The following is a 556085-nucleotide window of genomic DNA, read 5'->3' as shown; positions in this document are numbered from 1 at the left end:
GCCGGGTTCAAGATCTAGGGGATCCATTCCAATAACACAATGCAAACCGGCTCGAGCCCCCACCCAGTGACCTGGGACAAATATATACCACCCCCGCTGGGCGCCTCCAAGAGGCAATACTTCCCCTCTCGCAAGTACACAGTCTGAGTGTAGCAAAAAGCCTTTTAATAACAGAGAGAAACAATGTGGCATTATGTTGGGGAAACACCACCAACAGGATTCATAACACAACCCATGAGCAAAAAACCCACCCCAAGCAAATTGGGGCATGCCCTTTCCCTTTGGTTCTTGAGTCCAGCAACCCCAAATCACCCAAAGTCCAATGACCCAAAAGTCTCTGTCCATGGTCAGGGCAGCCCCAGAGTTCGAAAGTTTATCTGTGGAGCTTTACCTCCCAACCTGGGTGGAGATGGGACGGGGGTAAGAGGCACCTTACGTGATCTGAAGCTGACCTACCCACAGCTCCATAGATCTCCGCTCCACTCCGCTCTGCCAGCCGCCCCACGAACTCCTTCGCTCCGCTCCGCAGCCCACCAGCAGCTCCCGCCATCCTATGAACTGCTCCACCAGCCTGTCCACAAGGCACTCCAGCCATCCCGCAAACTGCTCCACAATATAGCTTCAGGCTCCCCCACTACTTAACACAATGCTCAGTGATTTCAGCTCTTAGTCAGTTCAGCTCTTTGGTGAATTCAGCTTGTAGTAGGGGAGCCTCAGTGCTGGTGCACTATTAGCCCAAAGTGACCTCAGCAGCCTGTAACTAGACTCCTAATGGAACCAAAATTAGCTCTGATATTCCACAGTGGAGAGAGGAGGAAGTGCAATTAGCATGTAAGGCCCTCACCAAGCGGCCCATGCCACCAAGTATTAATACTTGTCCCCAGCCTCTCTCCCTTCACAGAGTTTTAAAACCCATGACCCTTGCCTAGCGAGTGCTACTTAGTTGATGGTGATTCCCTCCATCATAACAAAAGGCCAAGTACAGTTCCAAGCACAGTTCCCATAATCAGGGTAATAACAATTTATTCTTCCTGCCCCAATAACAGAGACACTGGGGATCCCACAGCAGCCAAAGTGACCATTTGGGCAGCTCTGGCCTCATTGTAGGCGGGGTGGGTGTGCCTATGCAAATGAGATCGGCCCCTGAAGTTCTTTTCCACAACTTGCCACACCTCACCACCAGATGTCAGGGTGGAGCTCATCCTGACACTGCTTACATCGGAAAGGGAGAAGGAGCAAAAAAAATTGATAAAATTTAGAAACTCTTTAGACAAACCTGTTGCAGAGCTGAACTTTCAATCCATTCAGTGTTTAAAAAGAAATAATCCAATTTAAGATGTTAAATTATAAAAATAAGACAAATTTCAGCTAGAGTGGCTAGAGCACCATTATGACCTGTGGTCAGCCCAGTTCATTTAAAATTTTGTATAATGGATTATAGCAATATAAAAGAAACACAGGTAATAATTTAGCATACAGAAAGCTATTAATAGCTTGGCAGTTGCAGTAGATTCAGAGGGTGAAATTAATCTGTTGTGTGGACAATCAGCTGAAGGCCTGCTGCACCACACAACCCTCTCTTTGGGGCTTTGTGAGGAGACTGGATAGAGTATAGCAGTTCAGGGGCACCTCCACAGCTCCTGCATGCCATGGAAGTGGTCCTGACACCAGATCTACAAAGGCAGGTATGAAGGGTTGTGGTGAATGTTGAGGATCTAGCTGCTCCAACATGCTGCGAATAGTGTGGAGGGGATTTGGCAGCTATTCTGCTCCACTCTGTAGGATAGAACCTATGAGGACAGGTGCTACTCTGCACCCCCGCTCTTTGGGTTATGGGGTGGGTTTCATTACTTCACCTCCCACAAAGAGTTGGATTACTTTGGCTTTATGCAGAACTGGACTTGATTCATGAGGAAAGGGAGAGCCTAGTCCTCCGCTTATAAAGATAAGTCAATTAAGTACTAAATCATGACAAGCATACTATGTTTCCAACTGGTATGTCTTAACTGAAGTGATTACTGGAGCACTGCATTGTGTTTAACCATCCAGAAAGAACAGTCTAATCATTGTCAAACTGGGTGGGAGGGAGGGGCATATCTAGTGGGCCCTGTAGGGGTCTGTCCTGGTGCTAGTCATTATTTTCATTAATTATTTGGACAATGGAGTGGAGAACATGTTTATAAAATGTGTGGATGACACCAAGCTGATAAGGGTTGCAAGCACTTTGGAGGACAGGACTAGGTCTCGATAAATTGGAGAATTGGTCTGAAATCAACATGATGAAATTCAATACAGACAAGTACAAAGTACTTCAATTAGGAAGGAAAAATCAAACACGCAAACATAAAATGGAGAATAAACAACTAGGCAGTAGGACTGCTGAGAAGGATCTGGGGGTTATAGTGAATCACAAATTGAAGGTAAGCCAACAAAGTAATGCAGTTGTGAAAAGGCTAATATTCTGAGGTGTATTAACAAGCATGTTTTGAATAAGACACCTGAGGTAATTGTCCTGCTTTACTTGGCATTGGTGAGGTTTAAGCCCTGATCTACACTGGGGGGGGGGAGAGAAGTCGACCTAAGATATGCAACTTCAGCTATGCAAATAGCATAGCTGAAGTTGGTGTATCTTAGGTCGACTTACCTGGCTGTGAGGACTGTGGCGAGTAAACCGTTGCCGCTCCCCCGTTGACTCCGCTTTCACCTCTCGCAAGCTGGAGTTCCAGAGTAGATGAGATGTGACAAATTGATCCCTGATAGATCGACCACTACCCGCCAATATGGCGGGTAGTGAAGACCTGCCCTTAGCTACAGTACTGTGCCCAATTCTGGGCACTACACTAAGAAAGTTGTGAACAAACTGAAGAAGGTCCAAAGGAGAGCAACAAATATGATAAAAGGTTTAGAAAACTTGTCCTATGAGAAAGGTTTAAAAAAGTTGGTAGGTTTCACCTTGAAAAAAGGAGTCTGAGGGGGACCTGATAAAAGTCTTTAAACATGTTAATGGCTGTGATAAAGAGGGCTGTGATCCATTGTTCTCCATGTCTACTAAAGGTAGGACAAGAAGTAATCAATTTAAACCTTCAGCAAGGGAAATTTAGGTTAGATATTAAAAAAAGTTTCCTAACTATAAGGATAGTTGAGTTCCGGAATAGGCTTCCAAGGAAAGTTTTGGAATTCCCATCACTGGAGGTTTTTAAGAGCAAGTTAGACAAACACCTGTCAGGGAAGGTCTAGGAGTTTTACTTGGTCCTGACTCTCTGCAGGAGGCTGGACTAGATGAACTCTCAAGGTTCCCTGCAGCCCTATGGCAAGGGTACACTTATACTACAGCTCAGGAAGAGAGAGAGAAAAGGGGCAACAAAATCTAATAGTAATAATGGAAGATTTCAACTATCCACATATAAACAGTTAAAATAATACAGGAGGACAAAGATTGGAGAAGGAATTTCTTGACACCTTAGCTTTTAATAATTGCTAGTTCTAGAGCACATTAAAGAAGGTTCTATTTTCAACTTAATCATATGTAGACTCACAAGAGTTGATTATAATTGTAACTATAGTTAACACACTAACAGTGGCCACAGTATTATCAGATTCAAATCCTAAAGGAAGGAACGGTACCAAAAACTAGCATGCTGACAGTTCACTTTAGAAAGGGGCACTTAAAAAGAAATGGGCGTGGGCTAGTCAAAAAGACTCTAAGATCTAAATAAAGACAGATTTCTTCAATTTGGCATGAAGTTTACTTAAAGATACAGTAACAGAGTCTTGGAAGGCATGGATATCACTAATAAGAAAAGAGAAGGCCAGTATGGCGAAGTGGTTAAGTGCAAGAGGTTACTCACACTAAATAGAGATCCTTCTCAAACTGGAAAACCAACCCCAGTGAAGCCAACAGAAAAGATCATATGGGAGATATTTTCAAAAGCATCCAGGAACACAAGTCCGATTTTCAATGAGATTTGTACCCCTATTTCCTTTAGGAACTTTTTGAAAATCTCACCCACACAGTGCAGCAGAAGGAAATTTGGAAGGAAAAGAAGGATTCTTGAAGAGCAAATTGTCAAAGGTTTGAGACATTATTGAGCATCTTAGAGACAGGAAACCTGCAAGAGAACTGGTTAGTTCAGTGAGTCACCAAGGATAAGAAAGTTGACAGAGAAGGTAAGTGATTTCTTTCCATCTGTTGTCAGCCCAGAAGACGTTGAGGAAATGCCTACTCTGGACTCACTCACTCTTGTCAGGTAAGAAAGATGGGATACCATCAGAGACCATGTGTCAGAAAAGGAATAAATGGATAAAGTAAAGAGAATCAAGTGTCCATGGCTAGATGGTATATACCCAGGAGTTCTGAAGGAGATAAGAATGAAGTGGCTAAGCAGCTAACAAAAAGATGAAATCTCATTGACAGCAATGGCTATTCTGGAGGACAGAATTGCTTGAAGCAATAATTAATAAAAATAGAATTGGAAAAATATAGGCTGACTATGATAGGGTCTAATTATCATGTCTTCTGCAAAGGAAAATTGTGCCTAACTAATCTACTAGAATTCCTTGAACACATCAAGGAAACAGAGGCTAAAAGACAATCAGCTGACAATGTTCATCTTAGGGTGACCAGATGTCCTGATTTTATAGGGACAGTCCCGATTTGGGGGGCTCTCTCTTATATAGGTGCCTATTACCCCCCGCACCCTTGTCCCGATTTTTTACACTTGCTATCTGGTCACCCTAGTTCATCTGGACTTTTCAAAAGCCATTGTCAAAGTCCCTTAAGAAGAGGCTGGTAAGGAAATTAAGTAGCCATTGAGTAAGACTCAAAGTACTCAGACTAGAAAACTGACCAAGAGAAACCAAACAAACAATAGAAATAAATGGCCAGTTTTCATCATAGAAGCGGGTTAAAAACAGGGTTCCACGAGGTTCTGTTGGGAGGACCTCTGTTGATTAATATGTTTATTACTGTCTAGGGAAAGATGTGAACTGTAGAGTGGCAAAGGTTGCAGATGACAGTTATTCATGTTTGTCAAGAATGGAGAAGACAATGAGGAACAGAGTTGGTTAGAAAATGGGGTTTTCCCTAGAGCTATCAAGTGATTTAAAAAATTAATCGTGATTAATTGTGCAATTAATCACTCTGTTAAACAATAATAGAATACCATTTAAATATTTTCTACATTTTCAAATATATTGATTTCAATTAGAACACAGAATACAAAGTATACAGTGCTCACTTTGTATTTCTTTTTGATTACAAATATTTGCACTGTAAAAAACAAAAGAAAGTGTTTTTCAATTCACTTAATACAAGTACTGTAGTGCAATCTCTTTATCATGAAAATTTAACTTACAAATGTAGTTATGTACAAAAAATAACTGCACTCAAAAATAAAATAATGCAAAACTTTAGAGACTACAAGTTCACTTAGTCCTACTTCTTGTTCAGCCAATCACTCAAACAAGTTTGTTTGCATTTGCAGGAGATAACGCTGCCTGCTTCTTGTTTACAAATGTCACCTGAAAATGAGAACAGGCGTTTGCATGGCACATATTGTAGCCGGCGCGTTGCAAGATATTTACGTGCCAGATATGCTAAAGATTCATATGTCTCTTCATGCTTCTCCCACCATTCCAGAGGATATGCTTCCATGCTGATGACAGGTGCTGCTTGATAACGATTCAAAGGAGTGTGGACTGACCCATATTCATTTTCATTATCTGAGTCAGATGCCATCAACAAGGTTGATTTTCTTTTTTGGTGGTTCGGGTTCTGTAGTTTCCACATCAGACTGTTGCTCTTTTAAGATTTCTGAAAACATGCTCTACACCTCGTCCTTCTCAGATTTTGGAAGGCACTTCAGATTCTTAAACCTTGGGTTGAGTGCTGTAACAACTTTTAGAAATCTCACACTGGTACCTTCTTTGAGTTTTGTCAAATCTGCAGTGAAAGTGTTCTTAAAACAAACAACGTGTGCTGGTTTGTCATCCGAGACGGCTATAACATGAAATATATGGCAGAAAGCAGGTAAAACAGCACAGGAGACATACAATTCTCCCCCAAGGTGTTCAGTCACAAATTCAGTTAATGCATTATTTTTTTAAATGAGCATCATCGGCATGGAAGCATGCCCTCTGGAATGGTGGCCAAAGCATGAAGGGGCATATGAATGTTTAGTATACCTGACACGTAAATACCTAGCAATGCCATGCAAACACCTCTTCTCATTTTCAGGTGACATTGTAAATAAGAAGTGGGCAACATTATTTCTCATAAATATAAACAAACTTATTTGTCTTAGTCATTGGCTGAACAAGAAGTTGGACTGAGTGGACTTGTAGGCTCTGAAGTTTTATGTTGTTTCGTTTGAGTGCAGTTATGTAACAAAAAGAAATAAATCTACATTTGTAAGTTGCACTTCATGATAAAGAGTTTGCACTTCCGTATTTGTATGAGGTGAATTGAAAAATATTTTACCATTTTTACAGTGCAAATATTTGTAATTAAAATAAAGTGAGCACCATACACTTTGTCTACATTTTCAAATATTTGATCTCAATTTACAACATAGAATACAAACATCCAAAATATTTTATACATTTCAATTGGTATTCTAGTGTTTAACAATGCGATTAAAACTGCAAATTAATTTTTAATTGTGATTAATTTGAGTTAATCATGTGAGTTAACTGTGATTAATTGACAGCCCTAGTTTCCCCCTCCTACCACAGAAAATTTCAACTTTGTAAAAAAAAACCTCAAAAACCAAAACATTTTTGATATTTAGTTTTTCAACAAAGTGTCTAATTTTATTTTCTGTAAAAAAACTTTTTCAAAAAATCCAATTTTCCATAAAAATCAGTTTCAACAGAAAATTTTGGATCATTTAGTGAGGAACTTCAGAGCGACCTAATAAAGCTCAATGAATGGCAATACAATGGAAATGAAATTCTCAGTTTATAAATACAGGGTAATGCACACTGGAAGGGGTCATTTGAATGACTTGACCACCTTTCTGAGTTCTAAGTTAATGGTAACACAGGAAAAAGAACTAGGCGCCACTGTGGAGAGCTCACTGAAGACCATGTCCAATGTGTCCTAGCTATCAAAAGAGCAAACAAAATGTTAGGGGGCATAAACAGCTGGGGTGGACTAGAACACTGAAATGATCATACCATTCTACAGATCAACGGTGCGCCCTCACTTCAAATACTGTGTTCAGTTCTGACCACCCCATCTCAAAAAAGATACAGCAGAAATATACGGGGCTCAGAAGCAGACCGTGAAAATGATTAAGAGCATAAAAAATACTCTATAGAAAAAATTGAAAAGAATTTCTGAAAGAAAGACTGTTTACATTAGAGAGGGGATGAATGAGGGAACAGGATAAAGATATACAAAATAATGAATGGCATAAAGAAAGTAGGCACAGTGAATACACTTGGCCACTTATAATACAAGCAGATGGGTGCAGTCTGGGGGTAGGTCTACACTTCGGACTGGAGGTGTAATTTCTAGCTCAGGTAGATGTACACTCATGAGTTTTGATTGCACTAGTGCACTAAACACAGAAGCGTAGCTGTGGCAGTTTGGGTGGCAGGGTGGGTTAGCCACTCAGGTACAATCCCTAATTAAATAAATAAACAAACCTAATTAAATAAAAAGGCAGCAAATTTAAAGGCAGTAAGAACTACTTCACACAATGCATAGTTTGCTTGTGGAACTCATTGCCACAAAAGAATTTGGATGCCAAGAGTTTAGCAGGAGTCAAGAAATAGTTGGACATGGAGACATTATCCATATGGATAATGAGAACAGCCAAAATGACAACAGTAATGATTTAAAAGAGAGAGTTTTGGACCTGATATAAACTCTTAAGGCAAAAGACAACCTCTAGCCCAGGGCAATTAGGAGGAAACACTCTGCATAGATCAGTGATTCCTTTCATTTGCTTTGTGTTTGGAGAATGGATATAGTGGATGAATCAGGACAATTTTGTTCAGCTCCGCTGGGTAAAAATGTTGTGATTATATTCTTTAATTTTTGTAAATTTTAAAATCTTGGTGCTTACACCTAACTACTTAAATCTGAGTTACAAGATTATGTGAATTTTCAAATGTGTATTTTCAATGTTATGTTAAAGAGGACTAAAACTGAAGCAATCAAATAATTTTCAGAAAAGTGTAAATTTTCAGTGTTTTGTTTTTAACTAATAGAGATTACATCAATTTAAAATATGTTTCAAAGTAATATTGCACATTTGACCAGAATTAGGGAACTCTTTATATCCAATTTTAAAGTGTTTTATCACTCTCTAAATAAATAAATGTAACTTTAACCTCTGTAATATAGTTATTCAATTAGTAAGAAAACACAATCTATACAGAAATGAAATTGAAGAGGAAATCAAGGTTTCTACAACAAGTGAAAATACAAGTTACTATTTGCAGATCCACTAATATCACACACATTTAGCAATTTTTCTTTTCTGTTGCAGTTGCATTCTCAATTTCACTATACTTTCTGCATTTGAGCTCCCTCTTGTGGCTAGTTCAGCTAATAAGTTTATCCAAACAGAGAAGCCTACTTGCAATAGTAAATTGTTTCCACTAAACATTCTATCTGTATCTGGAAAGTTTCAGTGTGGTTTGGATGACTCTCTCATTACCATTTTGTCAAACCAAAAAAATAAAGCTTAACGTCAGAGAAAATCTGGTCTATTGCTATAAGAATGCCAAATGTTTGTATTCTTGCACAGCTGTAGAGACCACTATATGGACATAGCACAGGACCTGTAGTGGGAAAGTACCTTTAAGACAACTTTCTGCTCTCTTCATCCTGGACCTGTTTGTGGAAAGAACCACCCGTAACAGAACTAGAAGCAGCCTAAGAACTGGTCTAAGGTACTCCAGCTAGAGCAGTCCACACATACTCCCAGGCCAGCCAAGGCTCACTACATTACAGTATGGTCCATCTCTGACTCCTTCTCCCTTGACCAAGTCCAGGAACACCTTGCATGTCTGGCATTGGGGTGAAGGGTTCCACAGAGCTGGCCACACGGGCTTTACACCACCTAGGGATTCAATCTCTGTCAGCAGAAATCTTGCCTGCCTTAAGCAATGCTAAGCGCATGGGCCCAAAGACTGGGATGTAGCCCCAAACACACATAACCCATTTAAATAGGTATACTAGTGTATAAAGCCAAAAAGGACTGAGGCCACCATCCTTCTTCCACTGGCAAGATTCCCATCCACTTTAGACAGCCATCAGGGACATTTCAAGGGAAGTTGTCTCTCCCTATGGATTTGGGCCCAGGAGGAAAGTAATAATTTTTCATCTCTGCTCATCCTCTTGGCCTCCTGCTTTGTCCAATAGCATCTGTAGCCAGGGGTGCAAACAGAATTACCTGCCAAATAGCACAGGCAGAAGAGATAGAGGAGGCAGCATGAGATAGTGGTCCGGGGTTCTGGGAAATGAGGAGCCTGGTGTGAGAGAGACTGAATGGGATTCTCCCTTTTTCCCCTCCCACTGGAAAGACTGGAATCTCTTCCACCACTCCCATCCCACAGGGTAAAATCTATGGTCAAGGGGCTTCCCCACATGATATTCCAGTCTTAGCATCCTTCTAGCATGTCTGAGCACAATTCTCCTTTCATTTCGTTTGCTGTACTAGTTGTACTCGGAAGGTAGGTTTGGGGTTCTCCCACTCACACGGGAAATCTGCAGTTACTTCTTTGCCAAGGCACATTAAGGCCTGCAGACAGGGGTGCCCACAGAGTGAGAAAGGTATTTTTTCCCCTCCACCTGCAAAAGTATGCTGTAAGTCTCACCCTGCTGTCAACTCGGCCCAGGGAGTTGCTCCACTATGGACACGTTAGGCTGATGGATTAGAATGCCCATCCTTCACTGCTCTCAGGGCATTGCACAGGGTGTAATTGAGCAGGGAATTTAACCCGGTATGTTCATTTCTGAGCCCTCTTACTCATACTTAGATTGTAAGCTCTTTAGGGCAGTACCCATAGCTTTAATGTCTGAAGCACCATACTCAGCAATGGTGTGGATGCATCATCTCCATATCCTATACTGAAGCACATGCTACTGTTGCTGAAGTAGGGAATGGCTCCCATATCAGCTTCCACTATTGGGATCATTGACTCGTAGAGCTGGTTGGAAAATGGTAAGAAATAAAAGAATTTTCACCCAGGTCAGATTGGCAGAGACCTTGGGGTTCTTTGTTCTCCTACCTCTGCAGTACTGGACATGAGTGAGAAATGCTCTGGCTAATTACCCAATTCCTGGCCAATTCAGGCGCCTCAGGCATTGGTAGATCTTAGTCTGTCCTGTTCTCTGCCAGTGTCAAACAATAGCTTAGGCTCCTAAGGGCTGTAATAGTCACTCTAATTCTGTTTGCTAGGCTTAGTGTAGAGGTGGCTGGGTGGTGTTTGTGGCCTGGGATATATAACAGGTCAGACTAGATCAGTGGTTCTCAAAGCTGGTCCGCTGCTTGTTCAGGGAAAGCCCCCTGGAGGGCCGGGCCAGTTTGTTTACCTGCCACGTCCGCAGGTTCAGCCGTTCGCGGCTCCCACTGGCCGTGGTTCGCTGCTCCAGGCCAATGGGGGCTACAGAAAGCGATGCAGGCCGAGGGACATGCTGGCCACCCTTCCTGCAGCCCCCGTTGGCCTGGAGCAGTGAACTGTGGCCAGTGGGGGCCGCGATCGGCTGACACTGCAGATGCAGCAGGTAAACAAACCAGCCTGGCCCACCAGGGGGCTTACCCTGAACAAGTGGCAGACCGGCTTTGAGAACCACTGGACTAGATGATCTGGCAGTCCCTTCTGTCCTTAATCTCTATGACTCTAAAAATGCTATGTATTTGTTTCTAAATTTTCCAGGTCTTCAAAAACGGGGTGGGGGAAGGGCAGCTGGGAGGTGTTCAGGGTTGTTTTCCTGCCCCTGAACTAGGATATCTACTGTCCCACTAGTAACTCAGAGACGGGTAGTAGAGAGGGAGGGACCCGGGCCCACTCTCTACTCTGGGTCCCAGCCCAGGGGCCCTAGGGGTAGTGGCAAACTACTTGAACGAGTGCTTCCTTCCCCTGGGCTACTTCCCTCTCCTGCTCTTCAGCTTGTGGGGCTTCCTGCCCTCTCTCTGCACAAGCTAAGTGTCTCTTTACCTACGGTCTTGGTCTTCTAGCCAGCCACGGCACTTCTCCAAACTCTCCGCTGCTCCAACACCAAACCACTCCGCTCCAAATCCTTTCCCTGGCTGATTGAAGCAGGGGGTTTTTAATCAGGTGACTGGCTTCAGGTGCTCTAATTGGCTTCAGGTGCTTTTAATTAATCTATAGAAACCTTTCTTCCCTCTACAGGGAATGAGGCTTCTCCTCATCCTGGGGCTTACATATCTCTCCTGCTGCCTTCTGGCCATGCTGTATCACACTATCTATACATTTCAATTATTATTGATTAAAATATTTTGTTGGTTTGTGTACGTACAGTGAAATTGATGTTTACTGACATTTACCCAATCCTTGCAAAGCTAGCAATAAAAAAAATGTACCCACAAGTGGGGAACATTTGCTACAATAACAGTAGTGAAATAGTTGCAGTAACTGGTCCTAGAATAATAATCCTTTAGACTGATTTGTCATCTAACTACATTTTACACATCAAGATCAGGGTATCTGGGTTATCCGGGCTCATTTTTTAAAAATGCACTCTGGAGGAGATATGGTTTAATTTTCCAAGGTGAAATGGTCAATTGGTGATTAGAAATGGATATGTTCCTGTGTCAAGCAGACAGAATTTTTCCAAGGATAAACAACTATTCCAAACAGTCTACAGAAGTCTTACCTTTCAGCCACCTTTTTCTACTAACTTGTCCATAACCCGCTACAGAGGGGCACAAAAATGCTTCAAACACACAAAATTATGTCCAAAATATTGCAAAATCTGGGCTATGATGGTAGCAGTCACTTTGTAGTTGTTTGTGGGTCTTTATCATTTTCCCTTATGATCTTTCAGATTTAAAGTATGAGGCATTAATTTTCTTAGTAAAGGCCTCTAGCACGGATCTATTTCTCAGTCTTTCAGCCAACCATGACTTCTTTAGAAAAGAACAATACCCTTGACAAACAGAAAATCCCAAATGGCACATATTCTGGTGCTCACACAGAGAGCTATAATGAACTTTAAGAGCAGAAAGGACTTAGACTGTAAGCTGCCTGGGGAAGTGGCTTTTTTTGTTTTGAGTTTGTACAATACCTAGCACAATGGGGGTACTGTACAAACACTGGGGCTCCTCGGTGCTATGGTAATACTCATGATTAATAGTAATGTCAGCAGTACACTGAATATAAATTTTCTTGAAGTCATGTACGTTCACTTGGATATAACAATAAGTCAGGTTTTGCTCTTTGACTAAGAAGCATTTAGGGAAACATCAGTTATGATAGGCAGACTCACTTTGTCATGACAAAATTTCATCCTGTGATGGAACCATTAGAATCCAGACAAAACACCCAGGAAATTACAGCTTTTCAAGATTCATTCATTATGGTATTTTATTGCAGGAGCAGCTGATTTTTATAAAGAGGCTGAAGAGAGATGATGATTTTAGTTTTCTGCAGACTTTGCTATGTTTTGCAGAAACTACGCTCTTGCAGTGTTGTCCCTCCTTGTTGTGAAAATTGCCTTCATGCTGTTTTGTCTGCAAATGGATAGTCTGACGCAAGACAGCAAAAAGGTGCCCATGCTGTACCAAGAGCCCAATGATAGCACCTAATTTATGTAAAGTGGAGCAGATTACAGCAGACACTTCTTTAATACAGAAGGTATAGCATGCATAGCCTGCAGGTCCATGTATGCAGTGGGGCATCTTGATCAGAGCAGCATTCTGCTTTGAAATATGAACTTTGCATAGTGGAACTCCTACTGATAACACATGAGGGAGGCCACAAGGTGGAGCACTATGGTCCATCTGGGTCAGTCCAGAGCCCAAGGCCCTCTGACCCTCTCTAGTCCCAGTCCGGAGGCTTCTCCTGCTTCCAGCAGCTCATATTTAACAACCCCACATGGCCCTTCCCCAGTCCTTTGTCCTCCAGCTGGTCACACACCACTGGCCTCCTAAAGAGGGTGGGCTATCCATTGTCATTTGCTGCGAGGTGCCAAATGTCCTGCTAATTGGAGTAGCCATTGTCTTCTGGGACTCTCCAAGGGCATGGGGCCTCTGGCTCCAGACAGCTAGGCATCAGTCACACCTGTATCTTTGGGCCTCTCCAAAGAGTAAACACCCTTTTCGCACCACCTAGTTAACCATGCACCACATAGGGGAAACAGGCAAACACAACAGTCTGACAAATATTATAAATAATTCCCACTCTATCACATGAAGTGGCACAGATGTACCAGTTTTGGTGTGGCCTCCGAGAACAAAGTAAAGATGAACTAGCTTGGGTAGAGACTCCCACAAGCCTGGATACTCTCATGGACCTTACCATCTGTATAAACAACCGGTTACAGGAACTACAAGGGCAAAGCGGGAGTCTGGAAACACTCCAATTCAGGTACTATGACCCTTTCACCACTGCCTTCTGCTGAGCCAATGCTGGTGGATGTGGGCCATTGACAGCTCACCCCCCTAGAAAAGGAACTAGGGAGTCAGAACTATCTCTGCATCTACTGCAGTGAGTCAGGTCACTGCATCTTTGCCTGCCCCATATGAACTCCAAGAAAGCCAGGAAAAGAGCTCCCACAGACTCTAGTCTTGACTGGAACATGCCCAGAGCCCCTCCCGAGAGCTTCTCACTTGCAGGTGCTGACCCTGTAGAGACTATTGACATTTTCCTTTTATTTTCTGGTCCAGATACAGAAGAAACAAATGCCCCACAAGGCTGTGATTCAGCGGCACCAAGAGGTGTTACAATTTGGTGTGATCCATTCTCCACACTTTCCCCTGGTCTTCAGTATCTCCCAACTAGCCCTACACAACCCAAAAATTTGGTGATACGCACAGGAGATCTGTTTTCCCACCAGAGTTTTGTTGGCAGCTCTGCTGGAGATCAGCAGATCCTGTGCCGGCATCCAAACCTCAAGGGATTCAGATGGAGGTGTCCATCTAGGCAGATCCTTCCACATCTGAGCTCCCTTTGAAGTACCAAGCTATGCCAGTGTTTTTGAACAGAAGAATGTGGAAACCTCTACTTCTGCCCCAGGACTATGACTGCCCAATAGAGCTGCAGCTAGGAGCCAAAATACCATTTGGATGAATTTATACCATATCAGAACCTGATCTGGCAGCACTCAGAGAATACCTCCAGCAGAATCTGGCCTGAGGATTTATCTGCAAGTCAACCTCGGCAGCAGGCACACTAGTCCTGTTTGTCAAAAAGAAAGATGGCAGTCTCCGACTCTGCATGGATTACCACACATTGAATTAGAAAACTATCAGGAATCATTACCAACTACTCCTGATTCCTGAGCTGCTGGACTGCATTGGGGCTGCCCATATATTCACCACACTGGGCCTACTGGGGGGGGGAGGAGGGGGCGGGGGGTGAAGGGGAACAACCTCATGCAAGTCAGAAAAAGGATGAGTGGAAGACTGCCTTTTAGCTCTGGTATGGCCACTACGAACATCTGGTAATTCCTTTTGGGTTGACCAATGCCCCGGCTACCTTCCAATATTTGATAAAGGATGTGTTCTGATACATATTGGAATGGTACATAGTAGTCTACCTCGATGACATATTGATCAACTCCAACGACCCAGAGCAGCACACCGCTTTATGTCCAAACCCCCTGGGAGCGCTTGCGGCAGCACAGCCTTTATGCCAAGCTCGAGAAGTGAACCTTTGATCAGACCTCCACAGAGTTCTTGGGCTTCATCTTATCTCCAGAAGGGATCCAGATGACCCCATGTAAGGTCCAATCCACCCAGGATTGGCTGACTCCCCACATGGTGCAAGGCCTCCAATGCTTCGTGGGGTTTGCCAACTTGTATCGATGATTTATCCTGAATTTTTTCTAAACAAATTGAGCCCTTCACTCCTCTCCCCTGGAAAAAATGCCCAATCACGTTGGTCTCCCGAGGCTCAGCATGCATTCGAACAGATAAACTTCTTTTTATGGTAGTGCCATATTGGCTCACCCCAACATCACACAAGCCTTTGTTGTAGGAGCTGATGCCTCCAACATAGCAATCTAAGCAGTCCTTTCCCAGTGAGATGGTCCCAAACAAGTGTTACACCCAGGCTCTTACTACTCTAGGAAGCTCACCCCTGCAGAGCCAAACTATGAATTACTTGAAAAGGAACTCCTGGTAGTAAAAACACCTTTGCAAAATGGCAAAAGTACCTGGAAGGAGCTCACCACCCCGTCCAGGTGTTCACTGACCACAAAAACCTGGAATATCTATATTGAGTGAAAGCCTTAAACCTACTAAAGCTTCAGTGTGCCTTGTTTTTCCTCACAATTTGATTTCGCTATTACCTATTGCCTCCACTCCAAAAATGGCAAGGTGGATGCTCTGTCCTAAAGTACCACTCCACAAGATCCCAGCCAGGTACCAACCTCATTCTTAACTCCCACAACTCTTGGGCTTAGATCACTATAATCTGAAGGCGAGGAAAAGAAGTTTGTGGAGCCTAATTAAATAAATACTTTGCTAAAGCCAGGTACACTTTGGAGAGAGTAGCACATTAGCCATTTTATACCCAAATGTGTTCTTTCTCGCTGCTCTTGTAGTAGGCAGCGCAACCTGTGATGCAGGGAAAGATGGCTAATGAAGCGGGCAGGGTGCGGGAGGCAGGTTAGCCAGTGTGGAGAGCTGCACGAATGAAAGGTAGAGTGGGATCTCAGCCCAAGAAGCCCTGGAATGCAATTCCTTCCAAGGACATGCTCGTTTGAGATGTAAGGCTATTGACTTGGTGTGCAACAGAATGTAGTAAGAAGAGCATGGAATGGATTTTATTAACACTATAGAGCTACTTGTGAATGATTTGGTGACTATAAATATTGGGGACTTCTTTCTCTGAATGTCACTGTAATCGGAAGTGAAAGTCACTAGATTAGTCACTGATTACTTTGACACTTATTTCCTTACTTGGGAAACCAAAAAGTTGCTAAATCTAGTGACAAAGTAGCCAGTTGGCAACAGGGCTGGGAGTTGGCTGCAGAGAGAAGTGCCAGTGGGATCTGGGACTGAAATGCTCTGCAAGAGCTGGGCTGGGAAGTTTCCAATTGCAGCCAAGGGGAGGCCTGCTGCTCGGAGGGGACCTGCAAACAAGGGGACCATGTGGATGGGTCTGAACAAGACAGACAAAAGGATGGGGCTCTGGACAGGGGATCTGCAGGCCAGACCAGGAGAGGTGGCCTGGAGTGAGTATCCGTGGCACTAGGCCCACCTTCATACCCCTGATACTGGTTTTCCCCCCGGCAGCTGAGTAAGGAATGGTTGGTTCATCTTTTGGTAGTAACTTACAGCCATCAGTCCAAGGGTAACTGCAATGGTTGCTTCTGACAGCCCTAGTAAAACAGCTCTTAATTATTGATCAGGCTTTGAGTATTTATGGGAATCCACTGAGAGCTGGGCCTAGTGCTAGGAGCACCTATAACACTTACCTTAAAGTGTGTGGCACACCCCTGCTCACTGCCACACACCTAGGGGCCAGCAGTGGAGTCAGTTGCATTGTATTTCTTCTGATGCGCTGGGGTGGGCAGGGTGCTCCTTAAAACAGATTTCGCAGCATGGTGAATCTTATAATTCACAGAAAGGAACTATTAAGTATTTCAGCACTATTTCTGCATTGTCTGATCGCACTATACAGAGGCATTGCTAATGTCAATGGGTGTGCAAATCATACATCATGCATTGCTTTTTGCACCATCTGATTGCCCTATTAGCTCGGAAAGGGTCTTTTTGTACTTTCTATAAATAAAATGTGCACATCTTTATATACATAATAATTTCAGGACTTGCCTGAGGGCTTTTGGCATCTCAAAGCAAGCAACTGCTAAAGTAAATCAGGATTATGGGCTTGATCCACAGATGGTTAATGCCACTATAAAAGATGTAGGAAGAAACTGTTTAAAACCTTACCACTGTAAATCGTACTCCTCTTGTACTAAATAGCTTTCCATAGGAACAGACTATCAGGCTGACAAAGGCAACTTTGCCTACCTGAACTGTGAGATAAAAGCATCAGTAACTGTCAAATTTGTTATCCGTGTGTTCTGAAAGGCATTCAGCTTAATGCTATTTGCTAATTTGTGGATGATTCTTAAAATGTTTAAACAATGAAAATGTGTTGGAATTTACTCCAGTGGAAAGCGGATCTAAAATGCTACTGAATCAGGTTGGTGAAGTTTTACAACCCATTTGTCACTCACTTTGCCAAATGACTACACAGGATTCAGGGCAATAGAGAATCTAGCACAAGGTTTCTCTCATAGAATCTAATCTACCCTCATTTTACAGATGCCCTAGCCATTGGACCATCCTTCCCCTCGAAGTGCTGCCTTCCCATTGGGAATAGAACTTCTGACACTTTCATGATGGTCAGGGATACTTTCCACTAGACTAGAAAAAAAAAATAGAGCTGAGAGATGTTCCTGCATTGACTCATTGATGGCAAAAGTGACAGTCTCCAGCACTGCTTTCGTTAGCAACTATTTTATGATCCAGGTGTAAATGAATGTTAAATTTAAGTCTCGTGCCTAATTATTTTTTAGTCTTCACTCTAAAAGGGCATCTGAATAGAAAGGTCAGAAAATGCTAACTATAAATTTCATGGGTCATTGTCTTTCAGTGGTAGGTTCTATTACCAGTAAAAACATCACCCATTAAGTAGATAATGTGCCCTAAAATCTGCTTTATGCTCATTGTCTCAATTCACAAAGGCATCCCAAGCCATGATGTTCGAGTGTAAATTTGAACACTTGGAGCTTAATGGGTCTATTGGTCCGATACAAGTTTCCCTTTCAAGCTGTGCCGTTAACATTATTAAAACTGGTTGGCATTCCACTTTACCAAGAACTGGTTTAGTCACAGGGGACAGTGATAACTATAGTTGCTGGGGTTTTTTCCCCCAGCAGAATTTATAAAACTCAATACATAATTCTCAACAGTTTAAGTCTTCAAAATGCTGTGCAATCATGACCTCATGGAGCCTCACAACTTCCATGGGAGGCAGAGAAGTTATCCCCATTTTACAGATACCAAAATAGAGCATGGGTAACTTGGCCAACCTCTAAGATAAATAGGAAATTGTCAGATTCAATTATTAAAACACTAGATTTCCTAGTTCTCATTCCTGTGTTTGGCCTGCTATACAGTAATGCTGCGAGAAAAAAAATAGATGCAGGTAGGGTTGCCAACTTTCTAATTGCAAAAACTTGAACACCCTTGCCCCGCTCCTGCCCCGTCCCGCCCCACCCCTTTCCCGAGGCTAACTGAAAAATCCTAGGTTAAGGCAATATTACAGGCAGGAAATATAAATAAGGTTTGCTGGGCAACACTAATTCACACACATCAATTTCAATTAAAATACAACATATATGCAAGGCAAGGAAGTTAATGTTGCCCTGAGAAATTTTAAAGGAAGCTGACAGCTTGAACTGTTGTCAGTTTTTTGTTTTTTTTTAAAAACTTTAAGTAGTTACCACATAAACAACCAGAGAAATGGGGAAACTTACTATATACTAAATGCATTCAAATGTACTAAATGAACAAACAAAAAGAGAGGAAAATATTTTCTCCTCTAATCAATTTGAGTTATAGTATTTTCAGGTGTTACCTGTGAGACAAGACAAAAATGTGATTTTTAATTATAATGACATCCCTTAAGTGTTTCACTTCCTGACTTTTGAGTGTTTAAATCTGTACTCTGAATGCTACATAAATAAGATTACAGAAAGCTAATAGTCAGACTGTGAACTTCTATGGCATCATCCATATGTGCCATCTTCTGTGTGCATCCAACTCCTGCTTTGTGTAGTTAGAATGTCACTTAAACAGCTGCTCCAGCCGAATCCCTACTAAAGGCAACAGCTAGTTCCTTTCCTCCAACTTTACTCAGTTATTACACCACCAAGACTCTGATCCTGCACTGGGAGTAGTCCCATTGACTTCAGCAGAGTTCCCTTGGCCACAAAAGTCTGCCCACACGGAGCTCTTTGCAGGAGCTAACCCTTTGTTTGGGTGTTCTCTTTATTTTTCTTGGAACGCAGCAGCCCCAAGTCTCCCATAAAATGCGTGTGTGGTTTCATGAGCTGTCTCACTCTTTCCCCTACAGCTGAGGATTAGTGTAGGTATTATCATTATTGTGCATTTATACGGTGCCTTCACAAGGTATTAGGCATTTGTCAGAATCCAACAGCTTAGACCGGAAGGCCTCACGCTGCAGACAAGCAGGCATTGTCTGGGCTTCTGGCACTGCTCCCCACATGTGGGAGCGATCCCACACAGCAATTGGGACATGCACCTTCCGGCTCCTGAAGGATCATATGAGGGCAGCGGTCGGACCCGCAGTGCTGATCCCCGGCAGCCACACAATGAACCTGGTAGCTTCGGATTCACGTCCGCCACAGCTTCCCAGCCTATGGGAGCTGCAGAGCTGGTGCTCGGGACAGTGCCTGTGAGTGGGGGCAGCACACAAAGACAGATTTTTTTTTAAATAATGCTGTCAACATTCTGTGCATGCATGCCTAGGAAAGTGGGTGAGAATACCTCAATGTGTACTTATGAAATATGATTTGCAAGGGTGTACGTGGGATATGACAGGAATTTACTTTGATGTAAGCACTTTATGGCTCATGTGACTAATAATGGGATACAGAGGTTTTTCATTTCCAGGTCACAAATCCGGCCCAAGCAACGAGTGACAGAACAGATGAAATGGCCAGCAACTGGTCTCTCTCACCAGCCACTACCACAGTTGCCACAACTGATATGCTTTGTCAGTCTCAGCAGAGAGTCCCAGAGACTGAAAGGAGCTGGAGAAAACTATTATTTTTAATGCCTCAGATAATTCTCCGCAGGCCAGCCTGAATTGCTGCCCATGTTGTAGCTTTTCTGTTGATGAAATATGGGGCTTCAGTTTGCAGGCATAACAATGAAAAACTGTTTCTCCAATAAAAATATACATAGGAAATAAGCAAAAAGAAAAGGAGTACTTGTGGCACCTTAGAGACTAACCAATTTATCTGAGCATAAGCTGTAGCTCATGAGCTGTAGCTCACGAAAGCTTATGCTCAAATAAATTGGTTAGTCTCTAAGGTGCCACAAGTACTCCTTTTCTTTTTGCGAATACAGACTAACACGACTGTTACTCTATAGGAAATAAGGTTTCACATGCAGTTATGCACTGAACAATTAGCAACCGCAGTCAAGTTGCTAGCTATTTTGCAGAGGCAAATGAGATTAACTCTCAGGGTATATCTACACAGGGATAAAAGACCTGCTGTGGGATCTTTGGCTGCTGTGGGATCCCCAGTTTCTCTGTTGTTGGGGCAGGAAGAATAAATTATTATCCTGATTATGGGAATCAAGGACAGTGGAACTGTACTTGGCCTTTTGGTATGATGGAGGGACCTGCCATCACCTAAGTAGCACTCACTAGGCAAGGGCCATGGGTTCCAAAACTCAGTGAATGGAGAGAGGCTGGGGACAGGTATTAATACCATCCGGTGGTATGGGCCCCCTGGTGAGGGCCTTACATGCTAATTGCATTTTCTTCTCTCTCCACTGTGGAATATCAGAGCTAATTTTGATTCCATTAGGAGTCTAGTTACAGGCTGCTGAGCTGAATTCACTTTGGGCCAATGGTGCACCAGCACCGAGGCTCCTTTACTACAAGCTGAAATCACAGAAGAGCTAAACTTACTAAGAGCTGAAATCACTGAGTGTTGTGTTAAGTAGTGGGGGGGCCTGAAGATATATTGCGGAGCAGTTCGCAGGACGGCTGGAGCGGCTCATGGAACAGCTGGCAGAGCAGAGCGGCTGGTGGAGCAGAGCAGTTTGTGGGACGGCTGGAGCAGCTCATGGGGGTGGCTGGCAGAGCAGAACAATTCGTGGGACAGCTGGTGGAGCGGAGCAGAGCCCCACAGAGAGTGCCCCAGGTTGGGAGGTAAGACTCTGCAGATAAACTTTCGAGCTCTGGTGTTGCACTGAGCAGGGACAGAGACTTTTGGGTCATTGGACTTTTGGGACTTTGGGTGACTTTGGGTTGCTGGACTCAAGAACCAAAGGGAAAGGACACACCCCAATTTGCTTGGGGTGGGTTTTTTGCTCATGGGTTGTTATGAATCCTGTTGGTGGTATTTCCCCAACATGATGCCGCATTGTTTCTCTCTGTTATTAAAAGGCTTTTGCTACACTCAGACTCTGTGCTTGTGAGAGGGGAAGTATTGACCATTTGGGCAGCTATGGGCTTATACTAGGCGTGGTGGGTGTGCCTATGCAAATGAGATCAGCCCCTGAAGTTCTTTTCCACAACTTGCCCCAACTCACCACCATCAGATGTCAGGGTTGAGCTCATCCTGACTCTGCTTACATCTGTATTTTGTATAATTTAAAATGAAGGATAAAGAATGTATTAAATGTATTGGTGTATGATTTGACCATATTCTGCCAGCCACCCTTTCTGAAAGCAGAAAGGAATGGCCTAATGGGCCATTGGTAAAAATGCATCAGCCAGAATCTGTATCTGAGCTGATTTCAAAGCAGTAACACACGTTTTAGAGTTACCACTTCGTTGTAGGTTTAGTATTATCTTAAAATAAGTAAATTATTGCATTAATGCAATGATTGTTTTCTCCTGCATTGCAATTTGATGTTCCTGTTAAAATGCTCTGTGTAAATCAATTCTGTGTAGTGTGTGAATGAGGTATGTGTGTGTTAGAAGATAATGTGAAAGCCATCACCGGACCTGGTTTCTCCCTAGAACATCTAAGACAGATGTAAGGAGGTTGCAACACACCCCTATTGAAATGTCAGAGAAGAGCAGATTGACAACTCTAAAGATGAGACAGGCACCTATCAATGGGGACAAGATAGCAGTGACCAAAACCAGCATGGGATAACTCCCTAAGAAAAAAAAAGCATTCAAACAATTGATTACAGCATAACGGTGCAAAATTCATTGGTCCCAATGAAGGAAAATCACTATATGAACAGGGTGCCTTGCCATAAAACTTTGGGTTTGTCCTGCCAAGACTTCCCTGGCTCCTACCAACCCACGATCAACTTAGCTGGCCACTAGATTGATCCGGACTCTGGACTGGTAACTGTAACATCAACTGGTGGGACTGTGTGTGTGCATGTTAGAGATTGAATGCATATGCTAATTGTTGTATCTTCAATAAACATGGCTTATTGCCTTTTCCCCTGAAAAAGATCCCGTGTGCTTCTTATAAGCGTAACAATACCCTCAGAGGACTACAGGACCTATGCTGAGCAGATCCTGGCATAAGACAAACCCAAGCCTGAGTTTTAATAAAACAGTCTCACTTTGTGCTGAATACTGAGCTTGTCCCAGGCTATGATGTCATAGGGACCAGGAGGGAAATTGGAAGTGCTGACAGGCTTCCAGCTGCCGGAACAGGGTTGAATTCTATTCATGAGAAAAGATTGAGCTGTATCAGCAATCATGCTTAACTCCTTCCTTTGTGCATATGCAATTCAGTGTGGTCTTTAATTACGTGATCATGTTTTTTAAGCAGTGTAATCAAATGGGCAAGGATTTTTTCCTCCTTTTAAAAAACTTAGGCCCAAATCTCACAAGAACGCATGTATTCTGTTAGCTTTAAACATGGGAATAGGCCCACAGGACTTGATCCAAAGCTTATTGACGTCAATGGGAGTCTTTGGTGTCCAAGGGCCTTGGGGCTATTTCCCTTTAGTCCCTTGTCTTCACATGATTTGCCATTTATAAACACAAGAAAAGATGTAGAATATCTAACTTTTCTTAAAGTTGCTGTATTGTCATCTTTCCAGCTCATCTCAGAGCAAGAAGGAACCACTTTTCTTCCCACCCTTTGCCTCCACGTAACAGTGGTGTAGCTAGGAGTGGAAATTTGGGTGGGCTCAGACTTTGGGGTGGATGGGCAACGACAGACGGTGCTATATCAGCTTCTCCCGACAGCACGCCCTCTTCCTTGCCCTGGTGTCCTCAGACACAGGGCTTCAGCTGCCTAGCTGGCACGTAAACGTGGCAGCTCAGAAAATGGCAAGGCAGAGCGGCCCGAGCGTAGCTTTCTGAAGGGTGTATGCAGAGCTCCGTCCCGGATTTCAAGTGCCCGCGTGATGCTCCGGGCCGCTGTGGTAGCACCACACCCCTGCCCAGATTAGATTGGGCCTGGATGTTAAGTTGGGGGGGGGGAGGGACCACAAGGCTCACCTGCCCCACCTGTAGCTATGCCCCTGGCGAGTAAGTACTGTCTCTTTTCCTCTAGAATGAGCGTGTGCTTTGGATGGTGGGTTTTATCCTCTGTGCTTCAAAAACAGCTGACAAGATTTTATTCCCAACAAGTGGGTTACTTGCAGCTAGAGATGAAGCATTGATGGGGTCAGCGGAAGAGGGTTTAATAAAGACGGCGTGTCTTCAACTAGGAAACTTTAATAAACTTTTGTAATCTTGACTAGCTTTTACTACCTGCAAAGTGCTATAATGAAGCGCTGTGAAAGCCCCGAGGGCCTCTTATGCTCACACCACATATTACTTGTTCAGCTTGTCATTCAAAATAATACATTTTTAGAGTGGAATCGAGTGGCCCATACATGTGACAATTAGGGCAGCCCTGTAGCCCCTAGCAGTGCTGAAGCCAGTGGTTGAGAGAAAAAAAAAAAGCTGTTGGAGGTTAATGCACTCAGCTCTTCAGGTAAGAGGCATTTTTGACTTGTTTTATATAAAAGATTTATATGGACTCAGCATGGGGTTGTAGGAACGTCACAAGGAAATGTATAAAAGTCTCAGTTAAAAATAACCAGAAGTTTAGGCATTAACAGATATATTCCTCCATCTAACTGTTGCAGTATATTTTGGAGTCAGGGCATTACTGGCCTTGGGACAGGTAATGGTAAATTAAGTCATTGGTTTAAAATCATGATTGGTTTAAATCCAGCCCAAGCAATTTTGTCCATAAGTCTATACCACCTAGTAGGTATGTGGTGGCCCTGCTGAAACAAACCCCCTAAGAACTGACACGTGTCCACGTCATCATAAAGTCCTCACAGACAGTGCTCACAGTGGGTCAAATGGGTATGGAGAGTGAATTTTCCTTTTACCAGGGTGGAGGTATCTCCTGAACATGATTAAAACACATGGTTTCACAACTATGCACCAGTGCTGTTGGCTCTGGTCTGTTAATAGAAGATTCAGGTTTCAGGGTTTTTTAGGTTTACACATTTAGGTAGTTTGACTTCTATAGTTGGTGGGGGGAGCAGTAAGATGCTTAACTGTAAGCATGAGAGTAGTCCCTCTAGTCTAAACAAAATGCGCTCAGGCCAGGATCTCCGCTACAATCGTTTTGCACTGCTGAGGCTACACAAAGCAGTCATAAAGGGGGCCTCAGAAGATTCCCCTGTTGCTGAAGAATCCACAGGTGATGGAAAGCTGTGTAACCCTCAAGCTCCTGGAAAGTACTTAATGCCATGCTCAGCTTGGCGATGTTTGCAAATATATTTTAAAGTAAGACTTCCCACTTGCTTCCCCTCTGCTCTCTCTTCCCTCTCTCTCATTAAAACCAGGTTATATAAAAATGATTTTTAAAGTCTTGAGTGATGCGTGTTTGGGGGGGGTGAAGGGGCGGAGACAGGAAAGTAAGTTTCAAGAATAGGAGCGAAGAGAATGTCGCAGTTCATGTCCTCTTCAGTGATTAAGCATTGTGGGAGCCATATGGCTGTCAAGGACAAGAAACCTGCCACTGCTCTCTCTTTCAAGAGGTTTTTCTAAGCATAAAAGTCCCAGTTTAATTAGCAGAAAAGCTCATCCCTGTAGACATACTGAAAACAGTGTTAGTTTCAAGCTTACAGGGGGATGAAGGGGGGGGAAATGTTGCTTGAAGGCTTCATTGAAGTACACTGCTGTTTAATAAATCTGTGCCTATAGGTATTTCACTACTTGACAGCTGCTTTCCTCCCCCTGCCCCCATGTGCTGATATCACATTTACTTAATTTCTGAGAATTTAACCTTCAGGAATTAAAAACTGATGGAGTGCACGACAAGTAAGGGAATAATGGAACTAGTGAAAATGAAATCTTTCATTGATTTTTTTCTTTAAAGGAAAGGTGACCCCACTCCATGCAAGGCTGTAACCATGGTAGCAGTGGCAGAAGGGAACAAAAACAAAACAAAACCCACTTAGCTGTTACAGTAGGAGGCAGCAACGGACAGAGATGAATGTTTTCAAGCCCATGATTGCAGGTGTGAGACATTTTAATTTAATAAGCTTTGACTTTGAAGATCAGTTGTCCTACTGTAGCTCTCTAGAGAAGGGTGTCAGTAGTAACACACACAGTAATTGGGCCACACAAGCACCAGAGAAGCTGAGGGATATTAGTATTAGAGGAAAGCTGAATCTGCTTTGATAATATTCAAGAATGAATAATCTGTGATAGGCAGCCCTAAATCTGTAGGGCCTGGTTGTCATTTACAGGAAGCCCCCTTTGTGTCACTCTGGCAGGGTAACCAAGCCATAAAGTAGGGGTAAATGGACCTTAGTGTAACTTAGAATTCAGGCCATAGTGCTTAAATAATGCCCAAGAGGGAGGATAGAATTGAAAGTGAGGAAACAAGCTTGAGTAACTTGCCTAAAACCAGAGAGAGAGAATAAATCTGTATCAAAGCTGGTGTTCGAATGCTCAAGTTCTTGTCTCAGTCCAGTGCTCAGAACATTCTTTTATCACCTGTTCATGCGCCAGCTCTCTCCCACTGTGCCCATGCCTCTTGCAGCCCCTTCCCCTCCTAGCAGGGGAATGCCATTTAGTGTCCTGTTAAGTTAGTTCTCTGGTCATCCTGATTTGTGTTACTCTAGAACATTTGGGGTTGGATTCTCAACCCCACCGATGTTCCATTCAGTCATGGAAAGTGGAGGCTCACAGACATAAGGCCAGTTCGGGTTTCCTCGTTCAGCACCAGCTAGTCCCAGTAGAAATTAAAGCAACTGCAGGCCAATTTATGTCATAGGCATACGGTTATGCCAAAATGGACTGGCATAGCCGAAATCTACCTCACTCCTCCCTGTCCTATCATCCTTCTGTCTCTCCCCTTATGCTGGATGGGAGCAGAGGCAGCTGGCACAACAGTAGCTCCTCTACCAGCCTTATAACAGTGAAGAGTTCCTTTATACAAGGGATATTCTTCAATGGGCTGCTTCAGCTAAAAACAAGAAGGTGAGTGGCATGGACCAGTGAATCCACCTTTCAGTTTATGGGTTGATTCCATCAGAATAGCATTGCAAGACCTAAGGCCATTCAAACTCATCTGCAGTGGACACAATTAAGATTAAGGTGCCTCTTTCTCATATTTCCTTCCTATGTTCAAGGTAAAATATGCAGCAGAATGGAGGATTGTTCAGTATACAAAGACATTCCCTGGGAAATGAGAGATTTCAGGCCACCTTGTCCTTAAGAATATTTTTTATTGAAAGTGCCAGATAAAACACATCCCTATAAACTTGTGGTCCTTGTGACTCAAAGCAGATGTGCACAGGCACTTTGTGTGCAGAGCTTTTTAATGGATTAAAAATAGAATATCAGGGTTGGAAGGGACCTCAGGAGGTCATCTAGTCCAACCCACTGCTCAAAGCAGGACCAATTCCCAAATGGCTCCCTCAAGGATTGAACTCACAATCCTGGGTTTAGCAGGCCAATGCTCAAACTACTGAGCTATCCCTAACCTGGCCCAACCACCGGGGCGGGAGTGGCAAAGAGAAAGAACAGCAGACCCTCCCTCAGGGCCACCAGCAGTGATTGGGCATTGCCTCTGTCCGGAGACAACACCTGGAAGAGCAGGCGAGAGTTCCCCACCTTCTCAAGGATGGTGGAGTCAGACTCCAGCCCCGGGGTGGCGGACTCCAGCCCCAAGCTGACTCCCTGATCGCTCCTGGCCCCTGCTGCCTCCCCTGGTGCCCAATCAACCCTGGCCCCTGTGCTTCCGTACCCACCTCCCCATCCAGGGCTTAATTTGTCCCTGGGCTTGCTGGGGGTGCGTAAGTCTGCTGTGAAAAGGGATATTTGTATGTTTGTTAATACACAGTTTTCAGAGCAGACTGAATAGTCAGCAAGATTTTTTTTAAAAAAAAACCAAAAACAAAAACAAAGCAAAAGAAACAAGAAAAGAAAAAAAGAGACAAGAACATGCAAAGTGCCTTATTTGTTTTTCTACTCTGTTTAGGTCCAGTAAAGAATAGAGATAACTGTACATCATTTTTATTGAGTCTGCAAAAAAAAAATCCTACATAAATAGATTACAATGATTTGGAGACGTATATGTGCATATTTGTTTGTTTTTCCTAAAGTCAGGTATTTTAGGAAAAAAATGTCAGAGCAGCCACCAGCAAGAGTTGGTGGCTGCACTCTGAGGCCACCAAAAAAAAAAATTTGTTGTGAGAACCCCTGATTTAGAGGCATATGTTGCTTGACTGGTGTTTCCTAAATGTACACTTTTAGGAAACAGTAAGAGCACTTGCACTCTGAAATCTATCGATGGAAATATTCCATGCATTACAAAGAAGCTCTAATGCACACAGATCTGGATATTCATACTATTAAACAGTTCTTTAGGACAGTGGTCTCCAAAGTGGGGTGCGTGCACCTCAGGAGGTGCACAAGATGATCCATGGTGGGGGGTGGGGCGGGAAAGGAAGGGCAGCCGGAGGAGTACAACCTTAAGATTGGCCGGAGTGCCACCCCTTACAGTGTGCCGCCCCAGGCGGGTGCTTCCTACACTGGTGCCTGGAGACGGCCCGGCAAAGTATCCTGCGGGAAGAGTGGGAGTTCCACAACATGGAGGGGTTGACAGTGGCACCCTCACTCATTCGCTCGCTTTCAGAGTATTGCGACGTATTGCCCGGTGAAGTGGATTTACGGATTATCTTATCTAGTTTTAACTAAACTAACCCTCATAAAATGGACAAGTGGCTTAAAAAGATTCCTGCAAAGAAACCGTGGATTGAAGAGAATACTAATAATGCGAGCATAAGCGTACAAGAAAATGGCAGAGCTGAAAGTTCACCTACTCCTAGTGCAAGCTCTTCGTCAGCCACATTACAAGGTAAAAACCAATGACGATCTAATCAGATCTGACAAGAAGTCGGCCAAAAAAATTCAAAATCATCAAGAAAACTATTTGAAATATGGATTTACATCCACTATCGTTAACGATGAACCTCGCCCTAAGTGTATATTGTGCCTTGAGATATTAGGCAATGATAGCATGAAGCCATTACGATTAGCAAAACATTTAAAAAATGAGCATCCAGAACATGAAGACAAACCTCTATAATTTTTTCAGCGATGTTTAAAGTCATGCAATACTCAATCCAGTACTTTACAAAATTTCACTAAACGTAATAAGTGTTTAGAAGCCTCTTTTGAGGTTTCTTACTGAATAGCAGAAGACAAAAAGCCACATACCATTGGGGAAAACACTTGTTCTTCCTGCCACGGTAAACATGGATGAAATAATACACGGAAAACAATATGGCGACAAACTAAAATGCATTCCTTTGTCAGCAAATACTGTTGGAAGATGCATAGAAAACATTGCTGAAGATTTGAAGAAATAAGTATTAGAACAAATTACACAGCGTGGGAGGTTTGCTATACAGTTGGATGAAAGTACAGACGTTTCTAACATGTCTCAACTTATGGTATTTGCGAGATTCAGTTTCAATGATGAAATACATGAAGAACTATTTTTTTGTGAGCCACTAAAGGAAAGATGTACCGGAGAAGACATTCTCAACAGTAAATGACTTCTTTAATAAAAAGAATGTCTTATGGAAAAACCGTGTAAGTGTAAACACTGATGGAGCAGCTGCTTTGATTGGAAGAAAGGATTCTGGGGTAAGGTTACAGAGATAGCACCACATATGAAATTCATCCACTGCATCATTCATAGGCAAGCTATTGCAGCAAAGAAGTTGGAGCCAGAAGTGCACAAAGTGCTACAGGATGTCATCAATGTGGTTAATTTTATAAAAAGACCTTTAAATAGAAGAATCTTTATAATACTTTGTAATGAGATGGGGAGTGACCATGAAAATATTTTGTACCACACAGAGGTTCGCTGGTTATCTCGTGGCAAAGTGCTTAAAAGAGTTGTCGAACTTAAAGATGAGTTCCGCATTTGTTTTACAAAAAGACAAGTGTTCCAAATTTGCTGACCTTTTCTGTGATGACAAGTGGCTGTCAGTAGTATGCTAGCTAGCAGATATTTTCAAAAAAAAACAAAACAAAAAAAAAACAACACACTTAGTCTGTCCCTTCAAGGTAAAGGTGACGTTTTAACAATGAGTGAGAAAGTAACTGCTTTTCGAAAGAAACTCATGCAATGGAGAGAGCATTTTGAAAACGGATGTTTGGAAATGTTTCCATCGTTATGTGATTTTGCTGCTGAAAACAATGTAAGTGTGTCACCTATAAAAAAAATCTAAAATCTGCATACTTAAAAGACTTGGAAACAGAATTTTCTAACCGGTTTAAAAATCGTCCAAATGAAGAGTTTCAGTGGGTTTTGAACCCATTTGTTAAAAATATAAAAATGCAACACCTTCCGATTAGTTTACAACAACAAACGATTGACATCAGGGAAGATGGAAATTTACTAGCCGAATTTCAACAAAAACCTTTGCATAATTGGTGGATGGGATTGAAAAAGGAGTATCGTGATTTAGTAAGCGCAGCCAATGATGCACTTCTTCCATTTGGATCTAAGTATCTTTGTGAGGCATCTTTTTCAGCTATGACAGCCATTAAAACCAAGGTGTGAAATAAACTGAACTTAGAACCAGATCTTCGAATCGCTGCACCACAAAGTGTTAAACCAACATTTTCAAAAATAATGAAGCGTATTCAATCACATTGCTCTCACTAAATCATTTTTTTTAGTGAGAGCAAAAAGGTTTTTTGTACTGTTAATAAATAAATTTAAAAATATTATTTCATCTCTCATCCTTTTTTAATTTCTATTTTGTGTATTTTTTATAATGTACATATTAGTACAGTAGTACATGTATACAATTTATACATATACATTTTTGGGGGGTGCGTGCTCAAAAATTCTTTTACCGACAGGGGTGTGCGATCAAAAAGGTTTGGAGACCACTGCTTTAGGGTATGACGTGCCCCACGTACAAAGTGCTTCATAAATATCCGTTACAAATGTATTGCAAAGGGAAACGTGATGCAACACACAATCCTCTGTTCAAGTGGTTCTGCCAAATGGGTTAATGGAATATAATAGACTTGGTTTAAGAATCAATGTATTGGAACCCAAAAATGTTAATAGTTTCTTCTAACATGTACATGTTCTTTAGACTAAAAACATATTAAACTCTGTAAAGCTCCTAGGGGACACTTGTATTTCCTTCACTGACAACTGTGTGGGCTTACATTCCAACAGAGAGGATCAACACGCTAATGAGGGAGTCTGATGTGGGTGACAGTACTGAATCCCCACATAAGTAAATGCCTGAGGCAGATGCCTATTAGTCTGAGTATACAAGATATACATATTTGAAAGGTCTGCGCGTGAGCCAAGCAGTAACTTAGTTTTGAACACTAGCCTTGGTTAAAGACATTTTCTGATCAAGCTTTCACTCATTGCTTGACCAGAAAATTTCACCACATTTGGAGACAGGGGGATTTATAAAATGGAGGATGACTTGGCAATTTGTTTTGTTTGTCTTGTTTTACTGACCAGCCATTTCTGACTGCTTACCTACTTCAGTTCATTTTGAAGAATTCTACTAATAATCTGTGATACAGAACGCCAGACAATTGCACCCAGTGAAGGCCACCATTGATGTGGGAACAGTGCTGCAATGCCAGGCCACCTCTGCACATTTGCCCTTTTCTCTCCTCACCCCTTACAATGATGAAAGGAAGAGAAGCAATAAAGAGTATGGGATAGGGTGGGGGTAAAAGTGCAGCCTAACCAGTTCACGTGAACCATTTCTCCTGTGATTGTGTATGAATTTGATTTGGTTAACACTAGAATTATAAATGAACATTGAACTACAGTTGATAAATTGAACAAAGTACATCACATGACACATGCATGTCTACTTGCTCTTCCACACAATTCAGTCTGAGGGCCTGTCATGGGGTTACTCACCACACAGGTGTCTCCTGCTAGACATTTCAGGAATTAGCTCAGTCCCAGTGGGTTCGCCCTCAGATGGTGGTGGCTCTTCAGTCCTTGGCTCCGCCTGCACACCCGTTACAGCTCCTTTGCCCTCTTCCCAGGGCCTCGAGCCTGTAAGTCCTGGCAGCCCACCAGGAGCCCTCTAGGACACCACTCATCTCCCTAGGGCTCCCTGCAACAGACTCCCTCGCTCTGGTCTGCAGCTTCCTTTTATATGGGCCAGCTGGGCCCTGGTTGGCTGGTCCAGCTGCTGCCCTAATTGGCAGTTTCCTCCTGCAGTCACTCCTTTGGCTGCCTGCCTGCCACTCAGCCTCCCTAGGCTGGTTTTAACCTTCTCAGGGCCTGTGCAAGGCAGACGCCCCCTCACCGGGCCCATTGCCAAAGCTGTACTGTATCTAGCGCTTGGTCATGCTTGCCAGTCTGCTTCATCCATCCACCCACCCAATTCCTAAAGTCCCCCTACTTACACAGTCGCTTTGCATGCTGACCAGCTGGTATATCCCTGAAACCTATGCATCAGACACGAGCAAAAGATTGCTGAGGCAAGAGAATTGGTTAACACACAAGGAAGCAAAGTCAGCACCAGGGATAGAAATTCTCTTCCAGAGGTCTCTCCCGATGTGAGGGTGGGGACTGGTCTTCAGAATGTGATGAGCACGGAACTACATATCTGAGCTACAGGAAAGGGACCTTTAAGCCTGCCAGATACAGGAATATGACCTTGCACAACCAAAGATTCACGTCTACACCCTGTCTTCTCAAGTCCTATAACATCTGAATGCAGTCCTCTACATAATTTGATAGTTACGAAACCCCATTACTGTATAAATAAAAAGACTTGTTCATTTGTTTAATTCTGACTGAATATTCAATGTCTTTTATTTAGTGAAGTCTTGAAAAATCAAAATTCCTGGTATTGGCTATTTTTCTTTTGAGTCGAGTCCTTTTGTTCCCTGCTCTGAAGGCTACAGAATTGTGTGTAGCATTTATTAAAGTTCAGTCGTGACATTTAAGTTTCTTCCTGGCTAAGACGTCTGGCTAAGACATCAATCCTGCCACAAGGTGGCACACACACTGTATCGGTTTGAGATTACCACTACCTTTCTTAATTCATAATATACACTCTTACATGCCCTTCTGATTGACTTGCATTTTATAATCTGCTGATAATCATTAGCTCAGAGGGGCACTTCAGAAAACGTCCCTCCCCACCCCCGAAAAAAAAAAAAGATGGGGCAGAGTGCATCATCACTAATTTTAAGTTTGTGTTTATTCCAATTCACCAGGCCTTTCAAGGCATGTGCACATTAATTTGCTCTACATTCCATTCCAAAAAGAGTATGTATTGATACTAAACTGGGAGGAGTGGTAGATACGCTGGAGGGGAGGGATAGGATACAGAAGGACCTAGACAAATTGGAGGATTGGGCCAAAAGAAATCTGATGAGGTTCAATAAGGATAAGTGCAGGGTCCTGCACTTAGGACGGAAGAACCCAATGCACAGCTACAGACTAGGGACCGAATGGCTAGGCAGCAGTTCTGTGGAAAAGGACCTAGGGGTGACAGTGGACGAGAAGCTGGATATGAGTCAGCAGTGTGCCCTTGTTGCCAAGAAGGCCAATGGCATTTTGGGATGTATAAGTAGGGGCATTGCCAGCAGATTGAGGGACATGATCGTCCCCCTCTATTCGACATTGGTGAGGCCTCATCTGGAGTACTGTGTCCAGTTTTGGACCCCACACTTCAAGAAGGATGTGGATAAATTGGAGAGAGTCCAGTGAAGGGCAACAAAAATTATTAGGGGACTGGAACACATGAGTTATGAGGAGAGGCTGAGGGAGCTGGGATTGTTTAGCCTGCAGAAGAGAAGAATGAGGGGGGATTTGATAGCTGCTTTCAACTACCTGAAAGGGGGTTCCAAAGAGGATAGCTCTAGACTGTTCTCAATGGTAGCAGATGACAGAACGAGGAGTAATGGTCTCAAGTTGCAGTGGGGGAGGTTTAGATTGGATATTAGGAAAAACTTTTTCACTAAGAGGGTGGTGAAACACTGGAATGCGTTACCTAGGGAGGTGGTAGAATCTCCTTCCTTAGAGGTTTTTAAGGTCAGGCTTGACAAAGCCCTGGCTGGGATGATTTAACTGGGAATTGGTCCTGCTTCGAGCAGGGGGTTGGACTAGATGACCTTCTGGGGTCCCTTCCAACCCTGATATTCTATGATTCTATGTAAACTATAAATTGGGCATAATCAGCAGAAAAAGACGACGTTTCCTGCTTACAATAGCTAGTGTAGTACTAGATCCTCACCTGAGATCCAGTCCTGCTGTGATACTCTGCTTGAACAAAGGGGATGAAGAGCAGCTGTCAACTCCCCTGCTGAGGGTTGCCTATTTAAGTACAACTAGGCTAGACTACAGAGCATAGTGTATGCATCCGATGAAGTGCGCTGTAGCTCACGAAAGCTTATGCTCAAATAAATTGGTTAGTCTCTAAGGTGCCACAAGTACTCCTTTTCTTTTTGCGAATACAGACTAACACGGCTGTTACTCTGAGAGCTCCTACACAATCCCTTTCAGTCCCTGGCATAGGGGGTTTCAGAGCATAGCCAGAGAATTATTGCTTTCCATCTATTCTTGGCTGGTATTAAGGCACCCTGGGGCCATACCCAATAGTAGAATTTAGGTTATGGTGGTGTCAGAGCAGATGTAAAACCAGCACCAGAATTCGGGGACCCGTTGCCAGCTTTTTTGAGACACTTGGTGCAGCTGAGCATCAGGCCCATTCAATTTTGTTCGAATAGTGTGTCTCAGGATGTCAAGATGCCACGGCTAGAAATTCAGCAATTAATTAATGAAAGGAGAAGAAAAGGAAGAAAGTCATTGTGTTGAGTAGGGACAAACCTCACCAATTGTGCAGAATGCAAAATATGTCTAAGTGATTCAATAGCCAAAATAACTAATGTCTGGATTTGACATACTGTTCTTAACCCACCTCATCTGGGGAAACACACCCTGCATAAAGGTTAAAAACAGGAAGCCCATTTTCTTGCAAGGGCAAACTGGAGAAGGTTGCATGTGACATTTGTCTTCCTTTATGCAATTTCCCAATTGTGATTTGAGAAGTAGCTAAATGAAAATACCTGTGGCAAAAATACAAAACTGCATGATTCTACATTGCATACCACATGAAAGCTACCTATGAGATGCAGTCAGCAAAACTTACCTGTGCAAAGGGAGTCATAAGTTATTCAGTAGCCCATACAGAGATGGTGGGCATAGTGTACACCACATTAATATAATACACTGGATATTTAAAGTGTTGGGAAGTTGTTAACTGAATGTATGCTCTTCCCATAACTATGTTCATGCATGTCTAGTATCTATAACACTTGGGAAGTCAGCTTTGTCATCAGAAAATAGGAAGCCTGTCAAAACCATAAGACGACATATGAATGGTATGTCCTGGCACAGGTTGAGAAATACCACATTCCAAACCAGCTGTGTGTAGAGATAAGGAAAGGTATAGACCAACAAGTTCTTCAAGGAAATGGAGCCACAGAGCCCTGAGTTCAGGTGGTCATGGAGTAAGATTGTAAATCCAAGAAGACTCCCTATAGAAACAATACCCTAAAAGGAAAGGACTTATTTTGAACTAGATTTGTACCAGGGATGGAAGGGTCTTTCTTGGGCCCTGGCAAGATAGATAGATAGATGACAGGCATGTAATAATGTAATTCTCACAGTAACGAGGTGATGATCTGTTTCTTCCAGACTAGGTAGATTGAATGATTGACATGAACACGCTTTCTTGCTTATCACTAAAAACACTTTGCTATAAATTATTAAGCTGGACAGAACTGTAAAAGCCCACTTTTTCCCTACCCTTTTCAGCTTGGGCAATGAAATGCAGTCAGTTTTCACTTCCTTCTGTTGCTCCAGTAATAATTTATCGGTTTAAAAACAATTGGGCCTGGTTCTCATTTACACTAAAGCTTTAAAGTAGGAATAAGTAACATTTATACTTACCATTTGATCTCTTTATGCTGCCAGAGTGAAGTGGGGCCATGATGTAAGTGAGAATCAGGCCTAGTTTGTACTAAATATAAAACATGGTCCAAATTTGAGCTGACAGTGCCCTTCAAGTTTTACATGGATCTAGGCCACTATTCTTTTCCTAAGTCACAGAAGGAATGATTCATTGTGTGATTCCCTGAGCGGACAAAAATAAAGTTGTGAAAACTGGTGACTGTGCATGAATCTCACCAAAGCGACAGTTCTTCTGTGTGTTTGTTTTACAGCACAGCTAAAAATAGTTGGTACGATGTTTCGCTTAGATTTACTGGAGCATATTTCCTGGAGCACTCCCCAACAACAAAAATCTTTCAGTGACTTGGTAACACTGGTGCAGATGCTAGAGAATGACTAAAGATACAAGATCTGGATATTAGAGAGACATGGTGGGGGAGGTAATATCTTGTACTGGACCAGCTTCTCTCGGTGAAAGAGGTAAGCTTTCAGAAGACCTGTGTAATCTTGTTTCTTCTATTGGTGAGAGAGAGAAGAGCTCTGTGTAAACTCTTTTCTTTCTCACCAACAGAAGAGACAAGCTTCTCTATTTCACCAACAGAAGATGGTCCAATACAAGATATTACCTCACACACCTTGTCTCTCTAATATCCTGGAATCAACACAGCTACAACACTGCAAAGATCTGGCTATGACACATGAACAGGTTCTTAGGAAGGTCAGCGAGAAAACTAGTTAACAAGAGATGTGTTTAAGATATTTGTACCCTTAAATACATGAATGCATGTTTGCAGGTAGTTATATACAATTATTTACTTGATTATGTTCTATTAATACAAGAGTTAAAAATGGTAATAAGCACAACTTTGTTTTAAAGGGCCACTTCTTACCCTCAGTTACATTTATGTTACCTTATTTACTTCAATAAGAGTTGAAGTACTCTACCTGAGGGCAGAGTTGGCCCCCACATGATTTTAAAGCAAGTAAAATATGGTAGCAGTAGCTTCTAGTGTACTGATCATGTAGATGAACTTTCACTCTAGCCATCTCTTCTCTAACCCATAACCATGATTAAGCCAATGTTTCTTTTCTTGATTTTTCAACAAGATAGGAAAAGGCAGCCCAGGTTGCCAAGACAGCAACGAATGAACAAGGGGAAAGCCGACAGGAGCAGAGGAGCATATGATTCAGATAGACAGGGATTCTCTATATTAACAGGGATTCTCTATACCCTAGTAAGAGAAAGATAGAAGTACAGGTAGGAACTGAAGAGAAACAGTCAAATGATAAGTCCTATTCATTCACATCACATAATGGCAGAGAACTAAGAAGTAAGAAATTGTATAAGTATTTCTATAAACGTGCTAGAAGGCTAAATACTAAGATGGGTAAACTAGAGTGCCTGGTATTAAATAAGGGAATTGATATAATAGGCATCAAAGAAACTTGGTGGAACAATTATAATCAATGGGACATGGTAATACCAGGGTACAAAATATATAGGAATGAGAGAATAGGTTGTGCTGGTGGGGGAGTGACACTATGTGAGAAAGCCTAGAGTCAAATATAACAAATAATGAAATGAATCAAACTGTACCATAGAAGCTAAATACATTCTTTGCATTGGTGTTCACTGCAGGAGGTGGCGAGGCAAATTCCCTCACCTGAGGCATTCATTTTAGGTGACATCCTAGGAACTGTTCCAGATTGAGGTGTCAATAGAGGAGGTTTTGGATCAAATTAAGTTAAACAATGATAATGAACACAACAGATTGGGGAAGAGAGTCAACCCAACCCTTTCGTAAAAGGTAATCGTGGCTCACCAATTAGAGTTCTTTGAGAGGGTCAAACAAAAATGTGGACAAGGGTGATCCACTGGATATAGCGTACTTGAATTTTCAGAAAGCCTTTGATGAGGTCCCTCACCAAAGGCTCAAGCAAAGTAGGCGGTTGTGAGATAAGAGGGAAGGTCCTCTCGTGCATCAGAAACGGATTAAGAGACAGGAAACAAAGCATGGGAATAAACGGTCAGTTTTCAGAATGGAGAGAGGTAAATAGCAGGCTTCCCCAGGAATCTATACTGGGACCAGTGTTGTTCAACTTGTTCATCAATGATCTGCAAATTTTGCCACCTCACTGTTTGCCTCTTTTTTCCAGATGATACAAAATTACTCATAATAGTTAAGTCCAAGCAGACTGATTAGTGAGAGCCCTTTATAACTTAACTGCGTGACTGGGCAATCAAATGGCAGATTAAATTCAATGTTGATAAATGCAAAGTAATGCACATTAGAAAAAAATCCTAACCATACATACAAAATGATGGTTTCTAAATTAGCTGTTACCACTCAAGAATGATCTTGGAGTCATTGTGAACAGGTCTCTGAAAAACATCCACTCAGTGTTCAACAGTAGTCAAAAAAGCTAAAAATGTTAGGAATCATTAGAAGAGGGATAGATAAGACAGAAAATTTCACAATGCCACTCTATAAATCCATAGTACTCCCACACCCTGGAATACTGATGGGAGTTTTGGAAACCCCATCTCAAAAAAAGAGATACAGTATGTTAGAATTGGAAAAGGTACAAAGAAGGGCAACAAAAATTAGTAGTGTGTGGAACAACTTCCATATGAGGAAAAATTAGAAAGACTGCAGCATGCGGGGGGAAAAAAGATTACTTGGGGGGATATGATAGAGGTCTATAAAATCATGAATGGTATAGAGAAATTATTTTATTCAATGTTATTTACACCCTCCGCCCCATGTAACACAAGACCCAGGGGTCACACAATGAAATTAATAGGCAGCAGGTTTAAAACAAACAAAAGGAACTACTTCACACAAAGTGTGTAGTCAACCTGTGGAACTCATTGCCAGGGGATAGTTTTGGCCTTCACAACATAACAGGGTTCATAAAAGAACAAGATAAATTCATGGAGGGTAATTCCATAAATGGCTATTTGCTAAAATGATCAGGGATACAACCCCATGCTCTGGGTGTCTAGCCTGACAGAAGCTGGGAGGTGATGGATCACTTTGATAATTGCCCTGTTTATTCCCACTGAAGCACCTGGCATTGGCCACAGTAAGGAGACAAGATACTGGGCTAGATGGACCTTTGGCCTGACCCACTTTAGCCTTTCTTATGAAAACACTAAGGCTACATCTACACTATAGAGTCCATAACAACATAGCTATGCTGGCATAACCCTCTGGTATATATGCAGCCTACACTGACGAAGAGTTTTCCTCTTGGTGTAGGAACACCTTCTCCCTGAACGACGTTAGCTATGCTAACAGAAGTACTTCTCTTTTGCCAGAGCTACATATACATTGTGGATTTTGTCAGCCCTGACTGACTAACTGTAGACCAAGCCTAAAAAGCAGCTGTCAAGCTTGGATTCCCTAGGACAGAACTGGGTTAGTGAGTGAAGCCCAAAGTAATGCTCTTCAGTCATTTTATCAAACATAACAGGGAGTTGGATGGAAGGAGGGATATAGAACTGTACAAAACAAAATATTTTGCAGCCTGCTTCCATAGCCATTTGTTTAGCTATGAAGTAGAGGTGCTCTAGTACATTGGGTTAGTATAGTTCCTTAAGATATGATAAATACAAAGCAGATACTCCCCAAAGGTTAATGGCTACAACTGATGCTTGTATTGAGTACTACTGCATCAGTGCCAAAGATATTTTTCATGATCACCCTTTATGTATCTTATTGTATTTTTGAAAAGATACTTAAACTTGAACAAGTGATCTATTTCAATTGCCAGACGAAATCAGATATCTGACTGCTTGACAGACCTTTTTCTCCAATATATTTTACCATTGGATTCTGGAGTGAACTTCCTGTTTTCACATATGCCCTTAGAATGTGTAATTAATTAATTCCTCACTAAGCTTTTTGTGTGTGTTTCCTGCAGTCCCCTGAGATGGTGTGGTGTCCTTGCTATCCCAACTGCTGCTACAGAGATTATTAGAATGCTTGTCAGTTTGGTGTACTTTCTGTAACAGAAACTGAAAGTGTTTAAATACTCTTATACTGGAATTGCTTGGATAGGCAGCCTCGGATTTTGCAAGAATTGACAGCTAATACAGCTACCACTAGGAACAGCAACAAATTTCTCTCTCAAGTCTCAGTTTTTAAATGTCACTGTTCCACTATTGATTTATAGCACTCCTTTCATAACAGGTCCCATAAATGTTATATATCCACAGCATTGCTTTTTTCTTGACTGAAGCCAGACTACAGCGAAACATTATAAGTGATGCTCTTTGTGTAAGGGATTAACTAAATCAAACTTTTGGGGCTTTTCAAGTAGCAGTCATCTTGCTTTAGACAGAAGATTGTGCAGTGTGTTGAAAATACATTTACATTTCTCTGAAAGATCATGGTTAGACAGTCTAATTTTATATATTTGCATAGAAAGCCTGCAAGTGTGTTGTATGCTTACAAGTGCACTTTGAATTTGCCTCCCAATGTTTCACCTGATTGCTTTAACGTCATGAAAGACACCTGTTATATAACAAATGAGGTTTTCAGTGCACAAATCAGGAAACTCAGTTACACAGCAAATTTAAGATTGCTGTTTGTGTTACATGCTGACGCAATACACTGTGGTCACCAAGTCAGGATTTGCCAATAGTTGTGTCTGAGACAAGTGTTAATTCCTATTCTAAATATAGGATGAGATGTGTCTTGTTGCAAGACTTGTGGAGCTTAGGAGCTCTTTAGGTCTGCTGAGCTGCAGGTAGGGAGCCTGGGGAGGGAAGCTCGCTGTTGAGCTGCATGAGTGATGGGAAGCGTCAGAGTTCAACTCGCTACGTTGGGGTCTGTTGAGGTGCTGCTGATGGTGGCTGTCACTTCATCTCTAGTCACTAGGGCAGACAGCCTAGTCTGGCACATGCTGTACTAGTTGGCAGTGGTGTTCAACAAATTCACAGGTTTTGTGATTCTCCACCTATTAACTGAGCCCCAGGACTTAGCTTTGGTCTTTGCCAAGGGGAAAAATAATTTACCTTACCATACGGTAAGAAATCACAGTTCTGTTGTCATGCTACAAAGTGCCTAGCATGATGGGGTCTGACCTTTAGGCACAACTGCAATACAAATAAATAATCCTCCCACAAAGAGGCTATTGGCCCTCCCTGGAGAAATGGAGGGGCCAAAAAGGAACTAAGGGTCAAGCAATTACTTGGAGAATTCCAGGGCAAAGATCAGAGTGTGGACAGAGGTTGAACAGAAGAGGGACACTGATTAGATACCCCAGACAATGCAGACACTCCATTTGACCTCTGGAAAGGGTGTGGAGGCCCAGGAGCAATGATTGCCTCCACCGCAGAAGTGAGGTTATATGAAATAGATGGAGATCAATTAAATGTCTTGTACAAATATGGAGGGGGGATGGTGTTATAGGAACAAGAGAACCAGAGGAGATCACCAAGCAGAGGACCCGGCCCCAGACTGAATCAGATTTGTGCGTAAAAAGCATCTTATGTTTTATCTATGAACAGGTAGCAAGTTCAGAAACTACATTAACTATCCATACAATAAACTCTTACTTTGGGAACCTCCATACTTTCTTTAAAAACTGATCTTCTGAAGCTATAGAAAGAGTTAAAATTAAGTCATTTGCCTAGTGCTCAAACATATTTAACACTGACAACTTTCCATGCAATATCCAATACCTGGCCATGGAATAGAAATTGAAGGTTTCAGTGGGTAATGTTACTGTGCATTATAAGAACAGTTCATATCTGGAGAAATATTATAAGCGATTCATAAGCTTTAAAAAAGTAAAACAATGAATAAAAGCAGATTTTTAACATTAAAACAATTCATATGCTAGAAATGAAAATATGGAGCTGGAAGGGTCCTCAAAAATTCATCTAGTCCAGGCCGTTCATTGAGGCAAGACCAAGTAAATCTAGACCATTCCTGACAGGTGCTTGTCCAGCTTGTCCCTAAAAACCTCCAGTGATGGGGATTCTACAATGTCTTCCACTGCATAAGTATCCTTATAGTTCACAAAAGCTTCTAATATTTAACCTAAATTTCCCTTGCTGCGGATTAAGCCCATTAGTTTTTGTCCTACTTTCAGTAGACATGGAGAACAATTGATCCCTATCCTCTCTATATCACATCTCCCCCTTTGTCTCCTTTCCTCAAGGCTAAACATACCCAGTCTATTTGTTTAACTTTTCCTTTTGGTCAGGTTTTCTAAACTTTTGATCATTTTTGTTGCTCTCCTTTGGACTCTCTCCCATTTGTCTATGTCTTTCTTAAAGCGTGGCACCCAAAACTGAACGCAATACTCTTGCTAAGGCCTTACCAGTGCTGAGTAAAGCAGGACACTTCTGTTTATACACCCCAGAACAATATTAGCCTTTCTGCAACTACATCACATTGAATACAACAATTTGTAATCTACAACAACCCCCAATTCTTTTCTGCAGTACTACTGCCTACCCAGTTATGCTCATTTTGTATTTGTGCATTTGAATTTTCCTTCTTAAAATGTACTACTTTGTCATTTTGTTGATTTCAGAGCAATTGTCCAGTTTATCAAGGTCATTTTAAATTCTAATCCTGTCCTCCACAGTGCAACCTCTCTCAGTTTACCGTCATCCACAAATGTTATCATAATTTTCCACTCCACTATCCAAGTCATTAAAAAGATATTGATTAGTACGAAACCAATACATCCTCCCAGCTTGACAGCAAACCATTGATAAACTACTCTTTAAGTACAGTCTTTCAGCCAGTTGTGTACCCCACCTTACAGTAATTTCATCAAGACCACTTTTCAGAAAGGCAATATCTTGAGGGAATTAAAGATTTTTTTTTAAAGTCTGTGCCATTTCATTTAAATGGACATTATGAAAATCCTTTAAGTTTGCTTACAATGCACAACCCCTACAGGTTTGAAATTTGAACTTCCAATAAATGTTCTCCTTCTTACCACACATTAGGGATGAAATTCAGAGAAGGGATTGACTCTTAGGTAAAATTCCCAAGTTGCCAGTGAATATTCTAATACACTTTGGGACCATGTGGGGCTCCAGTGGCATTTTTCCCTGAGACATAAGGGTTAGCTGCTTCACTGCCCTCTCTGTTAGCCCTGGTCTACACTAGGACTTTAGGTCGAATTTAGCAGCATTAAATCGATGTAAACCTGCACCTGTCCACACGATGAAGCCCTTTATTTCGACTTAAAGGGCTCTTAAAATCGATTTCCGTACTCCACCCCTGACAAGTGGATTAGCGCTTAAATCGGCCTTGCCAGCTCGAATTTGGGGTGCTGTGGACACAATTCGACGGTATTGGCCTCCGGGAGCTATCCCAGAGTGCTCCATTGTGACCGCTCTGGACAGCACTCTCAACTCAGATGCACTGGCCAGGTAGACAGGAAAAGAACCGCAAATTTTTGAATCTCATTTCCTGTTTGGCCAGCGTGGCAAGCTGCAGGTGACCATGCAGAGCTCATCAGCAGAGGTGACCATGATGGAGTCCCAAAATCGCAAAAGAGCTCCAGCATGGACCGAACGGGAGGTATGGGATCTGATCGCTGTATGGGGAGAGGAATCCGTGCTATCAGAACTCCGTTCCAGTTTTCGAAATGCCAAAACCTTTGTGAAAATCTCCCAGGGCATGAAGGACAGAGGCCATAACAGGGACCCGAAGCAGTGCTGCGTGAAACTGAAGGAGCTGAGGCAAGCCTACCAGAAAACCAGAGAGGCGAACGGCTGCTCCGGGTCAGAGCCCTAAACATGCCGCTTCTATGATGAGCTGCATGCCATTTTAGGGGGTTCAGCCACCACTACCCCAGCCGTGTTGTTTGACTCCTTCAATGGAGATGGAGGCAACACGGAAGCAGGTTTTGGGGACGAAGAAGATGATATTGATGATGAGGTTGTAGATAGCTCACAGCAAGCAAGCGGAGAAACCGGTTTTCCCGACAGCCAGGAACTTTTTCTCACCCTGGACCTGGAGCCAGTACCCCCCGAACCCACCCAAGGCTGCCTCCTGGACCCGGCAGGCGGAGAAGGGACCTCCGGTGAGTGTACCTTTTAAAATACTATACATGGTTTAAAAGCAAGCATGTGAAAGGATTACTTTGCCCTGGCATTCACGGCTCTCCTGGATGTACTCCCAAAGCCTTTGCAAAAGGTTTCTGGGGAGGGCAGCCTTATTGCGTCCTTTATGGTAGGACACTTTACCACTCCAGGCCAGTAACACGTACTCGGGAATCATTGTACAACAAAGCATTGCAGTGTATGTTTGCTGGCATTCAAACAACATCCATTCTTTATCTCTCTGTGTTATCCTCAGGAGAGTGAGATATAATTCATGGTCACCTGGTTGAAATAGAGTGCTTTTCTTCACGGGACACTCAGAGGAGCCCATTCCTGCTGGGCTGTTTGCCTGTGGCTAAACAGAAATGTTCCCCGCTGTTAGCCACAGGGAGGGGGGAAGGTTGAGGGGGTAGCCACGCGGTGGAGGGAGGCAAAATGCGACCTTGTAACGAAAGCACATGTGCTATGTATGTAATGTTAACAGCAAGGTTTACCCTGAAAGAGTGTAGCCACTGTTTTATAAAATGTGTCTTTTTAAATACCGCTGTCCCTTTTTTTTTCTCCACCAGCTGCATGTGTTTCAATGATCACAGGATCTTCTCCTTCCCAGAGGCTAGTGAAGCTTAGAAAGAAAAAGAAAACGCACTCGCGATGAAATGTTCTCCGAGCTCATGCTGTCCTCCCACACTGACAGAGCACAGACGAATGCGTGGAGCCAAATAATGTCAGAGTGCAGGAAAGCACAAAATGACCGGGAGGAGAGGTGGCGGGCTGAAGAGAGTAAGTGGCGGGCTGAAGACAGGGCTGAAGCTGAAATGTGGCGGCAGCGTGATGAGAGGAGGCAGGATTCAATGCTGAGGCTGCTGGAGGACCAAACCAGTATGCTCCAGTGTATGGTTGAGCTGCAGCAAAGGCAGCTGGAGCACAGACTGCCACTGCAGCCCCTGAGTAACCAACCGCCCTCCTCCCCAAGTTTCATAGCCTCCACACCCAGACGCCCAAGAACGCGGTGGGGGGGCCACCGGCCAACCAGCCACTCCGCCACAGAGGATTGCCCCAAAAAAAGAAGGCTGGCATTCAATAAATTTTAAAGTTGTAAACTTTTAAAGTGCTGTGTGGCATTTTCCTTCCCTCCTCCACCACCCCTCCTGGGCTACCTTGGTAGTCATCCCCCTATTTGTGTGATGAATGAATAAAGAATGCATGAATGTGAAGCAACAGTGACTTTATTGCCTCTGCAAGCGGTGATTGAAGGGAGGAGGGGAGGGTGGTTAGCTTACAGGGAAGTAGAGTGAACCAAGGGGCGAGGGGTTTCATCAAGGAGAAACAAACAGAACTTTCACACCGTAGCCTGGCCAGTCATGAAACTGGTTTTCAAAGCTTCTCTGATGCGTACTGCACCCTCCTGTGCTCTTCTAACCGCCCTGGTGTCTGGCTGCGCGTAACCAGCAGCCAGGCGATTTGCCTCAACCTCCCACCCTGCCATAAACGTCTCCCCCTTACTCTCACAGATATTGTGGAGCACACAGCAAGCAGTAATAGCCGTGGGAATATTGGTTTCGCTGAGGTCTAAGCAAGTCAGTAAACTGCGCCAGCGCGCCTTTAAACGTCCAAATGCACATTCTACCACCATTCTGCACTTGCTCAGCCTGTAGTTGAACAGCTCCTGACTACTGTCCAGGCTGCCTGTGTACGGCTTCATGAGCCATGGCATTAAGGGGTAGGCTGGGTCCCCAAGGATACATATAGGCATTTCAACATCCCCAACAGTTATTTTCTGGTCTGGTAATAAAGTCCCTTCCTGCAGCTTTTGAAACAGACCAGAGTTCCTGAAGATGCCAGCGTCATGTACCTTTCCCGGCCATCCCACGTTGATGTTGGTGAAATGTCCCTTGTGATCCACCAGAGCTTGCAGCACTATTGAAAAGTACCCCTTACGGTTTATGTACTCGGCGGCTTGGTGCTCCGGTGCCAAGATAGGGATATGGGTTCCCTCTATAGGCCCACCACAGTTAGGGAATCCCATTGCAGCAAAGCCATCCACTATGACCTGCACATTTCCCAGGGTCACTACCCTTGATATCAGCAGATCTTTGATTGCGTGGGCTACTTGCATCACAGCAGCCCCAACAGTAGATTTGCCCACTCCAAATTGATTCCCAACTGACCGGTAGCTGTCTGGCGTTGCAAGCTTCCACAGGGCTATCGCCACTCACTTCTCAACTGTGAGGGTTGCTCTCATCTTGGTATTCATGCACCTCAGGGCAGGGGAAAGCAAGTCACGAAGTTCTATGAAAGTGCCCTTACGCATGCGAAAGTTTCGCAGCCACTGGGAATCGTCCCAGACCTGCAACACTATGCTTATCCACCAGTCTGTGCTTGTTTCCCGAGCCCAGAATCGGCGTTCCACAGCATGAACCTGCCCCATTAGCACCATGATGCATGCATTGGCAGGGCCCATGCTTTCAGAGAAATCTGTGTCCATGTCCTGATCACTCACGTGACCGCGCTGACGTCGCCTCCTCGCCCGGTATCGCTTTGCCAGGTTCTGGTGCTGCATATACTGCTGGATAATGCGTGTCGTGTTTAATGTGCTCCTAATTGCCAAAGTGAGCTGAGAGGCCTCCATGCTTGCCTTGGTATGGCGTCCGCACAGAAAAAAGGCGCGGAACGATTGTCTGCCGTTGCTCTGACGGAAGGGGGGGCGACTGACGACACGGCTTACAGGGTTGGCTTACAGGGAATTAAAATCAACAAAGGGGGTGGCTTTACATCAAGGAGTATTTCAGGCAGGACTTCACGGAGGGTTCCAATAAGAAATGGTGCACCTAAGTTATTGTTCTTATTGGAACAAGGAGGTTAGCCTGGCCTCTGATTGATACATGGCTAGATTTACCTCACTGCACCTTCTCTGTGAGTGACTGCAGTGTGACCTAGAGGAATGAGTCCCCTAGACAGGGGAGGAGGCAAATGAGTACAAAACAAATCTGGTCTATTTCTTGTTTTGATCCACTCCATCTATCTTTTACATCTTTGGCTGGCAGCAGACGGTGCAGAAGGACTGCAAGCCATCCACATCTCATGGCTGCTCGGCAGAAGATGGTACAGTTCGACTGCTAGCCATCCTCATCTCTTGCCTGCCGGGCAGAAGATGATGCAATAGGACTGCTAGTAATCCGTATCGCCTGCCTGCTCACCATAAGACAGTTCAATAGGACTGACTGCAGGACTAAAGAGAATGACCTGGTCAAGTCACTCCAAATTTAATCCCTGCGCCCACGTCTGCCCAGGCGCTCCCAGCCGATGTGGCCAGGAGCACCTCGGACACGACGAGAACGGCTACCAGTCGTACTGCCGTCTGCTGCCAGAAGGCAATGGGTTGCTGCTACTGTGTAGCAATGCCGTACTGCGTCTGCCAGCACCCAGGAGACATACGGTGATGGTTACCTGGGCGGGCTCCATGCTTGCCGTGGTATGGTATCTGCACAGGTAACTCAGGAAAAAAAGGCGTGAAATGATTGTCTGCCCTTGCTTTCACGGAGGGAGGGAGGGAAGCGGGCCTGACTATATGTACCCAGAACCACCCGCGACAATGTTTTAGCCCCATCAGACATTGGGTATCAACCCAGAATTCCAATGGGCAGCGGAGACTGCGGGAACTGTGGGATAGCTATCCACAGTGCAACGCTCCGGAAGTCGACTCTAGCCTCGGTACTGTGGAAGCACTCCGCCGAGTTAATGCACTTAGAGCATTTTCTGTGGGGACACACACACTCAAATATATAAAACCGACTTCTATAAATTCGACCTTATTCCGTAATGTAGACATACCCCTAAAGGCAGTTAGCCCTCCAGCAGCCTATTTAAGGAAGAGAAAGACAGTTGATGGGTTTTGGGGAGTCAATCTAGTCTGTCTACACTGTGGGAAGTTTTTGTTTCACACCAGCAAACAAGACTGAAGAGAGTATGTTTGTTGCTTTCTTTCTCCCTATATGCAAGTCATGGGAGGGTTATGGCCAGCCAGAAAAGGGTTAACCCAAGAAAGAGAATGGACTTTGCAGGGGCTGTTTTTTGTTTCAACACATTCTTGAAGAAAGAAGGATTGGGGCTGTGGGTTGGTTATTTTTATGCAGGACTACACTTAGCTTTGGCTTTTTAAAGATGGGTGGAATTCCAGAGACTATGGCTTGTCCTCTGCCTAATTGACTTGGGTCGCACTCAGAAACAGACTCCCTTTTGGAGAGGGGATGTAATCTTATTAAGGCAGTAAAGGATTTGTGCACCCCTTCCAGAAATACAGCCTTTGCACAGGTCCTGAGACTGGTGCTCCCAGCTAAAGGAAGGGTGGGACCCCCATCCCACATGATACAAAGACCATCAAATTAACCAGCCCAAAATTGTGTGCCAAATTCCATCCCCAAGTACACCTGTGACAGTGAGGTTTTAGAGCAGAATTAGACCTATTTCTGAGTGCTGAGATGTTTGTTTGGGTTTTGTTTAAGAGAAATTAGATTGACAACTTTAGAAAAGTCACCACACTGACATGCACTTAATTTATTTTTTTTTATTAAAGTCAGTCAATTGTTGAGCCTACTGAAATGAACAGTCTCTTGATTGTGCTCCCATTGAAGTCAAAGACAGAACTTCCACTGATGTAAATGGGAGCAGAATTAGACAAGTCCTAAAGAATCAAAGCGTATCTAACTTCTAGCTTTGGTGACCCGAGTTCCTGGGCATCTTAACGAATGCTCCCTCTCCAGCCCTAGAACAAAGTGGGTTGGGGTTTTGTTTTTAAGTGTCTGTAGGGCCCAGGAGAAGAGTTGGACTAACACCACCAGAGACTGAATTCCTCTATCCATAGAGCAGGTATTCTGGCAATACAGCCTCCCTTCAACACCCTGCTGATGTTTACATTAGCATGGAGGGATCACTTCTTGTGATGGGGGGGGATTTATTGGAGTGATTCTGTTACATGGGATATTTCTTCACGACAAAGAAATACTATCAACTTGTGTTTCATATAAGACACTGAAAAGACACTGCTTGGCAATTACAATCCAGGCTTCCTGGGGCAGAAAGTACCAGTGATCTAGCTATGAAAGACCCCCTACCTAATTGCCAATCCTGTGAGCCATCCAGTCTGTCAGAAGAGAGAGTGTGCTGCATTTGCTCCTGAAAGTAGGGTTGCCACACAGCAGCATGATGCACTAGCCATTGAATTCACAAGTGTTCTTGAAATTGCTTTGCAGCAATCTGTCATCTAACTGTGAGCTATAGTTTATTTCAAAATCCTGATCCACTCCTGCTGTAACAGATAGTCTCTCCACAGCCATTTCCAAAATATACATAAGATTGTGTGTTCTCATGAATATATTTGACCTTTAAGATGTTGATCAACATGCATAGTCAGTGACTAATGCAGCATGATTCCTTTGTAAACGGTGTTTTGAACCGGTCTACAAAGAAAACACCTATCTTTTTCCAGTTGGCAAAGGGGTGTAGCTATATTGCTGGCTTAGTTTGTGCAAATATGCTTTTATTTAAGCTCAAAAACTGGAATTCCAAACAGTTGAGTTCCCAGATGAGACATGTTATAGCATCTAGAGGATTAAGTTTAGATGAAGCGTTAGCTACTAATCACAACAAGCAATGTTATCCTGAAAGTAGCTATTCCAGCCCACTAAGTGAGCATGATTTGGCCTCAAATTGGGACGACAAGTGCACTTTTTATCCAGTACTGTATAGCATCCATGAGATGGCAACTTTGTAAAGTTCAGTGTTATGCCTTCAGACATGTATAGCAAAAGAAAAAATAGCATGATGGAAATGAACAAAAGTGCAAGCAAACACTATAGATGAATAATAGTTAAAGGATGATAACCAGCACGGCGAACTTATTTAAACAAAAAACAACACACCCCTGATGCCTAGATACCCACATTTTCAGAAACTCATTAGGATGTGGCCTGACTTAGAGAGGTGCTCAGCAACCTCAGCTCCCATTGTGAATTAAGAGACTCAAGCTTTGCCTAAGTCTCCTATTAAATAACTTAGTTAGTAAAACAGCATGTAAGGCTATGTCTACATTAAAAGAAATAGAGGACTTGTGGCACCTTAGAGACTAACACATTTATTTGAGCATAAGCTTTCATGACTTACAGCTCACTTCATCGGATGCATTCAGTGCACTGAAGGTGAGCTATTACCAACAGGAGAGAAAAAAAAACCTTTTGTAGTGATAATCAAGGTGGGCCATTTCCAGCAGTTGACAAGAACGTCTGAGGAACAGTGGGGGTGGGGAGGTGGGGAATTGAAGTGTTCTCCAACTGGTTTTTGAATGTTATAATTCTTGACGTCTGATTTGTGTCCATTTATTCTTTAAATGTAGAGACTGTCCAGTTTGGCCAATGTACATGGCAGGGGGCATTGCTGGCACGATGGCATATCACATTGGTAGATGCGCAGGTGAACGAGCCTCTGATAGGGCCTAATCACATCAGCCACACTATGATGGTGTCCCCTGAATAGATGTGGACACAGTTGGCAATGGGCTTTGTTGCAAGGATAGGTTCCTGGGTTAGTGTGGTGTGTGGTTGCTAGCACTGTTAACTAAAACGTTTGTCAGTCAGGGGTGTGAAAAAACCTCACACCCCGACTGACAAATTACACCGACAGAAGCTCCGGTGTCGACAGTGCTATGTCAGCGGGAGATGCTTTCCTGCTGACATAGCTACTGCCGCTTATTGGGGGTGGGTTAATTATGCTGATGAGAGCACTCTCTCCCCTATCGGCATTCAGCGGCTACACAGGAGACCTTGTACCGATGCTGTAAGGTCTCTAGTGTAGATCTAGCCTTAGGATCAAAACAGCCAACTGAGCTACCCTGTGCAAGAGACAACCCACCAATTCCTTGCCTCAGACTAGTCTTTTCTGGACTGCAACTAAGGTTTTGCTTTAGAAGAGTCAGTCTTAAAATCAGTAACAGGTGAGAGGAAAAAACAGTCTTTCCTACTGGAACAGCGTGAGTGCAAAGAACAGAAAGACAGGTTCAAGAGAACTTGGTATTACACAGGGCCACCAGATGTGAGCCTTCTAGCTATATATTCAGCATCTATGATGAATAAGGGCTATAGTTAAGGAGTGGCTGTGAGCCTCAATGACAGGAGAATTGGGTGGGGGAGAACTGTGTTTCAATGACCTCCTAACCCCTGCTGAAGTTGAATATCATAGCCCGATATCAGTAGTGCTGGTGCGACATGTCCAGAGGAGCCAGGTTGAATGATCTTTTCATTTCACCCTCACATTCAGAGCACTGGAAACTAAGGCCGAGCGTGTGGCCAACAGAAGCAACTACATTTTAAATGGCATTTCCATCTAGTAATAGCAGGTACTTGGAACCACGGGTCTTGCAGGCCAGTGGCAGATGGAGTAGGTCCAGCCAAATTTTAACTGCCATCTTACACACTAAAGCATGAGATGAAAGCGCTAAATGTTATTAAAAAAAATCTATTTTCAAATGCATTGCAGTTTAAGGTGGTGAGAAGTGCCGGTAACTCATGTGAATTGTCAGACCGTGCTCAAGAAGATGGTGCTGCTTTCTTTAGGAGATGTCAGCTACGGGACAAATAGTTACCAATTAGGTACCTAATAGGGATAGGATACAGAGGGACCTAGACAAATTGGAGGACTGGGCCAAAAGAAATCTGATGAGGTTCAATAAGGATAAGTGCAGGGTCCTGCACTTAGGACGGAAGAACCCAACGCACAGCTACAGACTAGGGACCGAATGGCTAGGCAGCAGTTCCTTAGAAAAGGACCTAGGGGTGACAGTGGACGAGAAGCTGGATATGAGTCAGCAGTGTGCCCTTGTTGCCAAGAAGGCCAATGGCATTTTGGGATGTATAAGTAGGGGCATAGCGAGCAGATCGAGGGACGTGATCGTCCCCCTCTATTCGACATTGGTGAGGCCTCATCTGGAGTACTGTGTCCAGTTTTGGGCCCCACACTGCAAGGAGGATGTGGATAAATTGGAGAGAGTCCAACGAAGGGCAACAAAAATGATTAGGGGTCTGGAACACATGACTTATGAGGAGAGGCTGAGGGAACTGGGATTGTTTAGTCTGCGGAAGAGAAGAATGAGTGGGGATTTGATAGCTGCTTTCAACTACCTGAGAGGTGGTTCCAGAGAGGATGGTTCTAGACTATTCTCAGTGGTAGAAGAGGACAGGACAAGGAGTAATGGTCTCAAGTTGCAGTGGGGGAGGTTTAGGTTGGATATTAGGAAAAACTTTTTTACTAGGAGGGTGGTGAAACACTGGAATGAGTTACCTAGGGAGGTGGTAGAATCTCCTTCCTTAGAAGTTTTTAAGGTCAGGCTTGACAAAGCCCTGGCTGGGATGATTTAACTGGGGATTGGTCCTGCTTTGAGCAGGGGGTTGGACTGGATGACCTCCTGAGGTCCCTTCCAACCCTGATATTCTATGATTCTATACCTAATTATTCGCATGGGGTGGCATGGCATAAGCTTTTATCTGTGTATTTATAACTGCATCCCCTCCTTTTGGAGGGAAAAAAAATCTTCAAGTATCAAACCAGGGAAAAGGAGTATTGCTCTTTTTTGGTTAACAGTAAAATGTGACAACTTAGAATTTTTGCAGTGAATATACGATTCAGGTACACATGATGACCTTGCGGACAATTGTCAGGAGTCCCGACAGCATATGGTCTTATCTGGATCATTCAGCTAACTTTCCCTCATGTAAGTTTCATAGGAGTACCATATTAGCTATGTACTCCAATCTTTGCCTGAAATGTTGTTGCCTATGTGAATGTGTTCTAAATCAGAAATCTAATTCTGCAACATATTAACACCTGGTAATGAAGACAAAACTGCTTAGACATTCTATAGTGCAAGGCAATAGCATTATTTAATATATTTCTGAAAGTCCAAGGCTTTATAAACAAACTGCTGCATAATGTGCCTTATTTCCATTACAGCAAAGTGCAATAAAAATCCTTGCATTTCTGACACCTCAGAGAATTGACTTCATTTATATCTATCAGATGTGCTGTCAAAACCCTCCCAGTTGAATCATTTTGCCATATTCCACAATAAAAAGTAAAACATTGTATTTATTAGTATAAAGTTAATATAATCATTTGTGTACACAGTAATATTTTCAATTTTATATATTGAATTGGTTAGTAGAAATCCCTCCAACAACTCTCTTGCTACCTACTGTGTGTTCCTACTCAGTATTCCATTAAAACCAAACCTCCTTAAGGTAAGAGCATGCTAAAGGCACAGAGTTGAGAACTCAGAAGTCAATAATATGCTAAGTTAAGGTTGAACATGCAATCTTCTCTCTCCCTCCTTGTGCACTAAAGTTTTTAATGTGATTATTGCTTGTAATGTACTTGAGTAATTTTCTCCAACCCAACAGGCAGCATCTACATAGCATGTGTGAGAGGCACTTCTATGCCAGAAGTCCCGATTCACTGGCTGTACAACTTACAATTTTTTCAGGCACCTTTTGTGATATTCCTTTAGAAAATTAGTATGATTATGTAATTAACGATGCATATATAGAAGGGGCACAAAAGGTTACACATGCAGCCTTATTAACTTTTGCATTTCTTGATTTATGGGTATTCAAACATAGTTATACAGCTCACTCAAAAGGAAATTCCATTAAAATTAGGTTTGTTCTACGAGAATACACATTTAAACCAACTGAGTTCACTGTGTTTAGACCCAACTGAACGCTCTGTCCCATACACATGTAAACTCAGTGATGCAAGGACTCTGATCAAGCGCTTGGCACTTTCTCAATGTTTTCGCTCAAGATTTCCTTCAAAAAGTCACCTTTAAGCAAAGGCCAAGCTTAGACTATTCTAGACCAATAGATTAAAGTGTTAATAAACCTATAAGGAGCTCAGAACACTAGAACTGAAATGATTAAGATTTCCATATCTAAAAACCTAATGCTATCACTCCATCTATAAATAAATGCAAACATCTGATTAATTCAGCCTTAATTTCCACACTTAATTCTAACAATGAGGAAATGAAAAATAAGTTTCCATCAGCATTAGCTTGACTGCATTGCCTCTCCTTTTATAATCGTTTATAACACATTTGATTAAAGGTGTCACTTGATATATTAAAAGAATGGAAAATGTTAGACACAGAAGACACAGCTGTGTTAGTTGCTGTGACTTCAAACCTGACCTGGTGCATTTCCTCACTTTGCAAGAGCAAGGCCTTAAGTCACTGGTACAGAATTACACACTGGCCTATTGAATTCAGTAGTGCTTTTCATAGACTCAAAGTCCACACTAACCAACCCAACTGCACTACTGGGGTCTGAGTGGGTAACACTAACTTTGTAGCATCACAGATCAGGCTTGGCTGGGTTATTTTTAAAATTACTAAAGCCTTTGGAAGAATAGAATATTGCTAGTAACACCTCTGAATAAGCCAGTTCAAAGATGACAACCTCCTAAAGCAGAGGCTGTGGGAATGAGCTAGAAAAGAAGGTTTAAATGCTCAAATGCTTTTAATGGTACTATGCCAAGAAGCGCAGGAGTTAAAATGAAGAGCCAAACAGGTAGAAACACATACTTCTCACAAGCCCTCATGTGTATTTTGATAGGCAGCTCTTAAGGAGAAAAAAAACAAACATTCTTCTCTAGCCTCGAAAGTAACAGTCTCCATATAACCAGAGGGTAAATTTCGCTGTCAGGAAGGTCCCATAAACCACCCACCCTTTTTACTAAAAACAAAAAAAACAGAAAAAAAAAAACCACCCCCACATACCCAAGTTGATTGTAGGACTCCTGAAGGTACATCCCACCTAGAAGAGCAGCAAACAGCTTCCCCGCTCCTTGGTAAGGGGGTCTGCTCCAAGCAAGGTACAGGGAGCTCAAAAGAAGTTCTCCCCTCATTAAGATTCATTTCAACTCTCCCCATTTGTTTACAATGGTAATGTCCTGCTTTTCAATCACTTTAACTATTACAGCAATAGAGGCCTGTCAAGGTTCCTCCCCCACTCTGAACTCTAAGGTACAGATGTGGGGACCTGCATGAAAACCTCCGAAGCTTATTTTTAGAAGCTTAGGTTAAAATTTCCCTTTTCCCCCTGGACTTTATTGCTGCCACCAAGTGTCTAACAGATATATAACAGGGAAAGAGCCCGCTTGGAAACGTCTTTCCCTCCAAAATCCTCCCCAAACCTTTCCTGGGGAAGGCTTGGTAAAAATCCTCACCAATTTGCATAGGTGAACACAGACCCAAACCCTTGGATCTTAAGAACAATGAAAAAGCAATCAGGTTCTTAAAAGAAGAATTTTAATAGAAGAAAAAGTAAAAGAATCACCTCTGTAAAATCAGGATGGTAAATACCTTACAGGGTAATTAGATTCAAAGCATAGAGAATCCCTCTAGGCAAAACCTTAAGTTACAAAAAGACACAAAAGCAGGAATATCCATCCCATTCAGCACAACTTATTTTCTCAGCCATTTAAACAAAATAGAAATCTAACGCATATCTAGCTAGATTACTTAATAAGTTCTAAGACTCCATTCCTTTCTGTTCCTGGCAAAAGCATCACACACACAGACAGAGAGAGACTTTTTTTCTCCCTCCCTCCAGCTTTTGAAAGTGTCTTGTCTCCTCACTGGTCATTTTGGTCAGGTGCCAGCGAGGTTATCCTAGCTTCTTAACCCTTTACAGGTGAAAGGGTTTTTCCTCTGGCCAGGAGGGATTTTAAAGGTGTTTACCCTTCCTTTTATATTTATGACAAGGCCCCAACGCTACCCTATGTTGTTACAAGTAATTGACCCAGGTCACATCATTCACATGGTATAACTATTCAAGATACTTTTTAATTAAGGTGGCATTGCATGAAACTTTATATTCTCTAGGACTTCAGTGAGTGGTGCAGGGGGAAGCCAAATTGCTTTGAAATCTGGGAGGGGAATTAGTCAAAGGGGGAAAAACTGGCTATTATTCCTCACCTCCCCATCCTGTTTGATGCCAGTTTGCACGTCTGAGACTAGGAGCAGTGGGAAGGAGCTATATTTCATGACCTGCTCCTCCCCGAGAGCTACAGAAGGTCCACAGCAAAGTCAAGCTTAAGTTTTGCATCAAGCAGAAAAACTGTCCTGCACATTCAGATTCCCCTCCAAGAGGGCACAAAGCACACTTTGGGCCTTGAGGACCAGTAGAAATTCATTGGTCCATCTGAGCTGTAGGTGCTGCATGAACAAAGAGTCCCTCCATGCAACCAGCTACTAGGTTTCACAGCATTAGGGTCTGAGACTCAGATTCTAACAGATCCCTTGTTTTCCACTACATTTTCTGAAGTTGTTTCCTGGCTAAGTCACACCTGACAGGGGGTTTCAATTTCCAGCAGGGGTAGGGGATGGATAATAAGTAAACTGTTAGATCAGAGTTTTGAATTAGTGCTCCCCTACACCATCTTTTGCACAGAATGGGAGAATATTGGCCTCAGTGCTGAGCCATTTTGAAGAGTAACTGTGAAAACAGCAACTTCACAATCAACAGATGTGTTTAGCTTAAACAACAAAAGTTTTTTATTCCTTTTAGTCCACAGAACTAGTACAGCTCAGACTGTGAGCTGGAGTCTATTCCACTTTGTGCATCATCAGGAACACTATAAATTCCCATTACAGACCTGTTTTGTAGCATACGTGCTGTGTGCACATCCCCTTGTGTCAGAAAGCAACACTGCCAGGGGTCCTACAGGGGATGCCAGAAATGAGGACACCAGTTTTTGCACACCACTCACCTCTAGAGTCTTGCATAAGCTAGTCCTCCAGCCAAGTCTCATAAGAGTCCAAAAACCTCTTCTGTCTTAACAAAGAGGGCTCACTGCATATCCAAGTGAACCTCTAAACTATAAGTCTTTCACTCCCCTCTCTCTAGCCCCAGTGAAGTACTCTCACTGGCCCTATTGCAGACCCTACCCTACAGCCCTCAGAAGGTACCATCCTGCAGGAAATTCCTACCTCTACTCACTCTCACCTAGTAAGGTCCCTCAGCCTGTTCATGAAGCCCAGATGACTAATAGCTGATCATCTAGCTCCACCCCCTCTGGCTAGGATGAACCACACAGGTGCTGAGCATGTCACTAACTGAGGTTTGTTTTTCTTCTGTAGGTGGTGATGGGGACTTATGCCCTCACCAGGCCCAATCAGCTGCACCTGTGCAAACCGAGTGACAAAAATAAACACTTACCATTGAGAGTAGAGTGTCTGTAGAACCTTCATGCTACGTGAGGATGAATCCAGGTCACATTTGCTAGCCTGGCAGTTGCTGTAAAAACACCTTTTTGCTTGTTTTAGAATTTTGTTTTAGAATTATTGACACACAATAAACATAGAATCCCCATAATGTCACTTTCATAGAGCATAGCTTAATTTCAGCTGATTAGGAGGACAAAAACCCCCTATCTTTATGAATTCAGATATCTGGTTTAAAAAATGCTGTCCAGGTCTTTTTCCTCACTGTTGGGGGGTAGGGGGAGGAACTCCCTTATTGAGAACTCTCTTCCATAGAAACTCTTGCCTACTTCATCACATATTCCACATGAAGCAGTAGAAACCACTGCTAGATCTCTTCCCATGCAGGGTATGTAACACTCACAGTGTGTGGTATGCAGTACTGGGACCACTTTTGGAGTTCTGGTGGTTTCTGTGTAAGTGAGCAAGGTACAGCACTTAGTTTTTCATATCAAACTTTTTATCTGAAGAAAATATTAAGGTTGCAAAGTTAAGCTCTCAAAAGTATGGAAATATTTAAGTTAAGACTCCCCATGCAGTCTTAACTCTGCCTGCTCAAAGGTATGCATTACAATAATATTTAATATAAGCTCTAACAACACCATCACATGCTGTTTTTGCAAGACCTCCTGCCTCAATCATGTGCATGCTGGACAGAATTGTCATGTTGTGGTTAAGGCATTAGATTGGGACTCAGGAGATCTGGTTCTTATATTACTGCTTCTGCTACAGGTTTCCTGGGTGCCACCTTGCACAAGCCACTTAATCTGTATGCTTCAATTCCGTATCTGCAAAATGAGGATAATTCTAATCCATGTCCTCCTGGGATACTGTAAAGATAAATTCATTAAAATCTGAGCAGTTGAATACTATTATGATGGAGCTATAGACAACCCATGGATTGGACATTCAGCACTGAGTGAAGTATGGTGCATAGCAAATGAAGTAGGGCCTCCTCCTGGTTCAAATTCTGTTAAATTAGAAGAGCGGAAATCTGGATTAACTCCAAAAGTAGAGTTAATTTAAAGCAAAATTTGGTCCTCATTGTGTAGGTTGGATGGTGTGTAGTACAAAGGGCAGTTGAAAATAACTTATGCATTTTTTCATGGATTAATGGATTCCCTTAAAGAAAAGTGATTTAAAGTGTTAGTTGGCAGCAATTAGCAACCGTAGCTTTCAACTTCACTAATCTTACTAATTTTAAAAATATTACACTTTTTTCACGTATAGTGTTGCACTCAATTTGTTCACTGATAGAAGCATTGTTTCTATGGAAATAATCATCAGTGAAAACTACTGTCATGCATTAGGGGGCTTCATTATGTTTGTGCATTCAAACATTGGATTTTCTTGACTCTTAAGATCTTAAAACTGCAACCACAGTGTTCTCACTACATATTCTTTTGCTCTCTGTGTGTGTAAATATGGGTGTATGGCCCAAATTTTTAAGAATGACTAGTGATTTTGGGGTGTCTGTCAGAGGGTACACTTACTGTTAGTGGCACCTCCTCCTAGTTACTCTGGGAACTAGCTGGCCAGGCATTTCTCCCTCCTCTGGCGCTCTCTCTCCCATCATCCTCTGACTCAGGGTGTTCCCCCACTTATGACTCAGCCCACCAGTCAGGTCACTATATAGTTCCCCCTGCGGGCAGGGGTGGGATTACAAAATCTTTCCAGAACAAATTGTCCCAGACTATCCACTGTCCTTTCCTTGGTCTGTCTGTGCCACATTCCCAGGGGCTGGTAGGGGAACCCAGGGCCACCCCCTTCTTTGGGTTCCAGCTCAGGGGCCCTCTAATCAACAGCCAAGAGCTGCACTCCTGTTCCTTGCTATTTTCCCTTCTGAGCCTTCTCCTACCTTCTTGGCTCTTCTTGTTTGCCAACCTCCCCACTCCTAGTGACTGCAGCCTACTGCCCTACAACCCCTTGCTGGTCTCAGCTCCTGAGCTTTATCCAGGCCCTCCAGTTCCTGTCCAGCTGAGCCTTGTGTCTAATTAATTCCCTGCTCCCTAGCTCCTCTTCCAGGTGCAGCCTGGGCAGTTAATTGGCCCACCTGGCCATCCAAACTCCTTCCAGTCTTGTGTGGGGTGGATGCCCCATCACAGTGCCCAACCTGAGATACCTTAAAGGGTGTCTGGATTTTCAGAGGGCAGCTAGTCAATACTCCCTGAAAATGGTGTTTCTTTAGGGTTTCCCCAACATAGGTATCCAGAACTGCTCAGTCGCTTTTTAAAAAATGTGGGTTGTTTGCCTGTGTATGTATGTGGAAGGTGCTCAGAAACTACGTTAGGTGAGTATCAAAATGTGGGTATACAGAGCATAAAAAAAAAAGAAAAGAAAAATGAGATGCATGAGGGTATGGACTTCAAACAGAATAAATGGTTTATCTTAAATTTATGCTAGTCAGACTATAACGTTAGTAGTGATGTAGCAACCCTTGAGGCTATCTTCAGGATTGATTTATATAGAGATATTAAGGATTAACTCCTTTTACAAGGAGTGCCTCTGCATTTATTATACCCCAGAAAGATGTTTTAAATAAAGATAATTTCTCAGTTAAAAGAAAAAAAAGATCTAATAGGACAAGAGATTGTCCACAAGAGATTTATTTTTTTCATTGAAGACACTGTATTTAAAAAAACCTGATTTATCATCTTCATTGTATGCTTATCCTACAACACCGCAGGAAACCTGGTGATGTTTCCCTTCTATTATTAAGCATAAAAGCTTCATGATATGTTTTCTTTGAAAAAGAATACTGATGAAATCATATTTGACTGCATATTTACCACCTTATCTACTATATGAACCAATACTGTTCTCGTGTCACTGGCATTGCAGTTATGAAATAAGACTAGGGCACAATTATCATGCAGGGTTTTTTACTCTAGTGCTCTCATGTTACATTTCATACAGCATTCACTCTTGTATTTCAGTTAACCTTGATGTTTTACGAATGCCATTTATAAGTCTGATGTCGAATGTAAGCGCTAAAACTCAGTCACCTGCTTAGAAAGCTTTACTGAAGCAAACACCGAACCCTAGGAGTATATAGGCTATGGTTCTAACAGCTAAGTTAATAGATCTTATGGGCCTGACCATTTTTTCCCCTTGTCACTTGCACCAGGGTAAATTCAGAAGTAGCTCTACTGAAGTAACTGTAAAACTTGCACAAACAAGAGGAGAGAGTCAGACCTAGTGTCAGGTTTCAGAGTAGCAGCCATGTTAGTCTGTATTCGCAAAAAGAAAAGGAGGACTAGTGGCACCTTAGAGACTAACCAATTTATTTGAGCATAAGCTTTTGTGAGCTACAGCTCACTTCATCGGATGCATACAGTGGACCTAGTGTGTTTGTGCACCAATACAGTTGATTTACATTAATTAGAATTAAAAGTTTTGCTACTGTGGCAGAAAATAAAGTCAAGCAGTCAGATTCTTAATGATGTAGTTCCTAGCTACCAGCAAGAAAATGAATACACAATAATTAGGCAAACTGAGTTTGAATCCCAACAGAAGCAAGAAATGTTCACAGGAAACTTGCATGGTAAAGCTTAAGGGTATTATGAATAGTCATGACGACTTGCTCACTAATTATTTGTTCTGAACTTAGCTACAGTTATTTTGATCTTATGGTTTTATCAGTGAATAAAGTTATTCAGTTTTCCTTATGTGTCAGAGGGGATTTGCAATACCTAAAGCTCTCATATACCTCTGATATTCTTCTGTTTATTTCCCTCATCCAGCTTTTGATGAATCACTGGATTATCTCTAAATCCCAAACACAGTTTGATAACAAGCTTTACTCATGAAATATCAATTTTTTTAAAAAAAAGAGGAGAAAGTCACATCAGATTAAATTGGTATCTGTGAATCTAGCTTTAAAACCAATTTTAAATAGATCTTCCCTGTACATGACTTTTTCAAAGCATTACCAAAAGCCTGGTATTGTGTGATTCACTTTAATATATATATATATATATATATATATATATATATATATATATATATATATACACACACACACACACACATATACATACACACACACACACTTTAACAATGTACTTCTGTAGCACTTTCAATTTGAGTTTACAACTAGAAAACCCATTAATGAATTATGTTTAGAACACGGAAATAGATCTGTTCTCCAAAAATAAACATTAACTTTACTGTGGTAAATAAAAGAGGGCAAAAAATGCCAAATATTTCAATTTTCAGGAAAAAGAATTAAGTTTCCCACATTTTTGGTTTACACTGGGTTATGGAGCATAAATGAATCTGGGCCCTAGGCCATGATCTTGAAACAAGAGCTGCATGGTGGGAACCAACATGCTAAGAAAAATCATAACACAGTAAAGAGAGCAGGGTGGCACCACGAGTAGTGCTATATGCATGAGCTGCTGCCATGCAAAGCTGTAAAACCCACAGGAAGAACCGTACAGGCTATAACAGCAGACAGGCCTTTCTACCCCATTATCCAAATGCTGGTCCCAGCAAAGATGCAAGCTCATTTAAAACCCCAAAACAAAACTGAGTTTTGCAGCCACAGTGAAGGGGACATCAAGAAGACAGCACAAAGCTGAAGATAGGAACATGGGTGTCTCTTCCTCAGAGGCCACAAAAAGAGCTGGTTGGTTAAAAGAGAGAGAGAGAAAAAAGAAATACACAAACATTTTCATGAAACAATTTTTGACACAACTTCTCACCAGCTGTAGTTGCACTGGGTCCAAACACTGTAGAACTGCTCTTCCTCTAATATCAACACCAGCAAATTGAACACTGCTGTATTCTCTAGAAATGGTATGAGGGGAATAGAAAATGAAGTGCAACAACCCTGCCCCAAGACACAGATGACCATGGATGGAATCAGAATGTGGAAAGAAACTTCTATAAGAAAACCTGGCATCAGCTGTCCTTTGAATTCTGTGAGGTACCGTATCTAGTATGAACTTGAAAAGCAAATGCATTTGACCACGTTATGCTCTGTGTACACCAGAGCAACTTCATTGATTTCTCTATGCTCAGTGGGAATAGATTACTTTGCCCAAGAGCTCTATTTCACATTACACACTAAGAAGTTCACTTTCCTCTAGAAAGTAAAGGGGGAGGAGGGGGGAGAAAGGGGAGGGAAAAGGGAGGAGGGAATGTAATCTTCAGATAGACACTCAAGTCAAATTCAACCCACAAATTGTTAGATTTTATTTATATATATTATAAAAAGATTTTACAGGCTGCTTTTTCAACTCCAGATTCCTGTGACCAGCCCTGACACTAGGTATTTCAGAGAAGTGCTCACACCTGTGCTCTCAGCCCTATTACATAGTACTCCAGCCCTAGCTCTCATATCTCACCTACAGTAAAGAAGTAAATATCTTATTTTGAATGGCTGCAGTCTGTATTTGAGACTTAGCTCCCGCCTCAAAATTCCCCCCCCCATAGTCTCATTTATTTTTAATAGAAGTTATATTGAATTATTGAGAAACAACCCTTTCAATTTCTTTTTTCATATGTTTGTGCTTAAAAGTTATAACTTTTTGTAACTATATTTTGACACTTGTTACTTTTTAACACCCATAACAACAGTCACCCCTCAAATTTAGGCAGTTGCTAATTTTATTTTTTTGAGGTGGCAGGGGACTTGTAGGTGGTTTTGTTTTATACATTTGATTTGTTCGGTGAGGGGTTTTTTGGAAGGATTTGCCTAAGAGGAAGGATTTAAAAAAATATATCTATTTTAAATGACACCTGAAAGGAGAACCTGTGGGAACAGCCCATTATCTGAAGCCCTTGCATACATTTTTATGGTTTGGATTGGCCAGAGAAGGTAGATTACAGTTCATCTGCTTCAGTTAATCCCTCTCCCTTCAAACTATATTTCTTGGAGTTTAGTTTTGTTTCATTTCAATGCAAAGGACTTTAGTGTTACTGCACAATTTTATGCGTGTTTATATTGCGGGGGGGGGGGGGTAGAGGGGATGTATATGTATACACACATTGTAATTTTTTCTCTTACAAATAAAGAGAGTTTTAAAGAACTTAACAGTAACAGAAGAGTTCCTTTTCAAGCAATTCCAATCAAAACACTATTAAAAAACAAATCACTTACACTGCTGCAACCCAGGCAGGCCTTACTCCTGGGGGAATTCTGCACCACTGCGCAATGCAGAATTTTGCAGAAATTAATGTTTTGCACACAGAATTTCCTTTCCCCCAACAGAAATAGGCTGCAGTGCTTCTGGACTCCATTAGGGGCCACTGGACCCAGCAGAGCCCAGCTCGCACATATAAAACACTGTCCGAGGGAGGGAGCTAGAGGTTTCCTGGCAGCTGCAGTTCCCAGCATGCCCCGAGGGAAGGAAACAGCAGTGCGCAGGAAACTCCATGCAAGCCTGGGACCAAGCATCAGGCTGTTTCTCCTTCTGGGTCCCTGGGTGGGGGAGGGGAATGGATGTCTGGGCAAGGGGTTGGGCATGGGTGGGGAGATGGAATGCAGCTATCTGGGCTGGGGGGAGTCCACGGCTGGGCTCAGGGGGGCAAGAAGGTTTCAGTATATTGTCTGGGGGGGGGCACTGTGGCTAGGCTCTGAGGCGGAGGGGTTGTAGATGTCTGGACCCGTGGCTGGACTCTTGGGGTGGGGGAAGGGAGCAGGGAAACAGGAACTGAGTTGTCACAGGGGTTTCTTTAACTCTCTACTCCTGGGAGAAATTTTGTATGTGTCTGTATTGCTACAGACATACTTGCTGACAGGTATTTTGAAATAAATTACCAAAATAATTGAAATTGGTTGTTGGGATAAAGATATTCAGGCCAGTCTGCAAAGGCTGGTACTTTAAGAATTTAGGTGTATTCTTATCACTTGGCTAGTTCTAGAGGTATAAAAGAAAGAATCAAAATCATCGTCTGCTGGTGTAAGGGCCTTCTCTTACTGTGACAGTTTGTGGCCCTGTGCTTAGGCTCAGGCCTTTGGCTAAGCAGCAGAGGCAGCCATAAGCTAGGAAGCGAACGGTCACATCCTCACATTCCAAACTAGTCATATTGAAATAAGGTGCTATTGGTCTGTTAGGCACTATCAGGACAGAATTGTATTCCTATCACCTCCAGAGAAAGGGAAGTGCCTAGAAAATGTAAAAGGAAACTTAGTTTGATAGCATCCTGTCTGGCAAGAACTCACTTATCAATAGCTGGGATGTGAAATCCTCACTTCTGTATTGTTTTGTCATTATAGTTCCCACTTTGCTATTGTTTGTCTGTATAAACTCTCTGGTTCTGTGATTGTTCCTGTCTGCTGTATAATTAATTTTGCTGGGTGTAAACTAATTAAGGTGGTGGGATATAATTGGTTACATAATCATGTTACAATATGTTAGGATTGGTTAGTTAAATTTCAGGAAAATGATTGGTTAAGGTATAGCTAAGCAGAACTCAAGTTTTACTATATAATCTGTAGTCAATGAGGAAGTGGGTGTGGGTGGGAGGGTGAGGGTGAGGGAAATGGGAGCAGGGAATGGGGGTAAGAAAATTGGAATCATGTTTTGCTAAAGGGGGAAATGGGAACAGGGAATGGGAGTAAGGAAGTTGGAATCATGTTTGGCTAAGGGTAGGAATGGGAACAGGGACACAGGTGTGAGGCTCTGTGGTGTCAGAGCTGGGAAGGCGGATACTAAGGAAGGAAACTGGAATCATGCTTGCTGGAAGTTCACCCCAATAAACATCGAATTGTTTGCACCTTTGGACTTCGGGTATTGTTGCTCTCTGTTCATGCGAGAAGGACCAGGGAAGTAAGTGGGTGAAGGAATAAGCCCCTTAACATTGGTGTGATTATGTAATGTTATGTTGACAAATAAAATTTGCAGAATTTTAAAATATTGAGTGCAAATTTTTAATTTTTTTTGGTGCAGAATGCCCCAAGGAGTAAAGCCTTGCACAGTTCTTGTGCATGAGAAAAAGTGAAACTGACTAGGAAAAAAGTGAAATGGAACATTTTCATGCTCCAGCAGAGAGAAATTCCAAAAAAGTAAACATCATAAATGGTGAAGAGCAAATTTGACATAAACCTCTTTTAGTTTACTAATCTGGAGTATTCTTAGTAGAATCTCTGGCCTCAATCCTCCAAGCTGTTAACTTCAGTGTCTTTATGGAGCCCTAGTGAATTCCAATAGGGCTCTGAGTATACAAAGGGTTTATGTGTAGAACAGCTTGAAGAACTGGGGTTTAATGTTTTATTCTGAAGGATTTTTTAAAATGAAAAAATGTAATTATAAACCAAGAGAAGGCTTAATGGCACAGTGTACAAATACCTGTGGCAGAGTGCCACAAAGACTATATCTGCTCTTGCAGCAAACAGCATGTCAACGGGAGGGTAAAATTTTCCGTAAGGGCCAGATTGATATATTTACTTATGTTGACCAATACATTACACTACAATGGGACTACTTGTGGAATTAGAGACTACACAGTGTGAGCAAGGGTATTGCAATCTGGACCCCAATGAACAACAGTATTGTTAGAAATGTTAATTTCTTGAATGATTATGTAGTTTATGCTTTCATTAATAAAACTAATGGCAAAAAAATAAAGCCAGATTTGTCACATGCACACTAATGGAAAGACAACACCAAACTACAAATTCTGCACGGTATTAGTTGAGTGGAAATTACTCAATTCTGAGGTAAATATTGCCTTGGACAAAGCTATTTTATATGATTTTAGAGAGAGCTGTGCTAAAAAAGAATTTTCTGAAACTAGATGTATGAGATAGCATGGAGTAAGTCCCATTCTGGGTCTACCAGAAACACTTCTTCCCTGGTCTGAGCTCATGATACAATCTGTTCCCCTCTGCTGCCTTTTCCTGGTGTCTTATTGAAGCCACTCTGTGAGAGAGCAGACACACTGGGAGGTCGGGGGAGAACAATGAAGTGAGCTGTGGAGTAAAGTCAACAGTGCTCAGAGAGAAAAAAAACAAAGCCTTCAATTTTTTCCACTTGGTGTATCACTCTGCCCCACTGAGTGACTGGGCAACAAAGTGGCAGATGAAATTTAGTGTTGATAAATACTAAGTAATGCACATTGGAAAACATAACCCTAACTATCCATATAAAATGATGGGGTCTAAATTAGCCATTACCACTCAAGAAAGATCTTGGAGTCATAGTGGATAGTTCTCTGAAAACATCCACTCAATTGGCAGCAGCAGTCAAAAAAGCAAACAGAATGTTGGGAATCATTAAGAAAGGCACAGATAAGACAGAAAATATCATATTGCCTCTATATAAATCCATGGTACGCCCAGACCTTGAATACTGTGTGCAGATCTGGTCGCCCCACCTCAGAAAAGGTGTGTTGAAATTGGAAAAGGTTCAGAAAAGGGCAATAAAAATGATTAGGGGTACCTAACAGCTTCCATATTATTAAAGATTGGAACTTTTCAGCTTGGAAAAGAGACAACTAAGGACGGATATGATAGAGGTCTATAAAATCATGACTGGTGTGGAAATTAATAGGCAGGAGGTTTAAAACAAACAAAAGGAAGTATTTTTTCCGCACAACGCACAGTCAAACTGGAACTCTTTGCCAGAGGATGTTGTGAAGGCCAAGACTCCAACAGGATTTAAAAAAAGAACTAGATAAGTTAATGGAGGACAGATCCACCAATGCCTATTTGCCAGGAAGGGCAGAGATAGCGTCCCTAGCCTCTGTTTGCCAGGAGCTGGGAATGGGCAAAAGGGGACGGATCACTTGATGATTACCTGCTCTGTTCATTCCCTCTAGGGCAGGGGTCTCAAACTCAAATGACCACAAGGGCCACATGAGGCCTAGTACATTGGCCCGAGGGCCGCACCACTGATCACTGCCTCACCCGCTGCCCCAGCCCCACCCTCACTCCACCCCTTCTACGAGACCCTGCCCCTGCCCTGCCTCTTCTCACCCCTTCCCTGAAATCCCCACCCCAACTCCACCCCCTTCCTGCCCCCAGGAGGTGCAGGGTGAGTCAGAGGGCTCAGGGCAGGGGGTCAGGGTGCAGCAGGGGTGCGTCAGGGGAGCCACGGCCAATGGGAGCTTCAGGGGAGGTACCTAGAGGAGCGGCCAGGGCAACACACAGACCCCTGTACCACCCCCCGGTGCAGGTTCTGGCCGCTTCCTGGAGTGGTGCGGGGGCAGGGCAGGGAGGCAGGGACCCTTCCCTGCCCCTGGTGCGCGCCGGGTCAGAGCCACTCTAGGAAAAGCTTGGGGGAGTGGGGGGGGGTCAGCAGGGAGCTGGCGGGCCGTGTGTTTGAGACCCCTGCTCTAGGGCACCTGGCATTGGCAACCGTTGGAAGACGGATACTGGGCTAGATGGACTTTTGGTCTAACTAATACTTAACTTGACTGCTGGAAAAAAAGTAAGCATTTTGCTAAGGTGGTTTAACATATCATTGATTGAGGGTGAGTGAGAAAGGAGGACAATCCATCCTGTTAGCTGCAGGCCACTAATATAGTATGTGATAATGCTTTGCTGTCTGGAATTTTCCTGTTCTAGTGCTTGTTCTTTGCAATAGACATATTGTAACTGCCAATGCTTAAGAGTGAATAAAATGGCAAAAGGAAAGTAGTTGTGAGTGGCATAAGCACTCCTGTTTAAAAAAAAAAATATCAAGTGCAAAACTTCAGGACTGCGTACCCATAAAATACAGACAAAATATAATCACTTGGTAACGATCACTTTAAATTATATTTGTTCTCCATCAACCTAACAAAAAACAGAGTTTGACAAGATATCATCAGAACTATAACAGCCCTTCTCTGCAACCTTATGAGGTCTACCAATACTGAGTTTACTCAAAACTGAGACCAAACTGGGTTTGCCTATGCTGCAGCTGGACACATGCTTCTAGCCCAGGGAGCCAGACTCAACTACCAGCATGCTAAAAATAGTGTGGAGGTTGCAGCACTGGGTAAGCCACCTCCCTGGGTCAGAGCTCAGATCAGGCAGACTCATACTCTGGCAGCTAGCTTAGGCTGCTGCCTGTGCTGCCATGTCTACACTGTTACTTTTAGCGCACTAGCTCTGCTCGAGCTAGCACATGTCTGTCTACCAGGGCTGGGAGGTCGTCTCCCAGCTGTGGTGGTGGTGGTGAAGTCCCTAGACACTTAATCCCACTCTCCCACCCAAAAAAATCACATGACATTGGAAAAGCCTTTTTATAGGCAATGTGTTTTAGTTCTGTGTACATACAATTGCATTACTGATATTCAGCCAAGTCCTGCTCACTTGAGCAATCTCATCAAAGTCAATGGGATTACTTGTAGGATTTGGTACACAGACCGATGTGCATATTACTGACATTTGAGTTTCTTGGTTACTTGTGCTCCTTTTTGATAATGAGAAATAATCTGAACAAGGATGAAGCAATTAATAAAAAGGAAAAGCAAGCCTGCCAGCCATATAAGTAAAAAGGTATTCTTTCCTTTAAACTCCAGAAAATATGCAGGTGCCAGCCACAGTGCCTGTCCAAGAAACCACAGAAGGAGAAGCAGAACACCCCGCTGCCAGGACAATCTCACAACAGGCATTACAAGGGGCAAGAGGCAGAGGTACCAAAGAAAATATTGAGATGTGCACACTTTGTTAAAACTTACAAAAATAGCAGTATGTAGGAAACAACAAAAGACAAGGTCTTTGTAATAGGCTAAGGACACAACTAGAAGAAGGAGCAGCTGTGGCAGGAAAGCTACAAGTCCTAGGGCAAAACTCCATTCACTCTCTGCAGTCAAATACAGCATGTAGAAATAGGGGGAGAAGTTATGACGGATATCCCTCCTGGTCAAATGGTAGAGGTAGGTATGTTCCAAAAACTCCCAACCATAGAGGTAATAAAATGAAAGACTCAAGGCTGCAAATGTAAATCCACTAACTGCCACAAAAAGCAATACATCACGGTTCAGCAGCCTTAAAAAAAGCTGCCAGACAAGAGTAAACTTTGATTTTTTTAAATGGATAGTATCTGCTGTCCCTTTTCCACAGTATCCATCATTCTGCAGATGAAGGACTACTGGCAGAACATAAGTCACTGGGTAAATTTTCATATGCACTGAAAAGCCATAGAGTATAGCAGATTTCACTAGGTTTCCCTTTTCTATGTAATACATGGTGGCAAGCACAAGTACTGCTACAAGAGACTCTGCATTTCCTCTGCTGGACACAGCCATTGGTAGAGGATTGAGAAGCCAGAAAGCACAGTACCCGAAGGCTTTGCTGGAGTCCACTCCTCTGAGCAGCAAGATTTGGTATATGAGGTATGCAGCTGTTATATCACCAGTAATGAAAAGCAGCTTTCCATAAAGAGGAGTAAGGTAGATGTTTGGAGTTAAGATCCAGCCCAGCAGAGGGGTGTACCGGTAGGTCGCTCTTTGGTATGGAGAGCTCCCCTCTGTTACGAATCTGGCGGCATCTGTGAACACGTGGTAGTCGATGTCCGTATATTTCACCAGCATGGTCCTGTCTTGATAGACTCCGTAAAAGACTAGAGCAAGTCTGAGGACGACCGCCGTGCCGATCAGCACATCCCTCCTCAGCAGGGCCGTGGCCACTTGTTCGCTAAGAGTCGGGTGCGCTGGCATGTGTGTGTGTGGGGGGGGTGTCAGTCACAGGGCAACTCCAGAGGCCGAAACCGGACCTACCCTCGGCCCAGGCTGCTGCTGCCGAATGCGAAGCTAAGCTCGGCCTTTCCTCCCCGGCTACCTGCGGGCCGCCAATCCGAGCCAGCGCCGCCCCGGGGCCACGGCGAGGGGCGCTGCCAGCGGGAGCGGGCTGAGGCTGGCCAGGGTCGAGCCGGGGCCCCCGCGCCCTAAGAACCCGGGGCGCGCGTTCCAGCCCCGCGGAGCCGCACCGGGTCCCCTCCCCGCCGGGCTGTGAGGGAGGCCGCACGGGGCGGGGTCGGTACCTGGCCCAGCCGGGCAGGGAAGACGCTCCCGAGCTCCACCGGACTCGCCGCGGGAGAAGAGCCCAAACCGCCACTACTTCCGCGTTAGGGGGGGGCGGGGCACCAGAAAACCCCGCCCCTCCACCCGCCGCAGGGAAGGCTCGGGCGGCCAGGAAGGGCGCATGCGCATTAGAAAACCTGACGCCGCTGCCTCAGCGCCCTGCCCGAGCCGGGGCGGGGCCCGGCCCATCGTGGGTCCTCTGCTGCGGCAGCGGCAGCGGCTGGTTTGCGTGGAGCCGCGTCTAGGTGTCTGAGGAAATCTCCGCGCCCCCAAGGGACACGGTTCCCAGGGGTGGGAGAGGATCCCCCCAAAACCCCAGCCCTGGGCGCAGCTGCTGCGGTGTCACCCTCACCGGCCGCTACTCTCCCCCGAAGAGTAACACAAGCCTCACACCCTCGCACGGGGGGGGCTGACACAGGCCGGTCTGCGCTGCCCATCCCTCTCTCCTCTCCTGTCACAGGGCTGCCAACACTAATTCAAAAATAAGGAACTGTTTTCTTAGTACCTCCCACTATTATTATTGATTAGCATTATTAATAACAATAAGCAGTACTCACCTACATTCCCCCCCACCCCCCACCCCGGGAGTAATTCTTGCTGCTTATTGTAGCACTCTGCAACTCCTGGTCTTACTGTACAAAGATGGAAAAATAAGGGACTATTGGGAACCCGTCCTGCACCTCATTTCAGTCCCCCAGGTACCCACATTCTACCTGAGCTCCCTGTCCCCTCCTGGCTGAAATCTAGGAACATCAGAAATTAAGTATGAAAGTTCCTGCTACAGTACAAGATATTTACACTGAGGGAATGGATTCCACAGTATTTTGTTTCCTGTATGAATATTTTGGGGGGTTTCTCCTTCTTTAGGTCTCCATCACATTTAGGCTTTGGCAGGTTGACAGTTACACCAAGGACAGGGCTCTGTGCCATGTTTGGGTTTTTATCCCCTGTATCCCTTTCTCACTGTATCACACAGAAAGGAGCTGCCTGATGGGTGAAACCCTCCTGCCCACCATGTAGGGGTTTTGGGGGGCTGCAACAGGGAGTGTGTGAGATAGGAGCAAAGAGGCAGTTGTTAAAAAGCTAACTTCTCTAATACCTGGAGCTATCTTCTTTTTCTGTCTTTAATAACAAACAACAATTTTAATGGTGGCTGTTCCAATGAGAATAAGCCAGCAAAAACTTAACACAAAAGTTCAGACCACATTAACTGTGTAATATTACAACAGTAAACAAGGGATTTATTAACATCCTTTTTTCTACACAACATTTGTGGCCTCCCTTGGTGGGTTCAAAATGTGCTCACTCAGCCACAAATTGTGGGATTAACATCTGCCATCTGCACCAAAATTTGTAGGTTCAGATCCTTCTCGGTCTACATAATAATTGGCATGGGGCAACAAAAATGTTTTAATATCTTATGCCTTGTTGGGTTCAAGACAGCCACTTATCTACATAATATATCCCCATGTCTATTTGTCAGTTACTGTACATTTCTGTTCCAGGCAGGATGCTACCTATTATGACACTATTCTTGCCATGTCTCTCCCTTCCTCTAGGATTTTGCACAACTCGTCCTTGCCACCTTTTAATGGACCATAGGTTATCATTTCCAGTCCTTTGAGGAAATATCTTATTGTGACAAAGCTGATTCTTTCCTGCCAGAGTAGATTTCAAATAGAGTTTGGGATTTGAAAGTGTGAATATTCAGTTTGATGTGACTAAGATCAATAGTTTAATGGTACTGAATTTTAAAAAAAAGCCTTCACTAATTCACAGTGCTGTGAAGTCTTGCTTTAGTCAGGTTCTGTTTTCCATGCTGAGGCAAAACTCCCATTGATTCAAAGGGAACAAGAACGGTATGACTGTCAGCTTGTCTTCACTCCAGGGAAGTGGCATGTCTGCAGTGCCTGTTGTAAACACAGCCTCTGTAGGAGCAGGATTGTATAATTGTACTATAAGAATAGAGGTACTAATGTATGTCTTGATTTCATTTTATCAGCCACTCCATTTGAATAGCAGAAAGAAATGACCCTTTGGGGCTAGGAGAGATTCTGTTTCTCATGCATTACAAATTAGGCCCTTTTAGTTTTTTGTTTTAAGATTTAGCTAGTAAGAGACAGGATCCTGTATTGTGTCTACGTTAAACAGATTAGAGGAACGTTGAAGGCTTGGGCCCCAATGTGAATTCTTTTGGTTATAAGATGTAGAAAGCTTTAATCTATAATGAAACTTTAATTTACAAAGTCTTTTCCTTGATATAAAATACTGTTGTTTGTATTTTGAAAGGTCTCTGTGAAAGACTGTTTATGTGAATGAGGAATGTATGCATCAGGAAAAGATAAGGTGTGAAGGCCACTGTTATAGCCAGATGGTGAAGGAAGAAGGAGTGAAGAGACTTAACAACATCAGAGAACCGTCAACGTGCATCCATAATGAAGGAAGGGCACATTGAAGACCCTGAGGTGGAGGCTGGCACCCCTAAAGAAAAGACAATTGATTAAATCGAAACCAGGACAGGATGACCCTCTTGGAGGTGTTTTGGAATGTTAACATCAAATGATACACCAATTAAGGAGTAACCGGTCACAAACCGACACAGCAAAATCCATAGACTTCAACAGAGAAAAAAAAAGACTATGAGAACAGGGTGCTTGGCCATGGGACTTTGGGTTCGTCTTGCCACACTCCGGGAGCATTGGATCGCGACCGACAGAGCCCTGCTTTCCTCTGCGACCAATCTGGCTGGCCACTAGATTGACCCAGACTCTGGACTGGTAACTATAAACATCAACTGGCAGGACTATGTGCATGGTGTGCGTGTGTGTGTGTGTGAGATTGAAAAGCATATGCTAACTGTTGTATTCTCAATAAATGCGGCATGCTGCCTTCTCCCCTATAAAGATCCCATGTGCTTCTTATAACACCTATGGCAATGGAAGGGGTTTTTTACATTGCTGCCCGGACTCCACCTCCCTGAGCTGCAATAGCTAGGTCATTGGAAACATATTTCCATCGACCCAACCATATCTACAGCAGGGGTCAGGTTGGCTTAGCTATGGCACTCACAGGTGTGGATTTTTCATACTCCTGAATGATGTAGCTATGTCAATCTAAATGTTTAGATCAGGCCTGTATGAAAAGACAGCCCCTTCCTGGGGCCCTTTTCCTGGGTCAGGCCGTAGATGACCAGAATGCCTGCCTCAATTTCTCCTTTCTTCTGTAGACCACCAGTAACATCATTCAAGCTTTCCAAGCATAGATAGCTGTTTGCAGGGTTAAGTTATTACAGAAAGAGTCCCGCACTTGTAAACCAGAATCCCCCAGCACAGTCCAAAATGTATATTCACTCTTTCAAATCCCAACACTCCAGCACCAAGTACAGCTCCCATGTCTCTCACCATGCCTCCGCTTTCCAACACATCTCAACACACCTCACCCCAGCCAAGATGTTTCTCTCCACCCTGTTTAATCCTCAGGTCTGGTTCTAGCTCTCCCCTACAAAGATCAGCAGGCACACCTTGTCATCATTCTCTGGCCATCTGGTTTCAGCTCTCCAGCTCAGTAAACCAGCAGGCATCTCCGTCTGCTGCTCTCAGGTCTCTCCAGTCATGGCTTTCTAGCCTGGGGAAGTTTGAAGGCACCCCACTCAGCTGCCTACCACTAGCCTGATGTGAATCTACTGCTCACCACTCCTTCCTTAAGGGGCACCTCCTCCCTGAAACTCCCAGCCCAGCTTTGCTAAGATCTCTCTACCTTCAAGTCTCTGCATCCTGAACATTCTCACATTTGGTTCTGATCTCAACTCTAGGCTCTCTTTTCCCTTGGTTTGGGCTGTCTCCCATGTATAACTCACTGGGACACTCCTCATTACACCAAATGACGTCATACCTCAGCTGAAACAGGAGAGCTGGGGCTGATTTCATTTGTGAGTGTTTAACTAGATCCTGAAAAAAGAAAGTGTAGATAATTTCATTCAAAAGGGAAATGAGGTAAATAAAATAGTGAGTCTGCTTCAGCTACTGTTCTGTACTAGTGTGATCAAATGACATTTTCTGAGCTAAAGAAGCCATTGATTTTAGTTATCAATAATTTAACATCCTGAAAGAAAGCTTGACGCTCATCAGAATAATTAAGATTCTTCCTTTGAAGCAGTTTTCTTCAGGAGTGGTACCTGCATGCGAAACCTGATTGATCATGATGTATAATAATTTAGAGCAGGAAGGAGGATAGTCTTATTAAAACCATGAATCTGTTGTTTCTGTAAAACATTGATTTTAGTTATACAAGCTACCAGGAACCACTTTTATAACATGTCAGGAGAGAAAACTAATAGAAACATTAAGACTGAAGTTGGCTGATTTCATTGCATATGAAGGGGACAAATACATTGTAAAGAAGAAGGTGGTTTCAGCCACAGTTGCACATAAAATATAAACTGAATAAAAATATTTATGTATTCCACAGACATTTTCTTTTATCTTTCAGGTCCTTGCTTTGTAAAGTCTCAAAGTCTGTGCCTTTCAGATGAGGTCTTAAAAGCTGAGGTCCTGTCTACTCTGTATGTACATTAAAGATTCCATTGTATTTTGATGATAAGAGGGTAAGAGTTTTTTGCCCTGATCTCCTCATCAAAATTTTCCCTCTTCATATCTTCATGCTGTGTTGGTTGCTACCGTCTCCCTTAGAGGTAGAAGCATTTCAGTGAGGTAGTGTACAAAGACAAAAAAAAAATTGTTTCAAAACCCAGCTATGCTACTGTTGTTATTTAACACTTTACTGTGGTAGCCTCCTGGAGACCAACCAGGTTGGGGCCCTATTGTTCAAGACACAGATATATAGAAAATGAGTTTACAGTCTAAAAGACAAGGAGGATGATAAAATCACAGATTCAGGGATGGAGGAGATGCAGTAACAAAAATGATAGAAAACGTGCCCAATTCTTAGCTAGTCAGGAACGGTAATCACAATTCACCACCTGTCTGGGTGTCATCAGGTTGCTGTTTAGTGTGTGCATTATGGAAGAGTGGAGTTTGAGAAGAGAGTTGGTGGTGGCTTTTCAGATTTTAACAGCTTTCTTCAAACTAAAGCAACCCAAGGGGAAATGTGGTTGGCATCAAGGCCAGAAAGGAGATTATAGTAGTCAGGGGGGCCTGAACAAGAACCTTGGTAGCCGGAACAGACAGAAAAGGTCAAATGTTTGAAATATTATGTAGGGAGAAGCAAAAAGTGGCAGCATTTACAAAACATAATCACTTAAAAGCAAGGAAGTGAATGTTGAAGACCAATATGTGGTCAGTGTAAGGTTTATTATAAACACATTCTTAGCAAGTATTAAACTACTGCATTTTTCATCATACCACAACCTCAATTCTGACCTATGGAATGGTTTTCATGTATGATTTTGTTATGTTACTTTTGGAATCTAAATATTTTCTTTTAAGGGATATTGTTAAGTGGAAAATACTGTCACTTAATATACTTGTCAACTGACAATAGAGTTTAGAGAAAGTAATTACAGTAGTTGTTTCTTGAAAGTAATATTGTATATGTAGTTTAATAGGAAAAGGTTTATGGTAGGCTGGACTTGCATTTCAGGCTGTCCTCCTCTACTCTAACTTTCCATATACATTTGAATTAAATTCAAGATCTTGGTTCTTATCTTCAGCGTGCTGCATGGCTTAGGCCTAGGATATTTTAAAAATTGCCAAAATCTCCAGGATGAAGACGATGGCCAATAACTACATTCCTCTGGCACAATGGAACTCTCTACAGTAAGGGTAATACTCGACTGTGCAGGAGACAGAATTGTCTTGGGGGCCAGTCCACGATTGTAGAATGAACTGCCCCAGAAGCTAAGGACCATCAAAACCCACCGCCTTCTGCTCCAAGTGCAAGGTGCCTTTCTTTGGCATTGAATTCTCTAACATAAACACAGATCAATATATATATTTTAAACCAACAAAACACACCAAACATAAAAAAATACAAAAACCAAACCAACCAACTAACGAAAGAACCCCTAAAATCCTACCAGAATAGGACACTCCACTCTACACATGTCTGCCACTGGGGAGCGGATGAGAAAATAAACATGTGACAGATGTGTAGTCACATGGCATAATACATTATTGGAAGGCACTCAGAAACTACAGCAACAGTCAGCTTTGGCTCTTTTTGGAATAGTGCTTTTATTTTTATGGTTTGCTAAAATGTTTTAAAAATTATTGTAAGAAAGCAATGGTGTCATTCCCTGTTTTCACCTTTGTGTGCAGACCTGATCAATGAAGTAGAAAATCTAATCATTTGATTTCTGTATTGCTGTGCCATCCAACAAACCTTAAATGTGACTGTCTTGTCTCATGAATAAAGATCTTAACACTTGTTCTAAGTATCTCCAAGTTGTGGTATCATACTTGTTTTTCATAGCCAGCTCCATCACAATCAGAGAGCATTTGTAATACAGTTATTTTCTGGTGGTGGTTGACAGGTTGGAGGCCTGTTCCCCCACCTCCCCCATTTTTATTAGTGACATACTGATTTGTCCACTCCCTATCTTATGTTTTTGTGGAGTGCACAGAAAGCATGTAGACAAGAGTAGGGGTTAGTTCTCTTTTGAAGGCTTCTTTAGCTTTCCTTGATTCCACCAAAGGCATACAGGCACTAACATTCTGCTCTTGCTGAGGAAGTAGTTAGAATGACACCTCCCTTTTGCAGAACTAAGGGTAGGGTTTCACAAGCCTGTTCAGTAGTGGGTAACCAGGGCCTCCCCCAATCACAGTGGTGTGAGTAGGGTGACAAGATAGCAAGTGTAAAAAATCGGGACGGGGGTGTGGGATAGGTGCCTATATAAGAAAAAGCCCCCAAAATTCGGACTGTCCCTATAAAATCAGGACATCTGGTCACCCTAGGTGTGATACATCCTATTAACAGTTTTCAAGTACATAAAAGGTTGTTACAAGGAGGAGGGAGAAAAATTGTTTATGTTAACCTTGAGGATAGGAAAAGAAATAATGGGCTTAAATTGCAGCAAGGGCAGTTTCAGTTGGACATTAGGAAAATCTTCCTCACTGTCAGGGTAGTTAAGCACTGAAACAAATTGCCTAACCTGTTCTCAGAAACATCCAGTGACAGAGATTCTACAACCTCCATGGGCAAACACCTGTCAGGAATGGTCTAGTTATTACATAGTCCTGCCTTGAGTGAAGAGAACTGGACTGGATGACCTACTGAGGTCCCTTCCAGTCCTACACTTCTATGATTTTATGAATATCTATGGACAGAGAGAGCAGGGTCCACTCCTCTTCTCCCTTCCATCAACTTGCCAGAGTTCTTTGAAATTCAGGCTAAGTTAGGACAACACTCAGGTACCACCTCTGCTGACTCACTAGGGTGTGATGGCCCATTATATTTCAATATGCGGATCCATTTGTGGGATTATGGAGTTAGTCAAGTTTTTCATGGAGGGACTTTGCTCCATACTTTTTATGGCTATGGTATTTCCCTTAGCAATACTTTATGTCAGATCTTATCAAGTTCTTTTTGAAATCCAAGCAAATTATCTTCACTGGGGCATTTATCTACATTTCCCTGAAAATGGAAATTCTTCAAGAATTCTGAAAGGCTGTTGAGGCTTCATTTTCTGCTACAAAAACTGTATTGGGTTGGCTAATTGAAGCATAAGCATCTCTTTTTAAGAGAGAATGTCATTTTATGATAGACCTGGGGGTGGCCCCTGAGATGTATATGTGCTCACTCATCCTGCTGAGTATTTCACCAGCTCAGTCAATTGATGGTTCCTTCAAGGCCAGTCTGCAGGAGTACACAAAAACCAGCTTAAAACACTGTTTTCTGTAAAACTGAAGTTACAGGCCCCGAAAACAAGGATAGCCCTTATTTTATGCAACATATGGTTACCATATTTATTAATAAAACTGAGCTCATTCACACTAGTGTTGCGGACTGTATGCAGGATGGACAAGACTGAGTTGAAAGTATTTCTGTTTGTTTGGTTTTGGTGTGTGAGTGGGAAGAGGCAGGGAAGGTTGGTGGCAAAATGTTTCACGCACCTGGCAATGTATTAAGGCTGGCCCTGATTACTGTCTCTGAGTAAAGGAGGTAGTAAATGGCTTCCGTGATCAGAACAAATCAGAGGCCAGAAGTGCAGTACAATCAGTACATTTGTGGGAGCTGTTTACTTTGAGATAATATTTACTTACACTCTATTGCACACTCTGCTTTTGCACAACAAAAGAGCTTCTGCTGAGATGGCTCTGAAGGGTTCTTTATTTTGTAAAGGTAAATATTTTGTTAAGGTTGAAAAATATGGACAAGTGTCTTAGAGACAAATATGAGCAGCAATATGACACAAAATGTTGATTGGCTGTGGGAATGGCAATTTTCAACAAAATGCATTATTCCTTTTTTTAAAAAAAAACACTCAGGGCAAGTAATAACATAACAGAATTACTGGTGATGATACCAGTGTGACTGCATAAAGGTCCAACGAATAACTAATGGAGTGAATTCAAGTATCACTTGTTTTATGTTAATATATGGGTCTAAAAAACTGAAGGAAAATTATGTTGTAATTTTAGACTTTTGGTGGCAATAAATTACTCATTTCTTTTACTCTGTTTGTTAAATTTAAAATGCACTACAAAAAGATAAGAGATTAGACCTTCATAAAATACAATATCAACATTTTAGTTCTAGCTAAAAAACCAAAACCCGAAAAATGTGTACTTGAAATTAAGCTTGCAGGATCATCTCAGTGGCTAGGGAAGAATCATAGAATCATAGAAGATTAGGGTTGGAAGAGACCTCAGGAGATCATCTAGTCCAACCCCCTGCTCAAAGCAGGTACAACCCCATCTAAATCATCCCAGCCAGGGCTTTGTCAAGCCTGACCTTAAAAACTTCTAAGGAAGGAGATTCTACCATCTCCCTAGGTAACGCATTCCAGTGTTTCACCACCCTCCTAGTGAAATGGTTTTTCCAAATATCCAACTTAGACCCCCCGCCCCCGCAACTTGAGACATTGCTCCTTGTTCTGTCTTCTGCCGCCACTGAGAAAGCTCAGGTTTTTTTTTTTAATTTAAATTAGAAATCCAGGAAATTCAGTGATAAGAAACTCAAATCTTATAAAGTAGTGAAATTCACACGTATCTTAACTCTGGCCTCAGAGACATCAGCTTCCATTCTTCCCACATTTGGAGAGAGAATATAAAAAAGGTGCACCACAGAACACTGGTTTTATCTTAACATGGGAATATGTGTTTGTATATGTGGATACAAAAGCTGTCTATTGACACTTGCATTAATAATTGGCTGCCACGTAGAACTATAGCCACTGATCCTGTAAGATGCTGAATGACTCTCAGAACTTCGCAGGACCATGCCCTTAATGAAGAGTGGGGAGTTGACCACCTCCACCAATCTATTAGTTTCACTGTGAACTTGAAACATTTTTATGTATGCTATGTATAACGATGAAGTGGGTATAACACTTTATATCTAAACATAAAGAAATATGGCAGGCAGCAGGCTTAGGAGCCTGGGAAAGTGGGAAGAAACCTCTTCTTCATTTTACTACTCCCTTGCCCCATGAAGGGAGTCATGAGGAGTGAAGAATCCCTTTTGTGTTGCCCCGTGTTGATGTTCCTGGGGAATGAAGAACTCCCTTGTCACTTGTTGGACACGTCACCATCCTACCTCACCCCCAGTGAATTTTATGTTCAGACTATCAAGGACCTATAACTTTTTTACTTCATCTAAGACTTAAATATACTGACCATCAATCAACGATATATGGGGGAGTAAACTTATATTCAAACATTTGATGAAGGAACACAAGAATTTATCTAAAAAGATGTTCTCTTCTGTTCCTTCGGGGAATCACGGAATTCACAAATTCTTGATGTGAGAGATGGTTTCTAGAACTCCAGGCTTCTGGCAAATGTATATTCTTGAATCAATGAACTCTAATAGCCTTGAGTCTGTTCTTCAGACTTTTGCACAAAGACTTCAACAGCTTACTCGCACTAAGCATCCAATGCTGCTCACTGTATTAGCATGAGATGTCAAAGCTAGCACGTACTGAAGTCAAGACAATAGCAGCATTTGACCCTACATGACAAAAACTTAATGACACAAACAATAAAACTTAAATTAATAAACCCTCCTCTGGATGATCCTAAGAAGTTTAATGAGAGAGACATAGGAAGAATCTTGCTCTAGGGAGGCCTGTAGCAATATCTGGTAGCTTGTGAGCTACATTCAGCCTGCCAGATTTTTTTTTTTTTTGGCCTGCCAACCACGAGCTTTGCCACGGGTTTGCTGTTTTCAATTCCATTGCCTGGACCTGGCATGTCCTGCAGCAGCCAAAAGCATCAATTGCAGGGAAAGCCCTGCTCAGGCCCAGGCTGGGGCACGCCCAGAATTGAAGTCTCTCAAGATTCCATAGGTTGTGAAGATCGAGCAAGCCTTTACTGTCCATATGCAAACTGTGACTTGTTTCCACAGTAGCCAAATTTGAGCAGATTTTCATGGAGATGGCAAAAGGCACATCCCTGACACAAAGGCCAACCCGTGCCAAATTTTAAGTTCCTGCTCAAAGGCCTGGGAATGCGAGAGCATCTCAAATAAAAGGTTGTTGGGATTTTTTAAAATTGGGGGTGGGAGAAACAATGTATTTATTTTTCCTTAGAAAAATTGAAATGTCTGAACCCTTTGCAAATAATTCAGTCTGAAAAAGACACCTTCCATGGAAAATTTCAGCCTGAACAATTAAAGTTTGGCAAATTTATAAGCAACTGAAAAGAGGGTCTTATAATGGGAATTATCAGGCAACCTTAATCATAGGAGGTGCTACCAACACTGCCTGTAATAACATCCTTGGGATTTTGTTTTCTTGTTGTCATCTGAATTTTTTTAATTCATCACAAAAAACTTTGCTTTGTCTGAGCATTCAGCATGCTGCAGAAAGCAGGGGTTCAGTCAAGTATATGACTTGAACTAAAACAGAAGTTGGGTTGAGTTGATCTAGAATATGCACATTCCTTAGTGGAGGACTGCTGGTAGCACACACTGTATTTTAATAATATGATGGGTTGGGTCACAGATACCGCCTTGGGACTGCCACCTGATGTGCTGAGACTGCCTCTGAGCCTGCTTTCCCTGCCAGCTTGGGACTTCAGTACCTTGACTTGTTGAGCCAGACACGCTAGCCTGCTGCAAACACAGACACAGGTCTGAACCACATCCCCCCAAAAGCTGCAGACTTAACTGAAAAGGCTTAGTGCTCCTGTCTCTATCACCCAGATACCCAGTTCCCAATGGGGTCCAAACCCCAAATAAATCCATTTTACTCTGCATAAAGCTTATACAGGGTAAACTCATAAATTGTTTGCCCTCTATAACACTAATAGAGAGATATGCACAGCTGTTTGCTCCCCCAGGAATTAATTACTTACTCTGGGTCAATTAATAAGCAAAATGTGATTTTATTAAGTATAAAAAGTAGTTTTTAGGTGGTTCCAAGTAATAACAGACAGAACAAAGTAAATTACCAAGCAAAATAAAACAAAAACATGGAAGTCTAAGCCTAATACATTAAGAAACTGATTACAGAAGAAATCTCACCCTCAGAGATGTTTCAATAAGCTTCTTTCACAGACTAGACTCCTTTCTAAACATGTTAAATGGTCAATCAAAATGATAACTTTCCAAATTTTAGAAATAAAATCTTTTCACTGAACTGTAATTATTTTTTTGGATTTTTTGGTTTGCAATTAATTTTTTATGGATTGACTTTTTGTCCTGATTTGAGATGGGAAAACCTTTTTCTTTTTAACCTCAAATTTTAATGGGACAAGAAAACTGTTTCCTGCCCTGTTCTAGTAACAACCTCTCCAACAATGTAAAAACATTCCCCATTTAGGTGATTTAGAAAACAAACTAACCTCTCCAATGCTTCAAAGCTTCGAAGTGCTGCTCCATGAAGGACAATAAAGTCATATCTTAAGCTACGGTCAAACATGGAACAAGGTGTCTATCTCTGACTTGTTACACATCAGAAGTGGTTGTTCTAATCATATGTCTCATCTCTTTTACAAAGATCCTGATATTTTTTTCATGTCTCTCTGCTTCTTCATCAGCTCCATTACTTACCAATCTTTCCCTTGCTTGTTTTGCTTCCCATGATGTTGTACCTTCCTTATCTCTACTTATTAAGCAGCTAATAAATTCCCTTTCTGCTCCCAACCAGTTTCCTCATGCTATCTCATTTGTCGTATGCTGCTTTTGCTCCTGCTTTATTGCCCCTCCGGTGGAATAAACTCCCTCTTTCTACTTGTTCCACATATCATGTGTGATCCAGCTCTGTTAAAGGCCTAATGCTTCCACATGGTCTAGGAACCAGTGTCTTAACCAAGGTGTGCCCGCAAGGGCTGGGGGGGAAGATACCAGCGAAAGGAGGACACTCAGGCCTAAGAATAGTAAACTACGCTTTATTGAAGGAAGAAAGGACTTATGCTCCAATCTGCGCTGGGAGCCCCTAGGACGCGTGGAGGGGCTGCAGGGGATTCTGGCCGTTCGGGACAGCTGACCAGGCAGGACTCCGCCGGGGGAGGAGTCCTCTGCGGCGCTATATTTTCTGTGCTTATCTTGGGGTTACATGGGGTCAACAGCTGGCTACATTCTTATATGTACGATTTATGCTTATTACATAAACTGACTCCTTTACAGGCAAAAATATGCTGAGCTATGCTACAATGTCTTTTGGCAGGGTCTGTCAGACAAAGTTCATTGAAACTGCCTGCATCCTCCGCTTACATCCAGTCATATACTCAGTCCACCACTTAGCTCCTCGCCAATCTTCCGCAACCTTGCCCCTACACAAGGGAAGTTCTTTGGCTTGAATATGGAGCATAAACTGTGGTGTACTACAGACAGAAGCTGATGCACAGCGTGTGGGTGGAACTAACCAGGGCCACATCTCCACCCCAGTCACATGCCCTCTGAGACATGGAGTAAAGTGCTGGTCAGCCTTTCCTCATTCGTCCTGTATATGTCAAGCACTGAGCCATCCAAACTACAGATGCACTTAGAACCACCTCCCCATCATAATTTTATCTTCAGTAACCACCACCATTCTATTTAAGTACAAATTCTCCTGGTATCGTCTTCCTTCTCCCCCTCCCCCCCGCCCCGCATCAGACCAATGTTGGACAGACCTAATTAGTCCCTTATTTTTGACAATACACCAGTTAAACATTTTTTTGCCTCCCTCATTTCTTCAGTGGGTTGTCATTTTTTAAAAAAATTGTGCATTTACCTTTGGTAATGAGATTCTGTTACTTCTGTATTCTCCTGGTATTAGGAATAATGCAAATACTGAGGTAATGCCATTTAGTCACCTAGGCCACCACAGAAAAGCTTTTAAGGGTGACCACTGCACTTGCATTTCATGTCCTGTCTCAGTGTTTATTGGCTATTTTTTTTCTCTCCAACTTTATATTGGTTTCAAAAGTTTATAATAATGTTTCTATTAATAATGCTAAAGCACCAGGGTCAAAAGCAGTCGATAAGAGAAGAGATGCTAGGTTATTTATTTTTAAGTGTTGTGTGTCTACATTTGTTGGCCAGTAATTCAGTCTCTGGCATCTATTATTCAAGGACAGTATGCATTTAGTTGGGGTACATCTAAGGCACGCATTGCTCACGTCCAAGCCATTTTATTTAGAAAGTAGTGGTTCACATTTGGTTTTTAGTTCTTCAGGGGGAATTTTGCCCTTTAACCATGTCTAGATCTCTGGCAATTTGTAACAGCTCGTGGCAGCCTTTATTTTATCCTTCTTGGTCATTACTCACCAAGGCCCCCAACCAGATGTGTTAGAAACACTGTGTAATGTGTACAGCACATTCTCTAGGAGCACATAAAAACTGAAAAGGAGAATGATAGTCACTGAGGTAAGTGTCTTGATTCCCTCCCCCGCACAGACTCTGGGAAGAAGCTGGGCTGTTATATTATCCTCCCTCATTTGAAACATTTCTCTTTCATTTAAATGTAGATGTAGTATGGGAAAGAGGCGGGGGCGAGAGGGGAGACTGCCAGTAGAGAAATGAAATGCTTGCTGACATGTTGATACTGGAACGCTCTGTAGCTGAAGGTTGGAATTCAGACCCCACTGAACAGGTTGGACTTTGACTTCACCACACAAGGAATGAGTCTTTTCAGGTCAGTTAGCCTTTCGCTTTCTGAAGCTGGCATGTTCCTAATGAGGGAAAACAACACAGGAAAGAGAGTAGTTTCTCAGCAACCCGTAACTGACTCATGCTGCTGGCATCATAACTAGGTGTGAGAGAGCACTGCAGGATCCACAATGAAGATGTTTCTTTGGTAATCGTGACCAGCCCTAAAGAAATGGGGAAAGAATTGAAAAGTAAATAAGAGACAGATATTAAATCAACAAAAAAAGAGAAACTATCACTTCATTCCCAGTACAGCAGGCTGCTTATGGAAATGAAAAAAAACACTTCCCCTCAGGCTTCCCTAAAAATACGAGGCTTGCAACAGTTCATAATAATGATTCCAAAAAGGGAACCAGTATTGCATGGTCATGATACACACAATTGGGGAATATAGCTGTGGTTATAGAAGAAGTGTATGGGGTTGGACAAGACACATGATCATAAAACAAATGCAAATCCTACAAGTATGAAAGCTGTCCAGTTAAAATCAGAAACCACCAGGAAGAAGAAATGTTAAGGTACCTACAGCAATATTAACTCAGCCACATTGCATATGGATACTATTCCTATTTTCATCTGGTTCAGTGTATAGCTTAATTATATTGTTTGTTAAAAATGTATCTCAGAAGATATACAAGAATGTGCAGCATGGCCAAATTAATGTTGCTGTGGGAACCTCAACTCTTGCACTTCCAGATTGCGCATTTTTATTTTCTATTTTAGGTTCTGATTCTGGCACTTAAATATATGCTTAAGTTCATGTTAAATTTTCAGTTGGATTGAAGCACATGCTTAAGTTCCCTCCCTGAATCAGGGCCTTAATATTGTATTCACTTAGGGGTTTTAGCATTTAATTTCCTTTCTTTTTTAAAATAGGGGGGAAAGATGTCACATGTGCTCATAGTTAATATTAACATTTAAAAATGGTCCCAATTAGGGCTTGAAGGTGGCATGTCAGCTTTTGACCTTTGTTTCTGCTGTTTTGGTTTGAGACAGTTTTTTGCTGTGCTGGGTTAGAGGTGGTGTGCAGCTGCTCTGCTTACATTATGATGGCTGCATTTTGGTAATGGAAGGGTAAAAACCAGGATGTTAACATTTGTAGAATACAGCAGAAAACATTAGACATTAACACAATAGAATCTACAAGTTGTTCATGCCTATGATTTTATCCTTTTCCTGATAAGATAGAGTGGGACCTCTGTAGCATTTTGCTGAGTAAATATGCTGTTGAATCCATCACCTGCATACAAATTATTGCAGCAGCATCCTAAGAGCAGCGGAACCTGCCCCTGTCTACCCCAAGCCTCTGGGGCACGCTAGGCAGAGGGAAGGGCCATTGTGAATGTGACACAAAGGGTGTGGGACTTTACTGTAGTGCTAAAATATTAGCCGGTGCCTATAGGATTTTTATTTCAGTAGCTTATAAATAGCTACACACATATTTTTTTTAAAACTTGGTCGTGGACATTTCTCAGCAAGGCCTAGTTACATACCCAGGACTCAGTTCTGCCATTTGATAGATGGGCACTAGATGGTACTATGTTATAATAATTATATGAAATTAAATATTTTTATATTAGCTTTCAAAGGCCGCATTCTGGATTGGGAACCTCCTGTTAGGCACTCTACAAATGCACACTTAGATGTGAACTCAGCCCAAACATCTTAGTGTCATTAGACAAGTGAATGTAACAATGATAGGAAAGAAGGACGAACAAGGGTGAGAGTAAAACAGTATTGTGGTTATATAGGTTAAAATGTGCACAAAGTCACATTAGATATTTCTCTGACTCCATGGGCACCTTTCAACTTTGCTCCTTTCTAGATTTTGACTTTTCAGTTCCTCTCTCTGACTTCCAAATGAGCCCATAAGTCCCTGGTCTTTGCTTTCCCTGTTGCTGGTCTCACTCTGAGAACCTCTAGAGGAAATCCTGTGAGCTACACTGACTTCCACCACTGTGAGTTTGTCCTGGTGTTTGCAGCTCAGGTTTATTCTTTCTAAATAAATATCTTCACAGATCAATTCCTACACTTTAAAACCCCAGCAACTCTTCCCATTTGACTTCAGCCTTACTCCCTCCACTTATACCTAAGAACCTGATCATGCAAATTAATTTAAAGACAGCGGGGATTTACATTCCTTTTCCTCTCAATTACGTACTTTAACTTTCTTTTTTTCTTTTCTTTTTTTTAAGACTAGTCTCCAATTTGGTTTTATTCCCTTGGTCTGACTTACAGAACTTTCCTCTACTGCTCTCCATTGTTCATTCTCTTCTGGTTCTTCTTTCAGACACCAAGCACACTTTAAGTTCTTTCCTCAGTCCAACCCTGCATCTAGTTTTCTTTCCAACGTACCACCTTAATCATCTCATCAATTTCTCACAGTGAACTTGTCAAATTCTTCATCTTCCAGAATTCTCTGATTTTCCTCACCATTGACAACTGCATTATCTTCTGTTAAAAGAAAAGGAGTACTTGTGGCACCTTAGAGACTAACAAATTTATTAGAGCATAAGCTTTCGTGAGCTACAGCTCACTTCATCGGATGCATGCAGTGGAAAATACAGTGGGGAGATTTATATACACAGAGAACATGAAACAATGGGTGTTACCATACACACTGTAACAAGAGTGATCAGGTAAGGTGATCTATTACCAGCAGGAGAGCGGGCAGCGGGGGGCGGGGGAGGGACCTTTTGTAGTGATAATCAAGGTGGGCCATTTCTAGCAGTTGACAAGAACGTGTGAGGAACAGAGTATGTGTGTGTGTGTGGGGGGGAATAAAAATGGGGAAATAGTTTTACCTTGTTACACTCAAGTTTACAACCTCAGTTTGCTTTCTTCTGTCTCTCTCTCTCTCTGTTTCCCACTATATACACATTCTTACCAAATCATTGTGTTTTCTCTATAACATACCTAATGCTCTCGCAGGCTCAGACCCCACTACTAAAACCCTGGCTCATTCTTTTTTTATCTCTTGGCTTGATATTCCACTAACCTGGAGGTAAATTCTACAACAGAAAAAGACTTAAAACTTGTCTTGTATCTCAAAGCCTTCAGTGCCCTACTTCTTGAAGGATCTAGATTTGTTTTTGTTTTGTTTTAACATTCCTTCCCCCAGCCTTTTTTTTTATGATTTCATGACAATTATTGCCAAAGTACTATTTCACAAATTCCTCATTTCTCTTGCCAGCCATTTAATCTGAGCTATAGTGTAGTCTCAGATCTTAGAATCTAACTGGTGCATTGTTTCAGGCTCCCCACAGCGAGAGTGCCTGGGTGTGATTAAGCAGAGTTTCCACCTCTCAAGTGCCCCGTCTAGACATTCCCTTCCTCTTCTGATGACTTAGCCCTCCAGCCAGGTCACCTACCATTGCTCCCTCTTTCTGGTTATCAAAGTCCCATATTCAAAATAGTGTAACTCTGGTTGCTAATTTGTCTGTCTTCAGGTCCTTCTTTCTGGACCCCAGGGCCCTCAGGTTTCCCCCTTGGGTCCCTGCACACTAACTCAAATATTTCCCACTCCAGCTAACCCCCAACTTAAGTCCTCTTCCAACCCAAACTTCTATAGGGAAAATTCGGCAGTATGTAAAACTTCCAAACAGATATTTCTCCTTGTATTAGAATGTGTTTACCTACTATATATTCTAACAGAAATAATCAAAATTGGGCTTAGTTCACCTAGCAACATGGAAGTAGCCCAGTCCATTATCAGTTCCATAACAGTAATGTGATCTTGTTCTTAGGGTATGTGCAACGTGCCTCAGGTGGCATGTGACCAGGATTCATCACCAAATTTGGTCTGTTGGTTGGATCATTAGGTTCCACAGCCCTGGCCGGGTACTGATGGAGAGTGTGATGTGAACACTGATCTATGCCCCATGACATTTCTTTACTGTATTCTTTCTTGTTCAGTCCTTGCAGAAGTGGGAACTTCTTCATTGTAATGTTGGAAAAAGTAAGCAAGAAATGAAGAAAATGCACCTGAATCAAAACTTTAAATGCCAGATCTATCTCTTGGGGATTCTTATCTATCATCCATTTGTGGTCTTGTCCTGCAGTTCTTACATATGCAAAGCTCCCATAAGAGGTCTGCAAAATTTTAAGATGGAAGAAAATTTCCATGTTAAAAGAAAATGCAATATACACTCCTCACTGAACTGATTTAACATGACTTATCCCTTGCTTGACTTGTGAGGTTAGTCAAAACAATATAAAAAAAAGCATAAACAATGTTTTAGGATCTGTGTGGATAAAATCATATACTGCAATTGGGAAGGCTTCACCTTCAGTCTTGCTTGCTACTTTGATGTGGCTGTCAGAACAATGGAAAAATTGGATGGGTTGTAGAATAAATTAGTCCTCTCCTTAGCAGAGTATTCCACTATCCCAAAGAAGTACAACTCTGCCAGAATTTGAAATTGGAATAGTTAATAGGAAATGGATACATCAGAGACACATCTTAAAATATAGATAAGCTTGGAAGGATTAGATTTTTATCAGTAAATGTTGGTAGACATTGATTTCACTGTACATACACAAACTGAAAAAAAAAATTCTATTGATGACGATACCTGATGTTTACAGATAGGTGAAGTAAAAAAATGCTGCTTGAGAACTTATTAGAGTTTGATTTATTAATATTTACTTTTTATATTTTGATATGTCAGGTAGACAATTTGTTTTATTGGTCATAAAGCTTTCAACTTTTTGAATCTCAACATCTACTATCATCAAATTATTCAGGACCCCCCACTTGTCTGAGTCCCTCATAATTTACTGCAACTGTGAAAATTTAAATTGATAAAATAGAAAAATGCTTAAAAATAAACATTGATATCTGTCACAATTAAAAAAAAATCAAATTCTGCCAAGCCTAAATATAAACTACTTCATCCATACTATAAGGATTCCAGAACAAATTGGCTTTCTTCTTGTTGGTTCTCTCACTTAAATCAACAAGATGACATTACTGTAAGAAAGTAATATAATATAACAATATTGGAAACCCACTGGTATTTTCTTCCATGCCATTCTAATTCATACTATTATTAAAATGCATTCTCTGTTCATTATCTGAGTAATTGGAAGGAAGGAATATATGTGAATCTTTAATATTTTCCTGTGAGGTTTTACAAAAGATAAAATTGCATTTAAAAAGGTACTTTGTGCCATTGCCATTTATAGCCCCCTCATAAAAGCTGTTAAAATGCAATCTGATACAATAAGTGTTTGAGTTTGTGCTGTTTTTGATGCTCCCCAGCAGGTTAGGTGATTTGTGTTCTTAATACACCTTAAGAACTATGTTCTTCCACTGTATCTATCTAGTGCAATATAAAACCCTATCACTGAGCTATCTGAGCTCTTTAGTACTCTCCATTCAAGAGGTGATGCTTAGTTTGGAACCCCAGATGCATACTTTAGGAAATGTGGTTTATTTCTGTCTCTAATGACTGGACTGAATCACTGAGTCTGAACAAACCTGAACTTTTGGAGGTTCAAATTTGGATCCAAATGTCATGACTTGGGGACCATATCTAGTGCACTCCATGTGCATTCTTAGCAGGAAGCAAGAATATCTTCAGCCCCTTTGCCCACTCTTCAGTTTCACATTTTCCACACCCAGTATTTTCACTCTTTTTCACCTCTTTTCTTCTTTCCTTCCCTTTCATACACTCACCAAAATCTTATTCTTGCTCCTCTTCTTTGCTTTCCTTATGCTTCTCCCTCCCATCTCAAAGCACCAAACTATTCCCACATTCAAATCCCTCCGTCTGATACCTCTTTTCTCTTTCCCTCTGCCCCATCATGTTGTTCTCCCTCTCTTTCTGCTCCTCAGCCTAAGAATTCCATTTTCTGTTGCTGCTTCTTATCCCCACCATGAAGCATGATCGCTCTGACATTAACCTCCCCTCCTCTATCCCTCAACATCTCCCCCTTTCAATTCTGTCCCTGTTGACCTTCATTTTCACTTTGGTCACCTCAACTTCTGCTTTCCCGCCAGAACATTCCCACTCATCTATCAGATCTCTCCATCCTCTCCCCCAGTCTCTGTTCCAGAGACCCCACTCTAACTTCTATTCCTCCTCATCTCTGCTTCAGCCCATTTCCCTTTCTACTTGCCTCTGTTCCCACAAAAACCGCAACTTGTCTTTGTCCTGCTAAAAGACTCTCCTAGATGTGCCCCCCCTCAAAAAGCAAGACGCTACTATGCTCCAGGGAGATGACACCCAAGTCACCTCTGCCAACCCCAGAGGACTTTAATGGTCCTCACTCTCCATGTACCTCTGAATCTGCAGACTTGCCTTTGTCCTTTTGAAACCACCCTCAACTTTCCTAAAGAGCCCCTCAGCTGCCACTGCCACCCAACATCTTCAGCTTGGCTCTCTGATCTCCTCTAACTTAACTCTGTCCCTCTCAGAAGCACTCAATTTAACTCTTCCTTCCAAAACTGGTTCTATCCCTTTAGAAGTTCTTAATGTGGTGGTTTCTCCTCTAACACAGTACGTTGACTCCACCGCTTGCCTCCATCTCAGTTCTGGGTACCCAGAACCTCTCAGTTTGGTCTCCGTCCCCCATAATGCACATCATAACACCAGACTTCCCCTTGCCTGTACCTTCCTCTACGCAGAGAAATCATAGAAATGTACGACTGGAAGGGACCTCAATAGGTCATCTGGTCCAGTCTCCTGCCCTGAGGCAGAACTAAGTTTTATCTAGACCTTCCCTGGCAGGTGTTTGTTTAACTTGTTCTTATAATCGTCCAATGTCAGGGATTCCACAGGTGCTCAGCTACCCTCACAGTTAGGAAAATATTCTTAATGGCCAAAATAAATCTCCCTGGCTGCAGTTTAAGCCCATCACTTCTTGTCCTGTCTTCGGGAGCTAAGGAGAACAATGTATCACCCTCCTCTTAATACCCTTTATATGCTTGAAGACTATTATCATATTCCCACTCGGTCTTCTTTTCTCCAGCCTAAACAAACCCAATTTTTTCAAACTTTCCTTGGAGGTCATGTTTTCTAGTCCTTTTAATCATTTTTGTTGCTCTCCTCTGGGGACTTTCTCCAATTTGTCCACATCTTTCCTGAAGTGTGGTGCACAGAACTGGACACAATATTCCAGTTGAGGCCTTAGCAGTGCTGAATAGAGAGAAAGAATTACTTCTCATGTCTTGCTTACAACACTCCAGCTAATACCTCCCCAAATAATGTTTGGGTTTTTTTGCAATGCTATTACATTATGGACTCATATTTAGTTTGTGATCCTCTATAACTCCCAGATCCTTTTCTGCAGGACTGCTTTGTAGGCTGTCTTTTCCCATTTTGTATTTGTGCAATTGATTATTCCTTCCTATGTATAGTACTTTCCATTTGTCTTTATTCAATTTCAAATCATTTCTTCACTTTGTTAAGATCATTTTGAATTCTAATCCTATCCACCAAAGTACTTGCAAATCCTCCCAGCTTGGCATCATCATCATCAGACTTTATGAGTGTACTCTCTATGCCATTATTAAAATCATTTATGAAGATATTGAATAGAACTGGACCCCACTTGATATGCCCTTCCAGCTTGATTGTGAATCATTGATAACAACTGAATATGCTTTTGCAACCAGTTGTGTACCCACTTTATAGAAGGTTTGTCAAAGCTATATTTCTCTAGTTTGTTTATGAGAAGCTCCCCTATCCACAAAGCTTGTTACCCTGTCATAGGTTGGTTTGACATGATTTTTTCTTGACAAATCCATGCTGACTGTTACTTATCACCTTATTTTCATCTAGGTACTTACAAATTGTTTATTTGCGCCAATATCCTTCTGTGTACAGAAGTTGAGCTAGCTCATGTATTATTCCCTGGGTTCTTAATCTTTTTTTATAGTTGGGTCCCATATTTGCCCCTTTCCAGTCCTCTGGAATCTCTCCTGTCTTCCAGGAGTTCTCAAAGATAATTGCTAATGACACTGAGATCTCTTCAGCCTTAAGTTTCTATGATCTATTTCATCAGGCCCTGCTGACTTGAAGACATCTAACTTGTTTAAGTAATTTCTTAACCAGTTTTTTCCCCATTCATGATCTGTTATGGGAGGGTGCTGGTATATGTGGTGGACAATAGGCCTGGACTCCTTCTTTGAGACATCTCTGCTCTTCTACCTTCACAGCAACAGAGAGCAGACTTCCTCTATCAGTTCGCTTGTAAGCTCTTTGAGGCAGGGACTGTCTTATTTTGTGTTTTGCACAGCAAGTGACACCACCGTTGTAGGCATTTAACAAATAAACAACTTTATTTCCCGGTCAGCTGCTGATTGGCTGTTTGCTGTGCAAGGAAGAGCATCTCAATCAGGACATGTCTGGAAGGACAAAGTCATTATCCTCTCCTTCCCACTGCTGAGAGAGAGTCTGTAATTATATACAGGGGTCTCTTCCAGCTCCAATTGCTATGATTGTCCCAAAGCACGCTCCTCAAGAGGCAGCATGCCACAGGAAAATCTCTTCACCCTAAAAGATGGCTTACTCCTCCTGCTGCTATTACCAATATTTTCTGTTAGAAAATTTTAGCTTAGCAAATTTGGATGCCTAAAATCCAGCTCCCTAAATAAGGGGTGTAATTCCCCTCCAGAGGCGCTGATCATTCCCAGTCTCCGGGGGAGTCAATGAGAGCTGCAGCAGCTTCACCATTTCTGAAAAGTAGGCCCTTTCGCCATGAAAGTGGCTCTCTATGACCCAAGTTTTAAAAGGCTGGCCTCACTCCCTAAAAACAGGCACAAGCCCGGGCGCAGTGGGTGATCAGTCAGGGCCGTATGCTGGAGGAAGAGAGCGGATGTGGCACTTTCCCCCACTGCTGCCCCGCTCAATCATCCATCCCATTAGCCCGTATTCTATTCTTGGCCAGCCCTCCCGCGTTGCCTAAGCCCGTTGGCAACTTGCTGCCAAACCTGCAGGCAGCTGCAGCTCCTTGGCTGCCTCCCGCGGGGGCGGGGAGGAAGGGCTGAGCGCAGCAGCCGGAGAGCGGGCGGGATTGCCAGGCGCCTGGCGCTGCAGCCGCAGCACCTTTGACGTTCCATTGCCTCACGTGACGAGGCGGCTCCGTTCCAGGGAGGGGAGCCGCGGCCGCTTGTGCAAGGCGGCGGGGGAAGTCGCAGCCTCCGCGGCGGCAGCGGCAGCGGCAGCGGCAGCCGCCCGGGTGCGCATTGTTTGTGTGATGACCGATCCTCGCATCCCGCCCTCCGCTGCCGGCTGACACGGACCGCGCGGCGCGCGCCGGGGGGAGGCGGAGGAGAGGAGCCGCTGCCGCCGTGCAGCCAGTGACCTTGGCCCGGGGAGGTAAATAGGCAGGGCGGGGAGCGGGGTAGGGGGGGGAGTTCGCCTCCCCCCCCCCCCCCAGAGCGGCGCGGGTGAGGTGCCGGCCAGCCCCGGCGGCTGAGGGCTTCCGGGGCTGCTGTCCGCGGTGCTGAAAGCCCAGGCGCGGGCTTCTTGCCGCAGGGCAGAGCCGCCGGCCGCGCCAGCCCGAACGTGCCGCGGGGCTGCCTGGAGGCGCCGGGCCGGCAGGAGAGCGGAGCCCCCCGGGGCTGGCGGGGGGCGGGGCGCGGTGAACCCTCCCCCCGCAGCGGGCTGTGGGGCTGGCTGCTCAGAGCCCGGCTAGCCCTCTGCAGCAGCCGGCGCCCTCCGCCCGTGGAGGCGGGGGGAGGAGGCGACGGAGCCGGCATCGTGGGGGGCCGGGGGGCTCCCCCCACTCCAGGGGCTGGCACGGCTCTTTGTGCAGGGGGGTGAGCGCCGCACGGGCCGGGGGAAGCGCTGCAGCGGGAGATGCCCCGGGGCGGCTGCTGGGGCGCGGGGTGCGGGGCGAACCGCCGGCTGAACAGCGGGGCGGGCAGCCGGCTACTGGGCAGTCCCTGGCACCGGGACACAGGCGATGGGAACGATGCGGTGCCCAGTATTCGGGGGCGGGGAGGGAGCGTTGGGTAGGGAGATGCCTCTACCAGAGTGTGCTCAGCGGGGAGGCGGGGGGTGTGTGTGTGTCAGCGGAGCGGTGTGAAGTGACAATTCATTAAAGTGGAAACTGAGTTAGTACATTACACTCATTCAGTATTTACAAGGGGGTAATGGCAGTAAACGGGGAATTAGCTGTTTTGCCCCAGCGTAAATGTCGGGCGGAGAAACGGATGATGGTAAAGTGATGGGAGTAAGTCAGCTCTATTAATCACCGTCAGTAGGGGGAAGGAGACCTGCTGCAGCTGTATCTCACAGAGATCGCTCTTACCTTTCACAGTGGCCAATTGCTCAGCGCAACCTTTGCCAGAGGACCATAGCATTGGGACATGGCGCAAGGAAATAATTATGGGCAGAGCAGCAACGGGGTGGCTGATGAATCCCCAAACATGCTGGTGTACAGAAAGGTAGGAGGCTTTTTAATTTCTCTGAAACAGCTGGGCAAATGACATTAGGAAACTTTCGCTCCTGATTTTTTCCCCCCAGAAAATGTAACTATGTTAACATTTTGCCTCCAGTTGTCTTGTTACAAGCTGCTGCTCTGATGCTCCATTTGTAGGAGTACAACATGGTTTCAGAACACCAGAGATATCAGTCCTTTACTGTTCGAATATTATTGGAAAATTTGTATACATGATGTATACTTTACACTACTTAAATAGCAACAGTATGAGCGTGTGAAATGTTAGCTCGATATCCCAGTCCGTTTATCTGTTGTCTTTTATTTTAAGAAATGACCTAATCTCTTGCTCTCGATTTTAAAACACAGATACATATGCCAACTTTGCAAAGTGTTCAAGAACGTTTATTCTATAATGAATGCTTTAAACATTCATTTATGTTCGGCTCATTTTATGTATCAGATGGCAGAGCTGCAATATTTAGTTTATTTCACCTGCTATTTCCAGGTGCTTGGTACAGCTGATATGTGATGATAAAGCATTTTAAGATTGAGTTAGACTATTCCCTTCTAAAATCATTTGACTGTAAAATGAGTAAAAATATTATATACTTTATATTTTAGTTTTCAAATAACAAACGTGTTATGATTAATTAGCCAATTATTTACATTGCAATTAAAGTGTTAATTGCACAGGAAATTTGAGGAAAATAATTGTGTAGATTTTTTTTGTTTTGCAATCAATAGCATTTTTAAAATTTATATTCCAAGGATTCTCTCTGCAAATAGATTTCCCAACATGATAAATGTTTTAACAACAACATCAATAAACAAACTCCCAGACATTGACCTAAATAATGGGATTTATTTGGCTACTGTACTTCAATTAGAACAGTTGCTTGGGGAATTTGAGATAGGTTAGTGTGGAAACAGATTGTTTAAACGAAGAGGATAAAGTTGTCTTTACCTTTGAATTTGACATCTTTAAATAAATACAGCTAAATTATAATTAAATGAGAAAATTCTTAAATTGTGGTAGTGGTGAAAGAGAATCTTTCACACAAACTTGGATGCAGAATGTTTTAACTACCTGTTTACTCCCAGAATTTAGGGAGTTGCAATTAGTTTGTGGTTATTTAAAATAGAAAAATCAACCCTTATTTTGTCTTATAGGAGTTGACACTCCCCCCCCCCCCCCACACACACATATTGACTGCAATAAAAACATTCTCCGATTAATGACAGTGCTTCTTCAATAGTGAGAGTAATTGATGTGTCATCAGATATTGTGGTAATAGACTGTTCTTTCCAGAGATTTTAAATATTTTGTTAGTCTCAAATTGATATATAGTACATGCTTTCTTATTTTCAAAGGTACTGCTGACTTCAGTGGGATTTGGGAATGCCCAGCACCTCTGAAAATCAGGCTACTTTTATTTACTTGACTAAATTTAATTTTAGGAATTTGATGCACACAAGTTTGGAAAACTTTGCATGTGTGTGTGTGTAATGTCACTGGACCACCTTTCCATTAACTTTACAATTGTGTACAAAAATTTTGTCTATGCACTTATGTATATTTATATAGTAAGCAAACATGGGCAGAATGGTTATCATAATATGATATTTCCTAAAATTTTATTGCACCTAGTTGATTTGATTCAGTTCCCTCAAAAACATAATATTTCATTACATTTTATATATACTTAAGAGCAAGTTTATATATACTTAAGAGCAAGAGCAAGTTTCATTGTATACTGGATGGTATAACTATTGCCTAGGAGATATTAAAAGTACGTGGGCATCACAGTTGTTGCTCTAAAGGTGCTGTACTCAGATACACCTTTTTTAAAACCCGCTAAACTGATTCTTTTCTTTTTTTAAAAAAATATCTATCTCATTGCTGAAGTGTAATTTCCGGACATATGTAACATGTATAGGAAAGTACAAACACAGTGTTTATTTACCTAGTTTTTCTATGGTATTTTTTTAAACAGAGTTGTATAGTAGGACACTTTTCACATATCTTAATCTTATGCAATATAATCTGTCATGTTATTTTTGAGGTTGGGAAAGAATTTTACTCTGGGTCAGGTTGGCAGAGACCCTAGGGGTTTTTCACTTTCCTCTGTAGTGTGGGTTCCAGGTCACTTGAAGGTTTAAGCTACTATAAATGGTGAATTCTCTGTAATTTTAAGTCTTGAAATCATGATATGATGACTTCAGTAACTCAGCCAAAGGTTATGGGTCTATTACAAGAATGGGTGGGTGAGGTTCTGTGGCCTGCAATATGGAAGATGTCAGACTAGGTGATCGTGATGGTCCCTACTGGCTTTACAGTCTATGAGTCTATGCCTGCTTTCTTTGATTCCTTTAACTACTCCTCTTGACCTATCATACCATAGATTGTACTGACAGGTGTCACAGTCTCGGGTGAAAACTTCTAAGCAATGTTCTAGGAAACAGGAAACAAAATAAGATCTGGTATTTTATGTATTTTAAAAGTACATAGGTGTATATGACAGGATGCAAATATGATACTACCGTCAACAAATATAGAAGACTTCTGGGTTTAGACTATGAAAAGAGGTTTTTAAAGCATAAGTCATTTGACCTCAGATATTACCAGCTGCTTTTGAAGTCTTCAAATATGATGGTTTAATAGTGGCTGCTACATCACAGGAATTTTGTAATAAATTTCAAAACATAATGCTCCTCCATTTTCTAAGAAGACGCTGCAATGACTAGTAAATTTCGCTGCATTTTGCCATTGTATTAGGGATGAATGAACGGTGATGAGTAACTAGAGTACGGGCCTGCCAAATTAATTAGAAATTTTTTTTTCTAAATTAATTAGAAGTTACTTGAAACTTACTTATTAGATTAGATATTAATTAGAAGTTACTTGAAACTTACATTGTCTAAATTAATTAGAAGTTACTTGAAAAAGTTATGTACTTTTGTGGTGGTTGTCTCTTGGATGGAATATTTAGAATTCAAAATCTTTTTACATTTTGAATGCCATGGCTTCAATGTGACTGGGTTGAACTGTTTGTAACGATATGATATTTATGCAGCATGATTGTGTGGGATGGCAATCTGATATTTGTACCCATGAGAAAAAGAGGAAACATGTAATATTTGTTGTGATAGGTAAGAGACAGGCCTTGACTGTAGTGAATACAAAGCAAATTCTTTATTGAGGATGCTGAGCACAAACATAACCCTGTCATTCTCACTGTCTCTCTAGCTCCAGTCTAATTAAATACAGGCTGGACTGCCTAGAGTCACAGCCCAGGTCTTCCTAAATCCTGGTCTAGTCAAGTCATGAAAGGACCAGAAAACTTGAAGAATTGGATGATTTGAGATGATCCTGAGTCACAATGTTTGGATCTGAGATCTGATATGAATCTGCATTTTTATGAAGTTTAGGCGTATTTGGATTTAGTATTGAAGTTTGGTCCATCATAGAGAGAGTCTGAATTCCAAGGTCTGGATCTGACCGTTTTTGAAGGTCACAGGGTTTATAGATCCAGTGTTAATTTTCAGAGATGCCAAGCCCTGACAGAACCACAAAGATTACAGTAAACAAGCTCATCTCTCACCCATAGTTAGTTTCTGGTTAGTTACCAAGATAAGGAAGTTGAGAAAGATGATTGGTTTGTCTAGAAAAGGAAGATGAAGAAAACATAGTAGTATAAAATGAAACAATCTCGATTTAGGTCCCTTCTTCCAGTGTCCCATGTTCATATCCACAGAAAGTGTACTGCACATTTAGATGATTTTTTATAGAAAACTCAGATAAAATATTTGAGTTAAATATTTAGTGCATAAATGACTTGTTTAAATCTGTATTGCAAAAGGCACTAGCACAAATAAATAGTTCCTTATATCAGTATCATGCCACCTCTGAAAACTCTTTTACTTTTTTTCTTTTAATAGAATGTCACCTGCATTACTTTTTTTAGATGCTTGCCTCATTATAAAATAATGAAATATGACACATAGGTGGTGCCAACATACCTTAGGAAGAGTCCTAAAATTTCCTGGTATTAGCTTCAGACAAATATGAACATTTTGAAAGTATTACTTTTATTTCCTTTCCTACTGAGTCTATGTCAGTCAGCAATTAAAAGCCGAATTAGAAGGTGTAAGAACACTGGAACCATTAGTGTTTGAACATCATATAGAAATCTTTGATTTCAGCAACACTTTCCATTGTGGCTAGAAGTTGGATTGTAGAGAACTACTAATATTGGCTTTTTTTGTATCTTATGAGTTTAAATTTTCAGAACTTGAGGTTGTTTTCTTTCTTCAATTTGTGATGTGGAGAGGATAGAATTTATTGTTGGGAAAACTTCTAATTTTAGGACCACTACCCCATGCTGTATTTCCTTGAGTTGAAAAAAGCCATGGGATTCTAACTGATCACTCTCCTGTTCTGTTTTAAATGAGTCTAAGTTGAACAAGTTGAATCCCCCTATGGGGGATTATGAACTCTAATTTACAAGTTTACTTGCTTTATTATCACCTGTTTCAGATATTCCAATCCAGCTTTGGCCCTTTTTGTGATATCAGGACTACCTTTGTTGGAGTAATTAATTATATTCTTGTTGACTGAGATTTTGAGTTACCACCTCTCTCCCTGCCCTAAATATTAAAATAGCTTTTCATGTAGGTAATCATATTTTCATAGTGTTTGAGACTAACATGTTCTTGGTTCTATTTCTGTTCCAGTAATCAAAGGTCATACTTGCTGGTACCCACATATAGCAAAAGCTAGACTTGTATTATAAGTTTATCTGCCACTCCACTATAATTTGACACTACTCATAGAAGTGTGATATTTACAGGAATGGGGTCTTGCCATTCCTATTATCATTGTTCCTCTACAATCTAAGCCGTGGAAATGGTGATAACTCTCTTTAGTGCCCCCCCCCACACCATTTCAAAGCTCCTCCCTCAAAATAAATGAAGTGGCAGTCAAATAAAATTGTATTGGTAATGCGTGGGTATTCTCAAGTATTCACTTAAGGAAAAAAGTTACCCTGTGGAAGTTAGCCTGACTGCAGTCTTCATATTTGGGAAGGACATGAAGGATAGAATTTTAAAAATGTTAAGCAATGGCCTATAGGAGACTTAACATTGACTTCAATAGGAGAAGAATTCGTCTGGCACTGTGTACTTCCGAATATGCCTATATTATGCCGGCACTACCACTGATACATAAATGAAAATATAAATTGAACCTACTCATGGACCTGAGAGCACTCCACTCAAATCCTTCCAGAGTCATCAGAAACATCTTTAACTGTTATATATTCATCCGTGTCAGCTATGGTTTTAAAATTATTATAGGGAACTCCTGGTGCAAAAATTAAGTTACAAGAACTGAAAAAAGTTGGCCTTTTTGTCCCCAAAATAACTATTTCCAATTTTCAGTGGCTCATTTTTAATTTGCATGTAGCAGTATCCCCATGGGCTATGATCACATTATACCTGACCACACAGAAAGGTCTGAAGGCCCAGTTAATATTTTCATGGAAGATGCAAATACCAAGAAAGACTGAGGTACTATGGGTAACTGTTATGATGACTGAGTAAGTGGTTCTCTTATTGTTGAATAAGGATCCATGAAAGTATTAACTCGGTCATTAGATCTCTCTGCTTGGTCAGACACACTGTGATCACAGCCCAAGGTAATATTGCTACAGGCACACTAAAGCTGAGCCACTGAAAATTGGAAATAGTTATTTTGGGGACAAAAAAGGCTGATTTTTTTTCAGTTTCTGTAACTTATTTTTTTCAACATGAATTCCTTATAACTTTAGATCCATAGCTGATGTATGTATAAAAGCTAAAGACATTTCTGATGACAGTGGGAGGATTTGAATGGGGGTGCTTGTAGGTCCATGAGTAGGGCCAACTTATACTTTTATTTATGTATTACTGGTCATGCCACCATAATGTATATTTCCTTCCAGGAGGTGGAGACAGGGAAAAAAGCTTTGAGCTATGTCACTAATACTATACAATTGGATTACTAGCTGCAAGACTCCATTTCTTCTGTCTTCAACAGGTGGAAGGAATTTCTTCTGGCTGCACTGAGGCATTGGCTGGCTTTCTTCCTTTAAACTGTAGTCTCACAGAAAGTTCTTGATAGAGCTGTTTGCCTGCTAGGAGGTGTTACTGCCTAAACCATTGTTTGGTCCACTGTTGTGGCTTATGTGGTCTGGTTGCCAGTCATCAGCTTCTACCTCCACCTTAAGAGGAATAGCACCATGTGATGTGGTGTCCACCCCACACAAGGCCTGCACGGGTAAATTAGGCCAATTAACCTATAGGATGCACCTGGAGGAAAGTAAGGGCATGCTAAGGCCTAATTGCTGATGAAGTCCAGCAAGGGGAAGAGCTGGATGAGGTTTATAAAGACAGGAATTGGTGGTAGAAGGGTTTGCAGGGGAGATAGTTTACAGTCACTTCCTGGGAGAAGGTATGTGTACTTGGGGTCCTCCCAAGGAGGAGGGAGTTTGGGCTGGTAAACCCAGAGATGGGGACAGGCAGAAGGTAGAGCTGAGAAGTAGGAAGGAGTCCAGGAAAAGGGCAACATAGTCTGCCAGAAAGGAGGCCACTGTTGCTAGAGATAGGGTCCCTGATCTGGAACCTGGAACATGGGCCTGTCCTCTACCAGACATTGGAGGTGTGGCATGGTCAGGGCAGTGAAGGGAAGATTGTCATTTTTTGTATGGAGGACTTTGATAGCCCAGAAGGGGAGGACTATAGTGACCTCTCTGGAGGGCTAAGTCATGAAGATAGAGAGCCTATAGGGGAAGGAACTGACAGAAAGGGGTGTCAGACCTGGAACCAGCTAATCCCCAGACCAACCAGGAAGCAGCACTCCAGCGGTGAGTGGACCCCATGACACACCTATAGGGAAAGGTCCTGCATGTATGTTGGGCCCCAAAAGTAAGTGTGGTGGTTCTGTTAGCTGATAATCCTTGCTGGGCGGGGAGAATTGAAACCTAATGCCACCAAGTGATAGGCATCTTCCCCTTCCCCCCCCCCCCCCAGTGCTGTAAGCTTGAAATTACAGCATTACTTGCCAGTGACTGAAACAAGTAGAAAAATGTTACAGCATGCCACGCAACCATGACACTTCTTTCTTATATCACATACATGCAGTTTAATACTTTATACGCCTGTGTGGATTGTACATTGTCACTTTTAGTCTCTTTGCTTTTTCCCTTTTGAAGCACTCTACATTAGTTACTATGGAAACAACCATTCTATTGATAGTGACGTGTGGTATAGTCACTTTTTTATTATGATTTTAAATTTACAGCATGTTTTTTGAAATGCCAATGTTCAATATATGTCTTATGATATAAAAATTGAGGGATTCTCAGCAAAGCAAAAGAGGACGTCTGTAAGACTGCAAATTCAAAGTTCACAAATAAATACAACCTGTTAAAATATATTTTTTCAGTTTAACAATGTTAAATGAATTAAAAAGGTGTTTAATAATGGATTAAGGAGAACCCAACACCATCCCCCATCAAATCAGAACATAAAAAACATTTTCTTTAAAATAAAGAGTTCCCAAATTCTACCCTGCAAACCCAAACTTTAAACAACAAAAATCTACAGAGGACATTAAAAAAAAGTCAGTAAAATATACTTATTGCATTACATTTCAATATATCTGTTTTCAACCCAAATGCTGGAGAAGGATAACATTACAGCAATGTATAATGATAATACCTAGCACTTTTCATTTGTGGATCTCACAAAACATTACCGAAGAGGCACATACCATTATCCCCAGACCTAACCAATCAATTTCTGCTGCTTGAAAGAGAAGAGAATGCTGAGTATGGAAGAGAAGAGACATCAAGGCTGGTCTTGCAAGGTACTAAAAACTGTCTGGGGATGCTGAGAGAGCAGGCATTACTAAATCAGGAGAGTTGGCAGCAGTGCTTTTTACTTCTATTTAAAGGCTAGTTACTTTCCAGAAGGCTCTTAAACACAAAACCAGAGTGACTGAGTTGCAGTTCTCACAGGAGAATATTTAAAACCAAACACCAAGACAATTCCATTTTAAAGTTGAGAAAAAAATTGAGACTTCTGAGGTATATCAGAGCCACTGCAGGCAGGAACAGAAAATAAACAGGCACAGGAGTTCTGGGAAGCTCTTCCTCTTGAAGGAAAGTTGGAGGGTCAAATCTTCTAGTCCTTAATCCAGTAAAATTTCTATTGCCATCAGCGCCTCCACTCATAGATACTAACATCACATTGAACAAGTGAGAACATGGTCAATAACTATATACTTCATACTTAAATATCTGAGCCATCTTATCCAGAGTACACATCTTATACACATTGGCTCAGGGACTACATTTTCTGGCATATTCTGAACAGTGCTGTGCACACAGATGGTGCCCATTGAATAATACAAATCATGACAATAATAGTCAACTTCATGGACTCTGGATGCAATCTGTTCTTTGTTCTGGAATTGGCCTGGATACAGCTGAAACCCTAGGAATTTGAGGCATAAACACATCTGATACTTGTATGACACTCTTTGATTCCTTTTCTCAAACTCGGAACAAAATATGACAAAACAAAATGGTTTTCAGTTATTTGCACAACAGCCATTGCTCTACAGCCCAGCATGGAGCAGAACCTGCCACCCCTTGGGAGTTAAGTGATCTCTTCTCATTTGACTCTCATTCTCCATCGTTCCTGGTCTCTGTGCTGCTTTTCATGCTGCCATCCATGACATCCGTCCCAACCTCCTGGGACCGTTTGCTGGAGTCTCAGAGAACTGTCCGCCTTGGTTTTGCTCCCATCTATCAGATCCTCTTTTTTTGCAGCATGCCGCAGAGCAGTAGGCTGATCTGCTGGATAGGGATCTAGCTCTGAAAAATCTGGGTTCTACTCCCCCCGTGGACTTCCTGTATGACCTCAGGCCAGTGCCTTAAGGACCGAGTTTCAAAGCATTTTAGGCACCCAAAGATGCAGCTAGGCATCTAGTGGGGTTTACAAAACACCTTAACTTCTAGGCACTTTTGAAAATCCCACTTGGTGCCTAAACACGTTTGAAAATCTGGCCTTTAGTCTGTGTGTGCCTCAGTGCCCCATCTATACAATGGGGATAACAGCACTGCTTTACCTTCGCAGGGCTGTGAGAATAAATAAGTTAGACACTGTGAGGCGCTCAGATACTATGGTGATGCGGCTACATAAGTACCACAGGTAGAGTGGGAACTTCTCTATACCATTGCTATCCCTTCCCTTGATTTTGGCCCCTTCTTTTCACCTATGCCCCCAAATCTCCCCCTTTTCTAAATGGCACCCCTGTGGCGAGCTCTCCACTGGTTCTAAAGTGTGTGTGCATGTGGGTGGGAATGAAATGAGGAAGACACATAGCATGTGGAGGACCCCTCCATACTCAGCTCAGAGAGGGTCCAATTTAACCCAAAGTAAATATTACCCGAGAAGAAAATGTATTCCTCTGTTCTTTGTGGTTTTTAATAACCTGCATGCTTATGTTTTCTTTCTTTTATGGCACAAGCCTGCAAAGAGTGCCACTGGCAAGTAGTCCTGTGCCAGCAGAGTCCTGCAGTATATATTAAGTGTCTGCTTTCCTGTCACACTTTGCAGGATGGGGACTCTAGTTTAGTGTGTTTTGCTGTGTTCATTTTATTTCATTTATTTAAATCCTTATTTGATCAGATATTTAAATAAGCAATGTGACCTCAGCTAATTGAAGTCTGGATTGTATTTTTTTTTCTTTTTGGTACTTGGAATATTAGCCTGGCAAAACCCAATTTTCTTGCATGCTGATTGTTAATGATTCATAATTAGCCTTAATTTAATAATCATGAAAATAAATGTTTGCTTTTTTGTGCATTTCGCCTAGATAATAAAATCTCCATCTCAGACAATTAATATCCCTTAGAATGATGATATCATTCAATGCTATTGCAGTTCGTCTTCCACATAGTACATCTCCTCCTGATCGTATTTATTTCTCCATAGTAAATGATATTCATGACTGTTAAAAACAAATCTGAAATTCCTGGTGCTTGGAGATTCCATTTTGGAAGATTAGGTTCTGTGGCTTCTGGGGGAAAATCTCTCATATTTTTCCGTTGTATAGATTTGTCTTTGATATACTGTATTATCAGAACGAAAAAATGATTTAGCTCATTTCCTTTGAAAGATAGGGACTTGAAATAGTTCATAAAAATGATTAATTTTATTGCTTCTTATTCACCCAAACTCCTAGAAATCTCCAAGATAGAATGCAATGTGTCTTCCATGTGGGCCAAACTCATGGCACCTCTTAATTTGTCATTAGAAGCCACTCACACACATTTGAACTGGAATGGACACCAGTAATTAGAATGTGAATTTACAATAAAAACAAGATTCAAAACTAGGCTTCCTCTGAAGCTGTTTTTTTTTTTTTTTTTTTTTAAAAACCCTTCTATTTTATCTTTTTAAATCCTTGCCCTGTTCCTTCTGAAAAGGGGGAAAAATAGTGTAAGAAATATAAGATTGGGTGGCTGTGCTACAAAATCCCTGATTTTTAGTAATTTTCCACAAATTTTGTCATGCAGGTACATAGAGGCAGTGTGGTCTGGAGGAATGAGAATGAGACTTGGAGTCATGAGGTGTTCTTCATTCCAACCCTGGCTATGCCACTCACTTACTGTGTGGCACGTAACAAATTATTTTGCCTTTTTGTCTTGGCTTCCTCATCTGTAAAGGTGTTTAATTAGACTCCCAATCCACCTATCTCTCAGGGGTGCTATGAGAATTCCTTGGTTAGTATCTATACAATGGCTGGAGCATATGAAGCACTATAAAAATTCTAAGTTATTATGAATGCAGTAATTTAATTAAAAACAATTAAAATGCTGTGAGCAATACAACTCACCCACCCACTCTCTCACATACTTACAGTAGATTACTAGATTTGAAATTTTGTGTGTGTGTGTGTGTGTGTGTGTTTTCAGAGTTGCCAAGCAACCACAAAACCCATTGAAGTCAAATGGGAACAAGAGGTGCTCAGCACCTTTGAAAAATCATGCAGTACCTCTGTTATTAAACAATGGGATCTTTTGTATTTAACTAAGTTAAACTAGATGCTCAGATCCTGGCTTCTGTGTCTTGAAGAACACAGCAAGATCATATACATTTCCACTTTGAGTAATGCTTCATTTTGGTTTCCAGGAGAGCTAGATGCCTTTCTCCCACACATGTGCAGCAGGAAAAAGCAACATAATGCTTTGTCTGTACCACTGCTTAATTTGTAATGAAAGAGGTGCTGGGTGCTGATGTAATTAGGTGCTGGGGCGCAAGCAATTTTTTTACATTCATAACTGATGCAGCAAGCCCAGAGGTGCCCTGGCACAAGTTAAGTACTGATCTGCACTAATGCCAGCTGTGACACTAAGCCCCATATTCTTCAGAGAGATATTGTTATGATATGATTATGGTGTAATTATGATCTATTTTATGCAAGATAGATCATGTGAGATATAATAGAAAAGGTTATGATTTACTGAATATGATTATCCTATTCGTATCTGAAGTTAGGAATATTGACTATGTCTGTATTACAAATACATTTACACCTGGGGAACGCCCACTAGGCAGAATGCAATCAGTCTAGATGGCTGGCTGGGAAGGGCCATTAGGGAGAACAATAGGTCTTAGAAGATGCTAATCTCCCACCAGGGAGCCTTCTTGAGGACACTACAAACAGTTTCTGACTCATGGCTGCTATGGCCCTAAAGAGGCATGTAACCAAGTCACCTGGTACTGGACTCCATCATAGAATCTTACCATGGTACTGTATGGCCTTGTTTGTATTTCAAAAGATCATTTCTTGTTTTTAATCATTGAGAATTAACACAATATCCAAATATTTTTCTTTGACTATTTCTTGATGTACAGGATTTCTTTGGAGTTTACATCTATACCAGCTGTCACCACCAATACATCATTTTAGTTCCTTAGAAGGCAATAAGAGCAGGTGAGTGAGAGTCTAGAGACCTTATTGTTTCTGACTCTTTCTCAAAGTCAAAATGAATCAATGGCAATCATTCAACCATTCTGGGTTTCTATTTTAACTTCAGAGGAATAAACCCTGAGCTGAGTGCATTCCCTTCCTGCTGTACCGCACTCATCAAATATGGCATATTGAAATCCCCAAATTGACCTTTAGACACCAAAAACTTCAAATAACGATTAAGTACATATATATTTAAAGGTGTAGTATGCTAAAATGTCCTACTTCTTCAGAAGATTGTTTGATTTATGGCAGAGATTCTAAAACTGTGGTCCGTGGACCACGAGTGGTCCGCGAGCTCCATTCAGGTGGTCCGCGGATAGTTCACGCTAAGGTGCACACCTGGGCGGCCGCACATGAGAGAGGCTGGCGTGGCTCCAATAATTAGGTGCCTGGACCCTGGAGATGCACATGTAGGGTGAGGTGGTGCCCCTCGGGGGAGAAATAAGGGTAGGTGGGAGGGGTAGTGGGGTGAGAATGGGGGGGGGCAATTTGGGATGTGCAGGGCTGCTGCGGCCAGAGAAAGAGGCAACTTTCCCCAGCTCCAGGGCTATGGCTGCTGAGGAGAGACCCCCTTCATTCCCAGCCTCAGCTCTGTGGCTGCTGTGACTGGGGAGAGACCCCCCTGCTTCCCAGCCCCAACTCAGGGGCTGCTGCAGTGCAGGAGAGAGGAGAGAGCCCCCTCCTTCCCAGCCCAGCTCCGTGGCTGCAGTGGCAGGAGAGAGAGGGCACACCCATTGTATTAGAAAGGTAAGACTACTGATATTAAAATATGAGTTGTGTGCTTTTATTTGTAGAACAAAAAATGTTAATTATTATTAAGTTTTTTTTACATAGTGCTTTTATCCAAATCACTTTACAGTTGTTAGCTAACAGTACGAACCTTTGGGAAGATCATTAAGTGGTCCGCCGAGACCCTCAGCAATTTTCAAGTGGTCCGCGAAAAAAAAAGTTTGAGAACCACTGACTTATGGGATACAGTTATAAAGATATCTGATCAATGAAATCAGAATATTAAACACACACTTTATGTACAAACGTGAATGAATGTAATTTCATACGTAAATGAACTGGCCAAACTTTGCTTTCACTTACCCTGGATTTACACTGGGGTAACTATTGACATCAGTGAAGTTGTGACAGACTCACATCAGTATGAGAGAATTTGGCCATTCCTCTTTTGCTGTCTTAAAATAAGCAAAAGATCTACTATACTCATATATTAACAGGGTAGTGAACTAGTCAGTGTGCTTTTAAGTTCTTCATTAGTACTCTCACTGGTGGACAATAGGCAACATTTTTTTGGATGAAGTGTGATTTCCTGCACGACAAAGATTGGAGGTGTACAGTTCACCATGGAAGTCTATTTAATATTTGAGGATTATTTCCTTATACAATAAAACCAGACCTGTTTATCCTAAAACATTCCAAATTTTGTGAATATTTTTACTTATTTTAAAATTATTCCTCCCCCCCCCGACTGGTAATAGGTTCTGTCTGAGTGAAACGTGGTTTCAAAATTTTTCATGTTTCTGTGGTGCTCCACCAATTGCTTTGTCAAAATGAATTAGCGGTACAAAATTGTCCAAACCAAAATCTCAACAGTGTTCAAGTGAAATGTCTCAAACACTTCAAATAATGTTGTATAGTTTTTACTAGTTGTATGTCTAAGTCACTTCGTGAAATCAAGTATCAGATTTGTGTTGGGAGATGGTCTGCATTGCTATAACTGGTTAAGAAATTAAAACCTAATCAGAGGGAAAATTTTTTGAAGTTGATTTTGTTTCAGAGTGTTTGAAATGGACCATTATTCATTTTATTTTTTAAAAAATGAAGCTTTTTAACCATTTAATAACATTTAATAACATTTTCATTTAAGTTTTTAATGACTAAAATGACAGTTTTTAGTAAATGAAAAACTTCAGTAATGTTTCTTTAAAAAAGGATGAACCAGCTCTACAGGTAACTAAGAACCATATTCTGGATCTAGATAATGTTTTCATAGTTCTGGAAAGCTGCCTGGTGATGGGATGCTAAATGAGGAGGGCTCTGAGTTACTACAGAGAATTCTTTCCCAGGTGTCTGACTGGTGGGTCATGCCCACATGCTCAGGGTCTAACTGATCACCATATTTGGGGTCAGGAAGGAGTTTTCCTTTAGGTCAGATTGGTAGAGACCCTGGGGGGTTCGCCTTCCTCTGCAGCATGGGGCACAGGTCAGTGGCAGATTTAAACTAGAGGTTTCAGAGTAACAGCCGTGTTAGTCTGTATTCGCAAACCTGGATTTGTGCTGGAAATGGCCCAACTTGATTATCATACACATTGTAAGGAGAGTGATCACTTTAGATAAGCTATTACCAGCAGGAGAGTGGGGTGGGGGGAGGTATTTTTTCATGCTTTGTGTGTATAAAAAGATCTTCTACACTTTCCACAGTATGCATCCGATGAAGTGAGCTGTAGCTCACGAAAGCTTATGCTCAAATAAACAGATTTAAACTATAGTAAATGGTGGATTCTCTGTAACTTGACATCTTTAAACCATGATTTGAGGACTTCTGTAACTCAGCCAGAGGTTAGGGGTCTATTTCGGGGTGGGGTGGGGGTGTTAGGTTCTGTGGCCTGCAATGCGCAGGAGGTCGACTAGATGCTCATGATGGTCCCTTCTGACCTTAAAGTCTGAGTCTACAAAAGCGCTTAAATCAATGTCTATTCAGACCATCCCTTAAGCAGTTTTATCACCTCCTTAAATGTTGTGCTGAATAGAGATACTTCTCTGAATTGGCAGCCAAGTGAGTGAATTGATCAACCTTTTAGTTGCAGAGTGCTTGATTTAAAATTATGAAATGAAGTAATCCTGTGTGTGATTTCTTAATTCCCCCACCCCCATATCTCAAAACTGTGATATAATCAAGCACTGATTTATAATAGCTGTGCAGGACAGGCACAGAACTAAAATAAGGGCAGTATAGATAGGGACAAAAATAATCTGCCAGAGATATGTACTAAGCCTTTCACAGCACCTGCTTCCAGTGTGTTGTGCCTGGTTTGTGATGCTACTCTAATTTCTTCTGTCTTCATGAATATTATTACATTAATTTTCCATAACATGTATATGAAAAGATGAAGCAAACTATGAATAATAAATTAGCTGGTGATGCTAGGATGTGGATTAGAAGCATTTCAAAGGCTTCAGTAAATAAAAACAAAAAGCTTATTCTTTTTCACTCCACATATTCCCAAAGATTTTGACTTCTTAGAGGCTTAGTTTAATAAATACCTTGGACAAGTAAATGTGTAGCTACTCCCTAATGAAAATTAGGTGATGCTGGGTCCTGTCTTGTTCCCATTGAAGTTGATGGAAATATCTGAGCTGACTTCTGTGAGATGAGGCTCAAGCCCACTCTTCCTTCAGGTTACAGGAAAAAAATACTCTGCAATATATTTTCTGATGGCTACAGTTAGCTCTTGGGTAGAATTTAGAGGTGATATTGTGGAGTAAAGGCTTGATCATGCATCATTTATGTCAAAGGGATTCTTATAATTAACTTCATTGGGATCAGGGCCACAGGCTCTGATTCAGGAAAGCATTCCTATTCAGGAATGGCACTTGGAATTCAGTGAGACTTAAGAAAATGCTTAAGGAAGTTAGGTGCGTAAATACCTGTAAATATCTTGCCCATGTTTAACTGCTTCCTGAATATGGATGGATGTAAGCATCACTTTTAACTGTAGGCATAGGCTCACTCCCTGAAAAATGAAATGTTGGGTTTTGTGGTAGAAAAAGCTTCATTGGTAAGATTGCTTTTATTAAATTTTATATTTGCTGTTTCCCCCCCAAGTTACGTTAGTAGTATTTTTTCATTTTTAATAAATTGACCTTTACTCCCAGAGTAAAGCTGAATTGCCATTTATCACTCTTTACATATCATTTAACTCTGAAATACTGTGAAAGACTTCTGGGAAGCAAGAGTAAATTAAATGTTTGTTAGATGAAATACAGCAAGTTAATATACATTTTTTTGATGAAAGAGGAAAAATGTCTGCCAATAATATTCTGCATTAGACTATAATAGAAAAGCACTTGCAGACAGAATAGTGTACTAAAACACAGTAGTAAACTCGATCACTGGTAACAGAAAACATAATTGTTGCAACATTGTGAAGAACTATCTATTGTTAACATATCCCTGCTCTTTACTGGGGAGAATTGGAACAGCTCAACTGAATCTATGCTATGGGGAAGCAGTGCATCCTAGTACAGTGACTCTCAGCCTTTCCAGACTACTCTACCCCTTTCAGGAGTCCAATTTGTCTTGTGTGCCACCAAGTTTCATCTCACTTAAAAACTACTTGATTACAAAATCAGACATAAAAACACAGAAGGGTCACAGCACACTATTACTGAAAAATTGATTCTTTCCTCATTTTTACCATATAACAATAAAATAAATTAATTGGAATAGAAAGATTGTACTTACACTTCAGTGTATAGTATATAGAACAGTATAAACAAGTCATTGTCTGTATGAAGCTTTAGCTGCTTTAGCTGTACTGACTTCACTAGTGCTTTTTATGTAGCCTGTTGTAAAACCAGGCAAATATCTAGATGATGTACTCCCTGGAAGACCTCTGCATACCCCCAGGGGCACAACATGTACCCCTGATTGAGAACCACTGTCATAGTGCATAGAACACTAGCCTGGGATTTGGGACATCCGCATTCTAACCCTGGCTCTGTAACTGGTCTGTCGCATGACCTTGGAAAATCACTTATCCATGTCTTGGTTTCCTCATCTGTAAAATGGGGCTAATGTAAAGTGCTTTGAGATCTGCATATATATATGACACTGTTTTTCATCTGTAGATGAAATAATATATAAATATATAAATAAACTGTTGAAGGAGACTTTCACTTACCTCAAGTTGTAGGTTTGTTACTAAGTAGAAGGATTTGAGGTTTATCAAAGTAACACGGACATTTGAATGGCCATTGTGTGCAGTGTAGTGACAACTGTGAAGTCCTATGTGGCTGTGGAAGTGTTTCAATATATATTATGAGTACTGTTTTTGTGTCTGAGGAACAATGGTCTTGTTTCAAGTAAAGTACTGGACTTAGACAATCTGGGTTCAATTCTCATCTCTGTCACAGATTTCTTGATTGATATTGATGCAACTTACTACATACCTCTGTGCTTCAGTTCACCACCTGTAAAATGGGGATAATACATCCTGACCCCATGGGGGGGGCAGGAATGATTTCATCCTCACATGGTTGGCACACAGATATGATGATGATGATGCAGGGATGGAGGGATATTTAAATATCTAGATAGTCAGTACTGCAAAATTTTTCTAGCATGTAATATTCCCAAGGCATTCCAGTTTCATAGCAAACTTTAAGTCTTGACCTTTTACTATTGAATTAATGGGATCTCTCTCATGAGTAGATCTTCATCAAAGCATCTGGGGATTTAGCTGTATGACGCCCATTAATGTTAATGGGAACTGTGTGGCTAAATCCCTGTGCAGAATGTGAACTCTTTAGTGTTATTGCTTCTGTATCTTTATCTACTTTGAATTCCTCTGTGAATGATGACAGGGAGAGAAGCTGTAATGTACAAGACCTACAGAACAGGCCCATCTGTGAAAACCAGATGGCATCTGTACCATTTTCCCAATTATTTGGTTATTTTCCCTTCCATTTCCTCTAAATTGTCTAGGGAAAATTTGCAAGCTGAAATGAGCAAGTACAATGGAGGTTCTGATCTTTACTGACAGAATGGTATTTTGTGTTTTCTTACCAGCATGGGCTACTCTTTCGTAGCTAACATCCTTAAATGGATAAAACACTTGCTCCTGTTCGCCAACATATGTTATTATGTATTGCACATCACATTTACATTATATACATTATATTATATGTGAAAGTTAGCACAAAGCTATGCTAAGTTGTATTATATTCACTGTTCCTCTCTTTTGTCAAGATATATATAACCCACAACAGTCTGCAAAGCTAAACATAGAGTTTGGCACTAGCAATATAAACCCTGTCAAAATCAAGATACATAAGTGTTCTACCCTGGTACAATGTACAGAGTGTCTTCATGACCCACCTGATTTGGGAAGCTGTGTTCAAAACTGAGAGATAAGGGGTACACTATGGTACAAGAAAAACCAGGTAAAAATCTGATTGGTGAAATATAATCTTAGGTGATCTACAGAATGTTCTTGTAAACTGGTATACTATAAATATAGCTAGTTTTTGGGACGTATTTTGGGGACTGCACCTTCTGTGTAAGGAGAACTGAACAGTGCTGCAAGAAACTGCTTCCTGGAAGGATTGGTATCGCACTAAGGCTTTGTCTACACTATGCAGCTTTACGAGGCGTGGCTGTGCCGTTAGCGCCGTGCCAGTGAAAGGCGCACAGTGTAGCCGCTGTTTGTCGGCAGGAGAGCGCTCTGCTGCTGACAAAAATCTTCCACCCCCAACGAGCTGCAGTAGCTTTGTCGACAGAACAGGGTTCCTGCCAACAAAGTGCTGTTCACACCCGTGCTTTTCCTCGACAAAACTTTTGTCTTTCAGGATTGCGTGTGGTTTTTTTAATGCTTTTGAATGTCAAAAGTTTTGTCGTTCACTTGCCAGTGTAGACAAAGCCTTACACTCTTTACTGTATTGATTTTTTTTTGTTTTTTTTTTATCAGTAGGTTGGCTATATTTGGTTATTTGGTCTCCTAACTCAGGATCCAAACTTGGGGGTCTTTGGTGCTATTACGAAGAGCAGATGATGTTCACACTAAAGCAAAGTCCGCAGGCTGCATTCTTGACGCTTTGGTTTTAGTACTGTAATTAATGGTTCAGGAGAAACGCAAACACTGAACTCAGGTTCCGGCAGGCATGGTAAGTAGAGAAAATTAGTTCACAACTATTTTTGGTCCCAAGCTGTTAAATTTCATCATAAAGCCATTGTAATCATCATCATACAGGTATCCTATCCTGTCCTAGATCCTCCAGTCCTTTTTCATGAGAGAAGCCCTTGCTCGCATTAACATTGTTGATGATTTCAGTGTGACTATGTTGTTAGTAAAGGTTAAAGGAGCAGGTCCCATGTAATATAATTTAAGCCAGGTCTGATAAGGAAATAAATATTGTGTCTATAGTATGACTGACGACAGGGCTATTGTTGTTGGTGTTTAACCTCACCATCTGGCCTTGGTTGGCAGTGTTTTTTATAATCTCTACCACACATTCTCAGTACACACACAATTATGCTTCCATTCAGTTGTACTTATTCGTGTCCATATGAATGTGTCTCTTTCATCTGTACAGATGTAAACCATATAGATGAAGAGAGAAATCAAGTCTTGTGCTCCAAAATAAAAGGAAAGAATCTTCTGGGGGAGAAAATCTGCAGGACTAAGCAACTAAACACAGTGCATGTGAGTTGCTTGCTGCTGCAAGGCTAGTAGGGAGCTCACATGTTGTTGGGGCATTTAATGGTCAGTCTACATATCTTGTTTTAAATTTCTTGGTTATGGAGTGTTGAATTTTATTGTAGATTTTGGAAAAGATAGAATTAGATAAAAACAAGTTAGAACTACTATCTACCAAAATATGTGGGCTAAGCAGGTTGGTTGTGTCCCTTTTAAACTAAATCACTAGCCTTGTAATTCCTTTAGAAATTCTCATGTTGAAGCACTTTTTCAGTTATTCACTTACTATAAAAACTACTTGCCTTGATGATAATTTTCACTTGCTGCCCTCTACACCACTTGTTACATTTACTTAGATTTCAACTGGTGCCATAAGCTGTTAGCCTAAGCGTCACACTGTGAGTAGCACAATTTCTTTCCTTGCTTTCAAGGAAAGAGAGTCTGTCTTTCATTCTGTTCTGTATAAGACGAGCCTACAGCAAATATCACTCGAGCATTTTTAGTATGCAGTTTCCAAAATCTGGAGTGCTAGTCTAATATCTTTACTAAGTACACATTTTCATTACAGATTCTTGGATTTTGGTAATTATAACTATAAAAGAGTTACACTTTAGAACCAATATTGCTTCAAATGTCTACTTTAGCCATTAGTTGATAGACTCTTGCTAATGAGGCTAAGTCATTATCCTGGAAGGTGAGATGATTTATGTTTCTGATCATGCCGTAGGTCTAGTCATACTGTTTCCAGCTATTGTCGAGGATCACATTTGCAAAAACGTGATTTGAGAGAGAGAGCTATAGTAGAAGGCAGGAGCATACAGCTTCATTTAGGTTGCATTAAGTTATCAGAACCTCTGATTATTGCTACAGAATATATCTCCTTCCATTTGGAGTTTGCTCTTCACAGCTTCAATTTAATACAAAATTAGAACATAGATTTTTTGCTTTCTTTGGAAGGCTTAAGTTTTGACTGACAGATAAACAGAGCAGTTCTTGCATTTTGTTACTAGGTTTATGGTTCCTGTTTCCTCAGATAACTGATGGTTGAGATTTTTCTTATGAAATCCTAAATTCTGAAATTAATGGATCACAATTTACCTGTAATGCAGAGATAAATGTATCATGTCAAATTTCTAATGTGTAAATTGTATACATCATTATTATCCAAAAATGGGTACTCATGCGACCGAAGCTATTTGCAAGTGCAGTCTAGGAGACCCAGTGAAAATCATGAGCTTCAGCAAATGAGTGAGTAGGACATGGTCTACCACTCCGTCTCATGATGTCTGATCTTGCACCACTGAAGTCAATGGGAGTTTTTCCATTGATTTCAGTGGGTGCAGGATCAACTCCATATTGAATAGTGCATGGAAAATAGAATGGAGAACAACATTCCAAAAATGAATGGGATGTACATTATTCAGCAGAGCACCTGAGAAGACTAGCACTGCTTCTTCATATACCTGTTGTTCAAGCATGAATAGAATAGTTGAAGCAACTAAGATCCATGCTGTAGGTACTATTATAATTGTGATGAGGAAGAGCGCAAATTATTGTTTTTCAACTTACAGGACCCGTTGTAAGTAGTTTAAAAATGACTAAGTGTCCTCTCACTGTGAAGAAGCAAAAATTTGTCCTTTTGAGACTTACTGAGTAGTATGCACAAAAAAAAGGAGTACTTGTGGCACCTTAGAGACGAATAAATTTATTTGAGCATAAGCTTTTGTGAGCTACAGCTCACTTCATCGGATGCATGCAGTGGAAAATACAGTCGGGAGATTTTATATACACAGAGAACATGAAACTATGGGTGTTATCATACCCACTGTAACAAGAGTGATCAGGTAAGGTGAGCTATTACCAGCAGAATATGGAAATAATAAGGAAATGGCCCACCTTGATTATCACTACAAAAGGTTCCCCTCCTCCCCCCCACTCTCCTGCTGGTAATAGCTCACCTTACCTGATCACTCTCGTTACAGTGTGTATGGTAACACCCATTGTTCCATGTTCTCTGTGTATATAAAATCTCCCCACTGTATTTTCCACTGCATACATCCGATGAAGTAAGCTGTAGGTCACGAAAGCTTATGCTCAAATAAATTGATTAGCCTCTAAGGTGCCACAAGTCCTCCTTTTTGTTTTGCGGATACAGACTAACACGGCTGCTACTCTGAACACAGCATTTCAGCTAAAGTTGCACTGATGTTTACAGATGTTTTTGTGAAACTAGATATCCTTTCAAACAGTGTAACAAAGTGCTTGCAGTTGCTCTTTCTGGGAAATAAACACAATATTAAGCAAAGAAAATTAATGTCACTCAGAACATTTTAATTATAAATAATAGAATTCCCCCAGCCCCTTTGGCTCTTGGTAACCCCAATTAGTTTTCTCTACTGTTATAGCCTTTAGCTCAGTTGTACACCACTGTCTATTGACTGTGTTTCAGCGAGAAGGAAAGTGAAAATGCTTTTCATCACATGGTCTGACAAATTGATTTCCTCTACAGAGTACTATTGGATCTCCATGCTTAAAAGAAACACCAGAATAAGCTTTGATGTCCTGTTAATGTCCCAGATCTATTTCTGTTTGCTGTTCCTGAAATGGAATTGATATTGAAATGCAATATCTATTTTGCTGTCTAAACACTGTCTTTGAAGACAAGAAGTTTTTAGATGCAAGGTGGTGGGAGAGTCAGATACATTATTTCATTGACTTCACCCTCACCTAGCTTTTTCCCCAAAAGTGGGGTCTATGTTAGTTGCTTACATGCCACTTTTCTTTAATTTGTTGAAGTACTGTAAGTTCTGTGGTTTCTATTTTTTTTAAAGCTAGAACTAGGGATGTTGATTAATCGCTGTTAACTCACACGATTAACTAAAAAAAATTAATCGTGATTAATCGCAGTTTTAATCACATTTTTAAACAATAGAATACCAATTGAAATTAATTAAATATTTTTGGATGTTTTTCTACATTTTCAGATGTAATTGAAATCTATATAACACAAAATACAAAGTGTACACTGCTCACTTTATATTATTTTTATTTCAAATATTTGCACTGTGAAAATGGTAAACAAAAGAAACAGTATTTTTAATTCACCTCATACAAGTACTGTAGTGCAATCTCTTTATCATGAAAGTTCAACTTACAAATATAGATTTTTTTTGTTACATAACTACACAAAAACAAAACAATGCAAAACTTTAGAGCCTACAAGTCCACTCAGTCTTACTTCTCTTTCAGCCAATTGCTAAGACAAACAAGTTTGTTTACATTTACGGGAGATAATGCTGCCCACTTCTTATTTACAATGTCACCAGAAAGTGAGAACAGGCGTTTGCATGGCACTTTTGTAGCCGGCATTGAAAGGTATTTATGTGCCAGATATGCTAACCCTTGGTATTCTCCTTCAGGCTTCAGCCACCATTCCAGAGGAGATGCTTTCATGCTGATGACGTTCATTAAAAAAATAATGCGTTAATTAAATTTGTGACTGAACTCCTTGGGGGAGAATTGTATGTCTCTTGTTCTATTTTACCTGCATTCTGCCATATATTTCATGTTATAGCCGTCTCGGATGATGACCCAGCACTTTCACTGCTGATTTGACAAAACGCAAAGAAGGTACCAGTGTGAGATTTCTAAAGATAGCTACAGCACTCGACCCAAGGTTTAAGAATCTGAAGTGCCTTCCAAAATCTGAGAGGGATGAGGTGTGGAGCATGCTTTCAGAAGTCTTAAAAGAGCAACAGTATGATGTGGAAACTACAGAACCCAAACCACCAAAAAAGAAAATCAACCTTTTGCTGGTGGCATCTGACTCAGATAATGAAAATGAACCTGCATCAGTCTGCACTGCTTTGGATTGTTATTGAGCAGAACCCGTCGTCAGTCTGGACGTATGTCCCTTGGAATGGTGGTTGAAGCATGAAGGGACACATGAATTTTTAGCAAATCTGGCCCCTAAATATTTTGCAACACCGGCTACAACAGTGCCATGAGAATGCCTGTTCTCACTTTCAGGTGACATTGTAAATAAGACGTGGGCAGCATTATCTCCTGAAAATTTAAACAAACTTGTTTGTCTGAGCAATTGGCTGCACAAGAAGTAGGACTGAGTGGATTTTCAGGCCCTAAAATTTTACATCGTTTTGTTTTTTAATGCAGATTTTTTTACATAATTCTACATTTGTAAGTTCAACATTCATGATAGAGAGATTGCACTACAGTACTTGTATTAGGTGAATTGAAAAATACTATTTCTTTTGGTTATTTACAGTGCAGATACTTGTAATCAAAAATAAAGTGAGCACTGTACACTTTGTATTCTGTGTTGTAATTGAAATCAATATATTTTAAAATGTAGAAAACATCCAAAAATAGTTAAATAAATGGTATTCTGTTATTGTTTAACAATTCAATTAATCATGCAATTAATCGCGATTAATACTTTTAATCACTTGACAGCCCTAGCTAGAAAACATGGAATATAAATTATTTTACATATTTAAAGCACTACACATCTTTCACACAACTCTTTTTTTAAAGCAGTTGTGAGGAAATCTGAAAACTGACTTGTACACCTATTTATTTAGCTATAAAACATATTCAGACGATTAGGTTAGTACCTTACAAAAATGGTCAAGGATGAGTAGAGTTGTGGATCTTTATGCACAAGTCAAATCTTCCAAGAAACTTTGTGACAAATGTCACTAGTAACTAAGCAAATAGCTTAGTCTCATAAGTATTAACCAAGCCATGATCATTACTTTCCTTTTCAAGGGTAATGTTTTAAATATATAAAAAATATTGCTATAGTAATGGGTTACTGTGGATAACTAATCATCCATCCATCCATCCATAGATTGCTGTTTGCCTGTATGATATACAACCCCAATTTAAGAGCATCTAATTGCACTAAACAGATATAACTTTTACATTTTGTTCTCCAATATTTAAGTACAAATGACTTCCATATTAGGAATCTGTGACTATGAGCTGACAGAACTTGTGCTAGATATCTCTAGAAATTCCTCAACACATGAGACTCACAGGACCTCTCTGGCTGCTAGAAATAACAGAGAGGTGGATTTTCAGCACTGGCTTCTCATCTGCTAGTTTCTGTACATGCAGCCTTTTCCTTTTTAGTTGCATGAAGCTCTAAGTCTGAATTGCATGGCAATGGCAAAAAAGACTTGCTTGTAATCTTTTGGATAACCAGCCTTGTTAAGACTTAACAGGAAACAATCAAGCCTGCTGGGGATTGCGGACCATCTGCCAGTCCATACCAGTAAGGCAGCAACATTTATCAGCCTGAATAAATGTTATGAATTTCTAAAAACTGCTTGAAGTTCAGTAAAGCTACAAGGAGAATGATTCATTTTAATAACCAATGGCAGGTGATCACGCAGATGAATCAAAAACAAGTGGCATGCAATCAATAGTGGTCTTGTTCATATCTTTCATTTTTTGAAGGGATTAAACCAGTATAGCCTAACATCAGTGATGCATAAAATTCTTGTCCCAAGTGAAGAAAATGGATAAAATAGCCAAAATTAAAGTAGGAAGTTTATTGCGATATTGATTTCTTAAGTATAGATACATATGAGTATTGCCATGGGTATATATTAAGAATATTCAAATTGTCTGATATCTGATCTGAAATAGTGTTTCACTACAAACTGATCACTGTGACTATATATCCTGCAACTTTCTCACACCTGAAGGAGTTTTCCTTTAGCTCATATAGTACAAGCATATAGATTTGGTGTTGAAGAGTCTAGGTTCAAACCTCAGGAAATGCAGTATCTGTATGAGGCTAACAATTATTACCTTTAGCATCTAGACACCATCTTTACAAAGCACAATAATTAGGTGAGTTAATGGACTGAACCAATACCAGAGATCTAATTTAATGCCTAATCCTGTCATCATTGTATGACTGAAACTCTGACAGAAGCAAGTAGTTCTGTATGTAGAACAGCATTTTCCAGGAATTGAAATTAGTGGGGGGAGTTCAAATTTAAATGGTGGGGGGTGGGGGTCAGGACTGATGGGGGTGAGACCGTGAGGGTGAAGGTGGGCTGTATGGCACCATAGTAAAAACTGAAAAATGCTTCTTCCAGTACTTTTTCAATGGATAGCTCTCTGATCCAAATGTAGCTTCTATTGCTGGACAAAGATCTACTACTGTTGTAGCAGATGCCTGGATGGCATTGTTTAATGACCCAAGTGGTTTCAACAGTAGACTTACAAGAGAGAGAATGGCAAGAGTCTTCTCTGAACGTAGTAGCAAAAGTAATCCACCAGCCTCACTACTTAGATCCATCCCATCTTGGTAAATACTTTCCAAAGCCAGTAATAATGGCTGGTGTAATTTTAAGACAACAACCAAGGATCACTCATGAGAAAGCCAGAGGGTTTTCCCAGGTTTTCCCTAATTTGAACTTCAGTCCAGTGTATCTTCTATATTTTCCAAGATATTCAGACTTTTTGCACTCTTGCTGAAAAAAGAATATAAGGAAGACATGAAATTTATAGCTTTTACAATGTCTTTTGAAGAGTCTGCAGCTCGTACTAGCGCTAGTTGGAGTAGATGGCCTCTGCAGTGTGTACAGGAGAGACTAGGGTTACGCTTTCCTCTGAGCAGAGCTTGTGCTCCACCATGTCTTCCAGAGAAGTTTGCAGTTCCATCAAATACACAAGCAGCCATCTGTTAGAGATCCAATTGACAAGCATTTAACTCTTCTAAGATGTGGGTTGTCACAGATGCAGCCAATCTGTCTTCTATAACTTGAACATCTAGAAATGCATGTACTGGCCTACCTCTGACATCAAGATAACATACACAATGACTTAATACTTGATGACCATTTGCATTGGTGCATTCATCAGCCATGTATGCAACTGTTTTGAATGTGGTGAGAGAGTTCTTCACTTTTTCAACTGTTGAGTCTTTCACTGTTGTACCACATGCGTCTATCCATCAGTTGAGTTTCTTGCAGAAAGATAGCGAGCTGGTCTTGTTCGGAACCAGTGTTCAACTTCAAGATGAACAAGTGACAATGCACTTAACATTGGCCTCCAGTTTGTAGTGTGTGGTATCTCTTGTCTATATAGAAAGTATGATGCCACAGCCATGCTTGTTCACATGAACTGTGTTGTGTAACAGCCTCATTAACACTCACCAGTGTTGTCCTTGGTCAGTGGAGACTCAGAGTTCAGAGGTGGTTTCACATGAGTTCACCTCCCAGGTTGGGGGCAAGAAGGCGCCTTGCTCATTCCTCCAGCTGCTCACTGTTTGCTCTGGCCACTGTTGTTCATTGTGCCACTGTTCACTCCATCGCTCTGTTGCCAATGGCCCTGCGCTGTCACCTTCTGCTGCCACCTGCCACTGTGACCTCTACGACTTGGTCTCTTGAGGTTCCAGCCAGCTCTCAGTGATGTCAGCTGAGCTCTCAGTGGGGGAACCTCACTGCTAGAGCAGACTGGGCCATCTCTTCCACAGAAACACTGTCCCACAGCAGGTCTAAGCACTTAGACCTGATTATCAGTGATTTCAGCTGTAGTGGTCACTTAACACAACAAAAGACTATCTATGGAGCCTAATCAGCTCTGTCTTGAAACAGTGGAGAGGGGCAGGTCAAATAGTACTTGTGACTCAAGCAAACCCTCAAGCAAAACACCTGTCCTCACCCTCTCTCTTGATGCCCTCAATCAGCAGAGAGAAAGTACAGTTCTACTGCCCTTTACTCACACAATAAGAACAACAACATTTCTTTATTCCTCCCCTCCCCCCGCATTCAAGTGATTTGTAACCCAATCCCAGCCAAAATCTATCACTTGGGCAACACAGCTCTATTTGCAGGATACCTAGGTAGATTAGGTGTGAATGTAAATACAGTCTGGTCCTGAAGCCTTTCCCCCTAGCTCATGACTAGCTGTCAGGGAGAGCTCATTTAGACTTTGCTTACAAATCATAATTTCAGGTTTCAGAGTAGCAGCTGTGTTAGTCTGTACCTGTAAAAAGAACAGGAGTACTTAAGGCACCTTAGAGAATAACAAATTTATTAGAGTATAAGCTTTCATGGGCTACAGCCCACTTCATTGGATACATAGAATGGAACATATATATACAGATAAGTTGGAAGTTACCATATAGCAATGCCCCTCTGCCATGTACATTGGCCAAACCGGACAGTCTCTACACAAAAGAATAAATGGACACAAATCTGACATCAGGAATCATAACATTCAAAAACCAGTAGGAGAACACTTCAACCTCTCTGGCCACTCAGTGAAAGATTTAAGGGTGGCAATTTTGCAACAGAAAAGCTCCAGAAACAGACTCCAAGGAGAAACTGTTGAGCTTGAATTAATATGCAAACTAGATACCATTAACTTGGGTTATAATAGAGACTGGGAGTGACTGGGTCATTACACATATTGAATCTATTTCCTTAAGTTAAGTATCTGCACACTTTCTTGTCAACTATCTAAATGGGCCATTTCGATTATCACTACAAAAGTTTTTTTATTCTGCTGATAATAGCTCATCTTAATTAATTAGCCTCTCACAGTTTGTATGGTAACTTCCAACTTATCTGAATCTATATCTATATATCTTACTATATGTTCCATTCTGTGCATCCAATGAAGTGGGCTGTAGCCCACGAAAGCTTATACTCTAATAAATTTGTTAGTCTCTAAGGTGCCACAAGTACTCCTGTTTTTTTTGCAAATCATAATTTGAAATTATTAGGTTGGCCAACAGAACAACAGAGGCTTGAGCCATATTTTCCAGTCATCCTGATTTTGGATGGAATAGTTCTGGGTGCTTCTGTCTACTGGCCAGTGGAAATTGAAGGGATTTATTTATTTATTGTCCAGAGTTTTTGCTTTCCACTTTATGGGACTGTAGGTCTGTGGACTTGGAGGCTTCTTGTTGTATTTCTTTCTGGCTTTCTCACTCTTTGCTCAGGGAAGAGGCAGTGTAGATACCACTATTCTCTATTCGACCTCAGTGATGGTTCACTGACAAACTAGATGAAGCTTGTAGGAAGAAGACAATATCTGTGGCACCAATTCCCTTTTGGAGGTATATGCCATTGCAATAAAAGAAACAAAAGAGAACTTTCTTCTCCTTCTGCTATCTTGGCTAGCAGAGAATTTCCAAAGTGAACTGGCTAATCAACCCAGAATGCATAATCCAAAGATCAGAAAAAGGTATGACTTGTGCAAAGCACTCACATGCTTTGCAGAGAATACATGAATATAACGTGTATTTGTTAGGACCAAAAACTCTGACAGAACAGATTGGTGTTTGACCTTGGTCTGCTGGTGTTTGGCCCCATTTCTTCTTCTTTCGTATGGTGATAGTAGAACAGTAAAAGCAACGGCATGACTACTGTTGGATTTTAAGATCTCTTGTCCAGCCCAGAGCAGAGGAGATAGTCACTTGAATGGCTGCAACACCTCCAGAATGAGCATATATTGGGCAATTCTTGTGATACATCTGACAGTTTGCACCATGGTGATTCCCTCACTTTCCTACTATGGAGTAAGTATGTGCATCTTCCACACTGCAGGTACAGTTTAGAGCTGTCCATATGCGTTATGGGGTGGAGAAGCCCAGCACTTGTACCATTGGGTCATCGATTAGATTTCTGTTTAGGTATGTTGGCAGCTGCCCAGGCTTCAGAAAATCTTCTGCAAACATCTTTATGGTTTCAGAGTAACAGCCGTGTTAGTCTGTATTCGCAAAAAGAAAAGGAGTACTTGTGGCACCTTAGAGACTAACCAATTTATTTGAGCATGAGCTTTCGTGAGCTACAGCTCACTTCATCGGATGCATACCGTGGAAACTGCAGCAGACTTTATATATACACAGAGAATATGAAACAATACCTCCTCCCACCCCACTGTCCTGCTGGTAATAGCTTATCTAAAGTGATCATCAGGTTGGGCCATTTCCAGCACAAATCCAGGTTTTCTCACCCATTACCAGCAGGACAGTGGGGTGGGAGGAGGTATTGTTTCATATTCTCTGTGTATATATAAAGTCTGCTGCAGTTTCCAAGGTATGCATCCGATGAAGTGAGCTGTAGCTCATGAAAGCTCATGCTCAAATAAATTGGTTAGTCTCTAAGGTGCCACAAGTACTCCTTTTCTTTTTGCAAGCATCTTTATCTTTCACAAGGAGGACTGCGGCATGAGACAAGAAGGGTTTTCTTGATTTTTAGTTGATGGCAAGGGGTTTTTTCTAGGTCATGGTGGAGTGGTAGTGTGGTATTTGCCATGATGTTTATGTACTCCCTGTCACAGTGTCTCATCGGACATTTGATGGCACAATGTTAGCCAATCTGTTAGTCACAGAAGTGGCATTGATGTTAGGGTGCCGCTGATTATGCAAAGAGAAGTGTTAATTTAGGTGTCCACTAAAATGGTGTGTGGGCTCCTGCTCCAAACTGGGGAACAGAATTTCACTGTGTAATGGACCAGGGCTAGGATAGATATTTGGAGTGTGCCAGCGTTGCTTCCACAAGGTGTTCCTACAAGCTTCTGTATGATGTTGACCCTGGCCTTTGCTTTCCTTTTGGCTTGTTCAAGGTGCTGATGGAAACTGAGTGTGTGGTCCAGGGATATCCCCATGTATCATAGATTATGATTGTGCATCAATGGTGACCCATAGAAATGGATGTTTAATGTCTTCTTGGTCTGGGTATTATTCAAATGGAAAGCGGAGTCCACTGTTTTCGAGACATTTGGCTTTAACTGTTATGCCTTGAAATAGGTTTCCAGTGATTTTTAGGTCCTGTCCTAGAACCTTTTCTGAGGCTTCAAATGAGGAAACCCTAGTAGCCAACACAATGTCATCCACATACATGAACTTGCAGGAGGATGTTGGTGGAATATCACTGATATAAAGGTTGAAAAGTGCTGGAGCTGGAATGAACCTTTGCAGGAATCCATTTTTCAGTCTTCGTGGGCCAGCAAAGACTGACTTTGGCCCCATCATATTTGTTGAAGCTCAAGAAGACTTGTGAAATATGAGACAGCACTTTCAAAACAGATCTGTGCCTTTCCCAGATAGTGAATGCCAGCAAAGAACTCTGTTCATGTCTAACAAAAATAATCAATGAGTCCTTCAGAGAAGTGGACCTACCAATCATCTTGAAAGGCACAATAGACCACCTGGTCCTCAATACTTATATGTGATGCAAAAGTTTTTGTCAGCTATAAGCCTGTCTCCAAACTCCCATTCCTAAGCAAAATCGTTGAGAAAGTAGTGGCAGTCAAGTTCCAACAACATTATGAAATCTGCTAATACCTTGGATGCTTTGCAATCTGGCTTCAGATTAGACTTGGCACAGACAATGCCAGTTTCAATAACAGCTGACCATTGCCTTCTGGCAATGGATAGAGTGCATATTTCAATGCTTATCCTACTCTTTCCTAAAGTCTTCACAGCTTTTTGACAAAGTCCAGCCACATAGTACTACTGACCAGCCTACATAATGTAGTTGGATCATTCAAGTAACATTACCATGGTGCAAATCATTCCTTTCCAACAGAACCCAAAGGGTGGTGATGAGCAATGGTTCCTCTTATATCTTTGCAGGACTCTGTTGATGATGACATTTTTTGTCTCACTTCTTGGAAAGGTCATGATACATCACAGCTCTGTCACATATATAAATGACAGATGAATATTGCACTTTCTACAAATTAAACCAATGACATCACTGAGATATCCCAAAGCCTCCAAGAGATCAGTCCCTGGAAGATCAGCTGCTCAGCCTGCCCCTAGGCAAGACAAAAGTGATGCTAGTTGGAAGTGGAGATGTTGTTGAAGAACGAGCCAGGACACTGATTTCCTTTCCCACTGAAGATGTGTGCCCTCCTGTAACAAAGTGACAAGATTATCTTGCTTCCCCATCCTATTAGCAGGTGTTAAAGTGCCCGAGATAGCTTTCGTTTGGAGTCTGTGTGAGTGGAGACTCCACCATCTCATTAGTCCATATGGTACAAAGTCTTGAAGTTCTGTTAGACCTTGGATGACCAGGTAGTGAAATGTCTTTATCCATTTTAGCTAACCAGAGACTTGACCCGTTTCCTCTCAGAAGAGGATCTGGCTGCAGTGATCTACATGCTTGTTGTCTGCAGACTAGATTACTGTAATTTTCCATGTATAGGATTTAGCATGAAATTAATGCAGAGACAACCTGCCTTTTCAGTGGGATGGGCTGTCATGAGCACATCACCCCATGCTCCAATCTCTCCATTGGCTCCTAGTTTGCTTCTATTGTCAGTTCAAGACCTTGCTCCTGATCTCCAAATCCATCATTGGTTCAGGGCCCAGGGACCTCATCTCCATCCATAACCTGCCAGGAAAGCTGCTATTCTCCGAAGATGTACTTACAAACCAGGGTAAACAAGGGTTGTTCTCAGTTTATGGGGCTCAGCTATTACAGTGTACAGAAACTGGGTTGTATCCTTTTAAAGAATTTGTAAGTCCTCTAGTGGAGCTCAGTGTGTGTGTGTGTGTGTGTGTGTGTGTGGTTTTTTTTAAGAACCTTGCCAGGGCAGCTGTGTGTATGTGTAGCAAGGCCTTACATTTTTATATTTATATAAAATATAGTTAGTAAACATGGTTCTTTGGACCTCACTGTATCAATTTGGTTTTTTTATATTACACTTTGTGTACAATGTGAGAGACACAACAGCTATTAAATCAACCACAAGAGGAAATTAGACTGTTAGTCCAAATTTTGACAGCTTTTAGTACACATGCAAAACCCTGTCATGGCTGGAATGAGGACACTTCACCCAAACAGTTTCCTACAACCTGGGAAAAAAGAACAACAGAATACTCCATGAAGTCCACTATGGATCTTGCAATGCATATCTAATTACACATGGAAAATTGCATTAAAAGAACATGTCAGTCTTGGACATTGAATGAGGCATGGGCTCTGTGGGGAAAAAAGTGATCATGTAATTAGACTGTATTAAGATCGCACAGGTAGCCATAAACCTGGCACTTCCTAACTTAGGAGGGACTAAGTTTTTTTTAATGTAACTTTTTGTATGTAACTTCCTAAGTTTATTTAAAGAAAAAAGTAAAAACAAATTCTGTGTTGTGCAGTTGTGACCCCTTCCCTACACCATTGTGAATCATCAGCAATATTTGACACCTGCACCTTTAACACTGTAGCAGAGACTTCTTCTTGAGCAACAGGGCTAACAAAGACAACTGTTCGGCTGTTTTCCTAGAGTGAGGAATGAGTTGTTGGGTCCAGATGCTGGATCTGGTAGGGAGAACCCCAGAGAAGCCCAGCCTGACCTGGGTTTCTCTGTCCCGCACCTCTAGAATTGAGAGAGCTCCTGACCCATGTGCTGCCACCAGAGATGGGGACTGGCTACTGGAACCACATCCTGGGTCCAAGGGATGGTTGGGGGCACCCAACCCATTTCTCTCTCTACCCAGGAACAGGGGCAGTTGTGCAGGTTGGGGGCAGTTGTGCCTCTGTGTGTGGGTGTATGGGCCACTGGGGCCATGTGCTGGGTACATAATTTACATAGTGTGGGAGTTCAGCCTGCCTTCCCTCACTCCCCCAGAACAGCTGCTTTGGCAGCTCCCTGGTATTCTCAGTACAGAACGTGGTGGTGGTGCTGATGGTTTGGTGCAGTGTGAGTCCAACCTCAGAATGATCTGTGACTCTGGCAGGCTGCCAGAGTTTTCTGGAGGAACACAAGTGAGAGGAGAGAAATGGCAATTTTTAACACTTTTTAAATCTCACCCAAATCTAAATAAAATTTCATAGGGCAAAGAAAAGGTGCTTGTCTAGTCTGATGGTGTTCCCATTGTCAAATATCAAAGATCTGCTGCCAACAAAGGAGGAGTGAATGCTTCTCCAAAAAGTTGTCACAAGAATCCTTTATAATGGAAAGTGAGGTACCTTAAATATAGGGTTCACTATCAGCTCCCCCTGTAATATCCCTGTGCAGTACTTAGACTGTGTTAATAGAGGTTATAGAAAATCCTCAGAAGCGCAGGTTATAAGACCTGAGCTGAATGGCATTAAACACAGTGGTGCGCTGTGCAAGGGGACATGTGGCATACTTGGCATAATCCCACTTAGGGACATAGCAGTTAGAAGACAATATTGCTGGGAAGGTTTTTGTTTAAATCTTTTACTACACTAAAGAATGCTCTGCTTAGCAGCAACAAGATCTAGCAAGGTTTTCAGGCAGAAAAATGTGGACATTAAACTAATAACTACAGCAGTTAGCAGTGTGTGTTGATACACAACTCATCAGTCTCCTGAAATGCTTGCAGTGCTGTGAGAAGGCAGTGAAATTGAGTTGTGTGGTAGCAGAATTTTTTTTTCACCCAAGAAGATTCAAAGCTGCTATTTTCTCTGAAATGTCCATAAACAGAAATTCTCTCCTTATCCTGGAGGGTCTACAATACAACTGACTGATGCTGTTATCACTTCTCTTCCTTTTGCTTTACAGCTATTTCTTGACAGTATTTTTTGTTATGGGATATACATTTACTATTGAGTTAGTGTATTTACTTATTAATGGTGTTTGCGTTCATTTAAATTGTGCTTCTGTTTATTGAGAATAAAATTTGTTTTATTGTTACCATTTTTCATTAATTAATGCTGGCACGTTTTATTAATTAGCTGTTGTATTTTAACTCCTTGTTGCCATCATTAACTTGTTGCCATTTTTAATTAGTGAAGTGCTCAATCTACTGACTTGCATTTGTGTTGTACTGACGTTGTACAAGCATTACTACCTGTCTTGCCACTGACCTGTACCTGTTTGCTCTGATCTCTTAAGGTGCACCTTTTGCTCTTGTCCTTAGATATATGTAGACTTAAATGTGAGTTGAAGGCACTGAGTCTGTAGCAGGATTATTATCCAGTTGAAACTAACCGAGTTTAGAAAATTTTGTGAGTACATGAATATCTAGCTATAGCCAGAAACTTGCATTTGAAGAGAACAGCTTTGTTTAGATCAGGGGTGGGAAAACCTTTTGGCCTGAGGGCCACATCTGGGTGGGAAAATTGAATGTGGGGCTGGGGCAGGGGGTTGGGTTGCGGGAGGGATTGCAGGGTGTGGCAGGGGGTGTGGTGCGCAGGATGGGGCTCAAGGCAGGGGGTTGGAGTGCAGGACCGGGTGTGGAGTGAGGGAGGGGCGCAAGGCAGGGGGATCAGGGCAGGGGGTTGGAGAGCAGGAGGGGTGCAGGGTGAGGCAGGGAGCTAAGGGCAGGGGATTGGGGGCTCAGGGCACGGGGTTGGGGGCTTAGGGCAGGAGTGGTTTGGGGTGTATCAGGGGGCTCAGGGCAGGGGGTTGGGGTGTGGGGTGAGGCAGGGGGCTCAGGGCAGGGGGTTGGGGGCTCAGGGCAGGGGTTTGGGGTGCAGCATGGGGCTCAGGGCAGGAGTTGGGGTGCAGGAGGGGTTCACGGTGCAGGCTTTGGCCCGGCACCACTTACCTGGAGCAGCTCCGGGGTGGCAGTGGTGCACACCGGGGCCAGGGCAGGCTCCCTGCCTGCTCTGGTCCCGTGCCGTTCTGGCACCACGTCCCTGTGGCGCCTGGGTGGGGGCAGAGGGCTCTGCGCTCTGCCCTCGCCTGCAGGTACCTCCCCTGAAGCTCCCATTGGCCGTGGTTCCCTGTTTCTGGCCAACGGGAGCTGTGAGGGGTGGTGCCTGCAGGCGAAGGCAGCACATGGAGCCCTCTGCCCCCCTCATTCCCCAGGGGCCACAGGGACGTGATGCCTGCTGCTTCCAGGAGTGGCACAGAGCCCGCGGTGCCACTGGGGTGGCAGTTCCATGGGCTGAATACAAAGCCCTGATGGGCCGGATGTGGCCCATGGGCCGCAGTTTGCCCACCCCTGGTTTAGATGGTGTTGGTCATAGTTAGCTTCATGACCAATATTTCTGGTGATATCAACACTCTGGACTAGATTATCAGAAGTGACAAGTGATTCTGACTGCCTCAATTTTTGGGTGTCCAATTTGAGATCCTAAAAGGAGACAGATTTTTTTTCCCAGAGGATTGGTGCTTAGTTCTTTCTGAAAATCAGGCTCCTTTAAGGTTTCTGAAGTGGTGCACACAACATCCAAACATCCAAAATCACAAGTAGAGCTAGGGGATTTTTTTTTTTGAGTAGTTTATTCACTGAAAAATGTAGTTTCAGTCAACAGAGCCAGCCATAGGTGTTTTTGTTGCCCAGAATGGAAAACATTTGTGGTGCCCCCTCCGGACAGCCAAGGAAAAATAACCACCCAATTTGTGCCCTCCACCCCCACCCGATGCTGATCCTTATAACTTTTCTTTTATCCCATTAGTTAGGGCACTCACTTGGGGTGCGGGAAGGCCCAATGACTGTTTACTGTCATCATGAATATGAAGTGCTATTATGAATGAAAATGAAGAGTCACTGGGTCACAAATAGAGTAAGAATAATTCTGTAGCCTGGTGGTTCAAGCTCTCCTGTAGGCTGTGGAAAACTCAAGTCCTACTCCAGTAATTTAATTGTTTATAAAAGATGGGACAGCTTCAAAATGAGAAAAGGAGAAAGGCCCCTCCCCCTGAATATTCCATAGCCCAGTGGCTGGGCATACTCCTGTAATGTGGGAATCCCAAGTTAAAACCCCTTCTCCATGTTGTGGGAGACGGGAAGGAATTGAACTTGAGTATCCCATATTCTAGGAGTGTGCCCTAACCACTGACTTAAAAGTTATAAGGACAGCAGTTCCATCTCCTCCTGCAGCTGTTTTGAGAATCTAATCATCCTTTGCATTTGTTAAAATATCTGAAATGAAAACAAAATATTTTGAGTCACATAAAATGAAACCTTTTGTTTAAACCAACTCTAAATGTTTTGTGACTTTTCAACTCTCAGAACATTTTGAAAAAAAAATCATTTTTGGTTTGACCTGAAATTAAATTTTGTCTGATTTTGTGAAATTGCCAGCAAATAAAAAAATTCATTAGTTATTCAGTTGTAATCATAAGTCACTTTTGAAACCTTGGCTTCCCACTCTTTACATTCAAATTTGAGAATGCTTATACCTGAGCCAGCCTCATGGTCTAATTTGTTACATAATATTTTGTGGGATATTTCTGGACAAGTTTCTCATCATGTATCTTGGCAAAAATTATAAATGTTCTGGACCGAGCAATTTTAATTTACTTGATCAGTATCTGGGGAATCCCCAATTTGCTTTTGGTAGTGTACTACCCCAGCTACCGCAGGCATTCATTCAGACAATGATTTCTTCAGAAAGGTGGCTGTGCTGCGTCATGTTACTAGCTGCCAAACTAATATCTCATTCAGGCACCCAGCCCTGATGCTATGTGGCAAAGCAGAATATACTGTTTAAAGGGGGTTGTATGCTTGTGGAAAATGTGTAATTCTCAATGCATGTGGTACCTAGTGAACAAAAGTTACAGTCGTGGCAGATTCATTAGAAAACTCAGTAAATGAAATCTCTAGCCTAAAAGTTTTTCCTTTATTTGTGTTAGTTTATATCTTCAGTTACATCACAAGCATTGGAATGTTGGCTAATGGGAGCTACTAGGAAGTATTTGGGAAGTCACTGCATTTTCCTCTTAGACTGACCTGTGCCATGCTTACAAATCTGTCAATAATGACTAAGCAGGTGGTGCCTTGAGTGCTGCCTAGTATATGCAATATGATCATTTCATTGTTGCCTTGTCCTCCCCACCTTCCATTTCACTTCCCTCCCACACACCATTTTTTTGCTGTCTCTCCATCTGTTGATTCTTGTCATACACTCCACTGAAGGCAGGGCATTTTTTATTACATAGTTATACAGTGCTCAATCTCTGAGTGGAGTTTCTACTTCAGTACAAACAATAATAATATTGTATCGTCAGACAGCTGCAAATGCCCTTCTCATTTATGGCTAAATGCTCTCTTGTGAAAAAAAACAAATAAGGGCAAATTGTCCTTCCCTACAAAACGAATTTCATGGTGTTGCTGCTGCATTCTCTTTTCTTGGTGAGGTTTTTGGTTGTGCAGAGGGGGTGAGGGGGTGACCTAGGTATTCTGACAATAGCAAATTTCATCTCCATAGGTACGAGGTATCTATGTTGAAAGGTAGCACCAGTGCACTGTTTCCTGAATGTCCCTCTCCTTTGAGAGCATGGCTTACGCAGGAGCTGTGCTCCCATTTTTTCTCCTGGCAAACTGGTCTCTTTATGATCTTCCACCAATAGAGATCATGTAAAAAGAAAAAGAGTACTTGTGGCACCTTAGAGACTAACCAGTTTATTTGAGTGTAAGCTTTCGTGAGCTATAGCTCACTTCATCGGATGCATACTGTGGAAACTGCAGAAAACATTATATACACAGAGACCATGAAACAATACCTCCTCCCACCCCACTCTCCTGCTGGTAATAGCTTATCTAAAGTGATCACTCTCCTTACAATATGTATGATAATCAAGTTGGACCATTTCCAGCACAAATCCAGGTTTTCTCACCCTCCGCCCTCCCCCCCCACACAAACTCACTCTCCTGCTGGGAATAGCCCATCCAAAGTGACCACTCTCCTTACAATGTGTATCATACACATTGTAAGGAGAGCGATCACTTTAGATAAGCTATTACCAGCAGGAGAGTGGGGTGGGAGGAGGTATTGTTTCATGGTCTCTGTATAAATAATGTCTTCTGCAGTTTCCACAGTATGCATCCGATGAAGTGAGCTGTAGCTCATGAAGGCTTATGCTCAAATAAATTGGTTAGTCTCTAAGGTGCCACAAGTACTCCTTTTCTTTTTGCGAATACAGACTAACACGGCTGTTACTCTGAAACCAGATATCGTGTAGTGGGCAGTAATACCACTGGGAATTTACAGGCAAAAGATTGACTGGCTTGGAGAGGAGCTGAGGCATAGGCTGGATATTCTCTGGTTTCTCTCTATATATTGGCTCTATCTCTTCGCACTACTTTAAATCCCCCTGTGTGTTTTATGAAGAGGAGCTTCACAAGCCCATGGGAACGGAGAGGCATGCTACTTAGCTGCTACTTCCCCTTTTGTGCACAAATGCCACAGTCTGACATTTGTGAGTGTGCTTCTCGCAAGGGTGTTGCGAGGATAAATGCGTTAGAGACTGTGAGGCACTCAGATATTACCATGATGGGGCCCATATAAGTATCTATAATAGATAATATTTCCACTTGAATTTTGGCCACTGTGTATATAAACACCTAATGGAGAAGTTGGAGAAATACCTGTTGACTTGCAGTGCTAGGATAACCAGTTTGGAAAGACAAGATAAATGGGAATCACCTAGAAACAGCATATTTGGATTGGGTGTCGGAAGTTTTTGGACCACTGGGTTTTAAATGTTCTGTTGTATTTGGGTAAGGTGCACATCCTGAAAGCAAAATCTTGACAGCAGTGCAAAGGTCACAATAAACAAGCTTCACATTTCTTTTTATGCAGATTATTTAGCAGCAATCCAAAGTAGGAAAGAGAAGTACTACAGAACTGAATGTAGAGTACCATTTGTTATATCCTGCTACTGTATATGTCTAAATTTAGTTGCCATATGATGGATTCTCATTGTCCATATGGAAGTGGAATCCTATGTGGATTTCTGGGAGGAAAAAATTTTGAGGCAGCTTTAGAAGAGGGTGAGATGGAATAGGACTTTGGGGCCTCCACTATATCAACATAAATATGGTTTTATTCACATGTATTTCAACATGTGACATAAGACCAACATTTTCCAACTTGGGAGGTTAATGTTTTGCTTCCTACAGTAAAGCCAGCTTAAGGCACTTAAAGTAAAACTGGACTTCTTCAAGAGTGCTGAACGTGCACAAATTACACAGAAGGCAACAGGAGCTGAAGATGTTCAGCATCTTTGCACATCAGATCAGTTTTATGTAGATACCTAAATTTGAATTTAGGAGCCTAACTTCCTCCAATGTTTGATAATTTTGATCATGTGTGTATGTGTATTATATGCATATGCCTATTTAAAAACTTTTTGTGGTTTTTATAATGCCCATTGCAAACATGGGTTTCTATTATTTGAATCTCCCTCTTTACATGCTTAATTTTGCTTTAAGCAAATATGAAAACCTTTTTTTTATTGGCCCCCTCACAGCGGATGAAAGGATTGGTTGAACATCTGGTTTTCCATATGCCCAATTCTAACACATATAGGTAATGGTCCAGGTTTTCCAGTCTCCTAAATTACGTGGTCCATAATGGATTTAGACTAGCTGGACATTCCCACAGGAGACTTACTTCTGTGTATATGTGTGTGTGGAGGGGTCTCTGCTGGTGTAAAGCTGGCAGAGGCAGCATAGCTGCCTCTTACACCAGCTGCTCCCCATACTCTCAGCATAAGGGAAAGGAGGGTGGAACCCAGCTCTGCTACACCTGATGTTCCACTGGTATACATTTGAAGCTTATACCACTGTTGTCAGAGTAGTTAAAGTAGATCTCCTGCTGCTCTAACATCTGCCGGGGCCAGGCAGCCGAGGATCAGATTGCTGCAACCAGCTCCCTGTGGCCGTCAGTGCTCATTATGTCCAAGCTGTGCACAACCAGCATGATGCAGCTTTTTTTGTGCGGGGGAAAGGGGCAGGTTTTTTTAAGGCAAATGTGATCCTAGGATCTACCTGTCATAGTTTAGAGCAAGTGCTCCTGAATTTCTCCTCAGTGGTACAGCAAGCGCACCTGCTCTCAGGATTCCAGCTTCCCCACCATTGCCTTTCTTGGGTGGAGACCAGCGCCTTGATCCCTTCTGACTAGGATATTTCTAGGCTGCATTTTTCCTTGCCTTCCCAACAAAGACAGGTTGCCCATGGTTGCCCATAGTAGTGCTAAGATCTCATATAAAACACCGTGTGCAGTTCTGGTCACCCATATTTAAGAAAGATTAATTCAAAATGGAACAGTTGCAGAAAAGGGCTACTATGATGATCAGGGGAATAGAGGGTCTATCTTATGAGAGGAGACTAAAAGAGAGGGTATGATTGCTCTATCTATATTCATCAGGGAGTAAACATCTGGGAGGGAGAATAGCTATTTAAGCCAAAAGACAATGGTGGCACAAGAACAAATGGCGATAAACTGACCATGAATAGATTCAGGCTGGAAATTAGAAGGTTTCTAATCATAAGAGGAGTGACTTCCTGGAACAACCTCCCATAGGAGTAATGGAGTAAGCAAGTGAACTGGTTTTGAAATGGAACTTGATAAATGTATGAAAAGGATTGTGATGGGATTGCCTGCATGACCCAGGAGGTCCCTCCAGTCCTATGTCCTGTATTCCAATGTAATACCTTCTTAAAGCATGTCTTTTTTTCCTAAGTTTTTGTGGGCCAACTTACTTTTCCAAGTCCTCTCCTGGATGAAAGGCCTGTTCTTCGTTTTAGCAAGGGATAAATGTATTGGGAATATACTTTACAAGTTGGTACAGCATTAAGAACAGGAAACTATCAAATGTAATTTATTTTCTGGCACATCCACTAAAATGCTCTTGGTAGTCTTTTACCACTAGTCTTATAGTAGTACAAGGGCCACCAGGAAACAAATCTAACAAATTTAAGTATTTCCTAAGTGCACAAGTTCAAAATAATTGATTACCTTTCATATAGTGAGATCAGGAGCTAAAAATGCAGCTCCTTGCTGCTCCCTGTGCCAGATTTCCTCTCGCTGACACAGGGAGGAGCAAGGAACTGTTGTGCCACAGAGGTATGCACCTCAGGGGAAGGGTGTGTCCACTGCCAACTTCCTTTTTTTGAGTTCCATCTATGGAAGATAGCTTGAAGCTGTGCCGGGGCTGCTTAACCAACAATGTACCCCTCCCTGCCCAGTGTCACTTCTGGGACAGGGCTGTCTGCTTCCAGGCCCCCAGCAGCGGGAAATCTGGGGATGCATACCCTTCTACAACTGTCCCTTTTGGTGAACTTTCTGCCACTGAAGTTCTCACATCATGAGCCTAGATTGGAATTAATCTGACCTTTTCAGTAGGAATAGTTCTGGTATCTACCATTGTTCATGCTAAGTTTGTGCTATCCTTTTTTTTACTAGGTACTAAGGTGTAACTAATGTTCTGAATTAATATACTCATATAATTGTACTAGAGAGCACTTTGATTTTTTTTTAAAGACTCAAAGCAATTCTTCCTGAACCTTACTTAATCTGTTAGCTAAATCGCATACTGTACCCTGTATATTTATTAAGGATAATCTGTTTCTGCTTTTAGGACAAAAATGTTAAATGACAGATGCCCACAATTCTAACACCAGATGCCGCTGATGGAAAGGATTTATGACCTACATACTCTTAAAGAATTTCCTTCCTAAATGTGCATTCACAGCAATATGTGGTCTCACTGAATTAGGTACCTGGAGTGACTTCTGTTATCACCAGTAACATTAGAATAGATCTGCTGACCAGGTACTGTCAGTATCTTTTAGTTTGACTGGGAAAAAACACCTTGTTCGTGTAAAAAATACAATATTTCTGATAAATTAGCACAAGGACTAATTTCGGGCTTAATCTGTTCAGTGAAATCAGTGACAACTTCCATTGACTTTAATGCCTGCGGGCATTGGCTTATTGTTTGTGTACACACATGCAATACAATACTATCTGTATTGTATCAGGCCTGACACACCCATTACCCCCAACACATTATTGTCATAATATGTGTATTATTGTCATAATATGTGTCTAAAAGGTGTCATGTAAAGTATCCTATGTAAACTGATGGCACTCTGGTCCTGAAAATAATTGTGTAATGTATGAATGAGTTGTACACACAGAGTTATATATTTGTGCTGGAAAGATGTTCTTAAAACGTGTTCTGAAGGCAGTGCATAAATCCAGCCTGCCCTGAGCCAAAGGAATGTGGATTTACCAGTCTGACCAGCTTGATTACAGGCAGAGGACAATAAAAGAACATTTACATAGAAGGTAAACAATGCCATCAAGCTAATGAGTGGCAAAGAAGACAACTTAGTAAGCTCACTGAGGGACTGAGTCTACACCTCAGAATGCTTGCCTGGTTGTTGAGGCAGAGAAAATGAGCTTTGGATAATATAAGGGAAGAAAGACACTTTAGTTATCTATTTTTTAGGGGACATAGGGAACAGAAGGCTGTGAAACTTGTATCTTCTTGGCCTAAGGCCAGGAGCTGCTTATTTGCTGTGAGTGAGATTGTTTTAGGTAAAGATATAACTTGCTAAACGTAAGTTTTAGTCATAGTGTATTTTGGTTTATTGTTTGTAACCATATCTGTCTCTATTTCTCTTGCTTAGTATCTCTTAAGTCTCTGTTCTTTGTTAATAAACTTATTCATGTTTCATTACAAAATCATCCCATTGCTGTGTGTTAAAGTAAAGTGTGAATCTTCAACTAACCTAATAGGCTGATGTGTGCTTTGTCTCTTTGAGTGTCTAGTGACAGCGACTGGACACTGCAGGGGAACTTGGGAACTGGGTTCACTGATTATTTCTGGTAGGCAAGGTTCAGACTGGCAGAGTCTTGAACAGTTTGCTGGCAAGGCAGACAGGCTGGTGTATCAGGGAGCTAACACACAGTTTAGCAGCAACAACATTCTCACTCTTGCTAAGGTAGAGGGGTAACACAGTGGCTCACCGTTCTGGGTATTCTGAGCAGAACGTCACACAAGTTTGCCAGGGACCCTGCGTATGTACTCAGATTTTTAAGCCATGCTGAAGCCCAAGCCACTGAGTATGTACCCAGGGTTCCTAGAAGTCTTGTACTCTGTTTGCTAGCCTGTGCTGCTGCATTTTTATTATGGACCTGGGATAGCTAGATTAATGCTAGTGCAGATATACCTGCCTGTGTTACATTTACACCTTCACCTGTGGTGTAGATATACCTTTACTAGAGCTGCAGGTGCTAAGCACCTCTGAAAATCACGCCACTAATTTTTATATATTTATTTTTTGAAACTTAATGCTCCCAGGACTGTTTGGCAGTTGAGATACTTTTTAAAAACATATTGCTGAATCAGCTTGTGCATGTGACTTTGCAATTTATTTTTCACACACATTTTTGCCAGTAAAACTAGAATGTTTGAATGGTGTATGATTATCATTGGAAAGTATTTGGGAAATATAAATACAGCTAGAAAAGAGATACAAGACAAACATTTGTGCAAAAAGAGCAGCCAATCTCACACAAGAACAAGAGAAAATGTGTTTGACAATTTCAAGCTAAAGAAACAGCAAGAAAAAGTGGTTTGCTTTGGAGTCAATTATCTACCCTTTTCCTTGTGCCTTTCATTCTAAATAGAACAAAGAGAAACTCTTCTCAAGTTTACATATTTCATCAAACAGTATAAACCTACACTATTATTTCATAGCCAATGATCACTTAAAATAATTTCCCCAACTCTCTACACAGACAATTTCAAAATAACTCCCATAGAACTTGTTATGATTGTCTTTGAAGCTAGCAGTAGCTCACAAATGGAAAAAACGTGCAGTACTTTTTAGTCTGCCTAATATGGAGAATAGATTCTTGAAGAAAATATTTTTGAGATGAACTAGATGGAACAATAGATCTCTCCTTACATGACGGAATAGCATTTTTTTTCAAGGATACAAGGCTGGGCTAGCTGCAGGGATTGATATCCTTCCAACACACATGCTTTGGAGAGTTCGGAGATTTGGTGGTGAGCATCATGGAGGAAGTAACTCTAGAAAGGAAAACAAAAGGTAGGGATTTCTTTTTTGCTCTAGAATTTGGCTGAAGTGAGTCCAATCTATTATATTTACTTTGGGTCTGGAAGAGGGAAACACTGTTATATTAAGAAAAGGAGGACTTGTGGCACCTTAGAGACTAACCAATTTATTAGAGCATAAGCTTTCGTGAGCTACAGCTCACTTCCTCAGATGCATATCGTGGAAACTGCAGCAGGCTTTATATATACACAGAGAATATGAAACAATACCTATTCCCACCCCACTGTCCTGCTGGTAATAGCTTATCTAAAGTGATTTCCAGCACAAATCCAGGTTTTCTCACCCTCCACCCCCCCACACAAATTCACTCTCCTGCTGGTGATAGCCCATCCAAAGTGACAACTCTTTACACAATGTGCATGACAATCAAGCTGGGCTATTTCCTGCATAAATCCAGGTTCTCACATCCCCCCCACCGGTGGGACAGTGGGGTGGGAATAGGTATTGTTTCATATTCTCTGTGTATATATAAAGCCTGCTGCAGTTTCCACGATATGCATCTGAGGAAGTGAGCTGTAGCTCACGAAAGCTTATGCTCTAATAAATTGGTTAGTCTCTAAGGTGCCACAAGTCCTCCTTTTCTTTTTGCGAATACAGACTAACACGGCTGTTACTCTGAAACTGTTATATTAGTTTGGCTCTGAAAGCAGTGAATCATAGATTTCAGCTATGAAATCATTTACCATGTGGCATTAATAACGTTCATAGAGATAATGACTAGGCATAATCAGGAGCAGAGTTTCAAAAATAGATCTGCATAATTGGGCACACCTGACTTGACATGCAAATAGTATATTTGTGCATGTTAATGTATAACGGGACATGCCTGCTAGGAAAGAACTTATCTGTACACACAGTTGTGATATTTGCATGGGTTAGATACACTCTATTATGTACCATCAGAGGTGCACACTCTTCCTTGAAAACCTGCTCCATAATTTTTGGTTGATTTCGTAGAGATCTAATGTACACTGAATGTGCCTGTCTCAGGGATGGATTTAGATACACTAGTGTGCATAATCTATACAGATGAATTTATATGCAGCTGGAAATAAAGATATGTGTAATCTGATGTAGGCACTATATAAGCTCATCAGAGGACACATTTAAATGCATCCTTCTATGTGGATTACAACTGTTAGGTATAAGTCACAAAATGAGTGGAATAGCTATTTTAATATATTAAAATTTTATATAAAATACAATAACAGTATTCGCAAAAAGAAAAGGAGTACTTGTGGCACCTTAAAGACTAACCAATTTATTTGAGCATAAGCTTTCGTGAGCTACAGCTCACTTCAGCATCCAATGAAGTAAGCTGTAGCTCACAAAAGCTTATGCTCAAATAAATTGGTTAGTCTCTAAGGTGCCACAAGTACTCCTTTTCTTTTTGCGAATACAGACTAACACGGCTCCTACTCTGAAATAACGGTACTATACATGACTTTAAATTGTGGTAGTGTGTGTTGAACAAAACAGTTTTACTGATGTGACCTTTAAGATTTTCAGATTCATTTGAAGAACTGAATTCATGGCAATTCGTTGCTTTCTTAGACTACTGCTTGAAAGAGAATTGCACATGGAAAGGGTAGATGGAAAGCACAGAAAGGTGGTCAGTTCAATCATCACATTTCTAGCTAACCTAGGAGAATAATATCAAAATGACCAGTAACACAATAGAAGATCTGTAAGTAGTACTTGTTTAGACAAGAAGTGTTACAGCAGGTGAGCAAACATTGATATGGCTGCCATGGGATTCTTCTCCATTGTGTGTGTGTGTGTGGGGGGAATGTATGTGTGTGGCAAACATTCATTTTTTTATAGATGTAAAAGAATAAGTGACATGAAAGGACATTCTGGGGAAAACATACGGTTTTTTTCTTATTGCACAAGCTCATATCCTGAAAGGAATAAATGGCTAAATTTACTGGGCCAAATTCTGCGTTCTAATATGCTCAGATACCATGGTGATAAGCACAGTATATTTAGATGGGTGTGGGATGTTCTCATTGACTCACACCCAATTTCTATATAATTAGAGCTGGTAGAAATTAGTTAACAGAATGTTTTTTTCATAGGAAAATGTCAATTTGTCAAAACTGGTACATTCCCACAAACAGTTTTGTTTTCGATTATTGTTTTGTTAAGAAATAGTTGCTCAGGTCCAGAATGGAATGTCTAGTCAGAGAAAGAAATGCACCCCTCATTCAGGCTAGGGATTGGAACCTGGGTTTCCCACATGAGTGCGCTGACTACAGTGGTATTATGTACACTCCCTTGTTCAATGAAAAATCAGAGAGAAACTTTGACAGGTCTCAGTCTCATCCAAATGTGGAACAGTGACATTTTCAAAATGTTGGACTTTCCACAGGACAGGAAAACCATTTCCCACTTCTCTATCATCAATAGGAAAATTGAAAGGTGGATAGGGAATTGGTTAAAGGGGAGACTACAACGGGTCCTACTGAAAGGTGAACTGTCAAGTTGGAGGGAGGTTACCAGTGGAGTTCCTCAAGGATCAGTTTTGGGACCAATCTTATTTAATCTTTTTATTACTGACCTGGGCACAAAAAGTGGGAGTGTGCTAATAAAGTTTGCAGATGATACAAAGCTGGGAGGTATTGCTAATTTAGAGAAGGACAGGGATACCCTACAGGAGGATCTGGATGACCTTGTAAACTGGAGTAATAGGAATAGGATGAAATTTAATAGTGAGAAGTGTAAGGTCATGCATTTAGGGATTAATAACAAGAATTTTAGTTATAAGCTAGGGACGCATCAACTAGAAGTAACGGAGGAGGAAAAGGACCTTGGAGTATTGGTTGATCATAGGTTGACTATGAGCTGCCAATGTGATATGGCTGTGAAAAAAGCTAATGTCGTCTTGGGATGCATCAGGAGAGGTATTTCCAGTAGGGATAAGGAGGTTTTAGTACCGTTATATAAGGCACTGGTGAGACCTCACCTGGAATACTGTGTGCAGTTCTGGTCTCCCATGTTTAAGAAGGATGAATTCAAACTGGAACAGGTACAGAGAAGGGCTACTAGGATGATCCGAGGAATGGAAAACTTGTCTTATGAAAGGAGACTCAGGGAGCTTGGCTTGTTTAGCCTAACTAAAAGAAGGTTGAGGGGAGATATGATTGCTCTCTATAAATATATCAGAGGGATAAATACCAGAGAGGGAGAGGAATTATTTAAACTCAGTACCAATGTGGACACAAGAACAAATGGATATAAACTGGCCACTAGGAAATTTAGATTAGAAATTAGACGAAGGTTTCTAACCATCAGAGGAGTGAAGTTTTGGAATAGCCTTCCGAGGGAAGTAGTGGGGGCAAAAGATCTATCTTGCTTTAAGATTAAACTCGATAAGTTTATGGAGGAGATGGTATGATGGGATAACATGGTTTTGGTAATTAAATATCCATGGTAAATAGGCCCAATGGCCTGTGATGGGTTTTTAGATGGGGTAAGATCCAAGTTACCCGGGAAAGAATTTTCTGTAGTATCTGGCTGATGAATCTTGCCCATATGCTCAGGGTTTAGCTGATCGCCATATTTGGGGTCGGGAAGGAATTTTCCTCCAGGGCAGATTGGAAGGCCCTGGAGGTTTTTCGCCTTCCTCTGTAGCATGGGGCATGGGTCACTTGCTGGAGGATTCTCTGCTCCTTGAGGTCTTCAAACTACAATTTGAGGACTTCAATAGCACAGATATAGGTGTGAGGTCTTTTTTAGGAGTGGTGGGTGAAGTTCTGTGGCCTGCATTGTGCAGGAGGTCAGACTAGATGATCATAATGGTCCCTTCTGACCTAAATATCTATGAATCTATGAATCTATGAATCTATCTCTAATATACAATAGAGCTAATGAAACTGAGATTTAGGGCTTCTCTACATGGCGATACAGTGCATGGCAAGTCAGGGTGTGAAGTTACTGTTGTTCCAAACAGCACTGTATGTCAGAGCTCACAATGGAACTTCTTTAGTGTGTTATAGCATCACCCACGTGGCCACTTAGAACAGCAGGCTAGTGTGCTGGAGATGCACACCCTGGTTTGCTGTGCCCTAAATTGCTATGTAGATAAGCCCTTAGAGAAATGTATTAATGAAATGCTCAGGAAGGCATGCATATGGGAGTGAAGCTGTATCTCTGTGGAATAATTTGTTCAATATTTATGAAATAAACTTTTGGAGTCAGTTTATACTCTACTGTCATTGTTTGTGAGCAGTTATTGTAGAACGTTTGACACACTGTAAAGCATTACATTTGGAGAAACCAACTTCTCTGATCCTGCCTATTGTTCTGGTTTCCATTAAAAATAAAGTTAGCCCATTTTATACTTTTTTTTTTTCCAGGAAGCCTTTTCCATGTTGGAAGCTTCACTTTGAAATTTAAAAATGCAGTGAGTCAGATCTTTCAGATAGTTGTAGCTGTGCAGCCTTACTGAGCTCAACGTGGTTGCACCTAACTAAAAAAAGAGAATCTCTCAACAAAGCTTATTCTCTTAGGCTTCCCACCCCACTCAACTTTAACAACAATATTTTTCTTGTGACTTCCTTTTAAAAGAATATATATATATTCTTATCTCAAAGCACTTACGCTTTGAAAGCTTTAAACACTTTATTTTACAACCCATGGTGGTGGGGTATGTATGTGTATTTAAAAAAAATACATATGTAATAGATTTCCCCCCACGTTATCCCTTTCTTCTGCTGATCATTTGGTTCGCTTTCTTTATCCTCATCATTCAAGATGTTGGAATTCATGATAGGGTTCTCAGTTTTATTCTAGAATGAGTATTTCTCTTCAAAAAAATTTTGCATTGTTCTCTTGCTATTTTCTAGCAACCTAGAACACTAGATGAAAGTAGGAGAATGGGCTAAATTATTTTTTCTTTAGAAGATAGTGCCTACACAGTAATTTACAGTAATTTATCTGTAATACTGATAGCATATTAACATACTAGAATTTTAACATTACATAGGCTCATCCCACAGCTCACTTTGGTTTATGGATGACCTGTAACAACTGTAGTGAGAGGGAAGATGATTAGAGCTTTGGGATAAATGTGGCTATAACATGGATTCCTAAATGTTTTGGCCACAATGCTTATGCTTGCAGAAAGGGATAAAATAAGATCCAACCCAACCCTGTTCAACTTTTAGAAAAGTTTAATTAGCTTTACTGACTCCACACTTCCTAGTTGACTGTGGAAGTAGAAAATCTGAACTCACAAGAAAACTTGTACTCGTGAGATTCCCAAACAGTCCAGTTTTCCAGAGTGTAGAAATGGACATAATTTGTACAAGATTCTGATGGTCATCCGGGCTTTTGGGTGTTTTTCTAAACTGAGCCATTTGGAGGTTCACTTGTCAATTTACATGCGTCAAATAGGACTACTTATTGATTGAGACATCTTCAGACTCTAAAACGCTTATTTGAGAAAGTTGGTCACATGTTCCTTTTTGGAAAACAGAAACAGATGTCTCTGAGGAAAAACACTGTGAACCAAAGCTCTCCGTGCTGCAGAGCATGCAGGCAATAGCTAGTGCTTTCATTAAGATAAGCAAACAGATAATAGCAAACCGGTTTTCTTTCTATAACACTCCATGACTCTTAATATGAAATAGTTAACACATATCATGGCTGTAAAATATGGTGATAATAAATCAAGTATACGAGTACCAAGTGACATGGTTAAATCTGATCAGATACAATAAAAAGGCCCTCAGTGCTGCTTAGGTGTATGTGGTTATTTGTTGATTTGCAACCATAAGGAGATGGCATACCTGAAAATCAACATTGCATTTACAAATTTTAAATTACATAGACCTCATATGTTTTCTCCTCAGACAATTCTTGCCTTCATGAGAGATTGGACGCACCGTGATATTCACTTTAAATAATTTCCTAAATATCTCAGTTGCTATAGCAGCCAGTGCTGAAGATGGCATTTACATGCAGAGCACTTAGTGAGACGATTCACAGAAAAGTCCTCAAAAATGGTCAAGTTAGATTTTTTTCATAGCCCACCTATAAAGCAGTTCATTATGCAACTCTTTTCCTCAGGAACCAAAATATGTTATAGCTGGCAAAGCTAGAAACACAATAGAGGAGAAATTAAGGCTAAAGCTGCCTTCTGTATGGTCTTGGCTTAGTTTAATTAACTCTTTCAGGCTCTCACTTTCATGCAGGAGCAAAACCTTCCCTATTTTCCATTTCTCATATTCAGTAACTTAAGCATTGCCCTGTGATTTTTGCTAATAAAGCTGAGCTGAATACATTTTTTCTTTTAAAATGAAGACTAGTGTAGCAAATACATTAATTTAAAATTATTTTAATGTTTTAATGTTGATGTGAATTTCCATGGCCTCTGAAAGGGTTCTAGATTCACAGCTTTGCAGATTGAACTCTTCTGTCCACAGAAGAGTTAAAACATGGGCATCTTTTCCTCATTGCCTTACCAATCTACCCCAACCAAAAACTGTAGGTATCACCACTAGGTGAGAGGGTAATTCAGTCTCTCCCTCAGGCTTAGGTCTCTTAAGTTGCTTTGTGTCCTAATTGTGATGGTGACTTTTTGATGTGGGCACCTGAACCAAAACTCATTTCATGTTGGCCACTGAAGCATCATAGAAAAAGTTGAGTTTAATGAGTGCTGACCTGGGATGAATTTTAATCTGTGCTATAGCAGTGAAGGGCTTTTCTAGACCCAAACCTGTCCTGGTTGTGTGTTGGTCTTTCTATGGTGCTCTTCACTATAATATTTATATGCCTCCAGAGGTAATAGATTTAACCCCACAACATACCTGTGAGGTAGGAAAATATTCTGCATACACTGCTGGTGAGAAAATTGATGCATCAAGGTGAAATAATTTGCTCAAGGTCACAGACTGCATTAGAGAACAGATTAGAACAGAACCCTGATATGCCAGTCCAGTGCCCATAACCACAAGACCATCTTTTCTCCTCTTGAGCCAATTAGAAGAAACAAAATATTGCCTTACTCAAATTGGAAAGATCAATTAAACAAAACAGCATTCTGTTTTTGGATCCACATAGGTGGTAAAGTTGATTGGCAGGACTGGCCCTAGATTTTGAGTGATCCTGTAATGTAAATATATCCAGAACTCAAGACCTGGTAAGAATGATGGATTGTAACTACCCAGACATCCACTGGAAAAATAATATGGCAAAATACAAATGTACAGTAAGTTCTTGGAATATGTTTCAGATGGTGGAATAAGTAACCAGAGGGAAGCCATTTTAGACTTGATTCTTGCTAACAGGGAGAAATTAGTTGCAAATATGAAGGTGGAAGGCAACTTGGGTGAAAGTGATCATGAAATGATAGATTTCCTGATTTCTTAATAAAGGAAGGAAAGAGCAGCAGAATAAGAACGATGGACTTCAAAAGAGTGGACTTAACAAACCCATAGAACTTGTAGATAAGGTTCCATCGGAAGAAAATCTGAGTGGACAAGGGGTTCAGCATAGCTAGCACTTTCTAAGACACAAGTCATGAAGGCAAACTCTCCAGATGCAAAGGAAAGACAGGAATAATAGTAATAGGCCAATATAGCACCATCAGGAGCTCTTTAATGCTCTGAAAATCAAAAAGAAATTCTACAAAAAGTGGAGACGGACAAATTGCTAAAGATGAGCACAAAAGAATAACACAAGCATGTAAGGACAAAATCAGAAAAGCTAAGAGACAAAATGAGTTACATCTTGCAAGGGTCACAGAAAGGCAGTAAGAAGAGGTTCCTTAAATATACTAGGAGCAAAAGAGAGACTAAGAAAAGTTTAGGTTCACTACTTGGAGGGGAAGGAGAGCTAATAACAGACAACACCAAGAAAGCTAAGGTATTTCATGTCTATTTTGCTTCAGTGTTTGCTTAAAAAAACCCAAACAAACCAAACCCCTCCCTTCCCAAAAAACTCCCCTAATTGTGACTGTATGCTTAACACAGTTAATATTAATGAAAAGGGGGAAGGAATGTGAACCAGAAGAACAGATTAAAGAATATTTATTTCAATTATATGAACAAACTATTAAACAATCAATTTGTAAGCACCTAAAGGATGAGAGGATAAGTAATGGCCAACATGCAGTTGTTAAGAAGAAATCAAATCAAATCAATTTAATTTTCCTTCTCTGACAGGGTTACTGGCATAGTAGATGGGGGGATGGGAAGCAGTAGATATGATTTATCTGGATAGTAAAATGTATGACACATTCCCCCATGACATTATCACAAGCAAACTAGGGGAAAGTAGTTTTAGATAAAATTACTACAAGGTAGGTGCATAGCTGGTTGAAAACTGTATTTAAAGAGTAATTATCAATGGTTTGCTGTCAAACTAGGAGGAGATAGCTAGTATGGTCCAACAGAGTCTGTCCTGGTCCAGTGCAATTCAATATCTTCATTAATGACTTGATGTGACTCAAGGCGCCCCTGTATTCACTCCCTACACACTATCATAATAATCTTCGTACAAAATATACTTGTGAGGTATAATTTGAAAACTAATAACTCATTGGTTGATGTTGCTACACACATTTTATTTGTAAAGTTATAATTAGTTGTGAAATTTTTGCCAGAGAAGTCTGGGTAAACCTGTTTTTCAAAGACAAAGGACAAACTTACTCACCTAAGCAAGTGTCATCAAAGTTGATTGGCAATCATCTTGTAATTGGCCATTCTTTGGCAAGAAAGAGGGGCAGGAACAATCAGATCTGCATCTTAGCAAACAGCATGAACCTCCTTTCACCATGAGATTTCTTGTCTCCATCCTCACAGTGGGAATGAACTCTATCTAGGGGTAAACCTCAGAAAAATCCATTTCAAAGGGGGGACTGGACTATAAAGTGATGGGCAAAAACACCCCAAGTATTTGTCCCTATCTATCCATCTGTCTCTCTCTCTTTCTTTCAACTAAGAAGACAAAAGAAACAAACTTTTGACTTTGGGAGCAGATCCTTACCTGAGAATTTGGTCAGCAGTGTCACGGGGAACATATGGTAAGGGACTTCACCTTGAACCAAATCCAGTTTAAGTTTTAGTAATAGGAAGCATTTAATCTTTTTTCTCTTGTAACCATTTGTGACTTGAATGCCTTATACTTATAGTGAGAATTTTTCCTAAGTACTCAAATAGGTTACCAAAGGAGGTTGTGGAATCCCTGTCATAGGAAGTTTTCAAAGTTTCAAGTTACACTTTAGACAAATACCTGTCAGGGATGATCTAGATATGCTTGGGCCTGCCTCAGTGTAGGAACGATGGACTAGATGACCTTTCAAGGTCCTGTCCAGCCCTACATTTCTATGATTCTCTGTAGGGACTCATGCGACTCCTTCTATGTGCATTACCAAGTCCCCAGTGGCTATCTTCTTATGACAGTGAGTGGAAATATTGTGGTGCTTTTGAGCTTGTGGACTTGTACATAACAGCCACAAGGGGAAAAGATCAGACCACTATTAAGAGATTTCTCTGGTAGGGAGCACTTGCTAGAGGGTGACATTGCACTATGCAGACAGGTAGGGAGAAGGGGCTGAGAGAGATGGTGGTTCTGTTACTGAATTGCTGTGATTCATTCCCTGGTGTATAGGTTCTTGCCTTCAAGAGAAATGTGGGGAGTACGCAGCTACCAGAAAAGAAGGGACTAGTTCGGGGAGAGCTGGAGCCAACTAGAACTAGTTGATGCTCACTAACTAGTGACATAATTGGTTGGTTTAGGGTTATGGTAGCCTCTGACAATATATGACAATAAGTGTCTTTATCAATTACATATTTTGATCTGTATCCAAAATGTGATGTATATTTTTGACTTCTAAGATGCGTGTTAGACTAACAAAGGGGCTCAGACAGTTTCAGTACTCTCACCTCCAGGGAAGACCTTCTCCTGAATAGACCTTCATAGATATTCTGGCTAACTGTGGAAAAAAATGTCTCAGGCACTAGGAAACTTTGTGCCTAGGACCTAAAACTAAGAAGCAAGGCGGAAGCCTTAAATCCATCTTTCCTGAGAGAGAGGGAAGCACAGACTGACACAGGATAATCTGGGCTTGCTGGGAGAATGTAAGTTGGTTCTGTTCCATTCTGTAACTTAAAAGTTGTGATCAGCCAGCAGATGGCTGTCCTGGAGAATCAATGACCTAGAGGGGCAAGAAGCCTGGGGATTCCAGAACAGTTGGGAGGAGCTGGGTCAGGCTCCATCTTGGCTGTAGTATGTGTGGAGAGCCCCACATAAGGAGGAAGGACCATGTTGCCCTGGGTGCGGGTGTGCATGAGCCCAGAGAAAGAACTGTGATAGACATGACTAAACTAGGGTATGTGGTGAGCACTTTGGATGTAGACTTGTGTGTGTCCTGAGGGAAGTTGAAGGCTGAGTAGCCAAGGAGCAGTGTACCCCACCAGGCGAGAGGTCCAGACTGAGCTGCCATCTCAGCAGGTTGTGCATCTCAGATTTATGTGCACCACTTGTGTGATCAGGTGGGGAGTAAAGGTTTTAGGTACCTCCAAAGGTGGGGGAAGGAATTGTGCTTTTGTTTCATTGTTGTTGAATTCCTTTACGTTCCCCATCTCCTTTCAGCCCATTGCTTTGTCCCCCTTCCTTGCCTATTATTCTTTTATGTAAATGGCTTGAATACTCCTCTGTGTACAATTGGGTTTTGTGTCTGGGGTTTTTAGATCCATGTAAGCCAAGGGGGGAAATGCTTGACCTGGAAAGGAATAGGTGCATGCTCACTGCTTGAGGACATCTGCTAGTACCAATGTCCAGCACAGATGGGTAGTGGGGGTGGCAGGTTTGTTCTATCTAACTTAGCTTGTAAGTAAAGCATAAAAGTAGATGAGAGTAAATAGGCATGTAGCCTGTTGTTTTAAAATCCCTTCTTCTCTGGTGCTTTGTTTCAACTGCTAAATAAAAACACTTTTTTGTTCGTTTGTTTGTTTGTTTTAAGAAGGCTGTTGGTCATATCACTAGTCACATGCTCCCACAGGGAAGAAAGGCAAGTGCATGAACCCCACTAGGTTTTAAGTGGTTGTTACACACAAGCTACTATACCTGGGTCCTGGTCTGAGACTGGAAGAATCACAAGAGTCCACCCCAAGGCAGGTAAGAATAAGAAGATCAACACCTGAGGAAGGTGCACTCAGAGACCAGAAAGAGGTAAAGAGGAGGCTGGCCCTGTAACAGTCCATGACTTAGCCATAAAAGAGCATTAGCAGCAGCAAATGTAGTCTCAGCAGAAGCTGAATTCTGAGCATGTATTTAGACTGGGAAGGCTGAAATAAGACATACGGAGAAACCACTTGTTTTGAAAGCACCTTATTAGTAGAGTGCCTGCTCTACTGTAGGGAACTAAGTGATCAAAATCCTTACCACAACCCCTCAAATCATTACACCATCAGTGGTTTGACTGATTGTGGTGCTCACGCAGCTGTCTCGGGATGGTACCGTAAATGAAAGATTGTGAATGAGAACTGCTTTTGTACAACCTGCAGCAGAATGGCACCCTCAAAGGGAAGTACAGTATGAAGATGAGGCATTCTTTTTCCTCTACTGTAAGTTAACGCATGGATTAGCCACAGTACTGAGAGGGGAGAGCTTCCATTCATTGCCCCATCGATAAGCAGGGTCCCCTTAATACTGTATTCAGTTGCTTTCAGGAATAGTGAGACAAACTGATAAGTTGTGGACCTGCTTCTGTTCCCAAATAGATTCATTCCTTTTGCCTCATCCTCCAGTCCACGTGCAGGTAAAACTCACTTCAAGCTTAGTGGCAATTTTGTTCTTGTGTGAGGACTCCAGGATAGGGCCCACTGTGTTTATTCAAAATATGAAAAAGACAATCATGACTGTGATGGGATGTGTTCCCCACACCAGCCCTGATAGGGTTAACCGGGGCCTGAGAGGCTGGTTAGCTGACCTGGCATCATTTGAAAGAAAGAGGGCCATGCTTAATTGAGTGAAGCCCAGCAGGGGAAGTGCTGGGCCAACACTATAAAACCAAGAAGCTGAGAGCAGAAAGAGGCTGACCACTAGGAAGTGGGGCCTGACCTTATTTAACAATATGATAAATAATCTCCCAAAATGAATAAGTGCTGGGTAGGTGTCACTCTATTAGCTGAAAAAAGTAAAGGAGTACTTGTAGCACCTTAGAGACTAACAAATTTATTAGAAGCATAAGCTTTCGTGAGCTACAGCTCACTTCAACAAGTATATTGAAGTGGCAAAAAAAGAGACTCAATAAAGTCTTACGAGAGATCTCTGACTGGGAAAATGCATGGGGTTTCAAGTTCTTCATTGCTAAAACCAAAGGATTGGCCTTACAAAAATGACAGTTACAAAGGAATGTAAACTGTAGCAGTACTGGGCAGGAGGGTATAAGAAGACACTGCTGATGGTATACAGGGCCTTAATTGAACCAGATATTGGCAGTCATAGCCATTGGGTCAGCATCAAAATTAGAATTTAAAAAATTAGATTTAATACAAGCACAGGTAAGCTGTGTGCAGTGCATTTATGACCCATGTAGATGGTTGCTAGTGAAATGCCAGTTACACTACGAATGAAATCACTGGACCTAACTTTCTGGACCAAAATTAATGGGAATTGCAATGATGGAACTACCAAGTAAATACATAAGGATTGCTGGGAATTCAGTATGCGAACTATAGCACACAATGTTAGAATTCCAGATGTCATTCAAGTTAAAGTGCGACCAGAGAAGGTGAAAGACAAGGAAAAGCTACACAAAGTCAAAACATTTTTAGTCATGGGAAATTGGTTATGGATGGAAAGTTGTATGTCCAAATGTGGATTTAGATGGATTTTATAAACTTAAAAGTAAAAAGAGGTATTAAAAATGAAGGGTATCAGTATTCTGATGAAAAATGGAGTTTTTTTTGTCAAATATATATATATATATATATATATATATATATATATATAGATGGGTCCAAAAAAGAAAAAAAACCCAGAATATTGTATACCAAAAGTTGGAATTAGTACATCTAAATGAATATTTGATTTTGTAGCTGTCATGACAGCTGGAGTAGCAGCAGTAATGCTAGTGTTAAACTGGATCTGGGACTTATGCCCAGCAATGGTGGGGGTCTCAGTATGAAGAAGTGATTTAATCAATTAAATTATATTTCTAATAATAGTACAGATGGGATACATGTAGCATTAGCATGGATCCCAGTACATATTGGGAAAACAGGGAATGACATGGTGGACAAAGCAGATAAAAGGGCTGTAAAGAAATGAAAGGATTTACAAAGAAATACCCTTGTAAAAAAGAGTTCAGAACCCTAGTACAGATAAATCTAAAAGAGGAATGGCAAAAACTTTGGATTAATGAAAAAAAGAGGACATTTTTTTAAATTGTGGATAATGAGGATACTTGACATATTTCAGGGCTGGATAGGAAAAATGAAGTGATTTTGTTTAGAGTACTAACTGGCCATCGTTTAAACAGAAATCTTTTTAAGAATACATACACATAAAGATGGACTATGCATGTGTACTCTGTTCACTGGAGGAAATGATTGATCAATTTTTATGGGAATGTAGGGGCTTTGATAAACAAAAGAAAAAAAGCTTTCTGAGGAATTCAAATGTCTTAAGGTAACAAATGTCTTAAGGTAATATATAATATCAGGGAAATGGGGTCTTATTAGAAAGACATTGTTACATTACCTGTAAGACAAGGGCAGAACAAGAAAATACAAACAGGTAAGTATTGAGGAATTATAGGTGGTGGCAGCTATTGACTATTCAGTCAAGTCTGCTTCACCCTTAAAAAAACAAAAGAAGAAAAGAGAAAGAAAGGGGCTTCCCAGGAAGGATTCTGCAGTCACTCCCTGGGAGAAGGGAGGAAGCCAAGAACAAGGAGGAAGTCCGGGGAAAGTAAGCCCTGGGGTCCTGCCCTGGAGGAAGGAGTCTGGTAAGAGGCTAGGCTGGGTGGAATAGCCACAGGGAGTAGAGTGAGCTCCAGTGGTAAACCGAAAGCCAAGCAAGAGAAAATAGAGATGTTTGGTAGGAAGGAGCCCAGGGAAACAGCAGCAGGGATAGGGATTGAAGACCTGGACTGGTGGTTATAGAGCCTCTGGGCTGGAACTCAGTGTACTGGGTAGGCTCTGTTTCCTCTGACAGCCACCGGTGTAATGTCACAGAGCCCAAGCTGAGGCCCAGCATCTTCTGAAGAAGGCATTTGGACAGTGATCTTGTTGAACTTCATAATCCTGGAAGGGATGGATTAAATGGTGACCTGGCCAGAGTCCCAAGTAACCAGAAGAAAGACTATGAGCAATGAGAAGCGGGCAGCTGATGCAGCGAGAGCTACGTTCCCAGACCTAGATGCAAGGAGGTGCACTAATGGTGAATGGCAACCTCATTACAGTGATGATTTGCACTTCTATAGCAGCTTCCATTAAGAATTCCAAGAGACTTGCTACATCAATGAATTAGCTCACAACATCCCTCTGTGGTGAGGAGGTCACCTTATTCACAGTTTCAGATGAAAACTCTCCATCTGTATTTTTCACCACTAGTGGGCACCTCTGGCTCTCACTAACTTCTGACGAGTGCTTAACGCTTCTGATAATTGGGCCCAAAGTTGGAAGCCACATGTTTGAAAATGCTGGTACGTCTTCTCTGTAGCAGACAGAGAGGTAGAATCCAGAAGTGCTTGAATTCCAAGAATGACCGTCTCCTCTTGAATGGAGCTTGGACACAGCCTGCTTTCACTGCGGTGTGTAGCTACACATGTACTGCCTGTACTCCTATATGCTGCCATCGTGCAGACAAGGTATTAATTCATGGCAAGTTGGGATATAAAACTACCATGCGCTAGCCTGCCACACACTAAAGTGTCCATGTGGACCCTACTGCCTTGCACTAAAAGTTCCCAAGTGCACTTTGATCTTCTACCATTTTAAAGAGGAGAGTCTATGTAAACCGCTCCATAACAATTCTACGTCGTAGCTTCTGCCATGGCATTTAGAACTTTAAAACTACATTAATATCAGAATCACGATTCTCCTTTAATAAGGTTACTGAAATGTGAACTTTGATTTTTTTACAATCTATTTGGCAAGATTACTCTTAACTTTGAACTAAAAATTCCTTTTAGATGTAAGAGGGCCATTAGCACTTCTTACAGATTAATGGGCTTCACACAACAAAGTCTTTCGGCGGGGAAGCAAACATTCCTTTAGTCTTTTACTTGAGCATATAGATAAAAAGAACAAAATGTAGGTCACATCACGCCATCAATGAAATAATGCTTTCAGGAAACAAAAGTAAGATTTTAAGCCTTTCATATCTTGTAGAGAGGAGCGAAAAGTAAACTTTAAAAGCAACATTGTTTTCTTCTGGAGTGTAACTACCCCCATGGTTGTCAGATGATTTTAGTTTTCACATTGGCTATTCAGTGTTTCATCTATAAAAAAGAGCTTATACCACCCACTTCAAGGTTAATCAAATTCTGAAGATTTACATGACTGAGAAACAGGTACAATTTCCAACTTTTGGAAATTAATCACATCTGAAGTCAGGATTTTGTGTTTGTTTGTTTTGGGTGGGTGGGTGGATTTGTTCTCTTACATTCTGTACTCAGCCATGGAGATTTGAATTTTTCATGATTTTCTCATTGGTGACAAAATATAGTTGAAATAACTTGTTTGTCACCAATTGTGTGGTCAGGTTTTCAAGAGAATGGAAGGAAGCCTGTTTATGCGGCTCTGAAACTCTGTAATGACTTCCCATATTTATTTAAGTTCCATCTCTCTTTCAGATGCTTAATTTTACAGAGTAGACTAATGCACACTGCACACTGGAGGTCAGGTTTACGTTATTGTTCCTTATCATATACTCCTGCAATCAAATGTGACCCTTCGACAACATTGCATGTGTATAGCAAAGATTGTCTAGACATGAAGATGCCTCCATAGCACATGAAGATATGTACTTACGAAGTGAATAATCTTTGACATTCAAGGTTGCAAAAATTAAATGTTACATTGCTGTATGCTAGAAGCAATGAATATTAATTAAATTCTTAGACCTCTGGCATAACTCAGTTTGAAAAAAACCCAAACAAACAAGGAATTGCTTAGAAAAAGAAAAAGAAAAGGCCTATGTGCTGATGTACTTAAAGCCTTTAAGATTGAGTCTAAAAAAATGCATTTATTCACAATCTGTAACAATCGATCACAAGAACAACACATTCTTGGTGCTGAAAAGAAAATGTAGCCATCAAAACAAATACACTCAAAAAAAGGAACAAAGATAAATACATGAAGGACCTCTGTGAAAGAAGAGTCAACGGAGTGGAAGGATTTTCAGCACACTGCTTTCCCCTGTGGAAGCTTTCCTATGCAATGAAGGGCTCTGCCATAGAAATGACTACACAAAGACCCTCTAGTTCAGAGCTGTTTAGCTAACAGCTCTGTTAAGGTTGAAATAGTGAATTATATTGTATGCCCTGCCCTTTATTTCAGGAAGGAGTGTATTAGGTGTGTTAACTTAATGTAAGGAAAACTATAGTGACAGAGGTTAGAGAGACACTGTTCATACCTTATGGAAATAGTGAAACAACTTGTTAGTAGGCTTTTATGTAAAACATGCTAAAATATAACGTTTAATAAGCACACAAACATTTACTAATGTGATAAGGTTAAATCCTAAATGAGGTGAATATAATGGCTAATATACTACAGGGTACTCATCACTTTTGGTGATCTAGCAGTTTATTTATATAATGACTCATGCAGTTCACTTTAGGCACCTGCTTTTAAAAATCTTGATGAACGTCCCTAACATCGAGTGGTATGTTACATTACAGCCATTGTTATGGTTATTGTTATTGTTATTGCTTTGTAAGTAATTGGAACCCTATTACTCTGGGATCTGTAAATATGATTTAAACTTGGTCTTGGGCTGAAATCCTACAGTCTCAGCTTCAAAAATGGACCTGCCAATTGCTGTAAACTGTGATGGAGTCAGAGCTGGCTGTGGTAAGTGGGTTACATTTATACCTACTAGTCATTTATACACAGATTCACTAAAACTGAGAGGGCCATGTAGGCTGAACAGCAGCCTGTCTCTAATGCTTCTATGATGAGCTGCATGCAGTTCTAGGGGGTGCCCCTACAACTATCCCACACATAAACGTCGCCTCCTGCAAGGGATTCTCACACAACAGGGATGAGGATTTTGGGGATGAGGAAGATGATGACGAGGTTGAAGATAGCGCACAGCTGGCAAGTGGAGAAACCGTTCTCCCCGATAGCCAGGAACTGTTTATCGCCCTGAAGACAATATCCTCCCAACCCAGGCTCCCAGACATTGAAGGCAAAGAAGGCACCTCTGGTGAGTGTACATTTGTAAATATAATACATGATTTAAAAGCAAGCATGTTTAATGATTAATTTGCCCTGAAGACTTGGGTTGCATTCACGGCCAATACAGCTATTGGAAAAGTCTGTTAACGTGTCTGGGATGGAGCAGAAATCCTCCAGGGACATCTCAATAAAGCTGTCCTAGAGGTACTCCCAAAGCCTTTGCAAAAGGTTTCTGGGGAGGGCAGCCTTATTGCATCCTCCATGGGAGGACACTTTACCACGGCAGGCCAGTAGCATGTAGTCTGGAATCATTGCATAAGAAAGCATGGCAGCGTGTGGTCCCAGTGTTTGCTGGCATACAAGCAACATATGTTCTTGATCTCTCTGTGTTTTCCTCAGGAGAGTGATATCATTCATGGTCACCTGGTTGAAATAGGGGAATTCTATTAAGGGGACATTCAAAGGTGGCTGTTCCTGCTGGGCTGTTTGCCTGTGGCTGAAAAGAAATCATCCCCGCTGTTAGCCATGCGGTGGGGGAAGAGGTGAAGCGATCATCCCAGAGAATTGGGTGTGTGTGTGTGTGTGGGGGGGGGTTAGTTGGGTTTGTGTTGCATGTTAACCCAAAAATCCTCCTTTTAAATGGCTAATGTGTCTTTTTCAATTTTACTCTCCCTTTGTTTCCTCCTGCAGCTGCAAATGTTTCAACGCTGCTACTAGCATCTCCATCCCAGAGGCTAACACAGATAAGAAGGTGAAAAAAATGCACTCGTGATGAAATGTTCTCTGAGCTCATTCAGTCCACCGAAACTGAAAGAGCCCAGCAGAATGCGTGGAGGCAGACAATGTATGAGTCCAGAAAAGCACAAAATGAACGCAAGAACAGGAGGGATGCGCGAGAGGACAGGTGGTGGGAGCAACAGGAGACGTAGCGGGATCAAGAGGAAAGGTGGTGGCAGCATGATGAGAGGAGGCAGGATGCAATGCTGAGGCTACTGGAGGACCAAACTGATAAGCTTCGGCGTATGGTTGAGGTGCAGGAAAGGCACAGACCGCCACTGCAGCCCCTGCGTAACCAACCACCTTCCTCCCCAAGTTCCATAGCCTCCTCACCCAGAGACCCAGGAGCGCGGGCGCAGGAGTGGGGGCAGGACCTCCAGGTACCCAACCACTCCACCCCAGAGGTAACAGAAGGCTGTCTTTCAATAAGTTTTGAAGTGCAGTGTGGCCTGGTCCTTCCCTGTTCCCCCACCCCTCCTGGGCTACCTTGGCAGTTATCCCCCTATTTGTGTGATGAATTAATAAAGAATGCATTAATTTGAAACAACAGTGACTTTATTGCCTCTGCAAACGGTGATCGAAGGGGGGGAGGGGAGGGCAGTTGGCTTACAGGGAAGTAGAGTGAACTAAGGGGTGGGTTTTCATCAAGGAGAAACAAACAGAACTTTCACACCGTAGCCTGGTCAGCCATAAAACTGGTTTTCAAAGCTTCTCTGATGCGCAGCACACCCTGCTGTGCTCTTCTAACCGCCCTGGTGTATGGCTGTGTGTAATCAGCAGCCAGGCGATTTGCCTCAACTTCCCACCCCGCCATATACATCTCCCCCTTACTCTCACAGATATGGTGGTGCGCACAGCAAGCAGTAATAACAATGGGAATATTGGTTTCACTGAGGTCTAACCAAGTCAGTAAACTGCACCAGCACGCTTTTAAACATCCAAATACACATTCTACCACCATTCTGCACTTGTTCAGCCTGTAGTTGAACAGCTCCTGTCTACTGTCCAGGGTGCCTGTGTATGGCTTCATAAGCCATGGCATTAAGGGGTAGGCTGGGTTCCCAAGGATAACTATAGGCATTTCGACATCCCCAATGGTTATTTTTTGGTCTGGAAAGTAAGTCCCTTGCTGCAGCTGTTCGTACAGACCAGAGTTCCTGAGTATGCGAGTGTCATGTACCTTTCCCGGCCATACCACGTTGATGTTGGTGAAACGTCCCTTGTGATCCACCAGTGCTTGCAGCACCATTGAAAAGTACCCCTTGCGGTTTATGTACTGGCTGCCTTTGTGCTCCAGTCCCAAGATAAGGATATGCGTTCCATCTATCGCCCCACCACAGTTAGGGAGTCCCATTGCAGAAAAGCCATCCACTATGACCTGCACTACCCTTGATAGCAGCAGCTCAGTGATTGCATTGGCTACTTGGATCACAGCAGCCCCCCACAGTAGAATTGCCCACTCCAAATTGATTACCAACTGACAGGTAGCTGTCTGGCATTGCAAGCTTCCACAAGGCTATCGCCACTCGCTTGTGAATTGTGAGGGCTGCTCTCATCTTGGTATTCTTGTGCTTCAGGGCAGCTTCCGGAAAGCAAGTCACAAAGTTCCATGACAGTGCCTTTATGCATGCGAAAGTTTCTCAGCCACTGGGAATCATCCCAGACCTGCAACACCTTGCAGTCCCACCAGTCTGTGCTTGTTTCACGGGTCCAGAATCAGATCAGTGTTCCATGGCATGAGCCTGTCCCATTGCCACAGGATGGCCAAATTTCCAGGGCCCGTGCTTTGAGAGAAATCTGTGTCCATGTCCTCATCACTCTCATCACCACGCTGCCATTACCTCCTAGCCTGCTTTTGCAGGTTCTGGTTCTGCATATACTACATGATAATGCTTGAGGTGTTTACAATGCTCATAACTGCTGTGGTGATCTGAGCGGGCTCCATGTTTGCCATAGTATGGTGTCTGCAGGAGACCAGAGTTGCAGGGGAAGCGGTGGTTGGATGTCCAGTTTTGCAGACTACTGCACCGTCTGCTGCCAGGACACAACAGCTAAGCGGGATGCACGCTTGCCGTGGTATGGTGAAACGAGCAGCCGAGCAGAGTTGCAGTGGAAGCGGGACTGTGAGATCACCCGCAGAGCAGAGTGCCAGTGGAAGCGGTGGATGACAACGGTCATATAGAGGACCTGCGAGATGGATTCATAGCATCAGGAGAACAGGAAAGCAGAGTGGCAGCGGAAGCGGTGGATGATGATGACTGTTAGCAGTCCTACTGCACCATCTGCTGAAAGCGGTGTGGTGCCCGCACGGAAAAAAGGCGCGAAACGATTGTCTGCCATTGCTTTCACGGAGGGGGGGCGATTGACGACATGTATGCAAAACCACCTGCGACAGTGTTTTTGTCTCATCAGGGATTGGGAGCTTAACCCAGAATTCCAGTGGGCGGCGGAGACTGTGGGAACTGTGGGATAGCTACCCACAGTGCAACACTCAGAAAGTTGATGCTAGCCTTGGTACTGTGGACGTACTCCGCTGACTTAATGCACTTAGTGCATTAGTGTGGGGACACACACAATCAACTGTATAAAATCGCCTTCTAAAAAATCGCCTTCTATAAATTTGACCTAATTTCATAGTGTAGACATACCCAATTGTAGTGAGTGCAGTGCTGTTGGGATGTAGTTATTAGTGCTTCTGAAAAAGCTTTATTCCCTCTGAATATCCTGAAATTGGTGTACCTCCCATATAATCAAACAATCCCCCAAACGGCTTCTCAGGCCGGAGATCTCTTCTGGACACACGCTGGGTTTTCTGTTACCTCTTTGAGGACACAGCAAAGAGGTTGTTGGTAATTGTTAGAGAAATGTATTCTTTTATGGATTTTTTTCTGAACAGAGAATTCTTTGATTTGAAAGTTTTATAGTTTTAGTGCTTCAGAATGTCACTGCATGCTGATAAGCAATGTGTCTTTGAATGGAATAGGTATGCATTTTGTATGTTGATAATCAAAAGGTCTCGCTCCTTCAGAATGGCAACTTGCTTCTACATATTAATAAAACCTTTTAGAAAAGGACTTTGCTGATTTCAGAGGCAGCTGTTTCTATCTGTCTTTGAAAATTATTCATCCTGGAGCATTGCAAGACAGAGCAATTTTATTGATATGGGAGAGTGGAACAGAGCTGTAGCAAATGAGAACAAATAGCCTAAATGCTAAATGTTTTGCTGAATGACCTCAATGCCATTTAGCCTCCTTGTCCTGAGACGAGTGTTTCTCTCTCCACTGTAATCCATTAGGTTAATGGACATAGACTGCTTCTGTTTTTGTTTAGACTCTTGGACATATCAGGTCTCTTCTCATAGATCAGTTTAGAATCAGTTTTTATGATCTACAAACCTGGCAGTACCCAGCAGTTCTTCTGCATTAGTTTTTTACAGTTCTTTTCAGCCTGAGCAACAGTAGAAGGCCAATTAGGGCTAAGAATGCAAATAGAAATCTACTTAATGGAAAAAAATGTATAAAAGCAAAGACTTCTGAGCACCTCCAAAACATTTAACTAATTTGTTAAAAAATATGGTAAATTGCATCAAAGCTGAGCCTTTAACGGCACATACTGATGTTTATGAAGCTTTTTTTAGGCTTCTGTAGGGAAATGGAGATGATCAAGTCGAGCCTCACAGACGTTACAACTTCAGCAGAGTTCAAATACAAACTCAAAGAGCTGAAATATTACTGTAAGGGGAAACAAATCTCCCAATTATAGCACAGGTAAAAATTCATTTTCTAGTCTGAAAGCTGAATCCATATGGTCAATACAGGTCAGAGTATTGAGAAGGTAAGCCCCAACTAACATTCCCCCAAGGACAAATGGTGAAGACCAGAATAAGGTGCTGGTTCCAGAAATAAATAAAATAAGGGAATCAATCTCATCCCCCTGCCCAGGCAGGGTCCACTTACATACCTACTCATGTTCCAAGTGGTGGACCCTGGTCTCAGGTCCTGTGTTGTCTCCCCCACGCCTGCTGGAGGCCACAGCAGTATGGGCTGGGACTCCTAATCGCTGTGTGTTGTCAATGCTGCACCCCAATTCCTGGCTGCCAAGCAGAAAGCAGCAACGAAGTAAGCCGGGTCCCAATCCCTGCTGTGGGCTGGGCCAGATGGCTGGCACCCTGTGATGAGACACACCATCTCACCACCCTTCCCCCACTGAAACCAGCTGAATTAGCCCAGTACCATGATTTAGCAGCAAAATCCGCCCAATTCCCACTTTCACCTCCCCATGGATGGAAAAATCCGGGTACTGGGCTAATTTCATGATTTCCGTGCAGTCCGTGAAATCATGATTTATGCAGGGCCTTGTTAATAATAACCTAAACAGTTTATAATTGGGCAAAGGAAGTAATCTTAACTAAATCCTATGAATTGAAGAAAATATTTAAATCAGTTACTTAGAAGAAGCCATTTAAAGAGCTATCTGGAAACAGGCCAATTATGAATATTAATAATTTTAGATCTGTTAAATCCCACTATTTCTCTGTTTACTAGTGTTTAGACCCTGTGTCATCTCCAGGAATACATGGTCTAACCACTTGGTGATTAACACTTGCTTGTAGAGATTGACAGGATGAGTTGTGCAGTGCTAGCTGTTTAAGATGGGTAACAGAGTTTGTGTTTGTGTGAGGGGTGTTTATGTCAGAATTCTTTCTGCTCCTTCCTTCCTATTTCCATGAATTAGGGAAACACAACTCTTTCACGGTTGTTTAGATTCAAAGTTAGTTGCTGTCACCTTTTTATTGGCTCTATGTCTTCATGGGCTGTGTTTAGGAGCCTCTTTGTCTTATGAATAGTAGTTTAATGCATATATGCACTGGGATTGTAATTCTTTCTTGACAGTTATATTTCCTTTATCTTTGTGTCAGGGAGTTTTCAGATATCTTTAAGTTTAGAGAACATAAGAGCGGCCATACTGGGTCAGACCAAAGGTCCATCTAGACCAGTATCCTGTCTTCCAACAGTGGCCAATGCCAGGTGCCCCAGAGGGAATGAACAGAACAGGCAGTCCTCAAGTGATCCATCCCCTGTCATGCATTCCCAGCTTCTGGCAAACAGAGGCTACAGACATCATCCCTACCCATATAGAGTTTTAACTCTTTCTTTTAGTTAATTTTCTGAGATATCCCATTGGTTCCATTAGGGTTTAATGAGAGCTGAAACTGTGTTTCAAATGAGTCCAACTACTCCTGTTCTCTCTCTCAAAGTGAACTCTCAAAACAGCTTATTAGAATTAAATTTTTAGAGACTTTAAGCTTAAATGGTCATCAAAGAAGGTATTGTTTTTTTCTTTTTGGTAGCCTTTTTAGAGAAGGTCGTCTTGTCTTCATGAATTTGGTATGGGGTTGCCAGATAACTAATTTCCTATTAATAGAAATATTCTACTGCAGTGTCTTCTTACTTTAGTAATTAGTTTAGCAATGTCATGTTCCATGTTGATACATCAATCGTTTTACCATTTACGTAGAAAATTAGCTTTGCATTTAGCTAACGTATTTGTAAGTACTGTATGTACAAAGGTGTTTGCCATTTCAACATTTAAGGAATAAACCAAACGTTTAAAACACTTTCAACTACACGTTTTTTCTAGATGCTTTTCTGAGTGATTTTTTTGGAGTAATTATAAAATTCATTTCAAGTAAGATATTTCTAGAATTCTTTGAGTTTACGTTGATTTATTACTCTGATAACACACCCTACATTCCTTTCACAATTAGGTCTCTTCTTAAGATGTGGTTTGGCTTCTTGACCTAAGCTCCTTTGAGTTACAATCTATCTGTTACAATTAAACAATTACATATTTTGTACACATTTCAATAACCAATAAATCCTTTAAACATAGCACAAAGAAAATAGTATAAAGTTAAAGCAAGCTAAAGTTTAAAATGCAGCTTTTCTGAGTTTGTGGAAAACTGAGGGAAAATAAACATGATTATGGCTAAGGAGAGGTTATTTGCTTGTCTTTGGGGACAGAAAGCAGAAACCTCCTGCAATGTCTTTGATTATTTTTAGTCTTTCTAACAGAACTAGCTAACAGAAGTAGATAAGCATAATATGTATTGTCATTTTTTTTCAAGTGTCCTGGCTATAACATACTTGTAGCTATATCTTAATATTCAGTAAAAGCACAAACAAGTTAATAATAACCTTTTAAAAAGTTAGAGACAAGGTGGGTGAGGTAATATCTCTTTTTGGACCTACAGAAGTTGGTCCTATTAAAGATCTTACTTCACCCACCTTGCCTTTCTAATATCCTGGAACCAACATAGCTACAACAACACTGCATATTTTTAAAAGTTATAATTTTATAAATACCATTGTTTGCACCAATATTGCTCTCCTCTGAAAATAAAAAATACCCAACAAACTAGGAAGGCTTTAACCTTGGAGTTTACAAAACAACATGAAAAATAATTATTCTAATGCCTCGCTAAAATGTGCAACACTAGCATGGAGTAAAGCAGTTTGTTATACAGAGATGGGACAGTTGCTAGTTAGTATGGTGCACAAAGAAGCAGCTTAATTTATTGGTTGGAGCATGGCCTGGGGGTAAGGTGATATTGGTTCTACTTGCCTCTTAAAAGAATTCTGATTCCCCCTGGTTGTTTTGTGCAGAGATCCAGTTGTATGGATTTGCTCGCTGTAGGGGAATCTCCAGGTGGTAAAGAGCTGGTTATGCCACTGACACATGGGGCATGTTGAGGGCATGACTCAAAGAAGGGGGTGTGGCTGGAGTCATGCAATGTTTCCTGTCTGCTTATTGAGCTTCTCTTATAGAGTTGTTGCAGCCTGCAGAACTAAGAACAACCCTAAAATTACTCTAAATTACAGCAGCGTCTGAGCTAGTTTTTGACCGCTCCAAGATTAGGGTATCACAAAGGTGGCTGAAATTAATTTTTATCCCCATTCTTTTCAGCTGTGGAGATCTGGCATCAGATATCATTATTAGTGTATAGTTCAGACTTCTTCTATTAGGGAGCAGTAGAGTGAGCTGCACTGATCAAGATGGCATTCTTCAGATAAGGTGTTACATTGAATAGAAGTCCTTTCTTCACATCTCTGAGTGTCTGTCTAGGTTTAAGTTAAAGATCTCAAAAGATATAAAAAAGCAACTGAAGTTGATTAATTTCTCTTCCTTTAGAAACGTTCCCACCAAAAAAGGATGTGTTCCTTAATTCTATCACTTTTGATTTGAATAATGTTAAGATGAAATGAATTGTGACATCCAGAAAAATATAGATCCCTGGGAATTTTCCTTTTAAAACTGTACTAATTTTGCAGGGATTCGTATTTTGTTCTTTGGGCCTGTACTATTGAACTTGCAAAGTAATTGCAAAATACTTTGGCATTTCTGTAGTGCCTTTCATGTGAACAGATCAACATGGCTTGAAAACATTAGTGAACTAAGCCTCAAAGCACATGTAGGGAAACATGCATTATTCCAATATGTGTACTGAGACACCGAAAAGGTTCAGTGAGACATCCAAGTTCATACAGCAAGTCTGGAAAAGCAGAGAATTCAGTACAAATCTCCTGATTCCCAGCCCTCCTCCCCTCAGACTTCTGGTTCCAATCTACTCCCTCATGCCTCCTGCAGGTCCAATTTTTATTGTCTTTGCATTTGAATCAGGCAGTTTCCTCCTCCACACTGCCTGGGTACCATCCAGGAGATCACTGAGAGCACAGGAGAAACAGACCTCTTGCTCTCAGCTCAGGTGCCTGGACCCAGCACATTCCATAGCAGCCCAACACTGCAATTGCAGGGAAAGTACTGCTCAGCCCCAGGATAGTGCATGACCAGTGAGGACAGAACATTTAGGGAATTTAGCTGCTAAAATTTAAAGTCTCTATTGAGCATGTGAAAACTGATTTTTTTTCCAGACGCTTATCACTTTATGTTGGCAGATTTTCACTGGGATGGCAAAAGGCTCATCCCTGGCATAAAGTTCTACCCCCCCCCCCAAATTGTAACTCCTGACTGCAAAGCACGGTGGTGCTGGAACTTATTAGAGACAAGATAGCCAGAATTTTTTAACATGGGCAAAACAGCAAATTTTCTCAAGCCTCATTCTTCAAAATGACCAAACAGTTTAGGGTGACGAGGAGGGGAGAGGATCTGCCAGAGCCATAGACTACACATGGACAATTACAGCCCAGATGGTTAGAGTTTGGCAAAATTATAAGCCATTGAAAATTGGGTCTTACAATGGGAAGTGTTGAGCAACCTTAATAACGAGGTATTACCGCTCATGCCTACAATAAACTCTTTCTGTTATTGAATTCTGGCAGGTATCCAGTTGTTGGGATGGAAATTTTATGGTGGGATATTTGGGGTGTTAATATAGCAAGAGAATGGCAATTCTTTCTTCTTAGCTAGTTAGGTGGTTGGTGGTTATTGATTTACTCATATATAGTTGTTTTGTAGGTTCCCACAGCTGTATTAAGTCAATCCAAAACCCTAGGCACAAGGATACTGGGCTTCACATTGACTCACCCCTACAGCCTTGCCCCCAGTTGAAGTGGCAGGGGGCTGTATCTGTTACGGTGGGCAGACAGGACACACTGCACTCCTCTTCTGCCACACACACAGGCCTCTGTTGCGGCGGTATTGTTGGAGTTTTATATTTAACATGCTATTCAGATAAATGGGGCATTGATACCTCTCATAGTTAGTGTTTCAGGCTCCCTATAGACTCAGGCTGGCATTATTGCATCAATTCTGATGACCTAAAGTGGCTTTAAAGCTTTAAAATTCCCATGAGTCAGCTTTTAAGCTTCCCTTAGTCATAAGTGGGATAAGTTGTGGTGAGGTCTGTGTTCTGCACTCTTTGGTAGAGTCAGCAATGTATTCTTCTGTTTCTCTTTCTCAAGAATCCCCTTCACTCCTGTGCAAAGGTTTGTTTCATTTGAAATGAGACCACTCCCATCCTGGTGGGTGAGATAGTGGCAGAGTCTTACTATTCCATGGTCTTTATCAGGGTCAGCTTTTCAGAACAAGAAGGCTTCTCCTGGCAGCCCTTATTAATTAAGTCTCATCACAACAGGAGCTGCAGTTACATAGTTCTCTTTATTGCTAACCATCCTTATTCACTGTCTCCCTGTAGCAGTTAACCTTCAAAAGTACTGAGCACTGAAACTCACTTCAATTTATGGCAGTTGCAGGTGTTCTGTACCTTGTCAGATCAAGTGCAAGGTAACTAATATATGCAGCATCCACAGTAAGCCAGGGCACCTCCGAGAAGTATAATATGCAGCCTTTATTTTAAATAAGTGCAGCGGTAAAGACCTGAGGCAAAAAGACTGTTTGCTTCTCAAGCAAAAAACTATCCAATTAACTCAATACAGTTCCCCTCTGGTATAACATGACATTTGTAGAATATTCTTTACAACAAGATCTGTCAGAGTGAGGTGTGGAAGAGCTGCTTCACCACTATTTTATACCACCAGAAACTCATCCTATCATTAATAAATTGTGAATTTATCTTAAGTTCATTTTCAGAAAATCAAAGGATTGCTATAGACCATGACATTAGAAGACACAAAATCTTATTCTTAAGGATAAGAGTCAAATGAGCCCTTGCTAATTGCTAGGTCTCCAAAGAAGTCAATAGAATTAGTCCACAGAGGAATTTGGCCTTATGAATGTTATACTTGTCTAGTCATTTTCATTACATTTGTTTGTATATCTTCTAATATATGCATATTGTTTACTTAAAGCTAATACTCAGTTCCCATATTAACATCCCATGTATGCTTGTTTGAAAGGAAGGGATACTGAACTTAAGAGGAAGCCTACTTCCATTTCATGCTGTTGGGACTGGGCATGTAAACAAAGCCCTGCATACTCCATGACAAGAATGACTTAAATTCTGCAGCAGGACCCATACACTCTAGGGCAAAGGTTCTCAGACTGTGGTGGTCCATGAGCTCCATTCAGGTGGTCCGCGCATAGTTCCCTCTAAGGTGCATGCCTGGGTGGCCGCACACAAGAGAATGAAGGGTCACCCACCAAATTAGTGGAGCTGCACAGGTCTGGCACCAATAATTAGGTGCCTGGACCCCGGAGAAGACACACATGTAAAGTGAGGTGGTGGCCTTGGGTGGAATAGAGGGTAGGTGGGAGGTGGCAGTGGGGTGAGAAGAGGGGGTGGGGGCAATTTGGGATGTGCAGGGCTGTGGTAGCCAGAGAAAGAGGGGACTTTCCCCAGCTTCAGAGCTGTGGTTGCTGGGGAGAGACCCCGCTCCTTCCCAGCCCCAGCTCGGGGACTACTGTAGCTGGCGAGAGACCCCCCCTCCTTCCCAGCCCCAGCTTGGGGGCTGCCATGGTGGGGGAAAGAGGGCACATCCATCACATTAGAAAGGTAAGACGGCTGATGTTAAAATATGAGTTGTGTGCTTTTATTTGTAGAACAAAAAAACTTTTATTATTATTAAGGTTTTTTTATATAACTCTTTTATCCAAAGTGCTTTACAATAGTTACCTAACAGTACAAAGAACATTTGGAAAGATCATTAAGGGGTCTGCCGAGACCCTCAGCAATTTTCAAGTGGTCCACGAAAAAAAAGGGTGTAAGAGCCACTGCTCCAGGGCACTCCATTGCAGCAGAGTAGAAATTCTGCAGCAGTTGCAGATATTTTTTTTAAAATGAGGTTTTTTAATTCCGAAATGTTTCAAAAATGAATAATGCAATCACTATAGTATCCTTGGTGTTTGAACCAAAATTATATTCACTAGTTTATGTTGCCCCTAAATTTTTAATTTTCATTTTGCTTCAGAACATTAGATGGAACAAGGAAGACTGTTCATAGAAGTTGTCCGGTGGAAACTAGGGTAGGGGACAGTTGGGGTTTTTGGCATGCAGAAAGGTGAGGCAAGCAGTTTGGGTTTGTGGGATAAGCACATTTACTGGATGTTAAGATGATTAGCAGTGAAATCATTAACAATATTGTTGCTGAAATTGAATTTCAAAGTTCACACTTCAGACCTATTTGCTTCAGGCCCTCTGCAAATTCAGGCAGACATAACCATATTGGTTTACACTCAATTCACATTTGCTGGTTCTCTGTGCAACCTGAAGGGTTACACTAGAAACTTATTTTTTATAAATGTAGAAGATTGGATTCTGCATAATGATTCGGTAGCAGCAAAGTGTTTATTTTTAATAAAATTAGTTTTCCATTACATGTAAAATTACCTTGTGTAGCTAAAAATGCACTTCTTGTATAAATGGAAGTACTGAAAGATTTCCTAGCGTTTTCTCTCTGTGAAACGTAATCCATATAAGGCTACATAGTGCCACTGAATTTTTTAAAGCAGCACAAGAGCTGTCTTAGATAGAAAGCTGTATTTCTAAAAAAGAGGACCCCAGATTTGTACGGCTTGGTTAAAGGTCTATTTTTCTGACATTCCAGATTTAGAAATACAGCTGGCTTACTTATTAGTATATACTGTAAAAATGAGAGCTCTTCTCTCATAATAAAAAAAACACATACAATAAAATTATCTGGCTAAGCAGGTTAATGTATTTTATAATGTAAGATGCTAGGTCTAGGTGACTGATTAATGGGGGCTCTAGTATGAACTGATATCCAGTTCTTGTAATCCATTTCTATGGGGAATGCAGCTTTAAAAAAAATTAGTAGCACAATCTATTCCTGTGTGGGGTCCTGTTTCACACAGTGAATGCTAGGAAATCTTTCTGTACTTCCATTTATGCAATACAAGTGCATTTTTTTAGTGTTCAAAGTCGTTTTTAGGCATAATGGAAAAAAATAATTAAAAGTAAATACGTGTTGGCCTGGGGCTGTCAAAGTGATATTGTACCCATTGATGTCTCTCTGCAGTCATCTTTTTTTTCTGTCAACCCTCATAAACCCATTATTGTTAATAGGAGTCATGTGGCTAAATGTCAAGGCTCTTTTCAAGCTGGTGGGAGCAATGCATCTAAGGGTAGGATTATCTGGGTGTGTGTCCATTCTTTTGGAAGTGGCTGCTGTAAAAGTCGTGAATATCTTTGAGGTCCCCACAAAAAAAATCCTTGAAGAGAAGAGGAATATAACTCAAATACAATTCACTTCATTGGTGAAATTCCCTATGGAGTTGAACCTGCTTTCAGCAGTTCTGAATTTTGCTCCATATGTAGGCTGTTCGGCTTGTTGGATTGTAAAGCAAAGTCTCAGAACTGAGAGAATCTTTCTTTTAGGGTCTCTAGCACACAAATCCCTTGGTAATAGTAGAGACATGGAATCTGAAAAATAGTTAATAAAAACACTCTAGCTGCTTCCCAAAGTAGTCCAAATAATGAGAAACCTGTCATGCTTACTTCCGATGTTGTTTACTACCGATGTTACTTTATTTCTACTTTGTCACTGCCACTTTCACTTGCTGTCAGTATGTCAAGAGAAATTACATATTGAATGGTGCCAGATCATTTTATCAGAATGACATTGTTTCAGTTTGGGAAATTTATTGGTGGATTAAGAAAGTTTAAACATTTTGTTTTCTCTAATTGGGTAAGCTGAATAGGCTTCATGCTACAGAGGTTCAGAAATTCAAAATGATATTTCTAAGGTGCTTAGCACGTTGGCCCCAGGCTGTCCAACATCACTGAAAAATTTTACTTTCTTCTAGAGGAAATCTTGCAGGGTTGGAGTAGGAGAGGGAAGGAGGTTATTAATTGATTGGCATTTTACATGACTTAGCAAGGACAGCTATTCATAGTCAATACTTTGGTGACAATGGCTCATTTGCTTTCTCCCCCATTCTGTTGGCATCTGGCAGCTTACCCTGGACCCTGGCATTGCAGTCCAAGAATTAGCTTCACCATTGATCGACATGTCCCCACCATCTTGCAATATAATCTGTGTGTGTTAATATAAAGCTGCTGTAATTGACCTATTTTCATTAACCTTCATTTTTGGCACTTTCTATAGGTTTATTACCTGCAACATTCCCCATTCACTTGGAGATTAAGTAAAGTTTGTAGGGCAAGCACTTCATAAATGGACTGAGATTTGTCTGTCACAATGCTAGTCATTTGATCACTGTTTATCCGTTTTGCTCTCCTGTAAGAAATGATACAACACTTCAACAGCACTGCAGCCAAAAAGCATACAAGCTAATGTTCATTCTTCATAGTACTATGAGGCCACTTGAGTTACCCAGTCTGATTATTCTATATCCTCTCAGTTTTTCAGAACTATTCATTGTATAATTCCCACAAATGTCTTGCCTGATCTGTTCTTGAACCTTTGTATTGATGGTGCCTTGATCATCACCCCTGGAAGTCCATTTATTGCATACCCCAATTGCTTTTACTGTGAAGAGCTTTCACACTCTTAAGGAGGATCTTGGTCTATGGCATTTACCACTTTTTATGGAAGCTCCTTAATCCAGGGCGTGATTGAAAAGTATCCATCCCGCAGGGATAGAAATGACTATCTCACAGCAATTACCATGGCTCTTTACTTCCATAATAAAGTTAATGGTGAATGCAAAGAGGTTGGTAGCTGCAGGTAGTCCCTACTGGCTTTTCAGTTATAGTCAACTCTGTCCCAAGTAGATTGCTGATCAGATGTTGCAGAACCCCCACACCCCCGCATAGATTTGGAAGCCACTGGAAGAACAAGACAGTCATGACTGGAGGGATTAGGGCGTTTGAGGAGAGAAGTAAAATGAATGAACTAGTTCTGGAAAAATAAGAGTCCCCAGAAACCTTCACCCCTTTTATTTTAGAGTCAGTCTAATGCCAAATCTTTTTGAAAATCTTAATTTTTCTAGCAAAGTGTCTTTATTTTTGCACTTTCCAGAAATGGAAGTTCCAGAATATTATAGGAAAGGCAGTTCTTGAGGTGTGACTGGCTAGGACTTGTTATGAGCTTGTTATCCTGACAGATTTCCAGACAAGTAATACAGAATCAGGAAATTTGTTTTTGCTTTGGGGTGAAATCCTGGCCCCAATAAATGAATGGGAGTTTTGCCTATTGACTTGTCTTAGATGCAATACCGTAAAAGGTGGCATTACAACCAAAATTTTTGAACTCCACAACTTTACATTCTGCCATATCAAAGCTGTGTATCACCCTTTGGATGGGCTAGGAGGTATTGTGAGTATGCAGCTGTCATTTCTTTGGCAAGAAAGATAGCTGTGCAAATCTACTCTGAAATCTCACCACACAGCATTTGCATCAAGAGCTGGTATTTGCAGACAGCAACCACTGCTATTTTGTTTAATGCTTAGGTAGGGCTGAAATTTGCTTGCAAATATATATACTTGGATCCTATTAGAATTAGTGGGATTGCCCCCATCCATACAAGGACACCTTTGGGTTTTATAGTTCAGAGCTTGTCTACACTCTGAAGTTTTACTGCTTTAACAATACCAGTGTAGTTAGTTATATATAAATATACCATAGTTCTATACACCAGTATATAGTTAGTAATACAGCTACTTGAATAGATGCACTAAAAGTGCTTATACCGGTATAGCTTATTACCATATGGGGAGAGTAATAAACTATGCTGGTATAAGGCCGTATATAACTGATATAATTCTGTCCATATTAGGGGCTCTGCTGATTTTAACTATTTTGCTAAAAAAAAAAAAAATATCACATCCCTAACTGAAATACTTACATTGGTATAAAATGTGGCTAGACCTGGTCTGTGTGTTAAAGCTTAGGCTAGGTCTACACTATAAACTTACATCAGTATAACTATGTAGCTCAGGAGTGTGAAAAACCCACACCCCTGAGCTACACAGTTACAATGACCTAACCCCCAGTGTAGACAGTGCTGTTTCTATGGGAGGGCTTCTGCTGTTGACATAGCTACCACATCTTGCAGAGGTGGATTAACTATGCTGGTGGGTGAAGCTCTTCCATTGGTGTAATAGTGTTTTTATTGAAGCACTGGTCCAGCTGCACAATTGCAGTGTTGTAAGTGTAGACCTATCCTTAATCTCTTCACCTGCCAGCAAAAATCTCTTCATCTGCCATCAAATGTCTTCTGGCGTGTTCTTTTCTGCAACACGAGAGAACTAAGATGTTTCATTGCTGCCTTGGAATCCTCTGAAGAATAGTAACTATGTATGAGTTTATCAGTAATTAATAAGTCTCCTTTGTGTGTGTGCATAAAACTTTGCAATTCTTGTGTGTATGTATCTTGCTCCAGTAACACCTGAAAGTCAAGTTACCAGCTAATAGTACAACTCAGAACATCTCACTATGTCAATCTTTATTTTGAAGGCCAGAATCAAGTAGTTTTTAATATGGTGGTTTATTTTTTAGTTCTGGCTGCACAACCTTGGCTTCTGGCCAGTAGCCAGCTTCCTGGTGAACTTGCCTGGTACAGCAAGATACATCTATCTCACCAGCACATTTAACTGCAGAGCAGGGGAGTCTCAGACTGTTGGGCTGTCGTGCTGAAGAACCATTAGGATGTGAACCTCAAGCTTTCCTAAGTGGAAGGAAGTGTCCTTACACTCACTTGTAGCAGGAACTGCCCTGCCAGGTGAGCAGCAGTCTGGCCCTCCAGACTCTGCTTCTTAGAACTGAGTATGCACCCAGAGCTCCCTTCTAAACTCTACCTTAGCTGCCCAAAGTGACTGGTGTAGAATGTATGGTGCCAGCATAGTATGCTTGTCAGGGTCTGTGAGCATTGCTGTGTGGAACATCAGTTTAAGCAAAATTTGAGGTAGTACCAGTAGCTACTGAGCTCCTCACAGCTAGCTTGGATGAGGCTGGATGGCACGGTAACTTCATGGAGTTGAAACTTACAAAATAGGTAGAACAGGGAAGTGGGATGGGATGTTGCCAAATGCCACTTCAGTCTTCTTCCCACACACTAGAGAATAAAATTGTGAGGTTTGTTCTTAGTGTAGTTGTCCAATGATGAAGGAAGGGGAGTTGAGTCATTTTGTGTAGAGGAGAATGCAATAATAATAATTTGTACCAATTGCATTCTGTTACTGTGAACAGAAATGTTTGTATCCAAAGCAGGTCTTGGGAATAGCAAAAATAAATAAGTGATGGCTTCATTTAGAGTGTGAAAATCTTAATGCTGCTGTAGTTGGATTCCCAGAGTAAAAACCATTCCTTCACCCAAAGGGTTAGAATTTTCAGAAGCTCATGGTCCCAGCAGTGAATCTTGCTTCTGTTTTTGGGAGCTCTGTCAAGTAGTTGATTGTCCAGCTATACCAAAAGAAGGACAAAAGACATTAAACCCATGTGTAATCAAGCCACAACTTTATTATTAAATATCTTGGAGTACCTGACAGATACAAGTGTACAGTGTAGGTAATAACTTCCTGGGGGGCTTCCACCAGTTCCCCCCTTTTCCATCCAGATCCCTCAGCCAACCCATTGCTGGGACCTTACCATCCACCTCCCTGCCCCCCATAGAAGGGTTATGGTGGGCTATAAGAAAAGGGGATTGGCTCCCTGCTTTATCAATCATAGGAGCTCCAACCCTCCCCCCCATACTTTCCCTATGGAGTGCCTACACAGCTCTCCACTCCACTTATATAATTCCAACATATAGCCTGCCTACCTCCCTCCATGCCCAATGTCAACAAAGCCCTCCCTGAACCCACTGTGGTGAAGACAAAGAAAACCCAACTCCACCTTGACCAATCTGGTCATAAGGGAAAAATTCCTTCCCAGCCCCCTTAAAAAGGGGCATCTAGCACAATGTCCATAGCAGGTCTTGAACAAATCTGGTATTTCACCTCCTAAAGGGGAGGGAGGGTGAGTGCTGCCTCAGCCTGCTCCACATGAAAGGGGGCTTCACTGCATGGGCTGCTCCTTCCACACATCCAGATTCCAGGGGATGGGTCGGTGTCACCCCTTGTCCCCTTTTGCAGCAGTTTGACCTCTCTCTCTCTTCACATTTCCTTCCACTCCCCAGCCATAGAGCACTGTTCCCTTCATTCTGCCAGCCAAATTCCCCACACCTAAAGGTGAGGTGCGGTCAGTAGCTCCCAGCTTTTGGGAGGCTGGACCTCTGAACTACCTCACAGGTTCAGTGTATGTCACACAGCAAGCAATCTCCAAGCGACTGTTTATTGGTGACTTTAAAGATCAGTGTCTCAGTAGCCAGAAGCTTTAGGGCAGTCCCAGTTTCACTGCTACAAATAATTAATTGGCCAATAATATTTATTTATTTCATAGCTTATTATTTTATTATATTGCAGTGTTGTAAAAAGCTATAATAGTTGATGTTGTAAAAGTCAGTTGCAATGAGAATTTTATTTTTTTTTTGCCGAAGGTCAGCCATCTCTGCTAAATCTCTGGACTATCTGAGGACATTAGCTGGAACTATTGAAATGTAGATAAGCTCAAATACATTTTTGACTGGAGGTGAGAACACTGTTTTATGTAAGTGGTTTAAAAATAGTATATTTTAGTGGAACTATCACTGAAGTCTTAAAAATACCAAAATAGTGTTTCTTTAATTGTTTCTCTAATAATTTTTGAATGGAGTTGAAACTGCAACAATTGTTGTTATATGTAGATTGGTTAAAATATTCAGTTAACAGTGGTGGAAAGCAGTGCTTTTGTTCTGAAATATACTCATAGATGTTTTGCTCTGTACTATTATTAATGAGGAAGTTTCCATAAGTATTGAGTATTTTTGTTTTTTTGTACTTAATGTCTGGTATTACTTTGCACATTGTTAAATATCCTGGTTCACTTGCAATTGTGAATTGCACTGGCAAATTCTTCTGCCTGCTGTCTGATTTTTGGGTTTGATTTCTATCCAAGGTCAGCATTCTTCTCATCTGTAGCTGTGGAAGCTTTGGTGTTCAAATCTGGTTGCAATCTGCTTTCATGGATAGGATTGAGGCACTTCATTTTCTAATCATGAATGGAAGCCTCAAACTGTTGGAAATGGTTGAGTTAGTGTGAAGTTCATTATTCTTTTTCTTTTTTTGCTATATTCATTGTTATTTTAGTTGGATAAGATTTTAATTCATTCTTCTCATTGCCCACTTAACACACACTTTTCATGACATGGGATGACAAATTTAAACTGACTTATTGTTGATACAAACTTTTCTTCATGTTGGCAATAAAATCTGCTGATAAAATACTTGGGGATTGATGGCTGCAGGGCTGTTAGTGATTTTGTATTGGCAAAGCCTGTCCTTAATTCAGCAGGTGAAAATATTGTTTTTCTCAGCTGCAGAACATCATTCTTTCTTTGCTTCTATTATACATAAGGCCTTTTGTTTAAAATTTCATGCAAATTTATCAGCATTTATTACAAAAAAAATTAAAAATGGGTGAAAAAATTGTTCACAGTTTTCTGGATAAATTTTGGGGTTTATATTGGAGGACAGGAGGACAGAAAAAAGCAATAAATAGAGAACAGTAAGAAGATTGAAAGTAAAAGCAGTTTAATGGTGTGGTTTATTCCATGAAGAGTACATTAACAGTACCTACACATGTGCATATATGTATGTACTGTTAATCTTTCAATACATTGCCCTACTTCAACAGAGGGCCTCGCATTTACACTTAAACTAATTTATTATTAACATCAACACTTCTGTCTAATGTAATGTATTAGATTTTCTTAACTTAATGAGTATTTTCATGTACTTGAGTAGTCCAAAATTCAGGAGAAAAATCAATAAAAATGAAATAGCTTTTGTAAATCCCAGGACTTTTTAGTAAAAACTGAAAATGCAGGGTCTTAGCTATATAGTATCTGCATTTCCCCACTCTTGCTACACCGTGTACAAGCAGCTTTCTTATCCTAAACTTACCCATGAACTCTACTACAAGAAGACTGGCAGCGAGGTGAGTGGGATAGGGCTTTCTAGATTTGCTCTGCAAAGCAGTGGGAGGGCTTGTAAAAGCTTAAAGGAAAAATATTGATTGAGAACACTGCTCTTTCAAATAAATAAATGTCCACTGGTCCATTGTTTACTTGTTTTTGTTTACTACCCATCACAACCACACCTCCCCTCCATTAAGATTTTAGTTTTGAAAAATGGGCATAGGGAACAATAGCACTTAGTTAATAACCAGGGAGAGTTATATGTATTTTTGGCTTGAATTAACTGTTGACTCCAAAAGTTGGCATATGCTGAACCTTGTTCTGCATAAGTGGGAAGTCTTCCTTTGTTGGTATCCACACCAATGTCTGAAAATGCTTCCACAACCTAGCCTACCTTTCTGCTAAAGTATTAGGGTGGATGCAGACCCAAAACTAAAGGCTTCCACATTTTCCTCCCCACTGAAGGCTTTGCATCTTTTCTGAGGAATGGGACTCTAAAGAGTCTTGGTGCACAAGAAACAGCCAGATGTGAACAGATAATCAGAATGGTTCTTAATCTTGATGGCTGTATAATGCCTTACCGGTCATTCTTAATGAATTACATAAATGGTCTTTTGTAATGTTGGGTCTTTATTCTTTGCATTGGTTAGTAGTGTTCCTAATTTGCTTCCAGTGTGTCTGAAAACCAAAGTGATGTACATCAGTGGAAATCCCCTATTAATAGTTTTATTTAAAATGCTATTTCTTAAACCTAAAAATTATGTAAAATCTTCTATCTCCGCGGCATCAGCAAGATTACATTCAATCTACATGGAACTGCAGTTCATCATCTTAAATCATGATTGGGTAATTGGACACTCTTCATATGTGAAATATGATTCCAGCTCCAAAATGGCCAGACAATGAGGAGACAGGACTTTCTTTTCTTACATATGCATTCTCTCTCAGGTTAACCCATCTCCCTGCAACCAGAGGTTACAATGGAAGAAAGGGTCAAAGAAGGCTACTAGACAACTAATATGCCTCAGTTAGAGATCTGTCTTCAGTGCAGGAATAACTTGACCTGTTTCAGAGAAATCTGAAAAACTCAGAAGTGGTGATGGGTGTTTAAAATTTATAGGAACGACATGTACTTTTCCCTGTGCACAAGTCCATCTTGATGTGCAATTGATTTTGTAAGTATTTCAGTCACTATTGGAGCCCTTTGGGGAAAAGTAGAAAGGAAATAGATCCTTTTCTTCTATTTTGCTGCACAGCAGGTATATCGGAGTCTACACGTGAGCAAGAGATTCATCCAAAGACTCAGAAGAGAATCTTCTGGAAACCAAATCTTGCTCTACTTATGCAAGTGTAAGGTGAGCATGATTTGGCCTTAGAGCTTTTGCCAAGATCAGTTAATGCAAAATCAGACATCCCTGCACTCTTTGGAAGGAGGGAGATACAAAGGACCATTAGATCTCTCAGACAGAAGAGCAGGGGAATAATCACCTCCTTCAGCCAGTCAAGTGTAGCTTTGACTGGCTCTGAGGCAGATTCATCTGAAAGTATAGTCAGAGGTAGATTAAGGCAGGATTCCTAGGACACTGAAGAATTTTTTCCATTATAGAAATGGAAACAGAAATGCTATAGCAGGTTCAGACAGCATGTTCCTTGAACGAATAAATATTACATTTCTTTCGTACCCTTTGCTGTGGCCTCTGCGTGCATTGCACTCATTTGGAAAAAAAACAACCAACACATCAAGTGCAACCTGCATTGGTCAGCAATAATATCAAAACTGCTCGCAAGGTAAAACCTCACTCCCTACAATAGTCTTAGACCTAGTTCAAACATATATTCAACCAAAACTGCACATGGACAGCTAGCAAATTCAGGACCCTCAGGACTTAGGTGATATGACCATGTAGGTTGAAATAATTATATGGTTTGCCAGTAATTAATACTATGGTTAATCTTCAAGCCTGCTTCTGCAATAGTTCCCTATTCTTACATGCTCAGACATTTTTGAAATTCTGCTTTTCAGATGAAAATTTTCATACTTGGTCTCAGCCCAGAAATAAGCAAGAATGGCCGGGGGAAACTTTACTGTTGTGAAAAGATTAGCCTTTATTTTGAGCATGGATAACTCTAAAACAGTTGATTTGTAAGTTAAAAATACTGAACAAATTTCTGTAAGTTAACAAGGAAAAGAAAAAAAATAAAGATGGTATAAGCATTTGAAATATTAGATCTGTACACAAGCTCTCAGGGTGAAATTCTGCCAGCCCATATACAGGCATGTCAGAGAAAAGGAGGAGGAAGGATGGATGTGAAAGGAGTCCTTCTCTCTGCCTTTGTGAAGCATGTAGAAAGTAGAAGGTTAGGGAAAGTGTTAGTCTCTGTCAGTTGTTACTTTTCCCCATTCCCACATATAGTGATGTGGTGGTGGTTTTAAAAACCATAACATAGTCAAATTTCTGGAACACGAGACACTGTTTAACTCTGGAGTTTTCATAATAATCATGGTAATGTAGTAAGCAATTACTCAAAACAGATTGTCAGATACTTTAAAACAGATATAAAATGCTTCTCCTTTAGATGATACAACCCTCTCTGAAAAGATTAAACATGGGCAGAAGAGGAACAGAAAAATCCCAGCACAGTGAAGACCAATGTTTTAAGGATTCAGAATGCCATTTTGAATTCCCTGTAAAGACATTAAAGGCTGATCTCTATTTACTCTATCTTTCTTGTCAGCTGGTAGCGAGGGGAATTTGAGATGCTGAAGAAAGCAATCTAAGTCATTAACCCAGGGCAATGTTACTTACCCTTGAATGGCACTTTAGAAATAGATTGCACTATTACTGTAGTACAAATGGTGCAATAAGAATTAGACTTAGCCATGTATATAGTGGTGTTTCTAGGGCTTAGCATTTTGGGTGGCAGATGGGAAGGTAAAGAAATTGCCTCCAGGAGCAGTAGAACTGCATCATTCAACCCCGCCACCCCCCAAAATTGGTGCATGGATTTTTAATGTACAGCACTATTGATGCCAGTTTGTGCATATTATAAACGAAATATGCTATTTTTGTACTCCTGATTTACTATGAGCCGTGTAATATCATAGGCACCACTATTAGGGAAATACACTGCATATATAAGTGTCATGGTCTACCAAGAGAGATGCCACTATTAAGAGGAAGTGTTTTTGAAACGGGACATTTGGGATGTATTCCCACCTCTGCCATAGACTCACTGTGACGTCACTTCTTTTCTGTCTGTTCTAACTTCCTTTCAAATAGGTTCCTACCTCATAGCTATGTTATCAGACTTAATTAATGTTTGTAGCGTGCTTTGAGTTCTCCAAGTGAATCAACTGGCATGTTGGAGTGCTTCATGCGATCAGCTTCCACCCACACAAATGCCAACCTAGTGGACGCAACTCTGCACATATGGTACTATTAGTGAATATTAATAAAGGAAATTCTCTTCATAGTTGTACTATAGCTCCTTAATAGACCACTATGTATGTGCTGCAATGCCTAATCACAACATGATTAGTGTAAAGGTACTCTGAAGTCTAAACAGTCTTAACTCAATATTACTTTTACTTCTGTGTCTTTAGCTCACAACTTTAATGGCTGGTTTGTATTTCATTGCTATTTTTAACAGTGGCATAAATTGACGTTTTTTTGTGAAGTGTTTTCTCCAGACCTTCCTTGCCTTAAGTTGTTTTAAATACTTGGAATTTGATACTTGGACATACCAATTCTGCTCATGCTTGGGAGCTGTTTTTCAAAGTTAAACATCCGTGGCTCTTTCTAAACACTGTGGTTTGTATTTGTTGTTTTCAGAACTTTATTACTACAGCTCCCTCCTTCCTCTATGACCTCCCTAAATTGCTCATATCCAAGCTCCAGTCTGTTCAGAACAGCACTGCACATGTTCTCATCCATGAATTCAAATATGCCCTAGTCTATATCTCTAGTAACTCTTCAACAATGTATTTCCACTACACTATCTTAAAAGCTCTGCACCATATGATCAAATGGGCAGAGCATGAGACTATGAGTCAGGCAACTGGAGGTTTAGCCTGGACTTTGATTCTGACCTTGGGTAAGTTACTTAGGGTAAAATTTTCAAAAGAATTCAGTGTCTTATTTTCAAGTGTTCAGCATAAACAATTGGGGCCTAGTTTTTTCCCCCAAATAGCTCATGTCTCATTTCTGTACCTAAATCTGGTAAAGATTTCCCAAATTGCTCAACTCCTCACAGCTCCTTGAGTGACACTTGTGAGCAGATATTCAGTACCCAAAATGCTGAGCTCTTTAAAACTCCAACCACTAACTTTCATGCCTACTTGGAAGTTGAACTCTTTTGAAAAGATAGTCCTGATATGAGCTCTGAGTACTTCTACAAATTCTACTCCTAACCTCTTTGGGTTTTAGTGTCCTTCATCTGTGAAATGGGTACAAGCATCTGTTCTCAGCTTTGTGTGCTATTTAGAGTTATTTCATCCAAAGATCAGTGCATAGTATTATTCTGCATAGTTACAGTCTTATCTCTCTCCCTCTGCTCTTGTCCCCTCCTCTTTTCTGCTGGAGGTCTGTTCGTTACTGATGACAAAGCAGTTGTCAGAAAAAGCTAGTTGCATCCCTCTGCCACACTGATTCCTGACCTTTTTTGAACAGAGCTCAAAAATCTACCTCCCCTGTTATGCCAACATCTAGTTCCCCACACCTGCACTTACTACAGTATTACCAGCCCTTTACATATCTCCTGTCTCCCTTTCATTCTTACTGGATTTCCATTTCACATTTCTGTAACTGCTGTACATATTGAGAGAGAGAGCCTGACGTAAATGAAAAGAGGCAAGATATTAAACCCTCAAATTCAGTGTTCTTAGTGAAAATGCCAAATCAGTCTTAACAATGGGGCATTTCTTCAGGTTTTATTGTGGAAATACCCCATTTATTTCATTTGTAGCTTTGCCTGAGTAATGACTGAATAAGGACTTGTGGTACTCCTTACACAGTGGCCTTATAAATTAGACGTAAATGTCCTAAGATGGCAAACACCATTGCAAACAGGGATTTCCCGACACCCCCCCCATGGGGGTGTTTACCTCCCCTGAATTTCCCCAACACCCCCCAGTTTTGTGAACTAGTTACATGCAGTGTTGCCAAGTTAGTGATTGTTTGGAAATTTGAATTGAAATTGAAACATTAATACACACTTTAAAAGCATGTAAAGTGTACCCTAAAATATGTGTATCTGAAAAAGTATAATAGATTTGAAAAGTATGAACATAGGAACATAGACTAGCTTCCTTGTACAGCTGTTTATGACAATATCAGTGCATTCATTTCAGTGATGTTGGCCAACCTAATAATTTCAAATTATTATTTGTAAGCAAAGTCTAAATGAGCTCTACCTGACAGCTAGTGATGAGCTGAGGGCTGTGGGAAAAGGCTTCAGGACCAGATTGTATTTACATTCACACCTAATCTACCTAGGTATCCTGCAAATAGAGCTGTGTTGCCCAAGTGATAGATTTTGGCTGGGATTGGGTTACAAATCACTTGAATGCGGGGGGGAGAGGGGAGAATAAAGAAATGTTGTTGTTCTTATTGTGTGAGTAAAGGGCAGTAGAACTGTACTTCGCCTCTGCTGATTAAGGGCATCAAGAGAGAGGGTGGCGACAGGTGTTTTGCTTGATGGTCTGCCTGAGTCACAAGTACTATTTGACCTGCCCTTCTCCACTGTTTAAAGACAGAGCTGATTAGGCTCCATAGATAGCCTTTTGTTGTGTTAAGTGACCACTACAGCTGAAATCACTGATAATCAGGTCTAAGTGCTTAGACCTGCTGTGGGACAGTGTTTCTGTGGAAGAGATGGCCCAGTCTGCTCTAACAATGAGGTTCCCCCACTGAGAGCTCAGCTGACATCACTGAGAGCTGGCTGGAACCTCAAAAAACCAACTCGCAGAGGTCACAGTGGCAGGTGGCAGCAGAAGGTGATGGCGCAGGGCCATTGGCAACAGAGCGATGGAGTGAACAGTGGCACAATGAACAACAGTGGCCAGAGCAAACAGTGAGCATCTGGAGGAATGAGCAAGGCGCTGTCTTGCCCCCGACCTGGGAGGTGAACTCATGTGAAACCACCTTTGAACTCTAAGTTTCCACTGACCAAGGACAACACTGGTGAGTGTTAATGAGGCTGTTACACAACACAGTTCATGTGAACAAGCATGGCTATGGCATCATACTTTCTATATAGACAAGAGATACCACACACTACAAACTGGAGGCCAATGTTAAGTGCATTGTCACTTGTTCATCTTGAAGTTGAACACTGGTTCCGAACAAGACCAGCTCGCTATCTTTCTGCAAGAAACTCAACTGACTGGATAGACGCATGTGGTACAACAGTGAAAGACTCAACAGTTGAAAAAGCGAAGAACTCTCTCACCACATTCAAAACAGTTGCATACATGGCTGATGAATGCACCAATGCAAATGGTCATCAAGTATTAAGTCATTGTGTATGTTATCTTGATGTCAGTGGTAGGTCAGTACATGCATTTCTAGATGTTCAAGTTATAGAAGACAGATTGGCTGCATCTGTGACAACCCACATCTTAGAAGAGTTAAATGCTTGTCAATTGGACCTCAAACAGATGGCTGCTTGTGCATTTGATGGAACTGCAAACTTCTCTGGAAGACATGGTGGAGCACAAGCTCTGCTCAGAGAAAAGTGTAACCCTAGTCTCTTCTATACACACTGCAGAGGCCATCTACTCCAACTAGCGCTAGTACGAGCTGCAGACTCTTCAAAAGACATTGTAAAAGCTATAAATTTCATGTCTTCCTTATATTCTTTTTTCAGCAAGAGTGCAAAAAGTCTGAATATCTTGGAAAATATAGAAGATACACTGGGACTGAAGTTCAAATTAGTCCAACCTGGAAAAACCCTCTGGCTTTCTCATGAGCGATCCTTGGCTGATGTCTTAAAATACCTCCAGCCATTATTACTGGCTTTGGAAAGTATCTACCAAGATGGGATGGACCTAAGTAGTGAGGTTGGTGGATTACTTTTGCTACTACGTTCAGAGAAGACTCTTGCCATTCTCTCTCTTGTAAGTCTACTGTTGAAACCACTTGGGTCATTAAACAATGCCATCCAGGCATCTGCTACAACAGTAGTAGATCTTTGTCCAGCAATAGAAGCTACATTTGGATCAATCAGAGAGCTATCCATTGAAAAAGTACTGGAAGAAGCAAAGACTTCAGTCCAGAAGTTGACTAATGAAAGCATTTATATTGAATCCTTAAGTGAAGAGGACAAGAAGTGTTTGTTAAGACAACTGAAAAAGTACACAGACTTGATTCTTAAAAATCTACAACAGTGACTTCTAGATTCTACTCAACCTCTACGTAGCTTTTACAGATCCCTGTCATATAAAACACTGACAGTTGAGTGGAGTGAGGCACTACCAGCAATGGGGCTGCCATGTGCTCAGGACGGAATAGAGAATTTGAACACAGAGTAGAATATCATACAATGAATGAATGAAGATTTGACTTCAACCTCTTTTTTATCATCACTAGTGGCTCGACCCGATCTTTATGCTATGTTTCCTGGGCTGAAAGTAGGAATTCATCTCTTGCTACCCCCAGTCACAACAGCTACAGTTGAGCGTTCTTTTTCATAATTGAATAGAATTTTGTGTTTTGAAAGAAGTCACCACCTGCCTGATCATGTGAATGAACTAATGAGCATATCAGTTGAAGGAATGGAAGTACCGGACACATGAGAAGCCACCAAAGATGGATGCATTGCATTCAAGAAGTTCATTAACAGAGTTGTGCAAAATTATAACAAGAAACCAAGAAGGATGTAGATGTAGCGCTTCAATAAAGGCTTGAGTAGCCAACTTTAATTTGTGTGATGATTTTAAAATCTAATAAAATGGTCATGAAACATTTTTCAGTTTTTACTATCGTGCCACACAGCCCACCTTCACCCTTATGGTCTCACCCCATCGGCCCTGACCCCCCCCCCGCCCCTGCCCTGTAAATTTGAACACCCTCCATAATTTCAGTTCCTGGGGAAAATACTGATTGCAACTGTCTGGTAAATGAAAGTATAACATTACACCTACAGTGTATGATATGGTACCCCATTACTTCACAAAATCCCATAACAAATAGGAACTGAGATGCAGATTTTTCAAAGGCACAAAGGACAGTTAATGTGCCCAGAAAGTCAACAGGATTTGAATGCCTGACTCTCCTTTGTGCCTTTGAAAATCTCCTACTAAGAACATGATATCTTAACAAAAATATGTATTTTAAGCTACTAAATACCAAAGCACTGGAAACAAAACCATATGAGAGAGGACTGAAAAGAAAAATAAAAAAGCTTTAACAGCAGCAGATCATCAGTTGCAGGAAGAATGGTGAAAACCTGTTCTCAAATTACAACAGCCAGAGTGGCAGTAATTGCTGATGTAAACCCAAGTGTGAGTGAGCTCTCCCTTGCCATCTGTTGATGAACTGGGGGGAAAGATCTCAGGAGCAGAATGTATTTGCATGGACACACCTAGTTTGCCTAAGTGATCAGCAGACAGACCACCTGCTTTACCAAAGTGATCAATTTGGGCTGTTTTGGGTTAAAGTTCACTTTACTCTTGCATGTGGGAGTAATGAAATATTGTTATCCTTCTTGTATGACTAAAGGGTGGCAGAACTGTACTTAGTATGCCCTACTTGAGGGTATCTACCTATTTTTAACTTCACTCACTAAGTCATGTCAAAGCCAAGTAAAAGTCAGAGGGGCTGGGGACAGGCTTGTATGGACTCTGTTTAAAGGGTCCTAGATACCATTTGACCCTTCCCCTCCTTGTTTCTGCTCGGTGATCACTACAGCTGAAATCACTGATAAGCAAGTCTGGGGGCTAAGTCTTGAGCTAGTGTGGGGGACAGTGTTGCAACAAAAGACAACACAGAGGATGCAGCAGCATTGAGGTTCTCCACTACCCGGTAAAATCGCTAATCCTTGGTCAAAGCAGTGGAACCTCACAACGTGGCTGCGCAGCTAGAGGCAGAGGCAGCCCTGAGTGGCACGTGGTGGCAGACACAGTGGTGAGCAGCAGCAAATGTGGCAGTAACAGTGGCAATCAGTGGCAGAGACAACAGCAGTGAGCAGTAGCAAGAGGCATTGCGAAACCCTGCTTTATTGTACTTCCTTAGGGTATGTCTACACTACGAAATTAGGTCGAATTTATAGAAGTCGGTTTTTTTGAAATCGGTTTTATATATTCGAGTGTGTGTGTCCCCACAGAAAATGCTCTAAGTGCATTAAGTGCATTAACTCGGCGGAGCGCTTCCACAGTACCGAGGCAAGCGTCGACTTCTGGAGCGTTGCACTGTGGGTAGCTATCCCACAGTTCCCGCAGTCTCCGCTGCCCATTGGAATTCTGGGTTGATATCCCAATGCCTGATGGGGCTAAAACATTGTCGCGGGTGGTTCTGGGTACATATCGTCAGGACCCCGTTCCCACCCTCCCTCCCCCCGTGAAAGCAAGGGCAGACAATCATTTCGCGCCTTTTTTGTCTGCTGCCAGCCAAAGATGTAAAGGATCGATGGAGTGGGTCAGAACAAGACATAGACCAGATTTGTTTTGGACTCATTTTCCTCCTCCCCTGTCTAGATCACACTGCAGTCAGTCACAGAGAAGGCGCAGCGAGGTTAATCTAGCCATATATCAATCAGAGGCCAGGCTAACCTCCTTGTTCCAATAACAACGATAACTTTGGTGCACCATTTCTTATTGGAACCCTCCGTGCAGTCCTGCCTGAAATACTCCTTGATGTACAGGCACACCCTTTGTTGATTTTAGCTCCCTGAAGCCAACCCTGTAAGCCGTGTCGTCAGTCGCCCCTCCCTCCGTCAGAGCAACGGCAGACAATCGTTCCGCGCCTTCTTTCTGTGCGGACGCCATACCAAGGCAAGCATGGAGGCCGCTGAGCTCATTTTGGCAATTAGGAGCACATCAACCACCACACGCATTATCCAGCAGTATATGCAGCACCAGAACATGGCAAAGCGATACCGGGCGAGGAGGCGACGTCAGCGCGGTCCCGTGAGTGATCAGGACATGGACACAGATTTCTCTGAAAGCATGGGCCCTGCCAATGCATGCATCATGGTGCTAATGGGGCAGGTTCATGCTGTGGAACGCCGATTCTGGGCTCGGGAAACAAGCACAGACTGGTGGGACCGCATAGTGTTGCAGGTCTGGGACGATTCCCAGTGGCTGTGAAACTTTCGCATGCGTAAGGGCACTTTCATGGAACTTTGTGACTTGCTTTCCCCTGCCCTGAAGCGCATGAATACCAGGATGAGAGCAGCCCTCACAGTTGAGAAGCGAGTGGCGATAGCCCTGTGGAAGCTTGCAACGCCAGACAGCTACCGGTCAGTTGGGAATCAATTTGGAGTGGGCAAATCTACTGTGGGGGCTGCTGTGATGCAAGTAGCTCACGCAATCAAAGATCTGCTGATATCAAGGGTAGTGACCCTGGGAAATGTGCAGGTCATAGTGGATGGCTTTGCTACAATGGGATTCCCTAACTGTGGTGGGGCTATAGACGGAACCCATATCCCTATCTTGGCACCAGAGCACCAAGCCGGCGAGTACATAAACCGCAAGGGGTACTTTTCGATAGTGCTGCAAGCTCTGGTGGATCACAAGGGACGTTTCACCAACATCAACGTGGGATGGCCAGGAAAGGTGCATGACGCTCGCATCTTCAGGAACTCTGGTCTGTTTCAAAAGCTGCAGGAAGGGACTTTCTTCCCAGACCAGAAAATAACTGTTGGGGATGTTGAAATGCCTATATGTATCCTTGGGGACCCAGCCTACCCCTTAATGCCATGGCTCATGAAGCCGTACACAGGCAGCCTGGACAGTAGTCAGGAGCTGTTCAACTACAGGCTGAGCAAGTGCAGAATGGTGGTAGAATGTGCATTTGGACGTTTAAAGGCGCGCTGGCGCAGTTTACTGACTCGCTTAGACCTCAGCGAAACCAATATTCCCACTGTTATTACTGCTTGCTGTGTGCTCCACAATATCTGTGAGAGTAAGGGGGAGACGTTTATGGCGGGGTGGGAGATTGAGGCAAATCGCCTGGCTGCTGGTTACGCGCAGCCAGACACCAGGGCGGTTAGAAGAGCTCAGGAGGGCGCGGTACGCATCAGAGAAGCTTTGAAAACCAGTTTCATGACTGGCCAGGCTACAGTGTGAAAGTTCTGTTTGTTTCTCCTTGATGAAACCCCCCGCCCCTTGGTTCACTCTACTTCCCTGTAAGCTAACCACCCTCCCCTCCTCCCTTTAATCACCGCTTGCAGAGGCAATAAAGTCATTGCTGCTTCACAGTCATGCATTCGTTATTCATTCATCACACAAATAGGGGGATGACTACCAAGGTATCCCAGGAGGGGTGGTGGAGGAGGGAAGGAAAATGCCACACAGCACTTTAAGCACAGCACTTTAAAAGTTTACAACTTTAAAATTTATTGAATGACAGCCTTCTTTTTTTTGGGCAATCCTCTGTTGTGGAGTCGCTGGTTGGCCGGAGGCCCCCCCACCGCGTTCTTGGGCGTCTGGGTGTGGAGGCTATGGAACTTGGGGAGGAGGGCGGTTGGTTACAGAGGGGCAGCAGTGGCAGTCTGTGCTCCAGCTGCCTTTGCTGCAGCTCAACCATACACTGGAGCATTCTGGTTTGGTCCTGCAGCAGCCTCAGCATTGAATCCTGCCTTCTCTCATCACGCTGCCGCCACATTTGAGCTTCAGCCCTGTCTTCTGCCCGCCACTTACTCTCTTCAGCCCTCCACCTCTCCTCCCGGTCATTTTGTGCTTTCCTGCACTCTGACATTATTTGCCTCCACGCATTCGTCTGTGCTCTGTCAGTGTGGGAGGACAGCATTAGCTCGGAGAACATTTCATCTCGAGTGCGTTTTTTTTTCTTTCTAAGCTTCACTAGCCTCTGGGAAGGAGAAGATCCTGTGATCATTGAAACACATCCAGCTGGTGGAGAAAAAAAAAGGGACAGCGGTATTTAAAAAGACACATTTTATAAAACAGTCGCTACACTCTTTCAGGGTAAACCTTGCTGTTAACATTACATACATAGCACATGTGCTTTCGTTACAAGGTCGCATTTTGCCTCCTCCCACCGCGTGACTACCCCCTCAACCCTCCCTCCTCCCCGTGGCTAACAGCGGGGAACATTTCTGTTCAGCCACAGGCAAACAGCACAGCAGGAATGGGCTATACTGAGTGTCCCTGAAGAAAAGCACCCTATTTCAACCAGGTGACCATGAATTATATCTCACTCTCCTGAGGATAACACAGAGAGAGAAAGAACGGATTTTGGTTGAATGCCAGCAAACATACACTGCAATGCTTTGTTCTACAGTGATTCCCGAGTATGTGTTACTGGCCTGGAGTGATAAAAGTGTCCTACCATGAAGGACGAAATAAGGCTGCCCTCCCCAGAAACCTTTTGCAAAGGCTTTAGGACTACATCTAGGAGAACCGCAAATGCCAGGGCAAAGTAATCCTTTCACATGCTTGCTTTTAAACCATGTATAGCATTTTAAAAGGTACACTCACCAGAGGTCCCTTCTCCGCCTGCTGGGTCCAGGAGGCAGCCTTGGGTGGGTTCGGGGGGTACTGGCTCCAGGTCTAGGGTGAGAAACAGTTCCTGGCTGTCGGGAAAACCGGTTTCTCCGCTTGCTTGCTGTGAGCTATCTACAACCTCCTCCTCCTCATCATCTTCTTCGTCCCCAAAACCTGCTTCCGTATTGCCTCCATCTCCATTGAAGGAGTCAAACAACAAGGCTGGGGTAGTGGTGGCTGAACCCCCTAAAATGGCATGCAGCTCATCATAGAAGCGGCATGTTTGGGGCTCTGACCTAGAGCGGCTGTTCGCCTCTCTGGTTTTCTGGTAGGCTTGCCTCAGCTCCTTCAGTTTCACGCGGCACTGCTTCGGGTCCCTGTTATGGCCTCTGTCCTTCATGCCCTGGGAGATTTTCACAAAGGTTTTGGCATTTCGAAAACTGGAACGGAGTTCTGATAGCACGGATTCCTCTCCCCAAACAGCGATCAGATCCCGTACCTCCCGTTCGGTCCATGCTGGAGCTCTTTTGTGATTCTGGGACTCCATCATGGTCACCTGTGCTGATGAGCTCTGCATGGTCACCTGCAGCTTGCCACGCTGGCCAAACAGGAAATGAGATTCAAAAGTTCGCGGTTCTTTTCCTGTCTACCTGGCCAGTGCATCTGAGTTGAGAGTGCTGTCCAGAGCGGTCAGAATGGAGCACTCTGGGATAGCTCCCGGAGGCCAATACCATCGAATTGTGTCCACAGTACCCCAAATTCGAGCTGGGAACGTCGATTTAAGCGCTAATCCACTTGTCAGGGGTGGAGTAAGGAAATCGATTTTAAGAGCCCTTTAAGTCGAAAAAAAGGGCTTCACTGTGTGGACGGGTGCAGGTTTAAATCGATTTAACGCTGCTAAATTCGACCTAAAGTCCTAGTGTAGACCAGGGCTATGGCAACTCAGATGCTTGGACATCAGTCTTCAATCAAGCTTGTAGTTTGACAGGGTAGAACATCATAGCTCTAATATCTCTGTCCCGGAAAGAATTTTTTACATCCACATCCATGGAGTAAGCTTATGTTTGTGTGTTGAAGCCTGGCAAGATGATGCCTGAAAATTACTTCCTTTTCATTGCCTTCATAGCAAGAGTGACTGGGCTACTCTCATCATCCTCATTCCATTTCACCTACAAGACTGACCGGGCTACTCTCATTCAGATTGTATAAGGTTGGACTTAAAGTGGATGTGACTACTCTTACAATGAAAGGTTTTTCAGTCCCAGGTTCCTTGGATATAAAAATGTAATAACCATAACCTACGTTATGAGAATCATCTGAGAACCTTAAAGCACTCTACAGACAAAACGTTCAATATTAAATATGGATTACTATTAACTACCATTTGTTTGTTCTTACTCCAGCAACCATAGGTCTCACTCAAGGTCAGGGCCCCATTAGGCAGTGCGTTATCAGCACAGACATAAATATGGACATTACTCTTCTTCAAAAAATGCAGAGTCTAAAATATTAACCAGTGAAGCCTCACAACACCTTTGACGTAGATGGATGCAATTCTTATCAAACATGGGTGAACTAGGCATGGATAGGCTGCCTGATGTAATTAAGGACATAACTAATTCTTTGGCAGATCTAGTAATATAACCCAGGTGTCCAGACTCCCACATCTCTACTGTAACCATTACACAACGCTCCTTCCTTTTGTAGTTTCTAATTCAACTTCTGAAATATGTATTTGTGCTTTTATACTGTACAATGTTCACCACCATTAAATCTGAGTGCCTGATGTTCCCCCCCCCCCATTTGGGGCATTTATTCATGTATGAAATCTCACTAATTTTCAGTGAAGTTCTGTTTTACCCTATATTACAGTTGGATTGACTGAGGCACAAAGACATCTAGTGAGTCTGCAGTCAGACAATAACCACTGGCAGATGGCTCTAAAGTCAGACCATAAGTCACCGGCAGGTGTCTTTGATCCCATACATTTAAATTATAACCATTTAAAATATTTAATTTAATTGTATTGTAATAATGAAGTACAGAGAAATGAGAGGGTGAGATTACATCTTCCAGTGTGTTTAGACAGCACCTATTACATTGGAGTGTGATTGGAATTAAAAAATATTAACTATGTGTAGAATCTGTTCTGTTATATTTTTAATTTCCCACATGATAAATATGTGATCCAGAAATTTCAAATGAAAGTGGTAGCTGCTCAAACTGCTTTCTTGCCATTATGAAATCTGAAATCCCTGAGTTTTGCTTAAGTGATAAGAACATAAGAATGGCCATACTGGTCAGACCAAAGGTCCATCCAGCCCAGTATCCTGTCTACTGACAGTGGCCAATGCCAGGTGCCCCAGAGGGAGTGAACCTAACAGGTAATGATCAAGTGACATCTCTCCTGCCATCCATCTCCACCCTCTGACAAACAGAGGCTAGGGACACCATTCCTTAGCTAATGGCTAATGGCTTAACCTTCATGAATTTATCCAGTTCTCTTTTAAACTCTGTTATAGTCCTAGCCTTCACAAACTCCTCAGGCAAGGAGTTCCACAGGTTAACTGTGCATTGAGTGAAGAACAACTTCCTTTTATATATATGATAAATGAGATGGGACTACAGTATTTCACCCAGGGCTTTTTTCCTTACAAGTATGAATTTAATTTATCATTCCTTAAAGAAGTGTGATCAGGAGAAATACAAATATTTGCATACATTTAATACTGAAATGCTTTCCAGGCTTTATCAATATGGGCCAGATACAAAACCCATTGAAATCAGGTGGAAAGACTCCCACTGATTTCTTTGGACTTTAAATCAGACACTTTATTTCTTCCCCTCTCTTCATTCCAGGACAGATACACATGGTGTTAGAACTTTGGTGGATAGGCCTGTTGCTTTATTTCCCTTTCCTCCTACCCAGTGAATAACACATCACTCTAACAGCCTATTGGGTACATGGGGGAGAGTGCAATCAGAAAAGAGTAAAAGATCAGTTTACTCTTGCTTCTGATCCTATTATAGTAGGTTTCAGATAGGTGATGGCCAATTTTACTTTCCCGCCATACAATGCTCTTACTTGTCCCTCCTCCCAGTCATGATGCTTTGCATTTGCAGCACTTTTTGTATGAGGAAATCAAAGCACTTTAGAAACTTTCATCTTTAGCACTCTTCTATGATCTCCATTTTCCAGACCAGAAACTGCAGCAAAGAGAGGTTACGTAAACAGAGGTATTCAGTAAATACTTCTGTATTTAGGTAAAAAACAGATGATATAGTCTCATTATATGGTGATGTCAACACTATTTCTAAGCCACTAGTATTTCTGGAGGGTGTTAAACAGAAACTAACAACGTTAGATATTTTTAAATCAGTAGGTCCTGATAACTTTCATCCAAGAGTTTTAAAAGAGCTGGCTGAGTTGCTCATTGGACATTAATGTTGATCTTCAATAAATCTTGGAGCACTGGGAAAGTTCCAGAAGATTTGAATAAAGCTAAGGTTGTGCCAATTTTTAAAAAGGGTAAATGGGATTACCTTTGTTATTATAGGCTGATCAGTCTGATGTCAATCTTGGACAAGATAATGGAGCAGCTGATATCGAACTTCATTAATAAGAACTAAAGGAGGTTAATGTAATGAATGTCATGGAGTTATGGGAAATAGATTCTGTCAAACTAACTTGATATCTTTTTTTTAAATGAGATTACAAGTTTGATTGATAAAGGTAATATTGTTCACGTAATATACTTAGACTTCTGTAAGTCATTACACCTGGTACTGAATGACATTTTGATTAAAAAACTAGAATGAAATGAAATTAGCATGGCACACACTAAATGAATTAAAAACTGGCTAATTGATGTGTCTCAAAATGTAACTTTAAACAAGGAATGATCATTGAGCAGGTCTGCTTCCAGTGGGGTCCCACAGGGATCGGTTCTTGGCACAACTGCTATTTAACATTTTAATCAATGGCTTGGAAGAAAACATGAAAGCATCACTGATAAAGTTTTCAGATAACACAAAAATTCAGGGAGTGGTAAATAATGAAGAGGAAAGGTCAGTGATTCAGAGTGATCTGGATCACTTGGTAAATTGGGCACAAACAAACAATATATTTTAATATAGTTAAATTTAAATATATATATATATCTAGGAACAAAGAATGTAGGCCATACTTACAGGATAGGGGACTCTATCCTGGGAAGCAGTAACTCTGAAAAAGTTTGCCGGGAGGGGGAGGGTGAGAGAAGGAGGAGGGAAGCTGAAAATGAGCTCCCAATGTGATGCTGTGGCCAAAAGAGCTAATGTGATCCTAGGATGCATAAACAGAGGAATGTCAAGTAGAGAGGTTGATTTACCTCTGTATTTCACACTAATGCAACTGCTTCTGGAATACTCTGTCCCGGTCTGGTGCCCACAATTCAAGAAGGATGTTGATAAATTGGAGAGAGTTCAGAGAAAAGCCACAAAAATGATTAAAGGATTAGAAAACATGCCATAAAATGATAGACTCAAGGAGTCCAATCTATTTAGCTTAACAAAGACAACGTTAAGGGGGACTTCATGGGGAACAAACATTAAATAATGGACTCTTTAGTCTCCAAGAGAAAGGTAGAACATGATCCAATGGCTAAAAGTTGAAGGCAGGCAAGTTCAGACTGCAAATAAGGTGTACATTTTAACGGTGAAAGTAATTAACCATTGTATCAATTTACCAAGGGTTGTGGTGGATTCTCTATCACTGATAATTTTTAAACCAAGTTTGGATATTTTTCTAAAAGTCACAAGAATTATTTTGGGGAAATTTGGTGGCCTGTGCTATACAGAAGATCAGGCTAGTTGATCACGGTGGTCTCTTCTGTCCTTGGAATCTATGAATAAGGATTAAGCTGTGGTCTACACTAGGACTTTAGGTCGAATTTAGCAGCATTAAATCGATGTAAACCTGCACCCGTCCACACAATGAAGCCCTTTTTTTCGACTTAAAGGGCTCTTAAAATCGATTTCCTTACTCCACCCCTGACAAGTGGATTAGCGCTTAAATCGGCCTTGCCGGCTCGAATTTGGTGGACACAATTCGATGGTATTGGCCTCTGGGAGCTATCCCAGAGTGCTCCATTGTGACCGCTCTGGACAGCACTCTCAACTCAGATGCACTGGCCAGGTAGACAGGAAAAGAACCGCGAACTTTTGAATCTCATTTCCTATTTGGCCAGCGTGGCAAGCTGCAGGTGACCATGCAGAACTCATCAGCACAGGTGACCATGCAGAGCTCATCAGCAGAGGTGACCATGATGGAGTCCCAGAATCGCAACAGAGCTCCAGCATGGACTGAGTGGGGGGTACGGGATCTGATCGCTGTATGGGGAGAGGAATCCGTGCTATCAGAACTCCGTTCCAGTTTTCGAAATGCCAAAAGCTTTGTCAAAATCTCCCAGGGCACGAAGGACAGAGGCCATAACAGGGATCCGAAGCAGTGCCGCATGAAACTTAAGGAGCTGAGGCAAGCCTACCAGAAAACCAGAGAGGCGAACGGCCGCTCCAGGTCAGAGCCCCAAACATGCCGCTTATATGATGAGCTGCATGCCATTTTAGGGGGTTCAGCCAACACTACCCCAGCCGTGTTGTTTGACTCCTTCAATGGAGATGGAGGCAACACGGAAGCAGGTTTTGGGGACGAAGAAGATGATATTGATGATGAGGTTGTAGATAGCTCACAGCAAGCAAGCGGAGAAACTGGTTTTCCCGACAGCCAGGAACTGTTTCTCACCCTGGACCTGGAGCCAGTACCCCCCAAACCCACCCAAGGCTGCCTCCTGGACCCAGCAGGCGGAGAAGGGACCTCCGGTGAGTGTACCTTTTAAAATACTATACATGGTTTAAAAGCAAGCATTTGAAAGGATTACTTTGCCCTGGCATTCGCGGCTCTCCTGGATGTACTCCCAAAGCCTTTGCAAAAGGTTTCTGGGGAGGGCAGCCTTATTGCGTCCTCCATGGTAGGACACTTTACCACTCCAGGCCAGTAACACGTATTCGGGAATCATTGTACAACAAAGCATTGCAGTGTATGTTTGCTGGCATTCAAACAACATCCGTTCTTTATCTCTCTGTGTTATCCTCAGGAGAGTGAGATATCATTCATGGTCACCTGGCTGAAATAGCGTGTTTTTCTTCAGGGGACACACAGAGGTGGCCGTTCCTGCTGTGCTGTTTGCCTGTGGCTGAACAGAAATGTTCCCCGCTGTTAGCCAAGGAGGGGGGAGAGTTGAGGGGGTAGCCACGCGGTGAGGGGAGGCAAAATGCGACCTTGTAATGAAAGCACATGTGCTATGTATGTAATGTTAACAGCAAGGTTTACCCTGAAAGACTATAGCCACTGTTTTATAAAATGTGTCTTTTTAAATACCGCTGTCCCTTTTTTTTCTTCACCAGCTGCATGTGTTTCAATGATCACAGGATCTTCTCCTTCCCAGAGGCTAGTGAAGCTTAGAAAGAAAAAAAACGCACTCGTGATGAAATGTTCTCTGAGCTAATGCTGTCCTCCCACACTGACAGAGCACAGACGAATGCATGGAAGCAAATAATGTCAGAGTGCAGGAAAGCACAAAATGATCGGGAGGAGAGGTGGCGGGCTGAAGAGAGTAAATGGTGGGCTGAAAACAGGGCTGAAGCTCAAATGTGGTGGCAGCGTGATGAGAGGAGGCAGGATTTAATGCTGAGGCTGCTGGAGGATCAAACCAGTATGCTCCAGTGTATGGTTGAGCTGCAGCAAAGGCAGCTGGAGCACAAACTGCTACTACAGCCCCTGTGTAACCAACCACCCTCCTCCCCAAGTCCCATAGCCTCCACACCCAGACGCCCAAGAACGCGGTGGGGGGGCCTCCGGTCAACCAGCCACTCCACCACAGAGGATTGCCCAAAAAACAGAAGGCTGGCATTCAATAAATTTTAAAGTTGTAAACTTTTAAAGTGCTGTGTGGCATTTTCCTTCCCTCCTCCACCACCCCTCCTGGGCTACCTTGGTAGTCATCCCCCTATTTGTGTGATGAATGAATAAAGAATGCATGAATGTGAAGCAACAATGACTTTATTGCCTCTGCAAGCGGTGATCGAAGGGAGGAGGGGAGGGTGGTTAGCTTACAGGGAAGTAGAGTGAACAAAGGGGCAGGGGGTTTCATGAAGGAGAAACAAAGAGAACTTTCACACCGTAGCCTGGCCAATCATGAAACTGGTTTTCAAAGCTTCTCTGATGCGTACCGCAACCTCCTGTGCTCTTCTAACCACCCTGGTGTCTGGCTGTGCGTAACCAGCAGCCAGGCGATTTGCCTCAACCTCCCACCCCGCCATAAACGTCTCCCCCTTACTCTCATGGATATTGTGGAGCGCTCAGCAAGCAGTAATAACAGTGGGAATATTGGTTTCGCTGAGGTCTAAGCGAGTCAGTAAACTGCGCCAGCGCACCTTTAAACGTCCAAATGCACATTCTACCACCATTCTGCACTTGCTCAGCCTGTAGTTGAACAGCTCCTGACTACTGTCCAGGCTGCCTGTGTATGGCTTCATGAGCCATGGCATTAAGGGGTAGGCTGGGTCCCCAAGGATAACTATAGGCATTTCAACATCCCCAACAGTTATTTTCTGGTCTGGGAATAAAGTCCCTTCCTGAAGCTTTTGAAACAGACCAGAGTTCCTGAAGATGCGAGCGTCATGTACCTTTCCCTGCCATCCCACGTTGATGTTGGTGAAACGTCCCTTGTAATCCACCAGAGCTTGCAGCACTATTGAAAAGTACCCCTTGTGGTTTATGTACTCGCCGGCTTGGTGCTCCGATGCCAAGATAGGGATATGGGTTCCCTCTATGGCCCCACCACAGTTAGGGAATCCCATTGCAGCAAAGCCATCCACTATGACCTGCACATTTCCCAGCATCACTACCCTTGATATCAGCAGATCATTGATTGCGTGGGCTACTTGCATCACAGCAACCCCCACAGTAGATTTGCCCACTCCAAATTGATTCCCAACTGACCGGTAGCTGTCTGGCGTTGCAAGCTTCCACAGGGCTATCGCCACTCGCTTCTCAACTGTGAGGGCTGCTCTCATCTTGGTATTCATGCACTTCAGGGCAGGGGAAAGCAAGTCACAAAGTTCCATGAAAGTGCCCTTACGCATGCGAAAGTTTCGCAGCCACTGGGAATCGTCCCAGACCTGCAACACTATGCTTATCCACCAGTCTGTGCTTGTTTCCCGAGCCCAGAATCGGCGTTCCACAGCATGAACCTGCCCCATTAGCACCATGATGCATGCATTGGCAGGGCCCATGCTTTCAGAGAAATCTGTATCCATGTCCTGATCACTCACGTGACCGCGCTGACGTCGCCTCCTCGCCCGGTATCGCTCTGCCGGGTTCTGGTGCTGCATATACTGCTGGATAATACGTGTGGTATTTAATGTGCTCCTAATTGCCAAAGTGAGCTGAGTGGCCTCCATGCTTGCCTTGGTATGGCGTCCACACAGAAAAAAGGCGCGGAACGATTGTCTGCCGTTGCTCTGATGGAGGGAGGGGCGACTGACGACATGGCTTACAGGGTTGGCTTACAGGGAATTAAAATCAACAAAGGGGGTGGCTTTACATCAAGGAGTATTTCAGGCAGGACTTCACGGAGGGTTCCAATAAGAAATGGTGCACCTAAGTAATTGTTCTTATTGGAACAAGCAGGTTGGTCTGGCCTCTGATTGATCCATGGCTAGATTTACCTTGCTGCACCTTCTCTGTGAGCGACTGCATTGTGACCTGGAGGAATGAGTCCCCTAGACGGGGGGGGGGGGGAGGGAAAGGGAAGCAAATGAGTACAAAACAAATCTGGTCTATTTCTTGTTTTGATGCACTCCATCTATCTTTTACATCTTTGGCTGGCAGCAGACGGTGCAGAAGGACTGCAAGCCATCCACATCTCATGGCTGCTCGGCAGAAGATGGTGCAGTAGGACTGCTAGCCGTCCTCATCTCTTGCCTGCCTGGCAGAATATGGTACAGTAGGACTGCTAGCAATCCATATCGCCTGCCTGCTCACCATAAGATAGTTCAATAGGACTGACTGCAGGACTAAAGAGAATGACCTGGTCAAGTCACTCCAAATTTAATCCCTGCGCCCATGTCTGCCCAGGTGCTCCTGATCGACCTCACAGAGGCAACCAAGAGCACCTCGGACATGACGATGACGGCTGCCCGTCCTACTGTACCGTCTGCTGTAATAGGCAATGGGTTGATGCTGCTGTGTAGCAATACAGTACCACATCTGCCAGCACCCAGGAGACATACGGTGATGGTTACCTGAGTGGGCTCCATGCTTGCCGTGGTATGGCGTCTGCACAGGTAACTCAAGAAAAAAGGCACGAAACGATTGTCTGCTGCTGCTTTCACGGAGGGAGGGAGGGAGGGAACGGGGGCCTGACGATATGTACCCAGAACCACCCGCGACAATGTTTTAGCCCCATCAGGCATTGGGATCTCAACCCAGAATTCCAATGGGCAGCGGAGACTGCAGAAACTGTGGGATAGCTACCCACAGTGCAACACTCCGGAAGTCGATGCTTGCCTCGGTACTGTGGAAGCACTCCGCCGAGTTAATGCACTTAATGCACTTAGAGCATTTTCTGTGGGGACACACACACTCGAATGTATAAAAACGATTTCTAAAAAACCGACTTCTATATATTCAACCTAATTTCATAGTGTAGACATACCCTAAGAGTTGGGACTAAAATCCAGAACTCCTCCCCTTTGAGTGCTTTGTTTAAATTACACTCTCCCCAAGTACAGAAAGGCATTACTCTGTATTGGAATGCCTTTGAAAACCAGGCTGATTGCACTGGAGTTGGCTGCACTAAATATACCTTTGGATCTCACCCTTTCAGCAGTATTCTGCAGACCTGACCTCTAGCTTTCTCACATTTACAATTTACACTTACAAAGCATTTCTATCACTTGCAGAGGAGGCTATTTTTAATAAGAATAAGCAGATGCCTCTTATTGCTTCTGGCGAGTATAATATGAAGAAAAAAATAGATTACTTTCTAATTAACATTTCCTCTTGCTGAGGCTGCTTAACTCATATGAGCCCAGTTGGTCACAGTTGGATTGCAAGTTTTATGTCCCAGGATTAACTGGCAAGCTAGCTGGACTGTGATGTGCAAGAGCTGTGAGAAAACATAATGCATTTTGTGAATCCAGAACTTTAGAATTTTGTGTGTGCTTCATATACAGTACCTGTAAGTTTGAGCTTTTAACAACTTTCTTCAAATTACTAGATGCCACTTTACTTTGTCTTCTAGAATAGGAATTTTAAGCAAAATTATTTGCCATCCTTCTGGAAAGCTGAGGGGAAATTATGTTAATGTAAGGAGCATAGTCTGTGGCCTCAGTAACCTCCGGTTCCTCCTGAATCTTGTAGACGATTTGGACAGATTCCCTCTTCAGATGCTAAAAACTGCCAGTTTTGATCTTTCTTTTCAGGAAAAGTTGACAAAATTTCAATGGGCAGTTCCCAGGAACAGCTGGCTTCTATGGATTTTCCTGTGTTCCTGTCACTCTGGTTTGAGACCAGGATATGAAACTGTGACTTTACACTTACCAATGGTGTTTGACCCTCATTAGTGATGAGCTGAAAGTACTCATGCTGATTCTGTTAGGGTCATAGGTGTTGCCATTCTCAAAGACTTGAACCACTAAAATGAATGCTTGCCTAAACTGTTTGTGTACTCATCTCATTCTTACTCATGACCTTGCTGTTCCTCCCCTCCTTGGAATATGGTAATCTTCACTGGTCTCTCATATTTGCCATTTAGATTTTAAGGCTGTCTTTGTATTTTCTATAAATCAACCAGCACACTATTTAAAAAACAATAACTACTAATAAATGAATGGTTTCCTCCTTTCTCCCTGATAAGTCATTGAAGGTACTGCTGGACATTTATTCATCCTCAGGGGAAGCAGTGTGTTCCAGTGAATTGGGCACTGGACTGGAAATCATGCTTGGGTTCTATTACTGGTTCAGCCACTGACTGACCTTGAGCAAGTCATTTGACATTGCCAGGTCTTTGTTTCCCCTCCCACTTTTTGTCTTGTTTTTTTAAGAATAGATGTCTGTCAAAAATATAAAGGGAAGGGTAAACACCTTTAAAATCCCCCCTGGCCAGAGGAAAAACCCTTTCACCTGTGAAGAGTTAAGAAGCTAGGATAACCTCGCTGGCACCTGACCAAAATGACCAATGAGGAGACAAGATACTTTCAAAGCTGGAGTGGGGAGAAACAAAGGTTCTCTCTGTCTGTGTGTTGTTTTGCCAGGAACAGAAAAGGAATGGAGTCTTAGAACTTAGTAAGTAATCTAGCTAGATATGCGTTAGATTCTGTTTTGTTTAAATGGCTGATAAAATAAGTTGTGCTGAATGGAATGTATATTCCTGTTTTTGTGTCTTTTTGTAACTTAAGGTTTTGCCTAGAGGGATTCTCTATGTTTTGAATCTGATTACCCTGTAAGGTATTTACCATCCTGATTTTACAGAGGTGATTCTTTTACTTCTTCTTCAATGAAAATTCTTCTTTTAAGAACCGGATTGCTTTTTCATTGTTCTTAAGATCCAAGGGTTTGGGTCTGTGTTCACCTATGCAAATTGGTGAGAATTTTTATCAAGCCTTCCCCAGGAAAGGGGGTGTAGGGTTTGGGGAGGATTTTTGGGGGAAAGACGTTTCCAAGCGGGCTCTTTCCCTGTTATATATTTGTTAGATGCTTGGTGGCGGCAGCAATAAAGTCCAAGGGGAAAAGGTAAAATAGTTTGTACCTTGGGGAGGTTTTAACCTAAGCTGGTAAAAATAAGCTTAGGGGGTTTTTCATTCAGGTCCCCACATCTGTACCCTAGAGTTCAGAGTGGGGAAAGAACCTTGACAATGTCTTTATAAAACATATGCTCTGCAGGAATTCTTGGGTGAATTTCTATGGCTTGTATTATTCAGGAGGTCCTTTCTGGCCTTATTACCTTGGAATCCCCCCGAAATGCCCTCATAAGCTGGGTACAGCTCAATTCTGTCCTGTTACCTTTCCTAAGGGTGAAAAAGATGATGAACTGTCCAGGACTGAGTCCAGATGAGATGGAAGTTTTATTTGTTGGTATAGGGAAGAGTGCTGTGTGAATAACTTTTTTTTTTGGTTCTCTGGAAGTTCTGAAAATTGGGGGGAGGGAATGGTTAGGATCAAACCAAAACACTTCAGAATTTTTTGGGGAATCAAAAGTCCGAAAAAAATAATTTGAGGCAAACAAAATATTTTGTTCAACTCAAATCACTTTGTTTGGGCACTTTTAACTCTTTTAATAAAAAATAAAGGAAATGGGGGCTAGATGTCCAAAGCTGGGAAGGAGTCAGAGATTTCACCCCAACCCCCACCTCTGATACCTGACAGCCCAGTTGTTAGGACATTCACTTCAAAGGGGGAGAGGGCACCTGGATTACAGGTTCTGCTGCAGAGGAGGGGATCCAAACCTTTGGTCTCCCACATTTGGTATAAGGGACACCTCCTCTTTGCTTTTTGAAAACCATGTAAACCCCATGTGAATCTAGGTCAAAAATATAAACATTTCCTTTTGATAATCTCAGTTTCTTTATACATTTCTGATTTTGCTGTTATTGTTTCAACCAAGACAATTTGCCAAAATCAACACAAATTCGCAAAATGTTCTGGACGGCATGAATCTTCATTTTGCACTGAAAAAAAATTGTCTGAAAAATGTCACCTAGCTCTAACAGGGAAGCCTCTAGAAGAGCTGGCTTAGCTACAAATGGGATATGCCTTCATTTTACAAAAAATGGCTTGCAGTCTGGAGGTTGTAGTGGGTCTAGACTTGCTCTCAAATTCTCAAGTCGGAGCATTGGCTTGAAGTGCTTTTTATAGTCTCTGGATATTTGGAAGTCAATGGATTTACTTGGGATTTGCACCAGTATAACTGATTAGAATTTGGCCCTCACTGTTCTTCCCTTGTGAAATGAGAGTGTTAAGAACTCCTCCATCTCAGTATAAAGTTGCTGTCTACTGCCATAGCTTCTAAGACCGAGTAAGGCTCTTGTCCAGCTATAAAATAAGTTAATGCCACTTACAGAAATTTCAAGGAAGAACTGAAACAAACTAGGATTTTTATTTTTGTATGTAGTCAGCTTTGAAGAGGCTAGGTTATTCTCATCAGATGTGTGTGGAGAATTCTATATAAAACATGTTAGGATCTTATGTTCTACTACCTAAGAGTGTAAAAAACAATGAAGCCAACGATATTTGCTTATGAACTGATTACAGTGTCCAAGGTGGGGTCCTGGCTATTCTCAGTTTTCAAATACTGATGTGTATGTGTATTTAGAACAGTGTCACTTTTTCTTCTTCTAAGGCAGGAGAAACATGCACCTTTTGACAGTGAGGATAAAACTCCTACAGATGTCCATATTCTTAACTCACTTACAAGGCATTAGCTCCACTGAAGTCTGTTGAATTAAAATGTTGTAAAATTGGTGGGGCAACAGAACTGAGCATCTGAGTTAGGAAATAACCAATAGCATTTAATTTTTAAATGAAGCAGCAAAGCTTTCAAATGTTCAAGGTAGATAAGACCTTAAGCACTCTAATTAATAATAAAAAAAACCAACATATGCCAAAAAAAAACACAAAACAAAGAAACCCAAAACCAAGAACAACCAACCGAAAAACAACCCATCCATAAAAGTAACACCACAAAATTCTTTGATTCCTCATAATGAAACAGCCTTAACTTCTTGCTTGCCTCAGCAACCTGTACACTTAATTCTTAAAAAGTTTGTTGTTCTGGCCTCAATATACCTTCTTCAAGAATTAATACCAAGTATCCGGTGTTCACTCTCATTCACTCTGTAGATCTGCACAGAGAATGCTGTATAATGCAATGAAACTTGTAAACTGAAGCCCTTTAACACAGAGTAAATTTCTTCTCCATAAAACATCATTATCAGGCCACAAGCTTTGTCTTACAGAATTAATTGTAATCAATTATATATAATTGAAGCTAAGAGGAATTTCATTCTAAATGAATCTTCATTAGAAGATCCCATTTTTACCATGATTATTAAACAAGGCCTGCATGAATGCTTGTATAATGCTGGTAGTGCTGGGCAGCCATTGGAATTCACTGATTAGTAGCAGAGCTACTCATCTTCACATTATTGGTGAACCCTCGATTCGAGTATGATCTCTACCATGGATTTACATATGGGTCCTGAGATGACTCAGGAGTCCAGTCCTGGAACCACAGATCTACCTGCAGTAAGTACAGACATTTCCTGGTGATCCAGCTGCCTTCTGGGAAAAAGTTATTTTTTCCTTCCTTCTCTCTCTCTCTTTTCAGCTTCAAGGGAAAGGCTCTTCTCCTTGAAGTGGGCCACTGCCTGATGGAGGATGTGGCACCATTGGGGTTGGTTGGTGGCTTGCTCCTCCCAGCATGTGATGTCTACATCAGTTTTCTTTCAGTGTGTCTTTGTAGCGTTTCTTCTGACCACCACGGGATCTCTGACCATGGGTGAGCTAAGAGTAGAGGACTTGTTTTGGGAGCCGAGAGTCTGGCATCCACACACAATGTCCAGCCCAGTGAAATTGGTGCATGAGGATCATTGCTTCAATGCTGTTGACATTGGCTTCAGTGAGGATGCTGGTGTTAGTGCAGGCATCTTTCCATTTGATGTGAAGGATCTTCCAGAGGCATCGTTGGTGGTACCACTCCAAACTCTTGAGGTGCTGTCAAGAGGTCACCCAGGTTTTGTATCCATAAAGGAATGTAGGAATAACAGTTGTCTTATAGACCTGGATCTTGGTGTTCTGCCGTTCTGTGAAAACACATCTGAGTAATTTCCCAAAGGAAGCACTTGTGCACTGGATCCTGTGTGGGATTTCACTGTCAATTTTTGCATTTTTAGAAGGTTTGTTACCGAGATAGCAAAAGTGCTTGACTGTCTCCAAAGTCCGTTCCCTGATGGTGATTTGTGGTGTGTCATGTGCAAGGCCTGAAGCAGGCTGATAGTGCACTTTAGTCTTCTTAATATTGAGTGAGAGTCCTAGGCTTCGATAAGCTTCTGCAAAAATATCCAGTGTGAACTGAAGGTCATTCTCAGTGTGCGCAAAGATGGCACAGTCATCAGCATACTGAAAATCAGTAATGGATGCCCTGAGGACTTTAGACTTCGAGCGGAGATGTCAAAGTTTAAAAGGCCACCCATCCATTCTGTATTGAATGTCAACTCCATTGGGGATGCAATCTTTAACAAGGACCAAAATGACTCCTAAATAGATGGAGAACAGAGTTAGGGCAATAACGCATCCTCACTTAACCCTGGTTTTGATGATGAAAGGGTCCATCTCAAGGCCATTACAGAGAACCATGGCAGTCATCTGATCATGGAGAAGCCTTAGGACCTTAATAAATTCTGGAGCGCACCTGTCATAAATATAAATTTATATAAATATAAACCACCTTTCTGTATACAGTGCTATAAAATCCCTCCTGGCCAGAGGCATCATCCTGTTACCTGTAAAGGGTTAAGAAGCTCAGCCAAACTGGCTGGCACCTGACCCAAAGGACCAATAAGGGAACAAGATACTTTCAAATCTTGGGAGGGAGGGGGAAAGGCTTTTGTTTGTGCTCTTTGTTTACGTGTTGGCTCTGTCTTGGGACTGAGAGAGGCCAGACAGAAATCCATCTTCTCCAACCCATCCTAATCCAAGTCTCCAATATTGCAACCAGTATAGGTAAGCCAGGCAAGGCGGATTAGTTTATCTTTTGTTTTATGTGAATTTTCCCTGTGTTAAGAGGGAGGTTTATTCCTGTTTTCTGTAACTTTAAGGTTTTGCCCAGAAGGGGATCCTCTGTGTTTTGAATCTGAATACCCTGTAAAGTATTTTCCATCCTGATTTTACAGAGGTGATTCTTTTACCTTTTCTTTAATTAAACTTCTTCTTTTAAGAACCTGATTGATTTTTCATTCTTCTTAAGATCCAAGGGTTTGGGTCTGTGTTCACCTGTACAAATTGGTGAGGATTCTTTTCAAGCCTTCTGCAGGAAAGGGGGTGTAGGGCTTGGGAGGATATTTTGGGGAAAGATGTCTCCAAGTGGTCTCTTTCCCTGTTTTTTGTTTAAAACGCTTGGTGGTGGCAGCATACTGTTCAAGGCCAAGGCAAAGTTTGTACTTTGGGGAAGTTTTTAACCTAAGATGGTAAGAATAAGCTTAGGTGGTCTTTCCCCACATCTGTACCCTAGAATTCAGTGTGGGGAAGGAACCCTGACAGCATCCAAATCTGGCCAGCACCTTCCATGGGGTTTGGGGATTGAAGAAGTTGAAGGCCTTTTTCTAATGGATGAAGGCCATGTACAGCTCCTGATTTTGCTCCCGAGACTTTTCCTGGATTTGGTGGTGAACAAAGATCATGCTGGGTGTCCCAGGAGATGGTCTAAAATCACACTGAGATTCCAGCAATATTTCCTCAGCAAGGGAATGTAATTGGTTTAAGAGGATATGGGCAAGAATTTTCCCTGCTGTAGATAGCAAGGCAATGACTCAATAACTTCCACACTGTAACTTAGCTCCTTTCTTAAAGATTGTAACAATGTTGGCATTTCTCAGGTCTTCTGGAATCTTCTTGTTATACCAAATGTGAAGAAAAAGTTTTGTGGAGCTTCCTTACCAGTTCTTCAGCTCCAGACTTGTAGACGTCAGATGGTATGCCATCTGGCCCTGCTGCCTTTGTTGTTCTTGGTTTGCATAATGGGTCATGTTACTTATTCGAGGACAGGGGGGCGGGGGGGGAGGGTCAGCAAGAGATTCTCTTTCATGTCACTGAAGTATAGATTCGATAGTGGCATCAAGGACAGTTGACTCACGGTTCAGGAGTAACTCAAAATGCTCCATCCATCTGGCTTTGATGGCTTCGCTATCCTTAAAATACGTAAACCCATCTTGGGCTTGGAGTGGTGAGGGACCATGGGAGCATTGACCGTAAATGGCCCTTATTGCCTGAAAAAAGCTCCTCATGTCATGTTTATCAGCGTGAAGCTCAATCTCCTTGGCCTTTTCTTGCCACCACTTTTTTGTCACGGATTTTACTTGGGGCTTCACCCTTGAGTTGCTTGTATGACTCTTTCTTCTGCTGGTGTGATATGTCATTTTGCAATATGCAATGAGCTTTTATTCTATGGTTGAGTAGGCTCTGAATCTCAGCATCATTCTCATCAAAACAATCTTTGGTGATGGTGGATGACCTAGCTAATGGATTCAGCACTTGCCAAGCGAATGACAGTCTTTAATCCCCTCCAGAAATTTTCATTATCTTCCTCAGCTGTAGGCATAGTGTTGAATCTCTCTGTTGAAGTTTCTCCCAAGTCACTGTATCTTCAAGGGACTTGATATTTGAATTTCTTTCATACTGATTTTGCCTGCTTGCTATGCCTTGAGGCGATCTGGAAATTCATGATAGATCTAACAATGTGATGGTCTCTCCAACAGTCAGTGGTTCCATTCATAGCCCTCGTCATGTGCACATCCTTCAGATCTGTGCTCTAATAATAACAAAGTCAAGAACGTGCCAATGCCTGGAGCGAGGGTGTCTCTAGGTGGTCTAATACTTCTCACTTTGTCTAAAGAGCGTGTTCGTGATAACCAGGCCATGTTCTACACATTTGCTCAGGAGGAGGATGCCGTTGGAGTTAGCCTTTCCTACTCCTTCTTTTCCAATAGTGCCGTTCCAGAGATCTGACTTATGTCCGACTCTAGCATTAAAATCTCCAAGGAGAATGATCTTATCCTCCTTGGGAATGTTGGTCAAGACTCTGTCAAGATCTGTATAGAATTGTTCCTTGATATTCTCAACAGCATTGAGCATTGGGGCATATGCACTGATGACAGCAGACTGGTTGTTCCTGAGCTTAAGATGAAGAGCCATAAAATGTTCATTGATTATTACAAGAAATTCTGTAAGCTGACTGACAAACTTATTCCTAATTGGAAAACGGACATGATGTCTTCTGCAGATTTTCCTTTCCAGAAAAAAGTGTAGCCTACATATTCTTCTCTCAGTTGACCTTCATTTGGGCACCTTGTCTCACGCAGGGCAGATGTTGCTGCCCTGAATCTCGCCAGTTCCCTGGTGACAATAGCAGTTCTTCTTTCCGGTTGTACGTTATGTTTGTTTTCCAACAAGGTGCGAACATTCCATGTAGAAAAAGTCAGTCTTTTTATAGATTTGACCACAGGCAGAGTGATCCCACTGGATGTGGTGAAACAGCCTAGGTTTAGGGCCCCTTTTCTAGCCCTATCCCCATGTGGGGTGAGTAGAGGGGATCCTAAGGAGGACTACTCATTTGCTATATTAGCTGCTAATTGCACCCCTTTCTTGGTCAAGGTGCCAGACGACCATCTAACTACCACTGCCTATGCACAGATTTGTGACTAGGGACTGCCAGATTCACTAATGCTGTGCCTGTCACCACTAGTCCATCGCTGCAGGACTTGAACGGTTGGAAAGATGTTATTTCCCATTGTAGAAGCTTGCACATGATTTCTTTTAATGTGGGGAAGCTGGTGCGCCTGACACGATCATGACAAGCTGGAGGTCTGGGGCCCAGTGGCAGGGAAAGTCCAAGACAATTAGAGATCTCCAACTTGCTGCAGCCTTCATCTGCTTTCATGACAATTGACATCTGAAGAACCTGATCTTCTGCCTGATCCACCATTGAGGACTTGGGGTATTGGACGGTGCTTTGTCTGGGACCTCCCCTCCGACCTGTTCACCTTGGGAGACCCTACCAGGAGCACGAAGCTCTCAACAACATAGCTCTGAGTATCATTGGAACCATAAGACCCTTCACCACAACAAGGTGACAGTCCCTGAAGAGAAGCAGAGCTACTACAGTGTGACAGCAGATACAGTGAGAAAGGACATGTAACAGAAGCTACAGAGAAGATTTGAAGCCATCAACAAATAAGGTCGCTTTCAGTTATAAAGATGTTACAAAACAAGGAAAGCTTTTAAAGAGAAGAATTCTGGATAACTACATCATAGAAACACTTAGACTGTCAAAAACTAAGTTTAAGAGTGTGTTACAATTGGCATTTTGTACTACTTATACATCTATATACAGTGAGGGAAACTTGTATGCTTTTTCTGTAATTCACTTCATTTAAAACACCCTGTATCCAGTCTTCACTCTACAGACAATAGATAAACATCTTTAGGCTACTAGATTTGCAACCCTAAAGAATATATGCCAAAAGGAATATAAATCTTTGAGTTTAAATGAGAATGGCTAAATCCAGCTCAGGTTTATGTTGGTTTTCAGTGGTCCCCATTGTTGGAATATCCAGCAGGGAAGAAAATAGATTGTCCAAAGCCTTCACACTGTGCTTGTTGTGACTTTTGAACACTCAGATAATACAGTGATGGTGTTGGTATAAATATGCAAATGGATGAATAAGAGAGAGACAGTGATGGAGGAAAATGGCTGCAGCTTGATGAAGGAAAGTGGTTACTTCTTACCTTTTGCTATGGCTTCTCAGGTTAGCAATTGGCCTACCAGCCACTCCTGCTCCAAAAGGTTAAAGTATTAAGTCCACCTATCCATTCCCAGAAGACATGAGTAAGGATACAGGCTGTTTTTGGTCATTAGGCCATGCCTGTCCCCCTACTGGAGGCCACTAAATGTAAGGGATTGGAGTGAGTGTTTGTTATTTGTATTGTGATAGTGCCCAGAGGCCCCAGTTAAATCAGTCCCATTATAGTAGGCACTGCACTAACTCATAGGCAGATGCAGCCTTTGCCCTAAGAAATGTACCTTATGACAGTGTTGCTAAGTAAGGGAAAATTAGATGTGAAGCTTTTTCTATCCACCTGCTGCTTTTAGATTATAAATAGTATCCTTTAAGTTTTAGAGCGGTTCTGGCTGGCACCTACGGGGCAAGACAGATGCTTGTCAGTTCTTCTATCATAACTCTGTCCTGCTTCATTTTGTAATGGTAAATTACTTATCAGAGAAATATGAGCTCAAAATCCCTTCTCTGATTTTAAGTGCAGTCAGGGGCCAAATTAATTCCCGGTGTAACTCAGTTGACTTTAATGGAGTTAGCCCAAGAATGCATTTGATTCGCCCTTTATCTAATTTTTTAATAGATTGTCAGAGGCTGATAAAGAGGTCAAGTAGCTTGCCTGTAGTCACCCACTGAGTCAATGGCTCAGCTGTGATTAGAATCAGAGTATTTCTGTCTCCTCATCCTTTATCCTAACCACAAGAACACATTGGCACCTCTTCTCAGGTGTTTATGAATCATCTACAAAACTGTGATCTGGGCTGCAACTGGAAGTGTAAAATCTCAGTCTTGGTGTCATGCTCTCTTTCAGACAGTATTTTGTTGTTCTTGTTAAAGATATAAGAATGAGTGAACTAAAGTTAAATAGGTTTCAGAGTAGCAGCCGTGTTAGTCTGTATCCGCAAAAAGAAAAGGAGTACTTGTGGCACCTTAGAGACTAACCAATTTATTTGAGCATAAGCTTTCGTGAGCTACAGCTCACTGCATGCATCCGATGAAGTAAGCGGTAGCTCACGAAAGCTTATGCTCAAATAAATTTGTTAGTCTCTAAGGTGCCACAAGTACTCCTTTTTTTTAAAGTTAAATAGAATTTTTGAATGTCTCTTGTTCTTAATTATTCCAAAAATCTTGAAGGTTTTTTTGGTCTATTTTAAGTACATTTTCAGAGCTGGTAAAATGCCTACTTGACAAAAGGGAGAGTGCATTATTTTTCTCCAACAATAATGTCCAATTTTTAGCTTGCTAACTTTGGATGTAGTTCATCCTGGTGTAGCAGGTCTGTGCAAGACCTTAGGCACTGCTTAAGCCTTTTAGTTTAAGGGTTGCATAGAGCCCTTTGTGGGATCTCTTGGCTGGAAGGAATTTAATTTATCTCTGATGTGCAGTAACAAACTGCAGTTAGAACTAAAAGGAGAAGTGAAATCTTGCTCAGAAATTTGCTTAGAGTATGGTGGTTGAGAGCTCTGTATCATGTTAGATCTGAATTTGGACCTATATGTTAAAAATGTTCCAGTGAACGCAATGAACTACAATAAGTCCCTATCTTCAGAGTTTATTGCAAATGCATGCACTAGTCACCATAATATTCTCTAGTGAAGGCATATCAGCTGTTCCTGTTTTCACTTTGGTGGTCTCTTGACATATTTTGTTCAGCTGTAATCAGTTTGCCTTATACCTAATTGCTAGTAAGTGCAATGCTTACAGTAATTAGCATTATGATACTTTCATTAGTCTCTCATCTCACCACACTTCTGTCAAATAAAATATGAAAAAATTGGGTTCCTATTAAGCTTTAATGTTACATCTCTAAAACCTGAAGCACTCTGCAATTAATTTACTTTACAGTGTGTGTAAGTTCTAATGTGTTTCTGATTTTATTGCAATTTGACTATTGTTTCTGTCCAACCTGTTGGGAGTATCTATCTTCAAGTGGTAAAAAATGGATGGTAAATGATGAATAAACAAGTTAAATCGTTAGATTAACTTAATTTTCTTTGTAAACAGTCTAATATTTTTTTTTCACATAACCTTTTAAAAGGCAAAGTGAAAATATGTTGATATGTTGAATGAAATTCTGGCCTTAGTGAAGTCGATAGGAGTTTTGCAACTGACATCAATAGAAGTAGGATTTCACCCATCATTTATTTTGTGCAAGGTTTTTTTTAATGGAGCTGAAATTAACATGGCTATTTTATTATGTTACTTGTGTACCAAAAAACCCCAAAGAAGCCTGTACACCTATGGGAGAAATGTTAATTGGTTAGATGTGGCTACCACAGCCAGTAGCAGTCACTTGTTTCTTAATTTGGCCACATTACAAATATTTTAAAAACAGGTAGCTCAATGTCAGAGATCGTTCCCAGCTGCTTATAATAATTTAAAGTTAGCTCAAATTTGGGAGACATGGTGGGTGAAGTAACATCTTTTATTGGATCATGTCTTGGGATGCTTGTCTGGTGCCTCTTTCTGGTCACTCAGGGGATTAGCTCTCGAGGTCGACATGTGGTCACGCACCATCACATTGTCACTCTCTCAGATCTGCAGCTCCTTTCTTACCCCAGGAACCACAGTGTCCTTTTTGTGACTCCGCCCTCCATCCAGATCACTCAGCATTCCCCTCTTCCAGTTTATACCGAAGTGTTTTGCAGTCCTGGGCAGTCTTGCCATTCACTGCCTCAGGTGCCATTCTTTCAGTGGCTGGCAGGGGAACCTGGTCTCACCCTCTACTCCAGGTTCCAGACCAGGGACCCTCAACCCAGCAGTTCTGAGCTTTACTCTTCCAGCCCTCACTGCCCTTTCTCTGGGCTGCTTCCTACCACTCTGGTTCCCACCTTTTCTCTGGGTGTACCAGCTTCAAACACTCCTCCCTCTTCCCAGGGAGTGACTGCTGCTTTTCCCAGCAGCAGCCCCTGCTGGTGCCAGCTTCCTGGCTTTCCTTTCAGGTGCAGCCTGTAGAGTTAATAGGTCTAACTGGCCACCGTAACCCTTTCCAGTCTTGTGTGGGGTGGACACCCCATCACAGACCAATGTCTCTTGGTAAGAGAGACAAGCTTTTAAGTTTTCACAGATCTCTTCTTCAGGTCATGTCTCTCTGATATCCTGGGACCAAAATAGCTACAACAACACTGCATGCACACATACTGTAAGTCTTGTGTCTAATGGAAGTTGTGCATGTGTGCTATGATTGAAAGTTGCTCAGGGCCACTGCCTTATTACTTTGGAACTTTGTGGGAGGCCTGAAGTCAGAACAACTGGACAGAGACACTCATTGAGGCCCTGATTCAGCAATGCGCTTAAACACAGGTGTAGTCCTGAGCATAAGTAGTCCCAGGGTTTTCAGTAAAGCTAATCATGTGCATAAAAATTACAACTTGCTTGAATATCTTCCTGAATCAAGGCCAGAAGCTTCAAGGTTGGGGAAAAGTCTAGGTTTTTTTCCATGTCTAGGTTCTTTACTAAGCATAAAAAATTAGCAAAGGCTAGAATTGCTGACCCTTATATTTAGGAAAAAGCTGCAGTCAATTAAAAAATAAAATCAACTCGGGTTTCATAGAGCTCATATTCCTGACTGTAATGGTTCCTCCAGAACTGCATCACTACAGCAAGCGACGGTAGCCTGGGCTCTGGCCCTCTGGGCAGGGCAGAGCAAACACATAATCCATAGCCTGCAGCCTCCTGGCTGGGGCAAGCAGCAACAGTCTGAGCTCTGGACCTCTGGTGGGGCAGAGCAGACCAACAGTCTTGTGCAGGCCTCTGGCTCAGGATGAATAGGCAGCCAACTCAGGTGTGAGGTGGGGCGGCAGGGGGACCTGGGCCCATCCTACTACACAGAGTCCCAGCCCTGGTTCTGATGGTGGTGGGCGGTCCCAAGATTGGGTCAGCAAGAAACAAAAGATTGCTGCCTCATGTCCTGGCAGCACAACCAGCCCAACATCTGATTTCCATGGGCTACTTCCTACCTGACTCTGCTGGCATTGCTTTTTCATTGCTGGGCTTGGGATCCGGCTCCTTCCATATCCTGGGCCAGTAGGGCGCTACTCTGCTCCATGGCAGGTCCTGGGCCTTGCTGAGGGCTTGGCATGCTGGGAGGGACATCTGCTTCCATCCCTGGTCTGCCTGCAACTGAGTTGGAGGGCCCTACTCCTATACTTCAGGTCCAACCCCTGCACTTCCTGTGATGGGGGCAGGGCAAGGTTAGCTAAGCCCACTGGAGGAGTGTAATGGTTCCTCCCTCTTGGGTCTGGAGAGAAGCCATTCTACCTCACTATGCTAGCATGTAGGTACTATGAATCTCTTTATCTTTATCTGGAGAGATCTTTATGGATCTCTTGGGATCCAGCTCCTTCCAGATCTTGAGAGTGGAGAGACATCTTCTGTTCATTCCCTTAATTAGATTGTTTAAAGTTGTTAATGGGGCCACCAGTTTGTCTGGTATGAGGAAGAGGAACTTCTGTTCACCCACTTTTCAGGAGTTCTCCTGGGAATCCACAAAATCCTCTTAAGATTCAGATCAGAATCAGCCTTTTTGAAACAAATCCTATAGAATTTAATAGGAAAAGATACGTTTCCATAGGTTGTGTAAATAATGCTATAGACTTAATAGAGGATTATATCCTTTATAAAGGATCATTCAAAAGACCCATAGAAGGGATAGAATCCTCTATTCAAACATATAAGTTTTTAGAAGAGTTTCTAGAGAACCCTACTTATTTTATCATTAATTTTTGTAGCACTCTTCCATAACATGATTTAATACAAGCCCATATTTATACACTGTGATTAGTAGCAGGCTCCCTGGCCACATGGTGGTGACATGTAAATGTCCTTGCATTGTTTAAATGATCAGAAAAATAGAGTAGAGTACTTCATACCTGACAGCTTAAACACCCTGCCAAAGACCCATTCTGAATATTTCTCTACAGCTGAAATATAAAAATGGTGTGCTTACTGCAGGTTATATTTAGTGCTTCCGCATCTTCAGTGTCCTTTGGAATGTTAATAAATTGAGAAACTGTTCTGGTTGCTGCCGAGAAATTGCCAAATTGCTCTTTCAATTTAGCTTATAATGTTCTGAGACTGGTGCATATCATTTACTGATAATAAACTTGATAAAAGGCAGCTTTATTAGGCAGACATGAAGAATTAGCACATGATATTTCTAGAAGTGAATGGCATTGTAAATATTTTATTAAACCATCTCTGTGCAATCCTATTTGGATCTTTGCAAGTACATAATTTTTTTTTTAAAATCAAGGTTCAATTATTTCCCAAAGATGGTACCAGATATTTTTTTCCTGCTAGTTTTCTACCACAGTCATGAAGGCATCTGATCATTGTAATATTGACAGTGGCTAACCTTTGTTTGAGCCACAATTCCCTTTGAAACAGTGAGGAATCTTAGCTAGATTATATAATTTTGCTGCCAAGAAATCAGGGATTATAGGAACAGTTTATAGATTGAGATTCTTTTTTTTTTTTTGTTAAGTATCAGCGGGGTAGTCATGTTAGTCTGGATCTGTAAAAGCGGTAAAAGAGTCCTGGGGCACCTTATAGACGAACAGACGTATTGGAGCATAAGCTTTCGTGGGTGAATACCCACTTCATCGGATGCATGTCGTGCAAATTTCCAGAGGCAGGTATAAATATGCAAGCAAGAATCAGGCTAGGGATAATGAGGTTAGTTCAATCAGGGAGGATGAGGCCCTCTTGCTAGCATGGGGCATGATTCAGTTGCAGGTTTAAACTAGTGTAAATTGTGAATTCTCTGTAACTTGAAATCTTTAAACCATTATTTGAGGACTTCAGTAACACAGCCAAAGGTTATGAGTCTATTTCAAGAGTGAGTAGGTGAGGTTCTGTGGCCTGCAATGTGCCAGAGGTCAGACTAGATAGTCATAGTGGTCCCTTCTGACCTTGAAGTCTATGAATCTATACAATAAAATATTAAGCAGGCTATAAAAAAATGTAGGCTTTCTCACAAGCTTTGCGCATTTCCCTCACGCCAGACACAAACTCAGACAAATCAAAATAAATGTACGAGGAAGAAATGAACAAAAAATATACTTATTTACGGCTAGATGTGAGTTGGTCAGTTTAGCTAAGTATAGTATCGTCTTCGGAAAAGAAGAAATCCATGACCCTGGCTGAGGTTGGTCTGGAATTAAGTTATTCAGAATAGAAAACAAAAAGAAAGGCATCCATTAAACACACCAAAAGGAAAAAGACCCTCAAAATAATTTGCATTCATCATAACTTACAGTTTGTATATGGAAAAATACAAGCTGCTACTTAAGTGTTTATCAGATTTTACCAATTGTCCTAGTCATCCAAACAGTTGAAACTTGTAATCAGGGAAAACTTGAAACAGTCTGGGAATCTATAAACAAAATTTAAGTTCCAGAAAATTCCAGAAAAACTGGTTGGTCATTTCTTGAGATCTACTAATGAAAAATACTGTATAAAAACTAGGTATTAGTAGTACTAATGTCAGAATAGCTAAGTGGTACAGGCATTTTCTAGAGTAGTAAGGTATGAGGTAATTAGTCTATGAGCCTTTAAACACGTTAGTCACCTTTCCATTTAGTTGAACAGGGTCTCTTTGGTTCCACTGTCAAAACAGTTCTGTTGCCTGCCTCCTTCAGATCAGTCTTCCCTATTGTGCAGTGGCCCTTGCCTGGTGCAGGGAGGTGTCGGTTGGACCTTTGTGTGCCAGTGGAGATAATTTTAACCATTATAACTTTTGAAACAAATGCTAAGTACTCTATTTTGGAGGGATGCAGACTAAAAATGGACCCAAATCATGGATCTGTATACAGATCTGAATTTCCAGAGAGTTGGATTCCATGCTCTGATCTGTCCCCTTTTCTAGTGAACTAGCACTACATGAAGTGTGATAACTTCATTTCACCAAAGTGTGCTTGACAAACATTAGGATGTCAGTCCATATAGTGTCATATCCAACTGTTGTTTTTTAAATAAGTTTCAGCTTCAAACAATCCCAACAAAAATCTCAAAACTAGGAATAGACTGGTTTATATTACCTCTGTATTTGGCACCGGTGAGACCGCTACTGGAATATGGTGTCCTTTTCTCGTGTCAACCACTCAAGAAGGGTGTTAATATAAGCATAGGGATCAGAGAAAAGCCATGCAAATGATTAAAGGATTGGAAAACAGGCCTCGTAGTGAGAGAGACTCGAGGAATTCAATATACTTAGCTTATTAAGGAGAAGGTTAAGGGGTTCACTAATAATAGTTTATAAATACCTATAAGAGGAACAGAAATTTGATAATCTTCCAGACAAAGGTATAACAAGATCCAATGGCTGGAAGTCGAAGCTAAGTAAATTCTAATGCAAAATATAGTGAAAAATTTTAGCTATGAGGGTAATTAACTACTGGAACAACTTACTGAGGGGTGTGATGGATTCTCCATCACTTGTCATTTTTAAATCAAGATTGGATGTTTTTCTGAAAGATGTACTCTGGTTCAAACAGGAATTAATTTAAGAAAATTCTGTCAGAGGCCTGTGTTATGCAGGATGTCAGACTAGATGATAGCAATGGCCCCTTCTGGGTTTATAATCTATGAATCAAATGAAAATAATTTCAAGCCATACAGTTGCACCTGGCTTCTCAATGAAAGCCTATGGAACTGCAAATATTTGGCCAAACCATAGTTAGACCAGATTTAACCTAGACTTAACTCTCATTTACTTAAATTAGAGTTAGACACCTCGGAGCTTTAGAAAATCTCACTATGCACCTATGTGCATCTTTAGGCACCTTTAAAAATCTGACCCCAGGTTTACTTGGACCTTCAATTAATGTGATCAGTTTTGAATAATGCATTTTGATATGACTGTTTCACAGATTTATATTACAGACCTATGCATGCATGCATATGTTTATGTAAAGAAAATTACTTCCGCTTTCCTCTTAAAGTGTACCGGAACTGAGGAATCTTTCTTGATCTCACTTCCCATGCTGCATTGCTGTTTAGGATCTTCATCAGCACAGTCCAAGTCATGATCTGCTTTAAATTTTCAGTGAGTTTTGTACAAGCTTCAGTGATGTAGGCCTGGTATCTTACTTCTAGGTGAAACAATATTTGGGGCTTTATTTTACAGTGTATTTACAAGTTATCACTCTTATATCAGATTACCAGGAAAGTCAAATGACCTCTCAATAAAAGACTGCAGTAATCAAAAAGGTAGGAAATTCAGACAGTGCTTTGAAGTGTCAGTGGTAAAAGTAAGAAAAAAGTCTAATGAGATTTCCAACATGGGACTGCTACTAGAGCTAAAGGTGAATATTGATAATTTAGCATTCAAGAGTATCAAATTCTGGCTCAGTAGACCCAAGGATAATAGGAATAATTTTTTCAAGCTTTGGAGAGAGAGATATGTCTTTGTTTCTTCCAACCAGCAGATACCCACTAGAGTAAATCAGTTAATGAAGGCCCTTAGCCAGCTGCTATAGGACCTTTCCTTTCAGTGTGTGCCTGGAGTACATTGTCACGTCTAAGACTGAAAGATGCGGTCCATCGGCTGCATCTCCACCAGGTGAGGGACACAGGAGCTCACAGCTCTAAACTGCTCTCAGCTAGAAAGCATGTGACACACCCTCTATGATATTGTCATTGGAACAAAAATGGTCCAATTAGATTTAAATAGTTTGCTCAGCAAACTGGAAATTACTGGACTATTTATTATTTAATTGTCTTCCTGGATGGTGAAAAGAGATCCTTAGTGTGAAAATAAGTGTTTAATAGTCTCTTTTCCCCTGTAGCCTTGTCTCTTTTGCTCTCACTCCCATAGACATTTCTCTCCTATTAAGGAAAATAAAAGTGGTGCCAGGCAAGATTTAATCTTTTGTAGATACAGCCTGAAAAACAACAATAACAACAAAAAACCTTTGATCCAAACATCCTTAAACTTATGAAAATTAACTGTTGGGTCTGATCTGAACCATTAGGTTCTAAGTAAGGGAATACATGTGATGGTACTCTACCCAATTTCTGCCTACCAATTCCAGCCCCTTCTCACAATCCCAGAATACCTAGTTGTTTCTGCTGAATTGATCAGCAGTGAAATAGTTAACAAATAATTTAAATCATCATAGTTAGGCCTCAGGGTCAACACCTCATTGAGATGCAGGAGGACACTTCACATTTTTTAGAGCCATTGTTTCTCTCCAAGCTCTGCATACTCAGAGTCTAAAACACACAGTTGTACCAGTTTAAATGAGCTGGCATAACATCACATCTTTAGTTAAATCAGTGCAATGTGTGTGTGCAGACAACCTTTAGAAAGAGAACATTGCATGGTTTACACTTGATTCAAAGTGTGATTGTTCTCTTTTCAACCATAAGGGCTATAAACTTGTATTTATATTTTTAGCTGAGAGTTTAGATCATCCAGTCACTAAAAAGGGACGGTAAGTGTCTAACACTACAATCTAGCCCATTTCACACACAAGCAAAATACAAAACTAAAGATTAGCTCAAATCACAGATTCTAGATTCTGTTTCAGATCTGAAATTTCCCCTAATTTTCTGCTGTTCCAATGTTAAATTCCAATGGAGCTGTGACAGATATGGCAATATCCTGCGATATCCGGGACAATCCTTACTGAATTAAATTAAACTTTACTGAATTAAGTTTAAGTATTTTAGGAATACACTGTATTAAAAAAGCAAACATTTATGTATTATTGTGGGATTGTAAGAAACATCTCTAATGAGGAGACCTGACTAATGTAAACCCTGGGAAGTGTTATGAACTTCAAAGGACTGTTTGAAATAAAGTGAACTGTTAAAGTGAAGTGCGTATCCTAGAAAATACCTGTGGGAAAAGCATGCAAATTCCCCCACATCCGGACCCAAGCTTTTGAAGCTGGGCCTTGAAGAGAAACCCATTTTCTGACTGACTATTACCTTTTAACCATCTCTGAGGATCAAAGATCCAAACTATATAAAGGAAAGAAGGAACTCTACTTCTGAGTGTGCTTGTTCTGAGTCAAGGTGGTGATGAATTCGTAACCATGGGAAAACCCCTGGTGCGTGGGGGTTGAAGCACTATACACCTGCCAAAGACCATGATGGAGTTGCAGTGATCTTATTAGCATGCATGTAGGGATTTAAAAAAAAAATTGTAATATGTTTTCACCTTCAGAATAACTGTGTTAGCTTAGAAAGAGCTGTGTGGCAACTTAACAGTGGTAATTATGCTGTTAATAGCCACTGAGGTAGGAAGGCAAAGAGGCCTGCTTAGGGAGTCTGACTGTGCTGGGGAATTCACAGTGTAGGCAGGGAACTGTGCAGACTGGAAATACCCAGGTGAGGAGGGAATGAGATGTGTTTCTCCACCCAAGAGACTTTATGGCTGGGGAGCTGGAAACCTAAGAATGGGCGCCCTTAGTGGACAATAGAGGTGGAATGTAGATGCTAACTGTCACAGTTCAGGGCAATTGCACCTGTGTCCCCTCTCCATGGTTCCACAATGGCACCCACTCTTAGGCTTCTGGCTCCCCAGCTGTCACCTCTTTTTGGAAGATACATGCGTCTCTCTCCCTCTTGACCAGGATTTTTCAGGATGCACAGTTCCATGCCTACACTGTGTAATTCCCAGCAAGCCAGGCTGCCTAAAAAGGCCAGTGTCTGAACTTTGCTTCCTCTCCAGAGGCTATAAACAGTGTAATTGTCACAGATATGTTACCACACAGGTTTTTCTAAGCAACTACATTTATCCTAAAAGTGAAAGGATTACAGAGAAATCAGTAAAAACAATAAATGAATCGAAACACATGCTAATAAGCTTACCAGAGATCACCACCCAACTCCAAAAAGGGGTTTGGCAGGTGATCAGCCTTTCAAACCCCACCAAAGTTTTTTTCGGTAGTTACAAATTCAGTATAGCTTTTGCTCAGAACAAGAACATCAATGAATCTGAGACTCCCTTCTTTATACAGTTTGGGCCTTTGAAATGTAACCAGTGATCAGCAGTCAAAGGTCCTTTCCTCAGGGTATAGCTTTAAAAGGCTGGGTTTTTGCATAACTTGAGGGGGTATGTTTGCATCCACCTCCCCACAGAGATTTCCTGGGAAACCTACTTAACTTTGTTTATTCCAAAAGTCCATTTTTGGCTGGTACATTGTTTCAAATAGTTGTCTGAACCTCATAATACTTCCCACGATCTACGCTGGTCACATCTTTCTCCCCCCCCCCCCCCCCCCCGCCCCCCATGGAAGTTCACACAATTCCACAATGATGCATAAACTTTGCATTTGTAGTATAATTGACTCCAAAGCTACATAAATTTAATTCAATAGGGTTTTTCAAGGATGTTGCAGGAAATTGCCATATCTGTCACACTCACATTCCACATTTTCTTTATATTGTGTCTGTTAATTTCTGAGCACAACAAATTCAAAACCATAAAGCCAGATAGTTATGATAGGTGCTGATCAATTGCTGGCATTCTGTTTCCATTTTTTGAACTATTCAGACTGTGCTAACATAGCTTTCCACATCATTAGCATTGTTCCTTTCTTTTAAATTAATCTTGTATTTTTCAGGGACCCCAGAAATAAGGCAGCAGAAATAAGGAAGTTAGCAAAGTAGTAGTAGTAGTCTAATTCTTAACAAAGTGACAACATTGAAAACCTATCCATTTTGCTTGTGCCTAACATATTACAATACATCTTTTCCTCACACTGGATGGGGAAGAACTCTGTGTGAGCTCTGTTCTTTTCAGTGCAAGTGGTAATATTTCTCTAGGGACTCTATTACCTGTGAGCATTTAGCTGAGCTGGTCAGATCATTGCTAAGTAAAATATATCTTTGTATTTAAAATATGATCCAAGGGCAGCAAATCTCTCTCATCCCAGAAGATTTTTGTAAATTTGTATAGTTCAGTCACAGAATAATTTTTATCCATTGCTCTGCTCAGAGTGTGTTTTAACCAAGATGCTTTGAAATTAGATCAATATCGCCTATATTTCCTTTATCAGTGTGGAACTGGAGAATATTTAAGCCCACATTTTTTAAATACCAACAAAATCTTAGGTGGCAGCAGAGTGAAAATTACACTTTTACATAAAGAAGGCAAAGTGAAATTATATTTGCCATTGACAGAGATTAGATATTAGCAAGTGTCCACATAAGGAAATGTGTGTGTTTCCATGAGGCATCGAGTGCATGTAGCAAGAGGACTCTGATTCAAGGGAAGCCCTTGAAAGTGCTTTGAGCTATATATATATATATATATAATGTGTTGTATTTAGAAAGCACATTAGCTGACACAGGTTGATTAACATTATTTAAAACTTGTAGTCCATTTAGCACCTAGTACAGAAAAAAATGGAGTTTACGAAAGGGTTAGCTGGCCATGGTCAACTTCTTAGGGTCCATGCATAGGATTAATTAGAGATCAGAAATAAAACTCTGTAATCATGTGACAAATTACATGGCATGAATAGGGAATACTCAAATTTTGTTAAATCATAGAGCAACATTTATTCTCAGACTATGGTTGAACAGTTGTGCACAATGAATCAATTAATGTGCTTAGGTAATTCTGAGATGGGAAAAAGGGCTAAACTTGCTGGATAATTTGCCACACTCTAGGACTGACCTCAGTCTCTACTGACTGACCCTGACCGGTAGAGTTTATTAATATAATAACAAATATATTTTATAAGCTATGAAACTGCTACTGAGGTGAATGGCATAAGGGGGTTACTCATCAGTAGACAGAATGTGATAACTCTTTTTCAGCACAGTAAAATACCTCCATGTTGAATTTAAATAATTTTAATGACATAATCTTAGATGATTAATATGTGATTTGATATGTGAATTAATATGTGATTTGAAGTAAATGTAATTTGCACATGAATACTAGACATGCCTAACAGATGTTTAGTGAAACAAAACAAAAAAAATTGATGCCAATTGTGTGAAAGATAAGTTGTAAAGGACTAATTGGTGACTTGATTTTACCAATCAAACAGGAAGCTGATCAGGAAATATGCAGAAAGTTGGGTCAGAGAGACAGTTGTGTACTGAAATGTTAAATGTGGAACTCTTCATTGATGCAAATTAATAAAACACAGTTTTAAAGCAGCAACCCTGAGATGCTGTGACTCATTTTAACTGAAATCTTCTGTATTTAATCATCACTTGTTTTTAACAGTTTTCTACCATGTTTGTTAGCAGAACATAGAATCATAGAATACCAGGGTTGGAAGGGACCTCAGGAGGTCATCTAGTCCAACCCCCTGCTCAAAGCAGGACCAATTCCCAATTAAATCATCCCAGCCAGGGCTTTGTCAAGCCTGACCTTAAAAACTTCTAAGGAAGGAGATTCTACCATCTCCCTAGGTAACACATTCCAGTGTTTCACCACCCTCCTAGTGAAAAAGTTTTTCCTAATATCCAACCTAAACCTGCCACTCTGCAACTTGAGACCATTACTCCTTGTCCTGTCCTCTTCTACCACTGAGAATAGTCTAGAACCATCCTCTCTGGAACCACCTCTCAGGTAGTTGAAAGCAGCTATCAAATCCCCCCTCATTCTTCTCTTCTGCAGACTAAACAATCCCAGTTCCCTCCGCCTCTCCTCATAAGTCATGCGTTCCAGACCCCTAATCATTTTTGTTGCCTTTCGCTGGACTCCCTCCAATTTATCCACATCCTTCTTGTAGTGTGGAGCCCAAAACTGGACACAGTACTCCAGATGAGGCCTCACCAATGTCGAATAGAGGGGGACGATCACGTCCCTCGATCTGCTCGCTATGCCCCTACTTATACATCCCAAAATGCCATTGGCCTTCTTGGCAACAAGGGCACACTGCTGACTCATCCAGCTTTTCGTCCACTGTCACCCCTAGGTCCTTTTCCGCAGAACTGCTGCCTAGCCATTCGGTCCCTAGTCTGTAGCTGTGCATTGGGTTCTTCCGTCCTAAGTGCAGGACTCTGCACTTATCCTTATAGAACCTCATCAGATTTCTTTTGGCCCAATCCTCCAATTTGTCTAGGTCCCTCTGTATCCTATCCCTGCCCTCCAGCATATCTACCACTCCTTCCAGTTTAGTATCATCTGCAAATTTGCTGAGAGTGCAATCCACACCATCCTCCAGATCATTTATGAAGATATTGAACAAAACCGGCCCCAGAACCGACACCTGGGGCACTCCACTTGACACCGGCTGCCAACTAGACATGGAGCCATTGATCACTACCCGTTGAGCCCGACAATCTAGCCAACTTTCTACCCACCTTATAGTGCATTCATCCAGCCCATACTTCTTTAACTTTCTGACAAGAATACTGTGGGAAACCGTGTCAAAAGCTTTGCTAAAGTCAAGAAATAATACATCCACTGCTTTCCCTTCATCCACAGAACCAGTAATCTCATCATAGAAGGCGATTAGATTAGTCAGGCATGACCTTCCCTTGGTGAATCCATGCTGACTGTTCCTGATCGCTTTCCTCTCATGTAAGTGCTTCAGGATTGATTCTTTGAGGACCTGCTCCATGATTTTTCCGGGGACTGAGGTGAGGCTGACTGGCCTATAGTTTCCAGGATCCTCCTTCTTCCCTTTTTTAAAGATTGGCACTACATTAGCCTTTTTCCAGTCATCTGGAACTTCCCCCATTCGCCATGAGTTTTCAAAGATAATGGCCAATGGCTCTGCAATCACAGCCGCCAATTCCTTTAGCACTCTTGGATGCAGTGCATCAGGCCCCATGGACTTGTGCACGTCCAGCTTTTCTAAATAGTCCCTAACCACCTCTTTCTCCACAGAGGGCTGGCCATCTATTCCCCATGTTGTGATGCCCAGCGCAGCAGTCTGGGAGCTGACCTTGTTAGTGAAGACAGAGGCAAAAAAAGCATTGAGTACATTAGCTTTTCCCACATCCTCTGTCACTAGGTTGCCTCCCTCATTCATTAAGGGGCCCACACTTTCCTTGGCTTTCTTCTTGTTGCCAACATACCTGAAGAAACCCTTCTTGTTACTCTTGACATCTCTCGCTAGCTGCAGTTCCAGGTGCGATTTGGCCCTCCTGATTTCATTCCTACATGCCCGAGCAATATTTTTATACTCTTCCCTGGTCATATGTCCAACCTTCCACTCCTTGTAAGCTTCTTTCTTATGTTTAGGATTTCACTAGGACTTCACCGTTAAGCCAAGCTGGTCGCCTGCCATATTTACTATTCTTTCGACACATCGGGATGGTTTGTCCCTGTAACCTCAGCAGGGATTCCTTGAAATACAGCCAGCTCTCCTGGACTTCTTTCCCCTTCATGTTAGTCCCCCAGGGGATCCTACCCATCCGTTCCCTGAGGGAGTCGAAGTCTGCTTTCCTGAAGTCCAGGGTCCGTATCCTGCTGCTTACCTTTCTTCCCTGTGTCAGGATCCTGAACTCAACCAACTCATGGTCACTGCCTCCCAGATTCCCATCCACTTTTGCTTCCCCCACTAATTCTTCCTGGTCTGTGAGCAGCAGGTCAAGAAAAGCTCCCCCCCTAGTTGGCTCCTCTAGCACTTGCACCAGGAAATTGTCCCCTATGCTTTCCAAAAACTTCCTGGATTGTCTATGCACCGCTGTATTGCCATCCCAGCAGATATCAGGAAAATTAAAGTCACCCATGAGAACCAGGACGTGCGATCTAGTAGCTTCTGCGAGCTGCCGGAAGAAAGCCTCATCCACCTCATCCCCCTGGTCTGGTGGTCTATAGCAGACTCCCACCACTACATCACTCTTGTTGCTCACCCTTCTAAACTTAATCCAGAGACACTCAGGTTTTTCTGCAGTTTCGTACCGGAGCTCTGAGCAGTCATACTGCTCCCTTACATACAGTGCTACTCCCCCACCTTTTCTGCCCTGCCTGTCCTTCCTGAACAGTTTATAACCATCCATGACAGTACTCCAGTCATGTGAGTTATCCCACCAAGTCTCTGTTATTCCAATCACGTCATAATTCCTTGACATCACCAGGACCTCCAGTTCTCCCTGCTTGTTTCCAAGGCTTTGTGCATTCGTATATAAGCACTTGAGATAACCTGCTGATCACCCCTCATTCTCAGTATGAGGCAGGAGCCCTCCCCTCACAGACATTCCTGCCTGTGCTTCCTCCCGGTATCCCGCTTTCCCACTTACCTCAGGGCTTTGGTCTCCTTCCCCCGGTGAACCTAGTTTAAAGCCCTCCTCACTAGGTTAGCCAGCCTGCTCGCAAAGATGCTCTTCCCTCTCTTCGTAAGGTGGAGCCCGTCTCTGCCCAGCACTCCTCCTTCATGGAAGACCATCCCATGGTCAAAGAATCCAAAGCCTTCTCTCCGACACCACCTGCGTAGCCATTTGTTGACTTCCACGATTCGACGGTCCCTACCCAGGCCTTTTCCTTCCACGGGGAGGATGGACGAGAACACCACTTGCACCTCAAACTCCTTTATCCTTCTTCCCAGAGCCACGTAGTCCGCAGTGATCCGCTCAAGGTCATTCTTGGCAGTATCATTGGTGCGCACATGGAGAAGCAGGAAGGGGTAGCGATCCAAGGGCTTGATGAGTCTCGGCAGTCTCTCCATCACATCGTGAATCTTAGCCCCCGGCAAGCAGCAGACTTCTCAGTTTTCCCGGTCAGGGCGGCAGATAGATGACTCAGTCCCCCGGAGGAGAGAGTCCCCGACCACCATCACCCGCCTCCTTCTCTTGGGAGTGGTGGTCGTGGAACCCCCCATCTCAGGACAGTGCATCTCATGCCTTCCAACCAGCAGAGTCTCCTTCTGCTGTCTCCCCCAGACATATCATCTGGTCCACTCTCCGCAATGGTACCTGTGGAGAGAACATGAAAGCGGTTAGTTACCTGTGTCCGCGTTGCTGGAACCCAGACATTCCCCCTTCTTCTTCTGGAGGTCACATGTTGCCAAACTTCTTCACTGGCCTCTTGGCTCCGCTGTGCAACCTGCTCTAAATCTTTAGAGCTTTGTGCCCATGAACATGTATTGGTTCTAGGGCCTAGGCAGTTATTGTAGGTCTTTCAGAGTAACAAAAATGCTGTTTATTTTGCCATGAAAATGTAGTTGGCAAGTAGCCTACTTAGATTAAAAAAAATAAATGACACATATTCAAGACAAGCCTATGTGTACATATACAGTAGCTATTACTCATAACGAGTTTACTCGATATTTGGCATTATCGAGAAATGGTATGCAAAATATTCTATTAATATTAGGGCTGTCAAACAATTAATCAGTTGGTTCGTCCTTTTTTTTTTTTTACCACCCTTAATGGGTTACATCAAAGTCATTGATGCAGATATCCTTACATTTTGAGAAAGTTGGGATTTGGATGTGAATCCAATAACCTTGCAGCTAGATCTCATTTCCATGTATGTGTATTATAGCTAGAAGATAAACAAAGGATGATTTCTACTTTTATTTGGTTATGAATGTGTGTAATATTTCTGGAGATATTCAGCATTGTCAATAGAGAAAGCATAATATTTTTGGAGGCCTATTATACAAGACCAGTTTGTCCTTTTCTTTATTTTCTCCTGGTTTTTAATTTACTTTTTCTGATCTTTCTTTTGCAAAGGAAGCACTGGTGTTTAGTCCTATTGTGCTGGCTGTAGGGGAACAAACTATTATGATTTCCTGGGAAATGCGTACATTCTTATTTAACCATTGGACTTGCAAGAAAATGTGATCAGAAATAATTTCCTCCCCCATTGTGATACAGTGTAGCTGTAAATGGGAGGGAGCACCACTAGAGAGAATATTATCCTTAACATCTTAATGAAAATATCCTGTATATTTTTTGTAATTTTTTGAGTTGCAAATAAGTTCATTTTTATTTAGAACAAGGGAATGGTACCAAGTTCATGGATTTTTCATAACAATATCTTTTCTAGTCCAGTCTTGTTTAAAAGGTCTCAAATGCTGGGCTTCCATCAGATCACATGGACAGATATTACACAATATGATAAATCTCAGTGAGGAAGATTTCCTACTATTGATTCTAAATTTTCCATTTTTCATCCCAAATACTTCTAGTAACACCTACTGGTACTACTCTAATTAATTCCAATCTGTCTGGCATTTACACCCTTCAGATATAGGTAGGTTATTTTCATGCTTTCTACACACAGAGAGAGACACTTTGCCACTTCTTGGCCAAGCTATCTAGTAAAGTTTATTTATAAAGTTTCTCATCGGTGTTCTTCCTCTAACTTTTCCACCTGCCCCAGTGATTTCATCATAAAATATCATCATCTGATCTCCCTCACACCCATGCTCATTCCTTCCCTTACCCTTGTCCTTAACCTCTCACTCGTTTCTGGTTCTTTCCCCTCCCAATACATTCAGTGTTTAGTCTCTCCTATTTTCAATAACCCCCTCGTGGCTGCACTTGCCTCTCAAGATACTGCATCAACTCTCTTCTCCTTTTCATCTCTAAACTCATTAATAGTGGCTGTTTGGAGTTCCTTTCCAATTCCATCCTAGACCATCTTAACATCTTTTGCTGAGCATGCTGCCATGTTTTGTCCATTCACATCCAACTCATATTTTGTTTTGACTCTCTGTTTCTGTCTCACTCTGTTTTTTTCCTCAGCTAGCCTCTCAAAGCTACCATCATTCCAAGTCTCTGCATCATCTATGCAGCACAAATCTAAAGTGTGCACATAGCATTTTTTGAAACAATATGTCTTTATCATTTTATAGCCTTTATTTTAAACATATTTTGCATACTAGGATGTCCATTAATTGATTTAACTACAAGGGAAAATACTCATTGATAGCTAATATTGTGTTCACAAGACTTCTTTAGGCAGCAGAACTAATCATTTCATTACAAAAAACAAATATCACCCATCATCACAAAGTATTTGAAATATCTTTTGCTTGAAAAAATCCTGGGCACACCATACAAATCTGTACTGGTTTATGACTCTAAACACAGATTTTCAAATAGACTAACTTTGTGAGAGAAAAATAAGCAGTCATGTATAAAAATGAACCAATTTACCTCTAGATTTTTGAACAAAATGAATGGTGGTTATATTGGTCCATCTAATCAGACATCCAGAGCTGGTAGTATATTATGGTCTCAGCAAAGTTTGACTGGTTTTGGTAGTATTGAATTTCAGCAATGTCTGTGGTGATCTGGTCTTGCCTATGACATTTTGTCAATGGCCTCTTGGCAGTTATATCTGCTCATGCACTTTTTCTCATGATGAAATGCTGCTTCCATAGCATATGTGAGGTCTCTAGGGATATTGTAAATGGCACAAATATATCCACAGCCAAACAGTATGTGGTGAAATCTTGTCCTTACCAAGTATATGTAGTGAAAAGTCATGCTCTAGTGAGATGACACTTATCCAGCATGTCACTAGGTCAGATGACCAATGAGGCTTACTGTAAGGACCCAGGGATTAGAACCCAGGTCTACAGAACCTTGGACAGCTGATGTTCCCACAGTGCTACTAGGAGGTCATGCATAGCTACAGTTAGGGAACACTGTGGAGAGTAGGTGCTGGAGGAAGTACCGCCCAAGACACCCAGTATGACAGTACTTTGCGGCCCTCTAGCCAAGCACTCTGTCTAACTGTGGAAGGTGCCCTAGGACATTGGCTGGGCAGTCACACAGACTTTGGGCCAGCTGAGACTCCAGACTTCACCTTGTTTCCTGATCTTCGGCATCAGATCTCGGTCTGATTATCGTCCTGACTCTTACTCCCTGATACTACCTCTGGTCTTTAACACCAGCCTCACTTTAACCCCAACTCTTGCTTATTGAACCTCACTCTAGTGATTCCTCTGACCCCTGCTCACTAACCAATGTTCTTGATGTGTGGCCACTAGGCCAGACCACCTACACCCTTACAGTTACGCCTCTATAATGGGACAAGAAATGTTCTCATAAAAGCATGTGACAGCACTGGGTCTAGGAATGTGAAGGTGCAGAGTTGATGAACCAGGTCTGTTTGCATGCCAGTAACTAAATGTTTTTCCAGCTCAACATACTGAAATAGCTGGTGTCCAAGTATAGACATGTTTGTGTAATATAATAAATTCTCTCAGATTCCGTAGCTGTATACTGATGCTGTTACTTGTTGATAGGACTGCCTACCTGGGGCACTGTTTTCCAAACAATAAATGGGTGAAGAAGATTGAATAAAAGAGGGAGAAGGGAAGCAAAAGACAGCTTTATTTTTTGAAAACTGATCCAATAGCAGGAACAATGAGAATCAGCTGTGCACCTCAGGCACTTGTTTTTTGAAAGTGTGTGGTCTTATGGCCAGCTTACTCAGGGTGTTTCATTCTAAAGTTAGCACCTCTCTCCACTAGCCTCTAATTGAGAACCTTAAAATGCACCATTATTTTCCATCACCTATCTCAGCTCTAGCACTCTCTCCTCCTCATGTCTGCTCCCCCTCATTTCTGAGCATATTATATCTTTTATAAAGATCATTAAATAAAAACCATACAATATTCTGATTTCTTTGTAACTAATGTCCTCTAAGGAGGAGTTTTCTTTATCCCCTGAATTTGTTTTATTCCTCCTTCTCACCAGAGTTTGTTCACATCTGTTCTGTGTTGAACTTACTCTGAGATTTTCCAATCACAAACCCTCTCTTCGTGTCAGTTAAGCACCAGGCACATCTGTGGTACTATGCAACTAATAATCTTCAACAACTTGGAGGGTTATGTTCCATTAGAGGGACAGATAGAATCTTTTCCATTAAAAGAAACCAGTCAGCAGCAAACAACTCACATCTGATGATGACTCACACAGATGCATTGAGCAAATCACTTAATCCTCTACATTTTTTTCACATCTCTACCTTTCCTAGAGAGGCAGGATGGACCAGTGTTTAGAGTTCTATTCCGGGACTCAGAAGACATGGGTTATTTTTCTGCTCTGCCACAGACATCCCATGTGACTGTAGGCAAGTCACTTAGGCCTCGTCTACACTGAGGTGGGTGGGGGATGGAATCGATCTAAGTTATGCAACTTACTTAGATCAAATTACCACGGTGTCTTCACTGCAGCAAGTCGACGGCTGACACTGTCCCATCCACTCCGCCTGTGCCTCTCGCCCTGGTGGAGTACCAGAGTTGACGGGAGAGCAATCTGTGGTCGATTTATTGCGTCTAGACTAGATGCGATAAATCGATGCCCGGTGGATTGTTCGCTGCCCGTCAATCCAGTGGGTAATGTAGAGAAGCCCTTAGTTTCAAGTAGATATACCCAGCTAGCATGCTAAAAATGTAAGAGTAGCCATGGTGGTGGGAGGGGCTCGCTGTTTCAGACAGGATCATACACAGTGTGGTTTACCCTTCCCACCACCATGGTTACAATTCTACACTTTCAGTCTCTGTACCTGAGTTTCCCAATGGTAAAATGGGGATAATAGTACTTCCCTACCTCGAAGGGGTGTTGTGAGGGTACATACGCTAAAGACTGTGAGACACTCAGGTAACATGGTGAAAGTACTTTCATGGCTCCAAAGAGAAATAGATAACACATACTGGGAGAGAGAATACATTAGTTTGTAAAAACGAGTTGGACATAAAAGTGCTGGTGATAAATATTTCTTTATTGTAACAAAATAAAAACTCAAATGGAGGGAAGAAAATCTAATTTGTATACTGATCTTTTTAGACATTACATTACTCCTTTGTCTCATTAAAATAATAATGGAGGGAAATCCCCCACTAACCCATAAATGCCAACTGTTCTGATTATATCAACATCCAGCTTCTGATCAGCTTTAGTTCCTCTCACTACTGTGACTTGTGTTCATATAAATAGGTGGCTGTTTACCTATGAAATTATTGCAGGAAGAAAAACAGACACCAAACATAAAACCAAAACAAGACAAAGCCTAAAGCCCCACTATCTGTATTTATGTGTCTCCTTTCATTTTGGAGAGGAAAAACTCTGAGGCATGACCACACGATAGTGCATTGCACCCCAATCCTGCAAAGGCCTACAGGCTTGCATAACTTTTGCACACTGTGAGTTGTCTCAATCACTTCTTTGGAGGAGCTCAAAGTGCATGAAGGTAAGCACATGCACAAGTCTTTGCAAGTTCGGGTCCTTGGCCACTTGCATACCCAATGACAACTTGATGGAAGGATGTAACTCTAAAGAGAAGCTAAATTTTGGGGTGACGAGATGAATATTTATTATTTTTCCCCTGTGAAGTACAAAGCACCGAAGAATCGGAATTAATGTGCATGGAACTGAGCTCAGCAGTTCTTAGTCAGATGCTTTAAGGCTGTTTTTTTTAAAAAAAAGAAATAGAATTCAGCAGGTTGATTTTCCACTCAGTTATGTAGATTTTATGCTGATGAAACCGCCTTTAGCTCATTGAAGTTACACTGGTATAGAACAGGTGTAATCAAGAAGAGAATCAAGCCCAAGATGTCTGTTTAAAATACATCAGTATCTTTTAAAAGTATAGGCTCTTGAGTTCTGTATCAAAGCTAAAGCAGGCTGTTAATGTTACGTATTTCAAGAGAGTTTTTCAATGAGAATTTGTTTTACATTCTACAGTTTTCAGTACAAGCATATCAAATAGATTCAGTGCAATTAAATTAAACTTCCTATGTTGCATGACAGCCCCTTCCCTCCCCACTCTAAAAAGCTTGCTAAGAAATGCTGGGTATACTGGCCATGCCTTTCCTGGCCTTAAGGAGGACTCACAGGGAGATTGCTCTTTGGGTCACAAAGAGATTAGTTTAAGTGAAGCATTACAGGATCTGGCCTAAGGGTCGACCTTTAAGGTTTGTAGCTACATACCTATCAATGGCTAATGTGTATATATAGCCCCATGCAGATTATTCTGACTTGTAATAGGAGCATATTCTGTGAGTGGCATGTAGGCTACACATCAGGTGCCCTTTAACTGTTTTGCTGTTTATGGCTGTGCCCACCTCTTTATGACTGTTTACAGTACCTGCCCTGCAGCTATGACAATTTGGCTCTGAGAACAAAATAAATAATGTGATTTTTAACTGATGATGTAAATTACGTTGGTAATTTTAAAAAAATGGTAAATTACGTTGTCGGATCTCAGTGCCGTATATGACTTTTTTCTGGATTAAACAAAGACATTTTAAAGAAAATATTCATTGTTCTAGAATAGATTTATTATTTATTTCTTGACTTTGACTTTAAAGATTTTGGAGCAGGTAAAACAAAGACAATGTCAAAAAGCTTTTTATACCTGTGGTAAAGGTGAATTCAGCAAAGAACTTAAGCATGTGCTTAGTTGTAAGCACTATAGTGCATGTCTGAAGTTATGCTTGTGCTCAACTGCTTTGTTGAATAGGGACAGATATAAGCATTTTCTTAAAATTAGGTATGTACGTTAAGTGCTTTGCTGAACTGGGACCAAAATAAAGAAATGTTCCAGCACCATTTGACAGACTCTGAAATATATACAACAGAGTCCAGTTCTGCTCTACAAAAGTAAATCACTTGCAATATCTTAAAATAGCTGCTATAAATGTGTGAAAACATCAGCATATTCTTTTTCCTTGGGGCCTGATCCAGAGAGTTGCTGAGCACTGAAGTCACTGGGAGTTGTAAACACTCGGTTGCTTTTTGACTTAAATCTACAATCTATATTGAAAGCAAAAGTACACTTATGTCAGATTGTTCCTTTTTTTTTTCTTAGACACACTATTCTAGGAAATAAAGTCTTGCATTTGCTTTAATTATGTTCCATAATATAGTTTGCAGGATATTATGGTTTTCCTTTAAATTCAAGACTGCTTTTCCAGTAGATGAATTCTATTCAGAAAACTACAAGTACCGTACTAGTACGCGTACCATGAATTTTAACTACCAAAATGGAATTTTTAGTGGAAATTTTAGAAGTGACCTGCCTTGCTTCCAACTGGCCAGCTAGTCTTGGAACAGAATGACATGTTTTTGGGGTCATTGGTCTCTCAGCTGAAACCAATACCAGGCAAATAGGAACCAAGAGTAACTATCTGAAGGAAGGATTCTAATGGAGTATACTGGAATTTCTGTCAGATGATCACACTAGGGACCCCACTCACTCACAACCATCTTTGTGCTTCCTTCTACACTGTCCCATGCTCCTGGAATGTCTTTCCTGTGTAGGTCCACAAGGAGAAGTTCCTCTCATGCATGTTGCTTCTTAAAACCAATTTCTGCTGTAAAACCTACACAAGTCAATGAAGGCATCTTTTATTAAAAAACAAAACAACAAAAATACACCAAACATGCAAGGCTCCACCCTCCTTTATACTCTGCTTTGTGCTAGATCTTGCTTAGTAAAAATAAGCTTATTGATGTACCCCGTCTATTCTTCCCTATCCCCGCTCACCCCGCCCCCTCTCCCCCCCGCACTGTTTTACTTCAACCTCTTCATATTAGTCTAATTTAGTCTGCAAATTCTTTGGAGCAGAGATCCTGTCTTTCTCATTTGGATTTTATGTAAGCCAAACTACTAAAGTTAATGGGAGCTTTGCCTGAACGAGGGCTGGAGGATTGGGGTAGTCATACAGATTGCTGAAGGCTTTGTTTTTTACAGTGTTAGGTGGTCTGCTTTAGTACTTACATGTTATTTCCTAAAATTCTTTGCTAATCTGTGGTCCTCAGGTAAACATTAATATACAAAGGTTGCATATCCTTTTAAAATTATTTTCTAGTGAAAGCTTACAAATGAAAGAACTAATGTCTTTAAAGCATAAAAGGAAAACATGAATATGTAATCTGGAAGAAGTTTCATATTGTTCTTTTCACCTAGTCGACAGAAATAATACATTATTTCTAGTATCCAGATGATGGATTAGTCAGTATCTCCTTATGTTTGGTCAGAATATCTCATTTTGGTTGATCTAATCACAATTTAGTCTTTCCAGGGTACTTCCCTCAGTATTCTTCAGTGTGTGCATTTTTCTAACCATGCATTTTGTACTTCCCATTTCTCCTACTGGATTAAATGTTATTGAAAACATCCATGCATTGCACACACTAACATTTATTTTACTATCCTCATTTCATCCCTTCATTGTATGAATAAACTCCAAACAGAGATTGTGCTGAGACAGTAGCCTCTACTTTTATTGGTAATACTTTGAGACTTGAAACGGGCTGTGTAAATTATATTTTACTATTTTCAAACTTGTGTTATATTGTTAAACTATCAATGAAGATGGTCATTAATTTTAGAGGATATAGAGAATACAGAGTGTCATATCAGTCCATTGAGTTTCTCCTATGTTAATATTTTTTTAGAAAAGGAAAGCAAAATAATATATAACTTAAGCAACTTCTTAATTCTGGAAGCATGATTTTTTTTATTTTGCTCTGCACTTTCCAGGTGGCAACCTGGACCGAGTGGGTGTCTTACAGACCTTGTGTAGGTCCAGCAGGGAAGTATTGGCCTGGGAGGGATCCATTCTAGCCACGAAGCTGGACTCTTTTTCATAGAATCATAGACTTTAAGGTCAGAAGGGACGATTATGATAGTCTAGTCTGACCTCCTACACAACGCAGACCACAGAATCTCACCCACCCACTCCTGTAACAAACCCCTAGCCTATGTCTGAGCTACCGAAGTCCTCAAATCGTGGTTTAAAGACTTCAAGGTGCAGAGAATCCTCCAGCAAGTGACCCGTGCTGCAGAGGAAGGCGAAAAACCCCTAGGGCCTCTGCCAACCTGCCCTGGAGGAAAATTCTTTCCTGACCCCAAATATGGTGATCAGCTGAACCCTGAGCATGTGGGCAAGACTCACCAGCCAGATACCCTGGAAAGAATTCTCTATAGTAACTCAGATCCCACCCCATCTAACATCCCATCACAGGCCACTGGGCACATTTACCACTAATAGTCAAAGATCAATTAATTGCCAAAATTTTTATGTTTGGCTGCTTAAATTGTCAGAGACTGGGACATGAGTGGTCAGACCTAGTGATTAGGGCAAACATCCATAGTCAGGAATTGGAGTCCATGGTAAGAGCTGGAGTCAGGAATCAGAGCTGAGGGTCAGAACTGGGTTACCTGGAGGCAGGGGCATGGCTAAGTCCTGGTCTACACTACAAGTTTATATCAGGTTTAGCAGCGTTAAATCCGAATTAATCCTGCACTCGTCCACACAACAAAGCCATTTTTTCAACATAAAGGGCTCTTAAAACCGATTTCTATACTCCTCCCCAATGAAGGGATTAGCGCTGAAATCGACATTGCCATTTCAAATTAGGGTTAGTGTGGACGCAATTCGAAGGTATTGGCCTCCGGGAGCTATCCCACAGTGCACTATTGTGACTGCTCTGGATAGCACTCTGAACTTGGTTGCACTGGCCAGGTGTACAGGAAAAGCCCCGAGAACTTTTGAATCTCATTTCTTGTTTGGCCAAGTGAGCTCATCAGCACAGGTAACCATGCAGTCCCAGAATCGAAAAAGAGCTCCAGCATGGACCGAACAGAAGGTACTGGATCTGATCGCTGTGTGGGGAGAGGAATCCGTGCTATCAGAACTACGTTCCAAAAGACGAAATGCCAAAACATTTAAAAAAATCTCAGAGGCCATGAGGGACAGAGGCTACATCAGGGACGCAACGCAGTGCCACGTGAAACTTAAGGAGCTCAGACAAGCATACCAGAAAACCAAAGAATCAAACGGATGCTCCGGGACAGAGCTCCAGACATGCTGCTTCTATGCTGAGCTGAATGCAATTCTAGGGGAGGCTGCCACCACTACCCCTCACCTGTCCATGGACTCCAATGATGGGGTACTCTCCGCCATGGCTAAGAATTTTGCAGATGGGGAAGATGAGAAGGAGGACGAGCTTGGGGAGAGCACACAGCACACCATTCTCCCTGACAGCCAGGATCTTTTTATCATCCTGACTGAAATACCCTCCCAACCCAACGGAGCCGGAGAAGGGACCTCTGGTGAGTGTACCTTTTTAACTATAATACATGTTATAAAAGCAAGCGTTTTTTAATGATTAAGTAGCCCTGAGGACTTGGGATGCATTCGTGGCCAGTACAGCTTCTGAAAAAGTTTGTTAATGTGTCTGGGGATGGAGCGGAAATCCTCCAGGGACATCTCCATGAAGCTCTCCTGGAGGTACTCTAAAAGCTTTTGCAGAAGGTTTCTGGGGAGAGCAGCCTTATTCTGTCCTCTATGGTAGGACACTTTACTACGCCATGCTAGTAGCATGTAATCTGGTATCATTCCGTGACAAAGCCTGGCAGCGTATGGTCCCAGTGTCTGCTGACATTCAAGCAACATCCGTTCTTTATCTCTCTGTGTTATCTTCATGAGAGTGATATCCTTCATGGTAACCTGGTTGAAATAGGGGAATTTAATTAAGGGGACATTCAGAAGTGGCCATTCCTACTGGGCTGTTTGCCTGTGGCTGAAAAGAAATCCTCCCCGCAGTTAGCTATGGGGAAGGGGGTGGGGCATTGTCGCTGAGCTGTTCGCATTTGGCTAGCAGGGATCTTCCCTGATACCAGTCAGGCAATGGGGGGAGGGGAAAAGCGATCATCCCAGAGAATTGGATGTGGGAAGGGGGTTAGTTTGGTTTCTTCTGCTGCACGTTAACTGGAAAACCGCAGCACTAAATGGCCAACTCAACAGGCTTTGCTTGGTATGGGAAAGGTGGGGGGCACTGCTGTTATGAAGGTTGCAGAAACCTATGGCTTACCATGGCCGCCTGCAAGCCAAATTCTGTTGCCCGGCACTGCGTGTGTGATCTCTAACACCAAAGCCACAGGCACTCAATATAAGATGCAAAATGCGACCTTGTACCAAAATCACAACTGCTATGTAATGTGACTAGTGTTCTTCACCATGAAAGAGTATAGCCATTGTTCTGTAAAATGTATCTTTTTAAATACTTCATTCCCTTTTTTGCCTCCAGCAGCTGCAAATGTTTCAAGCCTCCCTCCTCCGTCCCAAAAGCTATCTCAGATAAGGTGGCGAAAAAAACACACGCATGATGAAATGTTCTCTGAGCTCATGCAGTCATGCGCAGTGACAGAACTCAGCAGAATGTGTGGAGGGACACAGTAGCAGAGTACAGGAAAGTGGCTGATGAACGTGAGGAGAGGTGGTGGCAGGAAGATCAGAGGAGGCATGAGGCAACGCTGGGGCTACTGTGAGATCAAACGGATATGCTCCGGCATCTGGTGGAGGTTCATGAACAGCAGCAGGATCACAGACTGCCACTGCAGCCCCTGTTTAACCACCCTCCCACCTCCCCAAGTTCCATGGCCTTCTCACCCAGACGCCCAAGAACGCAGTGGCTTGGAGGCTCCGGGCACCCAACCACTCCACCCCAATGGACAGCCCAAGCAACAGAAGGCTGTCATTCAAGAAGTTTTAAAGTGGCCTTTTCCTTCCTTCCTACCCTTCTCCCACACCCCACCCAGGCTACCTTGTGAGTTATCTCCCTATTTTTATAATTAGTTAATAAAGAATACATGTTTTTTAAACGATAGTGACTTTATTTCCTTTGTAAGCAAGCTGTGATTGAAGGGGGGAGGGCGGGTGGCTTACAGGGAATTAAGAGGCAACCAAGGGAGTGGGTATTCATCAAGGAGAAACAAACAGAAGTGTCACATAGTACCCTGGCCAGTCATGAAACTGGTTTTCAAAGCTTCTCTGATGTGCAGCGCTTCCTGCTGTGCTCTTCTAACCGCCCTGGTGTCTGGCTGCGTGTATTCAGCAGCCAGGTGATTTGCATCAACCTCCGACCCCGCCATAAACATCTCCCCCTTACTCTTACAGAGATTGTGGAGCACGCAGCAAGCAGCAATAACAATGGGAATATTGGTTTCACTGAGGTCTGAGCGAGTCAGTAAACTGCGCCAGCGACCCTTTAAATGTCCAAATGCACATTCTACCACCATTCTTCACTTGCTCAGCCTATAGTTGAACAGCTCCTTACTACTGTCCAGGGTGCCTGTGTACGGCTTCATGAGCCAGGGCATTAAGGGGTAGGCTGGGTCCCCAAGGATAACTATAGGCATTTCAACATCCCCAACAGTTATTTTCTGGTCTGGGAAGTAAATCCCTTCCTGCAGCCATCTAAACAGACCAGAGTTCCTGAAGATGCGAGCGTCATGAACTTTTCCCGGCCATCCCACGTTGATGTTGGTGAAATGTCCCTTGTGATCCACCAGTGCTTGCAGCACCATTGAAAAGTACCTCTTGTGGTTTATGCATTGGCTGCCCTGGTGGTCCGGTCCCAAGATAGGGATATGCGTTCTGTCTATAGCCCTACCGCAGTTAGGGAATACCATTGCAGCAAAGCCATCTAGTATGACCTGCACATTTCCCAGTCACTACCTTTGATAGAAGCACCTCAATGATTGCGTTGGCTACTTGCATCACAGCAATCCCCACAGTAGATTTGCCCACTCCAAATTGATTCCTGACTGACCAGTAGCTGTCTGGCATTGCAGGCTTCCACAGGGCTATTGCCACTCGCTTTTGGACTGTGAGGGCTGCTCTCATCTTGGTATTTTTGCGCTTCAGGGCAGGGGAAATCATCCCAGACCTGCAACACGATGTGGTCCCACCACTCTGTGCTTGTTTCCTGGGCCCAGAATTGGCATTCCACGGCATGAGCTACCCCATTAACACCATGATCTCCAAATTGCAGGAGAACGCAGTTTTAGAGAAAAGTATGTTCATGACCTCATCACCGCGCTTCCGTCGCCTCCTTGCCTGGTTTTTCAGGTGCTGGTTCTGAATAAACTGCATGATAATGCGCGAGGTGTTTACCATGGTCATAACTGCTGCGGTGAGCTGAACGGGCTCCATGCTTGCTGTGTTATGGTGTGTGCTCCTGCTCGGGCAATCCAGGGAAAAGGGCACGAAACGATTGTTTGCCGTTGCTCTGATGGAGGGAGGGGCGACCGACAACATGGCTCACAGGGTTGGCTTACAGGGAATTAAAATCAACAAAGGGGGTGGCTTTGCGAGAAACAGAATGGCCCCCTCAAGGATAGAACTCAAAGCCTCAAGGATAGAACTCAAAACTGGGTTTAGCAGGCCGTTGATTTCACAGAGGGAGGGAGGAGAAAGTGAATACAAAACAAATCTGGTCTATTTCTTGTTTTAATCCACTTCATTTATCTTTATACATCTTGCTGGCAGCAGACTGTGCAGTACGACCACTAGCCATCATCATCTCCTGGCTGCTCATTAAAAGACGGTGCAGTAGGACTGCTGGTAGGACTGAATCACCATGAGATGAAACTTAAAAGGGTAATGACCTGGCTGAGTCACTCCCATGTTTGCCCAGGCCTCATTGAGGTTGGTTAAAAGAGCACCCTGGAATACATCGATGACGGCTACCAGTCCTACTGCACTGTCTGCTGCCAAAAGGCAATGAGCTGCTGCTGTTTAGCAATGCAGTACCGCGTTTGCCAGCACCCAGGAGACATACGGTGACGGTGAGCTGAGCTGGCTCCATGCTTGCCGTGGTATGGCGTCTGCACAGGTAACCCAGGAAAAAAGGCGCGAAACGATTGTCTACCGTTGCTTTCACGGAGGGAGGGAGGGAAGGGGGGGCCTGATGATATGTACCCAGAATCACCTGCAACAATGTTTTAGCCCCATCAGGCATTGGGATTTCTACCCAGAATTCAAATGGGCGGCGGAGACTGCGGGAACTGTGGGATAGCCATCCACAGTGCAACGCTCCGGAAGTCGACGCTCCCCTCGATACTGTGGACGCACTCCGCCGACTACATGCACTTAGAGCACTCGTGTGGGGACCCACACAATCGACTGTATAAAAATGCTTTCTACAAAACCGACTTCTATAAATTCGACCTAATTTCATAGTGTAGACAAGGCCTGAGTCTAAGGCAGGAACAGGACTAGAGCAAGGCTGAGAACAAGCAGACAGAGGCACTGTCGCAGCCATGGGCGAATGCTTTGAGCAGCCCGCAAACTACTGCCTCCGCTGGGCTTCAGAGTAAGCTTGCCAGCTCCCTCAGCCAATTAGGTGGCACATTCTGTCACTTAGTCTAGCTGATACAGCTCTGCTGAGCTCATTAGGCAATCAGGAGACTGAGTGGGCACAGCTGCAGGGCCTTCTTCCTGACAGAGATAGCAGAAATGGATTTGCGTGGTAGGAATAACAGCCAATCCATCATGAAGGGCTCAGAGCTATTGGAAAAAGTAAGTTTAGAACCACTGCAATAGTCTTTAATGATCAACAATAATATTTTAATTGAATCTTTGAGGAAGGAAAATATTAGTTGAGTGCTGAAGAACCTAGAAATGTGTCCTCTAGGGATCTTCAGAGCAAGAGAGGCTTATTTTATTCATCTTTGTTAACCATCCACAAGGTCAGGTTAGAGCTGAACATCAAAGTGAGCTAGTTTGTGGTGTAATTAGACTTGCTGGGTGGCGGAAGAGTGTTTGGGAAAGCTGGGACAGTCTAACTTGCTTTTGTCTAAATCTGGTTCTGTAACAAGGATTACCAAAGATCAGTAAAATATTTATATAAACCTTAAGGTATTTCTACCCCAGGTGTTCCTACTATTAAAGATGGCAGTGCTGCTGTTGGTTGTAGTTCATACATATCCCATAATTTGTAAGTATGAGGGATTTCCTTCACTAGATGAGTGGAATTGATAAGTATGGAACAGGAAAGAAGCCTAGTATCAACCATTATATTTATGTTAGGGGATCAGGGAGGTAACTCTCAGCCCAAAGCACTCCATATAAACAAAACAGAATTTTTTTGGTGGGAATATATGTAAAATTCAGTTTTACTCTCTAGAAGAAACTAATAATTCTCTTGGTGTAACTGGTATTCTGGACTGGAGGAATCAGATGTGACAACATGTTATATAGTAGTGTTCATCCCAAAGGATTTCAAAACATTTAAGCAACAGTACATAATGGTTTGTGACAGTCAGAAGAATGCTGTCTCCAATTGAAATGTAAGGATAGACAGAATCTAATGGCTTAGAATGGAATTTTTTTTCAATTTTTTAGATCATACGGCACTAAGATTTCACCTGTCAAATCTAATCAATCATGTAACAACACTGTGTTCTAATACATTTGGGGGCATTAACAGAAGAAACAGTGCCTCCTAATAAACCTTCACCACCATTTTCTACACAACTCAGGATTTTCTTTGGAGGTCTCCCATCTAAATATTGATCAGATCTAATGTGGCTTCACTTCTGAAAAGATCACAGCTTGAGGTACTATGAATTGCTCATGAAGCATTCTGCATGGTAATGGCACAAAAAATGTGATGCTTCCATACTCATTTGCATTGATTACTGAGATTTTTTTATTCTTATTACATTTTATATATTTTTTGCCTTTTGTCTCTTGTTTCCTTGAAACAGCTTCCCTAACAGTATAGCGACAAGTTTATTGCAGTATATTGTTTGCCTGTTTCAGTCTTTTCCTGGGATGTGAAAAGCATTTTCTTGGAATATTTAATTGATGATATAAAAAGGGAAAAAAGGACAACCTGGGGAATTACAGAGCAGTCAGCTTAACGTCAGTACACAGAAAGTCAACGGAGCAAATAATCAATCAATTTGCAAACACCTAGATGATAATAAGGTGATTAGTAACAGTCAGCATGGATTTGTCAAGAACAAATCATGTCAAACGAACCTAATAGCTTTCTTTGACCAGGTAACAGGCCTTGTGGATGTGGGGGAGTGATAGATGCGGTTCACTGCTCCAGGTCAATGGGGGCTGCAGGAAGGGCAGCCAGCACATCCCTCGGCCCGCGCCGCTTCCCGCAGCTCCCATTGGCCTGGAGTGGCGAACCGCGGCCAGTGGGAGCCGCGATCGGCCAAATCTGCGGACGCGGCAGCTAAACAAACCTGCCTGGCCCACCAAGGGCTTTCCCTGAACAAGCGGCGGCCCTAGTTTGAGAACCACTGTGTTATGTCTTTAGTAAGGCTATGTCTATGCTACAGCCTTTGTCGGCATAACGTATGTCACTCAGGGTGTGAAAAAACCACCCCCTGGAGTGACATAGGTTGCACTAATGTAAACGCTCACGTGCACAGCCTTATGTCGGTGCGAGAGCTTCTCCTGCTGACATAGCTTCTGCCACTCAGGAAGGTGGTCTTATTATGTTGATACGAGAGCTCTCTTCCATCAGCTTAGAGCATCTTCACAGCTGTGCTGCTGCAGTAGTGTATGTACATACATGGCCTAAGGCTTTTGATACTGTCTCACATGAACTTCTCATAAACAAATCAGGGAAATACAACCTAGGTGGAGTTATGATAAGGTGAGCACATAATTGCTTGGAAAACCTTTCCCAGAGAGTAGTTATCACATATCAACTGGGGTCCTGGAGGGATCAGTTCTGGGTGCGGTTCTGTTCAATATGTTCATCAATTATTTAGATAATGGCATAGAGAGCCGATTTATGAAGTTTGTGGATGATACCAAGATGGGAGGGGTTGCAAGTGTTTTGTAAATAGGATGAAATTCAATAAGGACAACTGCAAAGTACTCCACTTAGGAAGGAACAATCAGTTGCACACATACAAAATGGGAAATGATTACCTAGGAAGGAGTATGTTGGAAAGGGGAGGGAGGTCATAGTGGATCACAAGCTAAATATGAGTCAACAGTGTAACACTGTTGCAAAGAAAGTGAACATCATTCTGGGATGTATTAGGAGGAGTGTTGTAAACAAGACACAAGAAGTAATTCTTTTGCTCTACTCTGCGCTCATTAGGCATCAACTGGAGTATTGTTTCCAGTTCTGGGTGCCACATTTCAGGAAAGAAGTGGACAAATTGGAGAAAGTTTAGAGAAGACCCACAAAATGATTAAAGATTTAGAAAACATGACCTATGAGGGAAGATGGAAAAATTGGGTTTGTTTAGTTTAGAGAAGAGAAGACTGAGGGGGGAGAGACAGGACATGATAACCGTTTTCAAGTACATGAAAGGTTGTTACAAGGAGGAGAGAGAAATATTGTTCTCCTTAACCTCTGAGGATAGGACAAGAAGCAAGAGGCTTAAATTGTAGCAAGAATGGTTTAGGTTGGACATTCCTAACTGTCAGGGTAATTTAAGCACTGGAATAAATTGCTTGGGGAGGTTGTGGAGATTTTTAAGAGCAGGTTAGAGAAACACTTATCAGGGATGGTCTAAATAGTACTTAGTCCTGCCTTAAGTGCTGGGGACTGCACTAGAAGACCTGTCAAGGTCCCTTCCAGTCCTATGGTTCTATGATTCTGTATACTAAAAGATGCTCTATCTTGTGTTGGTTCTGATTTTAAATAAAAAGAGCATATTTAATTTAAAATGCATTTGCAAGATTTTCGATGACTCCAGAAAGCCACTGTTTTGAAATATAAAGTGAGTTGGTCCTGGTTATATTTTTCATGATAATTGTTTTGATTCTTATAATCACAGAATCGTAGAAGATTAGGGTTGGAAGAGACCTAAGGAGGTCTCTAGTCCAACCCCCTGCACAAAGCAGGACCAGCCCCAACTAAATCATCCCAGCCAAGGCTTTGTCAAGCTGGGCCTTAAAAACCTCAAATGATGGAGATTCCACCACCTCCCTAGGTAACCCATTCCAGTGCTTCACCACCTCCTAGTGAAATAGTTTTTCCTAATATCCAACCTAGACCTCACCCACTGTAACTTGAGACCATTGATCCTTGTTCCGTCATCTGCCAACACTGAGAACAGCCTAGCTCAATCCTCTTTGGAACTCCGCTTCAGGTAGTTGAAGGCTTCTATCAAATCCCCCTCACTCTTCTCTTCTGCACACTAAATAAGCCCAGTTCCCTTAGCCTCTCCTTATAAGTCTTTTGCCCCAGCCTCCTAATAATTTTTGTTGCCTTCCGCTGGACTCTCTCCAATTTGTCCACATCCTTTCTGTAGTTGGGGGGTGGGTCCAAAACTGGACACAATACTCTAGATGTGGCCTCACCAGTGCCAAATAGAGGGGAATAATCACTTCCTTCGATCTGCTGGGAGTGCTCTTACTAATGTAGCCCAATATGCCATTAGGCTTCTTGGCAACAAGGGCACACTGTTGACTCATATCCAGCTTTTCATCCAACTACACTAACTAACTTTTCAAACTATAAACAGTTCTACATCCCTGATAGGAAAAAAAAGTCTCCTACTTTGTATCTAGATTGACCCATTGAAATTAATAGCAAACTTCCAATAGACGTCAATGGGGCCAGGATTTCACCTCCAAACTGGCAGTGATGAGGAGGCCAGCAGAGACTAGCAGTGATCCTATAGCAGGAGTTGTAGCATCTGCTACCTGGAGCCATATCCAGTCTCTCAAACAATCTAGCAGAATGTAGAGTCCAGAGTTCCTTAATCCTAGGGAAAGGCTTGTCCCTCCTCTCAGGCCTGGGGTGGCTGCCACCTGCAGGCATTTCCCTTGAAGCTTGGGTCTCCTGCTGTACCCTGCCTCAGGAGCTCCTGAGCTAGGTATGCACACCTTCTGAGATGTCAGGTTCTCTTTGAAGCCCCTCCTCCAAGTGGAACAGGCTCTTCAGGTGCAGTGGGGCTGGACTGCCAGAGCCCAGAACTGCTCCTTCAGTCTCGTGTGGGGTTTAAATATTCCATCATATGGGCCATGCAGATTCTTAGGGGTCTAAAAATGTTTCTGACAAACATCTTCCCCCTAGTTGTTGCAGTCATTTCTCTGCATTTGTATTCTGAAAATCAGTAAAGGCAGTAGGTATATTTCTTATGAGATGCTTTGTTGTTAGAACTGCTTGAAACTTGTGTTACCAGCTCTTACTTTGTCAGATTTTTCCAAATGTTCTCTGATGTTTCAGAAACATTCTGCAAGCCTGAGCCCATTATAAAGTGGATCTGGACTGAGTTCCTTCTTCAGACATAAATCACAAGAAACTTGGCTTTTTTTTTTTTTTTTTTTTGCATGGTTCTGAGTACCGTCTATCTCTGTAAGAGTACAAGAGACTCCAGGTAATGCTGCCTAGCAGTTATAGTAAGTGAATAGGAACTAGACAGCTAATCAAATATATTTTAATGTTTCCAATGAAAATATAAAGGAATTGAGCAGAGCTATTTTTTGTAATATATTTGATAACAATTTAGGATGTCAAATACTAGACATTCATCTTCACCTACAAAAGTAAGGTGGAATGTTTGCACATTTAAAGACCTTTGTGTAGTGCTCCTGGCCTTTCAGTAATAACACATTTGTACCTACGTATGTCTTTCTGTGTGTGTTTAATGGAAATACTGAACTGAATCATGACCAGCTCAACTGTAATAACTTTTCAAAAATATAAAGAGATTTTATTAAAGATAGATCTCCTTTGCAAGCATTGTGCAGCACTGTGATTCAAATGGACAAGTATTGAAACAGGCTGAATTTGTGTCTGTAACTTGAAAGAAAAGACCCCAAGACTAATTGCTTTCTCTACAGCCTAATCTTTGACATTGATGGGACTATCACACAGGAGAGGAATGCATGATGTGTTCCTAAGAAATACTGGTGAGAGAGGTCTTTTTAAAAAAGACACTTGTATGCTCTTGAGATTGGCGATACAAATTACATTTTACTAATAAATTACAAGCACATCTGGATTTTATATTCCAAGAGTACACCAAATTCTTTTTATGTAAAATCCATTTCAGACATCCATTCTAACCTACCCAGACCTGTAGAAAAGCTCTGTGGAGCTTGTAAGCTTCTATCTTTCATCAGCTGAAGTTCGTCCAATAAAGGATATTACCTCACTCACCTTGTCTCTGTCCACCCTAATAATACAATATTTTATTTATCTGTAATATAAGAAACCAAGCTTTATGAAAGATATATGTGTCACTGGAACTTTTCTAAAATCAAGGTTTACCTTCAATTATAAGGGTCTCTGGCATTTTAACAGATTCTTGTTTTGAAAGGTCTGACACCTTCATTGTTTGCAACAGTACTTTGATGCTTGATAAGGGTAAAATAGAATGTAAGTGTGTAATTATAAGTCTCTACCACAATGCACACTTACAAAGGGGCTGAATTCAGGGTGCACAGGCAACTTTAATTCTGGCTTTTCCTAACATTTGAGTGCTTGATTTTTGCAACTTAAATAACTTAAGTATGTATATAATGCAGGATTTTTATATCAAAATGTGTGGTTTAGTAGGCCATAATTAGACGAGGGAAACCCTTTTGATTGAAGTGAAACAAACATTTCCCTGTGTGATGTAAGGAACCCAACCATATATAATTTTGTAATACTCACCAAGCTATAAAATTAGCGTAGGCTATGTCACTTATACATTTGGACATAGCATTTTGTAGATGTTCAGTATTTTTATTTTTAAACACTTCTGCAAACTTTCAAGGGGTGGGCAATATCTTTCTGAATCCTAGAAAAAGGTTAAATAATGCTAAATTGGTCCATTTACATTTCAACAGTTGTGGAAGGAAATCTGAATTGGGGCTGAAGATGGACCAATTTATAATCTCATTCGTTAATATTACTATCAATCACATGGTACCATTGTGCTGGAAGATTTTTCTACCTGTCTCCATTAAAATACTATATATTGGCATTGTAATATTAAAGATAATAAAATTCAATTCTGAACGAGAATCATTGCTTAAAAGGGAATTATTTCTGTAGTCCATGCAAAGAATTAACACAATTGCAGTGTTAAGGGCCTCAATTCAGGAAATATAAAATTAAGATTGGAAGTTCCATGTTAACTTGGTTACTTATGCTTCTATCTTAAAATTAGGTCTTTTAACATCACTGTGTAATTTTTCCAGTAATGCTATACATAATGCAAACTTGAATTTCTTACATTCAGTAAGTGGAAGTTAGAGACACAGATGCGGAAACATTAAAAACTCAACGTCTGCCACTCTGCAGTGATTGCAGTACAGTAATAATATATGCCTAGTACAGAGAGACGCTGTAATTATTGCAGGTGCTTGCAGTGGGAATTTAGAGGTTTTAAAATGAATCCCAATATGCTTATTTGGGATGTCCTGTAAAAATCACTCATGAATAATGTGGTCATTCCATATTCATGCCAAACCTCCTTTATCTTGCACCATCTTGTATGGAAGATGTCAAATATGTATACATGCATACACTGAATACAGTCACGTAAAAGGTGCCACGAAAAGAACAAGAAGGGGACATTAAAGAACATAACAGCATGTTGCATAATAAAAAAGATGCAACGCTTGCCCCACTCTACCTAAGGGAACTTGTCCTATAAGAAAGCTCTCTTCCTATTTGGATCCTTTTCTGTGTTTTCAGAGGAATCTCACTCATTCTTTCTCCCTGTTATAACATTGTGGTTGTTGTGCTGTAGCTGTACAATGTTCTGTGGAGTCATGTTTTTTGTTTTGTTTTTAATTAAAAGAAACAATCAACCCATAACTGTTAAATTTTAGGTTACCACTGGAATTTCAAAGGTCACTTTGTTTCTTAAACACTTGGCATTGTATTTTCTCCCTGACACAAGCACAATAGAACACACAATGATATGCTAAATTAGCCTAATTAGAGTGGGCCCAATGAACTGAAGACATTTTAGAGTCAAAACAAATGGGTAAAATGAGAGAGTAGTAAATGTAAATATTGAAAATGGTTTTTGGAATATTGCAAAGAATGCTGTCTGTAGCTGTATCAATGAGTCTATAGAATTGGTATGCAAATCATGTAAAATCAAAACGTGTCCTTGACTATTTTTGACAATTCAACGTTTAAAAGCTTTATTTTCCTCTCAGTTAAGTAGCAGTGCTGTTTTCATCTGTCAGTCAGATTTTATACTATACTTACCTTCCTGTTTTTCTCCCATATAAATAATAAAGATGCAAGTGATGCTGCTGCAACTCTCTGAAGGATTCAGTTCATAAGGCGTTTGCACACTGAACGCTATGTGGTCTGTCATCCAAACTCCACAGGGTTGCTTGACAAATCGGGTCTCACAGAGCCCAGGTCTCTAAGGAAAACATCTGACACTAAAAATAGGGAGCAAGAATGGGTGATGGGGTTGTGGGGAGGAGGAAATGTTTTGAAATCTAGCTCTGTGTTTTGCGGTTCAAGCCTGTCTTTAGTAGAAAATGCTGTAGTAGGTGTTGAAATGTGTTCCTGTTTCGCTGCCCCTTGGACAGGAGGGTGTCAGACTGCTTCTTGGCTTCCCCAAGACTCTTTAGGTTCTGATAGAACAGTAGTCCTTACCTTTGTCCTCCACCATCTGTGGGAAATGGGCTAAGTAGCTATCTATCATAGCTGGAGTGGGGCAACTGACCTCATAAAAAGCCAGGAGCGTAGTGATGTCAGCAGCCCACTAAAAGACCTTAATAGCAATGTTGTGGGGGCTGGGGAAGTGTGTTCTAGGGGGCACAGGGTAGCTGATGGCATAGGAGGGTTAGTGTTACATTCATAGGATGCAGTGGTAGACATATGAAGTCACTCTAACAAGAATATAATATTTGTGGAAAAAGAGAACCTCAGATGCTGTAATCTAAATAGTGACATTTTGTGGGAGGTTTTGTGTAAGCCTGCCATTGGTTTTAGCCATAAACCATCTGCCTTAATCTGGAGATGATTTAATTGTTTCCAGAAAGGGCATTTTACTTGTGTTTCTTGTATCTTTTGAAATACTCGAATCTGTGTGAGTCAGGACTTCAAAATGTTTCATCAGCAGGCCAAGCTAGAGTGTCACCAAAACTGCAGATCCAGGGTAGCTCAGGCCTCCAAATTGTTTTTAATCTTCCCAGCGTGTAAAAGAAAATCAGAGTCCCAAATTGTACTTTCTCATCCTTCTGCGCATTCTCCTTCTGCAGGTTCTGACTATAGCATGACATGATCTGCTGTACTTATTCTAGTTTAGTTTACTGACAACTTCTCAAAATGAAGCATAAGCTTGCCTTGGAGAAATACCTATTTATATTTTAGTAGGATTTTATTTCAATGAGATTTCACTTCCCCCAGACGGTGATTTGTTGCGTCCCTGTGCTGGCATTGTTCACTCTTGGAACTCCCATTGAGATCAGTGGGAGTTCTACACAAACATCAGCAGCAGAAGGTAGATTTGAGAGGACCAGGCTGAAATGCTTTGGAGAGCAACTGAAAGCCAACATTCTGAGGACTTTCAACAGGCTTTTTCCTATGGAAGCACTCGATGCAGCACCTTATTTTTCTACAGCATTTAACTTAGCATCAAAAGTATTGAGAGATGCTAACAAATCTGAAAGAAACATAAAGCCAGTTACCATTGCTAGAAACCATAGAAAATAGTAAATCATTTTCCAAACTCTTTTATTCCTTTGAGAGAAGAAATGGTCTGAGCCTAAGAGGAACTGAGTACTGAGAACACCTATTGAACTTAAGGCGTTGCAAGTGTTCAGGATGTCAGTGTTTCAACCTTGCAGTCCTGGTTTGATTTGCCCTGTCAGCTGCACTCAGGTGGGTCTTACTAGTGCCAACTCAGAAGCAGCAAAAGGTTACCACTCACTAAAGCAGAGCGAACTAGGGATAAAGAAGGAAAAAGGGATATTGTGGGCAGAAACTCTACAAACAGCATAGTTGAGGACCCTTAGGTTGAGGTTCACCTTTGACAATAAAGAAAACCCCAGGAAGCACCTGTCAGGGGTGGGCCCCAAGGTTTAGGACTAGCTAATTTACTAAAGCCTCAGTCCCATCAAGATTTATGCATGTGCCTAATTGTATGCACAGTAAGTAGCTCCATTGTAGTCCATAGGGCTACATGTAAAGTTAAGCATGTCCTTACGCCTTGTCAGGATTGAAGTTTAAGGAGATCTGGAGAACTAAAGTTATGGGAATCAAGCAGAGACAAATGTGACTGGTGAATAGTGATATTAACAGTGCTAACCAAACTGACCAACGGTATTTTAAAGTTTTCTGCCCCCACCCCTCCTAGATTTTCAATTTGTGATAGAAACCCAATTTTTTCTGGTCCGAAACAGGTCAATTTTTCAGTCTAAGAAGCAGCAAATCAAGTGAAATAATGTTTCTTGCACTACTAGGAATACCAGAAACTCTTAAACCTGCTTGTGGTCATATGGTTTTATCAGTATAAAAACACATGCTTACAAATTATCTGATTGCTCTGTGACTTCCGATATAGCTCTTAATTTACCTTGGACAAGATGCAATATACTGGCCAACCAAAGGTGGGACAAGAGCCCAGGATGGAGAGAGAGAGAAAGAGAGAGAAGTAGAATATACTCTAAGAGTAAAATACCAATGACAGTGAGATGATATCCCTAAAATAAATTATTTAATCCATAAATTAATTTTCATGTTTTGAGATCAGTAGTACACAACAGGATAATTGTGGACTTGCTGTTTCTGTCAGTTAGCAGTGTGTTTTATGCAATAAATACAGGCTGTTCCAGTGGCAATTTCTTGTTAAAATTAACTTTCTTTTCAAGCAATTCCTCCCATCTCTTCACCTCCCCCCAATAAAATATGAACAATTCATCCTTTCAAAGCACTGGATTATACAATGTTAATATAAACAGGTGTTATAATAACTGTCCAAAACCTTGATTTATGGAAATTGAACTGACAGCCAGGGCTGTGTTTTCTGAAACGGAGAGTGCGTCTCTGGAGGTTTGTATTGAGTATATAGATTGCTGACAAGGAGTGTAATTGCATTGAAACATAAAAACAATGTAGCCTTTAAAGAACATAGCAGTGTGATCAACAGCATATGTGTAACATCTTCTGTAGCAACTAACAGAAAGTGATAACTTTTATTGCTGTTTTTGGAACATCTGATAGAGTATAAGAGATAATTGTATCCTTGCTATACAACTTTTCTTTAAGAGTCAGATCTAAATCTGGATTTTGAAACTGTCACATTCTGGGGTGCATTCAGACCAGTGACAGGTTGAAATTTAGCCTGGAGTGCTCCAAAATGCTTCTGCTGCTTGTGGCGCCCTGCCTGGGACATACACACAGCCAGCTGCACGTTGTGTTCGGAGTGCTGTACAGCTCTGACTCGACCACTTTGTGTCCAACAGTCTGCCAGAAGTTACCACAGAGACACTCTTGTCTTTACCAGACATTGGTTAGTGGTAGCAGGTGACTCCAATGCAACCCCAGTTTCAAACATTTCCAAACCCGACAGCTCTGTAATGTGTAGCCCTCTCTTGCAACATTTAGAGCAGTGGTGCTCAAACTTTTGCAGTTTTGCCCCACATTACCATTACCGGAATCTGTCTGTGCCCCCCTCCCCTCCATTACTGCACAGCCATGGATTCCTCAGCAGTGGAGCTGGGCCTGGGGGCTGAAAGGGTTGGAAGCATGGTGCTCCCTTCCTGCCCATCCTGTGGACTAGCCAGGGCCTGAAGACAGAGCAGGACTGGGGACTGAATGGGGTTGCAGGAGGAGCAAGGCTGGAAGCACAGCTGATTTGGGGATGGAGTGGGGCTGGAAGCATGGTGCTCCCTCCCTCCCCCGCATGGGAGCTGGTTTGGGCCCCGCCATGCAGTGTGCCTCCACAAACATTCCTCTACATACCCCTAGGGGGGCACACAGCACAGTTTGGGAACCACTGATTTAGAGGAATAATATGGTCCGTCTGCTCCTTTTAAAGAGAAAAACCCAACAACTTGCCCCAGTTAACAGCATTAACATTCAATTTAAATTAAACATAGCACTGGGTTGGGTTAGATTAAAAGTAAAACAAGTTTATGAACAAAAGGAGATAGGATTTAAGTGAGTTCAAGTATAAGAGATAAAGCTAGAAATGGTTATAAGCAAAGAAAAGTGAAAATGATTTCTATGTCTAAGATATAACAAAATAAGCTTCATCCCTTGTTCAAGATGTCTTCTCTGACACACAGTCTTCCAGCAAGATGGTAGCTGACCTCCTCCTTGATCAGCATCTCTTCCAGAGGCCCAGAGATGCTGGTTCCTTTATCTTAGGTCAAAGAGAACTTGGGGTTCTCCGCCCCTTTCTTTTATAGTCCAGTGAACCTTTGAAATTGATTCTTCTGAAGGATATACCTCAAAGTAAACATCATTCAAACTGTGAGGAAGGAGGCATAGAGTCTGATGAAGGAAGCTCCATGTTTTCTTTTACCAGTGTTTTGCTGTCTTGATGGTCCTGTTTACTTGTATTTTGAGGTAAACACACTTGCTTGGTTTAGGATAGACCTATTTAACAACTCCCCCTGACCTGCCTGGCTTACAAACACTTTAGTCATGATTCCACCATATACTCATAAATCTAAATACACAATACACATCGCATACATCCATCACACAAGAATATTAATGGTCCGTGAATTATTACAATACTGTGTATGGTGTGAATATAGGTTGCTTAGGGTCACGGAAACCTCTTCTGCTCTGAAGTTTTGGAGGGTTCAGATGGGAGATCTATAAAATGATTCCCTCTCTAACACAAGCCTTGTTTTAATATGCACATTAGTTGGCTCTCATGCATAAAGCAACACTGAAAAAAGGGTGAGTGAATTTTTCCATCAAAATGCAAGTACTTTATTGTTTTTATTGCATTGTTTGTATGACCCACTGAGAGCCTTGAAAAACAACACTTCCTAACTTATTGATTTTACTCTCTACTATTTGACAGAGACTGATGACTCATTTATCTGGGGTCTAAACCAGTGGTTCTCAAAGCCGGTCCACTGCTTGTTCAGGGAAAGCCCCCTGGCAGGCCAGGCCGATTTGTTTACCTGCCACTTCCGCAGGTTCAGCCGATCGCAGCTCCCACTGGCCGTGTTTCACTGCTCCAGGCCAACAGGGGCTGCAGAAAGTGGCGCGGGCTGAGGGATGTGCTGGCCGCCCTTCCTGCAGTCCCCATTGGCCTGGAGCAGCGAACCACGGCCAGTGGGAGCCGCGATCGGCCAAACATGGGGACGCAGCAGGTAAACAAACTGACCCGGCCCACCAGGGGGCTTTCCCTGAACAGGCGGTGGAATGGCTTTGAGAACCACTGGTCTAAACCACCACAGCAATTTATTTTAAAAAGAACTGTAAATTAGGCTTTGCTTATTACAGATGCACTAGGCTGGTAGTAATGTGTAAATAGAACAATAAATGAGAGAGATTTGCAAGCAGGTTCACAAGCCACTATCATGAAAATAACCTGTCAAAGAGTATTTCCAAGTCCAATTTTTTAATGCATCGTTGTTTCTAATAACCTCATAAATCCTGAAAATAATGGGCTAAGTTTTTAGAGTGAGACCCAAGAGCGGTGCACACAAATGCATACAGAAATACACCTATGCCTATTATCATGGCTAGTTTAGTGTGCAAATAACCACTTACTCATGCAGTCATTTGATCTGCATAGACAGTACCATAACTTTGACCAAAAATTCAAGCACACAAATGGACATCCATGTCTGTATGGTGAATCTGAGTCCTTTATATTCTGAAAATATTGACCCAATACACATCTTCCCAACTGGTATTATCCTTTCCAGCAGACGCTTGATAATCTACAGCAGTGTTTCTCATTTGGTGAGTCCTGACCTCTCAGGCAGGACACAAAAGGATATCAAGGGGCCATGAGCCATTGAAAATTTAATTACAGTCTAAAGCAAAGAAAACAAAGTTTTTCAAGTTCACATGCAGCTTAGCTTCACCCCTTTCATTTCCCTCTTATAATATCTCATTTCTCCACTTCCCATATACCATAACCCTTCAAGGTCAACTATTCTGTTAGCCTCTCAAAACATACACAAATAAATTATTTAGGCTTATCATTGTGATCATCAATATGTTTTCCACTCTTATAGTAAATCTGTAGCCATGTCTGTACCATCAGTATATACTGTGAATAGAGCACATAGTGGTGCCTATAGTTAAAGTTTCACAAGCAATTCCACTCCAAAGAGTCATTTTCAGCAGCTAATAATTTTTTCAAATGCTTTATATTTTGGGCTGAAATTTGACAGGTTTGGTTTCAATCAAGGTGTGATATATATATCAGCCCTTTTAAAAGAATGAAGAGTGTGTGCAGGGGTGGAGGGGGGAGGAATGTACGTTCTCCATTATGTTAAAGCTTCATCTTTTTCTTAGCACCTTGGCAGCCTATAGTAGAAGTTAGTCTGTAGGTATCAGATATGCCTTTCAGTGGTCTGGTGAACATAGGCCGTTGTTTGTGAATATTATAAGGATATTTTTAAATTAACTTTGTGTGTGATATTTTAATGATTCTGGCATCATTCTATTACATATGCCGACGTAGTTTAAGAAAATTCAAAAGGGGCTCTGCTTTCATTCTACTAATGAGCAATGACTCACAGGAATGAATTCTGTCTGGTCATATGGCATGTGGAAAAAACTCCTACTTTATTGATTACACAGTACAGCTGAATGTAGTAGAATTTTTGTTATTTTGTTGCTCTTTCTTATATTAAAAAAATCTGTACAAAAACTGACTTAAAACAACGTTCAGGTTGTAAGCTGAAGCTCTCAAAAGTGAGGAAATTATAAAGCTAAGGTTTCCTGTGCAATCCTCATATGTAAATCACAGTAAGAAAGACCAGTACCATAATGCATAAAGTCCTCTTCCCCTCCTCCCCAAGTATGTGGCTCATTCAGTGCACGTGGTGCAGAGAGAATGAAACGTGTTTGTGTAAGGCATTTCTGTATACTATATACTTCAGATTAGCATTTAATCAGAATGTAAAATATTCTCAACAAGAAAATTATGTTCTACTTTAATGTAAGGTGTCTATTTTTGCTCTAGCCAAGGCTGAAATAAACACGAGCTAGTATGCATTTTTGTTTAATTTTTTATCGGTAATGTTATGTTTATTTATAGTAGTATCCAAACAAGTATGATCATCTGTTTATAATTATATAATTGTTTGTCAATACACACTTGTGACAAAACTGCAGGAGACATTCATGAAAAAGATTGTTTAGGAATATGATATTTTTTAAATTTATAGCTGAAATTAAGATCAGGTTTGGGGGCAGAGGAAAGATACATTGGTAGTGCAAAATCAGTGGGCTGCTTTTCAGAGCGACAGAGCACCTGCAGCTGTTACTGGTTACAATAATTGCTATAGGAGCCAATAGGAACTGAAGTGATTGTCTGCAAGGACCTATGGGTCTTGAACATGGCCTGTGGGTTTTGAACATAGTCCCAAAGGTTGCCCAGCAGACCGCATACCCTGGTCACCAGTGGGCAGTTCATCCAAAGCTACTTAAGGCTGAGGGGCTAGCAGAACTTTGGCCCTTCCCAGTGGCACCACGCATGAGGATCCTCATTGTGATTTATGATGGCTCACTGATTGGCCCAGGCATACTATTTAATCCAGAAGGAGGCACAGGAAGTTGTTCAAGCAACTGAAACTTTCTGATCAGAGGTGGGAGGGGTAGCTCAGTGGTTTGAGCATTGGCCTGCTAAACCCAGGGTTGTGAGTTCAATCCTTGAGGGGGCCATTTAGGGATCTGGGGCAAAAATTGGGGATTGGTCCTGCTTTGAGCAGGGGGTTGTACTATATGACATTCTGAGGTCCCTTCCAACCCTGATATTATATGATTCATAGACTTTAAGGTCAGAAGGGACCATCGTGGTCATCTGGTATGACTTCCTGCACACTGCAGGCCACAGAACCTCACCCATCCCCTTCTGCAATAGATCCATAATCTCTGGCTGAGTTACTGAAGTTTTCAAATTATGGTTTAAAGACTTCAAGTTACAGAGAATTCACCATTTGCACTAGTTTAAACCTGCAAGTGACCCATGCCCCATGCTGCAGAGGAAGGTGAAAAATCCCCAGGGTCTCTGCCAATCTGATCTGGGGGAAAATTCCTTCCTGCTCCCAAATAAGGCAATCAGTTAGACCATGAGCATGTGGGCAAGACCCACCAGGCAGATACTGGGAAATATTTCTTTGTAGTAACTCAGGTCCCTCCCCATCTAGTCTCCTGTCTTTGGCTGTTGGGTTTTTTTACTACTGGCAGTCGCCAATGGCCACATGCCATTGTAGGCGCTCCCATGATACCATCACCTCCACAAACTTATAAAACTCAGTCTTGAAGCCAGTTAGGTATTTCCCCCCTTTGCTCCCCTTGGAAACCCGTTCCAGAACTTCACTCCTCTGATAGTTAGAAACCTTTGCCTAATTTTGAGTTGTTGATGGCCAGTTTATATCCATTTGTTCTTGTGTCCACATTGGTGCTTAACTTAAATAAATTCTCTCCCTTCCTGGTATTTATCCCTCTGGTGTATTTATAGAGAGCAATCCTATCTCCCCTCTTCCTTCTTTTGGTTAAGCTAAATAAGCCAAGTTCTTTGAGTCTCCTCTCATGAGGTAGGTTTTCCATTCCTGGAATCATCCTAATAGCCCTTCTCTGCACTTGTTCCAGTTTGAATTAATTAATCTTTCTTAAACATGGGACATCTGAATTGCACACAGTATTCCAGATGAGGTCTCATCAGTGCCTTGTATAATGGTACTAACACTTTCCTGTCTCTACTAGAAATCTCTCATGATGCATTCTAGGATTGCATTAGCTTTTTTCATGACCTCATCACACTTGTAGTCATCACACGGCTTGTAATCATCCTGTGATCAACCAATACACCCAGGTCTTTCTCCTCCTCTGTTGCTTCCAATTGATAAGTCCCCAGTTTATAGCAAAAATTCTTGTTGTTAGTCCTTAAGTACCTTGACCTTGCACTTTGCACTATTAAATTTCATCCCATTTCTATTACTCCAGTTTATAAGGTCATCCAGATGTTCTCGTATGATATTCCAGTCCTCCTCCATATTGGCAATACCTCCCAATTTTGTGTCATCCACAAATGTTATTAGTTCCCACTTGCTTTTTGTGCCAAAGTTAGTGATAAAAATGTTAAATAAGATTGGTTCCAAAACCGATCTCTGAGGAACTCCACTAGTAACCTCCATCCAGCCTGAAAGATCACCTTTCGGTATGACCTGTCGTAATCAGCCCTTTAATCAATTCCTTATTCACTTTTCAGTTCTCATATTAATCCCCATTTTCTCCAATTTAACTAATAATTTCCCATGTGGAATTGTCTGAAATGTCTTTCTGAAATCCTGGTAGATTAGATCTAGATAATTTGGTGTAAGAAATCAGATATCATCTTAAAGAAGGAGATCAGATTGGTGTGGCATAAACTGTCTTTTGTAACACTATGTTGTATTTTATCCAAATTACCGTTCACCTCTATGCCCTTAACTAGTTTGTTTAAAAATTTGTTCCAAGACCTTACGTGCAATTTGAGGTCAAACTAACAAGGCTGTAGTTTCCTTGTTTCCTGGATCACTTTTTTCCTTTCCTTTTCTTAAAAATAGGAACTATAATAGCAATTTTCCAGGCATAAGTACAATCTCCGAGTTTACATATTCATTAAAAATCCTTGCTATGGACCATGCAATTTCATGTGACAATTCCTTTAATATTCTTGGATGGAGATTACCTAGGCCCTCTGATTTAGTTCCATTAAGCTGTTGCAGTTTGACTTCCACCTCAGATGTGGTAATTTCTACCTCCATATCCTCATTCCAGTTACTTACCTTGCCACTTACCCCTTAGCTCTTCATTACCCTCATTAAAAACTGAAGTGAAGTATTTGTTTAGTTGTTGGGCATTGGCTACATAATCTTTTACTTCCATCCCATCCTCAGTGCTTAGTGGTCCCACTTCTTTCCATGTTTTCTTCTTATTTATATAGCTATAGAAACTTCTACTCTTTTAATTCCATTTGTAAGGTCCAACTCTGCTTGGCTTTTGGGAGTTCTCACTTTATCCTGGACTCTGATTTTGGCTCTGACCTCTGGCCTCATTCCAGCTCTGAATCCTAGCTTGGACTCTTGTCTCTGAATAGGACTGACCACTCATGTCCCGGTCCTGACACTTTCTCTTTGAAAATCAAGAAATTCAGTTATTTGTAATCTCTATAACCAATCTCTGAACCAAGATTTCAAAACAAGTTATTCTGATGCATGTAAACAATGCAAGGAGAAAGGAGATGGTCTGGTGATTAGTACTTTAGCCTACAACTTGACAGCAATAGATTCAATTTCCTCCTCTGTTATGAACTCCATGTGTTAGCTGGGACTGGACACTTAGTCTCTCTATACCTCAGTTCCTTCTCTGTAAACCAGGGATAATAACACTTACCTACCTCACATGGGTGTTGTAAGGATAAATACATTACAAATTCTGAGGTGCTTAGGTTCTGTGGTAATGGAGACCATATAAAGTACCTTAACTAGTTCAGTTATTAGTGTAAAAGTGTGTAATCTAACACTAGTTTACACAATTTTACAATTTCTAAGAACTGTATTGCTATCCAGATATATGCCCTGAAGCATCTAAGATGGTTCTGGTTCCCGCCCTGACTGGAGATGAGAAAAACTGGGGGTGATGTATAATGTTCTGTGTTCTTGAACTAGAGAGCAGGGATTTAGGAAGACCATAAAAAAGAGAATTGCAGTAGTCAGTCTTTCAGGGGTGCAGAGCAGCTAGCAGGTGTTCATTGCTTTTTCCTAACAATAGTTCTTTGCTCTTTTGTGGAGACTGTGATTGATTATCCATATCTTGAAGTATAAAGACTACATTGTGCCCTTGTTACATCCCCCAACAGTACGCAATAGTATCAGTAAAATAGGATATGGAAACAGTAGCATGTGAAGCTTCAGAAATGACAGTTTAGGCCTGATCCAAAGCCAGTTGAAGTCAGTGGGAGGTTTTCCTTTGATTTCAGTGGGATTTGGATCAGGTGCAATTAGCACTAGAATGAATAGCATGAGTTGAAGGCTGGGGATCTGATGTTTCCCAAAATTCATGGAATGAGGGCCAGATTATGAGGTAAAAGATGGGGTTCATATCTAGTGGATGCAATTCAGCTGCATTGTTGTGGCAGACTGGTGTGTGAAATAGACACGCTAGGGCAAAGTGAAAATTATCCACTTATACAGTAATGGAAAGAAAACCCTAATTACATTATTTTTAAAATGTGTATGTCACTAACAGCTTGCTCACATGTCAATATTAGTTTACACATTTTCTTTGTCTGCTTTTTTTCAGCTGGGGCAAAGAATGTGTGGTGAAATAGGCTACTCTTTCACAGAAGATTGCTTGAATTATCTCTCTGGCACACATACTGTAACTCCATTTTACTAAGTAGAAATATTGGGTTTTTTATCCCAGCCAGAACCTTGGTAGTTTGGAAGCTAGCATATGAATCACTAGTATAAATATAAATTACCCCGGTCTAAGACCATTGCAATCAGATTAAGTCCCAGAACTTTAGAAATGAGCAAAAATATGACATACCTTTTGTTTTTAAAAAATAAAAAAGTTGATAGGTTATATGCTGGTCAGCCTGAGACTCCTCTGCCAAACCCGAAACATCCATTCACAGGCTGACAAAACTCTGAATTTACACATCATAGTATACATTTATCTTGGGCTAGAAGAAGGTTTAACCCTCGGACTTAGTAAATGGCTTCCATTTTTTCACTTTAAAATACCATCCACCCCCTCCATTCCATCCTGTTAGTAGGATCATGCATCTGTATTTGAATGTATGCAATTTCTGAAGGCTCTTGTACTGAATGTGTGAAATGTGCTAAGAGAATGTGGTTGGAGCTAGTCAGGAATTTTTCGATGAAACTTTTTTGTCAGAAAAGGCTGATTCATTGAAAGTAGGAAAGACATTTTCCCCAGGAAATAATATTTGTGGTATTGGGGGCATTTTAGTTATTTTTCTTAAATGTTAAGTTTTATATATATATATATATATATATATATAAAATTTTCAAGATTTTGACTTTTTTTGTCCAAAATTGGGATAGAAAATTTTCAAAATCTAAAATTTTCATGGAACAGGAAAACCTTTGTCAACCCAGTTCTAAATGAGGATTTGTCCCTCTCTAGCAGTTCCACATAAGATGAGCGTGTACTACAAGTATCAGTTACAACCGTTTTTCTTCTAGCTTCAGCAGCAGAGGCATGCATTTTTTTTAAAACTGAAGGTCCTGAGTTCAAACCCTAATGATACCCTGAGAAAGGGTTCCGTATATGTGCATGCAGCTCCTCTTTTGGATCACTAGCTCCAATCCTCAAAGTAACTGTTGAGGACTGCTGAAGCTGTGGTGCAAAGACCTGGGATTGAGCCTGTGGATGGTTTTGCATATGTGACTGCATGATTCGTTTGTGTGTGTGTGTGTGGGGGGGCGCTACAGCATTGCACATTCCATTACACTTCCCTTTTCATGTTGCATCATCACTAGTGTGCCAGACCTTACGAATCTGAACAGTAGAAGCTGGTGGAATGATTCAGCCAGAAAAAAATTGCAGTCAGCGATGTCTTTTCTTCAATTTTGGGGGTATATAGAATGAGTTAATTTAATCAAAAGTAAACAGAAACCACTGCCCAGCTTGAGGGTAGAACCTATTCTTATGGCCTTGGGTTTGTCAGTCTCTCCTGCCCACCTACCCTACAGCAGTGCTTACAGCCCTTTATTGGGTCCTTGTATGAGAAGAAAGGGAGTTTGAGTTACAGTTAATCCCTCTTTACAAACACTTTTTTATCATAATATTTTAACCAGGATGAGCTCCTTTTTTTTTATCATTCTGCCGCAGTGTTTTGAACACGCCACAGTGTTCCACACTCCACACTGTTATTGATAGCTCGCTCATGACCTATCAATAACAGCCCTGCTTACAGACATCTAAAAGAAGCTGCAAAAATCAATCCACATACCTCAGTTACAGATTCACAAATACAATGGCCACAGTAGACTATTTGGTTCTTCTAGCCTGACCATCTGTGCTTTTCAGCATTACTTGATCCCAGATTGTTGGAAGATACTTATGCCAAACAAATTAAAAATATAGAGGACTAGCTCCTGTAGCCAAATGGTATCAGCAGGCTGTACAAATAATTCATTATAATGTCTAATCAAGGACTGTCAATCATATTAATTGAGAAACAAATAGCATGGGAGATATTCATTACAACTGTGGTGCTGGCATAGTCTCCTAAGAATGTCACCACATAGATACTGAAGTTCAGGGCTGAACTTTATTCCCTATTTGTTGGCCAATGGCTTCTGGTGCACTGCTAAGATCAGCAATACACATCAAGTCCTGAGGGGAGGGGACAGCATGCCTCTTTTGTTCTAGTGACCAACTCCCCTTTACCCAGAAGGGGCACATTGTCTCTGGGAGAGCTGCTTCCAGCCCAGCTTGACTGGGTGAGGTTCCCCATACGTTTCTGACGTATATGCTTAAGGCCAGCCTCAAGAGAGAGATGGGCAGAATTTAAACAATGGATTTAGCTTCTTCAAGCTAGGACAATAGTGACCCAAATGCCCTCTACCCTCAGTGCCTGTTACAGAAAGAGAAGCTGAGATGCTCCTCTCTTAGGCACCATAGAAATCCCTCAATATGAATGACTAGACCTCTGCTTCTTGGGTGAGAGAGATGGCCCCGTGAAGCGAGTATAAATAGCAGACCATATAATGTCAACTGCTTCTGCTGACATGAGTGCATTTGGATTGGGAGGTGGAAGAGTGGTCTGGACAAAAGCACACGTGAGGAAGTGTGCCACCCAAAGCAGCCATACTAAAATACGGACAAGGGAAGCCTGGGCAGTAACGTGGAAGGGCTGACCCTCCAGGCAAATGCTCCAGCCCTTCTAGAGGTTTCCAGAAGTATCTGTGAATTCTTCCACTGGTGTTAATATATTCATGAGGCTAGAAAACTGCATCTCCAGATCACCCCAAACCGCACCCTCGCTAACCAATGGCATGATACCTCTGGATCTCTATGGCAGCTCTTTCTACAGGAGTGTATGATTTAGAATTACATATTTTAGTGCCTTAAATACAATAAAAACAAGATATTTGCATAGGAAGTTTAGTTTTCTTTAATATTTTGGATCATTTAATAGTGGGTGGTGTTAGCTGCATCAGTTCTCATATGAAGAGAACTGGAATCAGCAAACATATCTAAAGATGTCGGTCACTTTTTATTAAAGTTTTCAAGTTAATTCTCTTTTGCTCCAGTCCTCTAAGGGTGAGAGGAAAATATATTGTACAGATTTATTGGGTTATTGTAGCTGTCTGCTATACTCAGTACCTGAGGAAGAACTGTGTTGTATGGATTTTCTCTGAACTGGAAGAATTAACTTGAATATTAACTACACTACCACAAATCTTCCCAGTTGACTCCATCCGCCCTTCTAATTAAAGTAGCTGACAAACACTGTAAGATATAGAACCTATGGACCAGCAAGCTGGTGTCGCCACATAGCTGGTAGGACGATGGTGACAATAAATCAATGCATTTGAAATCAAAGTTGTCCCAAATCAGAAGCTCATATTGGAACACAAATGCCTTTTTGAATTAAGTAACTGCCTCCCAAACTAAAGAAATACATAGGCAATGTATACATTTTCTAAATGAGTTCTGAAGGAACTCAAATGTGGAATTGCAGAACTACTAACTGTGGTATGTAACTTATCATTTAAATCAGCTCCAGTCATCTGGTACAGAAGGATAGCTAACATGAGGCAAATTTTTAAAAAAGGCTCCACAGGAAATTCCAGCAATTATAGACCAATACACTTAACTTCAATACCAGGCAAATTGGTTGAAATTAGAATAGAATATCAGACACATAGATGAACAGGATTTGTTGGGGAAGAGTCGACATGGCTTTTGTAAAGGAAATCATGCCTCACCAATCTAAATAGAAATCTTTGAGGGGTCAACAAGCATGTGGACAAGAGAGATCCAGTGGATGTAGAGTGTACTTAGATTTTTCAGAAGGCCTTTGACAAGGTCCCTCACCAAAAGTTCGTAAGGAAATAAGCTATCATGGGATAAGAAGGAAGGTCCTCTCATGGATCAGTAACTGGTTAAAAGATAGGAAAAAATGGTAGGAATAAATGGTCAGTTTCCAGAATGGAGAGAGGAAAATACGGGTGTCCTCCAGGGGTCTGTACCGGGACCAATACTGTTCAACATATTCATAAATGGGCAAACAATGAGGTGGCAAAATTAGCAGATGATGCATAATTACTCAAGATAGTTAAGTCCAAAACAGACTGTAAAAAGTTACAAAGGGATCTCACAAAACTGGGTGACTGGGCAACAAAATGGGAGACAAAATTCAATGTTGATAAATGCAAAGTAATGCACATTGGAAAACATAAATCCCAACTCTACATACAAAATGATGAGGTCTAAATAAGCCGTTACCACTCAAGAAAGAGATCTTGGAATCATTGTGGATAGTTCTCTGAAAACATAGGCTAAATTTCAGTGACAGTCAAGAAGGCTAAGAGAATGTTGGGGATCATTAGGAAAGGGACAGAAAATAAGACATAAAATATCATATTGCCTGTATATAAATCCATGATATGCCCCCATCTTGAATACTGTGTGCAGATCTGGTTACCCCATCTCAAAAAAGATACATTAAAATTGGAAAAGGTTCTTGTCATAAATATAAAGGGAAGGGTAAACCTCTTTGAAATCCCTCCTGGCCAGGGGAAAGCTCCTCTCACCTGTAAAGGGTTAAGAAGCTAAAGGTAACCTCGCTGGCACCTGACCAAAATGACCAATGAGGAGACAAGATACTTTCAAAAGCTGGGAGGAGGGAGAGAAACAAAGGGTCTGTGTGTCTGTCTATATGCTGGTTTCTGCAGGGGATAGACCAGGAATGGAGTCTTAGAACTTTTAGTAAGTAATCTAGCTAGGTATGTGTTAGATTATGATTTCTTTAAATGGCTGAGAAAAGAATTGTGCTGAATAGAATAACTATTTCTGTCTGTGTATCTTTTTTGTAACTTAAGGTTTTGCCTAGAGGGGTTCTCTATGTTTTTGAATCTAATTACCCTGTAAGATATCTACCATCCTGATTTTACAGGGGGGATTTCTTTATTTCTATTTACTTCTGTTTTTATTAAAAGTCTTCTTGTAAGAAACTGAATGCTTTTTCATTGTTCTCAGATCCAAGGGTTTGGGTCTGTGGTCACCTATGCAAATTGGTGAGGCTTTTTATCCAACATTTCCCAGGAAAGGGGGGCGTGCAAGTGTTGGGAGGATTGTTCATTGTTCTTAAGATCCAAGGGTCTGGGTCTGTAGTCACCTAGGCAAATTGGTGAGGCTTTTTACCAAACCTTGTCCAGGAAGTGGGGTGCAAGGTTTTGGGAAGTATTTTGGGGGGAAAGACGTGTCCAAACAGCTCTTCCCCAGTAACCAGTATTAGTTTGGTGGTGGTAGCGGCCAATCCAAGGACGACGGGTGGAATATTTTGTACCTTGGGGAAGTTTTGACCTAAGCTGGTAAAGATAAGCTTAGGAGGTTTTTCATGCAGGTCCCCACATCTGTACCCTAGAGTTCAGAGTGGGGGAGGAACCTTGACAGTTCTGAAAAGGGCAACAAAAATAATTAGGGGTATAGAACAGCTTCTATAGGAGGAGAGATTAGGAAGACTCGTACTTTTCAGCTTGGAAAAGAGACATCTAAGGGGGGATATGATAGAGGACTCTAAAGTCATGACTGGTGTGGAGAAAGTGAATAAGGAAGTGTTATTTACTCCTTCTCATAACACAAGAACTGGCTGGGATGATTTAGTTGGGGATTGGTCCAGCTTTGAGCAGGGGATTGGACTAGATGACCTCCTGAGGTCCCTTCCAACCCTGATATTCTCTGAGTTTAAGAACTAGGGGTCACCCAATGAAATTAATAAGCAAGAGGTTTAAAACAAACAAAAGGAAGTATTTCTTCACGCAATGCACAGTTAACCTGTGGAACCCTTTGCCAAAGGATGTTGTGAAGGCCAAGGCTATAACAGGGTTCAAAAAAGAACTAGATAAGTTCATGAGGATAGGTCCATCCATGGCTATTAGCCAGGATGGGCAGCGAGGCAAAACCATGCTCTGAAGTGTCTCTGGCTTCTGTTTACAAGAAGCTGGGAATGGGCAACGGGATGGATCACTTAAGGATTACCTGTTCTGTTCATTCCCTCTGAAGTACCTGCCATTGGCCACTGTCAGAAGAAAGGGTACGGGGCTAGATGGACCATTGGTCTGATCCAGTATGACTGTTCTTATTTTCTAAATGGGAAACCTAAGAATGTCATCTGTCTAAAGGAACTTCTGCCTGGACATGCATTTATAACAGAGTTGCAACACCAAGTGTAGTTCTTTACTAGATGTTCACAGTGTTTTTCCCTCTGCCTTTTATTTTGTCAGTATTGTCTCTATGTAGTGTACAAATGTTCATTCAAATAGGTGATTGTCTAACCTGTTCTGAACAATCACATAAAGAAATGGCAAAAAATTGCCTGGGAATAGTTTGTCTTTAACTAGAGTTTGAAAAAAAAAGTTATGAAATCCTTGGAAGATACATCAAAGTATTCACTTAAAATTTAAAGAGGGTATGGAGTCTGGTTGCCGATAAGAAGCAGGCTTTAGTGCCAGTTTCACTGCATAGTTAGGAAGTTTGCATATTAAATAAAAAAGAGACTCTATTTTCTGGTATCAAATTGGGTTTCATGTCTGTAATAATCCTATGTTAAATCCACATGTTCAGAAGATACAGGTATTGGTTTGGTGGTCATGGTCGTGAAATATTTCTTCAAAGATCTGTAGAGGTCTGTAGAAAGTCAGCATCTCTGAGAGCTTTTGAAGATCTGTTTTAAAAATAGACGCTGTAGGGAACGTTGAAAATCCTGCTGTGCCAGTCATGCTAGCACTTTCTTTATGTAACTTAACTTCCTGAAAGATTGTAATACATAGAAAGAAGTCTGATAAATCAGAGCTATAAAACCTGCAATAAAAAAAACACCAGTAAGTGTTGCCAGAATATTATGACAGGAATTGGTCATCTCAGTTAACTTTCCAACTGAAAAATCATTCCTTCTCTGCTATCACATTCATACATTCTTTGATTCATTTATACTTAATTGATTAAAATGCTTGTTTATAAAAAACCCAGATTAAATTCAAAAGGCAATATGCATACTATTAGATGACTCCAGGTGAAGCCACATTGCAATGTGTGTACTGAAGAATCCAGGCATATTCTTAAGCACTTACACCATGCCCATCACCTTGGTATTTAAGTGCTTAAATAGAAGAGACATTCTATAGTAGAGTTTGGTACAGTATAAGGAAGCAGTGTCTATGTGTTTGTTCTGTATTCTTAGTCATTTCAGTTATTTATGTAGCTCCAGTAATATGTTGGACTAGGCATAAAATATTTCAGGTGGTTTGGGGAGAAAAACTAAAAAGCCAGTGGCTGGGATTTATAGATAGTTCCACAAGGCCTATGTTTTGGCCATTACCATGCCTATGTGACCTTGGGTTATCTGCTGCATACTTGCCAGACACATACATCCATGTGGCTTTGAAGGCGGGCAGCTGGTATTTGCTAACACTCTGCACCTTGATCTCAAACTGCATGGGATTTTTGGATGCTGTCTGTACATGTGCACAATGATGAGGAATGCTCTCAGTGCCTACAGTTTCTAGAAACAGCTAGAAACTGGCCTTTGAATGTGACCTTTAGCAGTATTGTGTAAGCAAGGTACTATTTTTGTATTAACACCTCATCCTACATGGTAATGCGTATTTCAAATATATCATGAATTTTGGACATCCCAACAGAATCTAATAATTCAAAAATGACTTTGCCAATTAATTTGTTCAACATCTAGTGTAGTCATGAAAACAATATGTAAAAAAGTTACTGCACCAATAAGTTTTTCAAGTGCAAATCTATAAATACAGTGTAGTGTGGTAGCAGCGCCCATGTAATTATAAGTTAAAGAAAAACAAATGCTTTCATGATAGAAACCCAAAAGTCAAAGCTGAAGATGCAAGGGCAAGCCAGGCTAGAAGACATTCAATTACTGATTGTTCACAGAAGTAGAAAAGCACCCACATCATGTCTCAGCTTCAAGTGCTTAATAATAAGGAATTGGCAATGGGAAGGGCAGAAAAAAACGTGCAGAACTAAATACTGCCACTGAGTGTGTCCCATTTGTTTTCAGAGAAAACGACCTTTTTTTTAATAAATACTGTACTTTCTTACAGTTTTTAAAGTAATTTGGGAAATGACTAGAATGCTAATATAGACAAGCTGGTAATGGACAAAAGCATTTTGGAAGGAGAACATAAGTAAACCCGCAAATTACTCTCCAAGAGGCAAACAAATGTAGAACAAATATTAAAGCAAGCAAGCTTTGAAATTCTGATGGGATATGTTTTTAGTAATATAAAAGCTTTCTGTCTTTCTTGTTAAAGAATATTCCATATAGCATATTCTTCTTTGACTTTTACCTAACATAGTCTGGGGGAATGAAATGGTCAACAGTGTGGAAGGAAATTGTTTAAATAGGAAATCACAGGTGGCCACTTGCTACTGAGCTTTCCAGGGCTATAATCAGCATCTTATTAGCATTACAGCTGAAATGACCTTCATTAATCCTGCAAAATGGTTCAGGCCTGGTGTTACCCATGGGCCCAATCACAGCAACACTGCAGCAAAAACTGACAAATAAATCTGCTGTAGTTTGTTACCTTGGCCCAGAAGTGTCATAATCCCAACTGAGGTTTCAAACTCATGATTAAACAGCTGAACATTTGCTAGCTTAGGGCATTTTAGCCTTGAAAATGAGGTTGACAACTGGAATCCCAAGTGCAATTTGTGCCATTCCACATGCAATACTTGTGTGTGAGAGTTGGGAGTAGGGATATTAAGTGAATGGAAGCCTACTGTTCTAGTACTTCAGCAAATGTGGCAGTGTTAAAGATACCTGTAGCCAAATCAGGGACCAAAGAACTATAAAAATTGCAAAGGATTGTGGCATGATCTTTCTTGGTATTTTGAAATCAGCAACTATAATTTTTGGCAATTTTTTTACGTCTGAAATGCAATTTCTTAATCTTCAGTGAGCTATGTCTAATAACTGAAAAAATGTACATGTACAGTACTGAGATAAGCTCTTTGACATTGGACAGTCACTTACCTTGCTAAGCCTTCGGGCTTGGCTACACTTGCGAGTTACAGCGCAATAAAGGAGCCCCGGGCGCACTAGCTCGCTACCCGTCCACACTGGCAAGGCATGTAGAGTGCTCTGACTCTGCGGCTACAGCGCTGCTGGTACTCCACCTTGGTAAGTGGAATAACATTTGCTGCGCCCCCGCTGGAGCGCCGCAACACCAGTGTGAACGAGGTGTTGCATTACTGCGCTCTGATCAGCCTCCAGAAACATCCCATAATCCCCGTAAGTCAAGTGGCCACTCCTGTCATTGTTTTTGAATCACTGCAGGAATGAGGATATGCCCTTTGAAAGCTCCGTTTCTGACAACCGGCTGCTTATCTGCTCTGAGACAAAGCAACCATTGGTGTGGAATGCTGTGTGTGTGAGAGAGAGGCAGGAGGGAGGGGGGGGGTCTGCTGCTCTCTGAACTTACAAGACAGCAAGCTGACATGCTCTCAGCCCCCCAAAAAGCCACTCTCTCTCCCCCAACATACACACAACACACTCCCTGTCTTACCCCACCCCACCCCACCCCCATTTGAAAAGCACGTTGCAGTCACTTGCATGCTGGGATAACTGCCCATAATGCACCACTCCCAATGCCTCTGCAGATGTGGCCATGCCAGTGTACTTGAAGCTGTCAGTATGGACAGACTGTAGCACTTTCCCTACTGCGCTCTCCGAAGGCTGGTTTAACTCAAAGCGCTCTACATCTGCAAGTGTGGCCATACCCTTACTTCTCCCTCTGGAGAGGAAGGCGGAAACAGTGAGTAGGGTGCTAGAGACTTAGGAGATGTGTTCAATTTGCTCCATCACAGATTTCCTGTGTGATCTTGGTTAAGTCCCTGGAAATTAAAATTGATGTGCGTCTGTATTTTAGCCTCCTTATACCTCCTTTTCCCCATCTGCAAAGTGGGGATAATAATGCTGCCTTACTTCATGAGGGTGTTGTGAGGATAAATAAACTAAAAATCGTGAGGTGGGAGGGGGCCTTATAAGTTCCTAAATATCTAGATTGTAAGATATAACTAAATAATATTGGTAAAGTAACTATATATAAGTACAAAAGATTAAACCAATCAGTGACAGATATTGGAATACAAATCAAATGTCCCTGTGTTAATCTACTGGAGTAACTAGACCATGCTACTTCTTTGGTTGCTGTCGCTGCTTCTTCTTCCCTGCTTACTGCCCTTCAGGTTTAAAATTCAGTAAATTTGAACTTTGAAGCAAAGCACTTTTTTTTTTTAAAAAAAAAGAAGCAATCCTACCCAAAGGCATGGAGAAATCCAAAGTAATGTGAGATGCAAAATTTCATGAAGAGAATTAGCAAAAAGTGCTCACACAAAAATAAGCGCATAGTCAGACCTGAAAAACAATGTACTGAACCACTGCTGAAACCCACTGTATATGGTGGGAAAATACATGAATTCAATCAGTTTGTGGGACAGTATGTTACAAGACTGTAAGTGCCAGGTCTTTATCTCTTGGTTAACTTTCCATTTTCATGTGAAAGTGCTGTTTGTAGCTCCTCAGTGTGCTTCTGTTTTGAGAGAATGCAGGCAAAACTATTTTCTCTAATTTACTGACTTTGGTTTCTCTTTGGTTATTCATTCTAAAATTCTAGCTGTAACATTAAAGTTTCCTTTGCAAAAGAATATGTATTTTAGTCAACACATTTTAGCAGTACTCATTCTCTGCTGAAAAATCTATTAGGCCCTGATGTCCTTTGTCTGGAAAAGAACAAATACCAAATGTTTTGTGAACAAATTATGTTGCCAGTTATTCTGGCAGAATAATCCAAATACATTTTACCTTTTGTGAGATAAAGTATAATCAAAGTAATTCTATCTACAGAATCCATTGGCTGGTTGAAAGGTTTTACTTTGTGCCCAATGAGAGCCCTTGCCCTCATCTCCATGGCTCCCCATTACCTCACAGGAGTGGAGCCCATGTTGATGTAAAGGCTATGTCTGCTTGGATTTTATCCAGAGGATAATGAGTTTCTAGACGAGTATTGATATTCCCTATATTCTGCTTTTCGTTCCTTTCTCTGCTGTATTGAACCATCCCCTCTCTTGCTGGTTGCTCTTTGAATGGTATTGTACATAGTGCCGTAAAAGAAGGCAAGTGGCTATTACCATTGTGACTTCCTGAATCATTCAGCAAGGTCATATGGAAAAGATGGACTTTCCCTCTAGGCTTCCACATGCCATATGGAAATATCCAGTAGAGAAGGTGAAGAGTTCTGAAAGTGTAGCAATGACACTGTGCTTTCACTAATAGAAATATCTAAAGAGTTTGGGACAGACTGATACGTTTGCTGACTGAGGGTGTGCAATTCTTTGAGGGCCACTGCACACAGAAGTCAACAAAAAGTCTCAAATTGACTAGAGCTGGTCAAAAAATGGATTTACAACCAATATGAAAATTTTCACAGGAAAAGTATTTTGATTAAAATTATCTGTTCCTTCGGTGACTAATTGAAAAATTTGTTTTTGGTATAAAAAGTAAGTAATTTTTTTTATAGATAATGGTTTTTGAAAACAACACTTTTTCAGTTTTCAGTTTTGTTTTTTATTGAATAAATGAAGAACAAAAGACAAAACAAACAATCCTTTGTGGGAAACTTCAAAGTTTCCTGAAGGTTCCCATGAAAAATAATTAGTTTGTGTGTGTGTGTGTGCGTGTGTGTTGTTTTTAATCATCTTTACTATTAGGGTGACCAGATGTCCTGATTTTATAGGGACAAATTCCGATATTTGGGGCTTTTTCTTATATAGGCTTCTATTACCCCCCACCTCCTGTCCCAGTTTTTCACACTTGCTATCTGGTCTCACCCTATTTACTATTCACTTTAGTAGCCTTTGAATCCAGCCATACATCACTTTCTCATTTCCCCACTTCCAGACCTAAAGAAGAGCTTGTATAGCTTGAAAGGCTGTCACTCTCACTGACAGAAGTTGGTCTAAAAAAATGTCTTACCTCAATCACTGTGTTTATTCTGGAATTAAAAAAAACATACAAATGAGAAAATATATCTAATGCCCTACATTAAACGCATGGGTAGCGCTGTTTATTTACTCACATTGATTAAATATGAGCAAAATATATCTTTTGCCATCATACAGTCTTTCATTCAGCTTGATTTAATATGTTATCTCAAACTATGTAAAATCAGTTGTTTTCAGTGAACAGGCACATGTTGAACAGTGTTTACAGACAGAATAGCTGACGCCATGTCCTCCAAGTAGGTAAAAACTTAACCACAACTGTTAAAATGGGAGAGAGATCCGATTTGCAAAATTCAGATCTGGATTGCAAATTTTCCAGCTAAACAGATTTCTGTGGCTGTCCAGTGGTGGTTCATTTCATCCATCTCCTGAGGGGGAAAATGCTGGTTGTGAAATTCATAATCCAGTGTAGGTTCCATGCCTGTCTAATCTCATTCGGGGATGTTGGGGATTTGATTCAAGCCCATTTCCAGATTAAGGAGCAGAGGCATGTTTAGCTTGGTAAATTTAATAGAGGGCAATGTTTGTGAACATGCTGATGAACTGATAGAACAACGCCAATTTTTGACACCTTAGAGGATAGATTTTGGTAGCTAAGTAAATCCATTTATTAATGCCTGAATATCAGGAAAATCATAGCAGAATTTTCTAATGCCTTCATGACCCAGTGCTACCTTTCAGCATTCAGCATCTGACCTTCCAATGATTTGCTGCACACCATTTATCCATGTCCTTGCTGGTCGTCCTATTCTATTATGACCTTCTCTACCATTCCTTCCATAAATCATTTTCTCAAGGTTATTTCCATCTCTGTGCCTAAAAAGCACATTTGCCTGGATGTATATGATTCCAGGTAATTGAATTCCTCTACTGCCTCTACAGCTTATCTGTTAATCAAGTTGTCTGTTGATGTACATTCATTTTTTCCCATTACATTCAGGAATGGTACATATTTCATTGCTAACTTTTTTTTACATTTGTTGCATTGCCTCAGTGATTGTAGCAAAGAGCATTGGTCATTAGCATATCTGAGGTCAGTTAAGAGATGTCCACAATAGAGATCCCAATTCCTTCCACTTTGTCAAAACTTTCTAAGGCTTGTTCAAGAGGCTTGGAGACAAAAGACACCCTTGTCTCTCACCCTGCCCAGTGGAAAATCACTCACTGTTACCTACTTTTGTTCTCACCATGGTCTGGTGATGGTGGCGGTATAGACCTGTGATGATTTCAATGAGGTGTTTTGGAATCCCCATATTTTCCAAAGATGGTCATGTTGGAAGGTATCAAATGCTTTTGAGTAGTCAATGAAACACATGTTCAATGGGTGATTGTACTCTCTGCATTTTTTCACTGATGTGATGGATATTCGCGATTTAATCACATGTGCCTCAACCCTCTCTGAAATTAGCTTTTGGCAGTGGTTCTGCTTCTATCTATCCTTCAATCCTTGAAATCTTGAATTATGTAGAGTAGAGCTTGGCTCATATGTGGTATCAGGGAGATGGTACAATAGTTACTATTACTGTTTCCTGTCTTTGGTAAGGCAGAAAAATCCTCTTCATCGAGTCCTTCAGGTAGGTTTCTAGTCATCCATGCATCATTACAAATTTTCCACATACGGTTAGTATGTGGTTCACCAGTTGTTTTTAACAATTTTGCTGACACGTTATCTAGGTGCTCTCCAGGCTTCATTTTCATAATAGTACACACCACTTCCTCTTAGAGGTTTGATGGCTTGGTTCTGTACTCCCTTTTCTGTCATCCTGTATCATGATACAAATTGGCACAGTAATCTCTCCACCTGCATTTGATATAATCACCCTCAGTAAGGACTCAGTCATCATGACATTTTATTGAATTTGATCATGGGGAAAACCTTTTGGTAAGAAGTCTGATCACTCTGAATGTAACTTTTTGTATTATTACTCTCTTTATAAATCTCAAGTTCCATACATTTTTCACTTTAAATATTTACTCTTGGCTTACCTAGTCTGCTTTTGAATCTGTCTGCTCAGTTCCTTATATTCTCTCCTGTATTCATTCATCTCCTTCACTCTGCATACATTTTCTATCCACTCAAACTCCTTCTCAGTTAAGCATGGTGTAGTCTGACACTGACTTTTCAGACTGTGTTCTTTACTAGTTTCAAGTATAACAGTTCTCATTTTGTTCTAAAGTTTGTTGGGGTTGTTCTCCTCTTTCACCTGTGCCAATGCCTCATGCCCAATTTGGATATAAGTTTTATAATTTTTGTTGATTCTGGATAAGTCCAAATGCAGGGATCTTTTGAAAATCATACCTTTTTAAGTTTTAATTTTATGTTTGAGGTTAGTAGCTGATGATCTGATCCACAGTCTGCACTCAGGAAAGTCTTTGTCCATTGGGTACTCAATCCCTGGCTTTGGTGTTTCATAAGATAGTTGATTTGATTCATTGTCATACTATCAGGTGACCACAACCTGTATAAACATCTAGGACATTGTCTGAAGGTGGTGTTTGTAATGACCAGGTGATTAGAGTAGCAGAACTTGACTAACCCCCTTCCTCTCTCATTTTGTGAACCCAGACCATTGTTTCCCATTACTACTTTATGAGACCTTACAGTTCCAATTTTTGCATTCAAGTCCCCAGTTACAAGGGTGATATCTTAACTTGGTGTTTTAGTGTCTCTTCAAGTCATTCATAGAACTCATCAATCACATCATCAGCTGCTATTGTATATTGACTGGCTTCACTCAAAGGTGAATGTAATGATTATATCCAAGCACACACTTTGTTTCCTTGGATAAGTTAAATGCAACCTCATTTTCTCTTTTTCTCAGATCCTGAATAGTATACTGCTGATGCCTACCCTTCCAACACAGATCTGAGATTCCACATGTCTCCATCTTACATTTTTCTAATTATTTGGTCACAATGGCGAGCTTTCTTGTGTACATAGTGCTCACATTCCATGTTCCTACTCTGGTGATTTGTTTACAAAGGTTCAGGTCCTTCTTTTCCTTAGTGCAAACATTAGGCACTGTACTTCCCAAAGGATTTGGTACATCACCATCTGTAACCACAGCCTGAAACCACATCCTCAGTACAATTTGTCATGCCTGCTGGCCTGGGGGGGTCTCACCATCCAGTGCCACATGTGGATTGGATAAATTGGAGTAATTTCAAATAAGATCTTAATTAGAATGTAAATTCTTTGGGGGCAGAGGATGACTTTTTATTTCATGTCTATGTGGTGCCTGGCTTAATGGGGCTTTGGACTGCTGGTGTTACTGCAATACTAATAATAATCTAAACTTTTTATATCCAAGTCATCTTAATGTCTGAGTTAAATGTAGCAGAGGGTGGTGTAATGTAGGTTGATATAGTAAATGAGATACTGAAACTAGTTTGTCTCCTAGTTTGATCCTTGTGCTGACGTTAGGCATTCTTCCTGCCTGCTATACATCTATTTGTTCAGGGGTTGGAGGGTTTTCTATGAGGCTGTACAGTAGGGCAGCATACTGTTGTGAATAACTGCATAAAAATCCTACTTACTGAGATGCTACTGTAAATAAGGTATTTACTACTATGTTCAGATTACTAGAGTTGGATAAAATCTTAGCCTGATGGACAGAAAAGAAACAAAGCAAAAACAAAACTACACGATGGGGCAAACAATCATCATGATGCTCAGTTGCCACAATCTCTTTGTATAACCCATTACAGTACTTTGGCAGTAGCTGTGGAATAAAGTTTGACAAAGTTTGTTTGACAAAGTTTCAGAATGTGCCTCACTAAAACTGGATGCCTGTGTTTGCATGATAGCTGAGGACAGCAGTCTGGGACATTGCAATTAGAAATTCCAGTATTTCTTCAGATTCCTAATATATCTGTGAGATGTGATAGCGATTCTCAGTTGTATCAGACAAAATAGCTCAGTTGTCTTGTTGAGCTGAAACAAACATTAATCTTGGGACAGTCAAAGGAGCTTTCCTGGATTTTACGGTATTTTCTTGCCCACAATTTGTAATCTGGAAACTTATCACTGGATCAGAGAGCTATTAGAGTCCAAGGTCCCTGTGCTAGGTGTGGGATCATACTAAAAATTCCTTTGGGGTGTTCAGTAACCATTCTGGGCCCAAGGTGCTTGATAGAGATCCTCTTTATTCAGTGGCACAGATCCCAACTTCCTCTGCATAACAGAACATGAGTTCTGCAGTATCCCTACCCCAGACTTCCTGTCTTGGAAGTTAAAATACTTAAAAGAACTGTTCCCAATACCACATCCCTTATTTTAACTTTTTATTCCTGATTGTGATATCTAACATTAATTAATTAAAGGAGGTCAGAATACTTTTCATAGATTGGGCAATAAGTTCATTACTAAATTTTAATTAATATATGCATTTCTAGCATACACTTCATCATAGTGTCTAGACACCAATACTGTATATAAATAGAGGTATATGAATCCCCTCAGGAAAAGGAACACAGTTTTTACCTTCTCCCCTCTAAAATCATTTTCCTAACAAGAATAAAATCTAGATGGTTTACTTGTATATTTTTCACCTCAAATGTTTTGTAGCTCTTGCGGTTATGAATGCTACGTGTGGTTCTTTTTGACTTCTTGCTAAGGCTGTCATGGGTAACAGGACTCCAAGTGTAACAATGCCACTTCTGGCATCTCACCCAAACAAACATAGATAAGCAGCATTTATCTAGTCACACAAGTTGCAACACAAGTGACAGGCTAGGAAATGTCTTTATGGAACAGTACAAAAGATGGCTAGTGGTGTGCATGGTGAGCTAAAGGCTGATTTTGTTTAAACAGAGAACTAATCTAACTAAGGTGCCACAAGTACTCCTTTTCTTAATCTAACTGTGCCATTATACAGTAGGCAATATGGTATTGGGAGGGACCCCAGCTTATTAGCTTTCATTTGTTAAAAGATATGCACAGTGACATGAACCAAAGAATTTGTAAAACAATGAGGTTTAAGCATTGAAAAAACAACCCCTTTAAAACCGGTTTCAGAGTAACAGCCGTGTTAGTCTGTATTCGCAAAAAGAAAAGGAGTACTTGTGGCACCTTAAGGTGCCACAAGTACTCCTTTTCCTTTTAAAACTGCAGATTAAAAACATACACAAAAATTGGAAGAATTAACTATAAAGGCTACGTTTTTCAACTGGCTTACTTTCAAAGTTTTACATTAATAGTAGCACTTAATGATCAAAAAAGTCCACTAATCAAAATGGACATTAAATCAAATTTACCATAGAAAGGTGTGACACAAATAATGCAGATTTTTTTCCACTAGAGTGGAATATGATTATTTTTAACTATTTATTTAGGTAGCTTTAACCAGTTTATAAATCCTTGCCATGGAAATTTCAGAAACAGAACAATCATTACAACAATTCTTGTTTGTTTAAAGAGACATTATACAAGAATATAGTCATCAGATCTTTTTAACAGTATGTTACCATATTACAGAGTAAGCATCGTTCCAACACCTATGTTGTTACAGTGATTAATTAAATTGAGTGAAATCTCTGTAAATACATTTAACAGACCAAGCAAGTCTATCAAATATTAATAAAAAAAATTGCACAAGTATACTGGGTGCTTTTGCAGGTGAATATACTTTCAGTATTGAATAAATGTAAGCAAATATCTATGTTTTCTGCCTAATTTGCTGGATATGTAATTGGTATGTTATCTATTCCATAACCACAACTGTTTTTGAACCATTTTTTTGAACCGTTCTTGTATGGTTGGGGTATTTTTCTTTTTCCAATGAGAGGCTACCAATAGTTCAGGGGGCTACTAGCAGAGGAGAGATTAATTCTTTATTTCCTCTTGTGTGAACATTTCCACTAGGAAGCTCTAGGATGATTACCAAAGGATCATTTGGTAATAAATTTCCAATAGCTTATGGTATTTGGTTATGGATTGCATCCTAATATTCTATAATGACTGGAGATGTCTACCATATATACATAAAATCTCCTCTTTTACCTCAATTTCTCCAACATTTATCCCCACTGAATCTTTCTCTTTATATTTTTAACTGACTAGTGCGACATACCACTGAAACAGTATCTGAAAGAAATATTCTTTCATTGTGCTACAGTCTGAGGTAGCTGGTCCTCTTTTCCAGAGCACAGTCCATTCCCCTGGGGTAATTTGTCTATCCACATTGTTTTCCCCGCGTGTCATATGTGGACAATTTTTTGTTAGGAAAGGTGTCTGCAAAGATTGATATAAATTAGTTTTATTTTTTTTTTGTTTCCCAATTTATCAGACACCATCACATCTTTTAAAGTTAGCTTTCTGTTTAAAACAGGTTTTTCTAGAAAGTTGAGAAACATAATGCCTGACTTGAAAGTACTGGTACCAGGGGAGAGTGCGCCAGTTAAATTTAGTTTCAATCTGTAATTAGGTTAGAAATGTTTCTTTACTGAGTTGCTGGCCAACCATGTGTATTCCATGGCTCTCCCAATCTTGGAAGCAATCTGGTTCACAATTTGGGTTAAGATCTGGATTGTTTGTAGTAGGTGTCATTGGTGAGTGAAAAGAGTTTATTTTATCTCTAGTTCTATCCAAACCCACAGAGTAGCCTTTGCTTTAAATTTCTGGCAGATGTGATTTTTTTTTAAATTAATTCATAATAGCCTAGTGATTACACTGCTGTAATTTTCTTGTTCAATAAAGACCCGGTATTTGCATAGGCTAAAGAGCTCCCAATCCACTATGGCTTTGAGCTGACTGGCTTGATAGCATCATAAAATAATTGGAACAGCTAGTCTCCCTGTGCAAAGTATCTTCACTCAATTTTAGTCTTGTTTTATTCCATATAAATTCTAACGACATCTTCTATATACCTTCTAGGGTTTTATCTGGGTTAATTACAGAAAGATTTTGCAACAAGAAAGATATCCCTGGTAGAATATTCATTTTGACTGTGTCTATTCTTCCCAACCAAGGAATTGCATACTTCTCCCACCACTCCAGATTTTTTTTCATTTGCTGAAGGAACGGTTTGATGTTTAAATCATAGAACTCTTTTAGGTTGAGATCTGAATTTCCAGATATGTTATAGAATTTGTTGGCCATTTGTACTCAAACGTTTTCTGGAGTGTCTTTTCAGAGTCTGGCAAATGTATAGCTAGCATTTCGGATTTGGCATCATTTGAATCCAAATGCTTTCATAAAGTCTTGGATTTCTTTAGAAACTAATTTAGGGAAAGATTTGGTTTAGATAAAAATATTACATCATCTGCATATAATGCTATTTTCTGATTTTGTTTCTGCAAGTTTTATTCCTTTGCTGGATCCGTTGTTCCTTACCCTCTGTGTGAAAGGCCTCATGGCCAGTGCAAAAAGTAAAGGAGACAATGGACATCCCTGCCTAGTAGTCCCTCAGACTGTATGATTCAAAAAGGGGAGATTTAACCCCATTCACTCACCCAGCTGCTTTTAGATGTAGAGAACAAGTTACTCATTTAAGGAACTGGGGACCAAAGTCCACATGGGACAGGATTTGAAACAGAAAATTCCATGTTGTTCTATCATAGGTTTTCTCTGCATATAGTGATAAGAGAAATTGATCTTTTTTTCTGAACTGGCATTATGGATGATTTTAAGTACTCTCCAAATAAAGTCTGACGTTTGTCTATCCTTAATTAATCCAGTTTGGTCTCGGTTTATATAAGTTGAAAGCATAGACTAGTCATCTAGCTAGTATTTTTTGCTAAAATCTTTGTCATGATTCAGTGGAGATACGGGCCTATAGGAACTGCATAAAGTAAAAAGAAAAGGAGTACTTGTGGCACCTTAGAGACTAACAAATTTATTTGAGCATAAGCTTTCGTGAGCTACAGCTCACTTCATCGGATGCATTCTGTATTTTCCACTGTATTTTCCACTGAATGCATCCGATGAAGTGAGCTGTAGCTCACGAAAGCTTATGCTCAAATAAATTTGTTAGTCTCTAAGGTGCCACAAGTACTCCTTTTCTTTTTGCAAATACAGACTAAGCCTTGGTCTACACTAGGACTTTAGGTTGAATTTAGCAGCATTAAATCGATGTAAACCTGCACCCGTCCACACGATGAAGCCCTTTATTTCGACTTAAAGGGCTCTTAAAATCGATTTTCTTACTCCACCCCTGACAAGTGGATTAGCGCTTAAATCGGCCTTGCCAGCTCGAATTTGGGGTACTGTGGACACAATTCGACGGTATTGGCCTCCGGGAGCTATCCCAGAGTGCTCCATTATGACCGCTCTGGACAGCACTCTCAACTCAGATGCACTGGCCAGGTAGACAGGAAAAGAACCACGAACTTTTGAATCTCATTTCCTGTTTGGCCAGCGTGGCAAGCTGCAGGTGACCATGCAGAGCTCATCAGCAGAGGTGACCATGATGGAGTCCCAGAATCGCAAAAGAGCTCCAGCATGGACCAAACGGGAGGTATGGGATCTGATCGCTGTTTGGGGAGAGGAATCTGTGCTATCAGAACTCCATTCCAGTTTTCGAAATGCCAAAACCTTTGTCAAAATCTCCCAGGGCATGAAGGACAGAGGCCATAACAGGGATCCGAAGCAGTGCCGCGTGAAACTGAAGGAGCTGAGGCAAGCGTACCAGAAAACCAGAGAGGCGAACAGCCGCTCCTGGTCAGAGCCCCAAACATGCTGCTTCTATGATGAGCTGCATGCCATTTTAGGGGGTTCAGCCACCACTACCCCAGCCATGTTGTTTGACTCCTTCAATGGAGATGGAGGCAATACGGAAGCAGGTTTTGGGGACGAAGAAGATGATGATGATGAGGTTGTAGATAGCTCACAGCAAGCAAGCAGAGAAACCGGTTTTCCCGACAGCCAGGAACTGTTTCTCACCCTGGACCTGGAGCCAGTACCCCCCCGAACCCACCCAAGGCTGCCTCCTGGACCCAGCAGGCGGAGAACGGACCTCCGGTGAGTGTACCTTTTAAAATACTATACATGGTTTAAAAGCAAGCATGTGAAAGGATTACTTTGCCCTGGCATTCGCGGTTCTCCTGGATGTACTCCCAAAGCCTTTGCAAAAGGTTTCTGGGGAGGGCAGCCTTATTGCGTCCTCCATGGTAGGACACTTTACCACTCCAGGCCAGTAACACGTATTCGGGAATCATTGTACAACAAAGCATTGCAGTGTATGTTTGCTGGCGTTCAAACAATATCCGTTCTTTATCTCTCTGTGTTATCCTCAGGAGAGTGAGATATAATTCATGGTCACCTGGTTGAAATAGAGTGCTTTTCTTCAGGGGACACTCAGAGGAGCCCATTCCTGCTGGGCTGTTTGCCTGTGGCTAAACAGAAATGTTCCCCGCTGTTAGCCACAGGGAGGGGGGAAGGTTGAGGGGGTAGCCACGCGGTGGGGGGAGGCAAAATGCGACCTTGTAACGAAAGCACATGTGCTATGTATGTAATGTTAACAGCAAGGTTTACCCTGAAAGAGTGTAGCCACTGTTTTATAAAATGTGTCCTTTTAAATACCGCTGTCCCTTTTTTTTTCTCCACCAGCTGCATGTGTTTCAATGATCACAGGATCTTCTCCTTCCCAGAGGCTAGTGAAGCTTAGAAAGAAAAAAAAACGCACTCGCGATGAAATGTTCTCCGAGCTCATGCTGTCCTCCCACACTGACAGAGCACAGACGAATGCGTGGAGGCAAATAATGTCAGAGTGCAGGAAAGCACAAAATGACCGGGAGGAGAGGTGGCGGGCTGAAGAGAGTAAGTGGCGGGCTGAAGACAGGGCTGAAGCTCAACTGTGGCGGCAGCGTGATGAGAGGAGGCAGGATTCAATGCTGAGGCTGCTGGAGGACCAAACCAGTATGCTCCAGTGTATGGTTGAGCTGCAGCAAAGGCAACTGGAGCACAGACTGCCACTACAGCCCCTGTGTAACCAACCACCCTCCTCCCCAAGTTCCATAGCCTCCACACAAAGACTCCCAAGAATGCGGTGGGGGGGCCTCCGGCCAACCAGCCACTCCACCACAGAGGATTGCCCAAAAAAAAGAAGGCTGGCATTCAATAAATTTTAAAGTTGTAAACTTTTAAAGTGCTGTGTGGCATTTTCCTTCCCTCCTCCACCACCCCTCCTGGGCTACCTTGGTAGTCATCCCCCTATTTGTGTGATGGATAAATAAAGAATGCATGAATGTGAAGCAACAATGACTTTATTGCCTCTGCAAGCGGTGATTGAAGGGAGGAGGAGAGGGTGGTTAGCTTACAGGGAAGTAGAGTGAACCAAGGGGCGGGGGGTTTCATCAAGGAGAAACAAACAGAACTTTCACACCGTAGCCTGGCCAGTCATGAAACTGGTTTTCAAAGCTTCTCTGATGCATACCACGCCCTCCTGTGCTCTTCTAACCGCCCTGGTGTCTGGCTGCGCATAACCAGCAGCCAGGCGATTTGCCTCAATCTCCCACCCTGCCATAAACATCTCCCCCTCACTCTCACAGATATTGTGGAGCACACAGCAAGCAGTAATAACCGTGGGAATATTGGTTTCACTGAGGTCTAAGCGAGTCAGTAAACTGCGCCAGCGCGCCTTTAAACGTCCAAATGCACATTCTACCACCATTCTGCACTTGCTCAGCCTGTAGTTGAACAGCTCCTGACTACTGTCCAGGCTGCCTGTGTACGGCTTCATGAGCCATGGCATTAAGGGGTAGGCTGGGTCCCCAAGGATACATATAGGCATTTCAACATCCCCAACAGTTATTTTCTGGTCTGGGAATAAAATCCCTTCCTGCAGCTTTTGAAACAGACCAGAGTTCCTGAAGATGCGAGCGTCATGTACCTTTCCCGGCCATCCCACGTTGATGTTGGTGAAACGTCCCTTGTGATCCACCAGAGCTTGAAGCACTATTGAAAAGTACCCCTTGCTGTTTATGTACTCGGCGGCTTGGTGCTCCAGTGCCAAAATAGGGATATGGGTTCCATCTATGGCCCCACCACAGTTAGGGAATCCCATTGCAGCAAAGCCATCCACTGTGTCCTGCACATTTCCCAGGGTCACTACCCTTGATATCAGCAGATCTTTGATTGCGTGGGCTACTTGCATCACAGCAGCCCCAACAGTAGATTTGCCCACTCCAAATTGATTCCCAACTGACTGGTAGCTGTCTGGCGTTGCAAGCTTCCACAGGGCTATCGCCAATTGCTTCTCAACTGTGAGAGGTGCTCTCATCTTGGTATTCATGCACCTCAGGGCAGGGGAAAGCAAGTCACAAAGTTCCATGAAAGTGCCCTTACGCATGCGAAAGTTTCGCAGCCACTGGGAATCGTCCCAGACCTGCAACACTGTGCGGTCCCACCAGTCTGTGCTTGTTTCCCAAGCCCAGAATCGGCATTCCACAGCATGAACCTGCCCCATTAGCACCATGATGCATGCATTGGCAGGCCCATGCTTTCAGAGAAATCTGTGTCCATGTCCTGATCACTCACGTGACCGCGCTGACGTCGCCTCCTCGCCTGGTATCACCTTGCCAGGTTCTGGTGCTGCATATACTGCTGGATAATGCGTGTGGTGTTTAATGTGCTTCTAATTGCCAAAGTGAGCTGAGCGGCCTCCATGCTTGCCTTGGTATGGCGTCCGCACAGAAAAAAGGCGCAGAATGATTGTCTGCCGTTGCTCTGACAGAGGGAGGGGCGACTGACGACACGGCTTATAGGGTTGGCTTCAGGGAGCTAAAATCAACAAAGGGGGTGTCTTTACATCAAGGAGTATTTCAGGCAGAACTTCATGGAGGGTTCCAATAAGAAATGGTGCACCTAAGTTATTGTTCTTATTGGAACAAGGAGGTTAGCCTGGCCTCTGATTGATACATGGCTAGATTTACCTTGCTGCACCTTCTCTGTGACTGCAGTGTGACCTAGAGGAATGAGTCCCCTAGACAGGGGAAGAGGCAAATGAGTACAAAACAAATCTGGTCTATTTCTTGTTTTGATCCACTCCATCTATCTTTTACATCTTTGGCTGGCAGCAGACGGTGCAGAAGGACTGCATGCCATCCACATCTCATGGCTGCTCGACAGAAGATGGTACAGTACGACTGCTAGCCATCCTCATCTCTTGCCTGCCCGGCAGAAGATGGTACAATACGACTGCTAGCCATCCTCATCTCTTGCCTGCCCGGCAGAAGATGGTACAGTACGACTGCTAGCAATCCGTATCGCCTGCCTGCTCACCATAAGACGGTTCAATAGGACTGACTGCAGGACTAAAGAGAATGACCTGGTCAAGTCACTCTAAATTTAGTCCCTGCGCCCATGTCTGCCCAGGTGCTCCCAGCCGACGTGGCCAGGAGCACCTCGGACACGACGAGGACGGCTACCAGTCGTACTGCACCGTCTACTGCCAGAAGGCATGGGTTGCTGCTACTGTGTAGCAATGCTGTACTGCGTCTGCCAGCACCCAGGAGACATAAGGTGACGGTTATCTGAGCGGGCTCCATGCTTAGCGTGGTATTGCGTCTGCACAGGTAACTCAGGAAAAAAGGCGCGAAACGATTGTCTGCCCTTGCTTTCACGGAGGGAGGGAGGGAACGGGGGCCTGACAGTATGTACCCAGAACCATCCGCGACAATGTTTTAGCCCCATCAGGCATTGGGATCTCAACCCAGAATTCCAGTGGGCAGCGGAGACTGCGGGAACTGTGGGATAGCTATCCACAGTGCAATGCTCCGGAAGTCGACTCTAGCCTCGGTACTGTGGAAGCGCTCCGCCGAGTTAATGCACTTAATGCACTTAGAGCATTTTCTGTGGGGGGACACACACTCGAATATATAAAACCGATTTCTAAAAAAACGGCTTCTATAAATTTGACCTTATTCCATAGTGTAGACATACCCTAACACGGCTGCTACTCTGAAACTCTGTCTTTTACATCTTTAAGGAGAGCAACCACAATAGCTTCTTTCATAGGTTGTGGAGGTTCCTCCCCTAACAGGATTGCATTGAAGGTACCTCACCAGGGGTCCACTAATACCTCCTTAATATCTTCTAAAATTCATCTGGAAATCCATCAAGTCCTGGAGTCTTACCACTTTTAATACTTGCTGTTGAGTCTAGGAGTTCTTCTGTTATTTATTTAGATTAATTTTTTTATCAATTGTGCTTATCTTTGGTTTGCCTGCTACTTCCAGATATTTTTGAATGAGTTTGGAGTATCTGAGGTATAGAGATTTTTATACTAAACTGCAAAAGTAGCACATATTTTGTTAGAGTGTGTAGCTATCTTTGGCTGATTGTTCTTCATTGGTAGAATAATAAATTGCCCTTGAAGCCCTTTAATCTTTCAAGCCAATAGCCTGTCACTTTATTTCCTTTTTCATAAAACTTTTGTTTTCTATACCTAAAGGCTTTTTCAGTGGCATCTGTCATTAACACATTCAATTTCCTCCTAACATTAGTTAATTGTAATGGCGGGTTTTGAGCCTGTGTTTTTATGAATGTATTGTAACTTTTTAATCTTCTGTTCTAGTTCTGATTTTTTCTTGAGCTCTTTCTTTTTTCACTTGAGATCAATTGACCCCTAAATACTGGTTTACCCGCCTTCCAGAGAAGGCCTCTTTTTATATTATCCATATCACTTATTTGAAAGCCTTGAACAATATCCTGTTTAATTGCTGCAACCTGATCTTTGTCTTGGAGAAATAAAGTGAGCTTTGGGACCATCTCAGCTATCAAATATTATTTCCGCTAGTGCACGATCTGACTATGTAATATTGCCTATTTCTGCAGATCTTATTTGCTTCATTAAGGATTCAGAAGTTAACATTTCATCTATTCCAGTATATAGCTGATGAGGCTTCAAATAAAATGTGTAATCTCTTTCCCCTCCAAGCAATTATCTCTAGCAATCTGAAAGATTGACTTCTCTGTGCCAATAATTCAATGTTGTACCTACTTTCCTAACCCCCATATATATTTAAAAACAACAACAAAAACAGGTTTGTCCCAGTAAGGAATCAGTGTTCGATTTGAAGTCTCCTTCAAATATATTTTCCCCTTCCCAAAGTTATTATTATGTGTTCAAGAAGTCATTTAAAGAGTTTTTTGCTTTTGGTTGGGAATATGCACTGAGCCTACTTTTATTAATAACCCAGCATTTATGCCCTTCAACAATATAAGGACTTCTCCTATCCTCAACTGATCTGAAAAGGGACATGTTTAGAAAATATTATGCTCACTCCTCAGTTCTTTTGTTTAGCTGAAGCAAAAAGTGTCTGTTGAAACCAATTACCTTTCTTGCCCATAATTTGTCCCTGCTGAAAATGAATTTATTGAAGTAGAATAATCTGAGTGAGTGTTTTTTACTTTCTGCTGGGTCTCTTTTCCTTTTCCTTTATTTAGCTCTTTTGACATTCAAATTCGTTAGTCTCAAAGTCTCTTCCTTTTAAAGTACCTAGTTAGCTAATTAAAATTATTGTGATTCTTTTGCTGTTGATGGCATGGGCGCTTTATTACCAATCTTGTTTCTAATTATATTGCATTCATGATTGTGTGTCGGAATACAGCTTTGTTTCTGTCTGTAAACTTCCATAACTATATCTTGTATTAATTCCCCCACCCCCACGCTGCCTCTTTAGTTCCCCTCCTCTTCTGCATTCCCCTTACTCTAAATCCACAAATGAAATACCAACATAACAGGTAGAACAATCCCCAAATGACTGTGCTTTGAACTTTAAATCCCTGGACTCTCCCTATAAGCACATGGACTGCTTTTCTTGCAACCCAAAGGAGGTACATTGTCCACCTGTGGGACCTTGACTCTTAAGGATAATTGCCGTCTGATCATTTGAGTTACCCCTAAAAGCTCTTCCCTATCCCCTCTCTATTTTCTCCAATCTCCTCTATCTTTGGAATCTCTCCATTCCCCATTGTCCATTATTTTCTCTGTTATAAAATACAGAGCACAGCTATTGCTGATCATCCCAATTAAGCCGAACTTCATACTATTTTCTTTATAACATTAACATTGTTACTGTTTAGCTGTTCATTCTTGGTGACTCCCAAGAAGTTCCTTCTGATTAGTCTTTAGATTACACCTCAAGTATTTGAATTCTCTTGTTCACTGTCTCTTCTGCCATTGCCCCATTGTGGTCTTTAGAATCTTCTGTCTTTTCTTTTCCTTTTTCTCCCCCTGGGTTTTGCTACTTGCCAAGAGTTTTTTAGCAGCTTATCTGTGGTTACTACCTCTGGAGAGTCTTTTTGTATGTCTGAGATTTGGATTTATATCCCAAGCAACTGGAGTGTATTTTCCTTTTTTTCAGCCTCTTACTGTATAATGCTGACTTAAGAAGCTGAATGAGAGTTTAAATGGGAATCCCCATCTGTAGCAGATACGTGCCTCCTGAGTGCTGCTGTAATTTCTCCCAACTCTCTTCTCTTTTCTAAACTTAGGGCAGAGAGGACATGGAAAATTTGCAGATTGTGGCCATTTAGTATGAGATCTGAATGCTCTATGGTTTTGTTCACAATTAAACTTTTCTACTGATGATCATGAATTTTCACAATTAGATCTCTGAGTTTTATATTATTATGAGGCACAGATAGGGGGAGGAGCACCCTGTGTGCTCTCACCACTTTTACCTCTTCCAGAGAACTCAGATATAGCAACTCCACAATTAAAGCTTTTACGCATTGGATTGGGTTTCCTCTTTCAGCATTTCAGGGCGTCCCTTAATTCTGATATTGCTCCTTCTTGATCTGTTTTCTATATTGTCCAATTTAAGATGCATCTCTCTCTCTCTCTCTCTTTTCTCTGCTCTATCAGTGCCATGTGGCTCTCTAGCCTTGTTTCTCGGTCACTCAGTGAGGTATCTTTTTAATTAAAAAAAAATGCTTGGAGAATCTATTCTCTGCAACTTTGAGCACTGTTTTGTTGTTGTTTTGTGGGGGCAGGGGAGTTAGGTTTTGGGGGTCAATAGAGACAGATTGTTTTGCTATCCCATCAGAGCTCAGACTTCAGGCTGTCATATTATTCTGGTCTCTTGCTGGTGTCTCATCCATATATGTAATAATTAATCCATAAAACTTTCACTTTCAGGTCAGTGCATGCATTATCTTAAAAAAAACCCTTAATTGATTCAGGAAGAAAACATTTGAAAGTGATTGTTCAGAAACATGTAGATCATCTTTGATCAGTTCGTCTTTTTCTGCAGTTAAAAACTTAGCATTATTAAAATTTTAAAATGACAATTTTTGGCAGAATCTCAGCATTATTCCAGGACATAAATTTCTTAAGGAAATAGGGACCTATATGCTTCTGAAGTTCATCAGCCTCTCCATTTCTTGTACCCAGTTTATCCACAACTACTGTTGTCAAGATTACTTTTCCCTCTGTTCAATCTGCCCACTGCCTTCTCATGTTCATTGACAGAATTAATCCTTCTCCTCTACCTCCTTCAAAGATCTCCATCTCCTTGCCCTTCCGGCATCCCCTGTTATGCCTGTTCCTTATGCTATATCCAAACTTCTTTACTGAGTTTTCCAAGCTTATTTCCATCTCCACTGTTGTTTTCATACCATGTCTTCTGCTTGAAGCAGCCTTTCAATGTACATCAAGGCCCCTTTAAAAAGAAAAATGCTACAGAAAAGCAACCTGCTCAGACAAGCGTTTGCCTTATAGCTACCATTACCATGCTGTGCATTCTATTGTACCCTTAAATGTCTAGCCTATAAATTCTTCAGGGATGGGAATATCTTTAATATATGTTTAGCATGTTATTGTAAAGTTTTGTGTATCTTATGGCACAAAGTAAACTATCATTTGACTGAAGTTCTGTGATTAACAAACAATAATAACTACTTGCCATGGAGCTGAATGGAATCGCTTTGTTGGTTAGGTTTGTGGATATTTTCAAATATGGAAAAAATATATCTTCGGGAAAGATTGGTTAGTTGTATATATGGCAAATAGCTATTTACAAGAATTTCAGCTTGTAATTCTAACTTGTACTGGGAAGAAGAATATACACAATACTTGAGTGTGCTTATGATATCAGAGAGGCACTCTTTATAAATTGCCTAAGCATTGTATTGTGAGGAGCAAGGGTGGGATAGAAAGTCTAACTCCTGATTATGTATTTATTGGAACTCGTTAATACCTCATTAAAGGTAAATGGACAATTCGGCCATATGTTCTGTCCCTGGGTATCATGAACTTTTATCATGTATTGCTGAATATGTGAAGGGGAAAAATAAAAAGATTGCGCTCACAAGTAATTTTGGCCAAGGACACATTACATGTAAACATGTACCTTTACATAAGGTAAAAATGTCAAATGCATCTAAGTGACTCAGGAGCCTAAGATTCATTATCAAAATGACTTAGGCACTTAAGAATCTGTTTCATTTAAAATCAATGGGATTTCTCCTAAGTTATCTAGGTGCTTTTGAAAATGTTACCCACTAATGTAATGGGACTTACATTGCCCGCTTTGATCATAGAATCCTCCTGCTCAAAGCAGGACCGATCCCCAATTAAATCATCCCAGCCAGGGCTTTGTCAAGCCTGACCTTAAAAACTTCTAAGGAAGGAGATTCCACCACCTCCTTAGGTAACACATTCAAGTGCTTCACCACCCTCCTAGTGAAAAAGTTTTTCCTAATATCCAACCTAAATCTCCCCCACTGCAACTTGAGACCATTACTCCTTGTTCTGTCATCTGCTACCACTGAGAACAATCTAGGTCCATCCTCTTTGGAACCCCCTTTCAGGTAGTTAAAAGCAGCTATCAATCCCCCCTCATTCTTCTCTTCCGCAGACTAAACATTCCCAGTTCCCTCAGCCTCTCCTCATAAGTTATGTGCTCCAGCCCCCTAATCATTTTTGTTGCCTTCCGCTGGACTCTTTCCATTTTTCCACATCCTTCTTGTAGTGTGGGGCCCAAAACTGGACACAGTACTCCAGATGAGGTCTCACTAATGCCGAATAGAGGGGAATGATCACATCGCTCGATCTGTTGGCAATGCTCCTACTTATACATCCCAAAATGCCATTGGCCTTCTTGGCAACAAGGGCACACTGTTGACTCATATCCAGCTTCTTGTCTATTGTAACCCCTAGGTCTTTTTCAGCAGAACTGCTGCCTAGCCACTCAGTCCCTAGTCTGTAGCAGAGCATGGGATTCTTCCATTCTAAGTGCAGGACTCTGCACTTGTCCTTGTTGAACCTCATCCGATTTCTTTTGGCCCAATTCTCTAATTTGTCTACCCTTCTGTATCCTATCCCTACCCTCCAGCGTATCTACCACTCCTCCCAATTTAGTGTCATCTGCAAACTTGCTGAGGGTGCAATCCATGCCATCCTTTGGATCATTAATGAAGATATTGAACAAAACCGGCCCCAGGACCAACCCTTGGGCCACTCCGCTTGATACCGGCTGCCAACTAGACATGGAGCCATTGATCACTACCCATTGAGCCCAGTGATCTATCCAGCTTTCTATCCACCTTATAGTCCATTCATCTAGCCCATACTTCTTTAACTTGCTGGCAAGAATACTGTGGGAGACCGTATCAAAAGCTTTGCTAAAGTCAAGGAATAACACATCTACTGCTTTCCCCTCATCCACAGAGCCAGCTATGTCATCATAGAAGACAATTAGGTTAGTCAGGCATGACTTGCCCTTGGTGAATCCATGCTGACTGTTCCTGATCACTTTCCTCTTCTCGAAGTGATTCAAAATTGATTCCTTGAGGACCTGCTCCATGATTTTACCAGGGACTGAGGTGAGGCTGACTGGGGTGTAGTAGTTCCCCAGATCCTCCTTCTTTTTTTAAAGATGGGCACTACATTAGCCTTTTCCCAGTCATCTGGGACTTCCCCCGATCGCCATGAGTTTTCAAGGAAAATGACCAATGGCTCTGCAATCACATCTGCCAACTCCTTTAGCACCCTTGGATACAGTGCATCCAGTCCCATGGACTTGTGCTTGTTCAGCTTTTCTAAATAGTCCTGAACCACTTCTTTCTCCACAGAGGGCTGGTTGCCTCCTCTCTTCCACTTCTTGTACGCTTCTTTTTTGTGTTTAAGATCAGCAAGGATGTCACTGTGAAGCCAAGCTGGTCACCTGCCATGTTTACTATTCTTTCTATCCATCGGGATGGTTTGTCCCTGCAACCTCAATAAGGATTCTTTAAAATACATCTTTAAAATGATGTACATGTGTATATGATTATACAGTTACATACATTTGATAATATTACCACTTATAGAACACATTACTGTTTCAGTACTGTTTAGCATGGACAATGGCTTTAGCACTGTAAGCTACAAACTATAAAAATAGCTCAGGTAGGGCATCAGATACTTCTGTGTTGTACACAACATAAACATCTAGCTAGAAATAAATATGGTCCTTGCCCTGAAGAGTGTGTCACCAGCTTCAGGGGACGTTAACAGATCACCATTTCTGCTTTCCTAACAATACGTTTCTTTTCTTTGGCACCAGCACTATCTTGTTGACCAAATTCTGGTTCACACTTTCTGATCTCTCAGTACAACTCAATTCAAACCCTTCAGGGTATACAAGAGAAATCCTCTGATTGGATAAGGAACATAATTGGTAAAAACAAAGAAAATAAAATAAAGCAAAACACCACTACCTCTCTTCTCAGACACGATGGAAATTTGCATTTGATTTACTTCTGACATCTCCTGTTCTTTTGGAAAAGGCCACTTGATTGCAGAAATGATTATTGTACAGTATACGTTGCAGAATGCTAATGTGGATGGCTTGATATGAAATGTTAACAATAGCATTCCAAAACATACCTTGTCACTGAAATGTCTAAATACAGGGTTTGCAAAAATACAGAACATAAAGTATTAACAGAATAAAAATATAGAGAAAATTTTTTTAAAAAAGCTGCTAGAGAAAATATTTTGGGGGCAAAAACACTAAGGGCCAGACTTTTTAAAAGGAATTTGAGCACCTAGTAAGATTTTCAGAAGGACCTAGGCACCTACAACTCTTTGATTTGGAACTCAGTGGGTTTTAAGTGCCTAGATGCTTTTGAAAATCCCACTAGATGCTCAAATTCCTTTAAAAATCTGGCCCTAAATTCTGAAACCTGGCTCAGACTCCGGGTTATATTTATACAGACTCTGAGTTATATTTATACAGATTCCATTAATGTTAATAGGGGTGCTTGAGTATATCTGAGGACAGAGTTCAGCCCCACCTGTTTTGTATGAATGACTTCAAATATGGTGCCTTCACAAAAGTTTGTTGAAATGAGGTTGGGTGCCAGTCTAATTCCTAGTGGACAGGTGTCAAAGGCAAAACCACAGCACTTCATATAGCACGGTCAGCTTTTGTTAGTTTTTGTAGATGGAAGTGGAGAGTGAACTAATCTCTTCTCACTATAGGTGATGTCTAACTGTCAGGATTGGGGTATGCTGGCAGTGCAGTTACATGAAAGCTGGCACTGCTGCTTTTCATAGATAAATGAAGGAAGTAATTTGGCTTAGTCATTCCTATGGAACATTTAACCACCTTTAAGGCAACTTTGAAAACATCTTTCAATAGAAAAATACACTTTTAAAAAATCAGTATCATATACTAATGGTCTAAATCATTGTAAGATGAAGTCTTTCAGGTGGGGCACAGCAACTCGCACATACAGGAATTATTGAAAGAAACAGTATGGACAAATTTAAGAGACTGCTTTAAATAGAAGGAAGAAATAATTTACTGTTGATTTCACTTGGCTCTCTGCATAGAGTATGGTGTGTTGCTTTTTGAAAGGAAAAAAATGATTTGACAAGTGTTCCTCTGGGTTATATTAAACAAAATTCAGTGGAGTGCGTGAAAACAAGAGAAAACACTCTATCATTTGGATTAATAAGAGTGTAGCAGTAGGAATATACTACTGACCACCTAACCAGGATGTTGGTAGTGACTGTGAAATGCTCTGGGAGATTAGAACGGCTATAAAAATAGAAAAATAATAATGGGAGATTTTGGCTGTTCCCATATTGACTGGGTACATGTCATCTCAGAACAGGATGATGAGTTAAAGTTTCTAGACACCATTAATGATGGCTTCTTGGAGCAGTTAGTCCAGGAACCCACAAGGAAGAATAAGAGATTAAAAGAGGCAGCTAGAGGCAAAAAAGCATCCTTTAAAAATTGGAAGTCAAACCCTGTTGAGGAAAATGGAAAGGAGCATAAACTCTGGCAATTCAAGTGTAAAAGGTATACTTAGTTAGCCAAAAATAATTTGAAGAGCAACTAGCAAAAGACACAAAAACTAACACCAAAAAACCCTTTAAGTACATCAAAATCAGGAAGCCTGCCAAACCATCTGTGGGCCCACTGGGGACAATCAAGGTGCTCTCAAGGAAGACAAGGCCATTGCAGAGAAGAAAAATGAATTCTTTGGATTGGTCTTCACTGCAAAGGATGTAAGTGATAGTCCCACACCTGAGCCATTCATTTTAGGTGACAAATCTGAGGAACTGTCCCAGATTGAGGCGTCAGTGGAGGAGGTTTTAGAACAACTGATAAATTTAACTGTGACTGTTGTCCGATCTTTAGATTATGCATTAATTATATTGATTACTTAAGAATCCCCAATTATCACTTTGAGGATTGACAGGCTCTTGCCCCAAGATCAGGCCCAATGTTATTCAAATTATTATATAGTTGGAAACCCAAATGTGCACAGTTTCAACACTCACAATATAGGAACTCTTTTATATTTGCAAATCTAGTTTATTAATATATTTAGCACAGTCACAAACACCCCAATTTGGTAAAATAGAGATACTACAGAATGTTCATCTGCACACCCATATACTCACACCGTACTTTGTAGAACAACTTGGAATGGTAGCTATCATCTTCCTCATCACCATTATGACCAGTGGCCGTCATTCTGGTACCTCCCAAGGGTTACATATCTCTCTCCTAACACCCCTAGGCTGTGACGCCACTTTTATAATACATTATGTTGACGCCACTATGTTTGATACATATTCAGTAGGGGATTTTCCCCCTTTCCTTATTTGTATTTAACTTACCTTATTAGTGTTGGGGTGACTTTCCCACATTTTTCCTGATGGAATCTAGAAACCAATTGCCTTTGCTTCACGAACACTCACTATGCCTGAGAAGAACTCTGTGCAAGTAAAACTGAAAGATTCATGCTCTACCTTTATCTTTGGAATTTGGAAATTCCACACCTATCTGTATGGTCCACATTTTACTTTGCTGACAAATCATTACCCGTTAATTTCAGTTTTTGGACCAAAACATGGAATTCTTTCATTAGCTGCTGCTGACATGCAACAATGAGCATTGCTATTTTCAGCTCATTCCTACACTATTCAATTCCGCAAAGGGACTCAGCAGAACAGGGCTGATGGGTTGTCACACCTGCCATGCCCAACCTCCTGTCAACCCAAAGAAATTTCAAATTAAGTGTTCCATCTCAGTTTGTTGGATGGATTACCCTTTACTAGCACAGATATCAACAAAGAAACTGCTAAGGGTGATGTGCTTTCTCTCATGAAAGTAATGGTACTACAAGGTTCAGTGTTGGATCAAAAGAATCTCCAGTTTACTCAACTGATGTTGACATGACACAAATTTTCTCCGAATTACGGTCACATCTTATGGGAAATACAGTGATTTTAGAATGATCACTCACAATTTCAGGTTTTGTAAGCTCTTCACAAAGGTCATTTTGGCATTGTATGGATGAAAGCCATAGTCTGGAGTCATGAGAGACTGGAGAAAAAGGCAAATCATTCCTTGCGATATGAGTCTGCAGTAGTCCATCCTCAACTCTTAGTTAGGCTGTCTCATGTTAGCCATGTAAACAATTGTGTGTGTGCATGTGTATAGTTGGAAAGTGTTTTTTTTTTTAAAAGTAGGGTGGAGGAATGTGATGTCCTATCCCTTTAAATATTTGAGCAGTCTTCTCTGCCCCCAGTGAAAAGCCTCGATTTTATGTTGGTTTCAGTTGTGCAGCCAGAACAATAAATATCCACAGCAGCTAGGAGCAGCATGACATAGATTGACAGCATTCAGGCCCGCCGACAGAAATTCCAGGCCCGAGGGCCAGAGCCATCCCTGGGTGAGGGTGGGTGGAGGGAGTGACGAATCCGTGACTTCCAGGACCGCCCATGCTGGCCCGTGGGGCCCCACAAAACGCAGGGCCCGGAACGGTCTCATATATCTAGGCACCCTGCATCCCACCTGGGTGATTTAAAAGGGCCTGGGGCTCCTGGCCACCACACCTACCACAGCAGCACTGGTGGCTGGGGGCCCCAGGGCCCTTTTAAATTGCCCAGGCCACTGAGCAATTGCCCCCTTTGCCTCCCCTCATAGGCAGGCCTGCCAGCATTCAATCTACTAAACACAAGATGGAAGCATTACACTATTTAAACAAACTCTTATTGGGAGGTTGGTGACACTGAAGTCCAGGTACTATTACCTAGCAACTTCTGAAGGTTGATTTGCCATTTCAGTTACACATGAGGTTTCCCTATCCCCAAGGAAGGGGCTGGCAAGAGTTGCTGAAAGGTTTATCCACTGAGCTCATGGCAAGTTTGAATACATCAATGACAATATGTCATTTAAAAACTGAAATGTCATTTTGGTTTGTTCAAAAAAAAAAAATTCTGCTGTTGCTACTCTCCTGCCCCTTGACATTTATGGCATTTTCCTGAAACACATTGCCCTGCTAGTAGATGCTGATGTTGCTGGAAGGAAGGTGAATGGGTTTTGCTTGACCCAGTGCGTCACTGACAACTTACTATCTCACCTGGATCTCTGGGAGATGGGTGTGACACTCTGAGGAGATAGAAGGGCCTACAGTGCAGACTGAGGAGTCCAGAGGGTAAAACCTTCAGAGCAGCTAAATCTTTGGATGAAGAGGAGATATGAGCTGATCTTTTTATCATGAGGTTTCCCTGGTTAATAAAGTGAAACCCCAAGAATGGGATAACTTTGGACTTTGCATAGTGTGAAGAGGCTGGGAGAGGTGCTTGCTTGCAGGATTCTTCCACATAATTGCGTGGTTGGCTCTAGAATAACATGATTGTTTTTCTTGGCTGTAATTGCTCTGTTGTATTACAGTGTTCTTTTGGAACTTGTCTTAGTAGTTTTATGCATTTAGAAAACCTTTGTAAAATGCAAATGCCACATGAAGTGAGCAGAGACAAGTCAGTGTATTACAGAACTAAAGATACTCAATCTGTCAGCTCCGTACTCATCCTGCTGAGTAGCTCAGAGCAGCAAATCACATAAACATAGACAAGTGCCTAATGTGCCTCAACATCTCTGTTGACATAATTACAATGAAGCCAAACACCCCTACTGCCACCTGTCTTTAGCTAACAGGGATGGAGAGTGTGTCACACACTTCATCTCCTATAAGCAATGGCCAATTTTACTTGAAGCTTTAGATATTTGTTTGTTTTGTGGAACCCTAGGGATCGCAGAATTTAAAGATGTAAATTATATTTTAGCATGAAGGCAGCTAAAATTAAGGATAGGGAAACACTGTTATGCTAAAATAAGAAATTATCCAACTCCAGTTTTCACCTCTACTTAATCCAAACCGATTTGAGGCTCTCAAATGTTCAGATGAGAGACAGATGTATTATTTTCCATCTGAGATCAGGAGTGCTGGATATTTAGAAGAAATTGAAATCCCTTGGTTATGGAAATCCAATGAGAACAAGCTAAGCTTTGTATAAGCACCAGGTTTTATTTTAGAGATATTGTGCTCCAGAAGACAGGCAGAGGAAGGGGAAGCTTCTTCGCGTGATCCTGCCAATGTGGGTGAAAAGGTAGCTCAGTCTTCTGTCCCATTCTGACCTGGGACTGTCTACTGAGAGACAGGTGTGAACTGCAATGGTGTTTTGTGATAGAAACAACTGTCTCATCAAGGCAAACTCAAGCCTTGAGATTAACAATGCATTTCATATATAGTATGTAATGGAACAGCCACCAAACAATAGTGTCCCTAGTTACTGGACCTGTTGGGATATATGTTCTCATATCCAGTTCTCATAAAGACTCTTGACACTGGGGCCAGCTGAAGGGTCAGTTTCAAATCCCTCTCTCTTAGGCTTGTTGACAGGATTCAAGGCACAGGCAGGAAAGAGTTGAGAGTCTGAGAGGTAAAGTAATCTGGAGTTTAGCAGTGAAGCAAGTCTAGCTCCTTTTATATAGCATGCAGAAAGAAGAAGCTGTGAGAAAGAGACTGATTGCAGGGAAGGAGATTGGTCAGCGGCACAAATCTGGAAGGTCTCTGTATGTCTGGCTACATGCTGAAGAGAAGAAATACATTTTGGAACTGTATTGTTCCTGAGTGGGGGAGAGTTCAAGTGGGTGTGTGAGCCTTGAATGGCCCACTCCGTGACAACAACTTAAAGGTAAAAAAATCCCACTTTATCCTATAACCAGCCCTTTTGAGACCTCTTTAGTGCATATGATTTAAAGACTGCTCTGTATGGATTCCTCAGAAATATATTTTTTAGAATATTCACAAGCTTTTAAAAGTTTCTGTTACCTAAATTGGTATTGAATTTGATGGACGTATTGCTGCCTCAGATTTAGGACAAGACCAAGTTCCATTCAGCTTGTGATGCAGGATGAACTTGAAGTGATGTCTCTAGAGGTAAACAACTAACGTGTTAAATCACTGAGTCACATCAAAATCCTTCATTATTTTTAAAAGTTCAAATCTGCCTCTATATATCTATTTTATTCTAGTTGTAAAATATACCCTATCAAAAACATCGTGAGCATGCACACCTAACAATTAAACATACTGAAGAAATACATCTAAACTGACAAAACTTCAACAGAAATCTTTCCAATTTCCCTGCCTTTTCCCCCTTAATACAATCTTGGTTGCTGAGAGATCTGGCTCAGCTTGCTTATTCAGGGCTTTGGTTGTGGAAGAGGGTTCTAGTGCTTTATTCTCCCATCAGCAAACGAGAGCATCCCAAGGAACAGTTTTGCCCACCATTTGTGATTACAAGAGAAACCACTGTGTCAGGTGTTTTACTCACCACCATCACTAATATTGTGATTAGTTCTAGTTTTTAGTTCACTTAGTACTTTCTTACCTTCTCAACCAGACTTCCAGGTCCAAAGTTTGAAAGTGTTGCATGCCTAAGTGTGCATCCCTACATGTACACACACAAATCAGAGGTTTTGTGTGCAAAAGTCAGATGAGCATAAAGTATATTTGAATTTAAGCACACCCCTCATTTAACAAAATGTTTTAAAGAATGGATCATTCATGAATATAAAACTCATATATGTGCATTTTCATCATGCATATATATTTCCAGATTTCATTGTTTACAAACTATTATAACAAAAGAACCTATAATTTCCTATTTCTCTATCTACCACATTGACCAACCAAAACTTTTTTTTATTTGCAGTTATTTGTTGTTTCTAAAATACCTAGTATCAAAATCACAATTTTCAGAGTCCACAGAATTCAAATCTGTTTAACAATTTCTGCTGTACTGGCCAAAAGCACTTTTGTATTACAAAAGAAACAAAAACTGACTTAATCCTTCTAATTGAGAAAAATCAATATATAGAGAGTAAAGTAAAGTGAAGATACAGTGAATATCTGACTATAATAAAAAAGATCAAACACAAGATCATTTAAAACTGATTTCTTGTACAAAATATTTAAACAAGTTGATGTCTTTTAGGAATGTCTAAATTGGCCGGTATTCTGAAGGCAAATTAGCCTTTTTATGAAGTAACTTCCCTTGTCCTCCAGGCCAGGGGTTCTCAACCTTTTTCTTTTGAGCCCCAACTATAGCATGCTATTAAAACTCCACGGCCCACCTGTGCCACAACAACTGTTTTCTGCATATAAAAGCCAGGGCCAGCATTGGGGGGTAGCAAGCAGGGCAACTGCCCAGGGCCCTACACCACAGGGAGCCCTGTGAAGCTAAGTTGCTCAGGCTTCATCTTCAGCCCTGGGTGTTGGGGCTTGGAACCCCAGGCTTTAGTATAATGGTATAAAAAGATAATCTTAAATATAGTGCATATTGATTGAAGATTGAAAACATTAACCTATGAAGAATTAACCATGAAGACCTTGTTCAGGAATTATCTGTAGTGTACACTATAGTCATGCCTAGAACAAAATTTCTGTTTTGTGAAGGATTCAAGTTTTTGAAATTTGGCTTAGTTCCAAATCAGGGAGAGAACTGAACATTTTGAAATTCTCAGAAGGAAGCTTCTGTTTCTGACCTGAAACAGTTCCTTTTTTCCAAAGTTTTTTTTTCTTCAACCAAATCAAAACATTTTGTTTTGATATTGACCTCTTTATTTGGGGTTGTAATAAGATACATAATATAACTAACATTGTAGAAAATTCCCCTTCGTAAAAATGACCAGATTTTGTGAAGTGCAATTTCTATGGAGCTGCATATTCCAAAGGAATATGGTTCTGTCCTAGTTTCTCCAACCGACTCTAGTCTACACCCAAATGTAGCTATATATATTCTTTTACAGAGAGTACCTGAAGGAAGTCCATTGATCAGTGAATCATGGCTAACTTAATTTTCTGTTTTCATTTAATAAGCCAGCGCTCTTTTTGTTCCTCTGATGGAGGTGACAGACCCAACACTAAGCTTAAAGGACTAACAAAACAGTATTGGGCCAAGAAGGCCCCACCCCTCAGCAGCTGTTTGGCTTCAGTCTGTTGGCCCCAGAGTGAAGCCTGCAGCAGTTCCCATTTACTCACAGTGGTAGCATTTTTTTTTGTCAATGCATATATTTGCATCCCACAAAAATGAATACCTGCCTACTGCTGGAGAGTCATATCTGCTACAGCTGGTATTTTTTTTAAATTAACTTCTAAACAATGAGAAATGTTATATTAGTCAGATAATTTTGTGTCAGTGCTGTGAACTGGTAATAATTCCTGGGGAGTAATTTATATATTTTGTGCTTCACATGTTTTTTGTGGATACCAGAGAAACATTTGCATCATATAAAGCATGGTATTGCATGTCTGAGTTACAGAATGTGTTAAAAGCCCAGTTCTAGGGCTGATTGGAGGAATTTTTATGGAACTATATTCCATCAGAATATGCAGAAATTGAAACCTTTCATGAAATTGCATTGATTTAGCCAGCAATTCATTTTTATGAGAAAAGTAGGGGGTCAATATAGTAGGAGTCAAAAGCAGGAGTCAATATATTTTAATGTTTAACATTTTTAAAATTACTTTTGTATTATGTTGTAAATAATACAAAATAAAATAAAGTCTAAATCAAAACAAGACATTGTTATTTTACCAAAACAGAATGTTTTAATTGACCCTTTTTTGAAATTCTTTCTTTAGAGAATTTTCAAAATTTGGGGGTTTAACTTTCATTCAGAATGAAACCATGGTTTGAAATATCAAAAATCCTTTGTGAAATGCATCTTCTGTCCTCAGCACAGTTCAACCCAGTTATCTATGCACAGGATGTATGTAAAAGTTCAGTGTAATCACTTAGCCAAAGGCACTTTGTTTTCATGATGAGGACAACCATGTATTTCTCTAAATTTGTCATGGTCTAATTAACAGGAAGCTTTAGCAAATAGTATAACAGACAAGAGACAGTGATGAATTATTGCTTGGCTTTGATAAATCCACTTTCCTGTCACCAGAGGGTTGATTAGAGTTCTCCTGCTTTGCTTTCCTTTATATAAGTGGTTATAGTTTGCATTATAGTTTCCAGGCTACTGGCAAAACTACTTTATGTTAGCGGTTTTTATTTTACATTACACACAATGATGTTTTCAAGAATAAGTATCTAGGTAACAGTGCTCACACTGCTACTTGCAGAAGGGGAAGACTCAATGCACTTCTTCAGTGAGAAGGGAAAAAGGGTCCATCTGAGCTGATTAATTTTGAAAGTAAATGGTTTCAACATGTCTGTAAAGAGTTAACTGTTATTGCCCCCTTGGTAAACACTCCTTTAGATACCCTGTCTATGTGATGGCCACCATATTAGGAATTGAACCTGGGACCTAAAAGCTTGAGTATAAGCTTCTTCTTTTCTTTTATTTATAAATCTTTAATTAGTTTACTAAAGAATGGCTGGCAGCATGGTGTTTGGGCAAGATCTGAGATACATATTGATCTGGTGGCAAGTCCTTGGGATTAGTACAGTGGTCATCAACCACAGATCGCAATCAACTGGTCGATCCTGGAGCCTCTGACAGTCAATCACGATCTCCGGTTGCTAGAAGTCTGGCAGTGCAGTGGGGCTAAGGCAGGCTCCCTGCCTGCCCTGGTCCCACACTGTTCCCAGAACCTGCTCCCCAGCACATTCCTGTGGTGGTGCCCTTCTTCCCCATCTCTTATGAGATGTAGCCTGGGTGGGAGACCCAGGTTCAAATTTACTCTGTACAATATAATCATTAGAGCAAGGACTTGAACTTGGTTCCTCCACCTCCCCAGTAAGTGCCCTAACCAGTGGGCTATTGGCTGTTCTGTGGTAGAAGATTTTAAAAAAAATCTTTTCCCCTTCTCCCATTTTTTTGTGAAGAATTATGAAAGGTCTCAGTTTCATCCAGATGTGGAATGAAACAAGTTTCAAAACCTCCAAATTTTTGCAAAAGAGAACTCGTGTTACCCACCATTAGGGCTGGCTGGAAAACTGCCCCTCCTCTCTGAAAGTTCCCATCTGCAGGGATCCATACTATCCCTGCTTCTCTTCAATGTCTACTTGAGAACACTAGGAGAGAGCGTGAGACCCCCCAGGGGCATAACAGGCAATGGTATGCTGATGGCACTTATGTATATATCTAATTCTCAACTAACACAACCACCGTTACTACCAAAACATCAGGCTGCTTACAAGGAATCAATTATTGGATGAAGAGCAGCTGGCCCAAGCTAAACCCAGACAAGACTGAAGTGATCTGGTTCAAAGGGGAAATGCTTTGAAGAACTAGTTGTGATGTTGTCTCCACCTTCCACTGAAGGCATACTGCCCTTGTTCATTGAAGTGGTGCAAAACCTCCAAGTCTTGTTTGTGTCCTAAGATGACCTGGCTAAGCCTGGATGACCAGTTAGCACCATTATTTAAAAATGCTTTTTTTTTTTTTACCTCCAGTTTGCTAAAAAAACTTTATCCCTTCCTACTTGGATGAAGACTCTGTTATCTCTGCATTTGTCATCTTCAGGACGGATTGCTGTAATTCACTATATCAGAAGTTGAACATTAAGATGATGTGCAGGTTCTAGATGGCACAAAATGCAGCTGCCCACCTTCTCTATGTCTTAAGGTGCTATGAGCACCCCAGTTCTGTGCTCAATCCTTACAGTGGCTCCAGTCAGCTTCCAATGCCAGTTTTAACAGATAAGGCTTTATTCCTCCAGTTACGGTAGAGGTCAAATTTCAATCTATGAAACACTGAGACAACTGTACTTCTCTGGGTCAATGCAGATTACAGAGCCCAGAAGGAAGTGGGCTCTTAATCAAGGGGATTCAGATATGGGACAAATTTCCAGAGAAGATCATGCAAATCCAGAGTCTGAGCACTTTTAGGAAACACTTGCCAAACCTTCCTCTTTGAAAAAGCTTTAGCATCACAAGGATGACTCACAACACTGACTCTCTCTTCTATTCAACAGAAAAAAAAATTTAAAACAAATCTTAAAACAAAAACCCTACCTCAAGCAGAGATATTCTTCCCCTGAAAAGGAAGACGTGCCAGAGACTCTGTGAAATCCACTAGGGGCTTTGCTGTTGATTTTACATGGAAGATAAATACTACGGTGATGGGTGTCAGTATAAAACTTCAAGATAGATACACATGAACACATAATGGGAAGTAAACCTTAATCTTTACCACACATAAACAGTGTTTCCCCCAGTCTTGCCGCATATCAGTAATGCGTTGATCTTGACGTAATCAAGAATAATATTACTAAAATAAAGTTCTAGCAAATATAACTAGATAAATTTAATTGCATTTCCCAAGCTATTTAGAATCTTAGGGGTAGATTCATAAGAGGACTTAGGCACCTAAGCCCTAAAATCAGGCCCCACAGGGAGTTACAAACCCCACCCCTCACAGCTGCTTCTGGACCATGTTGGAGCCTAAAATAGATTAGCAGCTAAAATTTTGCAGTAAAAGTTTTCTAGACACCTATGTTTTTGCCTGTACACACGTGCACTGCAGCCCCAGGTCAGGTATTCGGCTGTCTAAGCCTCAGAGTGAATGCTGGATCCATGGGTGATTTATTATTTTCCGTGTCTTTATCTGTGAACTGTCTCACAGAAGAGGGCAAGGCACATACCTATTGTGTGGCTGAAACTACATAAAATCTGATGTATGTTTGAAACTCCTTGTTTAAAACTGAAGGCACTGAATACTTTCGCTTCAGGAGGTTGACCACCTGCTGATGTGTTTCAGCTAAAAACTGTATAGGGTAATAAAGAAAAAGTTTTGGTGAGTTGTTCTGTGAATTTTGCTTGTTATATGTATGTATATATTCTAACAGTTCTGTTAAAACCCATATTTTACTTTAACTGTTTTTTAAAACAAACGAACATTTGAAAAATGATTACACAAATAATTGCACTGTTGTTTCATATTTTCTGCTCTAATTCCACAAGCACTTGACGGTATCAGTTTTGCATGCAGCTAACTGTATACTCAAGATAGATTCAAAGTTCAAAGAGGATATTTATGTGCGAGAGAATTATCTAGTATGTGGCATAATTCTTTAAGTGTTTTGCCCCAAGTTGCAGGAAAGCTTTTTCTAAAACATGTTACATTTTTCAATTGTTGCTATTTTGAGATGATATAGGATTACTGCCATAAGACATATTCCATTTGCAGCACGTGAGCATGAGAATTGAATGGAACAATGGTGTATATATATATTTTTAAATGGAACATATTTATTCTTAAATGGACTAAAAATCAGGATAGCATTGAGAACTTTTAGACTACATTCATGGATGTGTTGATCATGTTATAGTAAGACCATAAAAACATTCTGAGTGGGGTAGATCAAACAGCTTCATGGGACTAAATCTGGGGGCCTGGATAGTCTCCATCCAAGAATATTAAAGGACCTGGCACATGAAATTGCAATCCCCAAACCAAGGTTTTATAATGTATACATAATCTAAGGGGTCATACCCGGTGACTGGAGAATTGCTAATATAGTACCTATTTTTAAGAGTGGGGTGGGGGGAACGTGTTCCAGAAAACTACAGGCCCATTAGTTTGATCTCAGTTGTATGCGAGGTCCTGGAATAAATTTTGAATGAGAAAGTAATTCAGGACATAGAGGTAAATAGTAAATGGGATAAAATACAAGAAGGTTTTACAAAGGACATCATGCCAGACCAACCCAATCTCTTTCTTTGAGAAGATAACTGATTACTTACACAAAGGAAATGCAGTAGATCTAATCTACCTGGATTTCCATAAGGCATTTAATACAATACCACATGGGAAATTGTGAGTTAAATTGGAGAAGATGGGGATTAATACAAGAATTGAAAGGTGGATAAGGAACTGGTTAAAGGAAAGGCTAGAATGGGTCATACTGAAAGGTGAACTGTCAGGCTGGAGGGAGGTTACTATTGGAGTCCCTCAGGAACTGGTCTTGAAACCAATCTTATTTAACATTTTCATTAATGACCTTGGCACAAAAACTGTGTGCTAATAAGATTTGCAGATAACACACAGTGGGGAAGTCTTGCCAATATGGAGGAGTTCCAGAATATCATATGAGAAGATCTGGAGGACCTTGAAAACAGGACCAATGGAAATGGGATGCAATTTAATAGTGCAAAGTTATGTACTTAAGAACTAACAACAAGATTTTTTGCTATAAACTGGGGACTTATCAGTTGGAAGCAACAGAGAAGGAGAAAGACCTGGTTGTATTGGTTGACCACAGGATGAGAATGACCCACCAATGTGATGTGGCCATGAAAAAATCTAATGCAGTCCTAGGATGCATCAGGCAAGGTATTTCCAGTAGAGAGGGAAATGTTGTTATTGCCATTATAAAAGGCATGGGTGAGACCTCATTTGGAATACAGTGTGAAAATCTGGCCTCCCACGTTTAAGAAAGATGAATTCAAACTGGAACAGGTGCAGAGAAGGACTATTAGGATGATCAAAGGAATGGAGACCCTACCTATGAGAGAAGACTTAATGAGCTTGGCTTGTTGGCTTGTAACCAAATGATGGCTGAGAGGAGATATGATTGCTCGCTATTAACACATCAGTGAGATAAACACCAGGGAGGGGAAGGAGTTATTTAAATTCAGAGCCAATGTTGGCACAAGAACAAGTGGAAGTAAACTGGCTATCAACAAGTTTTAGGCTTGAAGTTAGATGAAGATTTCCAACCATTAGAGGTGTGAAGCTCTGGAACAACCTTTCATCAGGAGTTGTGGGGGCAAAAAACCAAACTGGTTTCAAAACTGAGCATGACAATTTTTTGAAGGGAATGGTATGATGAAATTAACTACAATGGCATGTGACCATCTGCAGCAACAGCTAGTAGCAAATATCTGCAGAGATGGGACACTAAATGGGGAGGGCTCTGAGTTATTACAAAGAATAATTTCCCTGGTGTCTGGCTGGTGGGTCTAACTGATCTTCGTATTTGGAGACAGGAAGGAATTTCCCCCCAGGTCAGATTGGCAGAGACTCTGGGGATTTTTCACCTTCCCCTGCAGCATGGGGCACTTACAGCTTTAAAAACTAGAGTAAATAGTGGATCCTCTATAACTTGAAGTCTTTAAATCATGATTTGAGAACTTCAGTGACTCAGCCAGAGGTTCTGGGTCTGCTACAGGAGTGTGAGATTCTGTGGCCTGCACTGTGCAAAGGTCAGACTATATGATCATGATGGCCCCTTCTGGCCTTAAAATCTATGAGCCTATGAAACTTATGAAATAACAGCCTATTTTTCATTTGATCAATGAGGCTTCTACCTGACAATCTTTCTCAGATGCTGTAGATTCGGAGTTTGTGAGATTTCGTCCTGTAGCCACTTTTCCTCATGGAGCTAGTGGTATAGTAAGGGGACTAGAATTTGGAAATTTGTCCACCTGTTGAAATTCTACAAAAGACTAAAATGGAAAGATCCCTTGAACACACAGATGTACCTGAGAATTGCAGGAGAATTAATTGTCTACAGAAATTCTTCAAAATGGTCTTTAGGTTTGGAATAAAAAGATGTCTTTCATACTTCATTATTAGGGCTGACTGGAAACTTTCTGAGGAAATGTTTTTCATTGGAAAATGGCACTGAAACTGTTTGTGGGAAAGGGTCTGTTATGACATACCTTCTGTTTTGAAAACAAATTGGAAAAAATGTTTAAATTGGTGGAACATCCCAATTTGACAATTTCAAAATGAAAAGTTTCACTTTTGCTTTGGAATAACTTTTCATTCAGAAACTTTAGCTAATTTATGCTAAAAAAAGTTTTAAAAAAGAGAAAGAAATGTCTGGAAATTATCCATACAAAATGTTTTCATTGTCTTGACCTAAATTTTTTTTGCAGATTATCAGTTAATGAAAATCTTCAAAATTTTTACTTTGCATCCTGATTCAGGCTGGGAAAAGTTTTCAAAATCTCAATAATTCTCATTTCAGAGTAGCAGCCATGTTAGTCTGTATTCGCAAAAAGAAAAGGAGTACTTGTGGCGCCTTAGAGACTAACAAATTTATTTGACCATAAGCTTTCATGAGCATCCAATGAAGTGAGCTGTAGCTCACGAAAGCTCATGCTCAAATAAATTGGTTAGTCTCTAAGGCGCCACAAGTACTCCTGTTCTTTTTGCAAATAATTCTCATGGGACACTCATTCTACCCTACTGTTGGCATAATTTTCTTTCCAAGTCTAATTTTGGTGAGAGCAATAAAAAACAAACACTTCTAGGAGTTCAATCTGAGTCAAGCATCTAGTACATTCTAATTACATATATTTTCTTCAATGTCAACATAAAAATGGCTTTCTTAGTTCTAGTTATAATAACTTTCATGTGTCACCTGCAGTGAACTGGATATAAGTCCCTATGTATTTAAATCTACAGTTTTTATTTCAAGCAAAGAAACTGGTCTAGTTGAAAACCTGCAATCCCTAATCACTCAAGATAATGAGTGTTTTGATGTACTAATAACTGCAGGATTTCAGTAGAAATGCCCTTCTATACAACTCTCATTCAAAGGTCTCAAAGCAGTATGCAAGCATTAAAAGTTAAACTAACCCTTTGAATTAGGTGGAGGAAACATTCCCTGCTAAAATGCATTTGTTTTTGTTTTACAGTGCACAACATAGCCTGGCAGCTTAGAGCAGGAAGTGAGCTACACTGTATTCAGTGGAAACTGTAGATGATGTTTAGGAAGATAACAATAGTGGTGTATCTGAATTTTTTTCCAGCATGCCAGGTCTAACACCCTTTTTCTTAGGAAAGAGTTATGATATCTTGATAAATGCTTGGTTTTACATCTCATCCAAAAGGCAACACAGTGCCATGAAGATGCGCACATTGGCTCAGCATCAGTAATCACTAGGATGGAAGAGAGTAACCTACTGAATGACCATTGCCCCATTCTACAACACCTACAGTAGGTGTTCCTTAAAGATTTTTCATCCAAATATTGCATCAGCTCAGCTCTTCTTTGTCAGATCTGATGGGAGCACAGCACAGCATTGGTATGAATAAAGGCTAAAACTCTTACTTTAAGGATATCTTTTGGTTTAAAATTGAACTATAAGTACCCTATTTCTCCATCTTGCTACGTTAACACGCAGAGGTTAATCATTTCCATGAGAGTTCAAAGAGTGTGCTTTCATCTCATCCTTCCCCCCCTCATGGTTAGGGCACTCACCCAGAAGAAGAGAGATCTGGGTTCAAATCCCTGCTCCAGAGCAGGGATTCAAACTTGCATGTCCTACATCTCAAGTAAGTGTCCTAACCTTTAGGCTATCTCTTATAAGAGGAGGGGGAAACTGCACTACAACTATCTTGTCCTCTGTTTTTCTCAACCTAGCCCTTTATTTTCTTTGCTTTTATTATTCTTAAAGGGGGTTAAATATTCAGAAACTAAATGTTCTGTTCAATGCAAAACATCGTTTTTGTTGACTTTCCCAATTCACCAAAAATTCCTAAACATTTTAGTTTCAACTCAGGTTGAATCTGTGTGTGTGTGCATGTGTGTGCTTGTGACTGCCAATGAACTGAAATATCAATTATTCATCTACCTCTGCACAGTACAAATAAAAGGTGGCTATTGCTTCCTTAAAGTAAGCATAGTTGGGTCTCTGTACATCCATGTCCATTCATCTTCTGTCGTGGCCTCTGCTTGTCTCAACCCTCGCACTTTCAATCTTTTCATAAATTCATAAAGAGCAAGACCAGAGGAAAACGGGAAGGAGATAATATATAATATGTAGTGCCACCCTCACTGAGATTTAATGTTATTGGAAACCAAACCAAAACACTATATACATGTTTGATCTTTTAATAGTTATTATAAAAGATTTTTTTTAAAGTTCTTTAGAAGTTGAAAAGCCTCAAGTCAACAATGAGTGTGGCCATCAGTGTGTAGATAGATTTTGCTTCAAATATGGGGACCAAGTTTGCATCCCATACACAGAAAAAACTTTGACTGACCTCTGGGACTTTTGCCTGAATATGGAGTGCTGCTTTTGGACCTATTTCCCTCAAATATAGATTTGGGAGATGGAAGCAAGGGGGAGACCGATAACAATATGTTCATGGATACCTGGTGTGAATTGCTGTTTTCCAAATTGCTGGATATTTTCTCCCTTACATGTAATGTGACTAGGTATTTCAATGTTACCTTGTCTGCCATTCCATCTTACTGTGACAAATGTTTACTGTATTGAACACCACCTCTGGAAAGGTGAGAACCTGAGAACCCATCACCCCAGCTTTTGTTGTTGTTTTTTTAAATAAAGGTTAAGACTAATAAATCCCAATGCATTGTCAAAGCTAGTCTGGTTTAAACAGATAGGCAGATAATAAAGGAACAGCAAGAAGCTACTACAGAGGCAAGACAAAGCAGCTTATACTTCACTTTTGACCATCAAGTCAGATGACCGAGCAGCAAACTTTGACACATTCAAGAAGGCAAGCTACTATGTCAAACGGCATCTTGTGTTTCCCAGATTAGACTTCTCAATCAAAATTAGAAGAGGATTTATTTTTATCTCCCTAATTAAGCTGTTCTATCCTTTGTATTGTTTGAGTCCATGTTGATGACTAACTGAGGAGAAATGCCTTGAGGACTGTTTCCCAAATATAATTAAATGAGGACATAATGTTTTGCAATGGAAGAGATTATACATTTGCTGAATTTAAAACAGGCAAAACAGGGGAAAAAGAATTAAACACACTCAGAATTGAGCTATGTACTGAGATATATTGAATTAGATGTTTTGGAGACTTAAATCCGAGCATTTTCTTCTACTTTTCATTCTGAGATCTCATGTTTAATATTGTACAGTGATTGTCTAAAAAAAAATCCATTTTTTGTGCTGTTGGTGTGAGATGAGACAAGTTAGGCTTTCTAATCCAACTAAGCACATGCACGAAACCCCAGCTCTGTTGTAACTAATTAGGAGGCAGGCGTTCTGTTATACCTAGATTCAGAACATCCAAACTCACTTAGACTATAATCAGTGCATACTGATTAAGTCAGTCAGTCCACAATGCTGATATTTAGAGCTTCAGCAAGGTTTTGTACAGGGGATCTTCATTTCTGAACTTGAAGTGTAACAACACTGCAGAGTCCTCTGAGGCAGATTCAATAGAACCATCCTAGGGCCAAATTCTGCTCTAGTTGTCCTAGTTACTTCAGTGGGAGACCTATGTACCCATGGTTGGAAATGGATCTTTAATCTGAAATGAAAATCTTATGCTAAAGCCAACAGACATTTTCTTCATTCAGGATTGCCATTGAGGTTAACAGTAACCTTCCCATTAACTTCAATAAAAGAAGGGTCTTCTTTATTCTTTAGATAGTAAATGCAGGGCCAGATTCCAACTCTCAGGTGATTTGTCACACTATTTCAGTTTCCTTAGTCAGTTCCTAATATCCAATTTTAGTTTAAAGAATGTGTATCCAAAGATCATGCACTGACTTCATTTATTCTTCATAAATATAATGAATATCTCCATTCCTTGGAGTTACGTTTTGAGTAACCTGAAGTTGTAAGCATTATTTTTAGTCTTCCACATCATGCTGTGCACTTCACACACAAGATATACATTGTAAGTTAACATATGTTTGCCTATACAGCTGGACCTGTGTGCTCTTAACTGAGTTGTCCATATATAATCCACGTGCGATTGCAATAAATGGGTCTCCAAGTATTCTCTGTAATCAAAAATTTTAAAATATACTTTAACATAGAGAACCAAGGATTTTCCATGGAGCTTGGATTCTATTACTAATGAAGATGAAGGACTGTACAAGGGTAAAATCATTATTAGTTGGATTATTTCATTTGTATATTTTTAAAATATATACAGAGAGAATTTGTCTAACTTGTATTTCTTTATTAATGTTTACTATATATCAGGATAAAGTTTAGCATATCTTATTCCATATATAATAGATCCACTAATCAGCCTGTCAGGATTTTGGTCATGAGTCCCTGATAAAAGGGCTTGCTCATGCTTTCATTTGTAGCCAGCAGAAGTTTGGTTTTGGCTTTAATTAGAATAAGTGCAGGCCCAGTTGGCTTGTAAAATCTAGTCAGGCATAAATTAGCTAATACAATAAAAGTACCCAAAATAATAATACAAAAGGGCTGAAGACTTTTCCTGGTAGCTGGCTGGCCAAGAAAACAACCCACATTTCTGGCTGTACTGTCTCAGTGGGAGGCAAATCACACCATGAACATTTGTCCTTTCTTTCTCTTCATCTCAAGAAAGAAGTGGGAATATAGGCTGCTATTGACTTAAAGGCTTCATTTTAGTTTCAAATAACCTTTTTGATACAGTCCTCAATCACCAAAAAGACTGCATGGGTCTTTTCATGCAAGGAAGTGAGAACTCATAACTTCCATTTAAGTCAGGGACTGGGGCTTTTGAATGGAGGAAAAAGCTTTTACAACATCTAAACCATTTGTGAATGACACTATCACAGACACCATTTTGGAATCTTTTTTTGGGGGGGGATTTAGATAGCTGCTTTAGATGCTCTAAAAGCTACTGTTTTCTTTTATATTGGGTAATATTATAACATTAATAGAATGTGAGACTCTGTCTCTAATAATGGTTGTAATCTCTTTAGAATGAAATCTCCCTGCTATGCCTCAGCATTCCTCTCTCAAGTATTGTTGGAGCACAAATTCTCATGTCATTGATGTTGTTCTTGTGGTTTATTATCCTCTTGAAATAAAAAATGAAAATATTGGGAAAAAAAGTCAAATAAAGGTAGCAGGCCCTCATTTCTGAGAGGCTGAATTAAGGTTTTCAAAGAATGGATTTCTGCTAGGAAATAATGCTGGTTTTATTTTTTCTTTATATTCAGATGGAAGATGTCATAGCACGGATGCAGGATGAGAAAAATGGGATTTCTATTCGTACAGTCAAAAGTTTTCTTTCCAAGATTCCCAGTGTCTTTTCTGGTAAGCTTCAAAGTGAATTTCATACAGTTCAAAGCACCGGTGGTGCAACGGGGTTCTTGGACACCAGTCATGTACTTAACCTGAGTATTCTAAGAAATCCACATAGTCATCTGATCTGGGAAAGAATTGACTATATTATGAATCCACTGAAAACTGGACTTCTTGGGAAAAGGGTGTGTTTCTGCTATGCATTGCAAGGAATTCACTCAAAGGCTTTTCTAGATAGTCCGGTAAATTAAGCAATGGCAATACTAGATTTACTGCAGGAAAAGGCAATTATAGGTAGGTGGCAATATTTTTAATGCACCACATTTTCATTTCAAACTAATTTGTAAGTCTGTTTTTAGGCTACAGGTGCACTGAGTATGATTCTCTATGTAGTCCAGTATCTTAACATAAGAACTGGAATATCAGCAGCATCAAAGGAACCTTCCATCCCACAATGCCATGTGTGTGTTGTAGTACCATACATGAAAATTATTTACTGACTCCCAGAGAAAATCAACTTATGATCAGAAGCATGAGGGTTGCTGTCCCTTGTTTCAGTCTAGTGGTACAACTGCAAATGTATCTGTCTTATTTGTTCATATATGTAGTCAATATCATTATTTTCATTTTTTAAAATATATTAACTACTTGTACCTTGTGGATATTTATCACTAAATTACTGACACCAATTTGCATTTATCAGTTTCTGCCCAACAGAGGTGAATTCTGGAAAAAACAAAGATGTTGAGGCTAGGACTGAGCTGTACCATGAAAGCTTTCACAGCATCTGCTCCCTTCGTAGATGGTCCTAATGAATGTTGTTAGCGTCTCTCTTTCATAAGTGCAAAAATCCACTCCATTTTTTTTAAAACAACTAGCAAAATCCTTTTCATTTTCTTTGTTTCCATTCATGCTATCAAATGACTGTAGAATTCCTTTAAAGTACATCTTGGTTCAAACCTATACTTCAGATACACTGTAAAATGGCTAATAACTGCATAGGTTCTGTAGTGGAGAAGGTGCACCCATCACATAAAATATTTGCAGAAATTTGCATCATGTAGAGCAGCACAAAATGTTCTATATACCTTAATATTTAACTTCTGGGATGTCTTTTGAACAGTGAAAAGGAGGAGTGCAGCCAAAGATATTTCCTAAGAATGGATAAAAACCATTCAGGGTTTAAAAGAGAAAAAATAGCATACAAATAATGGCCTCTGAGAAGTGGACCTTTTTCTCCCATAAGCATGTAGAGTGTGGGGTTCCCAAGAATGGATTCATCTTAATTACCTTCTCTGTCTTTCTTTGACTGCTGTAGGTCCAGACTTATGTCTACAGTTTACTTATAGGAGACATTATTTCCAAAAGTTTTTTTTTTTACTTGTAAAGAAATGGTCAATCATACTAGTGAAAGTTATATTAAAATAAGGTACCTTTTCGTCAATAGCACAGGTTCCAGTGGAAATAACAGCAACTCCTATGAAGGAGGTTTGTTCATTACACAAGTTCATCTTAATTTTTTGTCTTAAAACTATAAGAATCAGAGTTTATTGTTCCTCCTCCAAATCCTCTCTATCCCATATTATTCCAGTAACTTTCAGTACCCAATATTAACCTCCATCCCAAACATATTATATTTTTCCCGCTGTTCAAAGTATCCTCATTTCTGTGGATGCAAATGACTGAACACATGAAAATATAATTAAGTTGATAACCCACCCTCCACTGTTCCTCAGACATTCTTGTCAACTGCTGGAAATGGCCCACCTTGATTATCACTACAAAAGGCCCCCCTCCCTCCCCCACTCTCCTGCTGGTAATAGCTCATCTTAAGTGATCACTCTCCTTACAATGTGTATGGTAATTCCCATTGTTTCATGTTCTCTAAGTATATAAATCTCCCCACTGTATTTTCCACTGAATTCATCCGATGAAGTGAGCTGTAGCTCACTAAAGCTTATGCTCAAATAAATTTGTTAGTCTCTAAGGTGCCACAAGTACTCCTTTTCTTCTTAAAAGTAAAGTTTCATGTATAGTACTCCCCTCTACTGGATGGCATCAGGACTGCTTGAGTTTGTGCTAGGCCCTTTCCTGCTGATAGTAATTCTTAAGTGAATGGGTTAAGAGTTCATGTTTATGGAGCAGGAGTATCTCAGCTCTGCCATAATGATCTGCCAGTTATGAAGCTCTAGGTGGCCACAGATTTCTTAAAGTATAATGTTGTACTGGCTATGTTGACTGCTACTCCCAACAAAAGTATCCATTTATTAATTCAGCATTAAAGGGAGAAAATTCATTAATTTCAAAAAATGTGGAAATTAATGGGTTGCTTTATAGCTAAACCTGAATGTGGAGTTGTCTATCTGGAAATGGTCTGGCCAATGGGAAGATGTTAAAATGATGAGCGTATAGGTGTCATTTGAGATGCGGCTGGCTGCAAGACAATATTTGGACTTACTGAGGGCTGTGAAGTTATTGGACAAGATCATGAAGTACTGTCATTGTGTTCTGGTATCATTAACAGATCACAGAGCCAGTTCTAGGGTATTCATTTAATGAACAAACCTTGACAAATGTAATCTTGTCCCAGGCCCACAATCTCTCAGACAAAAAATGGCCAGAGAACATTTGGCTGCTGCAGGCAATCATCTATCCTACATGTTATAATAGATCTGTCCCCCTTGAAGGAATCCCACAGTTTGATACAAAACAGTGAATGAATGTAAAATATTTTCAAGCCAGGATTCTTCACTCAGAGTTGTGTTGGAGTTCTAGAGCCGTTTTGCACAGGTATTGCATAACTTTGCAACGCGCAAGCTGTGGAGAATTGTGCCCAGAGTCTTCTCTTACACAATCCATTAAAACTAAGAACCATCATATTTTAATAGGCAAATATTTATTTAATAAATATGTTTTAACTTTGGGAGTGGGCAGGGTATTTAAATATTTCATATACTTAATGGAATAAATTCAGATTTCACAGTAAAATTGACATACAATATGATGGGTTCTCTTTCTAGTTGTCCTATTTACAATTGGACAGCAAGTGGCAGAGTTAATGGCACCATGGGGACCTTCATTCTGAATGTGTGGGTTAAAGTAAAAAAGTTCCATTTATACCAAACAGTATACTTGCTCTGAATGTCCCTGTATAAGAAGTTTGACTTTATGTGAAATGAAGAATTATCCTAAAATGATTTTTATGTTATTGTCATAATTGAATAAGACAACTTATCATTCATTAGACATTTTAAAGTATGGTGTATGGCTGTTTAGTTCACAAAAGGAAAGATGATTGAAAACTATATTTTGACATGCACAGAATGAAAAAATTAGGATTTAGCCATAAAATCCTGATTACCATTTTGGATTTTCTAAAATCCATGCATCAGGTTTTCACAGCAACACTTGCCCACATTCTCACATTACATAGGTGTTTGCAAAGCAACATACTAAGAAGCTTGCAAATCTCTCAAACTGGTCAGTGACACGTCGCTAAAAGAAGAAATTGAAAATTGTCACTACAAAGAAGATTTCACAGCTTTTCTTGGAGTCTTTAAATAATCTTGTAAATTTCAGTATGAATTGAAGCTGTAAAAATAGAAGACAAATTCTGGAATACAGTCCAGAATGATGGTCACAATGTAATGGAGGAAGGTTTTTCAACTGACTAATAAAGACAGGCTAGAGCTGTTGGTCTACCACAGTTAGGCCCCGATAGTGCAAGCACTTACACCCATGCTTAACTTTATCCATAAGAGCATTCCCATTGAAGCCAATTAAACTACTCACTTACGTAAAGTAAAGCAAGTGCAATCTTGTTTGCAGGATTAAGTCCTTAAGTGACAACATTACAGTTATGCCATCAAAATGCAAGAGTGAGTTTTTCATTTTCATTTACTTGTATTGCATATTACTGATCATGACAACACCAAGTGAAATATTACTTTAAATGGCGTTCTCTTTTATTTAGAATAATGTCAAATAACTGATTATACCCACTTAACGTTTTTAAAAGCATTACAGTTTAGCAAAATTCCAAATCAAGAATTGTATCTGCATTTGATTTTTATATAGAATGTTGTGTTTGTAGCTTGTCATTTTTGTATAGGCAATCCTTTAAGATTTTTACACATACAACATCTGTGCTACTAAATATCTCTTAATGTATAATAATTACAAATGGCTGTGATAATAAAACATCAAATGCAGGATTATATCAGCATGTAAACTTTGCACAAAAGGACAATTAGCCAACATTACATTCATGTGCTCATATAGAAAAAGCACATAGTGTGGGGGGGGAGGGGCTGACATCAAATCATTATTTAATTATGCACAAAACCATTGTTTTTGTTGCATTTTTTTTGGTCTTTTTTTTTTAAGTGCAAATTTGTTATATTATCTCACAGGATCTGTTTTAAAACAGATTTTTTCAAATAATTTGAAAACAAAGAATGTGAAAATATAGACTATATATGCATTTACACTCTGTGTGTGTGTGTGTGTGTGTGTGTGTGTGTGTGTGATATTATATACTTAAGGGCCAAATGCACGTGTGGTGTAACTTTATTGAGGTCGGTGGAGTTAAACCACAGCTGAATTTGGTCCATGGATTCCAAAGTATTTAATCCCATTATGTCCTAGTTTTGTGAAAAAATCTGCTCCCAGGCTAAAACCTTGCGTGCCAAGATTCAGTCCACAAATTTTTAACAGCTGATTATAAACCTCTGAAAACAGAAATATATAACAGCAATGCTGGCCCATGTATAGGGACTCATCTGCACCTAACCTCTATTAACATTAATGGGAAGACGCACATGTGTGTTCTTCTGAATCAAGATGAAACTGTACTTCTTATTATGCAAATAACAACTACAGTTAACAATTTAATACATTATAAAATGTGTGAGAGAAAGGATCGGGCAAATTATGCATACTTGTATCCAAACACTGAAGAGGAATAAAAGCATTCTAAAAATAGCATACTTGGCAAATTCCTACTGGGACCCAGGCTGAAAGAATTACAGGAAGTTTGCCTCAGGACATTTCCTTCTCTAACATTTTACTCATGCTACCCACTAACCATTAGTGGTCACATTATGCTGATCAGCCAAATGATTGAAGTGCATTTTGATAGCCTTGTGAGAAACAGCGGTAAAAATCACATGCCTAAAAAATCCACTGTCTGCATTGTACTGTGATACACTCATATCTCACGCTAAGTGGGGTCAGGCTAGTACTTGGGTGTAAGGCCCAAGCGCTGCTGTAAGTGGTGCTTGTGGTCATTAAACATCCTATGGCACATCTAGCAAGAGCAGTGATCCTGGCCAGCTTCCAACTCGGGTAATTACTGGTTATTCTGTCTATCTAATTATCCCCCTGTAGTTTCCACTGAATGTTATTTTTCTTTCCCTATCTTAAAATGTTAGTATGCGGTTAAACAATTGTCCAGTGAGGTTGCTGATGGTAGTTTTTATAGTTTCATATATTGATATTGTTAAATTTACATAGCTTTTTGGGTTTGAGGATAAAAAGATACAGATATTTTATACTCTCTGCAAGAAGAGGCTGTTTTTCATTTTAACAGATAATTTCCAGTCTTCTTTCTCCTTATTCAAATACATGGCAGTTTTTATGTTTATTTTATACACCTGTCCTAAGATGTATTTCTCCGTGCCAGATAAGACCCTTATTCAAGATTATTTTCCACATTACTTGAGAACCAGGTTATTTTCTGATGAGATCTTCTGCCTCTAGTAGCAGCTCAGGAATGGTAGTGTCTTTCTCAGAAGCATGAGAAGAGGGTAAAATCTGTCTTCCAGGCAAAGTCCACACTTCTCAATTGCTAGATTGCCTTTGAAATCAATGGTGGTTTTTTTTCTAATTTAAAAGACACCCTCAGAATTTTCCTCCTGCTCATGTTTGAAAGAAAAAAAACACAGCTGCTCTTTCAGTGATTACATGGATTGCCCCATGTGCTCTGCAGCAAATTGGGCCAAAGTTCTGAAGCAAGGTCCCCCTGGCTTCTCTGGAACTGCTTTACGGAATTCTGCAGCAAACTGGAAATTCTGCAGCAGGAGCAACCAGATTTTAAGAATGAAGGTGTTTAATGCACTAAATGTGAAAATGAGCAGTACAAAAAGGATAGAATCCTTGTGTCATTCTGGATTTCCAATACATTTATTGTTTGCTGTACCCAAATCTGAAATTGTAATTTGCTGCTAAAATATAGAATCTATTCAGAAAATGCTTCCCTTAAAGTTGTGCATCATTACACAGTTTTCATTCACAAGTGGACAGCTCCTTCAAATGCCTTTGTAGTAAATTTGACATATACTGTATTGCTTGTGGCCTTTTGTTGACCTTCAACCAGATAGACCACGTAAAATAGGCTCTTTGGGGCAGAGATTTGCCTTTTTATCATGTTTGTATAGTGTCTAACATGCTGTAAAAGTATTAGGTGTAGTACCTCATTCGAATCTTGAGAATTTCATAATCATCAACACTTACTCTTAAAAAATATCTAGACACAACAAAAGGCGGTATTCATTTTTGTAACTAATCGGCTAGCGAATATGTGCATGGATCATTGCCCACAGCTGGATGGAAGTAGAACTGCCAGATCATGTCACTGGTTCTACATTGCTAACAGCTAATGGAAATTTCCCCAAATCTCCTGAGGGGATTACAGGAGTGTCTGGCTTATTTGACCTCTTCCCTTCCAGTTTGCTATTCAGGGTCTACACAAAGAAATGTCAAAATAATGGGAAGATGACAGGAATGGAGCAATAATATGTAGAACAGTGGATTGAAAAGCAATGAGAGATTCCTAATTTCAATTAAAATAGGTAATTTTATTTTAAAAAGTATATAGAAAACAGAAACAGTTTATCTGATAGGTTAATCATATATATATATATATATATATATATATATATATATATATAAAATGTGTATGTGTATACGTCTTTAAATGATCTTTCTGTGTATCCCTCTTAACACACCCAGCGTTCTTTACAGTGCCTATCTGCATCACTGATGCACACTGCTCAGCAGCACCAGGTTTGTAGTAACTAAGCAGTCGGTCAAAGCAACAAATATGGTAAGGAATAATAGAACCTTTTATAGAAGTGTATATAGAGCACATTCCTAATGCATGAACTTCCTGTGGTCATACATTAATGCCTCATGGCACTCTGGGTTCCACAAAGACACAAAGTGGTGAGGAGACACATGTTGGCCTGCACCAAGCACTTACGGTTTCCCAAAGCCTTTGTGCAGAGAAAGATGCTAGCCTGCTTGCCAGCGTCCAGTTGGTATTGGGAGTCCACATTGTAATGAAGGACATTCTAGCTGACTTGTGTATTGTCCAGCTCCCATTGTTTTTAATGTGCTAATATGTTCCACCCCTCAGACCTCTGGGAAATCTGACGGTTATGCTGTAAAATACATGATTGATATCACACATTTGTTACCATTTCCCATATTATGGTGCAATGCTGTGTATAGTTTGTACAGGGCTGGTGTACTTTGAGTGATAATTTAGGGCATCTAGTATAATATGGCATATTTCCATACAAGTTCCTCTGTAGAGTATGTTACTGGGCTCAGAGAAGAGTAACTCATACCTTGATTAGTGCTGTACTCTCTGCTAACAATTATTTTATAATGTTGTTAGACTAAGATACGCTTTTGACAGGTTCCCCTGGGATCTGCAAAGTTCTCGTTGCCATCTTAGTTTTGCTCCATAAGAGGAAGCTTACAGATTCAATCCTGCACTTCTCATGAACTCCTTTTAATGGAACTTTTGGAAGTAGAATGAATCCAGTGGAAAAACATGTATGCCAAATATGCTATGCTACTATATAGCTAATGCTTAACTATAAAAGCAGTCGCAGAAATTGGCGTCTCATACACAGCAGTTTGCTTCATATAAATCTCTCTTGAAAAATATCTTCTATAAAGCCCCTCAGTGATAACCTTGAAATAATAATCGAAAAAAATCAAACTTCAGTGCCATGAAATTGCACTCTCTGCCAATGCATTGTTTGTGTCTCAACTGAAATCTCTATATTGCAGTTGAATTGTAAGCTCTTTGTGGCAGAGATTCAATCATGTTTATAGTTTCAATAGCTCCAAGCATGCTGTTGTAGGTCTATACATAAGTATCCAAGATGGTGACTGAGGATGAATCCCCAAAGCCCCTTTTGAAGCTTTGAGTGCTTGATCTTCAATTCTAAAATTCAATTTAGCCATTTCTAAGTGTCCAAATAAGCTTTTGTGCTTAGCAGTGAAGCTCAAAATCACAGGGCTTGAATTTTCAGAAGGCACAAATCTAAAATAGTGGTGTGCTGTGATATACAGCCTGCTGTGGTTCTGCTATGCTCTTAAGGTGAAGTGAAAATAATCTTATTAACCTGTTTTCATTTGTAGCATTAATTTGTGTAGGTACATAATGCAGCAAAACATACAGATCTGAGTGGTTGCTGTGTCTTTTTTGCCTTAACGTTTTGATGAAAGAAAGTCTTGCAAGAGGTAAGGAAAAAAGAGGGGGCTTGGTATTATTGTCTCCTTAGATTTAATATGCCTTGTGAGAATGAAGCTGCCAATCTAGCTGCCTCTTAATCATTTCCACAATCAACAAAGCTCTCATCACACCAAAAATTCTAAGTGTATTTTCAACTAATGTTGATTGGAATATCAGAAATTGATAGGAGATGAGTGATTTGCATAACACAGGGTTCATCTCTAGGGCTGTGAATGAATAAAAACTTGTTTGAAATAAATGTAGGAAATATGACATATGAATCATAGCGATTGTGAAGAGCACTGAGATCATTTTTGTTTTAACCAAAGGCACACAGCAAGCAAATGGAATAGTCTAGCTGTTCAGATCTGGATTTGGGCAAAAAGAAGCATTCATACTTTGCAGGTGATGCAACGCAGTAATTGGTTTTCTTTTGGCAAAATTCATATTGAAGGCTTCATAGATCATCATAACATGGCATATTTGTTTAAGACAGGATGTGATGGTGCCATGCAGCCTTTGTGGTAAACCACCGTATACATTTATGGAGATCTAAAATATATAGTACTCAGATACCATTGGTGGTGAGTGTGATATATCATAAAAATGGAGGTAAATAGTAAAATGCACATGCTATGCTGTGCATAGAGTTGAATCTGTGTTTGTACAGTGTCTAGTACAAAAAGGTGCTGCTGTTCCATGACTGTGGCTCACAGGTCCTACTGCAATACAAATAAATAATAATTGAATCAACATTGATCTAGGAATCTTTGAGACCCAACGTGAACCATAGGAACTCAGATGGATATGCCCAGTTGCAGTTCCTTTTCAGTTCCATTTGGAAGTGAATCTTAATCTGGGATGTACAGTAAGCAAAATGTCACTTTTGATAATCTTCCCTTTTTCCCATCTACCAGGGGCTGGGTTGCCAGATCAGTCTGTTCCAGCGTGCCTATCCAATGCTTGTTCCATTTTCACTCCATTCTCCCATGCACAGTCTAAGCACTGTTTTCTTGGCCTCCTCTTGTTCCCCACCCACAAACTCTAGTCTCAAATCCTTCCTGTCATCCATCCTTGGTATGTGCCTGTACCATCTCAGCCTCATCTCTTGCAGCTTCTGCTGATAACACAGACCTTGCTCTCACTCCTGATGATGTGTTTCCACATGTGATCCAGCAATGTCACACCTCTCACAGCCCTTAAACATCTCATTTCAATGGCTTCAGGTCTTCTCAAGTACCTCTCTCTCTTGTCTCGCTCACGTCTCTGATCAGTACAGAAGAGCTGGTCTTACCATGGTTTTATACAGCTGTCCCTAAATAGTCTGAGCATCCATTTATCATAAATCACTCCACTTATCTTGTGCAGAGTTCCCCATGCTCAGCAACCTTGTTTGCAGTTCTCTGTCAATATCTACATTTGCTGCTAACCAGCCCCCATAATACTTAGGCACTTGCCCTCTATGTTGATATTATCTGGCTTGGTTCTGTATGAGTCATACATATGAATGCAGTCTTTTCTTTACTCATTTTGGGGCCATAGTTTTAATTCCCTGTTCCAGGCATCAATCACCTGGACTAAATCTTCCTCTCTGTCAGCCATTAGGACAATATCATCTGCATAGATCAACTTGGTACTACCTCCCATTTGGATTTGCTTACTTCTGATGTCCATCACTATTATGAATAGTAATGGACTAAGTGCTGATGTCTGGTAAAGCGCAACCTTCACCTCAAAACTCTGTTACACTGAAGGGCATCCACACTTTTTTGTCATGGAATTGTCACACAACACCATCTGGACAAGGTCCTCTGCTATGCCATAGAATTGTAGCAGATGCAGAGGCAGAGGCACCAGCAGTTGCCTAGGTAACTTGACATTTCTCTCAGCTGCTTTTCTACCAACTGTCTTGTGATGAAAATACCACCTGTTGTCCCTTTTGCTTTTCTAAAATCAAACTGCTCCTTCCCTAAAAATGGGCTCCACATATTGGTGAATCACTTCTGATATCATTTTTTAAAGATGTTAGACATTCCTCTTTTAAAATAAATCATGGGTAGAAGAAGCCTTCTCTTTATTCTGTTTTTAAATTCAGTGGTGGTGTTGGCCAAGACATCTCAATGCAACCCCTTAAAAAAACAGGGCCTTGTCTTAGTGGACTGAATGGGGTTTTCCCGTCATATCCAAACACTGTGTACAAACTAAGCACTGAGATGTCAAGAACAACTAGTTTCATTTGAAGATACAATGAGGTTTGCAGGTGACTATTTCCACACAGTCCAGAGCAGTGTGGACTGAACAAAAGCATGGGTGTGGAAAAAGTCAAGCCTGAAAGCTTTATGGTACTTTGTGTTGGGATCCCAGATGTGTGATGAGTAGATTTTGCTTTGGGTTGCATCCTTTCCTTTCGCTGGCCACAAAAATCTGAGTTTATTCTAAACAATGCAGGTGAAACAAGACATGAGTATGTGATAATCAAGTGGAAACATGTTTATGCTAATCTAACAGTAGCACATTTTGATCACCAGGCAGGGCTTATCATTTGGTATCCATGGCATGTGCTTTGCTGTCAAGTCAGCAAAAGCTGCAAGAGAGGCAGACAGATGGTGCAGTTAGCCCCAACATAGGAGGTATGTTTTTTGTAGAAACCTTATTGGTTGTCCTGGGAATTAATGATATCCGGAAGTGAGAGTTGTCACAATTTAAGGCATTGATGATAGGAGAGGATGAAGAGCACAGGTAGTCATTAGAAATGGCTCCTCTAGAGTCTAAGGGAAAGTGAGAGGACGCCGCTCCTCTTTTCCTTATCCTGAAAATACAATGTATATACAGTCTCATGGGTGTTACTACACAGTTTTGGTTACATTGTTGAAGAATTTACCAAAACTTCATCATCCTATCTACTCGCAATTGTTTCAATTTCTGGAATAATAGTATGTGATCATGTAATGAATGACTATATCATAATGCATATGCACAAGGGGGACTGAATTAAAGTTGCACATGCAACCTTAACTCTGGAATTTCCTAACTTTGAGTGCTTGACTTTGCAACCCTAATGTTCTTTGAACGTAGCTTGTTATTTATATATAATATAAAACTTTATATATGTGGTAGTTGGGGGAGGTGTGTATACTTACTGCTTTTATGTACATATAGTGTAGAGTAAAACTTGTACAAGAGACCACTCTTATTAGGCAACACCTTCTCTTAATTGACTCCTCCAAAATATCTCCAGATATGAACTGTTACCTGGAATAATAACTGCACACTGTGCCTTTTCATTTGGAGTTTGAATATTTCTTCTCTTAAAAGAGCATCTATTCCTAACTCCATTCCTTGGAGTCATGAAATTTTCCTACTGATCCCAGAACTTGATCATTTTCCTGTTACCTGATAGCCTTAAAGACCTCAAACTGTTGTAGTCTTTTAGTTGTGAATACATTAATAATATTATCAAGTAGTGTGTGAAAGAGTGTTTTGGGAGGAAAACCGTACTACTCCTTTAAAGGACAGACTGGAGCCTGCCACCTGGGGATAATAAAGGAGATGCGGTCCCTGCCCTGTTGCTGATCCATGTAAAGAGGAACAGGAAGTGGTGCCATACAGAGAAGGGAGCAGAAGCTGGGCAGTTGCACGTCCAGGCGCTGGGAGACAAGCCTAACTTGACTCAGGAACTTGGGTGTGGACTGTAAGTTTGGGAGCCCTGATCCAGGCTCCTGATGAATTGTTCATTGTAATGATTCCTGACCTGAAACCTTATTTTTTTTAAAAGGAACATGGCATTTTGTTTATGTGTGCCAACTTCTCCTTGCCCATGGGCTGTTAAATATTAAATTAAATTAAATAGCTGCTCCACGTGGGGAAATTAAGGTGGGCCACATCTGCATTGCTGATCTAGCCCACAAGGGGGCATATGGGGACTGCCCACATCTTTACACCGTGCTTTATTTAAAGCATTGGTAGTGTGCTCAGCATTGCACTCGCTGCAGTTTCTATCCCAGAGAGCTGGCAATCTCAGTAGGCTGACGGGTTGCACTGAGAGGCTGAGAAGAAAATACTGTCATATTGCCTCTCCTCTTCTGCAAATGCTGGGTGAGTGAATCAAAGCATGAATCACAGTGGCTACCTGCAGCTTTCGTACAGCTGTCTAGGGGCAAGCTGCAGAGAGTAAAGAGCTGAACACTGGGAACTGGGTGACTCAGGGGATTAGTAATAAGAAAAAGTGTTTAATCTGTCATTAGTTCTGATCTCACCCATCTGAGTAATGATCAAAAGTTGTTACCACCTGATGACTGTTCAGTGCTGTGTGTGAGAAGAGTTGATGGGCTCACTGACATTACTAGGGGAGACACTTCCCTGTTAAAAATAAACAAAAAATACAATGAAATCCCCACAAGAATTGACAGTCTCAGAAGAGAGACAAAGGCCTGACACCTCATTCAGTTTAGGTGATCCCTTGAGAGTAGCGTAGGGTTGCATTATATGTGAATGGAAATTCCTGTATCCGTCTATTCTTGTTGCCAGATTACCCTTTCCTGGGATAAAATGGCCATGTGGGAAAAAAGCCAATGGTCCATCCCCCAGGTCCTTGATGTCTTGGTTTCTGCTGAATGCCATGTCCATAATGATATGGCAGTTCCTCTCTTCCCCTCCCCCTCACTACACCTGCAGGTGAAGACCCTCTGTATCATCACCAGATTCTGTAGGCCTAATTATGTCCTTGATAACATCTGTGCAATCTCATTGTTTTTAGGTTAGGCCCTGTATTACAACTGCGGCCTTCTGTGTATAGGTATGACTGGTTGGATCATAGTAAACGATGTTGTTGATGCACTGGAAATAATGGAATCCAGCCTGCTTAGCTGCGCTGGCTCTGCACGCGTAGTCAGAGTAATATGCAGATGGAGCTAGTCTGAGTAAGAAGTGGCATTTTTTACATTACCACTTTTCAAACCAGGACTTTTTGAAGATGGTGGTTGGTGAATATTCTGGAGAAACTGTCTATTCCCAACAGAACAGCTGTCCTTAAGGTGATGGAGTCATTTTCCCTTCCATGCAAGTTATTTGATCACCTCCTTAGAAAATCCCCAGTTGGGATTCAAATGTTCATGATTTCTCCAGAGTTAATACGTTTCAATGCTGGGTTCCGCCTCGTGTTGCTTTCTGCATGCTCCATATTTTTGGTGTATAGACGAGAATAGCTTTATCAACTGGATTCTTACGATTGGGGCACATTGTCTGCTACAGGGTACTGAGAAGAATACTTGATGACCTATGAGAGAATCTAAGAGCATTGTAGCCACTACCATTTCAAATAATAATGCAGATACTTCAATCTGCTCAAACTTCCAACTCATATTGCCTTTTTGGTTTGTCTTGGCCTGAATATAGGGATTGAACAGTAAATAAAGACAGGGAGGTGCATTAAATGGTATTTAAAACTTTACATGATTCTTATTATTTTATTGAAATCAGCTTAGTGCCCACATTACAATCCTGAGGCTCAGCATGTCCCTGTGACAAGTCTTACTTGGCTGTGATTAATGGTAGCTGGATGCTGCTTTTATTAAATGCAAAACTGTTTCCAGTATCTTTAGCATCGAGAGAGGATGCAGCCCTCAAATTCAGGTTTTTAAGCAGTGCGTGTATTAATATTGGTCCTTTCATTATAAGAACTAAAATCTTTCCAGGGTCAAACATCTAAAAATATATAAATACATCTTATTTATAGATAGTCATTTTCCTCCAAAAATACTTTTTTTTTCTTTATGATTACCTTACAACCCAGTTGGTATTCCCATCTGGAGAAATGGGAGAAAATATAATAATGGAAATCTGAGGGAATTTTGCAAAATTGTAATAGAGACTTAAAAGTGACTTAATAAGTCATATTTAAAAGTAATCTATGTGGAAAACAGTCACTGTATCTGTCAGGTCTCTTAAACCAGGAGATATGAAAAGCTTATTTTCAGAGGCATTTGCAGCAGAGGTGGGGCTAAAAGTTGTACGCTGATGGGCAAGAACATTTTAAAAATTGCTGTCTTATCATGAGATGGGAGATTATAGGGGATGTCCAGTCTGATTTGCTGTTAGTCTATGGTTTGAATCAGAGTTTCCTCTCCTTTCCAAATACTGAATGGGGACTTCCAGCTCAGCATGTTCCCAAGAAAATAGCTGCAGGTTTTGCTGATCATAGATAAGAATTTGTTAAAGTAACTTTTCTTAACATATTGTTTTGTCATGAAAATACATTTTACCCCTCTTTCTTGGGAAAACTCTAAGTCCCTATGTCCAGTAGAAGTAAAGGGACTGATGCTGAGAGCTTCTGAAAGGAGTTCAGAGAACCAAAGCTCTGTTAGGGCCAAAATCTTCTGTGATTTACAACCCTTATTACTTTGACACTGATTCTCCTGATACTGGATATAGGTAAATCCCAATGAAGCCACATTTTTTAAAATTTTTAATTATTCTTAATTCCAACCAGAAACTAGTGGCTGCTTAGCAGAGCTTAAGAACTACACTTTGGCTAGATCTATGCCTGTACATTAATGTCAGTTAGAGGTGTGATTCTTTACGGTTTTTTTGGAGAACTCGCTGTATCACAGTGGTTCTCAAACTTTTGTACTGGTGACCCCTTTCACACAGCAAGCTTCTGAGTACGACTCCCCCCCTTATAAATTAACACCATTATAAATGCTGGAGGCAAAGTGGGGTTTGGGGTGGAGGCTGACAGCTCGCGACCCCCCCTGTAATAACATCACGACCCTGAGGGGTCCCAACCCCCAGTTTGAGAACCACAAGGTGGGCTTGCTGGAATAACTACACTAGAAAATACTTTCTAGCGTAGCCAAGACCTTGGAAGAAACTAAGAATGTGGCCTCCATGAGAACCAGGTACTGAAGCAGACGTATGTTCCAAAGTTCTAGGAAAAAGGTATTTCTCAGCCATCACCTTGATACCTCATGATGTTTACTCTGCTTAATATTTTTGCTGGATGACAATATACGGCAACATTTGCTTCCCTCAGGTGACCTCACGATGAGTAACGTTAGCTCGGCAGCCCCACCAATGGCTCAGTGCTGATCTTAAACAACCCTGTATCACACCAATGCAGCAACAAACTCAAAATTTTCACTGTTTTTCATTGGTGTAGTAACTGGCATGAGTTAGACCAGGAAATAAATCACTTAATAATTTGGTTGGATCAACAAAAATTATCTTTACATTTGGAAGGAAAATTCCAGTGTTTATTTATTAGTTGACTAAGGAAGAATGTACAGAGTTGTGGTCTATCAATGGACAAAGGACACTTAAAGCAGACACCTACCCAAACTAAAACCCCAGATCCACACACCTCTGAACTTTGTGGAAATTTGAAATCTGAAATAAGACCTGGATATGAAGACAGTAGTCTTGTAAGCACTTACATACATACTTGCAGGATCTGGGCCTACTCTTGCAAATGGTTTCTTTCTTTATAATGGGCTGAGCCAATGGGATTTCCTTGTAATGGGCTGAGCCAATTTGCTGCAAAGCTTAGGCTATTAAAGACATAGATCCAGATCAGAATTTTGTGGCTTGACTCCACCTCTTCCCTTAGCAAGAGGATGTCTTATCACTTCCTCAATAGAGTGATCACAGAAACAACTTTTCATTAGTTGCTCTGAGTTTGAACCAGAAAATTCTGATTGGATCCAAAAGAACAAAAAGATGCTTGTGAGTAATAGATTTTTAAAATGTGATGTATAAAAATTACAAGCCAATTTATTTTCTTACTGATGCCTGTTTATCTGTGGAATGTAGCATTTCAGCTGTATTTATTGATAGTAATTCAGGTTGTGCAGTGGGTTAGGAATCAGACTGTGAAGCCAGCATCATATTCAGTTTTGCAGCTGCAAAACACTTAATCCTTCTGTGACTCTGTTTCCCCTCCCATAAAATGAGGGTAAAGTTTACCCACCTTTCTGAAGCACATTGGACTCTCGGATTAAAAATGCTGTGCTAACTAATTATTATTGGTTTTGGTGAGACAAGAATTGCAAAGAAATAACTATAGAAACATTTAAAACTTCTACTTCATGTTAAACTCCAAAACCTGCACTTTGCAATAAAAATTAAAAGCAAACCCATAAAAGCTACGGTTAAGTCAGTCTGGCATGTAAATATTGTACAATAGGGTTTATGATTACCATGGACAAAAGCTGTGACAGATATGGCAATTTTCTGCAATGTTCTGGACAAACCTTATTGAATTAAGTTAAACCTTATTGAATTAAGCTTTTGTATTATTCTGGGCCAGGATTTGTATGTAATTCCAAGGAGGAAGGCAATCAGAGCCTCCTAGGAACTAAGAACAGCAGGGAGTGATCAAACAAATTCACTTAGGTTGTAACATTGTCTGGCTATGCCAAAAGAAGGACATGAGACATTTGACATGGGTTTAATCAGTCTGGCAGATAACAGTGTACAGTGCAGGTAACCCCATGTTTACTCCATAATTACCCAGGGGTCTTTTACCAGCTCCCCCTCTTTTTCCATCCATGTCCCTCTGGCAAATCCATTGTTGGGACCTTACCATACCTGGGGTGAGGGGCTTCCACCAGCTCCTCCTATTTTTCCTTCCCAGTCTCTCCAGCAAATCCATTGCTGGGACCTTACCATCCACCCCTACCTCATAGGAGGGTTAAGGTGGGCTATAAGAGTGGGGGGTTGGCTCCCTGCAGTACCAATCATAGGAGTCCCCAACCACCCCCCATTCGTTCCTTTAATGAACACCTCTTTTTAAGTCCTTTTCCAAGCCATTTATCCAGTCACTGTATACCTTTCCTATGGAGTACCTGCGCTGGTCATCCTCCACAAGGAGGTGCCAGCAATTAGTTTGGCTGCCTCCTCCCCACGCCCAGTCGGGTTCCCAGACATCTTCTAATGCCATCTTCTATATCAGTTAAAAACATGACATAAGTTGGACAGCTGAACCCAATGCTCCTGAAACAACTCTGCTGCCCCATATACTATGCCAGGATGTGAAATTACTGTCCATCCTATGGTCCCAAGGATTTTGGCCACCTCCCTGTTCACATACCTCCTTGCCTTGTCCACCCTAGGTGGGGGTTCACGACTCCCTGGCCAGACCCTGCACTGAAGCATGTCTGACAAAATCTTGTTAACTCATGGAAAAAGTTAAACTGTCAGCACCAAGTCCCTCCTTGCCCTGAGCATTAGTTCCACCCCTTTAAGCATTCCCAAATCGTTTTCCCCAAGATGCACCACAATTATATCTGGGGGCCGCTGATGGGCCAGCACAGCATATAGCATTGGTATTAGTTGATCCCATAACATGCCTCTCCTTGCATGCCAACTGAATATCACATCATCACAAAAGCCCAGTTCCAAACCCTTGGGCAACCTGGGCACATGCCTATGGGCCCAAAAGATAATACTGTGCCCGCAGAGCCACACCACTGTCTTCATGGCTGGTCGTCCAGTATCTGTAATGAGATTACGACAAAATAATGCTGATTTACCGCCTGAGGTCTTACATACATTTGGTACCTATCCGAATGCCAATGCCTGATTGCCTCTGCTCCCATCCCTAGCTATGCTGCTGCCATTGCTACCCCGATTCTGAATGAGTGGGAACCAAATTCATGGGCTGGCAGCCCCAACCTCATCAGCCCCCATCTCAACACGGTAACAAATTGATATGTTGTGAGGGGACTCCTGTCACCATGCATAAAAAGGGGGCCTTTCCCCCTTGGCCATATAACGCTGTAGGCCTTCAAAACCCAAACTGGGCAGACCCCAGGTTCACCACCTTGATAGAGAATCACAGATTCACCCCAGCCAACTTGATCTGTCTTTGACCTTTGAAAGTGTAATATCACTGAATGCTCATGCCATTATATATCCTGCAGTTGCAAAGCCCTTCCCATAGAGTCCCTACCGGACCCAGGTACTGGCTCACTGTTCCTGAAAGCACCAACAAATGTTGTCAAGAATGCAGCCCTGAACAAGGCCACCTCCTGTCCTTTATGACATATGTTGCCGAGGATCTGCACAAGATCCCTAAGTTTGTAAACTTTGAAGGGATGATGGGAATCTACCCTGGGGCCACTGGTACTCGACCACCCAGCCCCAAAACCTTCAAATTAAAAAACTACTGCAAGGATCAGGATAACCATTTAGTCTACTGATGAATGTAATGGCAAAAAGGTGATCTGAGATTGTGGAGGATGCCAATTGATGGTTTTCCAATGACAGCATGTGCTGCAGCACCTGTTCCTTTGTAATGGCCCATATTGCTGACCAGCCTTCCTGATCCTGAAATTGCATGAAATCATTAAAACTTCTCTCATAGCCCTGCCATGTTCTTGGAGCAAATGATCTCCACACCACACTGACAACCATTCTACGCCACGGCTCCATAGCTCTAATGGCATCTGCATGGGTTCCTGGCTGGCTCCTGGTGCCAACTCCAGAAATCTGTGGACCTAAAAATGAGACAAGGCATGTGCTATGCCACTGTCAACCCCAGAGGGGTTATGAAACAGTGTAATTCCCTGGAGCCTTTCCGGGGCCAAGAAAAATCACCCCCCTGAGAGCTGCAAGTTTCAGTGCTGTAAAGCATCAGTGCACCAGCACTATTCCCCTCAAGGGGGTAGGTTTTTTACAGCACTAGGAGCGGTCTCTCCCAGCGCTGGTGCTGCAACTACAAAGCCATGTTAAAGTGCTGCTGTGCTTCACATTGCTAGTGAAGACATACCCTTAGATTTGCTGCCTTTATCCTGGGACTGAAGTGGGGGGAAGGGCTCCCCGTCCTACTCCCTGATCATCACCCTGCTTTGCTTCCATGTGAAGCCGAGTAGAGCTGAACACTGGAGCCCTCCTACCTCAGCCTTGGTCAGTGTCAAAAGGAAGGCTCCTGGCCCTGTGCTGCTCCTTTTCAAACCCTGAATTCCCAGGGAATGAGTCAGTGACCACTCTGCCCCTTTTGCAGCAGTTTTCATCTCCCCCCATAAAGCACTGGTCCCTTCACTCGGCCAGACCAGCAAAAAAACCCCAACCCTGATAAAAAGTGCAGGGCGGTCACCTGCAGACAGGTACCACCCCTTGGAGAGGCTTGCGTATACTGCTTCATACTGGATTGTCCAGATACTAACAGACAAAGAAAGGACTTTTGGATAAATAGCCTGAGTTTAAACTGAGTCAGGACCTACTTTCTGATCCAGCAAATGGACAGGATCTTCTGTCCAAGAGAGGCCCCAATCCTTCCTCGGAAGAATTGGAGGGGCTTGACCTATTCCTGAGGGGAGGGGAGCAAAAGCTGTATGAACTTGTAACTACAGGGAACATCTCTTTCCGCTTTGAAGGACTGTTCATTGGCCCGAGCCCTTGCTGGAGTTGCAGTGGTCTATGGTAAGCTTATTAGCATGCATATTGGTTCTTTTGTTCTTTTTAATATGTTTTCTCTGTAATGCTTCTACCTTAAGAATTACTGTGCTTGCTTAGTTAGAGCTGTGGTAACTTATATCGGCAGGCAATTGCACTCTTTATAGCTGCGGAGGAGAAGGCAAAGCAGGTCTGCTTAGACAGTCTGACTTGCTAGGGAATTCACAGTGTAGGCAAGGAACTGTGCAGCCCGGAAAAACCTCAGTTAGGAAGGAGAGAGGGACATGTCTCTGTGCAAGAGAGACAGTTGGGAAGATGGAAGCCTGGGAATGGGTGCCTTTGCTGGGGGGAAGAGGAATACAGATACAGTTGGCCAGAACTATGACAATAGCTACATCAATGAGCAGATTATTAATGATATAAAAAGCTGTTGTTCATGACTGAAGAGTGCACACATATAATAATGACTCTGGCAATTGATTTGTTCAAACTCATTAGCAAATACAAATTATAATGAGTTTCCTGATTTTAAAAGTGTATAAGGGAGTGTTATTAGAATCCCAAAGTAATGGTTGGTTTGCAGAAATTATCACCCTTGACAAGACACTGCACTTGGGAGGCTGAAGAGGGAAGCACTATTGATGTAAGGGAAACATATAACCAATGAAATATAAACAATGTTGATAATTCTCAGGCACCTGTAATTTTAAGTGATTGTTTCTAATAGAAAGGAGTGCAAAGAATAGCTGTTTGACTCCATCTGTGCCCTTGATGCTTCCATGGCAACGGGGCTGTTTGTTTAAATAGCATGGCAGTTTACTGGCAGAACAATTCAGAACTGCAGAACAGGGGTATTATTTGAGGAGGCAGGTTTGCCACTGTATTTGTCATCCCTAACTTGGCACTTGACCCTGAGAGGAGCTAGACATTCACTGCTTACACAGAGACCAGAGGGGAGCAAGTATGTGTTGAGGGGCAATGGATTCCCAGGACCAGACCCTTAGTGAGTGTGAATAGTGGATTTGTTAGAATATGTAATCCATTCCAGAATTGGTATTGAGTAAATGTACATGCTGTGGGTTTTCAGAAACTGTCCCACAAACCTACATCCAGTTACAGACAAAAGGAAAAAAGCCCAGCATAGAGTTCTGAATGAGTTTTCCTGGGAGAAAAAAGTAACTGGAAAAAATCTTCCATTCCAAGAAATATGCATATATTGCTTTAAATCAGAAGCTCGTAGTAGTAATGTTGGCACCGTTTTTGTTTTTAAAGTGTATTTTTGTATGACTACATCACAATCCTAAAATTGCCACAAAAGTGCCCAGGTTTTCATTTTCAAAATATGGTCCCAAAATTTATGATTCTTTCTTAGACAGAAATTAATAGGGTTAATTATAGGTAAAGATCCATGTAAAACCACATGTAGGTATACAGATACAAACAGTTATTTCATGCAATATAGGATATGCACAAGTACTTGAATATAGAATTATTCTACACAAGTACATATATGCAGGTATCTGGTACTAAAGTAACATAATAAGAACATAAGAACGGCCATACTGGGTCAGACCAAAGGTCCCTCTAGCCCAATATCCTGTCTTCCAACAGTGGCCAATGCCAGGTGCCTCAGAGGGAATGAACAGAACAGGTAATCATCAAGTGATCCATTCCCTGTCACCCATTCCCAGTTTCTGGCAAACTGAGGCTAGGGATACCATCCTTGCTCATCCTGGCTAATAGCCATAGATGGACCTATTCTCCATGAATTTTGAACCCTGTTATAGTCTTGGCCTTCACAACATCCTCTGGCAAGTTGTTCCACAGGTTGACTGAGCATTGTGTGAAAAAATACTTCCTTTTCTTTGTTTTAGACCTGCTGCCTGTTAATTTAATTGGTGACCCCTAGTTCTTGTGTTATGAGAAGAAGTAAATAACACTTCCTTATTTACTTTCTCCACACCAGTCATGATTTTATAGACCTCTATCACATCACCCCATAGTCATCTGTTTTCCAAGCTGAAAAGTCCCAGTTTTATTAATCTCTCCTCGTAAGGCAACCATTCCACACCCCTAATAATTTTTGTTGCCCTTTTCTGAACCTTTTCCAATTCTAATATATCATTTTTGAGATGGGGCAACCACATCTGTACGCTGTGTTCAAGATGTGGGCGTACCATGTAATTATTGTCATACCATGGATTTATTCATGGAACATTCTGATATACTCAAAACCATCAATATCTGGTGCAGACATTTCAGTACACACCTGTGGTAGGTACATGCATATTTGGTGCAGAATTGTTACAGGTGCAAGTTTATTCAGTACGTCAATAAGGGAGGAGAGCCCTCTATCTAGATATAATTTAGGGCAATGTTGGTTGCTTGAGATGATTGTTCTCTTTCTTGTATTTTACATATTACCTTACAAGTCGCTCATGGGATGTAGTCTGGTGTTCATTCCAAGTGTTCTTGGGACAGTTAAATCCAACCTATGATCTCTGCCATTGACTCACTGTGTGACCTTGTTCAAGTTACCTAGCACAATGTGGCCCTATCATGGTAAGGGATTCTAGGCACTACTGAAATATAAATAATATTACTTAATCTCTCAGGGCCTCAGTTTCCCCATCTTTAAAATTCAGATTTTTTTAACATTTACTTACCATTGTAAAATTATTTGAGATCTTTGCATGGTAAGTGCAAAGAGGTGGCAATGTTTTACACAGATACTGATCTATCACTTTTAAAGTCACAGAGAAAACACCTAGCCATCAAGATCATAAGGGTGATCGTAGCACTCCCTGATGAATATGTCCCTCAAGACTCAATGAAGTTAGGCTAGTAGTGTTTAAAAGATGTCCTTCAGTATCACTTTCAACTATTGGGAAAAGGATTCATGATCCTCACACCAGCACCAGAAATGTTCTGACTCCCCTCTGCAACAGGACAGCCAGAAACAAATGAAAAGAACTGCATTGTTACTGGAGCCAAAAGTGCTTCACACATTATCAAACACCATGGATGCGGGAGCACTATGTCATGATGAATGCCACAAGCAACACTAGGATTCTTGATTCATTTGGGGAGGTCTGATAAGTGTGTCATTGAGTCATTGCTCTCTGGTGACATGTTTAGAGTCTAATGGCTTCTCCACAGGACCCCACAGTTTGGACTATGGGGGTATAAGTTGAAATACACACAGGGGTTCTGAGGTATAACTGTGCCATGTAGACCCTGCAAGCACAAACTTAAAGGTACCTTGTTCACATTAACGTAATCCTGTTTAACTAGGTACCTTTTAGTTAGCATCACAGGGTCTATGTGGGTCTGTGACAGCACAGTGTAGTACACTAATGTGCATTGCAGCTTACACCCTGTACTCCAGACTGGATGGCTGTGTAGACATGCCCAGAAGGTTGTTCCTTGGGCAACGCTTATGACATCTGATTGCAGTTGCTCTGTTTGAGACACAGGATATGTCCTGAGGAGTTATTGTCACTCACACTTTGTTTTAATAGAGACTTTTGTATTTTCTGGTACCAAAACTCTTGTGCCAGGGATTTGGGTTTGTTAGCCTGTTTGGAGATGTGGTTAGTGTGGGCCTATTTAATGAGATTGTCCAGTCCATATCATGATGAATCATTTGGTTTTAACTCTGTTGTGTAACCAGATGCATCAATGAGGCACAAAGTCTGTTTATATTGATAAGAGGATATTTATGTTGACAAGTGAAATTAAAAAGCAATGTTTGAGCTCACCAGCTGAAACACAGATTCTTGTATCAGGAATGCAGATAGCTATTGAATGAATATAAACATGTACAGGAGAAGGGCAAACCTGAAATAGGATTCAAATGTTTAACCATGAGGGTAATTAGCCATTGGAACTGATTACCAATGGGCATGATGCATTCTCCATCACTTTGAGTCCTTATATCAATATTAGATATCTCTAAATAATATGCTCTAATTCAATACTGGTTGTTGGATTAGATTTAGGAACCACTGGGTGAGTTATTTGGCCTGTTTTCTGCAGCAAGTCAGATTAGATGATTGAAATAGTCCCTGCTGGCTTCAGATGGATGACTGAAAATCTTACCTGAGCCAAATCCACAATATCAGACCCAACTGGGAAGGAGAGGAGGATTTGGAATCTTTTCTATAGCCCTGCTAGTGTATGGTTATTTGTTGACTTTTGGGAGACCTATTTTGGTCTGATGGGATAATACAGTCATTGCGGCTTGATTCTGAGTGGTGCTCAGCATCTGCAAATCCCATTTGAAATCAGCAGGAAATGCAGGTGTTTGGGTACAGGCCCTTAGTGGCAGGGTAATGTATACTGTTATGGATTTCTTCTAGATTAAACTTGCCAGCTCTCATACATGATGCCAGGTGTGTGCTAGATATTTGGTGTGAACAAAACTCTGCTGAGAGTCAATTGGCTCAGTTCATTCAGACTACACTAATTAGTGTGCCTGTTATGCAGGCTGGTTGAGAGTAGCTCTAACCCAGTTGCAATAGAGTAGAATGGCCGCTGACTCCACATCTTTCTCTATTTTGAAGCCAAAATTGCTTGTTAATTTCGGCATCAGATAAAATAAAATTTTCACACTCCTGAATTTTAGGCATTCCCTTCAGGTTTTTTTTAAGGGAATGATAATGGACATTAGCAGGAGATTGTGCCTGAATTCTAACCAGCTTGGAAATTCTGAATCTCAGAGTGAGACAATTCTCATTAGTTGTAGCAAATATTAACCTGTTTTAGAAATACTGAACCTCTTTTAGAACTGGAGAGGGTTTCTCTTTTGTACCAGTCTGCAGCTCGTTATAGAGTAGCATTTCTGTGCTGAAGGCAATGGACCTACTCATTCAACAGTTACCCATCTCCAAAAGCACATCACTGGGTTTTTAAAAAGTATCTTACAGGAAATATCACTTCACAATACAACAGCAGGTCATGGAATGCCGCTGAATTTCCATACAGTCCAGGATTTTGGCATTGGGATTTTTGGATTCTTGGACCAAGCTTGTCTCCAGTTGTCTGGTTTAACTTGATCATTTTAATGGTTGTTCTGAGGTGGCTAGCTTTTATGAGGCAGGTGTCTAAATAGCCAAGTAAGGATTAATCAGTGATTAGTCAAATGATTAGACTAAGTAGGGTGACCATATTTCCCAAAGACAAAATGAGACATCATGTGGGTCTGGGCCAAGCCACTCGCCCAACCCCTGCCCCCCATCCCTTGCACATGGGGCTGGCCCATGCCCTGCCCCGTCCCTGCCCCCTCTCCTCCCTCCATGCACGGGGTTGGCATTGCTGCTTGTCCAAGTCCTGCCTGCCTCCCACCCCACTCCCCCCACAGCTGGTGTCACTTCTCGCCCGAACCCTCCCTCCCCTCCGTGTGGCTGGCACTGCTGTTCACCAGAGCCCTGTTTCCCACCCCACCTCTCAGGGCTGGCATTGCCACTTGCCTCTCCGACCCCCCCTCATGTTCCTCTGTGCCCCACTAGGGGGTGCATTTCTCCTGTTTGCTCTTGCCAAGTGATGGCAAGAAAATGGGACAAATGCCCACTTTTGCCAAAAAAAAAGTCAGGACAGTAGGGACAGGGCTTAAAAAAGGGACTGTCCCAGGCAAAACGGGATGTATGGTCACCCTAAGCCTAAGCAAGGCCCTAACTGCCATTGAATTAGGAAATTGTATCAGGGGGTCTTTTGAGCACTGTAACTTCTGCCACCCCTGTGTTTCCCTATCCCCAACACCAGAACTGCAGTATAAGCAGTGATATAACACAAATGCATAACTGAGGGAGGAAAATCTGCGGGAAGATGCCACGCTGAGTACTCACTGTTTTTCTATTGTCTCTCTCCCCATTCATCCTGACAGTTTTAGGCTTCCTATTTCTCTGCACTATTTCTTATCCAATTTTCCTACAGTAGTGAGCTCTCTTTTTCACCAGTCATTGGACACTCTAATATCCTCCTCCATCTTGCTATATCACATTACTATAGTGCCAAGCACCCTTCTCTTTCTCTCATCCATACATTACTGCAGCACTGATCACTTTCAATTTTCTCCCCTAATCACTATTCCAAGCAGCCCTCCAAGCTCCACTTTTTCTTTTCCCCTATTATTGGCACTGCAAAAAAAGTAAAGTGTGTTCAGATTTGAATGTAGAAGAGCAACTCTCTGGATTTAAGTTATCACAAATTAAATTTTAAGTAATAACTCTCCAACTGTGGCCCAGCACCACTATTAGGTAGATCTCTGTTCCTAGGAGAAACAATAATATGAGAGCATGTTTCAAACTGTCATATTAAATGGTGTGGTGTTTGCATATCTGTTTCTAAAATGTAAAGTACAGTTTTTATACCCTGAGAAGTGATGGTAAAAAATTCCATGTCTATAGTCTCTCAGTGATGCAGATCTAATGTCCTCAGTTTACAGGTGAAAAGTGAAACTATTTTATTTTTGTTTTATTTGTTTTTGTTTTGTTTTTCTTTGTTTATTTTGTTTTATTCTGGTTTGTGCATCTTCACCAGAAATAAAGGAATTTAATTGACATTTCTAACGATGCAGAAGAAAACCCAGCTCACTTTTTCTTAGCTGTGTTGTTTCTACAGAGCTAACAGGAATAAGCAGTAGGTAAACTTAACATCTGTTGACTTGAATGACAGCATTATTTTGAACATACACAGATAGTAGATCTGTTAAGGAAATCTACTGTTCCATAGGAACTGTTCATCAGAACCATACTTTGAGGACCTTGCTTCTAATTTTTGGTATTTAATTAGGTCATTCCTCTTTTTAATTTTTATGTGTTTTGGAGGAATTTTTTTGGCCCCTAACAACTAAAGAACAGTGCAGTTCCAGGGTTCAAAATGTTGGAGATACTGTAGGGAAAATAAATCAACAGGCGTCAGAAAAGATTATGTGTAGTCCCTGTAATCACTGCTTTAAATCTGTATGTGACATTTTAAGAAGTATTTTGTTATTGAAGATCTTAGCAGCCAAATAAATGGGGAGATTAATGCCCAAACACAGAAACAGAGACACAGAATGTTAACGTTATCTAATATTAGATTTGGTTGGATGCTCCAAAACAGTATTTGTGAACATTAATTGAATTTTGAATGGCACTTTGATTGGAACATGCTCATGCCACTTGTTCACTACTGATAAACATTCACACAAATGGGGTTTGTTAACACACATTTGGGGAATAGTTGTGAGAGCAAAAGTACTTGTTATTCATTATTATCTATTTTTTACTATTTGTTCTCTTGCTTAAGAAGTTTGTCATCTGATTGGGAAGCAGAAGTCATGCCATATGACTTAGCATGTGACTGGTAATCCATGTATATCTGTGAGCAGCTCAAGGACGGTATATACGTTGTAATTTGTTTACATAAATTGTTGAAATAACTTATTTACAAATAAGTCTGTTTGTGAACAATTTGTTAACAGGAAATAAGAGGACCCAGGTTTATAATGAATATAATTATGAATATTATAATGAATATTATTCACAGGCCACTGTGTATTCCATGCCTTGCCAGCCACATAATTTGTTATGGACTTTCACCCCATGCTTCAGAATCTGAGGCTTTTTTGTTTCAAAAGAATGTTTCAAGCCCTTATGGTTGCAGACAGAGCCTTGAAAATATAAACTGAGTCTGCAGACAGCCTTAAACAATGGCTCAGAGGAGCATGAACTGCTCCACTCCTTACAGATCGGGTGCCATGGGCTCAGTAATTCCCTGGCTACAGAATATTGTCATTTTCCAAGTTGCAAAATTCAGCATTTCTGTCACAGATTTTGCCATTTTGCTACAGTCATGTGCCCAAAATTTTTTCTTTTTTGTCTCCCTTGAGAGCCAGGAGCTGCCTGCAGCTGCCTTTGGTTCCCCTGAGTTCCTCACAAAGGGGAGTTAACTGGGGTAAGTGCGTGTTCCCTGCACTGTTTCATGGGGCCAGGCAGCAGGGGATCAAGGAGTCAGAACTGGAGACCAGCTTCCAGGGAAGGCAGGAGAACAGTGCAGCAGTTGAGGATTCCGCCTGGGAATTCTCATAGCTAACCCTCTGAAGCTGGCTACCAGTTCACCTTTCCATAGCACACATGGGGGAAAATAAGACTGACTCTGCCAGGTTACAGGGGTGCAACATTGTGGGAGCCAAGGACTGGAACCAAGCAGCCTGGACAACATAGAGGAAACCCCTCCCCTGCCCTTCTTCCCCCAAAATCACTGTAAAATAATCAACACATTTTAGAAGGAGTATTTTGAGCTACAAACTGTAGCTGTGTCTGTGGGGAATGGTGCTGAGACTGTGGGGTATTTATTATTATAGAATAAGTTAATGTTATAGGCCTAGATCTTGCTGGGCATGAGAAAACTCACATATAGCTTGAATTGAGTGCAATATTAAACTATAAACAAGGGCGGGACAAGCTGTGTGCTGGAGATGGTGCTTTGGGGCTAGTTGAGATAAGTGGGAACACCTTCAGCTGAGGAGCTTGAAATGTAGACAAGGACAGGACATAAGCAACTGGTCCTTTCATGATCCATAAGATGTCCAAACCAATTAGATTCAAGCAGTATAGATGTAAGTAGCTAGGAAAATGTATATCAACTGTGTAGTGTGCATGTGATATGATTTGCACTTGTGATATCACCCAATACTTAAACCCAGTGCATCTAGGCCTGGCCAGCATGGGCATAGAGCTGTTACATGCCCGATAAAGTAACCTGAGTGATGAGCTGCAGTCAACTGAGTTTCTGTATCCCAGAGAACTGGATGAAGTGTTCACCCAGAACTGGACGAGGTGTTCTGGGTAAGCTGAGTGGAAAAGGTGTTGGAGGGAATCCCAACAAATGTTGCTATAGAACTTAGGAGTTGCTACCACAGAATTTGGTCTCATTGTGTCATGGAGAACACAAGGGTCCTATTTATTTGCAATAAATAATTCAACCAGTTCTGCCCTTCTCTGAATTATCTACCTCATAATGGTGAAAAGCAGTTCATGAAGGTTCAGTAAAGTATTAATTTAATTTACTTGCTTTGCTCTACATCTGCTTATCATTGGGTCACAGAAGGGTTGTCTCTGGCCTGCACAACTGCATGTCTATCTTCCAGATGCAAACACCACAGCTGCATGTGCAACTCAGGTATTTGCACACATGGCCACTTACACCTCAAACTGACCACATGTGCATGCAAATACCCCATTTGTGCATATAATTGTGGTGAAGCGCATGGAATTTAGCCACATACAATGGGATGCACTTAGCTTTGTTGTCCATCTTTCAAACTTGGGTCCTAAACATTTAAAGGAATTGTAGAAAACAATGACAAAATGTTATATAATTTTCAGAAGAGACAATTAGGTTTTATTTTTCACTCTTTAGAGCAAAATACTCCCATAGTTTGAACATGTAGCACTACCTTTGATGTTAGTGCCCATGTGCTTGTCTGATGCCACGATTTTTCCCCTTAAATTTTTTATGATCAAATGTGAATTAACTAAGAATAAAATCTCAGTCTGTCATAGAGGTTTTTTTTTGTTTGTTTGTTTTTAAGACAGACAGCCTTTTAGGAGTGGCACAAAGAGATGGAGCAGTGCTGAAGATTTGGCTGTAGAGAGCCCAAATGAGGAAATAAACAGACTTCATTTCAGTCAGCTTGCAATATGTTGTGCAAGAAAGTGCAATGGTCAGTCAGTTCGGTTTAACACTCAGCTACAAACTGGTTAGCAACATTATTGAGTAAAATGCATCACGTAGGAGAGCAAAACTAGTGGCAGGAAAAATATTCAGGATATATAAGTGGACACCAGAATATGTCTCCAGTAAAAACTTTCATTGTCTGTGGGTATCAAACCTTAGTGTCGTATCTGTTGGCTATTTGTGACCCCTTCACTATGCTTTATGGAAAGGTAAAATAAATATGTAAATAAACAAATTTAAATCAGAATCCTGGCTATCACAGAACTTCCTTAAAGTGAAGAAAATATTTTTTGCAAGATTCACTTTTTTTTTTTGAGAAATGTTTGGCACTGTGACAAAGCCAGACCGGACAGCTCTAGGATGGTGAAGGAAGGCAGGTATGTCACCCATAGAATGGTAAAGGCGCTTTTCCTCCTGAGCTGAAAAGAGGTTACCTCAGGTCAACTAGGGGGAACACCTGAATCCAATTAAGGGCTACTGTGACCTTTAAACACCCTCCCCTCATTTCTGGTGAGAGCGGGAAGACAGACAAGCTGTAGCAAGGCTAGTGGCAGCAGGGAGAAAAGATTTTCTGCTGCTCTCCTCCCTACAGGGGAATCAACCAAGCCAACTAGCTGTTTGGGGAAGGACTGGCACCCCAGAGCCACCATAATAAGGCAACACCCCAGAGAGGGGACAGGGAAAGGCATTTCCTTCCTGTGTTATGATAATTTGTTTATTTGGTTTGGCTGAAGAGTGCTCCTGGTGCCTATCCTGAGGCCGACCTTGTAAAATAGTTAAAAATAAAACCCGAGTGAGGAACAAAAAATCTGGAGTGGAACTAATTTACTCCAGGCCCCCACCACCAGAGGGGCAAACGCTAAGCCCAACAAGACAAAGGACGTGGCTTGCCACAAGCTCCTTCATGATTACTTGAACCCAACAGACCATGTTTTCATTATTTAAATATATTTTATGCTGGTGAAAAAACAGTGTGGTGATATCTGAGTGCTGTGCTGAACAGAGTGGAGTTTCCTGATTCTGTACCCTCCCCGTCCTTCCGTTCCTTTGGCAGTCCCCAAAGCCTGTTCATAGAATCATAGAATATCAGGGTTGGAAGGGACCTCAGGAGGTCATCTAGTCCAACCACCTGCTCAAAGCAGGACCGATCCCCAATTAAATCATCCCAGCCAGGGCTTTGTCAAGCCTGACCTTAAAAACTTCTAAGGAAGGAGATTCCACCACCTCCCTAGGTAACGCATTCCAGTGTTTCACCACCCTCCTAGTGAAAATTTTTTTCCTAATATCCAACCTAAATCTCCCCCACTGCAACTTGAGACCATTACTCCTTGTTCTGTCATCAGCTACCACTGAGAACAGTCTAGAGCCATCCTCTTTGGACCCCCCTTTCAGGTAGTTGAAACCAGCTATCAAATCCCCCCCTCGTTCTTCTCTTCCGTAGACTAAACATCCCCAGTTCCCTCAGCCTCTCCTCATAAGTCATGTGTTCCAGTCCCCTAATCATTTTTGTTGCCCTCCGCTGGACTCTTTCCAATTTTTCCACATCCTTCTTGTAGTGTGGGGCTCAAAACTGGACACAGTACTCCAGATGAGGCCTCACCAGTGTCGAATAGAGGGGGACGATCACGTCCCTCGATCTGCTGGCAATGCCCCTACTTATACATCCCAAAATGCCATTGGCCTTCTTGGCACCAAGGGCACACTGTTGACTCATATCCAGCTTCTCGTCCACTGTAACCCCTAGGTTCTTTTCTGCAGAACTGCTGCCGAGCCATTCGGTCCTTAGTCTGTAGCAGTGCATTGGATTCTTCCGTCCTAAGTGCAGGACTCTGCACTTGTCCTTGTTGAACCTCATCAGATTTCTTTTGGCTCAATCCTCCAATTTGTCTAGGTCTCTCTGTATCCTATCCCTACCCTCCAGCGTATCTACCTCTCCTCCCAGTTTAGTGTCATCTGCAAACTTGCTGAGGGTGCAATCCAGCCATCCTCCAGATCATTAATGAAGATATTGAACAAAACTGGCCCCAGGACCGACCCTTGGGGCACTCCACTTGATACTGGCTGCCAACTAGACATGGAGCCACTGATCACTACCCGTTGAGCCCAACAATCTAGCCAGCTTTCTATCCACCTTATAATCCATTCATCCAGCCCATACTTCTTTAACTTGCTGGCAAGAATACTGTGGGAGACCGTGTCAAAAGCTTTGCTAAAGTCAAGGAACAACACGTCCACCGCTTTCCCTTCATCCACAGAACCAGTTATCTCGTCATAGAAGGCAATTAGATTAGTCAGGCATGACTTGCCCTTGGTGAATCCATGCTGACTGTTCCTGATCACTTTCCTCTCCTCTAAGTGCTTCAGAATTGATTCCTTGAGGACCTGCTCCATGATTTTTTCAGGGACTGAGGTGAGGCTGACTGGCCTGTAGTTCCCAGGATCCTCCTTCTTCCCCTTTTTAAAGATGGGCACTACATTAGCCTTTTTCCAGTCATCCGGGACTTCCCCCGATCACCATGAGTTTTCAAAGATAATGGCCAATGGCTCTGCAATCACATCCGCCAACTCCTTTAGCACTCTCGGATGCAATGCATCCGGCCCCATGGACTTGTGCACGTCCAGCTTTTATAAATAGTCCCAAACCACTTCTTTCTCCACAGAGGGCTTGTCACCTCCTCCCCATGCTGTGCTGCCCAGTGCAGTAGTCTGGGAGCTGACCTTGTTCGTGAAGACAGAGGCAAAAAAAGCATTGAGTACATTAGCTTTTTTCCACATCCTCTGTCACTAGGTTGCCTCCCTCATTCAGTAAGGGGCCCACATTTTCCTTGACTTTCTTCTTGTTGGGTTGGTAGAATGACCCTGTCATCCATGATCTGCCTCCAGCCAATAGTCTCGGGTTAGGGTGGAATTACAGTTTATTGGAGGCCAAATGCATCACTGGCTGAAAGGAGAGCATTGGTGGAGGGGATGATGGTGGGAGAGGAGAGATTTTCATAGAAATGTGCAGTAATTGTGGATAGTAAAGACAAATTTTTCCCTTGGTTCTTGTGAATTGGCAAAAAATATTTTTACAGCACTCTTGTCATCTAGTGTTAAACTCAGAGTGTGGGCCCTGTGCCAGGAACCCTCTTTTAGCCTTCCCTACCAGTGACAAGAAGCCCAACCTGACACTCCGCACAGCTGCCAAAGTTCTCCTGCTGTCTGAGTGACAAGTGCTCTCACCTTTCTCAGCTGCCAGAGCCTTCCAGCATTTTTGGCTCCTGAGAACCAAGCACACAGCAAATGGCACCGAACAATAGCAGTCAGCTCTGCTTCTGCGAGATCCCTGTTACAATAAGCAAAGAGGCAATGTAAGGAAACAGCTATCCACTCAGGCTAGCCTACAGATAAGAGTGTAGAAGAAGGGTTGCCTGTGTGAATCACGGAAGTGTTCTCCATCATAGGGAATGAATCATCAAACAGGTTACAGGGGTTAGCAGTAAGCCATGACCCCTAACTCCACAATATGGTTATCTGACACAAGCAGAGATTGTGGCAGTACTTCACTATGTAGGGAAGCTCTGCCAGTTATAAATCAGCTGCTGCCACCACCTGCTGAACACCTCATTTCAGAGCACAGCATGAAAGCCTGATGTTGCTCCCTGGGAAACAGACTTGCTCTGTGCCACACCACTAGGAAAAGATTGTTTAATATTGATTATTACAGATCAAAGCCAAGGAACATGTATCAGATATGTGAGACCTGCTAACTATTACGAGCAGAGTCAATCACGGACAAAGTGCCCCAGACTCAACTAGTTCAAAGCAGAGTACCAGTCAGGGTGCATCTGGAAAGCCAAAGTTCAAATAAAAGACCTTGTCAACAGGATCCAGACCCAACTGACAAGTACAGTGTCCGCTGAGGCCAAGTGACTGGGATGGCCTGGCTGATGATTTCATTCCCACATGGAGAGGAGAAAACGAGCACTTGATTGCTGCTTTGAGAAGTTTTAAGTTTCCATTCTTTACTTGCTATTCCTACAGTATACTGTTGTTTCTGGGATGCAACACATAACAGAAGGAATTTGGCCTTGCCTTTGCCTCTGTTTTCGAAGATCATGCCCACTCTGTTCAGACACACGAGGAACCCTATGCACATTGCTTTCTACCATCCCTCTCCCCAGCTATGTTCTTGGTGGCTAAATCGGAGTTCAGTGTTCTTGCTCTCATTTCTGTCTTTTGTGGGTATAACGTGTACTATACTCTTGATATGATTATATGGCCTTCATTGACATTTAGGGCTTTCATTGTTCATCTCAATTGTTCCCCTTTATAAACACTGACCCTGAGAGGTGCTGAGCACCTGCAGTTCTCAATGAAATGAGTGGAATTGTGGGTGTTCAGCAATCACTCAGTATAAGACTCTGAGAAACTATTTTCTTTGTAATCTGTTATTTGTCTTCACTTTGTCCTTTCTAAAAACAGAGTCCAGTTGATTTAATAGGGGCTCAAGAGACACTTTTGCCTTGAAATGTTTGTTAATCGCTTTCAAATATTGTTGCCTGCTGCAATAATAATAATGTCTCAGTGAAGCGTACATGCAAATTATTAGATTCATTTATTAACTTTTCAATGTAGTAAATGCACGTATCAGCAGCTCTTGGCACTGATACAATGTATACAATTGAAACAAAACTAAAATGGCATAATGTCCTCCTGAAATCCTACCTCATCATCCCATGTGTGCATTCTGGGGTATTTTCAATTTATGTAGATAATAGTTGGGCTGTCTTTAGGTGAAACAAAAGAGGGTAAAATCTAGGTGACCTAAATTTATCATAAACCTTTTTTTTTTAAAGGACAAATTTTCCAACTGAATTCTTGTTATCATAATCAATGAAGAAGCTTTTGAATTGAAAATAAAACCAATACCCCCCTTCCAGAGTTCACTAAATTTAGGAGACTCAGTAGTACACTATCGAGTCATAGTGTAGTATATAATTCTTTTAAAACTAAACATGACACACAATAATTTGATGCATTCCTGGAGAATTGATAATGAATCTTCAGTGCGCTTTAACATTTCACTGGTATTTCAGAGGCTTTCATCTGATGAGGGGGGAAAAAAGAATGTCTTGATACATCAAATACAGACACACTGGGTCAAATTCCGTTCTCAGATACACCCATCCAACCTCAGTGAATTCAAATACAAACCTCCTGGGTTTACATTACCAAAATTTTGTTAATTGACAATAAATAAATTCTGCAATATTGTGTTACTCAAGATCATTTCATTTGCTTTTATCTTCTAATCTGATGATATAGCAAGATGTATCTATCATACAATACTATTGTATGTTCACAACAAATGCTTAGGTTGCTAATCAGGAATGTTGAAGTATTGACTAATGTATGAACAAATATGGTATTCAGTGAGAGATGACTTAGAGTGAAATCTCTTTCTAGAGATAGGCATTTATGGTATGTGCCTTGAAAGAAGATACATAGATTTGGGAGAGGACCCATTGTTATTTTTTGTTATCCATATGCATTATCTTTCTTTTTATGAATACATTTTAAATGTTGTGAAAGCACACATAGGACAGGAAGGATAGATCAGTCATTTTGCTACTATCCTGGGACTGGGGAGACCCAAGTTCAGTTCACTGCTCTGTTAGAGACTTCCTTTGTGTCCTTGCACAAGTCATTTAGTTTCTCTGTGCCTCAGTTCCTCATCTGTAAAATGGCAGTAATCATACTGCCCTGCCTTACAAGAGTGTTGTGAAGATAAATACATTGAATATTGTGAAGTGCTCAGATACTGTGGTGATGGGTGCCATGTAAGTACCTAAGACAGATAAAGTTGTTGTCCCTACATCCTTGTTGCACTCTGATTACTGAAGAGATGGTTTTGCATCACACTGGGTGTATCTTCATCAATAACTGGCTGGTTGCTTCCACAACTTGCAAAAGCATTTCAGATTAAGAGAACTAATTAATACTTGTATGGTATCCTACACTTTCCCTCTGCCTCCTGTCCTGTCTACCCATTGCCCAACTGCAAACATTTTTTGAGAGTAATTCCTAAAGCCGTTGAAAGATCTGACATCTCTGAAAGAGAGAAGGTACTAGACTAAGGAAAATGAGATCTCATGTAGTTATTTACACCTGTAGAAAGTGAGAGCCTAAAGTGAGTATAATGTAAGCTGCCACCGTTCTGATTTTACACCCACTTTCTACAGGTGGAAGTCACTCTCCAAGGGGAGGGAAAAAAACAACTCAAAAAACAACCCCCCCTACAACCATACCAAAACAAGACTCTCTACTCTATGTGCTTCTCCTTATGGGGAGAGAATGAGACAACAAACACATGACAGATGTATTGTAATGTTGCTTAGTACACGAGTGGAAGGCACTCAGAGACTATGTGGATGAGAGTGGTATAAAAACTCTATATAGACTAGAAAGCGAAAGAAAATCAGGCCCGCTGAGAGTCCCCTTTGCAGCAGAGCACACTGGGCAAGGAGGTTACCCTGGCCCCTGGTCTGCTGTGCATTCTTCCACAATAGCTTCTCAACATTTCTAAATATACAGATGCTTCAACAGCTCCTATTGCCAAAAGTCACCCAAAGAACACTTTCAGACTTTGTAAGTTGCTCTGCCATGGCTGTGCTATGAGATAAGTGATACAGAGAGGGGAAGAGGAGCAAGTGTTCTGTCAAGTGTTTGTGAAGAGGCTAGCGACCACAGCAGAACTGCAATGAAGCACATGGTCTCGAGGGAGGATTTGGGGTCAAATCCTGGCCTCAGCCCTTGAGCTCCACAGCCCGGGTACAACTCCATGTCAGTACAGCACTAAATATATTTTGACGTGGGTGGAGAGAAAATGACCCATGCATGTCAACTAAGCTGTACTCCTTCCCCAAGAGTTAGTCCATGATTCTGATTCCCCTGGCTCTTGGGAATATCACTGGGGTGGCCTCTAGCCAGTACGGTGCACCCCTGGATCTAGTGCAGAGTGTGGGTTTGGTCAGCCACTCATGTAGGAACTTAAATGCTCTGTGCATCCCAATCACCAACAGAGGCAAGTAGTTCCAAGAAAGAGGTGGACAATAGATTTGTGGGCCAGCACTCTCCCTCCATTCGGGCAGCCAGTGATGAGGCAGAGTGAAATACAGCTGGATCCGTGTAATTTCTCAGGTTTCCAGGTCACAAAGATAGTTTGTTTAAATAAAAAAATACCATCACAATTTAGGAATCCGATCATGTTCCCCTTCTTTTTTTGTGACAGTTCTGCATCACCTTGGACTCTGACCAGAGGGGACTAGTAACTGCAGAAGGCTTCTCTGGATGGCAAGAAACTCTAGACACCCCTTGAGTGTCCCACCACAGAGCAGGCACTAATTCCCTCCCCCCCGCCACAGCCCCTTGAGTCCTGAGGATCACTCAGGCAAATGCAGAGCTGGAATATATGAGAATGTGAGGGACTACAGCATCACTTAATTCCATGTAACATATGGTCAGTATCTGGCTGTAGATGGGTAACTGATGAGTCCTTCCCACCTCATAACAGGTTAAATGAGTTGTGTCAACTAATCCTCATTAGGGCTTGTCTACACTACCACTTTGGTCAGTATAGTTTATCACTCGGGCGTGAAAAAATCACCTCCCTGAATGACATAAGTTACACCCACAGAAGTGCCAGTGTGGACAGCACTATGTCAGTGGGAGAGCTTCTGCCACCAACACAGCTACCACCGCTCATGGAGGTGGTTTTATTATGTCAATGGGAGAGAGCTCTCCCGTCGACATAGCATGGCTACACAAGCGATCTTACAGTGGCGCAGCCTGATCGGTACAGCTTGTCACTGTAAACTTGCTAGTGTAGACATGGCCTGAGTAAAACTCTTGTTTCAGTGTTGAGGTTGATGTGTTGTTGTGTCTAATCCTACCAGTCATTTAAGTGGCTTGGGGTTGGTCTGATAAACATAATCAGCTAGGGGCAGTTTTAAGCCTGTTATTTGTGATTCTTAATGGCGACACAGAAAAATGATAGCACCCAGCTAAAGATTTGTATGGAGAAAATTATTCAAATGGAAGTGATATAGCATAAAGGAACCTGGGAGGTCTGCTAATGCACTGTGAAGCACATGGTATAGAAGCACTTTAAATACTGTACCAGTAGTGTTTACAGAAATATTATAATTGGAGACAAAATGAATTGACCTGCTTCCTTTTTTTCAATCTTCCTAGTGTATAAGGCACTAATTTAAATTAATGTATTAGAGGTGAGTCCTCTTGAAATTCTCTTGTTTGTCTGTTTGAGACTTCTCATAATTGTCCTCCAGAGAAGTGGCCTCTGTTTTAAAGGCTCTGGATCAAATTCTGTTTAACCCTTACATAAGTATACATATGCTCAAAAATGACATAAAAATCTGTAACTAGAGCTGGGCAAATAACCATTTTTTCTTGGTTTGGTGGCAGTTCTGAAAAAAAAAAAGGAATGGGTTGGGCACAAGGGTTCAAACATGACTCTCCTACATCCGAGGTGAGTGCCCTAATAATGGGACTAAAGATTATAAGGATGAGGGTGCAGTAGCACCTCAGCTGCCCCCATCACTACTTTCTTCTCCTCCTCCTTTGGCTGTTTTGTGAATGGCTGAAACTATTCACATCAAATTTCTGAATAGTTTCAGATCAACCAAAGCTACATTTTTGGTCAAATAAACTTATCTAATTTTTTTTTGCCCTGCTCTAGCTATGACCCAATTTTTAATTCTTTTCAAAATTATTGACACTTCATTCAAAACTAATAGTAAATCATAATAAATTTGTGCACAGATCAATATCAGGAATTCATAATGTTTTCTCTACAAAGGTAGCTGCTCAAACAAGAGAGATACCGAAGGGGTAGTAACATGAAAACGTTAAATTTGTGAAATCTCACACTTATACTATATATCTCTGATTATTTAACAATTGTTTTTTGTGTCATATAGTAGATTACACTCATTTGTCTCAAATCCAATAATCTATTGGATCAATGTCAGAAACATTATCATAATTAACATAGTTGTCTTTTCCATTCTGAATTTAGGAAGCCAAAATGTTTTGCCAACAACTTAGTCCAAAAATATAAAATGCTTTTGATCTTTGATTAATTTAAAACTTGGCAGGGAAGAGAAAAGCAGTAGAGGAAACCTAAAAAACCAAATTATGTTGTAAGCAAAAGATATTATTTTACACTGAGCTTGGGTAGCTTTAGATAAATCTTGAAATATATATATATTTTATTATTATACATAACATTTCATTTCCCCCTGACTAACTGCAACATACAGTCTCATAAGACACAGACACTACAATTATAGCACCAACTTAAAGAACAGACATGTCGAGGATTTGTACACAGAACTTTTATCCAGTATCTTGAAGAACAGACAATGAGGAATTTCATAGAATTATAGAATAACAGAGTTGGAAGGGATCTCTGGAGGCCATCTAGTCTGACCCCCTGCCCAGAGCAGAACCAATCCCAACTAAATCATCCCAGCCAGGGCTTTGTCAAGCCTGACCTTAAAAACTTCTAAGGAAGGGGATTCCACCACCTCCCTAGGTAACGCATTCCAGTGTTTCACCACCCTCCTAGTGAAAAAGGTTTTCCTAATATCCAACCTAGGATTTAATAAGAGCAGCATAGCATTAGCTAGATCCTCCACCATGGAGGGTCAAATAAAGGCACAGGTACAACAGGTATATGTTTTGGCTCCAAGAGTCATGTGATGATATATAACTCTCTATTCCACTTAGGGGAAAACATGTCTATAGCCCTTATGGTTATGGAAAAGGCCGGAGAATGTGAATTGAGTGCAATGGAGGTAGATGACCTCCATCTGGGGGAGGAGCAGCTACCTCTAGAATAGAGAGGAAGTCACCCACACTTGTCAACAGAGATCAGGCCTCCTTGCCACTGTTCTGTGGAAGGATGAGGAGAAAAGACCCTGTTGCTGCCTGAGGGTGTGGGGGAGGGAAGGGGAGAAATGGAGCACAGTAGAGCTCCATCCCCTGATAAAGTAATGACTCTAATAAATCTACATGAAGGGGGAAACTTAGGGTCTCAGTCTAGATTGCTTTAACCCAGCTCTGCCACTATCCATCCTGTTATTAAAGATAGACTCGGTATGTGGTTATATTAAAGGCTTTTCTAACCATGCCTAGATTGTGATTAACGATGAATACAACAGTTACTGTCTGGGGACCGTCATTCTTTTTCCAAAGCCCAGGACACTTTATATCCCCAAGGCTCCTCTCTACTGTTTTTCCCCTGGAGAGATTTTATTAACAGTGTCAATCTTAGCATCAAAAGAATCCAATTGTCCTAACAGGGGCATGGATAGCTGCAAGATTGGTTCAAATCTGACATCAAATAAAGAAGCAGTTTCTAAACTGGTTACTATATTAGCTAGCCTGATTGTTTCTAGAACTTTAAGAGCTAAAGGGGAAATGTGGTAGGGATTGAAATGCAAGGGAAGATCACTTTGTGCTGGACCCCTGTGGTACCATAAATTTATAGTGGAGCTCATTTCTGTTTTTCTGTTGCCCTTCGTTGGCTTTGCAAATTCACGAATAAAAATGGAATGAAAAGAAAAAATGGAATGGAGACCAGTGCCTGTTAAGCCAAGCAGCACCATCATAGAAATTATTGACAAGAAGGGCTGCCCAGAGTACTGCAGCATGATATACAGTTTATCAAGCAGCTTCTAGCATTGAAAAACAAAACCTACTCATTCTGTCTACCATAACAGTTTACAAGGTAGCAGAAGCAGGGACAAGTGATTTCGCTCCTGGATCCTTACTGTCAGTTCCAGTTGTGGCTTTGGGAGATAGCATCTCTTTTAAACTTCTTCAGACTTACAAGTCTTGTAATTTCAATAAATCAGATTTCCATTAAAAAAAACCCTCCATCTGAAGCGTGCAGCTAAGTTTTGTTTTAGCTATCATTCTTTAACAGAGCTTCAGAAATCTTCAGGCTATAGCTATTGAGTGAGTGTGATGGGTTGGGATAGGCCTAGAGGTCCCCTGCTGGAGGCCTCAGGGTCCTGCCACATCTGTCCCAGGAGAGGAGAAGTGGAACTAAGTCTTCCAAGCATCCTAGAAAGACTACACATGAGGCAGCCAATCAGAGGGTTGCAGACTAGTATAAAAGGAGCTACAGTGCAGCCCACAGTTGGTTCTTTGTTGGAGCCAGAGGAGTGTGGATTATGTGCCTGGCTGACCAAAGGAAATTGCAGCACCATGGACAGCTCAGTGCTGGCAGAGATTGGGGAAGTGAGAAAGGGCTCCTGGCTGGCTGCTGGGCCTGAACATAAGAGACCTGAAGTAAGGGTGAAGCATTAGTGAAGGCTGGGGCTACGGGGATGTGGCCCAGGGAACTGAAAAGAGTTTAGTTTTAAAAGGACATGGTGGTGTGTGACTATCATTCTTAGGGTCTCTGGGCTGGGACCTGGAGTAGTGGGTGAGCCTGGTTCCTCTTCATAGGCCACTGGGGAAGTGGCCTACAATTGGAAAACAATAAACCCCCAGAAGGGCTCTGAACTACTTAGTGGCCCAGCTGTAAAGCTGGGGCCAGAAAGGCCCAAAGAACGTGAAACCATTGCCTCCAGTTCTGGGGGTATGACTTGACCAGAGCCAGGACTGTCTAAAGACTACAGACACAGCTGTCCTGAAGGGGGAGCTTGCTGTTACAGTGAGTCTTTTTTCTTAAGCCAGGTCTATATGAGAAACTTTTGCTGTTAGAGGTGTGATTTTTATTATTTTCTTATTATTGTGACATTTCTATACTGACCTGTAAAGTCCTAGTAGGTGCTGGTATCATTTTACCAAAGATGCTTACCAAACCAGCATAAGCTACAGCAAAACTACCTTTTGGCTGATAGAAGCTGTGCCTACACTTGGAGGGTTTCCCTGTATACATATATTGATTTAGCTATACAAGCAAACCTTTTCTACTGTAGACCTAGCTGAAGAATTTTTAAGAACACAGGGACCAATTCAACCCTGGACTAAACATCCTAATGTGAATGGAATTTATACCATTGATGCATTTGGCCTATGATCTTTATTAGACTAGATTTGTCATTGTTTTCTCAGCTGGGCTTCCATCTGAATTTTGAAATAAAGGTGAAAGTCTTGTGAACTTGACCAAATGCTCAAAGGAAGGATTGTTTTAATTCACTAGATGCATCATACATTGTATAACACACTTTAGAAAGACAAACAAGACTTGGCCTTTAGCAGCAGAGTAAGGTTATGAAGTTCAATACATAGCATCCTTGAGCAAAGAACACTCCATGACAGAGTAGTCACACGTTGGGTAACATTAGGAGAAATATGTGGGGATGGCTGCTCTAAGTATTATAGGGCTCCTTCTGATCAACTAATTTGACCACTATAATAAAATGCTAAATCCTGTTTCACCTAACTGTTTCTCTTTCTTTAGTAGTTGGGGAGCCCCCAACAGTGGGGACAATAAAGAATAAGAATTGATCACCACCAAAAAATTGTCAATTCCCCAAACTATCACACCCTTAGTGTGTGGTATTCTCCCTCTCTGCTCTCCTGTATCATTCTGAGTGGGGGAGGCTACAATTCTAAACTTTACTTAGAGTGTATCTCTGCTCAAGCAATACAGACAATGGCCAGAATTTTCAAATGTGGGTGCCCAAAGCAGCCATATTTAGGCATGAAATTACTGTGGTGTGATTTTACAAGGTACTGAGCACTTAAAACTCCCATTGACTTCAGTGGGAGTTGTTGGTACTCAGCATTTCTGAGAATTAGACCACTTATATTAGCTGTCTCAATTATAGGTGAATAGCAGCCACTATTATTAAGGTTACAAAAGACTTCCCATTATAATCCCCAGTTTTCAGATGTTTATAACTTTGTGAAATCTCAACCCTTTGGGGTATTCTCTGTTAGCTTGAAGGGGACTTAGAATGAACCATTCATGAACACAATCACTTCGCGCACTCATAGCAACAGCAGGCAGCACTATGAAGGGCTAAATTGCTGCTATTCTGGATTTCAAACCTGATGGACATTCCCCACTATTTAGTTGTTAGATTTTTAAATACATTGCATTATTTCAGTTCGGACTCTGTCACAGATGGCAGCAGTGGAATGTTAATATATATCAAAGCAAAAAATAAACAAAACATGTAAGTCCAAGTCAGAGTAAAACGTGCTAAAATAAAGAGAATAAAAAATTAGAAAACTGGTATAGTAGTTCAAAACAGTACAGGCAGCATGCAGAGAACTGTCATTTGCTAATCACAGCTGCAACAATATATCACTTCAATTTTCCAGGAAACATGAGACTACATCCTGAAAAGTGGTGGTGGTTCTTGTCCAACAGCCAAATTTGAAATTTTAGCTGCTCATGGACAAGTGTGATCAGAATTTTTATTTCTGATTTCCCAACTGTAGTATTGCTGAGACTGTTGAATTGCCGTTTTCCACCCAAGAGTTGGCTGCATTTTGCTGGAAGGGGAAGTGATCCCTTGTACATCTACTGTTTTGAAATCTCTTGATTGGCACTATATAAATGAAAGATATTACAGAATATTATAACTTTTCTGATATCAACACCACATTGTACCTTTTTTATTGATTGCATTTGTACGTGCATTTTACAACCACTATACTCTATCAGTCTTAATCTGGGAGATACTTAGGAAAGCAGGTAACTACAATGTAGCATAAAGGCAGACATGAAGTTTGAAGTCAAAAAGCTGTTTTTATTCCTGTTGTGTTGACTATATGTCTGACACAGTATGGCTGGCCCTTATAAAGGGGGAGAGGTCTCAGCCCACCATGAGATAACTAATTGGAGTTCTCGGGTTTGAGAGTATGAAGCAAACCACGTGATTAAACCAGGCCTCTGGGAAGGTAGAAAAACAGAGGCCTGTGGAAAGGGGAAAAAGCTGCAGAGTGAAACTGCAGGGAGAGGACCTCCTGAAGTGGTACACAAGGAAGGGAATTAGAGCTGGGTAAGAAGACCTAGCTGAAAGTCATCTTTTCCTTTTTGGAAGAAGATAGGGCAGACCCTACATCTTCTCCAGGGTCTACATCGTCTCTTCTTGCTCTCTGCTTCTTCAGATGAGGGGCTGTGGCCAGTTTAAAGTTAGGTGAAAGAATTTTGTTGTTTACTTTTGGAACTTTGTGTTAATAAAATAAGATGCCAAGAAGGGTGGCTATTAAATGAGACTGTGTGGAGTTAAGGGGCTCTGAAGAGGGGGAACAGAGGCAGGGATTCAGAATGACCACAGGCCACAAGAGGAGCTCAGGAGGCAGCTTTCCTGTTAAGATCTTCTATCACTAATCACAAAATTCATTGAGATTTTAGTGTGGGGGGGTTGTTTTCTTATTTTTTGAGGAAAGTGGGATCAAAATTTTGTAGATTAGCTTTGACATATTTAATGTATCTAAAAATGAGAGTCCATATGGAGTGAATAGGCATAGGGTAAATAGGCATTGTAAATATTGTGGCTCTACTTTAGCAACATTGGGGGGTTTTTTTACGTTAAGATGAATCAAAGATTGGTACTTAAAATGCCTTTTTAAAAACAAAAAAAGTTCTCATTTCAGAAAGTGATAAAATTAAGCACAAGAAAGCATATGTTTGGATGAGATAACACCTGGCTCAAGGGCATATTATTTAGGAAGTGTGTTATCTAGCAATACCAGAACCTCTGGAGAGTGAGATTGTGCTTATAAAATGGCAACTTGGGGGTGGGGGTGAGGAGAAGAATTAGCTAGAGCATGCAGCTGCAGCCAGCTCTTGTTTGGAATGTTCAAGTCAGGGCTTGTGAACAGCCAGGCAGCATATTTCAGTGAAGTGAATTAATTATGGGGGAGGGAATGTTAGCTAAATTTTGAATGCATATGCTAACATCTGCTAACCCAAAAACAAATTTCAACATAAATATCCTTAAAGCTGCTATAACTGGCAAGACAGCCAATGTAAATCAATACTCACATAAGTGCATGAGGGCCAATGAGGGGGGAAAGTGTGCACACTACTTTGTACGTTGTAGCACAAAGCCATCGAAGTCCCTGTGAATTTTTTAGCACAATGATCTAAAAAGAACACAGACTCTGCCCTTGAAAAGAAGCCTTTTAAAAGATCTTTCTTCCTCTGAAAAGGAAATAGGATGTAATGTGACAGGTAAAAAAGCCAACCCTTTTTCTCATGCCCAGACTCTACCACAAAAGATGCCTTTCTTTCGAGTGAAATTTCTGCAGTATGAACAAATCTGATCTTCTTAGGAAGCTAGATAGTTATTTTATTCTGAACTCTACATGCTGAATGCGGATACTTATGTACAAAATTTCCCTTATCTTGCTTCCCCTTACATAGTCTTTTTCCATATAAATGGGCTGAGGAGAATCATTATTAAAGAAGCCATTGTGACTCTACAAAACTGTTAAATAAGACCAGAGGATCTTGTTCATTCTAAATAGCAATAAAAATTGGACAATTTATTGGCCATTATTTCAATGTACTTTGTGTTCTGTAACATTTTGAGTGTACAGTGTGTGCAATAAGCACACAAATACAACAGAAAGCAACTTTCAGTCTTTCAAGTTGTGTCCATACCCTTTAGCATAGCCTAAGGTTTACAGCAGCGGTTTGGCATAAAGGACCCTTGAGTTCTTTTCACAATCTCTGCAACCAGCTTGGTTTTTGTGACAGTAGGTAATTTGCTTAGGCCTGGTCTACACTATAAAGAAAGGTTGACATAAGCTGCCATGCATTGAATTAGCTGCACATGTGTCTATATGCTCATATTTGACTCCCATTGTCTGCACCCCGTTACAGCGGCACAGTAATACCACCTCCCCAAATGACATTAAGCCATAGCTGATGTACTGTGGTCAACACCATGTGACCTATATTGACCTAGCAGTCCTCCAGCAGCTGTCCCACAATGCTTGACACTGACTGCTCTGGTCACAATTGTGAACTCCACTGCTCAGGGGTCACAGAGACGGGAAGCTACACACCTCCTTTTAAAAACTCTGCGTATTTTTGGAATGACATTGACTGCCCAGCTGGGCAAGCACACTTAGCAGCAATCCTTGGTTGTGTGCAACTGCCCAACTGACCATGCTGGCTACATGCTACAGATGCACTTCTGCCTGGATTAGACAGGAAGTATTGGCTCTTTTGGGCCTGTGGGGAGAAGAATCTGCAGGCACAGCTATAGAGAAGTAGTAGAAAAGTGAACATCTATGAACAGATTGCACAGGAGATGCAGGTGAAAGAATACAACAGAGATAAATAGCAGTGCTCTGTGAAAGTAAAGGAACTGCACCAGCTATACCAGAAGGCTAGGGAGACCAACAGTCAATCTGGGGCCGAGCTATGGACCTGCCATTTTTACACCAAGCTGATTCCATACCCATCATCACCCTGCAGAATGCTGTGGATGCCTTGGTAGAACCTGAGAGATAAACCCCTGCCATGAACTGCAGGGAGAAGGAAGAGGAAGATGGGGGACATGCAACTGGGGGGTTCAGCTTTGCCACAAGGCAGGATCTGTTCAATACTCCATTGCAGTCTGGTCAGTCCCACCAGCTGAGCACGAGTGAGCCCGATGCAGGGGAAGGAACCTCAGGTAAGTGTATGAATGCATTTCCTGTTACAATATTTAAATATATAGATGGAGCCTGACCCCAGTGTAGCAGGCCAGAGGCAGTGACTTTTCATTAATTTCTTCATACTAGAAGAGATGAAGTTGATATCTGCTTTTCATTCCCTGTAGAGCTCTTGTGGAGTGGGCATGCAGAGCAGTTTGTCTATGTGTACAGTGATGTCTCTTGTATTCTCCTGAAAGAGCTCAATGAAACTTCCATGGAGGTACTCTGCAATCCTTTCCTGAAGGTTTCTAAGGGTTGCTTCCTTATTTCTTCCTCCATAGTAGGACACTTTCCCAGCCATTCCACAATGACTGGCAGCCACCATTACTGTAAACACACTAGTGGCATATTGGCCCAGATGGCTTCAGGACACCAGTGGCAGCTGTGCTCTCTGTGCCTTTGTTAGCCTTGGGAGCGAGATAGCAGCTAAAATCACCACTGCCTGTGGACAACAGTGCCAGTATTGTGTGCCATTGCCCTGCATTCAGACCCATGGAAACTGAGGCCAAAATTGTATTGCTCCATGCAGCTGAACAATTCCCCTCATCCCTATGGAAGGCCATACTCACCAGGGCTGGGGTTTGGACTGGAGAATGGTGCTGTACTGAGGTGCTCCAGAGCTGCGGTGTCAATAACCATGTATTGTTTTAAACTTTTGGGGACCAAGGGAGGGGGGGTTCTGAAACATAATAATCTTTCCATTGTTTCTATACTAGGGTGACCAGACAGCAAGTGTGAAAAATTGGGACAAGGGGTGGGGGGTATATATGGTGCCTATATAAGAAAAAGCCCCCAAAATCGGGACTGTCCCTATAAAATCGGGACATCTGGTCACCCTATTATATACTGACAGTAGTACCTCTGTTTTGTAGCTGCTGCCATTGTGGCCTAGAGGGGGGTCTCGCCCTCCACACCTGCAGAACAACTGAGCCGGATGAGAAGAAAGAAGAGGATACATTCAGCAAGATTCTACAAACCAGTACTGCATTGGACCAGGGCCTAGAGAGTGAATATTACAGACAGCATGGAGTGGGAAAGTGGAAAGGAGAAAGGTGCAGGAATCGGAGGGAGATGCACCAGTACATAATAGAGCTTCTCTAGCAGCAAGCTCAGATGCTGCAGACTCATTGAACTTGTAGGTCAACAAAATTACAGGCTTACCTCCATGTTCAGCCAATGGAGAACTCCATTTTAGCATCTCCCTACAACCCCCTGACATTCCACGTGTCATTGGGGGTGACATCCATACCCCTACCACTCCACACCAGGGGACAGTAAAAACAATCACAACTTCATGCACATTGACCTGTGAGAGCCACAGCTATTGTATGCATAGCCAAAATGGACAGATGTTATCTGTTCATTTTAAGTTCTGTTCCATTAATTTATTTCGGAAGTATTTATTGTCTTTGTCTTATTGCACTTTTTTGTACTGGTTTTGGTATGCAATAAAAATCCATTTTTGGTGAATAATTCTTCTTTATTATTTCCCAACATGTGCTGCAGAACACCTAGTACTACTGAGGATGCCCACTACTTGTAATTTTACAGACCGACAGAACTCTAAGTATCAGTGACAAACACAGTGTAATAATTAATGTACAGCAAGTACCACATAACTGATAGGTGCATTAACAGAGATCATGTTATATTCATAAATGTGCACCACAGAATTCCAATACCCCACAAAACTTCAGGGCCAAGTAGAGTATAGTCTACTACACCATGGTACTGTTGCTGAGTCTTAAAATGCTCTTTCAAGGCCTTCCTCCACTATATAGCTCTGTGGTGAGCTTTTCTAATAGCTCTTGTGTCTGGCCATTCAAACTCTGCAGGTAACTGCTCCACCTCTGCATACTACCCCTACAGCAGATTTTCCCCCTCTTTGCCTCACAAATATCCTGCAGGACACAAGAAGTAGGTATAACCATTGGGATATTTTTCTCACTGATATCTAGTATTGTGAGTAAACAATGCCAGCAGTCTACCGAAAGGATGTTCAACTGTCATTCCGCACCTGCTGAACCTCCTTGCTGCTATTGAGGTGACTCATGTTTGGCTTCATGAGCCAGGGAAGCAAGGGCTAGGCTGGGTCCCCCAGGATCACTACTGGCATTTCAACATTCCCACTGGTAATCCTCTGGTTGGGAAAGGAAGTCCAAGTTAGAAGCTTTCTGAACAGTCCTGTGTTCTAAAAGATGTGGGTGTCATGCACCTTCCCTGAAGAAGCATCCCCGTGACCTACCAATGGTTGTATAACTGAAGAAAAGTAGCCCTTTCTGTTGATGTATATTTTGGCAAGGTGGGCTGGTGTGAAAATAGGCGTAGGCATGCCATCTATTGTCCCATTGCAGTTTGGGAACTTCATTGCTGTAAATCCATCTACTATGTCCTGCACATTGCCTAGAGTCTCAGTTCTGCACAACAGGAGATGATTAATGGCCCTGAACACTTGCATCACAATGGCCCCCATTGTGACCAGTCAGGAGGAAAATCCACAGTCTGGCTTTGTGGGCTTCCACAGTGCAATTGTCACTTGCTTCTCCACTGTCAATGCAGCTCTCATTCTGGTGTTGTTGCTCTGGAGGACTGGGGCAAGCTCATCTCACAGATCCCAGAAGTGTGGTCTTTCACAGCTGAGAGTCCTGCAGTCACTGCTTGTCACCCCAACCTGCATTAAGATAGTTTCTCAGGCCCACAAGGTGCGCTGTCTGCAGCTGCTCCATGAATGCCACCAACCACCTTGAATTTTCTTTTTCACTATGTCCCACAGCAATCTGTCCTCCACAATAACCATCACGTCCCCTGCTGCGTCCTGCAGCTCTGCAAATGCTGGATGATTGATTGTCCTGTGCATGCAATGCTCATGACAACAGTGCAGAGCTATGCAGACTCCATGCTTCTGTGAGAAGTGCCATATGGGTTTGAGGATTTTTTTTTTAAAGAAGCCAAAATTATGGGATATGGATGGCATTATGGGATGAAAGTTGCATGATGGGAACTGGACCCCTTGCTCCCAGTCACTCCTGCATGATTTGTCTCTGCCCCATCATCCATTGCCAAAATTTCCCAAAGGACAGTGAACCAGAGGATGGTGAGTTTCACATTGGGACACCTACCCATGGCACCACCACACTGTGCACTCGCACAAGCGTTCCTGGTGAGCATTGCACAAGGAGCCAAGTATGCATGTGCTCGAGTGATATGCTAACTGTGGCAAGTGTATGCTGGTGTAACTTTTGTTGGCCAAACTTTGTAGTGTAGACATGGCCTTAATGTCTCCGTACCTCAGCTTCCCTAGCTATAAAATGAAAATGATGAAACTTTCCTACCCTGGGGGGGAGTATTAGAATTCTAAAGTGTATCAAGTTCTTTGAGATACTTTGCTGTAAATTGTAAAGCCAAATGTATTATGTTCCACCTTTCTCTAGTCAATTACTCTAATAAGGCTTTTGATACTGTCTCGCATGACCTTCTCATAAACAAACTAGGGAAATACAACCTAGATGGAGGTACTATGAAGTGGGTGCATAACTAGGAACGTTTTCCAAACAGTTTATCAGTGGTTCACAGTCAAGAAGGAAAAGCATATTGAGTGAGGTCCCACAAGGATCAGTTCTGAGTCTGTTCAATATCTTCATCAATGATTTAGATAATGACATAGAGAGTACACTTATAAAGTTTGAGGATGATACCAAGCTGGACCAGAAGCAATGAACTTAAATTGCAGAAAGGCAATTTAGGTTGGACATTAGGAAAAACTTCCTAACTTCCTTCAGGGTGGTTAAGCACTGGAATAAATTGCCTAGGGAGGTTGTGGAATCTCCATCACTGGAGATTTTTAAGAGCACGTTAGACACAAACCAGTCAGGGATGGTCTAGATCAGTGGCTCTCAATCTTTCCAGACTACTGTACCCCTTTCAGGAGTTTGATTTGTCTTATATACCCCAAGTTTCACCTCACTTAAAAACTACTTGTTTACAAAATCAGACATAAAAATACAAAAATGTTACAGCACACTATTACTGAAAAATTGCTTACTTTCTCATTTTGTGTGTATGAAATTTTAGTCTGCACTGACTTCACTAGTGCTTTCTGTGTAGCCTCTTGTAAAACTAGGCATATATCTAGATGAGTTGATGTACCCCCTGGAAGACCTCTGCACAACCCCCATGCGTACTCCTGGTTGAGAATCACTGGTCTAGATCATTCTTAGTCCTGCCATGAATGCAGGGGACTGGACTAGAAGATCTCTTGAGGTCCCTTTCAGTCCTATGATTCTATGATTCAATCTCCTGCTAGTAACTATGATGAATCTTAACTCTTTTGGAAATATGCTCATTCTAAATGGTATTTCATCTAGGAGGATGCTCCAAATGCTGGGCTGGTTTTCAGATCAGTACTTCTGGAAAAATCTATCCGTGTGCCAAACTTGAGTAGCCAGGCTTGGCTGGTAAAATCTGGCCTTATCATCCAACCCCAGTCCATGGAGGAGCAAGACATGTCACAACACTTACACTCTTTCCCCCCCTACCTCCACTTCTCTCCCTGCATGTATGTGCATGTATGCACACACACACACACAGAGTGGGAGGGAAGTAGTGGTAGAAACATACGCCCTCTGGTGCCTCTTTATTTTGGCTTAATTGCCACAGTATGCTGCGAGTACAGAAAGCCTTGTGGTCTTAGGATCTGTGGCATGTAAGACATGCAGATACATCCTGTCCAGAGTCCTGGAATCTTGTCTCTCTTCTGCCCTTCCCCATGTAGGTAGGTACATTGATTCTGTTGCATAGCGGAGGAGTGGGCAGAAGTATTTGCTGCTTAAAGAGATGCTCTATCTGCTGTCCTGCCTTTCTATCCTCTACGGGTGATTCTGGGTCCTTTAACTCTTGGCCTGTAGTGGGCTCTTTCTTTTCAAGCATTGATTTAGGAACTCTATCAAAAGTGTTCAACTGTTTTACATATGCCTCAAATGACCAGCTCCTCTAGCTTCTTTCAACATAGTTCCTATGTGGAATCACAGCATCTGTGTTACTGCAATTACAAATGTATTTCTGGTTTGTAGGGAGGTTCCCTATCATTTTAAGAGGGCAGCACCCATACCTTTGCCAAAAGAGCCCTCTTTAACAAAAGATGCTATCTTCAGTGTATTCTTCATAGCAAAAATATTTGAAACCATTGTGTCAGAGTAGCTTGAATCCCATCTCTTTATAAATAGCCACAGTAGTGACTTGGGACCATTCAGAGAATGATTATTGCAGTTAATTTCACAGCAGAACTGACTTTGATGTTTCCCTAATCATATTAACAACTGGAGCCTTAATCTTTTTATGTTTTTAACGCATCTAGTTGTTGTAATAAGACAAGCAAAACCATTTAACTTCTTCCCTTTTTGTGAAGAAATATATAGCTAAAGAGGCACATTCTGCCCAGAATTGCAATCATGCAACCCCATAGACTTCATTGGGGTTACTTAATTGCAAGGGGGGAAAGAATATCATTTGCTGTATAATAAAACTAACTTCACTGGTGTTGATGTTAAATACCTAGTAGCTATATATGACTTTCATACATTTTTATATGCAGATAGACCTTGGTAAGAACTAGAAAACATGCTTTGTTTGAATTTTCATTCAATTTTGTATAAAATTTTTATTTATTGTAATTCTCAGCATGTTTCATGCTCCATGCAGGAGCAAAAATAGCATCACAAAATCCCCACCAATATTAAGCAAAATCTGATAAAGGGCCAAATCATGTACCAGTGTAAATTTGGAATATCCACTGACCTCAATGGAGTTGTTATGAATTTCACCAGAGAAGCTAAGACCAGAAGTTTCTCTACTGTTTACACTTTATATTTCACAATTATGGAATTCAAACTCTGTTTTATATTCAAAATGAGAGATGGCCTTGAATCAAAACTGTAGATCCAAAAATACAGAACTTTGGGCAAGTTTAACACGGAACTTAGTGTCCATTTGTGAGATAAAGATCTATCTTCTAAGTTAGCACATTTTAGAAACCTTTAAAGCTTCTCTAAACATAATGTTGTGATATTGAAGATCCCATAGCTCACAGTTAAGAAACAGCTCTGTTTGTTACAGGAGATTTGATTTTACTAATATACCATCTCTGAAGAGTGTCACCTGTATAAAAAAGTGAAAAGATGTTTTAAAGGTTCCTCAGCCAGGGCTGATGGAGGGGTAGCACTACCTCTCTGGATCTTACTGCTTGTATGCCACATCACCCTTTTGTGGTGTGTGGAAATATTACAAACTAACCAGTACCTGGCCAGTATAAGAGTGGAGAAAGAACTGGGAATATTTTCATAGCGTGGGTTAAAAATGTTGACTCATTTTGATGGGTGTTACCACATGGAACATCCTGTCTCCAGTGCTACCTGGGGAAGGGTAGTTAGGGATGCCCCTCTTTCTCTTTTCATTTTCACCCTTCGTCTAGAACCTCATTTTTATCCCTGGATATCATTGTATGTGGGTATTCAATATTACAGCAAACAGTGGTCCCCCCACTCAATTCAGAAAGATGAGACCATCAAAGTTTAATAAATTCACCTCATCCTTGTTTTAGTCAAGCCATTCCCAGCTCTTAATTTGAAAGAATAACTCATCCAGGAAGCATCTCTTTCGGGTAGGGTGACCAGATGTCCCAATTTTATAGGGATATAATATTTGAAACTTTTTCTTATATCGGAGCCAATTACTCCCCCTGCCCTCCCGGTCCCGATTTTTCACATTTACTATCTGGTCACCCTAGTTTTGAGGCAGCTAGTGATGCAGTGTGGATTCCAGTCTCAGAATTCCAAAGGAAAAGCGGGAACTTCATTGACCAGCCAGCTATCTCTATCTCTCAGGCTATTGGGAACTTTTCAAAGTACTCATAAACAATGAGCATCAACATACAGTATGCAGTTAAGTATGTAACACATGAAATGCTGTTTATAAGCTCTTCAGGAAAGGGTCAGTATTTTCCTATGTGTTTGTGTTGCTCTTAATACAATGAGGGCCCAGTTTTTGATGAGGGCCCTCTGGACACTGCAGTAATATAATAATAGATAAAGCCACCACTTGGTAATGACATACTTACAGAGTTCTATGGCTCCAGATTGTGGAGTAGGTATACATCTCCTCTGCCTTCCCTTACATGATAGGCCTCATGGCCCTCAGCATTGGTAAGCTTGGTGCAGAGCCAGTTTAGGCATCAGTAAGGTGCTATATCCATGCATACTTGGCTCATGAATTGGTTCCAGGTATTGAATTTGATGCACCATCTTTTAGTCACTAGGCTCACAGCAGTGATTTTTGACCATTATTCTAGCATTTCTCTTTGACTGACTTTTTCTCGCGCAGCATGTGTGTGTGTGTGTGTGTGTGACATGCACACACGTTCTTGCCTCTAAACAGAAACGCCGAAGACTCAGGTTGTACAGCTGATTTCATAAGTAAGGTTTTCATCCCGCTTGCTGAGAAGAAAAGAATGCTTTTACAGCAAGCAAATGATGCTCCTGTAAGCCATGGTAAGTGGTTTAATGCACATAACATTACTAAACTGTCAAGGAATCTGGCACTGGTGTGGTCATGCTCAGAAGCATTCTCTTTACAACAATGATATGTAGTAGGGATCTAGCCCTCCAGAGGGAGGATAATATACTTGTATTACAGTAGAACCGTTGCTTTCTCTCACCAACATGTATGCTGAGGTGAGTGCCCTCGCCACCAGGTTAATGGCTATTCTCTAGTGGGTTTCTCTTGTGTTTTTTACATGAAAAGTTTTTTAACAGTCTCATTTTCATCCACATAGGCATTAAACTTCAAAACCTAATTTCTTCTCGAAAATGAATTGTTTTCCAGCCAACCCTACTCTTTGCTTTTTCTGATTGCTTTGTCTCACCACCATGTATGCTTGTCAGGGCCAGCCTTAGTGATAGGCCACCCAGGTGACCACCCAGGGTGCCCAGTGGTCAAGGGGGCACCATGTGGCAGTGCAGAGGTGCACGCTGCTGGTGTAGTGTCAGAAATTGTTCCCAGGGGACAGCTGCATGGGCGGGGGGGCATCCAGATTTCTCCCAGCTTCCTCTCAGTGGAGGAACATGGGTGAGGGAGCGGTGACAAACAGCTACTGGTCACCCCTGAATGGTCCTCCGTGACCCCCTAGGGGACTGTGGTCGGGGGAGTGAGGAGCAACACCAAGCGCTCCCTGCATCCAGGTCACTTCCCCACCTGGGCTGGGCTGGGCTGGGTTGTGAGGCGAGCATCAGGAGCTGCTGCTCTCCTGCCCTCCCATTATGCAGTCTAGGTGGGGAAGTGACCTGATGCAGGGAGCCCTGATGTTTCTCCCCACTTCCCCCTTCACAGCACCCTAGAGGTGTGTGAGGAGGAGCAGTGTTCCGAAGGGGAGCAGCAATGTCAGCTGCTCCGTGCATCCTGGTCAGTTTCCCCATGTGGATGCAGGAGTTGGGGGCGCAGCAGGGAGATGCACGGGTTGGGGTGAAGAGGGAGTGGAATCCCACGGGCCAGAGGCAATGGGGGGCACCCATGGATGCCGGGGGGGGCACCACACCCACTGGGGCCAGGGGCACCAAAATACAAGTTTGCCCAGGGCACTATTTTCCCTAAGGCTGGCCATGATGCTTAGGTTGCTGTTTCTATTGAATATGTTCTTTCGGTTATTGTTGAGGGTGGGAAATGAGATGCTACTCACCCGTGATTCTGTTCTGTCTCCTCTGCACAGGCAGATCAAGTGCAAGGTCTTAGGCCACCCTGTCCCCCTCTACTGCATAGCATGGAGGGAGTGACACCAGAAAAGTCATCCCTTAATCTCTGTGAACTCATTTCCACAAGTAATGGGAAAAGGACCTGGTGGACGACAGCTGCTGTACACAATTCTAACTCTTGAAGAATGTCGACCAGTAAGAGTCATAGCTTTGAGTGTGGTAAAGGGCAGCACGGTCTACAGTCATGTGCTCTGTAGATCCCTTTTAAGAGAGTACCCCCTTCAGAGACTACCAGTGTAGAAGCCAGCAGCACTTCTGATGTGAGGAATCAGGGAATGGGCATCTAGAAGCCGAGGGATCTCTTTGTTCTAGTCCCAGAGAGGCTGAGTATCAGTAGAAAACTATGTTGGTGGAGTAGCTGTGATGCAAAACGGGGGCTTATGATTTATGTCAATTGATATAGAATTAGTATTACAAAAAGGAGAATTGATTAAGTGCATGCAAATCTGTGAGCTTCCCACCATAAATCAGTCCAACCCAATGTTGAATTGAGATCTGCAATGGGGAGTAGTCTTCTAGCTGGACCATTAGCTCTAAGGTAAGAAGTGACCCATATTCCTCTTCTTTCCCGGGTGACTTCCTTTTCCAGTCACCCTATTATCTTCCCTCTCCTATTTGTGAGAGGGGAGTACCAATCTTCTCCTGCCCTTCCCACTTTGTAAAAAAATAAGAACACACTCCAAAAAACAGTTACACAGTTAGCCCTCATATCTCCTTAAATGACTGAGAAGTCTGTTTTTTCTGGCTGCTGTACCAACATAGGAGAAACCTCATGGCTGCTTCAGGTATGCTCCAGTAAGTAACTGACTGAATTTGTGGGGAAACAGTGGCCAACGCCAGCTTTGCCACAAAATGCTCAAAGGAATTAAAATGATACATGGAAAGGCAGGTTAACAAATATACAGCAAATGAGATTTTGTGCACAAGAACTGATGGCTTTTACAACAAGATAATATTTGTTCTCCCACTGACACTACAAATACCAAAGGTACTATAAGTAATAGTCATTCACATCAGTGCTTTCTCCTAGACAACACTATGCACTTAATATTTTCCCTTCTACATTGTTTTAAAAAAGGTGCTTTATGATGGTGACATGCAGTGAACCAGAGTTTACAGGCCTCCTAAAAAGCTTGTGAACACATGAGTCTAAGCCATAAAATCCCCATTCTGCAGTTACACTGAGACAATCATCATTAGTTACTCCTCCAAATGGAATAAAACATAGTCTGTAGAATGGAATAACACAAAGAATAGGGTACAGACTCCCACATATGCAATATTATTGATTACACCACTACCTACAAATCAATATGTTCAAAGTGCTGTTGTCCACCCTATCAACCCTGAACACCCTGTGCATGAGGTAGGGAATTATTATCATTCTTTTACAGATGAAGAAACTGAGATAGAATGGCTGTGACTTGCACGCAGTCACATGATAGGTAGTGGCAGAGCTTTGTCTCGTCCTCGTCGTTCCTATCATGCCTTCTGTTTTCTTCTTCAGAAAGCAGCAGAAAATAGCATCCTTTTACTTTCTCTTCTCTCATATCTTCTACTGTGGGTTGGCACACATAGAATCATAGAATCATAGAATATCAGGGTTGGAAGGGACCCCAGAAGGTCATCTAGTCCAACCCCCTGCTCAAAGCAGGACCAATTCCCAGTTAAATCATCCCAGCCAGGGCTTTGTCAAGCCTGACCTTAAAAACCTCTAAGGAAGGAGATTCTACCACCACTCTAGGTAACGCATTCCAGTGTTTCACCACCCTCTTAGTGAAAAAGTTTTTCCTAATATCCAATCGAAACCTCCCCCACTGCAACTTGAAAAGCACATACAGTGCTTAAAATGTCACAGTGGCTCTGCCATTCCCAAAACAGAAATAATGTTTCACAATCACTCTGACCTTACGCAAGACCTAATCCAAAGTTCCACTGCAGTCAATAGAAGGTCTCTCATTGATTTTTATGGATTTTGGTTCAGGGCCATAGTGAGCAGGTTGATAGGGGTGGAGGAAGGAAGGGGTTTGCTGTAAAGACACATTTTAGGCTCCACGAGGGCACCAAAGAGACTTTCCTAGTATGAAACTACTCCAATAGTTCCATGGTCACAATAAGACAGTTCTGCTGGTGGCAGGCTCTGACTTCTTGCAGCAGAGTAACAGAATGCTTTTGCATTTCCAAATGCCTGGTAAAATCAGTCTGCTTTTGCATTTAAAAAAAAGCAATTAAGTCATGAAACCACTTCTAGTTACACTGAAATTAGTTGTCCACAAATGCCTGTATGAACAAATATTCACTTGTATGAATATTCATGAAATTGAGTATAAAAGGGGAATGAATTTGGTCAGTTGAAATTTGAGTTTCATGTTTGCCAAAATATTTGCCTAGAATTTTTCCCACTATTTATCTAACTTTACCATCATTTGTGAGAGATTAGTTGATATGATGATTTGCAGGACGACACCCAGTATAAATATGTACCCCTGTATAATATGTAAGTATATATTTTAGATTTATTTTTTTAGACAAATACAGTATTTAGAGTGGATGGGTATTGTGCAAAAATAATGAGGCTTATTTTAAATCAAAGCAGCTGTTGACTGAAAATTAAAATGCTAATTCACATCTATTTTAATTTCTGATCAATCTCCATTGACAGTTAAATCATGTTAGAGACTCTCAATTGTCAGCATCACTTACATTTCAACGAGTCATTGGGAATTATCCTCTAGAGCTAATTGATTTTTGCTTGTGTTGTGACAATGTGCTTAGCATGCAAATAAAAAAGAGCTGCCATGAGAAAAGCCATTTGATTTTTATTCCTCTGTGGAAACCTGATAGTTTCTGCATTAGCTAATATCATGGCACACTTAGTCTTTCTACTGAAATTTTAAATAAATAAATTCATAATCTCAGGGCACAGATGAAAGACAGAAAATGAGATTACAAATTTGGTTGATAAAGGTAATATTTTTGATGCAATGTACTTAGACTTCTGTAAGGCATTTGACATGGTACTGCACAACAGTTTGATTAAAAAACTAAAACAATATAAAATTAACATGGCACACACCAATGGATTAAAAACGGACTAACTGATTGGTTTTAAAATGCAACTGTAAATGGGAAATCATAATTGAGTGGGTCTCTTTCCAGTGGGGTCATCCCATGGATCGATCCTTGGCTCCATACTATTTAACATCTTTATCAATGACTTGGAAGAAAACATGAAATCATCACTGATTACATTTGCAGATGACATAAAAATTGAGGGAGTGCTAAATTATGAAGAGAGATCATTGATACAGAGTGATCTGGATTGCTTGGTAAATGGGTGAAAAGCAAACAATATGCATTTTAATATGGATTAATGTAAATGTATCCATGAACAAAGAATGTAGGCCATACTTACTGCATGGGGGACTCTATTCTGGGAAGCAGTAACTCTGAAAAAGATTTGGGGGTTGTGGTGGACAATCACTTGAACATGAGCTCCTAGTGTGACGCTGTGGCCATAAAAAAGCTAATGTGATCCTTGTATACATAAACAGGAGAAGCTTGAGTAGGCATAGAGAGATTATTTTACTATTATATTTGGCAGTCATATGATCACTGAGATGACTAAAAGGTTATTTGATCACACTTTATAAGTACCTACCTGGGGAACAAATATTTAACAATGGGCTCTTCAATTTAGCAGAGAAAGGTGTAACAAGATCCAATGACTGGGAGTTGAAACAAGACAAAATGAGACTGTACATAAAGTGTACATTTTTAACAGTGAGAGTAATAACCATTGGAACAGTTTACCAAGGGATATGGAGGATTCATATCAAGCCTGGAGGTTTTTCTAAAAGCTCTGCTCTAAGAATTATTTTGGGGATGTCCCACGGCATTCAGGATGTCAGACAAGATGATCACAATGGGCACTTTTGGCCTTTGAATCTATGAATCTTGGGTCAGCATGAGACAAATGGCATTTCAGTGGAAATTGTGTCTGAATAAGGACTGCAGGATTTTCCCCTATAAGCATAAATTGTGTGGCAAGAACTACATTGTTGTATTACTTCCTTCCGTTGCCATGGTTGTGGGGCTGTCTTTGGGTGTCAGTGGAGTAAGAAATTGGTGAACAGAGTAAAAAGGAAAAATATCATATTACTTAGACAGGTTGCAATGAAAATATGATGAAGGAAAAAGATACAGAACCAAACAAAGGAATAGAGTGAAATTAATTACTTGACAAAACATTTTTGTTGAAGAGAAAGGCTTTTGTTTTTCCAGAGCACTTCCAAACTGCTGATTTTTTTTTTAAGAAAGTAAAACTGCTTATCGCAGCAGAGTTAACAGTCTCAAGCAGCTGTTACTGTGTTATGAAGGAGGTTATTAAAGTGCACATTGCAGACTGTTGTTGATGCACGTAGGATATAGAGCTTGTTTGGCTTAGAAGTGAGATGTAACTGGGGAAAAGCTAAGTGGTGAAAAGCTGAGGTGTGTGATGACAACACTAACAAGAGCTATTAAAGTGTCCCCAGCCTGTGCTTCAGCTGCTATGCTTTGGTTCTTTCAGCTTGCCTTGCACTTAGCTAAAACATGACAAACAGGGCCTTCTACCAGAAGCAAAGTGTTTTCACACAAGTTCTTAAAATGTAACTATTTTCAATTTATTGAAGTGTGAAATCTGACACATTAAGAGTTGTCCTGATTGGTAATAAAACAAAGTAAATTGTGATGCCAGGTGGTCTTGGGGTTGAGGGCGCAGGGCTGGGAGTGTGGACATCTGTTCTATTCCTGCTTCTGCCAAAAAGTCACTGTAAAATCTTGGGGGAAGCCTATTTACAATGAGACTTCCTTTAACCACCCACCTTGCAAGATATTTCCCCAGCCCCTCCAGCACCATTGTCCTACCACTAATACCAGCTCAGGTGAGTGATAGGAGAATTCTGGAGTCTTGCAGATCAATTTCCCACTAGAGGAAAAACCCATGGCATGGAGTCTGGGTGTATTCCAAGAGCAACTTGCTTTATTTAAACACATACACCAGTCCTGCATGAAAGGCAGTCACAAACAGCACACAGGCAATCCCTTCTTACAGAAATTTCAGCCTATGCTCCAATGCCTGATTTCAAGGAAGCATATTTGTCCAAAGAATTGCATCCAAATAAAGAGCAGAGATTTTGTTATCTGCCATAGCTTCTCTCCAAGGAATTCTGCATAACAAAACAACAATACAGCATTTCATCCAAGACTATAAAAATGTGCTTGCATACTAAGGAAAAGAACTTGTGAGACAATGTATAACAGTGCCATCTGGTGACTCCTGCCGTAACAGTAAACACCAAGTATTTTAAATCTGTATTATGGAACCCTGTATTATGAAAGAGCTTTCCAGCAAAATTATATGTACATAATGAAGTCTCTAATAGACTTCCGAGTCTTCTCTGCTCTTTGTTTTTCCCAAATGTTAGGGCGTTCTGTTTGGAGTGTGTACATAGAATTTTAAAAAATACATAATCTTTCTAGTTATAGAGGGGGACACTGTTCTTGTGATGTGCCCTAAAGATGGTCCGACTATGGTTTAGTCTAATATTCTCTGGAACTTCATTCCCCAAATGAGCCCTTCAGATGGGAATGTTTTGTCCCAGCCTATCATGTGTTTTGTCTTAGGCATTGTGAGTAGAGTAGGGGCAAAATATTTTCAGTGATTAGTTCATTCACCAAAAAAGAGGCAGTTTCAGTTGACCCAAATGAAGGTGCAAATTCACTGAATACTTTTGACTGAACTGAAAAAAATGGAACTGTTCTGGTAATGTCAAAATGAAATGTTCCCTTTTGACCTGACTCAAACACTGTGGCTTCTTAAGTCTTGACAAATTTTAATTTCTGTTCCATGTGAAATGAACTTATTATTATTAATTATTATTATTATTATTACTATTTATTATTCAGAATTGTCTGTGACGTGAATGCAGACATGATAAGCTCATGACTGCCTGTCCAACTGATATGGATTGGCTCATTTCTGCACAAGCTATAACATCTACATTACTTCCAACATCAATCCCAGGTACAGTTAGTTTTCTCCTTGGAACTGCTGTGGCCAGACTTAGCTGGAAGAAGCAGCAAATTTTCCTAGCTAATTGAATGTAGAATAGAGATTTCTTTCACCACCCATGCTATCTGAGCACTGAAGTATAGTGGTGAGTCAAACAAGACCCCAAGATTTCACAACAACTTAAAGAATGGTATAAAGGCTCTTTCAATAGAAGGGGAACAGCAGTGGCCATGTTAGTTCTTCAAATCATTTATCTTTTTCAAACAGCATCACTTTGGTCTTGTCCTTGTTGAGTTTGACCCAGCTGGTGGAGTTTGACCCAGGTGCTAATTTATTTTAGACATTTTGACATCTGTGGGATGATAGCAGTTGCTTCCATGGAAAATTATATACTGCTGGACATCAATAGCTTGCTGTTGGCAACACAGCCTTGCAACCTGTCACAGTGGTCTTATATAGATAATGAAGAGGAGCAGGGAGAGGATAGATTTTGAGAGACTCTGCAAGTGAAGGCTTTTTTGGGAGAAGAGGCAGCTGCCAATCACCACTTTCTAGCTTCCATTAGAGAAGAATTGGAGCCATTATAGTGCTGGGATGTCCAGGCCAGTGGGCTAGCAGTACCACTGTACTATACTGTATTGAAGGCTGAAGAGTGGCCTAATAAAATGGGCTTTTATTTATGGCCTCTGTCCATTGACATGAGGGGTTGTCTTCTAGTGGTGATAAGATTGTCTCTGTGCTATGCCCCACTCTGAAGCCTGATTATGAAGCACTGAGCATGTCATCAAAGTTCACACTACTGGAACTTGGTTGTCACTATGTTCTGAATGATTTTGTGAAGGCATGGGAGGTTTGAGAGATTTTCCACGTCAGATATTAGCTCTTAGACAATCAGGTATTGGCAAATTCACTTCTCTGAAGGAGGTGTTGATAACTTCCATTATCGGTGAACACACTTGTTCTTCATTGGGTTGCTCTATACAGGAGGCATATGGATCATTTGTGCAGGTCCTGGCTTGAATTTTTTACAATCTAGGATAAGGGGGCCAAACAGAGTAGATGGTGATTCACGTCATGTTTTCAGCCTCAGCAAATTCCTCTTCTGTTTTGTTGACCTTTAGCTCTTTGCAGAGTATCTTATGTTTTCTTAGAATTACCAGGTATAACAATATTTGTGTTTGCTTCTGAACAGTCATATACACTAAAGCCTTTAACCTATTGGTTTGCAGTTTCCTTATCTTTGCGTAGCAGAAGTAAATATGTTACATTTCAGAGAGGAGACAGAGCTCTGAAGTTCAGACCTGCATCTGGATCTGAGCTTCCCCTAGGTCCAAGTAGATTCAGTCCAGTGTTCTGGTTCCTTTCCATCTCTGATTGTGACAGGTTAAAATGTTGCCAAGTTCATATTTCTACTGCAAAATCAATCAATGGAAAACTACATCATTTAGAATCAGAGACATAAGTACGTGTGAACTTTTTCAGATGCAAATTCCATTCATCAAACTGATTTGATTAATGATGTTCCTTTGTAAAGGTTAATCTATTAAAGCAGAAAGGTTAATAGGTTAAATATGTGAAGTCAATCAGCAACCTATGCAAATTAGCACAAATTCATTGCTGGTGTAATTCCATAGACGTCAATAGCACTATATTAAGTCCATGGGTTTATGCTAGGTAGGAATTTGGCCTGATACGATGAATGGATGGAGAAAGAAGAGGGGAATCTGTCCACCTTAAAAATGGACTGGGACATTTAAAGCAACTTTCAATTCAGCTTCTAGCAAGTTGAATTAAAGAGCAGTCTTGCTGCCTGTGGAGCACTGCTGAGTGCTGCAGCCACAGTGAAAGGGGAGGTAGCAGTTTCTCATTGAAGTGTCACCACTAATTCTCCCCTCAGTGGTGGTGCTTCAAAGAGAAATTCCTGCTTCCCTTGAAAGTCAGCTGTGGTGTGCGCAGCAGCTGTAGTGATTCCTTTTTCCTAGAACTGTTAAAGACTGATGGGAGAGAGGTGCATTAAAGCTCTCCAGTTCAGTCTGAATAAGCTAGAGACCTTTAAAGGCAGGTACCTGTGACTGGAGGAGTGTTGGTAAATGGATGTACTATGAAGAGAGAAAGTGGTATTTTAAACTCTTTCCCTTATGAGTCCAGCTGAATATTAGGCAGCAGTCAGTGGTCAATTCAGACTTGTTTTCTGTTATTAAAAACTCCATTGTGAGTTATCTAGTATTTCCAGGTTTCAGAGTAACAGCCGTGTTAGTCTGTATCCACAAAAAGAACAGGAGTACTTGTGGCACCTTAGAGACTAACACATTTATTTGAGCATAAGCTTTCGTGACCTTTCACGAAAGCTTATGCTCAAATAAATGTGTTAGTCTCTAAGGTGCCACAAATACTCTTAATATTTCTAGTTTCCAATAGAAAGTGAGAGGTAAGTGGCAATAGGGCCACAGACTTCTGGTGAAGTGACATCAGACCAGACAGAGGAACAAAGAGGTCTGAATAGTCCAGAAAATGTGAAGAAATAAGTTAGGATTCTTTAACAAACAAATAGTCAAAATAGTAGAGAGGAGGTGTTTACAACTATTTCTTACCTGTTGCCTCTTAAGCTATGACTACACTGCACATTAAGCCCAGGCTCTGACTCAGGTTTGAGCCCAAGCCCCCCTTCCTTCCACACACAAATCAGTCTGACTCAGGTCAGCACTTACTCAGGACCCAGGTCCTAGGAACATGCTGGATGGCTGGGTCAGAGCCCAAGTTCTGCTGTGACTCAGTTCCAAGCCATATCAGTTTGCAGTATGGATGCAATTGAAGCCGCAGACCAGAGTCAGAAGGTGTGCATACTGCAGTATGGACATGTTATCATGACTGTAAGACCCGAGTCCAGCAATTGGAAACCCACCTTTACAATGTGGATGCTCAACCATGGCTTTGGAAACACTGAGTCCACAGTCCTGGATCCTATAGACGTGGGTTGGCAATGCTTCAGCCAGCCACGAACCAGGATTTTCTTGTATGTATCAATATTTTGTAACATATTTTTATGATCTACAACCCTCAGCAGGTGTAACAAAGTAATACCCTGAAGGAAGCAGTAAAACACAGCAAGCACAGAGAGCAGCATGTGAAAAATACTCTTACTGTTGGTAATGTTGTGTACAATTAAAAAAAAAAGCTGAGTTATTTTGCAGTGTAAAGTTTGTCAAAGCATATTCCGCATGATGAACTGTTCTGCAGGGTGTTTGCTGCACTAAGCAGTAGTGTGGTGAAACACTGAAGGTGACGTAGCATATATAGATGCGACACAGGACACTCTTGAGTGGTTTGTCACTGTCATTCTTCAAGCAAGCAACATAGTGCCCATCAGTCTAGATGTCAAGAGCAGGGACAGAGCCTTAATGAGAATGTCATGGCTATACAGACTCCTGATTACAGCCAAAATGTCCATTTCCTAGCAAGAGGCGGTATAGCCTGCTGGAAAGGGTACTAGACTGGGACTGAAAAGGCTTCTGTTCTATTCTGGGTTCTACCATTGGCTGACCAAGACCCTCTCTGTGTCTCAGTTTCTCCATCTAGAAAATGGGGATGATACTTTCCTCCTTTGCAAAGTGCTTTGAGATCTACAATGAAAAGTGATAAGAGCTAGGAATTAGTAGTATTAGAATAGTTTGAGGCTTTTTTAAACCAGATCTTGGCTCCTATGAAATAATATTAGTCAACTTCACTCCATGGTTAGACAGTTTGTAGTTCTGATAGCAAATTAGCAGAAAGTTAATAAAATGTATTTTCTCAAAACTCGATTATTTTTAAGCTATTGTGTGTTTCTGACATTGCAACCATGCCTTAGTGGGTCACAACTGAAGATGCCAAATTCAGGATGCTGAGAAATAGGGCAAACACAACCTAAAACTGGTGGTTATTCTTTTATAGGATATACCAAACCAGCCACAAAAGTAAACTCCTGTTCCACCACACTGGCTAACAAGAAAACATAAAGGCAGTTTCCTCAGACATTCCAGTTCTTATATCACCACCAAAAACACTGGGTTCAGAGATGAGTGGTTCTTTACAACCAGTCTCATCAAAAAATTGGTTCTTCTGATAACAAAGGACCAGCCACACACCCAGGTCAATATATAACTTAGATCTTACCCCAAAATCACACTACAGCCAATTCTTATTAACTAAAATCTAAAGGTTTGTTTATCTAAAGAAAGAAAGGTAAGTGTTAAAATTGGTTAAAGGAATCAATTACATACAGTAATGGCAAAGTTCTTGGTTCAGGCTTGTAACAGTGATGGAATAAGGAGTCTGGTGGCACCTTAAAGACTAACTGATTTATTTGGGCATAAGATGTTGCATCTGAAGAAGTGGTTTTTTACCCACAAAAGCTTATGCCCAAATAAACCGCTTAGTCTTTAAGGTGCCACCAGACTCCTTGTTGTTTTTGTGGATACAGACTAACACTGCTACCCTCTGATACTTGACACCAGTGATGGAATAAACTGCTGGCTTAAGTCAAGTCTCTGGAGTACATCCGCAGCTTGGATGAGTCACTCAGTGCTTTGTTCAGAGCTTCAGTTTGTAGCAAGGTTCCTCCAGAGGTCAGAAGCAAGATTGAAGACAAAATGGAGAAGATACAGTTGCCTTTTATAGTCTTTTGCATTGTGGCCTGTGCTTCCTTTGTTTCAAACACAGCTGTGCAGCACATGGTTTGGAAGCCTTAGAGTTCTGTCCATAGGCATGTCTCTGCATGCCTTGCTGAGTCATAAGGTGTATCTGCCTTCTCTCAGTGGGTCCATTGTATAGCTGATGGTCTTAATGGGCCATCAAGCAGACTAGGCAGAGCTGATACCCAAACTGTCTGGGGGTGTCCCCCAGAAGCATAGCACAAGTTAGAAATACAGACATAACTATAACTCATAATACAAAGGTGATACAAACATAAACAAGATTATCATATCTGGCAAATCATAACATTTTTGCAAATATCTTACATGGCATATCTGGCTGGGACTGGTGTCCCAGTGAGGGATAGCTATAGTCACTCAATTAGAGAGAACTGCACAGAATGGGGCAGACAATTCCCATAAAGCTGGTGGATATTCTAATACTTATAACTTCACAGACAAACATGATATGTGCATACAGATAGCATAATCATAACCTTTTCATAAACACCTCACTCGACAACCTTTGTAAAATATTTGCTGCAAATATATAACAGTGGTTGCAACAATGATCTATACGGTCATATTTTAATCAGATAACTTCACAGACATGTTCTAAAATGCTGAGACATTCTGGGAAGTTCCAGAATTGGTAAGGCATTTAGGATGTTGGTTTGTTTCCATGTACTCTTCCACAAACACTGCCCTGAAGTTTTTCCTGTCAGTGAGGTTTTATTAATCCCATTACAGTTTTTCATAAAAAGAAGTGGGTTTACAGTCCCTGGAAAGGCTTGCTCACAACTTGAAATGCAATTAACACCTTTTTAGCTGTGTTTTGTACAGGTTAGTCTAAAATTCGTTTTCTGCATGCATACATATATATTTCTGAAGTTGCTGCAATCCTTTTTCTTGGTATCACAGCTGTCTCTGAAGAGTTCATCCAGAAATCAAACTTTTCCTTGATCAAGAGATTTTCCTTACAGTTTGCGACAACTGAAGTGACTGATATCTGCAGGTCCCTTGAAGCCACAACTGACCACATGTTTGAATTTCTGTGTGTGTGTTGTTTTACAGAAAATAACACAAACTGTATGAATGTGTTCATTTGATTGTGGATATTTGGGTGGGGGGTGTGCCAGTTCATTGAATTAAAAAAGATTAGATATCTTTCTATAAATAACTAAAAAAGGACTTTACACCTAAGGGTGTGAGGAAGAGCTTATTTATGGTACAATATTTCCTTCCCTTAGACAGGCCTTGACATTTTAAAGAATCTTAATATGTATTCTCAAAAGCTTCAAGAGTAAAACCTTTCTTCTAAAGTTCTCTGCTTGCATAGGTTGTTTTGTCTTGTCTAGCTACATGTGCTGTAAATTTATAGTATTGCAGGTGAGTTTTCTCTTGGGCTTTTAAAATTCGATATAGCAATTTACTTGCACCACCATCCCCACCTACCAAGATTTAAAGTCCAGTTGCTAGTTCTTTCAAGGAAAAATAATAGTTTTATTACAGGGATTTTATTACATTCTTCATTGTAGGTGGGTATTAAATCAGCTACAAAAATGTGCTTATATTTGTGAAATTGTAAGCATTTTCCTTCCTTGCTTGTAGCTTTAAACTACTTGAATATTGCACTAACAGTCTGTCTGTCTCTCTCAATGCTAGCTTGGTCCCTGTTCTTAAGGAATTACAATTCCTATTTCCAAATTATATTTGCTTTCTAGGAAAAATGGTAGTTTATATTTTTAATATACGCAATATGTTATAACAGATTACAAAGTTGTTGTTATTTTTAACAACTTACTGTCCTTTTGAGTTTCCATACTTTGGGATATTTTAGTCCCCTTCCCCAACACATCTTAAAAGATAAAACCAAAACCATTTAATGTTTCCTTAATAATGCTCTTTGTAAATATTTTTGTCTTTTACAGTCTGGATTTCCTCATAATTTTTAGCTTGGGGTTGTCTTACTTATTAGCCAATGGCTCAAGACTTTTGGGCCATCAATCTATCATTGATATGGCCCCATTGTTGTAACACCTGAGTGCCTTATAATCTTTAATATATTTATTCTTATAACAACCCTATGAAATGGGGAAGTACTATCATCCCCATTTTACATAGGGGGAACCAAGGCAGAGAAAGACTGAGGGTATGTCTACACTGCAATAAAATACCCGTGGCACCAGGTTTGGAGCCCGAGTCAGTTGCGAGGCTTTAAATAGTAGTGTAGATGTTGGGTTTCTGGCTGGACCCCAGGTTCTGAAACCCAGCAAGGGGGGAGTGTCTCAGACACTAGGCTCCAGTCCAAGTGGGAACATCTGCACTCCTACTTCTAGCTGTGCAAGTCCAAGTCAATTGATCTGGGCTCTGAGACTTGGTGCTGCGGGATTGTCTTTGCAGTGTAGATGTGACTTGACCAAGATCACTGAAACGTGTGACAGAGAAGAGAATTACACTTAGCTCTACCAAGTCCTAGACTTAACTCTAACTACAGGAATATCCTCCCTATCATCATTTTTTTGTCCATATACCAAATCCTACTGGCTTTTCTTTGAGTTGGACTTCCAGCTGATAATGGAGGTGGAAAGGTGGGATAGAAGGGCAAGAAGAAAGAATAAACTTGCTATTTAAAGAATTCTTGTGTTGGAACAATTGAACCTGTGAACTTTGATCCTGACTCTTGAAGGGTGTGTTCTGTGTATGTTTCTGGTGATATAGGAACATCTGAATTAATATGTTTACCAGCCACCACATTTCAATTTACTACCATACAAAAGAAGAGTCTCCCTTTTCCTTGCAAAGCATCTGGCTGTTTTATTACCTTGTTCTTTTTGTGACCCCCTAAATGAATAAGAACTGATAGTGATATTCTCAGTATTTTAGAAACACATTTGCATAAGTAATGAAGCAGCTCAGAAAGAGCACAGAAGTCACAGGCAACTGACTCAATTAAGATCATTTTGGTGATTAGATATTTTAAAAATTGCTTACAAACTGCACAACAAGCTGTTTAAGACTAGATTTCTTTAGCGCTCTTTTCAATAACAAAATTGCCCACAAGGTATGGTAACCCCGAATGAAGAATTGATAACTTCCAATTTTGTAATTTGTTTGTAGTTTTAATTGAATAACCTGAGGAGAACACATACTTTGTTACAGGGAGTACAAATCAATATGATTCATACTAGCAAATGCTTTTGTATATTTTCCTTCTTTTGGCCTGAACTTGAGGTGCTGAATGCATGTAATTTGAATCAATGGGGCATAGGAATTTGAGAACAGATTTAAACCATGCTGTTTTTCTCAGGCACTGGGATACCATGGAGATGGCTGTGGTATAAGGATATGAATAGAATGGGACTAGGGGGCATTTGGCATCATTCAGAATCGGGCTCAGATCTGACCACACTTGAACTTGGGGAGTGCCTCCCTCCAGATCCAATTCTGAACGACATAGCTCTGACTCATCACTGTTGTCTCTTTTAACTATTTAAATAGCACGATAAATGTAAACAGAACTGTATGAAACATATAGAAAGATGGGAGCACTGATCCGTAAAGTTCCCTTACAAATATGATGTAAGCAGCTTAGTTGTGAGCAGATATGGAGGTAAGGCTGTCACTGAGGGTATATTTCATGAAAGAAGAAGGGTAGAAAAAGGGATTTGAACAGTGAAAAAAGAAGTGCCTAGTCTAAGAGAAGGTTTGAAGGGATCAGGAGTTTGAAACTCCACAATCTAAAGCTCATATTGTTTGACTACTTTTGCCCTTGCTCTTGAATTTTTCCATGAGAGGGAAGTACTTAAGTTATTATGTCATTCCTTACCTACTGCTATTTATTTTGCTAACCAATTGGTAGCAAGACATCTCTGGGCTTAGAATTACCTCACAGAAGTCAATGGGATTTAAAAATGTTCGTCTAAATAATTTGGTCTTCATGGTAGCCAAATAATTTGGATCAAATTCTTCCCTCATTTATTTGTCTGCAACCCTGTTGAGTTCACTGCAGTCCAATGGGTATAAATTAAGTCACACTGTGTATTTAAAATGCTCTCTACATCTGTATGTCTGTCTGTCTGCCTGCCTAACAATTTTTAAACTGTAGAAGTATCTGCCTGATATATATTTCTGACCAGCTTCTGTTCTCAATGATAGGTAAATCACTAATATAAATGAGAGCAAGAAGTTGGCCATTGAAGTCTAATAGCAATCAAAATGCACAGTTTAACTAAGTAGTAAAGATATTTGCTCTGCAAAAGGGATGATTGTGGGACCTGTATAATTTGGAAATGATGCATTCTAAGAAGACTGCATTCCTATGTAATCATTTAGTACTGCGCATATGCACATTAAATGTGATTACATAGTATACATAATTATTACCAACTAGGCTTGGAAAATACATGTTAAGCTTAGTGAATAAATGTGGTAAAATAGAAGCAGCTTAATGATAATAATTATCTACAATAAAAGCACTAAGAAGATACCTTTGGTTTGTTTATACTATTCTTATTTATATAAAAGAAAGAGAAATTATAGTTAGAACAACTCTGTTTAAATCTATCATATCCATATACCCCAAACCAGAGTATATTGACCAAATATGTAAACAGCACCATGAAGTTATGATGGCTTTGCACACCATAATGTATTGTGTGAGACCATGTCTTGTGTAGTGAATAAAGCAGAAGTCTGGAAGTTCTCGTTCTAGTTCCACCGCCCACTTTCTATGTGACCTTGGACAGGGCCTTTAACCTCTCTCCCTCGCTTTACCCATATGTAGAATGGGTTTGCTCATCATATCAATGTCACAAGGGCTTTAGAAGCTTGTTTAATGTTTGTAAAGTGCTTTGAAATCTTTGTTTAAGGTGCTACAGAGAACACCTTGCAATTGTATTTTAATTGTTTCATAAGGTAGTTCAGATAGAATAATCATCCTAAACCTTTAACTTCCTTTGAACCAAACCTTTTTGAATTTCAAAGAGGCATTAATGCTTCTAGTTTGACTCAACTAATATTCTTTTTGGATTATATCTGCATAGAGCCTACAGAGACGCAATAGACTGGTAATCAGTATCTCTTCTGCAGACCTCCACCATGAACTTCCCACTTTATGTAGCCCATCAGCATTGTGATAATAAATCATAGTGATGAAGGATAGTCACTGAGATCCTTTTACTGAAGCTGAAATACTAAAAACCCCACAAGTCTGCAGTGTTGCTCTTTAAACATCACCATTTACTTAGGAGAAAGAAGTATCTAGTATAAAAGAAGCTCCTTTATCATACTGCTATTCAAAAAAAGAAGATAACTTGGTAGCAGGTACAGCTCTTCATGACCATATGTCTGGGGGGAAATAGTTCTGCAGGAGATTTCATTGGTAGTTAAGAGCAAGATGGAACCTTGAAAAAGTTGAAAGATTCAGTGTTTTCTAAAAATTAATCTGATCACTTCTTGGCTACAAATGAGATTCAGCCCCTTAAGAGATGGATGGTACCCATCCCCGTCTCTCTTCCTTTACGCTGTACTTGTGGATTACTGGTACCAAATAACTTTCTTCTGGTTTTTGTCCTTAAAAATGATAAAGGGGACCCCCAGCATTTGGATATTTTGGAATATGATTCATATGTTCAGAGTTCGGGAAGTTTGCCAACATCAAACATCTGCATCTTTTAAGTATCGTGAGTCCTGATTCTTCATTCTCTCTTAATGTAAATTCAGTGCAACACTGAGTTTAGTAAAATAAGTCTGGTCTGAAACCAAATGAAGCAAAAGGAAAATCTGGATCCTTGAATCCCAAACAGAACCAATTTCAGAAATGCCAGACAGTGATTTATCTTCTCCCAATTCCTTGTTCGAAAAAATAAAATAGCTTCTTATAAACATCCCCTTAGTCGTTAATACAAAACACACAGCTACTCATACATGTCTCCAAAGCCATTAACCTATCTGTTCTTTGTACAGAAAAGGAACAACAAAACAAAAATGGAAATAAGATCTCTTTAGAATCTTTACGGGTCATCTTGAATCTCCTAAAACGAAGTCAAAATACCAGCTATTTATTTCAATTAAGGAATAAGTAGTGCATTGACCTTTAATAATTGAGTGTGACCTCATCTTAATTAAAAACCTACTTGGCTCTATTGGATCTGCAAGGCTTGATAGCATAGAGGTAAAACCACCTGCACTTGCACTACCTACCAGTGTAGACCCTATGTAGTAAAACAGGTGACGTTTTTCAAGTGTAGATGAGCCTTTATAGCTCCAGAGACTTTTTCGACCGATCAAAAAGAAAAATATGTCAAAGCATGCAGAACTGTTGTTTCCTAGATGTTTTTGGATGTTTGATGTAAATCAACAGTGATCAAATGTGCACACATCATCAAAAGGGGATGAAAACATAGGTATAGTGAGGTAAAATGCAAAGTAAAGGGGGGATGCTAGAGGAGGAACCGCAGGGAAGTTTGATAGTAATTGTCAATTCTCCAGGGAGAGGAAATGAACGGCATAGACAGACAATGTGAATATGTGACCATAGGACTGAACCTCTCACATGAAAGAGAATTTAATTTCCTCTTGTCTGTTTAATATTGTCCTGATATTGCTTTCTGGTGTAATCAAACTCTGCAGTAGTTGCTTAAAGGAAAGTGTGGAATCTGTATTGGGATGCTAGTCGTCAATGTCTAGGTCCATGGGAGGATTTTGACCTTAAGAAATGGTCCAAATCTTGATAAGGGCTGAGAATTGCTGTAGTCTACGACCAATTAACATTAATAAATGCTTGGGAGAGTGGCTCTTGTGGAGTTGGTGGGGCATAGGATTTTTTCAGCAGATTTATTCCTGTACCTTCAGCTAGATTATGTGGGTAATGGCAGAAGGAACTTGTACTAACTCCTGCTATTGTTTGCTTACTGTCCTTTCCCCACTCAATGTTACTTTAATTTATCTAATGTTTGTGTAAATCTGGAGTCTTACATCTGCCTCCTGCCCTTAAAACCCAAGATTTTAAAAAGAATGGTGTTAGTTCTGCTGTGAAGTGGGTAGCTCCTTTACAAGATGGTTTGATAAGGATGCAATCATTTATTATGTGTCTTCCCATTATACCTTAGGTATCTCCACTTGATTGAAACAGTAACATGAGCAATCTTCATGGAATAGACAGGAAATGCACATAAGTGTGTTGTTGCTTTTAAAAGATTTTCTTCTTAAAATTTATATTTGCTTTTTAAAATATTTTTGTTTGTCAGTAACCTTTTTGTTTTCCAGAGAATCACCCTGTCTCTTGTTTAAAGTAAACAGTTAAATATGTTTATAATGGGCCAATTCCCACTGGGTGGCTTACAGTGTGACAGACAAGCCTGGGAATAGTTCAGGTAATGCTGTGTGTAGAAGGCTCTACCAAGCATAGCACACTGAAGGAATGAAGGTGCAAAGCCAAGAGCATGAGAAGAGAGGGAATGAAAAAGGGGGATATGAGCAGGGAAATATGAAAGCAGAAATGTAGGTTGGGTACATTTATGGACAGAAACATAAATTTGGAAAAGGAAGCAACCAAAGCAATAGAAAGATTGGAATGGTGGGAAAGAAAGAGGACTCGAGCAACTCCAGTCGGAAGAGGTGAAGGTTACCCTTGGTATGGTAAGAAATGATGAAGAATTATGCTACAAAGTGGGGATAATGAGAAAAAAGGTGGGCTTGGGTAACATAAAATAAGAAGTGGTGACAGGATCTTAAACAACTAGATATGGGAAAAAATAGGTGAAGATGGATCAGGAGGAAATAAATATATTTTTAAAGATAGCTTGAAATATTGCTGGGATGTTGGTCAGAATTTGAGTTGCTGGTGGGACATGATAGGACCAACAATATATGTGTCTGTGAGGGGAAGAGAGAGAGAGAGTTGGGAGTGTCAGAATAAAAGTGATGGTTAAAGATAGAGGACCAGAAGAGGTCTCCTACAGAAATCATGGAGAGATTAAATGAGAGGTTCCTGGATGGAGCTGCTATTAGCACATATTAAATCAAAGAGTTAGGTTTTCAGTAACATCTTTAAATAGAGATTTTAGAAATTGCTAAAAAAAAGAATACAGACTTGAGCTGTTCCATAGATATGAGTGTGTATATATGCAATTACAATGTGTGCTGCATTAACCCTTTTTAAGTCTTGTTTGATAAAGGGTTTTGTTTGTTTGCTTTTGCACGTCAGTACAAGAATGTAATACAATGTTTGCTTGTTTGTCCCTGAAAATTTACAATAATTATTCTTTTTAAAATATAGACTACTGTCAGATAAGTAACATGCTTCTTGCACGATGAAATTGTGCATCAGTATTCCTGATTTGGAAAAAAAATAGTTTGCATAATGTGTCTCTTTTGTCGAAATTGTGGGGTGTTCTCTACAAATAAAATGGTCCAGTTGATTCTGGAGAAACTCAACATTAGTTACTTTTTACACGTTACCTGTACATTTATGGTGTCAGGGAGGTATGACTGAAGAATATAGAAAGGGCAAGCTTACTAAACTAAAAATATTTTTTTTTCTCCTAGGTTCAGACATTGTTCAGTGGTTAACGAAGAATTTAGCTATAGAAGATCCAGGTAAATTGTTTTTTCTCTATTAAAAAGTTCTGCTTGGTGGGTCTGTTATGTTCTAAGGTCTTGTTCTGTTCTCTGGCCCTGTAGGGATGCCAGCTAATAACTGGACAGAATTTGATCCATGGATTCTCGAGGATTCAATTTTACTAGCAAAGCGTACAGCATTCAATCCTGCAGACCTGCCTTAAGAACCATTACCGGGGCTGCAACACTTTATTAGTTTCAGAGCAGCAGCTGTCTTAGTCTGTATCCGCAAAAAGAACAGGAGGACTTGTGGCCCCTTAGAGACTAACACATTTATCTGAGCATAAGCTTTCGTGAGCTACAGCTCACTTCATCGGATGCAACACTTTATTAGTGTAACTTCTGGAAAATCAGATTAGCTTAATGGTAAAGAATAGGAATGACTATTGCTTTAACTGGGGAAATAGTCGTATCAATTCAGTTCCATGAGTACACATTCACCCAACCCCATGTTAAATGGCATCTAGCCAGTTGTTAAATAAATTAAATTAAAAAATTCTCATCTATTTCATACTGAAGTAGTCAGTAGGTTAAAAATTACATTTGTTTGATGTTTATTCAGTCTTTTTTATTATTATTGCACTGTTATCCAGTGCAGTATTGTATTTTCAATCTCCAGATATTTTTATGGGTCTCTTACGTGGAAAGACTGAACAGAAAGATACAATCCATGCAGCCCACCAAATGCAGTGAGGAGAGATGATCCAGTTTTTATGGTGCTTAGATTAGGACTTGGGAGACCCAGGTTCAATTCTTTCCTCTGTCCGTGACTTTGGGCAAGTCACTTAGTCCCTATGTTCCCTACCTGGTATGTCCCTATTCAGAGGGGTTTTGTGAGGATAAATTCTAGTGCTGGTCAGAAATTTTCTGGGGAAATGCTTTTACAGCAGGAAATTAGTCAAAAGCAAAACATTTAATGGACATTTTAACAAAATTGCACAAGAGGGATGGGATGGGGAAACAGAATGGTGCATGCTGATAAGGTTTCATTTCAAATTTTTCAGAATGGAACGTTTCAATTTTTCCATTTCGAAATGAAATTTTGTTTCAATGTTTAAATGTTTGTATTATATAACATTTTTAAAAACTCAAAGTCAGAATGAAACATTTTGATTTTATTGAAACAAAATATTTTGATTGACCTGAAACATTTTCCTTCCAGAAATTGGTTTAACAGGAAATTTTAAAAAATATTTTGGCTTTGTTCCATTTTAGAATGACACTCTCCTCCCCCCTCCCACCCACACCTGCCCAATCATGGAATTTCCCATGAGGGAAAATACAGTTCCTCCCCAGCTCCAATCGGTATATTAAAAATTGTCAGGCACTCAGATACTATGGCAATGGGGTCCATGTGAAGTACCTAAGATAGATGCTTTAAAGGAACCAACTGTGAACCTACCAGAACTGTCTCAAAAAAGAGGATGGTTACTAATCACTTCCAGGTTACTAATCATTTCCCGGTTAACATAACTTTACCTATTCCAGCAACCAGCTAACACTGACAATACAAAGAGTGTTCACATGCCTAATTCTGTTGATCATGCTCAATGCAGATAGTAAAATGTGAGCTCTTGAGACCTGACTTTGAGCTACTGTTACTTCTGTTCTCTTTGCCTTGTTTGTCAGATACAAAAATGTTCAGCAGCCCATTTGTATTATGATTTGAGTCTGTGTCTGTCTTACTGTTTGGCTGGGATGAGACTCCCAATTGTCAGACTATGGTGATTTGTTATATTAGCAGTAACTGACTTGCCCTTGAACTACAATACTGGGATCAATTGTCATTCAGTTCTCTCATCAACAGAGAGACGCTTCCAAATGAAAAAAAGATTAAACCAAAGGTGAAACATGGTTCCCTTTGTTAATACACAATCAAATAATAATAATTACAAAAACACTTAACACAAAACACTGGAGTGGCTGAATTTGGATAATGTCCTATCAGGGTTTTATGACAATCAGGCTCCAGACACCCCAGTGGAGAAACAGGGGGTCTGAACCCCAAAATATGCAATTGAATCAAGTGATTGTATACAATATTATCATATTATAAAACTGTATTTAGTAAAGTATCATATGAAATTAGTGATACGCTGGTTAGGAATAGCACTGTATGTTATGTACGGCGTGTGTATAAAGAGTTATGTATGTGTGCTGAAAATATGTTCCTAAAATGTGTTCGGGAAGCCGTGCATAAGTCAAGCCTGCCATAGACAAAGGACTGTGGCTTTATCTCTGTGACCGGCTTGATTACAAACAGATGGCTATGAAAGTATATTTACATATCATGTAAACAAAGCAATCACGCTAACAAGCAGCGGAGGAAATAGTGTAGTGAGCACACCAGGGGACAGAAAGTCTTCCTGGCTCTTGAGGACAACACCCTCTGATTCTGGGAACATCAGATCCTCCTACCAGGAAGCGCTGGAGATGCTTGTTAATTTGATGTGAAGATGCTGGTCAATGACATAGCTTGTTAGAATTAAATTTTAGGCACTAGAAAGGATGTTGTTTTTGTTTTGTCTGTAACCCTTTTCTATCTCCTTTATCCTTCCTTGGTATCATTCAAATCTCTGGTTTTTATTAATAAAGTTATTCTTAGGTTTACTATAAACCATCTCAGTGCCATTACATTGAAGTAAAGAGTGAGTCCTTAGTGAACCTAACAGGCGGGGGTGTGCACTGTCTCTTTGCAGACAGCAAGCTTAATAATGTCTGTCAGTGTCGAGTGAGAGGGTCTAGAGACTGCAGAGACACATCTCTGGGGAACTTGGGAACTGGGGATCACAGTTTGTTACCTCCAAGCGAGATTTAGACTGGCAGAGTCCTGTGGAGTATGGGCTGGATGAATGGACTATAAGGTGGATAGAAAGCTGGCTAGATCATTGGGCTCAACGGGTAGTGATCAATGGCTCCATGTCTAGTTGGCAGCCGGTATCAAGCAGAGTGCTCCAAGGGTCGGTCCTGGGGCCAGTTTTGTTCAATATCTTCATTAATGATCTGGAGGATGGCGTGGACTGCACCCTCAGCAAGTTTGCAGATGACACTAAACTGGGAGGAGTGGTAGATACGCTGAAGGGTAGGGATAGGATACAGAGGGACCTAAACAAATCAGAGGATTGGGCCAAAAGAAATCTGATGAGGTTCAACAAGGACAAGTGCAGAGTCCTGCACTTAGGACGGAAGAATCCCATGCACCACTACAGACTAGGGACCGAATGGCTCGGCAGCAGTTCTGCAGAAAAGGACCTAGGGGTTACAGTGGACGAGAAGCTGGATACGAGTCAACAGTGTGCCCTTGTTCCCAAGAAGGTCAATGGCATTTTGGGCTGTATAAGTGGGGGCACTGCCAGCAGATTGAGGGACGTGACCGTTCCCCTCTATTCGACATTGGTGAGGCCTCATCTGGAGTACTGTGTCCACTTTTGGGCCCCACACTACAAGAAGGATGTGGAAAAATTGGAAAGCATCCAGCGGAGGGCAACAAAAATGATGAAGGGACTGGAGCATGTAACTTATGAGGAGAGGCTGAGGGAACTGGGATTGTTTAGTCTGCAGAAGAGAAGAATGAGGGGGGATTTGATAGTTGCTTTCAACTACCTGAAAGGGGGTTCCAAAGAGGATGGATCTAGACTGTTCTGAGTGGTAGCAGATAACAGAACAAGGAGTAATGGCAGTGGTGAGCTGGAGCCAGTTCGCACCAGTTCGCTAGAACCGGTTGTTAAATTTAGAAGCCCTTTTAGAACCAGTTGTTCCGTGAGGGACAACCGGTTCCAAACGGGCTTCTAAATGTAACCGGCCAAAAGTGGCACCTTAGGCGCTGACTCCATGGGTGCTCCAGGGCTGGAGCACCCAAGGGGAAAATTTGGTGGGTGCAGAGCACCCACTGGCAGCTCCCCGCCCCACCCCTGGCCTGAGCTCACCTCCGCTCCACCTCCTTCCCTGAATGCACCGCTCCGCTCTGCTTCTCTGCCCCCCCCCAGGCTTCCCGTGAATCAGCTGTTCGTGCGGGAAGGTGGGGCAGGCTGAAAAGCAGGCTGCAGCTTCCCGCTCAGGCCCAGGGAGGTGGAGGTGAGCTGGGGCGGGGGGGGGGTGCGAGGAGGGCTACCCGCGCCGCAGCAGGTAACCCAGGGGGTGGGGGGGCATGCAGGGGAACCGCTCTTCACCCCAGCTCACCTCCGCCAACCTCAGCCTGAGTGTGAAGCCGCCGCCTGCTTCTCTGCCCCCAAGGCTTCCCGCGAGCCAGCTGTTCACGCGGGAAGCTGGGGCAGGCTGAAAAGCAGGCCGCGGTTTCCCGCTCAGGCCCAGGGAGGCAGAGGTGAGCTGGGGCAGGGGAGGGGGGCGCGAAGAGGGCTGCCCGCAGTGCAGCTGGTAACCCGGGGGGTGGAGGGGCTGCAGGGGAACCGCTCTCCACCCCAGCTCACCTCCGCCACCCTTGGCCTGAGTGGGAAGCCGCCATCTGCTTCTCAGCCCTCCCAGGCTTCCTGCTGAACAGCTGACTCGCGGGAAGCCTGGGGAGGGGGTGGAGAAGCAGAGCGGGGCAGCACATTCAGGGGAGGAGGCGGAGTGGAGGTGAGGTGAGCTGGGGCTGGGGGTGGGGCAGGGAGCTGCCAGTGGGGCTCTGCACCCACCAAATTTTCCCCACGGGGGCTCCAGCCCCGCAGCACCCAGGGAGTCAGTGCCTAAGGCGCCACTTTTGATGTGATCAGTGGGGGAGCAGCCGCTCCCCCTGCTCCCAACCTAGCTACGCTCCCCCACCCCTAGGAGCCAGAGGGACCTGCCAGATGCTTCCTGGGAGCTGCCCCAGGTAAGCATCTCCAGGACTCCCCACCTTGCCCCCCCGGCAGGTGCCTCTGGCTCTTAGGGGTGGGGTGGGCACCCACTACAGTGGCCCATGAGACCCTACTGTCCAGTTCTGGAGGCAGTCAGGGGACAGGGGAGGGGGGTGGATGGGGCAGGGGTCCTGGGGGGGGGCATCAAGGAACGTGTGGGGGTTGGATGGGGCAAGAGTCCCAGGGGGCAGGGGTGAGCAATATCCCCCTTGTGGGGTGAGGAGGGAACCTGTTGTTAAGATTTTGGCAGCTCATCACTGAGTAATGGTCTCAAGTTGCAGTGGGGAAGTTTCGGTTGGATATTAGGAAAAACTTTTTCACTAGGAGGGTGGTGAAGCACTGGAATGAGTTACCAAGGGAGGTGGTGGAATCTCCTTCCCTAGAAGTTTTTAAGGTCAAGCTTGACAAAGCCCTGGCTGGGATGATTTAGTTGGGAATTGGTCCTGCTTTGAGCAGGGGGTTGGACTAGATGACCTCCCGAGGTCCCTTCCAACCCTGATATTCTATGATTCTATGAAATTCTTCTCACTTGTGTCAGTGCAATCTCATTGGCATCACTAGTATAACTGACAAGAAAATTTAACCTATAAATTGATTTACAAAGTTTTTAAAATGTATCTCATTATGTCAAAAGGAAGATTAAGGGACTAATTCTACATCCTTTATTCATGAGAGTAATCCTGAAAGTGAGAAGTTCTCATGTGAGCAAGAGTTGCAGGATTGGACTTCAGCATTAAGCAGGAAGTGCTAGATCCAGCTTGCCTCTGGTAAAGGAGAGAAGAAATATTAGGAAAGGAAGCCGCATAAGACCATGTGAGAAAATATGTTACCTCTCCACATCAGTAGTAGTACAATACATTTTTTTTAAAAATAGGAAATATAACTGCACTATCATTTCACTGAGAGTAAAGGACATACAGATTTATGGGTAGTGGTAGATTATAATGGGGAATAGATAGGCAGCAGTATTTGTTTTCATTATGCAAATAAGTATAAAAGTGCGATCTGGAAACAGCAGTTTGAAGGAAAAAATAGTTACTAGTGTAAACTGCTAGTAAAAATATCATTGAATACGGTTTGTTCGCAAATGGGAAATAATTTACTGTAGAAGATTTGAAAGATCAGTTTGCAGTAAAGCTCAGCTCCCTGCTAGCTTCAGCTTAACACTTCCAACTAAGTTGAAAATTTTCATCCAGAAAACACACTAGTTAGAATTAATGGGTCAAATTCTGCTCCTTTATGCTGGGTTTACATGTCAGTGAAGTTCATCCAGTGTAGTGGTACAGAGCTTGCGCCAATATAGTATGGTTACTATTTTTTTCAATATGTAGCTTTCGATTTTTTGTTTGTTTTTTAATACATGTTTGTATTTGACCCTCTAGCCCTATTGAAAAGTTTAAAGGAGAAGAAATAAAAATATGCATAAAAGTATGCCTGGCCTCTACACAAACTAAGGCAATTAATTGAGTTTACAGATGTGCAGATATGCCCTTTGGCATTTGTTTGCAAAATTGACCATTTTAGGAGTGTTGACTCTTCAGTGATGGTGCCAATTAGTTTTAATGTGGAAAATCTATCCTCTGCCATTTTCTTTTTTAACGTGGTAATTAGTGCTGTGAAAGTTACCAGATGGACCACTGATGAGTCCACTAGAGACTAAAGTCTTTTTAATTATTTGAAAGATACAACAGAGAGGATGGATGGACTTGTTCAGAGCTCAGAATTAAAGCTTGGTCTACACTGCCAATTTATGTGGCTATAACAACATCATTCAGGGGTGTGGAAAAATCTACACCCCTGAGTGATGTAGTTATACTGATCTAACCTCTGGTGTAAACAGTGCTACGAGATTGTGGAGTACCTAACATTGACGGGAGAGCTGCGTGGATAGTGCTGCAGCAGAGCTATAAGTGTAGACAAGCTGAGACTCCCAAGATGTGAGTTATTTTCCTGTTTCTGCCGTTGATCTCTTTGGTAAGCTTGGGAAGTCACTTATCATCTCTGTGTCTCATTATCCCAGTGTATAAAACAGTGATGCTATTATTGCACCTTTACTGAGTGATAGCAGATTTGGGTGTCTTGGCAGTTTCCGTTTTGGTGTAGAAAATGGTAACATAGAGTCAAATATTTTCTTAGTGTAACTTGTATATTTACAAAATATATATGGCATCTTTAACTCTATGGAGTTTTATCCATCAATATGCATCAATGAACTGTAATGTGCAAGCCATTAGCACCTTTTGCCATATCAATTCCTACATCTCAGTGGGGGTCGTGTCTTTTAATTCACCAGCATTTCTAAAGCACTTTGAAATCTCTCGATTGAAGGCACTTTATGGTTGAAAAGTAACTATGTCAGGGACAGTGGTAATGAAAAGAGCTCCAGAGTGTATCATGATCCTTGTGCCCACAATAGTATGTGGCTATCTTTTGGGGTCACTATTTGTAAAAGAAGACTTCAGCCACACAAGCTGCTACAAGCCCTTTGCTTAACCTCCCCAAAGACCCAATTTAGAATGCTATGCAGTGAAAACTATTTACTGACAATTTTACAGAAATAAAAAGTCACTAAATATGATAGGCATAAGAATACATACCTAGATGGAAACTGCTGAAACTATCACTACAGGAGCCCTAAACTGTACAATTCCCAGGAATAACTATTTTGTTATCTGTCTTTAAAAAGTTATACAACCAAACATTTCTTGAAATATATTTGCATCATGATTTTTCAGCACCTCTTCTTTCAGTTTACTTTCCTGGTATTTGATAGATGTAGCTGATTGGTAACTAGATATCCCTTAAAAAGTACTTGTGGCACCTTAGAGACTAACCAATTTATTTGAGCATAAGCTTTCGTGAGCTACAGCTCACTTCATCGGATGCATCCCTTGGCAGCCTTGTGAGTTGTGTTCTGTGATCCAGTAGAATAAACAAGGAGAAGACAGGAGTTGAACATCTGTTTACATTACTTCTATTTTCTTCACATTAAAATCTCTCTCACCAGCAGCCAGTGCAGTCAAGAACCAATCGTACAGTTCTTGGGCGTGTTCAGATCCAAGATTTTGGTTAGGATCTTTTTCCTCTCTCCCTTCTATAAACAGCAAAGTCCCAATCTCGTAAACACTTATACACGTGCTTAACTTTAACTTAGTTCCACTCAAGTAAATGGAACTACTTACATATTTAAAGTTAAGTGAATGCATATGCTCTTGCAGGACTGAGATCTAATTTTTTATAGACTCTAAAGCTGGATAAATATTCCACATTTTGTTTTTTGAAACTGCATTCTAGCAATTTTTTCCAAACAGAAATACTGTACATCCATTTTCTCCAGTCTGTGACGATTAGGGGTGAGCTTGACAATATCTTATGAACTATGGAATTTTACCAAGGTTTAGTGATAACACTTGCTAAAAGAAAAGGAGGACTTGTGGCACCTTAGAGACTAACAAATTTATTTGAGCATAAGCTTTCGTGAGCTACAGCTCACTTCATTGGACACATTCAGTGGAAAATGAATGCATCCGATGAAGTGAGCTGTAGCTCATGAAAGCTTATGCTCAGATAAATTTGTTAGTCTCTAAGGTGCCACAAGTCCTCCTTTTCTTTTGGCGGATCCAGACTAACACAGCTGCTACTCTGAAACTTGCTAAAAGTATTAGTTTTCTCCAGTTTACGGAAATACAGTGTGAGAATTTGGTCAGATTTAAGTCATTTCTCCCCGCCCCCAGTTACTAATGTATGAGGGAACGGGAGAAGTAGCTAAGGGCATGGCTATACTTGCAATGTAGAGTGCTTTGAGTTAAACCAGCCTTCGGAGTGCTCAGTAGGGAAAGCGCTGCAGTCTGTCCACACTGACAGCTTCAAGCGCACTGGCGTGGCCACATTTGTGGCACTTGCAGCGGCATTGGGAGTGATGCATTGTGGGCAGCTATCCCAGCATGCAAGTGACTGCAACGTGCTTTTCAAATGGGGGTGGGTTGGGGTGAGGTATGACAGGGAGTGTGTTGTGTGTATGTGGGGGGAGAGAGGGTGGGTTTTGGGGGCCTGAAAGCATGTCAGCATTCTCTCTTGTAAGTTCAGACAGCAGCAGACCCTCCTTCCCACCCACCTCCCACTCTCACACACACAGCATTCCACACTAATGGTTGCTTTGTCTCGGAGCAGATAAGCAGCCAGCTGTCAGAAATGGAGCTTTCAAAGGTCCATCCACATTTCTGCAGCGATTCCAAAACAATGACAAGAGTGGCCACTTGACTTAAGGTGATTATGGGACGTTTCTGGAGGCTGATCAGAGCACAGAAATGCAACACCTTGTTCACACTGGCGCCGTGGCGCTCCAGAGGGGGTGCAGCACACATTGCCTAGGTGGAATACCAGCAGCACTGTAGCCGTGGAGTCAGAGCACTCTACGTGCCTTGCCAGTGTGGACGGGTAGTGAGCTAGTGCGCCCGGGGCTCCTTTATTGCCCTGTAACTCAAAAGTGGAGCCAAGTCCTAAGCAATGTATCTCAAACATAGCATTTAGGAGGCTGACCCAAATAGCTGTGTGCAGTTGGTGAATTAGGATCGCTCATTCAAGAATTTGTTACACAAGGAAACTAACCTTTTATGGGGAGGAAAAAATGTGATCAAGTGAGTAGCAAAATGTCTCACACACGTTTGTCATCCTTGTGTCAATTAAATATGATTTAATAACTTGAAATAAAACCACAATGAAAACTGTCCCACCTACCCATTTAACTAAATAAACCTAAATCAAATAAACTGGCTGCAGATGAGCCATGAATCTCTCCTTATGAAACCTGAAGTTACAGGAAACTAATCTGATTTCATGTGTCCTTACCTGAATTGAGCCAGGTTTGTAGAATGAGATTCTGAGATTTGCAAATCTTTTCAATGAATCTTGACCAAGTTTGAAGTGAAACCCCTCTCTCCAACTGGGTAAGTTTGCTTTGAACTTGTGAGGTCATGTAAAGTCTAAATGAAATTCTGGGTGTGATCTCACATGAATAGAAACTCGAAAGTAACAATAAACAAAACTTTCAAGGTGTTTGAGAATAGAAACTGCCTACTTATGCTGAGCTCCATGACTGACTCTCCTTAATACTGTTAGTGGTGGTGAAGTGTCACCTTACTGTGGTATCCAAATAAAATAAAGAAAAATAGGCCAAATTGTGCCTTTAGATATTATAATATATACCCCATATACTAGTTAATCCTGTTACAGCCATGGCTAAGAATGTTGGGTCTTTTTTGCTCAGATAATAGAGACTTCTGCTTTTAGATTCAGAGGTCCCAGGTTTGGTCCCAGATGCTGATGACCCACTCAGGGGTGCAGGATGTTACATATGCATATGGGCTTCCTGTTGGGATTAATGGGAGACATGCAACTGTAACCCTTCTGCCAGGCCAAGTTGATAGCAGCAAGGGCCGGGTTCAGTACACAGGGGCTCCCTCTCATCAAAGCAAATGCAAAACTGGCTCGAGCCCCCACCCAGTGACCTGGGAAAATCTTACACACCCCCTGGGCGCCTCAAAGAGGCAATACTTCCCCTCTCGCAAGCACAGAGTCTTGGTGTAGTAGAGAATCTTTAATAACATGAGGTAAACAACATCAGCATTAAATTGGGGAAAGACCACAACTAGTGTTCATTAACCAAACCATGAGCAAAGACCCACCCCAGCAAATTGGGCCACATCCTTTCCCTCGGGTTCTTGAGTCCCAGAACCCAAACGTCTCTTAAGTCCAGCAATCCACAAATCACCCAAAGTCTAAAAAAGTCCAGCCCCAGAGTTCAAAAGTTCATCTGCAGAGTGTTACTCCCCAGTCTGGCTAAAATGTGCCTGTGTGTGGGGGAAAGAGGTAAGGGGCACCTTACATGTCCTGAAGCTGACTGCCCCACAGGGCTCTGCTCTGCTACGCTGTCTCACGAACGGCTCTGCTGCACCACGACCGGCTCCGCTCTTCCCAGCTCGCCGTCTCACAAACAGCTCTGCTCACCTCGCCGTCTCACGAACACTCCGCCAGCCTATCCACGAACAGCACCGCTGTACTCTAGATCTTCCGGCTCCCTACTACTTGACACAGCGCGCAGTGATTTCAGCTCATAGTAGTGGGAGCCTTAGTGCTGGTGCACCATAAGGCCAAAGTGAATGCAGCACAGTACCTGTAGCAAGACTCTTAATAGACCCAAAATTAGCTCTGACATTCCACAGTGGAGAGAGACAGAGGTGCAATGGGTGCTTCAGGCCCTCACAAAGGGGCCCACACCACCAGGTACTAATACCTGTCTCAAGTCTCTCTCAATTCACAGAGTTTTGGAACCCATGTCCCTTGCCTAGCGAGTGCTACTCAGTTGATGGTGAGTCCCTCCATCATAACAAAAGGCCAAGTACAGTTCCAAGCACAGTTCCCATAATCAGGGTAATAACAATTTATTCTTCCCGCCCCAATAACAGAGACACTGGGGATCCCACAACAGCCAAAGTGACCATTTGGGCAATTATGGCCTCATTCAGGGCGGGGTGGGTGTGCCTATGCAAATGAGATCAGCCCCTGAACTTCTTTTCCACAACTTGCCACACCTCACCACCAGATGTCAGGGTGGAGCCCATCCTGACTCTGCTTACGCAACAAAAGACAGAATTTGCTTCTACATATGGGGTGTTTGTATTAATATACATTAGTACTGGTAAACTAAAATGTATAAATCCTCTTAACATTTCTTCTTATTCTATCACTGGTATTTTTCAAAGATTGTATGAGTCTGGTATGTGATTGAAGATTGAGATTCCTCTCCACAGGATTTCCCATTTCATTCCTGAAATTTCTCTGGTTCATAAATTCCCATTTAATTGTATTTCTTTCATGTCTAGGAAGCATCCTTCTCTCTCTCTCTGATGTCTCTGAGAATGCAGTGCATGAGTGGATTTTGTTGTTGTTTGTTGTTACTGTCAGGCTTATGATGATTGTGATTTTTTTCAGTGAAAAAATAAAGGCAAATGTATCAGAAAGTACAAGGGGCAGTCATTTTCTGAGGACACTCATAAGTAACACAATTTTAGACAGCAGCCATGTTTACTAAGGGTAATATTGCTTCAACCAACAAATCATGTAGAAACATCTGGCTTGGTATAATAAATTCTCCTGGCATTATAGCTACCCAAACTTAGTCATCTTGACCTACAACAGCAAAATAGGTTTTGCACCCGATATATGGCTGTCACTCTTTTGATGTCTCCTCTGAAATCCCAAAATTTCACTGTTAGTTAAAAACGTAATCTAGCCAGAATTATGTGTAAATCATGTTTACATTATATTTTTAGGAGAATCTGAATCAGTTCCCAAAAATCCAGATAAGCATATAAAATTTCTATACTTCTCTTTAAGTGAGGCCTACTCTATGCTAGAAAATTTTCAACTTAAATACGTGAAAAACCCATACCCCGAGAGGTGTAGGTAATCCGACCTAACCCCCAGTATAGACAGCACTATGTTGACGGAAGAATTCTTCTGTCGATTTAGCTACTGCCTCTCGGGGAGGTGGGATTACCTGCACCAATGAGAGGGGTTCTCCCATCAGCATAGGTCGTGTCTACACTGAAGCGCTACAGTGGCACAGCAGTAGTGGTGCAGCATTTCAAGTGTAGACAAGACCTCAGTAATCTTAGCTAAAAGAAGAAATTTACCTGTGGGGGTTTTTTTAAACAGTTTCTTCTCTGCTGCTGAAGGAGCAGATGTATCCCTGCTCATTTTTATTTCATTTCATTTTTTGGTTGGCCCATTTTTCTTGTAAAATCCAGCTCTGGCAATTGGTTTACTCTAATATCTTCTCTACAAGCCTTGTAAATCAGCAGGAGACAGGTGCTGAAGCTTTTTCCCTGTAACTAGCGTTATTAGTTAATGCATCTATGACCTTATGAACCCCTCAGTGCCAACTGATAAAGGGTTCACTGTCACAACAGCAACTCCTATCAGGCCTGATAAACTCACTATGCCTAATCCATCGCTGTCATAGTCTTTATCTATAAAGAATATAATATAAACTATGAAATGAAAGATTATTTGTATTGGTCATCATAAGCATTGCAAGGTGCACATATGGGTGTCATGCAAGACGTTGTCTGTATGTAAAAAAAAAAAATTATTTAAACAGCCAGGGTTAATAAATAAGATTTTCCCAGATGAAGGAATGTTGATTTACCTATCAGCCTAGATCTCTGAGGTAAAGTAAGCAGGACAAGCCAACACAAAGGAAGCCCTATTTGCATATTAATGCAACAGGAAAATAGGTTGATGGGGTTTGAGGGAAATGTAAACTCAGCATGGAAGACCAAGGTCAAAGGGGTTTGTTTAGTCTCTGGTGTTATAACAGTGAGTTTTAGGGAAATATAAGGTGAAGCAAAAAGACAGTTTATCTATTTACTGAAGGGACCCCCTGACAGGATGTGGGAGAATCATGAAAATCTTGGTCCTGATTTGACTGAAAATCAGCAAGCTCTACAGAAAAACTTCGAGGGTGAGCAAACTACTTTAGCCAAAGGATTGTAGCTCGCTAAACTTATGTTTGGAGCCTTAAAAGCCTGTTATACTTTTGTATCATTTGTAACCAATACTGTTTCTACTATTCTTACTCAGTATCACTTAAAACTCCATTAATGAACTCCTCTTTGTTTTGTCATAAGTAGATCTCAGTGCTGTAATATTATGCACAATGTGAATTCTTAGTTGAATGAAACAAGCTGGTGTGTATACTTTCTGTGACAAAGGCTGGATACTCCAAGGAAATGCTCAGGACCTGGGGTGCACCAAATGTTACCCTGCAAGACAAAGTAAGAGCAGACAGAATCCTGAGAAGTTTTGTCTGGGGTGGCTAACAGTCTGAGGTGACTGGGAGCTGTCATCCAATTTGGCACCAGCAAATATCTCCCTCACTGAGGCAGGAAGATAACAAGGTGATTCATATTTCTGGGTGCCTGAGAAAGTGTCACAGGATCCCAAACTCAAGTCATCAGAAGGTACTTATATCGGTAACCATAATGGTTTGAGGGGCAGGGTTGGGTTTTTTTGTTTTGTTTTGTTTTAAACAGTGGGGCTAAATGCTAAACCAATTAGTAAGGACAAAGGAGAGTTATCTGTTGGAAGTGGCGCTGGATAACGCAGTTCGGAAGAATCTTTATATTTTAAGACATATATTGAGACAGCCCAGGTTATTGGGATGAACAGGAACCACGCCTTCCAACATAAGATGACAGCAAAGTATCTGAATCCTGCCAGGAGCCAGTTAAGTTGAACTGAAGGGTTTCTTGGGCTGTATCATTTCTGCCCATGATCCTCAGAGAGGGCAGATAAGTTCCATCATTATAGCCCATGAAACCCATCATAGAACTGCGCAGTTGGCTGTGAAGGTATGTTGCATGGAATAGGTCCTTAAAAACCTTTGTATCTCCAATGATTAGATGCAGTGCCAGTGTGGACACAGGGCATTAAAGCAAGTGTGTGAAACTCAGCTGCTTTTTTACAGTGTGCAGTGTGATCACATTCCCTTAAGTTAGGCCCGAGAAAGATAAGTAACTCAAAATTGGCTCAATTGCAGCAAGTATGTAGAGAAGACAAACTCTTTGGGCGTGAGCCTTCTATTAAGATGGGTGTGCAGAATTGGGAATAAAATGATCAAAATAATATACATCAGATTTCATGGATAACTAAAGATGTGATTCTACAGTATAACAGTAAAGCATGCATAAAAGTGGTCCATCTGAAGAATAGAGTTTCATCTTAAAAAATGCTGGTTTTTACTACTGCATTTGTAGATATTGAGAAACATTGTCTAAAATCTATGGCTGAAGTGTTTAGGAATGGCAAAGTATTATTGCTCTCAGTGTTAACAATGTCTGCACTGGTCCAAGATAAGCTACTCTCAGAATTTAGCAGTGAACTGTGTGAAGAAGACAACATTAAGGCTTGTCAACACATGGTGTCATGGTGTTAGCAGCACTAGAGAATCCTTTGCTGTAGTTCATATCTTTTTCTTTTAAAAAACTAGAAGAGGATGTCAGTGTTTGTGAATGCTGCCCTGTGGGGAACAATGGAATCTGAACAGCTCTTATCATGGGGTGAAATTCACCCCGAAGAAGGAGCAAGGGCAAGGCTTAGCATCACTTAAGTTCCCATCAAGATCATTCAGGTCTTCCCACCCCCACTGCTCTCTTCTCTGCTTCATGTTCCTCTTCACCACAAGCACCTGGACTAGCGTGATCTCCTGCCCCACTCCCTGGGTTGAGAATACTGTGGTAGGCCAGTATACTTTGATGGGACAGTTCTAGAGGATCCCCTAGTGCCTCAGGTTGTGGTGTTTCGAGAGGTGGCCCTCTTCCTTCCTAGCCCCCAAATCCCCATCACACTGTTATGAGGAGGCACTGTGCTGCTTCTTTTTGGATGAAACACAACCCATGTTCCTAAGCTCTTATGGTGATTGAGTATCTTTTGGCATCTTTCACAACAGTTGGGCTGCTAATCCTGGCTGCCTGGCCAAATTCTAAGTTTGGTATTTACATCATGCTTATTGTGCCTAAAGTCTGCCTGCAGTTCCAGTAAGACACAGCATTCTCCTTTCCTTGCTGATCTAAGATGCTGCAGTTGCTCTGTGCAGTTTCCCTGTGCTCTGTAAACAGTTTGTGCATTTTTCTCCCCAGAGACATCTGCATCCCAGTAGTGAGTAAAACCATTCCAAAATCTATATTTTGTACAACCTGTTGAAGTTTGAAAATCTCTTTGGAGGCTATTTGTATGACAGATAATCAAAGGCAATGTAAGGCATAGACCATTATCAGTATAACAAGATATAGGTAATTTTATAGCAACCTGTTATAACACATGTGTATATTACTATATAACCTATTATAATGTATGTCTAGATAATGTTATAGAAACCTAGTATAATGCATGTAAGATGCTGTAGGGACATATTCAAAAAGGGCAAGTGATGTCCTATTTCATCTTGCCCAGATCTGGTGCAAGTTAATTAGGTCTAACTACACATGATGATGACAGTTTTATTTTTATTTATTAGTATTATGTTTGGATACTTGAACTGTACTTCACAACAGCAGTATTAATATAGGGCCCAATCCTGACTCTTCCACTGACTGACATTAAAAATATTTTGCATTTTCATATAGCAGTAATAGGTAAGTATAGCTATCCACACTACAGATGGGGACATTGAGGGTCCCATGTGAAGTGACTTCCCTAGGAGCCACTGTGGTGTAGTAGATTAAGTATAGGACATTGAGTTGTTACCTTGCACAACTCAAATTTTCAGAAATGGCCTAAATTTTCAGAAATGGCCACTAATGTGGGGTGTCTCTCTTCTTTCTCTCTCCCTTTGCAGTTTTCCCTTCCTTCTGTTCCTCTTCCTCCCCCCAATTCATTTCTCTGCTTTCACTCTCCAGAAAATCCCTTGGTGCTTCTGCACTATTTATGCATGGTGGGATAAAGGAATAGGATCTCTGCTCGTGTGGCTTCTCATGTTCACAAGAAGATGAGAAGCCAGCTAGGCATTTTAAAGAGAGCCACTAGCCAGTCTGCTCCCCAGATTTAGACTCCCCATCTAGGAAGCACTTCTGTAATAAGAGAGAAGTCTATTAATTCCCTCTCTTCTCTCCTATACACACAGTTCTCCTCCTCCAATTTCTGCTGGTGTCTTCAGCTGCTATACCCACCCACTTCCCCCTACTTTCAAGGCAGCCATTGTACAGGGAAGGAAGGGCAGTCATTGGAATTGTGAAACTCTGTTTTTTCCTTCCACTGTTTGTGCTGCAGGCTGAGTCCAAGTCCACCTTCTTTTTGCACAGTACCATTCACAACACGGCCCTATTCCTGACTGGGGTCACTTGGCTCCACCACTGGATAAAATGTTTGATAGGTGCCAAGTTCCTGCTGCTCCGATTGGAGTTTGTTGAAATACTAAGAGTTGAATGCCACTAAAAATCAGACCTTAAAGTCTAGATCCACAAAGGGGACTTAGACTTATCATCTCAATGTCTAACTTTTAGGCACTGTGCCACCCGGTGTAATCCACAGCCATAGATGACTTGTGCCTCCTGATACTGGGAGGGTCATGTTGTAAAGAGTGGGACAGAACAGCAGCTGCCTGAGAGAGAGCCCAGCTGGGTAGGCAGTGGCGGTCAGCCCCCTTTGCTCCCCGCCCAGGCCCTGCTGCTGAGGATGGGCTGAGTGAGCCAGAAATGTGCTGTGGGGCCCCCGGGTTGCTCGATCCCTCTCCCTGGCAGCCAAGCCCAGGCGGGGGAGGCGGGGGAGGACAGCAGCAGAATGACAGAGCACCAGGTTGAGCAGAAATTTGGGGGTGGGGGGACTTGATCTCGTGTCGCCTATGTCCACAGCCCTGAGTTAGATGCCAAGGCCCCCTGAACAATGAATGGAGAGAGTTAAGCACCTAAGAAGGGGATCCAGCATGCTCAGTGGAGAGTTACCCAAGCAAGCCAAGAGGATATGCTGAGGAGCGAGGTGTAGCCCAACCCCTGGCCCTCAAAGGGATGTAGGCACTGAAGTCTAATCTGGAGGGAGGCACCTCCCTCTTCTTGGATTTCACAGCCATGATCCCTCTCCTGGAGTTAGGCAGCAAAACCCTTTCTTTCAAAAAACAAGGAGGAGAAACTGAGGGTGGTGTTATGGCTCTCATAACTTTTAGCTCACTGATTAGAGCACTCCCCCAGAATTTAGAAGACCCAGGCTCAGTTCCCTCATCTGCCAGATGTGGAGAATAGACTTGAATTTGGGTCTCTCTGATCTCAGGTGAGAACCCTAACTACTTGGTTATGGGCTATTCTGGCTCAAGCTCTCCTGTTAATTGTGTTAGACGTTGTATACATAATTAAATATGAATTCGGACAGAGAGCATGTGCGTGACTGTGCGGCCCGGTGGTTAGGGTAACTACATGGATTCCAGTCCCCCAGTTCCAGGGGATATTTAATTATGTATATACAATGGAACAGCTTCAGCTGCAGAGATTGGGAACTATGTGCTCCAGAATAACCCACAGCCCAGTGGTTAGGACACTCTGCAGTGTTGTTTGTGTAGGGCCCATTCCAGTTTGTGTAGGGCTTCAGAGATATGTGGGGCAACGACTAGTTTATGGATCCTGCTGGGCTTAGGTGTGAGCTGAGTGGCTTTTTACGGGACTTCACCAGTGGAAAGTTAGGTGCCTAGGGACTTTGGGCACCCACAGAATTATGTGGCAGATGAACATGGATTTTGAGGATATATATTTTGTAAATAGATGCCCATAGTGGAAGTTAAGTGCCTAAATCTCTTTGTGGATCTAGATCTATGTTATCCAGTTGGGCAGTCAAAAACTGATATATCCAGAATAGGAAATTGTTTCTGAAAATTTGGACCTTATCTTTTGTTAATTGGAGTTGGTAAACTCTATAAAGCTTACTAGGAAGGTATAAAATTCTGCTGAGTGGTATGGTTCAAATATTCCTTATTAACATATCCAAAATTAACCACTCAGTCTACTAAAACAACAACAATAATAATAGTTAATACTAATTTAATGTTCTGTACTAGTGATTTCTGGGCAAATGAGCAAAATAATATTGGAGTTTCTAGGCCAAGCTCTTTCAGATAAATAACAAGATGTTAAACAAAAAACTGTTCAGAAAATGAAAAAAATTCACTCCCTGAGATTGTTCTATCTTGAAGCCACTAAGTCTTCCAAATTTTTGCCACCCGACTCATGCAAATGTTCCTGAAGAACAGAGGGTTTAAGAAAGGGGGGAAAGTCACAAACCTTCAATAAAAACTGTGATACACACTTAGTAATGAGGTGTGCTACCATAGCTGAATAAGATATGTAAATAAATGGTCAGACATTTAGAGTTCCAACTGTAAAATAATTTTATATCACCAGTAATTGAAAGCACATATTAATGAAACATTGCTAAGCCCATGCTTCGAGCCATCCCTAGCAAATGGAAGCTTACTTTCACAAAATGTAGATCAAAGGGGATCCATCTGGTATTGGCTTTTAATTACCATCATAACTGTGACAGATTGAGCCACATTGAAGAGAAGGATATATTTATGCTTCTGAAAATTATATTTAGAATATGGAAGATCACTAGGGAACAGCAATTATAGAAATATATATGTATGTATTTATATTTCAATTTGAATACCGAACAAGACTCCTATCCCCAGCTCCTGGTGCCCTGACAGTTATTTTAAGAATGGCCATACTGGGTCAGACCAATGATCCATCTAGTACAGTATCCCATCTCTGACAGTGGGCTGTGCCAGATGCTTCAGACGGAACAAAGAGAACAGGGCAATTTCAAGTTCTTAGCTTTTTTGACTGCCGCTGCAGTGTTTGATGTTTTGGTGTATGGTGACTCCAAGATCTCTCTCTTGAGTGGTAACAGTTAATTTAGATCCCATTGTTTTGTATGTATAGTTGGAATTATTTTTTTTCCAATATGCATTACTTTGAACTTATAAACATTGCATTTCATTTGCCATTTTGTTGCCCAGTCACCCAGTTTTATGAGATCCCTTTGTAACTCTTTGCAGTCTGCTTTGTACTTAACTATCTTGGATAATTATGCATCACCTGCAAATTTTGCCACCTCACTGTTTACCCCTTTTTCCAGATCTTTTATGAATATATTGAACAGCACTGGCCCCAGTACAGATTGTTGGAGGACTCTGCTATTTACCTCTCTCCATTGTGAAAACTGACCATTTGTTTTTACCCTTTGTTTCCTATCTGTTAACCAGTTATTGATCCATGAGAGGACCTTCCTTCTTATGCCATTGCTGCTTACTTTGCTAAAAGCCTTTGGTATGGGACCTTGTAAAAAGCTTTCTGAAAGTAAGCACACTATATCACTGGATCACCCATGTTCGTATACTTGTTGACCCCCCTCAAATAATTCTAATAGATTAGTGAGGCAAGATTTCCTTTTACAAAGGCTGTGTTGTCTCTTCCCCAACATACCACATTTATACTTCTGTCTGAGAATTTCCCTGGTACTGAAGTTATTCTTACCAGCCTATAATTGCCAGGATTGCTTCTGGAGCTTTTTTAAAAAATGGCATTACATTAGCTATCCTCTGGTCATTCAGTACAGAGGCTAATTTTACCAACATGTTGCATCCCACAGTTAGTAGTTCTGCACTTTCTTTTCTGAGTTGCTTCAGAACCCTTGGGTGAATGCCAACTGGTCCTGGTGACTTATTACTGTTTAATTTAGCAATTTGTTCCAAAACCTCTTGTATTGACACCTCAATCTGAGAAAGTGCCTCAGATTTGTCAACTGAAAAGAATGACTCAGGTGTGGGGAATGTCACACTCTGTCCTCTGCAGTGAAGACCAAGGCAAAGAATTCATTTAGCTTCCATCCTTGTCTTCCTTGAGTGCTTATTTAGCATCTTGATTGTGCAGTGGCCCCACAGACTATTTTGCAGACTTCCTGCTTCTGATGTACTTAAAAATGTTTTTTGCTGTTAGTTTTTGTGTCCTTAGCTGTTCTTCAAATTCTTTCTTGTCCTGCCTAATTATACTTTTGCACTTGACTTGCTGGAGTTCATGCTCCTTTCTGTTTTCCTCACTAGGATTTGACTTGCAATTTTTAAAGGATGCATTTTTGCCTTAACTGACTGTATGACTCAGCTGTTTTGCCATGGTGGCATTTTTTATTCCTCTTCCTGTTTGTTTTTATTTATTTAGATTGGGCCTATATCATGGTATTGTTTTTAAACAGTTTCTATGCAGTTTGCAAGCATTTCACCCTTGTGACTGTTCCTTTTAATGGTCTAGGTATCTCATGAAATCTGCAACCCTCACAGCTGACAATTTACCGCACGGTTCTCCTGGTCATCACAAATCCAACAATATATTTGTAATAATCAAGTCCCCCATTATTATTACCTGGGTCTTCCTGGTACAGGGGTTGGCAAACTTTTGGCCCGAGGGCCACATCAGGGTTGCAAAACTATATGGAGGGCCAGGTAGGGAAGGCTGTGCCTCCCCAAACAGCCTGGCACTGCCCCCTATCTGCCCCCTCCCACTTCCCACCCCCCTCAGAATCCCTGACTCATCCAACTTCCCTGCTCCTTGTCCCCTTACCGCCCCCTCCTGGGACCCCTGCCACTAACTGCCCTCCAGGACCCCACCCCCTATCCAATCCCCCCTTCTCCCTGTCCCCTGACTGCCCCAACCCCTATCCACACCTCCAACCCCTGGGAGGACCCCTGGGACTCCCACCCCTATCCAACCGCCCTCTGCTCCCTGTCCCCTGACTGCCGCCCTGGGACCCCCTGCTTCTCGTCCCCTTACCATGCCAGAGCCAGCCACACCACCGTGCTGCCCAGCAAGAGCGGCGAGACAGAACGCTGGCGACGCGGAGTGCTCAGGCTGCGGGGGAGGAGGGACAGTGGGGGAGGAGCTGGGGGCTAGCCTCCCCGGCCGGGAGCTCAGGGGCCGGGCAGGATGGTCCTGCGGGCCGGATGTGGCCCGCAGGCCATAGTTTGCCCACCTCCGTCCTAGTACCTGGCATTCCTTCCCAGGAGGGGCATCCTTAGTGTTAGAGGATACCATGACATCATCTGAAAGGAGGGTCCCAAGTACGGTATTGTTTCCCTCTGCTCCAGCTTGATGCTCTCCTTCCCTAAGACTTTCATCCTCCTTAACAGCACAGAGATTGTCAGACACTCTGTTGTGTCCCTGAAAGCGGCATCTATCTATTTTTCTGTCTCCTGTACTCTGTCTCTGAGGGCCATGGGTTGCTTGCACCACACGCACACATACAGCACATGCCCATCGTACATACTGCATTCAATGCAATAAACTCAATAGTCCCTGTTCTGCTGATGGATGTTTGCCTGCATTATTTTTACTCTTGAAGGGGTATTTTTTTTGAGGTGGGTTTATTATCCTGAGTTGAGAGTATGTTTGTTAGGTGTGTCTGCCTCTCATAGCCCCGCAGAAAACTCCCTTGTTTGCTGCCCCTGTTGCCTGTCATCTCTGGTCACTTAGGATGTGCCTTCATAAACCCTTGTTCTCCCTGAATTAGGCTTGCCCCCTTGTCAAGGGAATGTTAAAGGGACTAGGGATCAAAGGATAGCAGGCTAGAGCCTTTTGAGTAGACTCTCGGCCTAGCTTTGCAGGCTGCTTGGCTCAGCAAACAGCCCCCAAAGAGACCATAATATAATCTTCAAGCAAGCAAGTACACAACAAACCAAGAAACTCACTTCAAGGGTCATGTAGTTGCTCCTTCACCTGGAGAACTCCCTCACAAAACTCCCTGTGCAACATGCCCCCAAAATCAACAGATTTTGGTCATTTCAGATCAAAGTGGGGAGTAAATGCCAGAATCAAGTTTTAAATAGCCAAGGTCCAGATATGGATATAGGAGCTAAATTTTAGCATCCAGGTCTGAAAATTTGGGACTGAATCTTTAACACCAAATTTCCTAGGCCAAATTCACTACTGCTGTAAGCAACTCTATTGAGGTCATTGTGAAGCTTCACGGTGCACGAGGATACAGACTTGCTGTTCAGGGTGTGCAAATTCTGCCCCCTCTTTCATGCACCGGAATAAATGGGTAAGAATCCCTCTAACACTGGAGATGAAGGGGCAAAATTGGACCCTTTGTGACCATGAGTACTATGTATATTGCTCCATCTCTCTTGTCAGTCTGGGGGAAAAAAGGTTTGAAGTTGATTTCAGGAGATTGGTAAAAGATTTGGGCCCAATTTTTATATGTTTTTATACCAGTTCACCAATCAATAGCAATCAGGGCACACATTTCTCTGCAGCAGCTTCATTCCAGTGCAGTCTATGGCAACAAAGAGCAGGCTGTCATTTCCCCTTCCCTGGCTTCCATAGTCTGCTGCTGCCACTGGAACTGCCCTTTCTGCAACTATTACTCTGTTAGAAGTTTCTGTAATGCATGGCTGGGCATCACTTCAGCCATTTTGGCTAGTTAATTATACATCTGTCTGAAAGTCAGAGGGATTTCTTTAGTTTTTAATAATAGTGTGTGCTGCTGAACTATGTCAAACCTCCACAGCTTGCTGTGCAAATCCTCCACTCTAAGGGAAGTGGACAACCTTGACATACAGGAGTGGATTATTATTAGAATGATATGTAAATTAGATGATAAAAGGCAGCCTTGCAAAAGTGTCATGGAAATTTACTGGCTCATCCGTTACTCTGATGATGATAAAAATATTTTACTTTCCCGTCAGAATACAATGTTTGCCTCTGTTGAGTGGGTGAGTAGTTCTTTGCGAGGCTGACCTATATAATATTTACCAGCTGTTCAAATGGAACCATCACTGCAGATAGAAAATTCTTTAATTGGGAGCACATACCTGTATTGATCTGTGGACAGCTGCCTCTGCAATGTATTTTTATTATTACCTATGCCTGAGCTTTTATTTTTCTTTTTCGTATGTCTGCATGGCACCATTTGAGTCATCATGCTTTTTACTCCTGCTGGACAATAAAGCACAGTATTGTCTTCATTAAAAGAAACAAATGATGTTGTCTTTTGATAGCTAGCAGTGTGTATGGTATCGAAACTGATGTAAGGAAGATGAAAAGAAAATCATTTTTTTTTCTTTACTATAGAGACAAGTTGAAGAGGTGGCTATTATTCTAGCTATTGTTGCATGTTTCTGTTATCTGAACTGCTTGGTCACAAGTGGGTGTTCTGTGACTATTATAGCAGTTCATGACAATGAAACAAAATTAACGGTTGATGTAGTAGTAATTGATATCAAAACAGGCTTGATTCATCTTAGCCAAAAATAATCATAGCAAGATTTTCATGCTAAACTGTTCCTTGCCATCCCCCAGCCACAAAAACGCTTTCTTCCACACCTCCCTGAGTCATCAAAATAATCTGTTGTAGCCCACTCCAGAACAAGTGTTTTGTTCACTTTAAACATCATACGTCGATCACTGCTGCCATTACAAAGTATGGGTGGCCAATAGATTCAAACAATGCTTGGACCATTTGGTCATGCCCTAGCATTTTACCTCTGGCCTACCACTTCTGGAATACTGTGTCCAGTGCTGATGTCCACAATTCAGGAAAGATGTTGATAAATTGAAGAAGGTTTGGAGAAGAGCCATGAGAATTGTTAAAGGACTGAAAAACATGCCTTATAGTGATAGACTGAAGGAGTGCAATCTATTTTGCTTAACAAGAAGAAGATTAATGAGTGACTTGATCACAGTCTATAAGTATCAACATGGGGAACAAATATTTGATAATGGGCTCTTTAATCTAGCAAAAGAAAGGTATAACATGATCCAATGGATGGAAATTGAATCTAGACAACTTCAGACTGGAAATAACATGTAAATATTAAGCATTGAAAGTAATTAACCATTGGAACAATTTACCAAGAGTCGTGGTGGATTTTCCATCACTGTCAATTTTTAAATCAAGATGGGATTTTTTTAAGCTCAGTGCTAAAGGAATTATCTATGGCCTCTGTTATACAGGAGATCAGACTAGATTTTCATAGTGGTCTCTTCTGGCCTTGAAATTTCTGAATCCATAGAGTCAGTGGCATGGGCTGCAGGATCCAATTTGCATGACCTTTCTTCTTTGAGCAAAAATGATCAACACTCAACATTGGGTCTTCTGTGACTCCCTGGAGATGTAGAGGAGGATTGTATCCCCCAGAAATAAGAGAAAAAAATATACCCCATGCAATGGTCAGGGTGTGCTGATGTTTTTCTTTTCATTTTGGTTTTTGTATTATTGAGAGGCTCCAAATACCTAAGGATTTCATTTTCATTTTCTCAGCTAAACTCTGCTAGCAATGTATGCTGTAGAGGCTCTTGCCTTCTGGAGGTAGGGAGTTCAGGACTATAAATAACACATGAAGTTCTTATCTCTCTTCATTTTGGACTCTCGTTTCCCCATGTTTAACCTCCTCTCCACCACCTCCAAATGTATGTTGAGTCTAACATGAAGAGCATGATCTCCATGTTAAGAGAACTAGCTGTCTTCTCGAGACTGAAATGGCATGTTAAACCAGCTATCAGGGGAATTTTCTAAGTACTGGAATGATAGTTTGTATGATGCTACTAGCCAGCCAGAGGTGCTCTTAATGTTACAGGCATAGTAGGAATCCAGAGCTCAGAACTCAGCCTTTTTGTGTCTAAAACCTTAAGTTCCGAGGAAGTGCCAGGGGGCAACTTGGGTGAAATTTTGACCCCACTGAAGTCAATGGTTGTTTTGTTATTAACGTCAGTGGATCCAGGATTCCACCCCAGATTTTTAAATTTAAAGGGCCAGAAAATATCAGTGATAAAACAAAGACTGTGAACCCTATTAATGAATAAAATTGAAAATAGAAATCTTCCATCATAGTACTGAAATGAGAACAAATGCATAATTCTTATACCACCACTTATAGCAATGGGTAGGACAGAGAGCCAAACAGTTTTCTCCATTCTGTAAAATTGCTAATCTGATGTAAATAAACACTTAGTCTTTTTGTGCAAGAATTGTGTCCATGCCCCAATAGTTTGGGGCCAGTTCCTTTATCCCTGTATGTTTAGTGAAATGGATATCTGACTGCAGAACTTTTGCCAGCCAAGTAGTGATTTTTTTTTTCTGAAACACAAGTGAGTCTACTAGATATTTGCAGCTGGGAGAATCTCTTTTGCCCCACATGGCTGCTTGATTTCAATGCCCTTCAGGAAAATCTAGCCTTAACCACACAGCAAACTAGTTAAATGTGTGAGGCTCTTCTCTTTAAGCGCCCCACAAATGCTGCAATTCATACCCCAACTCAGACTCTTTCACTAGAAGTGGAACCAAAGAGGGATAGAGAAATTTGCTGCATGCTACACCTACAGCACTAGACAACTCCTGGTCTGATTCTCTTCCTGCCACCACCTTGGGACCTTGCAAATCATAATGCCAGCCCTTCCAGTTGTGCCAACATGATGCATGGGGTTGAGATTAGCTCAAACCCTTGGGCATCATGCAGCAATACAACATATTGCCTATTTGTCAATGAAGCAGTTGGGACAGTCCTTCAAAATTTAGTATTCTTAGGAGATGAAAAGCTAGGTTTTAACAGGAGACAGTAACTAATTCATTTGTGCTCTTGGGTGCCAAGTGATTCAAGTCTAAATTTAAACCCTATTATACAAATATTTGCCAAATATTTCATGAAATTAAAAATGGTGGGGTATGTTAGCGACAGGGGTATGTGACTGATTAGGCTGCAATAGGATTTAACTTCTTGTCTCTGGGGCTATCTTCCTTTCCATAATTTGATATTTTCATTTCTTTTATTGCTTTGGGGGTGGGAGTGGGAAGTTTCTTCAGGAAATTGTAGTTTAGGTCCCACTCTTCTGTGTATATTTCACAATGTCATTGTTTTTGTTGGTCCGCTACATATAGAATAAACCCATGGTGTTTATAGTGTTAAGGTTTGAGACCCACCTCAACCTACATACATCACATTGGCATAAGATGTTGGGTTGTCAATATGATTGATAGGACCTAATGGTGCTGGCAGAGCTTTGTAAAAGTGATAATACTGAAAAGCAAATGGGGATATAAGAAATAAAAAAAATGCCCAGACCCTCACCATAGCATTATTAAATGTCAAGCAATATATTGTAGCAACTCCAACCATTTCCATAACTCTCTTGTGAAATATGGTGGCTAAGACAAAAGATGACCTCCAATCAGAGGCAGAAATGGAGCTGTGTTTTGACAGAGCTGCTTCATGTTCACAAGATATGAATTATTTCAAAATGTAATTGATAGTGTCAGTTATGGTTCTTAATTTGTTTATTGTCTGTGTGCCAAAAACAATAGAAACGTTTAAAATTGTGTGGTTCATTCTGCTGCTGAAATTTATTTAGCTGTGTGGGTGAAGAAAACAACGCAGGTACAAGCAGATTAATTAGCAATTATTTTGCTGAGAAGTGTACGATTGCCCGGCCATCTGCTGCACCATTACTGGGAGAGTGATCTTGATGACACACTCATTAAACACCGGTCTTCTCCGCACGCCCCCCCTCCTTCAAAGTCAATTAAACTAAACAAATTAGGGCCACTTTAGTTCTAAATAACAGCATCCAAACAGGGATTTAATGTGATTTAACTAATCCACTTCAAATTCACACTTTCAGTTCATTTGGATTAGCTTTTTGGGTGTTCTGAGTAGACAAGCCCTAAAAAAAGTGATATTGCTTTTGGATGCTAGCAGGCTTCTACTAAAACATGCTTTCAACCTTAACAATTCTATAATAAAGTTTTTATATGGGATGAAAATAAAAATTACATACCTAATCTTGATGGTTTCGCTCAAAATGTAATTGGAAGCTGACCTGCATCCTCAGCAAATGGTGTTCCAGCCTGTAGCCTGTTTGTTTGACTCTGGAATCTGGAATAAACCGCAGTAATAAAATCCATTCCTGTGCTGAGCTGATGCCTGGAAAAGGGATCATTGACTTAGAACTTCAGAAGTATTGTAAGTGCTGAATGCCAAGTCATTATCACTTAGGGCAAGTCTACACTACAGTGCTACATTGGCCCCAGTGCAGCTGCATCGCTGTAGCATGTCTGGTGAAGACATGCTGTGCTAATGGGAGAGCACTCTCCCATCAGCATAATTACTCCAGCTCAGCGAGAAGTGGAAGCTTTGCTGGCTGGAGAGCTTCTCCCACCGACATACAGCCGGTGTGGACAGCGTGAAACATGTGTCACTCATGGGGGCAGGAGAGGGCTTTTTCACACCCCTAGTGACGTAAGTTATATCGACTTAGGCTGTAGTTTAGACCTGCCTTTATTCTCAGCTATCTTCTATGTCTGCTGTCATTTCACAGCCGGACTGAACAGGAGAGGCAAAAGCAAAATGATCAATTGTAGTTTAAAGTACTAAAATACAACCTACTTTCCACCCTCACACTGGGACCAGGAGAGAATTCACATTATCTCTGTGGACTTGCTTTCTCCCATTATAGGAGGAAAAGCACACAGAGGAAGAGAAATTCTTTAAACACTTCTTCAAATCAAAGACACTGTAAACTGTTTCCTTTCATTCCACCTAGTCTACAGAATTTGTAATGGGAGCAGCGCCCAGTGAGTGTGGTTTCAGTGAGGACAGAGGTTCCATAGAAGGAAGAGGCACCCAAATGTTGTTTAAAAACAGTCATCTCTGACTCCTGGACACCCATCACAAAGAACATTACCAACATAGCAGCCTGCTCAGATGTAATGGATTTTTCTAAATGCATAGCACAGAGACAATGGCAGCTGGTGACATCAGCAGAAGCAGAGAGATAGTCATCATCATAAGTATAGTAATTGGAATGTAGTTCAGAATCAAAGGCGAAAGTACCCATAAAGCTTAAAAAACAAATGCTTAATTCACTAAAATATGAATGTGTATATACACTGCTAATATGTACCATTTCCAATGGAGCTGCACATATGTTATCAATTCTGCTTTAGCTATGGATGGCTGTCTACTCTGGAATCAATGATACACATGTTGGAAATATGGAGTATTGTCATATTCAATCACAAAAATTTACACCATAGTAAAGTGAAGAGGGCTTATATCTATGACAGACAAATGACCCTTTTCAAAGGCAAATCATTCATCCACAGAGGAAGTCAAATTCTCCTGTTACACCTCTTAAACCCCATTACACTCTATCTCTCAGGTTTTCGCAAGGTACTTCTAGTTGTCATATCTAATCATTGTACAACAATTGAAGATAGTACTGAATATGCCCATGACAAGATATATAAATCCACACTGACCTGGAAGGGGTTATGGAGCTGCCTTGTGCTGGAGTATCCCCACCTGACTGCACCTGCAAATCATGTCTAGACTTCAGGAGGAGGTAAAAAATGGGAACTACGCTCACATGGGTGCAATGGCCAAGTACTAAAAGAAAATATACTGGAAATCAGAACTAAACCAGATATCATATGTATCTAGGAAAGAATGGTTGGTTGAAAAGCTTGCTTTTAAAATTTCAGCATATATATTGCCTTTAAGCAAGACCAAAAACTAGATAGCGGGGAAGGTGTTTGTACTTTCAAAAGGGAAAGAATAAACTACAGAGAAGTAGGAAATGAAGAAGGGAGTCTTCAATATATGACCTAATTAAATTATCCCCAATGAGCAGGAAGAAGGAATGGGAAATGACCATTTCCCTATACTTAGTACTTTTCAAGGACAAGTTAAAGTTGAGGTAATGGAGAAATGCCCACCTGGAATTTTCAGCAAGCTAACTGGGAGCTATTTACAAGTAAATGTACTGAATTTGTGAAAGATAACTGTGTGAGTGAAGACAGAGAGAATTTCAACAACAATGTAATAAAGGAATAATAGCAGCAGCTACTGTAGCTGTACCTAAGATATTGAAGTTACCTCAAAACTAGCAATTCACTTCTGGGGTTAAATGAGGAGTGGCCATTAAAGAAAGGAACAAAGCCTATAAGAAAGTGAAAAATACAATGAATAGTGAAGATCTAATGAAGTATAAAAGAAATAAGGCAATAACACAAAAAATTATAAAAAAAAATCAGAGAGTGGAAGTAGTTTTGTGGGAGGTTAAATAAAGATATTAAAACATGAGAGATATACAGGCAAATTGGAAGAATGACTGGAATTCAGAATAAGACTAGTTACATCCCAAGTCTTTTGGGAATGACAAAATACTTAGAATCTAGGAAATGAGAGAGCAGTAGTTTTAGCAGAAACTTTTCAAGGCGTGAGTAATGATGAAAAGTAAAGTGCAGTTTTCTGTTAGATTAAAAGACAATTAATTGAAGAGAGGCATAAACTATTATGTAGTTGGGGAAAACAGGAAGATACTATAATAAATTAAAGGTTTTATATGCCGGAACTTGAGAAAGTTATTGATATAAGCAAAATTACATCCCCAGTTAATGATAGTATATTCAATATGATGTTTAGATATCTTCCTGAAAGCAATTTGCAAGTATAGGAAAAATGCTAGCGTGGAAATATGTAGTAGTAATTCCAGTAAGAAAACCTGGCAAACTGATCCACTTTTGTGGATAATTACCCTTATAGCCTGTCTGGGTAAAACTATGGAGAGAATGGTGAACGAAAGATTGGTTTTCTATTTCAAAAACAATGGTATTATAGATAAAGTGCAGGGTGGTCTTAGGAGAGGGAAATGAACCATGAACAATACTGCTAACATGGAAACTGAAATACAAAAAAGTATGCGAAACAGAGGTTTCATGATAGTTGTATTTCTAGATATTGAAAAATAATATGATATGCTATGGAGAAAAGGCTTATTGTACAAAATAGGTACAATAGGGATAAGGGGAAGAATGTCTCATGGATTTGAGTATTTTGGAGTCAAAGATTATGCAGGTCAGAGTTGGGAAATGTTTGTTGAATGTTGTTATTATATATATATATATATATATATATATATATATATATATATATATATATATATATATATATATGCTATACCGCAGGGAAGTGTTATCTGCCTTACCTTATTTAACATTCATAGAAATCTGAGAATCATAGAACTGGAAGGGACCTCGAGAGGTCATCTAGTCCAGTCCCCTGCACTTGTGGCAGAATTAAATATTATCTAGACCATTTCTGACAGGTGTTTGTCTAACCTGCTCTTAAAAGTCTCCCAATGATGGAGATTCTACAACCTCCCTAGGCAATTTATTCCAGTGCTTAACCACCCTGAAAGTTAGGAAGTTTTTCCTAATGTCCAACTTAAACCTCCTTTGCTGCAATTTAAGCCCATTTCTTCTTGTCCTATCGTCAGAGGTTAAGAAAAAGAATTTTTCTTCCTCCTCCTTGTAACACTGTTTTACATAATTGAAAACTGTTACGTCCCCTCTCCGTTTTCTCTTTTCCAGACTAAACAAACCCAATTTTTTCAATCTTCCCTAATAGGTCATGTTTTCTAGATCTTTAATAGTTTTGTCACTCTTCTCTGGACTCTCTCCAGTTTGTCCACATCCTTCATTAAATGTGCTGGACACAATACTCCAGTTGAGGCCTAATCAGCATGGAATAGAGCAAAAGAATTACTTCTCGTGTCTTGCTTACAACACTCCTGCTAATACATCCCAGAAGGATGTTCACTTTTTTTGCAATGGCGTTACACCATTGACTCATATTTAGCTTGTGGTCCGTTATGACCCCCAAATCCCTTTCTAGGTAGTCATTTCCTATTTTGTATGTGTGCAACTGATTGTTCCTTCCTAAGTGGAGTACTTTGCATTTGTCCTTATTGAATTTCATCCTATTTACTTCAGACCATTTCTCCAGTTTGTCCAGATCATTTTGAATTTTAATCCTATCCTCCAAACACTCACAACCCTTCCCCGCTTGGCATCGTCCACAAACTTTATATAAGTGTACTCTCTATGCCATTATCTAAATTATTGATGAAGATATTGAACAGAACCGGGCCCAGAACTGATCCATGCTGGACCCCATTCGTTATGCCCTTCCAGCATGACTGTGAACCACTGATAACTACTCTCTGGGAATGGTTTTCTAACCAGTTTTGCACCCACCATATAGTAGCTCCATTGAGGTTGCATTTTCCTAGTTTGTTTATGAGAAGGTCATGAGAGACAGTATCAAAAGCAGATACTAAAGTCAAGATACACCACATCTATCGCTCCCCCCATCTTATGATAAATGATCTTCCAAAATGAGTAAGTGCCAGAGTGCGTGTCACTCTTTTTGCAGATGGTCATGTTCTATGGGTTAGTAACAGGAATATTGAGGTGGCAGAAAAGAGACTCAACAAAGTGTGATGAGAGACCTCAGATTGGGGAAATGCGTGGGATTTAAAATTTTCCATTGCTTTAACCAAAGAATAGATATTTGCAAAAAAGAAAGCTACAAAGGAATCTGTAACAGTGTGGACAAGAAATAGATATAGTTAAAAGGTTTAGATGTCTAGTGGAAGTATTTCATACTAAATTACTTTGGAAAGATCAGACAGATTATGTTAAAAATAAACGCAAAGGAAGGGTCAACCTCCTTAAAAGTATTGCTGACACTAACTGGGGGGTGAGTAAAAAAACACTGCTGATGGTCTCCAGAGCTTTAATCCAGACCTCTTATCAACTATTGCTGCCCAGCTTTTGGATCAGCATCAAAATCAGAATTTAAAAAATTGGATTTAATACTAGTACAGGTTATGTACAGTGCATTTATTACCATGCCCTTATACGCCCTGCAGATAGCTGCTAGTGAAATGCCAGTTGCACTATGAATGAAACTACTGGACCTAAATTTCTGGGCTAAAGTTAATGGGAATAGCAATGATGAAAGTACCAAGAAAAAATGAGTATTTTGGGGAATTCAGTAGGCAACCTATTGCACACAATGTTAGAACTCCGCATGCCATTCCAGTTAAAACGTGGATGCAGGAGTTGATAGACCAGGAAAAGTTAAATTGACAGTCAAAACTTTTTATCATTAAAAATTAGTTGTGGATGGATGTCCAAAGTGGATTTAGATCTATTTTATAAGTCTAAGAGTAAAAAGGAGGCTATAGGTATAAAAAATGAAGTGTACCAGCATGCAGATGAAAAGTGGAATAGCTTTTTGTTAGTTATATAAAGATGGATGCAAAAAAAAAAAAGAGGAAGAATAGGGGCAGCTTATTGTATACCAAAATTGAGAATTAGAACATCTAAAAGAATATCTGATATTGCCAAACTAGTAGCAATAATGCTAGCATTAAACTGGATTTGGGATGTATGCCCAGCAGTGGTGGTAATTTTTTCCGATTCAATATCAGGCCTTATGGCAAGAAAAAAGGGTGTCTCCATATGTACAAGTGATTTAATCAGTGAAATTATATTTCTAATAACAGAGTTAGTACAGATGGGGATACATGTAACATTTGCTCAGATCCCAGCACATCTTGGGATAACAGGGAAAGAAATGGTTGACAAAGCAGCTAAAAGGGCTGTAAGAAATGGAAGGATTCACATAGAAATGCGTTGGGTAAAAAGGAACTCAAGAAGCCTACTACAGAAAAATTTAAAAGAGGAATGGCAACAAATTGGATCAATTAAAAAAGGTGAAGAATATTTTTTGAATTGTGCCTCAGAGTTGAGGATAATAATGTACTTCAGGGCTGGGTAGGAAAAATGAAGTGATTTTGTTTAGATCACTAACTGGCCATTGTGGATTAAACAAATATTTTTTAAATAAACAAACACAAAGATAGGCTGTTTGTAGGCTGTAAGGTAGAAGAAACAATTGATCACCTTCTTGGGGTATGTAAGATCTTTATAGTGAAAGGGGAAAAGCTCTCTGAGAAATTTAAATGACTTAAGGTAATAAAAGTTTCATTGTTCTTTAGCAAAGTATCAGGAATATGAGGTAATTTTAGAAGGGCGTTTTTACATTATCTAAAAGACACAGGGCATAGTGAGAGAATATAACCCGCTAGGTATTTAGGATTCAGAGTAGCAGCCGTGTTAGTCTGTATTCGCAAAAAGAAAAGGAATGCTTATGGCACCTTAGAGACTACCCAATTTATTTGAGCATATGCATCCGATGAAATGAGCTGTAGCTCACGAAAGCTTATGCTTAAATAAATTTGTTAGTCTCTAAGGTGCCACAAGTCCTCCTTTTCTTTTTAGGTATTTAGGAGTGATAGTTGGTGGTTGCTATAGACTATCCCGTCAAATCTGCTTCACTATTTAAAAAAAGGGGGGGGGAGGGGAAAGCAGGGGGGAAAGGACAAGATTGGGGCAACCCTGAGAAAGGAAAAAACTATTGAGCTTCTCCAGCCCCGTAGAGAGAACTGACAGTCTGCAGAGCCCCTACTCTTGTAGAAAGGAGGGTGTGGATCACCTGAGCTAAGAGGGGGGAAAGACTGAGATTTGCACTGAAGCCCTGTGAATTCTGAAGTGTACAGTGATACTTCCAGGCCCCTCTGAGGTAAGAAAGGCCCATATCCTGGATGGAGTGGCCTACAGATTTTTCTTTTCCTTTCTTTTGCTTTACCTTTTTTGCTATCTGTGGGCTGGTTTGTTGTTTCACCGAGACACCAGGAGGGGAGAAAACAGCCAAGAGGTCTTGACCGGGGGGTTGAGTGCCAACCCGCTAGAAAGACACACTCTGCAGCACTCGCGGAGGTGCAGGGGGTAAATGGACTCTGATACATGTGCTCCCCACATAGCTCCTAAAGGTGGCACTCTACCAAGGACAGATTTGTGACAATGCCCTAAATGGTGACTCGTCAGTGAACTTAGTCGAGTGTAACTGAGAGCATCATTTGGTTCAGCTATTCTTAGATGAAGTGGCTGATGAACTGGAAGTCATGCAACTGTGTGCGTATCACACTTGACATCCATGTATATATCTGTATGCACTTATTCAATAAGGTAATGCCGAATCTTCTCATTGTTCGCTGTATGCGCCAGGATTTCAGAATATATATTCAGTGTCTGATACAAACTTTTTTTTTCTTTTTACCCAAGAAGAATTTGCAAGGTAGTATGTTTTAAAGTATTTGTCAAGGTCTCTTTCAGAGAAGAGTTCTTCAACTGAACTTTCTCTTCTCGTGTACTTCACAGCAGTCTGTGGTGATCCCCTCTTCCTCTGTCATTCTTGGACATGAGAGGAGCTTTTTCAAATCTAAACCTCCTGACTCCCCTTGCAGTGATGTCTAAAAATGCAGAATCTGGATTGAATTCCTTTATTTAGGCACATAGGGCAATTATGTTACTGGCTCAATTTTCCTTCTCAAGCTTTTTTTTCTGTGCAGAAACTCTACTGCTGATTTGCCAAGCTTAATAGCATTTGTCTCTTCTTAATTTGATATTAGACAGTAAGAGATCTTTGTGCCAGTTGTTCACCTGCTTGAAAAGAATTTGATTGATAGTTTATTTGCCTTCTCTTCCTGAAATAATAAGTATCGTGAAGAAGCCTAGATTACATAATTGCCCCATGTATTAGCCTTTCATTGGTGAGGAGTGGGTTGAGGCATTCTTGGACCATGAAATGCCTCTGGCATCAGTATTCGTAGACAAAAACATGTGCTTTTTATAAAGTTGGTAACATGTCTTCCTCAGATTCCCCAGGTTAGAAAAGTTCTGATCTGCTATGTAGCTAAGACTCTTTGTGTTTCTATATATTTTTGTGGCACTGCAGCAGGGCTTTGAAAAGATGTTGGATTGACAACTCTAGGATTGGAAGTCCTCTCTCTAGCTGAAGAAGAGGTGGGATCTGTGTCCTGCCAAAGCACCCCAAGGCTCACTTGGAAGGACTGTGTTTAGGGATGACAGGATCCCTTACTCTTGACTGCTGCGTTAAACTTCTTTCCTCCTGCCCCCACTATACTCAACCTTCCTCTATCTTGAGAGCAGGGGTGGGCAAACTACGGCCCACAGGCCAGATCTGGCCCCTCGGAGCTTTGGATCAGGCCTGCGGGATCATCCCCCGTGGTGCCACAGGCCTCGCGCTGCTCTTACAAGCAGCCGGCACCACATCTCTGCCGCCCGACGGGGGGCAGAGGGCTCTGCGGGTTGCCCTTGCCTCCGGGCACTGCCTTCCCAGCTCCCATTGGCTGGGAACAGGGAACCGCAGCCAATGGGAGCTTTGGGGGAGGTACCTGGATGCGTGGCAAGGGCAGCGCGCGGAGCCCTGTGCTTCCCCCTCGCCCAGGGGCCGCGCAGGGGCATGGTTCCTGCTGCTTCCCAAAGCGGCGCGGCTTGGGGCCAGGGCAGGCAGGCAGAGAGCCTGCCCTGGCCCCGGTGCATGCCGCTGCCACCCCGGAGCTGCTTTAGGTAAGCGGCACCGGGCCAGAGTCTGAACCCCTCCTGCACCCCAACTCTCTCCCCAGAGCCCTCTGCTGCACCCTACACCCTCTTGCACCCCAATCCCCTGCCCTGAGCTCCTTCATACACTCCGCACACCTCCTCTGCCCCAATCCCTTGCCTTGAGCCCGTTCCTGCACACTGCACCCCCTCCCACACTACACACTACCTCCTGCATCTCAACTCCCTGCCCCGGCCCTGCATACAATTTCCCCACCCCTGATCTAGAGTGTGGCCCTTGGGCCAAAAAGCTTGCCCACCCCTGATCTAGAGTGACCTGGCAGGCCCCGCTAACTGCCTCCTTTTTCAGATGTTTCCATCCCCTGGCTATTGCTGTTCCCCCCACTCCCTGCTCTATCCCTACACAAACTCCTTACAGTCACAGTCTCCTTTCCAGCACCCACATGGAATCTCAGATATGCCCTCTCAGTACTTCTGATTTCTGGAGCTAACTGATGCATTCAAAAATCATAGCACACAAGCACAACAGTTCTGAGTATCTGGGGCTACATCCATATTATATTTGGCACTAGAATGTCACACGTACCAGTAGCTAATTCCGGCCTATCCCAAATATCTTTTTCAAAACCGAAAATGTACAGTGTGTCCAAACAAATGACCTGACAACTCTCACAACAAAGTATTATAGTAATAGAACTCAGTGTAGGAGGCTGAAACTCTGCTTCTAGCCCACTCTCGTATGTTTATGGATGGCAATGCAGTATATAATATGTCAAATCAGCCAGCGTTGAGAGACTTAGCAATAGTTAAGCGAACAGTGTGGTAAAGACATTTTCAGCCTAATCTCTGTCAGACCCGTTAATATTTTATGGGTTGTGGGTTTTCTTACTGCAGTCCCGGAAAGAAAGATAAGGGGGAAAGGGAAAAGCATATTACTTTGGTGTCACCATGCTGTTCCGTAAGATTAGAGGATCCCTTATGACCAATATTAAATCAATAGACTTGATGATTTAATAGTCTTGATTGGAGTTCTTATTCCCATATCTCTCCCATTCACAAACCACAGAGTAAAGGCACATTTCAAGTCCTATCCTGAATACTTTTTGCATGCAGAACCTCATTGAAGTCACTGCCGGAATCTCAGATATGCCCTTTCAGTACCTCCAACTTCAAGGGCTAACTGGTGTATTCAAAAATCATAGCGCACGAGGAGAGTAATAACTTCTGAATTGTTTTGCAGACATAGCTAAGGTGTGTTTGAGAGTGTGTCAAATTTTCAAAAGTGCCTAAGTGACTTTGAAAGTCAATGAGACTGGGATCCTAAGCTACTTAGGTCCTTTTGATGAAGTTACTTTGTATAAACAATTGTATGCATTATTAGAAATATTTAAAGGGACACTGCCAAGTTAAACTTAAATTTAAAGGTAATTTTGCTTGGTTATGTTGCTAATAACACTTTAGAAATCTCAAAGATAAATTTGCTTTCCTATGGGATTTACGTTTCTTCAGTTACATAGGAATTGCTCTACTGGATCAAACCACCTAGTTCATGAAGTATCTTGTCTCCCAAAGTGGCCACCACAAGCTACTGTAGAGAAAGGTACAAGAACCCTACAGATTGTTTCCTTCTAACCTTCATTAGTTTAGCTTATGCCCTGAGGGTTTATATTTATTCCAAACCTCATATTTTCTTTTTTCATCCTTGCTATTGTAATTCTGTATACTGTTGCCAACCATATAAATGTGCAATCCTTACAGTCATACATCTTGTATAGAAGAGTAAATTTATGTTCAGACTTAGAAGATTTGAAACTTTCTGGTGCTTCTTATTGACATGCATCAACATTATGATATCATCATTCAATGCTCTCCTTTCCCTCCAGGGGCTTGACCCTGCACCACTGAAGTCAATGGGAATTCTACTTTGGACTTCGATGAGAGCAGGATCATGCCTTTGGAGACCAGTCAGATCCTTCTCTCTCTGAGGAGAGAAACTGAGGAGATATGGATGTGAGAAAAGGCATTGAGTTGTTTTATTGTACTGTATCGCTGTAAATAAACCTATTAAAAGTTTTTAAAACTATTTATTCCTATTTGAGCCACCCTTTCTGTCCTTCCCCTTGTGAACCCAGCCATCCATAATCAAACTTACTTTAAAAAAGGAGACTGGTGGATTTCTTCTTTCAATCAATTTGTATCTGTCTGTCACTCTCTCTTCTCCCCTTTTCCCCACACAAGTAGAGATATAATTTAAATAGCTGCTAGATAAGAGAGTCTTCTGGTATTTACTCACTTGCACAGTGAAAGAATGAGGATATTAAAATAAAAAGGCATTTGATTTTAAAATAATTAGAGGGGGTGGGGTGTTTATTTATTTATTTTTAAAATAACCTGGCATTCATTGGCACAAGATATAGAATTTAATGGCTTATAAATACATATGAATAACAAGAATAGCTGCGGTTACATTAGAAAGTTTGTACCCATATGAAGATTATCCTATCATGTTTCAGGGCAGAACTTCTAAAAGCCTGGGGTCAAGAAACTTTCCTTCTGGTCATGTTGTTCCAAGAATGTCTGTTATGAGGGTTTGGTTCTTTACTCTGAAGCATCTGGTACTGTGGACTGTCAGAGACATCATGCTGGGCTACATCAATCATTTGTCTGTTCCAGGATGTCAGTTGCTATGCCAGCAGGACTGGGACTAATTTGCAGAAGATTACGGGAGCAAGAGGTGTTTGTCATGAAGCAGAGACAGAATTGGGGTTGTGGTTAGGTGGGTTAAGTGGGGAAGTTGCCTGTCCCTGAACCCAAGAGGGGGTTCCGGGGGTGGGTGGATTCAGGACAGCTACAAATTCCCACTCATCCTCTTGAAAAATTTAAAATACTCATGATGAAAGTGTTAAAGTGAGCGGAAAGGTGAAAAGAGAGTTTGCACATATTGCTCATGAAATATGGGTGAGCTAACAGAACTGTTTCATTCCTATAGCCAAGACTAACATAAGAAAGTGTAAAAGAACACATTATTAACCCATCCTTAAACTTTTGTAGCAAGGACAGGAGACAACAAATTGAATAGATATTTTTCCCATGTTGATGTTGTGACTGTAATCTCCTCCAATGCCACAAAGTCTCGCTGGTGTTTCTGTGCTAAACTTCTACGTCCAGGGTTTAGAGAGGCTATACAATATAGATCCATCCTGAAAAACTGAGGAATGGGATTTCAACCTAGTAATTAAGTATTAGGAATTTGCAACAATAGAGTCACCTCTTTTTAAAGTATGACATGAACATAAAGAAAGCAAAACTATAGGCATTTACCAGTTTGAACATTGTGTTGCACATAAAACTGTAACCGATTTTTCAGAGTGAAATTATGCATGCCATTGGTCCATCCTTGATAGAGTATTGTCAAAATTCCAAATGGCAGAAATTGTTGCGTGTCTATTTCATGGGTATATAAATATTCCAGAGCCTGGTTTGGCTTGTAAAGTTATATGGAGGGACTAGTGGAGAAATAGCTTAACCTTGTGGGCCAAGGAACTCAACTACCATAGGAAGTACAAGGTGTAACTATTACAATCCCACTCTTGTTATAGTATGGCTCTGCTGTCCTGACAGGAGAATTGTAATAATTGCAAAGTGTGTAGCCAATATCCTGGGACCTAATACTGAACAATGGTACAATGTAAATATAAGAATATGTGTAATACTTAGCATATGTAGTAGGTGACCCAGAAGTCACCTACTACAGGACTGGCCCATCAAAGAAAATAACAGAATGTCACTAGCTGTCACCTTCAGCCCCCAACTAAAACCTCTCCAGCACATCATCAAAGATCTACAACCTATCCTGAAAAATGATCCCTCACTCTCACAGATCTTGGGAGTCAGACCAGCCCTCATTTACAGACAGCCCCCCAACCTTAAGCAAATACTCTCCAGCAACCACACATCACACAACAAAAACACTAACCCAGAACCTATCCTTGCAACAAAGCCCGATGCCAACTCTGTCCACATATTTATTCAAGTGACACCATCATAGGACCTAATCACATTAGCCACGCCATCAGGGCCTTGTTCACCTGCACATCTACCAATGCAATATATGCCATCATGTGCCAACAATGCCCCTCTGCCATGTACATTGGCCAAACCGGACAGTCTCTACGCAAAAGAATAAATGGACACAAATCTGACATCAGGAATCATAATATTCAAAAACTTCAACCTCTCTGGCCACTCACTAAAAGACTTAAGGGTGGCAATTCCGCAACAGAAAAGCTTCAAAAACAGACTTGAATGAGAAAGTGCTGAGCTTGAATTAATATACAAATTAGATACCATTAAGGGTTTGAATAGAGACTGAGAGTGGCTGGGTCATTACGCATATTGAATCTATTTTCCCATGTTAAGTATCCTCACACCTTCTTGTCAACTGTCTAAATGGGCCATCTTGATTATCACTACAAAAGTTTTTTTCTCCTGCTGATAATAGCTCATCTTAATTAATTAGCCTCTTAGAGTTTGTAAGGCAACTTCCACCTTCTCTGTTTGTATATATATATCTTCTTACTATATGTTTCATTCTATGCATCCGATGAAGTGGGCTGTAGCCCACGAAAGATTATGCTCTAATAAATGTGTGAGTCTCTAAGGTGCCAGAAGTACTCCTTCACTTAGCATATATATTTATTGGCTGTGGTTTTGTATGCTAAGATAAATTTAAGCCATTCTTCATTCAATACATTGTCTATACTGAAGACTGTAGGGAAATCTCTTATCACACTGGTGCAGCTGGGAGGCGCGCTAAGGTGTACCAGCCCATGCTGTTTTAACACCATGTCATCTTCTAGACCTGTTCTAAAGGGAAGGGTTAGACAACACAAAGGCAGTAATTCTCAGTGAGAAATGGATGGAGTGAGTCAGTAATGAAGGTAGTGGGAATGCAGAGGAAAAGCTGTTGAATGGGAGAGATACAAATCAACTCCTTAGGAAGAGGAATAATTTTGGTACCATCTCTGTATTAAATAGTAAAAGAGCTGGGTGTTTACTCACAGGAGACAGGAAGAAATGTCACATAAAGGTCCCTTGCTGTAAATACAGAAAAGGTTAATTTTTTAAAAATGTTCTTTTCTTTCCCTACACCCCAACAGTGGAAGCTCTACATTTGGGGACGTTAATGGCAGCCCATGGCTATTTCTTTCCAATCTCAGACCATGTTCTAACACTAAAGGATGATGGCACCTTTTACCGGTTCCAAGTAAGTATGCTTAATATGTTCTTGGGTTGCTTAAATGAAGGTTTATATTAAGAGCAAGATGCTATTTATTGTAACTGTAATCGTATCGTCCCCTTTCAGTGGCCCACTTAATGATATCAATTCATCTTATACCTAAAAATGCTAATAGGACTATGTTCCGAAACTGTATGCTAATAATTTAAATGTAGAGACACTGAGGACCATCACAAATATGTACCTAAAATTATATGGGGGTGGAAATGTCCCTCTCTGAAATAACAATAATTCTAATGGCTTGAAAAGTCTAACAGCTGCAATAAAATTACATACAGCATAACCCTCCGTAGGACCCTCCTTTGTAAAGATCCAATGGAGTTCTGAGGTGTGGAATGAAACACATTATGGCTTTTTTCTCACAGGCCCTGTAGAGCACTTCAGACAGAATATTTCCTCTTCTGAGAGATGTACGTGTGTCTTCTACCAGCACATATTCGATTATGATCTAACATTTATAGTGAGAGATTTCTATGTTGATCAGTTGGTCACACTAGTGTTCATGGTAGAAATGAGCAGGTGTTCTAGTGCACAGTAGGAGAATACATCTGATTTTATATATGTTACTTATAGGTTTTTATTTTTATTTGCATACTTATTTGTACCTTTTTAATGTTATTATGCCAGTTTTAAAATTAGTTCTTTACTGTTTCATACAATGAATAGCTTGATTTCATGTTCTGTACATTGAGACAAATGTGATCCACAGTATTGATTGGATATCCTGGCGTTTGATAAATGTATTAGAACCAGAAAAGACTGTCTGATGGGGTGCTAGCATATCATCCCCCAGACATTTAAGACTAACTTTTACTTTAAAAAAAGAAAATGTAGTTCAAAGATACCTGAGAAGAACAATGTCTTTCAAGTGTAGAAGAAACATGACAGGTTGGAGAGTAATCCTACCTTCAGATCATGATCACCATTTTAGTTGTATACCACACCTCACCTTTGGCATTCTAGACTAATATGTTATGATTCGGTTGTTGCTCTACTACCCTTTTTTGGCAAAGCAGCATGATCTTTGGCCTAAAGCACACAGTATCAAAAATGTAGTGTAGATTTATAACTACATACCTGCAATACTGTCAATCTAACATGAAAGAACAGGAAGTTGATTTGGGCAAGGAGAGGGAGTGTTACTGCACAAATTTGACTAGTATTACAATACTAATACAATCACCATTACTAATCTATTCATATCCCGTACCTGGGAAATATAAGGCTTCCATAACACAACAAATCAGGGGCAGAAAAAAAGGTGGATTGGTATTAAATTAACTGTGTGCCTTACCATCCAGGGGTGGTAGCTGTAGCCAGCCTGTGCAGGGTATTTCAGGGAAGGCCCTTGTGTTTAACCTCTTTACTGATATGAGTATTTGATAGCAAACCAATAATGTGTAGAATGCATTTCTTCACAATAGATAGGCCAATAAATAAATAAATCAGTGACTCTGGGTGAAAATGTTTGGGAGGAACTTTTAATCAGTTTATACCAGCTGAGGATCTGCCCCATATACTCATATATAAGATAGATGGATATACACATGACTCATTAAATAAGGTAATTTCTAAAAGTGCCCCTCAATCCTCTGCTGTGGCTGCTGGTCTCTTTAATGCCAGGTGGTCGCCCAGTTCTGCTACTGCTTTGGAGCTCTTTACTGGAGCATTCATTAACTACTCTACACCTTGTCTGCACAGAGGAATTGTACTACAACAACTATACCAGAAGAGTTAAAGCAGTACAACCCCCTAGTGTGGACACAGTTATGCAGGTATAAATGCGCTTATACTGGTATAGTTTATTGACGGATGATAATGGGGGTAAGCTATACCAATACATGGCAGCTTTATACTGGTATAATTGAGTTTATAACTATTTTAGTAAAAATCTCACAGCTCTAACCAAAATTACACCAATACAAAAACTGTTAAATTAGGAGGTGGGAATGGCCCATTCAACCGGGAAAAGGTAAAATTATTTTACTTTGACTTTAATTTTTTGGGGAGGTGTGGAAAATCTCCCCAGGTGCATCAAAAATAGAACCATGGCTGGACAGAATCCAACAATTTCTAGACTACTGTGATACACAGAGAAAAAGCATTTGTAGTAGCCAATACTTCAAACTGCAGAGTCCATCCCTGCAGAGACTCTCCTACTACAGCGCAGTGACTTGCCATGCAGAAAATAGGTTAGCTGCAGTTATGTACTCTGTCCTTTTCTATGTCTGACAAAGGGTTCCAATCCCCTTTTTCTCTCTTGATAGTGTAATTATTTCCAGGTGTTTTTTGTTTGTTTTTTTTTAACAAGCTACTCCTCTGTATGAATGGCTGACAATATGAGTGGAGCTTATGTTCCACTTGTTCAATTGCCCTTTTGCAACCAAAATTATGCTTTTCTATTACTACTGTAGCCATCAGGAGGGCTGTAAAAATCATAAGTGCCCCCAGCTTTTAAAAAGTATGTGGGCATAGAAATAAGTGTTTTCAATTTGTACCATTTTTAGGTGCATCAGCACTAATTGTTCCTGGTGCAGTTCACCTAATATTATTGTTCAGAGGAGGAGATCTAAAAGTTACCAGATAGTTGCACACTTCATAGAGGACTAGATTTTGGTTAACACTAACATAGCCATTCAGGGAATTAAAAAGTAATGAGTCCCCCTGAAGTCCGTGAGCAGCAGGGCTTTTTTCATTGCATCCCTAGCACTGAAAGAAAACAGGAGCTGCACACATAATACCTACCCCCAACATATGAGCAAGTGGGTGGGATGTATAGCTGGCCAAGTATGGGTGGGGAGGGAAGCAAGCTGAACCCCAGAAAGAAGTGAAGTAATTTACTTCCCTCCCTACCCCATCAGAAGGAGGGAATTCCTGTCAGAATTCTTTCCTGGAACATCATGCAACTACATGTTTCCTTGTACTCCGTGTGAGCCAATAGTCTTTTAATCCAGCCTCATGTTTGTAAGTCTGCTTTCCTAGTGAAAAGTGCCTGACTCTTCTTCTCCACCTTCCAATCTTTCCCAGAACAACCTTCCAGTGATCGGAGTGTGACCACTTTCCAAACTGCATACCCATCCTGGCTCTCCTCACTTCAGTGGCAAGCTGGTGATATATAGCATGTCCACCAGGACCAAATTTGAATGAACTGACATAAGTCATTAAAAACTTCAGAAATACCGAAGAAGTCTCTTGTGCATGAAGGCACTTCTTGGCATACCTAGGGCTCCCAATGTCTCAAGGAAGTGTTCTCCCAAAACAGAGAAATGTTTACTGGTACTGTCTGAACAAGAACCACACTGTTAACCATCTATCCCTGGTACAGAAAGGATTTTACTTGTTTTTTAATTTAAATAAATAAATAGCCTAACATCGGGACAATGATGATAAACAATATTTACTAGTTGTTACATAGCACTTTTTCATCCATAGATCATAAAGTGCTTTATAAAACAGCTAAGAGCTATGTGTCTCCATTTTAAAAATGGGGAAAGAGACCCACAAAGAGGTTAAATGTCTTGCCTGAGGTCGCTAATAGAAGCACAAATAGAAACCTAGTCTCCTTAGTCCCAATCCAGTGCCTTATCCCCACTAGGATACAGTGCCTCCTGATGGATAGTACTAGAATAAGAATGGTATACTGTAATAAAATATGAATATCTCTTCCCTTGGAGGCAGTTTATCCTAATGAACGATTTTCATCATACAACATCTGAGGTTGCAAGTTGAATGCTTATGAAATATTTAACATATTTTTCCCTAAGGCTTTTTTTTTACATAGATATATCTGCCTAAAAGTTTATACAACATGACATAACATATAAAAAACCTTGGGTTTAGTCTTTAACTTGTAAGAGATGATGTCGCTGCTACTCTAATTAATGGAAAAATGACTCCCTAATAAAGATTTAAGGCTAAATTACGGGAAGGTGTTATAAGCAGCTTCTCAAAGGGCACACATGTAGAATGCAAAAGCAGAGTTAACATTACAGCCATGTTCTGGCTCCAGACCTTTTCTCCCCTGGGCATGCCTATTTATGCCTCTGTCATTCCTGGTTTGAAGGAATTAAAGGCCCTTAATGATTCAAAGGACCCATAAGCATAGCAGCTAACTTCTTTGCTGCAGGTCTGTGGCTGTATGAGAGTTTGCTCTTGGGTGTGTTTGTGTTAGGCATCAGTCAAAAGTTGGCCACCATACTTTTGTATAATTTCTTTCTGAAATACATTTGTTAAAATTAAATGAACATATGCAATAAAATACACTTAAACTACAAAAATTTTCAAAACATCAGTGTTGACAGGCATTAGTAAGTTTACATCTGTTGTGTCAGATATTCATCTATTCCTGTTGTTTATGCCACCCAAGACTATGGTTTTAACAAGATAAACTGAGTCAGACTTGCTACTTACTGCATGGAGTGGTTCTAGTAATTTAGTAGGCGTTAAGATAGAGAATTTAAAGTACTGCATTAATAAAGTCTCTCTTTGTATGTGAAATACATATAACAATATCAGGTGAATGGGATGAAGTTTAAGTTTCCATGTTGTAGATATTTAAAATATGTTTGCAGTCTCTCTACCTTTTCATATAACACAAGTAATACTCAGATGCTTTCATTTGTACTATTTTTAAAATCACTTTATTCTGGTAGATTAGGTTTTGTGCAGCAACGTATATACAAATGTAATGATATTGAGTGTATATTCATTTTTGTCATGCACAGTAGGAACCCACCCCGCCACCCAATGTCCTTATGCCATGTCTGATCAGCCTGGTATCAGCTATCCATTTGTGCATGTATAGGAAATCCAGGCTATAACTTTTGTGCCTTGTCTCTAAGCAAAGACCAAGGATGCTGTATCTTTGTGATAATCCCACCCCTGTCTATTGGTCAGATCAATATGTACAGATCAGTAATGTACAACTCATATTTTGGAGATGAATGTATTTCCTTTAAATACAGTCAAAGTTCTTAAATTATAATTAAATCACCAAGTCTTACAACAACAGATAAATAAAACAAAATTAAATATTTATGTGTAATATGGAGATTATTGGTTAAGGTTTCCATTCATTACAGGAGATGCATACAGTGAATGTTATGTGGTCTGATGAGTCAAGTGTGAGAATGAGAATCAGGATCCTTGTTATGAAATCCTGAATCTGTTGATGTCAGTGCCAAAAATCCCATTGATTTCAGTCAGGCCAGGGTTTCACTCTTGGTTTTCATACTCGTTTCTGTCACTGACTTCCTTTATCCTGGGCAAACCGCTCACTCTCCCTTGGCCTTAGTTTCCTTATCTTTAAAATGTGGATAACAAAACTTACCTACCATTGGAAAATGTTTGAGTTCCTCCAATGCAGATGTTAGAGAACATGAGGCATTTTAATATGTATATAATCAATTGTTTTTTATTTGATGATATTTTAAGATTATAGATCCCCATTTCTAGAGTTCATAACAGTCCCTAGCAGTTGTCTGGAGAGGAATGACAATATATGGAGCAAAAGGTTTACATTTGACATGAATATTCCTCACCATATACACTAATTAGACTAAACTGTCCCCTGGTGAACAGACCTTTCCCTTATAACTATTCAAAGGGAGGGATTAAAGTAAACTATAGGATCTTTCTCCTTTAAAAATACAGTTTAAACCATACAAACTAACAGTGCTTTATAAAAAGGTGTTGTGTTTGAATCAAAGTTTTTCTCTATTTGAAATAGCAAGCAGGGTTGCCAACTTTGGGTGGATGGATTCCTGGAGATTTCATCACATGACATAATCTTTGATTAAAGATTAATCTTTAATTTCTAGAGATTCCAGGACAATCCTGCAAGGTTAGCAACCCTAAAATTAGCAGGTGACTTCAATACTTAAAATTCTAGGATGATGAGGAGGATGATTTGTTTTATGATAGAGCCAAGATAGAACTGTTCTTAGTTCCTTTGCTAAATTACTAGCAAAATACCAATGCAAATAAATGTAATATGGGGATATATACTTGGATTACAGGAGTTGGTTTTATACATTTTTATTAGCAGAAGGGGCCTGGATATAGATTGCTATGGTTAAATTTAGAAAGTAATATAAAAATATAATCCAGATTGGACAACATAAAATTGCTTACCTAGAGCCACTTTTCTCTTTTTATAAGCTTGTAATGACCTTATAGAGACAATCTGTTCTATACAAACCAATCAGTTTGGGACTGTGATGATACTTTTGGTGCTAGATATGACCTTATTTCTCCAGCCACAGGACTGAATAGAACTGCCTGCCCAATTACAGATACATGTAGACCAAATGCTTTAAAATTGTAGTGATGTAAATTGGCAGCATTATTTCTGCCTGGGCTGATAAACACTATTTGATTTTCCCAAAACTATTCCGCAGCCCGCCTTCTTTCCAGCTATAAATAGGATGTCATGGCAAAGTAGTAAATAGGGAATGTTACCACTCATTCATGGCAAACCCCTTGACAGCCATTCCTCAGGAAAAATGAAATTTTTAACGACTGATAGGTCCTTCAGGTTTTCAACATTCCACTCAAAAAAGCTAATGTTTGATAATCTTCACTATGGAAATGGTTATCATACAAAATGCTTGTACTGCAACATCTCTGTAAATCTCCCAGTCAAAGCTTTCAATTGCCTGAAAATTGTAGAACATGTAATGGGGTTTTCAGGGGGGGTTTAATGTGTGTACCCTAAGGTATCTGTATTGTGAGGTACACAGCAGATAATTCTACTACAGTTGATGATTGAGGTGTGCAAAATAATTAGATAAAAACTCCACCACCTACTCAAACTCTGCCTAGGTTGGCAGTCACATGCATTTGGAAACCACAGTTCATGCACAGAGGAGATCATAAACATGGGCAGAGATTCTTTGCATAGCTCTGGGAGGTTCTTAACCAGCTGAGAGGTAAACAGCTAGTCTCCCCTTCCTTCTACACACACACACTTATAGTGAATCCCACGCCTCACTTACAAACACCCCACTCTACAATATGCCCTGGATCTCTTGTTTCTTATTTCTATAGGCCCGCCCCCCTCTTCTGTTCTTCCTTCCTTGGATAAGTTAAACCCCTTTCCTAAGTCTTTAGGGTTCATACTTTTCCTCATCTCCAGGAGATTCTTCATGGTCCACTATTTTACCCAGTTCTTAAATGCTGGGAAAGGTTGGGAGAGGAAGGAGAAGGATATAAACTAAATACTTGAATTGCAGAGATGCAAAGAGGCGTGTCACATATTTGAGATAAGACTAAGACCTATAGCGTCCATTTAAGAAAAGGACAATATTATTGCTCTGTCTGGAAGAACTGTTTGTTGGCTAAGAGAGAAAAGCTGCAACATATGGCTTACACATATCCAGTTCCACTCAAGGGATTGCTGTCCAAGACTCTGGGTGATATCAGTGTTAGCTTGTTTTAGTACAGCTTTAGGGCTAAATTCAGACTCCTGCATTTACAGCCATGCAGACTCAGGGACTGGGAAGGTGTGTGCTTTGAGAGTGGCATGCCTAGAGTCAGTATGTCTCCGTATGGATAAAGCAGGCATGATGCTGCCAAATACCTTGAGGAAACATATTTATTAGTGGGCCCTGCTGCATCTATTAAAAAAGGATTAGCATATGCTTCTGTTAATTTAGGCATAGAGTTGTGCATGGATTTTTGGGTGGGAGGGCATGTCTGTTTACCGCCATGTATGGGAGTGCTATGAGAAAGGCTCTCTGAGTCTCTCCCCAGGGTGGGCTGCCATTATTTAAGATTAACATTTAATCATTGGAACCTGGCAAAATGATCCTCAGTTTATGCAATGAGTTGTAATGTAAATTAACATCAGAGCTCTAGAACTGTGAATACCAATTAATTAGCAATGACAGACAAATGGAAAATATATTCCTGTGAAATATTTCAAAGGCATTTTAATTCTGCAGGGGGAACGATTTTTCATTTAGTAGCAATATTTCATGAACATTTTAATCAGAAATTTTTAGTTTTGACCATTTTTTTTGGAAATTTTGTTTTTTTCGTTTTGCTTTTTCACTTTTCACTTTCCGCCTTTTTCTCTTTCACCACCTTTTCTCTCGTTGTTTTCCATTGTACCACTGAAAAGGTGTGGGTGTGGGAGGATGAGGAAAAACAGAGAGAGGGAAGGGAAGGAAAAATAAAACAAACAAACAAAAAATCCACTCTAAAAAAAGACAACATTTTTCATTTTCCAGTTCCATCAGGGGAAACAATTCAAAAACAAATATTTTGTGAAAATTTCTCAATTGGACAAAAGGCCATTATTCAGCAAAAAGATCTTCCCTGTGAAAGAAAATGTGATGACCCCTGGGCAACATTGATGGGTTCTGAAGTCATCAAACCAGATTCATTGTGCTGTGAGGCCTTTGATGATGGTGGCTGGAAATACATAGTAAAACGAAGGGATATCCCAGAAGAGTTCCTTCTTTCTCCCCAAATGCAGGCTCAAACCAACACCAATACTGACATTTGACTATACTAATATGACATCTCAAATTTCATATTCGTGTATACATATGAATATTGTGTGTATATAAATACTAGAGCTGTCTGATTTTTTCATCAAACAAGGTTTTTCATTGAAATAGTCTTTTTCAAAAATGAATTATTTTCTTCATTACTTACAAAATATTAATAACTCTTAAAGATATCTTCCCCAACGATGTAAACAAAATTCTATTGAAATAAAAAAATTAATTTAGTTTGCAATAAAAGAAAAAAGTCAATAACATTTTAGATATTTTTCTAATGGAAAAATAAAGAAGTGCATTTTGAAGGCCTTGACAGTAATACAACTTTGAAATTTTGAATATTTTTGTGAAAACAGCCTGTCCTTTTTGACCAGCTCTAATAAATATCTACTAGTGAGTTGCCTAGAACCTTAACATATATTAATCACAAGTTCTGCAAAATCAGAGATTGAATGGGTCATAAAGAATGCAAAAACTTCTCACCTGTAAACGTTGATACTTCAGGTCGATGTGAGCATGTTCCTGGGGAAAGTAGGGCTGCCCTTTACCTGTTCCGTAGTTTTTCAATAATAATAATACTTCATTCTTCTTATCTGCCATTCTGGAACACTACACAAATACCATAAATAAGCATACAAAAGTAATTTGCCATTTTGATGCCTATTTCAAAATTGCTGGATTTATAGTACAGTGGATTTCCCAAGAAAGCATAAATAACCTTTACAAAACAGTGTCAGTCTAGGAATTGTATAATGCTTGCTTTGTCTAACCTGAATTCCCTGCTTTTTTGTTTTATTTTGTTTTATTCTATAGACACCCTATTTTTGGCCATCAAATTGTTGGGAGCCGGAAAATACAGACTATGGTCAGTGTGGATATCTATTCTCTTTCTATCAGGAGTCTTGTATTGTATGTATAAAAACATTATTAAAGGCTGTCTTGTTTAGCCATCCAACCATTAAAAACACTGTTGGTGTCTTGTTCAATCCCAGTGCAAGAACTGCTGATGCTCAGCTCAAGGTTGGCTTTGATTTTACAAAGTTTATTAAGTCAGAGGTCAAATATGAATGTGATCCAGGAATACAAAAATAGCATTGCATTGCTGTGCACGTTGTAAATACATATGGTGACAAAGTCTCAGTGAAACAGAAGGTACTTTAAAAGTAGTGATTCTTCCTTGCTGATGAGATTCAAACACATGCAAGTAACCCAGTTAGGACTCTTAAAACTCATAGTGGGCCAAACTTTCAAATATATGTGCATGTATGTATCAGTGCACATGTGGAAATCAGTTATTTGTTCCAGAGTAGCAGCCATGTTAGTCTGTATCCGCAAAAAGAACAGGTCACAAAGGTGCCACAAGTACGCCTGTTCTTTTTGTAGTTATTTTTTCGTACACATGGCCACACAAATATGTGTGCATGCATTCAGGTTCGCATGGATGGGAATGGCCATAACTGTGTACAATATGTTATTTCCTGCCATATGTAAGGAGGCCATTTGTCCAGTTTAAAGTCGGACAGTCCTAGAGTTCTGCCGTACTGTTCCTGTCCAGTAGAGACTTAGAACTGGACATGGCTTTGTCCATTGAAAATGAGAGTAGAAAATAGGAAGAGACTGTGGATGGAGGAGGATGCCAGAGGGGCGGGGGCTAATGTGGCACCTCCGTATGCAGTGGTACAAGCATGGGTGGACCAATGCAAGAAGGCTCACACACCGGGGCAGAGTCATGCAGGGGATGGGCTAGTGCAGGGGGCTGACATGGAAGGGGGTGGGGCTGCATGTGTGGGCTAAGATAGGGCAGGGCCACATGGGCAGGCTGATGCAGGAAGGAGAGGGGTTATATAGGCAGGAGAGTGGAAATCCTATATTCTGAGGAGGTGTCAGGGCCACCCTAGCCATGCTTACCATTTACACACATAAATTAGATGTGCCGTTATTTATGTGTACTTACATTTGAAAATCTGGGCATAGTTGGTAAAAAAAAAAACCCACTATAAAATGACTGAAGCCAAGATTTTTCAAAAATGAGTATCTAAAGTTAGGTTACTATGTCCACATGTATGCACCAAATTAAGTGTCCTGATTATCCGTGAAACTGATCAACCAATAGCTCCCATTCATTTTAATGGGAGCTGTGGGGTACTCAGGACTTCTGGAAAAACAGCCCATTTATTTTGGTGACTAAATATCCTAACTTCAGGCACCCATTTTTAAAAAAACATCTTAGCTGAATGCTTTGGAAATTCAGGGTGGTATGCACTACAGTGTGTTCAAGCTCAGTATTGGGGTTAAAGTTAGGCATCTAAATAGCTAGCCCGATTTTCAGAGGTGATCAGCACCAACAATTCCCAAGTCTGAAAATGCTGATGATAACCTCTCCAGGCCTCAGTTAGCCCATGTGTACAAGACTACTTGTAAAACACTAGTACAATAGAAGTCCAGAATATTGTTATGAATCTAATATTTAGGCAGCTGTGATTAGTCACTGAGGCAGGAAGATATTTGATTCAGCACGTAATCATTCTTTCTTTCTTTCTTTCTTTCTTTCTTTCTTTCTTTCTTTCTTTCTTTCTTTCTTTCTTTCTTAGCAGTTTTTCACAGCTTTCCTTTAAGGGTTGTCCAATCTATCCACAGTCTCCTTGGTTATGGAATACCAGAAAATTATGAAACATGTTCCCATGTTTCCCTATGGGATAACGGGGGGAGTTAATAAATATGCTAAAATGTCTGTTGGGACCCTTCACTCTCTAATAGTAGGTATGAGCCTGAAGTCAGCCTGAGAAAGTTGTTATTACTATCCACTGATGTTGATGGGGAGGTACAATGTCTAGCTGCCTTATTAAAGTGACCAGCTGAGAAAAAGCAATAATGCAGATTAAGAAAGAAACCGCAGAGTCAGAATCAGAATTAACAATTTGGGCAGGGGAGAGGGGTGGGTGAAGAGAGAGAGATTCTCCAGGGCATCAGAACCTCCACATAGTGATGTGCCAGGAGAGTTTATTTTTGCTAGGCTCCTCCAGTTATCATATAGACTTTACCACTACACAGCTCAGTTTCCTGTTTTTAGCATAGGAAGGCCATGATTTTAAAGGAAATTAGAAATCCTGTGTTGTGGAGTGCTGAGTTTTTAATGGTTTTCCATGGTATGTTAACCCTTTTGCTTATTAGGGTCTATCACCATGCATGGCCTGGAAGGGTGCTGAGATTTTCTGCTGAACATACAGCAATGATTTGAGCAAACAGATGCAATCTCAGTCCAGATAACTGGATCACCAAGCTATGATAGCTAACAAGAAATCTTTTCTCAAGATTAGCTAAATTCTAAGACTGCAGTGTTTAATTCTTGGACCTTAGGGCCCACATATTTTTAAACACTCAGTTGATGCCTGTAGGATTTCTGCACTCAAGATGGTGACAAAGCTAGACAGTTAAAAATTAAGGGTAAGTTTCTAACATTATTAGTCATGCTAAGAAATAACTTACTCCATTGATTACAGTGGCTGTAAACAAAAATACGGTCATTAAAAAAAATCAAAGAACCCAGGTATGTTCAAAGCATTATTTTTACTTACCAGTCATTTTTAAACTATGAATGCTTCTCGTGTTTCTGAAGGAGAGCTGACATTTTACTGCATAGCATTTAGGGCCTCATCCAATGAGTGCTCTGCTCATAACTTCCTCTTGGAACAGAAGAATGGCAATACCAGATCAGACCAGTGGTACATCTAATGCACTGATCCATCTTCAAAATTGGCCAGTAGTAGATTTTTCAGAGGAAGGTCTAAAACTCTCACAGTGGACAACTTTGCAATAATATCCGTATTGGGTAAACTTCTTCCCAATCCCAGGCAGTTAGAAGTTGTTTTATATCCTGAAGCGTAAGGGTTCATATTGTATTTATGATTTTTTATCGTAGTCTGTTTAATTGCATATATTGAATATAGTGGGAGTTCTGAATGCAGACCACTTGCAAGATTGCACTGATAGTTTGTAACAAAGGAAGTGCTAATCAATAAGATTGAAATTCACCGTTCTGCAGAAGACCCACAAAAGTTCTATGAACCCCTGAAGTCCTATTTTGAGGGCAAAATAGGCCTTAAGTAGGATTTCAGTGTCTTAAAGGTCTTAGGGGATTTATGGTACTCAATGGGCCCTCTGCAGAAAGGCAAATTTCACCCCAAAAGAATTCAAAAGAGATGCTGCAGACTTTCACAGTAGTTCTGTTATTTACTAGTAAATGATGTATAGAAAATGTAGGTAATTAAACCAATTTTTAATAAACTTACATTAAAGCCATTGTGAGTATCTCCACACTCTGTCATGCAGTAGAATGTTCAGTGGTATTTCCTTTGTTACAGACTATGGGCCAGATCCTGAGCAGCCCTGTGCACTTGCAGCTCCACCTAAAATTAATAGAAGAGGCAGGTATCCCGTGCCTCTGAGAATCAGTCCCCTATCAAACAAGCAAGAAGGACACTTCTTCAATAATCTTTGTCTATCAGAGTTAATGACAATGTAAACAACTTTATTGGTGATTGATACAATTTTACAAGCCAATGAAAATCTTATACTAATTGTAAAAAAGAAAAAAAAGGAAATGTAGTTTCTCTTTAAATAAAGGCAGGCACACCTACCATTACTCACCCAGTGCTGTACTGCTGCCCATGATGAAGAACAGTAACAATAAAATCATTAACCCTTAAGATAGAAATGAAATGAGGTTGAGACATTGCATTTGTTCCTTCATTACCAAGTTAACTCCAAAAATAAATTCTTTTTTATTCCTTTATAGAATATGTTTAAATCTACTCAACAATGTCACTTCATTTTCTGCTTTGTGTTAGCTAAGGGTATAAAATATTTTCATGACAAAGGTTTAGCTACAGGCCATGTGTGTAAAACAGATGATGTCCTTTCTTGACACATCCTTTAAAAAAAATTCCTAAAAATATATTTCAGGAGGCTGCTGGCCAATTCCTACAGCAGTGCTATAGGGAAGTGATGCGAACCCTGCTACTGTTACAGGCTTTAGACTTTTATCTTGTATCAAGGTGAAATATCTTGGCATCCGTTTTGAAGGTGACTAGCTGCCCACTTTTTGGATGCTCAAACTGAGACATCTAAGAAGCCCTCCTAATTTTCAATAAGGAGGGCTTTAAACTAGGTTCACCGGGGGAAGGAGACCAAAGCCCTGAGGTAAGTGGAGAAGTGGGATACCGGGAGAAGGCACGAGTAGGAGCGCGTGAGATGGGAGGGCTCCTGCCTCATACTGAGAAAGAGGGGCAATCAGCAAGTTACCTCAAGTGCCTATATACAAATGCACGAAGCCTGGGAAACAAGCAGGGAGAACTGGAAGTCCTGGCACAGTCAAGGAATTATGATGTGATTGGAATAACAGAGACTTGGTGGGATAACTCACATGACTGGAGTACTGTCATGGATGGATATAAGCTGTTCAGGAAGGACAGAAAGGGCAGAAAAGGTCGGGGAGTTGCACTGTATGTAAGAGAGCAGTATGAGGTGTACGAGGCTTTCTTCCGGCAACTCGCAGAAGTTACTAGATCGCAGGCCCTGGTTCTCATGGGAGACTTCAATCACCCTGATATCTGCTGGGAGAGCAATACAGCAGTGCACAGGCAATCCAGGAAGTTTTTGGAAAATGTAGGGGACAATTTCCTGGTGCAAGTGCTGGAGGAACCAACTAGGGGCAGAGCTCTTCTTGACTTGCTGCTCACAAACCGGGAAGAATTAGTAGGGGAAGCAAAAGTGGATGGGAACCTGGGAGGCAGTGACCGTGCAATGGTCAAGTTCAGGATCCTAACACAAGGAAGAAAGGAGAGCAGCAGAATACAGACCCTGGACTTCAGAAAAGCAGACATTGACTCCCTCAGGGAACTGATGGGCAAGATCCCCTGGGAGAATAACATGAGGGGGAAAGGAGTCCAGGAGAGCTGGCTGTATTTTAAAGAATCCTTATTGAGGTTACAGGGACAAACCATCCCGATGTGTAGAAAGAATAGTAAATATGGCAGGCGACCAGCTTGGCTTAACAGTGAAATCCTTGCTGCTCTTAAATACAAAAAAGAAGCTTACAAGAAGTGGAAGATTGGACAAATGACCAGGGATGAATATAAGAATATTGCTTGGGCTTGCAGGAGTGAAATAAGGAAGGCCAAATCACACCTGGAATGGCAGCTAGCAAGAGATGTTAAGAGTAACAAGAAGGGTTTCTTCAGGTATGTTGGCAACAAGAAGAAAGTCAAGGAAAGTGTGGGTCCCTTACTGAATGAGGGAGGCAACCTAGTGAGAGAGGATGTGGAAAAAGCTAATGTACTCAGTGCTTTTTTTGCCTCTGTCTTCACGAACAAGGTCAACTCCCAGACTACTGCACTGGGCAGCACAGCATGGGGAGGAGGTGACAAGCCCTCTGTGGAGAAAGAAGTGATTTGGGACTATTTAGAAAAGCTGGACGAGCACAAGTCCATGGGGCTGGATGCGTTACATCTGAGAGTGCTAAAGGAGTTGGCAGATGTGATTGCAAAGCCATTGGCCATTATCTTTGAAAACTCATGGCGATCGGGGGAGGTCCTAGATGACTGAAAAAAGGCTAATGTAGTGCCCATCTTTAAAAAAGGGAAGAAGGAGGATCCTGGGAACTACAGGCCAGTCAGCCTCACCTCAGTCCCTGGAAAAATCATGGAGCGGGTCCTCAAGGAATCAATTCTGAAGCACTTAGAGGAGAGGGAAGTGATCAGGAATAGTCAGCATGGATTCACCAAGGGCAAGTCATGCCTGACTAATCTAATTGCCTTCTATGATGAGATAACTGGCTCTGTGGATGAAGGGAAAACCGTGGACGTGTTGTTCCTTGACTTTAGCAAAGCTTTTGACACGGTCCCCCACAGTATTCTTGCCAGCAAGTTAAAGAAGTATGGGCTGGATGAATGGACTATAAGGTGGATAGAAAGCTGGCTAGATTGTCGGGCTCAACGGGTAGTGATAAATGGCTCCATGTCTAGTTGGCAGCCGGTATCAAGTGGAGTGCCCCAGGGGTTGGTCCTGGGGCCGGTTTTGTTCAATATCTTCATTAATGATCTGGAGCATGGTGTGCATTGCACCCTCATCAAGTTTGCAGATGACACTAAACTGGGAGGAGAGGTAGATACGCTGGAGGGTAGGGATAGGATACAGAAGGACCTAGACAAATTGGAGGATTGGGCCAAAAGAAATCTGATGAGGTTCAACAAGGACAAGTGCAGAGTCCTGCACTTAGGACGGAAGAATCCAATGCACTGCTACAGACTAGGGACCGAATGACTCAGCAGCAGTTCTGCAGAAAAGGACCTAGGGGTTACAGTGGACGAGAAGTTGGATATGAGTCAACAGTGTGCCCTTGTTGCCAAGAAGGCCAATGGCATTTTGGGATGTATAAGTAGGGGCATTGCCAGCAGATCGAGGGACGTGATTGTTCCCCTCTATTCGACATTGGTGAGGCCTCATCTGGAGTACTGTGTCCAGTTTTGGGCCCCACACTACAAGAAGGATGTGGAAAAATTGGAAAGAGTCCAGCGGAAGGCAAGAAAAATGATTAGGGGACTGGAACACATGACTTATGAGGAGAGGCTGAGGGAACTGGGGATGTTTAGTCTTCAGAAGAGAAGAATGAGGGGGGATTTGATAGCTGCTTTCAACTACCTGAAAGGGGGTTCCAAAGAGGATGGCTCTAGACTGTTCTCAGTGGTAGCAGATGACAGAACAAGGAGTAATGGTCTCAAGTTGCAGTGGGGGAGATTTAGGTTGGATATTAGGAAAAACTTTTTCACTAGGTGGGTGGTGAAACACTGAAAAGTGTTACCTAGGGAGGTGGTGGAATCTCCTTCCCTAGAAGTTTTTAAAGTCAGGCTTGACAAAGCCCTGGCTGGGATGATTTAGCTAGGGATAGGTCCTGCTTTGAACAGAGGGTTGGACTAGATGACTTCCTGAGGTCCCTTCCAACCCTGATATTCTATGATTCTATGATTCAGAAAGTGCTGAGTATTCAACCTCTGAAAATCAAGGTCCTTTAAAATGTCTCAGATTAGGCACCCAGAATCACTAGTCATGTTTAAACCTGTAAGTCCTTGGCTTTCATTTAACTGATTGTTTCAATTTTAAAGTTATGTACAGTGGGACCCAACCATGCTGGAAAGTTTCTCCCATGCAAAGTTCCACTGAATTCAGCAGGACTTGGTGCTTAAGTAAAGGTGTGGATCTTTTGCAGTAATTTAGATTGTTGGTGGAGTTTGAGCAGTTCTGCATCCTCTCTGTATTGGATAGAGTTCCTGTCTTATGGCTTATTCATGTGGCTATTAAAACTATGATTTCACAGTTTAGAAAGCTGGCTCTGCTTTATATTGTTGCTCTAGAGTGAGTGAGCGCACTAATGGCTGAACATACTTGTACTCTGATACAACAATTTATTCTGCAAATTAAACTGTTATATGCCCACCTCCCCTCTTATTTAAAATTTAATTTAGTAGATTAATAGAGGTTCTTCTGGCAAATTAAAAACACTTTTGTGTCATTGAGAGTTTATGAAATACTGAGGCTATTTATGTTCATAGTCAGATGGATCAGGGTTCATCTCAGTTTGGCCAAATCTAATAAATGTTAATCCATGTGCATATGGCATCAATTCTCATGAGGCTTGTCAATTCCTTTCTTGGGTTTAGTGACTCACAGCTGTTGGAAATTTGAGGAATTTAATTCTCCCACATTCTCTTGTTTAAATGTGATATATAAGAAAGATAAAAGGCAGATAAAATTTCCAAGGTTCACAGGTAATTACAGTCTATGTAAATACAACAAATAATTGTAACAATGTACAAAACAGTATTTTGGAGGGAGGAGGAGGAGGCGGTAATAAGAAATGTTTCAGGAGAAAGGTGAATAGAAGTGGGTGAAATTATAGAATGGATTGAGCAGAGGAAAAGTGAGAGTTGGAGGGGATTTAATTTTTGTTCTAGAGTTAGGAGCTGTAGTTCAAGAGAAGAGATGGATATGAGCTATCAGGGAATCTTCAAATAGGTAAAACGAGATGGGGAAGCTGTTCTGGATTATGGGGACAAAAGGAGACAGATATGTGCCTTTGAATGTGAAGAAACCAGTTGGAAACAGTGGAATGGGCTGAATTACAATGATAATTTCAGAAAGGGAGTTGGGCGGTGCTCGGGGGGGGGGGGGGGGGCAAATGTTTTAAGTCTGTGAGAGAGGTAATGTACTGGTTCCTGAAATGGACTGAAGGTCAGGTAATGTGTTCCCATTTTATGGTATAAATGAGGCGATTAGCTGGTATATTTTGGACAAAACAAAGTTAGAAGAATTAGTAGTATGGACTGAAGAAGTCCATAAAGGAAATCATTCCACTAGTTCAGGCCAAGAAGAGAGGAAGACATGCATAAGAGCTTCAGCAAAGGGGTTGAGATAGTGTCTGCTGTGAACAGGACAGTATTTTGTGGGTGATGGTAGGCAAATATATAGATCTAGGCAACGTGAAAAACAAAAGATTCCTGAGTCTAAAAGAATATGCAGCTTCTTCTGCACTAGAGGTGAAGTCCAGGGAATAGTAGTGGTTAGGATGAGAGGCTTTTACCAATTACAGTGTAGGCCAGGGGTAGTCAATTATTTTTTATCAAGGTCCAAATTTCTTAGTAAAGGTATAGTCAAGGTCCAGACTCTGGAGAAAACAATAAAAAACTCCAAACAATAATGATGATAATAAGTAAAAAAGATGTTGGGGTCTGTTCAAAAGTGTCTGACGGTCTGGATTTGGCCAATGATCCACCTATTGACTACCCCTGGTTTAGGCTATCAATCTGGGGTGGCTTCCTCTGCGTGGGTGCTCTGTGTGGAAGGCAGCACAGGGAGCCTCTTTGCCCTTTCCCTAGGACACTTGATCTCATGAGAAAGCAATAATTTATGCTCCCCTGTGCAGGGGTATAGCATCACCAGAGAGGACAAGTTGTTGGGTCAAAGTCTGGTAATGGTCCCACTTTCCTGGAACCAGACAGAACCTTGAGATCTGCTCTATAGGGAGCATGCACTGCACTCTTTCATCCTCTTCCTCTCCTGTCTGGGAGCTTTCAACTTGCTCCTCTTTAGGTAGTAACACATCAATGGCACTGCCATTCCTGCAGTACATGGCCTTCTATCCCCAGTCAGGCTCTGCCAGTAGGTGCCGTAACTTGCCCAACTCAGTTGGGAAGTTCTGGCAGATGAGAAAAGCAGAGAGTAAGAAACGGTGACAGATTGAATGTAATAGAGATTGGGAGAGAAGCCAAGGCAAAGCAGGATGTCCATAGTGTTTGAGGGAGAGAAAGCTACCAGCATCTGAGTTAGGACTTGTTGTTCTTGAGAGAGTTCTGGAGGAAGAGTTATACTGCTGGATGTACCACAGGCGTTCGGTATGACCTGTGTAAATCATAGACTGTATTTCATCTTCCTTATCTGTACAATGCAAATAATTCTTCACAAGGGTGTTGTGAGGCTAAACTAATGTGTGCTAAGTGTACTGAGATTCTCAAATGAAAGGTGCTATAAAAGTGTGAAATATTATCGTTATTTCTAGCTCTAATTATGTTAGACCAGGAAGACACCACTGTTTCTCAAGACACTGGCCATTCAGATAGCTGAAGAAGGTTTTTAGGTGCTTGGTTAGTGGGAAAGGGAAAAAATTGGGGAAAGGGATTAAATAAGTGGATATTGATTGATAGTGGCATCACTGCTGTTGTAGGATAGAAGAGAGGGAAGATTATAGAAGATGAGGACAGGATAAGTTCACAGAGATAAAATGGGCAGGAGATTGCAGGCTTGGGTTCTGGAGAGTCAAAGGAAGGAACTGGATTTTCAGGACTCCACTGATTCTGACTGAAAAGAAAAAAACAATGGTTGTAAAGTGATATGAAAGTTCATGTGTCAGACTTGGGCTGGTGAGGTACTTGCTTCTTCACGTGTGTGCAGGGGGGCAGGGAATTTAGCAGGTAGAAGACATGAGGTTAGAAGACTATAAAAACAACCAAGCAAATAGGCTGCAGTCAACTACAAATGCTAGTGAGTTAAATGTTACAGAATGCCAGACAAAGAATACTATGTGGAGAATCAGAAATGAATGGATAGTTCAGAATGTCCCTCAATGGTATTCTCTTCTTGCAAAAATTCATTTAAGTTTTTCATCTTGTTAACAGATTAGTTCAGTGTTTTGCATTTGGTTACAAAAATGCAGATCTGGGTAAAAAATAGAGAAACAGATGTAAAACTAAATTGGCATACAGTTTCATGCTGGCAAAGATCAAATATATCTGTACAAAATTTTGAGAGAGCTTGGAATTTACTTGACAGGGCAGTTGACAGGACAAGCTATCAATAGCTTCAATGCAGAGCTTCACTTCCCCATTGATATAACCAATAACCTTTAGCTTTCTCTCATGTGCTGTTTGTCTCTATTTTAATTCAAATGTACCTGTAGAAAACAGACCTTTTGTTATCCTTATCTGTCAAACAAAAGGAAAATCTGTGGATCAGAAATCTGAAGGTGACACTAACTAAACTTCTTGTGCAACTTCTATAACTCTAAGCATAATTTGGCCTTATATAAAAGATATCCATCAAATTCCACATGTGTACTTGCAGCGAAATCTACTTTTGCATTTTCAGAATCGCAAATATGCGCTTCACTTGAATAATGAGTTTAAAAAAAATTCTTGATTTTTGGGAAGAGCACTGAGCCAACTTCTGTTGGTGAAAGAGACAAGCTTTCAAGCTCCACAGATCTTCTATTGAATTAACTCACACAGCAAAACGATAAAAGACAAAAACACCATATCACCCATGGGCAAGCACTTCTCACAAAATGATCACTCCATATCAGACCTCTCAGTCCTCATCCTCAAAGGAAGCCTGCACAACACCTCAAAATATGAGGCTAGGAACTTAAATTCATCATTTTGCTAGACATTATAAATCATGGTCTTAATAAAGGCACTGAATTTATGTCTTATTACAACAATCTGTAACCCATTAACTCCCATTTTATGTCCTTATGACTGCAAAGGATTTAACTGGCTGCTTCACCTTGAATAGTCTCTTAAAATATATATTAACTACTTAAGTGATACAATCTGTTCCACCTTGTGTTTATCTGTGGCTCTCTGAGCATCTTTCCTAGACCTGAAAAAATGTGTAGCTTGAGACCATGTCTTTTTCACAAATTGAAGTTGATCCACTAAAAGATATTACCTCACCCGCCTACTATGAATGTTCATTACTCTTTTATCCAGGCTGAATTACAATAAAATAAGGAAATAATCCCCAGTGGCAGTTTACCACTTTTCTCTCTCTCTCTCTCTCTTTCTCTCAGTAAAGTGGAGACTGAAAGCTTCAGCTATCAGGGATTCTTTATGAAATGGGAGAGAAGGCAAAAAAAAGTCTATCTTTTTGCATTGCCCTGCCGAATTCAAGTGGCAATTTTCTTTTCCAGAGTTTTTCTTTCTAGAGATATTGTCTTTCCCAATCAGAGCCAAATTCAGTCATGGTACTGCTGAACTTGGCCTGTCATACCTCAGTTGCATCTGCAGAACATAACTTATACTAGGTAAATGCAAGCACAGACAGGCAATTGCAATCATAAGCCACACTTTTGTTCAGCTTAATTTTCCATGTGGAACGTGTTTGTCTACTTATTTTGCATTCACACTTTAAAATGCCTGTTTGAAAACTTGACCTGTTGTCTCAAACTTTCTTTCTCTAGTAGGCAGTCATTTTACTAATCTCTTTCCACTGAATAATTTGGCAAGTGGGAAGCATTCAGAGTAAACCTCTGTAATTTTTTTAACCAGATCTCAAGCAAGGGTCCTAGGGAAACTGCCAAGCCATAAGCAACCTGTTTTGAGAACTATTGAGCACCCACAGCTTGCACTGACTTCAGTGGGAGCTGCCTGGGTCCAGCATCTCTGAAAAATCAGTCCATAAATATGAGCCAGTGGCTTGGAGCAGGCATGGCAGCAGAGCATGAATATTCTGAAGCATTAATAGAAATTTGTTTCTTAAAATGTAGTTCCTCAGTGCTACTTGTGGATGAGTCATATGGCTCTGCATAGCAATACAGTTCGAATTCATAGAATCCACAGCTGGGAATAAGACCTCTTAGGTCATCTGACCCATCTCCCTGACGTTGTAGGTTTGGTTCTTAGAATGGTATTACTGGTATTAGTGTCTTGCCCTGTCCAATTTTATATATTGAGCTGTGGGGCTTGAACACTTCTCTTGGGAGACATCCACACCTTGATAAAATCTTACTGCCAAATGCAATCTTTCATACTTTTAGCCCATTGTTCCTAGTCATTAGTAATGATAAAATAACCATTAGCTTTTGGGTAGTGATTTTCTTCCAGGGATCTCACACCACTTTACAAAGCTAAGTAAGTAGCATTTAACTTCATTTTACTGAGGAGAAAACTAAGATACAAATGTGAGTGACTTGCCCAGGGTCAGACAGAGTCAACTGGAATGAGATCTTAGTCTCCAGACTTCTGTTCAGTTTTGTGCCCTAACTACTGGGTCCTTAAGTCTCCCTTACTAGGTACAGCATCGTGTTAACGTTGTTGTACCTGAACAGTGTTGCAGTTCTGTATCTTTTTAATGTAAAACAACTGAATGCTATAGAAATTGGCAGCATATACAGAATATTCTAGCCAGTAGCTTGGTGTAAGGACTGGCTAAAATGATAATCTATTATCATGTAGATTAAACCCACAATGGGAAAGCCCTGTTGCTCGGCACACACAAAATGAGACTGGACAAAATGCTAGTACATGTGTTCAAGGGAGCAAATGGGTATTAGCATGGAGTTGGACTAGACCTACAAGGTTTTTTCCCAGTTCTAGATTCTGTGAATTCAAACCCCATTGTATTGCTGTGCAGAACTACATTAGTCACCAGGAACCACCTCTGACGCATAAATGATTCAGTGAAAGTCTCCGTTCAAAGCTTGCTGGAACCAGGATGCCCTGTGTTTTGTCCTGAAGCCTGCCAAATTTTGATGCAGGTAGACGACCACATGGAAGGCTGTCCATCGGTGCGAGACCTCTGCTGTCCTTCTACCTGTCTTAGTGAACCTTTATCTTAGGAATCAGCAATTGACATGCCTTAGCTGATGTTAACCAGGTCAGCAGAATATAGGAGGAGAGGCAGCTTTTCATAGTCCCTGGTCCCAAGAGTAACTCCAAAGTGCAAGGCTCTTTAACACAGAACTGTAATTTTTTTCTGTCTCGTAACTGTGGCACTTAGGTTATAAGAACAAGAAGTTATAGCTGAGAATTCTCTTCTGCAGCCTGTCCAGGTTGTTTGCCAACGTTTTCATAAATGTGCATAGGAAAAGTTCTCAGGAACTTTCTAATCAAATATGACCCAAATAGCTGTTTTTAAACATCTGTTTGCTGTTGCATTACTATAAATGCATTGTTAATCTAGGTTTAAATCCTGGCCTTTATCCATATAAGCAATGTAATTTCTTATAGAAAGAATAAATGTAAAGATTTATAAATATAATTCACAATTTTCAGAATTACTTTCAAATCACTGCTTTGAATAAACTAAACTGATTTGACTGTTTCATTATTAATATGAAAATTAAATCTGCTAGTCTATTAATAGGGAGCTAACAAAAGACATGGGAGTGATTTTATTTGGGAGTGGTATATGGCCATGGGGAACTCCAAAACCATTGAAGCCTGCGATAACTGAACATCTCCAGGCTTATGTAAGAGGGTGTAATTGCATTGTAGATACTTGAGACTAAATGATGAAAGTTATTGTGCCCAGTTTGTTCACATAAAAATTGGCATTTTGTTTTTTATGCTTAAGTGGAAAATGAAACCTGAGTTAAGTAAGCATCCTAGAGACCAGAAATAATGAATTGCTTTATAGAAGCATCAGTGACGTAAAGATGGAATAATTTGTACTGTAAATGGTGGTGATACTTAAATTGGGCACTTGTTACAGATTTGTCTATTGGCAGTGCAGATTTACTCTAATCCTTTATCTGGCACATTCAAAGATTGCTAATTTATCTGTCCTCAGGACAGCATCTGTTTGAATTCTGTAGACCTTATTTTAACTTTTATTCTTTTGCCCTGGTAATACTGAATGTATGCATATAACTCTTATTGACTCTGAAGCCAGAATTTAGTCCTATAGCTAACATTAGCTGCACATGTATTCTGAGAAATAGGTGAAGGTAGCATCTGTAAATTCTCATGACTTATGTTTGTGATTAAATTAACCTATATCAGGCACTCTTAAACCAAATAAAGTGTCCATGCTAGGGTTTTTTTTTCATAATTTCATAATCATTTTTATATATTTTTCCAATCAAAACCATTTGGCAACATCAATACAAAATGTTAGTATAATTGAATCTTTATTTTTGGCTGAAAAAAGATTTTAACAAAAATATTTAACCATGCCATTGAAAGACACGCTTAAAAATAATCTCTTGTAAAGATTTTCTCCTTCTCTTCTGCCTCACAGACATTCAGCCTGGCCCTCAATTTCTTGTGATTTAAAATTCTCAGTGATTCACTGGAATCTTGCATAAAGATAACAATGTCATCCCCATGGTAGTAGTGTAGATGGGTTCCTCTGATCCTACTATGTGGGGTCTTCTATTGAGGTGTTATTAGGCCTAATTGTAAAGCCCACCCTGAACCCAACTAGACCACAAGTAACCTAACCTGATCCAAACCCAAATATGTCAAGTCATTGTCATATCTGACCTGACCTGACACGACCTAACTTGCACCCAACACTTGTAGTTGATTCCCATTGACACGGCCTAACTTGCACCCAACACTTGTAGTTGATTCCCATTGGGTTCAGGTCAGGTTGCAAGTCTGTAGTCTTCAAAGACCCAGTCCTGGTGCCATTGCAATCAGTGGGAGTTTTGTCACTTACTCCAGTGGGAGCTTGATCAGGCTCTATCTGAGCAACTAACTAAATTCATGGCCTTAAACTTTTAGAATGGGAGCTGTGGATTTTCCACTAAATGAGTGTATGTAATGTATAAAATTAGTTCTCTTCCTTGTTCATAGTGTGAAACCTCATAATTATCTGTATGGTTTTCTTTAAAAATAAAATAAAAAAACCGAACCCCGCAGGGGCTTTACATGAGCTTTAAATGATAATTAAGCAGTTGAGAGTTGAAAATGGCTAAACCCTGAAAATGGGTTATTGTGGCTGAATATATTTAAAAGCTGTTGCTAAGAGGCATCATACATCAATGAGACATGTTCAGTGATTTTACTGCTGAGCTGTCAAGTTGCCCACATTTTGTAACTCAGTTATTGTGGGTGAGATTTTCAAAAACAACATAGCAATTCATTAGCTCAATTCCCATTGAAGTTGAGGGGTACGTCTACACCCAGGCCCAAAGACTTGTGCTAGCAGGGTGTGCTAACGTCAGCTAAAAATTGCTGTGTAGATGGCACTTTGAAGTTGTGGCTTGGACTGGAATTGGGGCTGTCAAGCCCCTCCCCGCTCCAGACTTCAGAGTTCACGCTTCAGCCCAAGCTGCAACTTCAAAGCACCGTGTGCACTATTATATTTAGAGTACTAGTGTGAGCCCCACTGGCATAAGTGGAATGGAAATGGGATGGGAGGCTCATTCCTAGATGATGTGTAGATGGGCCGAATAGTTGAGTTATCATTGTTTTAAATAGATTCTTACCTTATTGCCCAGACAGATGCGGGTTTAAAGTGGGGCTTATGTCTAGTAGTTTGGAAAAACCGTCACTGCATGTTGGGTGCCTCAGAAAGCACGACCCTACTGAAAATAAGCAAACAGAAAAGTAAGTTCAGGGGAAGAGAACAAACATACTAATATAAATACCTAGCTCTTATGTGGCACTTTTCACCAGTAGACCTCAAAGTGCTTTATAAAGCAGGGCAGTGTCATTATCCCCATTTTACAGATGGAGAATGGAGGCATAGAGAGATGCAGTGACCTACCCAAGGTCACCCAGTACTGAAGTGGCAGAGATGAGACTAGAATCCAGGTCTTATGGGTTCCAGTCCAGCGCTCTATGACATCCCTTTGAGTGTGGCATTATTCTGTTTCCTTGTACATTTAAATTACCTTGGTCATCTAAATTTGTGGAACATTGCTCATTGATACGGTCTTTAAAAACGTTGCTACTCAAGCTCTGTTTTTCCATGGTACTCCAATCTGTTCTAAATCATATGTTAGTGCTACAACTATATAATTTGTTTTACTGGAAGGCAATCACATTGATTGCAAAATCATGTTAAAGTATACAAGCACTAAAATAAGATTGTATGTTGCAGTCCATGTTTAGCAAACTGAGATTACGAATCAGGCTTTGTTACATTATATATCATTTGTTTTTATATCAAGTAATTTTTATGAAGTACTCTGTTGCATTTGGTTACTTCCAATGAGATTGTGGCTTTATTGTAAGAGATGCTGAAAATGAATGGGCCAAATTCTGATCTTTCACCAGTGATAATCCCGTTTTTGACTGCTTTGAACTAGTTTGTAGCTGATGGCAGAATTTGCTTCATGATTGGCCCTAAGGATGTTTAGGACCCTATCTTGTCACTTATGCAGTCACATATGCCATATGTAACTTAGAGTTTAGCACATGATGCTGTTTGGTGAATAGGTTTAGTTCTCCTCAGTGCAATTAGTAGTATTCTGAAGGTTTCAGAGTAACAGCCGTGTTAGTCTGTATTCGCAAAAAGAAAAGGAGGACTTGTGGCACCTTAGAGACTAACCAATTTATTTGAGCATAAGCTCACGAAAGCTTATGCTCAAATAAATTGGTTAGTCTCTAAGGTGCCACTAGTATTCTAAAGGCTTTCCATAGAGCCAAATGACCAGTTTGTAGAGCAGAACAGTTTCCAAGGTAACTGCACCTCTGACCACGTGGTGGTCTCCTTGTGGGCATCCCACCTATTTAAATTTGTCAACTTGACCCCTCACCCCCCCAAAAAAAGTATATGTAAAAATAAGAGGCCTTTGTTGTTAAAAGCATTCCTACAGATCATACTTCCAGCTCTAGCTATGTATGCATGCACAGCAGAAACGTGAATTCAAAATAGTGGGCACTCTGGTCTGCCTCTCCATAGGAGTAGTTTGTCTTCTATATTTGGTGGGACAGCTCCAGTCAGGCCAATGGGGGCGTGCACTGGAGGTGCAAATTCTGTGCCTGCCAGAGGCTTGTATTTTTTTTGGGGGGGGTAATGTCCGTCCCCCCCAATTATGCCCGTGTGCCTCTCACCTTGTTGTTGAACCAGCTATTTATGACTGACTGCTTTGGAAGAAAGGAGGAAAACAGTTGACTTATTTACTCCCTCTCCATGCACTACCAGCCAGGCTTCACCGACTGTAGTAACTGCAAACCACTATTGTTACAGATGGGACAAAGTAAAGTCTGGGAAGTACTGTGCAATCAGTGCCTTAGAGATGCTGCAATAAATATTTTCCTCAACTCCAACTCCCATTCTTCTTAAGGAAAAAAAAATACTTCTCTGCACCTCCATTTTCTCTTCTGTAAAAGGAGGGTGATATTTATCTTCTTTTGTAAAGGGCCTTGACGTCTATGGATAAAGTATGCTTCGAAAAGTTAAAATAGTAGTATTGTCTGGGAAACCGCAAACAATTCAGCTCAAATTCCTGAGCTGCTGCTTCCACAAGAAGCCCTTAACAATATCCCAGAATGGCCGCATTCATGTTAAAAGTGAGAGTGCTGGCAACACAATGATGGGATGGGGGGCAATTGAACCAAAGAGTTGAAGTTGTCCTTGAGCATCATTTTCTTCTGCCTTGGCATCAGCAGAGATGTCATACTTCTCAGATAGATAAATCCTCACGGGCACACTTTAGACTCTGCCTTAAGTACACTGAAATGTAGAAAGAATTTTAATGAGCATAAAAAAGGCCAGATGGTATAATCATTAGACTCCTAAAATAAGAGAAACATTTTAATACCCTGGAGGAAAGGCTTTAGGGATAAACGTAACCATTTTGAAGTCCTGGCTCAGAAATGTGCATACTAAAAAGAAGTCAGATGGAAATTTCAAGGAGACAGGTCCAGGACTCGTTGCCACAAGATACTACTGAGACAAATAACGTAGTATAACAGCAGATGTTTTAATTAAAGGAATCTAATCCTGTTCTGAAATTTACTTACTGGGGTAAAATGACAAAGGCTGATAATCCTCATGCTTCAGGATCAGACACTGATCTCCAGGTGTCATACCTCTCTAATGAAGCTCATTTCAATGGACCTCACTTCTTTAAGTCCCAAAATTACCTACACACCATACAAATATGGTGTCACATCACTTTTATTGTTGAAATTGATTTACTTTGGAAATAAAGAATCTTTAGTCTGAGGCTACAGAAAGTTATTTACATTGAAGGAAAGTATCCTATAGCATCTCAAGTTCCCTACATGATATTGTGTTCGTCTTTTTGGATCTTTATAACCATTTAAGAGTTATGCCAGGGGCCTGAATCTACAACTCTTGCTCAAGTTAGGTAGCACTTACATAAGCAGTCCCGTTGATCTGCGATGAACACATGTCTGGAAGCATGAGAATTGTTAGCCCTTTTCATTTTACTCCAGATAGTAAATGTTGAAACAGGATTAGACTATTACACTTGTGTGGGCCAGTACTGTTTATCTTGGGGTCACCATGAAATTGCCCTGGTGTAGCCGAATTAGGCAGATTGTGGGGTGTTCAGACCTTCAGTTGACACATCTTGGATTGGACACAGCCAAAGAAAGGCTGCCAGACAAAAGTGAATCATTGGTCTGTTTTGCTATGGACATTATGATCCTGAAGAAATAACTGCTTTAGAAAGGGAGATTAGGCTGATGACAAAGAACAAAGTACAATAAATATATTGAAAATAGGTTGGGTGACTATCTTCTAAGAATATTAGTGTTACAGTAGGCCAAGCAAAAGAAGAGAGTGGGAGTTTTGTATTTATATTTAAAGAGCTGTTAGGGTTACCTGACAGGCTTAAATTCAGCTCATGGAGTTCCTGGAACCCTCTCCGCTCATCTTAATAAATACATTTTTTAAAAATAATCCTCACAATGTCTTCGAGCTAATGTTGACAGGAGTTTTTTCCTGGATCCGTCAGTTAAGAAAATAATTTTGAAAGCAATAAGAAAAAAAAAAAGATGGACTGTAATGAGAGCCCAATTCCGCCCTCAGTTATGTACCAGCAGCTACCATTCAACTCAGTGAGAAGAGCCAGAATTCAGCACTTATTCTCTTTCCTAGATTTCAGAACAAACCCTAAGGCAAGAGTATAAATGTATGGTGCTTTAAATATGCAATGAAACTGGGGCTGTTAAGTTCTGTACCTCAGCCTGCTAAATTATGTGTGACAAATAGATATATCTTTGTAGTACCTGAGGAGGGAATATCAGAGAAGGCAGAGGGTAACGCTTTTGAAGAAAATGGAAAGAATACAAATGGAGAAGAGAACAGAAAAAGTAACATAGATATCAAATTTTAATTCTTCTTTCCATTAAGTAATATCTGGAGCCCAGTTACAGCTCAGAGGCACTTGCAATGAATGTATGTTCTCTTCTGGTTTTCACCCTGTGTGATCCCAGTGAAATAATAGAATGCCTTGGAGCTGAAGGAGCAAGTCAGACTGAAACTATTTTTAAGATTTATTCTTTTGTCTGAAGAGAATTTTGTCTCTGGAAATCTTAAGTATTATTGATTTGGCCTCCTTAAACTACAAGATTAGAATATGTGCAAGGGACTTTTGCTTGTGTACGGACTGTAGGATTGAGTTCTTAGATGCAAATCTTATCTATCTGTGCCAGCAGTGGAAATTCATTTTTCTATGTAGGGATGGGGATGGGTGGGCCAGGATTCCTTCCCTCAGAATATATTGGAGCCTAGCTCTGTGAGGGCTCTATGTCCCCAGCATAGAGTCCATGGATGGGGTTGGTGGATTCTTGCCTATACAAATCAAATCAAAAGGCCACGATACCCCACAGAGGGGATGGGTCTGTGGAGGCATGAAAAGGTTATGATGTTTCTCTTCAGCCTTGTGAGGGAAAATTCTGCCCCACCCTACACCTCATTTCTGGAGGAGTCACCTGTACTGAATCCAGTTACACAGGCTTGAAATGAAGGATAGGATTTGCCCCTAAATGAAAAGTATAGGATTTGCAGTTTAATTCAATAGGAATTTTGGAAGCATAAAGGATTCTGGAGGATCAAGCCATTAATGTAATGACTTAGTGAGTAATGTTAACATCTGTCCTCTGTCTCACCTTAGTTTGATTTTTAACCCTTTTCTTTTCAGCATTTGTTGCTTGTAATATATTTGGCAAAATTCTGTTCAGTTACACTGGTGTGAATCCAGAACAGCGCTGCCAAAGTCAGTGAAATTACTTTGGATTTGCCCCAATGTAAATAAGACTAAATTTGTTCCCAATGTTGCATGTAAAGGTATGCTCCTACTCTTTCATTTTCACTCCCACATTATTTTTTCTTATAGATATATTGGAGTGATACTTTGAGTCTTTATTTTTATTTGTATTGTTCCCTTTTTCTTTTTAATTGTGAGTTTCTCTTGTTGATGTAGATTAGTGTCTGTGCAATGGGAAAATAATAATGTATAAATAAACAATAAAGAAAACCCTTCTACTAGTGAAATAGGACAGCGCCTCCTGATAAACCTCTTGGTTCTTTTAGTCCATATGCAATACTTTAAAGATAAGGGGCCATTTAGCTTTTTAACAAATTATTTCCTGGAAAAACAAAAAAACAAAAACAAAACTTCACCTCCAACATTTTGTTTATTACTGCTATAATGTAAAGTGAGCTAAATAATTATGCCATTAATCGCTTTTGCAGAAGCTACACTTCAATAAAAATACCCTTGTATGTATTGACCTCCTTGTTCTAAAAAATTGACTATAGAACAGGGGCGGATTAGGGTTTTGTGGGGCCCCTGGGCCAGAGCAAGTGCAGGGGCCCCTCCCCACTCCACCCCTTCTGCCTTCAGTCCCCCTGGTTTCCCCTCCCGGCACTCCTGTCAGGAAAATGGGGTTGGAGTGCGGGGGCTTGCCCCGCCTGCCCGGCGCTCCAGCCCAGGAGTGGGGTTGGGATGTGGGGACTGCAGGAGTGCTGGGCAGGCAGGGGGAGCTGGGCAAGCCCCCGCATCCCAGCAGGAGCACCGGGCAGATGGAGCGGGTTAGGGTGCCGGGGGCACCCATTTTTCTGGGCCCCCCCAACTGGCCAGGGCCCTGGGCACGGACCTCGTTGATCCAGTGGCTAATCCAACAGTGCTATAGAGGGAGAAACACAGAGGTAAAAAACCTACCAGTTCACGTCAATGTGGAATGTGGATGACCTTGAGATCTTGATTTCTGGGGCATGGATGTTTATGAAATAGCAAGAAAGGATTGATTGATTGATTGATTTGATTTGATTTATTTTTCTGTGTGTTCTAGCGGTTTACCTCTGCAAGCGAACAATGCAAAACAAAGCACGGCTTGAGCTAGCAGACTATGAAGCAGTGAGTATGTGAGCCTTTCCTGGAACTGAGATGTCAAATAAATGAGATTTCCAAGCTCAGCAGAATGTAGGATAACATGAGAAACAAAGGCCACCGCTTTTTTATAGTGCAGCAGTTTATAAATTGAGCAGTTTAAACTTGTGTCGAGGCATGTGACAACGGGCACTCAAGTGCTAGTGTTTCAGAATCCATAAATGCTGTTGTACATGAGAGCCTGCTGTATTATATTAAGCAATGAAGATTGAGTTGGTGCATTATGAATAGAGATAGAAACAAATCCCAAATGTTCCCATGGTTTTGGGGTGTTGGGATCCAGGTTGTTGGTGCAACAAGCCTTAGAGGGGGGCCAGCAGCAAAGTTTGAATTCATACCTCCCCAAAGTTCAGGGGTGTTTGGGAACTAAGACTTGGGCCCATCTCTAATCCAATTGTGCACAGATCCTTTTCCCAGCATCGGTGAACTGTTCACCAATCCCATGCAGTCGGAATCAAATATGTCCCAATGTCTGCCAGAACTGTACTACAGTGTGTAAGGCCTCCAATTATATATTTAAAGATCTAGCTTAAAATTTTCGAAAGGACTCAAGTCAAGAAGAGTCAAGTCCCATTTTCAAAACTGACCTAGACAGGGCCAGATTTCTAAAGGTAATCACTGAAATCAATGGGAGTTAGGCACATAAATACCTTTAGACATCTGACCTTAAGTGTCTATGACCCATATACTTTCAATGGGCTCTTAAGTCACTTCGGTGCTTTTGAAAATTGTACCCTTAGTTTTAATGATACTAGGCCAATTTTTGCCCTGCTGTAACTCTGCTAAAGCCAAAAGAGCTACAGCAGGATGAGTATGGCCCATGGTATCTTTATAAGAGTATGTGGGTTATTGATTGAATTATGAAGACATATCCCTTTACTTTTCTGCAGTAAATATGTAATACAGTTTCAGTCAGATTATTTGATAGCAAGTTCCCAGGCATTTTTTCAGTTAACCTCACTATAATTAACACAAAACGGGGGGCACAGGGAGAAATTGAGTACCTGAAACTCCCTTGAAGTCAGTAGACCAAATTCTGCTTCCATTTACATTAATGAAAGTTCAGAATAATTCTACTTCAACCAGTGGAGTTGCTCAAGATTTACCAGCATATCTGAGTGCTGAATTATGCCAAGTCTCATAAAAATATTATTAAATAAATGTTCTATACAATAATAGACAGCTTTAGTCTGCAAACATTTTTTTATATGACCAATGGTCATATATGACTGTGACAGGGTCAGGCAGGATGGCTATAGGAGAGTAATAGAAGGCAGCTATATAAGCCCCAGGCTATGTAGGCCCCTTTTCCCTGGGTAAGGTAACAGGGAAGGTTCCAGAACAATCAGGAACCTTCTGGAGACAATTAAGACAGGCTGATTAGAACACCTGCAGCCAATCAAGAAGCTGCTAGAATCAATTAAGGCAGGCTAATCAGGGCACCTGGGTTTTAAAAAGGAGCTCACTTCAGTTTCTGGTGTGTGTGTGAGGAGCTGGGAGCAAGAGGCACTAGGAGCTGAGAGTGAGAACCCGGACTGTTGGAGGACTGAGGTGTACAAGCATTATCAGACACCAGGAGGAAGGTCCTATGGTGAGGATAAAGAAAGTGTTGTGAGGAGGCCATGGGGAAGTAGCCCAGGGAGTTGTAGCTGTCGCACAGCTGTTCCAGGAGGCACTCTAGACAGCTGCATTCCACAGGGCCCTGGGCTGGAACTCGGAGTAGGGGGCTGGCCCAGGTTCCCCCCAAATCCTCCCAACTCCTGGTCAGACACAGGAGCAGTCAACCTGGACTGTGGGTTCAGAAAAACGGCCAAGCTGAGGGCTGCCGTGAAGCTTCAAGAGAGAAAATCCGCCAATAAGCGCAAGACCCACCAAGGTAGAGCAGGAACTTTGTCACAATGACCAATGGTCAATTTTCTTTAGAAGAAGTTTGTATTCCCAAAATATCTTTCTAATGTTCCAGCTAAAGTCATCTTATAGTATACAACACAAACAGCTCATGTAGAAGACAAATGGAGGTTTTAGTGTGAATCAATGGCAGTATCAAGTTAATGTCATTGCTAAATGTCCAGACCTCGCTATGGTTCAAAGTTGGAGCATTTCATTGAAATATTTGGAATAATCAACCAACCAACACACCCACAAAAGTTGGTGCTATTGTGTTTTTCTGGAAGTGCCAAACTCTGCAGCAACCGACCCAACTCACTAGAACTGTGTCCATACCTTTCAGCAGAGTTCCAAACCTTAAAGAGATGGGGGCACAGATAATGTACACTTTGTGTTCTATCCTGTACTGTGTCAGACACTTTCCACCAAATAAATAGATTACATTTACACTAGCCTGTGCATTATGGCTTTTGAGTGCAACATCATCTTTGGAGGTTTTGAAGACAGTCTAAAAACTGTTAGATAATGAATAACTTAAAGCACAGTTAAAGTCATTTACACTGTATTTTCAGGAGAGTTTGGCCAGGCTACAGCGATCATTTGCCCGGAAGTGGGAGTTTATTTTTATGCAAGCTGAAGCACAAGCAAAGTAAGTTCCTTTGAAGTTTTATTGCTGGATTTGTCTGTGACTGATTTTGGAAGCACTACAATTAACATTGTTTGTCTTAAATATATGGCAACATTGACAGAGTGGACAAGAAAAGAGACAAGATAGAAAGGAAAATCCTTGATAGCCAGGAGCGAGCATTTTGGGATGTACACAGACCGGTGGTAAGTAAACATATGGAACTTCTGTTGATTGTAAGAATTTCAAAGGATAAACATGGAAATCCATGCAAAGCTGTGATTTGGGAGCAGGAGAGAGGGGCATCTGTTTTGTTTTGGGAGGACAGATCTGGTGGTGGCATGTGGTCTATTCACATTTTTTCCACTCAAGCATCACAGATATGCCCAGGTTCAGTGCTGTTTTCTGGATATGGAGATATGGTGTGGCTGGATTTTTTAAATCAGAAAAATGTATTTGATTCAGCTATTGTCAACTCAAAGCATTCAAAACTGATGAGACAGGACTCCAGAAATCACAAGACTGGCTTAAAAATAATGTGATTTTTTTAATTTACATTTCTTGTTCTTTCTGTTTGATTTCTGAGCCTTTAGGGTGCACTTGGGTCACATTTCCAAGCTTTTCTCCACAACCATGAAGGATTTTTTAAAAAATGGAACTTGAAATTGTCGTGTAATCAGTTGATTTTTGGGTGCTGGGGCTTGAAGAAAAATCACCAAATATCACAGAACTTGCAATAAAATCGTGAGTGCTGGCAACATTGTATTTGGACCATTGCAGCATATGTAGAGAACAAAAAGTTCTCTCCTTCCTTTGCACATGAGGAGAAGCCTAACATCAATGCCAGTTAAATAGCATACAGAGTGCATCTTGCACTGCTATCTATAGAAGGACATTGACAGGATAAAAATCCTACTTACAAAAATAGAAAGTTCTTAATTGTTAATAGAATTTTCAATTACTACAACTGTAGGCATTTTAAAAATACAACTAGCATTCCACTGATTACTCTTAGACAGTAAAATTAGGGTGGTAGCAGTGGTAGAGGAGTTGGAGAGGGTGCTATGAAGAATTTTCAAGGAGAATGAATGAGCTTGGAGAAGCACCAAACTCAAGTTTGATTTATTTGTTTGAGAGAGGGTGTGGTGAGATTAGGGGAAAGACAATTTAAAATAAATGTTAAGTGGAGAAAAACATGGAAACTGTTACAGTTGAGGAGCATAACATAGGATAGCATAGGAGCAGTATTTCCACCAACTGTGGAGAAGTAAGAAGGAAGGATAGAAAGATACTTGGTATTTGCTGTCCATAGCAATGAGCTAAAGAACAGAAAAATGTATAGCGCTATTCAGAGAAAGGTGATTCTGTTTCATGGACCATTTTAATAAAAATTAGTTTTGTTTACATTTGGAATGAAAACCAAACATTTCAAAATTCTCCAAAAAAGGAAATGGAGCCCTGGTTCGGGGGTGATCCCCCAGAAGCAGACCCTGAGAGCCCCTTCTGCTGAACACCTGCAAACCTGAGAGCTTTGGAACCAGTACGCCCAGGGCTCCCGGCTCCTCATCAGACTGCTTGCTGAGCTGTAAATGAGTCAGGAGCCTGGGAATGGAGGGACCCTAGCGAAGCAGGAAAGCTTCCAGGGTCTAAGCTCCCCATCAGCTGGGCTGCCAAAGAGTCAGGAGCTGGACAGATGAGCTAGTAGAAAGCCAGGCAGGAGGGATTTCATCACAAGTTCACTGAAATTGAATATTTTCCATGAAAATAACTATTATGATCTATCAGCCTTCCATCAGGGAATTTCTGAGAAGCTCTAAAAGATTAGGAGCAACTCTACAGGCTCAGGTAATCTTGCTATCTAAGAGAGACTTTTGCACTAGATTCTGAAATGGATGTAAAGATTTTGGAGACTGGCAAAGATGTGTCCTATTTCCAGATCTGGGTTGGGGGAAGAGTCACTGTAGTTAGAAAAGTAAAGATATAAAGAGACAATAAAGGAATAAATTACAGGAGCCAGGATGAGAGCAAACAAAGTGTGATAAAAGCTTGGCCTTAATCATCGTCAAATGTGCCTGTGTGAGATTATGTTTCTAATTTGACTAGACAGACCTAGGTGTATGGGCTGCAAAAGGATTTTGGGTCTAAATCAGAAATCTAAGTTCCTGACTGTCAAGATAGCATGACATTTGAGGAGAAGATGGAGAGGGAAGCATTGAAGATTTGGTTAAAATGGCTTTTCTTTCCAATGAGTAGGATAGTAGTTTTGGATACTCTGAGTTGAATTCAGTCCTATCAGACTCAGAAGTAGGTAAGTTTGATAGAGAGAGAAAATGAAGACATGGTTGAAATCGTGAAGGTGATACAGATTTGTGTGTACAAGGGCTGGTAAAAAAATTCTTTGAAAAATGGCTTTTCGACTAAAAAGAAAATTTGCACAGGCAAGTCAATGAAAAGCTGTAAACCAAAACCTGAACATTTCTAGGTCTAGATTAGAACGTTTGGTTAATCATTAAAAAAATACGTTTTTTTGGTTTAGTTTTTGAAAAATGAAAGAGTTTTACCCAAAATTACAAATTATTACTGAGAACAGTTTTTGAAAACCATAAAATATTTCAGTTTATGGTTTGAAAAAAGGAAAACATTTTGTAGGGTATTTTGAATAAAACAATTCCCGTCACTCTGTAATTTTTTTATGAAAAAACAATTGGCTTTTTTCAGCTAGCAACTAGAAATCATATCCACATATGATTTCAGAAAATAGATGGCCAGAGATGATGATGATTTAGAAAAGAGGAAGAAGTCAAGATGTGGATCCAGGGAGATATTGTAGTGGTGGAATGTAGAAGTGGGATTCACACATAAGCATAGTTGAATAAGAGTGAAACCAGGAGAACAAAGTTCCAGAAATGGAACTGTATCAGGTGATCAAAAATAATGTCATAGCTGATCATATCAATTACAGCACTAAGATGAAGAAAAGTGATCCAGAGTCTGCTGGGGAAAGATCATTTGATTTGCCACATAAAGGTCAAATAATGTCTCCAGCTCATGGTGGAACTCTGTGAGAGGTGTGTGCTCAGACCAAGGGGAGCACTCTGTAACCTACAGAAGGCTGTGCTATATTGTGTATAGAAGGTTGACTGGAAATGATTAAGGCAATTATTTTTGGTGTGGTGATTAGATACTGTAGATGTCTTTTTCCAAGGTTTTGCTTAGAAAATGATGAAACCTGATTGATGTTTCAAAGAAAGTGTCTTTAGTGGAGGATTTTTTTTCAAACTGGGTTGTTTGTGCTTACATTTGTTATTTAGAGAGAAAGAGAATGTCTTTGATATTGCACTGCTTGGTTTCCATTTTAACATTCAGTCTAGTGCAGTGGTTTTCAACCTGTGCTCTGCAGACCCCAGGGCTCCGCATACTATGTCTAAAATTTCCAAAGGGGTCTGCACCTTCATTTGAAACACTTTAGGGGTTCATTTGAAATGAAAAAAAGGCTGAAAACCACTGATCTATTGTAATACTTTTATTATATAAAATTATTTTCAGGCATAATCTGTCTCATTTCCATATTTTCCAGTTATTGTGTTGTATTGCTAGCTGTTGTACCTAGTAACAGCCCCCTCTTTTTCCACGTGTTCCCCAGAAACAGTACCACCAACTTCTACAACTTCTACAAATATTGGACTAAAGAATCCACAAAGAATTGGTCAGAAAGATTAGCACATTAGTCAACTGGGTTTATAAATCAAGCTATACTCAGGGAGGTCAGTTCTTTTCAAGGCAAAATAAATTAAGAGGTTATTCTTGTTTGAAAAGAAAATATCAAACTTCTGATTAATGTTTTTATAAAAGAATGCATAACCTTCCCGAATCATTATCTCAGTTAAAATCCATAATCTTACAGCTTGTTTAAATTGCGCAAACAGGTATTAAAACAGTAAATCCCCTGATATGTTCTCCAACCCACTACAGAACAGTATTTCCTGTGCTTGCTGTGAGATTAACTCTTTTAGGTAATGATCAAGGACAATTGACACATAGCTAACTTGCTGCCATAAACCCTTCAATGAATGCACTTTACTTGCTAGGTTTCAAATGAATCTCATTCAAATGCAAAGTCTTGCTGGACAGTACTTAGTATTCAAATTCATTTATCAGTGTCCTGATATAGGGGGAAATAATCTCTTGCTGTTTAAAATAATCTATAAATCTTTAAATGAAAGCAAATTATTTTCAGAAAACCATGTTGATCCCGGCGTCTTCGAGAGACATTGTCCCTCTAACATTGCCTTTTTGTCATGAAGAAAGGCAATGTGCCCAGAGTATGTGTAATTGTTAACTGTAGCACCTTCGGTGGTGGCAGATGTGGAAGGGGTGTTGAAATTATCCATGGTGCAAAAATCAGCAACATGATCTTTTTTCCTCAGGATTTCCATCAAATCTGACCTTTCATAGGATTGGATTTTGGTAACAGTCCAATACGATGGAAATTTCTCTTTTTAAAGTAGCTGCCACCTCCCCTCAATTTTCCTCCATATTTAAATTTGCTGCAAGCTTCCATTTTATGTTTAACCCTGTTTTAAGTTAAACTATAAAAATAAAACCCTAATGAAGTGTGGCATTCCATTATCCCATCCTCAACAACTGACGTACTAAGTAGAGTTACCATCTCACTAGAGTTTAGCAGGAGAGTCTTAGGTATTTTTATGTATCAGTACCCTGTCCTTCAAGGTCATCTTATAGGACATTACAAAATGCTGAGTTTAATTTGGGGGGGGAGGGGGGAAGGGAATACCTCTTTGAACACTACAAATCCCATACGATTTTTTAGCCATAAAATATTTTTCTAACATGTTATTTATTTTAAAAGGTTTCAAACAATTTAAATGAAGCAAATATAAATCATGCCATCCAGCCCTCTGAGTGATTCCTCAGCCTACTAGTTCATGTCCTATATGCACATATGTGTATATGACCATAGGTAACGCACCTGTCCATTAGGCAGCTAGCACTCCCAAAGCTGCAGTTGGTATAGTCTCCTAAATTGCATCATGGGTAATGAAACAAAGCTTTGTAAAAGATGTTATTCTGGGCATACAGTTAGTGTTTATGGCACGTGCATACATCTACAACATTCTTGTGACAATTCTGTTCAAGATAGAAACAGGTGCACATAGTGTGTCTTTTAAACTTTATAGTTAACCCGTTGTGTAATATCTTTACAATCAATGTGATAACTGTCCGCTGGTAGGTTTACAGTATTATAGCATGGCTATTAAATGGGATTTCTCCCTTACAAAAAGAAGTGCAACCCCATGGACATTTAATGTTCAAGTGAAAATTTAGGATGATTCAAAAATGGGAAGCTATGGAATCTATAGGAACGGTAGATAATTACAGAAACTTACGGGATGTCAACTGTTTTGTAAGAGTCAGTTCAAACAGCAAGTAAGCCAAGTAGAGTAATAAATATGAAAATTCTGTGGAATATCGCCCTGTGTAAAATTCTAGTGCAGATGCGTCACGTTTTGTGGTCCTATATCAGTTTAGTAGTTCCAGGGTTTTTGTGTGGGTTTTCTTTGTTTTTTCCCCCCTGCTTATCAGTAATATTGTCTCAAAGATTCTTGCATAATGCAGAAGGCAGATTTAATAATGCTGATCAGATTAAGGCAACAAGCCACTAAACTCCCTGTTATCCTGCTAGAATGGCAGTTGGGGCAGACTTCCTTGTTGTAGAAAGTTATCCTTCTATTGAAGAGACAGGCCTGTGCATAAAATAGTTCACTTTGGATCCTAATCAGTAAAATTGAATATGTCTGGTTTCTGAGTCATGTGCCAGCATTGCCAATATCTTAATATTAACGATCACAAAGCTCAGATAAATATAGAATAACACAGTATGCATAAATGTATGTGTATTTGGTGTCCAAAATCAAATTTCTGCCAACCAATCAGATTACCAGTAGTTACTATAAATCTAAAGCAAACTACCTTCAACCAGTGCTAGCCTGAAAATAAAATAAATTAGCTTTCAAAAAAAGTATGTCCATCTCCTGCTTCCAGTGCAGTAGTGGATTCTCTAGTGCTTTTCCCAATCTAGTTTTAAATAATGAAAGACTTAAAGTTCAGTCATGTTTTCAGGTAGCTGCTGTCTATTTGGCCGATGATTAGTATTACTAATCATAATTTTATAAAGCATAATTTTGACTGGCCACAAAAGCTCTCAAGAGACTGTTCACCTCCATAAAATCAAATTCAGTATTTTAAAATATCATTCTCTTCAAGTGCAAGCACATGTACACAATAGGGTTATCCTTTAAACCAGTCAGACTGCAGCAAGTTAATGGTACAATGAGCAAACATTTACATACACTAATTAAACATACAGCATTTGTTTGTCAAGAATCTCTTTTTAAGCTGCTTGAGTGCATTTAGAAATTGTTATGGATCAAATAAATGTGAAATCAATATAATCCGACACTGCCTCATGATCAGTGTTTGTAGTTTGGTGAATAAACATCTTTAACTCAACATTTATGTAGAAACAAGGGAGCAACCTTCCTTTGCAACTTTTTGTTGTCCTCACATTATCTCTCTTCCATTTGCTTTAAAAAGTTTTTCAACACAAAAATCCTGATTCCAAAGAAAGTAAAGGAAGTTTTGCCATTGATATCCATGGGAGCAGGGATGGAATCACAGATTGTAGCAAAATATATGTCTATTATTTTAAAAGCACCAGAAAATATGATTTGCAAATATACAATAACAAAATGTGCATCCCCTTCTGGTGTAAGCACCCAGTGAATTCTTTTGGCAGTATTTGATAAAATCTGTGTATTCCAACTATATTTTACTTCATATATAATAACTGTTGTATTCATTGTTTAGTGGATTTGGGTACCCGCTTTTCAACTCAGAATTGGGCACCCAAATCCCTTAGGTGCATTTGAAAATCTCAGCCTCTTATTCCTAAAAGGTTCTGAGCAGTGGCTCATGGAGTCAAAGCTATGGGTGTGTGTATGTGTGTATATATATATGTTTAAGATAGGACCTGAAAGAAGCAGAATAACAAGCCTTATTGCAATTATCCCATATAAGAAACGTCTCTCTACTGCAGCTAAAATTCTTCTTTGTGTAATGTCCATTTGGGTGCCCCCCTTCAGGTGCACATGCATCTTTGATCAGAGATTTTTGGTAGCCATGCTCATTTGTCCCACACATGAACTCTAGGCATCCTTATGCCCTGTACCAAGGACATACAGAGCCACACATGCAAACCACCCTCAGTTCTTTCTCATATGCCTCAGCTTGCATGGTTTCTTGCATGGCTTCTTCTAAGAATAACTTATTCCAGCCTTAGCCTTAGTTTAATTTAGTTAGTCTAGTTTAATTTCAGTTTAGTTGTTAGGTTTTTTTTTTAAATTATTCATTATTAAGGGGGTCTCTAATGTAATAAAAAGACACACTTCTCCCTTACCCCCTCCTTTTTTTGAGGGGTTCTCCCCTTGTGAGTTCTTCCCTAGGGTATGCCTGGATCCCGGGGGTTCAAACATTGCATCACATGCCAGAAATCTATTCCCCACTACTATTACCTGTGTCTTTCTACTATCTGGGGTCCCTCCCCTGGAGAGGTAGCCTCAGTGCAAGAGGATGCCACAACGTCATCTGGAAGGAGGGTCCCGACTATGGGATCATTTCCCTTCACTCCATCTTGATGTTCTTCTTCCTTGAGACTTCCATCCTTCTTAACAGTGCAGGGGTTGTCAGACTGGGGGTTGGACCACTTTACTGTGTCCCTTAAAATGTCATCTATGAACCTCTCTGTCTTCCTTAGCTCTTCCAGTTTTGCCACTCTGGTCTCAAGAGCCCACAACTGGTCTCTAAGGCCAGATCATACGTGCTGCATTCAGTGAAATAAGCTGGATACCCACCACTCTGCTACTGGACTTCTGCCTGCATTTTTTACTCTTGCAGGGGGGTTGTTCATTTGTTCTTTGTTTTTTTTTTTTGTGGGGGAGGGCTTCCACGTGTGGGGGTGAGGGAGTTAGTGGCCTACGTTTAGAGTATGTCAGTTAGGTGTATCTGGCTCTCACACTCCCTATCATAACTCCCTCGCAAAACTCCCCTGTTTGCTGCTCCTATTCCTTAGCTCCTCTAGTTGCTCAGGAGCTGGCTTCTTAAACTCCTGTTCTTCCTGAGTTAGCGCTGTCCCCTTGTCAAGGAATCCAAAAGAGATTATGGATAAAAGGATATCCAGATAGAGTCTTGTCAATTTAGAGTCAATTTAGCCTAGCAAGCCACTTGGCTCATCACACAGCTCCCGCAACAGACCATGCTATGAACTTCAAACAGGCAGATAGCAAACAAGCACACAACAAACAAACAAACTAACAGACAACAAGCTCATCCCAAGGATCATGTAGTTGCACCTCCTTCACCTGCAGAACACCCATGTTTGCTGCTTCTGTTCACAATATATCGCTTTGAAGAAATAAGGGTGTAAAAATACAGAGATTTAATAAGTGGCCTATAAGTTGTCTTCGGAAGTATCTTTGCTTTGATCTGTCGTGGTCCTTGCAGATTAAGGATAACCCAAACTTCTCTGAGGTCTTTTTGAAATTTAAGATATAAATGGGAATGAAACTGGAAAATCCAGTTGGACTACTCTGCATGTTGTGACACTAAGCACCCCTGTATTCACACCCCACACACTGTTGTAATACTCTTTGTACAAAATATGTATGATATCATTTTAAAACTAATGACTCACTAGTTATTAATATTCTTGCATGGTGTAGGTACGTGATGGCTATTAATAGTTATGGATATATGCTAGAATTTTGACTGAAGTGTGTCAGGCAGGGGACTGGTAAACAGGTCTGCACTAGACAAAGGAATGTGTTTTCCCCAACTGGGAGTTACTTACAAAGTGCTCTAAAAGACAACAAGAATACACATTCATAGTGCATAAACAGACTCATCAGGCTAACCAGGGGTGGAGGCAAATCTCACTCTAACAAGTCAGGGAGAAGACAGCATGGCATCTACACCCAGCAGGAAAGAGAAGCTCAGTCTGGGTTTTACTTCTTAATGAATACATTGCAAAGGCTTACTGGTCTATAAAGACAGGAGGGCTGACCCTCAAGTGATAAGCAATTGAATCAACTAATTGTATACAATAATACTGTATTATAAAAGTATATAGAGTAAAGTCTGTGACATGCTGGTGATTAATATCATTGTGAATTATATGTATTAACACTATGTAAGGAATAATGGATACTCATTGGCTGTATAGTCTGCCCAGTTAGGAGGGACTGTCACAGCTATCTACCTGTCTCCTATGTAAATTAAGTGTGGTGGAATCAGAAACGATGGAAGTCCCATTTACACAGATATCATACAGGGGGATGGGAAGCCCACAGAAAAGCCATTTTTGGTATCCATCACTAGACAGACACAAGGGAACAGAGCTCTTGAAAGCTGAGAAAGATGGGTCCTTCAAACAAGTGGGTGTTGAAGTCTCTGGGAGGTGAATATAGATGAGAAACCTGCTTAAGCAAAGCTTGTACCTTGCCAGCTTAAGTTGTATATGCATGTTTTCATTTTTATTTGCTTGTAACCCTTTCTAACTTTATTTTCTTTTACTTGGCATCATTCAAGCTATGTCCTATTGTTAATACATGTGTGTTATTTTTACTATAAATCAACTCAGTGCAGTGTTTAAATGGAAGGGTGTATTTACCCCAGTTAAGTTAATAAGCTGGTGGGTTTTGTGTATTTAGAGGAACAAATGGACCTTAAAATTTCTTTGAACAGTCCAGGAGAGGGCTGGACATTACAGAACACACAGTTTTGGGAAAATTCAGGACTGGGAGTCACCTTGCTGATTGTAACCAAGGCTGGTGGAAGCCAGAGCAGGGCTATGGGCAGGCTGCTGGGGTCAGAACTGCTGTATCAGGGCTGGCTAATACACAGACACTCAGGGTGTAGCTGCATGTTTGTAGAGTGGCTGTGAGTATCCCAGGCTGGGAAGTACAACAGCAAAGTATTGTGAGGCACCCAGGGTTGCAAGGGCACGTGGTGGCACAACCCCTCACTGGTCTGGATTGCACCTTGATTCGAACCTCATCACGCATGCTGCCATAGAGACGCAGATTTGAGTGGAATCTCAGGATCTGCTGTTTGTTATTTAAATGGGTCTAAGGTGTATCATTCAGAGGCCACATTTATGCCCTACAGAGGAGATCACTGATGGCTCAGGAGATGGTCAGAGGGTAAAATTTAAAAGAACAACAATACATCTGATCAGAAGCTGGTCTTAAATAGCATATAAGCCTTGAGTTCTGGGCATGTGAAAGAGTCTAATGGCGTGGACACATAAACCTACCATAATATCTAGAAATTCCCACGTCATGCCCAAAATATTTCAGTAGCCATTTTAATTCTCACTTCATTCAACTAAAATGTTCTCTTTCTATATTTGCTTCTCAATGGAATCATAGTCCAGGTGGGACCTAACAAAAACACCTTATCTGAATGTCCCTTAACTCGGAGGAAGTTTGAATCTGTTTCTAAACATTAAGGCTTAGATATCAGCCCATTTTTAGTTACAGAATAATGTGACATACCAAAATATCCACCCACACCACACTTCATAGAGAATCCCCATGCAGCATGCAGTGTTACCTAAGCATTTTCACTGGAGAATCATGAAAGCTCAAATATCAATTTACTTCTGTTTCAAGATTTTAAAAAATGTGTCTTATATTACTCAGGCAAGAATTAACGTTATGCAGACCAAGATCTCCTGAGACCCATGAATCATTTGAATCGCTGAAGTGATGGCATTGTAAAACTAAAACAGAGTGGGTTGCAATTTTTCATACAAGCTGGTCCCATGCTTCCTGAGTCATCTATTAATTAATGATCTGAAGGTAAAAGCTTAAAAGGACACCATTCCTGATGCTTAGAAACCAGGTGTCAGTTCAAAGCCAGGTGGGGGATCAGCTGAGTCAAATATTTGTTTGTTCTAGGGAGGTATCTGTGCCAATAGTGTGTGCTCAAAAGCTGGGGGGATATAATAGAGAATTATCTATAAGATGTCCATATGCATTCTGAAAAGAGTAGTGGAGAGACAGAAAACTTAGTGATGATGTCTCCCACTTCACTTATGTCATTCATTAATGTTGACTCTTGACACTTACTAAAAGATTAAGACTTTACTGTATATCAAATTCGTCTGACATTTATCATCTGTCACAAGATAATAACAGCTATAAATCATCTGAGAGCCCCGAGGTTGGTAAACTTATTAACTTACAGTAACACGCTTGTCTGTAGTGGAAGGGGAGAGGACTTTTTTTCACTTTGCAACTTATCATCTGTGCTTTAAAAGGTTGTGCTGGGTTCACCTTATGACAATTTCTGTTCCATTTCTCACTCAAGCATTTCTGCTCATTTACTTGTGGTCTTGTGAGTATAGATGACATTAATGTTGTCAAGAGTAGTCTCTATATTACTCATAAGGACCCTGGCCTGAACATGAAATTATGATTGGCCTCTGCACTGGCTTGCCACTAGAGATTTCAGTATTTCCACTCAGCGACTGGATGCCTTCCCAGCCTGGGTTCAACCCTTCTCCCCTCAGTTCAGGTCTTACTTCCATTTTTTTTCAGTGTCTCTTTGGGTGGGGAGGCAGAGGAGAGCCATGATGATGTCACTCCCCTGCCTTCTATAGCTCTGGTGTATGGCGGGAACCCTTTGTCTCCCAGTGGGAGAACACTGGCATTCCAAGGGGTGAGTCCAGTACCAGGTGGCTCAGACCCATGTCTCTCTGCAGAACTGTGACAGCCATTACTCTTGGGCTGTCAGGAGAATCCACAGGAAGACTAAGCTCTTTCACAGTCCATTGTCTCTGCAAATGGCCCATTACTGATATGTTTTCGTGAAAATTCCAGGGATGGTGCTGTTAGGCAAGGCTAGGATGCCTTATCCCTCAGAGGTGTTTTTTATTGGAATGATATGATAATGCAGCTCCATACAGTCTACCAGCAAGCATCAGGAACTTAAACAGTAGTATCCAGTAGCAGGGCCGGCCCTAGACCAAATGGCACCCAGGTGAGGAGCATCTTTGGTGTGTGTCGTTCCCCCCCCCCCCCGCAAAATTATTACCTTCTTTTGTATTGAATTTGTAGCCCATTTCACAGCTTTGATGTATGATTTAGATGCATGATTTATCCGTGTCTCATAGGACAATACATTTCCCTTTTGTTGCTCACAGCGAAAACAGCACCCTGTGCCTGGTACCCCCCAAACCTGGCACCCAAGGTGATCTCCTTGGTCACCTGCCCCTAAATCTGGCCCTGCCGATTAGTACTAGTGCTTAGTCATCCATCCTTGCCTCTGTCCAGTTTCTTAATAACATACTCATGTCTTTGAAGTTTGCAGTGCTTAGCCTTCCCAATTGGTATAGGATAATTTATTCAAGTACATGATGTACTACCAATTTTTTCTGTGTCACATCTAGCTGAAATTGTTACTAACCTCTGAAGGCTTTAAATATATATTTTTAAAAAATACTGGCTTAGTCAGCATGAGGAATTCATAGTAAATGCCATGTCTAAGCTATTAATAATATCCTCCCACCTACAATGGGCCAAATTTATGTCTTGCAGTGTTTGAACTCCTTCGACTTTAGTGGAGTTGCAGACATTTTTTTCCAGTGAATTTTCCCTGGTATGAGTGATAAATCCTTGGCTCCAAGTCTCTCATCATCAATATCATGCCATACACACTCTGAGATAAGGAAAATGTTAAATGATAGATAGAAAGGGGCTAAGTTTGATTTTAAATATCTGACAGAAACTTGGCAAAAGTACTTCAAGACATATCAAGGGCAAATTATGTTCTCAGTTATATTCTTCCACTCCCAATGGTATTAACAGGGTTGCTAGAGTTTTACTGAGGGAAGAATTTGCCCCATACGGTATCCAAGCTCTACAGGAAATAAATATAGTGCTTAATCATATAGACTAGGTTTCAAATCTTCCAGGAAATCTTTTGGAAACTCTTTAAAATATTAGTGTACAATTTACATACTATACACTAAATAGAAACCTTGCAGCATAACTCTATTGAAAAACTTGTCTCTAGCAAAAGTAGGGTGGTCCTGTAAAAAGGCACCATAAAAGAAAAGCAGCTAGTGTTAATTATAGCTCAAAACATAGTTATTATGTTAAGGAGGCACATGATTAAGAGCAAATTTTTGTCCATAAAGGTGCCAAGTATCAGAGGGGTAGCTGTGTTAGTCTGTACCCAACCAGACAGTCTCTACATAAAAGAATAAATGGACATAAATCAGACATCAGAAATGGTAACATACAAAAGCCAGTAGGAGAATACTTTAATCTCCCTGCACATTAAATAACGGATTTAAAAAGTAGCCATACTTCAACAAAAAAACTTCAAAAACAGACTTCAAAGAGAAACTACAGAGCTACAATTCATTTGCAAACTTAACACCATTAATTTGGGCTTGAATAGGGACTGGGAGCCCCTCTGCAGCTCCCATTGGCCGGGAATGGGGAACTGCGGCCAATGGGAGCTTTGGGGGGGATACCCACAGGCGAGGGCAGCGCATGGAGCCCTCTGTCCCTCCTCCGTCAGGGGCCTCAGGGACATGAGGCCAGCCACTTCCCGGAGTGGTGCAGGGAGCATGCCCTTGCCCTGGTGCGCGCAACTGGCAACCCGGAGCTGCTCCAGGTAAGCGGCGCCAGGCCGGAGCCTGCACCCCAAATCCCTCCTGCACCCTGCACCCCTGCCGCACCCCGCACCCCCTGCCTTGAGCCCCCTGCTGCACCCTGCACCCCTCCTGCACCCAACCCCCTGCTGAACCCCAACCCCCTGCCCTGAGCCCCCTGCCGCACTCTGCACCCCTCCTGCACCCCAACCCCCTGCCTTGAGCCCCTCGTACATCCCGCACCCCTGCACCCCAACCCCCTTCCCTGAGCCCCCTTGTACACCCCACAGCCTGCCTCTACCCCAACCGCTTGCCCTGAGCCCCTTCCTGAACACCGTCCCCACTCCCACACCCGCACCCCTGCCTCAGCCCTACATTCTTGGCCCTGCATGCAATTTCCCCACCCAGATGTGGCCCTCATGCCAAAGAATTTGCCCACCCCTGCATGCCTGTATCTCTAATTTTCACTCCAGGCATCTGAAGAAGTGGGTTTTTTACCCACAAAAGCTTATGCCCTAATAAATGTGTTCGTCTTTAAGTTGCCACCGGACTCCTCGTTGTTTTTGTCCATAAAGGGTTTCCCACAAAGACTCTACATTGTTCTAGGGAAATCTTCAAATGATATAAAAGCTTTTAAAATAGTAATTGCAAAGACATTTGATGATTGTTCCTACATAAAGAAAGATGCAGTGTCCATCTGCAGAAACCAAAACGGGGAAAAACTTGTATGGTATATGTAAATCTGCGCACTAATCAAATCCTGGTTGCAAAAGGTTTAAGATACTGCAGAAAGCATTTGTCCCCTTCTCTTTCATCCATTGGCCTAATTCGAGAGTAGATATATTCTTTACTATCTAAATTGATAGCAGAATATTCTGCCTTGGGAACAATATTCTGCCTCGGGAACAAATTATAAAAGGTTTAATATTTTTAAACTCCCAACTTTCAGAGTGAGCTGCAAGATATTCTGAGTTAGAAGACTGTATTTTTTGCTTTTTCATAGGTGAAAATTATACCTTTCTAAATCTACTACAATACTATTTTAATATGCTTTCTCAAAGATTTTTGCTCACTTCTGGGTATTTTTTTATTCTTAGTAACTAAGGAGAAAAATGTTAATCTTGTTAATGCCATGTGTCAAGTTTTAACAAAATGTTAATTTATCACAGTAATGTAAAAAGTTGTGGATGAAAGTCAAAACAAAAGTATTAAGTTTAATATATTAAAGAGTTGGTTTCTTTGATATACAGTACCTATGTCTAGAGATCTTAAATCATTATGTAGGGAGATTTATGTATTTCCTGACCTCAAAAAAGAATATAAATGGAAAAATTGTAAAATATTGTAATATCTTATGTCACTGGGATGTTAGTCATTCCAGTATTATTTTGTGGTCCTATTGCATCTAAAGTTGGAATTTGAGAAGTAAATGTAATGTCAACTTCAATGGCAGCAGAGTTAGGCCAATACTGAGCGCTGGTGAAAATCCTAATCCTTGTTTCTTCCCGCTGCCTTGAAGGGAATTAATCAGCATGAAATCAGGTAGCATGACTCTCTGACCAGAGTTCTGTTTCTGTGGAGGACTGGGAAAGCAGGGAAACCAGCAAAACCAAGTATAGCCTAAGAAAACTTCAGGATTGTAGGTTAAAACTCTGAATGCCAGACAGGGGTATAAGGCCACTCTGGAGGTTGTTTTTGCCTTTCTGGTTGTGAAAGATGCTGGGTGGATAGCCTTGGAACGTTTAAGTACTTCATTCACAGAACAGGTGTGTCCAGGAATGCCAGAATTATACATGTGGATTCTCCCCATAGGGACTTTCCACACTAAGAGACTGGATGTCTCAGAGCATGAGACCATTATTATTTTAACACAATATTTTAAGTCTGGGGTTTTTGTAGTCTTTGTTGTTGGAATGTGGGAAAAGGGATGCAAGTGACTCTCAGTATGTTTTGTATTTGGATCTGAACTTTTAATATCTCCCCTCCAAATCTGAGTAATGCCCCTAGGTCATTAGACATATTCTGCCCTATCAGTTTCAGTGCTGTTAATTAATACACTCCCAGTTTCCTTCCTTCTGGTGCGATGTATGCCACTCTGCTTGTGTCACACCCATTGTTTTATTGTTTAGGAGAACAGAGTAGTGTATGCTGACTGTTCACATACAGACTTTCAATTATAATATTAGCCTCGGCCATAGAAAGAATACCAGGGACAATCCTGTGAGTTTTCGAGCAGGAAAGAACTTCCTGCTAATTATTACTAACAGAATGGGGCACTGTATTATGGGAGGCAGTGACTCTGAAAAAGACTTGGTCATGGTAGATAATCAGATGAACATGAGTTCCCAGTATGATGCTGGGGCCAAAGGGCTAATGCAAATCTTGGATGTATAAACAGGGCAATATTGAGGAGATGTAGTGAGTTTATATTTCCTCTGAATTTGGCACTGGTGTGACTGCTGTTGAAATACTGGGTCCAGTTCTGGTGTTCACAATTCAAGGATTTTGAAAAATTTGAGACGGTTCAGAGAAGAGCCACAAGAATTATTAGAGGGTTGGAAAACATGCCTTATAGTGAATGAGCTCATTGAGTCTATCTATTTAGCTTATCCCAAAGAAGGTTAAGGGGCAACTTCATAGAATCATAGCATATCAACTTTGGAAGGGTCCTCCGGAGGTCATCTAGTCCAACCCCTTGCTCAAAGCAGGACCAATCCCCAACTAAATCATCCCAGCCAGGGTTTTGTCAAGTCTGACCTTAAAAACCTCTAAGAAAGGAGATTCCACCACCTCCCTAGGTAACTCATTCCAGTGCTTCACCACCCTCCTAGTGAAAAAGTTTTTCCTAATATCCAACCTAAACTTCCCCCACTGCAACTTGAGACCATTACTCCTTGTTCTGTCATGTGCTACCACTGAGAACAGTCTAGATCCATCCTCTTTGGAACCCCCTTTCAGGTAGTTGAAAGCAGCTATCAAATCCCCCCTCATTCTTCACTTCTGCAGACTAAATACAGTAACTCCACACTTAACGGCCTCTCACTTACTGTTGTTTCGATGTTACGTCCCTGCTCCATTACAGAACATGCTCATTTAAAGTTGTGCAACGCTCCGCTATAACATCATTTGGCTACCTGCTTTGTCCATGGCTGGCAACCCCTCCATCAGCTCCCCTTCCCCCCCAGTGCCCGCTGGCGGACCCCACAGACCAGCGCCCCACAGCACCTACTTCCCCCTGATCACAGTCGTAAGTACCTACGTGGAGAACAGAAATTTGATAATGGAAGCTCTTCAGTCTCTCAGACACAAGTATAACACAGTCCAATGGCTGAAAGTTGAAGCTATGCAAATCCAGACTAGACAAAAGGTACACATTTTTTATAGTGATGGTAATTAATCATTGGAACAATGTAGGAATGGTTGTAGTGGATTCTCCATCAAGGGCAATTTTAAAATCAAAATTGGATGTTTTTTCTGAAAGATATATTCTAGTTCAAACAGGCATTAATTCAGGAAGACCTATGATGTGTGTTATGCAGAGGTCAGACTGGATTATCACAATTGGTCCTCTTGACTTTATAATCTCTTCATTCTGTCATTCACCTTTTTCCTTTTTTTAACATTTTAATCAAATCTGACTTTAGGCATCATTCTAGGCATATACATTTGTGGTTTCTTACTTATCCTTCTAGATCATATAGAAGTTTTAAGACTAAAGGTCATTTTCTCAGAGGTACTGAGCATGCTCAGCTCCTATTGCCATCAGGAGCAGTTGTGGCTGCTTGCTATTTCTCAGGATTAGACCCTCAGTCTTAGCCTATAAATCTGGCCTGTCAAAACCTCAGGCCCTTTCTAAAGATTATTGTTTTATTACTTTTATTCTGCATAACAGCTAAAGGCTTTACAAACACACAGGAAGAAACAGCCCCTGCCCCATGGATCTTACAATATAATTTGAAATGTGAGTGTGACAAAGAGTGGAGATTGAGATTAGAGTAATAATAACATAATGCCCAATTTGCGATCCCACTGTTTAAGATTACAGACCACTGAAAGGCTTTTATTTACGAATAATAAATTAAAATAAAACAACCATCCCTGACAATAATTCCACCTACTCCTCATTGGGTGATTATATTTTTGTATGCATCACAGCATAAATGGGATTTGAAGGGAGAGATTGGAGCCTCTGCATAGGTTATTTGCACACTGGCCTTTCTCCCAACCCCCGAGGGACACTTCCTGGAAGTCCCACTCCCTCATACAGATGGCTACTTTTGCCCTTCTTCCTACTGCTAATCTTTATCTCTACTTTTTGTCTTCCACTCATGCTCCTGCAAGGGGGGTTGTCCCTCACTCACTACTGTGTTATGTCCCCTGAGACAACTGAGCTGCAGTTTTATGCAGCTTTATACACTCTGTGTTCTTTTCAGACTTTTCCCCCTCTAAAAGTGACTGTATCCTTTTGATAATATTATGTCCAAAAGCAAACTAAATATTTTGAGATGGGAAAGAAAAACTCTTTTCTGATGAACAGTGTAATTCACTCATTGTGTTTCCATATTATCCACCTTCTCTGGCTATTAGAAAGCTGCAAAATTGGTTGAATATATCCATTCCAAACATCACAAACCTAAATAAGATGAAAAACAGGACACCTTCTCTGCCTGTAGTAATTTCTTTCAACTATACTGTGTGCATTTTCACATCATGTAGCTGTTCTTGCCAAGAATTCACTAATATGGCCCTATGTTTCTCTGCAAAAGCCTCTTACGCTAATTTAATTCTGTCCTTCTGTACTTATGCACTATATTCCAGCCCAATGAGTGTTGTTTTGAATTTGTCAGCAGTTAGTTTTAGTAAGGTAGCTTGAAAATGAAACTATATGAATTTTTTTAAACTTACTGTACAGTTTTTACAACATCAGAAAATTTAACGAGTCCTTCAAATAGAGCACTAATATAAGCGACAAACAGTAAGATGTGAGGACTGGTTTCTAGTCTGCCCACAAAACTTTCCCCAGTTGAGTATAACTCCTCTTCAGCATTTCATTTGTTTAATCTCTTTTAAAAGGGCAAATTCGGCTCAGTTACACTGGTGTAAATTTGTAAGAACTACAATGAAGTCAATTGAGCTGATGAAATCAATGGATTTCCTCCGGATTTACACCAACTGAGCAGAATATCTTCTTCTTTTTCTGCCTCAGTCACAAATTAAAATACTCCTACTTTGGTATAATAAATTTTACCCATAGTCTACTTTCCTACATCAGACACTTTTTTTTTTTCATTTCTCTGATGGGCATTTCCAGTCATCCAGCACTTCATCTGAATCTTTCAGATTCCTTTTCTACCAGTCATCTTCTGGGCTTTTAACACCCAAACTTCTTAGTAGCAATAAGCACACAGACATAATATCATTTTGCAGGAGCACACTTGGATTAATTCTTTTCTCTTTCTGAAGACACTGCTGATGTTTCATAGATGATGATATCCTTGCATTTTTAGGGGAATGGGAAACCTTGGCTTTGTGCTAAGGAATTTTTTAATGTCTCAAATATCGGAAGGGTAGCCGTGTCAGTCTGGATCTGTAAAAGTAGCAAAGAGTTCTGTGGCACCTTATAGACTAACAGACGTATTGGAGCATAAGCTTTCGTGGGTGAATACCCACTTTGTCGGATGCATGTAGTGGAAATTTCCAGAAGCAGGTATAAATATGCAAGCAAGAATCAGGATAGGTGTCTCAAGACATTTAAAAATTATTTTACTTCCTGCCCCATCACTGCACTTCCTCCGAGGAGGAAGGGGTGGGACTAACTGCATCCAACAGGGTGAATTTCCCCTGTATTCAGCCTCCCAGTGCCTCTCACTCTATTGCCTCTGGTTATAACCAGAAATACCCCCTCTAGTGCTACCTGTTAAGAAGAGTCTGACATTTCCATTATAAACTCCTAATTCTGTCAGGTTTCAGAGTAACAGCTGTGTTAGTCTGTATTCGCAAAAAGAAAAGGAGTACTTGTGGCACCTTAGAGACTAACCAATTTATTTGAGCATAAGCTTTCGTGAGCTACAGCTCACTTCATCGGATGCATACTGTGGAAAGTTTAGAAGATCTTATATACACACAAAGCATGAAAAAATACCTCCTCCCACCCCACTCTCCTGCTGGTAATAGCTTATCTAAAGTGATCACTCTCCTTACAATGTGTATGATAACCAAGTTGGGCCATTTCCAGCACAAATCCAGGTTTTCTCACCCCCCCCACACACAAACTCACTCTCCTGCTGGTAATAGCTTATCTAAAGTGACCACTCTCCTTACATTGTGTATGATAATCAAAGTGGGCCATTTCCAGCACAAATCCAGGGTTTAACAAGAACGTCTGAGGGGGAGAGGTAGGAAAAAACAAGGGGAAATAGGCTACCTTGCATAATGACTAAGCCACTCCCAGTCTCTATTCAAGCCTAAGTTAATTGTATCCACTTTGCAAATGAATTCCAATTCAGCAGTTTGTCACTGGAGTCTGGATTTGAAGTTTTTTTGTTCTAAAATAGCGACTTTCATGTCTGTAATCGCGTGACCAGAGAGATTGAAGTGTTCTCCGACTGGTTTATGAATGTTATAATTCTTGACATCTGATTTGTGTCCATTTACTCTTTTACGTAGAGACTGTCCAGTTTGACCAATGTACATGGCAGAGGGGCATTGCTGGCACATGATGGCATATATCACATTGGTGGATGTGCAGGTGAACGAGCCTCTGATAGTGTGGCTGATGTTATTAGGCCCTGTGATGGTGTCCCCTGAATAGATATGTGGGCACAGTTGGCAATGGGCTTTGTTGCAAGGATAGGTTCCTGGGTTAGTGGTTCTGTTGTGTGGTATGTGGTTGCTGGTGAGTATTTGCTTCAGGTTGGGGAGCTGTCTGTAGGCAAGGTCTGGCCTGTCTCCCAAGATTTGTGAGAGTGTTGGGTCATCCTTCAGGATAGGTTGTAGATCCTTAATAATGCGTTGGAGGGGTTTTAGTTGGGGGCTGAAGGTGAGGGCTAGTGGCTACATTGTAAGGAGAGTGGTCACTTTAGATAAGCTATTACCAGCAGGAGAGTGAGTTTGTGGGGGGAGGGCTGAGAAAACCTGGATTTGTGCTGGAAATGGCCCAACTTGATTATCATACACATTGTAAGGAGAGTGATCACTTTAGATAAGCTATTACCAGCAGGAGAGTGGGGTGGGAGGAGGTATTTTTTCATGCTTTGTGTGTATATAATAAGATCTTCTAAACTTTCCACAGTATGCATCCAATGAAGTGAGCTGTAGCTCACGAAAGCTTATGCTCAAATAAATTGGTTAGTCTCTAAGGTGCCACAAGTACTCCTTTCTTTTTCCTAATGCTGTGGTATTTATAACAACTCTATCATTTCATTGAAGGCTCAAATTGGCCCAGTAAAGTCCCAACTTGGAGCAACTGTGTTTGCAACATTAAAAAATGTATGCAACAATATAACACATTTAAAATACACATTTAAAATAAAATAAAATACATTAAAATGACATAAACCCAGGGACAAGATATAAGGCTCACAAAGAGCTAGATATAAAGGCTTACAAAAGTAAGGGAAGGTTAAATTCTGTTTTCAATCACTGTCTTGACATCACTGAATATAATTAAAGACAAAATCTGGCCCAGTCTTTTTAGTGAGACAGAATTTAAAATTAAATAATGGGTTGAATTTGTGCATGGAGTTATTTCTGGGATGAATTTGACTCCTTTCCCTACACTTTACATATTATTTATAATTGTTACAATAAATCTTTAAAATAAAATCTTAAAGGGACATAACCACTAAAAGCATAATGAAATGGTGGAAAAAGAAACATCTTTCAAATTTTGTGTGGTGTTTGCAACATGGTTCCCAGATTATCTACTTTTATGGATGTGTCATATCCTAAGTGGTTGACTGTTGAAATGTTCTGCAGTAAAGCAAGTCAAAGCGAGTAAAAGGCTTGAGTTAGGTCTGTGTAAAAATTTTGGTATGAAAACCCAAACAATACAAAACTCACCATGTTTGATGTTTGGTAAAATTCTGTGGCCTGATGGTGTTCCCATAGAAGTCAATGAGAGTTTTGTCGTTGAGTTCAATTGGTGTATGATTGTACGTGTGAAAGGTAGCACAGGGTTTTCTAAAGGTTCTATTACATTTTAGTAACCACGAATGATTTATGATTTTTCATAATCTTAAATTGGCCAAGTTTCACTTTGAGTCAAAAACTCAGAGCAGAACATGGGGTTCAAACTAACATGAACTGAAACTGATGAAAAGATTCAAATGACTACACTGTGCCCCAGAAATGAATACTATTGAGTTTCACGCAGCTTTGGTTAAAACGTCATCTTTGGCTCACCATACCATGCCTAAATATCAGGGTAGTGGCATCACATTCTAGAATTCTTCAGTTTTGGGTGCAAAACCTTATTTAAACACAGAAAGTTGCACTTGTAACAAAGTGTACAAGCAGATCTTTAAAAAATGGGTTTTGTGTCCTTTTGTGCTTCTTTATGATGTGGCAAAAAGGACTGAAATGTACATTTGTTTGTTGCTTCCATTTGCTTTATTTTTTTCAATTGTAAAGGCTTGTTTGACTGAAGGACTTTCTCCGGCCCCACCCCAGAACCCACACCCGCAGCTGAAACCCTCACCCCAACCCCCTGGCCCAGCCCGGAGCCCCCTCCTGCATCCCAGGCCTCTCCGCCCCAGCCCTGAGCCCCTGCTGCACCAAAACTCCCTCCCAGAGCCTGCACCCATCCTGCACACTGAACCCCTCGGCTCCAGCCCAGAGTCCTCTTCTTCACTCTAAACCCTCACCCCGGCCCCACACCAGAGCCCGCACTCTAGCCACAGCCCTCACCCCCTCCCGCACCTCAATCCCCTTCCCCAGCCAGGAGCTCCCTCCCACACCCTGAACCCCTCATTTCTGGCCACACCCCAGAGCCTGAACCCCCAGCACACAGCCCATTCCCCCTGCCACACCCCAACCCCCTGCCTCAGTCCAGAATCTCCTTCCACATGCCAAACTCCTTGGCCTCACCCCCCCAGCCTGGATCCCCCTCCTGCACCCAAAACCCCTCATCCCCAGCCCTACCCCTGAGCCTGCACACCCAGCCAGAGCCCTCACCCCCTCCCGCACCCCAACCCCCTGCCTGGTGAAACTGAGCAAGTGAATGAGGGTGGGGGAGAACAAGTGACATAGGGAGGCAGGATGGAGTCGGGGGGCAGGTCCTTGGAGAAGGGGTGGGGAAAGGGCAGGGCCTTGGGGAAGGGGCAGAGCAGGGGTGGGGCAAGGGTATTTGGTTTTCTGCAATCAGAAAGTCGGCAACCCTATTCAAAATAGACCAAACAACATTGTTCTGGAAACCCTAGTGATCTTTTACAGTAATAAATTAAGACAGCAGATTGTCTGCTGGAGGTGGATCTCAGTGCAGGTTTCAACATATTATTTCCTGAAGGCATTGCTTTTGCATTATAGTGGCATCCATATTGCTACATAGATGCAGGGTACAAACAGCTAATATTCATGGTCCTGTGTGCAGTGTTATCTCATATTTTTCCAGAGGAGTCTACACTCAGGCATCTTACATTTTTGAATATAGGTTGTCATCCTCAGGATAGATTTATCCATACTTCACAGTTTTAACCATGTCTCTGCTTATTCTAACCCGTAGTACAGGCTTCACTGTGCGGTAACTAAATACAATAAATATGGAGTTCAATGTCAGATTCCATTCTTATGTTATTTTTAATTTTAGCCTGGATGTGTAAACACTACTGAAGTGGATATTAAAAAGTCTTCAAGAATGAAAAATCCTCACAAAACCAGAAAGGTAAGTACAGTGTTTGGATAGAAAGTGATATATTTCCAGAGTTGTTTATTTAATATGACTGAAATATGTAAATCCTTTTTTTCCTTTCTTTGCATTGAAAAAATACATCAAAAATTCCATAGCCTGTTGTGACTTGAAACTACTAATTAGTAAGCCATTTACTAAAAATTAAAACAGATCTGCTTTTTCTTTAGGAAAGGAGTACATGTGGCACCTTAGAGACTAACAAATTTATTTGAGCATAAGCTTTCGTGAGCTACAGCTCACTTCATCGGATGCATTCAGTGGAAAATACAGTGGGGAGATTTAAATACATAGAGAACATGAAACAATGGGTGTTACCATACACACTGTAAGGAGAGTGATCAGGTAAGGTGAGCTATTATCAGCAGGAGAGCGGGGATGCGGGGGAGCCTTTTGTAGTGATAATCAAGATGGGCCATTTCCAGCAGTTGACAAGAATATGTGAGGAAAAGTAGGGGGAAAATAAACATGGGGAAATAGTTTTACTTTGTGTAATGACCCATCCACACCCAGTCTTTATTCAAGCCTAAGTTAATTGTATCCAGTTCGCAAATTAATTCCAATTCAGCAGTCTCTCCTTGGAGTCTGTTTGAAGTTTTTTTGTTGAAGAATTGTCACTTTTAAGTCTGTAATCAAGTGACAAAAGAGATTGAAGTGTTCTCTGACTGGTTTTTGAACCCTGACCAGGGATATTCTATCTGCTACCCAAAATCCATAAACCTGGAAATCCTGGACGCACAAATCCTTCCTCTCAGGCATTAGCACCCTGACAGCAGAATTGGCTGGCTATGTAGACTCCCTCCTCAGGCCCTATGCTACCAGCACTCCCAGCTATCTTTGAGACACCACAGACTTCCTGAGGAAACTACAATCCATCGGTGATCTTCCTGATAACACCATCCTAACCACTATGGATGTAGAAACCCTCTACACCAACATTCCACACAAAGATGGACTACGAGCCATCAGGAACAGTATCCCCGATAATATCACGGCAAACCTGGTGGCTGAACTTTGTGACTTTGTCCTCACCCATAACGATTTCACATTTAGGGACAATATATACCTTCAAATCAGCGGCACTGCTATGGGTACCCGCATGGCCCCACAGTATGCCAACATTTTTATGGCTGACTTAGAACAACTCTTCCTCAGCTCTCGTCCCCTAATGCCCCTACTCTACTTGTGCTACATTGATGACATCTTCATCATCTAGACCCATGGAAAAGAAGCCCTTGAGGAATTCCACCATGATTTCAACAATTTCCATCCTACCATCAACCTCAGCCTGGACCAGTCCACACAAAAGATCCACTTCCTGGACACTATGGTGCTAATAAGTGATGGTCACATAAACACCACCATATACCAGAAACCTACCGACTGCTATGCCTACCTACATGCCTCCAGCTTTCATCCAGACCACACCACACGATCCATTGTCTACAGCCAAGCTCTTCGATACAACCGCATTTGCTCCAACCCCTCAGACAGAGACAAACACCTACAAGATCTCTATCAAGCATTCTTACAACTACAATACCCACCTGCTGAAGTGAAGAAACAGATTGACAGAGCCAGAAGAGTACCCAGAAGTCACCTACTACAGGACAGGCCCAGCAAAGAAAATAACAGAATGCCACTAGCCATCACCTTCAGCCCCCAACTAAAACCTCTCCAATGCATCATCAAAGATCTACAACCTATCCTGAAGGACGACCCATCACTCTCACAGATCTTGGGAGACAGGCAAGTCCTTTCTTACAGACAGCCCCCCAACATGAAGCAAATACTCACCAGCAACCACACACCACACAACAGAACCACTAACCCAGGAACCTGTTCTTTCAACAAAGCCCATTGCCAACTGTGTCCACATATCTATTCAGGGGACACCATCATAGGGCCTCATCACACCAGCCACACTCTCCTGCTGGTAATAGCTCACCTTACCTGATCACTCTCATTACAGTGTGTATGGTAACACCCATTGTTTCATGTTCTCTATGTATATAAATCTCCCAACTGTATTGTCCACTGAATGCATCCGATGAAGTGAGCTGTAGCTCACGAAAGCTTATGCTCAAATAAATGTGTTAGTCGCTAAGGTACCACAAGTACTCCTTTTCTTTTTGCGGATACAGACTAACATGGCTGCTCCTCTGAAACCTGTCATTTTTCTTTACACTTTTTCTTACAAGGCTATTTAAGGGTACTTAGCACCTTCAACTTCTGTGTTTCATGCATAATAAAGTCTTACAGGAACTTTCCAATTTTAACTGCCCTAAACAAAATATGTTGTTTGCAAATGTAAATTCTATGGCCCCAAGGAATCCCTCAGAGGCATAGACAGGGACCAAAAGAATAGGAGACCCATATTTTGCAGTGCAGAACATATTGTCAGTATGTTGTTCAGTATATTGAATATTGCATGGTAAATACTTAGTATCCCTGTCACAAATTTTCTATAGTAGTTAAAGGGAAAAATATAAGTAAAAATGCCCACAGAACTTTCACTTTCAGTAAGTACAAACATGCAAGAAAAATAGTAGTAGCAATGGATCCCTGAAAAAAAAACAGGAGTACTTGTGGCACCTTAGAGACTAACAAATTTATTAGAGCATAAGCTTTCGTGGGCTACAGCTCACTTCATCAGATGCACAGAATGGAACATATAGTAAGAAGAGATATATATATACATACAGATAAGTTGGAAGTTGCCATGCAAACTGTGAGAGGCTAATTAGTTAAGATGAGCTATTATCATCTTATCTAATTAGCCTCTCACAGTTTGTATGGCAACTTCCAACTTATCTGTATGTATATATACCTCTTCTTACTATATGTTCCATTCTATGCATCCGATGAAGTGGGCTGTAGCCCACGAAAGCTTATGCTCTAATAAATTTGTTAGTCTCTAAGGTGCCACAAGGACTTCTGTTCTTTTTGCGGATACAGACTAACACGGCTGCTACTCTGAAAAATGGATCCCTGCACATCCTTGAAGGTAAAGAGAAACTCTAATTTAGAATAAAGATGTCCCCAGATAAAATCCCTGGAACTTTGGAGGAAATAGATTTGATAAACCAAACCAGTTTTACAAATTGCCCAAGTCTATATAACAGGTTGGACCAATACCCCAGGTCCAAACAGCCCTAAATTATAAGGTATTTCAGATCCAGAGCTGGATCCCAGTTCTGTACATTGATCCCATTTTTAATCTAAAGCAGGGATCGGCAACCTTTGGCACGCGGCCCATCAGGGAAATCTGCTGACGGGCCGGGACGGTTTGTTTACCTGAAGCATCCGCAGGTTCGGCCAATCGCAGCTCCCACTGGCCGCGATTGGCCATTCCAGGCCAATGGGGCTGTGGTAAGCGGCAGCCAGCACATCCCTCAGCCCATGCCGCTTCCCGCAGCCCCCATTGGCCTGGAATGGCCAACCACGGCCAGTGGGAGCTGCGATTGGCCGAACCTGCGGATGCTGCAGGTAAACAAACCGTCCCAGCCCGTCAGCAGATTTCCCTGATGGGCCACGTGCCAGAGGTTGCCGATCCCTGATCTAAAGTATCACTTTGTAATTAGAGTATAGTGTTGTTACATGGTAAAGTCCTGAATCTGAAGGAAGACTGGATTTGGAGATGTCATCAGCACAATTTGATTGCATTAGTGAAAGGTCCCAGGCATTAGTCATTTATCAAGCACCTGGCACACATTTGGGAACTGTACAAATAATAATTCATCATGGCCGTGTACCTCTCAATTTCCTGTTCCTTCTCTTCCGTGCCAACCACCTCCACCCACTATAATAGCTGCCCTACTGTGTCATCCCTAATACGTGCTACATGCAAATATATAGAGAGAGAGTTAGACATAAAATCCTATGTTATCATGTAATAGGGCCTTTCCTCAGAATTCTTTATTTCATTTTGCAACATTGTGTTTCAATGCATGGCATATTTACAGGACTGTTGAACAGTGATGTAAGGCTTGTGAAAACACAGGGGTAGCTAACTTCTTGAATACATAATACAAAAATATATATGATGATGTTTGTATAAGATAAGCACTCTTTAAAAACAAATGTCTTTCTTTCCATACTTTTTCATAGTCTGTCTATGGATTACAAAATGACATTCGAAGTCATAGTCCTACCCACACACCAGTACCAGAAACTAAGCCACCTACAGAAGACGAATTACACCAAGAGGTTTGAAAACAATTATAATAAACTTCTAAAATTAGAATAAAAATGTACCATAACTGTCAAGTATATTTCTTTAACATTTAAATTAGATCAATTAAATGGTTAGAGGAAACAAAGTTTGAGAGTATATTTCTTCTCATCTCAGTACATGGAGATTTATGCATATAACTTTCATTAATGGTAATGGGAGTAGCACTAAATTTTTTTTAGTCTTTATTAACAGTGTAAGGCTTTACCAATAACCCAGTTAGTGTGTTCTTTTTTAAATTAAATGCATTAGCCTTTCTTCAGTAACCAGGTCACTCATTCTCTCTTCCAACACTCCACTATAAGGTTTGAGAGCATAGTTGTATCTCAGTGTATGTAGATTTACTCACATATTGCCATTAAAGTTTCATTAATCTTTCCCAGAGCAATAGAAGTGGTAAAAGGTGAGTGGGAACAATTAATGGGTTTCTCTGTAAAAATTAATATACTAATTAGATTTATATTGATGAACCTTTAGGAAAAAATGTTATACTTGTCCATTTTTAGCTATGTATAATGTCTTGTATTTATAGAGTTCCATCTACTTTAAAAATATTATGATAATATGTCATTATAGCTCAGATACACTTCTCTGTGACTTAGAAAAAATTAAATCTACATTGTAGTCCTAATAAAAAGTTCTAAAAATAAAACCAAGCAAGACATTACTCATGCCACTTTTTGCCTTCACTTTTTCAGATAACATATTGGCAAATACAGTTAGACAGACATCGGTTAAAAATGTCAAAAGTTGCAGAGAGGTACGTATATTGTCACATTTTCTATTTTTGAAATGGTCTAAGAAGTATCTAGAAAATATCTGTGAGGAGGAGACAAGGGAGTTGGGATGTTTATTCAACTTGACTGAAGACAGTTTACTTTATGTGAGCAATGAAGGCATGTCTATTTTCTGATTCGCTAATATGGTATGATTTAATGCCATTTCTCTCAGTTCAGTGAAACAGAAAAAAAGCGCTGAATTTAGAAGAAAGCTGTGGCCTGATCATGTAACTGCTTTGTACACTAAGCTCCCTGACATTGCCTACCCTAGGAAAATCTGTTTTTCAGGACCAGTGTGGAGAAAAGGCTACAAAATTCCTAATGTAGATGTAACCTACTGGTTATTGTATGTTGCATATGTTTATCTGTACCCTATGTACAGAGGCTGTGTCTGTTACAGCTCTACAGTATAGAGCCTGGCTCTTTAGCTTCATTTAGAGCATCTCTTATTTTCAGCTCCGGAAGCCCCTAGTTCAGCCCCTGGTATTGGCCAAATTGGTGGCCGTCTCACAAACTCCTGTTGAAGTCATCGGGTACCACCGCTGGTGTTGATGATTTTTTGTGGGCCTGAAAGACAGTTTTGCACCAGGACATTGTACTAAGTTCATTCCCGAGAAATTTTTAAAAAAATGACCCCTGTTTCATTCTCTCCCCCCGGCACCACCACCATCATTAACTGACTCTTATCCTGCATGTTCTTACCCCACCCTGAATTAATATGACTGAACAACCCAGTTTTTATAAACAAATAGGGCAACTATATCTCCCAGAAAGCCAGAAATATCCTTATTTTCAGAACTGGTGCCTGTTTTAGAGAAACCAGAGTTTGCCCTGTTTTTTTGTAATTTTTCCAACCCCCTGTAGTCTGGCCACCCGAATGAGCCATTGCACTGCTGAGTTGGTGAATCAGGCCGTAGGCTGAGCGACAGCACCTATGCAGCTCAGGGACCTATCCCCAGATCTGTTGTACAATAATGTTGCCACTTTGCCTCAATTAAGCCTCCCAGTGAGCTTCCCTTCCAGTTCAGCCCTCCTCGACTCAGAGTCAGATCTACTTAATTAGTTTTTTATTTCAGCTTCTCTCTGTTGCCTTATTTCAATCTCTTTGCACTTCAGTTGCCTCATCTATAAAATGAGGCTGAAACCTGATTCATGGGGTGCATGTTAGACTTTATTAATTAATCCATTTGGAATTCTTCAGTGAAATTCCATGCAGAAATGTTTAGAAGTATTAATAAAGCTTGCCGTTTATTTTATTTCAGCCCTTGATAAAATAGAAAGCAGTATCCCACCACCACCAGAGTTTACTTTTGAAAAACAGGTTTCTGATCATAAAGCTCGTTAACATGACAATGTTTGATGGTTTTTTTTTAGTCTGTTAGCTTACACAGAGCAGTATGTGGAATATGATCCATTTCTTGTGCCACCTGACCCCTCTAACCCTTGGCTATCAGATGACACTACATTCTGGGAACTAGAGGTCTGGTATGTTATTTCTTCCTTCTTTTCCGATTAATAATGTATGTAGCAATAATTTCTGTCTTTGTTTGAAATGTGCAGATTTCCACCATACATTCTGCAGCACAGTACTGAGGCAGATAGGAAATGAGATTACCATGCATACCAATTTGCTCTTGGTCTTTTCAGCTGTACAGTTTCCTGTTATTTTGAATGGATTCATATACCTGCATGAAAAACTGCAGGGTCCACAATGGCCAATATACAGGGTTCCACTGGGAAGGGGGATGAAAAGGGGAGCCCCATATGTGTGTGTGTGTATGTGTGTATACACATACACGCGCACTCCTATGCTACATTGATTAAGCACTGACAGTGTGCTTGGCACCGACCATTAAATCTCTGTATAACAACACCATACAAGCACAAGTGACTTGGAGGGTGAGAAACCTGTAGCTGAACTTTAGGAGTTCCCATCATTACTTGCATATACAACACTACCACGTGCTAGCTCAGTCTGTGACTACTTTTTTTCTTGCCCCCAGCAAAGAGCCAGGGCAACAGAGGGTAAAGCGATGGGGCTTTGGCATGGATGAAGCATTGAAGGACACAGTGGGGAGAGAGCAGTTTCTCAAGTTCCTGGAGTCAGAGTTCAGCTCTGAAAATTTAAGGTGAAGCGGAAGAGTTGTTATCTTTTAACAACAGCTAAGAAATGTTTTGTGTGTCTGTTGCCATTCTTTTATATTTATTTTCTCCCTTATAGATATAGTCCCATTTCTGCTCCTTAAGGGTCCAAACCTACGAGGTATCACAGGCCCTCATTTTCCGATGGCTTTGGGTGTTCATGGTGCTCAGGCCAACACCAACAAAGATATAAATAGTCTGTATCCCTAAACACACTATTTTGGTCATGCCCAGTTTCTAGAGAGATCCTTTTTCAAATCATCATATTACATGTCTCAGAAACACTGACCAACCACAGGGCATTTGGTATCTTTTAATATATACAGCATTATAAGGACAGTAAACTTACAGTGGGAAATTTTCAAATGCAACTAAGGGATTTAGGAGCAAAAATCCCATGGATGTTTGCTCCTAAATGTCTTAGCTGCTTTTGAAAATCTCCCCCACAGTGGTTAAAAAGAACAATAAAATGCTCTTAACTCTTAGTGTAAGGTTAAACATGGTATGACTGATGTGACTTGCTCCTGTCATGCAAGTTTTTTAAAAGCTTGTAAATCCCCAAGAAACTTCTCTTCAAAAATGACATAATAAAGGTGCTGTGTATGTGTAGGACAACTTGTCAAATCTAAAATTTTCTAGTATAAAACAAGATCTCTTTAAGCAATGAACAGAAAAGGCCTATTTCACAGTATAGAATTATAGCCAAACCACTGGCAAAAGCCATTTTTGGTTGTTGCTGTTCCAATGAAGCTGTATTAAAACCATATGCATGTGAGAAGAACTTAACAATGAATATTAATTTTTGCTTTTCTACGACCAAAAAAAGTGAATTTTGTTTCTCAAAGGTATGTACATCAAAACCCCATCCCCATACTAAGTTCTTGTGCTTTCACCCACACATCACTTTTCATTGCCCAGCTGTGACTCCCTTAAAAATGGGATTCACCAGACACCTAAGCATTATGGAGAGAGAGCCTGGTCTAGTGTAAAAGCCCTATTTTGAAAGATGCCAAGCACCCTCAGTTTCTAGAGATGAGAGTATATAGCACTGAAGTTATTCCAAATTTACACCAGAGTAACTGGGAGCAGATTATGCCATGCTATTGGGCATTGTTTTACCATACTGTATTTAACATATTCACAGTTTGGCGATCTGCAACATTAAATTTGGATTTAATGTGTTAATACAGGAAAACCCTTATCTAGACAAGTTATGGAACAATTTTGGATCAGATATATACATGAAATATTCTGGACCCTATCCTTTTCTCAGCTGTTGTTTTGCATTGATTTCAAAGGGAATAAGATCTGGGTCAATGGGTGTTTGCTAAATAACATGTTACTTGTAGGTGGCAATTTCTGAATTAAAAAAGCTAAGCGATAATTAAAGGGCAAACCTTTTATCAGCCTGGTACAAAGGAATGGGAAGGGTTTTTTTTTATTTATTTAAAAAATGTCCCAGTAAGGCAGCTGTTCAAACATGAACCTGTTCGACCTAGCATATGCTATGTTTTCTACACTTTTCTATAACTATTTTGTCTTGCTGCCAACCAGACTGTTACCACATAATCCCAGGCTCTTTCCTCTAATCCTATTTACAGTCACAGGCAAACTGCAAGTGACTGATCCAGCAAAATACCCTAGAGGATTTTGTTTGGAGCTAATTTCTCAATGTGCCATCTACCATTATATCTATCTATCTAGGTTCCTATATTGGCGTAATAAAGCATAATATCTGAGCGGTGATGGGTGCCAAATAAAAAGCTATGCCTGTGATATGTTAGAGAGCACTCATTTTAAAGTCTCATATGTATGAGACTCAAAATGCCACCGATTGCAGTGATATAAATAACATCTATTTCTGACATAGTAATTCCATGCACAATGAGGCAAAAAGTACCTGTTGATGCACAATGGCACACCTAAAAGTGTCAGCATCTTTCCAAATGCCATCACAACTCAGTTTTGATTTCTTTAAATTTAAGAGCACCTATCTGCTTACACAGCTATTAACCACATAGCAATAGAATTTGTAGTTTGGGGGATTTGACAGCATCTTTCTAATACTGTGCAAAGGGGATTTGCTTCCATCAACAGCTCCTCAGCTTAGGAACATGACTAACATAACTTCACATTCATGTTTATTAGGTGTCATCCCATTGCAGATTTGACCATGATTGAATTTAAAACAAGTGTCATCAAAACTAGAGGAGTAGCAAACAGATGGGACTATAGTAGCAAGCTGTGAAATGTCCTGTAGAAAATACAGCATCAGGCTTCAGGCAGTAAGGAAACATTCACTCCTAATCAATGTAAAGCCCTGTGCCCATGTCAATGGAAGAAATGGAGGAGATATAAAAAGAGACTGTAATCAAGGAGCCACACCAATTACATGAAACCGTGTTTATTTTCATGGTTATATCATTAATACTCTCAATATGACTGTTTTCATGCTCTTGAGTTGAGAAGTGTGGAATCAGGATTGGTACTGGGAGTGAAAATGGTCCACACTAGATTCTTTCTGAAGGAGTGCAACCCAATGTGAAGAAATTTGAAGCAGGGGACTGAAACTGAGAGGAAGGATAGTTCAGTGGCTAGGATGCTAGCCTGGGATGTAGGTTCAACAAAGGTAGGTTCAGTTTCCTGCTTAGACACGTACTGTGTGACTCAGGCAAGTTAATTAGTGTCTCTGTGCTTTGGTTCCCTATTTGTAAAATGGGAGCAATATTATGTCCCTACCTCATGGGGGTGTGAAGATAAATAATTAAAGACTGTGAGGTACTCAGCTACTACAGTAATGGGGTGGGGAAGCCATGTCAGCACCATAAATTGATAAATTATAATACTGTACTTCTTGGGTAAAGAGGCAGTTCAGCTGGATGAGAGACATCCCTAGTCAATGTAACTACTGGTTGGTCCCCTCTTGCTCTTCATTCAGCTAATATTTCTTGGAAAAAGGCTGCTCAGGGGTGTTAGTACTGTAGCTTCAGTACAGGACATGGGATTCTGAGTGGAACATTTAACTCAGAAGGCTCACAGAACTGCTCCTCCATGCATCAAGCGGATACTATTACACCCTGCTTAGTAATCATCCACTGAGAGCAAGTCCCTTTGGAAGCACTGCTTTATGCTTGGTTCACTAGGAGGCCAAATATTACAGTAACACAAGAGATGAGAGTATCATTTTTGCAAAGTTCCTAGCTCCTGTTAGGAAGCAAAGAACTATATTTTAAAGGTTTCAGAGTAGCAGCCGTGTTAGTCTGTATTCGCAAAAAGAAAAGGAGGACTTGTGGCACCTTAGAGACTAACCAATTTATTAGAGCATAAGCTTTCGTGAGCTACAGCTCACTTCCTCAGATGCATATCGTGGAAACTGCAGCAGGCTTTATATATACACAGAGAATATGAAACAATACCTATTCCCACCCCACTGTCCTGCTGGTAATAGCTTATCTAAAGTGATTTCCAGCACAAATCCAGGTTTTCTCACCCTCCACCCCCCCACACAAATTCACTCTCCTGCTGGTGATAGCCCATCCAAAGTGACAACTCTTTACACAATGTGCATGACAATCAAGCTGGGCTATTTCCTGCATAAATCCAGGTTCTCACATCCCCCCCACCCCCATACACACACAAACTCACTCTCCTGCTGGTAATAGCTCATCCAAACTGACCACTCTTCAAGTTAAAATCCAAGTTAAACCAGAACATCTGGGGGGGGGGGGGGGGGTAGGAAAAAACAAGAGGAAACAGGCTACCTTGCATAATGACTTAGCCACTCCAAGTCTCTATTTAAGCCTAAATTAATAGTATCCAATTTGCAAATGAATTCCAATTCAGCAGTTTCTCGCTGGAGTCTGGATTTGAAGTTTTTTTGTTTTAAGATAGCGACCTTCATGTCTGTGATCGCGTGACCAGAGAGATTGAAGTGTTCTCCGACTGGTTTATGAATGTTACAATTCTTGACATCTGATTTGTGTCCATTTATTCTTTTACGTAGAGACTGTCCAGTTTGACCAATGTACATGGCAGAGGGGCATTGCTGGCACATGATGGCATATATCACATTGGTGGATGTGCAGGTGAACGAGCCTCTGATAGTGTGGCTGATGTTATTAGGCCCTGTGATGGTGTCCCCTGAATAGATATGTGGGCACAGTTGGCAACGGGCTTTGTTGCAAGGATAAGTTCCTGGGTTAGTGGTTCTGTTGTGTGGTATGTGGTTGTTGGTGAGTATTTGCTTCAGGTTGCGGGGCTGTCTGTAGGCAAGGACTGGCCTGTCTCCCAAGATTTGTGAGAGTGTTGGGTCATCCTTTAGGATAGGTTGTAGATCCTTAATAATGCGTTGGAGGGGTTTTAGTTGGGGGCTGAAGGTGACGGCTAGTGGCGTTCTGTTATTTTCTTTGTTAGGCCTGTCCTGTAGTAGGTAACTTCTGGGAACTCTTCTGGCTCTATCAATCTGTTTCTTTACTTCTGCAGGTGGGTATTGTAGTTGTAAGAAAGCTTGACAGAGATCTTGTAGGTGTTTGTCTCTGTCTGAGGGGTTGGAGCAAATGCGGTTGTATCGCAGAGCTTGGCTGTAGACGATGGATCGTGTGGTGTGGTCAGGGTGAAAGCTGGAGGCATGCAGGTAGGAATAGCGGTCAGTAGGTTTCCGGTATAGGGTGGTGTTTATGTGACCATTGTTTATTAGCACTGTAGTGTCCAGGAAGTGGATCTCTTGTGTGGACTGGACCAGGCTGAGGTTGGTGGTGGGATGGAAATTGTTGAAATCATGGTGGAATTCCTCAAGGGCTTCTTTTCCATGGGTCCAGATGATGAAGATGTCATCAATATAGCGCAAGTAGAGTAGGGGCTTTAGGGGACGAGAGCTGAGGAAGCGTTGTTCTAAATCAGCCATAAAAATGTTGGCATACAGTCTCTACGTAAAAGAATAAATGGACACAAATCAGATGTCAAGAATTGTAACATTCATAAACCAGTCGGAGAACACTTCAATCTCTCTGGTCACGCGATCACAGACATGAAGGTCGCTATCTTAAAACAAAAAAACTTCAAATCCAGACTCCAGCGAGAAACTGCTGAATTGGAATTCATTTGCAAATTGGATACTATTAATTTAAGCTTAAATAGAGACTTGGAGTGGCTAAGTCATTATGCAAGGTAGCCTGTTTCCTCTTGTTTTTTCCTACCCCCCCCCCCCCCAGATGTTCTGGTTTAACTTGGATTTTAACTTGAAGAGTGGTCAGTTTGGATGAGCTATTACCAGCAGGAGAGTGAGTTTGTGTGTGTATGGGGGTGGGGGGGATGTGAGAACCTGGATTTATGCAGGAAATAGCCCAGTTTGATTGTCATGCACATTGTGTAAAGAGTTGTCACTTTGGATGGGCTATCACCAGCAGGAGAGTGAATTTGTGTGGGGGGGTGGAGGGTGAGAAAACCTGGATTTGTGCTGGAAATCACTTTAGATAAGCTATTACCAGCAGGACAGTGGGGTGGGAATAGGTATTGTTTCATATTCTCTGTGTATATATAAAGCCTGCTGCAGTTTCCACGATATGCATCTGAGGAAGTGAGCTGTAGCTCACGAAAGCTTATGCTCTAATAAATTGGTTAGTCTCTAAGGTGCCACAAGTCCTCCTTTTATATTTTAAAGGTTTCAGAGTAGCAGCCATGTTAGTCTGTATCCGCAAAAAGAACAGGAATGCTTGTGGCACCTTAGAGACTGACAAATTTATTAGAGCATAAGCTTTTGTGGGCTACAGCCCACTTCATTGGATGCATAAAATGGAACATATAGTAAAAAGATATATATATACATACAGATAAATTGGAAGTTCCCATACAAACTGTGAGAGGCTAATTAGTTAAGATGAGCTATTATCAGCAGGAGAAAAAAGCTTTTGTAGTGATAATCAAAATGGCCCATTTAGACAGTTGACAAGAAGGTATGAGGATACTTAACCTAAGGAAATAGATTCAAAATGTGTAATGACCCAGACACTCCCAGTCTCTAGTCAAACCCAAGTTAATGGTATCTAGTTTGCATATTAATTCAAGCTCAGCAGTTTCTAGTTGGAGTCTGTTTTTGAAGCTTTTCTGTTGCAAAATTACCACCCTTAAATCTTTTACTGAGTAGCCAGAGAGGTTGAAGCGTTCTCCTACCGGTTTTTGAATGTTATGATTCCTGATGTCAGATTTGTGTCCATTTATTCTTTTGCATAGAGACTGTCCGGTTTGGCCAATGTACATGGCAGAGAGACATTGCTGGCACATAATGCTGTATATCACATTGGTATATGTGCAGGTGAACGAGCCCTTGATGGCATGGCTAATGTGATTAGGTCCTATGATGGTGTCACTTGAATAAATATGTGGATAGAGTTGGCATCGGGCTTTGTTGCAAGGATAGGTTCCTGGTTAGAGTTTTTGTTGTTGTGGTATGTGGTTGCTGGAGAGTTTTGCTTCAGGTTGGGGGGCTGTCTGTAAGTTTTAGTGTGATCCAGTACTGCCTAGATCAGTTGGTTGCCCAGGCACTCTGGGATATTCAAAGGAGCTCATGGGATTGAGGCACTTAGTTCCCATTGAAATATGAGAGTTAGACACCTAACTTCCTTAGTCTCCCTTGAAAATCCCAGCCTCTCTCCTTATGTGATCCTTGCCATGTCTATGTATCACTGAGGTCTCTGAACAGTGAGTATTTATATGTTGTCTGCCTATTAGTTTCCAGGTGGAGGTTGTTATTGATTTCAAACTATAAAGACCTAAATGGTTTTGAGTCTTGCCTAGATGACAGACCATCTTTCTCCCTATGTGATACAGCAGCAGCTGTGTGCTCAACAGAGGTACTTGTGCTAAAAATAGCCCAAAGGGTTAAAAAGGAAGGAAAAGTGGCAGGGCATCTTCTGAAATGTGCCCTTCTCCTTGATCAGATAGACCTTGGATTTGTTAACTTCTTAAGATGCTGGAAAGCTCGAGGGAGAGAAGAGTTCTGGGTGCTTGGTAGTGTGTATATATGTGGGGGGGGGGCGAGCGGGGGTTAGAGAGTGGTCAGATATGGGGTTAGCATGCTGGACAAATATTCTAGTTTCAGCAAGCCAGTGTGCACTGGAATTTTGTGTGGGGTTTATTTTTGTAATCACACACCGTACTTGCTGTAAAAATGTCTAGCACCAGGGATAGATGCTTCAGATTAATCCTTTCAATAAATAAGTCAAATAATTGTATACAGCTCAGTGGTGTGAAACACAGACTATATCAGCCTTATGTCTGAATGGTCATACTTTTGTTTACTTTATCTGAAAGAATATATGCATATATTGTAGTTTAATTATTCCACAATAAAATGATTTGATTGGTGGAAGAGGGAATGATACAGGAGATAGGCATATTGGTTTTGATTGATTTTTTTCCCTTTTGACCTCACCTTGTTTTTCTTGTTGCTATTTATTATTAATCATTGTTGTAGATTATTTTAAAATGTTTTTATGTATTTAAATATATTTATCTGAAATGCCAGTGTGACACTAGTTCTGCAGTTAACAGACCATGGAGAACAGTTACTGGCCTTTGTTGAAAGGTATAACAGGCAGAGCTTGTAGCAACCTACAGTTAAGATTGCCTAACACTTTCTATTAACTCCTGTTTTCAGTTGCTAATAAAGGTGTCAAACTTTAATCTCTCAGACTGAAAATTTTCCATGCTTGCTCTCTGCCTCAGAATGAATTTTTGGAATATTTCAGCGAAAGGGAGAATAAGGCTAAGGATTAATAGGTAGTTTGGCCAATGTTAACATTTTTTCCAACCATTCCCTTGAAGAGCTTTAGCGCCTCCTTGTTTTGGAGCAAGACTTGGTATTTGGAAAAGGGGTGAGCCTAGGTGTCAGAGAGAGGTTTTTTTCTGTCCCCATACCAGAGTTACAAAGTGCACGTGCTCAGTGGAGCTTGTTAGGAGTTGCTGCTAAAACCTCAAAATGTTCCACCCAGCTCCATAAAGCTACCTACATGCCAACTGCACTATGTTCCAGTCCTACAGAGCTCCCCACACGATAGGCACAAAGCTAAAGCTCCAGATATAGGAATGCTCCAGTAGCTTTGGCCCATGGGTGGTTGTATTGCATTGGGAGTGAGGAAGAGTGAGCCTGTGAGTTCTAGTTAGGGTTCTTCCATTAGCTGGGTGTTAATTCTATGTATGTCACTTCCCAGGCAGTCTTAATTTGGCCCCTTATGTGTATGCATGATGATGGTATTTAATTGCATGTTTACATACTACTTGTTCTACAGAACCCTTGCTTTATCCAGTGCACTGGAGAGACCATGATTGAGAAAGAGGGCTGTAAGAAAAGAAAGGATGTTCTCTTGTGTTTAAGGCAGTGCACAGGGACCCTGCAGGTCTGTGTTCCAACCCTGGCTCTGCTATTGATTTCCTGTGTGATAGCTGGCAAAATGACTGTGCACACACAAGGCGGTGGCCTTAATGCTTGGCTCTTCTGTGGGAAGAGGGCATACATTTGGTTTTGAAAGCTCAGTAAGCAGATTAAAATGTGTGTCTGCAGTGAAGTAATCTCCCTAGACAGCATCTTGCAGCTCTCAGCACATTTTTTTTTTCCATTTTAAAAGAGGTTTCTACAATTACAGTCTCACGGTTTCTGTTGGGTTTTTGGAATACTAATGTTAGACATGTAAAATAAAAATTAACCTACCAGTGAGGAACTTGTGCTCACCTTGATAAAGATGGGTCTGGATTGCCTTTCTTTTCCATGCTAGAAGCTACATGTTCCTCCAAAGTAGTTCAGTTTATCTCCCGCCTATTTTTCCATCACCGTCTGTACCACAGCGTAAAGGCAATGGTTTATCTGCAAAATAGCATCCTGGGTTTATTCGTGGGGCTCCCAGAAATATTGGTGATGGCAAGAAGAACAAACCAGATCACTGTCCTAGGATAGATCCTAATGGATGTCTGGGTCAGGCTAACTGAAAATGGCTGTGGTTACAAAGAACATCTTCCTTCTTTCATTTCTCTGCTCTTTACCTACCTTCTGTACACATGAATAATCAGCCAATCCCAGTAGGTGCATTGAAGTGGGGCTTGCACTGCAGGACATACCCTCTGAAATGTAAATATCTAAAGCAGTTTAAAACAACAAAGCAGGTTGCCCAAACTCGACAGAATTATTTACTGGGTCAGCTGAATTAGTCTGTGTGCTGTGCAGTTGTTAAGCGCGTGTAAGAAGAACACTGTTCTAGGTGCATTGCTTTCAAAATTACAGACCAAATACAGTAAGACTATCAGATTTTGGTGGTTCAGTGGTTAGGGCACTAACCTAGGACTTCAGAGATTTGGATTTTAAGCGCCTGTTCTGACACAGACTCCCTGTGTGATCTTGGGCAAATCACTGAGCACCAGATCCTCAAAGCAATTTAGGTACCTAAATATCTTGTTTCAGAGTAGCAGCCACGTTAGTCTGTATCCGCAAAAAAGAAAAGGAGGACTTGTGGCACTTTAGAGACTAACCAATTTATTTGAGCATAAGCTTTCGTGAGCTACAGCTTACTTCATCGAATATTCGATGAAGTGAGCTGTAGCTCACGAAAGCTTATGCTCAAATAAATTAAATATCTTTTGAGGATCTAGGCCTTAGTCTTCCTATACCTCAGTTCCCCATCTGTAAAATGGGGATAATAGCACTCCCTTCCATCATAGGAGTGCTGTGAAGATAAATACAGTAAAAGATTGTGAGGCACTCAGATATTACACTAATGGAGGCCATATAGGTACCTAAAATAGATATCTCAAAAGATAGAGGCTGGTATTAGGCAGTTGAAAGTCAAGTTGAAGGAAAGCCATAACAAGTTAAGCCGCTGAATCAGGTTATCAAGTGCCCTTTTAAGCTTCTGACCAGACAAAAAGGAGAGGTGAGACAGAACAGGTGACTGGGGAAGGGACCTATCTTTATCTCACTCCCCTGCTACAAAGAAGTACTGGGCTCATGTGACCACCCTGCCTACCATTTCTCAGAGTTAAGCCAGTTGAATAGGGGGACTGTGAGAGACTAATTGCTTCCAAGCAGGTAAACTGTCTGAAGTGAAAGAACTGTTTCATAAGGTGATGTTCTGTTTATTTGCTTTGCTTTACTGTGTTTATGCAGCAGCCTTACTAGACCTGTAAGTACGCAGTGTTATTTCTGACTTCTTGGGAGACCTGGGTAAAACACAATAGTTCCTCAACACAGTGAAAACATGCCTTGGTCTTGCACTGTAGTCAGGACAATACCACGTTTTAACCATATTCCCAAATCATGTTCTCATCATGTGAAGTCCAAGCCAGAGCGCAGTCAATATCAACTGAGTTCCAGCTTCTCTATGTTATTAGACCAACCATGTTGACATCATATTGGAAGACTATATTGCATCTGGCTCCTCCAAGATGGCAGAAACCACATAGTAGTGTCCTTAGGTCCTGTCTTCTCTGAGAATAAAACTGTGCAAGTTAACTACACCATGTTTAAGTCTAGTTTTTCTAGCAGGATTCCCAGAAAAGGGATCTTATATGTTAACTGTGTTGTACAGTCTGTGGACAACCAAATAGTGATTATAATACAGTGATCAAGGTAATCATGCTAGTATCCTAATAGCAATAATTGTATAATTGTGATTCCAGGTAGCACAGTTCTGATCACATTTGGTCAAGGCCTTTTTAGTGATATTTTATTGCGGGAAAAAAACATACCATGGTCCCACACATAACCTTACATGGCCTCCTGAAGTGTGTGTGCTCTGTATAGCAAGATTGGCTAGATTGGGCACTATTATTTACAGTTGCTCAAAATACCAGGTCAAGGGACAGACAATGAAATTGAAAGGGGGCAAATTTAAAGCTGATAAAAGGAAATATATTTTCAGATGATATGCAATTAGCATGCACAGTTCACAGCCACAAAATACAGCTGAGGCTTAGCAGGATTCAAAAGAAGATTAGACCTTTACATGGATAGCAAGAGGTCTGGCCTAGTGAATAGGGAGGAAGCAGTAGATGTGATGTATCTTGATTTTAGTAAGGCTTTTGACACAGTCCCACATGACATTCTCACAAGCAAATTAGGGAAATGTGGTCTAGATGAAATTACTATAAGGTGGGCGCAAAACTGGTTGAAAGACCATACTCAAAGACTAGTCATCAAAAATTTGCTGTCAAACTGGGAGGGCTATCTAGTGGGGTCCCACAATGGTCTGTCTTGGGTCCAGTACCATTCCATATTTTCATTAATGACTTGAAAAATGGAGTGAAGTGTATGCTTATAAAATTTTCAGATGACACCAAGCTGGGAGAGGTTGCAAGCACTTTGGAGGACAGGGTTAAAATTCAAAAGAACCTTGACAAATTGGAGAATTGGTCTGTAATCAACAAGATGCAATTCAGTTAAGACAAGTGCAAAGTACTACCCTTAGGAAGGAAAACTCAAATGCACAACTACAAAGTGGGTAATAATTGGCTTGATAGTAGTACTGCTGAAAAGGATCTTGGGATTATAGTGGATCACAAATTGAATATGAGCCAACAACCAAATGTAGCTGTGAAAAAGGCTAGTATGCTAGGGTGTATTGACAGGAGTGTCGTAGGTAAGACATAGAAGATAACTATCCTGCTCTAATCAGCAGCCTCAGCTCGAGTACTATGTCCAATTCTAGGTGCCACACTTTAAGAAACATATGGGAAAATTGGAATGAGTCCAGAGGAAAGCAACAAACATGATAAAGGGTTTAAAAACCTTGACCTATCAAAAAAAGGTTTAAAAAACTGGGCATATTTAGTCTTGAGAAAGAAGACTGGGGAGACCTGATAACAGTCTTCAAATATGTTAAGGACTGCTATAAAGAGGACGATGATCAATTATTCTCCATGTCCACTGAAAGTAGGACAACAAGTAATGGGCTTAGTCTGTAGCAAGGGCAATTAAATTTAGATAGTCGGAAAAACTGTCTAACCATCAGGATAGTTAAGCTCTGAAATAGGCTTCCAAGGCAGTTTCTGGAATCCCCATTACTGGTTGGACAAAAACCTCTCAGGATGGTCTAGGTATATTTGGTCCTGCCTCAGCACAGGTGTCTTGAGGTCCCTTCTAACCCTACATCTCAATGATTCTATAAATCTTACTCTTCAAGGCAACCTCTGTCTGATGGGGGTTAGGCAGAAATTTCCCTGTGAGCAGATTACCCTGTAGGATTTCTTGCACCTTCCAGTGAAGCAGCTGATACTGGCCACTGTTTAATATAGGATACTGGACTAGATAGACCACTGGTCTGAGCCAGTATGGCAATTCCTATACAGAAGCTATATAATCCTAACACAAAATTCATGGCTATCACTTTGCTCATTGTTGTGTATTGTTTCTGTGATGTCTGTAAAGCAGTTTTTTATGTCATTAAAAACTATACTAATGAGAAAAGGCCATGAGAGGCTGATTAAACCAGAACCTAGGAAAGAAATTAACCTTAGAATTCAAGTTGCCATATTTTACCATAGGTTCTGGTTAGCAGTTGAAGATTTGAAGAAGAGACCTAATCGTGAAGTACCTGCTCGAGTCCAGGAAATCTGGCAGGAGTTTCTTGCTCCAGGAGCTCCCAGTGCCATCAATCTTGATTCCAAAAGTTATGACAAAACCACACAGAATGTGAAGGACCCAGGAAGATACACATTTGAAGATGCTCAGGTCAGTATATGATCTTCATCCAGGCACTTCTGAGGTATAGCACCAGCCACTTGATGCACACTCTTACAAACACACATATTTGGTAAATATAATATAGTGTTCACTTTTCTAAAAATATCAGTATCAATGCAGTATGGGGGAAATTCATTCCTTTGATTAAGACCTATGCATTGCTTAAGTGTCATATGAGCCACAATTTTGATGACTGTAGTGGTGCAAAGGCTTCAAGCTGGCCCTCTGCAGATGTGTGAATTTGCCCTGCTAGCAGGGGGTGTAGTGGCGAATATAGGTACAGTGAAACTAATTCTCTTCAGGTACCAGTTTTCTTAATCCTTTTGCTCGATTGCATTAAAAAATGCTACAGAAAATCAAATGAATATCTGCCTCTCAGGATCTGCTCTTGAAGGACTTTTCTTAATCAAAATGAGGAATCTGTTTTCCTCTGGATGCATGTTCATAACTCTCATTAGCGTTTATAGGAGGCAAAAGTTTATTCCAAGGAAAGATTGTTTATCCCATAGGAGAAATAAATACAAAGGCTTGTACTGAGGTTATTTCTGAATCCTGACCTATGTACAAGTGAACCTTATAAACCTCATTGTAAAAGTAATATCCACAGAACAGCATGGTAGGCTTCTAGGAACTGTTCTTCAAGGAGTGATATTCTAGGAATGAAGGACAGTTTGAGTATGACTTCCTAAGGTTTTTTTAATAAAGAAATATGGTACCATACACATAGCAAACAGATAACTCCAATCCGAGTGGCCTTTGTTTTAGATTGAGAATAGCAAAGCACAAAACAGCAAAATTTCCACGAGAGAGCACACAATATATGTCTCCTCTGTAATAGTCTGCATTAAACTAAACACACAATGGATGTCTGCCTCCACTGAACCTTTAGAGATTTAATGGTACAGTACACAGAAAACAAAGACATAAATTACATAGTTAAATACTTCAGAAGCTCTGGAAGCAAAGCTATGTTTAAACTGCTATTGCTAAAGAAGAGCAAGCTTCCTTGCCATTATCCTAGTTTTGAAAATGGGTATGAAAGTTCAACACTCCTTTATTTTCTTTCTAGAGTTTTTCCATTTGTGTATGGTCTGAAGTATGCAGTCTCTATGCAAAGGGGCTTTTTCCCATCAGAACTCCTTCCTTTGATCCAGTTCAGCATAATTTAAGTCTGGCAGTGAACACTTCTCACTCAGAGCAAGCAGGATAGGACTCACCTGTGCTGCCTTGAACATTATGATCTTTACCCACGGTGCTTAAGTGGCAAAGACTTTTTCAGTAGAGGACCCCTTCTTCTGGAATTTGCTGCTTGTGATGGTCTGCCAGGTTTTAAGTTGAAGAGCCTCTAGGGCATCAAACAAATAACTTTATTTTTGTTTAAAATACAGCTCTACTCTGTAAGTGACTCACTATAAAAATGGCATCATGGGGTTCCATATTTGTCTCTTGTAGAGTCCAAATCTAATGTGTTCAATTTACAAGTAAAAAAATGTTTTTTCTAACTCCAGCTTTGCCAGCTTAACCTGGAATCTGAGAAGCAACCTGGGTTCATTAGTTCTTGTGCATTACTACCAGTAATAAGTTCTGCAGGTTAAGTTATTCTCTGTGACACTTCTGTGTGGCTGCTGTTTGCAATGGTGTTTGCAAAGATTTAATTGGCTGAATATTGTTAACCAATTCTGTTGATACTGTGGATGAAGGAACAGAATCATCTTTGTTCTCTCTTAGCTGCATTAGCTGTGCTTACAAAAATCAAATGGTGTAAAGACTCACTAAAGGGGCCAGATCTGACTCTGAATGCATGAAGGTAGCATGTTGGGTTAGAAGATGCTATTTTTACATGATCGCTTTTCAGAGATTATAAATGCATTAGATTATCAAAACTGAAAGAACTTTGAAAATTTGATCGACTTCTACCCTACATTTTGTCCCCTTTTTGTTTACTTTCTCCATTCACTCAGCTTGCACTGTATAAAGTGTTAGGGGTTTCATTTTCAGGTTCATTCACTAGGTCAGTGTTGTTGTGCCAGCATTTCCCCTATACTGCAAGAGAGAGTTTAAGTTATTTTATAAACTGGTTTCATTGAATGTTTACAAATCTATATTTCTATTCATATTGGGTTTTTTAAACCCTCCCACCCCAGCTGTATAAAAACAAATACAGACTCATGGACTTAGACTACTTTACATTTTAGCCCTTCAGTTTTTAGGGCATTCTTTGAATTTGATTTCTGAGCATTCTCTCTCTCTGTAGCAGAGGCCGCTCAACACAATCTGTTGCCCTAGGCACACTTTAGTATGCTGTCCCCTGCGCCACTCAGGTTTGGCCCAGTCTCCCCTCTGTCATAACAGATGGGCGACCAGGCCAAATCTACTACCCTGGGCAACTGTCCAGAAATCTGCAGCCCTTGGAAGCTGCCTAGCTTACCTATAGCTAGAGTGGCCTCTGCTCTGTAGATATTTGTAAATTCTTCAGGGCATGACTTCACATGCATCTGAACGGTACCTGGGGTATGATCGTGTGGCCCAGTTCATGGGGCATGATCTTGACTGGGATCTCAGGACACTACTATATATAAATACTACCAGATAACTACATTAAACTGGATTTATGTCTGAGTACATATCAGTAATTTTCAGATAAACATATTACAGGGATATTGTAATTATCTGAAAACCAGATCCAGGAAATAGTTAAGGTTCAATTTAAAATAAATCCAAACATGTTATGGTATGGAAATGGACAGTTAAGGCATCCAAACAACTTTAACGCTGCCCTATAGTGAAGTGATGCAGTTACAATCAGTGCATAATAGTGTTTGCAGTCCCAGATTAGATTAAATTTAAAGACACATTTGACTCTGCACCCCTCATGGTATCACTACAGAGTGGAGTTTAACAGAATGGCTAATTTAACCCTAAATACAATGTCTTCAAGTGTAGCCCATGGATTAAATTTTAGTAAATTTATCTATAATGGAAGTTTTGAAGAGTCTATTTAGCTGATGTACTTGTAAATTCTCAGAAAATTCATTCAATACAGAAGGAGTGCTGTAATTTAAAGGGAAGGTACACTGTATTCTTCACACATGACAAAGTGGTGGATTCTACTTTAAGTACAAAAGTCAATTCAGCCTTAACTTTAGAACTGCAGCGAGTGCTCTTTCCATAAAAAATATACGAATAATAATCTCTAGTATCTCTAGTATCTCTCGATAATGGCATTAAATATTCTGTTATGCATCTTTTTGATCTTAGTCCACTGCATCTTGTTTTCAGAACATTAATTCAAAATGTCAATTTTTTAAATTTTATGTCTTTTCTCTTTAGGAGCACATTTACAAACTGATGAAAAGTGATTCCTATCCTCGTTTTATACGATCCAGTGCCTACCAGGAGCTGCTACAGGCCAAGAAAAAGGTATTAGTCCATCTTGTCTTTTTGTTGCCACTGTGCTCAGTGGTGGTGATGTTTGCTACAATACGTGGATTTCTCTCCCCTGTGCAAGTGCTGCTGGATATCTGGTAGGTAACCAGGTTGGCTTATTTAGAGTGTCACATACATACAGTAGTTTGATAAATGGATCCTGCACGTGTGTATGTTTTAATAAGTTAAATTAGCCCAAAACCTATTTTTATTTTTACATCTCACATTGTAGCACTCTTTCTGTTACCAAGCAATTTAAACTGAAAAGTAGTTTACAAGTACGTTAAATAAAATAAAATGCCTGCAGTATAGTCTTGCAAATTTGCAAATATAATGATTTTCCTTTTCTTTATTTTTATTTTAAAAACCTACTAATTTGTTTAAAATTGATCTCACTGGTATGAATAACTTCTGATTTCATTTTTTTTTAAAAGTATCCTAGGATTTTGCTTTCTCTCCCTGTTATTAGATGTCTAGTTTTTATGAGGTTAGGAATCTGATATGAATGTAAGATCGTGTTATACTCAGGCAAACAAAAAATCTTACCATGATACATGACCCTTGCTTTTTAAGGTTCAGATTATGCAATGAGCTCAGCACAGACAAACCCTCACTGTGTGGAGCATCTTACATGATAGGGGGGTCAAAGTGCTGAATGCAAGGAAATTCCAAAACATTTTCCGATGCAAAAGTCTATAATGAAATTGTTGTTTGTTATTAGTGGGTCTGATTCTGCAACCACCACAAATTCTGAAATCCTATTGCAATCAGTTGGGAACACTGTTTGCAAAATCACGCCCATTATCCTATGTAGAAGTAGTAGTAAGCTAGTTATGATCTTGATAATACTAACCTGTGCATAAAATGAAAACCTAAAAATTATATGGAAGTACTGTATGGTTTTTTTCAAATGTTAGTTTCTGAACATCCAATATGGAGAAATGTTGAAAGTTCCAGAGAGCTGCTACTGTGTATGCGAAGTCCTTAAGTTTTGCAAATCTCAGTTCATTGACACAAGAAATGCTCTTCATTATTTTTTTTATTTTCAGTTTTTCTTTTTAATCAAACCAGTTTGATCCACCTGAGAAATGTTTTTTTAATCAAATATTATAACTGCTTTGCCTGTCCATTGTTATATAACAGGCATTCATTAGCAGCTTCATACCTACTTTTGCTTCTTGATTTGTACATGAGCTTTGTTTTGCAGTCCATTGTTTCATCATCCTTCTTTTCTGCTCTATTTGTTTCTTGCTCTTCTTCTTTTTTCTCCCCTTTTCTTTTCTTTTTCCTTTTTTTATTTCCCCCTTTTTTTAATTTAAGTTGGAAAACACACTGGATCGTCGAACATCTTTTGAGAAATTCACACGCAATGTGGTAAGTTTGTTACCTTGGCAAACTAATAAGCCTGATCGATGAAATACCTTTCTCCCCACCACCACCCTAATCCCTCACCTTTACTCCTGTATGACAGCAGATAAAGTTTTGCATTCATGCAAGTTTACAACTTTACATAGAAATGGCAGCTTTGTACTAGGCTTTCATTACAGTTCTCCCCCAGCTCTCTCTCCTTTTACTGACTAACCTCAGAGAAAACCAGGTTGTTATTGTTGCCATAAATGGAGGAAAGGACCTGTGAGAGCCATACTGTCTGCATTAAGGAACATGAAATACACCCTAGAAAATGGAGTTAATTCACTCTTCATTTTTTTTATTAAACTAAAGGAACATCTGGAAACCTGCTTCATGCTGTTACTTTTCCTAGTGCATCATAAGAACAGACATACAGGGTCCATCTAGCCCAGCATCCAGTCTTCCGACAGTGGCCAGTGCCAGACACTTCAGGGGGAATGAACAGAACAGGGCAATTATCAGAAGATCCGTCCCCTGTTGTCCAGTCCTAGCTTCTGGGAATCAGAGGTTTAGGGACATGTGGAGAAATAAGTTGTGTCCTTGACCTTCCTGGCTAATAGCCATGGATGGATCTATCCTCTAATTCTTTTTTGAACCCAGTTATAATTTTGGTCTTCACAAAAGCCCCTGGCAATGAGTTCTACAGGTTGACTTCACGTTGTGTGAAGATGTACTTCCTTACGTTTGTTTTAAACCTGCTGCCTATTAATTTCATTGGGTGACCCCTGGTTCTTGTGTTATATAAAGGGGTGAATAACACTTCACTCTTCACTTTCTCCACACCATTCATGATTTTATAGACGTCTGTCATACACACACACACACCCCTTAGTCATCTTTTTTCTAAGCAGAACAGTGCCACTCTTTTTAATCTCTCCCCATATGGAAGCTGTTCCATCCCCCTACTGATTTTTGTTGCCCTTCTCTGTATCTTTCCAATACTAATATAACTTTTTTTGAGATGGGGTGACCAGAACTGCACACAGTATTCAAGGTGTGGTCGCACCATGGCTTTATATAGTGGCATTAAGATGGCCTCCCCAAATACTATGTTTGATGCATTTTTTAATACATTGGATTCCTTTCCTTTTGCTATTCCTATTTTGTCCTAGATGGGGTCTGGCCAATTTTATAATGGGGCATGGAAAGGGGTGGGAAATAACCTGTAACAAATGTCCCCAACTTCTCTCAAGCCTAATAATGCTTCTCAGGTTCAAAGGTGCCTTGTGAGCAGTTGATGCTTATGATGCACTAGGGGTTTCTTTGAATGTCATTTCAGTGACACAGTACAAGCAGCCAAAATTCCTGCCTACATGCTTCAATTCTGCTCTGTTCCTTATTCACTGAAAAGTAAGAATTTATTTTTGAAAGATGTTCCAGCAAGGTAAAAATGGAGGTTGGTGGATTTCCTATCCACATTTTCCCACCACCAGCTATGAGTTCCACTGATGTCCTCACTTACTGGATTATTTTTATTTGTGCCAGTCTTTGGGTTTTTTTTGACATTGTACAAGTTCAAACTAAAGCATTCAACACATTTATTTTTGTAGGGCAGAAACATCCCTATTTTTCCATGCCATAAAAACTGTACACCAACACTGAGGGCGAGCACTAACCTGTTATGAAAAGAGGTAGAAAGATCTTGGATTATACTCAAGTTTGTCTGCATTGTCTGTTGAATTGTGCAGTTCACGCTGCTGTATGTGTTTGTTGTGGCTTTTGCTGTGACAATCAGTTAATGGAGCTATGTGTGTTGAAATGAAAAGTATAAAGAGCTTCAGCAAAGATCATGGTTTTTGTTTTTAGTTTCTAAGGGAGGAGGGGCAGTTCTCATAAACGGCCTCCTGTATAATGAGTTCTTAACTCCTTAAAATAAATTTATTTTATGCTAAACATAAAAGAAACAAGTGAACTGAAAGAACAAAGTTCTATGAGGCTGTGGGGGTATCTCACATGCTAAAAGAAAACAATATATTTTTTGATGTTTCATTATAGATAAAGGTTTCCTGTAATACATATTGGGTATCTTATTTTGTAAATTCAGAAATTAATTTGGATTCAATGGGACAAAGCCACTGAAAGTCCAGGTAAAAGTTGTTAGCTAAAACTCATTAAAAATAAATAAATAGCTATGAAACAAACAAAAAGTTTGAAACAAAAACCCCTATTTTTTGCATGGTGGTGTTGCCACAGCATGTTTCACTGTGATTTATGTATTGTCTAAAGAGATTGTTCTATAAAACAATTTCATAATATAACACTCATACTTTCTTTCACTGAGATGTTTAATTGGAGTTCATGTCTTATATAATCAAGGCTGTACTAGTAAAGAAAACATGGGAACAATTACAACATACTGTGACTTTTGAGAGCTAAACTTTTCCCAATCAACAAGTGGCAACCTACAATAACTGGGATAACTATGGGAGTTTTGAACCAAAGGTGGCCCAGTGCAGATGAAATTATTTCAGTCTGACTAGTGCTGTTGAGAAGAAAATTTAGCTGTCACTGCTAATATATAATAAAATAATAATATCTAATATAATATGTAATGTCCTATATATAGATAAAACCCAGATAAAATATGAACCAGAATGTTAAATTTAATGCACAGTAAATTGTTGAAGAATGTTACTCAAAGTAAATTTTAACTTTTCTGCAATGTATTCATTCTCACTCTAAATGTATCTCCACTTTTCCTCCACTCCCTTTAATAACTTTTGTCTTTCGAACTTTGTCACCCTGTACCCCAGAACAAGGTAGATGCCACAGAATGATTTGGGAAATTTGCATTAAGTAATAACAATTCTGCGATAGGGTAAGAACAATAAAAAATGGTGGAGCATAAAAGAAAGAATGTAAGGGGAAGAGAGTCTGGGCAGGGGAAAGATTTGGGGGTGAATATAGCACTAAAGGAGAGCAAGTGAGGAAAGAATGGGTGAAATAACGGAGTAGTTGGCTAGAATTTAAGAGGCTGACAAAGTCTTCCCAACTATATGTTTAGCATTTTGCCTTGATATATAGGTATTTGGTCCTTTATTTTTTTATTTTTTTATTTTTGTGCTGGCATGTTACTGGGGAGTGGGAATAAAGTATCAGTACTCTTCTTATTTCTCCCACCACTACCAGGATGTAAGAAGGTTCCGGATAGGCCCATTTCTGCAAGGTGCTGAAAATCTCCTGTGTGGTGCCGAAACCCTCAACTCCCATTGTAAACAGCAGACTCTTGGCAACTCCCAGAATTGGCCCTAAAATGAGAGCTATGTATTTGCGACATGATTCTATCGTCTGTGATATCTCTTTTTTACTCAGAAAAACTCAATTTAGCAACACTTTTACAGGAGGTCCTGCTCTTATCAGCTGTGTCTACTGCCATAAAAAGGGCCAACTATTCAAACACAGGCACTTCAGTTGCCACTGTGTAGTACACATGCGCACACACTGAACAGTAACAGCACAGACATATCTGGACTTGTTGCTTGCCAATGGGAGTACTTGTGCACTCAGTTGCTCACCAGCTGCCCATATTCATATGTACAATGTCCTGTTTGTGTATGCACATGGATAGTTTGCATGCCCAGCAAAGGCATCTCTTTGAAAATTTAGCCATAAAAAGTTCTAGGCATAGTCCCATCACCCAGAACATCAGTGATCGTGACTGGACTGGAAACCAGGAGGACTTCCCCATAAAGACTCTGTTGGGGACAATTCTGATGTCCTCACTCTCAGTGACTTTTGTGGTAGTTTTGCTTGAGATAAAGACTGAGGGCTAGATTGATTCACAAGGGGGACTTAGGTGCTGTGAATACCCAGGGTGTCTAAATGTTAGGCTTAGGCACCTATGCCCCTTTTGAAACTAGTCCCAGGTGCCTGATTCTGCCATCTTTACTCAAGGTGAGTAGTACCCTTCTCTTCAAGCAGGTTCAGTGACTTCAATGCATTGATCTCAATGTAACTGCTTCAGTAGCAAGGTGCAACTCAGTGTGAGTAAGGCAGGTAGAGTGAAAAGTGGACTTCTGGATTTTGCAAACCAGCACCCCGTCAGTTTACAAATTGATATAATTGTATAACAATACCCTGGCTAGATTGTTTGTGGGGCTGTACCCCAGAACTCTGAAGCTAAAAGCATGGCCCTCTAACAACTTAGAGAACCATAGAGGGGGGGACAGAGACTCACTCTGGGTTACACTTGCCTGCAAAAGCATTTGCTAAATCAGAAAGTTCTCTTGAGTCTTTCCCTTCATTACACAATATAGTTATTTCTGTAATAGAATGATTCATTTTTCTGGCCGTGTGATACAGTAAAAAAAAATAAAGGACAGAAAAGCTAAATTCAATTTTGTATTTCTTGGAGACTGGAAAAAAAATCTTTCTAGAAAGCTCTCAGTAATTCAGTTCATTTTGTGAAAATCCTAAATGTACTACATGCTATCAAATATTGATGAGCTATAGATATCTGCATGTTTATATTGCCACATAAACTTCATAGCTGCAAAATTATAACCCTCCTGGTATTCTCTACTATAAACCAATATCAATCAATGATGCCATAAAGGTGTGCACTATATAGACACAATAATAGCATGGTGAAAAGATTTCTATATAAATGTGGCATTTATTACTGATCACAATACGTTTTACGAGTATATAGAAATGAATAGCAAAAAGGCAAAATTCTTCTCTTTATTTTGCTTTTGTATACTCAGAACTCCCAAATAACTCTGCAGAAATACATTGCAGCACACCGAAAATGAAGTGACATGTAGATGTTCAGTTGAGGCATGTGCACTGATTTGGAATAGTAGCTACAGGCAAGATTATCACAAATCTTTCTCAGCCATGCATGCCTTTGTATCCCCCTGTGGAGCTGCTCAGATTATGATGAGACCACTGTGGGAAAAGCAGGTTTTATTTGCCTGATACCCCTATTCTAGTCCCGTGGGCAGGCAGGGTGGTGGAGAGGAATCAGAGAGTGGGGGAACCCTTGGCTCTTCCCACCTCCACTTGCCTGCCCAGCAGCTGGGAGAGAGCCTCCCAGCCCAAGTAAACAGACTCCTGCTCACAGTGGTTGAGCTAGAGATCTAAAAATAGCAATGAGGCCGCAGGCCCCGCACCATTCTCAGAAGCGGCCAGCACCACGTCGCTGGGGCCCCAGGGGCCGGGGGCGCAGAGTGCTTCATGCATTGCCCTTGCCTCCAGACACCACCTCCACAGCTCACATTGGCCGGGAACAGGGAACCGCGGCCAATGGGAGCTTCAGGGGAGGTACCTAGAGGCGTGGCAAGGGCAGTGTGCAGAGCCCTCCCCCAGGGGCCACGCAGGGACGTGATTCCGGCCACTTCCTGGCACGGCGTGGGGCCAGGGCAGGCAGGCAGGCAGGGAGCCTGCCCTGGCCCCGGTGCGTGCCGCTGCTACCCTGGAGCTGCTTTAGGTAAGCGGCGCCAGGCCGGAGCCCAAACGCCTCCTGCACCCCGCCCCCCCCCAATTCCCTGCCTGCACCTCGCAGCCCTCCTGCACCCCAACGCCCTGCCCTGAGCTCCCTCCCACACTCCACACCCTTCCTGCATCCCAGTCCCCTTTCCTGAGCTCCCTCATACACCTCGCACCCCTCCTCTGCCCCAATCCGTGGCTCGTTCCCGCACACCGCACCCCCCCCACACTCTGCACTCCCTCCCGCACCCCAACTCCCTGCCCCAGCCTTGCATACAATTTCCCCACCCAGATGTGGCCCTTGGCCCAAAAAGTTTGCCCACCCTTCGTTTAGACAGAAATCCTGCATCTTGGCAGGGGGCCAGACTAGATGTCTCTTCTGGCCCCTTCTAAACCTAGGATTCTATAAGTAACTAATTTACTCTGTCTCCCAGAGCAAGAGGGGAATTGTGACTGAGTCAGGACTTGTTCTCTGATGTGCTCCTGGGGAGATGCAACAATGTAACACTCCCTAGACAAGGTAGATTGTAAGGTTACAGCCTATTGAGGGAAGTCTGTCTGTGTGGAGGGGAATTATAAGCAAAGCACCACATTGCTCACTGGGGCAGTGAGTAATAGCAAACTACAAACTTACTGCAACTTGAGCAGAGAGGAAGGAAGTGATAGTTGGCTGCCAGTAAATAGAACAATCCATGCAACAGAGGGAGGGGGTTTACTAGGTCAGAAAAAGAGCCTGAGGTTAGGTTGAAGCTAGCTAATATGTATTAACTAACCGCAATATAGAACCATGACCTTTCCTTAGTGTGGATGCAGGTTAACACCTTTACCTCAACTTAGTTGGCTGGGCTTGCCCCTGACGTCCCCCTTAATGCAATATGTCAGATGTGTGTGAGCAATAAGTGTGCTGTCTGAGGGCTTTGCCAGCTGCATGTTAGATTGCAATGTCAAAGTCCTCCACCTTCAAAGCCAGCCTAGAAGTTCCCTGGAATAACGTATCTGTGTTCACTCTTTTTGTAGGACTTCAACAGTGTATTTAAATCCTATCCTATCTCCTTTCAGATATCATAAATAGAGCTGGCTGAAACACCTGTGACACATTTTTGTGGGAATTAAAAAAAAATGACTGTAAAAAACCCATCGGATCGCAATAATTTTTCTATGAAATTTCTAATCAAAATTCTTTGGGGGATGTTTTCATTGAACATCAAACATTTTATGAAAAAGATCACATAAAACTTAAGTCATGAAATTTCAGTCAGCTCTGGTAATAAATTTAAGTGTAGAAACAAAAAGAAATATCTATATACATTTGTTGCTATGTAAAGGAGCACAGATAAACCTAAGAGGCTGTATAGTAGAGAAGTCCTTGAAGGATGACTTCTGTTTTTTAACTTTTCACAGAAATTTAGGATTCATGAAAGGTGCTGGACTGATAGCCTATTTACAGATGTTTTCCATTTATGGGCAGTGCCAGTTTCCTGCACCCTGCTGTGCTCAATGTTCCTGAAGTCAAAACTGAAGAGATTGTCTTTAAGGTGATAAGCTAGTTTTATCTCCACATCCAGTGAGTTATACTGCCTCACTCCAGAGACAGCCAAGAAGTGTACAAGTTGCAGATTGGTTTTTGTTTTGTTATGTGGATATACATCCACAACGAAACAAATAGACCACCAAACTCAGTTCATATAGTATACCAAGCAGCCATCAGATGATAGTAACCTTCACTCACTACCTATTAGGTGAGAAGTGAACCAGTGACTTGAGCAGAAAAGGTTTATAGGGCTCAGTGCTAAAGCCCTAAGGCATCCACTCCTGCTTGCCTTATAGGCATATTTACCAGTGTCCCTTGATGTTATCATCTCCAGCCAAATGAGCAAACATTAGAGTATTTGATGCATGAGATGTAAAATTGTCGGGACCATTAAACACAGCGTATTTTCACAATGGCTCAACAAAATATCACTTAGCATTGACGTGTCAAATTGTGGCATACAGAAGGAAATTCAAATTGCTTAAACTGTCCTTCACACTTATTTCCATCAGTGGGTGATGGACTTTGTGTGTTCTTAGAGTTGGTTTTACATCCAATCCTTTTAGGATCATGTTAGACAATAGATGTGAAAATGGTAATTGATTCTTCATGTTATCATTCTTAAGTGATCTTTGTGCACAAACGTGTAAGATTTCATATGTAACAATGAAAGGAACTTAATGGAACCTCAATCATTGGACATTATGAATCCAATACAGAACTATGTGAGGTTATTAAGTTAGACTTATCGAGTAAGTCTTCACAGAAGCCAATTTTGAAAATTAAAATGTACTAGTTTATTACTAACAGCTAGAGCTATTCAGGAATCTTTCAATGAAACATTTTTTGTTAGAAAACCAAGTTAGCCAATTCGCCAAAACTGAAACTTTTCAGGGGAAAGTGTTGGTTTCTATGAATTTCTTGACATCTCCCCACATGCCCAAATTGTCAACAAATTCCATTCAGACATTTTCTAAACAACAAATTCTTGTTTTCTGATTCAAAATTACTTTTTGTTTCAAAATGTAAGCTAAAGATTGTAAATATATACACATATAAATTAAAATATTTTAAAATAAAATATGGTCAAAATCTAAACAAAACATTTCACAGTTATTGAAATAAAACATTTTGATTGACTCAAACCTTTTTTTTTAATTGGTTCAAGATTTTCAAGATTTCAACTTTCTTCCTGATTTGGGACAGGAAATATTTTCAAAATCATGCATATCATTTCCTGCCCAGCTCTGCCAACAATTAACCAAAATAAACAAAGAGCAATATCTTACTCCATTCCTAGTAAAGTTTTGCCTGAGTAAGGCTCCAGGATTTGGCCCAAACAGAGTAACAGGACCATATTTGTCAGGGTAGGTTTGAGATACAAATGACTAGAACCTAGCACCTCAAAGGTGCTTCCCCTTATGTAACCACTGTCTCTGTCTCTTCCTGTTGTGCCAGGCTTCAATAACACTTGATGGCTCCTCTTTCCAACCCCATTGGTCACTGCTGCAGTCTCAGAAGAAAATAAAATCATTTCACAAATCAGTCCCATTTCAAACTAACACACAAACCTTGGGTAAAATTTTCAAAAGTACGCAAGTGACTTAGGAGCAATTGACTCTCACAAGACCTTCTAAGGCTTCTAAGTCACGTAGGCAGCTTTTGAAAAATTTACTCTCTAAGCCTTATTTATTTTCTACCCCACACGTCAACTGTTAAGCAAGTCAACCTTTCTCCCAGGTCTCAGTCTAGGGAAGGCCTGAAGTTTCATTGAAGGAAAGAGTCACCTTTTAATGAATAAAAGGAGGAATAAAGAGGGAGAGACAGTGGAAAAATGGGGGGAGATAGCAAAACAAGGAAAGCCACTTACTCTAAGACCCATTTGCTCCTCCTCTATTCACTCTGTCAATTAGTCACCACCGTTGGAAGTGGTCTGAATGGAGCCACATCTTTGGCCATGATCAGACATTTTCCTTCTCCCTAGCCACAGGAGTGCAAATCCTTACAACACGTTGAAGGGAAGAAGAATTTTGACCCTGCCCTGAATCCCCCCCCCCCACACACACAAAGCCTATTGGGCTCCTTGGTACCACTGTTGTGGTGAGAATACTTGTACAAGCTCTATAAATCTTGCTTCTTCCTATTTCTTGAAGCAGAAGCATATCCGTGCGACTGCAGGCACAGCCATCTGTAGAAGATGGGGAAGGATTTTTGGCCCAGAAAGTTACATTAAGGGGAATAATGGCTGGCTAAAGCCTACAAAAGTATTTCTTTGAGTATTACTGTCTGCGCTCCTTGATCTCTCCAGATGTCCTACTCCGAACAAATAAAGCCTTTATTTGTAGAAAGCTGGGATTTCACTTGGGAGTTTCTCATGCTGAAACCAGCCATGTTGCCAGCATGCCACATGTGTGCAACACATGAGCAGATGAATAACTGTGAGAGCAAAGGGTATGGTAAAATTTCTTGATCTCATTATGTTCACGCCAGTGTGCATATTATGCATCTGTTACACAGTTAGACGCTTGGGATTTTTATTACTAGTAGCTCTAGAGATATTGAATCAACTGAGCAGCATCTGCTCTAATAATGAAAAAAAAAAACATAAAAAGGGGCTGTTGGGCTGATGAGAATTAACCTTTTTAAAGGTTAAACATGTATCTTCTTCTTTCCCTCTACCATTCCTCTTCCATGTGTTTCAGTCCCAGCCCATATGGAGTTTTAACGTTGGCTTGTATAAACCAGTAACGTATTTTATTGAAATTGTTCCTGGGATGTTTGTGAATTATTTGAGACATTAGTGTGGTACTATGTAAATAAGTCAATGTGTCTTCAGTTCTAATATGGAGTTTAATTGGATAAGATTTTATATGTTTCTTCCTGGCCCTAAATAATTCCTAAAATTGCTCAACTACTTGGTTTAGCTGGTTGTGTAATTTTCTCTGTATACTTTAAAGTACATTTGTACTCTGAAAAGTAACTACATAAAAGGTGCCACAAGTCCTCCTTTTCTTTTTGCGGATACAGACTAACACGGCTGCGACTCTGAAACCAGACATAAAACATTAGCACCTTAATCAACGCGTCTCTTGCCTGTGTGTATTCAGTCATACCTGCTCACTGTGCCAATACTTCTGCTCTCTAGTCTGTTAGCCTTCGAAAGTCAACACAGCATTTGAGCTGGATTCTGATTTAGCATGTCCATTATACCATAATTGTTATCCAGATTCCAATTGCAGGGCAATATTCTTCTCTGCTACACCTGTGCAGACAAAATTGCTGGATTAGAACATCCTCTTACTTTTGGAAAAGTTCAGATATGGGCCTCAGAGTACTACTCTGAAAAGTAACTAAGTATCAATATCATCTTGTTACTCAACAGCTGTGTTGCCTGTAAGTATTCAGAAGCCTATCTGCTGATTGTTGTGACTCAAACAATTTTCTATTGTTTTTACTTCTGTTAGCACCCCAAGAGTAAATATATCTGAGAGAGAGCAAGCGAGCTGCACTCTATTCCTTTTTGTGCTTCATCTACAGAATTGTTTACTAAATTCCAATCAGTTACACCTGTTCACGCACTTTTAATGGAGAAGCAGAGGTGTCACTGAGATCATAATTTGGCCTGCGGAATCTTTATTACAGTGATGTGATGATGCACAAGAAAAAAAGAGCCCAACTTGACTGTCTGTTCACTGGATGATTTAGGAGAGGTGACATCTAGACAAAAACCAACTTTTTTGTAAATTGAGCACATCTGGAAATCCTTGAGAGGCAATAAATATAAAACCCTACCATGCTTTTTTAAAATAGTCAGCTTTCAGAATAGAAGTACACTTTAGAATGGATTTGAGGTGTACAGCTTTCTAGACCTTGAGGTCAAGATTCTGCAAACTGGAACTTATTCATTTTGTTCGATGTCCGAGCCAGAATGCAATCCAACTTTCTCTTAGCTGCTTGGGCTCCATATATTAATACAAATAGAATGTAGTTAAATCTTGTTTTCACACTAAAATGCATAGATATGATTCCAAATGCACAAAGAAGCAGATCTGTTGAATAAGAAGCTGCCATGTTTAAATAGCCTCTTTTCTGACCAGAACCACATTTTTCTTGTAAAGTAGATCTCTTATGATCTTCTAGAGTGGGACACGTGAAGTTTCATGCACACTGTTCAGCTACCATTGCCACATTTCATATTTTTAAGCAGTAGAATAGTCTTCCTGGGGAAGTAGTGCAGCCCCATTGCTTGGAAATTTGAAAGCCAGAGTGGCCAAAAGATTGGAAAACATACTAGGGGAGCAAGATGGAGCTATAGAGGGTCTTTTCCATCACTCACGTTTGTTGTTGTGTGAAGCTATAGTATGTTCAACTGTCCTGTTTTACTTTAAAGCTAATTTGTAAATACTAAAAACTGCACATAACCACTTACTGCATCTGTGGAGCAAATTTAAAATAGTGCATGTATTGGATTGTGCATGTCTCAAAATTCAAAGTAATTTAATCAAAACTGCCACTGTTTGCCTGGTTTTGAATCAAAATTATTTTTACAAGATATCATAAATACCTCCCCAAAACCAGGCAAAGAGGAAAGGGATAAGAACTTAGCATTAGTTCATTGAATGTTTCACGAACTTCGAAACTTTCAAGAACCTGGTGCTAGTATGGTATTTGCAGCTAAAAACTGAGTAAGAATCTTCTGTTGCCTGATGTCATAACAAATGCTTTCTCACAGTGCTGATAATTGCTGATCTGTGTAGTTTTCTTGGATCCTTGTTCAAGAGCATGCACTGTTGTTCAAATTAATGTCCTAGTGAAGCCCACACCCTTCACAGAAGGGATTTCATTATCTCAAGATCTTCTGAATGAATATGTATTCAGAAAGTTGCAAAGCCCATGTGCACCAATCCCTATACTTAAATACATACTTAACGTTATGCATGTGAATAATTTCATAAAAATCAGAGTTAAGCATGGGCTTATGTATTTCGCTGGGATTTTCAAATCAGCCTAAAGGAGTTAGCTACCCAAATGCTACTGAAATTCAATGGGAGTTGGGTGCAGAACTCTCTTAGACTCCTTTTAAAATCTCTCCTTAAATTATCTATTTAATTATCATACAACTGACATGACATTCCTTACCTCCTTAAAAAGAAAAGTAGTGAAAACAATGTAATGTTATGGATTATAAATTGCAGTTTGGGAAAAACTACTTTTTTCTCAAGGCTTATCCTGGACAAAGACACAAACCCCACCCAAATAAAGTCAGAATAATCACTCACCCAAGAGAATTATAATCATAAATAAATAAGCATGAGACTTAAAATTTCATTACAAACTCATTTCATTATTGAGCAATGACAGATTTGTCACTTCTTTGAGACCACTTAACTTTCAGCCCCAATTCCGAAAAGAACTTAATCATGTGTTTAAAGCTTAAATATTAGGAACCCAATCTTAGATGAATTGTAGCACTCAAAAATATTAAAAATAGGAAAATGCTGAATGTATGAGTACAAAATAATTTTGTAACTTAGATAGAAAAATGTTTGTTTGTTTTTTAAAGTAGTTTATTGGCAGAAATTTCCTAAATTAGTTTAGTTGCTGACCAATTTATGTAATCTGCAATCTGGAACAGTGAGAGTGGACATGTGCATTGAAAGCGTTGCATAAAATGGTTGCTTCATATGCAGCTTAAGCACTGTAAAATGGGATATGGGTGAGCGAGTGAGGAGGCTGAAGGTAGAGATAGGAGAGAGTAGTTGGGAGCAGACTTGCCTTCTTCTGAAGTACCAACTATCCTTACTGTCAGAGGCAGCATATTGATGGCCTAGTAGTCTAATCCAGCATGGCAGTTTATGTGTTCTGTTAAAAACAAATAGGTTGTAGGGGGAAAAAATTGCATCCAGATCTACTGAAAGTTCTGGTTCTTGTAAATGTAAGAGTTATTGCATTTCATTTTTGTGAAAACCCACTCCAGTTGATACGCTGATGCATCATGTTTCAGCAAGAGTTTACAGTTGAGTTATGAATCCCTATAAGGGGAAAATTGAATTTATGGTGAATATAGATATCAACATCAGATCTATTTGTGTAAGTCAGCTGAGTAATAATAAAACAGCAAACATAACAGAAATAGCTTTTCACTGGCAGGACAAAAAAAGGCTTGTTTGTCCTGTAATTACTGTTAAAGATATAGAATTTGTCTGAAGTTTTGATTTTTCCCATTTCTCATATTCTCTCTGAAATCTGCTTGCTCCTTCCGTGAGTAGCAGCAGACTGGCACTAGTTATGCTGCATTATAGATTTTCTTCTTCTGCACTCTAGATCCAATCCCTGGGGGCATTCATTCCACCTTATTACCAGGGTTAGTTAAGATGCGAAAATATACCTTTATATCAGCAGGAATTCTTAACAAAGTAATGAAATGGAATCCATGGGCCCTCAAAGCAGTGCACGTGGGCACCTGTTATGTACCTGTACAATGCTTGTAAACAGTAGGAATATTCCTCCCCTCCTGCCCCACAAAAAAAACAACAACTTTAGCTTAGCTCTCAGGAAGGATGCTTTCCTACTTGTATTTAATGTATAATCTGCCTTCTGCACTTAGCCACCCTTCAGCGTGGATTATGTAACTTCTTGGTCTGGAATCACTGCAGTTCAGAACATTCATCTTGATGCATTCTGAGGCATGCTGTATTGTAGTAGCCTTCTTGAAGCTATTTTGAGCCATAGGCTTGCTGCTAAGCACAAACAGATCATTTTGGATGTTACTGTGTAGTATATAATTTTCTGGATAATTATGCAAAACAATCTCTCTGTTGGCAGTTTTGGATTCAGGTTTCTGCAGGTCTTCAAAGTATAAAGCAAAAACAGTTTCCAAATTTAAGTTTTGACATTAGCTCCCATTGGTGCCCCCATAATGTTGCCACATCACTGTCAAATTGCTAGGTATTTGCTGATGAACAGGTTTTCAGTGATCATGCCTCTGTTTTCTGTTTTTTGTTTTTATCTTTTCCTCAGGGGAAATCGCTCACTTCAAAGAGGTTAACCAGTCTAGTGCAGTCCTACTAAAAGGATCATCCTTGTAGCATGGAAGCAGATTCAAATCATTATACATACTTTGTAGCTCACTGATTGCCTGAATCAGAGGACAGTAGAACAAGATGTTGCATGAGCAGGGACCTGACTTGTTTTCTTTTGTGTATACTAAGGCATTACAGACTCCGAGGGACTCTCTAACCTTTCGATGCCTCCATTTTGAAAAATGTCTGCTCACTTCCTCCTTCATATCAAGCTGGATCTGTGTCATTTTATTTTCTGCAAGCTCAAGTACAGTGAAAAAAAAAGCTTCTGCTAGACACAGTTTATTAAAAAATACGGTCAGTTCACGAACTGGAAGAAATGTAAAAAAACATGCATATACTAATAAATATACATATGGCATCACATTTATTGCACAATAAATTAGCACAGCAGGTTCCATTTCACTGACGTATTCACACTGAGAAAGAAAGCCTGTGTCTTTGTCTGTTGTCTGTATATTCTCTGTTAATGTTTCTTGCATTTATTTTTATACCATATTTAAAAAAGAACACCTTTGAATCCAAATGTATTAAAGTTGATCCTTTCTCTGTAAATTTGTGTATGTTTATATTGTTGTTTTATCTTTCATTAAAAGATGCAGAATCTCTTTCCTTTGGTAAATTTGGGATTTCAATGCTGAGTCAAAAAACAGAAAGCCATCTTGAAAAGTTATTCAAAGTGGAGTTCTGAGTGCACTTTCAAATGGCATCCTGGAGTTCCACGTTTGCTGATTAACTCACTCCAGATCAAACCCACCTATTTTACAAGTAAAAAAATGTTTTTTTCTAACTATCAACCAAGCCAAGTCAGCTTGTGCTTTGGATCAAATTGGGTTCTTTTCATCTTATTCATCATCACCAGTAAATACATGAAACTTTTGCAGGCTAGACTAGACCCCTTTTGTCTGCAAATAATGTCCCCAGTGACACCTGTGAAACCAGATAGAAATTTAGCAAATATTTCTGCTGAAGCGCAAGAAGAAATAGAGTTCAGTTCATTGTTTTAACAAAAAGCAGTAAAACATAAGTCACTCACTGAAGTGGGCAAAGCTGACTGAATGCACAGAGAGAGCAGAGCTGTTGGGCAAGAAAATGTTACTTTCCCACAATCATTTCTCGTAGTATTTTTTTAACTAAAAAGATGATACTGTGGTTCAAGATACTGTTTTCAAAGAGCAGTCCTTTGACTGCAAATGTCATGTCTCTGAATTCCAATTCAAGGACTCCATTCTGCTCAATCATTGTGCAAATAGTTCTTTCTTTGAGAAAGGGGTGATTGGTATGTATAACACACACACGTACGCTTAGCCCCACTATAAAATAGGATAAACAAATGGGATGGGAAAACCGTTAATGTATATTCCTTTTCTATCACATCAGCAGTAGGTAAATTTCCATAATTGGGATGGAACGTGGTAGGTGTTATCCTTGGGAAGAAAACACTGCATCCCAGCTTTGGGCGGGAACTGAAGAATGCCATATCCACATTAATCTACAAAAGGAAGTTTATGTAAGATTAACTACCCAAACTGTAACTTTGTCTGCTCTTTAGCCTCGGTCCAGTAAAGTATTTAACTACATGCTTAACTTGAACCATGAATCATGCCACTGATTTCACATTAATGCTCTAGTGCATTGCTGCTTTGGGGCTCTAATGAACACAAGCAGTAAGGACTTCACTCTTACACCTTTAGAGCTCATTTTTTGGATAACCTAACTTGAGTCACCTTAGAGCTCTCTCTAAATAAATAAATAAAGGTTGGGACAATCTCAGAAACACTAGATGGGTGACACATCTCGGCTCAGTCATTCTGTACCGTGGGTAATGATGAGCAAATGAGTGTGAATAAAATAAATGAACCAAACCTTTATACACAGCACAAAATCATCCAGGAACCCAACTTTTTTGATGTTTTAGGATAGTGTTCCTTTCCACCAATAATTTGTTATTTTTAGGTGATGCTTCACCTAGGCTAGTTTCCAGCTAGGATTGGAATGAGAGTATTCTAATACCATGTGTGTTTTGTTCTTTTGATTCATCTGACGCTTTAGCAGGAAAAACTGGAAATCTCACATGGGAGCTTGATTGTACAGGATCTCCATTCAGATGAACCCAATACAATCAAGAGGTTTGAGTAATTCAGATGGTATTGAAATAAATATCCAGGCTTTGGAGTGGTTATTCAAAATGAAACCCAAACTCTCAACTGTTTAAGATTTACTTTTCCTTAACCACAGGCCAATTTATCAGATACAAACTTTGAAAGCTCTGAAGCATCTGTGCTGGGCAATTTACTGAAACTAGGTGCTCTTTTCCACTTCTTGGAGCCATGTAACGATATATATTTCTCTCTTCTGCTGTCATTGTGATCATTCTTCCGACAATTGCATCAAATGGTGCATCACCTGTATCTCATTAAAAGTTAACTAAGTAGATACCAACGTCTGTTTTGAATCATCACCATTCAAGTGGGGGGCATTTCAAATCCATGCAGTAGCTATTCCAGATGGAGCACACTCACAAGAACATAGATTCTTCAGATCACTTTGGAACAGGTTGGTCGATCAAAAAGTTTGGTAAGTATATTGAAATGCATCCAGTTGTGTGTGTTCTTGCTCCTGTATTATCTTTAGATAGTAAACTGCTCAGGGCAGGGATTGTGTCTTTTCTGTGTTTGTACAGCACCTAGCACAATAAGGATTTACTTTGATATAAATACAATAAGACTAACTTCTAAACTGTGGGAGTTGAAGATTTAAATTCAGCCTCAGGTTAAGTGATACAACTCTATTAACTACAATGGACTTATACCAGAGGTGAATTAGGCCCAGGGTTTTGGTGTAACAAAGATGGGGGATTTTGTGAATGTTAGAGCTCATGACAGTTACTAAAATAACAGGCCTAGAAAATAAAATTCTCTGTAGCCACAAACTTCACAGCACTGCCCCATGCCAGTGTTTCAACAGTGAATGTCAGGAACGATCTCCAGCAAGAAAAAGATACTTAAGCTTGAGCCTATTCATTCTTGACCTCACTGCTGTGACTGCCAAACAGGTGTCAGGCCAATTGGACTGGTGATTTAAGTGACATGGAGACATGGCCACTTGGAAGTAGAGTGAGATCACAGGCCTGAAACAGAAATCACTCCACAGGGAAACTCCATTTCGATCTACTGCCTTTCACATTTCTCCAGCTCTTGGGGAAGGGCAGCCATTCAGAGCCTCCCACCTCAGCACAGGTAGCTGGTAATGTTCCCACCTCCTCACTTTACTCCTGTGAAAACGAGTCTGAAGTGCTCCAGACTGATCCAAGAGTTGGCTGGAAGTGGTTTATTCCCTTCTGGCTCTACAGCAATTCTTTTGTCCCCATTTCCCATGTGTGGAAAGGAAGAGAAAGGCTTCCTGGTCCTGCAGCACACCTTACGCCAGTGACTCTCAGCCTTTCCAGACTACTGTACCCCTTTCAGGAGTCTGATTTGTCTTGCGTGCTGCCCAAGTGTCACCTCACTTAAAATCTACTTGCTTACAAAATCAGACATAAAATTACAAAACTGTCACAGCACACTATTACTGAAAATTTTTTTATTTCTCATTTTTACCATATAATTATGAAATAAATTGATTGGAATATAAATATTGTACTTACGTTTCAGTGTACAGTATATAGAGCAGTATAAACAAGTCATTGTCTGTGTGACATTTTAGTTTGTACCGATATCGCTAGTCCTTTTTCTGTTGCCTGTTATAAAACTAGGCAAATATCTAGATGAGTTGATGTACCCCCTGGAAGACCTCTGCGTGCCCCCAGGGCTACATGTACCCCTGGTTGAAAAACGTTGCCGTAGGCCTATGAAAAGAGCTTCTTGTCATGCTCCCCACCCTACCCTGGTAAGGAGATGAAAATAACAGAGTCCTTCTCCTGCTGGAACTGCCTGGTTGGGGAGGCTGAGACTGCTGCTTTGCAGGCCCCAGGGGAGGCAGTTAGGCATTCACCAGCATCTCCATGGGAACAGTGAGGGAAATGTCCGCCCATGCTTTGCTCAAGATGAAGACAGCTGAACATCCCAAATCTTGTAGGCCAAGGGGGGAGGAGGAGAAGGTGAAGGGGAATAGGGTAAAATTCTTAGGTGGTGCTGGAAGAGAGGTAATGGAAATGATCTAAAATTGAATTTATTGAAGGGGAATGTGGAGGTGGTGAATGAGAACTGACTAACTGTGGTGGCCAAAAACTGAACTGACAGGGGAAGGTGGTATTGAAATTGATGAATCAGGAGAGTAAAGAGGCCAGATTTTAATTGATGAAGTGCAGTATTGCCATACACAACCATTCAGAGATCTTAATCAGAAACCCTTCCCTCCCACCCATCCCCCATTCATGATTGGCTTAGAAACGATGAGCTAAGATAAATTGTGGTCGATTTAAAAAAAAAAAACTGCCAGAGAAATGTCCAAAAAGAGTGGAGTGACTACTAACTCCAGGTGATTGCTTCTTTCAAACTGCACCCTTAATATTGTTGGAAAAGAGTGAGAAGCAAGTGAACAAAACAAATCCAATAAGAGAGCAAGAATCACTTACTATAGGTAACGTATAACAGATGCTACAGAATTCATATAAAATGCATTATTACTAATAAATAATAATACTTAAGAAGTAAAAATAATAAAAGAACAAGCAGTTTCACAATTAAAGTAAAAGAGGGATTAAATCTAATTGTTGGAGCAAGGATTTGGAGATAATTACTTATGTCTCCTACCCTTAATTTTTGAGGAGCAAACATATAGCTTTACACCTGCCGCTGTTTCTCTATCGGCAAAGTTATTATATTTATACTTTATTTCCTCATGGGGATGTTGTGCATATGAATGAACATTTGTCAAATGGTCCTATTTAAAGAAACAAAGCAAACAGCTTTTGTTCAAATAACATGAATACCAGCATACAAATTCTTCAAAGAAGTATTTGCCGTTTGTTTATTTTAAAAAATGTATTGTGTTCCATTATTAGTGTAAACAAATTTAATGAATGCTTTTCTTCACTTCCAGATGCCTGCACAATTTTGGAATAATCAAATTTACCTTTTATACTGGCTGCATTGATTTTATTAATACATGTTTCCCGCTTCAGTTTGTTGGAGATATATTATAAAACTGCATGTTCTTTTCTTTTTCTCCTATCTCATGCACAAATCTTATGGCAAAGTGAAAACCCATGAAACCATCAGCATTTCTATAGGATATCTTCATGTGTACAATTTAATTACAGGCACCATAGTTATCAAAGTGGTATGAACCTGGATACCTCAGTTGCCCCTATTTATTGTTTTGGGCATGGATATTTGGAACAAGACACATCACGTGATTTCTACTGTTCTCTGTTGTAAATAGTAATTTGTTACTGGCAACTACCATAGGAACTGTTGTTCTGTTCTTCTTTCACCCAAAAGCATTTATTGGGATCACACTTGTTGGCTCTTTTGAGATAACCAGATTCTGAAAGTTATCCTCAGATTTATTATTGATGCCCTTTGTCTCAGAGAACTTATTTGCTATCATTGCTATTAGCCATTTTTCTCATTCTTTCCTGTTCTGTAAAAAAGGATCTTAAAATTATTCTTTTAATGTTTGTATTTATTGGGTTAGGGCTGATTTATTCTTTTTTTGTACAGGCACGAGGCTTTACCATTTGTATGTAATTTAATTTTCCATTTTCTTGTGCGTGAGGTACACTTAAATCTAGAGGCAGTTATGACCTTTTCTTTGTAGGCATCTGTTTTTTCTACTCTGCTCTTTATCTAGGCTAATCTTTTCTTGTATTCTCTCTTTTTTCATCAGTGATGTATCTTTTTTTTGCTTCTCTGTGTGGCTCTTTCTTTTCATGATGCTTTCTTTTTACTTTGGTCCTCTGGCTCTCATTCCATTGATCTCTTGCACATATTCCTCTGGTGACTTCAGATTCTCTTTCCATTCATCTTTTCTGAGTTGATTTGTCTTTCCTTCAGTGATTTCTGTTCTTTCTTTCAGTTCAAAGAAAGGATGGGCCTGCAATTAGGGCACTAGCCTGGGACTAAGAAGAGCTGGGCTCAGGTCCCTGCTCTGCCACAGACTTCCTATATGACCTTGGGAAACTCACTTAGGGACAGAATAAAAAAAAAAAGATTTAGACCCTTAAAATGAAGCCTAAGTAGAATTTTCAGAAGCACCTAACTCTGATTGATTGATTGATTTCAGTGGTAATTAGATGCCTAGGTACTTTTGATAGTCCCATTAAATCTGCAACTTTGGGTGCCTAAATAGGTTTAAAGCTCTGTCCCTTAGCCTCTCTGTGTGTCAATTCCCCATCCATAAAATGGCATCATAGCACTTACTTACCTCATGGGTTATTGTGAGGATAAATACATTAAGGATTGTGAAGTACTCAGATGCCACAGTAAGGGAGGTCATACAAATACAAAAGATAAATAGTCATCTAACAATAGTTAGTTTTAATTTAGACCCCAATCCTGCAAGGCAAGCAGTTGCACACGGACAGCCCCCTGTCCTTGCATGCAGCCCTGTTGACTTTGATGGAATTCTGCACAGGTGTCGGGGTCCATACAACTGGATCAGTCTGCAGGACCAAGGACTTGGAGTGTACTAGTTTATCATTTTTTTTACAGGATCAGACCAAAAGTGTTGAGGTTTATCATAGAAATATAAAGCTGGAAGACACCTCGAACGGTCATCTAGTCCAGCCTCCTGTGCTGAAGCATGACCAAGTAAACCTGGACAATCCTTGATGTGTATTTGTCCAACCTGTTCTTAAAAATCTACAAGGACAGGGATTCCACAGCCTAGCCAGAGCTTGAAAGCCTAATCCAGAGTTTAACTACCTTCATTGTTGGAAACTTTTTCCTACTGTCTAACCTAAACCTCCCTTGCTGCAGATTAAGCCCATTAATTCTTGTCCTATGGAGAGCAATTCATCACCAACCTCTTAATAACAGCCCTTAACATATTTGAAGACTATCAGGTCCCCCCCACTCCAAGTCTTCTTTTCTCAAGGCTAAACATGCCCCGTTTTTTTAACCTTTCCTTGTAAATCAGATTTTCTAAACTTTTTGTTGCTCTCCTTTGGACTCCTTTGTCTACATCTTTCTTAAAGTGTGGCATGCAGAATTGGACCCCAGCTGAGGACCCACCATTGCCAAGTAGAATGGCATAGATACTTCCTGTTTCTTACATAAAACACTCCTATTATTACACCCCAGAATTATATTAACCTTTTTCAAAACTGCATCACATTGCTGACTCAATTAGTGGTCCACTGTAACCCCCAGAGCCTTTTCAGCAGTACGACCAGCTAGCTAGTTATTTGTACATTTAATTTTTCCTTCCTAATTGTAGTGTTTGGCACTTGTCTTTATTGATTCTATCTTCTATCTTCTTGGATTCTAATTCTATCTTCCAAAGTGCTTGTAGAAGCTCAGGCAGGACAGAGGAAGAGAGGAGGAAACTAGGGGTGTATGGGGGAAAAGCAAGTGAAACTGTTTATACAATCAGAGGACTGGGAGGGACCTTGAGACAGGGGTAAAAGTAAGGCAGTACGGGCTGGTACAGCGTACCGGTAAAAAGTGACCACAAATGGGGCACAAAAGCACTTTAATGTCATTGCCCCTTTCCCCGCACATACCCTGGCTACCGACGGGGAGGGGGGCGCAAAAGAAGTAGCTGCCCCGGGGCCCCAATTTAAAAGGGCCCGGGGCTCCGGCCACTGCTGCTGCTACTGTATCTGTGGCAGCCGGAGCCCTGGGCCCTTTAAATCACTGCTGGAGCCCTAGGCAGCCTGAGCCAGGCAGCACAGATGGGCTGGCTGGGGGTTGCTGACCCCCCAGCCCCGCCCCTTCTGCCCGAGGCCCCGCCCCTTCTGGGGTGGGGGAGGCCAGAGCCAGCCCTGTACCGGTAAGAGCTCAATTTTACTTTCACCCCTGCCTTGAGAGGTTATCTAGTCCAGTCCCCTGCCCTCAAGGCAGGGCTAAGTATTATCTAGACTACCCCTGAGAGGAGTTTGTCTAACCTGCTCTTAAAAATCTCCAATGATGGAGATTACACAACCTCCCTAGGCAATTTATTCCAGTGTGTAACCATCCTGAGCGACGGGACATTGGTGAGGAAGGGATATGGGTAAAAGTTGACAAGTCCCTGGATCCAGCCAATTTTATGATCCAACGCTTTATGTATGTTCCATTGCCCCAATAAAGAAAAAGTTTAGTTCATTCTAGTTCACCTAAAGGGCCCATGGAGGGGGACTTTTGCAGTTAAAGTGACTGGTTTATCTTCTCTCAGAATTCTTTTGTCTCAGGGTAGAATCCCAGCATTCACCCTGCCTTTAGACTGGGTTGGCAGACAACAGTACCATTCCCCCATGTACTAACCAGGATCACTCTGCACTCTTACTCAGTATCAGGACTGAAGTTTTTAATCACTCCAAGGTTCTTTCTTTCCTTTTGCCCACTTGGATTTCCTCACCCCCACATCCTGGGATGTTACCAACCAGTCTCCTGATCAGAACACGGTGAAAGTAAAACTCCAAAGAAATTGGCACCTGTATTATTAAGTACCAATGACTGGGTTATTTGAAGCCATTGCCTTTGTTTGCTGCACACCTGCAAAACCACCTAGTTATCCTTTAGCTAGCAATGTCATAACCATCAAATAAGCAGAGGGTCACATAATAATCATAAAAACATTATGGGAAGCTGTCATGTCTTTCTGCTTAAAAATAGTAAAGAGCGCAGAGGTTTAGGGTACAGTCCTGGCTGAATTCACTATTGAGGACAGTCACCAGATTGTTGTATTAGACCCAGACCTTGGATCCCACATGCTTTCAAGCCAACTGGTCTGAGCAACATCCAGACACTGGCTCTCTCAGGCACACTCCTGCGTGCAGACTATCTGGTTCTCTTTCTTGGGCCATAAGGGCCAGTTAACAAGGCCTCACGATCATTGTTGAACTCCTAATATCACCCCAATAGTTTATGCTTGCTGTCACAAGAGCTCCACCCTCATGAGCACCCCAAAACCCAGTTTAACCCTCAACGGACCACATGACAGTTAAAACTAGAAACACAGGCTTCTCAATAAACTTCTTAAACACATACACTATCTTCATAGAAAAGCACCAAAGAATTACAGATCTATGAGAAAATAACAAACACCTGAATGCAAACCCCTCCCTCCATTGTCCTGACCACTCCCAAGAGATTTTGGGGGTTTGGTCAGTGTCCTCCAGGGGGTTTGGGCTCTACCTGATCCCCCATTCCTCCTGCCCAGCCTTCTCATTCTGCCAGTGGTGTCCCCTGCTCTGCTAAAAAGCATTTCTTTTTAAAACTAGTTTGGTGCGCCTTCCATTCCCTTCTCCACCACTCTGTGGTCCTTAACAGTGAATGACTCTACTGTTAGCCTCCATTGTCCTGCCAGAGCGAAGGGCAATTGTCTTCAGGGGCTAAATGGGAGAGACTGTAAACCGCTGACTCTGTCAGATCATGCAGAGCCCCTTGGTTTTAGCTTCTTTATCTCACACTGTTTTTGAGGATTATATTCCAAATATTATAAAATCACCTGTATGCTGCTCATATGGCAAGGAGCCATCATGTTGGCTTGGATGTCCAAGTCCTTTGAACCTTACATGTTAGAATGGGGTTAATTATATCTCATTGCTGCAGAGGGTAAAATTTTGTGAACCCAGGAATGATTACCCTCCTGTTGCTCTCAGCTCTTTCAAGGAGGCACTGTCTGCAGCATTCAGGAAGCTGCCTGTGTGCTGGCTGCATGTTCCTCAGCAAAGTGCAGACAGTTCCTTTTAACACCTCTCTTTCTCTGCTGGTTACTATTATCCCTGTTCGGGGGCTCTAATCAGAACATAACAGTGATGACAAGACAGTGGTCATCAAACCAGCACTGTACAAGAGGCGATGCAGATGAAGAAACAGCACACTCAGTAATACTGTAAGATTTAACATTTGTAGAAGGGGGCAGAGCCTTTTGATCTTACCAATGGCTTGACAAATTCCTCACAGCAAATGAAAACAGTATTTCGGTCCATAGTTAAGTTGTAATATTTCTCAGTGGATTTTTGGCTCCAGTGCCTCCAGACAGACACCTCTCGAATCCTTCAACAGACAACAACCACACACTCAGTAGTATCTACTCAAGCAAAACAGGGTTCTGCGCAGTTAGATTTCACAAAAGTTGAAGGCCAGCAGGGGCTCATTAGATTATCTACTCTGACCTCCTGATATCCCAGGCCATTAAATTTCACCCAGTTACCCCTGTGTTGTGCTCAATAACTTGGGCTTTAGACTAAAACAATTCAGTCCTCAGGTGACTGAACTGTTTGTTGTGTGCCATAGGCAGAGAAAATAGAGACTGAGCAGCTGCCAATGCCAGGTCCCAGCAATGGCAGGGAATTGATAGATGGGACACGCTCAGATGATGGTAGATACACTTCATACTGCAAAGGAAGGAACTCCCTGCCCCAAAGGTCACTGCCAGTCTGACCTGGGAAAATGCCCACCCAACCTCAAAGATGGCAAGCAGGTTATCCTGCATATGTGAACAAGACACATCAGACAGACATCTAAGAAAGGATCCTCTGTACCACCTCAGAACATTGATCCATCCTGTCCAATCTTCAGCTGTGGCCAATCCCTAATGCTTCAGAGGAAGGAGCAGAAAATAAACCCAGAATACATCTGACCAATAGTGCACTGTTGGGGGAAAAAATTCCTTCCTGACCCCCTGAAGGCTATCCGATGAAGCCCTGAAACATCAGATTTAATTATAGTCAGGTATGTATTTCCTACCAGTAGCCAGCAGGCAGAAGAATCAACTCTAGGTTATATTGCACACTTGAAAGGCCTAGCAGCAACTGACATATTTTGGACACATTACAGCAAAGATTGTCAGAATAATTAACTGTAGAGATGGTTAGCCCTGATTTGAGGGATAAGCTTTTGGCTGTATGATATTTAAATGTGCTGACCTAAGAGACCCATCCAAAGAGAATTTTCAGTCCTGAAAGGCTTATGTTTACCCTGAGAACAAAGTGACATGAGCTTTGGGGACTCAGCTGAAGCACTTAAAAATAATAAATAAATAATAATAATAATAAAAGCACTATGGGCTCCAAGCAAACTTAGTAACTTACATGCTGGTTTCTCAAGTGACTTTCATGTCTGGTCTTCAGAGGCTGTCCTTTTGGTAACCGTCTGCTGGAATCAGAAATCCAGGGTTAAGAAAAAAGGCTGACAAGTGAGTATTGTTCACAAAAAGGAATTTAACCTGGAAAGAGCTGTGGATATAAATTTGAGCCCACCGAATGAAACATCCAGCAATGCAAGAACCCCCTCTGCCAGTGTAGCATGAATGAAAGAAGGGCCAGTCCACAAAAAAGGAAGACTACAGGAATCTCTACACTCATGAGATCATCAACAACTTTGACGCAGTCATGTTTTGGTTCTTGGGAACATCATATCATTCAGAGCATCGTTTCTTCAGTATCTGAAGGGCAGGTGATCTTGTAAAATGCGGCATTTGGCTTGTGCTTTTCATGCACTGCAGCATAGAAGGAAATTAAAATAAAAGAAATACTTTTTTACCTCAGAGTATGAAACTCTGCATCAGTAGTGGAAACATGGAGGAGCCTATTAGAAAGTCTGTGTCAGTTCATAATGAGATGGCTTATGCTGTAAGAACTGTTTGTAGTACAGAAAAGGAGCACTCAAATGCTCTATCTTGGGTTAATCTCCAGAATGTAAATATGAGGATGGAATATAGGTGAAGAGATGTGCAAGAGAAAGAGATCTGAAGAGATGTGCAAGAAAAAAATTTGCTAGTTATACTAAAAGCGAAGTAGTGTTGACAAACTAAAGTCAAAGCAAGATAAAGGTTTGAGGTGCCTGCAGGTCACTATTAGTACCAGGATACCTGTTTGTTGTTGCCAAGAACTGTTAAAGAAGGAAATGGTCTACTAGAAATGTTCTTAACAAGAAAAAGCTGGCGTTGAGCATTTGAAGTTTGAATTGGGCAGTTAATTGATGAATGAGCAGCTGGGCCTGATAGGTGTTTACAGAGAGAGAAGCTAAGGGAAGGAAGCTCCCAGAGAACCACAGTCCCCAAGGAGGGCTGTGCAACCCCTGAACCCTTTAATTCAGAGCACCTCTCACTACGGCCCTCATCCTGCATCACTGAGGTCAAGGCGAATTTTGCCATTAATTTCAGTGACACAGGATCAGGGCCTATTGGCATACATTACATCTCTATCATGGCTTGGAGATAATCTCTACACATGTCAAAAGAGGAAAGAGAAAACCACAGTGTTTGCTTTATGAATATAAACAAAGGCTGAAAGAGATTCAAATTCAGAATTAGGTGTTATTTTTGGAGAAATTAAACGTTTGTGAATACGTAGTCCAAAAGAAATTTACCTTTATCATTGATCATAATCCTCTGGTAAAGATATCCCCCCCCCCCTGCCATTAGACAGGATGTAGAATCTTAGCTGAATTTCTGTATGATACCTAGTACAGCTTGTGATACAGAAGGCTAAATGCTGATTCATTCTCTCAATTGCCTTTAAAAGCAGAGGCACAGACAGAAGTTTGAATGGAAATATAAAATCTCTTATTTGGATGATGTTTTCATTACTGCAAACGGAGGTGTATTGTGACCTATAATTTGTGATCTTTGGAGATTTGTGTAATTCATGCTGTACAACAGTGGCGAACGAACTATGAAAAGTTACCTTGACCGGTAGGCCTGTTATGTACTGCTGTTGTTGAAAGAGAACACAAAATAGAGTTAAAGGAATGATGTAAAGGGAGTTTGTTTGTCTGAATGAAAAGAACTGTTGATTATGGGTTTTCAAGAATCCTCGTGAGTTTGCAGAATTGTTTTAACAGACCAAAATGTTTTTAAGATGAGAGGAAGTGTGCATATATGTAAAATGCAAGGATAGCAACTTCCATAGCTTCATCTATCCACTCTGAAAGTTGTGTCAGGAACAGGCTTTAATACCTGCCTATGCTTTTGAAATTGTTTCCAGTTGTGTTAGTCTCAGGATATGAGAGTAATCAGGTGGGTCAGGTAATATTTTTACTGAATCTATTGGTCAAAGTGACAAGCTTCTGAGTGTCACAGAGCTTTTCCTCAGGTTCTGAGCTTGTCCCTTCCACCAACAGAAGTTGGTCCAATAAAAGATATTACCTCACCCTCCTTGTCTCTCAGACTTTTGAATGTAATATTGTAAGGAAAGTGATGCTCTTCTGATTTGACACCTTGGATCAAGCCCTTGCAAAGGACCATGTAAGAGTCACAGAATTCATTATCAAACTTCAGGGTCTGATATGATTATCGGGGGAGAAGACAACAACAACAACAACAACATGAACCAGGGTAGCTGTTTGCTGTTAGCATTCAATGTTTCAGAAGGAAATGATCATGCACTAACTGGCAGAAATTAGCCTAACAAGGTGAACCTGGATTTGAGTACTGTGTGTCAGAGGTGCCGGAATGGGGGTGGGCAAGGGGCCATGGCCCATCCACTTTTCACCATAGGTCTGGCCTCCTGTCCCTCCACTTTGCCCCAAGGCCCTGCCCCCTGGCCAGCGTGGATGATGGAGCCTGGCCTGGGTCAGAGCTGCTATGGAAGCCCGGGCAGCTGTGGGGAGCCATGTACCCTCCACCTTCTCAGGATAGGGGGGACCGAGAGCAGACCCCGACCCATGTCCCCTCCCACAGGGCAGGTGGAGGTGACGGCTTCCCACACCTGCCTGAGTGGCTCTTACCATGTCCTGGCTGTGGCTCTTTGGCGCCTGAGACCCCACACCGAGGCCAGGCTGGAAGCGTGTGGTGAGCGGTAGGGAACCACTAACCCTCCATCAGCCTAGCGGGTGGGAACATGGGCTGGAGGCTGCTCTCGGGCCTCCCAACCCCAGGCAGGTGGAGAGCCCTGGGATCCCAACTCCTGGTTCCAGCTCCCGGCCTTGGGGGAAGAGGAGGGGCAGGTGTGGGGCCATGGAGGAGTTGGGACCTCATGACCGGCCCCCCCTTGCTTTTAGGAAGAATCTGTCACCCCTGTCATGGGTTAGATCCACTGATGGAGTTAAAAGAAAAATTAAATTTGGTTTTGATACAGACTTGTATCCCTTGAAAGGCTTAGCAGCAAACGTACCTGCTGGCTAAATGTACCCATCCCTAAGTTTCTTAAGACATGTAAGATGCATTTATTCATACAGGCTGTGTGGGAAGTTTTACGAAGTGGGTTAATGCTGTTTACTGTAAGTAAATTGCTGTCTAATTTTATTTCTGCTTTTGTACTGTATGTCTGGCACCTAGGGGCCAGATTCACAAGGGGGACTAAGGCATTGCAAGTCCCTGCTCATAATTAGGCAGTATTGAGATTCAGACTACCAGGGAGATTGATTCTGCTGCAATTGATGCAGCAGGGGTTGATTTAGCAGGTTTCTAGTGAAAATCTGTGAAATTGATGGCAGAGCGCTCTCCGGTCCACTCCGGTACTCCAGCTCCCTGAGAAGAGTAAGGGAAGTGGACGGAAGAGCTTCTCCCTTTGATGCAGTGCAGTGAAGACACCGAGGTAAGTCAACCTAAGCTGTGTTGACTCCAGCTACATTATTCACATAGCTGGAGTAATGTAACTTAGGTTGATTTACCCCCATAGTGAGGACAATCCCTGTGAATAGACCAGGGTTTAGGCATGAGCTAGAGCAGTGTTTTTCAAAGTTTTTTTCTGGGAACCAAGTTGAAGAAAATTGTTGATGCCCGCGACCCAACAGAGCTGGGGATGAGGGATTTGGGGTGTGGGAGGGGCTCAGGGCGGGGGTAGAGGATTGGGATGCGGGGGTGAGGGCTGCGGGGTGGGGCCGGGAATAAGGGGCTCAGGGTGTGGGAGGAGGCTCTGGGCAAGGGGTTGGAATGCAGGAGGGGGTCAGGGCTTTGAGCTGGGGGTACAGGCTCTGGGGTGGGGCCAGGGATGAGGGGGTTGGGGTGCAGGAAGGGGTTCCAGGTTTGGGGGGGCTCAGGGCTGGGGCATGAGATTGGGGCGCGGGGTTGGAGCATGGACCTACCTCTGGCAGCTCACAGTCAGCAACAGGACTGTCTCCTAGGTGGAGGTACGCAAGTGGTTCCACGTGACTCTTGCCCACAGGCACTGCCCCCCCCCCGATCGCATTGGCCGGTTGCCGGCCAATGGGAGTGCAGAACCAGTGCGCGGGGTGAGGGCAACACACGGAGTCCCATGGCCCCCCTGTCTAGAAGCCAGACCCACTGCTGGCTGCTTCCGGGACACAGCATGGTGTTGGGAAAGGTAGGCACTAGCCTGCCTTAGCTGGGCAGCACTGCCGATGGGACTTTTAACGTCCTGGTCGGTGGTGCTGACCAGAGCAAGGCAACCCAATGCCTTACATGCTGCGACTCAGTAGCGGGTTGTGACCCACAGTTTGAAAAACACTGAGCTAGAGGGCCAAGCAGCCCAGCGGTTTCAGGACTTTGTTGGTTTTGTACATGTCCATCAGTAGAAACGTAGGCACCTTGGGGACTTCACCAGTGGAAATTTGAACAATTATGGATTTTAGGAGCCTCTGGAGTAGGCGGCAGCTAAGCAGGGTTTTTATGAATATCAGTGGCACCAAATTTTGAACTTAAACTCAAAGGAGCAGCTAGGTACCTAACTCTCCCTTGCAATTCTAGCCCTTAGAGTCTTGGTGAAGTGCCCCCTTTCATTATTGTGGAAATCCAAATAAATACATAAATATATGAACCAGCAAATACTTGTATTAGTCGGTTGATTTTGAGGGAACAAGGATAATTTCTGGACAAAACTTGAGGGTATCAGAGAGCATTAACCAGCATCACGTCATGGCTGTCATCAACATTGTCATTCCCACCACTTCTCATTACTTAGGGACATGGCATCCCACTGTTTCAGCTTTCTCAGCTTAGAAAGATGTCCTAAGCAGACCAGGCCAGGAGAAGGAACCTGACAACTCCAGACAGCTCTATCATGAAATACTAATGGATTTAAGAGATAGGAGTCCTGCTTGTCTCTCCTCTTGTGTCACTTTCATCCCTAGTCCGTTTATTGTGTTTCCTATCCTTGTTTTTGGCCTCTGTCTAACTGACATTGAAATTACGCAAATTCACCATGATCAATATCAGAGGCTAATACAGCTTAAAGGGCAGTCCCCTGTAGCGGGGCAGTCACCCCACTCTGGCCCTGAAGGGGTTAAAACAGTCCTGGGAAAGGGCTGCCCCTGGGAGGCAATAAGCTAGGCTGATGGGGGAAGCAGCCGCAGCTGGGGCCACACCCCAATCAGGCCACAGCTGGCCCTATAAAAGGGCTGTGAGCCAGGAGCTAGAGAGTTTCTGTCTAGCTCTAGAGAGAGAAGGACCTGGCTGCCTGGGAGCTGAGCAGGGTACCCAGAGGGGAGCAGGGCTGGGGGAAGGTGCTGGATAAACCCCCAGGCTGCAGGCCTTGCTAAAGGCTAGGAAAGGTACTGGGGTTACAAAGGTATAGCCTGGAAATAGGCAGAGGCAGCTGGTCCAACCCCCTTGCTGATGATGAGTGGTTTACAGACTGCAGTCTGCCCCAATGAGCAGGGACGAGATGGTGACTGGCGGTAGCCTCTGAGGCAAGGTGGGGATAGAGGGTTGGGGGTTCCCCTAGTAGGGGAGACCCAGAGTGTGGGGGCACTGCTGGGGGCAGCACCCCAAGATAAAGGGGCAAAAGGGTCCCGGAGGGACACAGGAGCTCGTGGCAGGTGAGACACCAGCTTGCAGAGGGTGCTCTGGGCTGAAAGAGCTTATTCACAAGACAACCAGCAGGAGGTGCTGCACCTGTGAGTCATCGCCTTGCTACATCCCCCAACAGGCAAGAGAGTCTAGGGAGGACCAGGAGCATGCCAGCCAGATGCTGTCTGAGACCATGGAAGTGAGCTGAGTCCAGGGCCTCTTTGTGACTAACAAGCATCAGTGTGACAGGAGTTTTTCCTTTCTTTTCTATTATTTCTTTTCCTGACTCATGTGTGTTTCTTAGCAGGAATAACTTTAACAATAACCCAACAGATTCTTTCCTTTTCCTCAAGAAGGACTCCTGGTCCTAGCAAGATTATTCCCTCTGAAGGATTTTACTAAGGCACAAGTAAAAGCATGAAGGACTTTCCCAGAATGAATCATTTTAATATTTAAATTCAAAGTATTTTAATGTTTCTATTTCACTTTGCTGTTTTGCCAGTCACTCAAAATGATAGTTGAAGCAAAACATTTTTACCTTATCAAAACAAAATGGTTCCAAATCAAAACCATTCAGAATATTTGTTCCACTGGAAAGTTCTAAATATGAGCTTTTTCATTCCAATTCAAAATAAAAATAAATTCCAAAAGTTGGAATAGCCCACAAAATGGAAATTCAGTTTTCTGATCATCTCTGCTGTACAAGGTCTGTAAAGTACACAAAGCACACAAACCTGAAAAAACAAATGTGTTTTATTTTTAATAAATACAATTATATAAATAAATTATTTTCAATAAGCTCTTTTGGGGACAGCAATTCAAATCAGTTTTAAGCCTTACTTTTTACAGTAGATAAACTGACAGTATCCCTTTAAATTTAGCACAAGTGAAATGTGGGATCTCCAAAAAAGTTCTGGTTTGGGGGTTTATTCAACCCCTAAACTCCTGAAGAGGTGGGTGTGAAGAATTCAAAGAAAATTGGAACCAAAGCAAAGAGTTGTGTGAAGCTTGTGTGTACATGAAGACATGAAATTCCTTGAACTCCTCCTGTTGGACAAAGGCATGACAGCACTTTCAGGACATTTGACATAGGCAGAGTCAGAGTCTACGTGGCACAGGGTGTTGTCCGCTCAGAATGGTATCTCTTCAATGTAGGACACACATGAAAAGGAGGAACTTCTGAAGAGACTCTTAAATTGCCCTCCAAATCCAAATAATTCAAAGCAAAGTGAGACATCTGGTCTCCCACATACGACAGGAAACTGTGTAGTTTAAATGTCATTTTTATTAAAAAAACAGAGCTTTTTATTACATTGTGAGCCTGTGTTTATGTTTAACATGAGTGTCCTCTAGTGGGCACATAAATTAACTGCTTGCATTACCTTTCTAACAGATGCTGCAAGAGACACATTCTACCTCTCCTAGGTTTCAGAGGAGCAGCCGTGTTAGTCTGTATCCACAAAAAGAACAGGAGTATTTGTGGCACCTTAGAGACTAACCCATTTATTATAGCAGAAGCTTTCGTGGGCTACAGCCCACTGCATCAGATGCATAGAATGGAACATATAGTAAGAAGATATATACATACAGAGATGACCCCTATTATAGTAGAGACAAGGGGGTGAGGTAATATCTTTTATTGGATCAACTGCTGTTGGTGAGAGAAGAGCTTTCAAGCTACATCTAAACACTTCATAATGTTCAATATATTTATCCTTATAAAACCTCTGTGAGGTAGGGAAGTACTACTCTCTCCATTTTACAGATACAGTCTGGGAAGGAGCAGGGAATCAAACCCAGACCTCCTGAGTGTAAGGCTGTCAAATTGGTCATATAGTCGGCATCTAAAAAGAACCGCCCTACAACTAATCACTGAGCTATCCTTCTTCCCCTTCCTTGCCCCCTCTCCCCCAAGGGTTGGGGTGATAAAATGATTAATTCCAAACATTTTGCAGATGGAAATGATTACTTTTGTCTACCAAAAGGTAAAGAGAATAATGCACATTGAGGAAAATAGGATCATAATAGTTAGAAATGAAGGAGAAAATTACTTGTTCTGTACTAGTTTAACAACACAGAGTGGTTTGTTAGCTTGCATGGATATAGCCTGTATGCAGCAGCCACAACTTCAAAAATAAATCAGTCTCAGGGAGCCTAAGGCATATTGGTGATCTGGTCAGCAATTGAAAAAACTGCACCACAACTAACAATAGCCATTTGTCAAGATGTAATTGCCTATATGTACAGCTAAACAGAACTTGTAACAATATCTTTCTGTTATGGTGACAGAGCCTTCATCAGGATGTTCCTAGGAAACTGAGTTAGCCTAACCACAAGGAATGTCTAGTGTTTAGCAGTACTAAAATAAATACTGCTTGATTGGGATTAATTTAGCTATTGCAAAGTAGTTAAATGGTTTTAAAAGTGTGAAATTTGAAGTTCTGGTCTCTTTAATATAAAAGTAGCAAGGATTAACAGGTCATAAACTTAGGGCTAGTGTGACCCAGGGACTCCCTGATGGCAACTGGTGGAGGGCGGCAAGGAGGTACATAGAGTTCTACAAGGATCTCCTGGGTTGACTATATGCATAATAATTCACTAAAAGATGGCATGTGGGGTCTCTACCAGTAGCCTACTGGTCACCATAATCTCTGGGACATCTATGCATGGATAACATTTTAGAAGTTGTGTCTATATTGAAAATTATTTTCTTAAGGCAGGTGACCAGGAGGTGATGTCTCAGACTTGTTCCTTTAAAGCAAGAGCTAACAGATGCTTATCTCTCTGATTGGTCATGGGCGTATTGGGCATTGCATATTTCACAGTGGATGCCAGTTTGCATACTGAGTCAAATGCTAATTAAGAGATTGTGGAAGCTCCAAGAGAGGAAATTTTCAGGAATAAATAAACATCAGAAAAGTAAAGCTTTCAAGTAAAGACAATGGATTGTTGGGGTACATCTGGGGGTGCAGAGATACCCCCTGGATTTTTTTTACTGAGGAGAAAGCTGATTAGTGTGATCTGTCTTGTGAACAGAAAATTACAGCCAAACCTGGCTGTAAAATGCTGGAAGGTCTTTGGATAAGGATTGCGCTATATGACATGAAAGCATCTAGTTAAGTAAGTCTAGGTTCTAGAATGCATATTGTGATCTCATTTCATATGTAACCATTTGTTTCCAATACTCATACTTCCTATCACTTGAATCTCTTATCTTTGTTAAATAAACTTATACTTTTTTTTTTACTATAAACATATCTAAGTGCTGTATGCAGTGTTGTTGCAGCTGTATTGGTCCCAGGATATTAGAGAGACAAGAAAGGGGAGGTAAGATCTTTTATTGGACCAATTTCTCACCAACAGAAGTTGCTCGAATAAAAGATATTACCTCACCCACCTTGTCTCTAATGTCTAAGTGTTGTGTGTTAGATGGGGCCATGAACTTAGGTGAAACTGGTAAATTGGGGTGTACTGCTTCTTTTGATGTACTGAGTCTGTGAACATTGTGACTGTCCAGTACACCAGAAACTGGATGCTCTGGGGAGATGCTTGGAGGCCTCAAGAATTGGAGTGAGCACATTGCTAACCTGGACAGAGAGAGAGTAGGTCTTGCACTGGCCTAGAGGTGAATGCTTGTGTTGCCCATGGCCAATGGAGTCAGGGAGCTGATTACCAGTAGGCACAGACAAAGCTTCCTCACACTAAGCACAGGTGGTTGTAAGGTGCCTCACAACCATGGGAAGTGTCCCAGCTAGTAGCTACGGAACAAAGATTTCCTGGTCTTCAGTGGGTCTCAGAGAAGATTAGGTTTCAGAGGCTTTAGTTAAGGGCAGCTGGGTTTACATTCCTTTAGTCCAAGGGTTCTTAAACTTCATTCCACCGCAACCCCCTTCTGACAACAAAAATTACAACATGATCCCAACTGAGGAGGGACCAAAGACTGAGCCCACCCAAGCCCCACAACCCCAGGCAGGGAGGCCAAAGCCCAAGCCCCACTGCTCACAGTGGTGGGGCTTGGGCTTCAGCCCCAGATGGTGGGTCTTGGGTTTGTGCTTTGGCCCAGAGCCCAGGAAGTCTAACACCAGCCCTGGTGAGCCCATTAATATAGGGTTGTGACCCACTTTGTGGTCCTGACCCACGGTTTGAGAACCACTGCTTTAGTGAAAGCTGAATGAATGTGGCTATGTTCTTCTAGCTGTAACTGAGAGCAGTAGGGCTCTTGTAACCTCGGAAAAGGATGCCACTTTTAAGGAGTCATCAAGCCAAATAGTTCCATTTCACAGAACTTAAGATCTCCATTGCTCAATTCATTATTTATTCTTTGAGATTCTATGCAAAAAACTAGTTTTGCTACATGATCAGTGAGAAATTAAGCACTTAACTCATGAACTACAGAGTTAAAAATGAAATATCAATCATAGCTCTACTTCCCTGTGATAAATACTTAAAATTGTTGTGCTGAAAGTTGGTGGTGGTCACCAGCAGGTATGTCTTTGATCTATGGGGACTCACAGACCTAATTGAAGGTGATGGACATCCAAGCCACCTTTCATTCAGGTAAATGAGGGAGCAGTTAAATACCCCTTTGTTTAGTGATACCTGGGGGCAGGGAGAAGTAGCCACTGCACAAGGCCTGAACCAGCATGGGAAGGCTTGAGTATAAGCTGCACCATATGGCCCAAGAGAGACTGACTGCAAACACAGACGCTGAGGCATCAATTTGATTGCAACTCAGGGTGGGTGGGTGGGAAGGCATGAGCCAGTAACATTGGCAGTCTGACCCTGTGGCCAAAGCCTGGAGTCAAGTCAGTGTCCTACATAAGAATCACACTGAGGATCAGAACCAGAGCCAGAGGCCATGGCAAGCATCCAATCTGGAGTCAGGAACTGAGGTTAGGGTGAGGTACTAGGATCAAGGTCTGGAAGCAGGACCCAGACAAGGAGGCAGAAACTTGGTATCAGGGGTCTGGTAGGCAGTAGGCTTAGCAACTAGTTGCTCAGACAAGGGGTGTGGTAGGAAAAGGAAGCTTTATGCTAACAGGTGTCCAAACTATGGTCCTCGGCTAGTCAACTGCACCTGCTGAGTCAACAGGTATAGAACCTCTTTGTGAGGTATCAGCTGAAGTTTTCCTCATCTGGCCTTGCAGTGTGATGGCACAGAAGGTGAGGGTCTGTCTCTGTAACCCCGTGGGCCTGTGTGTGAGATCCACATCACCTGACAACCAGATAGCAAGATGGTATACTGTTTTCCCAGAGCCAATGCACAAGATGTAACTCTAAGACTGGATAGGTTTCTGAAGTCAATGGGTAAAGATTAATTGGTGATGATTAATATTGGCGCTAACGACACTGCATCATAAGATATCTTGCATATAATAGATGACTTCATGGAATATGGAAGCATGCTCTAGAAAAAGAATGTCCAAGAGAACTTCCCTGAGATCCTTCCTGTCCCATGAGCAAAGGAAGACGGAAGGCAGAAGATTCTGGAACTGAATCTCTGGCTAGGTACGTGGTGTAGGATTGAGGGGGTTGGTTTTGTAGAATATTGAGTTACCTTTTATAGATTCATAGATTCATAGATTCATAGATATTTAGGTCAGAAGGGACCATTATGATCATCTAGTCTGACCTCCTGCACAATGCAGGCCACAGAACTTCACCCACCACTCCTAAAAAAGACCTCACACCTATATCTGTGCTATTGAAGTCCTCAAATTGTAGTTTGAAGACCTCAAGGAGCAGAGAATCCTCCAGCAAGTGACCCATGCCCCATGCTACAGAGGAAGGCAAAAAACCTCCAGGGCCTTCCAATCTGCCCTGGAGGAAAATTCCTTCCCGACCCCAAATATGGCGATCAGCTAAACCCTGAGCATATGGGCAAGATTCATCAGCCAGATACTACAGAAAATTCTTTCTTTTATGGGGAAAGGCAGTTCTAATACACCTGATCCTCTATTGGCATTTGGACCTTACACCAACAATGTAAATTAGAGGGCTTTCTGATGCTCTAACTTCCATTGTGGCAACCCAGGATCATGGACCACAACTAGCTGCACTTTCAACCTGAACTTTGCACTTCTAGAATTATTAGGCTTTTAAAAAAAATCTTAATTTTGCATTAATGCTATTTTTTCCTCCTGGAATGCTTTCTTAGTTGTTGCGTTAATGGATGAACGGAATGATTTCTCTTTGTCCTGGTACTTGGGTCTGTGCAACCAGCTTTCATAAAACAGTATCCACGTTCATTCAGAAATATGTTAGGATTTATCTTGAATAATTATCATTTCTGGCATGGATATATATATACACACAGCAATTGTCCTTTCTGCCTTAGGGGATGGAGAGAAGTGTTCTCTCTCCTTAGAAATATAGGCCCCTTTGGGATACTGTCGTTGTTAATTTCTCCCACATGTTCTTATGAGTGGGATGTTTTTGTTTCCTGGCTGTGTCTCTCCCCAAGTCCTGCTGGGTAATATTTCAGATGGTCACGGTCAACAAAAGCATGTGACAACTTCCAGATGTTCAAACAATCAAAGCAATCTAAAGATCTAAGGAAACACACAAGCAAACAAATGAAGGATAACTTGTATGCTTGGAGGCTAAGTGGGGGGTCACATTCAGAGGTGGAGTAGCAGGCTGTGGGATTTCTTTTAATATCTGGAGAATCCACCAACATCTAAATCATTAGCTAATAGAGGGGCAGTCTGGTGTAGTGCTTAGGATATGAGACTGAGACAAACCCCTAGATTCTATTCATGACTCTTCCAATGTCTAGCTGAGTGATCTTGGAAAAATCATATATGGATTGATTTTCAGAGATGTTAAGCACCTACTGTTCTATTCAGCTAATGATTCACTTCTAAGATAGGACTAATTTAAGAAGATGATTTTTCACCTAAGGCCAGATCCCCAAAGGTAGTCAACTACCTAATTCCTTTTAATTGGTTGTGTGCAGCGTCCCATGCCAGTCCCAGGATATTAGAGAGACAAGGCGGGTGAGATAATATCTGTTGTTGGACAAACTTCTGTTGGTGAGAGAGACAAGCTTTGAGACCTGAGGAAGAGCTCTGTGTAGCTTGAAAGCTTCTCTCTCACCAACAGCAGTTGGGCTAATAACAAATACCACCTACCTTGTCTCTCTAACATCTTTTAAGGTACCTAACTACTTCTGAGGATCAGGGCCTAAGTTTGGAATATTTTGTTTAAGGTTGTATTTCTGGGAACTCCTCAGCAAAAATACTCCCAAATGATAGTCCTTTTCTTCTGTGCAATGTTGTTGTACCCATTTTGGTCCCAGGATGTTACAAAGACAAAGTGGGTGAGATAATATCTTGGTTGGCTGGTCCAATAAAATATATAACCTCACCCCCCATGTCTCTCTAATTCCTTTTCTTCTTATTTCCCCTGGGCTTGCTTCTCCCAGCTTGAGAGGTACTGCTTTATTATAACTGAAAAGAACATTAAAAATGTATTGGATCACAGTGCCTTTCTCTTTTGCGATGTAGAAACATTCTTCAGAGCGAAATAGAGAGAGAGAAAATGTTGTTAATTGCTATCAAGCCAATTTTTGCGGAAGGTAAAGTGCATGACCATAGGGTACAGCACATAGGAAGTGCCAAGCAGAAGCAGTAGGATGCGGGATTCACATTGCTAAGTGTTGTTTAACAGGCTGTGGAATCTTGTCATCTGTCACAGAGGAGACACATTCCTACCCAGTAGGATCCTAAAGTAAGTCTATAGCTCTTTTTAGTATACTGGCATTTTACACTGCAGTGGTTCTGCTTCTGACAGCAGATCCTTTGAAACAGATGTGCTGTGAGTCCACCTGCTGTGTGTGGAATTGACGTAGCACCGGTGGAAATCCATTTTTTAAAGTAGTTAAAATTGAGCACTGACAGGAGGCAGGTTGGCAAGCAACTTTATTTTTTAAATACAGTTTTGTATAGAAACATTTACCGTTTGAGTCCTGTCACTTTCTGATGCTGAAGGTTTATTCGGATCACATCAGATCCGAAGGCTTCACTGTCAGAAGCAGACAGCTGATGCAGCAGTGAGAGGCTCATCTATTGAAAGTAGCTGAACAGCATAGGCTTTTGCAAGCCACTTCCTAAAGGAACTGGGCCAAGATCCTTAAAAGTCTTTAGGCACCTATGTCCCATCAATTTTAATGGAAGTTAGGAGTGAAACATACCTTTAAGGATCTGGGACCTTGTGCTTTTTTTGGGTATAAATATTTGGGAGATTGTTATTGAATACTATTGCTCTTTTGGTAGCAAGGATTTATAGGACTTTGAAATGCAGGCCTATGTTCCCAGTTCTAAAGGTTCTTTTACCAGCTGGAAAGTAACACTAAAACAAAGATAGCAAACAGCCTGCTACAGCAACTTATTTGGCTTATGCACCAGTGCACATGCATGCATAAAAGCTTCAGCATGTGACTGGATAAAGTTTTAGCAATTAGAGGGAAAGGTTATTGTTTAAAGACCAATAGGATCTTTAAGCCTTTTGCCAAAAAATTTCTCTTCTACAGTGTTCCTGGTTGAGATCTGAGGAACCCATATAGCTGAATCAGAGCAGGCCCTAACATTTATAGGTGGGCTGTGAAACAATTTTTCAGCACCCTCCCTTCCTTCCCTCACCAACATATCTGACTGCTGTCCACTATGATCATTCTACTTTGCACATGGCTGGCCTGGGGATCTGGGGGAGATTATTTTTTAGGACGGTGGCTCTCAACCTTTCCAGACTACCATACCCCTTTCAGGAGTCTGATTTGTCTTGTGTACTCCCAAGTTTCACCTCACTTAAAAACTACTTGCTTACAAAATCAGCCATAACACAGAAGAGTCACAGCACACTATTACTTAAAAATTACTTATTCTCATTTATACCATATAATTATCAAATAAAGTGACTGGAATATAAATATTGTACTTACATCTCAGTGTATGTGTATATAGAGAGCAGTATAAAGAAGTCATTGTATGATATTTTAGTTTGTACCGACTTTGCTAATGATTTTTGTGTAGCCTGTTGTAAAACTAGGCAAATATCCAGATGATTTGATGGACCCCCTGGAAGACCTTTGCGTACCCCCTAGGGTACGTGTACCCCTGGTTGAGAACCACCACTTTAGGATATTCCCCAAATTTAACAGACTCATTTTACACAAAAAGTGTGTGTTGAGAGGGAAGCTGCATTCCTGTCAGACTCAAGAGCAGGGAGTATGGCTGCTGCCATCTTGCTTCTCACCTATCATCTGCAGATAGATGATACACCTAATCTGATTCATGAAGGTTTCAGAGATTCATAGATTTTAAGCCTTGAAGGGACCAGTACTCTCAGCTAGTCTGAGTTCCCAAGGGTGGTGTGTGTTTGGGTTTTTAAAGTCAGGGTACTTGTCAGGGCATTTTGTTCTCTGCTGTGGTTAGATGCTGATCTTAACACAATATTCTGCCTTAGCAGAATGCAATACTGTTTTTAAGCAAATCTTCTCCAAAATTAAAAGCTGTTCATATGATAGAATAAAAATTAAAATGCCTGCTCAGAGCATTTATCTATTTAATACACTTTATCCATGCTCCTTTCCTTTCATTCTCCCTGTTATTTCTGTCTCCCTACTGCTTAACACTACACTGTTAATAGAAGCTTAGTTGTATTTCTGACTTTGTAAATAACACACCGTTTTACTGGCTAATACTGAAGGGAACGCCAAATGGTATTCATCTGCAGAAATTAATCATTGGAATTTACCTAGAGACATGGTGGATTCTCCATTGCTTAAAGTCCTTAATTCAGGATTAGATGTCTTTCTAAAAGACAGGCTATAGATCAAACAGAAATTGTGCGCTGATGCAGAAATTACTGGGTGAAATTCTCTGGCTTGTGTAATGCAGTAGGTTGAACTAGATGATCATAATGCTCCCTTCTGACTTCAAATCTATTAATTTCTAATTAGAAACTTGTTTTATGGGGGGATAATTGTAGGCTAAGCTATTAATTATTATTATTATTTATTTCAGTATTTAATTGTATTAGAGGCCACAACCAAGATCAGGGCCCCATTGTACTAAGCACTCTATAAACACACACTATAAGACAGCCCCTGTGCTAATGAGCTTATGATCTAAATAGACATAGCTGATAAAAGGTGGGAGAGGAAACAGAAGCATAAAGAGATGAAGACCCTTGCCCAAGGTGACCCAGCAGATCAGTGGCAGAGCTGGGAATAGAAATTAGGCCCCAGAGCCCTATTCAGTGTCCTATCCATTAAGCCATGTTTTCAGCTGTATTTCCCTGGAAAATTCATTATCTTACCTTGTCCTCTTCTCTCCTCATTTCCCCCATTACTTTCTTCTTGGTATTGGAATACATAATTTGTCTTTTGGCTTTTGTAGCCCAAATTTTCAACAAATGCTAATAACATGCAGAGAAGCTGAAGCTCAAGAAAGGAAGGGCATCAGAAAAGTCAGAACCTCTTGAGGATGAACTACATAAATGGCCTAGGTTTCAGAGTGGTAGCCGTGTTAGTCTGTATCAGCAAAAACAACGAGAAGTCCGTGTGGCACCTTAGAGACTAACAAGGCAAACGGTCTCTACGCAAAAGAATAAATGGACACAAATCTGACATCAGGAATTATAACATTCAAAAAGCAGTAGGAGAACACTTCAATCTCCCTGGTCACTCAATAACAGACCTAAAAGTGGCAATTCTTCAACAAAAAAATTTCAAAAACAGACTCCACCGTGAAACTGCAGAACTGGAATTAATTTGCAAACTGGACACCATCACAATAGGCCTGAATAAAGACTGGGAGTGGTTGGGTCATTACAAAACCTAAACCTAATTTCCCCCTACTGTTACTCACACCTTCTTGTCAACTCTTTGAAATGGGCCACACTAATTACCACTACAAACATTATTTTTCCTCCCTTGGTATCTTACTGATAATTGATTTGTTTTTGTTTTGTTAGACTGACCTCACACTTGGTAAGGCAACTCCCATCTTTTCATATATTTATACCTGCTCCTGTATTTTCCACACCATGCATCGGATGAAGTGGGTGCTAGCCCACAAAAGCTTATGCCCAAATAAATTTGTTAGTCTTTAAGGTGCCATGAGGACTCCTTGTTGTTTTTATAAATGGCCTAGAAATTGTACCCAAGATTACCACTAAGCTAATAACTAGTTGGTAAATGAACTACAACAGCTTTGGGACTGATGAGAGGACACTTTGATGGACAGCTGAGTCATTCCCCCACACCCAATCAGATAACTTCGCAGTTGGAACTCAATATGACAGCTATCTTATGTGACCAGGAGAAGTCAGAAGTAAGAAGGAGGTTTCTGGAATCCAACCTGGGAAATGAGCAGGTCCATATACAGGCCTACTCCAGGCCTTTCACTCAAAAAAGAGGCGCTCTGAGGAGGGAAGTCTGAGCCTAAGGATTGCAGTAGGTTCTATTTTGGGAGTTCCACTCTACAGGACAGACCAAAGTGCAGGGCGACTCAGCTTAGAGAGGCCTGGAAAAGCCAGGTATTGAAGAGGGAACTCGGGGGAGGCACAGCCTTAGAGAATTTAGGATCTAAAGTGGAGGAGGAGTCGTCTCAACTGAAGGGCATGGTCATTCCACAAGAGCATGTGGGTCATGGGGATTAGATCTGGTCTAAACAAAAGAGGTTTACAATGACCAGTCAGCTATTAGTAGAATTGTTAAACATGTTATACTTTCGTATTACTCACTGTTGAATGTATTTTAGCATAACCCCTTTAACTGAAGTGCCCTACCTCCTAAGTAAACTGTGTCTTTTACCTTATCTCTGGCAGACTGACAATAAAGGTCCTTTGCATTTTGCAAGCCCTATATATGAATGTCATTTCTTGGGTTAACGCAACAATTTGTTAAGATGCCCACATGCCTCCAATAGTTAAAGCATCTACAGCACTTGCCTCTAGGGTTTGTGGTACAGGGGCCACAGGTACCAATACTAACAAATTTCCCACATCAGGACCACTGGAGGAAAGTGAGGGTCAATTACAATAAATTACAAAAGAAAAGCACCAGTCACTATGCTGGAAGCGAATTCAAAAGGGACAGATACTCAGTGGGCAGAAATGGCAGAGTAAACAAGGTGACAAACTGGAAGGTCTCAAGAGCCAAGACGGATTCCGCATTTATCAAGCCTTGAGGAACTGCCTTCTCCAAATAACAATAGGAACTCCTTAGCTTTATGCCCGGAAGAATTATGGATCAAGGGAAAAGTCAAGTCAAGGAGAATATTCTGGTTTGATGTTACTTTCTGGCTGTGACAAAGATCTTTTAGCTACCTAGATGTACTGGTGTGTGTAAACAATACAAGACTGAATTCTTGCAGCCTTTATTCCAGAGCAAAAATATGTTAAACAAAATATGTTAAACACAAAAGTCCAGTCCAGGATGTCTTTTAGAGTTAAGCTTAGCTCTGAATTTCCTGGATTTGTAATATTTGTTTGGGGGGGGGGGGGGGGGACAGTTACACCATCTCCTAAATGTTTCTTACTCCTAAGTTAATAAGTACTCTCAATCTTAACTACATCTTAACATTGCTTTTTGTGTGTTTGTTTGGGAATATATATGCATGTTAAAATGTACTCTCAATGGGGGAACTCAAAAGATTGTTTTCAGGGCCCTTCTCTACACAAAGTTCCTGATAGTTACAAAACTATCACTCATTTAAAAATAAAAACAATACAGCTCTCTTCCTGATAATATTATTTAGAGATGCGTCCAAACAAAAACCTTAGATTCCCATGCTTTTGGGAAGTTAGGAACAGCTGAAAATTTCAGATCCAATCTCTTACAAATGCTGAAACAAAACACCAACTCAAACACCAAAGAACTACAGAAAAGTTTGCATTTGGATGCACACTTTAGAGGCCAGGTTCACCTCTAATATTAATAATCCTAAATTAAAAATATTCTAAATAGTTTTCTTCTGGTTCTTACGATATCCTACTATTCTCTCCCCAGAAGAAACTCCCTCTTCTCAGAGATTATTTTCTGTTATTCTCCTTTCTGGAGGTTTTTCTTGTAGTAAGTCTCTCTCTGCTTCTCTAGACCTTTTCTCTCTTTTTCAGATTTAGGTTCCATTAAAATCTTTTCTTCTTTTTAGATTCTGTATTTAATTAGTGAATTTCATTTATCCTTTGGTCTCTCATTCATTCTAGTCCTTAGATTTGCATATTTGTCTTTCTTTGTCTGCATTTTGTATCTCTATTTCTCCCTTCTCTCATTGCTTATGACTCTTTTCACTCTTTCTCTGCCTCTCTTTCCTCTGTGCCATTTAAATCGCTCTCTACATGTTTTTCTTTATCTCCTAGTCCATGTCTTTCTTCTACTCCCCTTGTTCATTTTCCTCCCATCTATCTCCTCCACTTCTTTCAGACCTCAATCCAAATCCTATTAAAAATCAATGGAAAAGTTCCCATTGACTTCTAGGAGGGTTAAAGCTGGCCTTCTCTGCTTATTTTTCTCCTTTGCTCTCTTTATTCTCTCCTCCGGTTGACTGCATTGAAAATATCATGGGAAAACCTTGTCCTGGGATGACTAACCTGGTAAATAATAGATAAATAATTTTAGTTTTAATTGCATACAATACTCCAGCCAAGTATGGAGCAGGATAATAAATGGGAAGAGTCTGGGTCTAATTTGTTTTCATCTGGATTCATGCGATCTGGTTAGTTAAACCTTTACTGCAGTAGTCACAATATTTGAATGAAAATTTCATTTAATGAAAGAAAGTAAGTTGGTTTTTCCGTTCTTTGTAACACAGGCAGCAGACTTCCAAAGGCACCAGATTATTTCCCCAGGGGTTCCTTTCTGCACCATCTGGAAAGGAGATCTCATCCCGTCCACAAGCTTAAATCTTCACTCTGTAACTACTGTATTGTATGCACCACATTGTCCTGGCACTGACAACTGACATTAGTAACTCAGTCCTGCTGTGACAGTACTGTCTTCATGTCAAAATGTAATACACTCAGCCTAGAGAAAGTGCAGTGCTTCTCAATATGAAACTTTATGAACTGTCTAAGAAGTGTGTGTGTGTATATATATGTATGAGAGAGAGAGAGAGAGATATTTTTAATGAAAGCTTAGATCTGCACCACAGTTGTGTAGTGTGTGTTTTGATTCTTCAGCAAATACTTGTGTGTGTGTGCGCTATGTGTGGTTTAAATACTAAAGTATTCTCTAGATAAATGCTGAAGTATTCTACAGGAAGAACCCAAAAGACTACAGTAATATTACTGTCGGTTGTAGTTGATTTGGAGCTTTACTTGTAATATATTTAGCGCTTCTGTTTTGGGGATTTATTTATTTCATTTTTAGGGGATAGATTTTAGCAATTTTTGAGTTCTGTGGAGATGTCCAAAAAATCAGAAGTTTTCAGGGCCCTCTCTTTGTATATACACATAGTGCTATTTGAAACAGCACTATATTAACACACACTAGAGAACCTCTAGTGTGCAACAGCAGGATCTACACTGACTAATTAATACACAACCTGTTAACATGCTTTAGAACTCACACCCCCATAGTCCACATTACTGCTCCATGTAGACAAGTCCTTAGATCTAAGCGAGGGAGCAGGGACATTGCCTATATCAACAAACTGCTCTGGAAAATGTTTGAAGTCAACACAAACTAAGTAACTATTTCCAGTGTTTTTCCAGTGTTTATTAAATATACACCAATTTTTATTTTTGAAATGTGTTTAATATATTGGGGGCATGATTGATCAGTGTTTATCAGTTAAAACCTAAAATCAGGGGCCCTAACATTATTATAGGAGTAGTTCACACAACTCATTACCTCAGGTTGTCTCTGCAGTCACAAAAAGAGCCCGAGTCAGCCTGCCTTGGTTTATATTCAGTCCTGTTCTGGAAGGTTTTCTTCACCGTCAGAAGGACTGGTAACATTTTTTTTAATCAAAGCTTAGATTCTGCACCACAGTTATGCAGTGTGGGTTGGATTCTGCAGCAAATTCTGTGGTATGAATCATGGAAAATAGGGGACCGTGCTTATTTGTAGGGTGTTAGTCTTGCAGAGAGCAGGAGGAGAGGAGAGCCAAGGAACTTTTCCCACCTGATTTGTGTGGGGATTTATATTCCAGTAATGAACGATGGGTAAAATCTACTGAGATTTATCAGCTATATACAAAGATCCCTGGGCAATAAAGAGAGAAAGATAGGATTGAACAGTCATGCAGTTGGGAGAGAATAAAAGTGAATTTCAGCAACGAATGACCAAGAATTTGGTTTAGTGAGTAAAGCAGAGAATCTGGAAGATAGACCCCCTGCCCCCCAGCAAACTATTTTCCGCTCTGTTACTGAGTTGCTTTGCTCAGATTACTTAACTCTTTTGTGCCTTAGTTTACCTAGCTATACACATAATACTTACTGCACTTAATAGGTGGTATGGATCAATTAATTTGTAAACCTCAAATGCAAAGCACTATAGACATGCAGAATATTATTATTTATGCTTCTCAGCCCTACTAGAGCAACAGATTTCAGAGTAGCAGCCGTGTTAGTCTGTATCCGCTAAAAGAAAAGGAGTACTTGTGACACCTTAGAGACTAACCAATTTATTTGAGCATAAGCTTTCATGAGCTACAGCTCACTTCATCAGATGCATGCAGTGGAAAATACAGTGGGGAGATTTATATACATAGAGAACATGAAACAATGGGTGTTTGCCATACACATTGTAACAAGAGTGATCAGGTAAGGTGAGCTATTACCAGCAGGAGGGTGGGGAGGGGGCAGGGAAATCTTTTGTAGTGATAATCAAGGTGGGCCATTTCCAGCAGTTGACAAGAATGTGTGAGGAACAGTGGCGGGGGGAGTGGGGGTGGAGGGCGGCAGGGAATAAACATGGGGAAATAGCTTTACTTTGTGTAATGACCCGTCCACTCCCAGTCTTTATTCAAGCCTAAGTTAATTGTATCCAGTTTGCAAATTAATTCCCATTCAGCAGTCTCTCGTTGGAGTCTGTTTTTGAAGTTTTTTTGTTGAAGAATTGCCACTAACCCAGGAACCTATCCATGCAACGAAGCCCACTGCCAACTGTGTCCACATATCTATTCAGGGGACACCATCATAGGGCCTAATCACATCAGCCACACTATCAGAGGCTCGTTCACCTGCACATCTACCAATGTGATATATGCCATCATGTGCCAGCAATGCCCCTCTGCCATGTACATTGGCCAAACTGGACAGTCTCTACATTAGAGAATAAATGGACACAAATCAGACGTCAAGAATTATAACATTCAAAAACCAGGCGGAGAACACTTCAATCTCTTTGGTCACTCGATTACAGACCTAAAAGTGGCAATTCTTCAACAAAAAAACTTCAAAAACAGACTCCAACGAGAGAATGCTGAATTGGAATTAATTTGCAAACTGGATACAATTAACTTAGGCTTGAATAAAGACTGGGAGTGGACGGGTCATTACACAAAGTAAAACTATTTCCCCATGTTTATCCCCCTCCCCAACACACACACACACACACACACACTGCTCCTCACACATTCTTGTCAACTGCTGGAAATGGCCCACCTTGATTATCACTACAAAAGGTTTCCCTGCTTCCCCCCACCCCCCACTTTCCTGCTGGTAATAGCTCACCTTACCTGATCACTCTTGTTACAGTGTGTATGGTAACACCCATTGTTTCATGTTCTCTGTGTATATATACACATCTGCCCACTGTATTTTCCACTGCATGCATCCGATGAAGTGAGCTGTAGCTCACGAAAGCTTATGCTCAAATAAATTTGTTAGTCTCTAAGGTGCCACAAGGACTCCTTTTCTTTTTCTATAGCAACAGAGATATCCAGTTCTTGGGTAAAAAGCAGCATTTTTAAAGAGCGCACAGCAACTCTACACAACCTTTTAGGGTATGTAGTGAATAATAATTTACTATCCATTTGATACTGTAGGAGAATTTAAGTAGGAAAAATATAATTATCACTGCTAGAATTTATCCAGGACAGCAAACTAAAACTCCTTTACTCTTACAAAAAAATTCCATGGGATCTTTTAATGACCAAACTTTGATAAAATCCACTTTGGCAAAGTGGCAAAATTTTCATAGACTTCCACGGAGCCAGGATTTCACTTCTTTATATTTACATTTCATCTGACAGGATGGCTTCCCCAACAGCTGGATCCAGATCTCCAGTAATGGAGGGAGAAGAATGCCAATTTTTGAGTCAACATCACTTCCTGTAACTTTCTGAATCCTCTTCAAGAGTTTCCAATCCTGGCCCAGTAGCGCACATAGTTATTCCCATCTAAAATAAGGCTCTTACCTACATTGCCTTCTCTTTAAAGGAGTAATGGTACATTGGGACAAAGTGTGGGAATTTTCAGGGTCCTGCAGCCAATGTGCATTCCAACCAGGTGTTTTGGCGGTACTCCTCAGAAGGAACAAGTCCCTGCCATCATCGTAAAGATTTAGAAGCTTTATTTCCATTGGAAAGGTATATTCCAGAGCAATGCTCACATATGTGATTCCAGTGGCAAAGGAATGATTTTAAGATTTACAGACACTTCTGAGGATTCAAACCTGAGAAGTTAATCCAAAGTTATAGCCACGCACTGGCTTGTGATGGAACTCCAGAGTTTTATGACTGGATTTTTAAGACATTAGGAAAGTATGTCCAAAGGACTCTGGAAACTATGTATGTTCATAGGAAACTATGGTTGGTTGGTTGGGTGGGTTTGTTTTCCCTGCCATGAATTTGCTGTGTAACCTTGGGCAAGTCACTTAGCTATTCTGCTCTTCAGTTTTTCCCAAGATAAAATTGGGATAATAATGCTGCTCTGTCTCAGGAGAGGTTGTAAGGCTTAATTCATTAATGTGTGCAAAGTGCTTTGAGAGCTTAGAACCCCAACTTATTTTTATTAAAGTGACAGCACTGTTTTCTGGTAGGTTACACATCAAAGAATGCAAATATTAAATGACTGTATGTCATCAATT

The 556085-nt window shown here is 41.1% G+C and overlaps 2 protein-coding genes and 1 long non-coding RNA gene across 18 annotated transcripts; 2 read left to right on the top strand and 1 right to left on the bottom strand.

The window, feature by feature from the left end:
- Positions 1 to 67953: 67953 nt before the first annotated feature.
- PIGM (phosphatidylinositol glycan anchor biosynthesis class M) lies at positions 67954 to 69759 on the bottom strand. The gene has a single exon (XM_073338236.1). It carries the CDS (start codon positions 69376 to 69378, stop codon positions 68095 to 68097), a length of 1284 nt encoding a protein of 427 aa, XP_073194337.1. The 5' UTR covers positions 69379 to 69759; the 3' UTR covers positions 67954 to 68094.
- Positions 69760 to 93013: 23254 nt separating this feature from the next.
- RGS7 (regulator of G protein signaling 7) lies at positions 93014 to 521872 on the top strand. 16 transcript variants are annotated; one of them, XR_012158163.1, is made up of 20 exons: positions 93014 to 93320; positions 94267 to 94393; positions 309633 to 309729; positions 384121 to 384171; positions 425051 to 425157; positions 434511 to 434562; positions 456248 to 456312; positions 458805 to 458881; positions 458982 to 459063; positions 482404 to 482478; positions 486613 to 486711; positions 487435 to 487496; positions 488890 to 489000; positions 489519 to 489644; positions 502183 to 502369; positions 505712 to 505801; positions 507128 to 507181; positions 508768 to 508848; positions 514049 to 514182; positions 521390 to 521462. XR_012158163.1 is itself a non-coding variant. In XM_073338226.1 (19 exons), the coding sequence occupies exons 2-19, from the start codon at positions 94316 to 94318 to the stop codon at positions 521264 to 521266; spliced, it is 1518 nt and encodes a 505-aa protein (XP_073194327.1). In that variant the 5' UTR covers positions 93014 to 93320; positions 94267 to 94315; the 3' UTR covers positions 521267 to 521478. The 16 variants fall into 16 exon arrangements, 14 of the variants coding, with proteins under 14 accessions (XP_073194327.1, XP_073194328.1, XP_073194329.1 ...); XR_012158164.1 differs by lacking the exon at positions 521390 to 521462 and adding an exon at positions 521199 to 521282; XM_073338226.1 differs by lacking the exons at positions 508768 to 508848; positions 514049 to 514182 and adding an exon at positions 510347 to 510383 and having other exon boundaries at positions 521199 to 521478.
- LOC140909285 (uncharacterized) lies at positions 322233 to 357499 on the top strand. The gene is made up of 3 exons (XR_012158165.1): positions 322233 to 322342; positions 355827 to 356025; positions 356920 to 357499. It is a non-coding gene; the product is annotated as an uncharacterized lncRNA (long non-coding RNA).
- Positions 521873 to 556085: the final 34213 nt, after the last annotated feature.

Source organism: Lepidochelys kempii, chromosome 3 (genome assembly GCF_965140265.1).
Source record: "Lepidochelys kempii isolate rLepKem1 chromosome 3, rLepKem1.hap2, whole genome shotgun sequence".
Lineage (NCBI taxonomy): Eukaryota > Metazoa > Chordata > Testudines > Cheloniidae > Lepidochelys > Lepidochelys kempii.
The sequence above is the reverse complement of the archived record's forward strand: the minus strand, read 5'-3'. Positions and strand labels throughout refer to the sequence as shown.

Bases quoted from the DNA above. Each gene is read 5' to 3' on its own strand.
- RGS7 (XM_073338222.1), top strand. From the start codon at position 94,316: ATGGCGCAAGGAAATAATTATGGGCAGAGCAGCAACGGGGTGGCTGAT. The intron at 458,882-458,981 runs GTAAGTTCCTTT...CAACATTGACAG, and splicing joins CAAGCTGAAGCACAAGCAAA to AGTGGACAAGAAAAGAGACA. The intron at 507,182-521,389 runs GTAAGTTTGTTA...GTGTATACTAAG, and splicing joins AGAAATTCACACGCAATGTG to GCATTACAGACTCCGAGGGA.
- PIGM (XM_073338236.1), bottom strand. From the start codon at position 69,378: ATGCCAGCGCACCCGACTCTTAGCGAACAAGTGGCCACGGCCCTGCTG.